This window comes from Rousettus aegyptiacus, unplaced genomic scaffold, assembly GCF_014176215.1.
Source record: "Rousettus aegyptiacus isolate mRouAeg1 unplaced genomic scaffold, mRouAeg1.p scaffold_m13_p_15, whole genome shotgun sequence".
NCBI classification, from domain to species: domain Eukaryota; kingdom Metazoa; phylum Chordata; class Mammalia; order Chiroptera; family Pteropodidae; genus Rousettus; species Rousettus aegyptiacus.
Window position 1 is genome coordinate 45,997,941 of NW_023416290.1, and position 576,716 is coordinate 46,574,656.

Consider the following 576,716-nt stretch of genomic DNA (forward strand, 5'->3'; position numbering starts at 1 on the left):
CACAGGCTCCCCCACTGTCGATATCCTATAGCAGTGGTGCATTTGTTACAAGTGACGAACTTACATCGACACATCATTATACACATACGTACATACATAAATATATACACACACATAGATATACATACATTAACATACTCGTTATTAGCTTCGTGACTTTGAAGAACTGTATGCTGTCTTGTCTTACTAGTTATAATGTGCAAATAATCTTTCTTACTTGGGAATAAAAACAGAATGTACTTCTCTCAGTCCTAGGAACTCTAACCTCGCTATGTGTAAGGTTTGGTGTGAGACTTTCCTAGAATAATTCCAGGAGCCAGGTGGGAGAACTCCTGGAGTGGCTGCATGTGAATTCTACAAGGCTAGTGGGAGAGAACTGGGAATACTGGGTCCCCGAAGTACATTCTCAAAAGCAAATAGAAAAGCTGACTCCCGTCAAAAGAGAAGAACAAAAGAAGGACTGACCTATTCCCCTCCAATAAAAAGTAGAAAAAAAAGAAAAAGAAAAAAAGAAAAAGGAAAACCACTTAAATCACTGAGAAAACACTGGTGGACATGTTATATACTCAGAGGTTGATATCCTGACCAGAAATTGCATTTCTAGAAATTTATCATAAGGAATAAAGTAGAGTTGGGTATAAAGATGTGTGAATAATGCGATCATGTGTAGTATGCCTACAATGTGCCAGGGGTTCTGCTATGTGATTAATGTCTCAATCAATCATCACAACTATGCTGAGGCTGGTGATATGATGATGATCCTCATTTCACGAGAGAAGCCAAGGCTCAGGGCAGGAACTGGTCCCAAGTCATGAATCTACGAAGAGTCTAGATCAACTCCAAATCTGATGATCCTGTGCTGAGTTCTCTACCAAATAGCAGTCTTTTGGGTTCCACTTTCATATATGTGCGTCTTTGTGTCTTTGTGTGTATTTCAAAATAGTTTTGTCCTAAGCAACGATCATGGTTTGATGTTAGTTAATTTCCCCCAAACCAGTCTGAATACATTCCACCTACATTTCTCTCCGAGTCCAGCTGTCACCAGTACCTTGCTTGAAAGGCTTACTCAACAATGGCCTGAAGGCAGGACTGTGAGCGTTTAGCGTAACAGGCACCAGGGTTTGTCTTGGAGGAAGGGACTAGTGACCAAAGGGACTCTTGACCTCAAATACTTTCCTGATGACATGGGATTCCTGGGCTTGTTCTATTCCTATACTTCTACCATCCAACAGCAGTGAGTCTTGTCACTTATTCGTCAGTCACTTACAGGAAATATCACCCGTTATACCAATGAAAATTATTTTTAATACTACTTATGTTAATTAACACACCCTCTGGTGTTGCTATCAATAAGCATATTTCAAGGATACATTAATCAACTCTTAATCACGTGTTGCAAACACCACTCATTATACAAACAAAAAATTATTTTTAATACCACTTATGTTAATTAACACACTCTCTGGTGTATTTGTCAATAAGAATACTTTAGTACCAAATAATCTATTGCACAATGTTGATTACTTTTAGAACATTTCAAGTTGCTAATTAATTGTTCTTAGGATGTGGATTAAAGATAATTGTTTGTAAGCCTGCACACATATGCACACACACGTGCACATGGACATCCCACCAAATGCTCATATTGATGCAATTTAAAGTAAATTATGTAGACTGCAGAATAGCCTCAGCAAATAGGGATGACTAGGATTTTCATTCTAGTGTTACTTGCAAAAATAAAATTTATTTAAACCTTTATGAAGAATGATTTTTAAAAAGATCTCGATACAGCTCAGATTTCTTGATTGCAATATCTCAATTTGATATTTTGGGTTAGAGAATGTTTTGTTGTAGGAGATTGTCTTGGTTCTTACAGGCCACTTAGCAGCACCTTTGGCCTCTACTCACTAGATGCCATCAGTAATTCATTTCTTCCACTTGTATAATCAAAAATGCCCTCAGATATTGCAAAATGCCCACTGGGGGCAAAATCACACTTAGTTGAGAACCACGGGTTTGCAGGATGAAATACTATACTACGAAGCTATTAAAATATGTTATAAAGAATTTTAATGATCTAGGAAAATGACCACAATATTTTAAATGAAAAATTCAGGTTATAAAATGTAAGCATGACTCTGATTTATGCAATATAAAAATGGCTATATGCATTGAAATGTAATAACACCTAAACTTTTTGGGGTGCTTGCTCTGTACCAAACACTAGGCTTTCACGCATTTTACCTATTTAATTCTCAGACTAACTGCATGAGGTTGGTACTACTGTTAAACTCCTCTGGTAAGTGAGGAAACTGAAGGTCAGAGATGTTAAGACATTTTGAAAGATAATACTACAATTTTAACGGCAGTCATGTCTTAGTAGTGAAATTTGGGTGGTATTTATTTATCTCTATATTTTCCAAGCTTTTCTCACTAAACTTTTATTACTTTTACACAGATCACTTAAAAAGACACTATAGAATTACAAACCCTTCTTTTAGAGAACAAAATGTATTTATTGAGTGCTTTCTGATTGTTTTCATTTAATAATCATATTCTTAGCCTTTTTCCTATGCCTTGACTTTAAAAAAAAAATACTCTCTTCTTCCTAAATATTGGATTACTGAAAACCGTAATGAAGATCTTCCTCCTTATTCTAGTTGAGATGTACATTTAATGATTCAACTTAAACCTTGCTGAACTCTTTCTAGGAAAATAAGGTTCCCGGATATCTTCGAACATTTTTTTTTTTTTAACTTGAAATTAACTAGAAAATTCTCCAAAATCCTTGTTGAAGATCTTTCGAAAACACATCAGCCAATTCCCCACTCCTTGGAGAAGCATGTTAACGGACAGAGCAAGTGAACAGCACTGTGGTCCTGAGGATGGGCTCACATTTCTGAACATCATGATCAGGACACAACACTGACATTGAGAAAAGTAAGACACGTTTGACTATTGGGTGCTGTTTTTATGCTGCTTCTTGCCTGTTTGAGGATTATGGAAAGTAGCAAACGTATCTGGTTTCTGGTCATTTGTGAAGGGATTTTCTGTATATTGCTTATTTATGCTCCTCTCTTCTTAGGGCAGAGAGGAGTCTTCATGATTGGCTTCAAGTTCCTCACATGGCCTAGTTTTTTCTTGGCAATTCCTCCATGGTCCCAGCCGTCATTTAATATGCATTAAATGCTCCCTCTCCTTGTATTTTCCTAGAACCCAGTGAACTACCATCAGAGATTTATCACAGTGCCGTCAGTGGAAACTCATCAGACTTCGTAAGCTGCTTCTTTCTGGAAGGAGGTGAGGTTTCAGTGGTGAGAAGGTACTACTGTTGAGTAGTAAACATCACCAAAGCTCACATTGTTTTTGTGTATTATTTGATAAAAGATTTTGATTAAAAAATCCTGATACTTGACTCTGAGCTTCAAAGTCAAGTTTGAAATTATGGAACATTCAGCACTACTTTCCAGTCCCCACAACAGACTCACCAAGAAGATATTTCTCAAAATATACATCAAACAAACACACACAGTTTTCACACGTATATTGAGTCCTTGCCCACTACTCTTCACTCAATACCTTTTCTTCAGAGTAAGTCTATGAGAAACACAAGTTAGGTACACAAATTTTACCAAAGGTATTTTACAATAGACAACTATAGGTGGAGGAGCTAGATTCAATACTAGTTATTTCATTATAATGTGTTTGAGTAACTTTAGAATCAGTGAGGTCATCTTGGGTTGGTTTCTGCCTCTAAAATAAACCTTTATCAGCAGCGAGGACTATGCGGGGTTTCCAACTGAGAGGCCCAGACCATCTTTGCCCACCACCCGTTTCCTTCTTTCCTATCCCTCACTCTCTTTTTCTGGCTAGACATGAGAAATTTGGAGCCACCTTGGTGTATGTGATTGGAGTGAGAAGATAATCTGGGAGTAAGAGAATTAGCTCAGCATATTCAAGTATGTATTGAAATGTATCTTTTACAGTAATAAGGAAAAAGATCAAAACAAAATGGTCCTCAAGTGTGTGTACTATTCATTTGTTTGAAATTTTCTGCTAAAAGATGTTAGGTTAAAAATTAGCAAAGTGAGCAATTGCTCAATCTATATTCAACCAGCATGCATTCATTAATGCATTTTGTTAGTAAAATACTTCGATAATTCAAAAACATAAATTATTATTAATATCATTTGTATTTGCTCTTACAATGTTAGTTTATCTAAGAGTTATTCCGTATGCTCATATCTCGCCCTTCACAAAATACTTAGTGAATGCTATGCTATTGAAAGTTAAGTAGTTGATAAATTATAGATCTTATTATTTCAAAATTTTGGGGAAAGAGGGTATTAAGAATATGATACTATGGACTCCTTAAAGTTCATTGTTCATTATCTGTACAATGACTTGGGTTTAGGAGGATAATAACTTCCAGATATTCAGTTCCATTATCAAATTAGGCTAGATGGTAAGTCTTGTTCAACATTGCACAACTAACAACAGGTGGCTAAGCAGAGACTCCAACCTATCTGTCTCTGAAATCAGCTCTTCTACCTATTATGCCAGTGCTAATGCAGGCTGATGGAAGAAGAACACAAGGGTTGGAATAGCGCTGTCAGTGTTAGAAGATGACAGAGCAGACTCTCTACCATGTAGGGGAAGCGGGATCGGGGAACTCGCCTGGATTTGAAACACGGCCCTAGGGCTTTAAAGATCAAAACTCCAGGAAAAGAAAAAAATAATAAAGGAAATGTGTGTGTGTGTGTGTGTGTGTGTGTGTGTGTGTGTGTGAAAGTCCATGAATTTAGGAGTAGGTAGCTCCCTAATATTAGGGAACCATTTAACCGAATGAATAAAACCCTAATGGTGAAACGTCAGATGTCAGCAGAATGAGAGGGGCAGGAGATGAGAAACACAGCTATGATGGATCACAAGGCTCATGTGTGATGTAATGAGGAGCCGGACATAGCAGCAGTGGGCTTGAAGGGAGGGCTCAGGCTGGATGCAGAAGCAGTGACTTGGAAGGAGGCAACTGTTTAGGATCTCTGCAGCCAGAATGCCTGGTTCAAATCCCAGTTTTGTCCCTTGTCATGTCTTTGACTGAAGGGAAGTTACTTAGCCTCCCTAAGCTTCAGTTTTCCTTTCACTAAAATGAACATAATAGCCTACTTTATTAGTATTACTGAGAGGTTAAATGGCATATAACCCACGTGAAGAACTTAGCACCATACCTGGCACATAAGATAGTGATACTGCTGAAAAAGAGAAGGAGAAGCAGGGGAGGGAAGGTTTGAACCAGGATGATCTGGATCATGGTAGTACCACTCAGAAAAATTGAAAACCCAGAAAAAGGATTTGGGTGATTCAGAAGGGGGATGATAAAGGCAGCTGATAATGATGATCTAGCACATGGAATGGTAGGTTTTTAAGGCTGCATGGTTAAGAGTCTAACGCTGCTCTACTCGCTTGGGGAGAGGCTGCCGTGTTTTTTATGTTTTTGGGCAGCAGGGGGCTCCCAGGTGCTGGAAAGCAGCAAGCTAGTCAACTTTAGTTTTCTGTACTTTGCTTGGTCAACTTTCTTCTTGCTGGTAAAAGTGAGCTAGCCTCATTGGACGGCATGGTTAAAAAGAAATTGTATATTCCCAGGATCATAAATGTACAATTTCCTCTATTAGGTTACTTGAAATCCATTGAACCTTATAGAGCTTGAGTATAACTCAGTCTTTAGTTTAATATCCATCTGTCATTTTTATAGCATTTATGAAACTGTGGGCTAGACTTCATGAATAAGACAAGGTGCCTGCATCAGGATCAAACAGATTAAAGGGGAAAACAAAGAAATAGAGTGTAGCATAAAAAGAGTTAGAGTTATCGATACAGGAGTGAGACTACACAATGGAGGGATGTTCTATATCTGCCTTGACAACTTGGGGAAGACATCAGAAGAGGTGGGCAAGATGAGAAGGATAAGCACACGTACGAAGGCATGGAGGAATGAAAATGTGTGAGAAATGTTCTAGGAGCTGCAAAAGTAGTTTGTAGAAAAATAACAAAGAAACGTGAAGTCAAAATCCAAGTGAGTAGAGACTATGCCTGTAGGTTTCTAGTACCCTTCTCCCTTCACTTTGCTGTACAAAGCTATGATAAAACAGTATGGTATTGGCATAAAAACAGATATATAGATCAGTGGAATGAAACAAACAGCTCAGAAATGGACCACTGCTTATATGGTCTATTTACCTATGACAAAGGAGGCAAGGAAATACAATGGGGTAAAGACAGTCCTGTCAGTAAGTGGTGTCGGGAAGACTAGACAGATACATGCGAAAAATAAAATCGTACCACTTTCTTATAACAAAAATAAACTCAAAATGGATTAAAGACATACGTATGATCTGAAACCATAAAACTCCTAGAAGAAAATGTAGATGGTAAATTCTTTGATATTGGTCTTAGCGCTATATTTTTGGATATGTCTCCTTGGGCAAGGGAAACGAAAGAACCAATAAACAAATGGGAATACATCAAACTAAAGTGTTTTTTTGTTTTGTTTTGTTTTGTTTTCACAGTGAAGGAAACCATTAACAAAATAAGATAATCACTAATGATGCATCTAATAAGGGGTTAATATCTGCACTATATAAGGAACTCATACAACTTAACATAAAAAAAGAATCCGATTAAAAAATGAGCAGAGGACCTGAATAGACTTCTCTTCAAAGGGGACATACGAATGGCCAACAGATGTCTGAAAAGATGCTCAACATCATTAATTACCAGGAAAAAGCAAATATACCCATTTCCGTTTTGAAAAAAATACAGCACACTGCCAGCGTTAATCTAATTTTACATAAACATGCTCTTTGAGGCTGAAGCAGATCTGACTGGTTTTCAATATGAAAATAAAATATAAAAACTTCTTGGAGTTATTCTAAATAGAACTTGTCTCTAATTCTAATGTAACAGAAATATATACATAAATTGGATTCATCAAATGAATCTTCGGCTAACTGAGAACGATGTTAACATCATGTATAGGAATGTGACGTTTTCCAGGATTTGATATTTTCGGCGATCGAGAATTACTATATTTTGTAAATGTAAATACCACTACTAAAAACAGAAAGCTATAAATAGAATGATGTCATTTATTTTCAAAGACTATCGATACTAGAGTGATGTGAAAGTAATAAAAGTGAGATATTTCATTGCAAACTTTGGGGTTAGGTTAGGACTGTAACCCGCGAGTTATCTTGGAGTAAACACTGAAGCAGCAAGTGCTGCCAGCAAGTATTCTCGGGGCAAATGGGAAATGGGTGAAAACCACAGTGAGATATCACACTTGTCAGAATGGCTATCATCAATAAATCAACAAATAAGTGCTGACGAGGAAGTGGAGAAAAGGGAACCCTCATATGCTGTTGGCGAGGTTGTAAATTGGTTCGGCCACTATGGAAAACAATTTGGAGGTTCCTCAAATAATTTAAAATAGAGCAGCCATACAATCCAGCAATTCCACTTCTGGTTATTTATCTGAAGAAAACAAAAATGCTAATTCAAAAAGATATACGTACTCCTATGTTCACTGCAGCATTACTCACAATAGCCAAGATATGGAAGCAACTAAGGTATCCTTTTGATAGATGAATGGAAAGAAGATGTACATATATAAAATGGAATAGTACCCAGTATTGGAAAAAAATGAAATCTTGCCATTTGTGATAAAGTAGAAAGACCCAGAGGGTATTATGCTAAGTGAAATAAGTCACACAAAGACAAATGCCATAGGATTTCACTTATATGTGGAATCTAACAAAGGAAAACAAATGAATAAACAAAACAGACCCATAGAGAACAAGCTGATGGTTGCCAAAGGCGGGGTAGTGGTGAAAAAAAGTATATTCATAAACCAGCATATACAGCTACGTGCAGTACACACAAGTCATCATGCAAGCCTACCTCTCTGCCCCTTCTTTAATTTAATAACATCATTTTCCCTAAAGAGCACATTGAGCTCTACCTCATTCTTTTATCAGCTTCACAATATTTCACTATATGGATAATCTAGAGTTTATTTAACCAGCTCCAATTGCTGAATTATTTGAAAAAGAAAATGTTAATTGTATATCATGTTTATTTCACAAAAAATAATCAGAATAAAAACAAAAACAGAAAAAATCACATAGTCCATATCCATGCTTCTCAACAGCAACAATAATTTTTACCATGATATGTATATTATAAAAAAAACAAACAAAAAAAAAAACAGAATAAACTCAAACAAAAACATGGCCAGGTCTGAGAAGCAGCATGAGGCTCAGTTTACCTACTCCACATAGATTAGAAGAAAAAAGTAAAAAGGTTTTTGAAAAGTGATCATCTTTACGGTCTTATTGTACCCTAAAGTAGCAAACAAGCACAATCCACTCCTGGGGCTTTTCATCATCTTGGTTCACTTAGCACTTGCCTGTCTTACGCAATGTGAATGGACCTGTAGTCAAAAAGTTCACAACTCAACCAAGAAGCCAGGTCTCTGTGAAAAGCTTGATGTCTAATCACTAGATTAATTTAAAGCAAGAAAGATGTTGTTTTATTATTGAAATAGTTTTACGAATGTATACTATTTTCCAGGATTATTATTTTTTCAGAACTGGGAAATTCTTTTGTTCTTCACTGAATGTGGATTTGAAAGGACAGAAAGACATAAATAGTAGGGACAATCAAACTATTGCAAGAAAGGCGAGAGTAACAAGAAAAATGTCCATACCAGTATCTAGCATTGTGCCTGGCAGACAATAAGTACTCCAAAATACTTTACAAATGAATGAATGAATGAATGAATGAATGAATGTCCATACTCTGCCCCTCACTTCCACATAACCTTAAAACAGGTGAATTGGTGCACATGACTTTAGATGCTAGGCTTTTTCAATATTATATAAAAACTAATTCTCCACTCAATAGTCCTGTTTTCTTTTTTTTATAACAAATTGTAAGTTGAAGTACCACTTGTTTCTTCTTATTTTCATGTCCATCAAAAATATCTGGCTCTTTGTCTGTTATGTGCATCATGATTCCTCAAACGTTTGTTCTATTCTGTGTCTGCCAGAAGCTGCCAGTGTTGTTATGGCTCCGTTAATTCCTCCTTTATAAAAGGATCCCATAAAAAGTAACACTGATGTGTAAATGAGGTGTAAGAGGTGGTGCCCTTCATTTCTCCATTCAACAGAAAGGAAGTAAAAAAAATAATTCAATTCTTTTAAAAATTCTTATTCTCTTTCTGACCAGTTTGATAGAGGTCAGAGAGAAGGGATCTCCGGACAGAAGAAATGGCCATTTTCTGCCCAGGGGAGAAAGCCTATGTGTTCCCAGTAATCCTCACGTGGTACTGTCACCTGTAAGCATTGCTTTAAGTTGCAGTTAAATGTCATCCTGCTTTTCCTTGCTAGCAATTTAATGTTATATTTATAACATTTAATGTTACTGTAATTTAACTTTAATTTTTAAATGTTACATTGATGAAAATAAATGTATTTTTGGTTAAAGTCTTATGTTTAAGATATGTATAATTTGATTTTACTTCTCCATCAGGATGGATTCTATAAAGAATACAATAAAAAAGAAAGAAGGCATGTTTCCCTTTCTATTCAGAGCTTTAAGAAGAGAATCTCAGATCTTGGGGTTCCCCAATCCCTTTTGATAAGTGGTAAAGGGGCATTTTGACAATATTATTGTGCAGACAGACATAGGCATTGGGTATTCTCTCTAAAAAACCCACTCATATAAATATTGCGAGTGTCTGTGTCTGGATTAAACACTGGAACCATGTTATACTTGACGTTATTGTAATAAGGTTTCTAACCGCTTCTTATATTCAATAATAATTCACAAGGATAAATTTATGTATGTTTTCTACCAAGTATTTTGGCTGAATTTCCCAAGTCATGTGTATCTCTCCTACTGTTTACACTGCTGTCCATGCCAAAAAAGAGTGATTCAACGGAGAGGCAGTCTGGCTGCACGTGGCCGCCATGCTTCTGATCATACCTGCTTAAAGATGTAAATTTGGGACCTATTTTAATGATTACAGGTTAGTGAATAACTTAAACATTTATATTTTATGTCTATATATAATACTAAGCTAAGCTCCAAAGAGAAATAAAAATCAATGGGCTATCAAAACAAATGAATCTGAACTTCGGACTATATGTCGATGAAGTGCACCGATGAGTTCAGACCACTGCATAAGCATCCATGTCCCCTGAGGTAGGACTCTAACGAAATCTCAGGAAGTTAGGGTATGATGGGTTCTGCCTGACTTCTCCCTTTTTTCTTCAGCCTCATTATTTTTTATTATACAAGTAATGCAGAATATATATATGTTGTTAAAAAATGAAGTAAAGAGATATATAAATTAAAGAATGAAAGCCTTCTCCTTCATTACCCCGGCCTCTAGTCCCCAAAGGTAATCACCAGCAATGACGCAGCTAGTTAATGTTTCTTTCTTGATAACATCGTAGGAATTCCTTCCATGATCATACATATATATACCTTTTTAAAAATTTGGTCTATGGATTCTACATTATGAATGTACCATAATTTAGCACATATTTCTACCCATCATGTTGTTAGTAATTACTCCTGGCTATTAGTATCAAAGACTCAAAAACAAAAACAAAAAAATGGTGGTGTAAAAACAATAGAGAATTTTTAAATCTATTTCATAACAAGAGCTGGGCAGTCCCGGGCAGGTGTGACACCTCCATGATATCTTCCAGAATGGACTTGCTTTTAGCATTCTGATACTGAGTATGGCTCCCATCCTCAAAGTAACATCGTGGCCCCAAAATGGCTCCAACAATCAAATCTTTATTACTCCTTCAGGAAGGAAGAAGTAAAATGCAAGGAATAAAAGTTGTGTGCCAGTAAAGATAGTCCTTTATTTCAAAAGGCTTTTATACAAGTCTACCTAACAATTTCTGCTTATATCTTGTCCATCAGATCTTAACACAAAGCCATCCCTTTTGCAAGGACTTAAAGGAAATGTAACATTTTAGTGGGTCGCATAGATACCTCCAACAGTTAGAGTTACTTCAGAAGAAAGAAGGGGAAGTTGGAGGTTGATTGGGTATCTAGCAATTTCTACCACATTCATTCATAGGCATTTAGATTGTTTACAATTTTCACTATAACAAATAGTGCTGCAAAGAATACCCATGAACAAATTTCATTTTGTGCTATTTGCTTCATGTTTTCCCCATTACCCTGTTTTTGACTTTGACTCTATTAATTATCTTCCATTATGTTACATCATTTCATTGTTTATAACTTCCCCCATTTTTCTTCTGCTCTTGGTTCAAAGTAGGAAGTGTCCTACTCTCTTCTAAGTCTGATCCACTTTTCCCCCCTACTTTAAACTTGGTGGAATACATACCAGGTTAAGATATCGATGTTTATATATGAAATAAAGATAAAGTAGGTGTATCCCCACCTGGTCATCTTTATGATTCACCTGGCAAGGTAGTCTGATAGCTGAGAGCAGAGACTGGGTATAACGTCTTACTCTCTGATTTTCCCTGTGCCTTAGTTTTTCCATCTGTAAAATACTGTTAATTTTGGCACTGTACTCATAGGGTTGGTATAAGGATTGAGTGTAAAGCACTTGGGATAGTAGCTGATATGAAGTGAGTGCTGTGTGTGTTAATAGTTGTTAAATATTTGTGAAGTAAAAAAAAATAGTTTATGTGCAGGATTACAGGAATGGGGGCATAAAGAGAAAGTGGGTGGTATTCGATCCAGATTAGTTTTTGTGAGGGATTTGAGATGGCGAAGATGGAATGAGTTAAAAAACTGGTTAAGTAATGTCAAGAGACAAAACCAAAAAAAAAAAAAAAAAAAACTACAGGCCAACATCCCTGATGAACATGGTTGAAAAAAATCCTCAACAAAAGTTTAGTAAACTGTACACAACAGCACATCAAAAGGATCATATATTGTGACCAAGTAGATTCATCTCTGGGATGCAGGGATGGTTCAGCATATACCAATCAACCAACATGATATACCACATTAACAGAATAAAGGATAAAAATCCATCTTTGATCATTTCAACAGACGCAGAAAAAGCATTTGGCAAAATTCAAAATGCTACCATGCTAAAAGTACTCAACAAATCAGGCATGGAAGGAACTTACCTGAACATAATAAAGGTCATATACAAAAAGCCCATAGGTAACATGATACTCGATGGTGAAAAACTAAAAGCTTTTCCTATAGAATTTGGAACAAGACAAGGATGCCCATCCTCATCATTTCTATTCAACATCAAACTGAAAAAAAAGGAAAGAAAAAGAAGAAAATCATCCAAATTAGAAAGGAAAAAGTAAAACTCTCTTTTTACGTAAGATATGATCTTAAGTATAGAAAATCCTAAAGACTCCACACACCCCAAAAAAACCGTTAGAATAAATGAATTCAGTGTGGTTGCAGTATACAAAATCAACATACAATATGTGCTTCTATACAATAACAAAGACAATAAACTATCTGAAAAGAAGTTTAGAAAACAATGCCATTTACAATAGCATCAAAAAGAATAAAATACTTAGGAATAAACTTAACCAAGGAGGTAAAATATATGTACATTGAAAGTATAAAGCACCGATGAAAGATATTAAAGCAGAGATGAATAAATAGAAAGACATTATTTGTTCAGAGATGGGAAGAATTAGTATTGTTAAAATGTCCATACTTCCTAAAGTGATCTAGAGACTCAATGTAATCCATTTCAAAATCCCAATGGCATTCTTTAGAGACAAAAAAAAAAAAAAAAAAAAAAAAAAAAAAATCCTAAAATTCATATGAGATTACTAAAGACCCAAAATATTAAAAGCAATTTTGAGCAAGAATAACAAAGCTGGAGGCATATTTGCTGATGTCAAAATATATTATAAAGCTACAGTAATTAAAACGGTATGGTAATGGCACAAGAATAGACTTAGAGACCAATGGAACAGAGCAGAGAGCCTTGAAATAAACATGCATATACCATCAACTGATCTTTGACAAGAGTGCCAAGAATATACAATAAGAAATATATGGTTTTGGGAAAACTGGATATCCGCATTCAAGAGATAGAAATTAGACCCTTACTTTATACCAAACACAAAAATTGACTCAAAACAATTAAAAACTTAAGTGTAAGACCTGAAACCATATAACTCATAGAGGAAAACAGAGAAAAAGCTTCTTGACATTGGTCTTGGCAATAATTTCTTGGCTATGACACTAGAAGCATAGGCAACAAAATAAAAAAGAGACAAATGGGATCACAGCAAACTGAAAAGCTGCTGTACATTGAAGGATACATTCAACAATGTGTAGACAACCTACAGAATGGGAGAAAATATTTGCAGACTATACATCTGATAAAGGGTTTGGTTCCTCACTGGCTGTTAACCAAGGGCTTCCCTCTGTAACCACAGAACCAGCTCAAAATGGTCCTATTGTGTTCCTAACAAAATGCTTAGTTGCTTTTCAGAGACACACACCAAAACCTCAAGTCACACAGCTGAAGCATGTACAGAGGAGATAACTTTGACCTCCAGTTGCACTCAGAACCAAAGTCTTGCTGTCCCCTCTCCCAGGGAACCAAAGGACTGGGACATAAATGGAACTTGAACACCAGAACCCTTCAGAAGTGAAGGGTCCACTGTCCAGGAAGATCTGGCGCTGAAGCCCCTTACCATATCTTACCATAAATGGCCAAGCTCCGAGTTCCTCCAATTAAAACTTGCCCTCACAGTGCTTTTGCATAGCTGTTCCTTTAACCCTTTGAAAGCCTGCCCCAAACCCTGGATGAGGGAGAGATTCCGCTTTCTCTCTAGAGATCTCCTCATTTGGCTGCCTCTTGAAACAAATGTGCGTTGTGCATATTTGATTCTTGATTAGTCTTACTCTGCATCGGGCATTCAAACTTGGCTTTGATTACACCTCTATTACTTGCTATGTAGGCTTCTCCATGGGGCAGCTCATGACATAGCAGTTGGCTTCCTTCAGAATAAGCGAGCAAGACAAAATTTACAGTGCTTTTGTAACCTAATCTCAGAAATGACATTTTGTTCCAGGAAGCTGTTTTAGAGGCTGCCTACCTCAAATACTAAAAATGTTCCTGGCAATTACCACCATTTCAATCTAAATCTGTGTCATCAGTCACAAAAGAAATGCATTTGTTAACATATTTCTCTGCGTGGGTGATCTTTGAACAGTGCACTGAACTAAGTCCTGCTCGACAAACATATGCTGATTGAATAATATTTCAATTTTACTGAAAAGAAAGTTCAATTTTAAAAGAAGGTAACAATATTCTTCAGCAGATATTGCTTCCTGAGTACTTATAACTATTCATAGATTTGAAATTGTCAAAGAAAATGTTAACTTGTATATCTCATGTTAAAATATAAATATATTTATCAGGGTAAGTAACAAAGTTGCTGTTTGGACACATTTGACATTTACTCTATTTCTCAAAACTCTTGCACATCACAGTACACAAAAGGCCCTGCAGAAAAGTGCCATAAATTTTCTAGTTTCTATACTTTTCTGGTGTCATGTGCTGTTGAATCTTAGAAAGCTATAATTGAAGTGTCTTCAAGATACAGAGCGTGAAGACAAGATAAACAGTCAAAACTACCCTAAAAGAAACATATCCCATTATACATTTGGTGTGGAAATGAAGCTGTGATGTTCTCCTCAGACTATAAACTGACAGTCTAAAATGATATAGTATCTTGCATATGGGCTTTTATATAGCCTCTGTCAATAAAAAAGTTACTGCTATCTATATTTTATACATGACTTTTATAATTCATTTAAATTCATCTAACAAAAAAGCAAATGTATTTGGACAGTTACTAGAATTTTTTTGTGCCTGCCAATACCTAGCCTTTTGTTTGAGGCAAATTAGCTTTTGTATATCTCTTCACAGACAATTCAGCAGAACTTCAATTTACCAGACCTCTCAGTTGTCTCGATGCTAATACCTGCACTCTACTTTTAGGAAAAAGAAATCAAAAAGAGAATTGAATATCAGGGCTTTCAAAAAAAGCAAACACACTAATCTCCTTGGATTACTACATATATTTCTCTTTCAAACTACACACCCACATCAGGCCAGCTTCCCCACGGCTCCATGATACCTTCACTCCAGGACCCCGGGGTGAAGGAGCAGCCTGCCCTGGGATACTGCTGGAAAACAGAAGAGGGTGGACTCTGAAGGTCCCTAAAGATTTAGTGGGGAAATCGCATATGTCCTTTCTGCTCACAGTTCATTGGCTCAAGCAAGTGCTCTGGCCAAGCCCGAGGTCAGTGGAGAAATATAATCTTCCCAGCAGAAGAGGTAGAAAATATTTTGAACAATAATGACTCACCAAGTACACTTAGAGGTTGTGCTTGAGATGATTATACTGGTTCCATATGGTCACTGACGATTTTAAATGGTCATCCAACCCACTGGAATGGGCCTAGTTTCACTGTTGTAGTTCTACTCTGACTCAGTATCCCTTGCAATCCTAATACCAATTCTCCTGTATCTTTTAGCTATATAACACTGTGATGTTCATTCATGTAATATTCAGAAACATGTCCCTAAGGCAGAACCCCAATCACGTCTCTTATGCGATAAGCAGGAATCACATTTCTGAGGGGCCTGCTTGGTTCAGTGCACTCCCGGGTGCTTTAGTCAATCTACTCAACAACTGAGTGAGATTACTTTCATTTTACTTGTGAACAAATCAACCCAGAGTCACATGGCCAGCAACGGGTGAAGCTGGGATTTGAAACCAGCATTTTGACCCTAGAGTTCTCATAAATGAAGCTAGAAAGACAATGACTACATTTTGAACAGTTCACAACCAGAAAGAAATTTTTGCCAACTCTTCTTTAGCATAAAATGAAATGACCCCGTTTTCCACAGACTCTCAAATGGCTCAAACCACTAATCTGTTCTCTGAAAAAATTACAAATATTTACATTAAGGCTTATATGGAAAATCTCTTTTCTCTGAAGCCTAGAGGAGTATTTGTTCTTTTTCTCACACAGCACGCAGGGACATCCTGTTTGTAGTGGGAACACACAGAGCCTATTGCTTAAAAGAATAATCGTTCAGTGTAGATGGCTGAAGCAAAAAAAAGTGAATTAGATCTAAGGTTCCTGAGGCACACCTAAAGGACACATAAAAGAATTTTGATCCAGGTTTCCGAGGGGCAGGAAAAAAAAGTAGACATAAGTTGCAACAAAGGTAGATATTAACTGATGAATTTATGGAAAGGGATTTAGAGAAATTATGCTTTTTCAAAGGAATTTCAGACTTGTTTTGCTATTGTTCTGCATGAATTAGGAGAATGTGCATTCAACTTCTTCCTGATGTTCCAAAGAACTGGAGAAGGTGGACTTCTTACGTTATCCCCTAGGAGTTTTATAGTTTTGATCATTTAGATCTATAATCATTTAGGTCTGTTACCCATTTGAGCTAATCTTTGTGAAGGGTGCGAGTCTATGTAGATTCACTTTTTTTTTTTTTTTTTTTGCCACACGTTCTATCATTAAAAAATACTATCTTTTCTCCGTGGTGTTGCCTTTGCTCCCTTGTCAAAGATCAGTTAGCTGTGTTTACGTGGCTCTACTTCAGGGCTCTATATTCTGTTCTACTGGCCTTTTTGTTCATTCTTTGTCAGTAGCGCACTGTCTCGATTACTGTAGCTTTGTAGTAAGTCTTACAGTAGTCAGGTAGTGTCGGTTCTCCAATTTTGTTCTTATCCTTTAATATTATATTTGCTATTCTGGCTATTTTGTCTCTCCATATAAACTTTTGAATTGGTTTGTCAATATTCCAAAAACCTGCTGAGGTTTTGATTGGGCTTGCGCTGGGGAGAACTCACATCTTGACAGTATTTAGTCTTTCTATCCATGAACATGAAATATTCCTCCATTTGTAAAGTCCTGTTTTGATTTCTTGCAGAAGAGTTTTCTTCTGATAGATCTGGTGCATATTTTGTTAAAGACACCTAATGGTGCGAGTGATTCACTTTGCAAGATCTTCCAGCTCTAGTCATATTCAGATTCAGATAACTGAAGTTTTGGTTGTTACATGAAATGTAATATCATGAAAGTCCTGGATGACGACCTAAATTCTTGCCAACAGAAACCATGATAAATAATAAATGTTTGTTGTTGTTTTAAACAACTAAATTTTGGGGTAATTTGTTGTGCAGCAATGGGTAACCAATAATTTCATAACTCAAATGTCTCTGCATGTTATATTCACTCTAGTTCCCTAATATTTCAATTCACTTTATATGTGTAAAAGAAAAAAATATATTGTAAAATTCAAGATGAACCACAGCTGAAAAAAATCAATCTCTGAAAGAAAATTATTCATTTGTGGTAAAACCAGTCTGTTTTAAAACATCGCTTTAGCTTTCTAGCTTACTTTTGTAGCCTGAACTTTTGCAGCCTGAACACCTGTATAATACTAGGTGCATAATAAGATATTTACTAAATATTTCTTTATGAATGAATGAATGAATTAATGAATGAATTTCTTCCTCCAGGCTCTAAGTTACTGAATGGCAAGAACTGTGCTTTGTTCCTCTTTTTATCTCCTTCACACGATATAATGGTTAACACTGACCATGCGCCATTCACTGTTTGTTGAATTAAATCAAACTTAACTGACATTCTTGTTGAAGTAAATCATCTGGAGACAAGTGTAAAATCATAGCAGAAAACTCATTTTAAACATTTATACTGCACATTGACTAGTGCTAGTTTTCAAGGCCGATCAACCTGTCTACCATTCAAAAAACCAAAAAACCGTACACTTATACTCTGTTGGTTCCTGGTAGACCATATGGGTGTTCATAGCTCTACTAATAGAACACATCTTCAGATGTTTCTAGAGAATTCAATATACAATAACTTTTGACTGTGCTTAGGCAGATTATATGCAGAGGCCTACTTACCTGTATTTCTCTTTATCTACTTGAGCCTTAAGCCATTTCACTAGAGTTGAATTTTATAAGCATTTGGACTTTGAACACTTACTAAGGCAACAGATAAATTGAGTAATACTTTTTCCTCTTTGAGAGGTATACCTGGGGTCTCCCAGTGGTTCAGAACACAAGCCAGACTTCCCAGGTACAAATCCTCGGGCAACCACTTACTAGTTTTATGATCTTTGGCATATGGCTTAACCTCTGCCTTAGTTTCACCATTTGTAAAATGCAGAAACTAATAGTACCCACCTATATTGTAAAGATACAATAGGTTAATACATAAAAAGTGTCTGGCACATAGTAAGCACTAAAAAAAAAAAAAATTAGCGTTCTATTGCCTTTAATGACCATCACAGACCTAGAACATTGCAGGTGAATTTCAAATCTTTACTGAATGAACAAATAACTCTAAGATAAGGGTACTGTGTGAACATCTCGGCCACATTTTTTGGGCGGGGGGCAGTGATTGTATTCTATGATTACACAAAAGTTTTGTTCCGTTTTAGAAATTCTCCATTAGATCAAAAAGAGGCAATTGATTATGTTCACTGATAGAGGATATAGAAGAAATACTGACATTTGAGAATACTGAATTGGGAGTTATAACATACTTTAAGGTAAGAACTTCTATTTTTTCATTTTAACTCCTTCATAAATGTGGAAGTGGCAGAAAGGAGTCAAGTACAGAATGAAACACCAGGTTCTGAATCCTAAGAGCCTCCTGCATTGTTGAGTTTATGGGAAAACTCTTCTTTCCCACTGCAAATAGGTCCAAGCGATACCTGGGCGAGGTAAGGGGCCTGATGAGACTTTATATGGCCAACTATGCCCGGAAATAGAAGGTGAGAAAAAATTATTTTAAAGGGATGAAGTATTAAATAATCAAGTCAATTGGGGTAGTATTTGTGACAAGATATTCTACCTTTGGTCCCAAACCTTCCATCTGTCCTTCAACTTTTACCACCTGTACTTCAACGTCTTACCCCTTAGAAAGACGCTCATAGGAGCAAGAAAAAGTGATCTAGTTGTAACATCTTTTCGGGGTTACGGGAACCACAGCCTTGGTCTTGTTGCTAGAAAGGCGAAGGACGGAGATGAGGCTGGGAGAAATGGAGCGCCTCCGAGTGGCGGAGCGACAGCGGCGTCCCTCTTGGCAGGGGTTCCGCGTGTTCCGTTAGCTGCCCCCGCCCTCTTTCTCGCACTTGGAAATAAGAAGCCTTTAGCAATACGTGCCCAGGAGGCTGGGACCCGTTGTCTCCGCGATGGGCCTGGGGGACGGCGGCCGCAGCAGAGAGGGAATGCCCCGGGGGCGCCACCGAGGGGAAGTCGGGCTCTGGCCCCCGGCCCCGCGTCCCGCGCTCCGCTTCCAGGGGCTCGACGAGGGCGTGGATGTCGCGGAGACGTCGGGGCCGCCAGCCCGAGGCTGGAAGACCTCGGGCGGCGACTGGCGCGCGCCCTCCAGCGGGCGGTGCGGCGCGGGTGCCCCCGGCGCCCGCGGGAGTCGGTGGCGGCGGAGGAGCGGAGCGGGGCGCGCGGCGACAGCGCCCTGGACCAGCTGCGCGCCGAGCTGGTGAGCGCGCCCTGGCGGCCGCACGGCGGCCCTCCGCGTCGTCCTCTCCTCTCCCGGGGCTTCCGGCCGCGTGGCCCACCCGAGGGCGCGGAGGCTAGGGGGCTATTCAGGGACCAGGAGAGTGAGGGCGTGCAGCGACAGGGAGCTAGGCGCTGGCCATCGATCTTTCCTGGACGGTCGCCTCTTTTGCACTGAATATTCACAGAACATTAACCACTACTTTAGAACTGATTCAACCATTTGCAAATTGACTTAAGAACCTTAACAGAATATTTGTCTCATTTCTGAGTTTAAGAAGGGTAGTAAGGTAGCAAATCTATTTTTACTCGTGTTAACAATTTGAATTTGAAAAGGGTTGTATTATTTCTGACCGAACCATATTGAAGACACACCTGGTTTTCTTCCCGCACCTGAGCAGTTGGATAATAAGAGACATCCCACTGGTGGAAATACCTGCCTGGAGCCACCCGTGTGTTGTGGGCCAGGAGGCAAACTGGAAGGCTGAGACATGTCTCAGCCATCTTTGTGCTGCCGACCTGGGATGTCACCATCTGTCCCTGTGCCTCAGTTGATTCACATTTAAATCAAATGAAGAGATTATATTGAATAAGCTCTGAGACACCTTCCAACCTTAACATTCTAACAAATCACTTCACCAGTAGGCGTTTTAGGCAAGTAACATATGGGGGGGTGGGGAGGAGGTAGAGCATAAAATTCCAAACAAGTGAGTGTTCAAATCCCAGCATTAACATTTACAGGCTCTGTTTACTTCACTTACGGGCCCTTTGGGAATGTTAATTAGCAAATCTAAGTTTCAGTTTACTAGTCTGTAAAATGGAGATAATAATCTCAGGATTGCTTTAAGGATTCAAGATAATGGTATATAAAGCCTAGCACAACGGCACTATTCAGTTGCTCTTATTAGGATGATGATTATTATAGACCTTGGAGACTGATTAAACCGAAAACATGACAAAGATATAGCTTTCAAAGATGAAGAGTATTTCCAGGAAGGAACCAGAGAATTTCACACATACACAGGTGCCGTGTTTGGGGCCACAGACCATGGTCAACGTCTTGGCCCACCATTCCATCGTGTGTAGGGCGAGGCGAAATCATGTGGATGCTTTAGCTTTACATTACCACTAGAAGAGGCAGTTTCTGATAATGGGCCATTAACCAGATTTCTATAGGAGCTGTCATATGTGCATGCATCTTGTGTTGAGTGGTATTTGTATAAGGAACAATGATGCACAGGTTCGATTAATTTAGAATTACGTTGCTATTTACGTGTTTCTTTTTTTTATTGCCATTATTTGTTCTTGAAATGGCCTTCTTAGTGGGATGTATAGATTTCCAGGGTCTGTGAGTGGATTTCAGGCGTTCTAGATACCTAAAATTGCATGCAAAATTTTGTATGTGCATATACTGTATTTTTTTTTTTTAACCTCAGAGAGGGTTCACAGCTTTCATCAGATTCTCAAAAGGATCCATGATGAAAGAAAACTTAAGGAAGCATTGATGTTTTCATTTCCTAAATAGGTATAAATTACACCTACTTTACTTAGATAGTGAACCATTATCAAAAATTTTATTCCTTGATTTTGGACATGAAAGTAGCTCATTTGCTTAGTCAGTCACTGTGTGCCAGGCCGTGGAGCCACACCTGGGGATGCAATTACGAATACGAAACAAACTGTCTCAGTTTGTTTCCACAGGTACAGAATGCTGTGGAAGCACAGATACGAGGCAAAAGGGAAGGGACTTCTAAGGAGAGTTGGCATTTGACCGGGTTCAGCAGGAAGAGGAGAGACAAAGGGCATCCTTAGCAGAGGGGAAGAAGATGTAGCTCAGCCCAGTGTTTTTATCTGGGGACAGGCAAGGTTTATGACCAGCTGCAGTGGGGGCTGGTGTGAAGAGAGAGCCAAGAAATGAACCCAGATTATAGAGCATCTGTGCCGCACTGGAGAACTCAGGCTTCCTGTAGTCAGGTGCAGGGGCTTTTGGCACTGCTCTATCATAACTGTTAATGTTTGTTGACTGGATGATCATTTACTTTATTCTTTGCAAATTCTTGATATTAGAGAAGTGGCTCTGGCAGATGAAGAAAAATTTGTTGGAGGAAAACTAAAATAAAATTTTATCCAATGACTTTATTTTGCAAATTGGGGGGGAACCACCAATATTTGCTTTCTTCAACAGAATGTCCTGGCTCATTTTGGGATGTTTTCTGTTGGTGAGGTGACCAAGAGTTTCAAGCAGACAGAACAGGGGACTCATGAACTGTGGTAAAAAAGACACTAATTGAAGAGATTTGCAAAGAGTTGTTAGTTTTCAACTATAATACAAAGATTAGTTTGGGCTAAGCTTTGTTGGATAGCCTCCTAGGTAAACTGCTCGAGAGATCTATTTTTTAATAGATGAGAGGACCTTCACAAACCCCCATTGGAGAAGGGTGTATATCAGCCTTGCAGATTTTACTCTAGAGTCAAAATTGTTAGATTATACAAGTACATATAACTGTACATGTGCCTCTAAGGTGTCGTTAGATGTTTATGCTCGACAGGGAGACCATTTGAAACCCTAAAAACTTGAAATGACAAGTAATCAAGTCAACAGGCCCAGGTCCTGAATGCAGTGGCCCTGGGCAGTTATCCTGCAGCTCAGAAAGCTGTAAAGATAAATGATTTCATCGCAGATCGCATACCATTGCTTGAAAACAGCCTTCCACACACAGGAATTTTTCATATGGACAGCTTTGTGCATCAGCTATTTTTGTTTTCATTTCAAGGCCATTTCAAAAGTTATTTGTATATCTGGATTTTACCTTGTCGTATAGAAAGTCAGTTTTATAGCCAGGCCAAACAGTCAGAACCGGAGAATAAGATGAGAAATACATCTTTCCTGATATCTTATTTTCCTTTTCTACAAAGTCCTTATTTTTCCTGTGCAGTGAGCAGTTTCATTTGATCCATATCTTGGGCTAATAAAAATCCTTATTCTTTTTCTAACTTTTAGTTGGAAATGCGTTTCCAAAATCATCAGCTGGCCAAAACTTTACTGGATTTAAACCTGAAAATGCAGCAATTGAGAAAGGAGTATGAACTGGAAATTGCATCAGAATCTCAAAGCTCAGAAGACAACGCTGTGAATCTGGAATGAGGAAATGCACACTTGAAGATCTGAACCCTAAAAATAACATGGACGACTTCAAAACAATTCTTAATGTAATGAGTGCTTTGCATGAGATTTTACGGCTAATTTGTAAACTTAGATGTCCAGGGAAAGTGACAGAAAACATATAAGAGAGGGGAGAGAGAAGATGACGTGCTGTCAAGTTTTAAAGTGATTGATTCATCATTTTGGGAAATAGAAGTAAAAATACAAGGTACTGAAGAATGCCTCAACGCTAATGTCCAGAGTTCTATCTTGTGCTACCTGAACTTCCTGGCATTACCTGGACTTTCAGAATCTGTGCTTGTTTTTGTTTTACTTGATTATTCTTGGTTTGTCTCTCCAGTTCGCTGTTCAGTATTCTGTCTTCCCACCGTTTTTCTTTTCTTTTTTTTTTTTTTTGAGAATTACTTTCACCTAGATTCCAATCATACCCCTTAGGTAGAGTCTGTGATTAAGGGTGCTCCACCTCCTTGGATATAGTCATGCAGATAGAGGCAGGTCGATCAGCTTGCCCTTAGGAGTTTTTGAAGTAGAATTAAGGGAGTAGATGAGTGTTTTCTGATGTCAGAAGCTCTAATGAACGAGGCTGAACTAAACCCCTGAGAGCATAAAAAGGGACGGAGGGAGCTGCTCTTCCTTGTCCATAGGGCTGAGCTGTATAAAACCCATCCTTTCTTGTCACTGGGATACACGAAAATCCTCTAGTATCCTCCTAATACAATTTATATTCGCATTAAGTCAACCGAGGGGGAATTTTATGACTTGTATGCAAAAGACTCCTTACTGATAAAATTCTCTTGTTAAGTTTTTAGGAGTTAAAATAGTCTTTCTCGAAGTAGATTATCTACCTCTGCCCTAATAATGATACCTTCTTAATGGAAAATATTAAAATAGTCACAGATCTAAGCAATACTCATAATAGTCATTATCTATAAAAAAATTTATGTAATATATATAATTTTAACATTGAATTGCCAATAAAAATTAGTCTTGGAGATGAAGGACAACAGAATGGATATGGTCTTTATCTGAAAATAAATACAAATTATTTTATGTGTGTGAACACTTGAGAATTATCTGAACCAAGTTTAGTTTGTCCTTAATTTTTTTTGGGGGGAGGGGTCACAATAAGTGAATTATTCTAGCCCTTTAGTACTTAATTTCTCCCTTTTGTAAAACTAAAGTATTACTACGTTCAACTTAGAGGACATTGTCAGTGAGCAGTTGACGGCATCCTGATATTTGACCACTGTATTTCTTGAGACATTCTGCGTATGAGTTCTTGGCTTATAAATATACAGACTGATTTCTTAAATTATATAGGTAAAACAAGTTTCTTATATGTTTCTTCCACAAAGTTACAGAAATTCTAAGGAAAGAGCTGGTGGAATTCCTTGTGATTCCTTGTGAATTCCTGTTCTTTGAAAAAGAGTTTACTTAAATGTTGAAGCAGTCATTCTCAAGTACATTTTAAAATTTAATATTTATAAAGTGTTGTAGTTTTGTGTTTAGGACATACTCATGATTCATTTTAAAAACTCGGTTTCTTACAGAATACAGAGAAACTGACATTGGTTAGTATGCATTTGAATAATTCAATTATACTGATAAAGTTTTCTTTTGGGAATCAAAAGAAGGGAACTTATCTTCTGAAAAGGGATGCATTGTTTTCCACTTTTTCAGACCAAAAAAAATTTAAAAAAGTCTAAACTTTGGATCACTGTATCTTTTAAGAATGATAGAAACAGAATAAGAAACTCTGTTTCAAAAGTTTCTTGCTTTTGGAAGCCTCAGTAGTGGGGTTGGCCTGTGATATTGTCAGTAAGGAGATATAATCAGAGCTTGATGTATAGGACACCATCATTATTAGATGTTTTTGCTTCGTTTGCCTGTTTAAAGTGAATTCTGCTCTCATATAATATCCCTCACCTTTTTTTTTTTTTTTTAGTAGAAAAAGCCAGATTGTTTTCATCTCTATATATTTTCTTCGCAGAGCACTCAGCTGTCTGTTGTTGCTTGCGGGGTTCTGGTCCTGTCTCCTGTGGCACATGGGAAGACAGCAGGGACACCCTTCTAAGGGACGTGGGACGTGCCTGCGATGGCTACATTTCCCCGCTTTCCAGGGTGTTTAAATAAGCTAGAGCAACAGCGTGACATTTTAAAGAAATACGAGGTGAAAGGGACCAAACTACTGCCAGCTGGAGAGGAAATGAGAAAGTAATTATAACTTAAATTATGCAACAGGGAAGCTTTAACTGGTAAAGCCAAAGAAAGTAAGGCGTTCCTACCGACTGTGGATAGAGGGGGCCAAAGGAAGAGAAACTAAAGATTACTGTTGGAGGAAAATGTGATATTAAGGTTTTTCAAATGACACAATTTCTCGCAGCTTTAATTATGGTGGGGGAAAAACCATGTTAGCAGGAAATGGGCTTTCGCTATATGGTACTTGTTTAACACCTAACAGCGAAGAGGTGCCAAATTGATTATGACAATTAGGGGCATTACACAGGTTGTTAGGCATTAATTCCCTTTACAGGTGGCCTGAGTGAATCCATGTTTCATTTGGCTTGGCAACCGACTTCTGCTGTAACAGGTGCTTCTAGCACCCTCGGCCTGGGGACAGATCAGAGTCCACTGTGGGTAAGCCTGAGATGGCCTGCACTAGGTAATTATGGGAATCCCACCTCCCTGGCCCCTCCCCCGGCAGGGCACAGAGCCTCGGCGCAGCCATCGGCCCTGTATCTAACTCTGCAGTCACTGCTGAGGCTCTGGGCACAGGGCCCTCCGGTGCCAGCTGCTTTCTCTCTTGGTTGCTTTCGCTACTGCTGCTGCCACCACGGCTGCCAGCTCTCCTGCCTCCTGGCCATGGTATTAGTGAGGGTTATGGGAGGATTAGAAATATGGGTAAGTTTAGGGTTGAGCCCATGCCACGCTACGCAGCTCTGTTCCCCTTGAATCAAGGGCTGGGCAACATGGCCGAGACGGGCATACACCTCTTCTCGCGGCCCGAGTCAGGTGTCGCTTCTCAGCGCACCTCCCGCTGCTTCCTGATCCTGGCTCTGGTGAATGTTGGGGGTTAGGAGCTGCCGCCGCTCCCTCAGGGGCAAGGGTGCCGCCGTCTCTCTCTGCCGTGCCCAGCGCAGGAGGGAAGGCGGAATGGAACGAGAATGAAACCAGCAACGATATGAGCTACCACTCCTGTGCCAGGTGTGTGCCAAGCACTCCAGGTGTGTTAGCGTATTTAATCCTCGCAATGATTTGCAGGCATGGGGGACACGTTTCTGGAGTCATCTGGCCCGGGCATTTAGTCCTGGCTCTGCCACTTACCAGCTATATGACCTAAAGCAAATTGCTGGTAAAGAAGCTAGTGAAAATGACACTTGCCTTACTTAAATCTTGAGAAGCCCAAACTGAAGAACCTCGGAGCGGGTTTGGGAGACGGAGTGAGTGGCGAAGGCTCTTCCATCCCTGTGTTTCTTTCTTTCTATCTTCCGTTCGACATGACTCTGCTACCATTTTGGACTCAGACTTTTCCTGTTTCTCTGTCTTCATCACATCTTTATGTCTAACACTTTGCTGCCTGCTCTGTTATAATGTTGACTCCAGGTCTCCTGTTGGTTGGTACACTGATTAACCCAAGTTGGGAGTAGGCATCAGGGAGATATGAAATGAACAGTAACCTGCTACTTGCCAACCCCTGATTCTGCCTGGCACACACTGCTATGTACCATTTAAAACTTAACTGCCCCAACAGGACTGTGAAGTCGGAACGATTGCTTTCCCCCAATTGACAAAGGGGGAGGAGGAATATTGGCGAGGCTCTGCGACTTGCCACGGGTCACTCAGCCGGCAGGTGGCAAGCTTCCAGGGCTGGGTGTGGTCTGCTGTTGCGACCCCCCTAAAATAACGGAAGCATGCACGAAGCGCTAGGGGTTCTTTCTGCGAGGGTCCCGCCCGCCGAGAAGGCTTCATTGGGGCATGCCCTCACATTACTTGCATCTGCCTGGAAAAAAAAACCCTCGCGTTGTCTCACATTCTACATAAATTAGCTGGGTGATCTGGGACAAATTACCCTATTTGGACCTCATTTTTCTCATTTGAAAATGGAAAGCAGAGTGGAAATGGCCTCTAAAAACATCCTTCTAACTCGGAAACCCCACTGTATTCACATCCTCTCTGCTTGTAAATGGATTCTTCAATCATGCACTCGGACTAGCTCAGACTTTCTGATACCTGTGGTGGCACAGTGGGCGGCTGACTATTTATTACTGGACCTTGACCATGAAATGGACTTCCCTGGTCTCAGCCCCTGCCCTGATCATGGCCCCAGCTGTTGCAGCCTTGATGATGACAGAAAGCAATTCTTGTCACTCTTGGATGCCTCTCGGCTCTTCTTGCCCACACCTTGACTGCAGCCAGGGGAAAATGTCACATTTGCACTTCAGAGGGAGAGATAAGCATTGCTCAGCCTTTTATGTGTTAGATTTTAGGAACAGCCTGGTGGGTCGCCTGCTGTGACAGACACTGCAGGACGAGAGCCGTGCAATATGTAGTTAGAAGTATAACCTCTGGTGTCAGGCGATGGGGTGGGAATCTTGGTGCCTTCGCCACCTCACCATGCTACTTCACATCTCTGAAGTTCCGTTTGTGTCTCTGCAAAATAATAATAATCACACCTACCCCATGAGCGTGCTGTGAAGGTCTGATGGAGTAAAACATGTGATGTTGTATTATTTATTATTACAATAGCCTGCCTACCCAGCGAACATTTTGCTCATCCTTCTTGTCTATTAGAAGTGCCTAATTCCAAAATAGAGACTGAGAATGACAGTTCCCCTTCCCCCAGCCCCTCTGGGAGCTCTGGATGGCTGTGGAATCCAGTTAAGTCCAATAGTAAAGGGAAGTTTGCCGGGAGGGCTCCCGAGATAGGAGATAAGCTCTCTTTCTCCTCATCTCTTCCTTTGTTGCTTAGGAACCTTGTCACATGAGGTTGTAAAGATCATGCCTGCCGCAGCCACCCTGTGAACAAGGTGTCCACTTTGAGGATGGGAAGACAGAAAGATGAAAAGAGGCGGTGTCTGTCTCTGATGGTGCTGTCCAGCTGCTAAGCCGACCCTGAGACTGCCTGCCTTTCGCGAATTCTGACCTGTGAGAAAAAAGCCCACTGTTTAAGTCACTTTTATTTGGGTGGTCAGGTCCTGGCACCGGAAGCACCCTGCCAGACACAAATGAACCCCAGCAACCTCCTGAGATGAAGGCGCAGGAAGGGGCATTGTCTGACTGCAGCTGTGGGTAGCATCCGAAACGGTGGGTACAAGACTCCAGAGACGCCACTTGGTTGCTTTGATGCGTCACACATCCTTAGTGAGGACCCATCCTATGCAGTAGGAGGCAGATTAGAGCATAGTGGAGGGAGACCTGTCAGATGGGAAACCCAGCCTGCGCCCCGTGGAATTCATGGTACATGTTCCAATTGTTGAAGTTATTTCCCAATGCTCGCCCTCCCTCAGGGATTTCCAAATGCCTGTGGAACCTACCACCTGTCTGATTCTGTCAGAGAGGCCGCTTTATTTTTTAGCGACTGAAAGAAGTGGGGATGAAATCACCTCCGAAGGTGTCCCAGGAGCGGACTGGCAGCAAAGCACAGGACTGTTCCTCAGCTCTTACATTGTTACATAAGGGGAGATTAGCAAACAGTCAAAAAAAAAAAAAAAAAGCCTGAAATCGAGTTTCTACAAAATCGTTTCTAAATTGGTGCTGAGGATGCTGGTCACTCTAAACTTCTACATGACTCAGAAATTCTCATGCAAAGAAATTTCTCCAAAAAAAAAAAAAAACCCAAAAAACCTCTCATCTGCTGTTGATTGGATTGCAAATTGGTGCAGTCACTATGGAAAACACTATGGAAGTACACCTCAAAAAATTAAAAATAAAACTACCATATGACCCAGCAATTCCACTTCTGGGTATTTATACAAAGAAATCAAAAACACTAATAAGACAGACATATGCGTCCCTAACCATTGCTACATTATTTATGAGAGCTAAGATATGGAAGCAACCTAAATGTCCATCAATAGATGAATGGATAAAGAAGGGGCAGTACACACATACCCTGGAATATTACTTGGCCGTTAAAAAGAATGAAATCTTGCCATTTGTGAAAACATGGCTAGACCTAGAGGGTATTATGCTAAGCGAAATAAATCAGACAGAGAAAGACAAATACCATATGATTTCACTTATATGTGGAACCTAAAAAAGGGAATAAATGAACACACAAAACAGACAAAATCATAGGTCAGAGAACATACTGATGCCATATGGGAGGGAGTTAGGGGAATGGGAGAAAAAGGTAAAAGGGTAAGGAGTACAAAGTTCTAATTACAAAATAGTCGTGGGGATGTGAAAGTATAGCACAGGGAGACAGTCAATAATGTAATACCTATGTGCGGTGCCAGATGGGTACGAGACTTATTGGGGCGATCACCTTCTAAGGTATATAATTATCTAATCGCTATGTTGTATACCTGAAACTTACAATATTGTACATCAACTATAACTGAAAAATAAATTTTAAAAACATTTAAAAAAATAAAAAATATTTCTCAAGATATCAAGGTAGAATTGTCAGGTTGTTGAAAGCATTGGACCAATGTCCTCTGGAATCTACTAGCATTTGTACTGAAGTTATGGTTTACAGCAGGGTTCCCTAACTCCAGGGCCTGGGACCTGTACCAGTCTGTGGCCTGTTAGGACCGGGCTGCACAGCAGGAGGTGAGTGATGGGCGGGTGAACAAAGCTTCATTTGTATTTGCAGCTTCTCCCCAGCGCCAGCATCACCACCTCAGCTCCACCTCAGATGATCAGGCATTAGATTCTCATAGGAGCACAGGTCCCTGGTGCCAAAAAGGGTGGGGACCACCGGTTTACAGTTTACCAAATGCTTTACAGTTTACAATTACCAGGTGCTATCACAGGCAATAGCACGTTAAGCCTACAATAGCCCTCTGAGGTAGGTGTTGCTCGAGGCTGTTAAGAGCAGCAACAAAGCTTGCCTGTCTGATGTTGGAAATATCACCCTCATCCTGCTTCCCAGGCTGTCATTCATCCTCCCTAAGTGGGCGTGTTACTTCCAGGAGGAGGCACAGTGCTGGGAGTCAGAAGACCCAGCTATGGGGGTCAGCTCTGAGCTGAACTTGCTGTGTGACACCTGGTGAGTCACTGACGTGTCTGGGCTTCGATTTCCTCATTTATAAAGTGGGGGCTTTAACTCAAAATGATCTTTAAGATTGGGTAAAGCATTATTGTCTCCAACTAATGCTTTCTGAAGCAATGTTTTCACAAATTTCTTTATGTGAATTTGCTTAGGTGGTGACATGAAAACACTAAGCTTTAATGTCTATAGTGAACAATTAAAGAGGGGAAAGGAAAAGGAAAATCGCTAAATTTAAATTCTTTGTACTTTTTATTTTGGCTTTGAGGTAAGTTTAGTTAACAACATGAATCTAACTGTCCAAACAGTCTTTGTTTCTCTGTCCCTACTCTCTCTTTCTCCTTCTCTTCATTTCTTCCTTTCTTTCATTCAACTTTGCTGTTTCTTCTACTGGGTGTCAGGCACTATTAGAGGTATGTGTTGAGCATCATCTTTGAAATAAACATTTTGCTGGATGCTGAATATAGAGCAATGAACATGAAAGATGCGGTTCTAGCATTCATTGTGCTTACACTCTATACAAGGGGCAGAGAATTTAAGAAGATGTTGTAACATAATGTGGTAAACGCTATGGTAGGGGAAAATTCAGAGTTCTAAGGGAATAATTAGGAAGTGCACTTAACCTGGATGTTATGGGAGAGGGAAGGCTTCTGGAAGCGCAGCCGAAAAAAAAAAAAAAAAAGGCTGGGAGCAAAGAGGAGAAGCAGAAACAGTCCCAGAGGTGAGCCAAGTCAACGTCAACTAGGAGGAGGTGACAAAAGCTCGATATAGTTGGAGATGAGAAGGAAGGGGCAAGAAGTCGAGCGGAATGGCTGCGGTCGTAAGTGGAGGTGGCTATATGATGGCAGGCTTGGTAAATTATGTTCTGGATTATCCTTAATAGCAAGAGTGGCCATTAAAGAATATTTTTAAATTTAATTTTTTAACATAGTAGTTCATGCATATAATACATGAAACATGATGAAACCTGAAAGCCTTACACGAAAACGGTCAGTGCTCTGATGGCATCCACCCACCACCCCCACGGCAAAGGAAACCCCTTTCGATTCTTTTACCTTCTAAATAGTGTGAGCATGTGTCTTTCTTTTTGTTGATTTTAGACATTTTTCTTTCCTATTAAGAATTAATATTAAGAATTTTAGCTCTCTTATACCCTCTTTTCCCAATCCCTTCACTTTTCCAAATATTAGAATAAGGGGGAAAAGATTCCTTTATGTAGAAGTCCACAGATAGCTCTCCACACACAGCACAGTGGTAGGGGTCAGCAAATGGTTGAATTTAGTCATGTGTCAGATATTTTTAAAACAACTAAGTTCATTCACTCTTTGCTTAGCATTTTGGGGTAATGTGTGCGCGCTCATAATTTCTGTCCCCTTATTGAGGAAACTCAAATGGATAGAATCTAGAGGAATTCTTTAGAAATTGAAGCAACCACATTTGAGGCACTGAGGAAAATGCAGAATTTAATGTTAGAAAAATCTTTTTGATTTTTGCCTTAAAGAATGTAGAAGTTATTAATACCTGTGTACTGTTGGCACTTGTTTTATGCTTATGCTCTTTATGGCTCCTATCTTAAATGATGAGTGTCCTTATGCTCTCGTCAGTATCATTAACACAAAAGGAAGGAAGGAAGGAAGGAAGGAAGGAAGGAAGGAAGGAAGGAAGGAAGGAAGGAAGGAAGGAAAGCAGGCTGGCTGGCTGGCTGAGAACAGCTATTTATTCACTTACTCTTTAATTCAAGATATAGTTGAGTCTCCTCTCTCTATATATATACCATACCTTGTTTTAAAAAGATTTATGGCAACCGACAGAAATACATGCATTGTACAGGCACACACAAAAAGATACAAGCAGAGTTGGCACCAGGGTAGGGGACATCAGGGAAAAGTAAGATCAGTACTTGAGACAGTAAGTCTTGAATACTTGCAAGTGATTTGGTTGAATAATGAGCCCTAAGCTTCCTAATGGCTAACAACAGTAATGACAAAAAGATAATTTAATCTATTTATTTGGTGTACCATCAAAGACAAATTGTTTGCAATATAGGTGCCTAGAAACTAAATAAGCTAACTCATTTTACTGGCTCATTAACTGCAAGGCAATTAGGTCCACGGTAATCTGCCAAAAATGATGACTTCTGGCTTTAGGGTAGTTGAATAGCAGGTCTTAGAGAGCAGTAACTAAAAATAAGGACAAATATTTTGTGTAGAGCAGTCTTTGTTTACACCAATGAAAGCCATGCTCCTTCCATATTTAAAAAATGGTTGTCTTAATTCTTTTAAGTAATCCCCCTTTTCTCCACGTTCATCCTAACCTCATCATTCTTCACTGATGCCAAGACACTGACATAGATTTTTACCTCGTCACAGCTTTTGTTTTTTCTCCTAATTCATCACAAAACTGTCCTTAACTGATGCTTGCTCTAGTCATGGCATTAAGGTCATGACATGTTATGAGCATCAAAAGGCTGGGAGTAGTTGGAGTTTATTCTATTTAGCCAATAATTGATCCATTTTCACAGCATTAAAAATTTTTAAAAAGACCAATAAAAGTCACAAAAGTCTTATGTTGCTCCTAACACATTTATGCACCAGATAAGAAGTAGTATAACCACGCCATGTATAAAGGCACTGCTTTTTTTGTATGACACTGTCCTGCAAAGATCTGGTTTCAGTTTATTGAAGGGAAACCGACGTACCGTTTTGTGAAGGTTATTTAGTGCATTAACAGGGTGATAATCTTGGAGTGGTGTAAGCTTGTCATCTTAATGCACGAGGTAGAGTAATTTTGGAAGCCCCTCCTGTATGCCAAGACAGAGTGCAAGGACCAAAGAAAAAATTACAAAATTCAAGAAACTGGTGGGGAAGAGTCATAAGCGAACAGATAAGACGTAACATGGTGGTATTAATACAGGTTTTGTGTAATACTACCTATATTTTGGAATTATATAAGCACCTAAATTGGACTGAGAGTGGGAGAGGTAAGAACACTCTTCGTTTAAAAATTTAGATCTTCAAGCTTGGAAGGAAAAAGCTCACTTCACGGAATTGGAGAAATTACTTAAATTGGACTTCACTTATTGCTCTGGAACACCAGACCTGAAGTCAATCATGACGCTGTCTAAAGTTTCCCCCTTAGATTTCAGGCAGGCTTGTAGTTACACCCTTTCAGAAACATGAGACCCAAACTTAATGAAAATAATTCTTTTATGTGTGGTAGCATACACATAAAATTTATGGTGAGTGACGTTTAGTACATTTGCAATGTTATGCAACTATCATGATTATCTAGTTTCAGACCCCATACTCCAGTCACACCCCTTTACCCCGCTCCCCACAGGCCCCGGCGACTGGTCATCTGCCTTCCATATCTATGGATTTGTCACTTCCGGATATTCCACATCGACAGAATCACACGACTGTGGCTTTTTGTGTGTGGCTTCTTTCACTTAACCTAAATGATTTCAAGTTTCGTCACGTTGTAGTACATATCAGCATATATTACATTCACTCTTACGGCTGAATAATATTCCATAGTATGGATATACCACATTTTATTTATCCATTCATCAAACGATGGACGTTTGGGTCTACTTTTTGGCTATTGAAAATGGTGCTGCTACAAAGATCTGTGTACAAGTTTTTGCTTTCAGTTCCTTGGGGTATATAACCAGGAATGGAATTACTGGGTCACATGGTAATTTTATATTTAGGTTATTATAGAACCACAAATTATTTGCCACAGCAACTGAGTCATTTTACTAAACTTACTTTTAATGAGAAAGTATTTCTTTCAAGGCTACCTGTGCCTTGGTAATTTATTTTCCCTCCCAGCTTCAAAAGATTATTCTGAGGACTAATAATCTTTGTGAAACTGTTAAAGGCTTTTTGAAAGTGGCCTTTATATAAATTAAAGGTATTATGCACTCAGGCATTCATTACAGTGTACTTTGCAAGGAGTTTGATAGTTCAAGAAATTTACATGAAAATCTATCTGTATAGGTGTGAGCTTTTACAATCTTAGAAGACCTGAAGCTGAAAGGAGATAAATTGAGTTGAATTAGTTTGCCTCCATCTGACCTGTTTTTTCTAATGCGATATTGGAGGCATAAAAAAAAAAAAAAAAGCAATCCTTTTGAATTGTGGGCACGCTGATCTCGGATGTTAAACGTAGTAATTAATTTATCTATATTCAGGACATTCTAATGAACTGAAACCCAAGATTGCAGTTAATTCAAAGCAAAATTGCAAAAGTGTGGCTGAACAGACATGTTTTCTGTGTTTTAGCAGACTTTAATAATGGTTTCTGAGAGATAACCAAGTGAAAAACAAATTAGAACTATTTTTATAGCTCTAGTGTTTTAAAAACTCTTATTAAGTGGGACAGACAGCACCTCTTATATACTTGGCTCACACAGCGCTTTAGAGAAAGTCATCAACCTAGCAAAGTATTTCTGTAGCACCTCCCCCTCCCTATAACACCTGGGTTCCTGGATCCCAGACTCTCTGAGAATAACCTGTTTCTGAAGACTGAATCAATCCAAGACTTGTATAACGAACCAGAGTGTCAGCAAAAGCTCAAGTAGCAGGCACAGAAGCCAAAATAAGATATCAAGAGCTCTGACTCTGTTTTTCTTGACCATTTCCAAATTTCCTGATGCTATACAAAAATCTGTCAATAAACGACTCAAGCATTTTGTTGAGTGGGATGCTTCACATGCTTTATGTACTTTAATCCAGTAAACACATGTGAACAAGTTGTAAAAGTATCAAGTTGTTTAGTACCTATTATGTGTCATGCATTTTATATTCCCTATTTTAGATCCTCATAACAACAGCACAAAGTAGATAGTGCTTTTATGTTCATTTTAGAAATGAAGAAACTGGGTCTCTGAAGGATGAATTACCAGCAAAACTGAAAGACAAACTAAATGGCAGCTTATTCTAAAGTCTCAGCTCCTGCTAATATGTCAGTTACCTTCTAATGAATAAGAAGCAAATGTAAACATAATAATGCTAAAAAATGAAAAAAATATGCTCCTCTAAGCCAAGATATAATATACATTAGATTACTTTTAAAATATATTGCATTAATCTGCCCACTACCTAGATGTCAGCTGAAATCATTCTTTTATTTGAGATTCAAATAAGCTTGACTATACTTCCAATCTTCTGTGTGATGGGAGCTCCACATCTTCCTAGGATTTGGAGGAACTTACAGTTCACCTATTCACTAAGCTTCAGCTTCCTCTGAATTAGTTGTTTATAGAGTGGAAGTTCTCATTTCTTTCCTCTAGCAGTCTCTGCTAGTGGAATAAAGAAAAAACCTGATAAGCTCAAGTCAATTTTGGCTTAAATAACATTTTAGTCTTCCTTTATGTGAACTTCGAGCAGAAAAACTTCTGAATCATTCTCGTCAATCATCCCCTTTCTGCTACTCTGAAATCTCCTTACCAGAGGTTCTTCCCTAAGAACGTTTTTAATTCTTAATGAGATAAGGGAAATTAAAGGTGCAGTTGAGGGCTTGATATGAAGCACTGGGAGTCTATGAGAAGGCAGGTGCAAGAGATGGAAGAGACATGAGAGGTTCGCGACTTCAACATCTGTGTTTTACAGTTGAGAATACAGTGGATCACAGTGGACTCTGAGTTGATCAAGTTGAATGGCTAGTTAGATATATACGACTTTTCTTTCTGGACTCCACTCACCATCCGTATTTCTCTACTCTCTGATTGTATCTGCCTTCCTCAGGCTTCCTTCTAGGTGAGAGTTGGAGCTTCCAGCACTCCCAAAGTCATCCAGTCCTCGGGGACAGAAGCAGGAATTGAAGCCATAATCCTGGAAAAATCTTTTGCCTTAAAAGCAATCCTAAAAGTCTGTAATATCTGAGTCACTTAACAGGGTGTCTTCCTTCTCCAACTTTCACATTCAGAAATAGTCTCTTAAATTATCACATTTTAGGTTCTCCAGGATCAATAAATTATAAGGAGACATAGAATCCAAAGAATTTGACCATGGATAACCTATTTTAGAAAATAGGAATGAAAATGACAATATTCCCAGGGTGACATCAGATTCTAGTAAAATACTTGTCCAATTGTAGAAGAAAATTACCAGAGAAATAAGAGAGGAGAAGATGTTGCCACTCAGGTATGAAATGATGACAATAGGAACCCTGTCAGTGCCCTGGAGGCCCAGGAGCTGAGTCCCCATATTATTACCAGCTTCCCATGCTCTTGACATGGAACTAAATACAATGACCAAAGATTTGAATGAAATGAATTGCTGACCCATTTGCCAAAGAGATTGAGGGGACTTGCAATAATCTATTCTCATTCCCTGACTATTTCTGATGGTTCAACTGCTTCTTTTAAACCCTGAAGAGTAATAAACAGCTATATCTTGTTACTGCCACAAGAAAAAAGTAAGGGTATATATTATATAAAGGACCAAGATAGTATCATGACTCAAATAAAAATGCCCCAGGGTCAAGAACTGGACATTTTTTAAGATTTCTCAGTCTTAAGTGATAGTCTAAATTTAAAAACATAAATAAAACCCACAAAACCTTTGTGGTTCCAATTTAGCTTATATTGAAAAGGAGATGGAAGAGAGGAGGCAATGAAAAGTTAGCATAAAAACACTGAAGAACCACCAAATATCTTTTCCTTAAGATTTTTAGATTGCTAGGGAATTAATTTAATTTGTACTAGTGTATATCTATCTACTCCTTGAAGCAAGTCATCCAATCACACATTTTTCTCCATGTTGCCATGAACATTGTTCATGTTGATGGTTAACAAGAGTGATGCTGATGCATTCTGATTTCTGTGTTGATAAAGCTACATTTCATCTTGATAACTTCAAAGCGTCAAGTGGAACTGGAGTTTGTAATCTCTAAAGTGCAACATTTTGTTTTTCAGAATTCACAGGAGGTAATGAGTGTATACCTGAATAAACTAAGTCCATAAATGAAAATGATTACTATTGATAACATATATAGCCATTTTCTCAAAGTAGCATGTAGGTTTATAAAGCATTACCAGGTACAGTGAGAGGTGATAGTTCTTTTTCAACAATGTAATATAATTTAAAGTAGCTTTTTAGATTGGTAAAGGGAATAAATGCTGTGACACATTCAGCAATTCAGGGCACTTCCAGCCCTGGCTGGTTGAAGGTTGGAGATTCTGAGTTTCCAAGTTCCAGTATCACAGACTCTCTGTAGGTAACGTGGGTTTTCTGGGATGTTCTCCTGGAAGAAGATGCAATGTACCATATAGTGGGAAAGATCTGTGCTTTGAAGTCACACAGACAGGTTAGGGTTGGGAATGGCTTTGAAACATTAATTCTGTGGTTTTGGCTAAGTCACTTAAACCGAGATCTGTTTTCTCCTGTATAAAGTAAGGAAAATGATATTTTCTTGATAAAATATGCGAAGATTCTTGGTATATTTACATACGCAGTAATTACCCTTTTGAATTCTGAAGAATGACATATACTTGTAAGATCCAGGAAATCATTTAAACTCATACTGGCACTCGGAGATGGTAACTGTATTAATTAGCTATGCCACAGTAATGAATAAACCTCGAGTTTCAGTGGATTAGGACATTTATTCTCATTCGTTACATGTCAATAGCTACAAGTCAGATGAAGTAGCATCTATGTGGGACCTATTTTATTGATAGCAGAGAGAAAGATTGAGAGAATTGTAGGAAATACATGATGACTCTTTAAGCTTCGTGGGAACTTGGCAGACTGATATTCTACTGGTCAAAGTCAGTCACATGACCAAGCCTGCCATTAATGGGAAGGGAAGTCTTCTTGTCCCCCAAAGGCACTGCAAGTCTTATGGCAATGAATGAGTACATTTAAGCCACTTATAGGAACAGGAAATGAATAGTCAGGAACAATGATACAATCTCCCACGATAACTACTGCTAGTATCAGAAAGGCTGCATTGGATGGGAATGAAAGCAAAGACTCTGAGCCTGGGTTTTTATCTTACCTCCAGTATTGCTTTCTTTAAGAACTTAACCTTTCTGTGCTTATTGGCTCAATTGGCAAATTGGGAAAATAATAGCATCTATCCTGTATCATAAGATTATTAAGAAAATGAAATGAGTTTGTAAGTGCATTTATATACATTTATATATAAAGGTCACATATACATCTTTATAGTCACTTAGAACAAAACCCAAACCCAACATGCATATAAGTACCATGTGTTGGGTATTATTACTATCACTAGTTAAACTGAGGAGATAGTAAATTTACAAAGACATTCCCCGTAGAAAAACAGGTCAATTAAATTAACGTAGCTGTGGTGGGGGGATGTCATGTAAATTTCCCCCATCTCTCAATCAAGTGATGTTGTCTGTACAATTCAGTTGGTCTGTGTCACTGATTATCACTTTCTTCTTTTGTTTTATAGACGTCCGTGTTTGAAGAGGGCTGGTGGAAAAGGTAAGGAGATATGTTGGCTAATATTATGGCATAAGCCACTAACTTTGTTTCCTTTTTGGAGAGCTTTTGATGATATTCTTATCTTCAACAGCTTTTGGGCAAAGCAATTTTAAAAATCTTTTTCTGTGTTTTCAAAGAATCAAATTAAAAAAAGATATTGGTATCTGGTAATGAACATTAGTCTTTCTTTCCCCGTGGGCTTATTTTCTTAGTCAGTGAGCACTGTATTTGTCTACTACTTCAGTATTCTATTTCGTAGAATAATCAAATAGGCAATTTCCCAAGTAACTCTGTAACAGTAACACTGTACATGGCCTCCCTGGCAAAATAATGGAGGTTCTATTGTGCAACATGTGTATGGTTTATTTCTTCTACCTATATCACAGATTCTACTTGAAAATTTAGCCTTAATTTCCATTGACTAGCACTGCTGAAATTTACTAGGTAAGGAGAGGTAATGTAAACCAAGATACACATGAAAATAAATATTTCAACTAAAACAATAATTATTTCTCCTATCATAAACGCGAGAAATTGAGAAAAAACTTGCTCAAATCTCATAACTGCTCATTTTAGATACTACAAAAGCACTGCTGAATGAGAAAAGAACCATTTACATAACTTTTCTTTAATATTTTTTACTTCTTTCTTCCCACGAAACATATCTAATTATACATCTACACTTCATCTTCTACTCATTAGAAATATTATGCAATATTCTTCTTACTTTTGGTGGCACAGGATTAAGGTATCTGGGGGAACAATTTACAAATGTGCTGAAAAGGCTGTCTAGGCACCACACCTGAATGGAGGTCTGAGACCTGCTTTCTGCAGGCCTCCCCACCAAATAAAGAAAGTAGCGCCTGTGAACTCTTGTTGAACTGAGGCAGGGAAGTGAGTCAATAGGTGAATGACTTCCACCATGGGGGATAAGTGACTGCCATTTTTGAACTGGGTTAAGATGCTTAAGAGTACACAGAAGAGAAATAGAAAAGAAGCCGAATGTATACTCTTTTCTCAATGTAGGTTTCCCACTTTCAGTAGAGCTGAGATCACAGAAGGAAAAGTTTTAACTTTTAATGGATGTTAAAGTCTTAATTATTATGATGCACTGGACATATGAATTAGTGAACTGAAAATATTTTGAGGAACTAAAGTGACCAGTAGATTTTTTTAATGTTTGAGAGTGACCAGGAAAATCATAGGACTGACTTTATATTTCACCCAAGCGGTCAAAGAAGAACTGCCTCCTGGAGCTGATGTCCAGATGCTGACATGCTAAACAGTATGTTATTTTCTCTATGCCTGTGCATTGACTGGTCACAGGTTTCCATCCCACTTGTTTCCCTTTTAGAAATAAGGTCCCTAATTTTCGGCACAACGTATGGGTGCCCTTTAGCGACTCTACTCCCCAGCCTCTGTAGCAGTGAAGGATGGTCATATGATAAAGTCTGGACCAATGAGGAGTGGGAGGAAGTTCTATCTGCAACTTCTAGGTCACTTCCTTAACATCAATCCACTTTACTTAGACCTTCTATTTCTTATGGATGGGAAATGGCAACTAACGAACCATAACGAACCATATGAATTTCTGAGTTATGCCACCAGCATTAGACTGCTTAGCTCTGGGATAGCACATGAAAGAAAAATAAATCATTTCTTTAAGACAATGTATACTTTGGTATCTTTGCTATAAAGCTGTATCCAACTTACTAGAGAAATTAGTGTCTGAAAATATGTTCCTGCCTTAAAACCTAAAATATGTAGCGAGGTAGAAGGTGACCAAGAAACCTATTAGGGCTGGAAGTCTTATGACCCTTCTGTAATACCTTGGCAATACGTTTGGCAAAACTGTCACCTGCAGTGATTTGGAAGGAAGACCACTTAACTTTAGAGAAGTGGTTAGAAAAGGGTAGACTCTCATGAGTTGACCGTTTCTTGCTGCTTTTAGCAAGACTGTAGAAGAAAGAAATGAATCCAGGCAAGAACTGGCTAATTTGTTGGTGGAGATGAAGGGAACGGATTGTGCTTAATAGAGTCTTTCTCTGTCTTTAGTCAATAGTCTAAAAATCAAGAGATTTGGGGTCTGCAAAGTTGGAAAAGTCAATGTTATCTGCACCTAGAAAACAGTAGGAGATAAGACTCATTTATAGCCTTTCTCAGGGGTGTCCCATTGAGATTGTTCAGCTAGTTGGATGAACTTATGACCTCCCAAGTCAGGCATTATGGTGGTTATTGTTGAAGCAGGAGAGAGGACAATGGGCTGAGCCTGAAGCTAATAAAGAAGGAGAGAGAGGTGGGCTTAGGAAGGTATTTCCAGAAGAAATCTTGGGTATGATGACTTTCACAGAGAATCAGTGGTGTACTGGTAAATGGTTCATAGACGGTTCTATGTTAAAGAAAAAAAAAAAGCCTTGATGTTTAGTGTCTGCTGATTTCCATGGTGTAAATACTCCCACTATGGTCTATTTCCAGCTACCAACATGGTACCACTGGTCATGGGGAGTTGGGAAGAGATGTGCACAGTCTGCTCTTGTGGGCTGGTGCAAGCCAGACCCAGTGCTGTATGACACTGACTGGAAGAAGACAGACAGGTGGTGGCCTTCTGAGTTGGGGGGGCGGGTAGTTGTCTTGCCCAGGAAATGACAAGCTTAGCGTACAGAGGCCTGTGAATTTTCTCATCTCTGAAGAATCCACCAGGCTTTCGAACTCACGGATTTCGAACTCATGAAAGCAGGAAATGCACACTGTCCAGAAGGGCACACTCGCCAAAAACTTTGGATGTGTCCAGAGAGTAACAGACAAGGAAGACTCTCCCAGAGGGCGGAGTCCAGGTCACATACAGTAACAGAGAGGGGCTTTGCTCACAGAGATCATAGCCCAGGTTTCTTTCTTCCCTGCCTGAGCAGAAAGTTCTCACAATTATTACTTAGCAGGAAATCATCAGGGCGATGGGCCAGTATCTTCCAAGTCCTCCCTACCTTTTTCTTTTCTAAGCGTTTATTTGTTTGTTTGTTTGTTTTATTGTGGATATGCTTTTGTTGTTGTTGTTGTTCTACTGGGATCTACTGAATGCGTGGCTGCCAGGAAAGATGGGGACGTGCAAATTGCCTATTGGTTTGTAAGTCACTGGTCTACCAGGAGCCCACCTCAGACCTGATGCAGATCACTGTGTGTCACATAGGATTCATGAAGGTTGGGCTGGATGCAGTAACTGAATGGAATTTGGATTTATTTCCTTAGAGGGGAGAGTAAAGGTGTTCTGTGAATTGGAAGAAAAGTGATCAGGAAGACTTAAGTGGCCAGCAAGGAAGGGTATGGAAGGAATCGATAGTTAGTCTTCAGCATCCTTTCTCCCTCTCTATCTGCTTTTTGGGACTATAACCTCCCTGAGTTAGAGTTGGACACAGGGACTCTTACGCCACAGACATCACCTCCCAGTTTGCCTCACAGCGAGTATGGTCACATGACTTTTGTAGCAGTGATCATGGGTGGAAGAGATGAGCTTCCAGGTCATCTCTTCATCAGATAAAAGACTTGCCAAATCCTGAGAATGTGCAATGCCATCATGGACCTCTCTGAGAACTCTTCCCTTTCTTTTGTGATAAGAAATCTGAAAAATGACCCCTTCTGAAGGAGACTAGGAATCCTCTTCTTAACCAATCAAATGATTCCTTCAGACTCTTGCCCTATGTGAGTAGCACTTCCTCCTTTTATGATACATCTAACCTTCCACTTGTAACTCACTGAACTTGATTTTGAGGGGTGCAGCTCTCTCTTGCCTGGCAGGAGATAAACTCGGCTTAGTTTTTCGGCTCTGCCACCCGGAGAGGTGAGCTGCTTGCCCTGACTCCTCCTTTTCTACCCTTCTGCTTGCTGGGGACTGGCTGCTACTTGGAGAACCCTGGAGGCCACATGTTGAGGATGGCAGACCTTTGGCCAGCTTCCCTCTGGACTATTCTGAAAAAAGAAAAATAACCTTCTCACTTAAGCCACTGTAATTTGATAACATTTTTATACCAACATAGCCTACTCTGTAAGTAGTTCTCAACATCCTGGTCTTCCAACGTGCTGGTCACATGTGTGAAGTCTGAGCACAGTGCCTTGCATATTGTATATTCTCAATGTTTGCTATTGTTGACAACAAACATGCCCATTGACTGAACGAACAAAGAATATGAATGCAAAATCTATAGTACCATTAAAACACAGTGATATCGTTCTGAGGGGTGGGGGGTGGGTGGGAATTTTTGAACAGTATTTGCATCATTAATGAAAGCAGAAGAAATGAATAGAAAAGCATCGGCCATGAAGAACTAATATTTATTTTGATCCTGCACTATGCTTGCTGCTTTATAAAATGCAACAAAAATCATGACCTCTTAGCAGGCTCCTGATCTAAATGAGATGATCAGTAGTACTGCAAACTCAGGATAAAAATGCAGGTGGGTCTGACAGGTGGCAATTGCTTCTTGATCGTTTTCTCCCCTCATCTCTCTTCTCTCTTCTTATGTGTGCAGATTAAATATACCTTGCCAAAAATGTTATGAAAGAAAGCCACATGCTGTGTATTTAGAACAAATTTGTCCAAGTGTTCAGGCACAATCTGTATTGGAGACATTCTGCATACAGAATTATTCTTGATCTTCTGGAAATTTCTGGGACCAGGCCAATGGCCTTATAAATGCTTCAGTATATACATTTCTTTTGTTTTAGAAGCACTGTGTTTCATTATCACCTTACCTGTGAAAGGTTACATCGTCTTTTTTTCTTTTTAAAAATCATCATAAAGGAAGAGAGTTGTGTTTTAAGCGTTAATTCTGGGGGTAAGTCAGTTACAATTTATTCCAACATCACACATCCTCAAAGGAAAAATGAAGATGTGTATCAGAGGAGGGAGAGAGTCTGAATGTCTCAGGGAATTGGGAAATGGAGCAGGATCTCTTTCCCTTCCCTTGTCATCAGCTTCCATTCTGCCGAGATCACACAGGACAGGAGATGAGCTGCCCTGTGACGGGTCCTTCACGCATCTTTGGGAACCAGTGGCCTCAGGACCATTCCTGGGAGACAGCTGTCAAAATCTTGAAAGCTTGTGACTGAGTTTCCTTATGTTGTGTTTAAGTGGCTAGCTGATAAAAAATGGTAGAACCTCTGAAGGAGAGCACCGAGGCAAAGAACAGAAGCACGGGGCAACCCAAGTGAATTCTTCACATATTTGCTTGCCTCAGAAGAGGTGAGCTTCCCACTACAGGACTAGGCAAGTAACTGCTTTTTCAAGATGCTCCTACCTGTGAGCCTCCTTTGTTCTTTCAGCCAATGGGAATGTTATCTTATGACTGGACATTTTTGCCCAGGGATCTGACTACTTGTACTATGCCAACAACAAAGCAGTTCTCTGATAGCAGAGGTAAGATGAGAAAGAAAATTAAAAACTTTCATGAGGCGAAGACAGGATCATTTCTAAGGGGCTAGAATGCTTAAAGGAAGAAAGAGAAGAAAGCGTAACATCAGATTGGATTTTTCTGAAAATCGGAAAAATGATATTATAAAAACAAGGAAAACTACTGTGGGTGTGATTTCTTGAACATTGCTCCTTCTGAGACATGGGGATTGCTAAAATTCCCAATAAGTACTCACTGCCTTCATTTTAAGCCCTTGACATAAATTGATTCAGTACATGTTTTTAATGCTTCTAGATTTGCTGTCATGTTTTGGTTGTAAAAATAACACATTTGTCTTAGAATGGGCTCTGCAGAAGGTGAGCTTGAGATGGGGATTCTTGTTCTTTTTGGGGGAATGCTCTCAGGAGAAAGGGACTGGCGACTGCAGAAAAAAGTGAGGGGCTAAGCAAGGATGTAGTCCCACTGGTGCCCTGGACCGAATGTACGTGTGCACCCAAATTCATATGTTGAAATCCAGCCTCCCAAAGGTGATGGTACGAGTAGTAGAAACTTTGGGAGATATCAGTGTCTTGAGGGTGGAACCCTCATGAATAGGATTAGTGCCTTTTACAAGAAGCTTCAGAAAGATCCTGAGCCCCTTCCGCCATGTGAAGACAGAGAGAGAAGGCACTGACTATGAAACAGGAAGCGAGCCCTCACCCAGCCATGCTGGCCCCCTAATCTTGGACTTCCAGCCTCCAGAACTATGAGAAATCAATTTGTTTTTTATAAGCCACCATCTGTGGTATTTTATTATAGTAGCCAGAACTGACTAAGGCAACTGGAGGCCAGGGGCAGTCTGATCACACAGGAAGCTGTGGAATGTAACTGTAACCACAGAGTTGGTCCTCTGTTGGGGCAAGGAGACTGGCCTTTATAACCTGGTGTCAATCATCACTGGCTGAAGCCTGGGGATGTAAATTGACTCCCTGTCAAAAAGACTTCCGTCTGGGCTAGGGCAATGCTCCAGGGAAGGGGCAACAGCGAGTTATTTATCAGCCAATACTGACAGCTACTGGAAGACGATTCTACAGCTGGTAAAGGGAATGGAAAATTGTATAATACTACAGAACAAAGGACAGAATGAAGTAAAAAGTCACACAACCTCTTCCTTTCAAAGACAACTACCATTGCATTTAGTGACGGCTCTTCCTGACACGTCTGTCCCCTCTCCCCCACAACTGACACCTCCATCCACTGCTGCGATTTTCCCATGGTTAATTACCATAAAAACGCTCCATTATTTCTGATGATGCCATAGGATTCCACTGTTATTTAGTTAACAGATTCTTAATCAATGAATATTCCAATTACTATTGCTGTATAACACCCTAAACTTAATGGTATAAAGCAATAACCATTTTACAAATGCTCACTGACCCTAAGGGTCACAAATTCAGGAAGAGCACAGTGAGACGGCTCTGCTCAATGATGTCTTGGCCATTGACTGAGCCTGGAGGTGACTAAATGGCTGGACTATAGGACCCACTGCCGTGATGACTGCACTTCCATGCGCAGTATCTTGGGGTCGGGGGGTGGCTGACGGGCTGTGCTAAACTGGTGTTGCTTGCTCCATGGTTGTTGAACTTCTTCCTTGACAGCCCAGTGGCCCAGAGAACCAGGTGCAAGCAGTGTGGCCTTTGACCTAGCCTCGGAACTCTCGAAGCACCACCTCTCGGTTTATGTACGCGTGGCAGGCCCTGATCAAAACAGAGGAAAGGAGAGTCTAACTCTTGATGGGAAAAAGATCAAAGAATTTGAGGTTATCGAAAAACATTCTCTGCTATGAACATTTAGGTTGTTTCCAGATTTTGTGTTTTGGAGGTTTTTTTCATGTTTTGTTAACAATGCCACTTTGAATATTCTTAAACAAATCATCTTTCACACTTGAGACATTACCGCCTTAGAGCAAATTCCTTAAGGGACAATCCTAGGCAAAAGGAATTTATATTGCATATAAAATTTAAATTTATATTGCATATGCTCTCTGGAGAAGTTACATCAATTTACACTTCCATCAAAAGTATGAGATTACCTTTGTGTGCTATGCAATTTTTATCACATGTGTAGATTCATGCGACTACTGCCACAATCAAGATACAGAGCTATTTCATAAAAAAGAAAAAAAGACTTGCTAAAGAAAAAAAAAAGGCACTTGTGCTAACCCTTTATAGCCAAGCACACCCTTGGCCCCTTGTCTCTCACTTCTGATAACCACTCATGTTAAGTTATATAAATGGAATCACACATTATGCAATCTTTTGGGACTTTTTTCCCCATCCAAGTTGTTGTGTATATACCTTTTAATTGCCTGTAGTATTCCACGGTATGGATGTACCACGGTTTGTTTAACCTTTCACCTACCGAAGAATGTTAGGGTTGTTTCTAGTTTTGTCTATTATTAATAAAGCTGCTGCTGTGAACACTTATGTAGAGGCTTCTCTGTGAACATATATTTTTATTTCTCTGAGATAAATGCCTGGAAGTACGATTCTTGAGTCATATGGTAGCTGCATGTTTAGTTTTTTGAGAAACAATCAAACTATTTCCAGAGTGGCAGTACCATTTTCTATTCCTACCAGCAATAGAAGGATGATTAAGTTTTTCCATGTCCTCACTGACTCTTGGTATTGTCACTATTTTTAATTTTAGCCACATCGATAGGTATGTAGTGATATCTCACTGCAGTTTTAATTTGCATTTCTCCAATGGCTAGTGCTCTGATGCATCTTTCATGCACTTATTTACCATCTGTGTATCCTCTTCAGTGAAACGTATGTTCTAGTCTTCACCCATTTTCTTAATTGGATATTGTGCTTGCTTGCTTGCTTGCTTTTGTAATTGTTTAGTTTTGAGAACAGTTTATATGTTTTAGACACAAGGCTTTTGTCTGATAAGGAAATGCAAATGTTTTCTTCAAGTCTGTAGCTTATCTTTTTCATCTTCTTCATTGGATCCTTTGAAGAAGTTTTTAATCTTGATGCAATCTAATTTATTATTTTTCTTTTATAAATAGTACTCATGTCAATCCTAAAACCTTTCATCTAGCCCTAGACCATACATTTTAATGTTTTTATCTCCTGGGGACCAAAATTTAAAAGTAAATTCACATGGTCAAATCTGTTGAACTTTTCATTTATAGTTTCTAGGGTGTGTATATTTTGGGGGAAGGTCTTTTCCAGCCCCCAAATTATAAAATTAACCAATGTATAATTTTAGACATGTCTTTCTACTAAATTGCTTTTGCATTATAAAAATAACATGTGCCCATTTAAAAATTTCAATCAATTTTAACTTTAAAGATCAAAGTTGCCTTTAATTCTTTTTTTTAAATTTTCTGTTTGATATTCTGAGGTAGCCACTATTAGTTATTTCTTGTTTATCTTTTTAGAGTTTCTCAAGCACACAGAAGCATGCACGCACACATGCACGCACACGCGAGCGTGCGCACACACACACAATTTTTTTTTTAAACCCAAAGGTGATCACAATGTACATGCTGTTTTGTAACACTTAATGTTTTCCATTTGATGTATCTTTCCACAGCAGTACATAAAGATCATTCTCATTATTTTTAACAGCTATAGGGATAAACCATAATTTATATAACCTTTCTCCTAATAGACAATTAGGTTGTTATATAAGTTTTATTTGTTATGCTAAATAATGCTGCAATGAATTTTCTTGTACAAATTATTGTACAAGTATTTATGAAATATAAATTTCCGGATATGAAATTTTTAAATTATAGGGTATGACTTTTACAATTTCAATAGTATTGGCAAACTGTCCTTTAAAAATACAGCATCAAAATATACTCTTGCTAACAATGTATGGAAGTGCCAATTTCCCAATATCCTCATCTACTTTGGGAATTACCCAATATTTTATTCTCTGCCTGTCTGAGACATAAGAAATGCTTTCTGGTTTTTCTGCATTCTAAATAGATTTAAGAGATGGTGTGTGTGTGTGTATGTGTGTGTGTGTGTGTGTGTGTGTGGTATATGTATGCCATTATAAGGTTAAGAAATATAGTTTCAAATTTTACTATCAGATTCAAGTTTTTTAGAATATATACTGGCTAATGTTTTATAAAATAAAAGCAAAGATATGCTTCTAAAGCCAAATGTAGTGAGTTTTACACTCTGTAGAGTCAGAAACTTTCGACTTTGTTGTGCTAACAAGGGAGAGGTTGGAATTCATTGAGGGTTCATCAGGAAATACCCCACCCACCACGGAGTTTAAAAGTCTGACTATATCATCTCGTAGTTGTCAAGTGAGGGAAGATTATCTGTAAACAAAGTTTATAGTTTACAATTGCTTCTTAGTTTTTTTCCATAGGTTAGTCATCCACCCATTCATCCATTCATTTGTTTATTTAACTACTATTTATTGTCATCTAATTGGCACTGGCCTGGGTACTGGGGAGATAAGAATTGTGTCCAGTGACCCACAGTCTGGTGTGGGGATGGGGAGAGAACAGAGTGAACAGGTCCTCACAGCTGTTCGCTGAGAGCCCTTAGACTCCCAGACAGGGAGTCAGGCCAAGAAAGAGGAGGACCGGCTTAAATCCCAGACTGATGAGCAGATGATTGGATAGAAAAGGCCATTCTATCTACTGGACATTTTGGAAGCTGGATTGAAAACTTAATTAAAATTCAAATTAAAAGCTGATTCAAAATACTTAATTTTCCATTGATGACCTGCAGTGGGAATCAATCATCAAGTCAGAAGATAGACCTAAGAATGAACAAAATCAGAAGCTTATCTTGTATGGTGGTCAAGGAGAATTAATCAGTCACATCCCCGTCAAGGAAGCCACATGGCCAACAGTGACTGTCTTCTCAGCCACCGGGCACACACACTGCAAATGTGGGAAAGGGCGGGGCAGGTGCACGGGGTTTATCAGCAGACAGATGGTAGGAAGTGAATTTTCACTGTAAGGATGGTTCCGACAAATAAGTGTTCTCTATTTTTGAAAAAATGATTACAGTGAAGAAAAAATATAGACATGAGAAAAATCGAACTTTTCTACTTTATGTAATGTTCTTTTTTTTTTTATCTCACTACCTTTCATTTGCTAAGGAGAGATCATAAATAAAGTGATGTGTTACATAGTCTTTTATAGGTCTCTGTTATTACTCTTTGGTCTTTATATATTAAAATGTATCTCTAAGTAAAAGACACTACAATACTCCCACCAACAACAGCACATTAATATAGGAGAAAAATCAGTTCATGGAGTTAGAATAAGTATCGCCCAAGTCAGAGAATTCAGTTTCTATTCATGTCATGGTTTAGAACTTCTATAGAATATCTTTCTGAACCACTTTTTAATGAGAGGAAGGCTGTGTTAAGAACAGATGATTAAAATAAACATCTTCCAGGCTGGACTTGAGGTTGAATTCCACACCTATGAAATCTTTGCATTTGTCTTTCGAGTCTTGAATACTGGCACAAAGTTGCATCAGCTGTTTAATTAGCATCTCATCCAAGCATCTCACCAGCATCTGCCAAGATGAAAAATCCATTGCCTGGGAGCCAGGTGAAGTTTGATCCAATACTTTAATTCATTCATTAATGTAAATCTTCATTTTTGGGTAAGTGCTCTATTTCTGCTCACCCTTAAACTGAGGTAGTCCCACTTGACTAGTTGGGGCTGAAGTCCACGTTTTAGACTTATACCCCAGGCCCACTCTCCTCACCTTTGGGAACTCCCTGTCCCGTGGCTTCCCGACCAGGTCTCTGCTGTGTCCACCTTCACTCTGACGAATTCATCCAGGCAGATGTGATGACGGATGATCTTGATGGGCAACATATTCAAGGGTATTGTGGAGGTAATACTGTAATCCAGAGGAGCTTGTGGTAGGTGACTGAAAGATGTTTTGGAGTGAGCTTCACTTTTAATGCTATTATATTGTCCTGCATAGTCAGCCGACATGGTCAAATACTATGAAACTCAGGTCTTCATTCTTCCTGCCAAATACTGGCCAGTCCTCCAGCCCGGTCTTGCATGGGCAGCACCCTTCCCTCTCATCACGCCAAATCTTTTAGTGTGCACCACAAAGTCTCTTGTTTTGGGGCTTTCCCACGTGGTGTTCTTTCTTTGGGAGTGGTGCTTAGGCCTCTTACACATAGTTACCTCCTATTCATCCTTTAAAACTTCGTTGCAGAGTCATTTCTCTAGGAAGCTTGCTAGAATTTTTGCCTTTCCCTTCCATAAATTCTTTTTTTAGATGATCTTCCTCTGTGCGTCTTTAGCATCTTATGCTTGCTCCTCTCAGAACACTCCTCAAAGACCATGCTTATAATTTTGTTCGTCCAGCACAGAGAAAACTCCAATTAAAAGTAATGATTCATATTATTGTTGTTATTATTGTTGTACTATAATCACTAGACTCTAATGATGCCTCTGGCATATACCTGGAATTTGATAAATATTTGTAGCAGAAAACTGGATAAGCTCAGACTTGTACTGGGAACTATACCTGCAATTTCTCTGCTGCTTCCTCTGGATTACCTCAGTGGGGAGTGATCCCCATCTTCCTAAAGCCTGCAATACTTTATCCCATTTGTATAGACTTTTTACATAAACATCTCCTTCTGTAGAGTATAAATTCCTTGAGGGCAGCAATACTATCTTATGAAATCCCCTACAGAGTCTAAGATAAGTCATTGAATAAAAAATATTTAAAAAAATAATTCTGAATTCATAAAAATAGATAAATAGGCACAATCACATTTCCTGATTTCCTAGAATTACAGCATATTTTTGCTGAATTAAACATAGAAGAGGGGATGAATAAGGATATACAGGTAACTCTGAATATGCTGTGCAACTCTAGCTCTTCAAGAGAGATTACTAAATAAATGCTAAAATGTTTGTGGAAGCGCAGTGGCAAATTTTGTGGCAGTGTTTTTCAGTGCTAGAAGTAAGGAATTATCTTAGGCTTCTATTTATACATAATACTGCCAGAACAAACGTTCTAAGTTAGGTGTTGTGATTAGATACATTTCATAGTAAGGAAAGGGACTTTAAGTTTTCTAGAGTATATTTAGATTCTCAGTTTGGTGACTTTATGGTCAATAGCTTCAGACATAAAAACAGCTTAATAAGTACTAAAGTTGCTCAGTCCTTCTCCCAGCTACCTCACCCTAGGATTATTGTTATCTGATCCTGAAAGCAAAGCTGTATAATCTAAAAGTAGTGATGAGACATGGAAACAACCTAAGTATAACTTTGACATATGATTGGATAAAGAAGATATGGTACATTTATACAATGGAATACTACTCAGCCATTAAAAATGATGATATAGTGACATTTGTGACAACATGGATGGATCTTGAGAGTATCATGTTAAATGAAATAAGTCAGATGGAAAAGGACAAGAAGCACATGATTTCACTCATATGTGAGATATAAAACAGAAAGCAACAAACAAAACTAACGAACATAGATACGGATAATAATATGGCAGTTACTAGAGAGGAGGCGGGGTGGGGGGAGGATGAAGAGGGTAAAGGGGTCGTCAAATATATGGTGACAGAAGGAGACTAGACTCTGAGGACACATGGTGAGGACACAATGCAAAATATAGATGATATATATAGAATTGTACACTTGAATCTTAAAGATGTTATTAACCAATGTTACTCCAATACATTTAATTAAAAAATAGTGATGAATGAAAGTGGCGATGAAGGGGAATGCAGTAGGATATGGAATTGTGTGCAACTCAGGATACAGATAAGTACAATGTAGAAGAGGACATTTAGGTCAATACTATGAGGTTGGATCAGAAATGCAAGCCCTCCTGGGAATCTGTTGTGGTAAACTTCTTCCTGGGCCCTGTGGTCATTCTTCTCTTCACGTTTGCCAGGAATGGCAAACAGTTTTCAACTTGTGGGCCAATGATTCTGATCAACTGATAATGAAAGAACTCCAGGGCTATGGCAGATAAAATTAGAAAAGATTCCATGGTCGGTTAGTGATGCTCACCATTGGGATGAGGATGGCATGCCCGTGTACTTACTATCTCAGGACTATGCCATCCACCCAGTCATTCAACTGAAGAGCAAACGCTGACAACTAATTTGTAATCCCTGAGGTTAAAAATCATGGTATTAAGTTTTATTGTGTTGGGTTCTGTAATAGGACATTACTATATGCTAGTTTAGGGGTTTGTTATAAAACACTGAGTAAAAGAGTTTGCATTTGTTTTTATTTGCCCTTTCATGCTGGTTCCTAAAATCCAAGTTTGGAAACATTTTTTGCATCTCTAAGGAAGTAGGGTTTAGTCCCTTCCATTTGCTTTGAGTATGGCTTCCAAAGAGTATTGTATGGAACGGAAAAAAATATAAGTCTACAGTGGAAGAAACTGGTAAATACTGCCTAACCAAATGATCAAGGTGAACAGCCCCTATGGTGAGTCAGATTGGTAGCACGTCCACTTTGATATGACGTGATAAGGGCACTTTACCTCTGTGGGGTTCCTTCTTAAGACCTATAACTCCAAGTTTAATTGTGAGAAAGCATCAGCTAAACTCAAATTAAGGAGTCTTCTACAAGATATCTGACCACTACTCAAAATTGTCAAAGTGAGGCAATACATGGAAAGACTGAGAAACTGTCAGAGCCCAGAGGATTCTAAGGGTACCAAAAGCAAAATGGTACCCTGGAACAGAACAAGGACATTAGTGGAAAACTGGTGAAATCAAGTAAAATCTGAAGTTTAGCTAATAGCAATGTACCAGTGTTGAATTCTAGGTTCTGATAAACATACCATGATAATGTAAGATGGTAATATTCGGAGAAACTAGGTGAGGTGTACACAGGAACTCTTTATCATCTTTGTTACTTTTCCATAAATTTATAGTTATTCTAAAATAAAAGTTATTTAAAAACCAACCAACTAAACTATTTATTAGAGAGGTATGAGTATTCCTGTATGGGGTGTATGAGTGAGTGTGAGTGTGTGTGTGTGTGTGTGTACTAACACTTGTTCAAATAATACAGACCTGAAGTCCAGGCTTAAGAATAAGATTTTATCTGGGAAGAGTTTTTTGAGATAAGTGCTATTGGTGACTTGTTTACTTGCTGTTTACCATTCTAATTTTGAGTCTCTCTCACCTTATAGTAGTTAGAAGAACTTTTTCCCCTTGTTATCACTCATAAAGAAGTACTATAAGAATAGTTGGCATTTTCCAATTTTTCTTGTACTTCCTCTACTAATTTCACTACCTTCTATTAAGAGTCTCTCCTTTTTTTGATGCCCACTTGCATCTTCATATGATATTCTGAACTACTTTACTATTTTTTTTATATTTACTTGCAAAACTCAGACACATTTTTTATCATTCATGGCATCAATTGTGACTCTTAATCTTTAAAACAAATAAAAGATTTGGTGTGACAATATATATGTAAATTCAGCCTGGTTATCTTCTTTCTTCCTGCTGATAGTAGTTGGTACACATTTATAATACATGAGTTTAAATTACTTTTCCTGACTACGAAAATATATTTCCCCTGACTTGTAGCCTAAGGAGATCCTGAAAGGGGTCCACGGCTAATGCAGAAAAAGGAGAATGGAGGAGCCTCATTTGATGATGCTTATCAAGGTCCATTTAATTCCACAGTAGGTGTCTATGGCTCTGAAGACTGGCAGTGCAGGTTTGACAGCCTAGAATAACACCTCGCTCTTCAACATCCATAAAATTAGCTTACAATTTATGGTTCTGGCAAATACTTCTGGCTTTTTATGCTTTATTCACTACCTAAGAATATTTCGCTGGGGAGATTTATTTGACTAAAATGCATTGAAATTACTTGCATCAATGAACTACATTATAGGTGAAATCTGATATAAATGATGGAAGAAGGGATTCAAAAATAACAAGGTGACAAAGCTCGGAAAAACCTGTCACGCCATCTCTTTCCTTGATTTGATTTCAGCTTATTTTAACTTTCAGACCCAAACTAGAAAATGATTTTGGTAGAAAGTTAAAATGAATGTGCAAATGAGGAATTTTTGCAAGGACGAAAATTAGACTAACCTTTCTGCTGAGAACAACTATAAAAGTTGAAATAAAGCACAAAACAAAACAAAAAGCAAATGTCTGAAAATATCAGAAAGCAATTAAAATGACCAGAAATATGGGACTAAGATTCAATAGAGAAAGAACATATATCATAAGCTCCCAATTTATCATGGTTTTATTCTCTAAAAGCATTTGTCTATACTCAATATGAAGCTTAGAAACCAGGAAAACATGGTGTCCTGGAGCTTGGAGCAGTCTCTTGGGTGGGGAAGACAAAAACTGGAGAACAGGACTACCAGGGCTGTTCTCACAAAAAGTGAGCCTAAGAATTTGTATGCAGTCTCCCCATGAGGCATCGGTTACAAAGGGCTACATGCATTGGCCAAGAAGCTCAGAAACCAAGCAGAGAGTTGAGGCTAAGAGGCTAACACCCAAACAGAGGCGACTTCTCTTATCTGGTACTGGACTTACCTTACTGTTACAGACATATGTAAGAGCTGGAGAAAAATGTGCGAAATAACTATTTGCAGTCATTGGATAGCAACCCGCACAGAGCTTTACTCTTTGAGAGAAAGAAAGAAGAGGTGATCCCCACATTCTTGATGCTTTCTCCCTGACGGTTACATCTAATTTGCTGAGCAAGAACATGGAGCCGAAGCAGAGAATTTTGGTCTTGCTAACTGAAGAAGACAGAGATTAAAAGTTTAGATTGCTCATATGACTGAGAGCTGGGAGTGTGGTCCCAAAGAAAAGGCAGCCGAATCTGAGCATATAATCCTTTTGACTCCTTGGTCTAATCTTAAACCACAGGCATAAGGTACAACTCTGAGAGGCTTTGCAGAGAACAGCTGTTGTAAGATTTGAGAGGTGAGCAAAGATTTAGATGTTCCACAGCATTAGAGAGACAGAGTTCGGGGTCAAAATGTAGACAGTGGAGAGACCTTAGGAACACCTTGGAATTTCGGTTGAGACAGCAGGAAGGCCATGTTTTTAGTTGTAGGGACAATGCCCTAAGAGCAAAATTAAAACCTAAGACCCACTTTAATAAAGCCTAGAACAAAGCTTTTACATTCCTTGGAAGTGCACATGGGGAATTTAGAAAAACATGATACTCTGGGACAAGAACAAGTTTCATTGAATTTCAAATAATTTAAATTAGTAGTATATATTCTGTCTTTCTTGGAATTAAATTAGATTTCTAAACCAGAAATTATAAAATATAGAAACGTTCACTAATGGAGAAACATACTTTTAAACCATTCATCAATCAATGGAATGGAAATTATAAAATAGTTTTAACTGATGATGCAAACTCAATATATCAAAGCCAGCAGAATGTAGCTAAAGTAGTGATAGAACGAAATGAACATAGCATCACCACCTCAGCTCCACCTGAGATGATCAGGCTATTAGACTTTCGTAGGAGCACTGGTCTCTGGTGCCACCAAGGTTGGGGACTGCGAGGTTAGAAAACAAAGTAAATGCAAGTAAATATAGAATAAAAATAAAAGCAATCAATCAAATAGAAAATAGGAAGACAACTGAGAGAATCAATAGTCGAAATTTAATTAAGAAAATCTTGTTAAATTAATAATGGAGGCTGATAAAAAAATTAATTAGAATAGCAAGAACAAGGGAAATTAGTAGAGAGCCTACATATATTATCAAGATAATAAAAGGATATTATCAGAAATATAATGCCAAAAAAGTGAAATTTTTAGATTTAATAAAAAACTCTTGTAAAACAGGTTTTCAAAATTGATAGTAGAAATAGAAAATCTTAACATTCTTATGCAACTATTCTTAAACTAATAATTACAAATCTTCCTCGAACAAAAATAAAACTCCAGGCTCAGATAGTTTCACTGGTGAATTTCCCTAAACTTTTAAAGAATAAAACTGACCACACAGAAATGGTTCAAGAGAATACAGAGCAGCCTGACCTCGTGCACGTTGCCATGGGAGTGTGACCTGGTGCCACCTCTCTGGAAAACGGCTGGCGCCATCTGCTGAATCAGACCATTTTACATTACTTTTAGATACAGAACCAACAGGTATGAGTACGTATGTGCGTGAAAAGGAATGCATAAGAATGTGCGCATCATCCTTATGCATGATAGAGGCAACGCGGACGTTTAGGCAGAGTCGCATGGGTAAATAAACTGTGGTCTAGTCGCACAGTAAAAAACTGTATAGCAATGAAAAAAAGAAATTACAGCCACAGGATGTCGTTCCATAGTGTAGCGGTTAGCATGTCTGCTTTAGACACAGAAGGTCCTGGGTTCGTGCCCCAGTGGAGCCACAGTCCATGGTCTATGGCCATGCTGCCCTGAACAAGCCCGACGTCTGATCTGGGAACGATGTCTGATCTGGGAAACTAAGCAGCTTTGAGCCTGGTTAGTACTTAGATGGGAGACCACCTAGGAAGACCAGGTGCCATAGGCATAAAAAAAAAAAAAAATACAGCTATACATTTCGACATGGATGAATCTCGCAGAAATATTGTCAGCTGAAAGAAGGTAGGCACAAAACAGCCTAAAATTCTATAGGATTTTATCTGCTTATGTTAAAAAAACTAATGCTATTTGGAAGGGTAATTCTGGGCAGCATGAAGAGAGAGGCTTCTGTGACCGGCAGGTCACAGACTACGCCTTGATCCAGGACCTGGTTATACAGGTGCAGCACTTTGTAAAAATTCACTGACTTGTAAACTTATGATTTCTACTCCTTTTTGTATATTATATTTCAATGCAAAGCTCCCTTCTCCTCTCTTTCCCCAAAGCAAAGTAGATCCTCAAAATTTTAACATGCATAATCTCTGCTATTTGAGGCCATGGAAAAGTGACATGTAAGTGTCTTAGCTGGTATGAGAATAAATCTCTTTAAATGAATTATGAACTTGTGAAAGAGATTGCAAAAATGTGGCATGACTAATGTTAAGGGACTGCTTTGTTCCCCTCTTCCTCTCTTTTTCCCTGTTATGTATGTGTTCCCATCTGCAATCATTAAGTGCATGGAAGGTCACATTAATGCCTCTTCAAATGTTAATGACCAAGTGCTCAGGAGGGCACCAGACACAGAGCTGCCCTGAGAGAAAGACTTCAACCTCTAAACTGATTCTGCCCTGCCTGGCAATGGTTGTGATGACATTTTTCTTCCCCAGAGCGAGGTTTAACACATGCTCGTAAAGTACTGGGAGATGTTTGGGTGTGGGGAGCTCCTGACATGCTAAGAATTCATTTGAAAGCACCGTGGGTTTTAGATCTGAAGGACTCGTCAGCTAGACAAGCCATCCACTTTGGGCCAAGTTTCTAACTGTAAGTTGGTCAATCCACAAAGACACCTCAAAGGTGCAAAGTCTTCATTTCCCACGAGATGTGACTCCCCACTGGCAGTACGTAGCAGAATCGCATTTATATTGATATGAAAGATCTGTCCCCTTCCTCACCTATGCAATTTGAATACGCAGGTGCAGGCCATGGCATGCGTCCCTTTAGAACACCCCTGTGGTGACTGTGATGTCCGTGCCAGCTAGGCTCACCATGTAACCAGAGCCCGGGGGGAAGCTGAGGCGGTGGGTGCTGGGTGTACTGGAGGCACGAGGGGCCGGGGGACGGTGTTTCAGCAGCCACTATGTCCAAGTTTTCATACCCCCAAAATAGAAGTTTCTAGTAAGTCAAATAGATCGTAAATATTTTTATTTTTAGACTTATAAAAATGTTAGTTCTAAAAGGGACTGTCCAAAGCTCTCATTTTACATGAGAAAATCGAGGCTGAGACTGAGCCAGGTGAGCCCTCTCCGTCAGGCTCTCAGGCCTGGACGCTTGGAAGACACATTTTAAATTTATTTTTAATTCCTATTTTCCTTCTCCTTACCCCGAATGCTCTTTATTTCTCTGTCTCTCTCTTTTTCCTCCCCACTCAGAGAAGGCAACCTCATCCTTCCTTATCCTGTGCAGGTCTTGGCCACCATACACATACGTGTACACAGGCAAACCCCACGTGCGTTGTCCCGTGAGAGGCAGACTTTGTGAGACATGTATTTGGGAACTCTGAAATGTTGAGAGTTTGATGATTCGCATGTATCTATGGTTCCCACTCAGTGGTATTTAGGCATTTGGAAAGGCATACAGTACATTATCATCAGAAAAAAAGTGCAAAAGCAAACGGAACACATTGCCTAACTCTAAAGAGCCACTGCTTGTGCTGTTTCCTAAATAGAAAATAATTTAAACATAGAAACCTGGAGTGCTTCAAGGTAGAGGTGTCCTTAAGCATAAGCCCACCCTTCAAAGTCCAATTTAGCAAAGAAAATATGTGCAGAGTTTGCGTCTTAGAAGGAGCTGATGACCAGAATGATCCCTGAGACAGTTTCTGAAAGCCTATTTGCATATTTGAATGGCCAGACACAGAAGACTAAAGATGTGAAATAGGTCTCATAATACCCCATCCCACTTTTACCATCCAGCTCCAGAAGCATGACCATCGAGAGGGCAGTGGGTTACAAAATGAGAAACTGAACAGTCCGCCTGTTATTCTGGCAACAGTTTTTAGGAGATGAGAGCCCAGAGCACACTAAAATGTAATCTATAATTCATTGCAGATGAACCATAAAATGTGAAAAAATATTAATTTTTATAACTCTTCTTATTTATGATATTTTCCCTGTCCTCTATTAAAAATATTTCTTCGTGCGACGTGTAGAATGTTCACAGCTGCTAGATTATTTACAGGGAGCTTGATGAACAGTTATAATGATTTAGCCACTGGAAAATTAAAGCAGTTAAAAAAAAGGCAAATTGTTTCTGAGATGCTTTTGTATTGAATTAAAACCAGTACAGAGGGATAAAATTTATTTACCACAACCTAATTGCCAAGTGAAACTGATCTAAAATGGGACTCTGAAATTTTATTTTAGTCAGGGTACATAGCAAAAACACCACAGACGGTGTTTGAAAATGAGGACTATTTATTAGAAGGTTTTATTTGGAATGAGGAAAAAGGTGCAAATATGGTGAAACGAGACCCGAGACTTGTGAATTATTGATGTTGCTCTGTTCTTTCATTCAATCAGTGAGTACAGAAGAGGCTTCTGGGATATCAGGTGAAAAAACTGGGGAGCTTCTCTTCACTGGCTCACAGTCCAAAGGTAAGCACGTGGAAATGATGCTGTCCTTGGCCACTGCTGCACAGGAGCTGACTATAAAGCAGAGTGGACGCCACTCTCTGCCTGTGGTGTGTGAGAAAACTTGCTGAAGTTGGGAACTAAGCAGAGGTTGCAAGCGATGGATGTTTATTTTGTTCAACTTACACCGCATGAATAAAAAAAAAAAAATTGCAGGGAAACCCATTAAGATTACGTAGTAAACCGATGCTTTGATGGACCTGAACACAGCGATGAGAGAGAAAATTAGCAGACATAACTGGACTCGAAAACAAGGCAAATATATTCGAGAAGTAGAAACGGAACAGATACATGAATAGGCTGTAGGGCCAGAATGAAGATGAACTATGTCCTCGATTGGCAGTGGCGGCCAGGAACCTGGCTTCCTACTGGCTTGGTAACTTCTGTATGACTTCAACTTGTAATGGGTTGAATAGTGTTTTCTCAGAATTCATGGCCTTCCAGAGCCTTCCAGAGCCTCAGAATTGGACCTTGTTTGGAAGTATAGTCCTTGCAGATGTAATTAGTTAAGGATCTTGAGAAGAAATCACGCTGGATTTGAGATGGACCCTTAACCCAATGACTGAGCTGTCCTTATGAGAAGAGGACATGCAGGAGGGAAGGGTATGTTAAGATGGGGGCAGGGACTGGAGCTATGCAGTGGCTGAAAACCAGGACAGGCGGGGAGCCACCAGAAGCCAGAAGAGGCAAGGGCGTTTCTTTCCTAAGACCTCTGGAGGGAGCATAACTTGCTGACACCTTGATTTTGGGCCTTTGGCCTCCAGAACTGTGAGGGAATAGATTCCTGTTGTTTGAAGTCACCAAGCTTGTGGTTATTTATTGCAGCAGCCCTAGGAAACTAATATATATCACAAACCTTCTTTAAAAGAGCTGATTCTGGGCTTGGGGCAGGGTATGGGGGCAAGTTGAGGCAGGCGAGTAAGCATACGTTCACATGCAGATGTGAGACAAATGAAGCCCAAACCCATCCTAAACCCAAAGACTTCCTTTCAAAATAAGCCCTGTGAACATGAATTCATAAACATCTGAAGAAAACTAGCTTTAAGAAAAAGAGCCAACAAAATTAATTCTTGGGACATAATATACTACAGGTACAATTGAGTCTATACAGCAGTGCCTGACAGACTTCACTTATTTGTGTCATTAATGAGGTTTGCCACATTTGTTAGTTTATGCCATAAATTCTATGTTTGTTTATACTGCTACAGAATTTTAAATAATCATGTTAAGGATGCTTAAAGAGATAAATTGAGGTTTTACAGCTATACAAAGAAAAAGAAATTATGAAATAAAAATGGTCATGGGGATGGGGAGCACGGCATAGGGAATGCAGTTAGCATTAATATGATGGCTAGGTGGAGGGCCAGGGTAGGGAGGGAACAATTAGGGGGATCGTTTTACAAACTATATAGATGTCTAACCAATGTACTGCATACTTGAAGCTAATTTAAACAATTTTTTTTAAAAATGCTGAAATGAAAGAATAATAGATGGATATGAAAATTATTTTATAGAACTTTGTTATAGTTGCTAAGGGAACAACAATAGAAATATTTTCCTGAAAGTCTTCTGCCCATGAGAAAGGTGCTAGGAAGCATTTTGCCCGATGAGCTCGGCAGGCCCAGGACGTTTTGTCTTCGGGAGCTCCCGGACGGGAAGTCCAAGCACTCGAGGGGCATGCCTGCACTGACTAAAGACAGAGCAGAAGAGGGCCAGACATTTCCTCTTTCATTTCAAGCTGTTTGAGCTTGCTGCTCTATTTTAAGTGGTTTGACTCAGACCCAAGCAGCGTTAGCTCTTGTGTTATGGATGGCAGTTGTCATTTCTTGAAATTAGCACTGGGCTTAGGGTCAGGAATGGGACTGATGAGGTGGTGTGGGCAGCCATGGGGTAAGTGGGCACAAATCACCATGACCTGCAGTCTGGCCCTGGGCCAGGCCACATATTCAAGCCCTGTGTAAAGATTTCAATCCAGTCCACCCTTGCTGTTTGGGTCAGACTTACAGAAATACCGATCGGCTTTGTAATAAGGATCAAATGAGCTAATCCAAGCACCATTCCTTTCTCAACTCTGAAGAACTATAGAAATATATAAATTAGAAACTTAAGATGAAGAGCAACTATTTTATCTCCTCCAATGTGCTTATTAGCTTCGTGCCTGGATCTAGGCATTTGTTGATTTGAAAAATGAAACTAATTATAATGTAGCATATTAATACAAATTCTTTGACTTCTTAGAGAATATTCGACACTCTCATGTGAAGGCAGAAAATGGAAAAAAGGAATAAAAATCACTATGTTTTAGAAGGTGAAATAGCCTAGTGATTACTATGAAGAGCTGACATTGCTCGGGTGTTCGTACCGGCAATTGTTCTGAGTAGTTTAAAGGGCAGAATGGGCTTTGGAGTCCCATGGCCCGGGTTCCAACACCAACCCTCACACAGCAGCTGTGTGAACCTCGATGGGTTGTTCAGCCTCTCTAGGCTTCGTTTATTTCCTAAAAAATGGATGACGATGGGCTTGCTGCAAAGTTTATATGTAATACATAGTTTTTACTCTCTACTTCTGAATTATATGAGCTAATAAAGTTCCTTTATCATTTATGTGATCTGAGTGGAGTTTTTCTCTTAAGTGCAACTGAAACCATCTTGATACAAGTATTTTTTTGCCACATGACAAATAACCGACTCATTCTAAAATGATAGTAATTATTGGAAAAATACTATTTTATATTAATATTATTGGAAAAATACTCAGGTGATTAATTTTTCCTTTTTCATGTATACACTTAAGTTTAAAAATCAGGCTAAGATCCTATTTCTGAGATAATAAAATTGAACTTTAGCCACATCTATCCAGAGATGGAGAAGAAAGAAAATCAAACTATAATGATCAGATTCCTCTTAAAAATTTCCATTGTACAGAAACAATAATATATCAGCTATTATTAGTCACCTACTGTAGTTCAGGTTCTCTGCTAGGTGTTCTGCTTACATGTTCCTTAGTTCTTTGTTAGAATTATTTACTATGAAGAAACAGAAGCTTAGAGAGTGGTTTTAGGGCCTTGTATCTTAAAACAATACCGAGCACAAGCTGAGCTCTCAATAAATATTTGTTGCATGTTAATTAACTGCCTAAGTACATAAAAAAAAAAACAGGTTGTAGACTGTCCTCTTTCCTTCAAAGTCTTTGCTCCTGTCATTACATCACATTGCTTTCACGCATGAAAACTTCCATCCTACTACTAGTGAAAGTTCGTCCACTGGTCAAAGTTATAGGATTGCTATCTAAGGTAACTATGCAAGTTTAGCATCATCACAGTCAATTATTACTTTAATCACATTTCTCCTTTTTTTTCCCCCAGAAGCTAGACTTAGATCATCACCAAGAGCATGACAAAATATATAAACTCCAGGTTGCTAAGCTCAAGGAGTTTGTAGCTCTCAAAAGAATTCTTTCTGTTACCAATTGCATGCCTTAAGTTGACATTCCCACCTTGCCCCAAGGACTTTAAAAAGAGCTGAAAACTTGTATTCCAGATTGAAAGTGGTTATTCCAAATAAAGTTTTGAAATTCTTGCCCAACACTAAAATAACTGTAAAAATACACTTCTTTTGATATTTTTTAAATAAAGAATTATCTAGAATAAAAATATACAATTTGCAATGAGGTTTCAGTAAATTCAATATTGATAGATGCTATTTTTAGTATCCATTTATTGTGAAATTGCAATGTTTTGCAATATTTTATCATATTCAATTCGATCAACTTGAATCTCATACAGGCAAGAGTGTCCTGTGTCAATGAAGAATGACCTTATTTTCATCAAGAAAAAAATAGAGAAATGGCGAGTATTTAACCTCATTGAATTTTATAGCTTTTGATACTTTCCACTGCAGCTCTTTTGCTTCTAAGTGAAAAAACTAAAGGACCAGTTGCCCACGGTCAGTGGAACACCCCGGCCTCTGGGAGCACAGTGGTTAATACGGCCTTTGTGATTTCCCATTAGGGCCTAAGTGAGTATCGGGGAACAAATTGGTATTGTCAGTATGCGTGTAATAAGAACTACTATTTACTGAGTACCTCCTAAGTGGTAGGTGGTGTGAGCGAGGTAGGATAATGAATTGGATTATGCATATTTGTCAGAGCTTGAAGACTAGCTTATTAAATGCGCTGCCCTACATTATTTAATTACTCCGTTTCTTCTGCTTTACAGTGGAGAATAAGCATGACTACCTTGTAGGTGGTCGTGAGGATTAAAAATACTGTATTGCCTACAAGGCTTTATACATGGTAAGAGTTCAACACATGTCATCATTGCTATCATTAAATTTGAAAGGCTGCCATTATTAAAATCACTTGCCTAAGGTCGTTTAGCTAGGAGTGTCAGAGCTAGGATTCAAACTCTGATGTCAAGTCTACTGAGATGTCCTTTGTATTCTGTTGATTTTCTTATGTATGATAGAGAAAATAGGCACGATGGGACTTGGACACGGGGGAAACCCATTCCTGGGCACAGACACTGATGGCTTCGTGAAAGGGATAATATCTGATCTGTGTCTTAAAGGATGAGTAGGGTTTGGATAAGTGAAAATCATCAGCACTTTATCTAACAGGCTCCCCAGAATCTCAGGAGCACACAGTGATGACAAACAGGTTCCCCTATGCATTTGCGATGGTTCATTGGCAGAGTGCTGCAATCAATCAGTGAGCCGGAGGGGGAAATTCTGGCATCTTCGTCTTTGCTTACTATTCTATATAAGTCTTCCCCCTCCCCCCTTAATTTTTGGTCCTTAGAAAAATGCCTCCATTAAAGCCAAACTTTGGATGTTGCATACCAAAAGACCCGCTTTATCCAATATGGCTTTACATAGGCACATTTGATGGAGCAACTATATAGCTCGTTCAAGTCAGAGACATGGTGGACAATACTGAAAACTGAACTTGATTTGCAGGATCTGAGTTGCAGCCAAACTCGGTAGCATCTCATTGTAAAATACCCCCGTTAATGAACCTTCCATCCTGGGTTTACACAGCTCTAGCCAGTTCGAGGCGCCACCAATGGTCACGGCAGCCCCCTAAATTGCCTTTTCAGTTGGCGCATATTCTCGACTTTGTTTTTTAAGAGATCATCATAAAATTCCCTTCACAGCTAAAGGACATATTATGTAATGTCACAAAGGTACTGTAGAATAATCTTAACTAGACAATGGGCTGGGAGATACATTTTGAATGGGTCTTTTTCAGTCCTCTTCAAAATAGTTGTGTCACAATGTCTGGTCTTTGAAGAAAATCCTGGGAAATTATATACTCAGCTGAGCACATATGATGCTTGGTAGAAAGTAATCCCTCCCAGGATGCTTGAGTTCCCTGACATGAGTCATCAAAAGCAAAAGAGCTTTTGACAGTATCCACGAGCATGTCTGCATCTCAGTGGACAGAAATTCCTTCTTATGCAAGGATCACGGGTACCAGAACAGGCAAGCTGAAATCAAATACAGTTCACAAGGTACCAACACTTCATAGTGAATAGTTATTGAAAGGTTTGACTGGAATGCTATCTTTAAATAGAGGTGAAAAATTATGTGAATTAAGGAGCCTTTTCTTTTTCTTACATTTAATACAGTGAAGGTTATGAATCTCTGCACTAATTGGAATAAAAACGTACCAAGTGTTTACTGTTTTTAGTTTTCTATCTGTTGTAATTTTTCTGGGTAAATTATATAATGTCATCTTGCACTGAACATTTGACTTTAGCTACTTGGTTATAAATGACTGTTTTTGAAAAACATTTGAAGATTGATCTATTTTTTCTGCGGCCCTCTCCCAACCTCCGATTGGAGTCGCCTCTCTCTCATTTTCAAAATAAGTTTTGAAAGACAGCTTTCATATTGTACAATGCACCCATTTAAAGTATACCGTTCAGTGTTTTTTAGCATATTCACAGAGTTGTACAAACATTACCACGATTAATTTCAGAACATTTTATGTCTAAAAATAGACCCCATACTCATTAGCTGTCACTCCCTACTCCTGACCCCCACCCTCCCGGCCCCAGGCAACCACTAATCTATATTCTGTCTCTACAGATCTGCCTATTCTGGATATTGCATATTAATAAAAACAGAGAGAGAGAGAGAGAGAGAGAGAGAGAGAGAGAGAGAGTGTGTGTGTGTGTGTGTGTGTGTGTGTGTGTGAGAGAGAGAGAGAGAGAGAGAGAGAGAGAGAGAGAGAGAGAGAGAGAGAGAGAGAGACAGTTCACTTTAGCATAATGTTTAAGGTGCTTCCACATTGTAGCGTATGTCAGTAATTTGACTCTACTGTATAATACTCCATTATAGGGCTATAACACACATTGTTTAACCATTCATCAACTGATGAAAATTTAAGTTATTTCTACCTTTTGGCTGTCATGAATAGTGCTGCTATTAATATTCATGTACGAGACTTTGTTTGAATACCTGTTTTCAATCCTTTTGAGTGTATCCTTAGATGTGGAATTCCTGGGTCATATGGTAACTATATTTCATCTTTTAAGAAATCTCTAGATTGTTCTCCAAAGCAGCTATACTACTTTACATTTTCACAATCATTCTCTTTTGAAACACTTTTTTTTTTTATCATTATCATCTTTTTCTTTAACTGCTAACTTGTTAAATCCTCCTTCACTTATGGATGGTTTTGCAAAGAACCTGAACAGTTTTGCAGCCTAACCTCACCAACTTCATGAAATTCTGGACCTTTATAGGATGCGTCATTAGATTTACTCTCTAGTGATATTTGTATTGATTTTTTTGCATTTCTGGAAACAATTCCATGAAGTGAGCAGTAACTGCATTTAATGGGGAGCCTAGTTAGGCTCAAGCAAGTTAAATCATTAGCTAGTAGGTAGTTGAACCAGCAGTTGAACTGTTGTGAAGAATGGGGTCAGCATCACAGGAAAAGTAACAGGTTAAAGGACAGTCTTACCCAGAGGTGGTATCAAATTTCTGTTTCCTCCCAGAAACTCTATGGGGATAGTATGGAAGTATAAAAGTATGTTTGTGTTGCAAACGACAGAAAATGTCACTAAATGTAGCTTAAGACATTGTGGCTTATATATTTTTTATAGCATATGGGCTTAGAGGCGATATGTCCTATTTGAATGAAAAATGTACCCACGGAGGTAGATAACTATCTTGCTTATCATACTATTAGAACTAAGAGAGAAATAGATGGTTAAAACATTTACTTTCCAGAATATAAATTAAGATTATTTTTGTTAATGTGTCATGAAACCGGTTCTAGAGGTATTTGTTTTTTGATGAATTATATTTTCAGCTTTATAAAAATTAGAATCTCCCTTTCTCTACCTTGTTTTTCTAAAGTAGATTAATTTGGGATGATGCAAACTGAGATTTTAGCGTCGGAAAACTGCCCTTAGGTTACCGACATTCTGGATTCTTGTTTGAAGGCAGTTGGACAAAGCCATTTTAGTGTTTCTTCAGCCAAACTACAGTATTTTCCTTCTGAATAGCCATGTGCTTACCTGGCAGATGAGTAAAAGCTCATGGTAAAGTCACTTTCAATTCCTTTCCTGGAACACGGTCATGATGTGAGAATCGGGGAGAGAGCACTAGGGGCAGCACATCCCTCATCTCATTGGTCCTCCACAGCAGTTTTACTGGATGCCTATTGGTCTCCATTTTATCTTTATGCAAACTGAGGCAGAGAAAGATTAAGTAACTTGTCCAACACCACACAGTAAAAAATAGCAGAACTGGGACTTGGGCTCTTTGATTCTAAAACCATGTTCTTAATCACATGATTTTGGTGACGTGAGAAATGTTCAAACCTGTAGACAATTTCTGTAAGAGTTACTTGAGCCAAAACTGATGACAGATCCTAGGGAGCGAGATCTCAAAAGTTTCAGAAAATAAGTTTTGCAGCTTCTTTTTATGCATTTGAAATTAAGGAGTGAATGTAAGGAAGATTACATGGAGGTGGGAAAAAGCAAGGCAGGGACTGGATCATGGGATAATTGACAAGATTATGTGCTTTCTTCAGGGTGGCTTGTTTCAAAGGTGTGTTAACCTAGATGCACAATGGACAGAGCTTGCTTAAGGCAAAGACAAACCTTTTATTAAAAAGTTATATGCCTGGGGTGTGACTACCCACCGTGACCTGCCCACTTAGGAATTTATGATCAGATCACCCTGGGAGGTTACTTCCCATAGACCCCCTTTTCCCTATCCATACTATCTTCCCAACACATCTTTATACTATTTGAGCTCCATGTCTAACATTCTAATATGAGAAAAAGTTAGTACTAGAATTGTGATTATTAAATAAGTATTTTAGTATAAAATTTGGAGGTGGGGCTTGGACCAACTTCATCTAAACCCAATGATACTAATAAGAACCCTCTTGTACTTAGAGAACTAAAGTTGTACCCAGAAGTACATTTTGTACTTCAAACTCTTAAGTGCTATTGTTGTTGAGAAGGCACTGTGGATAACTTTAGCAGTACATAGTCCCAAAGGAAATACTATTTTATTTGGGAATGAAGCTGTAGCCTCATATTAAGACCTACCAGGGGGAGTCCTTACATTAGAGATGTTCAGGTGACTTCCCTCTGTACCTGCCTCCAAAGTCTTATTCAGAGAAGCCTAATTCTGAGTACGGGCTGTAAAAACTCTGGGTAAGATGGATGTATCAAATGGCCAATGATCTACAGTCCAGAGTGGACCATCTCTGGCACCTAAGGCTTCAATGAGTTTACAGATGTTTCTAGCCTTTCTACTTCGTGGGGATTATTTGCTTATTTGTTGGGAAGGAGCCATTTATCCCAGGGTCCCCTTCAGCTTTACACCATGGTTTGTGTAGTCCCAGATTGCTTTTGGTCCCTGTGCCTAGTACAATGATACTCATGAAGCCAAGTATTTGTTCGTGCCTTTGTTCCTTTTTTTCCCTTCACTTTTCTACCTTGATGTCACGATCTTCTCTCCCTGTGGTTCATAGAGGATGGTGTTCATAGGGGATGGTGCTAGTAAATTAGGCCCACAACTGGACCCCACATCTGATAAATTGTATGTGATATTGGACAATTAACTACTTCTCTAAAACTCAGTTTCTTCACCAATAAAGGTAGACTAATATAGAGTTAGCTGAAGACCAAATGAGATCATGTCCGTAAAGTATCTTGAACCGACAATTGCTCTACCAATGCTGATTTCCCATCCTATCCCCTTATGCAACAACTTAGTCATCAAAATCCCATTTAGAAAGTTGCTGATAATGTCTAACCTGTAATGTACACCTGAAACTAATATAATACTGCATGTCAACTCTAATTGAAAAATGAAAATTAAAAAAAAAAAAGTTGCTGATAAACTCGATCATACTTATACTGACTTGCAATTGAATAAAAAGGCTTGAAGGGTTGCTATTGTCTTGACCACCTTTGACTAACATTAGTGAACAAATATCGAACGGAATTACAAATATTCTCAAGAAGAGGAGATATTTGGGAAAGCATGGGTTCCTTTCTGGGATTCCAGACATCATAGTGTGGGGATCAGTCTTTCCTCCTGAAAAAAATATTGAGAGAGAAGGTGAAAAAAGAATGTTTTCTGAAAATTCTAGAAAGACAAGATCAAGTTGAAGTCTCTTTCAAGGACTGGCTGGACAGAGTGCTCCTTGTTTCTTATCTTTCTTATGTGGTTTCTGTCACAACTCAGATTAAGGTTAGGGACTGGTGGTGTTTTGTGTCTTTATCATACCCCGAGGTTCAGTGGATAGTAACAAATTCCCCATGGTCTAAGTGTTCCAGATTCCATGGTCACTGCCCAAGCAATAATTTGTATCTAAACAGTTTCTGATGCATAGGCAAGCTAGATGTTGTAAAACTCCACAAAGGAGAAGCTGCTAAATTCAGGCTGTTCATCAAACACTTTAATTTGCCAGGAAGACAGGAAAGAGTAAACCAATATGATAAAGGCCTTCTGCTCAGCTTTTAATAGAGAACATAAAATATTCACCTTGAAAAATTATTGACTCGGTCCACAAGTCACATAAAATTATGCTACCTTTCTGAGCACGTCGTGGGAATACTTCATTTCCCTTTTGTTTGGAAGTTGTTCATTTTCAAAACTTCATGATTCATTTCACAATATTCATTTGGAGTTAAGGAGGCAAAGTCAACAGACTAGATTTAAAAAGGTAGTTTATAATAAAGGTCAACAGCACCAGCTTTGAACTTGTTTTGTGTTGGTTCCCTGGAAACAGAATCTGAGATGCAGTTTTGTGCATAGGAGTTTGACCAGGGATATGCGGGGGAGCACGTAAGAAGTGGGGGAGTAAAACTGGGCAGAGGACGAAGTCCGTCTCTGCTACAGCTGCAACAGCGGCCTCAGAAGATCTCCTCGGAAGTTCTCTGATGTCTCCCAAATTGAGGCAAGGTGGGTGGACTTGGTACTTTTTATCAAGGGGGCACAACCTTGGGCAAGGCACCTCCCTTTGTGAAGGAAAATTCTGGGAGAGAACAGTTATGAGCCCAGAGTGTCGAGTACAGGAGTCGTACTGGTATGAGTTAGAACCTGGATGCTCCATGATCCAGTAGTTATGGGAATCTGGGCAAGTCATTTAAGTCTCTAAGACTATCTCACAGAATTGTGAAGGTTTAGTGAAGTTTACTGCTTAGTAAAGTGTTTGGCATATAGGTGATGTGCAGTAAATGTTCTATTATTATAACATGATCCTTTAAGACAATTATTCATTGATCCCTTTGTCCTGATCTCTATACTCATACCTCTAATGGCTGACTTCTTATACCTGGGTGCGCCACAGTATTTTAGACTCCATTCTCCAATACTAAGCTCTTCCTTTACTCCATCCTCAGGCTTCAGTCTGAGAGAATGAGGCTAATGCATAAGGAGAAAGAGCTATGAGAGCAGGAGTGAGAGAAAGAGAGAACAAGAAAATGAGGGAGAGGGAGAATGTCTGATGGTGTGGGGACCCTGAAGCCAGTCCTCCCCTGTACTTCCCAGGAACGCGAACCAATTCTCTTTTTGATCAAACTAGTCTTAATTGGGTTTCTGTCACTCGTGATTAAGAGTCTTGACCAATGTTTCAGGTTTTATTCTCCTTGACTGAATGAAACTAATCTTTGGAGTCTGTCCTCTAATTGGGAAGTTCCTTGAGCCAGGGAGCTCAGTGTTTGTGAGATCCTCGAGGTAAATATCCAAAGGAGTAGAGATAGTTCCAGCCTGTGACAGAGAAAAGCTTGGAGAGTTGGCAGTGGAAGTCACACCTGGCCAGCCTCAGGACTACATACTCACTGATTCAGAGTCTGGGGTGGATCTGTGTAGTTTCAGAATGGGTTGAGCATAATTTGCACTATTCTTAGGCATTGCCAAAAAAATGGTACCTGATTTTATAGGAGGGAAAAAGAAAGAAGCAAGGGATGTTGTTGTTAGACTTCTTTGTAAAAAATACTCAACCCTAGAGGGTGTTTTAAAAAAATTTATAGTATTTTTTCTATTAATGATTATTTGATATTGGTTGATAACTATTTTAAAGCTTCTAGTTGAGGTACATTTATGAAACTGTTAAGATTGAATTGTTTCAAAAGACTGTATAATGTATATTTCATTAAACCAGAAAGCTTCCTTGTTTCACACTCTGGTTCCATAGTGGCTACGTATGGAGTAAAGGGTTCTGTTTTTTTGTAAAATACACAGAAATTGTTCAGCTTACTTTGAAAAAAAATCCCAGAATAATTCCCAGGATGCTTTCTCTTCTGAACTTTTGTACTAGTTGCCTGTACACATGTCACTCATTTTATATTCAGCATTTACTGTCTAGCATTTATTTTAAAAATTTGAAGTGTATATACAAAACAAAAATGTATATAAAATTATAGACAAATATAGAGTTGTTTTCCTATAAGTATTTTTAACTTGTACAGACTGTTTTGTTTTATATTTTCTCTTAATATTATTTATTTTAATGACAAACAATTGCAATTCTTCAGTAATCTTCCCAATTTCATTTTTTAATTCTAAAATTAATTTTTCCCATTATCATCTTATATGTATGGATATATGTAAAATTTTATACAATATATATATACAATATATAAGCTTATGTACATGTAAACACACATACAGAATTCTCAAATAAATCATTGATTTTCTTGGCAGAAATCATGTGTTTCATATAACTTTTGATTCTCCAGTGTCAAAAGTAGTACTTTGCACTTTGTAGGAACTCAACCAATAGTGTTTCAATTATAATTGTCATAATGACAATGCATTATTTTGAAGATCTAAGAAAAATATCTAATAATTCGACACTTGTCTGACTCCTTATTCTATGGAGCTATTTATGATAAAAGAGGAAGCAGACCTTGGGACTTCCTCTGGCTATCTCTTTAACTATCAATGTTTCTTGTAACTTCTTGGAGATTTCATTACCTTTGAGAATTCAACTGTGTAAAGAATATTAGCAAAACAGATTTGTATTCTTTTAGTCTAAGAATAGAAATGTCCCAAAACTTGGTATATAGAAGTAGGGAGCAGAAGAATACATAATGAGGTCTGAGAAAAAACAAAACAAAACAAAACAGAAGAATGCTTCTTTGCCATTGTAGTATCTATTTCTGTTAAAGTTTTTTCTTTCTATGAGTCATGTACGTCTGTCCCTGTTTTCCCTGTGATTCCTTCTCACCTCTACACTTCAGATCATTTGAGAAAAGTGTGGCGTACAGTTCACCCCCCATACCCACAGGTTCTGCATCTGCAGATTCAACTAACCATGGATTGAAAATATTCAGAAAAAGCCACGTTGTTGCTGACGTGTGCTATACAGTTGCATCAGTACCAAACATTAGGGACTTTTTTTTCTTGTCATTATTCCCTAAACAATACAGTAAAACAATTATTTAGCATTTCATTGTATTAGGTATAATAAGTAATCTAGAGATGATTTAAAGTAGACAGGAGGGTGTGTGTAGGTTATACGCAAATGCTACACCATTTTATCTAAGAGACTGCAGCATTTATGGATTTCGGGGTCTGCAGGGGCTCTGGAATCAGGCTCCTGCAGATATCGGAGGATGATGGTACTTAGCAACAAAAGACGCGGAGCACAAGACTGAGAAGCAGAGGTGTTAGGCAGGAAATGTTATCATGTCATTTAGGTATTCCTTTTTGAATAGTCCCTAGTCTCACTCTAGGGTAGCCAGAAGAAGAAAATATGTAAGTAAAGAAGAAGAAGAATAAAATAATAATATCTATCTATTTTTTTTCCACTAAATATATATCTTTTGCCCACTATGTGGTGGGCATATTATATAGCAATTTGCAACTTAAAAATTACAACTATAAATATACCTAGAGCCAGACTGTGGGGTAAGGCTGGAAATCCTCCTTAGGGGAAGAGATTAAAGGTAGCAAAGAATTGTCTTAGGAGGGACAGTGGTGAGGAGATGAGTAGTGTTTTCTTTCAAGTAGACATTAATCCTTTTTTACTTTTCTTTCCTAATCTATTTTCATTTTTTTTCTTGAAAGATTTTAGTTTTATCTAGACATGTTAAGGGGATAAATTCTCACTAGAGGTTATGTGAGAATTAGCTCATCATTATTGGCCATTTTTCAATGACAGCAGATTGAAGTATAAGTTATTAGCAATCAAATTAATGAAACCCTTGGGTCTTAATTGGTGCAGAATCTTTAACTTAGAGTATTTGGGGGGAAAGGGTGGTAATGACTATCAGTGTTTTCATTTGGCTCCTGATGAACTCTGGCACTGCTACTGTACACGGGTTGTAAGAGTTGGGCATGCAAGGGCCAATACTGATTTTGAAGAGGTAGTCAGACCCCTAGAACAAATCGATATGCACACTGATAACTCAGTAGGGTGCTTTTTAAAAGTGAATGTGTACTATCATATTACTCGTTTGTTCCTGGCCAGTCCTTCTTAGCTCCCAGAGTGTAGGTGAGAGTAATGAAGGCATGACAATGACAAAGTCTTTAAATAGAATTGGCCTATCGCCTTTGCAAACATCCTCACTGGGCTGGCAAAGGGAGCACAATGGCTGCTGAGCTCGACGGCTGGGAGTCCCCACATCGTGCTCCTACTCCCTCACCTGCCGTGATTTAGCTATTTAAACACGATCGTCACCTACATACTGAGCCGATAAAATATGGGTACGGAGTAGCGTTTTAGGTTCCTATTTGACTTTAATCGAAACAAGTGTCAAATTGTGAATGGAATGCAAAATAAATGCTTAGTATTACAATCATAAAATTACTTAGGTGGAGCCAGATTTGGGATAAAGCTAGAGATTAAAGGAGGCAGAAATTAGTGGGGGGAGCTGTGAGGAGCAAAAACAGGAGAACTAAGGATCTATCAACCATAAGACTTCTTTAAAACCGCCCTCTGACTGACTTTCTTTATAAGTCGTAGACTGGGTAGGGATTCAGGACCACATTATCGTCAAACGGAAGGCCAATCCCCTTACAACAAAGCTGAATGATCAGACTGTGGGTGGGGTGGGCGGGGCTGTGCAGGAGGAGGACAATCAGGTTACCTTAACTGAGCAGGAGGAGAAAGGGGCAGGGAGCAAGGGAGCTCGCAATGAACATCTAAGCTGAGGTTCTCGAACATAAATCTCTCAAGTCTCTCGTCTCTCCTGAGGAAATGTGCTTCGACAGCTGCTAGTTTAATTTCCACTTTGGGTTGCTTGTTTTGTCACCGAAAACAAATATACTCATCATTTTAATAGGAAATATCTGTAGTTAACACAAATTTCACATACATTTACACAGGAAGTTTATAACCCAATGAAAAAACTGCTCTGATGAGATACAAGGCAAGAGATTAAAATGTACAAATATACCTAAGGCTGAACAGAAAATATTTGCCTCATTTTCTCGCTGTCATGAGGCCGGATGCTTACGATGGTATTTTACAGTTATTCCTCTTCTCCATTTATTCTGAACTTCAACAGTTCGTTATTACAATAATACTCCCATCTGCTTTTTAAATAGATTTTGAAAAGATCTATGTTTCTAATCCATGCTATGTACTAATATTTCTCTCGTACGTTCACGGTAGGATAAAGCTGATAAACTCAGGAAAACCAGTGAGGTTTAATGTACATTCAGGTAGTTAAGTGAATCAGAGTGCCTGGTTTCTACCCTGGCTCTGACACATACAAGCCGCATAAGTCACTTCACTTTCTGTGCTCCGGTTACTTCATCTGTAAAAAGGTAATAACGGTGTTTCTCTTCTAGGGCTGTTTTTAGGGACTGAATTTGTTAATATGTGAAAAGCACTTATAACTGCGCCTGGCACAAAGTAAATACAACAGAGTACTAATACTGTTGTTGTTATTAAAAATAACAATAACAAAAAACAGAAAACCCAGCTGGAGGAACCAGTGGCTTGGGTTAGATTTGCCTGCATTCTAATATCAAACTGCTTGCAAGCTCTTTGCTTCAGTTTCTGACGCTGCTAAATACTAGGATGCAAGGTTTCCTCATCCCTCCTCTTGATTTTATTTCATTCTCCACAAGACAGCATCTCATTTCTGTATTTGCCATGTTTCTAGTTATTTCATTCAATCAAAATATTTACTAACCACTTATTCTGTGCCTGGCATGGTTTTAGAGCCGATGGAAGCAAGGCCAAAGGCAATACCAGGTGGCCGACCTGACCTGGAAGCGCGGTGAAGGTTGAAAACAGAGTCTTGTTTTGTGGAATTGGCATTCTATTTCAGGGAGGTAGAGAACGAATATGGAAACAATATGAAAATTCCAGAAAGATCTGAAGAAAATGAAGCAACATGACACTAACTGAGTGATAAAGACAACTCTAAATCTGATTGGCTTCCAAGGCCAGGGAAGATTTGGCTAAGTAGATTCTTGGTTGGGGGGGGGGGGCGGATGCAGACGAGATGAGGGTTTTTTTTTTTCTTTTTTTAAATGAGTTCATTTTGGACTATGGCTTTCTGCTCAACAGAGAAGTTATCTAGATCAGCACTGTCCAATAGAAAAAAAAAATGTGAGTCGCTTATATGATTTTAAGGTTTCTTGCAGCTGTATTTTAAAAAGCAAAAAAAAAAAAAAATAGGTGAACTTTTAATATATTTTAGAATAATATATCTAAAACATTTTTAATACATAATCGTATACAAATATTGAAATATTTTGCATTTTTGTACTCTTTAAAATTCTGTGTGTGTCGACACAGCACATCTCAAGATTCACCACTTACGCCGTGCTCAGCAGCCGCAGGTGGCTAGAGGCCACCACACTGGACAGCACAGGCCGCAACCACAGGCTGATAAAATGGGACCCTCGGGCCAAATCTGGGAAGCCACTATGGTTAATAGGTTTGATCAAAAGAAAGGGAGAGGAGTTGTAAGCCAGCGAGTTTGAGAAATGCTGGGATAGATAAAGTTAGTATTTGTCTGAATGCAGAATGTAGAATTTGTACGCTTTGTGAGTTTTCTGGAGGAGATCAGAGTAGTCAGCTTTTCCAGATTTAGTTTAAAAGTTACAAACATAGATTTCTCGATGAATTTCTTAAAAGACGAATGTTCTCTGGGATACCTGCTCAGAAGATTATACGCCTCGCACACTTAAGCACGTATGTAATAAAATACATTTTAGGTGAGTGAATGACTCCATAGTGAGTTAGGGACAATGGTACCAGGATTCTCTCTCTAGGCGGCCAATGGCAACAAGCGCCTGAAGCCCAAATACCTGCTCCCAGTTCCGTTCACATCCCCTTGGCCCACACTTTTCTTTGATTCGAGGCTGACTGATCCCGTGTCTCTAGGGCCTTTTCACCAGAACCACGGCTCTTCCAGTCTGACCGGGCTCCCAGCAGCCTTAACGGCACTGGTGACAGCCTGACCTTCTGTACTCGGCAGTCAACTGCATTTCAGGGGAAACTGCTCACTCTGCTGAATACGTGCCTGCTGGATACTCCTCTTGGAAGAAGAAAATGGCAGTGAATGGCCTCAGGCTTAAGGCTACGGATAGCACCCGAGCTGTCTGTAGTCTCCAGGCTTTCAAAATGTCCCCAGGCATGAGCCGGGGACAACGTTTCCTTTCCTTCTCAGGGTTGCAGCGCACTCATTCATAGTATGGAGCTGCACTTTTGCAGTTACGTGGGCAAGGCAGAAGGGAGATGCAGAAGGGATGAAGAGAGAGAATGACATGTCTCCTTCACAGAGAGCAGTGTTCACTCGGTGAATCTTGTTGATTGCCATCTCTTGACTGACTTCTGTGTGCTTTGGTTATAATTAACTTCCATATATTTTGGGGGGATTAGTGATTTGTCAGTGTTTTTGGAACTTAGTACCAAGCATTAGATGTAATAATACTCTTTATCTTCCTTATGGGCACATTTTAGGGTGACGGATAAAGATAAGTTAAAACTACCTACACCCTTTCATCAAACTTCCATTTCTTCCATTTATTTATTTTTTTCCTTTTAAGAACGCATAGGGCAGGGTGTTTTTATTTCCTCTCCTCTTTTGCTCAGCAGAAACTGCAAAGGGAAATGCTTAATGGAAAGCAAGAAAGCCCTTAAGAAATTCTTGTGTGGAGCTTTTAGATCAATGCTCAAACTAACCCCGTGCTCCCAGAAACCGACCTCCTCTCGCTGCAGACGTTACGTTCTCGAAAGGCAGAAACGGGTCACTAACCCCCGTTCACTTTGCAGTGATCCACTAGGTCATTACCCTCCTTTCCCTGTGCAGTGGAGGGAAAACGCACGTAGATGAAGAATCCAGAGTTTTGGTTCCAGCCTCTCCTGAATATGCGATCTTAGACAAGTCACTTTATCCCTTTCTCTGTTCCCCATCTGCAGAATTGGGGGAGCCGGAAACAGTTAAAATACTATGCATGTGTATGGTGTACTCACTACCTGCCAGGCCCTATACTGTACTATATAGTTATTCTATCTTGCTTAATCTCTACAGAGTAAATGCAGTGAGCTATAGGTGTTCCCTTTTTGAAATGATGAACCTGGGATCTAGAAAGATACGTAACTTGTCTGAGGTCCCTCGGGTAGCAAAGTAGCAGATCTTTGCTTTGTGTCGAGGTGTGACTGACTCCACAGCCCAGGCACATAGCTACTAGACTACACTAACCTGCTGGTTGTCGTGAGGAAGAGAAAAGATGCCTAAGAGCATGCCGTAATTTGTAAATCCCATAAAAATGTGAGGCGTTATCACTGGGTAGCACTCATTGTGGTTACTGAGGGCTTGCTCCCGCAGGAGCTACTGAGAATGGACAGTACAGTGTGTTTCCTGATGGGGGCGTTGTCCAAAATAAAAAAGGTTTGTACTTGACCGTTAACAGAAGGAAGAAAGAATACACAGAGAGGAATGACACCTGATCTTGGCCTAAACACGCTGCTTGGTCTGCCCCATCTGCTACTCCAACACTACATCCTACCTCCTACCCTGCTGCTCACAAGGCTTGCTAGTGCCTGCTTTTCAGTTTCTTCCAAGCCAAGCTCTTTCCTGTCTCAGGGCCTTTACATTTGCTGTTCTCACTGCCTAGGAAATGATAACTAACGCTGTTTCCTTCCCCAAGTCTCAAACTTCTTGGAGACACCCAGACCACCCAATTATTTTGCTCACACACATTTTTTGTTTACTTGTGAATTGTTTGGTTCTGCTGAATATAAAGTCTTGTTCACTGTGCTAAATTGGCACAGTGCTAAGCTCGTACCAGGCACCCAATAAATTAGTATTGAGTGAAGAAATTAATGACAGTGCTTTAGAGGCGAACAGAGAAACCTGGGTGGTGTCCTGAGTCTGATGCTGACCTATACTCTTTAGTCTCAATCCAATTCCTACCAATCATTTCTGTCTGAAGGACGAAATTATAAAATCCTCATGTCTTCATTTCTAAATAGGTTTTCTTTTTCATACTAATGTTCACCTGCCACCCTGCTCCCTGCCATTGTCTTTGGAAAAGGTGTAAGTTACTGGGAAGAGTACGGTCTTTGGAGTTCCACAGAACTGGGGTTAAATTCTATCATTTACAGTGTGACCTAGGATATGTCACTCAAGCTCTTTGAGCCCAAATTTCTTTCTGTATAAACTGCTTTGAAGAATTATCCATGCTTAAACGTGATGTTTGTAAAGATTTATAACAACGTCTGGCAAATCATTTTTTCTTCTTTTTCCCCAAGGTAGTTAACTTTCTTGGAAATAAATTTTGGTCTTGAAGGATACTGTCTGTTAGCTGTTGATTTGTTGTGTTAGAGGAACTGAAGGCGGAAGAGAGGAAGAAAAATAATTTTAGATGATATTGTGATTTCCTGGCGAGTAAGGATTTTTTGCCTGATCTAGTATCAAAAATACTGATATTTGCTAGGCTATTAATAGGCACAAAAAATAAAATGAGAAAAATAGTAATACAAAAAAATCCCCTGGAATTTTCAAATCTTTTATGTATGGCATCACTTAAACCACTGCCTTGAAAATAAATACAACAAAAGGTACATAAAATAGTAAAAAAAATAATAAAATAAAAAAACCCAAAACAAAAAAGCCTAAGAGGTACAGACACAGCACTACTGCCCCCATCTCTGAAGACAGTCTCTGGTCAAAGGGCTGCTGGATAGTGCTGGATACCTTGGAATTAGGTATCATGGGTATATGCACATGTCCAAACTCATCAAAATGTATGCATTAAATATGTGCATTTTTTGGTATATCAATTATACTTCAATAAAGCTTAAAAAAAAAAGGAAAAACGAGCTGGTTTTAATGATTTCTTGGGACTTTCTGACATGTATGGATCTCTGCATCTTCTTCACACATTCGGTTTCTTATTTTTGTGACCATTACTAAATTAGGAAGACTATTATAAGGAGGGATGCTCTTTTTGTTGAAGTGGAAAAAATAATTTATCCAAAATTGAACCTATGAAAACCTACAAGGTCTGAGCCTCTAAATCCTTTTCTTTTTGTTTAAATTAGCAGGTGAAAGGATTACATATGATATGCATATAATATATATGTCTATTATGGTCATAGACATATATAAAAATGTATATATGTCTATATAAATAATAAATTACAAATATAATTAATCAGTAAAGTTTATCAAATTATTGATAACTTTGTCTAAGGTAATAGTAAAATATATTGTTAAAAATAAATTGTGAGAGTCTTATCTCATCAGAAAGATAATTAGGACTAATTTTCACCTGCCCTGGTGAGTGAATAATATCAGTATAGTTTTATTTTATCCCGTATAACCTTCTGGGAAAGAGATCAGTGTCGATGGGGGAGAAATGAATTTATTTAAAGAGATACTCCACAGCAAAGCCAAGTAAGGGCAAACTGCTATTTCCAACATTTTCTAAATGGGGTTGGTGTCCTTTGCCCGTTGTGCGGAGCTCCTTCATTTTTCTAAGGTAAGCTGTACTGGCTCTGCCAGGAGTACTCACTGTTTTCCCCATTTTAGTCACATATAGTACTGTTCCAATGATTTAATTACCTTAATGGTAAGATAAGATGTGCACCTTTATAAGACAGATAAGAACTATTAGGTAAGATAAGATGTGGATCTTTCTATTGGTTAAAGGGTGGACATATTACACTCGACACTTGGGCCCTTGCAACTGTCATAAGAAATTCAACACTGTTCTGGTAATCTATTCACCTTCCAGTTGTGAGATTTTAGTGCTTTTAGAGCACAGACTATTTTTCATTTTTTAAAAAGAGAATTATACTATAATCAGAAATTTAGTTTCCGAGATAAATCTTCAAGGTTAGGACATCAGAGCAAATCTTTACATCTTCTCGCCCCCCCCCCCCCAAAAAGACAACCGCAGAAACTCTTCTGTTTAAATAATTTTGACTTGCTTTGAAAACTAAAGCAAAAGCTTTAAATTTATCAATCCATAATCATAACGCCCCCATATCACCCAGGTGCTTTGCTAGGGGATCAATAGTTCTCCATTTCCTTTGCTCAGTGTGATGACTAATGAAGTTCAGTGTCTCTCGCATAAAGACAAACAGCTGATGCAATGGAAAGATTATAAACATGTAAATTATTGAAATTGAACGGAAACCCAATGTCAGGACACAGTTTTTATTCTATACAAAGTTTTGTTGGTTTGGACTCATCTAACACTGTGAACAGATTCAAAAGGAGCCAGTCCAATGTCAGACTATTTGACATTGAAGAAAAAAAATCACTGAGCAGTCACTTGGAAACCAATTATTAAATCAGAAGAAGGGGATGATTTTCCAAATACAATGGCAAGATTTAAAGTATAGAAGGTCCCAAAGGTTGTGACGTTTGTATGATTTTTAAACTGAAAAATTTATGCCTCATTTTTAAGTTTGATGAAAATGCTGCATTTAATAAGAGTAGATCTGAGACATTTTCAGAGCACAGGAAATTCCCTGCAGATTACAGTGCTAAGAATAGCCTCGAAACAGCAGTAGAGCAAAAGAAGGAGTGATCCTGAGCGACTCATTGGTTTTTCAGAGGAAAGGTATATACATCGATAAATTGCTAATGGCTACGTAGGTTATCAGGTTTTTGGCAAATAAGCCATAAATTTGCCTTTACGATGAACATTTCTTGCTTTTGTGAAAACATACCTTTCAAACAAAAAACAAACAGCAAAGGAAAGCACTTTCATTAGGAAAAGATATTCTGCATGTAAATATATATAATTTGTTTCCTGCTCTCCTAAACTTATTGTTAATTATTATCAGGCATGTGTCCTGGTATGGTTCTCATGATCTATTTATGTCACCTCCCATATTTCTCTTTATGCAAATTTAATAATATTTCCAGTGTCCTTACCAATTCTTTTTTGAGTAAAGCCAAGGCATACTCAGTGTTTGAACTTGACCTCTTTGGCCCCTCCTCCTCTTTGTCATACTGGAAGGAGTAAACTTCTGCCTGGACACAGTTGTTAAATGTGACAGATTTGAAGAAAAGTCTTTAAGCTGTGTCAGAATAATCTCCATTTTTCTAAATTTAAATTCATCTGAGGATAGTGCTCTGTCGAGGTAGGTTTAGCTTTTGCTGATTATTTAAATAGTCTGGAATGTAAAACTTTGAAAAGTTGCAAGGACTTGAACAGCAAACACTCATGCAATATACTTGGAATTTTGTTAACCAACAGGAGACTGCTGCTATTAATGCCTTAAGCTCTTTCCTTGAGTCACTCTTGACCTTTTTTCAGGGACATGCCCAAGAGGAATAAGCGATATCATCAGAGCAGTGTGCTTTCTCTGCGAAGAGCACTTCCTAGAAAAGTCTCAAGAGAAACAAAGAACCAGAGAATATAGACTTTTATTTTTCTTAAGGCTACTAACAAAAAGTCCAGTTCTCAGGGTTTTAGTGATAAAGATTTCAAGCTTTAGCTGACTCCTTCATTCAAATGTTTCATAGGAGAAATTTTAAGTAGTCTTTCCCAGGAATCAAATCAACTTGATTCCCTAAAGCTCATTAAAAATAACATTAGGCCACATTAATAATTGCTTACTATGTACATAGTACTATATTAAGAAACGCATGCACATTTTGGGCATTTAAGTCTCTCAGCACTTTACAAGGCAGATATTTTCCATGAGGCCCATTTTACAGGTAAGAAAACTGATGCTTAGAGAGAAAAAGCAGCCAGTCACTCAAGGCTGTTTTTTTCCTAAAACCTATATGCTTATATACTCTACAGTAGAGCTTTCTAGGGTTTTTGACAAATGCATTTAGAAAATTCAGAGAAATGCCAATCTGCTGTCTTGAAATCTAAACGATGCCTCTAGAAGTGAGTGACACGTTTCTGCATGTGTAGTGTAGGCTCCTGATACCCGGGGGACTTCGATTGTCAGCAGTGGGCTGCTCTCTAAGGGGACTGAAGCATGCTGGCATGGCCACTTCTTTTACCTTCTGGTTTCACCCCCGCCCCCCATACCCACCTCACACGCTGTTATTTCTAAAGATATCTGGCTATTTAAAGATTCCCTAAATATGTTCTGCAGTTGAACCCCCTGAGCCTTTGATCATAGCCCCCGAGGCCTCGGCCCCTGTCTGAGGACCACACTCCTACTCATGCTGTGTGATGGAGACGAGAATCTCTTTTCCTGTCGAGCCTTTCTCAGCTTCTTAGGCATGAAAAACCCCTCCGTCTACTGCACCCCATAACACTCTGTCCACACCCTGTTCTCAGCACTTGTCACATTCTAACATGATTATTTGCTTACCATCTGTTTTCCTAGCTAGATCACGAGTTCTCTGATAACACAGATCATGTTTTTTAACCGGTGCATAAAGCTGGGTACAAAACAGGCAGTTAATATGTTTTTGCCAAGTGAGTAAAAGGTTTGATATAAAGAAATACTTTATGAAGACTGTGAAATTATAGTTGTTTTGCTTTTCAACTTCTAAAAGCCAGCTGGCTCACTTGACCTTACACAATTTCTCACATTTACAAAACACCTAACATATTTTGAGCATCTGTCTGTCACAGAGTAGCTCTGCCAGAGTTTTTAAAGGCCTAAAGTTCTTTAGAAAGCCTTACCCATCTCCTGGGATGTCTGGCTGTTTTGTAAATGTAGAACATTCTTTAGGTAGGCTTCCTGCTTATAAATGTCAGAGAAATTGCTGCAGCCCTGGGAGGTATTGGCAGGAGAGGCCACATGAAGGAGAGAGACTAGCTCTCAGGAGATGTATTAAAATTAAAGATAAGTTGGTTCAGCTGCTGTGGAAAACAAGTGATTGCTTAAAAAGTTACGCATAGCATTGCCATGTGACCCAGCAATTCTACTTCTAGGTCTCTATCTAAAAGAATTGAAAATGGGTACTCAAATGCGCACACACTGCATGTTCATAACAGCACTATTCACAACAGCTAAAACATGGAAACAGCTCAAATGTCCATCATTGGATGAATGCGTAAACATGTTGTGGTATATCCATGCAATGGAATATTATTCAACAATAAAAAGGAATTAAGTGCTAGTACATGTTAACATCTGGGTGAACCTCAAAACACCAAGTGAAAGAAGCCAGACACAAAAGGTCACGATACTATTTGATTCTATTTTTATGAAGTATCTGGAAGAGATAAATCCATAGAGACAGAACCAGACTGATGGTGGTGTGGCCAGGGGCAGGGAGAGCGGGAAACGGGGAGCGGCTGCTTACAGGGCATGGGGTTTCCTTTTGGGGTGATGAAACGTTTGGCACTAGATAGAGGTGATGACTGGTGATGACTGTACAACATTGTAAATGCACTGAATGCCACTGAACTGTGTACTTCAAAATGGCTAATTTTGTATTATATGAATGTCACCTCAATTAAAATAAGTAAGGTAGAAGGGTGAAAGAAAATGAAAGTAGAAAAGGAGGTCAGACTGGTAGGATATGACAAGGGCTTGACCAGCTCACAGTGGTTTTGAAGATGTAGGAAGGTCAGAAGCAAGAAATGAGCGCAGCTTCTAGAAGCTGGAAAAGGCAAGAGTGAAATCTCCCTTCGAGCTGCCAGGAAGGAACGCAGCTCTGCAATCACCTTGATTTTAGCCTCTTGATACTCATGTTGCGCTTCTAATCTATAAATTTTAAGATAATACATTTGTATCTTTCTAAGCCAAAAGAGGTAACAAAATATCATGCACTGGGCTCCCTGCTGCAAAGAACTTCAGAGATCTTCCAGTGCAATCCTGATGAAAACAGGGTGAGGAGATCACATGGCTTTCCAAGGTCATGGCTAGTTAGCTGCCTTCTACACCTCGGAAACAGTGTATCTTTCTGAAAATGAACAGGTGGGAAGAGAACAACCAACGAATGAGGTTATTGTTCTAATTTTATGAGAAGGAACAGATTAAGCAGGATGAAATGACTTGACGATATCTCATATCTCACATAGGTTTATTTTTTTAAAGTATTTAAAAGATATCAAAGTAATGCATGTACATGAGCGATAATAAAAAATTACATCATAGAGGATTGAAGGGCTTATGATGAAAACCATCTGTTTCTATTACTCCTCAGACTCAGTTCTGATCCGCTGCACCTACCTCTTCTGTTTCTGGTATAAGTTAAATACTACTATATAATATGATTATGTATTGATATTTAACAAATATAGAGTACATATTAAGTGCTTTACAAAAAATTAACTCATTGACTCTTCACAACTACCTTATGATCAGGTACTAGTATTTGCCCTACTCTACATGTTAATTTTTTGTTACCAAATGAGTAAAAGTTTTGATATAAAGAAATACTTTATGAAGACTGTGAAACAGGAAATTGAGGCATGGAGTGGTTAAGACTTGCCCAACATGAAACACCTGGAAAGTGCTGGCGCTGGCATTTGGGACAGTCTGGCTTCAGACTCTGCGCTGCTGACTAATACGCTACACAGCTTACAAATGACAGCATCTTTTAAGGGAGGAACTGGGGTTCCACGTGGCTAAGGAGCACTCCCAAGTTCTAGGTCAACCTGGGACTTGAGTCTAGCTGGGCTCCAAGGCCATGCTGCTTTCTGCCTTGGAAGGTGGCTGTCCATTAAAGGAATAGAACCCCATGGCTGCCTTAACCCTGCCTGGGATGAGAGAGGAGAGCTGGTTCAGAGGAGTGGCTTTCTAGCACATCATTTTTTTCCTATTTTTTTTTTAATGTCAAGTAAACAAATTTTGTAGGTACATATTTTTTTGATAAGCTATTTTCTTGGAGTTTTAAATAAATGAAAATCCCTTTTATTCTCACTCAAAAAAATAGGTTTGGGGCAGAAATCTAACTGCCCTTTAACTAGTGTACTGCGGTTTTCCCGGAAGCCTGGTGCACATGGCAGTTTTCAGTCTTCTCTGTAGCTCAAACTGGAAGACCTCGGCCCTGAAGCTGCATCTTTTCCTATCTCACTGTAGTGACTTTGCCTCTTTCTGAAAACATCGTCTTGAGTTTAAGTTCCCTTTCCTTTTTTTAGACAGAGGTTTTCAAACTCTGCTGTGGAACCTATCGCATCCTTTGGTGATGCTCCGGAGCTAGGAGTGGGTGGGCGGAGCGTAAGAGGAAAGTGCTCTGTGGGCAGAAGCAGCATGCCGGTGGGTTGGCTTCCCCCCACCGCACCCCGTAACTCAGAAAAAGCAGTGCCGACTCTACGAATGTTCTCACGAAATTTTGTTGAAACTAAATATTCTATCAAGAAACAAATACCATAGTGAGTATCGAAAAATTTTAAAAAGCCACTTCGAACAATGAGATAACAAGGCATATAACATGTAAGGTAGGTGTCTAAATGGTATTCCTTAGCCAGAGGAAGATTCTGGAAACAGACCACCTATCAAGCTGATAAGGAGAAAACTTTCCTTTAGCATGTGCATTGTGTGGTTGGGGAGGCAGGAAGGAGAAAGTTAGAAAAGAAGATCAGGTGAATTGAGTGTAATAAAACCACGGTCTTCCTTCTGGGGAAGCAGCTCCTCAACAATTGAATTCACTGTGGGCTGAGACATTGCGGATGAAGTCAGAGAACACTCGGAGGAAATCCAAATTAAATTTTCATTGGCATGATGGAAAAAATGGAAGAACTAGACTGCCATCCTGAGGCAGAAAGCTAGGGCTCAGTGATCGGAGTGTTGCAGAGTTTCTGTAGCTGGACGCGCCCTCTACTCTGGTGCCCAAATACCCACAAACCGTTCTATTTTCTTAAATAGTGATATCATAAAATTTATCTTAAAAACCAATGTGGGTACATGGTAAAACAATGAAAACAATTCAGAAAGGTCTACATGTGAAGTTGGGGTTGTTCCCAACTTCATATATGTATGTAAATATATACTATATAGAGAAAATATATTTTTATGTTTTTTTATTAAACAATATCTCAAACTTTTTTTTTATTCAGCTTTGATACATCTTTACTTCCACACATTCTAAGGAGTTCAAGTCCCACTTCCCTCGAGAATCTCTTTGACACTTGTAGCCACGTTAAAGTCTGCCCTGTACCTTATATAGACACACAATGCAACTGTCTTGAACTCACGCCTTCCTGACAGGAGAAGACACTGGAGGTCTCTACCCAAAAGGTCGCTTTATGGCAATGGCTGTGTTCTAGTGGTGGCACCAGTAACCATTAGCTGCGTGAAGACACTGGCTTTACAAGGCCTTTGGCTCTTCTACATGTGTATGACTCGTATGTACACAGCAGGTGCTTAGTAAATACTTACACTTTTTAAGTGCTGTCTGGGATGCAGGGGAGACTCTCCAGTGCCATTTTTTTTTTTTTTTTAAAGATGGATTTTGGATGTCCTCTAACCTTTTCTGGACCTTTCTAGGTCTTTTGGTAAACTACTTTTTTGTCCCCACTGGGGGAGATTAGGTAATGATGCTAACATTTCTGCACCAATATCTGAAATTCAAGTTTTACTGTTTTTTTCCCTCTGTATCACACAGCTCGTGCATGCGCGTATGCCCAGGGCCAGTCTACAGACAGACACACACAACTCCTTTTCTGATCACCGCTGCTTGCTGAGCTCGTGCCTTCTGAGGTCCCTGTAACCAATTCAGAACACAGACGAGCTCTTAGATATCACCTCACAGCCAAGAAGGAAGCAATTTGTGACCTAACAAGAGGGTTAACACCAGCTGGTCATAGCTTAGTGACTTTAATTACTGGAATTTCCATATAATGTCACCCCAAATGACATCTGCGTTGGAACTGAACGTGAGATTCCTTTTGGGTGAGCAAAATAAAACAGACCATGCAAAGCTCTGCTCTGTCTAATCCTCATGCCCGATGCACACGGACTATTTCTGGGACTGATTTCTATTTAACTAAGATGAGTTTTTTTTTAATCAAATTGCAAGATAAAATTGGCATTAGCTATTTTTAACTAGGAAGCAATATTTACAGTTGGAAAGTGAGAATGGAAAATACTTAAAAGATCAAAGAATTCTTCCTTGCCCACCCATGTCATTCTCTGGTTTAATTAACTTTACTCCCCAATAAATACTGGCCCCAAATGGATATGAAATGGATTTTATTTTCACAAACATGGTGAATTTGTTTTTATAAAGTCAAGTGCAAGCATTGATATAATTGCTGGAAGCCTGGTTTGATACACAAGGTGAGCTAACCCCTTTCACTCAGTGTGGTCCATGGACCTGCATCACCTGCAGCATCCAGGAGTTCATTAGAAGTGCAGAGTCTTAGGCCCTACACACAGACCTACTGTACTGCATCAGGATATGCATTTAGCAAGACTCTCAAGTTATATCTATGCACACGAAGATTGAGAACCACCCGCTCATAATGTTGCTTTTCTCCTTTAGGGCTTTCTCCCACAGAGTAAAGACCATCTTCCCGAGTAACATAAACGGAGGACCAGATCTGAGAAATCTCCAGCTGCACAGAGAGGAACGCACCATCCCACAATGCCTAACAGAAAGGTTTGCCGTTTGTTCTGACTGTTTTGTCGCCCTCAAACTCTGCACTAAGCTTCTTGTGAGGCTTCCAAAACACAGTGACTCCATGGAAAAATTAATCACGTAAAGATTTTCTAAGGCCTTTGGCAGCATAAGGAATTTCTCGTAGGGTTGAGGTGGGGCTGGAGGAGGAGGGAATCGTGACATATAACATGACAGCAAGGCATGTCTAAACTCTCGTCCAGACCTCATCGTTCTCATGGTTGGAAAAGTAATTGGTATGTAACGGATTCTAGGATCTGTCCTTAAGAACTTCTGACAGCTTAACAGACGAGAGGCTAAATATTTTGAGCAAAGAACTCGTACACATTGATTGCTTTATATCTTCGGTCTCGTGTGCTTTAGTGAGGAGTGAGTTGCTTCTGCCATCTCCAATAAGACATATTTCAGTTAGCATCTTCTCTCACTCCCCCATTAGTGTTTTCATTCAGGCAGTAGACAGCTGACGTGTTGGCTAATGAAGGAAAAGCAGACTTCCCAATGAACAGCTCTATATCATGAAAAAGTGAGTAAAGGGATGGCTAACCTAATTTCAGGTTATTAAAGTTTTCATCTCAAGCCTAATTCTCTGGAGTTTCACTCCTGGTTTATGGACAGAAATTTAAAGCCAGTGCATTTTATCATCTGTATCATTTAGCTCCCTTTTGACCGAAGCTTTACAATGTTCTCCTCAATTTCCATGAGAATGGATTTCACCTTTTATGGCATTCGAAGACAATTATGATGTCTTTATGAAAAATGATGTCACTCTGATGCCAGCAATAAAATAACAATGTCCTAATGCCAAGAAATGTATCATTATCAGTCATCTTTCAGCTTTTCTGGTTTTGCTTTGAAAATAGCAGAAAACCTTAAGAAGTTTAATTTGTGAGCTATCTAGAAGCAGGGTCACAGCACTTTACATCTTCCTTTGGTTGAATGCTCGGGAAATGGAGTAGAATTAAGTGACTCTCCCACTAACAGGCAGAGTTATTTGGCCAATGCCGAAATCATACAGGGTTTTGCAGACTCTCATGCATTTGTATGTATGAGGTGGGCCAGTGATGGGGACATGTACTCTCTGGTGCTGTTTGGTCTGGATCCACAGAATGCTGTGCTGTTTCATTACCTGCTTTTAAAATCCTGCTTTGAGTGTTGCCTTCTGGGAAACACAGAATCCCTGCTAAAGTGCTGGCCCAAAGTCCTCCTGGTTTCAGGAAGAGACAGAGGCCTGGGACCTCTTGGCTTCTTAGGCCCCGCTATGTTCTTTCGATAAGGCAGCTGAGACTTGGAGTAGGCTAAACAATAGTAGCTTTTGGAGGGTATTATTAATCAATTTATAGAGTGGCCTACTCTATATGAATCAACTTATAGAGATTTTACTTTATACCTGGGATTATATCAGGAACCTTACAGGATATTAAAGACATGTAACACAAGCTTTCTTTGAGTAGCTTATTTTTTGATTGGGGGGAATATGCTTACAAACAGGAAATAATTGGAAAATAAGCAGAATGTATAATTTATACTTCCAGTTAGCATAAATCCTGGCATAATTCATTTTAGTCGAGTTGTGATTTTGATGTCAGAAGTCATGGTCACTGAATGCAGACCCTCAGGGTAGGCTTTCACAAATGGGGAATCTGGATGGGCTGCAATGGTGGGGAGAAGCCTCTTGGCAGAGAGAGGACTTGTGTGAATTTGTGAGACAGAATTAGAATTGCATGAATAGAGAGATGCCAGAGAAGCCATCTTAAATCAGGTGCCAAGAATAAGTCACAAAAATAAAAGTAAACTGGCATATATCTGGAAAAGTGAGCTGCCTACTGCATGGGTTTGGGGGAAAGTACCAACTGAATGATAAAGGTGGTGGGTAAAGATAAGGACAGATTTTAGATTCTCGCTACTGCCAAGCAAAGGCATTTAAACTTGATCCTGAAAGCTATGTCATTCAGATATTTTTTCCCCTATAGAAAAACATAATACAGACGATATTGTGACACATTTCTATAAGTTACTCAGACATGTGAATGATTCTCCATAGTCTGTAATTATAATTCTCCTCCACTCCTGGTTGAAAATCATATATTGAAATTCAAGTGAATGAGAGGTTTCAAAATAAATTGGATCCATAGTTACATGAAAAAGAAAGTTCATTACTCATTTATGATAAAAATTTTCAACAACGTGAGTATAGAGAGAACATCCCTCAACATAAAAGCTGTAGCAATCAAAACAGTTTGGTATTGGCATAAAAACAGACACATAAATCAAAAGAACAAATTAAAGCATCCCAGAAATAGACCCACATATGTGTGGTCAATTAATTTACAACAAAGGAATCAAGAATATACAACAGGAAAAGCACAGTCTCTTCAGTAAATGGTGTCGGGAAAACTGGACAACCACATGCAAAAGAATAGCCCTAGACCACTATCTCACGCAATACACAAAAATAACTCAAAATGGATTAAAGACTTGAATGTAAGATCTGAAAAACATAAAATTCCTAGAAGAAAACATAGGCAGTAAGCTCCTTGATATAGGTCTTGGTGATGATTTTTTTTTTTTTTAAAAATCTGACACTAAATGCAAAAGCAACAAAAGCAAAAATAAACAACTGAGACATAATCACACTAAAAAGCTTCTGCACAGCAAAGAAGACCATCAACAAAATGAAAAGGCAACCTGCCAAATGGGAGAAAATATTTGCAAACCATCTCCTTGATAAGGTGTTACTATCCAAAACTACATTTAAAAATTCATAAAACTAAATAGCAAAAAAAAAAAAAAAAAAAAAAATCAACTAATTTAGTTAAAAAAGAAGACCTAAACAGACTTTTTCCAAAGAAGATATACAGATGGCCAACAGATACATAAAAAGATGCTCAAACCACTAATCATCAGGGAAATATAAATCGAAACTACAAGGAGGTATCATGTCATACCTGCAAGGATGGCTATTAGCAAAAAGATAAGAAATAATAAGCGTTGGTGATCATTTTAAGAAAAGGGAAGCCTTTTGTGGGTGTGTAAACCGGTGCAGCTACTATGGAAAAACACTATAGAGGTTCCTCGAAAGATCAAAATGGGTATTTATCCAAAACCACACTGATTTGAAAAGATATTGTGCACCCTATGTTCACTGCAGCATTATTTACAATAGGCAAGATATGGAAACGACCATATCTTGCAGAAATGGGTCAATGAATAAAGATGTAGCATCTATATATATATACACACAATGGATTATTCAGCCATAAAAAGAATCAAATCTTGCCCTTTGCAACAATGTGGATGGACTGAAGGGGGCATTATGCTAAGGGAAGTAAATCACACAGAGGACGACAAACACAGTGTGGTCTCATTTCCATATGGACTCTAAACCGCCCCTGCCCAAACAAAATGAAAACGAGCTCAAACTCATAGGAACAAAAACCAGATCGGTGGGTGCCAGAGGTAGGGGTGGAGTGGGGTAAAATGAGTGAGGGAGACGAAAGGTTCAAACTTCCTGTTATAAAATAAATGAGTCCTGGGAGTGTCATGCACAGCCACAGCGACTATTGCTAATAACCTGGCATTGCATATCTGAAGGCTGCCTAGAGAGATCTTCAAAAGTTCTCATCACTAGAAAAAACATCGTAACTGTGGTGATGGGTGGTAACGAGATTGATTGTGGTGACCGTTTTTGCAATGCATAGAAATATCAAATTTTTATGTTGTACACCTCAAACAAATATGTTGATTATACGCAATACAAAATAAATTTAAAAAATAAAAACAATCGGAGAGGAGGAATTAAGGACGTTTATGAGCACCCATTATGTGCTACATACAGATACTTGACACACATTTTCCCCCTCATGTTGTTAAATAACAGTTTCATTGAGGTAATTCACATACCATAGTGTTCACTTTTTAAAAGTGTCCAGTTTAGTGGTTTTTAGTGTATTCACATAGCTGTGCAACTTTCATCACTATCTACTGTTAGACATGTTCATTACCTCAAAAAGAAACCACCTGTATCAGCAGTCATCGTCACCTCCCCCACCTGCAGCCCCTGGAGGCCACTGATTGACCTTGTCTCCATGATTTACCTATTCTGGATGCACCATATTTAAAAAATCACATGAAATGTGACCTTTTGTTGACTGACTTAACTTAACACGGTGCTTTCAAGGTTCATCCATATTGTCGCGTGGACAGACATTTTTAAAACCTTACTACTATCTTACGAGCGAGGCATATTTTTGTGTTTCACTGATAAGGAAACTGAAAAGTTAAATGCTTTGCCCAAGGTCTCACGAAGTTAGCAGAGAACTATTCAGACCGACAGCCCTCTCCGTGGTTCAGCCATTTCCACCAGGTCGCGTGGATTCTCGAATGTCTCAGAATTCACTACACAATTTTTAAGTTGAAAAATACAATGCCTTGTCGTGCGCCAGAGTTAGCAAAATCTTTTTTTCTTCCGGCCTTTATGCTCGCTGAAGATGTATCTAAGTCCCAGATCAGGGAAACTGGTCTATCCCATGACAACCCGCTACTTTTGAAATTGTGAGCGCAACTCAAAACACACACACACAACTCAGACAACTCGACACAACTCGAACAACTCAAAACGGAAAGCACACGCATTGGCGCTGCCTGTTTGCTGCAGCACAAACGAGCAGCATCACTCAGATTCTTCCCTGCGGGAGAGAATTCTGTATCTCAGACCAGTGTGTATTGAGAAGGAAACTCAAGTGAGAAAACAACAGAATGCGCAGAAACGGCCTTAGTTCATCAGAGTAAATCATCACGCAGCTGAAACACGGTGAAGCCCGCGGGCACCACAAGCGCGAGCCACAAACACAGTCAGGATCTCCTCGTCCCGTCCCCGTCCCCGTCCCGTCCCAGTTTGGGACTCAATCTGATAAACGTGAGTTATCAAATCCAGTAGCCAGTACCTTTATCCTTAATGGCTTGATTCTTAGGGCCCGTGTATCTTCGCCTCCAAAGTATCGTAACGCGCACATCTTCAAGATGCAGGCCAACGTAGTCCACCGGCCCTCGACCAGTAGCCTCAGTGCTGGGAGCGTCCCCCAAACAGAAACCGCCGTGTGTTTCTCCTTAAGAGCAATCACGTCAGGAGGGCGAACGATGGGTCCCTCCAGGCTGGCAAAACAGAGAGCAAACTGTATACATGCTGACGTTTTAACTCTCAAAATAAGGAGTTGGCTGCATTATTATGAATTTTTAAAAATTAAGCGAAAGTTGATTGCTTTTAAATGGTCTGACAACTCTGCCTGTGGTTTTAAACTAGCAAAATCAGATGATGGCACAGTCAGCCAGCTGTCTAGAGGAAAGAAGATCAGATCTTTAAAAACCGGCACCAGAACACAGCTGATCTTAATTCACCAAAGAAGGTCACAGCTGACTCTTCTAAAGCTTGTAATTACAGGCAACATTAGACTTTGCATCACATTGCATAGGTAACTAAATCACATAAAAGAATAAAAAAATATTAGAAAGTAAGAGAAGAAGTATAAGGACTACAAATAGGTAGCCAAAATGAAATATTTCTTAAAATTAAAAAACAGAAAAAAGTTCACACATTTCAGTATGATTTTCGTTCTATCATTAGCTCAATAAGTGTTGATGACGTGCCCTCATGCTATAGGGGAAACTAAGTCAAGTAGAGACCCGGCTCTCTCGGGGAGCTTATATTTTTAGGGGTGGGGAGATAGACTGATTCATCAACTGGTTGTTGTTATATAACCAAAATTTAGGGTGTTATGGGAGCCATGTGAGGGTCATCTCATCAGAACTTGGCCTTGAGAATGGACAATCTACCAAAGAAAATGACGCCTAGACTGAGGACTGGAGAATGTAGTAACATTAGCCAAGTGAAGAGATGGACAGGAGAGTTTCTGAAAAGCGTGCAGCTGCACATGCAAAGGTCAGGAGGCCAGAGAGCATCTGGCGGAGGAAGCACCGTTGTTTGGGAGCTTCTGTCGTAAGCAACAAGGAGTCATTGTGGAAGAAAGACCATGAAAACGGTAATGTTGTCCATTTATTGAACGAGCAACTAAAACACACAAGTGAGGCCGTTTGTCCTCATTAGGTGGTGGTGTTATTACTTGAAAAAAGGGCAATTGAACAATCCAGTCATAGCGCCTTAAATCCAAGAGGCAAATTTATAACTTTAAAATATACCAACCAGTCCTGAGAGGGTGGTAACAGCAGATGATTCGTGTTCAATAAACAAACAATTTGATTTGGAATAGAAAGACCAAAACACATCCCAGGGAGATGGCTGCTTCCCTGCAGCCTGTCGGCAGGTCAGCTTAGCATGCACATTGCTCCCGATGGTACCCAGTGTGGTTTGCAGAGACGAGGTTTGCCTTTGGGGTATAATTATTTGGCCTACTTAATAGAAATCTCAGACAGGTCAAACCTTGAAATAGGGCTCTCTCTTTTTAGCAGAGCTTGAACAAAAGGAAACTTAAAATCAATTAGAGGGAAAGAGGAAACCTATTTCTGTCCTTTTGGAGACAAAAGATGTAACACAATTGGTTAAAATTCAAAGAGAATAAAATTCTCCTGGGGTGGGGGGAATATTTCTGCAGGAAAGGAGAGCATATGCTTCAAATGCAGGCCTGTGCTGCCATCTTGTGTTGGGAAGGCGTCTTGCACCGCAGGACCAGCTGGTAACCGCCTGCTGTTTCAGCTGTGCTCCTTATGGCTCCATCAGTGAGATGCATTAAACAAATACGAGGCAGAGAATCCAACGGGGGATTTAACACGTCGTGGTCTGCCAGGAATTCATTTCTCTACTGACAACATTGCCTTCTTCATCCTTTTCCTTCTTGAAGAGGCAAAATTTCACTCTTTCATCAGTCTGATTGGGAGCCAGCCCAGCCTTGATGGAGCCACAGGTTGACCTTACAAAGCATGTGGGAGGGCGGCAGTTTGGATCATTAACCTCACTCTTCCCTTGTAGGATGATCCTAGTGTGTGCACTGTACCTCCTGAGGGTACTTTTTTTGCAGCCTGGATGCAGGAAAGCTGAAGTGCTCCATCAACAAAGTCATGGAAGAATATTTCCAGCTGTCTCCCCATCAAGCTCACCTTTCACTGTCCTCATCCTATATTTGAAAGATGTGCACCTAGCCAACCAGTTAGCATGATGATCAAACGATTACTGTATTGCCTGTTTGGTATCACTCACAGAGGTCCCTGATTGCCAAGTTAGTTTTTAGTTATTGGGAAATGGCAAACAGAACCAGCCTGGGTTAATATCATTCCAGCCAAAAGGGAAGAGGTCTGATGCTCTGGCAGCTTGTGCAAATGTATTGTGAATAAACAAGCAGTATCTGTTAGGCTTTGAAAATGCTGAAAACAAGCCGCCCACTCCCACTCCCATCTTTGAGGACCCAGGTTGGAACCTGTGACCTAGGCGGGCTGACTCCAGGCACCTTCGGGGCAGAAGCACAACACACACTCTGCTCTCAGCAGCAGCTCTTTTAAAACGCGGCCAGTGCAGGGCTATGAAACGAATAAACATCCACGAGACAAGCCATCTGTTTGTTTGTTTTTTGTTTAACATTTGGACACTAACGTGACCCTGAGCTCACAGGACTTTTCAGACCAGCCGATTCTCCAAGCTCGCTGACACTGTCTCTTTATGCCTCAGGTTTTTTACCCTTCTTCCCTTCTTTTTACTTTTTTTTTTTTAAGCCAACAGAGGAAAATAATCCATAGAATTAACACTAGTTTAGTCTGTGCTGTCAACATCCCTGTGGCTGATGACAGCCACAGAGGGCAGGATCAGAGGGAGATATTGGGAAGGTCCATCCCTGCATCCTTTCCAAGGCTGGGTATGCTGGGAGAGGCATGAAGGAAGGAATAATTTCAGACCTTAGCCTCACAGTATACTCCAGACTCTGGGACTGAGGCTGCAGCTAACTGGGCTGAGCTACTCAGAATTAGAGAGGCAGCCCCTCCATGAGCGATTTGATGAGCCTTCCACTATTTCCGTGAACATTTCCCTCATCATTACACTTACTCCTATGTGCTTTTCATCTCCCTCTCTGATGCTCAGATAAATACAAAAAACATTTTGTATTTGAGAATGCGAGTTAAACTCTCAGTACAAATAAGGCAGATAGAATGTACCTGGCGGTCAAAAATTATTTAACTTAATACATAAATTAATGAATGGATAAGTGATGAGATGAATGAATAGATAATTGAGAAAAAACAACTAGTATTTATTGAGTGCTCAATCAAATCTCTTTTGTTCTACTCAAGATACCCATATAAAAAAGGAGGCTATTCTAAGGATCCTCATAGATTGGAATGGGATCAGAACAGAAAGCTCAGAACTGAGGGAAAGTTGCATCCTTTTCTCAAGACCTTTATCTTTTTTCTGCATGTCTGCTTTATTCTCCTTTTTCTACAGCTGCCTTTTTTAGTCTCTTTATGTATTTTCTGCTTGCTCAAAAATTATGTCTACCCATGATTTTGGCTCTCCTTGCCATCAGAGCCACCATTTTTACTTTCTCCTTCATAGCTCACAATTTCAGCCTCCCCTTTTTCTAAATCTAAACTCCAGAGAGAAGAATTTGATCAGCCTAAATTGCTATTTTGTTTATTTGTTTTTGAGCCAGACCAATCGATGATGGTCGCTGACTAGCCTATGCACTGTCTGCTTTGGGGTCAAGTAACGAACTCAGTCCAGTCATTGTGGATGAGTGGAAGGTTGGATCCCGTACGACCTTCATGCACATTAGGAGGATGGGTACAATAAGCATGTCTGGCAAACTCCTGGATGCCAAGTTCTGATGAAAGTACACTTCCATTTGACATGCACAGTCTTCTCCTGTTTAACCTTCACAATGAGCTATGAGTGTAGCAGAGTATCTCTGCTTTATGAATGAGGGAGCCGAGGCTCAGCCAAAAGCAACTTGCTTGAGACCACAGTGCTATTAAATGATGGGTCCTGGGCTTGACCCAAAGCTCAAGTTCTATCCCTAATTCCTCCCCAAACTAGAAGGGATGTGAATAATATCTGTAAAAATTCTTTTGGGTCCAACATGATCTAGGAGGTTCAGAAGCTGAGAGCTCCTCTGAGAATATGATTTGGCAGTTTCAGGGTGACTGACATCAAGTCCCAAGACCAACGTGTAGAATGACCCTAGAAAGCACTACATATAGTCCCTCGCTACCTTTATGACTAAGAAGTCAGAAGGATCAGGCTCGAGAGTAGATCTGCAGGCCACAGACCTTAATGGCTCATTTGACCTTGGTAGAGAGTTCTCTCCCAAGGATGGTCATACTGCATATGTTCAGTGGGATTGACCAACTTGGAAAGAACTAATCAAATATATTTATCATATTTGAGGTCAAGAGGCCAGAAAATGGATGATTATTAGATGACTGGGTTGGAAGGGGTGCTTGGGAGAGAGGAGAAAGGACTAGAATGGCATTTAGATATCTTCTTTTCTCATATTCTCCTCTTATATCCTTAAGATTTTATTTCAAGTGCTTTAATTGCCATAATTGTTCAAAAATACATCTTTATGTACCTATTGTGGTAACACTTTATGCTTTCCAATCTTCTGTTGAATTGCCTTATTTATCACTAGGTCCTGCTGATTATGATTATTTTCAATGTCTTAAAAACAGCCTGACCTTATTTTTCCCTTCTTTTTCTGTCTAGCTTAGTAGGATGGCTCAATATATTGTATATATTTGAACAAAAATGCTGACCGTTATGTCCCCACTGTGTGACTAAGGGGCTGGCATGGTTGTTCAACACGTATTTATTGAGTGAATGAATGCAATAAATCTTCAGCCTAAAGCATAATGTTCATTGCTAAAAATAAGACTTTGTTATTCCAAGATCATTACCCTTGCAACATTCCCTATTGGATTAAAAAACAATCTGAGTTTCATTTCTTTGGCAGGGTGAGCATGAGCATTGCAAAAAGAGAAATAAATCTTGATCGTAACACGCTGCCTTCATGGCCATAGTTAAATTCCCACCAATGTTGGCCTTAGCAAAAGTTTAGAAAGAGGGCTTTTAGAAATACATGCCTTAATTTAAAAGACTGGAGATTATTACCTATTAGAATCATAATAGATAGCTTCATGGAATTTTAGGGCGAGTTAAATAAGATGACAATGAGGACTTTGAAAAGTCACTAAGTAAATGAAAGGTATCAACGACATAGATGATAATGATAACCCCAAATAGGAAGATTCTGGGGGAAAGGTAGCATTTCTTTGTACTCCTCAAATGAAAATGTATAGAGCCATATTTCCAACCTGTCTCTCTTACCTCAACCTCCAGTGGTGTCTTAGCTGTCCTGGTGGTTACTACACAATGCTGTCTACATGTTGGCCACTTGTAATTTATAGAATTCTCCCAATAATCTTACGATGTAGGTATGTACATAGTTATAGAAACAAATGAAGAGATTCTTTAACTATTCCTAGGTTGCAAATAGCATGTTCTGTAGGCCCTAGGTGCTAGGCTACCATCTCGGTGATAATAATATCTGCATAAATTCTGCAGGCAAAGCCCCTAAAAGACTCCCTTTCTATCCAAGGAGGGTCCAGCTACATTCATTGCAATTTGGAGACTGCAAAGTTCCACTTACCATTTTCAGAGCTCTAAGGAATACATCAGTTATTTGAAAGCTTTGAAAATGCTTTTACAAACTGCCATCTTCTTTACCGATGGCCTGATGTGTGTTCTCAAGTGGGCACTGTGCCCTTTTCCTTCTGAAGACACAGAATAAATCCTTTAAATCACTTAATAAAATGATAGGTCTCTTTATCAGAATAAGCAGGAGCCCACCTTCCCCACTAGGAAATGGCTTTTCCAGAAGCGAGAGCTGATGTATAGCTGCTCATGAGGATGGCCCACAGCGATTAAGAAGAGCAGGTCCACTGTCACTCAGAGAGGCGGCACCATGTGGCGGCCCCCGCAAGCTGCCTCTCTCGCTCTAAAAAGCAATCTTCATGATATATTGGGATGCTTCGTAAGGGATCTATTTTCGAGTGTTTCAAGTGACCCTGGTTTTTGTCTTTTTTTTTTTTCTTTTGTCACCGTATCTTTTTAGTTCAGTATTTCTGTACTAAAAGAGAGTGAAAATGTCAGGACCTTGCGCGAATTGTACTGACTTGACCCTTGGAAGGCAACAGAATGCTCTCTTCCAGATCATTACTTTTTATTACCCTCCCTGCCACATCTCTTAAAGGAGGGGGAGCGGCTGCATGGTGCACGGCGTGTCCCCCGGCTGAAAGGGCCTGTGGCCTGACCCTGCTTTGTCACGTCTTGATGGGTGTGTTTATCCTCCGCTCAGTCGCTTGAGCAAATTTGCTCTCAATGGAGCAGAAGCCTTGGTGGCAGCTAAGCGGTTCCCTAAGAGTCAGGTTGCAATTAACCATGTAAATGAGAGCGGGCGAGAGCTTGGATTAATGGAAACCCATTTGGGAACCTCTCTTCCACCGCCGATTTCTTGCCAGAGGAGTTAGCAAAGAGCAAAACAGAACGCTGGAGGTTTTACCTATCCTCCTGCCTGCTCCTTAGTAAAAAGGCTAATAAAGTCACAGGTCAATGAGGAAAGCAGGAGGAGAAGGTGGTCAGTGGGCAGACTTGAAGGACAGATTCTAGTCGATCTCTGCAGACAGGTTGTGGCATGACCTTGGATGAGTGACCTACATTCATATGCTCAGTGTTCTCTTGTGAAATGGTACTAAAATTACTGATAAACTGGTTTCCGATACCTGTGGATAATTATGGATGGAAGATTCAGAGAAAAGACACAGTATTCTTGCTAAATATGAATTTCGGTGTGGTCAGAGTATAAACCCAAAAGATAATTTGATTAAAAAGTAAAGACAGAAGGAGGGGACATGGTTTAGGATTGCTAGGATAAAGAAGGAGCCAAGAGGAAAGGGAGAGATTATGAAGTCACTCCATTACTACCGTTTTATAATTTTGTCAAGATTGTCCCGACCTATCAGAATGATAGTTCAGTAGGCCAGGTACCACCCCCTTGAGAATGTTTGTGAAGTTTATTGGACTGTTTTGGTTATTACAATGAACAGGAAGCTCTTAATGGATTGGGGCAGAAATACAACAAATCCTGTGATGTATGGGACAGTCCTGCCAAAAAGGAATTGTCTTGTAATCATCTGACCTTTAGATGTCCATCTAGACATTTATTAGATGAAGAAAGCCTATTTATCTATCTAAGCCTTGGCACTAAATATGTTATTAGCACGATACATCTTTTTTTTTTTTTTGCACAGTTTTAATATACTAGATGCTGAAAGAACATCCCATTTCATCTTGTTCAGAACATCATCAGGATTTGTTTATTTCAGAAAATTACATCACCAAAAATCACCAAAGGCAACGCTACTTGTGATGTGGAGCTGCCAATATTACAGGCTCGTGGGTGAGCCGGGCCGACGTGGTGGGTTCTACGGAGAAGTGCAAGCTTCTACCTATTTCATTTAATCTCCCAGTGTCAATGCCTCCTGGCTATTACTTTCTGAAGAGAAATGATTTTATTATAAATTCTTTTCCTTTTTATTTCTCTTCCATGTGATAGTTAAATCATTTTATTGATTTTTAAAAACATTGTGTGTGTAGGTTGGTTCTATTATCTCTGAATTTCATTTCAGGGACATTAAAGGTGTGGTCAGCCTTCTTCTCTGAGTGTGCAGTTGTGCTTGGCCATGGTTTTCCTCACTTGCTAAGATTTTTCTCTCTTTGGGATTCAATACTCATTTCCTATAATCTGGCTTCTGTCCACACTGATCCAGTCACAGAATCATGTCTGTGTATATTTAAACCCCACTGATAGATGGGATTCTAGTTTCCTCTCTGTCTCATGCAAATAAGGATGCAGACAGAACACAGAGGCAGTATTACCATACCCACATTCTAGGATGTCTGAACCTTGGCCCCTAACCCAGACATTACTGGAACTTCTGTTATAAAAGGCTCGATTAGCCCCGCTGAACAAATGTAGAAGTCAAGGCACCAAGAAGTTAATGACTTTCCCAAGGCCTCACAGAAAATCAATGGCAGAACTGGCATTGACCTCCATTCTGTCGGAAGTTGAAATTTGCTCAGTTCTTTCTACCATGACTCACACCCGCCCATATAAAGGTAATGAACTCATTGTTAGCACATAGCAGTGACTTAATGATGAGAATGACAGAAATAATTGCCCACACTTGCATGCGCAGACTTTTAATGTTTTAAAATGAACTTGAAAACTATCATCATATTTGATCCCTCCTATAAATGTGAGAAGACTGAACAAGTGTTGGTACCCATGTTAGAGAGAAGAAGGTCTTTCAGAGTTATACAAATGAGCACTCGGGGATAGGTGAACCTGAACTAGAACCTAAATCTCTGGATTAACTCTGACCTTACGCTCTTCCCACCATATTGCACTAAATATCCATTATAGATATGGACATTTTAAATAAAAAATAATAAGTCATGTTCAACATACGCTTAGTGTAGGCCAGTGGTGCTAAGTCATTTACCTACGCCATCATTTAACCTTCAAAGAACTTTGTGGGGTTGAGACCTCATTTTGCAGGTGAGGTAACTGTGAAGAGCAAATGGTGTGAAGTTTTTAATAGTATTCAGTTCTTCATAGTCAATGTGTGAGCAGAGAGAACACCAAAATCCTCGCCTTACTGCGCTGAGTAGCACTCAACAGGTTTCTAGCTGTGATTTGTAAGAAATTTTTTGTCCATTTTATCATGGTGAGATGAGAATAATGGAAGGGAAGGGTTAACATTATCAACGCTATATACTATTTAGATGTGAAGTATTCCTGGAAAATGGTAAAGGATTGCAGAGAGTAAGAAAAATAGAGTTGTAGGCAGTGTCAGAAAAATCTGTTTTCAACAGTTTGATAAAAAGTGTCAGCTACCAAATCTCATGTGGATTCTGTAGAGCATTTTATTCAGAGCCCTTAGATTTATGCTACTTTTTTTACTTACCTCAGATTCTCTCAAAATATTTTGATGAGGGAGAGAAAATGGCTTCTGGTATAAAAAGGGCAGACCTCGATCTCCAGTTCAAGGACCTTGAAATTCAGTCATTAGGAGACCGTGCTCTTTACCATCACTGGACCTTAATTTGGCCATCTGTGAAATGGGGTGGATAAAACTGAGCTACGGAACCACTTTGGCATAATGAGCTTCAATCAGTGCTTGGAAATGCCTGGTCACCCGTCCCTCTCCCGGGAGCAGAGCTCAGAAGACTAACGCAGGAGAGCAGAGCTGACAATTTTCAGATGGGGTCGGTGTGTGACCATTTCCTTCTACCCAGTCTGCTCTCTAATTGCAACAAGATGATAGAGAACAGAAAAGCTGTGGTGTGAGAGCCCAAAGGTTCTGCATCGTGGATAGAAATCTCCTCGGTTATATGCTTGTGGAGTGCTCAGCTTCAAATCCCTATGCCCTTACTCTTAAATTACAGCTACTGAAGGAAATCCTAAATTGGCTCCTCCAAAGACAGCAGCAGGTGCTGGGCTGCATAGCATGACTTTTAATATCAGCGGCGGCAATCACAGCACCAGCAGGCTCCCCTGTCCAGCTCCTTTTAGGATGTCATTTTGATTTAGACTCCAAATGCCATTTAACATTTGCATTCTTCATGTGCTATTTCTCTGATTAGTGTTTCTTTTCTCTATTCTGTATATTCTCACTCCAAATGTGATCATTATAGATCCAGTTCAAGAGAACTGGCAGTTATTTGAGCATCCCAGATGAAGTGATGAAATAAGGGGGAAAAAATTAAATGACTACTAATATAATGAACGTATGTATAGAGAATGTATCTATATATGCCTTTGAGCAAGGACGTATACTAGGGTCTGGGGTACTAAGGTATTAGAAAGGAGAATAGAGGAATTCTATGTATACTTGTTCATTATTAAAATGTAGATCAGTTACCCAGTAATCAAATATATATACATATGTTCTAATATTTTCCTATGTTGGCTTCCTAGCTGCAGCTTAAATTTTCCTTCAAAAAGGTAGATGTCAGATTTCCTTTTTTCCTGTAAGCATTACTGGCAACTTATCAAACAGACCAGGGAATATAAACACAATGCAATTGAAAGCTTTTTATTTGTTGAATGTTTATAGTACCATCATCTATCTGAAAAGATTGGTTCCTGCCCTTAGGGCCTAATATAGTCTAAGTGAGATGGACAAGAAACTTCAAATATAAGTTACCTAAAAGGAGAAAAAGGAGAAGGCTGCTAAATTTCAGGTGAGGAGGGAAACAATGAATGCAGTGGAGGAAAGTCTGTACAGCTCCTTCTGCAACAGAGGGTGAGAGGTGGGTTCGGAGGAGGAGGCTTTGGATCCAAGTCTGATTGGAGGCAGATGAAGGTCAAGTACAAAACTCTGACCAAGAGAAAAGATTAAAGCTCAACAAAGGAGAAAACCAATTTCTTGTCAAGTTTAAGCCAGAAATAAAAGGCCAGGAGATTCTAGCAACTGTCTGTTTTCTCAATGTGTCCATAGCAGTCAGGTCCAGAGTGACATAGATTAAAGAAAGGTCAAGGTCAATTAGAGGACCTCTTGTACATGATGCAAGGATCACACCAATTCTAATCCTCTCCACTCCCAGATGCATACACACGCGGGCGCACACACACCTACACACCCACACTCCCCACACACACCTCTGCCACCCAAATTTACTTATTCAGTCACTAAATATATGTAAGCATTTGCCTTATTAAAATATTATCAGTCTCTATGGAGTAATAGTGCACTGTCCTGATATAGGTCACTAGATGTTACTAAGATCTTTATTAGTTAGAACTCATTTCCTGACCTTTAGAAATGTATATCCATGCTATTCTGCGCCAACTTGCCATTACTATGTACAAAGAGTCCTTAAAACAGAAAAAGCTGGGAAGATGGTCTAGAGAAGCCTAAGAAAAACTACCTTTCATTTTTACCAAAAGCTCTGGAAATGTGAAGTAGAAATAGCTAAGAGCTAAGAAGAAGGAAAATAACATACTTCTTAGATATCTGCTGGACAGGGATGATCCTAGCCATACACTCCCTGAGGAGCTTCAGCCCCAAGCGGGAGGGGTGGGTAATAAAATGAGTCAGTGCAACAGCTCCATCATTCTTAGCCCGAGTCAAGAAGAAGACTCGAAAATCAAGGCTGAAAAAGGAGAAGGGATTAAGAAGTATAAATCTGTATTTACCAAATAGTCACGTGGATGTAAAGTATAAAGAAGTCAGTAATATTGTAATGACTATGTATGGTGTTAGATGGGTACTAGATTTATTGGGTTGATCGCTTTTTAAGTTATATAAATGTCTAATCACCATGTTGTACACCTGAAACGAACATATTACATGCCAACTGTAATTGAAAAATAAAATATTAAAAAAATAGAATTAAGGCTGAAACAAATGAAGAAGGGTCTGGAGACTTGGATAATCTAGATGCTCTTCTTGATGATCTGGATAGTTCTGACTTTTATAATAATTCCATGACCATAAATGGCAGCAATCTGGGGACCAAGTAACACGTTTCGACAAAGTAATTCTCAGTATCTGAGAAGTCCATACTCTAGTTTCTGTAGTCCATTCAATTGTCAGCCCTATTTCTGTTGACTTTAGCCCTCTAGGGAAGCGTATCAGTACTTTCCCCATATTACAAAAGCATGTTTTCACATGATGGTGTGACCAAGGACCAATAAAATTAATACTGTCTAGAGGAACTCTCAGGGTATTTCTGGAGTCCTTGTTCTTCCAATCTCCTCCCCTGGTTTCCATCACTGTTATCCAACATGGTGCTAAACAGTGAGCACTTTCTTAGCCATACCCGCGGCTTCCACCTCAGTGCTCACTTTCTATCACTACAGTGGTAGTTTTGATGGAAAAGACTTCTGGCCAAAGTCAGGGCTCTGTATCATGGACGCCTTTACCATTCCCAGTCACTTTGCAGGGCATGGATCTGTGTAGTTATCCTCCCTAAGAAGCACCATCCTTATCTCAAGAGGCTGGGTAAGTCCCAGGAGCAGCACGGCATGGTTCCACCCCCTCCCCCATTCCCCTCCCCCCCCCCCGCCCCTACCACACACCCTGGGCATGGCAAGCCAAAGACTGCAGGCAAAGAATGAAGCTTAAGTCGAGACGTGGTGCAACAGAGCCAAACTAAAGTTTGTGGAGGAGAAAGTCCTTGTCAATGCAAACCCACATATAGTTTTTGCATTTAGTCTGGGGAGGAGGTGGTGTCGGAGGCCGTTCATGAGACCTTTGGGGAAGATAAAATTTTGTGGTTCTTTGGTTTTGTTTCAGATACTCTTCTCCCATGTCATGTGCAATGTTCATTGCTAGGAAGAATGGATGTCTATATCTAGATGTTTCTAAATGTAGGGAACCATTGCTATAGAGTGAGGGAACCAGAAATTCTTGTCAGACAACATGGCCTAGAGATTCAGTAATAATTCTGGTATCATACTGTGTGATTTCAAAACCAAGTAATTTCAACTTTTGAGCTACAGACAGGTTCTATTTATAGAATGAGGATAGCGCTGTATCAGAAGTTAGCAACCTATGGCCCATAGGTCAAATTCAGCCTACCTCCTCTTTTTGTATGGATCATAAAGTAGAAACACACACACACACACACACACACACACACACACACAACATATATATATATATATATATATATATTTAAATTCTCACATGGTTGCAAAAAATGACATTTTGCAATATATAAAAATTAAAATTAGATGAAGTTCCAATTTCAGTGTCCATAAATAACATTTCATTGGAATACAGACACATTCATACCTTTTCACATTATCTATGGTTGCTCTTGTGCTACAAAGGTAAGTTATTGAGACAAAGTGGTGGAGACAAAGACCACATGTCCCACTAGCCTAAAATATATACTATTTAGTCCTTTATAGATACAGTTCTGCCAATCCCTCCACTATACTTTCTTTGCCTTACTTAAAAACCAGTTGTGGGAAGAAAGGCCCAGAAAGCCTGTGAAAGAATTTTTCATACTATAGAACACTTACAACCCTGGGAAATAATAATAACAATAATGATGACGATGATAGTAATAATAATAATATTGTTTTTACATTGGAATTATATTTATGGGAGTCTGAATAGCCAACAGTTAGTCATGACTAACTGATCCCTAAGTAATTTGACTCCGCAGACTTTTAATTGACTGGATGGATGCGTTATTAGTTGAGAGATGAGAGAAAAGGACTGCTGTAATTAACTTGGCTGCCATGAAAGTTGCTCCTTCAAAAATACAGCCAAATCGTAGCCTGGGAAATGCATTTATAAGACAGTGCATATTAACAAAAAAAAAAACTGAGAATAATAAGCTGCATTGATTTAGAAGAACATAAGAAAACATCTGCTCTTTGGTTGAGATTTTTCCAAATGGGAAATCCTAGTTTAAAATGCAGTAAAAGCAAGTTGCTTAGCTAGAATTCATGGAGCATCTACTATTTACAAAGTAATGAGCTGTGGAAAGAATCATGCAATTGGCACATCTTGTCTCAGGCAGCCCTTTTTGCCTTGAGGCCACTTCTTGACATTCCCACGTCCCTACCCATGAATGATATCATGACTGAACTTCTGGGCAAAAGCCCAGTTCTTGATCTTTCTTCAAGCCCATCAGTTTAGTTGGATGATAGACAGTTGTGATGGATAAATCCTAACAGAGAGGTTGAAATTCTATTGCAAAAGTTACTTGAGTGGCAAGACAAAGTGTGTGCCTAATTCCAACAACAGTGAGGTGTGTTAAAGTTTTACAACTAGAGATGAGGAAGGAGATTGGGGCTGTTTTTAAGGATGATTAATCTGGTAGCTGTTTGTAGGATGGACTGGAATGGGTGAAGGCAGAGAGATTAATGGGGAAGTTTCCCCAGGAGGTTAGACAAAGCAATGAGGCTCTGAACTAGTATGGATGCAGAAAGAGAGGACAGACATGAGAAGCAGTGCAGAAGCAATTGATTAAAGGTGGGAGCTAAAGAAGAAGAGCTTTGAGCTACAAACCCCTTCAATGGAAGCAGGGAAATTAGGAGGAAGAGCTGGTATTGGAGGAGACTGTGAGTTTGGTTTTGGTTATGTTGAACTGAAAGTATCAGCAGGGCATGCAGACTGAGTGGTCCAAATAGCAGATGGAGATGTTCTAGAGTCCAGAGCCCACTCTCCGGAGATAGTTGTAGAGATGAGAAAGGAGAAGGGAGTTTGCATTGAGCTCAGATGCCAACTGCAAGAGAGGAAGAAAGTGAGAACAATCTAGAAAGCCAGAGAAATATTTCAGTTTCATCTTCAAAAACATGATGAACAAAGGAAAGGACAAGTGAGTAATATTAGTACTAGGCAGAAAGAGAAATAATGTTGGAGAGTATGGCATGGGACATGGAAGGTGTTCATAAATTATCACATATTTTTCAGAGAGATGTGGGAAGTAGCTGATGATGCTTATTTGAGCTTACAGGAGGATGCCACATGGGTGTGAATGACTCTGTAGCTGACACCTACTGAGCAGACTATTCTGCCTACCAACAGGGATTTACAGTGTGATCTCAGGGGTATAGGTAATACCAGCAATTACCAAGGAGGGGTCAGTTCAGCAGGGGTGATCATAGGACACCGATCAAAGAGAAATGACAGGACACAGATTTTATCCTTTGATGCCAGCAGGATGAGTCATCACCAGGCAGTAAAAGGACACTACACCAGTGATCAAGGTAGCGAGAGAAGAACACAAGGATCTATGTGTGGTAAATTGATACCTTCTCACCCTGCCATCTGGAGGCCATGTGAGCCCTCCTTTCCCACGACCCAACGAGTCTGCCAGTATCCTCACATGTACCAATCAATGTCAATGAGATGCACTGTGGCTTGTGGTAAGATCCCTGGAAAAATGCATACTGTTTTCCCTTTTGGTACTTTGGGCAATGAGGAGGAGACTGCCCTGGACTTCGAGAGGGTCACCTTGTGGAGCCTGGAGGTGAAGCCAATGATTCAGAAAGGAAAAGCTGAGAGATAAAGAGAAGCGAAGCCTTCATAACATCTTTTGACCTCCCGCATCTAGTTTTGTTTGAAAACTTCCTCAACTGTACCTTAGTCAACTAAGGCAATCAACGATTTTCATGCTCAGCCAGCTGGAGGGCTGTTTTTGTTTGTTTGTTTGTTTGATGTTTGTTTTATTTCTTTGAGAGTCCTCACTCTCCCTCTGTGACTATGGGAAAACTATGTAATCTCTCAATTATATAGGACGTATTTTTTCTTTCATTCATTCATTTATTCACTCATTCAATACATAAAACTTAGGTGCACATCAACAAGCATCATTCATTCATTATGTTCAGAACATGTGTAATTGAAGAGGGTGGCATGTGTGATTCTCTCTGAGAAATCCCAGCTTCAGTCTCCGCCTGTCGTACTGACTTGGGTCACATGCCCATCCCTGGATCAACCACTATGGCCAGGAGAATGTGATGCTCTAACTGACAAAGTCAGATCATGTGATTTCTAATTCTTTTAAGTTTGCAAACAGATTGGCTTTCAAGTTTAACAAGAACCCACTTTAACAGCACAAAGGAAGTCTATACAATGTAAAGTGGCCGTCCACTCTGGAGGACTCACATTTCTTTGATATCCCGAAAATGCAGATGCCTACAGACAGTGTCATCTGATGAAGCTTTTTGTTGAAACTTTGAAAATGTTAAGCAATCATTCTCTAACTTTTGGGGACTGCATATGGAGTGTAGTAATTTTATTGATGACTATATTGCGTTTCTCATTTCTCCCATAACCCATCATAGAAAGGCAAGAAGATACACACGGTATCTTCTTAATAATGAGTTTGTATAGTAATAAAATTAAAAAGTAAAAAACAAACAGTATACACAAATATGAAAGTATTCTATAGTTAATTCCCTGAGCCAAGACTAAGTGTCTTTTTTTAAAATGATGTTTCACTGAACAGAGAGACAGAAAGTCAGAGGTTTCTTATTTGAAGGTAAGTTTAGGCTGCTAAGTTTCACTAGATAATGGAGTATTCTAAATTGACCACAGTGGTGAAGAACAGGACAACTGCATAAAAATTTACCTACTATTTCCAAGCAGATCAGAAATACCTTGGCCTGTATGAGACTTTGAACAGATTTATTTTTTATATAAGAAGTTAAAAAATGTTGGAAGTCATTCCTAATGAAAATCAATCTTTTTGTTCTATTATGCATTGATGAAAGGAGTTTCATGATCATTAGAATGATTGAAGTCTGAATTCTTTTTAATGAATATTACATTTCTACCCATTAATTGGAGGAACTGCGGCCAGCCAGACTCGAACCCAGTTTTCATTACCGGTAGTGTTTCCATCAGGGGTTCTAGGAGTTAACCCCTCTGAGCCTGTTTGTAGTGCTGTAGGAAGAGGAGAACCTCACTAGCAAAATGAGCTGTTGGGCAAAATGAAAATAAGAAATGGTCTTCAGATCAAACAAAGACAGGCTAAAAGTGAGCAAATAGGATGAGTATTCTAAAACAAGGATGATCATGGACTTAAACACTGGAGGAAAAGTCATACTGTGATGGCATTTTCTGCTACTTCATCCATTCTCCACGTTCAGCAATTGGGCATTTAATAATTGTCTTTATCTTCTCCATTGCTTCCCTACTCACGTTGTTCTTCATCTCAATGGGTGACATTACTTTCTTATCATCTGCTTAAGACAAAAGGCTGGTCATTGTCTTGGTTCCTAAAACAAGGATGATCATGGACTTAAACACTGGAGGAAAAGTCATACTGTGATGGCATTTTCTGCTACTTCATCCATTCTCCACGTTCAGCAATTGGGCATTTAATAATTGTCTTTATCTTCTCCATTGCTTCCCTACTCACGTTGTTCTTCATCTCAATGGGTGACATTACTTTCTTATCATCTGCTTAAGACAAAAGGCTGGTCATTGTCTTGGTTCTTCTTCAACTCTCACCTTTTACTGTATCTCTAAGCTTTGCCTAACTTTCCTTCCACATATCTCTTGAATCCTCTCTCTCTCTTTTTTTTCTGCCATCCATTCTGCTACTTTCTTGGCTCAGAGAATTAACCATAGAATATTTTCATATTGTGTATACTGTCTGTTTTTTACTTTTTTATTTTATTACTATGCAAACCCATTATAAAAAAAAACACAAGAAATATATGCACAGTAAAAGAAAACTATAAAGAGTAGCTATAATCCCATCTACATTTCAGATTCTTATTAAAAAGGAATTAGAAATGAGACTATAAAAAGCAACGAAATTGCTTTTTTTGTTGTTTAAAGTTATATCAGCTTTTGCAAAACCATCTCACGGTGTTCCAAAATTAAAAACATAGGAGATATTTCTTTTCAACCAAAGAGTTATCTCAGTTAATTATCGCATACCACCTTTCTGAGGATTCAGCATACAGCAAATGCTAAATCAATACTTGTTCAGTTGAAACACAAATGACAAAACTGTTACCATAAGTGAATATGTTATGGGAAAGAATAGTTGATGGCCTTCAGGGTCAATGGACCCCAACTTAGAGGGTCGGGGGCTGACATCTGTGGAGTCTCAGAAAAGAGTACAGTGGAGGCCTGGATAACAAAAGTTGAAATATTTTTGTTTTACATAAAGTTAACAAACTTAAAATGTTTTATCTTCATATATTGGTAAATATATCTTCCTCGTAACTTGGAAGACTAGATTTGAATCTAGAATTATTGACTTCTTCAGGCTTCTGCTCTGGAATATGACGGTGCTGGGAAAACCCACAGGTTGTTTGTCCCTGCAGAGGCTGTGTCCTTGTGCCCCGAGGCATCTCAGCTGCACAGTCTGTCCATGGCAAATCGACCCAAAGAAGCCCACCTGCACCCTGGAGATGGGGTTACTTTTTAGTTGTGGTGTGGTTTATACATATAATATAATTTTATTAATCACCTCTTCCTCTTAAAAATACATCTTGATTTTTATCTACTTATATGTGATTCTTTCAGGTTTTGTTTCTTCATTTACTTCCAGGAGGAGACTTTGAAGCTTTTTTTTTTTTTTCATCTGTATTATAGGATAAAAATGAGATCAATCAGTGGTCCAGATACATGTCTTCTTATAAGTATCTGTTAATGATGCTAAAAAACAGTCCGCTCCATTATTTGAGCTCTAGTGGCTCAAATAACTATTTTTTTCCCCTCACGATTCTGTGGGTTGGCTGTGCGGTTCCACTACTGGTTTTGTTGGAGCTTGTTCGTGAGGCTGCAATCAGGTGGAGGGACAACTGGGCTGGAAGGTCCAATATGGCTTATCTCACATGCCGGGCTGTTGGTGCTGCCTGTAGACCGAGGCACCCACTTCTCCGCATGGCCTCTTATCCTCCATAAGCTGGACCAGCTTCCTTCTGTGCCTGGTCAGAGCAGCATTCCAAGAGGGCAAAAAGAGAAGCCACGAAGTCTCCTAAACTCCGGGCTTTGTGGTTCTCATAACATCACCTCTGTCACATTCTATTTATTGGTCAAAGCAAGACACGAGTCAGCCCATAGTTAAGAAAAGGGGAAATACGCTCTATTATTTGATGAAAGTAGCTATAAAATTTTGTGACCATGTTTCTCCAATCTGCCATAGGATCTTAGTTCCTTTTTTTTTTTGTTTGCCTGAAGAGCAGATTATTAAAAAGTATTATGTAGATGGCTTCGGCAAATTACCTTCCCATCTTCATTCTGTATTTCTTCTGTCTTCCTAAGTTTAAAATAATTCATTTCAGATCTCAATGGTGGGTTATATATCAAAATTATGATTTAATTACAAAACAATAAAAATTTGAAGGTTCTAAGATTTTTTTATTGGAATTTTACCTATAAATTTATGCTTTGAAACTTTAAAAAATGATAGTAGAAAATAATGTGTGGTAATAAGACATATATACCTAAATAAACTGGAGAATAAATTGAACACCAGGCACCTTATTACCAATGATTCCTTATAAAAGAAGAACCCAGAAAAGACAGGAACTCAGTATTTACTAATACTAGAGAAGTAAACAGTAAAATTGAAAACATGTTTACTATTACTACTAATGAAAGAAATGCAGATTAGGACAGGATAGATTTTCTTCACCAATTGAAATGGCAAAATTAAAAATATGAAAATGTCTAGATTGGTTGAGTCTGTACTGAAATAGGCACTCTCACGTACTTTCTGGAGAATCTGGCATATGTACCAAGAACTTTATCAGTGTGTTTAGATATTTTAATCCAGTAATTCTAATCCTAGGAATTTATAAGACACTTAGGAGATAAATACAAATAGTGATATATGAGAATATTTGAAAGAGAAAAAAATAATTTATAGGCTTTAAATAAATTATAATATATCTTGTTGATGAAATGCAAAAACTTTTAATAACATAGTCATTGTAATTTTGACTGAAAGTTTAGGATGTAAAACTGTCTACTACATTTCTCACTCTAATACACATCCACATACTAGTTGCTCTCTATTTGCTGGCCTCCCATCAGACTGATTTTCCACTCTTGTCTGCTTTGCTAAGTGCCCTGAGAGGCTGACTCTTACAGACTGTATTTTGGGAGCTTCCTCAGCAGAGGGCTTCCAGCTGGACTCTTCCTATTGGTTTTGGCCAATAGAAGGCACTAGCATAGATTGGCAGGTTAGAGAAAAAAAATGATCTGGTATTTGATCTCTTCCCCCTTTGGTGATGAAAGTAATCTGGTGTTTGATTTCTTACCTCCTTGGTACCAAATCTATGGCTCTTCACCCAAAACTACAGCTCCTGCCAAGTAACTACAGTTTTCTCCCTGTGGCCTCTGGCTAAGGAGTGGTAACAGCTGCCCACACTTGCTATTCTCTGCTTCACCATTCCTTGTTTAATCCCCTATCCTTGCTCACGCTTCTGAAAGCAGTCCCTTCGCTAAGTCTCTTTATTGGAACCATCTTTATTTGAATTTGATTTCCTACCAGCCCGGAATATTCTCTAACCTAAAATGTACCTCTTATGAAAAACTGATCAAAACTTGTAAGTAATAGATTATTTATTTCCCAAAGGAGAAAGTTTTCAGTTTTTGAGGTGAAATGGTCTTGAATGGGATGAATAGGATTTCATAAGAAATTTTTAAGAGACTGTGGTATTGAAAATATTAACAGGAGTTTTTTTCTGGATGGTAATATTTATGTTTATCTTTTATTTTCTCCTATATGCTTTTTTATTTTTATTTTTTGCATTTGTATATTTTTAAAATTTTAAACATGACTACCTTATAAAAAGAAAACAAGATAAAGATTTTTAAAAAGTGACTATTTATAGATGAAATTGAACTAATGTGCATTTTAGCATTGTTTATACCACACTAGCACTATGCAGATGTCACTGTGGTTGAAAATGCATTTTATCATTTGTTTTTCTGTGAAATAAGTGAGTAACCATCACCACACCATCCTGATTTTACCTATTAGAAAATGGGAGCTTAGAGAATGAAAATGATTTGCCCAATTTCCACAGTTAGTAATGAGAATTGGAAGCTAGATCTTCTAACTCATGTTCAATTCTTTTCTATAATGTGAATGTTGTGTAGACCCAAGTTGTGGGGTGTACCATTATTATAAAAGCTGATGATGCTTAAACTTTAAGATTTTACTTAGAAAACAATCATATATATTTAAATTAGATATTTCTCATCATAAAAATAAATATGCTCATTTGAAAAATGTAGATATTGTGAATGCATTTTAAAAGCCTATTCTCAATAACACCAACTATTAGAATATGCTCATACTTCTTTTTGTTATTTTGTAAGAGGTAACATTTCTTTCTTAATACCTAGCATATATCTAATCAAGGATAAAATTTACCATATTACCACAAAAAGGCTATCCAATTCCTCACGTTCCTTACTTTTTTAAACTCCTTTTCTCTACTCTCCTTCACAATGCCCCATGCAGTATTTTATGTTTTCTAATTACCTACCTTTGATTTTATTTTCCTCACTCATTCCTAGATGTTTTATGGACCCATCTATATCTGCTGGGAACCCGACTGAGAATATCCTAATACACCAATAGCAATGAACCCCTGCCAAAGAAAAAATTTGTTCAAATCCCAAATCCTAATTTTCCAAGACTATAGGGGCCCTTCTGACCCATTTTTGTCTTAGCAATTCAAATCTTCATTTCATGTATCCAAACTCCAGAGTTTCTGTGCATGTAAAATTCTCATTAAATTTAATGGCATCTTTGCGTATAAACTATATGGTGTCTGACATTCATGTGTGATGTGAGAATGGTGTGTCTGGAGCTGTCAGTTGCTGAAGACTGCTTTATATCTTTTGATTTCTGGATCGTTTTTCTGCATTTCAATAGCCACCATTGTGGTTCTACTTGGAAAATGTTCATTTTGCTCTTTTTTTTAAAGTAGACGCAATTCTGCATGGTTGAGCGCATGCATGCAACTTCCGAGACTAGCGCTTTTTGTTAGTAGCATTGCTTTTGCGTCCTTCTCTTGTTCCTTTACCACTTCTTTCTATTCTGCAAATGGTTCTTGCTTTTTGCCTTTACATAGGCCACATTCTTTAAAAAATTTCTTCTGAAATACTATTCATCCCGTTCAATACCATTTCACCTCAAATATTCAAAACTCCCTCTGGAAAATAAATAACCTCTTACATATGAGTTTTAACCAGTTTCTCCTAAGAGATCTGTTTTAGGTTAGAGAATACTCTGGTCTGAGTCACTTGGCTCATAAAACTCAATGGCACAGAGGATGATAATGCTCTTCTGTGGTTTTGTGCTCACATAAGTTCTCTGTCATCCCCTCCAGGAACAGTCCAGGAGGACTGTGTGAGATCTGTCAGTCTGCTCGCTCTGTCCTGTGCGCCTATGATTTAAGGTAAAGAGCACCAGAGATTTCCTCTTGCCTCAGGAGAGCAGGCAGAGGGCAATACAGCACCTGGTTCATGCAGAGGCTCTTTTTTCCTTCTGATGGGAGGTGGGAAACTTCTGAAAGTACAACATGAAGGAGGCAAATGCCAACCGTGGGAGAAAGGTGAAACCTACCCACGGTATTTTCAGAATAAAGTATAAGTTTGTGCTTAAGTTGTTATGATTTTAGGGCAAAGGAGAATTTGGAATCTGTTTCTGAGTGATGAGTTTTACCTGAGTTGGAGAGCACATTGTGTAGCCCCACGGCCAGTTCATGGATTTGCACACAATGATTTTACTATGAGGCATGGGGAAAAGAGAATGAACACTGGGGTCAGGGAATCTGAGTTCTGCAGGGGACTTGTGGATTTGGGCAAGTTTCAGCCAGCCTGGCCCTTAGTGTGTTCATCTGTAAAACAAGTTTAACTGCTTTTGACTTACCTACCTCAGATGAGGTATTACATGGTAAGTGTGCTTAGAAAATTGTTGCATGCTATACATACAGTTATCCTTTATGTACAAAGGTAAAGGATTATTAATTCAGTGGGCATCATTCAGTTATAGCTATTGCTATCACTAATAAATTGACAATCTTCTAGTCTTTATTACCAACTCATCTCCCTTCTGAGCTCAGATCTATATTTTCAACTGCCTGCTCGATGTGCAGGTTGAGTGCATTCACATAACTTCCTTTAGTTCGAATGTAACTAAATGCACATTCAATTTGGTTTGTCTCAAACGATGCTTGTGATCTTTTGAAGCTGCTCTGTCTCCTGTATTTTGGTTAATGAAAACACTCTATTCCTCATCACTTAAGACATATATCTGGGAGGCATCCTCTCCTCTCTTTCATCATTCATATCCTTTAAATAAGACCCATTTATCTGCCTCTATAACACTTAACTCCATCTGTTCCTCTCCATTACCATCTGTGTCCTAGGTTAGGGCCCTTGTCATTGTGGAAGAAACACACTTCTTGGTTTAGAATGAATCTCTTGAAATTATGCATTAGTTTCTACCCCCCCTCCCCCAAAGATGTCTATAGAGAGGAAGGCAATGCCAATGATTAACAATTTAAAATTTATAACTCTTATGTAGTGGAGGAGTTCCAGAAAGAAGTCAGAGTATATTACAATGTCAATGAGTAAACTAGATTTTCCGCAACAAACATAATCTAGCAAGTAAAAATTCCTATAACAAATGAACAGTAAAATATATCTAACCCCAAACCTGCAAAACGAACTTGCAGTAACCTCCAAATTAAGGGCTACATTCCATAGGAGAAAATTACAAATCTTAGTCGTTAGAAAACAAAGTACTGCAGGAAATTCTTGTCCCCTTTTTAGCAAACTGGCCAAAATCTAATTCTAAAATAACAATCTATGGAGTTGTGTAGCTTTCATTTCATTCACTATACCTGATTAATTCTCTTTATTTACCATGTTTCTGTGGTAATGGGTTTGCAAATATTTTTCAACTTTCTCCCATATTTTTATAACAAATCATGATGTTTAGCCTAGCTCTTTGGAGTATTAAGGGCTCTTATGCCAACGACTTTCCTTCCTCTTGAGATTTCTCATAAAATGCCATTGTGATATGTGCTCTGTGGTTCCAACTGCAATTTTAATCAAATTTGAATCAAAATTGGGTGTTCTAATGATTTCCTATTTCCATATAATCTTTTACTGAACTATTTAAATTGCCTTCCTATTGGTCCATAGCTTCACCTTCCTCTAATTCATTCCCCAGATTGATTTTTCTAAAATGCAAATGTAATCAAGTCACTTCAGTGGGGTTTGGAAGCCTATAAAATGCAAATGAAAAACCTTAGCATGGTATACGAGTTTCTCTATGATCCTGTCTCTCTTGTGTCATACTAGACTATGTTCTTCCTTCTCCCTCCTGTTTCCGATATCTTACATTTCAGCCTTTTAAACTACTTGTAGTTACCTGGAAAGACCATGTGGGTTCATGTCTCTATTTTCAACTGGAATTTCCTCTCTTACAACCTTCTCTTGCCTTTCCCACCCTGGCAAAATCCTGCTCTTCTCCCCCCCCCCTTTTTTTTGTATTTAAAAAAAATTTCAACTTGAAATAATTTCAGACTTTAAAAAGTCACAAAATAAAATAGTAAAAATATTTGCTCTTCATCTGGAATCCCAGGGCTTCTAAGTGCTATTCAATTACATCATGCCAGGTACAATAATAAAGTTTGTCATAAGCATTTCCTATCAAACTCAGGTTAACGCCAATTTCCAAACATCTCTGGTTAAATGAGTATCTCAGGAGGAGTAAGTCTCCTTTTCTGTATTTACTGAAAGGAAAGAGCTACTGTTTTTTCCCCTTTGGGAGGGCAACAAAAAAATAAGGGCGGTTACATATGAAATTGGTTCCCTCTGCTTTTCCTTGGTGATTCAGAAATTTAAACGACAGTGAATTCTGAGTAATAAAGTGATTCATTAAGAGGAGTGAAGAGAATTGCAAAGCTAGCCGCCATAGTCATAGTTCCACCTCTCTTGCACACTGATCACCGAAGAAAGAGAGAGAAAAAAAGGACTGGGCACTTCCAGGAAGAACCAGGCTGTAATTAAGCAGATAGAGTATTCTTTTCTCCAAGATGGCTTTGAAGTTGGGGTTCAGTTCTTTTTTTTTTTTTTTTTTTGCCTCTTCTATTTCTTTATTAAACTACAGCTCACACTCTTTTAGTCATTATCTCATTTATCTGTCTCCACTAGACTCTGATCTCTTTAGGAAGAAGGTCAAGTCTTAATCATTTTTCTTTTTTGGCAGCACCTATTACAGTGCCTGGCAAAGACTAGAAATTCAAAGATGTTTGTTGACTGATTGACTGATTGACGAACTAAATTAAGGAAGTGTAGCAGAAATGACAAAAGTGACCTTGAGGTTTGTGAAATATCTTTAGAAGGGATATCTTGGCACAAAAAAAAAAAAAAAAAAAAAAAAAAAAAAAAAAAAAAAAAGCAGCTCTATTCTTGTGACAACTCTTGATAGTATATATTCTATTTCCCTAAATCTTCTTGGCTGATGTCGCTAATTATAAGATGTTTAAAGAACTACTGGGATGGTTTTTGAACTCCACAAAATTATTAGCAGATGTAGCATTTGAGAGACCACCTGTCTCCTCATCATGCATCCTGAAATGTTGGTGGTTCTACCTGTCAGATGCTGGCACTGTCCCACCCTGTGAATTTTAAGGCTTGAGCTATAGGTATGTTTTGTCCATAGTTCCTGAAGGAGTTCTGATTAAAAGACTATATTTTTAATCCCTATTTTTCAACCAAAGAAGTAACCCTAAAATTTTTCATTAAAATAACTAATGATAAGTCAGAAAGGAGATACTTTCTTTTTTTTTAATAGAGCAAGTTTTAAAAAGTAACAGGAGAAGCAACATTTCTCCTTCTCCATGAGTCTAAGCACTGAGGCAGATGCTCTTCTCCCTGGAATGACCTTTCTAGTGACTCCTGTTTGATCGCTCCTAAGTTGCTGAGTTATTGGCCACTGGTGGTCTATTCACTCCACACAGGTTAGGCTTTAGAATCTCCTAAGGAATTTTTTAAAAATATAGATGTCGGGGCTCTTACCTATGATAACCAAGATGTGGTCTTAGATAAATATTTCAGGGTTTCTGCACTTCAAGTTTCTGATTCTTTTCACCATTCTAAAAAGAAGAAAAGACTCTAAGAATGGCTTGCAGAGTCAACCTCCGACTCCCAACCACGAATCAAAACAGTACAGGTATTTATTGAAAAAAATCCATGTATAAGTAGACCTGCGCAGTTCAAATCTGTGTCATTCGAGGGTCAACTGTACTTTATTTCATCAACTGCAAGATTCACATCTATATTAAGGTCTCTGAAACCGCAATGCATCTTTCAATTGATAGCATTTTATAATCCCTCTAGGAAGTAGGCAATAGTCGTGAAGTGGTTGGCATCACCTATAGGCACATTCCAAGTGCCAGCATCAGCACTAGCTAAGTGGGTGTCAACGCTTGGAAGGAAATCCTGGAGGCAGGAGCGGAGCACTCTTTTAACCGCAAGACACCAACTGTTGCTCAGAGTGTTGGTAACATTTCTAGTGCTAGAGTCAAAAAGGCTAGCTCTATGCAACTGTAAAACCACATTAAGGAGAGCTCTAGCAAAGGCTTTTCATGATATTATGGGTTATTTTTGGAAGTGCTTCATCATCAGCACTTTTCATGGCATGGAGGAGGATATCGTGTGGAAGAGCTTGGAAATCAATGAGACTAAGTGGAAAAGCAACGAAGATTAGGACTCTAAATTTTGAAGAAGTCATAGGAATAACCTTAACCAATTTATTTCACTTACTTTTTTAATGTATGCGCAAAGATGATTTATGATTAAAAATCTATGTTTAATTAAGCTGAAAGCACTCTTCAAATAGCATAACATAAAATTCTAAGTGATAAGAAAGCCTTAGGTTATAGTTTAATCAGCAGCATTTTTTTTTTCTTTCTGAATGTGTCAAAATAATGGAGCTTCTTACTACTGATGTACTCATATTCTGTGAAATGAAATTGTGACAATCTAGAGTTTACTGCTTCCTTCTACGGGCCACTTTTGAAGCATGTCATATATATTAACTCTCGAAACCCTAGGAAATAGGTGCTATCGCTATTCTCATTGTAGAGAAAAGGAATAAAGTCACAGAAATATGACTGACTCTTGTGACCCAGGACACTCCCTCCCAGGCACTCAGTTCTTCCTGTGCAAAATAAGCATCATAAAGCCCACCTCGCAAGACTGTTGTGAAGATTACATTAGTTAATATTGGATTAGGGCTCTACTGTTATGACTTATTTAGCCTAAATAATCTCTTTAAAGGTCTTGTCTTCAAATACTGTCACACTGGGGTTAAAGCTTTAACATTTGAATTTGGGGGATACAATTCGGTCCATAACAATGGGAAATAGTGGGGCCCTGGTGAGCCGGAAAGTAAGTGCCCTGTCCTTAGAAAGGAGAGCAGCCACTAGCGAGTCCCCATCAGCTACCACCACCACAAGGAAGGAAGGCCCAGCACTGTCAGGTCTGATTTTTTAATTCTCACTCAGAATACAAATTTTAAGGGCAATCTTCCAATTTTGAAGATTGGCACCTAATCAAAAACTAAGTCTGTGGCTGGCTGGCGGATTTTAAAGTCTGGTTTAAGTAGGCAGTAACAACAGGTTTACAGTGATAGCTTATTCCCGTAGCTTTTCCTGCTGCTCACATGTTCTCTCACCATCCCTAGGTACTATTTTGGTAGAAACACTCATGGAGCGTTTAAATTGGACTGAAGTAGTAACACAGCCCCAGTCATCCATGGAGTCAGAGGTCATTTTGTTGTCATTCATTATCTCCCTGAGATAGAGTGTGCAGAGTTTTGAGAAATCATCTGGCCTTCAACAAACTTATAAACGGTAATTGGTTCCACTAAGATAGAAACATATAACTATATTTTAAAAAAATCAATAGCCTCAGTCAATTATTAAAGTAGGTTAATAGTTACTGAGTGTCCAAGGACTAATGCCATATATGAAACAATCCATACCCTGCTTTAATTATAATTGGTCCAGGTCTTTAAAGAACAGGGCACTATCTGGGTGAACTATGTAATGACTCCCTAATGATGAAAAGTAACGTGTATTTACAGGGATAGTAAGAAAGAATCAAGTGATTAAAAGAGAAAAAAACAGCTGATCACAGAAAATGTTCTTCCAAGGAATTTTAAGACTGCTGAGTCCCAGAATTTCAGCATTTCAGGTACCAGAAATTCAACTAGGTGGGTAGCTGAGGACCCGTCTGAAAGATCCCACAAGAGGCAACTGGCAGGTGTCCATATATGGATGTTTATCATGATGATGTAATGCGGGGAATGTGGATATGGACCCAGGAATTCAAGCTGGGCAGTCTAACTCCAAATGTGTGCCCTGAACAAGGAACTTCTGTACAAGGATGTCAAAGACAACTTAATGTTCCTGTGGATACATAAGAAAGAAGATTAAAATATTTATTAGGCAAGCATAAAACAAAACAAAACAAAACAAAACAGGATAATTCCAAGAGTCTACAGATTTTGGATGAGGGATACTGGATAATCTGAGCAGTCTGAAACTGCTCTCTCTTCCTTGCACATGAGCTGAGTCAAATCATGGCTCTTTGGAGAATGTTCCTCAGATATTTGATGTCAAAGTATAGAGGATTAACTACAATCAGACATCTTATTTCCAAAATCAAGTCTTTGTTGGAAGGATGAGTCTGTTACTCTTGGTACTGGACTGCCTGACAACCCCAGGGGCCCCAGAATCACCCTGTGAAGCTCTTTTATATCTTTCTGGGAACTAACAATTGCAAGTGTCAGGAAACTCAATCCTGGTGAGAGACAGTGAGTGCTCCTGCTAGGACTTCCCTGCAGAAAAGAATACCCTAGTTCTTGGGCAGGGGTTAGGAGAAGAAAACTGGATGGCTATACCACTTACAACGCTTTGGCCACTGCACCCAACAATGGGCTCCTGCTTTAAAAGTAAAGCCAAAAATGTAAACATTCTCTACTCGTATATCAACTGACTGCTGATGTGGAACTTCCCTTAGTTACCTCGAGCTTGCTCACTTCCGAAGACGCACCTCTTCCCTCTCCCCTCTCAAGTCCTACAGTCTGGCTATCGATTTTTACCTCTTTGGACTCTTCCCGGAGATGTGTGCTGTCTTTTGCACCTGGAATTTTGTACCTGTTCTTTCTGCATGGAACAATCTTGATAACTCCTAATAAATATCTGAGGACTAACTTTACGTATTAACTCCTCTGGGAAGCGCTGTCCTCACTTATTCTTTCATGCATTCACCCAATATTTATATAAAGGACCCGTTCTGTGCTAGGAGCTACTAAATGCCTGGGCCTGGATTTTATGCCCGCCCCTAAGGTGTCCCATAGCACCTGTAATTAGCTCTATACACTTGCCACATTGTATTGTATTTGCTTTTCATGTAACTGTCTCTCTCCCTAGACTGAGAGTACCATCTGGGCAAAACCAGTGTCTTCTTTATAATTTTGTTGTAACAGCCAGCTCAACACAACATAAAGAAAAGGTATTCAGAAAATATCTCTAGAATGAATGGATGAATGAACCATTTCTTCTCAAATCTTTTCTTCACTCTTAGAACACAAAGCAGTTTGATTAGGTTCACAATTAATCTGAAAACACCTCTTTTCTTTTTTTTTTTTTTTTGCAATTAGGGTGGCAGAGCCTCTTCATCTCGGCAGGCGCCTGACTACCCGCCCACAAGGTAAAACCACGGCAGTCCTTCCAGAATCTCTAACTAGTTCTTCCTGATGTAACTAACCTCTCCAGCTTTAATGAGTCCAGGAGGCACAATGCTAAAGGTCTCTTAACATGTCCCGAGGTCCCTTTTCTTACTGTAATTTATCTTGAAGGAGTACTGACAAGAACAATTTCAGGGTGAGGACGTATGCAATTGTGCACACACTGGAGACAGACAGGGATGTGTTTCCTATAGAGAATCTCTCTATCTTTTCGGAAGACTTTATTCCAAATTGCTAAATACCCATGTAGTTCCAAGGGAGAAAAGCTTGATTTCCAGCCAGCTTTCAGGTTCTGCCCTACCTCCTTAGCTAGTCTTGGCATTGTCACAGCAAGCATACGGTAAAACTCAATAAATATTTGTTGAATTGAATTTTGGTGGTAAGGAAAATGAACCCTGAAGAGTCCCACAAAGACACACTGGTCAGAAGCTATATTAGTATTTAATCAGTTTAGAACCCTCAGGACCAGAAATATGATGGATGAAATTTAGCCACAGAAATTCTTTGTTATATATTTCCCTTCACTGTCTTTCTCCTCTTTACTTCTAGCCACATGGACAAATCTTTTAAGGTAATAAAATGAATATTCCTATGAGCTATATGAATGTAATTTAATTGACATGGACTTTGGCGTTGGTTTTGGGGCTGAGCCAATAGCTAATATATTATGTACATTACAAAGTATTGAGTGAATGCTCCTGGGGCTCTTGCTATGATTCTCGGGGACAGGCAATGGTGTTCAAAGTAACAGAAAAGACCAAGGACCCTATCATATCTTTTCTTACTCTTTTAGTTCCCCGTATTAGCCAATCATTCATGCTGAAAATGATAACATAGAAGGAATGAGAAAGATAGGGCAACCCTTTGTCCCCCCCCCCCCCGCCCCGTTTTCTCATTCAACCTTAATCATGTATAAGCCAAAGGTAGAGAGTACTGGTAAAATTATAACAAGAAGTGGAATAAAAATAGTTGAGTTAGTTTTGCAGTGTTTCCACTGTTCTGGTAAGAACAAAAAAAATAAATGCTTGTATAAGCTATGAAATAGGAATTGAAATAGGAATAATTTAGGTGATTCTGCATATGAGCTAAATGCTTTTCTATTTGCATTTAAAACTGATACTGTACAATATAGACAATAAAATTCATGCTAATAACTTCAATTTTAAATTGTGCTTTACTGAGAACAAATGAAGCAGCAGATTAAAAAAATGATAAGTTGAGGGAGAAGATATGGAAGAAAGCAAAGCTTTGTGTCTTTATATCTTTAATAATATTTTTACCCTGGGTTTTAAATGAGAGCCCCATGTTTTTATTTTTCACTAGGAATTGCAAATTATATTGCTAGCCCAGATTCCGGACTGATGATGTGAATATTCATTCATTCAACAGATACTCATTGAGTGTCACTAGTGCTTAGACCTAAAGAGATAGATTAGATAGAGAAAGAGAGCTGAAACTCTAAGTGGAAAGTAAGAAGATGAATTGGGGAGTCACAGACCAGTGCCCTGAAGTTGAGATTCTCGTACAAGTTGGTTTGGATCCTCCTGTTGCCCTTGGAGAGACACTTTGGGACACCCTCCCCACCCTCCCACCCCCGCCCCAGCCTCCCCAATGGATGCTGCTTAGAGCAAGGCTTCACTTTTTTTGTTGGTAGAATCTCTGCTGTGTCTCCTTGTTTGGGGCTGGAATGAGAGATAATTTAATTGAATAATCTGCGTCTTTCACGGGCTGCCTTACTTATTCTGGGTTCTACTCTGCTTCTATCGCTGCTTGCATTCCACTGGGAGATGTGTTTCAGATGTCCCCCCAGGTTAGCTAAAGGTATCAAAGAGTAGGCTACCAGCCCATCTCAGTCCTCCCTAACTATCCTTACAGGGAACTGATAGAATTAAGCTCTTAATACCAGGCTCTTAAAGAAGGACAGGACCACTTCCTTGGGTTCAGTAGACAACCTCCTCTCTCCCCTATTCTCCCACCCAGGTCAGGAGGTAAGACACTCTCATGGCCCAGGTATCTTCTTTCTCCTAGAACGAAAGCAGCTGGTGGCAAATACATCTTCGGCTTCTCTTAGAACATAGTTTGATAGCTGCTGGACCCACAACTTAGGCAGCTTACTTAAAAAAAAATTCAAGGAGCGGAGACGGGGTTTGAATCTTCAACCAAATTAGCCAAATGTGCCCCCTATCTTATCGAATCCCATCTGGTCATGCTTGGTTCTTCTAGAAGATTTCTCTCCCATCGCCCCTCAATGGCCCACATCCCCCAAAGTTGTTCCAGTAGATGCAGAAACCTATATTATATTGACTTATACCTTTTAGAATTTTGGTCCTTGCTAGTGGGAGACTATTATTTTTTTATTTGCTCAACTGTTTTGTCCTATTAAAATAACATTTACTAAGAATTAAAACTTTCTTGAGGACAGGATTTATTGTTAGAAAAATACTCTTATTTTTTCTTAGAATAGTACTTGCTTGACATAAATTTGGCATTCACTCTGCTTTCCCCATCTCCCAAACCAAGTTAATCACGAAGTGAATTAAACAACAACATTGTACAGATGATGTCCCATGGGATAATGAGATGGTCGAAACCTCTCAGTAAGCCTTTCCAAAATTCTACTGCTTCATGCACTCGACCTCATATTCAGTATTTACTGAGGGCCCTCTGCTTGCTGGGCAGTGAGGCAGACACTGGATGTGAATGATGCAAGACAGGTTCAGCCTTCGTGGAGTTCAGCTCATCATCAGTGGAGGGCACATAAGATTATCGACTAATCATAAATTTAAATAATTACAAAATGTGCTTAGTATCCTGAAGTAAATGTATTAAAACTTTTAGCATCATAGAACAGAAAGTCAGACCTACTTGGCAAAAGAGGGCTCAGAGAAGTTTTTCCTAAGGGTGTGATGAGCTGAAGTGCTAAGCTTTTGTAGAGAAAGTAACAGCTCTTCACAATTTTTACACATTTTGGGACTCATCCTTTCATCGACTCTTTGTCTTACACCAGTAATTGTGGTCATAGTTGTGGCCATGGATTCTGAAAAGGAGAATACAGTCTTGATGGCAGTTTCTCTTCTGCACTGGTGTTTGAATTTTGCCCCTTTCCAAGGACATGGCTAGGGAGGAAAGTCTGACTTCTCTGCAGAAGTGCTAGGTTTGGTGACTACATCAGGAAAGCACTGCCACTCTCCTTCTATGTGAGTGGCAGACATTGCTAATCAATAGAAGCACTTATTCTGGCTGAGCTTAGATGAACAATTCTTAGAAAATGTCCACGTTGTTTATACCAGATCATAAGCATTGTAACGAGGAATGAAAACCACTCGCCATCCCCCATCTCGCATCCCGCTTCCCACGTTTTGCCTTGCTTGGGAAGTGGAGCACAGCTGGTTAAGTAGACGTGGGGTAACTGGAAGTTCCTAGTGCCATAGGTCTGCCCCTGACTTAGGATTCATCTAACCTTCAGCTCAAGGAAATCTCTTCTTCCATCTTTCTGCCAATCACACTCTGACACGGTCCCAGCCTCCAGGAAGCACATGCATAATTATTAAATTAACAGTGTAAACTGCTTAGAATAGTATTTGGCTCCTAGCATTTGCGAAATGGATATAAATAAATACTAATTAATAAGCAATAAATAACTATCAGTTTAAACTCTCATCATCGTTGATAAAGTTTTCTCCAGGTATTTTAGCAGGTTTATCGAACAAAAGTTCTTGAACGTACATTCTGATTGAGCAGAATAAGCTGGTAGGCCCGCCTCTCTCTGTCCTGCCCCAGGTGTAAGAATGGAAATGTCAGGAACACTCTCCTCAAAAGCTCTCATAGAGTATGAACACTTCTGTCCTCCTTTAACCTTTGTCTTCTTTGGGATAGATTCTCAGGAAAGAACATGACTTCCTCCTTGCCCAAAAACTGTGTCAGGGAAAAACTGCTACTGAATATACTACATGGATGCTGAATGTTCAGCAATGCTCTTGTGGGGAAGGGTGGATGATCCACCGTAATCGAGAGAGAAAAGATGCGGATACTCATTCTGTTTTAGGCATAATTTTGGTTTCATACCAGAGATGTTTGGGTTATCTGTTGAAATAGATACATGTTAATAACATTAACTTCTTTTGAGAATCCACATGAATTTTTAATTAGAGAAGGCCTGTGGCTACCACTTCCTGATCTTATCAATGACTGGACATATTAGATCCTCAACTGATGCTAATTTGCCTCATTTCTGCACATTTTTCCCCTCTTGGTACAACCTATTACTCATAGACCCAGAGAGTGGAACCATCTAGTCCAGGGGTTTATTTATCACATTTTGAGGGGCATGGGATTCCATGGAAGACGATCCAGGGGATGAACGGATACATAGACTGAGCTGTCTCAACTCCAAATTCCAATAGTGCCATTTTTGTCTACAGAATTCAACTGGAGTTACATATAAATATGTTTTTTAAAAAATTTTCTAGTGCTAAAAGAATGTTTGGAAACCATTAATAGTTCTAGTTTTTGCTTTGTACATGAAACAGCACCAGAGAGGAAAAATGACTGGCTCCAGAGTGAGACGCAACTCAGATCCAGGCCTTCGGGCTCATAGGCAAGGCGCCTCAAGTTCTGTTCTCAGAATGTCCTGCCGCTGGCCTTCGCCCCCTCTCAGGAAAAGCAGCTTTTCTAGTGGATTTTTGCCTTGGGAACATCACAGTTAAGAATTTCTACACCTATTCGTTTAAGATCAGATACTCACATTTGGCTGAATTTTCTGAGACACTGCTGAATACAGAAGTAATTGAGAAACACCTCCAGACATAAAATGGCAGAAAGTATGGGCAGAACTGAAGTGGAGATTCAATTTGGAAAAAGTGAAATACCACCTGGAGAAGGGGGGAAAAAAATCCTGGGAAGCTAGATGCAAGAATGACATGGCAGTACTAGGCTGAAAAGTACATTTGTGTTCATAATGAATCTAGTAACGGAAAATAAACAGACTATTTGAGATGGGGCACAATAAGACACTAAGTCACAGTGTATTAGGGACACTGTTCTTCTGGTCTTAGGTAATACAGTTCTTAGAAAAAAATGCTACTCCATTTTGTTAGCCCAGCAGCAAAGGATAGAGATGAATTGAAGGAAGTTCTCTGCACAGCAATGACTGGAATAGATAATTGGCTTCTGGGGAAAAAGGTAAAAATGTATAATGCTATTGAGGGACTGTCATAATAGTTTCCCATTACAATGCTAGAAACCAAAGGCACCAAATGGGGAGTGAAATTACTTGGGTGCACTGAGATTTAGTGGCATATGACTGCATATGGTTAAGAATATCAGAAGATAGGTTAAACTTGGGGATAAAGTTCTAGTAGAGAGAATCAATATCTCAGCAAATTGAATCACTGCGCTAGAAGTAGGGGAAGCTTAATATAAAATATAAGATATGTATCTTTCCCCATAAACTTCTAGCTATGGGATGTCTCCAGCTAAATCATTTTTCTTTTTTCCTTAAACAGTCTTTATTCTCTCCTGAGGGTTTCTGCATTTGCTGTTTCTTTTGTCTAGATTAGTCATTGCCTACCTCTTCTTCTGCCTCTTTAAGATCTTTGAATGACTGGTTCCTTCTTATTATTCAGGTCTCATGTCTCAGTTAAAATATCATCTCCCATTTAAAACAATGAGATTTTGAGCAGTAACTTGACAAATATCACAGTGTCTTACTCCAGAATCAAGCTTTTCAGTCTCAATACTGCTTTACTAAATAAGAAACATATTTCAATTACAGGAAAAATAGTGTACTGACGTCATAGGAGACAGAGATGTAAGAGCCTCCATCTTAAGTTTAGAAAAGGTCAACCAATGAGGAAGCACCAGGAACCCACGAGTCCTCATTTGGTGTATCCTGAAGAAAGCTTCATGACAAAAATAGACAGAACCTTGTGAGAGCCACCAGTTTATAGAATGGCAAATAGATGGGCTTTCTAGAAAGTTTACCAAAATAATTTAAATAGGATCCCTGAGAGCTAAATATCATCATCAGTCTCTTGGGAAAATGAGCATGCATTAACCAACTAGGGTCTTATTAATACAATAATAGATTTTGAGTACTGTATTATTAAATAAGACATAGTGCTTATTGAGTATTTGTTTTGGAGCCATACATTGAACTAAATATTGTACATGCTGTATCTCATTTAATCTTTACTACAACCCTGTGAGGTATAGGTGTTATCGTTATGTGTCCATTTTACAGATGAGGGAACTGAGGTTTAGACAGTTTGAATAACTTTCCAAATGCAACACTGCTAGTAAATAATTTATCAATTTCACAAATACTTATTAGGATTCCACCAAACTCTAGGGGGTAGAAAACAATCTTTATAAATCGGTGTTTTTGGCAATGATGAAAATGTTTTATAATTTGCGCCATTTAATACAGTAGCCGCTAGCCCCATGTGGCTACTGAACACTGGAAGTGTAGCTAGAGTGACTGAGGAACTGGATTTTAATTTTCACCTAATTTTAATTAATTTAGATTTTCATTTAAATATTCAAATGAGGCTACTATGTTAAGCAGTGTAAGTCTACATTATATAGTTTCTTTAACTACGATCAAGAGATAATGTGGATCCGATTATCACTTCAGAGAATATTAGGGTAAGAAGGGACTGCAGGAGTCATTTGGCCAACCTTCCTTCATAGATGAGGATTCAGAAGACAAATGAGTTGCTCAAGTTTAAAGCTTGTTAGCAGCAGCGCGGGGCCCAGAACTTGGCCTGGCTAACTCCCAGTCCGGTGTTTATTCCCGTAGCTTGTACTACCTCCCCCTCTAATTAGACCACTCAATTTTCCACTCGGAATCTCCAGACCATTTTGACTATAATTAACAAACACATCTAAAAATGGAACTCAACCATGCACATGGTTTCAGAATGATTATATCTTGCCTGCACCATGGCAGAATAATTTGGCATTTTATCCTTCAGGAGCCAGTTGGCTTGGGATATGCCTATCACCTCCACAGTGCTGCCAATGGGCTGTGCGCTCCAGTCATGCATGACTCCCATATGCTTTACGGAAGAGAAAGGACCCATTTTATCTGTATAACATTTAGTCGTCAGCACTTTCTTTGGAGGAAAACGCCATTTGGTTCATATGATATACTTTTTGACGTAACGCCTTCTTGGATAAATCTCTAGGTGACAGAAACAGCATGAGCAGCGGATCCTAAGACTTTCCCACATGCCACTGCTTGGCTTTCTTATATTCTGAATGTTTCTTTGTTCATTTCCACAGTGCGAAACAAACAGATTTATAATGAGTGTACTTTAGCTGGGATATAGTCCTTGTTAAAATGAGCTGGAAACCATTTTGTACTATGCGAGAGCAGGATGTCATATTGACTCTGTATTTAATTTAATATCAAAGTATAAAATATAGGTCAGGAGGCATTCAGAGGAAAGTCTGCCTTTGCTCTTTTTAGATAAAGTAAATTAAAAAACAGTGGCGATTGGCTGCCGCATGAATGAGCCTGTGTCATGCAAAGTGCATTGAATGTGCGGAGGAGACTGAGAGAGTCTCTGAGATGAGAACAATTGAATAATATAATTTGAAACATGCTTTGCCAACAACAGATTTTCTGTCACACCGAACAATTATTGAAGATGAAATCCTTATACTAGCTAGAAATGAGATCTGTTATTTAAGAGAAGAAGATACTATCTCTTGGTGCAAAGTTTCATTATTTGGGGCCAGGTATTAATCCACTATATGTGATTGACACAATGATTCAAGTTCCATCATTCCGATGAGAGGTGAGTCATCCATTCGGTGCTATCAGAACCAAATTTAGATTGGCTAGTTGAACCATAAGCACAACTCCTCTAAATCTGCTCATCTAACAATCAGCAATCACTAACACTGAAAAATCAATAGGGTAAGATAAGTCATTACAAAATCAACTACAATACAAACACAATGATTTGGGGTTTGGGATAATTATTTTTATTTTGCTTTTAAGAAAAAGTTTCCTGTTATAGTAAGTGCATCAGAACCAAGTTGACCCAAATAATCTCTCATTCATTCTCATCATCTTTACCATTCTGTTATTGACCAGCTTGCTCTGAAATATATAATTAGTGATCTATAGGGTCACTGAATTTTTAGGGAAAAATGTTCTAAGGAAGTTCATTGTTTAATATTTATTGGCATCATTTTATATCTGTATAATGTCTTATTTTGATGAGGAAAACTACATTTCTCCCTAAACCAGTCTTGGGCCATTGGTGGAACAATTAAAACATTTAAAATAATCTCCATAGTATGAATAAAGTATCAGCCACTTCCTAACAGTATTTCATGTTTAAAACTTTTATTAAAGCTAATGGGAGTTTTGCCTGCCCAAGGACGACTTGAAGAGAAATCTAAAGAGGAGGCTGATATTTAAACGAGTAAATTAAAATCAAATGCTCCCAGGTGACAAGAATAAGCAGAACTGTTTTACAGCATTATATAACAATGACCGCGGCAGGTCTGATATGTTATATTAGGACTTTTCCAATATTTGTATGAAAACTCTTTCCAGAAATGGCTCCACAGAGTGAATTTCTGGTGCTACTTGAGCAAAGGAGTGGACAATGCTCAGAGGAGATGCCCTCAGTGCCCACGCTGACCTGATGAATGGAGAATGACCCCTCCCCTCACTGTCTTATTAGGTCCTCACGACTATCAGAAAAAAAGTTTAGAAAACCACCATTACCCCTCCATAGATGCTGAAGCCAGAGGGAAGATCAAGTATGTAACCTGCCTCATTCATACAGCTTCATGACAGACAGAGGATTCCAGAGGTTGCTGAGGATCCTCAAAGATGCGTAAATTAGCACGAGCTCTGGCCTTTAGTCCTGCTGGCTCTACTCGCCACAAAGATCAACCAGTTCTCAGGATGTCAAACAGCATTTCTGAGAGTTGAGCAACACAAGATCTAAAATGTCCTTACCTGTTCCTCTAACAGATCACTATTGAGCATCTATCATGTGTGATGCTGTCTAGGGACTGTTTGCTATTTGAAGATTTAACGAACCTACATCCTGGTTTTAGTGCCACCATTTTATTTGATAATTTTCTTTTCTGTGTCAGCATCGCTCTCTGGCAGGCCCTCTCCATGGAGCGGAATCCCATGGCTCTGGCCTTCACTCTCCTAAACTGGAGAGCCCACAGAAAAAGCTGTGTCTTGACTGATAGTTCCAGTAAAAGTCCTGAGGTTGAGTTTTACTGGATTGATCTGCATCATGTGCCCATACCTGAATAAATCATGGTGGGCAGAGAGACTGAATGGTCATTGGCCAGGCTTGTGTCATCCCATGTACATTTCATTAGAATGAGGAAGGAAAGATTCTCCAGTGAAAATTAGGGTGTCATTATCAGAAAATTGAGAGAATAATGATGGGCAGGCATCAGCCATCCTCTCAAGGTAAGTTAAAATGCTCTCCATTTAATAAATGAGAAAATTGAGGCTCAGAGAAGGTTAAGTAGCTTGACTAAGAAAAAGATAGTGATGAACAGTAAATAAAAAAATTCTTTAAGTTCTAGCTCCTGAGAAAATCTTCCCAGACATCCATTACATCGCTGATCACTGGAGTCAGGAAGAAGTGTTTCATATGTCTTTAAATCCATCCACTGAGAACAGGGAAAAAAACAAGAGGATTGACTAAACAGATTTTATAAATATCCAAGAGCTCTGAGTATATTTTGGCTGGAAAGTTGTTTGTTCACTTGTGTTTAATAAATGGTCCCTTATCTGACAATGCTGAAATACCTATTCAGACTAAAACATCTGTATTTACATTTGCTGAAGACATTCTATTATTAAGTTGAAAAACTGCTATCTCAACAGTCTCCTGTGCTTTCAACTTTGTCTACCAAGGTAAAGAGTCTTTATTCAAAAAGCCTTAGTGCTGTTAAGGACTAATACTGAGAATTCAAAGACATTCTTTTGAGGGGATGATCTAAGAGGAATTACTGCCCCACAAACCAGTCAGGAAACTGCTTCATAGAAGAGCTAGCTCAGCATTATGGTGATTAAGTTGTTTAGAATTACCCTTTCTTTATTGACTTTTCCAAGCCCTCTCTGTTTTGAAAAACTAAACTGATGTGCAAAGCATTTTATTCACTAAAAAATAATTTCTGAATATTTTATCCCAATTATATTTTGTAAAATAGGTATAACTGGCAAGATTATCAGAATAAATATATGTTGAATTAAAAAGCAAATAAACGAACAAAAAACCTTAAGAAGATGACAGAAGATGTGGCTCCTATTGATGTTTGGAGTGGCCTCCAGAGAAAGATGCTGAGACTTGTCCAAATTCTTTCCACTTCTCTGAATTTTATAGGAATTCTGCAACATTACCTTAATAAAAAAAAAGCCATCAAATAGAATGTATATTGTAGTCTAACACTGTGCATTCTTTCATTTGTTTATTCTGAATGACAGAGCTGAGGACTTCTTTCTACTCCTGTGGGTATAAGTGCCAAAAAGATAAAACAAACAGAAGTCATGACATAAAGTTACCATGTGCCATGGTGCACCTGGCGGGGAACGGTGACCTACAGACTGGCAAGCTATCCTCCCAGGGGCAGCCATCAGACTTGCAGAGCAGGATTGTTTAAAGCTGGGAGTGAAAGATCTACAGGAGGTGGATGGACAGCAGGTCATGCATGGAGCATACAATAAGCTTCGCCTCTTAGGGGGACAAAGTGCACCGAGTTCCAGGGTATCTGGCGGCATGAGGGAACTGGTTGTGTGTTCTTGGCAGAGCTAGAAGTGGGTGTCTATGGAAAGTGGTGTGCTTCTAAATCTAAATTTATACATGTATTTCTAATTTTGCTTGATTATGTAAGGAATAATCATAACCATAAACTTCATTTAATACTCACATTGGCACCGAGAGATAAGATAGGCAGATCGGGACCAGTATCATCTTTCTCATTTTACAGATGAGGATACCAAGGTCCAAAAATGTCAAATGATTTGCCATAAAAGAGGTGAACGTTAATTGTAGACCAGTCCATGAGCGTGAAGCCATGCAACAGAGCATAGTAATTAACTGCTTAGCCTCTGAATTCAAAACTTTATATCCTGGTTCTCTCCTGTCATCTTACCTTAGAAAAGCTACTTAACTCTGAGCCGCAGTTGTCTCAAATAAACATGGAGTTATGATAAAACATATCTTTATAGGTGTTTGATGATGACATAATGCATTTAGCACAAATTCTGGCACAAAGCATTTGATAAACACTACTACCTATTATTATTATAGTTTTTAAGCGGGCTACCAAGATAGGACCCAGATATAAAGAAAGATTGGGAGCCAGTTAGTTATCAGAAATAGTGTTTAAATTAGGGACTAGGTTTTGGAACCAAGGAGAAACCTAGTTATCGGAATTCAGACGAAATGTAGTATCAGACTTACGAGACATTCCTTGTTTGCCTACTCACCATCCCTTTCTTCTTATTTTAGTAACCATACCCCAAGTTTCCTTTTGGGAACTACTCCTTCCAAATTCTTGGTTACTGTGCTTCAGTGGGGCTCTACTTTCCAGCCCAAGTTATGGCTAAACAGAACACTATACTCTCTGGCTATGGTGATGCATCTGGCCTTGGGCGGGTGGACTAAGCCAACCAAATTAAAAGGAAATCCTGGAACTTTTGTGTGAACAACCAGTAAAAGAGGCCCTCTCTTTCCACTTGGGCTACTGAGCTAATATAATGCAGGATGGAGGGACTGGAGGCCACCTTGCCACCTGGGGGGACACCTTCCTGATAGTGAAGTCTACCTGGACGAATGCAGAGCCGAAAGATGGAGGGAAACTGAGTCTTGATTACATGGTTGGTCCGAGGTAGCTGCCCAGAAAATCAGCTCTGCTCCTGAGGTGTTTTATTGTTTCTCTTTGTAATTAAAGAGTTTTGGATTCTCAATTCCAAAATGTCTTTCTTGCTCAACATCTAGAAATGTCCTAGATAATGGGGCTAATCTGTGCCTCAGGTGGGAGCCAAGTGTCTCCAGGTGGGTGAGAGGAGGTGACAAGCAGCAGCAGCTGGGCTGAGTCCCTCTGTAAAGGAGGAGTTAGCGTTCCATTCCTCTCTGTTCTGGTTATTGCACCCCCCACCCCAACTCTACCTCCTGAGAAATGTAATTGCTGCTAGGAAGTTCGTCCAGATAGCATCATTCGTGGGTTGATTTACACATGGCAAACACTTGCATGCTTTCCTGAGGTGGATTCAAAGTGCCAGAGTGTCTTGGGCCTCAGATCTTGAGACAGGATTCCTAGAAAATGGTTTAATGGGGGTTGTATTGTTCTCTCATTGACTGTTCAGAGAATTTTAATTAGGCTCTGTTTTATTCATTCCTTACTTTTAATAAAGCTCTTAATTTCATAACTCAGTTGAGAACAGTTAAATATTTCATTTGAAACACAAACCCCCATTCACCACACAGGAGCATTGTGCATATGAAGGAGCTGGTGTGTATGAAAAACCCCTTGAGATTCAGCTGAATGTCAAGATCTGGGCTGAGATCTTCCATTGGCAGAAAAAGAAAAGAAAAGACAGAGAAGAGAAGAGAAAAGAAGAGAAAAAAAGAAAAAAAGAAAAAAGAAAAGAAAAGAAAAGAAAAAAGAAAAGAAAAGAAAAGAAAAGAAAAGAAAAGAAAAGAAAAAATCTGGGCTGAGAGGCAGAAAGCCTGGGCTCTAATTTTGACTCTATTGGAGAGACTAAGAAAACTTAAACTTCTATTCCCAGAGCAAAATGAGAATGCTGAAACGGGTTTACTTCTTTGAGCCTTGGCAGGAAGTCTGGGGGAGACAATACTTGGAAAGAAGTAACATTACTACTGATGGGGTTGAGAATATATTCTGATGGAGGCAAACACATAAGCAAGACGTGTTACTGAGAACTGAACAGCGAGCACAGGGCGCACACTGGCGTGTGTCCCACGGGCGCTCCTGCTCTGGAGGTCCTTTGTTTTATCATCGAGTATGAATGAGCACATGGAATTCTACACAGTCAGTGCTTTCCTTGTTCACTGACTGCTCGATTAATTCACCGATCTGCTGCTTATTTCTTGAGTGTTCTACTATTCCTTTGGCACTAGACATATCAAAAGTGGGTCAAGCATGACTGGTCATTCATGATTTTACTAGGTCAACAAATATTTATTAAGCACCTACTATGTGCCAAGCAGTGGAGAGGTACAGCTAGGTTAGCATGGTCACTGCCCCCTAGCACTTCTCTACTCAAACTGCAGTCTTTAGACCAGTAACATTGGATCCCGTAGGAGTTTTTAGAAATACAGAATTTCAGGTACCTCCTCAAACATACTGAATCAGAATTTGAGTATTAACAAGATTCTCAGGTAATTTATATGCACAGAAAAGTATGAAAGGTCCGGCATAAGAAAGGCACATGTCACAGTGCAGTTTAGTCACAAAAGAATGAATCGGTAGCCTAGAAACCCCGCTTGCCACCTTTCTATTCCGGTGTTGCTATGGAACTGTAGCGAGTCACTTACCTATGCCATGACTAAATGCATTATCTCCCAAATGAAGAGAGTAATATCTGCCCTTTCTCCCTCATGTGCCATTGTGAAGATCAGATGGGAAGCCAGTTGCTAAAGCATTAGCGCCACCTAAAAGCGAGGCGTTTTTAAGGGTTGGAGATGTTTCTGTGCGTGGCGCCGTGCTGCGCTGCTGGCTCAGGAGCTGGAATCTGATTCTGACTGAACAATTTCCTGCATTACGATTCCGTGCGAAGGCATCCTTATCTCTAGGATTCAGAGATGTGAGTGACAGGTTTGTTAAGGCACCAGCATGCAGTGAGCTGCTGGTGCTTTTGAGGTGTATGTGTATAGAAATGGTTGTTGTAGACATTTTATATATTCAACTCATTTCAAAGAAACTTACTAAGAGCTCGACTACTGGGAAAACCCACTGAGTATGGCAGGTTTGGTTCCTGCCCTCATGAGTATGTGTTTTTGTTTTGTTTTGTTTTGTTTTTGTTTGGCAGGATGACGTAACACACAAAATAGTTATAATTCATGGTAGAATAACACAGGTGCTCTGAGAGAGATTCAGATAATGGTGAAGACACAGATTTGTAAAACATAAGAGATTTGTGAAACAAAAACGTGACAGATTACTTAGTACATTTTAATCATCTGCCCATTTAGCAAATCTCAGGGCAATTGGGTGATGAGATACCCACCGATGTTGGAGAAAACTGTCACTAGGTCACTAGAAAGCGATGACTCAGCTTCAGTGGAAATAAACACTCTGTCCTATTAGCCCTCAAAGCTGAGAATTCAGACACATATCACTAAGGAAGAGGAGCTTCTTATTTCTCCATGGTTTACCAAAGTTCTCTAGGAAAGTGTTATCACACTGCCTGTCCACAGCAAGGAATAATTGTTAGATAAAATTAGATTAGGATTAGGATGGGAAAACAATGCTAACATTCAACTGACAAGAACCACAGCTGAATCCCTGCACTCCTGTTTCATATCCCCGCCCATCTTGCCCCTCTGAATTGTTCGAGTCCACAGCACAGTGTGAGCACACCAGTGGGAGCGTACGCCACATCTGGTGATGGGGGAGAGTGAAAAATCAGTCTGGAAGAATTAAGTTTTATTGCTGAAAACTTCCACAGTGGGTTAATCGGAAGAGCGCATTCCCCGGCAAAGGTTAGGCTGACCCGTCAGCTTTCAATCCCTCGCCTTCCTATTGCATGGTGTTTCATTTTAAAAAGTGAACTGATTGGCTGTTTAGTGAGCCAGAGGCTTGAGATTCCTACTTTTTCTCACACAGCGGATTCTCAGCTATGTGAGACGTATAGACTGGAGGCTACTGAGAGGACAAGTAGGGGAGGATGTGGCAGAATTCATCCTTCTGTAGCTTATGCTTCCCCAGCCACAGAAGAGTCCAGAGCTGTGTGAAAATGACCAACGGCCCTCCAGAATGACTGAATGACTGACTGACTGTGGGAGGGGCTTAGGCAGCCTCAGGAATGTGAATGAGGAGACCTGCATTACATTTTAGGTTCTCCAAGAAAACCACCTTCTTTTTTTCTCTCAATGGAAAACCAGCAAGAGAACGGCTACGGCTAACATGTGATGCAGGCTAATTTGTGAACAGCTGGAAGTTATTTTTTCCAAGCACCGTCCCTGTCTGCCATTCTGCCACCTTCTCCCATCGTTCTTCTACTCCGATTCCCTTTGCTCCGCTTTGGGAGGCACTTACTCCCCTGGTGCACACTCCACCCCGGATCCCCTTGGTCACCTCCCTAAGCTCTTCATTAGGTTTGCATTTTCTTTTCGGGAGCAGCAATTATTCACATTACAATCATTCTTTCATAATTGTGATTTTATGGCATTCCACAAATAGGCACTGAGCACCTGCTATGTGTTAGGCAGAAGACAGACAAGGTCCTTTCGCTCCCCGAGATTCCTTTTGGGCGAGGGAGGCAGATGCCAACCAAACAAATAAATGAAATGGGTTCACTTCAGTGAGCAACAGGAGGAAGAAAGACAATTCAACAGTCGCATGACTGAAGACAGGGGTGAGGGTTGAGAGCCGCTTTCCACAGAGTGGTTGATTAAGCACTCGCTGAAGCAGTGGGAGATGAGCTGAGACCTAATAGGTGAGAAGGGGCCTGCCGCTCTGAGGTCCGGAGGGGGTCGCCCCAGGTAGAGGAACTGCAGATGCAAAGCCATTGGTGGTTCCAGATTTTTCAACCAGGAGGAGTCTGTGGCTAAGCTGATAGGAAGGAGGGTTTGGGGACTTATCTGGAAGCTACGTTTGCAGAGCAAACACATTCTTTTCGCTTATGTTGTGTGTTGTGTGCTTTTATTGTGAATGGTATGGGGGAGAGTTGTAGAGATTTTTATGGAGGGGGGAAGAGCTCCCCTGTCAACGGCACGTGTCACTCCTGCTCATTAGGGTTATGACTTAGACATAATACCGGCTAGAATACGGGCCAATTCCGAGTGTTTTAGCTATAAGCCCACTCTTTTTTGCTCTGCTCCAAACCAAACCAAACCAAACCAAACCAAACCAAACCAAACCAAACAAAAACAAAACAATTTTTTATGGTTTTTACATAAAAAATTAGAAGTGCAAATTACACATCATTCCCAGCATACTTCACGACGAACGGGTAGGTAGCCTGGCTGTCCTGTAGATCAGCAGTCTCCAACCCCTGGGCCAAAGACTGGTGCTCGTCAGTGAGTGGCCTCTAAGGAACTGGGCACCATAGTAGGAGGTGAGCATGGGTGAGCGAAGAAGCTTGATCTGTATCTGCAGCCCCTTCCCAGAGCTAGCATCACCGCCTCGGCTCTGCCTCAGATTATCAGGCATTAGATTCTCATAGGAGCACCGGTCCCTGGTGCCAAAAAGGTTGGGCACTGCTGCTCTAGAGCATTCTCTTTCTTCTGGCCACCATCAGCATCTCTTCTCAAGCAGCTATTACAGTGAAATTGGAAAAGTTTTGATAGTTTAGTCTACATTCCAGCATCTGCAAAAAGTAGTGACTTACTTATTAATATGTTTATTCTCCAGGTATGTGCATTCGAATGGGGGAAATGGTTTCAGTAGTGGGAAGTCCTTGGATGTGGGGGAGTTCAAGCATGAGTCAGAGTTGTAGGAGACCAATATTCCTGCAAGAACCCTTCCTAGAACCCCTCAAATGACCTCAAGTAACTCTCCTCTACCCACACGGTGTCGCCTATGATCCTAATGTTTTGAACCCTGCTCCTTCTCCCTACTATTTTGTGGTTTTTAGGCTCTTGAAAATTAACACCATGACACTCTAAAAATGCTTAACACACACAAAGTAATAAAAAATAATTTGTTGCTACCAACATTTTGTCCTCACAGAAGACCCCGCCTCCAAACAATTTCTCATGCATGTGAAATAAAAGGGTTCTTCTGAATAACATTACAAAAAAACAATAATTATAACAATAGCTGATGCATGTAGGGTTTCCTGTGTGCCAGGCTCTGTTCTGAGACTTTACTCATACTGACTCATTTAATCCTTGCAACAACCCTGTGTAGTTAAGTATGATTGCCCAACCCCATTTCATGAACAACAAAAAAAATAAAGGCATTAATGCTAAATTCACATACTTATAAGTGCGTGGATATTTGGACTCTGAAATATGTAACAATATTTCGATAAGAGCTTTGACCATGGAGTCACATCCAGAGAACATGGTTTATTAATCACTAAACTCATTCCTGCAAAATATGCCAATGGCTTCCACTGTTGGGGAGGAAGATACTTTATCAACGAAATTTATCACTGGTAGAGAGTGCTATAAAGATACAGAGAGGTTTTTAACTTTTAATTATTAAACAGTGAAATTGAATTTCAAATGAATCCCTCAGATGTAATTTATATTATAATGTTTTATATTGCTTTATGTACAGATGTCAGGAAAGATGGCTCTGCATGAATTTTATGAGATTAAGGGAGGGCTCAGGGTCTCAGTTCCAGAGTTGTCTTCATCTCGGGCAGGAAGCCACTAGCATCTCAAGGACCAAGATAATGAGATCTTCATTGATGCCTTAAAGGTCAGAGGTAAAAGCCTTTCAGACTAAATATTTGGCTTCTAAGGTAAAACTGCACGCTGATGCTAATTGTAGGGGCTTTCTCATCTTTTCTATTTTTATTCTATTTGCCTTTTGCTTCAGAACATGACCAAGAATTCATTTCCTAGAGGTGATAAAAGTATGTAATTGCTTTTCTTATCCTAACTTCTTAAAGACTTTTAGCCTTTGCAAATCTAACTCAGAAACAATCTGGATTATTTTTCTAGTTCAGATACTATACCTTTTCTCTCTTATGCTAAAAAAAAAAAAAAAAAAAAAAAAATTCACCTTACAAAAACAACAGTTGCTCACAAATAAAATAAAAGCAACTGCCCATCTGTCATCATTGGTCTTTTAAAACTGTAAGTTGTCTTTTCTAATTTTGACTTTTGACATATCACTCAAAATACCTTTTCACAGACAGGTTATATGGTTATTTAAAATATTGTCTAAAACTTGTATGAAGAGATTTTATTAAATGGAAGCACAGATGACTGATATCTTAAAATAATTGCTGCCTTGGTGATTCAACACGTGAGCCCTGCCGTTTATTACACTTTTAAGTGAACTAATCTAAATTAAAATCTTCTAAGATCAATAGCTCATTTTTTTTTTAAACTACAGAGCATTCTTAATGCATTGCCAGAACAGATAAGTCATATTTTCAGAACTTGAAAGTCTATAGCAGCCCAAACTAATGTAGACTTGGGGTAATATTTTATAGCAGGCCCCCTCTTTTTGCACAAATACTTTAAAAAGGATCAGCTATCTCAAGTGTAAATGTCTCTTAGTATATTTCGTTCCTCCTCTCAGCATACCTCCTCACTTGAAAGCGATCATCGTTTTCTTGTGATGTGTGAAATTATTTATCAATCTGGTCTTTTATTACATAATGATTTGAGTCATTCATCTTTGCATTGCTATTGGGTAGTGGTAAAATTTTGGTAAATGCATAGAAAGAAAATACGGTAAACAATTTAGTTAAAGTTGAAACTCACTCACAGATGTGGTATTGGACTTTAGGCAAACACCTCTGAGCCTCTGAGACAGGCCTAAGGTCCACAGGGAATCGAAGTTGGCAGAAGCCAACCATGGTGGTCCCTTTCATTTGGCTTCCATGCCAAGGAATACAGAAGAAGCCCTAATTTCAAAAGGACAGATCTAAGTTTGATTACCTGTCCAGTAAGAGTGTCCTGGAAGAGGTTCCAGGTAGGTTCTACTTACAGGCTAAGAGAAGCTTGATGTGGGGATGACAAACTCTTAGCTCAGTAGTTGAGGGTGTGTTCTAAATAACGAGCTCAGAGTTCTACAATGTTCATAAAGCAACTCCAAATGAGCTGTTATCTCCAATACCCTTAATTTATCCATGTTGTGTTAGGGAAACATTTGAGACCTATTCTGGGCTAGAAATCTGTGGGAGTCAGTCCATGTCACCTCTTCTCCATCTTGAAAATTTAGACCAAGTTTTCAAACAAGAAATGAGACTCCTGGTCAATGTCACGGCACTGGCTGCTGAAGTAGCCCTTGCCATTTGCCACATCCATCTCAGTCCAAGAGGAAGCTCAGGGGAGTGTGAGATGAACACAATCTCTCAAGAATTATTCTACCATTTTACCCTGACCACCCACTCAGCCATTCTTCCTTCCTGCAAACCCCGTATCACATCATCTGGCCCTACGTGTGGTCGCTAAGCCTGCGTTCCTTCTGCAGGGCTAATATCATGTAACACGCCATGCATAGGATGCTCTCAAGAGGCCTAAGGTCCCAGGAGGTGGCAGAAGTTATAGTACTGGGAAGTCACGGTGCTTTGTTAATATAAAATGTAAGGGGTTCTTACAGTATCATCTGTGGCATGTAGACTTTTACTGAAAAGGAAGCCAGAGTATTAGGGTAGCCATTTACATCTGACACTGCGTTATTGGGTGTTCTTACTCAAGCTAATTACTTATTAGTAACTAAGGCTTAGAAGCAGTGACAAAGTGGCTTTTGTATGGCCTATAGACTCACTCTAATTGGTTTATAGTAGGATCTTGTGTGGGAAAATGAGATTAAGAAACCTATTTGCAGCTGCAAAGGTTAGGCCTTGGCATCCTTTAATAATAGTAATATATCTTGAGAGTTTGTGGAGGGTTAGGCAATATTCTAAGCACTGTTCATACATTATCTCATTTAATGATGACATTAATCTAATAAATTAGAGGCTATTATAACCATCAACTTTTCACATGTAAGGAAAGTGGTTAAACCACATGTCCAAAGTTACCTAGCTCATAAAAGGCAGAATGGGGATTCTAAGCCAGGATTTCTTTCTGTTCCCAGGGCTCATGCCCTTAACCACTGCCATCTAGCTTCTCCTTGTCTGCACTCTTTACAGCTTCCGGCAGATGGGCTCACCATCTATAAGAACTAACCACCTGAGGGCTGACGTCTGTGGACCCCAGACGAACCCATGGTTGAGACAGGCAAGTTTACACATTCTCATGCACTCATTTAGTAGGCCTTGCTATTGGGTTCTACACCACACATGAGACCTGGTGTCCCACTGAAGACCTCCGGGCTGCCTGACCCCTCACTGATGCCTCGGTCTCCTTTCTGACAAACCAGGACCACTGACCTTGCAGTGTCCTTGTTGATGACCACGCTTTGCCTTTATCTCATGGAGGACCTCAGTCTCCATTCCCCTCCACGGAAATCCTGCTCCTCTGTATGGAAATCCATGAGTCAATCATTCCCCAAACCATGACTGGGCTTGTTACAGTTTTTGACACTAGTGGGCATTCCTCTCTACCGAAAGAATATATATACACTCCAGAGAAGAGGGGACAATTGGACTTGGTCATCATTGCAGCGTTAGCACTGGGCACATTGCTTGACACAGAGTAGGCATGAGACAACAAACAACTGCTGAGTGGATGGATGGGAAATTTCTGTATCTTGCATCTCATCTTAGAGGGCATACCTCAGACCAGAGTCCATCCCCTCCGCCTTCGCTATCTGCTCCTTGTCACTGGGAAATTAACCATCTTCTCCAGGGACTGTTTTTATACGTGACAACAGACCGAAGGTGCCAACATTTAAACTTTCCCTCTCACTCGGATGACACAGGGACGAAAGGTCTATTCCCCTGGCTTCCATGTTTTAAAATGTGACCTTCCTGATTTCATGCAATGCATAAGCAGACATCAGAATGAGACTAATGGTGACATTTACATAAACAGATTATCAATATTAAAATGGCAGGATGGAAACTTTAAAGGTAACATTAATTAGAAACCTGAACTAATTTCATTATTAGCCATTAACATCTTGGGGATATGATCATCCTTCTTCAAATACTGAAATGAAAGTTCATGGTATCTTTTGTGGCGGAGTAATATGAAAATTTCATAACATAAAGCAATATTTGATTTTTAAAATTATACTTCATTTAAAGCAGTCATATATCTCACTTCCTCATTTTTAACAGATTGTGTTTTAGGTATAATTTACCTACCATAAAACTCACTTGTTTTATGTGTACAGGATTTTTAGCACTTTTACATAGTTGGGCAATATCCTCACATTCTGATTTCCGAACACAATATGTCATTGTTAATGTACCTCGCATACAAGACAGTTGCTTATTTTAATTTCTTAATTCAGCTTAAGATCTGATGGTACAAACCACAGAGGGAACACTGAAGGCGCTGGGGACTCTGCAGGTGAAGGAACCGAACCGAGACCTGCCTTGGGTACTGGCTGGTCCAGCTGTGTACTGAGTCGCTGTGGGAAACCTCCCATTTCTCACCTTTCTGTTTGCGCTTGAGAAGCAAGTACCTGGTTACTTTCAACTTGATAGGCTCTTGATGGATGCTGTTAAAAGCAGAAGCAAAGCTTGGGAAGGGAGTGGATGAGCAGAGGGACCAACTGATCCCCATGAGCAAATTCTCCCAAAATGGTGCTTTTTCAGGCTTTGAGACTCAGAGAGAACATCATCAGAGGCTAGAACCTGTTTAAGGTCCTCATTCTCCTGACGGTGAAACCCGGCTTAAGGGGATGCAATATTTTTGCTATAGGGAGAGCAGCACAAAGGGTTGTGCCATGCTTTTATGATAATATTGGATTTGTCAGAAAAAAAAAAAAAACTAGATTGTGCTGCAAAAACAAAAAAGCCACAAGATCTCAGAAGCTTACAAAGATTTGTTTCCCTCGTCCAGTGTAGGTCAGTGGGGAAGCTTTGCTAATTCATTGTTGCCATTCAGGCACCCAGGTTGACACAGATGCAATTTCTAGATGCTTCTGTGGTTGCCAAAGCAGGGTAAAATCAGTGCCGGAGCCTCTCACATTGAATTTAAATACTTCAACCAGAAAGTAATTCATGTGACTTTCACCCTCAACCCATTGAATATGGCCACATCCAATGTCCAGGGGGTGGCGGGCGCAGAAAAGTCCTCCCCTGTGTCCAGAAAAATAGAAGATTTAAAAATCTGAATCGCAGTAAATATTGCCACATATGGAGCACCATTTAATGAAATGAGCGGGGAAAAGCTCAAACCACTAAAATTCTAGCATCAGAATTCTTTTTAGTGAGAGAACTCTTCCCATTTGGGAAAATATCTTGATAAGCCTGTTAGTGTGAGAGTTAAGAGCTAACTAGGCAGCTGAAGATTATTCCTGAGTTACTCTGTGATAAGTTTAAGAATTTGCTATGGTTCTAAGAAGAAGAGAAAAGAATAGAAAAATAACGAAGAGATAGAAGTCAGCAAGCTGGAGAGACTGAGAGAAGGCAAGTGAGAAGCCTGGAATATCTTTTCAGAACAATGACAACTACGGTTCCCATTCGGATTTTTCACATGGCTACAATTTAACTTCCTCTTTCATCTTTGCCCTCAATCTTCAGAAAGTCAGCTACATTCATCTATGTGCTGTGTGCATAGATTTCTCCTGTGAAACAATGAAAGAGTTTCTTTTTCTGATTTAGAACATTGCTACGTAGAAGCAGAGCCTGGAGGCAGACACCCTGCCACTCCTTGTACCCGTTCTGCTCCCCAAGAAAGTCTCCAAAATACAGGGAAGACTTTAGATTTCCAAAGACCACATAATTTGAGGTAAAAGCGAAATATCTCAAGGAGCCAAAAGATCCTCAGTTGGTTATATCAGCATATACTCAGGATTTTATCAGGATAAGAAATGTGGGTGTTTACAAAAGTTCTTTATTGAAATTCTTGAATCTAGTGTTCAAATTGGGAAATGTAACTTGGTCTTATGGGTTTTGGTTCTTCTCTTTTTATTTTTTCTATTATCTGATACTATTTAATCATTCCTTCTCATTTCACACGAAGCCTCACAGCCCATATTTGCTCAACTTCTGTGTGGTCAGCAGAGGAACTAGGAGTTCTTGCCATCCAATTTGTATTCCTGCTGTGGAGCCTTAGATAACCTGTATATTTTAGGAATTTCTTTTTGGCTCAGGGAAAAAATTTACTAAATGTTATTGTGAATGGACATATTCATGGGGAATTGGTGTCATCGGTGGGTGCCACTGTGGAGAGTAAGGGACTCCTATTAGCAATGGTGCCTGAAGCTCAGAAAACCAGCGTGGCTAGGATATTTGTAAATACAAAGCTTCCTGCTCCAGATTTTGCTAGGTGGTTGTACCTTCTTCTAACTTCAGCTGCTATTATAAGGATGATAAAATGGAAAAATAAATGTATGTGCAATGACTGGGAAAAGCCAATTAATTTTGCACCAGTGAGAAATAGTGTAGAACCCCTTATGTCTGAAAAAAAAATTGGCTCTCTCCACATATATTTTAAAATGCATATATACACCGTCCAAATGTACTTATAAATTTAAACAGCACTAGAAAAAAGTATATTCTGCAAGTTTTAGTAAAAGAAATAAGCAATAAATTTTTGTATTTTGAGAGGAAAACATAATTAAAATAGGACTTCGGTGTGTAATAATTTAACCAGTAAATATCAGAGTTGCCGTTTTTGCTCCCATAATGCATCAGCTTGCATGATCTCTCCTATCTTCCTGTCTTTTTCCCCTTTCAAGGAAGAATAGATATAGACAAAACATGCCGGTTAGCAGTGTAAGTTCAAGCTTAACAAGGCTGCCAACTCCAAAAGTTTTTTTTAAAGAAGAAAAGTCCAGTCTTTGTAGCTCTTCTTCCATCCTAGTTGACTTGACAACTAGATCTCAAAGTCCCTTGTGATTTTTTTTCATATTTGATTAGGCAGAATTGCCTATCTGATTGGAGGCTGGTTTTATGTATGAAGTATTAATATATCTATCCTTTATTTATTGAGTAATTATCTTTATATGTGAAATTCATTTTATATAAATTATTAAATTTAACCTTTATAACAATCTTAATGAGAAACACCAAACCATCCCATTTTACATATAAGAAAACAGGTTACAAAGGTTATGATAACCCATTTAGTGAGTAGATTTATACTCAAGTATACATGAGTTCAAAGGTTTACTCTGAATCACTACGTAATAATGTCTCATCAGTATGCTCCATCCATCTATCTATCTATCCATCCATCCATCTATCCAATCATTCATTCCTTTGTTCATTGATTTCTCAAGAAGTGCAGATTCAACAGTGTGAAACAGCAAGGCCGCTGCCCACCAAGAGCTTACGTCCTTGTAGGAGTGAGACCAGAAACACACACACACACACAAAATAAAGATGGCAATGCAGATAATGATAATGGTTCTGAAAGGAATAAAGAGTGCATTGTGAAGGAGATCTGAGGGCGATCTGAGAAGGGCTCTCTGAGGAGCAGATATCTGAGATGTGACCTTCAGGATGGGAAGTTGACATCCACGTGCACAGCCAGAAGCAGAATTATTGGGGAGGTGCTGGGAGGGCCAATCGCAAGTAATAGGAGCTTATGCTTTTGAGCGCCCATTTTAAAAACCAGGTAACTAGTTCAGTGGAAACTCTTCAGAATCAGTTATACACCATGCTGCTCTCTAGAAGACAGGCCGCTGGGTGTTCTCTTGTTTTTGCTGATTATAGTAAGACCACTATTATATCCTCAGGTGTTCATTTTAGATAATGAACTCTAAAAAAGTCTACTTATTATATGTACCTTATGTATTTTGGAATCCTAGGAGAAAGAAGCCTCAGGTGGGAGTTCGTAGAGGAAAATTATGTGCAAGTCACCGTTCTAATTAGTCTTTTCACATTACTTAGTGTCTTAGTTAAATTACTTTTTTTTGGTAGCCTTCCCATTTCCTCTCATCTACTGAATAATAACTTGCTGAGTGTTTGTAAACACTATACTGAAGAGTAATAACTGAAACTCTCTATGAAAGAGCTGAAGATGTAGAGTGACAAGGATAATTTTGCCCTTAGGGTGTTGGAAGAGATATAATTTCTTGTGCACTGTCAGTGCTTCGACTATTAGACTAAGCCAGAAAAGATTCACCTTCTTGTGACATTTCTCTGAAAGACAGGAAAATATTTAGATTCATATGAAGTAAATGTTTCATTTTAAGTTGCCTAACTGTTCCAAACAATGTTATATGCACCAGTGTAATTTTGGGCTCTAGAGAGTGAGGTTTTCTTTTTCAAGCCATGAGAAACTATAAGATAATGTGTGATCTGTGACACTGTTTTTGACTGACAGAGTCAGATTTAATAACCTAAGGGGCTAAGATAGGAGTTTTTAATTTCTAGTATTGGCATTGAAGGTACCTGGGGCTGATAATATTCACTCTGTTCAGGTTTTGTGAATGTATGTTATATATTTCAAGTATAAATAAGTTTGCAGTACTGTGACATGTTTGCTAGTTTGTAATTACTATGGTATGTCATCCAGTACCAAATGAATTGCTTTTCAAAGCAGTTCTCTTAGATTACAGAAGAAAGGAACTGTGTCTCTCTAAACCACGTAGCATGGCCTTAGAGCTTAGAAGTAGCAGGGGGAATTTCACCAAGGCTGGGAGGAAGAAGAGGATGGGTCGATGTGCCAATTGTCGTGTTGAGCAATGTCTCAAAGGACATCTTGCTTTCTACTTTCACTTTTATCCCAATGAAAAGGAACTTCTGTGAACTTTTTTGCCTGGCCAATTTGCTGGTAATCGAGGCATGAGGTAGGACAAGGAATTGTATGTGCTGACTCGTGGGGGAGTTACGGAATAGTGGCCACAGCCATCAACTGTTCTTGGTTCGGTAGGTAGAGGACTGCGAGTCTACCCGCAAGAGCAAAGGGAAGGAAAACAGCTTAAGCATCGATGCTACCTTAGAATTTACCAGACAGCAGCCTCATAAAGGTTGGGCAGATTTGGTTTGAAAAGGTATGTGTGAAAGAGTTTTTAGGTTAGTGAAACTACTGTGTATGATACTACAAAGGTGGATACCTGCCATTATATTTGTTCGAACCCACAGAACGCACAACAGCCAGAATAACTCCAATGTAAGTTACATTGGGTGTAATGCTGTGTCATTGTAGGGTCATCAGTTATAACAAATTGACCTCATGGGGGACGACGATAATGGGGGAGGATATATGGGAAATCTCTGTACACTCAATTTTTCTGTGAACCTACAACTGTTGTAGAAAATAAATTCTATTAATAATTAAGAAATGGCATGTAAGTAATTAACTGTTGACAGGTTTATAAGTTTTTTCCTAAAATACACATTAAATTGGACTTCAAGAAAAGAAAAAAGTGTGTGCATGTGTATAAGTCCATGTGTGCCCAGAAATGAACAAAGAATTCCATGAAGATATTCGGGATAGTCTTAAAACTGAGTTACGCACTGGGTTTTAACCTAGGTAAGAGAACTTATAATTTTTTTTAAAGGAACATTTTAAAATTTATTTATTTACTTATCTATCAATTTATCTATCTATTTATTTATTTAATTTTGAAGGTGACATTGATTAACGAAATTCAATGTTTCAGCTGTACGTTTTAACAGTAAGGCATATATATATTTACATTGCATGCTTGCCTCACATAGTTAGATTTCTTTCTGTCACCACATATTTGACTCCTTTTATCCTGTCTACCTCCCCCTTACCGCCCACCCTCTGGTAACCACTAGTCTATTGGCCATGCCCATGAGTCTCTGTTTGTTTGTTCTGTTCATTTGTTGCTTTTAGGTTTGTATCCCACATATAAGTGATATCATGTGATTTTCAATTTTTTCTGCCTGGCTTATTTTGCTTAGCATGATTATCTCGAGGTTCACCTATGTTGTCGCAAATGGCAGTATTTCATCTCCTCTTATGGCTGGGTAATATTCCATTGTATATATGTACCACAGCTTCTTTAGCCAATCATCTATTGTAGGACACTTCGGTTGCTTCCATGTCCTGGCCACTGTGAATAATGTTGCTATGAACATCGGTGTGCAAATATCTTTTTGGATATGAGTTTTCAAGTCTTTGGGGTAAATGCCCAGTAGAGGAATTGCTGGATCATATGGTAGAGCAATTTTTAGCTTTTTGAGGAACCTCTATACTGTTTTTCATAGTGGCTGTATCAATTTGCAGTCTCACCAGCAGTGTATGAGGGTTCCTTTTACTCTGCAGAGAACTTATAATTTACCTTCTTGAATTTATAGATATTCTGCTGTGCATACACATTACTCTTTAAATTAAAAAATGTTGCAAATGTTTATGTAGGTGCTGTTTATCTTGTGGTGCATTTAAAAATTTTTTATCCATAAATGACTTCTCAATATTTAATGTATTTAACAATGTTAAATCTTTGGAAGTGTTTGGCTACCTGTGAAGAAGGTAGCGGATTTTTTTTTACTCAAAAGAGTCATCCAAAGTGGCTGGGTACATTCATTCAACTTCTGGTTAGGAAACTGGGGCAGAAAGAAGCAAACTTATTTGTCGATGCACTGAAAATTAGTAAAAGGGCGGAAGCAAAACTTGCAGCCTCCAAATGTACCAATTGGCTGCATCCTGCAGAGAGCACAGTCAGCTTCACAGTGGTATCAATTAAAATGGTCATTGAGCAGGTTCAGGGGTGAATTAAACTAACCTCGAGGAGAAATAGCCTCAGAAAAGAGTTTAATACAACAATGTACACCATGTTGTCTACGACAATGGGTAGAAATTAAATAATCACATCTATCAAGCTCAGAGTTAGAGTTAGTAGCAAATGACCATGTAGACGAGTGAAATGTCCAAAGGCCTACAACCTGGCCAGTCAACAGTGAAAAGAATGTATTTGAGCAGACAACAAATCGAATGTGTTCAAACCCTGGGACTAAGAAGTATACCTCACTTAGGGGTCTGATGTTTATTCAAAAGTTAAGGAGAAATGACTGTGTAGTACAAAGCAGATTAAAAAGAACTATTCCTGAGTTGCTGACAGTAGCATCCATAATAATGATGATTCTAAGGCATGACGGAGATTTAGTATTCAATGGGAAATTACAATAATCACAGAATCGAATTTCTCCTGTTTCCTTCAATAGAAAATGGCTTAGGGGCATCTGAGTGTACAATGTATCAGCTTTCTTGGAAACCAATCTGTGACTAGGAAGTGCAGGTTACGCCAAATCCCATTCTCATTGTTTATCAAAAACCGTTCATACTGTTTTGTCGTATTAATTTTTGTTGCATAAAAATACTTAATATAGGAGGGCATTGTTATTATTTTGTCTAATATATTATTTTTGTAGTAGTTTAATCCAAACATTCATAATGTTTACAATGAGACTTATTCTGAGAATGATGACGTATCAAATTCTGGTGAAGGCTTAGAGGAAAATCTTAGTTTTAGATTCTGGGGGGTCACAGGGAGAATTATCCTAGGTCCATAAAGTTTTTAAAAAATCTGTTGCAAAACATATTAAACATTTTTCTTTTCTTTTGGAGTTAGCTGACTGCGAGGAAAATGGAAGCTCCTATTATCTTACTGACAAATATCTGGGTGACTGAATAGAGCTTAGGGTTGCAAAAGGTAAGATGATACCTCAGTTTTTTGCATTGGAAACGGATTCAAAGAATTCATGCCCTGATGATGATTGCTACAACTGGACTGGGCGGCATTTTAAAAGGCAGACTCACTAAAGTAAATTCATTAATATCAAAAGAAGAGATGAATTAGTTGCGATTCCTTGCGGTTGAGCTTCCAAGCAGAAAGCTCAGCTACTGCCCCTTGATGCGTTTTGGGTTTGACATGGAAAACAATGGCTCAGCCTTGCAGGGGAGAGTTTCCAGGCAGCTTTTGTCTTGTTTCCTGGACTATCTCCCGAGAGGCAGTCTTGTCAGTCGCGAATCAAATAAATCCAGGCTTCAAGATTCAGAGAAGTTGAGTATGCTTTGCTCTCTTGGCATTCGTCTCAGGAGCTGCTGTGAAAATCCTTCTTGTAAGAGGAATTATGGGCCCCTTGAGGCCTTTCATTAAAGAAAAGTGAACTGTACTGATAAAAATTAAATGATGGCATTCCAGATAAAGACAAGAGAACTCTCTTTTTTAAATTCAGGAATTCAGTGCTTTAGTTTGCAGTGACTGTGCATTCCCAGATAAAGGAGATGGAATATTAGAAATAAGGTTTCTGTCTTCTTACTCTAATGCCTTAAAATCATGGCTTAGCTTCTTGGAACCCTCTCTTGCTTGCCAGCGCAAATAAAAATAAAGAAGAGAGCGATGTATAGTTGTGAGAACACGAGGCCAGCAGAATACTGCTTTGGAGTTTATGAGACACTGGCAAGCATATCTAGCTCAGAGGGTGCATTTAAGGGTTAATTAACTTAAGTCTGCAGAGTGCTTGGAAAAGAAAGTGTGGGGCTCACAGACTAATCAATCAAATATGTACTTCATAAACATTTTAGCTACCTAGCCTTAATATTTTCCCCAACCAAAACACTGCTAGTTTATTTTTGTATTATTTATTTGTATATGAGGCTTAATAAAATCTTTCTTTTATTGTTTTAGTATCAATATTTTATCAAGTCTTTCTTTTTTCAACAAATACAAATTGTATTTGCACTGGAACATTTCTACAGCTTAATCTCTTTTAAAATCAAAATGACAAAAAAAAAAAAGTTATATAGTCCCGATCTATCAAGAAGAAAAAATAAAATTCAGATGACTTTCAGTCCATTTTCAAGTAAAGCATGAAATATCAGGGAATAGTTTATGTTTTATACATGCTTAAATTAAAATGAAATTTTCAAAATGCCTTTAAAATACAATCCAATTACATTTCCAATGTCTTTGTTTTCAAGTTCCTGGATGTAACTTTTGAAAACTCATACTGTAGTAATAACCATAAAACTACCTTGCTAAGGAAATGCTACCCAACTTAGAAATGATACCTTTAGAGTCTGTGTGGGAATACATGAACCCAGAATCTTTAGTAGGTGATTGTACTGATTGAGTTTGCATTTCTTCTCCTGTAGTGTCAATAAAAATGACACATTCTAAATGGCACTCTACTGCTAAGCAGGTGGTATAAAGCGGGCACAAATCTATTCTTGTAAAAGTTGAACTCAGAGAGTTTGAGGGATCTAGCAAATTCACATGCCTTATGGAAGGTTCGAATCCCCAGCTCTTCTTTCCAAAAACCTCTACTTCCTTTTCAGATTCTTCCATTCATGGGTAATTCTTGGTCTTTTGCTAAGACTGGGGCCAATTTCTCAGGGACAGCCAATATTTAAAATCCACAATATTTAAAAACAAGCACATTTCATGTTTCTGTTTAAAGGATAGTTACATGCAAACAATGGAAACATGAAGTACTGCTGAAATACAAATTGAAATTTGGGGACTACAAATCCTGAGTACTTTCGTGTCGAGGGATAATCAGGTGACTTTGCACAAATATACGCATCCTTTCTGCAAGTGAAACAGCAATGTGTAAGACACCTGTGTAAATTATTTTTGCACAAGTATTAGCTACTGTTTGTAAAATCCTATTAAGAAATTGTTGCCGACAACAGCTAGCACTGGGGAGTAGAACTAGTTCTTGGTTGTGGCAGAGATGTTCTTGTGGCTGACAGAATATTTATTCCCAGAGGTACCTGTTATAAATTGCATTTTGCCCCTTCGGTTGCGACAAGCTTGTGATGGAGAGTGGGCGGAGAGGACAACCTGTGATTCAGGATGGTTTGGAAGCCGGTTACCTAGGAAACTGGGACGAGCAGCATAATGCCCACCAAAATCAACTGTCAACAAGAGGAGATGTTCTTTTTTGTTCTGCGTTGCTTTCCAAATACAAATTTTGTGACTCTCACAGAGTCTGATTAGGGCTATTGGCCCTTGGTTGGCAGCATATGCCAAAGTGGGCCAAAGGTGAGTCAGGGAGGATGGGGAATTTTTCATAAACATTGTGCTGACAATATACTGGGGGCAGGTGGATAATGGTGTAGTCAAAATGAGTTTGTAAGAAGATAAGGTGACCAACAGATTAATACAAAATATCACATGCAGACAATTCTTGATCATAACTGAGCTACATTTGAATTTACTATAGCAAAACTTACATTTTTTAACAGAAAAGTTTCATTCACTGTCATCCACTATCCCCTACTCTTATGCTGCTTACACCAGAAGATTGCTTATAGTAAAATAGTTATCTTCAAGGGTAGCACTTGGAAATTCACAAACCTTTGATGAAAATAGCATCTACTTTCCAAATGCTTTTAAGTATGCATTTATTTTTTATTTTTAATTTTAAATGCATCATACATGTATACATATGTATTTTATAGGTGTGTGGATATGTGTGCGTATTTAAGTCAAATAACATGAAATTGCTTATTGTAAGCCATAGTGGACCTACAAAAATGGCAATTTTATATATTTCGACATAAACAGGACAGATGATAAAATACATTTTTTTCAGTGCAGTATTTTCTTATCCTTTTTTGCTAAGGTCCAATTTCCTTCTTTTCCCATTGCCATCTTTCCCTGTCCTGTATCAGACCTACGCCTCCCTTCTCACATAGCCTCACTTTATCCTTGACTAAATAGGCAAGTCACTTTAACAACATAGATGTATCTCCATACGTAGAATCATAAACAGATATAAATATTTTGGTGCATACATGTACATGCTAGTGACAAAACTCATTGTGCAGAGTCACAAACTTCTGGATTGATTTTTTTCCTCTTGTAATTTAGAAACAAATATTCTCTTTTCTGCATTAGAATACTGCTTATCTTCTCTTCTTTGCACTTATCCTTAATGGATTTCAGCCTGATTTTAAGTAGTTTTCTCAGTTCTTGACATTCATTCACTTGAATTCTGTTTCTTTTATATGTGCTAGACTGATTCAAGTTGTAAAATGGGGCAGCATGTCAGCATGGATGGATTAGTAATTCTTGTTTCCTACTTTTGCCTCTGTAGAATAAACTATTATTACTTTGCAAAATTAAGTATGTTGGGGAGGAATTACTTTTTTATTCTAACATAAGACCCAGAATTTCCCCTGCAAAGAAAAATGGCCTCCCAGGGCCATTTATCTGGTTTCCATCTGTCAGAGCAAAGTTAATAACGGGTTAGGCAAGGAGGTCATGTGAAAAGACCTTAGAATTAATGTTATAGATGAGAGTGTTTGAAATCTTAAGCGAGAAGTACAGGCTCACCACAGATGTGACAGGAGACCTGACGCTCTCACTCTCAGCCAAAGGTGACTTCTCCCCCCTCTGCCTGCTGCGTTTGCCACTGAATCCCATTCTTCTTCTGGGGATGATATATATTCTATTAGGTCATGCGGGACATCTTTCCTCAGCAAGGTGGGCGAATTGTCAGAATGCTGGGCCATCGGGTTATTCTGCGACCACACTACTTTGTGTTCTCTCACTAGTATTTCAGTGTTGCCAGGGAGAAAGAAAGGACTCAGGAAGGGTTGATGCCTTCTCCTCTCTGCACTTCCCCGCCCCTGCATGCATCCGTACAGGTCTTGGACACTCTTTTGCCCATATGTAAACGCCCACCATTAGACCAGGCTGATGGCATTGGGCTATCATATCTTTTAATTGGAAAGGTGAGTTCTTTGTTATGAAATAAAATGTCAGTTCCTAAAAGTTTGTGTTTGGAGGTTTCTGGGGTCAGCTCAGAAAACTCCATTCCTAAGTGTTATAATTAGTTTGCCTGATGTGGTTCCCTTGGGTGAGTCTTTTATCCTCAGCAGAGGGTGCCCTGGCCAGGGAGAACACAGATCCTCCAGGTTCTTGTATGGGTGAGGGCTGTTACTTATTTAGAAGCTGAGTCTGCCCTCCTCCTGCCTATCAAAAGGGTTTCAAAGTTGCCGCACCAGGAACTGTTTCAGATTACAGACTTTAGCAACTAATGACCCATGTCCTCTGTTCAGTAGTAAAATCTAAAAATGGTCCTAGGAGAAGAGGAGTAAATATTGATAGATGCTTAGAGGTCATCTTAAAACTAAATGTCAGGAGAAATGCTTTTAGGTTGAGAGAGAGAGAGAACACCCTCAACCCCCATCAAAAAAAAAATGGAAAGGAAAAACTGAGATTATCATACAGAAGGGTAGCTGTTTGCAGAGCATCCAGGTGTGCTCTGAAGACCAAACCCCTACATCAGCAATTAGTAGGAAACCCTTGAGCTTTTTGATCTCTCAGAAAGCACCGTAGGATCAGATAGCATGGGAAATACGTGCACACGAATACACGCGCGTGCGCGCGCACACACACACACACACACATGCACACACACACACACACACACCTTCATATGATCCTACCTGCAAGTCTCCTGAGGAAAGGAATTTCTGTGGGTGAGAGAATGAAGCCAGATGATATTTCAAGGAGGCTATAATTTTAGCAGACCTACCAAGAACATTGATGTAGGAGGCTTGTTATTTTAAGTCCCGGAAGCCTTTTTATTTTTTATTTTGGAAAGTGTGTGAATAATTATAATGCTGCTTTGCTTCCAAAACGGGACAGTAAGTTAAACAGCAGCAGCAGCAGCAGCAACAACAATAACAAGAACAACAAGAACAGCAAAAGCTCTTATCCTGGCCACCATGGAGTTTCTTGAAAGAACTTATCTTGTGAATAACAAAGCCACCAAGATGTATGCCTTCACATTAGACAGGTAACAGACATCGGCTTCTACTTCACAATTTTCTGTGTCTTCAATACTCAATAAATCCCTAGGTCCTTCAGCTGCAAAACTGAAAACTTTTGCTGTGCAACTTGGGGGCATTTGTAAAATTTTATAAACTGTTGGTTGACTTGTATAATTCATATCTTGAAACATGTAATACTCTATATAATTGGTTTGATTACTTAAATATCTTAAGAGCTTGAAGGATACACTTTATGAATGTATTTTTCATCTGTAGATTTCCTTCTAGCAAATAGAGATATACAATCTCATGTATTTACCTTTCTTTTCCTTAATTATTCCCACTTGTAAGATAGATAATTTTATTAAATTATATTTAGAAAGAATGAAGGCTTTTCTACTGCATGATTACATCGATCTTAAAATTATTTGCTACTTTCTTAATCATATAGCACCATTAAAATATACACAGCTATAATAAAATAGCCGAGTTTAACGTTTTATATAGTTCTACTTCCTTTCAGTATCTCCCACAGTACCACATGCAATATATTCATTCGTTTCCCCTTATTTAAAAATTATTGAATAAAACACCTGGTTCTTTAATGGAGCTGGAAACATTCCTAGTCCCAGATCTGTCCTTTAGAAACTTTGAGTCTAATGTGAAATATATGTAAGAAAAAGTCATTTACAAAATAGCATATACATGTCATTTGGGACGTTCGATGAGACTATCTCGAGGGAATCTAATTTGGAGGCCAGAAAAAGCTTCTCAGAAGCGATAGACTGAGAACTGAAACATAAAAAGAAGTTAGAGTAAGGTTGAGAAACACTATACAGGAAGTAGAGTTAGGGAAAGTTTTTCGGACTGACAGAATTTTCTGCTAAAGACAGGAACATGCAAGAATGAGAGTGGCGTATCTGAGGAATTCAACCCAAGTAGGGAACAAAGAGAAATGCACTCACACATGCAGACGAACGACTGAAAATCTGAAATGAATTCACATTAGGGGCAGAATTTCAGAGACTGCTTACCTATTAATAATATGTGTAATGTGTTTGTTTGTTTCATGGAGCTAAACTAATATTCCAAAGGGTAGCTACATTGTGTTTGATAGCATCAAATATTTGAGCAGCTGCAAAGAGACTTTCTCTTGGGATATTTATAACTTTGCTTAACAGTTTATGACATAGAATTGAACATGTCACCTTATAAGAATTATTTTTCTTCGAATATAATATTAATGTGATTTACTGAAATCATAAACAACAAAACCTTATGTTAAGTCAGGTAGAAATTTTGGACAACAAATTGTTAACACTATGGACACTGTTAACAGAGCATCTCTACATTATTGAAATAACAGTATTTCCCTTGTCATTAAAATAGACCATTAGCACTCTGTTATGCAAATAAAGCAAACCATTTATAGTTATGTTTGCCTCATAAATGGGTATGATTTTCCAGATAAAGTGATGATAAAAAACGTCAAACTCATTTCTATTTTTATTTTCTTTTCGAATAAAAAACAATTAAACCTGAAAGAGATTGTTGATCCTGATCCCTCATTTTACCAGTAAAGAAGCTAAATGCCATAGAAAATAAATGCCTTTCTGAAGGTCAAATGTCTGATCATGGCAGAGTTGGAATCTGGACCCACACCTCCTGTCAGTGAATGGGTTGTTTCCCTCCTGCCTCGTTTCCTCCTGAATACACACTCTCACCACGTGGCCTCCTGAATCCTTAATCTATTTCCTCCTGAGGTCACATGTACCTTGATTTCCTCATTTATTTGCTTCTTTCATCACCTCCCCCTGTATTTGTTCTGTCTCTATTTCAGAGATACCTCCTGATAGTCCTTCTCTTTTCTCCTTCCTCCTCTTTTTTATGTACCACTAGCTTCTATTTAAATTGCTACCAGCTGTGAAGAAATTTAACCTGAAGGAATCTTTCTTCTCTAATGCCACAAAGGAGTGTTTCATTGACTTATTGCTATGCAAAAAAACCTACCCTCTCCCAAACCTAGTGGCTTAAACTACAATCAGTTTATCACTCAAAATTTCATGGGTCAGGAGTTGGGCAGGGCTCCAGCTGGAGTCAGTTAGGTTCACGCATGAGGCTACATTCTGCTGGTGTCCAGGCTGTGCTAGAGGTCATGGAAGACTTCACTCACACGTCTGGGGTCTTTGTGTTGGCTTTGATTGGTTTTCATACTCCTTCCCATGGTTTCTCTCTCTGTATAGTGTATCATTTTAGGTTGGCCTGGGCATCTTTATATAGCAGTTCAGAGTAGCAAGAGAACAAGAGTAGAATTTGACAGGGCTCAGAGAGCCTAAGCTCAGAGCTGGCACAGCATCATTCTACCACATTTGATGGGTTAAAGTATGTCCTAAGTCCCAGACTTAAGGGGCGGGACAATAGATTCCATCTCTTGATGGCATGTGCATAAAGGAATTGTTGGATGTCACCTTTACAGACATTTTACCACAGGAAGTAGTAATATTGGTCTATTGTGCAGTCTCCCATACCCCCACCCCAATTCCCTTTGCAGTGATGGGATTCTCTAGGCTTTGGTCTCTTGACAGCAGAGATACTTGTATAAAGTTGACCTACACAGTCAATATGGTTTTCTTGGTGTTGAGTTGGAGGGATCGAGTTTCTCTTTTTCCCAAATCATGTGTTAAAGAGGTGCAGGGGTGTGAAGGCAGGGACGGAAGGTAAGGACAAATTACTGGAATCTTTTCATTATGAAGCCTTAAAAAGTATGCATGTGTGAGAAGGATGTTAGGACTTCTTGAATGGTGCTGTGATGAACTCAGTGGGCCTCCTTCCCCAGTGAAACAACCACTTAACTGATAAAAATTATATTTTAAAAAATCCAACGATTTAAAATCTTTGAAAATTGTCTTAAGGCATGCAGTACATTGAGAACTATTTATTCAAGAAAATCTACTAAATCTCAGTAAAAAGAAAAAGCACATGGCATTTGAACCATGACCTGCTCCATTGCCCTCCCTTTCCCCCAAGCTCGGTGTGATGGAAGCTCTACTCTGGATGGGTGTGGCTAAAATATAGGGATCCCTCTTCTTCCAGCTTCTAATTGAGGGCCGCAGTTAACCCCTAGAACAAAAGGCTGTTGGAATCTCTCATTTCCCCAGCTCCAGGTTGCAGAACCTCTATTCAATGCAAACCCCAAGCGGACTGGGGTTCCCTCCTTCTACTAAGTCCCCACACATAGGGCAAAATCTCTAGTTCAGAAGCAGCAAGGTCTTAAACATCCCTGCCCTGGCTCACACACAGGGTGGAGGTTCTTCAGCCCTCATTTATAGAGTGGAAGTGTCACTGTTTCTTCTGCCAGTTCTGGTGCCACTGCAGAGGTTCTACCTATGGGGAGAGGTAGCCCATAAGATCAGAGAGCTATGCATCCTTTCCTTAGAGAACTGATAATGCATCAGCTGAAAGTTTATTTGAAAGAGAACATTGGGAATTTAAAGCACAGGGTACTGTTAAAGCCAATGCAGATTTTGCAGGTGAGCAATCAAGAGTAATAGGCTGGTTGCTTTGTGACAGCAACAAGCTAAAAGATAGACCAGACAGTAATTTAATAGAAACAGCCAAGGAAATATAGAAGTAAAAAGAGCCCTCATGGAATTAACACAAGCTACAAAGTTTGGCTTCAAATACTACCCCTGTTATAGGCTGAATGTTTTTGTCACCCCAAAATTCATATGTTGAAACCCCCAAGCCTACATAAATGTATTGAAGATAGGGTATTTAAGGAGGTGATTAATGTTAAATGGCGTTGTTAGGGTAGAGCCCTGAGATGATAGAACTGATGTCTTTATAAAAGAGGAAGAGATACCAGAGAGTTTTTTGTCTCTACCATGTGAGGACACAGTAAGAAGGAAGCTGTCTACAAGCCTGGAACAGAGTCCTCACCAGAAGCCAAATTTTTCAACACCTTAATCACAGACTTCCAGCCTCCAGAGCTTTGAGAAAACAAATTTCTGTTTTCTAGGCTACCTGCTCTGTGGTATTTTGTTGTAATGGCTTGAGCAGACTAATATGAGGCCGAACTTTAACTGGATCAGATTGTGGAGCAATTTATGCCTTAGACCATTATTGAGAACAGTCGCGCAATCAGCAAACAATTGAGAAGGCCAGCATCTGGGTGTGATATCAGAGCAGCCAGAAACTTAACAGTGAGACCACAGAAAGAGACAGTCAAAGCAAACACGATTGAAATGATCACCATCCCTGAACAAGGGTATGGGGAGAGGTCAGGATGGCTGTCCACCTGCCCAAGCCTGTACTCTGAGGACTGACAAAAAGGCTGCACATGCAGGGAATAGATTCTACTGAACTAGATAAGTCACTAAACAAATTAAAAACAAGTAAATAGCAACAAGGACAAGCCCGTGAGGGATCAAAATCCATAACTGCTGCAATATATTATCTAAAACATTCAGTTTCCAGCAAAATATGCAAAGAAACAGGAAAGAATAACCTACTCATAATAGAAAGAACAGGTAATAGAGACCATCTTGAAGGGGCCCTTCTGTTGGACTTAGCATTCAAATATTTTAAAGCAATTATTATAAATATATTCGAAGAATTAAAGGAAATCATGTTTAAAGAATTAAAGGTAGGTATGATGACAATGTCTCATCAAATAGAGGATATCAACAAAAATAGAGAGAAATTATAAAAAAAAAAGAACCAAATGGAAATTCTGAAGCTGAAAAGTATAATAAGTGAAATAAAGAGACTCATTTATGTATGAACCGGTAGAAGAAAGAATCAGCGAATGTTACTATGGAGCGATAGATAGCATACAAAATAAAGAACAGAGAGGAAAAAAGGATAAAAATTAACAGAGCCTCAGAGAGAAATGTGTAACATGGTAAAATGTTACCATGAGGAGAGAGAAAGGAGCACAAAATTATTCAAAGGAACAATGGCCAAAATTTTCCAAAACTGGGTAAAAAAAATTAATCTACACATTCATAATAGTCAACAAACTCTAAGAATCAAGGCAAACAGATCTATACTCTGACACATCATAGTCAAAATATTAAAAACAAAACACAGAGAAAATCTTCAAAGCAGTAAAAGAGAAAGAATTATCATGTATAAGTGTCTCAACTAGATTAACAGCTGACTTCTAGCAGAAAATGAGGCAGCTCATCAACTGTAATTGAAATGTAAAAATATTTTTTAAAAACAACAAAATGTAGACCAAATGTAAACTAAATTCTTTAAATGTTTCTGTATATTTGAAAATTTTTCATAATAAAATGTTGGGAAAAACAAACAACAAACAAAAACAAAAAAGAAACAAAAGAAGATGAAAGACATGGGATGACATATTCAAAAATACGTGCTGAAATTAAAAAAAAAAAACAAACTGCCAACCAATCGTTTTTATCCAGTAAAACTATTTTTCTAAAATAAAGAGGTGAAATAAAGACATTCTCAGATGATCAAAATTAGAGAGAATTTTTGCTAGCAGATTTACCCTACAAATAATAGTAAAGGGAATTCTTCAGGCTCAAAACATATGATACCAGATATTGAATCAATGTACCCATACACACACACCCAAATAGAATCAGTAAAGATAATTATAAAAGATACCATATTTACTCTCCTTTTCCTCTCAATTGATTTAAAGATAAATTGCATAAAATACAATGCATATAATCTCAGATGAAATATAAAAATTCATAGAAAGATATCAACTACCAAACTAACTCAAGAGGAAATAGAAAATCTGAGTAGACTTACAACAAGTAAAGAGATTAAGTTAGTAATCAAAAAACTTCACATGAAGGAAATTTCAAGCCCAGACATCTTTACTGGTGGTTTCTATCAAATATATAAAGGGGAATTAATATCGAGTTCTTCAAATAACAAAAGCAGAGCGAACATTTTCTGACCCATTCTATGAAGTCAACATTCCATGGACAGCTAAACAACAGAAATGAAAGCATAAAATCGAAATGAAAACACTGCCACAGAACCTTGTATATAAATTTTCATAAGAATATTACTTAGAAGAGCCAAAAAAAAAAAAAAAGAAAGAAAAAGAAAGAACCTAAATGTCCACTGACTTCTTAACAGATAAATAAAATGTTGTATATCTATACAATGGAATATTATTTGGAAATAAAATGCAATAAAGCACTGATGTATTAATACTTGCTACAACATGGATGGAGCTTGAAAACATTATACTAAATAAAAGTCATTCACAAAACCACATATTGAATCATTTCATTTCTATGAAATGTCCAAAATAGGCAAATTTTTAGAGACGGAAAGTAAATTAACAGTTGCCTGGGCATAGGGTCATGTGTAAGGAGAGTGGGGCCTTACTACTATTGGTATATAGTTTCTTTTTGGGGGACAGAAATGTTCTATATTAGATTGTGTTGATGGTGGCCCAACTCTGCGAATATGCTAAAACCCATTAAATTGTACACATTAAGTGGGTCAGTTGTGTGATATGTGAATTATATCTTTACAAAACTGTATTTAAAAGGGAGTAGGGCATAGAATACCTAGTCTGGGATGTTAAATTCTATTTTATTCTATGAACATTTTTATTCCCTTCTCTCTCTAGCTTTCTCCCCTCAAAACGCTTCATTCACATCACTCATTTATTTCACAAACATTTAACCAAATAAATGGTCTCCACGTTTTGCCCTTCTACACTCTAGCTTTCAAAGCAGCATCCAAAGTGATCATTTTAGAAATATGACCACATAATGGTACTTCCCTGATCAAAACTTTCCAACTTCCTCCTTTTAGACTCTGAAGAAAAACAGTTTAGAATGTCCTGTAGAGAGCTGCATGATCTGACTTCTGCCTTCTTTAACTTTGTCCAATTTCTGTTCATGACAAGCTTTTGAACAAAACAAACTCTTTCTTGCCTTTGGACTTTTGCATCAGCAAGGACCTCTACTTGTGACATTCCTCCTTTACTTAGGTCTGTTTCCAGTTATCGTTTAAGTTGCTGCTGAGCTATCGCCTCTACAGGCATGCCTTCTCTTTCCATTCTATTTAAATTAGCCTCACCTTTCCTCTCCCAGTCACTGCCCATGATACTTTATAGCCTCTGTCACTGTCAGATGATGCACTGTTCATCTCCTTCTGCTAGAATATCAGCTGCTTAGGTCAGGAACTTTGTCTTAGAGTCCGTAGTATCATCAGCACCTCTGACTGCAGGCACGCTGTACACATGCAATACATACTTGTTGAATGAATGAATACATGAAATGTTGGAAATGCACTGTGAGGTCTACACCTTCATCTTCTTTTCTAACAAATAGTAGGAGAAGTGAGGTGAGTGTAGAAAGAAAAAAAAAAGATTTTATGTAGTCAATGTATGAATTAGGAGGGTGAAAAATATTTCCAGCTCCATTATATAGATATAGAAACAAAGGGGTTTGACTTCTGCCACCAACGAAAATAAAATACAAAATAAAAATAAAAGCTTTGCCAAGATCACAGAATAAAGCTCCATTTTCTAATTCCTACTTTTAAAAAAAAATGAACTCAAAGTTCTAAGCTATTAACATCAACTTTTCTACTATTTTCGTATTTTTTTTCCTCTTTCTCCCTTTTTTCTCTTTAATGCTACCATAAATTTCTTTGTTCTGGCCTAGTGTTCTGCTCTTCAAAGCCTCAACAATATTTGATGCGTGGGAATCTATGGTGATTTATTCATTGGCAGCAAATTTAAATTTAATTTTTTGATGCATCATAGCACTTGCTTTTTAGAACCTTCTTTTAAAGATTCTTGGAATTCACATCATCTTTCAGCTCAAAAGCCTGTACTGCACCTGGAGACGCTTTGACCACTTTCCTCTAATGTATTTTAACTTTAGTTCTTAACTTCTTTTGGAATCATAGATCATTTTGGGAACCCAGTGAAAACTGTGGGCTCTTGCCTCCCCCCATAAAACACACACACACAGACACACACACACGAATCCACTGCATCCAATTTCAATGGACCGACCCTCTGAAGCCCACTTCTGGATGTCTGGCTTAGTGCTTCAACGAGCAATCTCAGCTCAAAGTATATCCACACTGGTTAATCTTAGGTTCAGGATGTGCAGCAGTATTTGAAAGTCAAAATTGGCGAGGTGTCTTGCATTTTTCCCCTTGCGGCACTGCCCACAGGCTGTGCTCCTGGCGGCGTCCCTGCTTTGGTCTCCCTGCTAAGCTGCTTCAAGATAAGTCCTAGCTCCCGGTCATTTAGCACCTGGTTTTCCCTGGCCACAGGATTCATGAAAAATATAAAATTAAGCAAAGCTTCCTATGACCACAGTAAACCAGGGGTCATATAAACAGTGCCAGGACAATTGGTGACCCTGTCTCATGCCTCCTTCTCATGCACAAGGAAGGGGAGAACCTCCACCATGTTTCTTCTTAGTTCTCAGGCTCCTCTGAGTGGAAGACCACTGGTGACTCGCACTACTACATTATGTGGCGGTTATTGTCAGGATATGTATCACATCACAAAGGCAAAGGTTTATAGGTATAAATTCTCTATGTACCTCTTTCCAAATGGTTCTTATTCCAAAATGAAGGTTATTTGGAACTGCTTAAAATCCTGAATGCTGTTAACATCATCAGTACAAACATTCTGAAGTCGATTTGGCAAAATACATCAAAGTCCTTAAAAATGTAGATATTTTTTGACCAAGTAATTTCTATTCTAGGGTTACATTTTAAGGAGATAATATATGGAGCAAAGATTAACTATAAGGATATGAATCATAGTGGTAATTATATGGGCAAATAGTTGGAAAAAATGAATTATCCAATAATACAAAATAAATTATGCTGTAACATATCTATATTAAATATAATGATCTCTACATGTTAAGAATAATGATGTAGAATATTTAACAAATGGAGAAAATGGCTAAGAATCAGGTCCCAAAGCTGTATCTTTGGTAGGAACCTATTGTGACACTGTCATTTCATCCACAATCCATTCCAGCCCATCCCCCCATCCAGCCACGTGATTTGGTAGCATTTGCCCCTCTCTCAGCTCTAGGAGTCGGCGTGGCTCAGTGAGCAGCACCATGGAACCACAACCACTTAGGCGGTCTTCTTACTGTAACAAGTTCTAAGCCAATTAATCCAGTATTCTTCTGGCTAAAGAGGTTGGTTTTCAATTGGCCAAATCGGCATGCAACTCAGACTCTTGTTTAGTGGCTGGGAACAGGGACACTCCCACTTCCTGTAGAAGATAAAGCAAGTGTGTAGATCTGATTACCTTGGGCAACCATCCCACTACCATGAGGAAAACCAGCCTGAGGTTGAAGCATAGTTAGAATTGCAAAGCAATAGATCCGGAGCCTTGACATACCAGCCTGAAGCCTGATAACTCTAGATGTTTTCACTCGCAGAACCAATAATCCCCACTTATTAATTAACCTAGCAGGAGCTTTTTTTTCTGGACTTGCAGTCAAAACCACCCTAATTAATATGTTCTCTATTATGTATAAAAAGTGTGTTTCTGTATTGCAAAGCTAAACAACAACAAGTCAATAACAGCTGTCTCTTGCAGATGAGGTACCGGTGATTTCCCCCTCTGCTTTGTGCTTTTCTGTAATTCCGGATTTTTAAGAGTGACTATATATTATTTTATTCAGGAAAAAAAAAAAACAAATACATGATGATGATTCTAGTCATAATCATCTCAGCCAAAGCCTTCATATTTTTAATTCCAGATGGTGATCGGGTGAATGAAATGGCTCTTCAAGTGGAGGCCAACTTATTTCTGTTTATACCTTTTAAAGCTATGAACACGAAGTTCTTAATTCTAAGAATATTAATGTCTTCTAATAAGTTTATTTAAAAAAATTAAAATCTGATTAGTTCAAGACATGTGGACCTTGACATGCACCAGTAAAGAGTAATTTCAGGTATACTGATGTTCAGGTAGAGAGGCAGCGAGTGTAGTGAAAAAAAGAACGCACTAGGCTTGGGATCCTAGTTCAGCCATTTCTTGCCCATTTGACCTCAGTCTATCAGTTAACCTCTTTGAAACTTAATTACTGCAGCTAAGAAACTATGAGATTAGACTAAATGTTATGTATAATCTTTCTATCTATGAAATTCTATAATTCTATAAAGGGCACTAAATAATTATTTATATTTGAACAGAATTGATATGTACTGCTTGCTTTAGGAAGTATAAGTGAGTTTCAATTCCTATTATCGTTTGCTTGGTAGATTGTCTGCAAAGCTGTGTTAAGAAAGTTTCTGAGAGTCCATATGGACTCAGCAGGAAAAAGTGCTGTGATCTATTAACAACGTTGCTGTGGAGAGGACAGTGACAGTGGGTGAACAAATCGTCAGGCCGGCTCATACACACATCTCTAACGTCGTTCCCACCCCTTGTGAGACTGTATCCAATATCTTCTCAAAGTGAAGTAATTGGGAAGGAAATGCATCAAAATGTATCTGTTTCCTTTCTCCTGTTCCTTTGACATCTCTTAATCACTGGTGGTAGAGACTGAATAAGAGTTTGACTGAATGAAAGCAACACTTGTAGTTGAGATTTCATAAGAAAATTTCTTGCTGTTCCTTACACTTGATATTTCTTGTAGAAGGAGCTGTGAAGTATAACTTCCTAGCTAGTTTGCAAATGTCCTAATAGTGGTTCTGAGAATGGGTAGGGCTGTCAGTGAGGTGTTTGCAGCCATGTTCACTATTTGCTTCTGTCAAACTTATTCCTAGTGTGGACCTCCAGCAGAAACCCTTGAATAAAGACCAATGTCCTGGAGAGAAGCCAGAGGAGCTGGAGTCAGGAGCCATCCATCACTGTCACAGCAACTCCACGGCCACGGAGAACAGGGCAAATGAGCAAGTCTATGCCAAGTGGAAACTCTGTGCTGCTTCAGGAATATGTTTTGTGTTCATGATTGCAGAGGTCGTGGGTGAGTATTTCTCAAAAAGCCATCTCAAAACCCTGCATCATTGCGTCAGGGTTACCCGGGCTCTTCTTTTAAAGTAAGAGTTAATATTTTCTGTCATTATAGATAAGTTGGGAAATAGAAGGAAACAAAAAAAATTCATTGCTATCCCACATCTGAGTGCTAACTTCCAATAAAATTATGTAGTTTTGTACAATATACTTTCTATTCATAGCTCAGTTGTTTAAACATAACTGAGAGCATACTGAATGCTTTTGACCGTGCCATCAAATACTCTTCAAAAACATTTTTATGCCTGAACAATATTCTATAATACAGTTCACTGTGATTTACATAACCATCTCTCTATTGTTAGAAACTTAGGAAATTTTTCCCTGCTTACGGACAATGCTGCAATGAAAATTATTGAATAAAATTTTGCCTGCCTTTCTGGTTAATCCCTTCAAAGAGATTTCTAAAAGTAGAAATAATTGAAGGACATACAATACTTTTATTACTTCTTGATGCATACTGCCAAACTGTTATCCAGAAAGCTTGAAACAATTTGTATGTCTGCCAGCTCTATATAAAAATAATTTTCTCTCCAAATATTTACTAGAATTTATTTTAACCTTTTAAAAATCTTCGTTATAAGCAAATATGCTTATTTTAATATTAATTTCTTTCATTGTTACTGTTATAATATTTTTGCATGCGTATTAGTGATCTATTATTTCCCTGTGAATCCATTTTCTGCTTGCCTTTTAATGCCTGTTGCTCATTTGTTTTTTAAATAATGTGTAATTCTCTATATTAATCTCAGAGAACTCTTTATATAGTTAGGGTATTAAACATTAGTTATATTTGTTATAAATATTTTTTCAGTTTGATGTTTGCTTCCTAATTTTTGTTTAATTTTTAGCTTGACTTAGAGAAGTTGTAAATATTATATAGGTAATTGTATTTAACATTTCATTTTGAGCTAATTTCTTTTATTACCCTTTCACTATTATTGCTTAATAATCCTCCCCAAGCTACTGAGAAGATAAATACCATTCAATCGTTGTTCAAATTTTTGTATTTAATTTTAAATCAATGTGAAAGTAGATATGCTTTAAAGATTGAAAGTTCTTTTTCTAAATAGCTAACAAAGTTTTCAGCATCATTTATAAAATTATTATTTTCTCCATTGACTTTTTGATATTTCTTTTATCATTTATCAAATTTTTATAAACATAGGGTTTCATTCTAAGGTGTTTCACTGATCTGTGTTACTAGTCTCTATCAGCAACATATTTAATGCAAACATATGCTGTAGTATCACTTGTTTTTTATTATTCCTGTTTAACAAAATAAAGGTAAAGGCTATTCATTTTTGTTTATTACTCTAATTAAACATGAGAATTATTTTGTCAAATTTCCTCCAAAATCTAATTATGATTTTATTGGTACATAATTTGGGAACAAATCTCTTTAAAATACATACTCAGTTTTCTCTTTGGGAATATGGTATATTTCTCCATTTATCTAAATACTCTACTTCTCCCCTCAAAGTTTTGTGGTTTTAGTTTATTTGTGTTTGTTTTAACACAGGGACAGCCTATTTCTTGCTAGAGTGATTTATAGTTATTTTACGTGTTTGGTTTATCCTTTCCAGAGGTTACTGGGGTCTTCCTTTTCTTGTATCCTGTTTTCTAGATGGTTACTTTTTGTAGTCTGGGAAGAGGTTATTTTGTATACTCGTTTTGTACTCAACGGTGTACATATCTGAAGTATTATCATTCTAAATGGGTCTCAGTCCATTTTCCTTGTTCCTCTCTCATCCATCCTCCCCATCCCAGGAAATAGGTCTTTCTTGTGCAAAAAAACCCCCACATTTCTCCTCATTTTCAATGTTTATACTTCTTCTCTATGTTTCATATTTTTATCATGCTAAATAATGTCTTCTGCTAAACCAAATATATGTCCAACTATTTAACTATTAAGCAAAATGTTTCCTGCGAGGTTAAGTATTTTTTATAATGTTAATAAAATGTTCTCCTTGTCCAACTTTTTAAATGGTCAAGGGTGAGCACTGACGTTTATCAAATATCTTTTAAATTATTTTGACTAAAATATTTTTGACCCATTGTTGATGTGTATTATGTTCAGAGTTTTCCCAATATAAAATATGATTTTTTATTTCTGGCATTATGATGATAATAACTAATATTTATTTAATGCTTACTAAGTACCAAGAACTGTAATGAGTGCTTTCTTTCCATTGTATTACCTTCCTTAATCCTGTCAAAAACAGGTAGGTCCTGTTATTGCACTTTGTCAACGAGATACCTGAAGCACAAAGAATAAAGTATTCTACTTGAGTAGCAGACTTGCGAGGGGGCAGGCAGTCTGAATCTCAGCGCTTGGGTTCTTAGGCTCTCACTATGATGCCTCTCAATTTGACCGTGGAGCGCGGTGGACCATTCTTTCAATGCATTGATCAGTCTGGGTCACTCATATTTTCATTATGATTTTTACACCTTTGTTGATAACGGAAATGTAACTATAGTTTTCTGTTTTGAAGCTCTTTTTCTAAGTTTTTGAATCAAGAGTTATACTTATCAAAAATAAAAAGTTTAGTTTTAATAATACCTTTAAAAAAAAAACCTGAAAGAGTATATATAACATTGTAATTATCTCTTCCTTTTCAAGAAGGAACTCCCTGATAAATCTTGGGGCTTTGGAGACACTCTTGGAAATAATCCTTTGATATATTGTTTTTAGCTTCTTCCTCATGCATTGACATATTCAAAATTTCTACTTCTTGAGTAAATTTTGGTCATTTTTGTTTTTCTAAAGTCATTCATCTCATCAAAATTTTCAAATTCATTATCATGCAATGGAATATAAAAGTCCTACGCTGATATTATTTTTTCTTTCCTCATTTTAACATTGTTTATATATTTTCCCTTCTTTTCCTTGATTTAACTTGGTAGATATCTATTTTATTGATATATTATTTGTATACATTTTCTTGAATATATTATTATTTTACTGCTTATTCTGTTTTTTAGTTCAGAATTTTGGCTTTAAAAACCTTTATTTACTTTCTCCATCTTTCTTTTTTTAGGGGTGTATTCTCATTGAGAATTTTATATCTTAGATTACATTCTTATTTTTATTATTCCTTTTTATTAATAATAAAACCATGTGCAGCTATAGGCTTAGTGTAAAGTTTTTAATATGCAATATTATCTCATTTATTCCCAACAAAATTTTAAAAATCACTGTAAGCTATCTGGCTTATAGTATCGTAAGCTACTACCACTCAGTTAAAACTGTTACCTGTTGCACTTTGTTACCAATATTTTGGCTTCGATTTTTCTCTGTTACTGAAAAAGAGGGATAAATTAATTATAATCTGAGACTGGAGGGAAGTAGAATCTGCTAGGCTTTTTTTTTTTTTTTTGGTACTACAAGAATTAATTGGTTGCTTCAAGCTATGGAGTCTTATGCCTATACACTAAGACTTTTATAGCTTTCCAAAACTGGAAAAGAACTTAGATTCATAAAGTATAAGACAAATCCAGGGTTGTTATTAATCATTGTCCAGTGGCTTACAAGAATAACTGATATCATACAATTTCTAGAGCTAGGAATAGCCTTTTGAAGGAACTTATTATACTTTGGTGGAGTTGCAAATAATTTACTTTTGCAGTTCCAATGTGGAAAACTCCCTCTGGAAATCCACTGGCATCTATGCCAGAGGAGTATTTCTTTTTTTATTATCGAAATTCATAGGATTGTAAACAATATTCAATTGCTCATGTAAGAGATTGAGAAAATGGAAAATCTAAAAAATATATATATATCCATTTAAAATGTGATTTGAAAAGATGATGTTGTGGAAATTCATAGCCTTTGAAATAAAGTCTTGGCACTATCCCGTGCAAACACAGCTCAGGGAGATGCAGAAACTGGCTTCTTCCCTCCATTTCGTTCTTTCTTTGCTTTTCCCTGAATCCACGTGGATGCTGAGAATGTTGGAATCTTCTCCCCAGCTGATGTTTAATCAATAGTCTGAAATGAGATGGTCTCCCACTCACAGAACTCACTTTTCTTCTTGTGCCTTTTTTTATGCCCTGACAGTTTGCTTGTAAAATGACTTATATTTTGGGAGTGGTGGGAAATGGGAAGCTACTCACTTGGAGTGAGCAAATCAGTCTCCTCCTTTCCTTCTCATTCTTAATAATTAGTGTATGAGTGCTAATCTGACTTTAGTTTAGAGTCAGAAGAAAGTGATATTGTCAGTAAAGAAATTAGATGGATACTGACAATCGTTTGGAATTTGAGCTGTATTTATTTTAAACTGATTTTCCTAAAACATTGTTCTCATGTTAATTTTGTCTTCAAAATTCTTCCATGGCTCTCCTTCACCTAGATCAGTCCTTCGCTACCTTTTCCCCATCTTGGCAGGCATTGGAAATTTTACTGAGTCCTAGAATAAACTGACAAAGATGCTTGTAGCAAGAAGACGAGGGTTTAGGGGCTACCTCTGTGCTAGGCCCCAACTGGCTGCTCCAAGTGACAGAAATCAATACATTGGAAAGCTCTGAACAAAATGAAAAATTCTTACATAGGCTTTCAAGTCATTCCATCATCTGGCTGCCAAGCTGACTAACAATCCTTTTCTTTTACTACCTTACTTGAGTCTTCTGTTTCAGTTGTTTATTCCATGCAAAATAATCATTGTACCTAAGTCTCTGTAGCTTTTACTTATGCTTTTTTATGAATGTAAAAGCACTCTCCTCACTCTCCACACTCATCAAAACCCTGGCCATGATCCTAGGCCCTAACCCACAGGTCACCTCTTCCCTAAAGCCATTTTTGAGCATGTCAGAGAAAGCGATATTTATCCTCAGATTACTCCTGCAGCATATGGGATATGAGCAAGGCCTTGAGGGATGGGTAGAAATTGAAAAGTGGCTAAAAGGGAAATGAGAGGAAATTCGGATAGAGGGGGCTGAATGAGCAACACCTGATTACTTCTGTGGTCCAGGAGGTAGTAAATATCACCTTACCTGGAAAGACTTTGAGTGGGTAGGTCTGCAACAGGACAGGGAATATGTGTTTTTAGGAAGTAAGTCACGTGAGTCTGATGCGTAGCCATACATGTGTCGTCTGACGGGTACCACTGCTGGTAGCAGACTGTCACTGCCTGTTCAGCACGCTTTCTCACACTCTTTGTGCTGGTAACAGCTCTGGTCTTCCTGGCCCATTGCCTCATGCCCACAGGCAAGGCGGTGTGAGATACCAAGCTGGATTAATCACTCTCTGGGACTTTATATAGTGAGGTTGGGGAGAAAAGTTCTCTCTCTTTCCTCTATAAATCCCATGCTGAAATGACATGAACCTGGAGCTTCCAGAGGCCACTTACTTGCTGAGAGGGAGGAAGTCTGTCTTCAGTAGGATGATAAACAGCAAAGTTGGAGGCAGTGGAGCCCCAACAACATTTTTTGAACCTTCGGTTTGGGTGGCACCCAATCCGATCCTACCTAGATTTGTTCTCAGTTCTTTGAGCCAATCGATTATTATGACTTTGTTGTCATTGTTGTTCAAGCTAGGTTGAGTTAGGCAGTTAGGACTTACAAATGAAAGAACCTATCTAAGGCAGTGGTGTAGGTAAAACATGGTCAGTAGAGAATAAAACTAGAGTGGTAGTTGAGGCTTCAGAAAGGACCGTGAAGCCTGGCTAGGGAATCAGGATTCATTCTGTAGGCCTTGGGGAGGCACTGACATCTAAAACAGAGGAATTCCAGGCCATGGGGCTGTATGTAGAGAGGGAACTGCCCACAAGTGCAGAGCAGATTGGGGGAAGGAACTGAAGTCTGTAAACATCAACGTGTCCACTGTTAACGGGCCTTTGGGCCTGTTGAATCAGGACTCTGACTGCTTGTGAAATTTCCTAATTGTAAAAAGGCCATCAAGGAGAGTCACACTGCAGATGTAGACATGTATCCCAATTTGGAAAGACAGACATACAGACACTGAGAACTGACACACAAAAAAATAAGCTCACCAATGGCTATTACTGGAAGAAATGGGGAGTGGTCAGGAAAAGGCATGCTGAAGCAGGACTGTTAGAGTTAAGCAAGGATGGAGGAAGCACTAGGTTGCTAGAGAAATAGAGCAGGAAGCAGGCTGGGCAAGACGGTGAGAAATTCAGAGTGAAATATTCTCTTAGTAAGAAAAAGATACAGCTGGGTGGTAGGATAACCACAAGCTTTACTGATAAGGGAACGTACTTTCCACTGGCCAGGGTGTTTCACCGGTTTAGCCCACTTATATTTTTTGAGATTCCTGGTCTTAAAATTTTAAGAAATGTCAAAACATGCCTATGCAAACTGTGGTATGTTTTAAATTCTTGTTAAATAATAACTCCATGAGTTTTTGACAAGTTATATAGTATAATAATGCTATTTATAAGACAAAGAATTTAGAAAATATAAATTAATAGCATACGATGGTACAGTCCAGTAATGGGAAACAAGGATAATGTTGTCAGATAAACATTTCCTTCTTTAAATTCTGTCCGCACGTCTGTGTTCTCCACAGAAAAACTTCATGTGTAGTTAACATTGACTTTGTAAATCTGAGGTGACTGTGAGACCCAGGCCTGGTGGCCCCCCTGCTCTCCGACTGTCATCTTCACCCCACGGGCCCCGAGCAGGGGCTGTTTGCAGGGCTAAGTCCTTGGAGCCCCATCTACCTTGTTATAAGTGTATTGCTCTCTGTGTCTTGTCAGGTATTCCAGAAATATGAGTGCCACTTCCTTAGTTATAATTTCCTTTGGCCATTACTGCTGTGTCTTAACCTGGATCTTCCCCTCTCTCTAAATCAGCCTCTGTACTGCTGGCGAAGATCTATTTCTTAACTACAGATCTGAACATGCTGCAAACTTGCCTCAAAATCATAAGTGGATCTTATTCAAATCTTAGATATTAATGAAAAATAATTATTTGTTTAAAAAAATCATAAGTAGATCCTCTTCATTCAAGTTCTTTAGTGTGACATATATATATATGATGACCCACACAAGGATCCCAAGCCCACCTTTCCAGTCTCATTTTCCATTATTCCTCCAACACTCCACACCTCCTGCTTTTCCACAAAAGTGTCATGTTCTTTCATTTCTGTTTTTGTTCTCACTCTTACCTCTCCCCGCCCCCCCAGAATGCCTTGTCTTCTAGCCAGTTCTTAACTTCTCCTGTGAAAAGTTCCTCCATACTCCCAGCGTGAGTGGCCTTCTAATCCCCTAGCCTTCGGTACATGAGTATGAGATAATGAGATCACTGAAGAGAGGGGCCGTGATCTGTTTACCGTTGTTCATCTTCGTATACCTGATCCCTGTACCATGCACAGTAAGGGCTCAATAAATACTGGTCGGACGGTTGAATTAACTGTCAATTAATACCCCATGCGTTCAGAAGCAAATGCAAATTCAGTGGCAAACTTCCTTTTGCAAGCAGTTGGCTCCATAGTCACTCAGCATGATTGACCCCAGTTTTCTGGATAGTTCTTATGAGTAGCTTTGATGGCTGCAAAATGGTTCTTGGTTCCCGGGCCTCCATATTAACATGCTTTTCCCAAAGTGAGCCATTTTTCTTTCTCAGTTGCCCCCTGACTCAGCTGAGCCTGCTGAAGAAGCCCTGAAAGACTTTATTTCCGTGTCTGAGGCCGCAATGTTAGCCCAGCGCACGGAATCATCACCATCACTCAGCGCTGAGACTGTGGCATGCCACTTATCTGCATGTAGTCATTTTCTGAGCAAGAAATAATGCATTATTAACACAGCTTTATTATCGGGCAGACAGAACAACATTAGAGGATAATTGAAAGGACAGCTGATTTGTTAGCAAAATGTTACTTTCTGGCTAATGAATCATTCCGATTTTTGCAGACGGCTCAGTAACAAGCTTGAAGACTACTTTGCTTCGGACCATTAAACTTTGACAAACCAGTTATTAACTACAACTAGAGCCAGTGGTCTGTGGGGATTATTGCAATTATGAACCATATATGTAATTTTTTTTAATCATTAGTCGACAAGGTGAGCCTGATGATGGAGGGGCTGGTGACTGACAGCCTCCATTGCTTTTGGTACAGAAGGCAATAAACAGCTGCCGGGAGGATTAATCAGTCAGCAAAGGCGCTGTGCTGGGAAGTTGTGGTAAGGGCAACAAAAGTTACTGCTCTCAGATAACACGCCCTGTTCGGGAAGGAAGGGACAAGGCTTCCTTTGGTTTCTACGTTAGCGGCTGAAGGTCTTTTCTCACAGGAGAACTAGAGAGAAACAGAAGGGGCCCAGTGAATGGAGAGAAGAGCCGGCGGGGCTCCACGGCTCGGTTCTCTTCCTGTGCTTTATCAGATTGCTGTCGCTCCCAAGAACCCTGTCGTAAGGTGCCTGCCCTCTCTCCTCACTGCTCCCCACTAGTTATAACAGAGACCTCAGCGAGGTAGCATGAATTAGTGGAGCAGAAGGAAGTGGTGAAGATTGTGGTAAAATTGTAAGTAAGAAAGCTGTGCAGAAACTCTCCGGCGGGCCGGGTTGTCATCTGGCTGACAGACAAGAGTCCAGGTCCTCAGGTTGCAGGATGAGACCCTTTGAATCCGGCCTACACCTTTCGGCCTCATCTTTCTGTGTTGCCCTTTTAGAATTCTTATGCCCCAGTCTAACAGGGACGTTCTCCAAGTGTGCCCACGCTTTCCAATCTCTGCACCTACGCTCCCCTGGGAATTCATTTCTACATGTTCTAATCCCGCCCACTCTCTGGGTCTGTTTCTTGTAAAATTGGGAAGAAGGGGTGGATTAGATCGATGTAAATTTCTCTTGTGCGGCTCTGCGACTCTGTGGCATTTTCGCCCACTGTGGTTAGTGTGCGTACGAGCCTAGTTGCCCTCTAGGGCCCTGACCCTGTATCATGTTCTACACCTCCTAGGTGGCCACGTTGCTGGGAGTCTTGCTGTTGTCACAGACGCCGCCCACCTCTTAATTGACCTGACCAGTTTCCTGCTCAGCCTCTTCTCCTTGTGGCTGTCCTCCAAGCCCCCCTCCAAGCGGCTGACATTTGGATGGCACCGAGCAGGTACAGTTCACTGATTAAGCATTCATGGCAGAGTAGTGCCTCAGAGTCGAACCAAGGGTAAAATCAAAAGGGACAAAGCGAAGCCTTGTTCAAAAATCCCTCAAAGGCACATCTCTGGTACGCGGGATAAAAGGGATGTGTCTGTGGGAACGTGTGTTCACAATGTTAATTCATCTGAAAGCCAGATTAATCATGCTACCTCTACGCCAGTGGGGCAGCAGGAACTCACGCGTCACCTTGGCAACCACCCCAGCCCACGGGTCCCAGTGTGCGCAGACGGTATTACTCATTAAGTTACTCTGCACCTGAGAGGGAGTATGGGTAAAGCTCAGACCACTTTGCAAAGTGAGGCGCAGCGAGCACCAGAGAGTCACGGAGAGGGAAGAGCTCACGGGGAACTCGGGAATGGAAAGGGATGGCGAACGGAGGGCAGAGCAGGGGTGGCCAACAGGCTGACCCGGCGTCACGGGAAGGTGACGCTAGATGCTCACCGCAGCTGGCGGACTGACGGCCGCGGGCTGCGGCTTTTCAAGCTCGGAACGATAGGAAGTTCTAACTTCACACCGAACAGTTTATCACTGCAGGTGTGTCGAGCTGCCTTCCCGTTAACATTCGGCGAGAGAGAAATGAGGCAAAAAACATTAATAAAAAGAGCTTGTGACAACTGGTCTGAAGATGACTTTCGGCTGAGCGCCCCCCCTTTGCCTGTGTAAATTATTACTTGTATTTCACTCGTTCTGATACCACTGGTCAAAGCTGTTTTGTAAACATAGAACGTTTTGTAAATATAGGGAGGACTCAGAATTTAGAATACTGCTTGTCCCTTCCCTCCCTGGCCATGGAAGTCTGACACGCTAGGCCAGGGCTGTTCAGGAGGACTCGGCTTCGAGGGAAATGTTCTACAATACAGAGTATAATGTGGCCATGGCGACACATTAAGTGTGGCTGGTAGTGCTGAAGAACCGGATTTTTAATTTAATTTAATTTAGATTTAAACAGCCACGTGTGATTGACAGCTGCCGTATTAGGCAGCACTGCTATAGATGCGGAGGTGGAAATCAACCGGCACATCGAACATGCAGTTTCATGGGTAACGCTGTTTAGTAAGCAGCTAAGCATAAGAAGTTCGTTTATTTAAAGAGAATATTAAGTGTCAGTGAAGAAAGGTAGCATGTGGCCATGGCAAAAATCTTGACTGCTGCATACAAATGACGGACGTCTGGGAAGCAATATGCTACGTGGCTCTGCTTTAAAGGGGTGAGATGCGTCTGACCACTGACTCCTCGGCTGGTTCTAGATCCTTGTGGGCTTTTGGAAGCCATCGCAAGACTGAGTTACCGATCAGGGCGAGGTCTTAAGAAACTCCTAAATGACTGAATGTACTTTACTCAGTGGGCAGACTGAACACTATCTTATCTTTAAATATTAATGTAAATGTCTCCATTCTGATGCTCTTTTCCTTATTGTTGCTCTTAAAATGCAGTGAGAGTATTGATATACCTGTGCGCTTACCTCTGTATTTACAGTATATCAGGTTAGCAAATGAAACTCATTTTTCATCAAGTACCCTCTGAAGCCTTCCCTTTTTACTATTTTCATCCACTGAAGGTACTGGCACTGGAAGTTATAAACGTTTTATGGAGAAATTAAGAGTTTCTAAATACCTTTTATTCTTTGTGCCTCATTATTTCATTTCCTAATAAGTTTCAATCATTTTAGCACCTGCTAAAATTAAAGTCCCCAAGGAAAAAAAACAGCAAGGGTAGGCAGCAATTAATATGCTTTAAAATTTGCTGGAAATTACTGAGTCACAAGGAGTATAATGAACTGAGAAGCTGGTGTTTTATGAATGCAATGTTAAATAGCCTCGTTTGAGCACTGAAATCCATCTAAGTACTCAGTGTATGGATCACGGAGTGAACTCCTTTGAAGCCTCATTTTTTGGACATGGGGCAGGGGTGGGCAGCATTAATGTCTCATGACTCTGGAGGAGGTTAAGGTGATTCATGAATTCCTTGTGGATGGGGTCTGTGTACTTGAACCCTTAGAGATCCTTGGTGCCCTGCTGTCCATCCTGTGCATCTGGGTGATGACCGGTGTGTTGGTGTACCTGGCATGCGAGCGCCTGCTATACCCCGATTACCAGATCAAGGCGACCTTAATGATCATCGTTTCAGGCTGCGCGGTGGCAGCCAACATTATGTAAGTCACTCCACACACTGCCCATGAAGCTTGGCTTTTATCCTGTCTGGACATACACGTGTTCGCTGTTGTTTTTTAGCTTTTGTTTAATTCCTCTACTTGCAAGGATAGTAGAGACCTAACAGTTTTCAAATGGCTCTATGACTGAAAATGAGGCTGGTTCTGCTAGTTTAAGTTAAAACATGCTTTAATATCAGCTTCTAACTGCTACCATTTTGAATACTTCCTATGTGCCAGAGACTGTGCTAAGAACTCTTTGATCTACGTTATGAAGCTCTATGTTCTCTTAAACATATTAAAGCTTAGTGAGGTTAAATAAATAGCCAGTGAGGTAGTGTAGAACCAGGATTCGAATCTAGACCAAGACTCAGAATCGAGCTCCTAGCCATTCTGCTCCCTCGTTTATACTTATGGTTCCATACGGGATGTGACCCTGTTCAGTGTTTTTTACATGAACACCTTATGGGCTCCCAGAGAACTGGGTTAGAAGGAATCTTAAATTTTATTTACTTCAGTTCTCTTCCTACTCTTGAATTCTCTTTTGTAACATCCCCATAAAATGGTCATTGGTTTTATATATTTTAACAGAATTAATAACAGGAAATTTATTTCTCTCAGAAACACTTTATCTTTTCATCATTCCAACGGCATGAAAATCCTTCCTAAAGGTGTGTTAGCTAAACTCTCTTAATTTTCTACCCGTTGGTCCATTCTCTTATTTAGGCAGTCTAAAACCATTGTTTGGGACATGTGATCATTGCCATACTGGTCGGTCATGACAATGCAGTTTTGAGGCCAGGACTTTGATCTTTTTAGGTCAATTTGCTCCTTCCCATTTGATAGTTTAATTCTGGACAACCCTATTTAAAACTATATCATCTATCTATCATCCATGATAGACAGAATAATGGCCCCTCAAAGATTTCCACATTCACATTCTAATCCTTGGAACTTCTGAATGTGTTAATTTACATAGCAAAAGGAACTTTGCAAATGTGATTAAATTAACAATGGTTCTTGAGATTGGACAATTATCCTGGATTATACACATAGGCCCAGTCTGACCACAAGAAAACATTATGTCAGAGAAGAGAGAAGGCTCTGCATTGCTGGCTTTTGCAAACGGAAGAAGGGGCCTGGAGCCGAGGAATGTAAATGACCTCTAGAAGCTGGAAAAAGTAAGAAAATGAATTCTCCAAAAGGAATGCAGTCCTAAACACCCACTTTAGACTTCTGACCTCCAGAACTATAAGATAATACATTTACACTGTTCTAAGCCACAAAGGCTTTGTGGTAATTTGTTACAGCAGCACTAGGAAACTATCTATGTGTCATTTATCTGTCTATCTTGCAATGCAATGCGATACCTGCCATGTGGTAGGTTTATACATGAAAGTGAAGAAGACATGGATAGGGGAATGGCATTTTAAGCAGTTTTTTAAAAGAGAGGGCACAATGGAATCTCTGGAATTAGAGGAGGATCTGAGCATCTACACCCAGAAAAATCTCCTCAGGTCACACTAATACCTTTACCTTGTGCCTGCCTCCAGTCCTTAGCTCTTAGTTTGCAAATTATTGCTCAAACATATCTGAGCGAAACATTAGAAGAGTGGTATTTCATCTGTTGTCACTGACTAGATCTCTATTTCCACCCAGTTGTGCTGAAAATGTATTTCACATTGGCACCATGGAGATCAATGCTACTCTATCACCACTAGGAGACAAATAAGCCAGAGCACAGGTCCCACTGACTGGGGGTCAATGGCATCATCTTTGCATAAGGAAACTGATATGTCCATAAGGCAGCACGAAGAATAAAAATATTAATAATTTCCCAAGAGTCATATGTCATATAGGTTGTTTCAGTGCTACACGAAGATGGATATGCCCAGCTAACTACCACATAAATCTGGATCCTCGATGACTGATTTCTACTTTCTAAACAGATTATCACCCCTGGTTTCTTTTTACTGCAACTGCTTTTGAACTTCGAACTTCATTTGCAGGTGCTTAGAGAAACAAGAGATTTGAAGAGCACTGACTTCCCCGTGCAATTAGGTGGTTATTTATGGATAAGAATACGAGTGACTATAATGTTTTCTCCCAGAACTGAGATTACAGGTTTCAAGTGCTGCTAGATATATATTGTCTGAATACAGAGATATCAGAACCATAATTTGGGAATAAACCTATTCCTTGGAGACTCAAAATCAGGACAGAAAGTTCCAAAAGAAGTTGCAAAGGGATTCTAGGATGAATATTACTGAAAAAGCCTAATGCTAAATTTTCTCTGCTTGAAACATTTCTTCCCTTCTTAGCCTTTTACCTCTAACAGTAACCTTTCAAATCCAACTCAATTGCTTTGTCTTTCCAATTAAATCAGACTCCCCTTGTACATAAATGGTAACTCCTAACTGGTGGATAGCTCAGTCTACCTTGTGGCGATGGCCTGAGATTTAATACTTTACTGAAAACGGACTGGGATACGAGGTCCTAAAAATAATTTTTAAAAGCCTTTGTTGCTCTATGTGCAAGAAAAGTTTCTAGGCAAAATACTCCTTGTTGGTCATTAGTAAAAAGGTCCTCCCTCATTTTACCTTTGGTCTAATACCTCTTAAAGTTATAGATAAGTATAGATAGGTACATAATTTATAGTGCCTACTATTTAGCTCTTTGACTTGGATAGGAGATGTTCAATTTTGCAATGTGTCATATATAAACATACACACACACATATATATATATACATTTATAACATATTAATACATTTTGGCCTCTTGATAAAGAGCTACATAAACATAAGCATAATTATACCCACCACTAGCCATCAGAAATTACTCAAATTTCAAATTCTCATGGAAGTGAATAAAATTAAGTAAAATAAAAGATTAAAATTCAATCCTGCAATCCTGATGAAATTCCCTGCTCCTTTTGTTTTACCCCTTTCTACTGTTTTTTGCACTTGGAACCGACACATTGAATTAAGCTGCCACCAAAGCTCGGGTCTAAGCCTAGCTCGGTGCCTGGCATTTAGCAGACCCTCAATAAATATTTCCCCTCCTCACTGTCAAATACCTGGCTTTCATCTAAGAAGGGATATTTCCAGTTTTAATGTAGAAAAGGGGAGCATTAGAGAGGTGGACGAGAAAATTGAGGTGCATCTTCATTGTCCTTGTGTGAAATATTTTACATTCTATGATACGTATGGGTTCAAAAATAGTCAAAAACAGTACATTTTAGAGCATTAATATCTTACCAATCTGCCATTTTGGATAACAGATGCTACTGTGGACTTCTCCATTATGCTGTCTAGGTTCTTAAGGGTTAACCTCATGTGCTGAGAACATTGTTCTCTCTTTCAGACTAAGTGTGATTTTACACCAGAGACGCCCTAGCCACAGTCACAAGGCAGTCCAAGGCAACGCCAGTGTCAGAGCGGCTTTCGTGCACGCCCTCGGAGATCTGTTTCAGAGCATCAGCGTGTTAATCAGCGCACTGATCATCTACTTTAAGGTGAGTATGTTTGAGTTTACTCACCGTCATAGTAATTTTATAGATTGTAGTACAGAAGCTGACACTCCAAAATTAAGTTAAACAAAGGAGGACTGCCTATGTTTGCCTAATTTGCAAGGTTTAAACAAACAAATGTTCAAAGCCCGAAACCTTAGACTTTCCAAATTTCTAAGAGCTGTGTGTTTAACTATAGGCTGCCAGTCTTTCAAGAAAGTAGTTCATTTTGTCATGTGGTTAACATGGACCACAATGCAAACATCAATACCTCAGGGTTCTTGGGCTCTAAGTAACAGAAAAGATATCTAGCTCACTTAAACAAAAAATAAATTTATTGGCTGAAATTTATTGGCCTACTTCCAAACAGAAATCAAGCTAGAAATAAGGGTGAATTTTGGTATCTAGATTTCAGAAACTACCCAACTTCTGTCCCAGACATCATGCTGAAATGAATGTTACTCAACGAAATTTTTTTTTCCTGTTTTGTCGCTATGCTAAAGATCCGCATTTCTGAGAAAGGGTGTCTAATTGACCTAATTTGGGTCTTGTACCTGCTGCTGGGTTGGGGACTGCCCCACCAATATCACCCAAAATGGGAAAGAGGTAACTTCTTTCTGAAAGGTCAGGGCATTAATAGAAAGTGGCAATGAATCCTGGGTGGGCCTCTGACCCTACACAGATGTTCACTACAGGTCTCTATTGGTAATACCAAGAACCAACAGAGGTGGGGTGGGGTGGAGGCGGGTTTAATGGAGGACAGCACTTAGCTCTGTTTGTTCGCATCATGGTTGCGCAGTGAGCAGGGACTCTACATTATTTTTACTAAAAAATAAAGACATGCAAATATAAATTACGAAGACATAGCTGAATTTGGTTCAGCAAATGCTCACTAAAAGCTTTAAGTTTAAGACAGAATAGTTGAAAATTGTATGGGTTAGAGGAGTTTGAGGGTTCTCTTTATAAAAGTTAGGTTGATGCCGAGTTTCTTAGAGATAACGAAGCACAGACTCCTACGGCATAAAACGTCATCAGAGGCAGAACAGCAGGTGTTTCTCCCTGAGACCAAGGGTTTCGGTGGTGAGAGAATGCAAGAATGAGGCCTCGGCTCATACTCTTAAGACTGTAACAAAGATGCCTGCCTCGAGTATGTGTCATACTTGGGAAGGAGAAGAACAAACTGCAGTCTGCCAAGACCAAGCTCCAGCTGTACCTTGGTGAGATGCCACCTCTGAGCAGACGACATACTTTCTTCTCATCATAATTAAGGCCAAAAAGCCATTGAATAGTGTTCAAATTGGTGCATATTTTCATCACATACTCTGTACTATTCATTTAGGAGAAGTTAAATCAGGCTTCTTAAGAAAACGCTCAAGGACATCTTTCCCTTTACTTCTTAAATTACAAGGAGAGCATGTCCTATTTTCTTCCTTCTTCAGCAGCTGGTAGTTTAAAGCTTAAAAGAAGGACTGAGTCTTCAGGAAGTCTTTCCTCTGAGTGGGATGTCAAGTGTCAGGAGGGTGAAAGGGTGATGGAGAGGGAAAGAAACAGGAAAGTTTACTTTATTTTATTAATCAGACTTTCTGTTAAGGAGGCATAAATTCAATTAACCGAAGCCCCTATATTTTCCAGCCAGACTATAAAATCGCCGACCCAATCTGCACATTTGTCTTTTCCATCCTGGTTTTGGTCAGTACCGTCACTATCTTAAGGGACCTCTCCATCTTACTCATGGAAGGTAGGAGTGATTTTATGATTATTCCTAAGGTCCATGTTTTCTCTTTTCTATAACCACGAAAGGGAATGGCCTGAGGGCATGCTCACTGTGAATTCTCATCATAGATAAAATTTAACCTGATAAGGAATTTTTGCAAAAACAAATATTGTGGTATTTGTTCTTATGGGAACAAATAAAAAAATATTAGCTTCTATTTTTCCACTAACAACTGTTAAATGATATGTCTCAGTGTGGAAACAATACTTACAAACACTAAAGTTAGACATGCAGGGAGATATTGCAAAAATATTATTTTACCCGTAAATACATTAAACAGACCTAAGACAGACTATATAAATCTATCCTTCAGGCAGCGTTGTAACGACTGTGAAGGACTTGCTAAAACCCTTGTTAGACCAGGCCAGCAGTCCCCAGCTTTAGTGGCATCATGATCACTTGGAGGGTTTGTTAAAAAACAGATTGTTGCCCCGCCCCCCGCCCCAATCCTGGCTCCTAAGACAATAGATCCGGAGTGGGTTCCAGGAATGCCAATTTCTAACAGGATGCTGATGCTGCTGGTCTGGGGACCACACCTTGAGAACCACTCAACTAGTCTTTTCATACCGCTTAGATTCCTACATGAGGGTCCTGGGATTGGCACCTAGAAAGTTCAATCAGATCTAGAGGTTTGCATCATATCAAACATCCAGATGATCAAAAATATCTGGATAATGGCTGAACTTTTCTTTTTTGTCTAACACATTTTGAAAAAAAAAGGTAGACACTATCTCAGAGTACAGTTGCCTTCAAAACAACTCACATTCCCTTAGCGTTCCCTGCCAAGTATACATTTAAGGGTTTTGTTCTCAGTGGGTGCTATAATTGTTGGCAGATGATAGTGTTGACAACAGTGAAACAAAAATGGAGTCAAATGTCACTGAGTAACAAGCGAACTTTGCTCGGAAGGTGACAGTATTTGGTTTGTCAAGTCACAGGTGTATCCATTTCCTTTCCTGAGGGCCTGGCACTGAGCCACGGTTGTGGTTACTGTTATGAAACTTAGTGGCTTAAAGGAAGATAAAAGACAAATTGGTGCACATTTTGAGGTGTCTATATTCCGCTTTTTCTGTCTCTCAGTATAGACCTTCTCTGGTGATTATTGTATTTTATTTAAAGAAAGAATAGCTAATTATTAAAACTGTCAGGTAACTCCTAACTGGAAGATGTTTAATTTTAAACTAGGTTTTCAAATTAGGTTAGCACAAAAGAAATACTTGTCTTTGGGAAAATATTAAAATAATATAGAAAGGTAGAAAATGAATTTTAAAAGTCTTCCCATTTTCCCACCTTTGAATTCCTAGTCTCATTCACCAAAAGTAACACCTACTAATAATTTGACATATATCTTTCAAAAATATCTACGCATTTACATATATGATGTACATGTTATATTTATACACATATGTAAATGTGTAAGTATGTATAACACATATTCCATATATGTAACATATGTATATAGAGTATGTGTATATATTTTTTTATACAAATGGGATTCTGAATTGATACATATTGTGCTCTGAACCTTGATTTTTTCACTTAGAGATCTTTCCATATTTGTACATATATAGAAACACCTGATTCTTTTACAAAGTATTCCACTGTGTACATGTACTCGCTTATTGATGTACATTACGAACGATGGTATAATTACGATTCTTATACATACGTAGTTTCAGTGCTTGTATATCCGTGGAATCATTCCTAGAAATAACATTGCTATTTTAAAAGTAATGAGCATTTTAAAATACGGTAGGTGTTGCATTTCTACCAAAGGCACCATAATGATTTCTTTCTGGCCAATAGCCTCTGGCAGTGTGCATTTCTCCACGCCTTCCCCATCGCCGGATATTATCAAACTGCTTATTCTTCTCTAATCTGCTAGGTGAAATATTTCATCCTATTGATTTCACACACAATTCTTTAATTATGAGTGATGGTGAATAATTTTTTTCATGTATTTTTTAATCTGGGGACTTATTTTTTAAACACTAATTTGAGTATTTTCCTCAATGCGTTAATATTTTTGCAGGCTCTCCCTCAGAAAAAAAGGTTTCTAGGATATGATGGAGCATTGAGGGCATATCCATCCAGTGGGAGCGTATCCTCTTGCTTGCCAACATTATATCATAGAGTAAAATAATAGTGGACTTATGTTCTGCCTAAAAGTGAAGAGATAAACAAGGCAAGAGAGACAAAGGGTAATGGGATCGTGACTTTATCTTAGGGGTCCTAGATGAATGCCAGCAGGTTTTCAAAGGTCAAATGAAACTCCTCAGAGATGACATACTATGCATAATAGTCAACTCTGAGTTGTGGAAGCTAGAATCTAGCATTTGCATAACACTTTACACTCAGAGCATGAACTTCAGAATCTGACATGCCACTTATCTATGTGGCCTTAGCTTTTTAACTTCTCTGACTCCCAATTTCCTCTCTTCCAGTTATTTAGGAGTTGTAACATTAATAACTAGCTCTTTGAGTTCTTGTAAATATTAAAATATAGTAATCACTATAAATAAAGTGCTTAGCACTAAACTTGACCTATGGTAGGTTCTCAATAAAGGTATGTTGTCGTTGTTGCTGTTGTTATTATTACAATGTAACAACTTCATCCATGATTTATATACATTCTATGGTTAATCTGAGGCAAAAACTCCTTAATTTGTTTCTACTAACCTGAGCTTTGTGCAACTCAAAGAGTAAAAGAACAAGTTGACCAGCTTTTTGTCACCTCCATGAAACAATATGAATTGAGATTAAACCAAACTTAAACTGGGCAGAATTTGAGCTCCAGGGAGAAAATCCCTATAAACAAGTTTCTTAAACCCTGAAAAAGGAGGGTCATTCCTTTTTAAAAGGATGCCCTACTTCTTTAAGTAAATGCTTCTCAACTGCTAATAACAATCATCTGGGAAGCTTTTTAAAATTACTTATGCTCAGACACCATATCCAGAGATTCTGATTTAATTGACTGGGGTGAGGGTGGCTTTGATGTTTTATAACATGCAGCCAAGCTTGAGAACCACTGTAAAGTAGAACCACTGCCCAGTGGCTTGTAAATGTTAGTGCAATAGTTCCCTGACCTTGGCCGTGTGTTAGCAACACAAAGAAGCTATGAAATACTGATGCTGGGTCTTATCTTCGGAGAGTCTGACTTCATCCATCCTCAGTGTAACCTGGTCATCAGGATTTCTAAAATCTCCAGTGATTCTAGTGTGCACCCAAGGTTGAGAAACAGATTTCAGAGCCTCATTCACAGAAATTTTTTTCAAGAGAACAGGAATAGAGCCAAGGAATATTTATTTTTAACAAACACACCAGGTATCTGTGTTAAATGTATCTGACTGAAGTAAAGGCTAAAAGGTGGTCATCCTATAGCATTCTCTTTGGATCGACTCCAGTTGACAAGGGTTTACCTGTGCTGGTTGAGTTAATTAAAAAAAAAAAATTCTTATATCGAACTGATGTCTTTTACAATCTAACTGATCACTGGCTCCTTCTGTACTTAGCCAAAGCAAGCGACTTCACACTCATACTCTCTTATCTTCTATATGACAATCCTCGCAATGTTTAAAAAATCCTTAGCCTTCTCTTATCCAAGCTAGAGACACCCCAGTTCCCTTGGCCTCACAGAGTAGCTGACTGGCTGCCAGACTCCCTAACTTCCCGTGTGCCCCACACTATTCCTCTATAAACAAGGACGATAGTCAAACTATTACATTTTGCAACCAAGACATTAAACCCTCATTAATGCGCCTAAATTAACAGAAGTTTTACAACCACATAATAAGATGGTATTACAATATTAGAAGCACCTATTAACACAGTTCACTAAGTGACATGTTAGGTAACTAGCAATTTGTATAGTGTAACAGTTTACAAAGGGCAGTTATTTTCTGATTTGGTCCTCAAAGAGCTCTTTGAACTACATATTGTTCTTATCACACCTATTTTATTACAAGTGTGCTACGAATCAAAGGAGTTTCAAAATTTGGGTCAATTAGAAATAGCTGTAGCCAGAATGCTAAACTGGGATTATCTGATACCAAATCCTACGTTATTTCATTTTGTTTCCAAAGTATATACAAAGATAATTGGGAAAGTACAATTGGTTTCATAATATGCCCTGAAAATGAAGAATGACTACTGTTGTTGATTATTTCATAGTGAAGTCTGCAAAAGTTTTTCATGAACTTTTGATTGATGGTAAACCCTTCGAAATAGGTGAATCTGATTTGTTAATATTCGAGACAAGAAACGTAAATGGAGAAAGCAAGGTGATAGTTGGGCGAGGACTCTGCAGCTGCAGTTAGCTATCTCGATGAACTATTTTCAGCTGAATAACAACAGCCTCCCGCTCTTCCCTCTGGGCAGGTGTGCCAAAGAACCTGAACTACAACGGCGTGAAAGAGCTCATCCTAGCGGTGGACGGGGTGGTGTCTGTGCACAGCTTGCACATCTGGTCTCTAACAATGAACCAAGTGGTTCTTTCTGTTCATGTTGCTGCAGGTCAGTGAGTTTTGTAAAAGCCCTGGACAAAATTCAGTCCTTGTTTTATAAAGTGAGTAATTTTCCTCCTTTTTATACAGCTGCCTTTAGTGTCTGTTGCCTGTCAAAACAACTGTAAAGTGTTTCGTATTACCAAGGACCTTTGAAGACTATCCCCCTCGGCAATGTTGTCATGGAAACAATGATACTGATCACATCTCTTGAGGCCGATTAAAGAGGGTAGAGAGTAGAATAAAGGGATAAAATGCCACCCAAACTTCAAGACCTTAGACTCTAAAAATTAGGCTTCACTTATTTGGCTTGGCGCCCAATCGGTGAGTTAAATAATAGCCACAATTTCAATAATAACTCTTCATTGAGTATCTCCTGTATATAAGATGCTTTGCTTATCACTGAAGGTGGGTAGATAAAGAAGACACGGCTTCCAATTTTAAGGTTCTAACAAGATAAAAAAAAATATGCTAGTAAAAATTAATGGTGTTTTTTTTTTTTTTACTCGATGGTTGGAAATTCTGTAACCATCTGAGATAATTCTTAGAATGTTGGGTTTATTACAAAACCTATTCTCAAGTAGAAGGTGATTTTTGTTCATGATGTATCCTAGGGCTGGGAAACTGGGTGGCGGGGAGGTGTTTCACTGCCTCAGGAGACAGCTCAGGCCAAGCATGATACGTTAGGCTACTAAAAAATTACTCGAGAAGTTACTTCAAGGCAGGGAACAGGGACACTGATAACGGTCATTTGAGGACTTTGTTTTCTCAGACATTCTCATTGCTGAGAGGCTCGGACCTGGCTACAGGGAATTCACAGCATGCACTACATACACCAATATATTCGCTGCAAGTGGAAGAATCTAGTAATCAGGTTACTATGGAGGGAATTTTACAGCCTCCTGATATCTTTGGGGACATGAGAAAAGATGGCAGAGAGGGTTGCTGCTCTAAGAAATGTCTGTGGGGAGCTCTAAATGCTTCCTGCTTTTTGTCACTCGTCTTAATACAGATTCTGATTAGAAACAAGGCTGCAACCCAGAGATCCTTGGGGACTGGTGAGCAAGGCTACGGAAGAAATAGTAGTTCTGTCTTGGCTTTTTTCAGGGCTTACCGCTCCTACTATACTCTGCTCCTAGGAGTGCCAGACCCCAGAGAGAACTGTGTGCAAGAAGAGTCCCACAGTGACAGGGCACGTTGCTGCAGTGGGTGGCATTTCCCCTGCCTTGCCTATGTAGCTGTGGCTGATTGTGAGAGCCAGCCTGGCTCCTCCTGAGCACTTTGCCAGTGCCCCCTACACCACAGAGTACTTTGAAGCTGGAGAGAGTAGTCACCCATGTGTGTGCAATCGATGCCAATCTCACTGTGGTTCCTTTTCAACAGCAGCCAGCTGGGACAGCCAGGCTGTTCGAGGAGAGATTGCGAAAGCCCTCAGCAACAGCTTTCCTGTGCACTTACTCACCATTCAGATGGAATCTCCAGCCGACCAGGACCCCAACTGCCTTTTCTGTGAAGATCCCCGGGACTAGTTCAGTCATACCATCAGCTTCCTGAGTTTGACAGGCCACTCACTACATGCTGTTCTACAGTTGCTGGAACATAAGAAATAAGAAACGAAAGGAAGAAGTTTGAGAAATTCACGATACAGTACAATGCATATCTTATCCTTTATTTACCTCCATCCACCATGAATGAAGATGCATTTTGAGTCATCAGTCAATTGGATTATCAACTCATCTGTAGCTGTGTTCAATTACAGGAATGTGTGTATACATCATTCCTGACTGGAGCTGAAATAATGGTTGTTTATAAACACAGGCAATAAAAATTTCATTGCCTGTCAATAACACAGCCCAATGCGGAATGGGTAAAGATGAACTCAGGAAAGTCTAATGAGGAATCAGTGGCAAGGGATAGAGTCACAAAATTTTCCCCAAACCTGAGAAGTGACAAGTAAGAAGAGCCAAGTCAGGAGTAAAAAGAAGAGCCAAGTCAGGAGTAAAAGAGAATCTGGAGTCCTATTACCCCTTTAGGATCTGACTGTCTCACCAAGTCATAACATGATTTGGGGCAGTAACTTTTGACTCCCTGTCTATCAGCATCACTTCTTGCTAAATGGAGAAGTGATTTGCCTCTATTTGGCTTACACAAATTATATAGTAATACATCTGAAACTATTTAATTATATTTTACTTCTCAGCATAAATTCATGGATGAATAAAAAGTTATATTACTGCCTTTCGAGTGTTTTCACATAGTGTGACCTCACGGTAAAAGGAAACAATGAGGCATCAAGAGGCAGAATACTTATCCCAAGTCACATGGAAGATAACTTAGTCAAAGAAGATAAGACCTCCCAGGTCTCAAATAATATTTATGGAGCACCAACTACTGTCCACTTATACTGGATTATTTCAGTACGGCACCGTGCTTCATTCTAAGACTAACTTTGAGAGACTGGAATTAAAACCATCATGGAGTAGATAAGGACATAGCCTCATAGAGGTTAAGTAACTTAACCAATTTCATTTGTTCATTCATTCGAAAATATATTTTGATGTAGGCTATGGGGCTGAGCATTGGTGGACCAAGCTGACATGGCCTCGGCCCTGCTAGAGCTCTTTCCTTTTTGTAGGGGAGACAGGCATTACGCTAACAAACACCACCAATAATGTAATACAGTGACGAGGGGTAATGAAAGAAGAGAAGCTGACTTAGATTGAGGGACGTCAGTGGAGAGCCTCGCTAAAGAAACAGCATCTAAGTTGAGGCCTGAACAAAAAAGTAGGTGATACTCAAGTGAACTGCAGGAGGAAGCTGGTTCTTAAGTAAGATTATGAGTGGATGCCCTGAAGAAAGAACTTGGTGTGTCTGAGGAACTGGGAAAGGCTCTTCTGGCTGGGAGTGAGGAGTGAGTTAAAGTGCAGGAAACAGGAGAGATAAGAAAGTCCAAGCTGGAACGTAGGTGAACCTAGATCTATTTTATCCAAAATCCCATCTATGCTCTAACTTTGAACACTTTTATTCTCCAGCTGTTTCTTTCTGACCACATAATCTGCATTGATCAGCCATTATTCCAGAATTACATGTAAAAGACAAGTCTAGTTCAAAAGAAGGGAATGAATAAATGGTTGAGTTTCAAAGTAAAGGACTGGTAGTGTTTTTTTTTTTTAATGAATCCTATCTTAGGTAGCACTCGAACTGTACCATCTCTGCATAAGCGTCGGGCTGAGGACAGAGGAAACCTGAGCCCACTGAACTGGCTGTGGGCTGACTGGCCACCAGGCCCTGCCCCGAGAGCTTGAGTTATGCCAGTGACCACAGGGATATGAAAGGGAGACATGAGTTCGCAGGAGAAATAGGGAGCTCTGAGGTCGAGGGATGCGTGTGAGAGGGAATCAGAAACCATGGTTTCAATCCCTGTCTGCTTCCTTCCAGATCCGGGACCTTGAGCTGTTACTCGATTTCTCTGAGCTTCAAATTCCTCATCTAAAAATGGGGATTATATTTTCATCAAGGGGCTTCTGTTTGAATAACATGAGATCATAAATGTAAAGAACAGTATTTTCGTGTGTGATAAAAGTGAGGGCTCAAGAAATATGCTTTTCGATCCAGCGTTTCTTGGCTTCAGGATTACTGATGTTTTGGGCGGGGTCATCCTTTGTTGTGGGGGTGAGGGCATGAAGGCTTGGAGTTTGAGGTGGCTGCCTTTAGACAAGAAGCCAGCAGGATAAGAAGTCGCTCAAGGCGGCTCCTCTTATTCCAGGCCCTCTTCTGCTCTCTTTCTACATCCTCCATCAAGGGGACAGGGGTGTTGAGTATGATTTGTCTGAGAGTAGCACATTCTCTGGGCTGTTTTACTCCTAAACAGGGTTGCTCTGTCTCACAGCTGGACACACATGCTCTTATTTATTTGTTTGTTTGTTTATTTGTTTGCCCTCTCTTGGCCCTTCGGTAAATAAACCTAGGCAAAGTGTGGCTCCTTGATCCAGGCCCAGGAACTCCTCTAGGCACAGAGCTGAGTGGTAAGTCAGGCCAAGGCCTTCTCTGCAGACTCGATCATCCATCTCTGCATCTTACTCCCTCTTTGCACAGGGAGAACTAAATGTGCTTCTCTCAAGATTTCAATTTAAATAGTAGAAAAGAAATGAATGGCTCACTTCAGCTTGCAGCCCAAGCAGTGTGTTCTAAACCACAAAATATTTCACTGGGTTATTGCATTGTGGCTCAGATACTAGGGATGTGATATCTTGATTCAGATTCTGCTATTACTGTTTGTGTGGCTACTTCTCTTCCCAAGTGGAAGAGGGACAAGAGGCAAGGCCAGATTTCTTCATTCTGAATCTTTGGTCATATAATACCATCTTCCTACCACCTAAACTTCAGTCATTACCTCTAACAAGGAGAAGGAGCTATTTAGGAAGGATGTAGTAAGTTCTGTTTTGAATATGTTATCTGAATGAATGTCCATTGGGCAGTTAGAAATTTGGTTAAACAGTTTAGAATACATAACTTCTTGGGATTTTTTTCTAGTCTGAATTTGGACATGTGTGTGACTATACAGAGAGGCCTTTTACAACTAATCTTTATTTCTTTGTCACATTTTGGCAACAAATCCCTTTAAATTCTAACCTGTTTATTGCAAAACTTCATGCAATTACTGTTCAAAAGAAAATATTTCCACCTACAAGAATACTAAAGCACTGGGGCCAAAGATCTTCAAGAAAAGCCTACAAAAACATCTGAGTTGACCCCAGCAAGCTGGTGTCACAGATAATTTAGATATTTACCTGCAAAGAGACATAAAGTGAATGCGAGTAATTCATTCAGTCCACGAGCATCGTTTGAGCACCTGCTTTGTTCTTGGCACTGGCGTTATAAAGAGGAATCGGGCACCAGTGAGTGCTTCTAAGCCCTGACTGTAAGTCAACACCACCACCCATGAAAAGCAAAATAAAAATAAAGACGTGCGGTTCACATGCTGGAAATCCAATGGGTCTGGTTTAAACCCAGAGATGATTCTAAAGAACAGCCAGAGTCTAGAAGGACCTCACCTAAAGGAGGTCCCCCACTGAGAGGGGGATTCAGACAGGAACCCAGATACCGACAATAACACCTTGAATGGCAGTGTTGCAGTGTTGTGGGTGGGCTGTAAAGAGGGCACGGAGAACGTGGTGAGGGTTGCGGTGTGGGGGTGGCCATGGAGGCTTCGCGTCATTGAGGTGACAGTCGTTCTGGACTTTGTATAATATATGGAGCTTCTTTGGGTAGATGAAGGGAATTCTAGGTAAAAAGAAGACTACGTACAAAGCATGCTTAGGTTTGGTAGTTTTTAATTTAAAAAGCACAATATATGTGGCAAAAGAAACTTTCAATTCTGTGATGCTTAAAACTATATAATTTGTGTTACTTTATCGTTATTAATATCATAGAGAACAGGAGTTATGTCTTCGATGATTTTTATGACATTGTCAGCATCTAGCCGGATGCTAGAAACCTAGCAGGCATTAGTAATTGTTGAGGCAATGACTCTGGGGCAATATGTGAGCCTTGTCATTATTTTTCATTTGCATTTGTATTTTTCTGAAATTTTGAGGGCCAAGAAAACATTGACTTTGACGAAGGAGGTCACATCTGTGCCATCTCTGCGAATCAATCAGCACTGCTAAAATAGCTACTTAGCATTCTGCTGACAGCTCGCCCTGCTCAGTGGAGACAAATAGACTTGTCTGCCACCTCAGTAAGCACGCTTCAGCAACCAGACCCAGAGCCGCTCAGGTTCCGAATGTCTCCGGCCCCAGATGGCTCCCGAAACGGAAAGGACAGTTCTCACCAAATCATTTCTCCTGTCCCCAGGGCCACAGGATGGTCTGGTTGTCCATGTTTTGTGCAAGACAGAGCTCTTAAGACCAGATGACCTGGCAAACACACAAGTTCTAGTGTAATTGTTTGTTCTGTTTTCCTTCTTTCTTTTTTCTTTCTTTTTGAAATCAGGCTTATCTTTAATTTTATGTCAGAAACACACTGATTGCCAGATAATCATAAGAGAGCAGGATTTGGATGCTAATCAAAGGAATGGCCCCAAGCTCCATTTCTGCTGTTTCCCTGAAATTCTACTTCTTTAGTTGGATAAATTGAAAATTCTGGACGATAAATCCTTTTGTGATAAAATGCAAGAAAATCTGCAATGGGGATTTTACAGATTTAAAATGAAAGAGCAGATGCCACCAAGGGAGTTTAGTTTTGAAGGTTGGCTTCTCCCTTTGCCCTCCTCTGCCAAGGTCAGAACCTCCAGGCCATTGAAGTTGCTGGAAGACCGTAGTAGAATTCTATACTTTGTGGCATTGTAGTTCCTCCGGCATTAATGGTCTTTCATGTCTTTCAAAGTAACACACTTTATTCTTCAGAGTCCTGAAATCAACCAACTTTACCGCTACCCTCCATCCTGAATCTGCTCCTCTGTCAACCAGCATCCAGGCGCCATTTATCTCGGGCTCTATGGTGATGGTAAGGCCCATAAAAAAAAATTTATGTGTTCCGTATGTTTGGTTACAGATGGGAAATGGGAACGTTGTAGGACGTGAAGGAAAGGATGTCTGTACTTTGAACATCAGTTCAGTAGTTAGATTGCCTGAGTCTGAATCTTAGCTCTTCCCTTTATTGGCTCTGCGACCTCAAGCTAGTTACATAAATGCTCTGTCCCTGTTTCCTGATCAGTACAACTTCCCTATTCAGATGTATGAGAATTTAATAAATTAGACACTCAAAGAGGTTGAACTTGTGCATAGCATGTAGTTAGCATTTAGTAAATATTAACTCATTATTATAAACAAAGTGAGTATATATGTATGTATACACGCAGAGATTTATATCATCCACAATTTTAAAAGGTTTTGAGTCATCAACATAATCATAAGAGTGACAAAATCATTCATGAGAATTAAACAGCCCCGTCACAGGGAACAATTGAGGCTTGCTGAGAGTCACCTGACAGCGTTACCTAGTGAGGGAGACATGGACTCATCAAAAGACTGAGTCCCTTTCTGACATGCTCTGAACTCCTACTTTTATCTCTGAAGTAAAAGCGGAATAAGTCACTCAAAGTACATTTATTAACAAAGTATACCTATCCCGTTTAATGAAGGTAGAGCCACAGATCCCCCAGAACTTACCCCGTTTCTGTGAAATATCACTTCCTTGGTTTCCTTCTTTCCCTCTGCCTCCCTCCTTATCTCCCTGCTGACTCTGACCTTCTTTCCCCTTCCTCCCCACACCCCTTTCTTTCATAGGTAGCCACAACTTACTTTCCTTCCTCTGGTCTCTAAACTGTCACTGGCATATTTGGATCTTTTACTGATCTGCTACATTTTGCAAGCCAACAAAGGCCTTTATCGCTGGTGTCAAAAAAAATAGTAAAAGTGTTTCTGGACACGTACATTTTATAGATTCTTGGAGAATGTTGCTTGCCAGCTCCATTCCCGTTCAATATCCACACCGCACCCCTCCCCAATTGAAACATGAGCCAAAAAACCCCCGCAAAGAGGCAAGCCTCATTTTCCACAATTAACTTTAAAGTACCTTCAGGAAATGATTTTCTCAGCTCATCTCCTTGCATTCCTTGTTTTAGATCACAGGGCAATCTGCTTAAATGACTAATTACAAAAATCATTAAAGGCATCAAGCAAATGTTGCCTTTGAATGCCCACCTCCCAAGTTTTACAAGTCCTGCTCGGCCTGACAGTGATGAAGCCACTTAACAGTCCAGAGCAGGAGGATGTTAAGAAAAAAAAAAAAGGTGACCATATGTGGTTCGGTTTCCTAACTTTCAGATTTCACACTTAACGTTTGTCATTCTGTTACTGGGCACCTGTTTAAATTATTTTAAAATGTTAAAGTGTGTTGTTTAAAACAAAGTCAGAAAAAAAAGAGGGAGTTTCGGATAAGTCATCATCCTATTATCATCAAAATCATGACAGAAAATGCTTCTCGTGACACCAGTCAGGACAGTCATGAGAACACACTTCCACTCGCAATCTCTTCTCGGAGGGACAGACCCATTTGGGGAGCAGATTGGTTTAAGAGAGATCAAAGGTGATCTAAGAATCAGGGGCCCTTCTGAAATCACCCTGGTCATTAGTATGAAACCCCATGGGAGAAGAGGAGGGTGGTCAGAGGCAGTGGTAGCCCTTGACGGTTGTAGAAAACAAACTTGTGGTTCAACCATAACGGCCAGGAAGAGATAAGAGATGCCGAGCTGAATGGCATCCCTTTCAGGTGTGGCAGTCAAGCCCTGGGACCTGGGAGACAATGTATCAATATAATTGCCCTATCTTTCCTTCCTAAAGAGGGGGCTCCATTTGTTAAAAACATAATGTCCCACTTGCAGCCATTAAAACCACGTGGCTGTTGTGCACAGTTCAATGCTACCGTCAAAAGTTATTTTCCTAAGTCTGCAGAGTTTAGGAGTGTTTGGGGGATATTACAGAAGCAGAAAGGGCACCAGCTGTCCTGAAGATATTGCAAACCACGATGAGTTAGCCTGCACAACAGAATCAGGATCGGATTTGACTTTGGGGTCTTGTTTGAAGTTGAACCGCATTCTTCAAATGGGAATCAGTAAGGACTTAAGCTAATGCCTTTTTTCTTTTCCATCCCTTCCCTTATTTTTTCAGAGATGAATAGGCCATTTTATTTTGCATATATATATATATAGGCTTTCTTAACACGAATTTCGGTCCCACACTCTACTTCAAATTTTTCTCTGGCATGGCAGGAGTCCACAATCAGAAAAATGTGAGTACCTTGTTGACATTTTATTACAGCAATATTGTCTATGAATAATTAATGGCCCAGAAAGATGAAGCCTTCTTTTTCTGGTTGCCACTCTCTCATACAGTTCAGCACCTTGTATGAATTTGGATGGGGAAGGACAGTTCAGATTCCCCTGGTTCAGAAATCTCTGAATTAATAAACAAGAAGCAGATTCTCATTCCATTCAATTTCCAATTGTTTATAAACATAAAACCACAAAGATTTTTTTTAGGATCTTAGATTAGATCATACTTAATGGTAACTAAAGAAAAGATTCCAAGGGAGGCACTATGATCAGGCTTACCTGATGAGGACATGCAATTTTTTTTCTCCTCCTCCTCCTTCTCCTTCTTCTTATCATCATCATCATCATCATCATCATTATTTTAGTAGCATTTAAATACCCTAAAAGTTACCACTTATACCCTAAATATGGTGGATGTTTTACCTGAGTACCAAAATTTGTACAATAGTAGAGATATTTTGATATATAGATTTTGAAGTATCCCCTATCCCGAGACTTTTCATTAATTCGTTGATTCATGTAATTCATTTTTCAAATTATTTTCCTCACATTTATTGATCAACTACATGTCAGACATAGTCAGAGAGTATAATATTGCTTTAGGTATGTTTATATTACTCTATGAGACTTTTATTTATAAGAAAGATTGATAAATGACTGAATAACTAAATATTTGAGGTCCTGAAAAAGTCTTACTACTCATATGCCAGGCATCAACTCTGAGAAACACATCTGCATTGCTTCTCCCTTTAAAATATGTACTTCATAAAGGTATTGCTTAGGTGCATCAAATAATGAGCTTACAGTCTCATTTCCTCATAAAATTTTACTGATTGTTCCAGAACCTGGTGAAGTATTTCACTTCACTTCTTTCTCCAATTACCCAGATGAAGGTGCTTATTGTACAAGAGCAAGTATTGGCCGATGACTTGAGGGTTAGATGAGCTTGGAATGTTAATGCTGGAAAGGTTAGAATGAAATACTTAGGGATAAATTTAACTAAGGAGGTAAAAATCTATACACTGAAAACTGCAAGGCATTGATTTAAAAAAACTGAAGATGACACAAATAAATAAAATATATCACATGTTCATAGATTGGAAAAAATGATATTGTTAAAATATCTACACTACCCAAAGTTATTTACAGAGTCAATGCAATTCTATTAAAATTTCAATGGCATTTTTTTTTACAGAAATAGGAAAAACAATCCTAAAATTCATATGGAACCGCAAAAGATACTGAAAAGCCAAAGTAAATTTAAGCACAAAGAACAAAAATATCACACATCCTGATTTCAAAATATATCACAAAGTTATGGTAATAAAAATGGTATGGTACTGGCATAAAAACAGACATATAGACCAATGCAACAGAATAGAGCTCTCCCAAATAAATCCATGCATTTATGGTCAACTGACGTTTGACAAGGTACCAAGAACACACAATTGAAAAAAGGATAGTCTCTTCAATAAATGGTGTCAGGAAAACAATCTCCACATGCAGAAAAATTAAACTAGACCCTTACCTCACACTATGAACAAAAACAACTTAAAAGACTTAAAGGTAAGAACTAAAACTGTAAAACTACTCGAAAAAAAAGAGTGTGACAGCTTCTTGAAAATGGTCTGGACAATCATTTCTTTTGATATAACCCCAAAAACACAGGCGGCAAAAGCAAAAATCGACATGTAGGATAGCATCAAACTAAAAACTTCTGAACAGTAAAGGAAATAATAGAATGAAGAAATAACATACTGAATAGGAGAAAATATTTGAAAACCATATATCTGATAAAGGGTTAATATCCACATATATAAGGAACCCTATTCAGTAGCAAAAATCAAATAATACAATTAAAAAATGGACAAAGGGCCTGAATAAACGTTCCTCAAAAGAAGACATGCGAGTATCCCACAGGTATACGAAAAGATGTTAAACTTCATTAATCATCAGGGATATGCGAATCAAAACCATAATGAGAAATCACCTGACACCTTTTAGAATAACCATTATCAAAAGACGAAAGAAAGCAAGTATCAGCAAGAATGTGGAGAAAAAGGAACCTTTATACACTGTTGGTGGGAATGTAAATTCATACTGCCATTATGAAAAACAGTATGGAGGTTCCTCGGAAAACTAAAAATAGAACTACTAGGTGATCCAACAATCCCATTTCTGAGTATATATCCAAAGGAATAGATCAGTGATACCCACACTCCCATACTCATGGCAGCATTATTCACAACAGCCAAGACATGGCAGCAATCTTTATGTCCACCAACAAATAAATGGATAAAGAAAATGTGGAATATACATACAATGGAATATTATTCAGCCATGAGAAAGAAGACAATCTCTTTCCTTCCCTATTTATCTTTTAACAATAACACCTAACATATGGGTTAGCATAGAATCGTATTCAATGAATTACCTTATCTGGGCTAAGATACTCCTGTCTAGCAGACCTTAATAGTTATTAGTAAGATAGTGAAGCCTTTTAATTCTTCCATGTTTCATTGTAAAACTCAATATCTTCATTTAAATTCTAGGCTCAGGTTTTACTCAGCCCCTGGTTCTAACACAGCACACATCCCTAGCTTTGTGGCTCTGGCCACATCATGAAGCGGAGCTAACTTTCTCACATAAAGTGGGGACGATGGCACCGATGTCACAAAGTTGCTGTGCTCACTAGCTAACTCTATGCCCTGCTCAGCCCTGTGGCTTGCACATAGCGTGGACTAAGAGCATAAAACGTTTCACTTTCTCTGAACTAGATCCGTGCTTTTAAAACAAGAACTTACGAACAACACTAATGGTGTCATAGACAGTATGGGTTCTTGACTTAAAAATAAAGATTAAAGGACTCATTTGAAGAGTCGAATGATGAAATATGCCATGACAAATTTTCCAGCCCATATCAGGAGACCTTTAAAAATTTGGTTCATGCTACCGAATATACACTTATTTGAAGAAATTGGTAGAAATAAATAGAAAGTGGAAAAGATAGAAGGGAAAAAGTAGTTTCAAAAAAAAAAAAAAAAGAGTGGGAAGATTATAATGCAGATCGGTAGGGCCCGACAACATCTAGAGTGTTGATGGCAAACTGCACTGAGACGATGCATATAAAATGCAGAGCACAGTGCCTGGTGTGCTAGGGCATTATCCCAGACAATGAGATAGGTATAAGTTCCTTTTCTATTGTGTATAGAAACAGAATAAACTGGGAAAGTGAAGACATCAAATAGAAATGAGATGGGGCAGAGAGAAGGGTAAGAGGTCGGGGATGATAGGGTTAAACTGACTCATAAGTTACACGTTTCCTGGATGGAAGATATTGACCTAATGTGATGCAAGGGTAATAAAAGATGGCCATCTCTCTCCATACTTTGCAAAGTCAAATAGAAATTAGGATACTTTAAATACTAATGCCAGTGTAAGGCAGAATTTAAGTCACCCTGAAACTGCCTAAATAAGACGTTTTCAGATAATGATTAAGTGGTAAGAAGAAGATGAAACCAGATGATATGGTAATAACTGGCACTGGATCAAGGGCGGCAGCTATGAGCAGATGACATTGGGCTGAGCACGAAGGCTAGAGAGGAACCAGCCTTGCGAAGTAGGGGAGGAAAAGGGAGGGCAGCACGAGCGAAGGCCCAAGCCAGGGAGAACCTGGCACGTGTGAGGAGGAGGAGGAGACAAGTCAGCGCGCTTGAGCAGAGTGAGCGAGGCTGGGGAAGAGGGCCGAGCTGGGCTGGAATGCGTAAAAGGCCCGTGGGCCATGGTTAGGAACTGGAATTTTAGTAAACACGAAGCTCTCCACTGAATGGACGCTTGGCATGCTGCAATTCTGTAGGTTTGTATTGTTTTGGCCGAACATATTTTAAATTCATGAAAGACTTAGCAAGAACCCAAAAACACCTTGTAAAGAAATCCTTCATTTTTTTTTTTTTTTAAACACGCACGCACACAGCAAAGGGCTGTACTCAGGGTATTATTCGCTGTGCTAAATGTCAGAAAAATCCTCATTTGGGGGTGGGAGACTGGATGACTAATCGGTCCCGTCTCCACACTCCGGAGATTCATGTCTCCTTCAGAGCCTTTCACCTATCTGCCATTGCCAATGTTTAAACGAGATTATAATAAAATAATAACATAAACCCATACTTGGTTTCCTTCCTTTCTCTTTCTCTCTCTCTCTCTTTCTCTCTTTCTCTCTTTCTCTCTTTCTCTCTTTCTCTCTCTCTCTCTCTCTCTCTCTCTCTCTCTCTCTCTCTCTCTCTCTCTCCCTCCCTCTCTCCCTCTCTCCCTCTCTCCCTCTCTCCCTCTCTCCCTCTTCCTCTCTCTTTCTGTTTGTCTCTTAAGGCATGGCTTCCTCCTCTGGGTCTAGAGGAGCTGCCCTTCCTCTCCAACCTCCTGTATATATCACACACACACATGCACTCATGTATGCACTGACTATTTGCTTGTCTGAATTGTGGAGAATTGAGGTCTTCCTGTAAGACTATTTGACTGTGAGGTTGCAAATACAAATCCATGGAAGCCGAGAAATAATTCTTCCGGTAGTAACTGTTGTACTCAGTTCAGCAAACATTGACCGAGCAGCTTTTATACGCATGGCACTGTATACAGGGAACTCGAGGTAATTCAGTGAAAAGTAAGGCAGAAGGTCTGATCTCAAGTTTCCAGCGGCACTATAGGCCATTTTTGTAATACAGCGTTTTAATAGGAAGGTCTCGCTTAACTTGTTGTGGGGATATGAACAGTTAGACTTCTCTGAATTCCTTTTACCTGGCTGGAGAAAGGAAACGGAGTAAGGAAAGCAATTACAGGATGCATTTTGTGACTCAGACGAGGATCTTATCACTAACATGTTGGAGGAGACAGCTTCTGTACCAATGTTATGTTGGAATTCAGGACACCTTTGGCATTCAGACAATTTTTAGGAGGGTTGGAAAAGTAAAGACTGGGTGGCTCTAGAAGGCATTGTCAGTTCCAAAGAGCTTGCCCACTTTCCTATCAAGAAAGAGAATCTGGAATAGTCCAGAAGAATTATTACTTGAGTGGCAAAGCCATAAACCAAATATGTTCAGGCCTATTAAAGTGAGGGTTTGGCGGTGGTGTTTAATCAAAGGTTTTGCTTTATTGTAAGGGAAAAGTCTTTGCTTTCCAGTGGATCGATCCGGCTGACAAGGAGTGAGATGAGGCAGAAGAAAAATCAGCAGCCTGAGTGATGTGGGCTCCTGTACATCGCGTGCCTCTTCAGGAGGAATTAGCATCAGACAGGAGGGCTCAGAGAATGTTAATGTTAAGTTGATTAAAAGCCAAATAACTTGGTTTAGTTGGAGGCATCACAGGTTTCCTGGGAGCCTGACTGCACTGGTCCAGATGGTCTTTTTTGGCTGTGCTGTTCTCAGCCACATACCCAGCCAGCTCCACGCTCCCAGCTCAACGCGAAGAGAGAAAGACTGCCCCCACTTCCTTCTGTGCGCCCACAAATGCTTTACTGTCTCAGTGCTCGTGAATATTAAATAATTAAAATAGCAATGACAGCCCTAACTTGGCATGTCCCTTCCAAAGTCTTGGACAGGAGGTGGGAGATACTGAACTGACTGCTGGAGGGAGAGAACACGGCCCGGCCTTCTCCTCGTTATAAATGATAATCATAATAGTGCGAGAATATCGATATAATATCAACAATAATAGTACCTGGCGAGGTGTCAGGTACTGAGATGAGAAAGTAAATACATTTTCTCATTTAACCCTCAAGAAAACTTCATGATGTATGTATGATAACGTCCATGTTACAGATGGGGGACAACTCAAAGAGTTTAAGTGACTCGCCCAAAGGTAATGAGTGATAGAACGAGGATTCAAAACGACGTATCTGGTATTCCAAAGGGCGTGCTCTAAAACTTTATCCTTGTCTCCCAGCTCATTTCTCATCATGGCAATTTGAATAATGTGAATGATGACCAGAGGGACCAAAGGGAGCCCTCGATTCCCTCCTTTGGCACCGAAGGAGCGAAACTGTTCCGTGGCTGTAGGAGGAGAGGCGATGAGATGGGGGCTGGAGTGAGCAGACTGGACTTGAGCAAAGTAAACAGATGCTGCTCTGCATCCTGTCTCCTGAGCCCACTACTCTAAGGAGCATTGAATTTCGCCTCATTCGAGAAAGCCTATTATACTGATAGTAATGGTGAGGATGATGACCGCAAAGCATCAGAGGAAAATTTCCCAGCTGTTGAATAATAATCAAAATATTATCAAGGTTCATTAGTTATAGAATTGTAAATGTAACCCACGCGAGCTATGTCCTAGAAACATTGTATGCCCTGAGAAACTTGTTGGTCTTGAATACGCCTCAATTTATTCTACTTAAAGAATGGGGTACTAGAATTTTATTCATGTACATATGTCTATACACATATGTATATGTACATAAATATGTATATAATTTTTTAGTGGGATGGATGGAAAATTGTGTTTGTGTTTATACTGTGAATATGCTGCTTATTTAAAAGGCAATCACTTTCAACAGCTTAAAATGTTTACGTAAAATTCACTTACATCTAGAGTTCTATATCTATAGTCTTTGAATTTTCCATATGCGAACATAAACAAAACAAAATTAAATGATAAGCTTTTTCTATTATATTCCCCTTGTTTCTCATACTCAAAAACTGGTAGGGCAGAGTTTTATCTAGAATTTCAGAAAAGGCGCATTTGCATGTAAAAGTAATTATCATCAGTACTCAATTGTACAGATCATTTAGAGAAAAGAAAAGCTCGGAAGTCTCAATACTCTCCAGCCATCATCAGTAGTTGGCTGTAGTTGTAAAATGATTCACAACCACCCCAGGGCCCAAGATCTGGTTTTGACCTCATGTATCTCACATTAAAATGATTACACTGTGATAAGAGAAACGGAAGACATGATGGTTGGGCAGGGGAGAAGGGAAAACTTTCACTGTGAAGAAGATCTAATTATTAATCCCAGGCTTGCTATAAGGAAGGAGATGCAGGGAAGATAAGATATACGACATTTTAATGGGAGTTGCCGAAATAAGGACTGCCTCCCATTTCTGCAGAGCCTTTTAAGTAAAATGTAATGATGTTCACATTTAACAAAAGGCCTTCTTTAGCTGTACGCATGCAAGGCAGACAGACCAGTGATTTCTTCTTGAAATCTTAGCCTACTCTCCTTCATTCATGGGAACAATATGATATCACAGGAACTGACATGTCTGACCTATGGAACACGCTTACCAACCTACTCTCCTCTGAAACAGAAAGCTTATCATTAGCAGCAGTGTCAGCTCTGGGTTCTGGAGTCAAAGTGCCTCTATGTGACTCCCAGTTCAGCTTTTTGCTGGATTCCTGACATCCGTTACTGAAATTTTCCAAAGCTGAGTTTCCCCGCCTGTAAAAGACTGATGATCAAATTATCCACCTGGTAGGGCTGTAGGGTGAACAAAGCGCTCAGAGTTCCTGGCTTACTATGATTATGTCACACCCCAGCTTAAAATCCGTCATGACATCTCAGTGTCCTTGGAATGAAGTCCTAAACGCAAACTCTGGTTGACAAGGTCTTCTGTGGTCCACCTCTCCAGCTTCCGTCTCGCAACCTCTCTTCTTCCCTTCTTTTCTTATTCCGGCCACACTCCCATTCGGCGGAAGACCCAGCTTTCTGCCTCAGGGACTTTGCATAGCCTCTTCCTCTGCCTGGAAGAGTCCCACTTTCTTCCTTTCATGGCCTTCTCTCCCTTACAGCATGAATCGCATTTATAATTAAACAGATTTATGCACTTGTAAAATGTCTGTTTCTGCCACCCCATACTGACTATAAGTCTATGTTGGTGATGAACATAGTATCTGACACTTCACAGAGGCATTGAGAAATATCAGCTTAATAAATGAACGGATAAATGCAAGCCTACTGTGGACTGTGGTTGGTACCTTGTGTTTCACAATAATGTGTTTCACAACAGTCCCCAGTCTATCAATAGGAGACCAATATCATAAGTCTTTGGGAAAAAAATTGGGAGGTTATGGGTTTATGGCATAGATTGTGGCGATGGTTTTATGTGTGTACTTATCTCCACTCGTCAAGTTGTAGCCATTAAATATGTACGGCTATTTGTATATCAATTATAATTTAATACCATGTTTTTCTTACTTCAACTGTAACACTTCTAACATTCTTCTACTTAGATAAAACATGTTTTAACATGTTTTAGGAAATTGCAGTAGCTGTTTATGTATCTGTTTCCCCACTAGAGTCCGTAGTCTTCAAAGTCAGAAGCCCATGATTGAAATATACTGAATCTAACATAAAGTATGCAGAAATTATTTAATTAAACATAATTTTAAAAATTGGTTATTCTCTCTTCCACATAGCCACCTGCCCTGTGAACAGCAAATAATCACTATTACAGATGTATGTGTAATATATACAAACTCAACTGGAAGTTAGCACTTTCAGGGTGCCGTTACTCACAATTATCTGGGTGCTGACAGTGCCCAAGGCCATGAGCACGGCACCTGACTTCTTTGTGCCACATACTCGATAACCAGCTATGCCTACTGCTGCATGTCACCCTAGTAGCTGTCAAAATGCTTCCTGCCCAGGATCAGCCTACCTCAAGTTACCATATACTCCATCCAATGCATCTGTCTGTCAAGTTGGGACCTAATCTGCATTATGCTGCTTCAAGTTGGGTGTGTGGTTCTCCATTATCAGTGTTTCAGCCTGCCCTTGGTACTGTTGGTTCCCTAAGAGTCAGGGCTTGAACATCTGTAAGTAAAACACCAAAAATCTCGGTCTAGTAGTTTCAGCCTAGCACTTGTGCTATATGCGAATTAGCCATGTTAGTCTCTCTTTGAACAACGTTGAGAAGTAGTGAAGACCGTGAACTTTGGAGTCAGATAGACCTGGGATCAATCCTATCCCTCTGCCATGTGTTAGCTGGGTAGTTTAGAAAAAACTGAGTTGGCTTCTTCATTTTTTAAAAGAGCTACCTTACAGGTTGTCAAAAGGATTCAGTGAGACAATGTATATAAAGTGATCAACATGGTGCTAATATTATTACTGCTAACATTACCAAAATAACTGTCACCACCACTACTACTACTGCTGCTGCTGCTGCTGCTGCTGCTACTACTACTACTACTACTACTACTACTACTACTACTACTACTACTACTATCACCACCGCCACCACTGCTAGGACTAGGTCTATTATTTCAGGTTCATCTTGAGCCGACTGAATTTCACCAATGCATATAACATATGGCAGGTATCCAGAGACCACTGCCCTATAATTAAAAGTACCTTAAAATAACTAACTGGCTGGTTCCGAACTCCTTAGGGAAGCCTTCGAGCAATTCTTCAGAATGTTCGTGCTAATGGAAATGCTGTGGTTCCAATGATGTTGAAGGGAAGAGGGGAGATGAAAAGGAAGGACAGATGAAAGACTTGTAAATTGAAAGTTATGCTTGAGACTCACACAGAAGCCCCTGCTATTTATTCTGCAAATTATTTTTCTTTTTAAATTTTCATAAAGCTCAGCTTTGCCAACTAGCAAGTCAGCAGGTAGTAAGATTTTGGTGGGTTTATTATGGATGCTGCATGTTCATAATAGTTCCTTTCATAAAGTACATAAGCACACATATACTATACCCTTATTTACAAATATATAGCCTGCTGTTTGGGGTTTGACTTTCAAAATGACCATTTCTTTGCACTAGATGACTTTGCCCTAGGGGACTGGTGGAGAACAAAGACGGAGGCCTCACGGGCTTCTTTGGGGGTGGTTGTTATCCCTGCCCCCCTGAAAACTCCCTCACTTGTGGCTTTCAAGCAGAGGACCTCCTTCCTGGTGATGGGGTAGGTCAAAGCAGAACTTTGGGCTGACAATAAGGGTGTTCCATGCAGAATTTCCAGGTAGAGGCACACATATGTGTCTTTCATCTCAATGGCTTGTTTAAACTTTTAATCCACTCAATTGGGCATGGGGGTGATAATAAAGTGATTGGCCCAAGCGCTGAATACCAAGTTATAGTCAAATTTGCCTTATTTTCCTGTAGGGCTTCCCTGCTCACTTTCTCTGGATCTGGGACACAGCGTCATGCTGATTTTTACATCTTGCACCAGGTTTTTATCTTAGCAGAATTTCAGCCTGAAACTTATATCTAGCAGTAAGTGCCACATTGTAGATATTTACAGAGATGAATTTATGATACATGCAAATACATAAATGTGCACAGATATACACATGCTTGCATATGCAAATATAACATATATACAAATATAACATGTAAATATATATATGTGTGTACAAATAAGATGCCTAATATAAATACATTTATAGAGCTTTTATATATTCTTTTTGGGAGGGACTCTTCTACAAATACCCATGTACTGTACCTAAATCCTCAAATATATATATATACATATAAAATATATAAATATATATTAAATTTATATAATGTATATAATTTATTACAAATATTTATTTATAATATAAATATAGTTTATTATACATATAAAGGAAGTTGAAAGAGAAGACTAAGAACACAGAAAGGCCCAAGGTAGGCTGTACAGTTTCTTTCGATCACTATGAGCACTCTCGCTCAAATGAAGGCGTTGAAGGCTAGAAGCTATTGATTTGATTTAGATGTTCTCTCTCTCAAGGCCCTGGCAGTCTGATCCACTGTACATAATCTATATCTTATGCAGCATTATCAGGATGCCCCACTCTGGGGTCTAACAAACTAGGAGCCTTGGGGATTTTTAAATCCCATTCTTGAAAGTCACCATCGAAGTCAAGATAAGCTAAAAATTGAGTATTGAAAAATGATTTCAACATCTAAATAAAAGATAACTGTAAAGGGTTGCAGTACACAAAAGAAAAATTTTACCAACTGTAGCACATATCAATGGTTTATGGTAATCATGCCCTTTACAATGAATACGTTCATACCTTCTATAAAGAGATAAAGACTTTTCCTCAAATCCTTGAAACTGAACTGACTTGTGACTTACCTTAGACAACAGAATGTAACAGAAGCAAAAGAATGCTAGTTCCAAGGTTAGCCCTTAAAAGGTCTTGTGGACTTTTGCCCTCTTTCCTCCTCCTCCCAGGCTAATTATCTAGAGGACGACACGTGGACCAGAATGGTCAACCCCGTTATCTCAGATGAAGTACTGGTCATGGGAGAGAGGCCATTCTAGACGAGGGGTGCCCAGCCAACAACCTACCAGCAGACGTGGGGGTGAGGCCAACCAACACCAGCCAAGCTCACAGAGGAGAACTTCCCAGATGACCAATGAAGTTGTAATAGATAGTGATGGTTATTGTCTTGTAGTACTTAGTTTTGAAATGGTTTTTACATAGCATTATGTGGCAATATTAATTGATACAGCCAAGTGTCTAGAAGCTTGGAGACAGAGCTGTACACAAGATAAAGATAAACTGGTTGTCAGTGGGATAGCTGATTATCAAAACCCTATTATTGCCTACTCTGTTTAATTATAATACAAGAAGAATGTGGGTACCAATAGCTAAAATTATCTTTCATTCCCAAGACTTTTAAAATGGCTACTTGTAAAAGCAATGTCTAATGTGTGCACTGATTCAGTGATTTTTAAGACCTGTCTATGATTTGGTGTATCCTTCTGCCCACTGCAAAAAACTCAGACACTCTCAAAAATGTTACTGCTGGAGTGTTGGTCATGTGAGTCTCATGTGAGTCACCTGCTCAGAATGATACGTGATTCTAATGACTCAGAAGTTAAGTTTTCGGAAGTCAGAGATTTCTTATGCAGTGGGACACTCTGTACTTATAAATTAAACACTGAAAGAGGTTATTTATTTATTATATTAAAAAAAAAAAAAAGGTTAAAACCATTTCAACAACCCAAGACAGGGAAACAGAAGTTGCTACACACTGGACTAAGGTCCCTGGGGCCTGGAACTACAGTTGGACAATAAACCCCAAAGCCCTTTCTAGAGGTCTCACATCATAATTATGAAGACTCGGGTCTCCACTTAGCCCACAGACCTCACAAATTGCATTTGGAAGCTGTCTGTGCTGAAGGGCAGAGGAGAAATGCAGCTGTTCCACTTCTCACCTGCAGGGCAGTGACGTCTTCTGAGACTACAAGCTGTGTTCTCTGTCCATTTCCCCCATTAGGCTTATTAGCCAATTCCAGGACTCTCAGCTACTTTGACAATTAGGATGCTGCTTTTTCAACCTCAGCAGCCTTCTGTGGATTGATACTTAGAAGTTTCCAGCACACTAAATATGACTTCTGCTGTCTCTGCTCTTTTGACATCAGGCGAAGGCAACGTGATTCCATCCAGATGGTGTCAGTTTAATCATTGGCACCTAATGTACCATGATACTCGTGTTGACCCAGTGTACATTATGGGTAATTTTCTGAGATTTTGCTTTGGAAAGGAGAATGGAGAACAGCTTGGAGAAAAAAAAAGTATTTGTAGAAGCATGAAAATGTGAGCAAAGATTGTTTTTCTAAACTGGCATAAAATATATACCTATTATCAATTTAATAATAGTATTAATCTTTTATTAAAAACCTGAAATATACTATTATATGTAATTGGTTATTTTGTTTTTAATTTCTTAATTTTTATTATTCTCTTTTTCAGCTTTATTGTCATATACTTAATGTACAGAAAACTATACTTTGATGAGTTTGGACATATACATACACCTATGATAACATCACAACAATCAAGGGAATAAATATATCCATCGCCTCCAAAAGATTTCTGTGCCCTCTTGGTTTTTTTGTTTTGTTTTGTTTTGTTCTATGACAAGAGTATTTAACGTGAGATATATGCCCTCTTAACAAGTCTTTAAGTGCACAATGCCATAGACGCTAATGTTATACAGCAGATCTATAGAATTTATTCATCTCGTATAACTGTAACTTTATCCCCATTGAACTACAAGCCCCCATTTCCCCCTACCCCAACTCCCATTCTATTCTTTGTTTCTATGAGTTCGACTAGTTTAGAGACCTCATTTAAGTGGGATCATACAGTAGTTGTTTTTCTTTGTCTGGCTTCCTTCCCCAGCATGTCTTCCAGGTCCATCCATTTAGTCAGAAATGGTGGGATTTCTTTCTTTAATATTATATTCCCTTGTATGTATACACCACATTTTCTTTATCCATTCATCTGTTGATGACACTTTGGCTGTTTCCAGATCCTAACTATTGTGAATAACGCTGCAAAGAACATGGGAATGGCGATCTCGCTTCAAGATACTGATTTCAATTCCTTTGATACACATCCAGCAGTGAGACTAATGGATCATATGGCAGTTCTATTTTTAATTTTTGAGGACCTCTATGCTGTTTTCCAAAGTGGCTGCATCAATTTACATTCCTATCAGCAGTGTACAAGTGTTCCCTTTCTCCGCACCATCACCAATACTTATCTTATTTCAGTAACAGCCATTTAACAGGTGAGAAGTAACAGCTCATTGTGGTTTCAATTTGCATTTCTCCGATGATTAGTGATGTCGGGCACCTTTTCATTTACCTGTTGACCATTTGTATGTCTTTTCTAAGAAATGTTTATTCAAGTCCTTTGTCCATTTTTTTCCCATCAGTTTATTTGTTTGAGTTGCAGCTTTTTATATACATTTGGAAATTAACTCTTTATAAGATATATGGTTTGCAAATATTTTCTCTCATTCTGTAGGTTGCCTTTCACCATACTGATTATCTCCTTTCCAATGCAGAGCGTTTTAGCTTGATTAGTCCCACTTGTCTATTTTTGCTTTTGCTGCCTGTGTTTTTGTCACATCTATGAAATCATTGCCAAGATCTATGTCGTGAAGCTTTCCCTCTGTTTTCTTACAGTAGTTGTATAGTTTCGGGTCTTGTGTTTAAGTCTTCGATCCATTTTGAGTTGATTTTTGTGTATGATAAAAGATAGAGGTCCAATTTTCCCAATGAATTTTTTGTCGTTTATCACTGTGTCTCAGCACCAAATATGTCAGGTGCGTAGCAGGCACTATATATGTAAATAGAAGTTGACTAAATGAATATTCTACTTTGTTTAATACTCCCAGATAGATAGTTGTCTCTTGTGGTTAGAGAACTATTGAATGTGTCAGAGTCAGAATTTAAACCCATGGCTGCCTGGCTCTAACACTGCTTCGCTTTCCAGAAACATTGCTTCTTACAGAAGGAGGCTCAATTGGCAGTTCTCAGAAGTCTCTGTTTCGAGGCACCGGGGTCGTGCTCTGCACCAAACTAATTGATTTGTTCACCACTTCCACAGTAATGGTGGGATACTGACATTGGCGCACCCCTAAAAAGCCAGCTTTTTCACTTGATTCTCTCAAGAAGGCCAGAAATCTGAGCGTCATTTCCCTTGACTGGCTTCATCTCCAATGATAGAAAATTAATTAAATTCTTCTGACTATTAAATTATAAATTCCAGTTTTTAACATATTTTATTAACAAAGTGTTTTCATTGCATAAATAAAGGAGTCATTCTTCTCAGAGAGAAGATCTGTCTGGACTCAGATTAGTTTTCCTAAACATTATTTCTAAATTGCAGTCAAAACCTGTTTTGCATATAAATCTTATTTAATGACACACTCTTTTGATACAACTTTTATTAAAGAAACTATTCTTCTCATTTTGAGTGCTCTGAATGTGTTCCCATGCCTACTCAGGAAATGCCATCACATGGCCGGAAGTTTTGTTGCTGCTGTTGTCTATTATTTGGTTTTTTTTTTCTGTCAGCCATGCTTCTCTCTGCTTCTGCCTGAATTACCGCCAGATGCTTCCTCCTTCGGGCCTTTGTGTTAATAGGAGTTGTGGCTGGGTCCTCCCCATGATAAATGCTGTTGGTGTTCTTCCTCAGTTTCTAATCATGGGTGCTCGGAAAGAGCTGTGTTCCACCAGGAGAGTTTACTTTTTGGCCTTGGTTGTCATGTCCCTCAAGGCTGGGTCAGGTTCTTCTCATATGATTTCACTGTCTCTTACCTTATCTCTAGTCTTCACTAAATAAATAAATTCGGACTAAATAACACTCGTACCACACTTGATCTATATTAGACACGGTTCTTTCTCCTGCTCCCTATCTTGATTATGTGAATAAATAGTAGTAAAAATAATAAATAGATGCATACATACATACATACATACATACATACATACATAAATGGATTGCCAAGCTACATAGAAAACTGGAAAAATACTTGACACAGAAATAGTATTCAATAAGTATTTGATGAATTTCTTGCTTTGAATTATCTCGAGAATGAAACCTCCGTTTTGCTGCTTTATCCCCAGTAATTTTGTCTGTGGCCTTCATCCTTTCATCAGTCCTGATGTAACACTCAGTGAGGTCACATGAAGGCCAGTGGGTAAATCAAATTGATGCCTCCAATTCAACTTATGGAACAACTACTTTTTAGACATTGAAGAGAATACACAGATCATAATGACACAGTCCTACCATTAGAATCCGAAAGATTAGACACATACAGTTGTATAGTAGTAGTACAGAGGCAAATATTGTCAGGACTATAACTAAGTGATGTGGAAGTCCAGTGAGGGAGAAGATAACTTATTTTTCCTAGGTGTGGATTGGGAGAAATTTCTTTGGCTCTAAAGATAACTAAAATATGATTTCCCCTTTTGGAAAAGTTAAAATAAAAAATTGTAGAATATGGTGGGCTAGTTTATCAAGTTTCCATGGGTCAACTGGATCTACCACATCCAAGTTCCAGCTTCTAGAGCCTCTGTTCCACTCAGCACTGGTAAGCACCCACACCTGCTTGAGGCTAGGACTGGGAATGGCTCCCCCGCACTTGCTAGCTAGCCCTGGGCACTACACTCTCCCTTACTAGCTCCCTAACCTTTACCCTCACCTTTGTAAAGAGTCCAGTGATCGGACATTCCCCAGCGACTCAGTCAGAATGTGCTATCAGGGCAAAGGTGAAATAGGTGTTTTCAGAGTGTCAGGCACTGCATAGTCCCCAATTTAATCTTCAAAACAAAATTGTGGGGCAGGAATTACAATCGCTGTTTAAACATGAAAAATATTCATTTCTGAAATATTAATTAACTTAGAAAGTGGCAGTCGGGGTAACCAGGTAGCCTGACACCTCATTTTGAGTTCTTTATCTAACTTCCCTTTGCCTCTAACTATAAAAACATGACTTGAGCGTAATTTGTTCTTTTTTCCCTTTATTTCAGTGCTCAAGGTCTATTTATTATTTTTTCTTTCAGGTTCCCCCCCCCCCCCGCTATGTTATACACCCTACATATGTGCATTTGACGAACTTTCCTGCCAACTTTTTTTATGAACAGTCTGTGAAAACAAAAGCACAGAAAAGATCATTTCTCATCCACCACAGGTACTTAAGAGCGGTAAAGAAAATAAGTTCAATTCTTGCAAGTGACAACCACAGATAATAGATACTATCAAACCGGGAATCTGAGAGTGGATTGTAAATCAAAACAGCACAGTATGCAATCCAACAGATAAGGAAGAGGAGTGATCAGAGTTCTTCTCATCTATATATTTATCCGCTCTCAGCAAAAGGCTCTGGCTCTGGAGAATTCAAGCTCCCAGAAATGCCAGTTCTCATTGCCAAGCAAGGTTGGACATTAACACATTATTTCACACACCGGGCATCACGCTGCCAGTGTGGTCTCCACGGCAGAATCTACCAAGCACTGGGAAGGCTGTGATGGACGGGCACACATTTTCAACAATGGTAAGAAAAATAATAAGGCCCCCAAATGGAAGCAAAAGCCAGAGTATAGGCTGACAGATGTTTTTGACAGGAAAAGGGTCAAAGCTGCCTCACCGTAGTACCGTGAGAAGCTGCATGGCACTTTTTATACCACGACAGTGATGATGCCATTTAAAATTTATAAAGTCCTTTTTATTCTGAAGGAGACAGAAAGTGGGAAAACCACAGACAGCACTGTGAGTTTTGCTCACTTGGGGCTAACCTCCTTGGCTATGAGATAATTTATCGTCTGGAGAATGTAAAAGGATTGGGTAGGGTTTTTATCTTACTTTTGAATTAGCATTTTCCTGGTTCAGAAAAGATGGTATCAATCAATGGTATGCAGTGGATATTCGTTTCACAATATTCGGGCACATGAAGCATTATGTTGCTTTATTTTCCTGCATCAAATTAAATCTGTTTTTGGGCAACCCCAGAGCCAGAGCCACGAAGGGATAACCAATATCTGTCATTACCAAGGAGCTCTTCTTTTTCATCTTGGTTGTTCTGAGTCCCAAATGGCTTATGCAATCCAGTGAACTTGAACAAATGTACAGACCACGCAACGGTACCATTCTTAAGACAGTCACCATTTCTCTCGCTCCCACAGTTCCCTGGTACAGACTTGCTGGAAATAAACTCTCTAAACTTCTGACCCCAGGCAGCCATTGATCTGCTTTCTGCTACTGTACATTAGTCTTGCCTGTTCTAGAATTTCATATAAATAAAAAATATATAGTATGTATTTTTTCAGTCTGGATTCTATTGCTCAGCATTATGTTTCTTCTGATTCATCCATGATATTCATCAATGGTTTGTTCATTTTATTGCTGAGTAGTATGCCACTGGACACCTTTATCACACTTTCTTTACCCATTTACCTATTGATAAGCATTTAGGTTGTTTCTACCTTTTGGCTATTCTGAATGAAGTTGTCATGAACACTTGAATATAGATTTTTGTGTGACACATGTTCATTCCTACTCAGAAAAAACCTAGGAGTAGAATTGTAAGATTATATGGTAGGTGTGTTCAACTATATAAGACACTGATAACCACTCTTCCAAAGTGAGAGTACCATTTTACATTTTGATCAGCAATAATTCAGAATTGCAGTTGCTATACATCTTAACAAAATCATGGTATTTTAAGTCCTTTTAAAAATCCACTTAATCAGTATATAGTGGTACCTCAATTTGCTCTTAATTAGTATTTCATTGATGAGTAATGATATTGAGCATGTTTTCATTTGCTTATTGTTCATCCTGTTTTGTGAATATTTTTTTCAAATCTTATCACCATTTTTGTCTTATTCTTGAGATATAGAAATTCTTTATAGATTAGATTCTGAATACAACTCCCTTGTCAGATATATGCATTTTAAATATATTCTAATCAGTAGCTTGAAATTCCACTTTCTTAATGCTGTATTTCAAAGAGAAGACATTTCTAATTTTAATGAAGTTTAATTTATTATATTTCTTATTTTATAATGTGTGCTTTTCGTGCTCTATCCAAGAAAACTGTGCCTATACCAACTTTGCGAAGACTGTTCCTTTTGTTTTCATCTTTATAATATCAGGAATTGGCAGCATTTCATGTCATCACATCTTTGTTCTAAATTTAATTGCTGTTTAATTCCTTATTTTCTTGCTATGAGATTGTCTTCCTCTTCCCTTCTTCTTTCTCTTACTTTTTTCATTTCCCTTCTCTTCCACAATATTTTAAAATGCTAAGTATGGACTTAAATATAGGTACTACAAACATCTGGAAATACTGAATGAAATATGAGATTTTTTCAATACATTCATGAATTCACAGGCACGGATACGCACTGATATGAAATCTCCGGGTGCCAGAAACAAAGAACTAAAAACTAGTGTGATGTAGTTGTGACTGGAGAGTGAAGAGAAGGAGATAATGGGTATCAGTAACCTATTGTCTGCGTTTTCAGTTCCCTGGTAGTTGTAAGCAACGAGGCCTTAAAAAATATATAGGGCTGAGGGTTGGAATTATGACTGCTGCATAATTCTAGGACCCTTGAAGAACTATATTCATTGTGAAAGACGGAACTTAAAAACATATTCTCATTGGAACAGGTTGAAAATGAAGATTATTGTTTGTCTAGGCATAGGCTATAATAGAAAAAGATCATTTAAAATTCCAAATTTACACCTCATTCAGCTTTGTGTATTGAACTTACACTGGCTATCTAGTCTGGGAATACCAACTCAACATTTTAACACAAAAATTGGCTTCAAAACGTGCCTATCAAAAACAAATGCAAACCAACTCTTGAAAGATGCTTCTAGATTCTAGGTCACACTATATAGTCAGTTAAAGCAGCAGTAACAAAAGATATCAGCTAGATGAGCATGTTAGAAGAAAGTATATGAGGAAACAATTCGAATGCATTAGAAACAATTCAAATGCATAATTTAAATGCATCAATACACAAAATAAAAGAATTTATGTCATCCAAACTTGAGGTATTAGAATGACCATCTGGAAAAAATTATAATTAAGATGAATAAGAGTTAAAGGAATAAAAACCATCAAGCACATACAGAATATAAAAGGAATAAGATTTTGAAAAATAAGTAAAACTTTGAGAAGTAAAAGAGTACAATCAATGAACCTAAAAATTAACTAGAGGAGTTTAACAGTAGATAAACACACGAAATTAATGAATAGAAACAATCGTCTGAGAAAAAACTAATAATGCATCATGACATGAGACAGAAAATAGAAAAGCGATGTTTAGAAACAAAGAGGATGGGATGAGAAGGTCCAAAATATATTTAACAGGAATTCCAAATGGAAACAATAGAGAGAATAGGACAATGGTAACATTCATAAGAGATAATAGCTGTTAATTTTCCAAAATTAATTAAAGCATCTACAAATTCAAAAGAGACCAAAGTTAAATAATAATAATGATAAAAACAATCAGAGAAAAGGAAATTTATGCTAATAGACAAAGATAATTACACTGAAATAAAACTTTCTAATAGAAATAATAGAGGTTTAAAAACCTTAGATGCTGAGGGAAAATAACTGACAATCTAGTTAGCTTGAACCATATAAAACTGCGGATGTTCAAGTACACCTACTAAATGGCAATTGCGTATAGTTTAACCCAACAGTAGATTTTATTCGGGTAACTTCTTTTTCAACTGTAAAGGTAAAATTATGACATTTTCAGAAACGAGACTGAGAATTTTTCACCCTACGATTCCAGCAAAAATATTAGCTCAAGAGGGAAAAAAATGCAGTCAAAGGACAGAGGAATACGGAAAATAGTTGAACGAAGAAGCAATTTAAGTTGGATAGGCTGACATCTAAACAGCCATTGACTTCATTAAACAACCCAAAACAGTGACTAATTGTATTATATAAAACCAAGGAATAACTACAATATGAAAAAACAATTACATGAAATTAGAAGAGAGCAAGTTTAGTTACAAATATTCAAAGAATCATGCATTTTTCAGGAGGATAAAAATAGTAGTTCCTTTAATATTTTTTTCAAACGTGAGGGGGTGTTAAAATGTAACAGTAATCTCAGAAGAATAGAAATTGAATGCATAACATCTAAATGAATAAAGAAGAAAAAACTGGATCAGCACATTAGTAGGAAGAAGGGAAAATAAAAGAAGCAAAAAAGAAAAAAAGCCCCACTAAATTGAAAGCAAAAAATTTAAAACTACATTAGCAATAGGAATAAATGTTAGTGGTCAAGTTTTGTAGTAAAAGATATTCACATCTTCACTAGAGAAAAAAAATCTGCTTTCTTCATTATTTTATTTCTAATATCCAGAATAGGCCCTACAATTTAGAAGGAGCTAAATGAATGCTTTAATGCTTGTTGAAATATTTAAAAATTGAATTTAAATTCTATTATATTCTATTTATAAGAGACAGTTAAAATGAAAAAACAAAATTTTAAAAAAGGACAAAAAGCCAATAAAAGATTCACCAATAAAAGGGAAGCCAATGTAATTATAAATAATGCGAAATATAGTTTTAAAATGTATTAGAAATGAAAGCATCATTAGGGATAGAGAATCACTACATATATTAGTCAGATAGGATAAGTTTTACTGCAGGAGAAATTAACTCATACCCCAGTTGTTTTTTTTTAAACACATTTTGCTCACATTTTATATCCATTATAGGTCATTGTGGTATTCCATTCCACATAACCACTCAGGAACCCAGGCTGATGGGAGTCTCTATCATCTTCAAGCAGACCATCAGGCATATATAGCCTTTTTGGCCATGGAAGAGTAAGAGAGCACTGCAGCATCTCCTGCTACGATCTAAACGCTCCAGCCTGGAAGTGACATTCACTTCTCACAGGCTTCTTGGTATAAATTAACCACATGATCTTGCCTTACTGCAAAGGAGCAGAGAAGTATAATATTTCAATACACACAGAAGGCAAGAAAAACTATGTATGGGTGGGCACTAGAAGCTTCTATCATAAAGATAAAAGAACAATTCTGAACTTTCATACATTCATATAAAATAATATTTAACATATTTAAAAGAAAAAAAATCAAATTCACTACAATAGAGGGAGATTTTCACACATTTCTTAGTAATTGATGAGTTAAGTAGACATACATTAGTAAGGATAAAATATTATTAAACAGAATAAAATAGTAGAATGACTCAATTAACAATTCGATCTAATGGACATATATGGAATCTAGTGCCCAACAATTAGAGAACCTCATTCTTTGCAAATGTACAAGTATTGTAAAAACAAAACTTTTAAGCTAGAATTTTATATCTTACATCTTTTAAAAAGGAGTTAAATAAAGGCTTTTCAGACAAAAACTTAAAAATAATTATCACTAGCGGATCTGTTCTATAGAAATGTTAAGGAACATTCTTTCAATAAAGAAAAATAGAAATGTAGCTCTACACAAAGGAATGAAGATCAATGGAAATAGTAAAGACATTAGTAAATATATACTGTTTTCTAATTATTTAGAAACAATAGTTTAAAAAATAGTGATAATATAAAATGAGGTTTATAACATATGTGAAAGTAAAATGCATGACAATAAGAATGCAATAATCCGGAAGGGGGAAATAGAAGTGTACTATCATGCATGTCTTATACTATAATGTGAAGTCATATAATATCATTTGAACGTAGAATGTGATAAGTTAAAGATGTGTACTATAAACCTTAAAGAAACTGCTATGATAGTAAAATGAAGAATTATGAGTAGGAAGTCAAAAAAGGAGATAAAAAGGAAGCATAAAAACACCCACTAACCAAAAAAGGGTCGAAAGAGAGGAAAAAGAGGAGTGAAAACAGACAAGACCAATAGAAAAAAAAAAAAAAAAACAGCAAGATGATAGATAGAGACCTAACCGTATCTTCACATTAAATGGGTGGTGGAAAACAGTTTGGCAGTTTTTTAAAAGATTTCGATATACATAGGCCACATGATCCAACCACTCTACTCTTAACTATTTACCCAAGAGAAATAAAAGCATATACCCATACAAGGAGTTATTTACAAATTTTATAGCAGCTTCATTTGTAATAGCCACAAATGGGAAATACCTAAATGTCCATTAACAGGTGAGTAGACAAATTGTGGCATATTCATACAATGAGTATGTTCCTCAGTAAAAAAACAAAATGGATTTTGGATATACTCACCAAGATGGATAAACTTCAAAGTAAATATGCAAGTGAAAGAATCCAGAAAAATGGGATCTACACCATATGACTTAATTTATATAACAACCTATACAATGCGAACTAATGTGGAATGACAGCAAGCAGATCAGTGGATGCTTGGAGGTGTGGCGTAGATGGGAGAAGGTGGGAGGCATAAGTTTTGAGGGATGATAAGATACTAATTTTTTTGATTATGGTGATGGTAATGGGTTTATATATGTCGAAACTTATGAAAGTGTACATTTTAAATATGTGCAGTTTATACTGTAATAAAGCTGTTCTTTAAAATCTTCCACTCCTTCAAAAAAAAAAATGTTTCTTATATCAAGAAACTCACTTCTAATATAATGACATAAATAAGGGTCAGTGAAATATGGCCCATGAGCCAGCTACCAATTTTGTAAATAAATTATAATTAGAACACAGCTATTTACACATTAATGTACACATTATTTATTACTGGTTTCATCCTACAGTGGCAGAATTGGACAGCTGTAACCGAGACCACATGGACCACAAACCTAAACTATTTGTTATCCAACCTTTGTTATCCAAAAAATGTTTCATGACCCATGATATCTGTGGTTTGAAAGCTAAAATGAAAAAAAAAGATCTAACATGCACACACTGTTTTTTAAAATGCTGAAGAAACTATATAACTACTAGACATGGTAGACTTTGTAGTTAAAACATTACGAGCAATAAAGAGGTTTGTTACATAATGATAAAAGACTCAATTCATCAACAATACTCAACAACACTAAATAATTATGTACCGGACAGTGCTTCAAAATATATAAAGCAAAAACTTACCAAACTAAAAGAAGGAACAGACAAGTTTCAAAATATAGCTGGGTATTTCAACACTCCTCTCATAACTGATAGAACAGGTAGACAGAAAAATAAATAAATAAATAAATAAATAAATAAATAAATAAATAAATAACATGGTTTCTTGAAATATTTAACTATTTCAAAAATGGTTATCGAAAGATTTCTTTTAAAATCATATTCTTATATCAAGTAACATATTTTGAGAATTACTCAATAATGAGAAATAAAATCTTGGGAAGATCCAGGCAACGGACCACGCACATGCAGTGAAGAGGGATCACTGTTTTGACAGGGGGATGTTTGGGGTGCTCTGGGAACACTTAGGAAGGGCCCCACGCGTGTCTTGAAAGTTGAAAGAAGAACTCCTGGGAAAAGTGACATCGGGCTGAAACCTGGCAGAGTAGAAGTTAGTCAGGTGCAATGGAGGCGAAGGGCGCTCCACGTGGAAGAATGGCTCCGGAGAGAGCGCCGGGTGCATTTAGGGAAGGAGAGTGGCTTTTGCTCAGTGTTCACCGGAACACCCTGGGTTTTCTTTTAGAAATGCTTGGCAGCTGCCGTTTCCTGAAGCATTTGCTTCTTAGCTATCTGATATTGGCAAATCAATGTTGACAGGTGGCTTTGGTGCCCGGCACTTTAAGAAATGTTAAAGAAAAAGTTTATTTTTCAAAAGGTCGCAACAATACTACTATCGTGAAATAATTCTAAAGAATGCTTTTTATCAAACTGGTTGAAATTTAAGTTCCGAATTTCATTCTGGTGACTAATCCTCGGTCATGGAGAAAGAACTTTCATTTGTGAGTCATTTTTAGAGTTCATTCAGTCCCTCTTTGAACGAAAATCTAATAAATGTCTCCTCCATGCCAGGCACTATGCCAACATCAGGGCTAAACAGATTGGGTTAGCAAAAGCTTCAGCAAAGATGACCACTCAAGAGTTGCCACTTCGAAAGTCAATTTCATAACAAATGTTCTTATTACAAAAATTCTTTTCAAGTGTTGATTTCTCCATTTTATTTCTGCCAGATAGAACAGTCATTCATTTACTCATTCACTCAACAAATACTTATTATGAAATCGGATAATTCCATCTTCCATTACGCTTATAGCCTATTATGGGAGACTCATGTAGGTCAATAAGTACAGTGAAAATTAAGTAATTATTAAATAATGATAAATATGATAGAGGTTGTCATTAAAGCTCCAGAAATGCCCCTAAGTGCTCAAAGGAAGCCATCTCTTACCTCTAACCAGAGAGGTCAGGAAGGGATGCCTGGAGGAGGTGACGTTTGCTTTATTTTAAACAAATAATACCAATAGGTATTTCTTTAAGAATTGCAGAAGAAGGGAGGAACTAAAGGAAGTGGTTTAAGTATTGGCTAACAAGAAATGGACAGAACAAAGGAACTAGGTGGGCAAGGAGAGGTCATCCTGGCTTGGGAAACTACACGTGCAAAGATATAGAGATGAGAAAGAGCACAAAACAGTTTGACATGTCTGACTCCTGGGTGGGCGGTAAGATATGGGGGCAGACGTGAGTGGAGAAGGAGGCAGGGCTAGGTGATACAGTCCATTTAATCTTCAAAACCATCGAGAGTAACAAGCACTGTCATTATCTAAATGTCGACAATATTTCCACTTGAAAGTCCACTTGGCCTTTCAAGCAAAATGTACAAAACCAGATTCCTGTCCTCCCCCACGAACCTGCTACTTCGGCGGATTTCTCTGACTCTGTTAACAGCATCTTCATGCGCCTTGATGCTCAAGTTAAAGTCATTCTCAACTCTTCTCTTTTCCTCACATCATGTATCTTAACTGTCAAATTCAGCTGATCCTACATTCGAAATACTCACCAAATTCAGCATTTCTCACCCCTTCCTGGCCCAAGCCACCATCACCTCTAGACAACTACTGTCACCTGTTAAGCTATTTCTCTGCTTATGTTCTGGCTGATCCTTGTCTTCTCTGGTTCTCAAACCAAGACAGGTCCTTAGAAACTCAAACCAAGACAGGTCCTTTGAAACATATATATATATATGTATATATATATATATATATATATATATATATATATATATATATGTGTGTGTATATATATCGCTTTGCTCAAAACCTGGTGACGGCCTTCCATTTCACTCGGAGTTAGGGCTGGTATAGTACAAAGAAGACAAATCTGTCCCTGCATCAGCTCTTCGGCATCACCTACTTTTACTCTCAGTTTCCCACTGTCTCCCACCACCTCAGGCTTTTCCTGGAGCTCAGGCACCCTCCCGTATCTGCCTCTTTCACTTCCCTTCCATTGCCCCAGGTAATTCTGTGACTCATCCCCATATCTCCTTCTAGTCTTTGATTGAATGTCACAGTCTCAGAGAGACCTTCCCATGCTTCCTTATTTAAAATTGCAATTCTCACCCACATTTCAGGTCTTTCCTCTTCTCCATAATACTTTATATTCATTTTTTTTAATTGTCTAAATCTTCTTAGCAGAATGTAAGCTAATTTAGAGTAGATATTTTTCTGTTTTTGTCTTTTATTTTTAGTCGACGATGTGTTCTTAAACCCTAAAACAGCTCCCGACACATAGTAAACACTCACAAATATTTGGTAAGTGAATAAATTGTTCCCATTTACAAATGAGGGTCACAGAGAGGTTACAAAACTTGCTTGAAGTCCTACAGTGACTTGTGTGCCACGCTGATTGATCTTGGTTGACTGTTTTACAGGTGACAAAGTTTCTGGGACTGAAACCTTAATGCTGGGCCTTATCTTATAGAAATATTAGAGCCTAAATCAGAGTGAAGAACTGAAGAAGGCCAGTGGGGTCCTTTATGGAGCACTGACTCCCTTTGCCTGTATAGATGGTAGAAAGGTGCCCCATAGCACTCCCTCGCAGGGCTGCAGCCCCTGTCACCTCCAAGAGCCAGTCGGGGACTCTTCCTGCCTTGCCCTGAAGGGACTTTGCTTCTGCCTCTTCTTCCTCTGGGTCAGGAGGTCCCTCGGAAGCCTCAAAAAGGGTGGGTAGGATGTGAGGGGCTTTCAGGATCTTTATTATGAGATGGGGAGCTAAAGGAATGCTTTGAAGACTTGCCTCTGAAAAGGTCTGCTGATGGTCCCATGGGGTTTGCCTTTCAGAGGCTTCAGGAAAAAAACTTATGACAAAAATTACCTATTCTGCTTTGAGTGTTTCTTGATAAATATGTGTGAAATTTAAAATCTCATTTCAAAGGGAAAAAAGTGATCCTAGTTCAATGGAATTCTATGGGGGGAAAAAAACCAACTGGAGAGAAAGGGGATTTATCTATTGTCAATGCATCTTTATGTAGGGAGACAAGCTTTGATGTAACTGATAGCTGGGTTATATAATCACCCAAGAATACAGAAACAGCATGTGATGTATTACACAGCACTTGAGACCAAAAGTTTGCTTCCCTTAGACTAGAATGAAAGTTCAGCCTAAAAGCTTTTGTTGAAAGAGATTTCCTTTGTGATAAATCAGGAAGACCTGTTAAAGTTATCTTCATAGGTACCTCACATACACTTTAGAAAAAAATTGTTAACTCATTAAGCTTAATGGCCCCCGAAGCATCCCAGGATGCTACAAAAGCTAAACCTTTAATAAAGAACTTCACTTCTAAGGAAGTAAGTATTGAACTTACAAAAGAAAAATTCTTTAAAGTGGAGATTAGAAAGCTGAACTATTATGAAAGAACCAGAAGAGAAACGAAGTCATTTTTTACTACGGGTGGTTAACAAAAGTAGACACTACAAATTGTGCACATGAGAAAAATCACTTATTTAAAAAAAAATTGATTTAAAAAAAAAGAAAAAAGAATCTTAAAAGGCCAGGCCCCAAAAAGGGTGAGGAGAAAAATCCACTTAAATTGGGAAGCTTTGTAATAACATCTGTGTGTGTGCGTGCGTGCGCGTGCACATGCATGCAATGTACTGTACAAGCAAAGCATTCATCATGATAGGTGGTAGGTGGTTGGGCCCATAGAGCGACCTCGTCAAAAGGTGATGGAACACAATAAACGCACAGGAAGTGACACCAGGGTCTTCAATTGGGACTTTGCAAATAAAACACAAATGAATATCTAGTTCTATGGTCATAATTTCAGTACAGAAAATGTAAAACTAAATGGAAAAGTGAGTCATTATTGCACATAAGAGGACATAACACTTACTTAACTCTACATTAAATGTGATAATAAGAATGTTGAGCTCAGCGCCAGGCTTACAATAAAAGCTCAAACTCAGTTAGTTAGCTATCATAATTATTATTATTCTACTATAAATCAAGCTTTGTGTAAGCAAATTTTTATGTGCTATTTGATTTAACTGACATAAAAAGAAAGACTGAATAAAAAAATTCTTTCAAAATGAGATTGAACACCAACAAATTAAAATCTCAAGAAATCTAGATACGAATCATAAAGATCCAATTCTATATCTGCCTACCGATAATGCCTTTCACCTGACCATCTGAAACCACCAAATTGAACTAGGCATCAGGCAAATAAATATATGGCATATCTTACAGTGAATCACTTTTCTAATAGTTCAGATATTTGTCTCCCTAATTTATTATGGCCAGACACTTATTTCCAGTTCTTTCTCCATCTTTTCTTCTGGTATTGAAGCTCAAACTCCCATCTGTCATTCAGAGATATACTCCCTGTCTCTTTCTTGTCCAAATTATTTGCAAAGATGCTATAATTTAGCATGGGTGACTTGGGTGAGTGCAACAGTTAAAATTATTGCTCGCCTAAGGTTTCGTTTTGGAATCCTGATAAGTCATTTCGAATGTGAGTTGTGTCGAGTACATTTCAATTTATTACTTTTTCTAAGTGAACTAATCTAAATTAAAATCTCACAGAATCAATACCTCATTTTTATCGTAGAGCACTCTGATTCCACCTCCCACTCATTCATCTCTCCCTCACTGTGGCTTGGAAATGTCTAACAATGAGGAGTTATTTTATATCATATTATGAAAATGACGTCTGTAGTCTGTTGTTTCATATATGTATGGGCCCAAGTTTATAGTAAATGTTGCCTTACATTAACCTCCATTTTATTGGTTCTGCAGAACCTTCCCACACCACCTTATCATGAGGTTTATCTAATGTTTATTATGGGTTCACGATACACATGATTACAATCTGAAAACTGTCACTAAAAACTGCCTCATTTGTTTGGCTTCAGTTTCTTAATCAGTAATAGCCACCAGCCCAGACAAATTGGAAGATATTTTCGAGTTTTCCAAGTGCTATTCAGTGTCCTTCCCACAATGTGCTCATTTTTAGTATTTCCTTTGGGTTTTTAAAGGTCCAATGTTGACTTGGAGATACGGCAATGATTTTTAATGCGCATGCTGTTCTCCTAATATATTTTCAATTCTGGTGACCTACAAAAGGACAGAAGCAAAAAAAGGGTGCAAGGGGAATGTATTCTCATGACAGAGTGTTTAAAAAAAAGAAAAAAAGCTTTCCGGGGATTTATTTAGTCAGGTCTCGTCTTTTCCATTATTCTTTTATGTGCCATTTGTATTGCATAATCTATGGCCAATCCATAAAACCATGTACTAATGTCCCTATGAAATAGGTGATGCATATATTTTATGTCCAGAATTCCAAATGGCCACTCATATTTCTTTTCTTGCTCAGCTTTCCAGGTTGGGGTTCACAGTTTTTGAAGAGCACAAGATCATCAATGCCATTGTTTCATGAGGTAGGGATAGTGTTTGTCTTGTTCCCTGCTTGATTCCTAAACCTAGGATAAACCCCGGCACATACCAGGTTGTCAATAAATATTTGTAATAATCTTTCTTCTCTAATTATTTACCATCAGTTACTTTCATTGCTAAAATTCTGAGCAAAGTCTGCAGTGAGACATTCCAATTTTTTGAATGTATGAACACAGAGGGACAGTAATGCATTTGTTACCTTAGGACAATGAGAAATATAAGACTAACTACTGTGGCTTAGTGGGAGTGTTATTTATTTATTTATTTTTTTAAATCAAATATCGATGAGGAGAGCCACAGAAGATGGTGAGAGTTACTCGGCAGGTTCTGCGTCAACGTGAGCACCCATCATTGTGCCTTTGTCCTATGATCTCTAGAAAATGAGAGAAGATGTATGTTTCGTAAATATGAAAGGATGGAAAGACAGTCACTGACTTCAAGATGCTTATAGTCCAGTTGAAGACAAAGCACACAGAGATTTTTTTTAAGATGAAATAATAATACAAGGTTAAATATGATAAACGCCTAATGAAACGAGGATAAGCAGATGTGATGGGAGTCGGATGGGCAGGAGAGGCTTCTGGAAGGTTCTGGACAGGATCTGAGTCCTGAAGAACAGATAAGACACAAAAATTGGAAAGGAAGCTTATGGGGGTGAGGAAAGGGGAGAAAGAATGGATGTTAAAGAAGGAGCAATGGTGTCAGTGACGTCTGGATGCAAGACTGAGACACTAGCTAGTGAAGTTTGGATACGACAGCACAAAGGGGTTTGTTCTGGAAACTAATCAATACTGTTATGCCAAGGTTTATGCGACTATCACAGTCACAACGAGAAATGGATGGGCTCAGAGTTTTTCCAAAATGCAGGAATGATGATCATGTTTATATACAAGAACGTATCTGATTCTCGAATGCAAATGAATCATTCGGCCAACTATTGACTGAGAAATTGTATTCACCAGCGGAACAGGAGCTGAAAAATAACTAGAGATGAGCATCACTAGTGCCCCGGGAAACAGATGGACTTTGGAGAAGGTAGTCTTTGTGCTCCAGGTACTTCTCTATTTATAACTGGCCAAAATGAATAAAAATGGGACTGAAAGCACGGAGCAGAGGGCAATGCAGAAGAACGGTGCAGACTTGGTGACTTATGCAGTTAACTCAGACATTCAGTCGGCTACTTAAGTGCAATTCAGGAACCCATGCACATTTTCCCAAGAGTCCTTCAGCTCGCCAGCCAGAGGTGTTCAGCTTGCCTCTGGCAGACTTTATACTTGATGAAAATGTATATCCAGATCCAGAACGAAAGTGGAGTGAAGCAGAGAGCTGGCTACTATATAAATGCTGCAGATGGAGCTTTGTTTGTCCCTGAACATCAAGTCCTCTTGTTCTATCTGTCAATAGGGAGACACTATAAAAGAGTCAAGGGAATGTAAATGACAGCATAGCGAATATGGTCTATAATATTGTAAAAATTAGGTATGGTGTCAGATAGGTACTATACTTATGGGGTGATCACTTTGTAAGTTATATTAATATCTAATCACTATGTACATCTGAAACTAATACGATGTATATCAACTGTAATTGAAAAAAAAATTAAAATGGATTTCCTTGTCTACGGCCATGCCACCCTGAACATGCCTGATCTCGTCTGATCTTGGAAGCTAAGCAGGGTCAAGCCTGGTTAGTACTTAGATGGGAGACCACTTAGGAAGACCAGGTGCTGTAGGCAAAAAAAAAAAAAAAAAAAAAAAGTGGATTTCCAATGCAGAAGGGAGGTGATTGTACTCTGATACCTATGGAGCAATTTTGGTGATGTTCACAAAGTTGATTTGTGGCTTATATCTCAAGATCAGGTCAAGACCATGCATTCCATTTTCAGAAGTCTTTCCAAAGAATAATCACAGATGTGCTCCAATTTACAGACAGTGAAGTTGAAAATAGCAAAACTTGTTAATAACTCAAATGCCTGTCAGTAGGAGCCATCTTGAGTAAAACGCTATTATTTGCACACACTGGAACAGTGAACATGTAGCCCGTAAAAGAGGGGGACAGTCTATGAGATGTCATAGAAGTTCTTTGAAAAAACTAACAACAACAAAAGAACGCCCTTGAACACACTTGAGAAACAATGGGCTAAACCAAGCTAAATGGGTTTTGTTACTTGATTTCTGAGAACCTTTAATATTTGAAGTTACCCAGTGGTTCTCCTAGAGGGAGATGGAACAGCTACACCTCCTCAGTCTCGTTAACTTCTTAGGGGGTGGAGAACTCTGAATACTGAAGAACTCAACAACTGTTGAAGGTCTGACATTGGGCTTTGTATTTTAATTTGCTCTGTTTCTTCATCCAGATGGGAAAGAGTGAGTAGCACCTTCTGCAAAGTCAAGGGAAAGCAAATGTTTTGTTTCTCAAATTCCTAATAACTCTGCTCAACTCTGGTATCTATTCTGGCATAAACGTTTAGTCATTTTTAAAGACACCATTTAGAATTTTTAAAATTAATGTGAAAATATATGTATTCTGGGCAAGAGCAACAAATTTTATTTAATCAGCATCCTATCCATCACTGTATAATGTATGCAGTCTGTAAATGCATAGGAAGGTTTGCAGTAGTGGAGCTGATGAATTATGGAAACCTTAGATGTATGCTTGGAGCATTAAACACTTTCTGCTAATCTTTCCCCTCAACTTCCCAATAGATATGGCCCCCAAAATCCTAGGTAAATGAAGCTCCTTAATCACCTTTAGTATTCAAAAAAAGAGAATGCAATTAGTTAATATGCTTAACAATTTTAAAATATCACATTTTCCTGAGTGCTAAACTCAGCTACATTATTGTTTATACCGAGTCTGTTAACTAAGGGAAAAAATGGAAATTTGCTCCCAACTGCAACTCCTATTAATTTTACATATTGTATATCCCATCAAACTGAATAATTAAAAAGTATTCATAAGTTGGATGCTTCCATCAGCAATAATGTGAATCACATTTATCATTGAAAAGTAAATAATGGGCAACTGGAACTGAAAATGCTTTAACTTTCCTGTTGGTATTTGAAGTCAGACTAAAAGAAAGGGTCCTATTTATAATCAAGCAATATGAATAAAACATGTATGAATTATTCGCGAACTCAAAGCAGCAGTCTTTTATTTGCCATGTGAGTATATTATTCAGTGGTTCGTTATAATAAAGAAATTACTGGACTTTAGGTTAAAAGATTTTGCTTTGGTAATTTAATCTTTGTATAGTTTGTGACTTAGCAAAATTATTTAAAAAGTAATTATTTAATGTTTCAGTTGCTATTTCTGATCTCCAAATGTGTCTCCCATTCACTGAGCATTTACTATGTTCCAGGCACCAACTAGTCTTTCACAAACCTTATCTCATTTAAGCCTTATAAAAATTACATTGCATAAGAGTTAATAAATAAGGCAACAGACATTTTGATAAGTAACTTTTCCCAGCATGAATCAGAGACTAAGCTATAAAGGGTAAATTCGAACCCAGGCTTATCAAGCTTCTTCCTGATAAAATACTTTGACGTGTGCTCTGTGGAGGAGGAAGATAAAAATGTTTGCCCTACCCATCTCCCAAGTGCGTGTGAAGTTTGTAGCACGTTGTGTTTTCCAAAGGTTCCATCAGTATGTATCTCAATCTACATATTCTTCTTACCATGTAATGCTGACAGTCCTCTGTTGAAAGATGAGGTCTTTGCTCCCTTCACCCGAATCTGGACTGACGTGTAAATTCCTGGATCCACAAGACGCGAGGAAAGTGATGCTGAGGACTCCCTAGGCTGGCCCATAAACGGCAAGATGACTCTCTCTCATCTCTCTCCCTCTCTCCCCCACCTCGCCGCCCTACTCCTCTGGTTGCTTGCTCAGGGGAAGCCAGCCACCATACTGTGTGGATGCTGACATTGTCTTGGGGAGAAAAACAGGCTCCTGGCCAACAGCCAGTACCAACTTGCCCACTATGTGACCAAGATGGAAATAAATCCTCTAGTCTTCATTAAGCCTACAGATGAGGGCAGCCCCAACGGAGGTCAACTGCAGCCACACGGGAGACCATGAGCCAGAACCACCTATCCAAGCCACTTTCCAATACCTGACCCACAGGGAGCATGAGAAATAACACATGATTATTATGGTTTTAAGGTACTAAGTTTGGGGGCGATATGTTACATAGCAATGAATGATGCGAGGCACAAACAAAAGTGAGCCTTTTAAGTGTTTTATAAATTGTACAAATCGCAAACCTAAAGACTGCTTTAGACATGCAAATGGGTGTATATATTCTGAGACAGAAAATGTAAGTAAATATGCACTTTTAACCGAATAATTTATGTGTGACTGTGATACAAATAATATAAACCCCAATTTGAATCGAGTTTACTGTCATGGTATCAGAATAGTAGCCATTAGGTAAATAAAGAAAATAAAGAAACAACATCTTTCACTTATATTGTACTTTAGAGTTCACGAAGACCTTTAACAATCACTATCTGAGTATTTGATTTACTGCGAAGCTAAGGAAGCTTTGGCTTTTGGATGTCTCGTAGATACAGGTCCCTTCCAAGATGCTGTCGCTGTGTTCACATGCTGTGTTTTTGTAAAATTTGCAAAAGCGGGTATTTTAACGGCAATTTATTAAGACCACTTTGCTCTGACTTCCCTCTCGTGTTTCCCTTCCTGGCCATTTGCTTTGGTTTATCTTTGGCATCTGGTTAAAATAAATTTGAACTGGGATTATCTTAATAAATTTCAATTTAATTCCCTTTTATAAATTTTCACGCTTATACTTAATTTTGCTTTTATAATTTTGTAATCCTTTTTCTTAACCAGGGTGCCCCAAACTCTACAAAGCTTCAGGTTCCACAGGCCCTGGCTCTGCCCTTGATCACCTTGAGTTATAATCACAATAGCCCCGCGGTTGTTAGAGGAGATGCTATTATCCCAACTCTATAGTGAATTGTGACATTCCAAATGACCTATCGAAGGTCACATAGTTACTAAGAAATAAAGAAAAAACTCAAAACCCAGCTCTCTGACTCCTGGCTCCGTGCCGTTTCCATCAGCTCGCTCCTCTGAAAGCACATACCCTCTCCGCTGCTCCTTCCTCTAGCTTCCCGTCAAAGCTGATCTATCCTGTGTCCCATCCTTTTGCATCCCGGCCCCTCCTATGGTTAATATGGTGATGCAATTCAACTTCGATTAGCTAAAAGTAATTGGAAACATCATTTAAGAGCCACCCTTGAAGATATACCCTTAGAAATGATTGAGGGGATCTCAGGCGCAAAGACAGGCTCGGATAGGCTACATTTCAAGACTTTCCCCAGTGCTCTCAAATTTCATAATCCAACTGCAGATAGGACTAGGAAGAGGAATTCTAGGGTACAGCAGGTATAAAGGTACAAAGGCCTGATGATGCTGAGCTGTATTTTCCTGGGGAGGGTCATAGCAAATGGAGGATGAATAATGTCTCCCTCGAGAGTGGCTTGGTTCGCATCACCTAGAGACCACTTCGGGGAAACTGCCCTCGGATTCATGGCCCATTGCCAGGCAACACTCCACTCAAGGAGTGTCTTGCCTCCTTCCCAGCCCAAAGCATCACTCTGAGCTGTTCCTGCTTCTGGAGAGAAGGGAAGTGTACCCCAATTTCCATTCCAGTGAAAAAAATCTGTTTTGAAAACTGAATTACCTCATTGATGCCTCTTGGATCTGAGAGATCAGCTGACAAACCAGAACCCTATTTGTTGACCCAGACTGGGGAGAAATAAAGCCTTCCCAGGGGCAAAACTGTACTAGGTAGAGCTGAGGTGCTGAAACAATTGATTTCAATTAGCCTTAAATAGTGATAATGAATGCTCGAAAGACCGCTTCCCAAAACGTCCTTCAGCTGATCATTTATTGTCACTCCTTCCCTCTTCAGAGGCAAAACTTTAATGCACTGTCTTTTTGCAGCAAATCTTAATATAACCGTTAATATGCAGACAAAGTGACCGAGTCCCCTTGACACATGTGTCTGATCTCCACTGGGCAGGAATGATAGGGAGAGAGGGAGGGAGGAGGAAACACGTAAGCCAAGCGCCCCCTCCCCCACTCCACTGCAAAGTACAGGCTTTCTGTGTCATTAAATTCTTCTATTAGTTTCCTTCAAATCTCTCTCCAAAGGCAGCAAATTGTGGGGCCATCCTTTTCAATTCCACTAATGGCAGTTTGGCTAAAATATAATTACTCCATTGGATATTATAAATAATATTTACAATTGACATATCATGCAAGATTATTTGTTTGTTTATTAGGCAAGGCAACCCTCGGGTAACCTCATAGATTGCAAGGACCTTGTCAGCTTACGATCCCTTTATTTTTTTATTTTTTATGCCTACAGCACCTGGTCTTCCTAGGTGGTCTCCCTTCCAGCTAACCAGGCCCAACCCTGCTTAGCCTCTGAGATCAGATGGGATCGGGCTCGTTCAGGGTGGCATGGCCGTAGGCATATTACGCAAGATTTTAGTCATTTCATTTAATCTGTTTTGAGATAAACGAATAAGAATGACATTAACTCATCCAGCTGTTCCTGCTTCACTTTATGTTGGAAGTATCCTAGTGGTCTGTCTTCCTGTCTCTTCCTTGCCTTATCCCAATTTCCTAATGAACCACTCATGAAAACACCAATTGATCTGCATATCATTTTGGCCCTAAACCTTCTCGTCCCTCTCACTTCATAATTCTCCCAGGATTCCAAGGCTTGTTCTTACCAGTGGCTATTATTACCTCTTGATTTCTTTTTATAATGAGGTTTAAAATAATATTTACCACTATTCCAGGAGGATGTGCCCAGAGAGGAGCGACCACACCTGACCAGACTTCCTGAGTGCTGGAAACAGCCACAGGTCAGCCACATGGCTGCCAATGCCAGGGCTTCAGAAGGGCATGAGAAAGTATAAAGTGTGGCCCAGGGACACTGTGGCACGTGAACCCAGACCACGGCTTTGTGAGTCAGCACCATGAAGGTATCACGAAGATGGGTACCAGAAATTTGAGGATTCTTTGCTATGACTTACTGTGTCCCTTCTTCAAGAAAACCTACAATAAAGAGAAACCGTATCCTTAAAGTTTTCTGTAACTGCGTGTGTGTGTGTGTGTGTGTGAGTGTGTGAGTGTGTGTGTGTGAGTGTGTGAGTGTGTGTGTGTGTGTGTGTGTGTGTTTTGGAGAGGTACAGGGGAAAGCACGGCATACAATAATCAGCTTCAAGGTAGCCTAGAAACATTTGGGGGCCACCCCCTCTCCCTGTCTCCCTTCACAGCCTTTATCTGATTTCTGCCTACTAAATAGACCACCCACACCAAGAAGAAAAGATCCCATAGGAGACAGGAATCACCTTGGGTGGTGACAATTTCATTGACAGTCTTAAATTTTAGAGACATGGTATCAATGGTTCAGTGCCTGCCGTGGGCAACACTGTTGTATTGGCGTTGACTTCTGGCAGCGGGCAGGATTTCTTGGCTATGCTGGAAGTTGTTTATAAGATTTAGGGAAGAATGGGTGTGACCAAAGCTGCCGTGCATGAGCGTGATGCTTCGGTTCCCATCCGCACTGACTTCCTCACTCAGTCTCAGGAATTTTTCTACTCTCTGGCAAAGGTCTATAAACCTTGTTCACGTCACTACCCATAGCTTGTGCATCAATTTGGCCACTTATATTTCCAGAACAAAGCTTTCTCATCAGCTTCCATGAATAAAATAGAAAAATGAGCTATAATTGTGGGTTCTGGTGTTCACTTAAGTGCATGTCACACTCTTTCTCCATGAAATAAAGTTGTTTTAAAGGAGAAAGGCTTTAGAGAAAGACCTTCAGGCCACCTGCAATTTTAGCATCCTTCATTCCTCAAGACTTTATGTGTCACATTGACTTAAAGAGCAGGACAGACTCTTGGCGGCTGTCTGGTTAGTGATCTTAAGATGTCCGTAGCGGCTAAACTCTTCTTGTCAGACAAAAATTAACCAGAGTCTTATAAGCAAAGTAGGCTGAAACTGAATGGTTCTGAGCCCTGTCCCAGCTTTCTCTTCGCTCCCCGTGCCTGTCACCACACTGCTGTGTGGCCTTGGGCCAGATGCTGAATATCTCCCAGTGTCTTCCTGTGCTGAAGAGGGAAGATGGCAGGCCCTGCTGCATGAAGCTGGCATAAAGATTAAATAAGAGGGAACCCTTAGCACCATGCCTGGGAAACAGCGATTCCTAATAACTGTCACCATGACTGTTTTTACTATCAATTGCAGATTAAAGACTACAGGGCTTCTCACTCCTCTTCTGGGCCCTCACATTTTTCTGCACTGAAACACAGAATCTGTCTTAGCTGTTGCTTTTCCTTTATTGCTATTCTCACTGTTCCCTTACTTGCCGATTCTTAATGTCACCACCAGCCCAGGCCCAGGCAGCCGTCCCAGCCTGACTGCCTACTCTATTAGCATGCTAGTGCCTGCATGTGCACGCGTGCGCACGCGCGCGCGCGCACACACACACACACACACACACACACACACACACACACAGACGAGCACCCAGACCCCTCCTTGCAGTACGGGAGGACTGAAGCAGTCCCATCACTCAGAGTGTTGACCTGGTCTCCTCCTCTGCTGGTATCACCGTCTGTCTGTCTGTCTGTCTCAGTCTGCCTTGGCTTTTTCCCTTTGCCTTACACAATGGGTTTTTCTGTCTCCCTCCCTCTCTCCTTTTTATAATCTCTTCCTGCCTTTTCCTCCCTTGCTCACCTCACAAGCCTACTCTCTTGTCTCCTTGTCTCTTCTCTCTCTTTCCCACTCTTGCCTCCTTCCTGACAGACGAGCCTCCTTGATTACTTGCTTGGTTCTGTTCCATCCAACTGTCTCCAGAGCATCCTCTCAGTCTTTGCCTCATTCTGGAGGTTTTATGCAGGGACTGAAGAGCCATACTGATGCTTGCAGCAGTATCATCACCTCACAGCGAGGTCTCACAGTCACACCAGGGGAACTGTGGGCACAGATATGGGAGCCGGGGGCCACTGGTGACACCAGTACGAGGGCCCTAATCCCCAATCAAGGGCTCCATGAGGCCTGCAATGACTGGATGAATGGATGCCATCTGGATGCTCAAGCATGACCAGAAGGGCAGTAAAGTCATAGTGCTCAGTATTTAATTTTAACTTCCCCTGAATAACGTAGAGTGAATTTTCTAATCTGCAATACTGTAAATTCTGTCAACATGTGGGAACTAAACACTGAATAAACACTGCTTATCCAGTACACTCTGGCTAATCATACCCTGGCTGTCTTTCTAAGTGCCGATTCATTAGGTTCATACTTACAAGAGAAGAAATATATTCCAGAGAAAGCCCTTGCCTAGACGAGCTCCAAAAGCAAAGGCTGAACTGCTTAAGGATAACTGGGCTCAGAGCTGACACGTGCTGCTTCCAGGATAAGCAAATCCATGAACCCAAGGAGCTGGCTTCTCAGGTATCACTGAGATCAAGGAATAAGTCTTGGAGTAAAATTTGCCTTCCCACCTCCCTGGCCATTCAAGGAATTGCCTCCCCATCACAGTTCTCATTGGCCAATAATAAAAATATAACCTCTCTTATAAAAAATTGTGCCAACTGGACAATTTTGTTAAACAGAAATCTAATCTCTACTGTTGGTGCTTTGCTAATATAATTTTATATAAAATATATTCTATATAATATATATAACTATATAATTACATGATATAATCTATATAACCATACATGATTATGTCATAAATGATCATATACTGTGAATATATATTATATATAACATATATATTACATATACGATGCATGCTTATCCGTGCTTTGCTAGTAAAATTAAATATGTTATAAGTAATATTTAGTACATATAGTTATAATAAAGAACTATTGGTTCAATTAAATTATGAGGCAATCTCTAATAATTTAAGAAATTCATTTCGTTATTTCCACAAATATTTAAGAAACTTTGTATATGCATGATAGAACCTGGAATACCAAAATGTGTTCAGTTAACTTCCATATTAAGGATATTTTAATTGTTTAAAGACTTGTGTGTACGGACAGGGTGGGATTTGGTTTCTCCTATTCATTGAGTGCTATACGTTGAATGATGGCCTATTTGTTAGGTACAATGTCACTCGGCTAAGGGACTCCACTAAGATGTTGATTTATCTGCGAATAAACGATTTTTGTTTTCAATCTTCCCGATGAGATGCATCATCCCTCATCCCTCTAATTCCCTCCTGCTGCCATTTACATATTTCCTACAGTTTATTTTACAAGATCTTGGATAATGAGAAGGAAAAGGGGTGGCTGCCTTGTTTGAGAGTGTCTTTTGGGGGGGTGGTTAAAGGATAAATACTCCCGCCCATCCCCTAGCCCCTCTCCCGCCAAACTGCACCCTACTGGTTTTCACTGAGAGTGACTTCGGGAAGACTGAACTAATTTTGGAGGTCCTGGAAAAGAGGTGGGTGTTTTTGTATCGTCTGCATCTAGACAAAAAAGATTCTTTGCATTCATTATACTACATCATCACTGAATTCTTGAAATAAATATTGACTTTATCTAATTTTTTAGTAAAGACCTAGTGACTTAAACTCCCTGCTTTTAAATTTGGACCCTGCCACTTGCTAATTTTGTAATCTTGGGCAGCCTCTCTTGCTCTCTGTACCCAGGTCTTCTGTAAAATGGGAACGAATAATAATGGTACCAATTCATAGAGCCATTGTGAGGATTAAATGGGAACAATTTGTGAAAGTGCTTCCCCCATTGTTATACATCATAAGTACTCAGTCAATACTAGGCATTAAATTGCTACAGAGAGTCGCCTGTAATTAGGTCTCTATCCTTGACTCAAACATGTAACAAGCAGCTACTGTTCAGACTTTTCTTGTCTCTGGGCTACAGTGATAAATAAAATACAGTTTCTAGTCTCAGGGAGAAAGCGGTTGGTCCAGGAGAGAGCTACAGAGTCAGTTACACAGCCTACAATATGGTTAGAAATAGTAGTATCCACTAACATTAATTGAGTCCTTAATACTATGCTGGGCATTTTACATAGATTACTAGGTTTAATAGTTTCAGAAATATATTCAGTAGATATTCTTTTATTTATTATTCTGAAGAAGAAATTAAGGCTTAGAAAGATTACGATCTTTCTAAATTCAGATCTGTCACACTCCAGAAATTATATTTTTCACTAGTTTTCTTTACTGGATGCTGAGGTACAGATAAGTACCATGGGCTAAGAGTGCCCATGAATAAAGGAACTAATACTGTGTATTGAGAACCTGTGAAGAGAAGGCGACACATAAGCTGGATCTGATGGAAGAAGGAAAACTGAAAAAGATGAGGAGGCGGGGAGGGTATTCACAACCCTGTGGGTGTGGCTGTAACATGACAGGCTCTCGGGTGCAGAGGGCGGGAAGGGGCGACGGAAATGGGAAGGTCCACTGAGAATGGCCTGGGACACAATGCGAAATTTGGATTCTGGTCATGTGTTGATAAGAGGTTCTTAAGGAGAAATAACACAAGATTAGGAAAATAACTTGGTCAATGCTGGAGCTATGGAAGACCCCTGAACAAAACTCGAGAGTAAAGGATGTGAGTCATTGTCAAAAGGCGTCACGTGGTCAGGAAATCAAAGTAAGGGGATCCTGGAGAATGATCAGACTTTAACAGGTAAATGGTGGGAGAGAAGGAAGCACTGGAGAAAGGTCGCTGGGCAAAGATGTGGAGGCACGAGAGGACACAGCGCACGCGGATGACTCCAACAGTGGGTCTCGGCGAGAACAGGGCTTCTCAGCCTCGGCGCCATTGACATTTCGAGTGGATAATTCTTTGCTATGCGTAGCTGTCCTGGGTGGGCGTTGCAGAGTGTTTGCCAACACCTCTGGCCTCTACCCAGTACATGTTAGGAGCATCTCCATTTGCCCCAGTTGTGACATCCAAACGTGTCTCCAGATATTGCCAAATGTTCTCCCCTACCAATTCAGAACCACTGTTGGGGTTTTTCGAATAAAGAAAAAATACACACACACACACACACACACACACACACACACACTCACACACAATCTAATAAATGTGCTCCTAGAGAGAAGATGATAGATTTCAAAAGACACGACATAAGTGGATGGACTTAGCCTGAGCCTGTAGAAAATTCCGGAGGGATCTGAGCAGAGCAGAGCCACAAACACGGCCTCATGTTTCAGGAAAACCACTTGGCAGCTGTGGTTTGCAGGTGGTCAGGTCAGGCTTGTCCACACGTAGAAGTGGCTGTTTCAGTCCTCCGGGCAAGAAAAGTTGAGAGTCTGAACTAAGACGACTAGCAGGAGAACGGGAGGGGAGTTAAGAGCTAGGAAGTTCTTGAACCAACGGAATGTGGTCCTGGAGGAAGATGGTGTCAGCACAGATGCACAGAGAGAGGAAAGGAGCCCTCTCAAAGATCAAAAAGAAGCTGACCAAGAGACCACTCGCTGGAAGCTAAACAGTTAATCACAAGAGAAGGATGCTAATCAAATGAACAAGTGTGAAGTGAAAATGTCAACCCCAGTGAAGAAACACTGCCAAAACTAGCACACGCAAATGGAGAGAAAAGCAAGTAGCATCAGTGAGATGCTCCTGGAAATGGAGTCTAACTACATTAGGGGATTCAGACAGAGGGAAACAGATGGTCGGCGCGATGTCCTCAGTCACTTGACAAGCTGGATAAATAATTGTTGCCAGGGTAGGAATAATAAAAGCACAATTTTGCCAGCATGAGCCGCTGCCATGGCCTTTAGTTCAGAGCACGCTTCTGGAGGTGAGGAAAAAGAAAATAAATATGGAGTGATGATGGAAAATCAATTAGCCCCTCACAGATGGGCCTTCGACATCCTAGAGACTTGTTATTGTCACTAATATGAAAGGTTAAGTAAGGTGGGAAGAGAAATAACACGGAGAGGGCTGTGTTCAGGGCTTTATGAGATGACCTCACAGCAGCAGCGGCACCTGAAGGGATCACGGGACAGCTGTGGAGGACAGCGCCTGGCCTCGGCGGCCAGACCTCCACCTGGGAGCTCAAGCCAAACTCCCCTGAGAGTGGGGAAAGTCGCATTACAGGGCTGGACTGAGGTAGTTGTGAGGCCTGAAAATTCAGTTGACTGGAGAAACCCACAGGCTAGACGTGAGATTTTAGTGGGGGAAAAGGATGAATGGATGGTCTAAAATAGGCCGCTTTCTTCCCATGAAATATATTATTTCCACAATTCACATTACACAAAACTATGTTTTGAAGTAAATATTCAGCACAATAGGCTCGCTCACAGAACAGAAAGAGTACAGAAAAGAGAATAATGTACAATTAAATGTGAAGAATTAGACATGGTACTTAAGCTAGACTCTGACTTCATGTAATGCTGAACGAACAGAGATGGAAAAGAGGGAGGTGGGGAGTGGAGGGGAAGAGGAGGGGAAGAAGGAGAAATCATTTGTAAGCAAACTTCACCATGAATTTTTTTTTTTTCCACCAGAAAGAATGTTTATCAAGTCAGAGCCTGGGGTGATAATTTGAGGTTGTACTAATGTCTCTCTTTTATCATTCATAATTGAAATGTTATTGACATTTCTTGGGCATCTGAAGATGAGCTTAATTTATTTTCATCTTTTCTGAATTTGATATCAATAATATGCATGAAGTCACAGAGTACCTAAATGAGACTTCAAAAGCAGTTGCTATAAATAAATTACTTGCATCGTTTATAGCTCTTTACATGACTTTATTTGATCCTGACAACAACCCTGTGAGGGGCAGAGGTGATATTGTCTTCATTTTTTTCCAAAAGACAGGGCAGTATAGATTTATGAAGGGTAATGAGGCTTCCGAGCTTCCCCAGCTAGCTGTGTGAGGGCGAGGACTGAAAATCAGGTCTTGCTTGTACCTGTGTCTCGAGCTCCTTCTCCTCAGGCTGTTGCTTGCTAAAGCGAGTCAGGTTTAAATAGAGCCACGAGCCCGGAGTGGCTGTGAGAACCCCATTGTCAGTTGCCTGCACACACCTTTTGATACTAATTAACGTAAAGCCCCTTTTCTTACTCAATTATCTTTTTTTTTTTTTTACCATCATAATCAAGTGTATTATTTCAATAGCACTAACACAGCTGGAGGTGCTCACGGTGACGCTGCACAGGATTTCCTGTGAGATGATGTCTGCCTGCTTGTTCCTCCCCCTTCCTCGGGGGAACCAATCTACCTTTTGAGCAACACATCTCCATCAAAGCCATTCCTGTCCCTGACGTACCCTACCTGAGTTTCTCCATTAGCCCATGTCTCTACTTTAAGATGAAAAGTTCACCTCTTCTAGAAAGTTCTCTTTAATTAAGTCTACCCTAATTAATATCCCACTTTTAGACTAAAAACTTCTTAATTTTCTTAATTATTTTTTAAATAGTGATTTTAGTTATGGCTAAGGCTTTATCACGTATCTTTATGTAGTAAGAAAAGGTTTTTAAAATAGTAAATCATTTGAAATTGCTATGTTGTAAGTAAGAAGGGTTGACCAATTCCACACGAAGATTATTTCCCCCCAGTTTTTCCTTCCTCTCATTCAAGAAATTATCCTTGTTTGAGCTAATTGCTTGCCTCGGCCCTGAAATTTAAATGTGCTAAACAGAAAGCAGAAGAAAAAGAATATTTTCTGCCTTTTAGATCTCAAAAATCTGGGCATTTAAGAGGAGAAAACTAATTAAGAAATAGATGAAAGTGTTGGGAAAAAACATTTGGGTAAGAGCGAGACCTTTCCACCCACTCAGCTAGGAGAAAAGGGGAAAAAAATAAAAATTAAAAAAAATCAATGTTTAAAGGGAGGAACAGAGTTAAAGGCAACAGAACAAACTACATGTGTGTATGCTTAGATGGCCTGAGACCAGAGAGCTGGGTTTGACGGAACACACCTGTAAGGAGATCCAGATGTGCAGATCACCAGGCTCCTCTCGAGAAAGCACTGCCCATCCATCATCAGTGGCTAGAAGCCCCGGGGAAGCTGACGCAACACCTGAGGTCTGCTGGATGGTGACCACCTCACAGTGTCTGCCTCGGAGCTACATTTACTGCCCTTTGGAAGTCACTAGCACGTTGTTCCTTGATCACCCCAAAAGGAATGACTTTACTTTGTACCCTGAGATTTTGTAAGGCTCCCGCCCACTTTCCTCCCTATGGACAGCTCCTCCCCTTTGCATCCTAACCCCAACCCCAGGCATTGTCTACTCAATACTTCTGCAACATGCTTGACCAGTTCACCCAAGGCAGACCTGCCTTTCAGATACGCTTCTCCCATCTTACACTTACATAGGAATTTACAAATCTCGAAGCATTTTTCTATACAATCTTTAGGTTTTCCAACAGATTTTTCAAATAAAGAGAGAAAAGTGCTAAGAATTAAATTCTTTTTTATATTTTTCCCACTGAGTTTTCATCAAGGGATACCACCTATTAAGACATGACATTTCTCCCCCATTTGAACATTGTATTCAGAAAAATGGAAGCAACTTAGTTATTGAGTCAGTTGTCTTTCAGGTGCTTCCAGAAGGTCAATCTGGCATTAGTGTGCAAGATGAATGAAGTGGCAAGAAGCCAGATTTTGAGGTTTTTGCAGTTATCAAGGAATGAGATGACTTATTCAGAGGTGCCTTATTGCACTGGGCTTTAAAAATTATAATTATTTTAGTGATTTGTTATCTAAAACTTGGGCTAGTCATCAGGACAAATAAATTACTTATTCATACACTTCTCATTCTTTGGTATGCTAACATTACTGGGCCGGAAAAGATTTAGGTGACATATTTAAAGGCTCAAGACAGACTGTGGAAAGAAGATTAATTTCATAGGGACTGCTCCCTTTTGTCATTAACAGTCTCGCTTCTCTCAAACTCCTTCCCATGTGGCATCTCAGTAGCATGTCAGAACTCTCGTCTGAATAGGCATTGTAAAGGATTCTGGCTTCCTAGCTATTTGTTGATAAAATAAAAATTGACTTTCAACAGAAGCGAGGATGTGGGAAGTCAAATGTGAGAGGCCATGAAAAAGCTCCAGCATGTTCATGGGCTTTGAGGGATGACTCTGTTGTTCAGAGACTGCTCAAGAATAAACTGGTCCCTGCTCAGCATCGGTGGACTATGAGCATAACTCTGCCTACACAGTATGTGCACGTTGTTCATCCTGAATTTTATTTTCCTCTTTGCTGCCTAGCTGCTCAAGCCAGAAATCGGGCGTTGTGCTCATTTTCCTTCCACTCCTTCACCCCGCATATCCAATCCATCGCTGATTCCTGTATCTCGGTGGCTCTCAAATTTCAGCCCGCATCATCATATCCTGGTGGGCTTAACTAAAGCACAGATTGCTGGCCCCAGCCTCAGAGTTTCTGGGATAAGGCCTGAGAAGCTTCATTTCTAACAAATTCTTGGTGAGGCTCTTAATTTAGCGACCACACGTTGAGAAGTGCTGCTATAGATTAGTTCCTGAGCATCTTTCACACTCATCCATGTCTGTCTATTCCTATGCTGTTTTAATTCAGGTCACCACCACACATCAGCTGTATTCTGGCAGTGATATCCTTTAAAACACAAATCTGATTAATTCACACCCCTGCTGAAAACTTCAGTGGCTCTGTAGAGCCTAAGAGATGATGCCATCTTCCCTACCTCCTTGCCTTCCTCAGAAGCGAGATTTTAATCCTTTATATCTGATTATTTTGTTATTTATCGCCATGTTTCAAAATAATGTTCTCGAATTACTCGTTCTCACATTTTTAGTCTTCTTATTATCTATTGAATTACCACTGTAGGAAGTAAGGACTTTGCAAACTCTGGAGCTTTAACCCTTCATGAGCCCTTCACCTCCTCCCATTCTCTCATTATAAGTAGACATCATTTTGCTTACTGTTAATATTCAGTGTTTCTCTATTATGACTATGCAAATGCTATTCACAGCTTAGCCATTTATGATAAATTTATTTCCTGAACAACTTTTTGTTTTCCCTAGAGTTAATAAACAACCTGACTTTGCTTAATTTTTTATGTATGTGTTGTAATTCAACCTCAAACACTTCAGATTTTAACTCTCATCCTAAGATACTCAAATACATCAGAAACTCCATCATTTTACTTTCCTGAAGAAGTTTATCTAAGAGCCTATTGATCTATTCCCTTCTGTACGAGCTGCCTTCTGTGGATAGCTGTCACCCTTCCTTACCCTTTACTACCATCCCGGGCAATTTCCTTGTCTCTCCTTCCCTATGCTTCTAATTTCCATATCTGGTATATTTATCCCTTAGATTTTTCTCTACGGCTTTGCCGAAGCATATTCTCTCATAGTTTTCAGAGCAATGCTGCATGGAAAATTAATCTACTGGCACTTTATTATATCTGAAAATGTTTTCATTCTATCTTGATGTTTAATTAATAACTTGGCTCAGTATCAGATTTTAAGTTGAAAATAATTTCCCTTTATATTTTTCTCTATTGTCCATTACCTTCTAGTTATCAGCCTTCCTTTTGATCACATCTTCTGACTATGACTTTTTATTTTCTTCTGGAAATTTACAAGTATTCTCTCTGCTCTCAGTGTTCAGAAATGTCTTTATAATATACCTTGATGTGGGTCTGGCTTTGACTATTGTGTCAGACACGTGACGACCCCTTATCCAAAAACTGATATATTTCAGTTGTAGAAATTTTCTTAAGCTATTATTTTAATAATTTCTTCCCTTTCATGTTTCAATATCTTCTTTTTGTGCTTCTCAAAAATTTTCATATCTATTTACACATATATCACATGTGTATGTTGGAAACACTACAAATCAATACTTCCCAAATGTACATATGGAAAAGACGAAAGAATGAAAATCAACAAAGGTTACATGTATGTACATGCATACACTACCTACAAATACATATATATTTAGTGGAATTCAGTGACACAATATTTTCCTTAGGATTTTTGCATTCTATTCATGTGAATTTTTGCGTAAAAATTGTCTAATTGTTGGGTGTCAGTCAATCTAATGCATTTTGCTTTTCAATTTTCTTTTTCTTTTCTGTTCAAATCTATATCTTACATATTTTGTTGTTTGATTTTACATCGCCACTAATTTTTTGATCGTTTGATCTAAATAAGAAGAGAAGGTTAAAATTCTCTCATTATGGTTATGGATTTATGGTTATATTTCCTTCTGGTAATTCGTATAATATTTGATTTATATATTTTAAATCTATGTTGTTAGGTAAATACAATTTCAATACTGATATATATATATTTCTGCTGAACTAGTCAATTCAACATTATATAATTCTCTTTATCCCTAACACTATTTTTACCTTTAAGTGATACTGTGACATTAAGAGAGTCTCATCAGTTTTATCTATGTTAGTATTTTCTGAGTATATATTTAAATAGTTTATTTCAATATTTGGAGTGTCATTATATTTGTCTCTTTAAAAGAATATATAGCTCCTTATATACATTCATAATTATTACTGATCAATATGGGTTTATTTCTCACATCACATTTTGAGCTTTTTCTTTACTTTTTTCTCTTTTTTTGCCTTCTATTGGAATGTCCCATTTTCTTAATTCACTTATTTACCTCCTCTAATGGTTTGGAAGTCTTATAATTTATAATGCATTTCTATTTATATTTTAGTTTTTTCACCTTGAGCTAGTTGCCTAATCTTTCTGTGTCTATGAGTTTCTCTATCTGTAGAAAAAAATGTTGATAGTACAATATTCCTAACAGTTACTGTTAGAGTTTAATCAGATAACATATCTAACATATTCAGATATTTAGCATATTGTCTAGCTCAGAGTAAACACCCAATAAAAAGTAGACAGTGATTATTATAAATATTTTAAATATTTGCTATAAGTGATCTGAAAATCTTTCCGGGCACTACACTAATTAAAAAATGTTGAGAAGCAGATTGTGTATTCCAATGCAATAATACGGTTTACTGGTGTGCAGGAAGTTTTATTATGTGCTTCCTGTTAAAGCCTTTAGTGGAGGTGGAATATCAGCACTGTGGGAAATTAATTGATTAATTCAATCAAGATCATCCTCCAAAATGATTCCAAAAATATATATGACGGTTCGTAGCTCAGGAAATCAGCCAGCGTTTGGAGTAGGAGGAGTCAGGCAGAGGGATCATTTTCTCTGAATTACTAGTCCTGTTCAAGAGGGATAACACATGATAATCCCATGAAGAGCATCCTTCCTGTCACTTCCTGAATTTAAGAAAATATTTCTTCATAATTCACTTAAGGGTGATTTTTGTTTCAAACTCTGGAGTTTCAGAGAATTTATTTGCCCTATCGACCATATTTTTAACGTAGAATATATACCGCAAAATAAATCATAACTTTTATGGAAACGACTGTGAAGAGACCGTTTTGGCACTGCCTTTGTCACAGGGAAGGATCTATATCAAATAACCAGGTAAGAATGGCAAAGACTAGCTGCTCGTTTCCAAGCCCTGAGAGAACAGCACATACACTTAGATCGTGGCTGGAGCACATAGACGGTACATCCTTCCTTCCTCCCCTTGCACTCGATTAACGGCTTACCAGTCAGGCTGATCAAAAACAGAACAGAGGAGGCCAAGTTTGCCCTCAGTAGGTACTCCACTGTCTACCTCTAGCAAGCATGTGCCTGAGACGCACGCGCGCACGCACACACACACACACAAGCACACGCACACGCACACGCACACGCACGCACATTCTTTCAGCCTCTTTCTTTCTCTTTCTACTGCCAGTGTCAAAAACAAAGTTACTATCTCACAAGTCAGTTCACTTCATTCTTGGGTAGCTGTAACACTTAAAAAGATAAAATTCTAACTCCGTCATTCAAAATGTTAGCGAGATCTAGCAACTGCGTCATCAGTCTTAAATCAGGATGCCTTCTGTGTGTTCCCCCCAAGATCCTGAGAAAAAACTTGGACAGATCTGATCCACAGCAGAGCCTGCAATGTATCACTGAGGAAGGACATCTTTGTTAATCTGTACACTTCGGGTGTAGTCATTCTAACACTTCTGTTTAAAACGTTTCAAAGGCTCTCCATCATCTGCAAACACGTTACTTAAGGTGTGGTCTGTGAACTGTTGTTGGACAGCAAACTTTATTTTCACTCTGCAACAAGGTGAGTGCAGAAATTAAGTGTATAGTTACTTGAAAGATGATTTTATGTTAATTAATCACAAAATTAAAATTTTGACTGAATTTCATATCATTATTTCCTTTTTCTAAGTGTTCATTTTAATTAATGTGGTCTACAAATGTATTGGCCTGTGATGGAATAATTTTTTTTTCAACTGCTCTTTTATTAAAAGAGGTTGAGAAGTGCTGAATGGCAGGATAAAGTCCCAGCTCTTTGTGTGATCTACAAGGCCATTAGTGTCCTTGATCTCTGTCCAACTCTTCAGCTTCATCACCTGCCACCACCCCCCCCCCCTTCACAGCGCTGTGGTCTAGCCGCATAAAATCACATGCACTGTCCTTTGATAAATGCTGGCCTTTTTGCCTTGCATGCCTTTTGTACTCTCAGCTCGGCGCCAATGTCTGCTTATCAGTGGAGCCTCACCTTTCCGTATGAGTCAGGACCCTTAGTTGCAAGTGACACAACTCAAATCATTTAAATAGAAAGGAATTTACGGACAGAGGTGGAGCTGGTTAAGACTTCACAGGATCCAGGGACTAGAATGCTCCCTCTCCCTCTCCCTCTCGTCCCTGTCATTCTCTTGGTCCTACTCTCTTTTACTGCAGACAGCCTTGCTCCACATAGCAGAAGACATTATAAAACCCAGCTTTGTCACCCAAACTTAACAAAGCAAGAGAGAGAAAAAAAGATGTCTCTCTTGGCTTTTGAATAAAATCAGCCCAGAAAAGATTCTTATTATTCTCGTTGAGTTGAATACCTGTTTTCTTAATTAAAAAAAACAAACAAACATTTTTTTAGGTGAGGCAACCCTTGGTTGACTTCACAGATTGCAAGGACTTTGTCGGTTTACAATCCCTACCTTCTTTATTTTTTATGCCTACAGTACCTGGCCTTCCTAGGTGGTCTGCCATCCAAGTACTAACCAGGCCCGAACTTAGCTTCCAAGATCAGATGGGGTCGGGCTTGTTCAGGGCAGCATGGCTGCAGACTCGAGCGCCTGTTTTTGACCTTTGGACCAATTACCATAGCCAGGGAGAAGGGATATTTTCTGCAGATCAACTTCCACCCTTCCACTGGAGAGATTATTCTAAAATTTAATTATGGTTATATCTCCCCTCATCTTTAAGAATTCACTTCCCCTTTCTGCAAGAAAAGAAATCAAGATATTTTGTCCAGATGAGCAGGGTTTGGTGTTTCCCACCACTTTTACTGCTGGAGTGAAAGATGAACCATGCCCTGCATCTATATCTTTTACATCCTGAAATACGCAACTTCCCCCACCCCCACCCCATCAACAGTCCAGGAGTGAATCCCTAAGGAGCTCTTAAGCCAAGGTGTTCCCTCCTTCAGTGAGTCTTCTCTGGTCATCTCTAAATAAAGATACTAACTACTCATTTATACTATTTTATATGTTATACACTTTTACTGCTGTTCTTGTAACATGTCTTTCTTTTCTAATATATGTTCTACTAAAGTCTTTGAGTTTATCCACGTTGTCTAACATAATGTCTGCCACCTAGTAGATGACCCATTTGATGTTTGTTGAAATGAATTATAGCACTGATCCTTTTTGTACTGCAGATATATGTTTACATAAGATCATTCATACTAAAGTTTGATCTCCTTGAATGTGAAGAGTCCATCATTGCGGCCTTAAGAGACTAGTATGGTGCTTAAAACACAGTAACAAGTAAATGACTACTGAGAATGAATAATTGAATGAATAAATTAAGAAAAAGTAGATCTATATAGAGCATCCTTGATGACTCTTATCAAGACGTTATTTGCTAAAGAGCATTGGCTGGTACTATGGGTTTGCATGAGCCATGTCCTTGAGATTTGCTTCTTCACAACTAATCACATGACTGGCTAGATGCAAGACAGGTGAGCAGGGACTGTTTAAAGAGACAAAACTGTGTCCTGGGCACTCAGTGTTTGTTAAATAACCCTTCAGGCCAACTCATTTGCTTTTTAATACTTGGGGTCCCAAAGGCAGGGCCCTTCTACTCTGTACTTCTAGATAACTGCAAAGACATATCCATGACTAAAAGAACCTTCCAAACAGATTCTCACGAGGCATACCATCCTGCTAATGATCTGGTTCTACAGAGATGCTTACAGCAGGAACCAGATGTATATCTTATATAGGGAGTTGGGGTACATGTTAAGGAAGGGGAAGGGGATGGCTGTGACTAACCATTGTGAATAACGAAGTCAGATCATGATAACCATTGCCATGGTGACAAGCCATTTCTGTCTCTCTAGCACGCACATAACTTATCGTTAGTCATCATCTCCACAGTGTCAGGCCGACATAACCTATAAGGAGTTATTAACATCTCAAAATTGCAGGCACGGGAGGGTTACACCTTAGTTGTTTATTTCTGCTCAGCAAGAGCTAAGAACAACTTCTCAGGTCCTTGTTTGCGGAGATTTTGTACCACACTGGGAGACTAGAAAGCAGATATATTGGCTAATGGCCTTGATGAGCCTTGTTTGAAAAGATGCCACAGTCTGATTAGAAATAATCACTTTGGAAGGAGCTCTGTTACTTGTAAGAAGATGAGATTTTTCTATTACTGAGCATTCTATCCTTTATAAAAATACTTGATAATTATTTTGTCAGTCTTCTGTGAAACCCTCTGGAGAAGGTCCCTGATAAGTCTACTCTTTGATCAATGCATAGAATAGATGGGCACAGGACTTTTTCAAAATGTTTACTGTGCTAGAATGAATGTGTGCTAAAATATGCTGGAATGATTATGACCTCTAGAATAGAATTGCCTAGGCAGAAACATTATGGAAAACTTTGAAATACTAGTTTTACTATTATTATTCGTTTAGCTGTCATAAGTATAATCATGTGATTTGACTATACCAATAAGAATAAACTTGCTACATTGCCTAACACATAACAGATATTCACAAATATTTGTTGACGAAATGAATCAATTAACAACTGCAGATCTGTAGGTGTATGATTGCAAAGATAGTGGTTGGAGTGAAATCCTGAGGAAATAAAAATAAACATTATATCCAACCTCAAACATCTGCTGTTTGCCAAATATTTCAGGCTGTTCGACCTCCAATATCTTGCTCCATTTTGTTCCTTCTGCCTTGAAGGTCCTTCTCCACTTTGTCCATGAGATGAATTCTTACACGGTCTATCTTGATCTCGCCTCTCCCCAGCTCCCCAGAAAATTAGCTATTCTTCCTCTACATTCCAACTTGTAAACTGTGAACTTCTATTGATGCCAATTCCACAGACCACACTGGATTATAACGACTTCCATATTTAAAACTTTGTCGGGTTATCTCAAAGCCAGATGTGTCTTACTCGGCTTTGTTTTCCCAGTGCCTGTGTAGAGTAAGGACTCAATAAATATTTCAAAAAATGAGTCCTGAGTCCATGAGAACACGATACGGATGCAGCCGGAATTTATACATTTAAAGAATGGTGCATTGACTCAAATCTAAATTATTCAAAGTCGCGTAGCATGTAAATGGTTGCTTCTGAAGACCTTCCAAGGTCTGAACCTTGCTCTATCTAATGGCCATGCCCATGCTCTTTCCACCATGTCCTGAAGCACGTTCAGGGGGTGCAGGGTGTATTGGAGCAAGGAGGGAAGGTTCCTGAAGGTCATTAGATCTGACATCTGTAAGAACCTGGGAAGAAGGTGCTTTGGAGAAGTGATAATAGAAGCAGGGAGAAACAAGAATAAGATTCCTTTCCCTTAGATCAGGGGTCCCCAACCCCCAGGTTGCAGACCGGTACCGGTCCATGGCCTATGATGAACCGGGCCACACAGCAGGCAGTGAGAGGCGGGGGAGAGAGCAAAGCTTCATCTGTATTTGTGGCCACTCCCCAGTGCCAGCATCACCGCCTCAGCTCCACCTCAGATCCTCAGGCATTAGATTCTCATAGGAGCACCGGTCCCCAGAGCCACAAAGATTGGGGACTGCTGCTCTAGATTCTACTGGCCAATTGCATGCCAGAAGAAGATTCCTATGAAATTTCGTCAAGTCATTCTCCACAGCTGGGGAAAGAAGGCAAAGGCACATTTGCTGTTTTGAAAGCAGACTGTAGACCCCATGAGGGAAATCCAGTTTTTACTTCCTACCACATATGAGCACATAGCGGGGACTCAATAAATACTTAATGAACGAAAGAACATGAAACCAAAGCAGTTCTGTTACTGGAGTGAAGCTTCCAGCTCTCCTCACAAAGCTGTGGGATCTCACATTTTAGCTGGGTTTATTTTTACCTCGGCGTTCTCAAGAGATGCAGTGGGGGTAAAGGACAGAACTCCAAAGGAACAAATCTTATCCTGAGCCTGAGCCCCACTGGCCTGTGTGGTGAGAGGAATTTTCCATGAGGTCCCTTAAACACTTCACATCTCCAGGCAGTGGTACTTCAATATCTTTTTAAAATATGCAAGTCTTCCCCCTGCAGGGTCCCAGCCGGCTGTCCCCAGCGTGCTCACTGAACCGCTCAGCATCTCGGCCCGCCTGCATTTGATCTTGCACACGCTGAACCACACGCAGTCCTCGGGTCCTGGACTAAGGATGACTTCCAGCTCTTACATAAAGGCTACTTTGAGCACTGTACCAAGGACTTGGGAGGCACTTTTTTTTCAAAAAGACAAATACGTTTTGTTTCCAGAGTCAGCAGGAGACAAGGCCAAGTTTCACTTTTTTTCCCCTACCTGTTCTTTTTCTGTCTTGGGCTAAGATGTAGCTAATTATATACAGGGGCTTAAGGGAGCAGGCACCAGAATCCCATCTTCTCTCGGACTCTGCACTGGACGGAAATCTAGGTCAGGGCTGTCTTCCAGAAATGCAAATTAAAATAATAGCCTCTGCATGGGTGTCAGGGCTAACAAGCTTTAAAGCATGGTGGCGACAGAGGAAATGTAGTTCACAACTGGTAAAAATGTATTCTTTCATCTTCGGCGACGGAAACTGATTTTCTGAGCCTTTGCACATTGTCCCCCAACGCCTTCGATGTTAAAATCCCTGACGTGTCTACAGAAGACAAGAAATTCTGGGTGCCAAGATCAAACTTGCTTCGGCCTTGAAGAGGATCTGAGCGCCTGGCTCCCTGCCGGCAGTTCTCGAGTCGGTTTCTGCACAAGAGCCATGCTCGGCCACCCACCGCATCCCAGGCACAGATGAGCAGACTCTACTCCTAGGTCTAAGCCACGGTCAATATCCGGGAATATGACGGCGCTTGTCTGGTGGAATTTAGTAGAGCCTGTGTGGAATCAGTTTCCGCAGAATGACCATAAGTGGATAAACCATCGGTGGCCTCTTTTCCATCCGTACGCATTTTAGGACTTTTCCCAGCCTGATACTCAAGGCCGTCCTACCCTGGGAGGAGCTCATTCTACATTTTCCCTGATCTCACATTACATTTCAAATTGCATCATTTTCAAGTAACTATTTCTCTGCGTGTGTATTATAAGTCCAAAACTCTTACTGTGTACTCTACAAATATCTCAGTATATTTTGGAATATTACAACTTTATCAACCTTTACAAAATTACAAATATTTCATTTCTTCATTCTTTCAAAAAATATTTCTTGCGCACCTGCTGCGTGCCAGGCACTGTTCTAGGTCTGGATGTTAAAACTTCACAGGACTTATGTGCTGGTGCAGACACAGACAATAACAATGCGTTAACTCGTTAATTCCAGAAAATAAGTGGCCATGAGGAAACAGACTCATGTAAGGGGGAAAAGGGTGCAGGGCTTGGGGGTGGTACAGGGAGGGGCATTTAGTTAGGCTGTTCAAGGAAAGCTTCTCTGAACAGCCATCTGAATTATTAAGGATGTAAATCATGCAAAAAATGCAGGGAGAGAATCTTCTGAACAGAGAGGCCAAGGAGGCCAATAGCCCTTAGCTTCTACCTGGGTGAATCTGAGAAATGGCCAGAAATACATGAGGGGAAAAAAATGACAGGTGAAGTCAAACAGGAAGTCAAGGACCTGAAGTGCAGGGACCTGCAGAACATGGTAACGCGTTTGTATTTCAGTCCAAAGATAAGGGGGAGCCCGTCTGCGTATGTTAAATACCATCGCACTGGCTGTGGGGTGGAGAGCAGGTGGCGGTAAACATGAGTGGAAAGAGAAGCAGGAGGCGCTCACCGAAGTCCAGGTCAGAGACGGCACTGGTTTGCCTTCCAGGATTAGTGAGGAGGAACCGGGATGCATCTGAAGGCGTAGCTAGGACGACATGCTCCTTCGACCACACAATAATTCTTTGCTATGAAGGATCCAAGATTGTTAGGCAGAGCTGTGATATATTTGAGGGTGGATGTTATAGGAGTGAATCATATAATATTCCAGACTGGGGAAAAACTGAGTTGACAGGGAAGTCGGACACCACTGGAAAATCCAGAAGGGAATTGGGGGCACAAGACAGATGATTTGGGCTGAAACAGCCCACAACCATTCTTCCTTCAATTGCCAGCTGGAAATTTCCAAGGAAAGTTCTCATTTTTCTGACTCTTACAGATAATGGCCTTATTGCCCCTTCACTCGAAGTGTCTCTACGTTGAGAAAAACTCCACAGTCTGTTCCTTACTTACTTAGATTGTTTACGTTATCATTTGATGTTTGCTTCTCTCTCATCTTTGCTGATGAGTCACCAGAAAACAAAACCAAACAAAACCCTCCATTTACAAACTTCCATAGCTGCCTTTGTTGCTCTGTGCTGAGAAGAAAGAGAATGCTGTTGGCAAAATCCGACTGCAGCTGGCTTTTTTTTTTTTTTTTTCTATTTTGGAGAACTCAAAGGTGAATATAAATAATTTAAAACAGCTTTGATGATCTGTCTGTTTCTGGGTGACAAAATTAAATGAATAAAGCGAAGATTGAAGAGGGAGTAATATTTTAAAAATTGAAGGAAAACAAAATTTGATTTAGCTAAACAAAGAGTTATTGAGCAGTCAGCGTGCAAGGAAACAAAGGATTAAAAGCCTGTGTTTCCTGAGTGCTGAGTGTCTATGTACACTTGAAGCCTGAAAAGACACAAGAAATAGGTAAAATTCTTAACATTTTATGTGTAAGGAAATGAAGAGGTTTAGAGAGGGGTGGAAGTTGCTTTCGCTCCATATCTAGAAAATGGCAGAGTGGTCTCCACTTGCACTGCTTAATTCTCAAGGTCATGTTCTCAATGATGTTGGCAGTGGTCCCCAACCATAGGAGCAGGGCCTGATGCTCCTATGTGAATCTAATGCCTGATGATCTGAGGTGGAGCTGAGGCGGGTGACGCTGGCTCTAGGGAGCAGCTGTAAATACAGATGAAGCTTCACTCCCTTACCAGTTGCTCACCTCCTATTGTGAGGCCCAGTTCCTAACAGGCCGCATACCAATACTGGTCCATGGCCTGGGGGGTTAGGGACCCCTGAATGTGGACTGCTTCTCAATTAAGGGGCTCATTAGGCATGCACTATCTCGTGGTTTGAGATGAGGAAAGGCTACTAACAGCCAGAAATGATTTAGGGTCATTGAGAGAGGTTCCTAGGAAGAGCTGTCATTTATGCTGAGATTGGAAGGAAGTATATGACTTAACCAGGAAGATGTGTTTTCAGGCAAAAATAATAAAAAAAAAAAGTGAGGAATTCAGCCTATCGTCTAATGAGTTTTTGCTGGGTTGCCAAGCAACATTTTTTTGCATATTTATTCATTTTATTGATAACATTTATATATAATATGATACATACCTATTGCAAATGAGACTAATATGTAATATAGATCATATAATATATAAGGCACGGCATATTATGTATATTTAATATATGCTATACGTAATTTGATATAAATATACAAACAATTTTACATACACCTCTGTAATACGCCGGTCACAGCATACCAGCTGGCAACGTGCCCTCTGAGTTGGATCTGGGTGCACACACACTCCTATCGCTGACCTACTTGCTTGTCAGCCCTTCTAGACTGTGAGCTCCCTGAAGTCGGGGGTGGCGTCTTACGCACCTTTACCTCCAACATCCAGCCCACAGTAAATGCTCGGCAGCTAAATACCGCCTTCTTGTACAACACTCTGTTTTAGATGATTCCACATCATTTTTTTATTGGAAAAAATATCACTCTGAACACGCTTCTTTCCTCATTATTTCAACGTAGTTCATTTCCAGCTTAATAAAAGTCAACAGTTCCGGCCAATTGGGGTTATGTTGGAATCCCTTGTCAGAATGTTGTTAAAAAGCCTTCATAATTACTACATACTTATTCTTCCAATGAGAACTCTCAAAACAATTTACTAAGAAAGCTATTCCTCCATAATTTAGACTGAGGTACAAAGAGATCAGCAATTTATTAAAGGTTAATAAATTATTCAGTGTGTGGGACTTAGGCTTCTGAGCTCTGGAATCACAACTTTCTATATAAACCCAAAAGAGCAGGCAAAAGAAACTATTCAGAGGTTCCGTGTACCCAGGAGACTTAGCATAATCAGTTTACCTGGGTCAGTTTCATGACCGTTTATAAATAGGGACGCTGCCTCACGGGAAAAGAACGGCTTCCCTACTCTTTTTCCATCTTCAGGCGGGGTAATTCACCATTCAAATCTATTCTGAAAGGGGCACAGAATTTATTTCAGTTGGCTCTGAGAAAGGATGGAGCTCTGTGCAGAAGCAGCCCCTCGGGGGTCTGACTGGGGTTGGAAGTGTCCTAGGTTAGGTGTTGTATGTCCCTCACCCATTCGTTCTGGCTGCCTTCTTCATCAGAACCATGTTAAAAAAATCCCTTTATCTTCCTTTGACCCCGGCAGGCTGCTATCCAAAGGAATACTCTCTAATCCTTCTAGCCTGTCTGGAGAGATTTAGCTCTCAGTCAAAGGAGTTTCAAAGAAAAGATTTCCAGCAGTCCTGGAAGGAAATGTATTGTTGTCTATAAAGAAATGGGTCATGTTTACTTGTTTTTGTGAGTGAGTTAGAGATGCTTCAGGAAATTTAGAAACCTATATATGGGTGTGATCATCACTTCACTATTTCCGGGAGAAAAGAAATCATAAATTTGTATAAATTTAAATAAGGTGGAAGAACTTGAATTGGGGAATATTCGGCACCAAAGAAATGCTCTTTTGTTACTTACTGTTCAGCACAAAATTAATTCAGATTAAGAAAACTGCCTAGTGGAAGTCCCAAGGGAATGTGCTTTCACGAGTCAAAAAAGAATGTTAAAATTAGATTAACTTCATGGTAATATAAAACAAATTTTCTCAGGGATACTTTAAAATTTGGCTCTTTGTTTCATCATTATTTAAAATATTCTTTTTGCAAACATATGTATACTTTTCAACTGCACAAAATTTGTATCTAAGAAAACAGCTTGGTAAGAAGCAAACTGTGCCCTAGAAATAATACACACTTTGGACTCACACCTGGATCCAATTCCAATTTGGCTGCTTACTGGTCGGATAGACTTGGAGATATTTCCTAACTTCTCTGAAACTTCAGATTCCTCTTCTATAAGAATAACAAAATACTTCCCTTGAGAGATTGTTGTGTGAATAAGGTAACATATTCGCAGTGCCTAGCAGCTGGTAGAAATTTTAAGAATGATGCTCTTCATTTTTAAGTCATCCTGTCCCAATTTCCCTAAATGCCAAAATAATAGAGATTGAATTAAGAAGGTATTTACTCTGTGTTAGTTATCTTTTTGCTATGCTGACCTCTTTTCCCATAGTTTAGCCATTTCATTTATTTCCCATTATGTTTCTCTAATGAACACTTTTAAAATGTGACCTGTGGTAAACTGAAAAAGAAAATGTCAAATGACACTTACTAAAAAAGCAGTCGTCTCTCCCTAACTCCAACCTTACTGCTAATTTATAGCTATTCAAACTCACAGTTATTTGTGTCAAATGGTAGAGAAGTGTATCAATTTAGGGATGAATACAATGGAATAAAACAATTTTTTTCTCATCTCAATCAATTCTTTGTGTAGTTAACAATCATCTGTATGACTTGCAACAAAACACCAGAATTCTCTGAGAATCTAGTTCCTCAACAACAAAGAGAAAGTGGTATTACAGGGATTAAAACCTGAAATGGCTGCTGGGACTAGACAAACATTCATGAGGCAAAAGGGCCAGCGGGGAACACTAACTGTTGGCAACTAATTCAAATTAAAAAACAAAAAACAAACAAAAAAAAAAACGTGGCCCAAACAGTGACCTCCACTTTCAATGACCTTGTCAGTTTCCTTCTGCGAGGGTTCATCAGAAACAGGTCTTGTCTGTAACAAATGACTTTTATAGATTCCCTTTCACAGAGCTCAATGTGTCTATTATTACTGAGGTCTTGTAAGTAACAAAAAATTCTTAGAATTTCTGATCAGTAAAGATCATCAAAGTTACAGAAAGAGCGTATATCTATACTAGAGCATAAGAGGAGTGTGATGAAAGAAATATCTCTAAAAGGCCATTTTAAGATCATGAATCATTCCTTTCAAGGAGGAAACTACCATTCCTTGGTATCGATGACTCCCCAGAAGTCTCCCCAGGATTTAGGAAACTCACTATTACATACACAAGTAGCCACCTTGTCTGGATCCTCCCTCCTTTCCCTAACCTGAGGTGTAACTGTATACATCATTACATGAGAAAATGTGCATGTGCTTGAATATACAATTGACTGGCCTATTCCCTGCACTAGTCAAAGGCCAGAACCTGTATTTTTGACCAGTATTATCGCTCCCAGTGATACTGTATTTTTATTAAACTATAGTTAATATACAATATATTAGTTTCAGGCATACACCATAGTTATTCAACATTATTACACCCAACAAGGTGATCACCCCGCTAAGTCTAGCAACCATCTGTCATCATATAAGGTTATAAGAGCATTATTGGCTATTTTCCTTATGCTGTACATTATATCCCTGTGACTCATTTATTTTGTAATTGGAAATTTGTACCGTTTTTTCCCCTTCACCTGTTTCAACAATTCCTAGCTCCCTCGACTCCTCTGGCACCATCAATTTTTTCTCTATGTCTATGAGTCTGTTTCTATCTTGCGTTCTTTGTTCATCGTTTTTTACATGTCACATATAAGTGAAATCATGTGGTATTTGTCCTTCTCTGTCTGAGTGATATTGTATTTTAAGTGCTCTTTAAATGAATACTTGATATTTGGGGATTAATTTAAAATCTGTGATCCTTTGTTGTGCATTTTGTCTATATGCACAGAAACGCATACCCAGTGACATAAGAGCTTACAGGAGACAAAATATTCTATTCTAACTCCATAACTCTAAGCAAACAGCCAACTCCCAACAACTATTTTAATTGAGTGACACTGTAATGTAACAGTCTGTTTAGCAAGACAAGGCAGGAGAATGCACTTTTGAAGGATAATTATGGGTGGTGAGAAAGAAAGTGTCTAAGAAACTGATAAAGCTACAATACAGCAACAATCACTTTATTATTAGATGTTAAAGAACATCAAGGAAGATTTATATCTTCTTTCAAATTCACTCTGAGACAGTTTCAAATTCGATTGCTGAGTTGTCTCAGAGCAAAGCAGAAGTTCAAGAGGAGAATGTCTTTCAACAGACTTGTGATGATTTAGAGTAGGTTTAATCATTTTCTGCTCTCTCCAGGAAGATTACTGACGTGACTTAAGAAGCAGAATGTACACTGATTTTTATCCTCAGAGAGGAGGAGAGATGCTAAAAGCTCATTATGAACAAATGCGTTTGCATGCAGCCTACTTCATATTCAGAGAGAGAGAGAGCAGAGATTCACCACATGGAATCTGAAACAGAGTATTTAGAATGTAAAACATGGTGAGGCTTCTAATGTAATAAACAGAATTCTTAGAGCCTTAAGGCTGTCAGCACAGATGAGCTATTCTCTAGCTGCAGCTTAATGCCCACCTTAAATAAATTTAAAATATGCATGTGAAGTGAAAAACAGTGGATCCTCTGTGCATCTGGGAATTTGAGTGGGATATCTTTATTTTCTAAGCATAGACTATCATCTCATGCTGCTTCACTTTTCACCCCATAATTTGCAGGTAAATGAAACTATTCCCAATTTCCTGTATTCTGAATTTGCTTTACCTCCAATTTGAGCCATTGATAACACTTCCTCTAGAATGCTCACCCCATCCATCTCACACGCATAAGTCCTAATTATCCTCCAGGGCCCAATGCAAATACAACTCCTTTCGGAAAACTTTCCCTCATCTTCCCGAATGACAGTAGCATTTCTCTTTTTGAACTCCCATAACTTTCAACTGTGCAGAATGGTATCACTTCCTATTGTACACTGTGGCTGTATATTTATCGCGTTTCTTATTTCCCCTACTGGCTCCTCTCATTCGACTTTGTATCTCACATAGCACCTGAAAACCAGTCTTTTCTCCTTAATGGATGTTCCTTAAAATTCAACAGAGGAACCTAAAATTTCAAACACTGATATTCTAGGGAATACAGAGAAATGTTACATGATGGTCAGTTTTCATTTATTTATTCTACATATATTTATTAGGTGGCTACTGGGTACCAAACACTGTTCTTGATACACACATAAAAAAAAAGATCACTCATCTTCTTCTCATAAATAAAAAATAAAAAATATAGTTATAACAGTATATCACAAATTAAATTAAGATGATATGTTTGTGAATGGCTGGGTGAGGAGATACTACTTAAGGCAAAAACCAAATGACTCACTTTACTGATGGGAAACTAAGGTTCTAAAGAGATAAGGTAAATTGCCTGAGGTCCAGAGCTAATGAGTAGCAAAGATGGGACTCAAGATGTTGTGCTGTTCCCATGACTCCCTGTCCACCCATGGGAACAGAGGTCAAGAAATAATCCCTCTGAGCCTAGTGTCACTGTCTATTAACTAGTCATGATCAGGGGAAAAAATATAACATTCCAAGAAGAAAGGTGCGATAGAGCAAAGTTCTAAGGCAATGAAGTTTGATGCAAGTGTCAGTCAGGATTTGGAAAGAAAAGTAGAAATCGCTCCAAATATTTCAAGCAGAAAGGGATTTAATATAGGGAATAAAAGGCTTTGGAAATCTTTGAAAGGTTGTGGGATCAAATGTCAAAGATAGCCTTGTGTAGCATTTGGAAAATCTGCACATACAGGAATCAAAGGGAGCCGCCAACAAAATGTGTAATTCTCAGGAGGGCATCAAAAAGAAATTATAAATGACATTACAAAAGGTTTGTGTGTTGATGGAAATGATTCAGGAGACAGAGATGAATCGGAAATACGGAAGGAAAACACTGCAAAGTCAATACGGGATGGGAACCGTCGCACGAGTGGAGGGCTTGACCTTGACGGGAGTGAACACATTTCATCCAGAGTAAGAAAAGGGGAGGCAAAGGTTGTAGGAATAGACGCAGGTGGCATCATACATTTTGGAGTAGGGAGAATTAAGTGTTCCTCTCTGGCAGATTTTCTTTCTTTTCAACGCTGTGTGAAGTGAAGTCACTAGCTGACAGCGTAATGTCGGGAAGAAAAGATGCAAGGATTGAGGTGGGAAAAGCTCTGAAATAGTGATCTGGGAAAGTGGAAAAGCTAGAAAAGCGATGTGAAAACTGAACAAATGTTGAGCACCCACGTGTGATTCGAGCTCATGATTTCAAGATGAAAGTGGTCATCGACGAGCTCGGTGTTTTTTTCCCTCCGCAAATGTTCAGCTGCAGGAATGCAGGCAAAAATAGGTAGATTGTTTGATTGAGACCTGAGACTTTGCCAAGCGAGCGCGATGTAGGGAGAGAGGGGTGAGGTAATGATGGTAATGATGAACGACGGAAGCTGGAAAGGAGAGATGTGGAAACATGAGAGGCTTGAAAGGAACAGGTGGTTGTGTCCACGAGGGACACGTTTCAGAGAGACCTGGAGTGGCTTTCTAGCCCCACGCTCAGGAGGCTTTTCCCACTGTGATGACTGCCTCATGACACCCGTGCTCTCTGAAAGAGTTAACGCGTCTTCCAAAAGGTGACTTTTTTTAAGTCCTGAAGAAAGTCAAACTGGATAAAAACCATGAGTGTATCTGATCCTTTTTGAAGGTGCTCATCCAGAAAATGTTAGAAGATGATAGTTATCCAGAGAGAATCTCAGTAAAATACTTACAGAAAAAAAAAAAAAAATGAATTCTAGCTCCCGGGACTGAAAATTTACATAAGTCTTTAGAGGATTGATGCCAGTGAAGTCAGCAGTTCTCCCAGGAGGATAATGGGATCACGCCTTAATTCTTTTCATTTTTTAATTTTGAAGCTCTACCGCGAGGTACATACATCTGAACGAGTCAGCAGAAAGCGAGTCTCGTGAAGGAGCTGGTCTGTGAAACGCACCGTGTTTATCACACGGTGATTGCTTATCTGTCTGCAGCAGTTTTCAAAGTTTGCTGCAATGCCTAACTTTTTCTATTCTGTTTTTTTTTTTCCTGCTTCCCAGAGAAAATAGTTCTGAGGTGCCTACCTAAAGTACCAAGACATTCTTATCTTCCTCTAAAAATTTTCAAGAGATTTCGTTATTCAGAATAATATGAACAAGTGTCAATCCCACATTTTTCTCACACTTCACCATATTTTCGGGAACTTCTGATGAATTTAGGTTTGCAGGATAGCAAATGTCTGGTGTGTAGAAATAAAACAAAGCAAGAAATAAAAATAAAATAAAAAGCCGCCTGTGGTTACGAATGTTCTCTCCGTGAAGGCATGCCATGCAGAGGAAGCCGTCACCATTGACAGCAAACAGTGGATTCCCAGGACACTCTGGAGCGAAACTTCTAAAGCTGTTCGAAGTTTGATATTTTGTTTCAGCTTTCTTATTTGGTTTATTATGAGTTTTATCAATGAAGAAATACCAATTAAGTTATGAGGAAACAGTAAAATCAATCATTATCCCTGGAATTTCTAAATCACTGTGATCTACTTAAACCCTGAGACTGACTGAGGCCCTCACTGTCTCTGAGTCAAACAAGGATGTGTGTTCAAGCCCTTGTGCAATTCTACTTCCTAGCAAACTTCTGACTGTTTGCTAATTAAATAGTTGGAAGTATCTCAAAGTGTTAATTTGCATTGCTTTAGTAGTGATACTAAGCATCTTTTTACATGGCTTACTGGCCATCATGTTTTGTCTTCTGTGATTTGCCTTTTCCTAATTTATTCCTTACCTCTTTTGTTTATGACGTTTTTTTCTCAGTGATTTATAGGATTCCTATAAACATCATTAACCTCTTGTATGTTAATTATACAGCAAATATTTCCCCCAGGCAGGCATTTACATATTATGTGTATACATGGCTTCTTTGACTATACAAAGGTTTTTATTTGTCATAGAGCACAATGTGCCAGTTTTTTCTTTTATGGCTTCTCGGTTTGGTTCATGCTTAGAAACTCCTTCCACATTCCAAGACCTAAAACTATTCTCCCAAATTTTCTTCTGGTGTTTTCTCAGGTCTTTCTGATGCCAGCCCTATGCACCTAGCCATACACCGCGATGACAGCCTGCAAACCATATTCGTGAAGTGCACAAACACCAAAGCTCATTGTTTTGGTTCACATTCTGGCTTCGCCTATTACCAACTGTGTGACCTTGACCACCTGGGAAAATCAGTAATGACAGTTCGTACATCAGGAAGTTGTCATTAGCAGTAATAAACTCATTCACATGAAGTATTCAGAATGGGGTTCCATACACATTCGCCATGCGAAGGCGCTGAACAGCATCTATCTCTCTGAGTCTAGCCTGAGCACAGTTCTTGGCATACGGTTCACACTCGGCAAACAGAAACCTAGTCAATTCAATCGCAATATGTTTTCCCCGTTCTGCTTTTTCATAAATTATATAATACTGAATCTCTCTGGCCACAGTCCCCATAATCATTTCAGCAGCTCTTAGCATAAATAGTTATTTGGATTCTCGGTCAATCTTGAGGCTCTCAGATGAAACATGTGAAATAGTTTTGCAGTGAGATTTGGACCAGTCTGTGGTCTTTCCTCACACACCCTGTTATGGCCACAGTTCTTTGAAAGGGGTGAACACTTGTTAGCCTGAAGGTGTAAATAAGGACCTTGCATCTTTTTCTCACAAATTTTATTGATGCATTTTTCATCTCGTAGCCTCTACCTAGCAGTTCAGTGATGATTTGTGTGCTTATTGGGAGGAATTCTCCATCCTCTGGCACCAATAAGTCAGAAAGCTTTATAAGAAGGAAAAGGATGAAATTTAAAAGGCATAAAAATACAAAACCCCAGAGTTGCTGAAGTTATTCAGAGACTGAAGCCAGGAGCCAAGGCGGTCTGTCCCTCGACTTACCAAGCACACTCGTCCCGACCCACGTCGGACCTGTGGGGACTCGACTGACTGCTTTAGCTCCATCTGCTGTTATTTCCCATGAGCCGCTAGAGCCAGAAAAAAACAGGCTCTTCCCGCTTTCACCCTTATAAGTTCTTTAAAGCCAGAGCACAACCCTCCTGGTCTAGCCACCACCGGAGAGGCTTGCTTCACACTTCCTCCCAGCTTTGTTCTTCTCAATAGATAGAAACATGGGGAATTCTGACAATTTCGTCTGTCTCAGAAAACCTGTCTCACTACTGGCAGTTTCCATCTCGAATGCCGGAAGCTCAGCCTTACCTTGCTCCTCCTCAGTTCTTTCCTGTGGTGACAACCCGATCTCCTCTTGGTGGGCGGATGTCTGTGCCTCACGAGGGGGAAGCCCCGAAACCTGAAAATGTGAAGGGGAGAAGCACGTTCATATTTTTCCGAGACGTTATCCTGACTAAGCATGTCTCGCGGCTTTGAGATGACCATCAGGCACATTGCGGGACGGGAACAATGGGTGAGTGTGCCTGGCTGGAAACTGAGAGGAACCAGCAGGTCAGAGCAGTGTGGTGGGAAGAATAACCTGGTAAAGGACTTTGAAGCCTATGAACCGGCGTTTGAGTTTAATGTGATGCAGGAACAGAAGCTTTTGTTGCTTCCTTGAAGAAGGGTATTCCGATCCAAATGACACTTTGGAACAGAAATCTTACACTTCATGTAAAAACTGGGTATTGTTAAGGGTGAAAGTGGAACACGGTAAAGGGAATTAGGACACCTGGGAGTCTGGTGAAATCATTCTAGGATAAAACGAGTTTCTCTGGGCTCAACAAGGCTTACAGGTCACATGGAAGAAGGGACGCAGCATACGGTAGCCATGTATGTGCCATCTGAAAAACATAATAAAATCTAACATTGAGCTCAAAGCCCACGTCTGTGTGACAGAGGCTGCACAGACGGCTGAAGCCAGGAGAGCTGTGTGACTCTCAGTCCTTCCGATGCGTTCTCTGCCTTTGTCTCATGCCTTTCTCTGTGGGCCGTGCAAGGCAGTGATCCTAGAGGCAGGCACTACGATCACTCCTATTCCACAGATGCCAGATAAAGCTCAGGGAGATTAAATAACACATACTTAGGAAGTGGCAAAGCCAGGATTTGACCCCAGGCCCTCTGACTGGAGCCTGTACATTTAGGTGGCCTTTCAGGGGCCCTTCCTGTCTCTGAATAGACCCTGTCTGATTAAGGAAGGAATGAAGGTTTGAGTGAATAGACTGTAGTGGCCAGTAAGGAAAAGGATTTAAGATGACTTCGAGGTTGAGCACAAGTACCAATGATGGAGATAAAATGTTGTAAAGGGAATTGACAGTTTCAGAGGAGCAATATTTAACCTTCTCAGTCTCTCAACATCCATTCACTGAGGATAAATCGAGGATAAATTGAGGATCTAGGCACATGTGTCCCTCAGGCACTGTGCAGGTTCCTGGAGATAAAGAGGTGAAAGACAGGAGTCCTTGCCTTCAAGGAAATCAAACTAGTCAGGGAGTGAGACTCTTTACTTGCCACCATAATGAATTTGCTTAAGTTTAATACACTGTGCAATGCACACAGCTCAGGGTAAACACCCCAGGTGTTACAGAAGCTAAGAGGGAAGGATTCTTAGACAAAATGGCACACACGCCGAGTTGTAATGGATAATGAATGGCATTAGATGGCAAGGTAGGTACATGGCGGTGAGCAAAGGGATATGCCAGGAGCAGGGGCAGCATGAACAAAGGCACAGAGTTGCCACTGGTGTGGTTCGAGGGCTTTATCCTGCAGGGAACGAGGCACCATCTCAGAGTGAGTCGGGTTCATGATTCGTTCTGCATTTTGGCCAGGTCTCTGGCAAACTTGTGGTAGACATATTTGAGTGGGATAATCTGAGAAGCAGAAAAGACACTTTGGGAAGCTCTTGAATAGATCCAGATAAGTAGTTTGAACCCAAGAAATCGCCAATGGGTTTGGAGAATGAAGGCCAGACATGAGAATTACTCAGGTGTGCGGTCTGAAAATTGGTTGGGTAAGGCGAGAGATGGTGCAGGCGGAGCTGAAGATAGTAAACTGGGTTGTCTATGGGAATGGTGGTGCCACAAGAGAAATCAGAAAATAGGAGCAGAGAAACACATTCGTAGAGGTAACTGTGGCGTTCACTTGGGGACATTGTATTAGTTTTCTAGAGCTGCCGCAAGAAATTACTAAAAACTTAGTGGCTCAAAGCAAGATAAAATTATTCTTTCAGAGTTTGGGAGTCCAGAAATCCCAAATTCAGGTGTTGGCAGGGGGAGTTCCTTTGGTAGGCTCTGAGAGAAAATTCCTTCCATGTCTCTCTCCTGGCTTCTGGTGGCTGCCAGTAACTCCCGGTGTTCCTTGGCTCATAGACGCATGACGCCAATTTGTGTCTCGCCTTTGCATGGCCTTCTCCTGATGCCTCTAAGTGTCTTCTTCTTTTCTGCCACCTGTCATTGGATTTAGGACCCACCCTCATCTAGGACGATCTCATTTCTAGATCTTCACCTTCATTACATCTGCAAAGACCCTTATTCCAAAGAAGGTCAATTCTGAGTTCCAGGTGAGCATACTTTAAGGGACCACTATTCAGCCCATTACAGCCACTCTGAGAATACGTAGGGGTAGTCACAAGCTGATGGAGGGGCTGGAAACTGAGAGTCATCAGCATCTGAGTGCTAACTGAAACCAAGGTAATGGATGAGAAACACAGAATGTGGGGGCCGGGAGCCAAGAACAAAATGTGAGCACATCAATACCTAGTTGACAGTAAAAAAAAATACGTGTCTACAGAGGCAATAATAAGGCATAGTCATTTCAAAGAAAAAGCATTATCCCATGGCACCTATATATCTATAAATGATTGAGCAGTCACTATGTTTCAGGCTCTACATTTACTCAGCTCCCCGAGCAGGTGCTCACAATAGGTATTTTTATCTCCGTGCTATACACAGAGAAATGAAGCCTTGGGAATTTGAAATAACTTGAGCGAGATCCAAGAACTAATTAGTGATGAACTCAGTAAGTGAAAATCTGTCTGATTCCAAAGCTTCCGTTCCTTTTCCTTGGTGCCCTTTTTGTAGCATTTCAATAAGGGGAAAATGTGAAGACAGAGGAAATGTTTTAAGATACCTTGGCAGGGACTGAGTTACTTATTCGGATCCACTGTCGTCTTTTCCCTTTCTAACAGGATTTGGTTTTTTGGAGATAGTGATGTGCCAAGCTTTAGAAGACGTGTCTCTCATTCTTTTCTTGGAGATAGGACTGGCCATATGACAGAAGGGTGACCAATCAGGTGTAAGCAGAAATTGTTGAGTCTAGAATGTCTCCTTAAAAATATGGCTATCTAAGCTATAAGATGTCCTTTTGGTTTTTCCCCTCTTTCTTCTTTCCTACTTCCAGGCATGTGGACATGACGGCTGGAGCTGCAGTGACCATTTTTGGATCATGAGGCAACTCTTTGAAAGTCAAGTGCTAAACAAGGAGAAACAGAGATCAAAGGAGCCCGGGCCGCTGCCGCCAATGCCAAGCTTCTGCATCGGCCCCAGGATGCCCCTACCATTCTTAATGACATGAGGGAAAGAACACCCTCACTCATTTAGCCTGTTTTTCTGGACACTCCACAGCAGCCAGGGAAGTCCCCAGTGTGGTGGTCCCTTCACACAGCCCCTGCAATGAAAGAAGATAGAAGTGCCTACAGATATGTTTTAGGTAGGGAGCTAAGACAGTTAAGGGAGATTAAACTCCATCGCCTCAGTTTGTAGGATGAAGGAAGAGGTAATGTCACCTGAGATTGAGTGTGGTAGAGCTTGGAGCAGGGAGACTTTTAATCACTTTAATGGTGTGCTAACATGAAATACTGTACTAACTGCTGATCTAATGTACCTTGTCTACTTTGTACTATAACCTGTCTTTGAAATAAAAATGGATAGCATTTTTCCCTTTCTGAACATAAAGAACATTTGGTTTTTGTAGTTGTGCATACTAATTCCACTTGGAAGCTCATTGTGAACCTTTTAAATTTTTCAGTGGTAGTAATAATAACCTTCAAGCTGGTTTAACCTGAAGAACATTCTTTCTTTTTATATATATACTTCAAAAGAGCTACTAGAACCTTACTTGACCACAGAAAAATTTTCAAAGTGGATCTGGAGGCAGTCAGACAACGAGTGAAACTTTTGGGGTAAATATTAGCACTTATCTGAAAGAGCCTCTTCTCCATCAGCTTAAAAGAAAGTGATTGAGATAAGAAGATTTCTGGGAAAGGCTCTAAGGTTTGTTTTGCCTTTCTAAGGTGTTTAATTAATTTTCTTAAGCCAAGTTTTCAGGGTACCTGAAACAATCAATATTCTCAGATTTTTATCACTAGCTTCTTGGCTACCGTCCCTAAGTTCACTGTATCTTGATTTATGCTCAAGCACAGGTAGCTGTGAGATGAATTTTTATTTTTATCAGGACTGCCTTTAAGTATAGGATCCCATGGTGCTTTTGTTTTTCCAGCAGAGATCATATTATTAGGGATATACCCTTTTAGGAGAAAGTATTTTTATTCTCCAAAGTACTTTATTAGTGATAATTCAACCGGAGATATCATCAAATATAACTTATGATGCATTGAAATAATATGTAAGGGGGGAGGGGAGAGAAGAGGAATCACTGCAAAATCTGAGACATCATTAGCAAATAACAAGGTGACACACACACATATACATATGCGAAGACTATGTATATGTTGAGATTACTGGGTGCATCTTGACTTTTAGTGTTTCAATATTACTATTGATGTGTTTTTCTTCCTACTCCTCTGTGAGCCAGCAGAGAACAAAGATGGTTTACTGTTCATTTTTATGTCCTCAGTATCAAGCAAGCACAATTCCAACTTCATAGCAAGTCCTCCATAAATGTGTGTTGGCTAAAAAATTAAATAACTGATTGAATAGATAAGAGATGTCTCACAATTCCTTCAACAAGCATTTCTTGCGTACTGCCCATGTGTCAAGTATGGCGTTAGGCACTGAGAATGGAATCAAATATTAAGAAGCCATAAGCTATACTCAGAGCTTGCTCCCCACCCCCCCACGTGAACACTTACATACAAAATGGAGGAAATACATGGAGGTCAAACTGTCAGAATTGGGAAGGTGATGATTTAGGGAATTATAGGAAGAATAAAGAAGCAAGAATGATTCTGAGGTTGGTGCCTAACTTAGGGGTGACTGGTCCCTGATACCACCGTTCTCCTCTTGGCTGCTATAAACTCAACTTTTTTAGATTCAACATATAAATGAGATTATATATAAATTTTTTAAATCTGTTTCTGGTTTGTTTCACTTAATATAATGCCCTCCAGGTTCATGTTTATTGTTGCAAATGGCAGGCTCTTCTCTTTTAAGGCTCAATAGTATTCTATTTTGCATATTATATATACAATATTTACTACATAAAAATATATAATAGATAAGTGGGTAAATATATATGTATATATGGTGTGTATGTATACATAGATCACAATTTATCTATCTATCTGTGGACACTTAGGTTGTTCCATATCTTGGCTATTGTGAATAATGCTGCTAAGAACATATGAGCACAGATGTCTCTTTGGTAATGATTTCATTTCCTTTGGCTCTATACCCAGAAGAGGGATTGCTGGATCATATGGTGGTTCTATTTCTAATTTTTTAAAGAATCTTTTCACTGTTTTCCGTAATGGCTATACTATTAAGGTTTTTATGACAGAGGTATGCAACAGGAAGCAAGATTTGAATCTGCCTTAGAGAGAGGCCTGGGCAAGATACATAAAATAGGGCATCATGAATACATATGAAGAGTATTAGAAACTGTAGCATTAAAAGAACTAATTCCAGAAAAGCGTGCAGAAACTGATAAAAAGCAAGGGCGACACAGCACCATTCACCTGCCAGTCTTCTATTTTTAGGCTGGAGGTTTATTCATTTCTTTAAGACCCAAATAAAATTACAGCTTCTCCTTCTCATCTACACGACCTCTAACACCCATGCTACTTTCTCCTCTCGATATGGTTATTCAGGCCGTGATCATGTCACCAGATTTCTTAAAGACAGAGAGCATATTTCTTAGCGCTTCTGCATCTAACACAGTGCTTTGTACAGACCAGTACTTATGTTTGTGGATAAAACTGATGACCTGTTTTGACCATTAGATAATGCAAACTCATAATAGACGAGGAACTTCAGCAGACGTCACAACCCAAATCACTGTCATCCCACTTTGTTTATTAAGGAAAAAAAAGTGCTCAGTGTTATCCACGCTCTGACCTTAGCCACAGCAGCAGAGACTGCATGAAAGAAACCAGACACTCATTTCTATGATTAATGCATAAAAGTTTCCAGCCAGGAAGCAGGTTTTCCCCTAAGACAGGTTCTATTATACAAATCCAAGTGCTGTATGGAAATTTTGTGAGTGAAACTCTTTCTGGTTGTACTTATTCAACCATCCAGACTTAATTAAACCCTCAATCATTTTCCCTGGGACTGAGATGATGAGATGAGATTCAATGGTCTGTAATTTCTGGAATCTCCTTTCATTTCCCCTTCCTCCCCTGACGGTGCAGCTTTGCAATTTATCCTCCAACCTTTGAGGAGGACGTAGCGCATCCTCACTGGCAATGCCACTATTTCACAGTTTATTTCCTTCAGAATTCTCAGATGAATACTGGGGAATACTAGTGATTTACAGTATTTGAGTTCCTGAAAGTTACTCAAGAACTGAACCCCTTAGAGACGAAGATGCACTTGAATTTCCTATGAAGAATATTTGTGCTATAGAAATGTAAAGATTTCAGCTCCTACTCACACTGTTAGAACAAATTACCAAATTTTTTTTTTCCTAAATGTGGTTTCTCGTGTGATCTTTGGCCATAGTTTACAAAAGTTAAAAATAAGAAAACGTGTTTTCATCTTATTTAATGGGATATTTTACATTTGCATTCAGAGTTCAGATTCTGGTCCAGTGCTCAGATGCTACCCCTCAAAATGGTGAGGAAAACTCTTCCGGGAGTGACAGTCCCCAGAACACGGCAGGGATCTAGGGCTTTTTCAATAAAGGCGACCACTCTTTGCTCAAGTTGAATAATAGAGTGGACGTGTGTTTTGTTGTTTCTATCTACCCAGCATCTATTTATGATTCTTCTGGAAAAAAAATACCTCAATATGAGAGGGTTGTTCCCATGTCTAGTTTTAGTTCATGAAGTTCATTCAGATAGAGCTGAACTCACCACCTGGCCTCGGCAGTTAAATTAACTTGCGATGGGCCAAGCAAAGCATCGCATTACCCTGGCCACGGTGACTGATTTAGGGATGGGCACGCTGTCCACACCAGAATAGAACTCTCAGTCCTGGTTCATTGCTGGGCGATCCACCACACAGCCACCAGAAAGCTATTTCTTTATATTAGTTTTACTCTGTACCTAGAACAGACCATGCTGATTCCCATTTTACTATTCTTTGTACTTGCAAAATCCTTTCCCTAGATTATCACCTGGTTGCCTTTTTCTCATAATAATTCATGTCTTAAGTCAAATGCTTCTTCGACAGACAGAAATTCCTGAATGATGAAACACTACTAGCCATCATATTTACTCTCTACTGCATTACCCCATATTATCTTTTTTTAATTAATTTCCAAGGCCCCAAATTTTATTTTTTTACTTTGTTCTCTCATGTGATCAAATCGTAAGCTCTTTAAGAGCAAGGACGATATCGCTCATCACTGTGCAGAATCCTCTGTTACGTACATATCAGCCTCACACTGATTATTTGATGACTGACTGAGGAGCTCTCTTTTACTGGGCTTTCCAAGCTGGCAGCATATAGGCCAGGAGCTGCTGGTGTCACCCTGTCAGCGAGGCCAACACAGGGGAAAGGAGAGCTGTGGAATGGAGGGAGACATATTTCCCATGGTACACCAAAGCCGGATACCCTGGGATGTTGCTCATAGAAGCCAATAAATTCACCTTTATGCTTAATTCGCTCTGACTTAGGTTTCTGTAACTTATAACCAACTTATGTAAAATATAAATGAAAAAGAACAAAGCACCATATTCATGTAAATACTATGTTCTTGCACCATATCCATTTCCTATCCCAACAGACATCTTTCTACTTTTTTGTCTTTGGCCAAAATTTTAGTTATCTGAAAGGGTTAAAGACCTTATTCGAGGATATTCAGGTAATTCAGCAGTGGAAAGTTAATTAAAATATGTCTTAAAAACACAACCTATTTAATTAGCTTGTTTGGGGAAATCATTTCATAACACATACGTATATCAAAGCATCATGTTACACATATTAAATATAGACAATGTTTATTTTTCAATCATACTTCAATGAAGTTGGAAAAATTTTTAAAAACACAAGCTATGTACTAAGGTGGTCAGAATGACTGACTTTACCATATACCATAATATTTACCATATTATGGTATTTTTATTGCTGTGTTTAGTTTAAAAGGTGAATTATCTGGGTACTTCCCCTTCTACGCATGACACAGTAATTGTACTAGACTTGCCCTCAAAACAATTATAGCTATAAATTAAGAAACAGATAATAAATAAAAATAGACAAAATCTATAGAAACTGAATGACAGGTAGCACAGCCCTCCAATGCTCAAGAGAAGGACAATACACAAGGCGGGGAGCATGATCATGCAGACTTTGTCCCTGCTGCAGAACAGGGAAAAGAAGCCCACGCAGGGCAGGGATCTCGCTAAGCTAAGGAGGCAGAGCTCGGAACTGCCCGTTTCTCAAGCGGCTGGAATGTGTTGGGCAGGATACTGCAGAAGGCAGAGCTGCAAGGGACCGGGGGTGGGGATGAGTGGGGTAGAGACAAACCAAATACTTCAATTAAAAAGCAGAGATTTTTCCAGTAAAAAGACAAGCCCTAACTATTTCCATGTATAAGAAATCCACCTTAAAAATAAAGACACAAAGAGTTTGAAAACGAAAGGATAGGAAAAGATATACTAGGCAAACGGTAAGCATCAGAAAGCTGTAATAGCTATCTTCATATCAGACCAAACAGGCTTTGAGACAAGCAATACTGCCAATGACAAACCTAAATTTAAAGCCATGAATTTATACTGAAACAGTAAATTTCCATCCAAATTCACAGGGCACCTTCCATCCTTCCTCTTTTCCATATTTCTAACTCCTTTCTCCAAGAGCAAGACACCTGGCTCCCATTTCCCACCATATATTTATCCACTGGCTCAAGCCTGCACATAATACAGTTTCGGAATGACTAACGAGTATGAAAAGCAAGCCTTCTGGGGCAGGAAATACACAAAAGGAACTTGGAGCATCTGGTAATGCCAGAAAATAAGGAAGTCCTCAAAAACAAACAAACAAAAACCACATTAGCAGGTGCATATCAAAGGGACAGAGGAGCCAGCTGAAAGAGCTCCCAGCGGCTACAGCAGGAGCGGTCTGAGCAACAAAACAAAGTTGCATTAGATTATACCCCAAAGTATAAAAGAAACATCCACGAGGCCATACTGATATAAATAAATGAATGATTAAGTAAATGAGGGAGAAGAGACAACTCTCCTGTAAAAGAATTCCGAGTGGCTTATGTGGCTGCTCCACCCTCAAGGAGAAGAAACACTGTGGGCTTTGGGGAGTGACTTCCTTCCAAAGAAAACAGTAGAGAAGGAGGAAGGACGGTAACCTCACCATGGCGAAGCCTGTAAACACTCCTTCTGCGAGGTGATCAGCGGAATGCTAACACACATAGAGACAATGATAGAGTTAAAAAAAACCCATCGCTGAATGCTAAAATTAGTTTGATGAGGAACAGATATTTACATAGATCAAAGTAATTCCTCACCGAGTACTTACAAAGGGGAACACAGAAATTCTGCAGCAGAGAAACGTGGAAGACCCCAGTAGCCGAGCTATCAAAGCTAACATCACCAGCATGAGCACACGGCAATGCCACGTGCCTTCTGACATGCTGCACTGAGGAGGACTCAACACGGCATGTCTGGCATTCCTGCCCAAAATACTTAACTTGCATTTCATCAAGAAAAAAAAAAATCAGAAAAATCCAAACTGATGAATTTTCTCTAAAAGTAAGTGGTCTTTAAAATGTGTTGGTGTCAAGAAAGATAAAGAAAGGCTGAGGAAATATTCCAGAGTAAGGAAACTAAAGGGACATGGAAGATTCTGGGTTGCAGAAGTAAATAGCTGTGATAGACATATTGGAAGAAATGATATAATTTGTGGATGATGTAATAGTTTTTGGTCAATACTAAATTTCCTGATGTGATAGTTACACTATGGTTATATAAGAGAATGTCCTTGTTCTGAATTCTGCCAACAACCTAAATGAATTTGAAAGCGGATTCCTCCCCAGAGCCATCAGCTAAGAACTTGGCCCATTTGAACACTTTGAATGCAGTCTTGTGAGAGCCTACGCAGAGAAGCCGGCTGGGCCTGCCAGGATTTCTGACCTTCACAACCGTGAGCTAATAAATGGGTGTTATTTTAGGCCATTAAGGTTTTTGTAATTTGTTATGAAGCAATAAAAAAATGAATACAACCCTACACACACATACACACACAATGTACACACACACACACATACACACATATAACCTTCTGAAAGGTATGAAATATAAAAAAAATAAATGTTGACAACAAGTAGAAGTTATGGATTAAGATCAAGCTGGCTTAAGTAGATAAAAATCAGGGTGGGTAAAACATTGTTCCCTTCAAGAATTGTATAATCTTCAATTCATGGTGGAATTTCTATGCTGATAAAAGATAGTCCTCAAAAGGAGAAGTGCCAAGAGTACACATCCCTCCTTAATCCTAAACTCACAAAGTAAGACCTCCTGAGCACTTAAGAGCAGGTACTCAATGCAATGCTTGGAACCAGAGCCTGATATGGAGGGCAGGGGAGAGAATGGAGCCGGGCATAAGAAAGCTCGAATGAGATGCTAACTTAATGCTACGGTCAAATTAGATAAGCAAGTTCGATTTAGACAGTAGTCCCCCGTATATGCACAGTTTTGCTTTCCACAGATTTCAGTTACCTCTGAAAATATTAAATGGAAAATTCCAGAAATAGAAAATTCATAAGTTTTACATTGTGTGTCATTCTGAGCAGCGTGATGAAACCTCGCACCATCCTGCTCCATCCCACACAGGACGAGAATCATCCCTTTGCCCAGCACCGCCACACTGTACACAAGACGCACCTGTGAGTCACTTAATGGCCACCTGGGTGTCAGATCAACTGTTGCGGTTTCACAGTCTTGTGTTTGAGTAGCCCTTATTTTACTTAATAATGGCCCCAAATGCAAGAGTCATTTAAACTTTATCATAGGTATGTATATGTAGGGAAAATCATAGTACATAAAGGGGTTGGTACCATACGTGGTTTCAGGCATCCACTGGGGGTCTTGGAACATATTCCCCACAGATATCGGGGAACTACTATACTGCATTCTCGTCCTGGGGGTTCGAGATGCTTTCAGAGTTGTTATCACATTTATCCTCACAATGACCCCCTTGGTCCTTCATTCCCTCTTAAAAACCTAATGTTAATGTTGGCCTGCCCTTGGCCACAGAATGAAATCCAAAGCTCCTTCCAGAGCAGAGAGATTTTACACCAACCTAGCTCCCTAGCCTCATATTCCTGCCCCATTCCTCCCTCCCTCAACCCGTAGACTTGAACGAAGGGGAAAAGTCGTCAAGTGATGATCTTGATGACTAATGCTTTCTGACCAGTCTTTGCAGATTATACAAATACCCTTCTCAATTTTATTATCATGGTAAATCCTCCCTTATCTTTCAAGACATAGGAAACAGGGGTTCTGATTTGCATCCAGCCTCCTGGAGAGCAATGGGGCCAAGTGTGGAACGAACTCCTTTTTGGTCCTAGTGGATTAACGTTATCCAGTCCGGGTTAGATTGTTACTCACAGCGGGAAAGCAACACAAGAGCAGTTAGAAACCTCATCTCAACACGCATTGAAGCTCACCAGCAAAAACGAGTAGATAAGTAAACGAATGAAGTAAGGAGGCAATATTGGGATAAAAACTTGATGGTAAGTTGAGTTTTGATTATTTAATCTTCTATAACACTTAGAGTTGATGCTGAAATGTCAAGGATTCTTTATAGCCTCGTTTTTATTTACTCATTAATATATTCTTCAACCAGGATGACTATTTCTAAATTTCCCCCTTTTTAACAGTTTTAATGGGATGTAATTCACATACCATAATGAACCCAACATGTACAATTCGCTTACTTTTCAGCATATTCAGAGTCATGCAACCGTAACCACAATCTAATTACATAAGATACTTAATTCTCTTTTGTGCTTATCTTTGATCCTACTCTTTACTCTTCATTCATTCATTTATTTGTTTAATCACTTAACATATTTAGCCAGGCAATGTAAATTATGGAGAAACTTTCATATGTAAAGAAGTAATTACAATAGCAGGTGATAAGTCCCAAAATGGGAGAAGTATAGATATAAAATACATCCCTGCAAGAACATAGGTGAGCCACCCACCCACTGATGATAGAGAAGGAATTCTAGAAAGAAGTGGGGTCTATGCAGAGACATGAAGGGTGAAGTGGAGATTGTCAGATGGCTGTGGGGGAGGGGCAGAGATGAGGTATTCAGGGAAGAGGGCTTTAGACTCTAGCCTTTTCTAGCTGTAAAAATCCAAGTCATTTTTTTTTTTTTACATGAATGTTCATGGTAGCTTTTTTAGCAATATTCAAGAGCTGACTACAACTCAAAAGCCCATCAACAGATGAATGGATGAATTGACTGTGGCATACCCATACATTGCAACACTTTCTAGCAGCATAAAGGAATGAACTATTGGTACATGTGACAATTGGCAATGAATAATAAAGTTTGACATAAAAAAGTAAACACTGCATAATTCTATTTACATAAAATTCTAGAAAATGAAAACTAATCCATAGTGACAGAAAGCAGATCAGGGGTTGCCTGGGGACAGAGGTGATTGGTAGGTAAGGATTACAACAAAAATGAGGATACTTTTGTGGGTTATAGAAATATTCACTATTTTGATTGTGGTTATGGCTTCAAGGGTGAATACATATCCCAAAATGTATTCAATTCTATACTTTAAACATGTATAGTTTATTGTGTGTCAACTATATCCCAACAAAGTTGTTTTTTAAAAAATGTCCCTGTTTGGATGGTAAAATATACAATATAGTTATTAATAAAGGAGCTGCTTAATTAGTGTTAGGTATTAGTTTTACTGTTAATGTTAAACTATGAGTACTAGTATAATCCTACTTGCCAATCATAGAGGCCCTGGAATGAAGCTAGTCCTGATCTACAGATAGACCCAGACATTAGATCTAAGAGTGGGGGTGGGGGCGAGGAGACTAGAAAGCCTGTACAGTACAGGGCTGAGAGCTTGAGTTTGGGGTGGGGTGGGGGCAGACAGAACTGGGTTAAAATCCTACATCTGCCATTCAGTAGCCCAGCTCATATGATGCCTCCCCTAAGAAGGCTTACCAGAGATTCTCCCACTCAAAATTAATTATCTCCTCTTCTGCATTCCCTTAGCACTTTGTTCGCATCTCAATGTATTATTTTCCTTGTCACAGAATGCAATATCCTCAAATCAAACAGCTATCACACAACACACTTTGATTAATCCATACATATAGTAAGGTAAAGCCAGGCAATAATATACTAAGGTAAAAGAAAATCTATGAAATATGGAGGGGCATGCAGTCATAAGAATGAATGAAATTATGAAAATCGTTTTTATTTGATACTTCTTTCTCTGAAGAATGTATACTTAAATATTTTTTTTACAAAAAAAAATGCCTACTTGTTATAAGATACAGTTATAAAAATTATAGAGACATCTAACGTAAAAGAATTAAAAATCCTCTTCTTCCTACATCCCAGAGTGTGGGGGTGAATCACTGTGAACACATTCGGTTATCACAGTTACTAGCAAAGCCATGTCCAAAAGAAAACAAAAATCACCTGGGAAACGAAGGGCTCAAATATCTTATGAGTAAGAAAAAGAGTGACTATTTTTTATGACAAATAATTGAAGTAACTATTACACTGCAGTAATTTTGAGTAACACATAACACCTGAGTTAATGACAATAGCATTAGGAAAGCTTTTTCTCCTTACTGTCTGTCATCTTTTAAAAGCTCACTGTTTTCAGTTCAATATAAATCTTAACAATAATGTCATCATTTTCTAAACCTGGAATCAAGCTTTTCAATATTTTTGGACAGGACTTCCTACAAATTTAGTGGTGAACTCTTCCACTTGGAAATTCTCTGCTTCCTCTAGAAGATATTACATATGAATTCATTTTATCGATTCACCTAACTCAGTGTTCTCCAAAGTCATTAGAGTTATAACATTTTAAAGTGCAGAAGAAACCACACATAATTTGGATGTCATCTCAATTTTCTATTCTACAGATGAGGAAACTAAGTCTTAGACAGTGACAGGACCAAATATGCACAGCCATTAGTGGTGATACTCGGTCTTGAACTCTAGACTCCTAAGGCCCAGTTTCAGCCTCTTCTCCACAATCTGCCTCCCTCAGACACAGTTTCCTGAACCTGAACTATGAGTACTGTTTTCTCACAAGGTCACCTTGGATTGGGAAATTGATTTAAATACAGCTGGATACCTGCTCAAGCTTTTTTTTTTTTTTTTTAAAGTCTATTTTAGTTACTGTTGTTACATAACAAATTACCCTGTACCACACTGGCATAAGACAATAATTATTTTATTTTGCTCACGATGCTGCAGTTGACAGTTAGGGAAGGGATGGCACTTAGTCTCTCTTGCAGTAGCAATCAAATGCAGGCTGGAGCTGCAGTCATCTGAAAGCCTACCGGGCAGGATGGCCAAGAGGTCTTGCTCACAGGGATGGCAGCTGGTGCTACTTAGTATCTGCTGGAAGCTCAGCTGGAGTTGCTGGCTAGAGTGTCTACACACAGCCTTTCCAGCATGGTAGTGTCAGAAGCTCATGGTGGCCAGCTTTCCTCAGGGCAAGTATCATAAGTCAACAAAGCAGGAATTACAAGGCCTTTTCAAAATTATGAAACACCACTTCTCAGAAGTCATGCAACATCTCTTCTACTGCATTCTATTCTTTACAAGAGAGTTACTAAGGCTGACTTAGATACGAGAGAGAGAACTCACCTCTCATTGTGAGTGGTTTCAAATCATTTGTAGACGTATTTTAAAACTGCCACATGCTTGCAGAGAGAAAAATCAGAGGTAAGCTAGGAGATATGATATAAAGGTAGGAGAACTGATCAGTAACCTATACCCATGAAAGAAACTTTGGAAAATAGAACATATGCCCCTCTCTGTTTATCAACCTAAATCCCTACAATAGAAACTGCAATTAAGAGTGATCAACCTCAGCTTTGTCTAGTTTCCAAGGCAATGGATTGACATTCAGGATAAAGTTCTAAAAAGGAGATGACCCTCTTATGCCAAATAATATTCTTCCAAGTCAGAAACTTGAGTTGCAAATCAAGTGTTTCACATTTGAGTTAATGAAGAACCAAAGAGATTTTTCATTGTTCTCCCAATGAGCCTGTTGAATTGAATTTTATAGAACTTCTTGGGGAGCTGTGGCTCTTTTTCACTTGATTTGTATGGCACTCCATAGAGCCCACTGTGGAGATTAATGCTCAGCGAATTTCAGATGATAGATGATGATTAGAACAGAGCAGTCCATAAATGTCTTAGGCCATAGAAATACCAAGGAGACTGTAGGATAGACAACTATGATTCTAAGAGTTTAGATGGATAAGAGAACATTTTCAAGTATTTGTAATTTCAGAAAATGAAAAACCGCAACAATTTCCAAAGGCACTAAGGGCCACTAACACCTCTTAGCATTTTAAATTGGATCAAGAAAAGAGATAAAGATTGAAGGAAACAATCAATACTCACGAGGGAATGAATTAGAATGCTGAATTTAAAAATCATCTCCATTTCTGATTTCTTCTTAACCTTTCCAAAAAGGAGATGTTTAGAGGTAGGAAGGGAAACATCATGGGCGTGTTACAATAGGACATGAGTTCTCATAGCGGAAAGAGGACTATTTGTACAGGTCAGAAGACTCCTGCCCTCCTTCAAAACCTCTGCCTTGCCACTAAAGATGTACATTTTCCAGATTCCAAAGGTTGATTTAAATTATTGTGAAAATAAATTATTTAAATTAGGGTTTGAGGACGCGGTTCCACAGTGTAGCAGTTAGCACGTCTGCTTTACACACAGAAGGTCCTGGGTTCACACCCCAGTGGAGCCACAGTCCAGGGTCCACAGCCATGCCACCCTGAACAAGCCCAATGTCTGATCTCAGAAGCTAAGCAGGGTTGGGCCTGGTTAGTACTTGGATGGGAGACCACCTAGGAATACTAGGTTGCTGTAGGCATAAATAAATAATAAATAATAATAAAATAAATAATTTAGGGTTTGAAGGTTGCATGCTGAAGGAGAGCAGAATATGCTAACCCAAAATGTGCACTTCAGCATGTGTATTATTTTGAACTAAAGCAATCAAGACCCAGCAGACTATGGAAAAGTTTTTACCTCTCTAACTGCTTGAAAAAGTTAGGTAAAGGGCCTAGCCCAGGAAGAGAGCTACTGCCAGAGATAACTTTTGTCTGAAAGACTTACCTGGGCACAGCAAGGTAAATATCAGACTTTCGGATCTCTGACCTCCTTAGTCCTCCTTTGACACCTCAGGCCCCTTAACTCAGAATGGACTATAAACCTCAATCACCTGACTGCCTTTGAGTCTACTTGTCTGTGAGGGGCTTCCTTCTGTAATTTGTTTTTCTCCTGTTAATCTGTCTTACTCCAATTTAGACCAGCCAAAGAACCTAGAAGGGAAGAAGAAAAAATGTTTTTACCCCTAGAATGGCTCACCAACCAAAAATTTAAAGAGTTAAAAATCAATGATTTATCATTTCTTGTAGTCCTATAGGATGGAGGGGTGGTTCTTTTGCCAGTCTCAGCTGAGTTTACTGACATGACTGCATTCTAAAATGGGCCAGAAGGGGCAAGAGGGTCTCTCTCATCTTGATGCTAGCTGCGGGATGAGGCTCCTTGGTTTTCCTGCACTTAACCTTCGTGGTAGAATAATGGTGTCACCCAAATATCTTGTCTTACATGAAAAAAAGGGACTTTGCAGTGTGATTACATTACAGATCTTATGGTGAGATGATTACTTTGGATTATGTGAGGGGCCCTAATCTAATCACAAGGGCTCTTATAAGGGGGGGTGACAGGAGGGTTGGAGTCAGAGAAGGAAATGTCCCAACAGAAGCAGTGGTCAGAGTGACTCTCCCCTCCCAACAAACCAACAAAGAAACAAAATATAGGCAAGCCAAGGAATGTGGGTGGCCTCTAGAAGCCGGAAAAGGCAAGAGGATGGATTGATTCTCCCCTAGAGCCTCCAGAAGGAACTCAGCACTGCTGACCCATTTTAAATTTCTGATCTTGAGAATTGTACAAGAAGAGATTTGCGTTGTGCTAACCCATGAGCTTGCTGTAAACTGTTGCAGCAGCCATAGGAAACTAATATAGCTTCCCATCCTTCTTATCCTGCAGGCTGTACCAGGTATCAAGCAAGGAGTGTGCCCAGAGAGCCAGCTTCATTGTGCAAGCACTTTTCAAGCTTCTCCTTGAGCGAAGTCCTGTCCTCCAGAGCACATTGCATGGCCAAGCCCAGAGCCAATGGGATGGGGACTTTGACTCTACCTCTTGATGGGAAAAATGGCAAAAGCTCATTGCTTGCATATTGGAATGTGAGGAAATTGTGTCTGTTAAACAATCTCTCAAAGCGAGTATAATATGTTTTCAGCAAGTAGCTTGGCTTTTGTTTTGAAATTCTTAACCCTTTGATTCAATCTCCCAGCATGATGCTGAAAGTTTGGATCCTCATTTGTCAAACATTCCATAATGCCTAACCCAATCACCACCATCACAGCTGAAGCTCAGATTGATTATGACTTTTTCTTCTCTGCTTCTATCTGCCTTATCCTTTCTCCTCCCAGCTCTTTTCCGTTCTAGCACTACTTCCAAATGAAATTTTCAGTTTGTTGAGCCATTGGAACATCAGTGTTTTATAGAGTCTACAATGTTTTCAAGTCTTCCTTTCTCTTGGAAAAAGTTAGTTTACATGCACTTTTATGTGCCAAATAGTTCCTGTGACTCAATTCTGAGATACTCATTTTCAAGAAATACAATGCCAACTGCCAAGGCCAAGAATCAATGGTTATTAGGCATTTTCCCTCGTATTTCAATAGAAGGAAGGCATTTGTTGGAGGCATTTAAAAAGGTAAAAAGAAATCCCCTTCAATGTTCTTCAAATTTGCATTTTCCTTAATCTTTTAAGTGAGAAATAAAATACATTAGAACTCTTACATCATTAACAGAATGTGTGGATAAACTTAAAATTTGCATCTAAATACATTCAAAAACAAAGATTTCTGCAGAACTTGCAAGTAGATCAAGGGAAGATACCAGTAAGAAGAGAAAGTAAATAGTATTTTCTTGCCAAAAATCATCAAAATTGAATTCTTGTATGTTTTGTCACATTTGTTTATTTTTAAACTGTGAGTTTCTTAAATAATTTGTTATCAGATTTCTGCATGGGTTATGTGGCTTACAAATTAGCTTATCTAGCTAACTGATAAAACTTCATGTGGGTTTCATCAAGTCGAAAGAAAGGCACTTTTCCTATAACACATGCCACCAGGCCAGGATAAACAACAGGAAACTTCAGGAGAGCATAATTTGGGGATGAATTTACCATGACCAGGGACCTAATCCTCAGCCTTATCATTCCAGAAGACAGATTTTAGCTGTTACTAGTTATCCCAAACTTCCTATCGACTATCTTGCTTCCTGGTACTGGTGAGCTTGGCAGCTGAATCGAAAGGCCCTCCTGAGCACAGGACTTGAGCGAAATAGATTCTCAAGGGTCTTGACGCCATGATGAACACTGATCAAATATGGCTGACCCATGACAGGGCTCATCTATCTGCCTAGAGAGCTGAATGTCAGGATCTCGCAGATTAGAAGTGAGCATTTCCTACCCTAAGCTCCTTCTCTGAGTCCCGTGTTTCTAAACAGCACATTTCAACTTCTCCATGCCTTCTTTCTTTAAATATGTCAATATCATTGATTAAGTATAGTGAAGGATGCACAAATGTGTGTCATGTGTCACCACCCTCCATTCCCAGTTGTTCATCTGAAAACAATCCCTCTTTCCCACTGAATCCTGCTCAGTATGGCACCCCAGGCAGCTACTTCTGATCAATGTGAATTGATACATGAGATGGAGTCCAGCGTGTATGCCCCCTCTGGTGCAGAGGCTCTCACTAAGGACCTAGGCTACTCCTTATCTCTCTTCATTAGGTGCTTATTTCATTTGACCATGAATACAACCGAATTCTAGCTCTGTAATCGTGACTGGGGCAACAGATTCAGGTCCTCATGACCCAGTTAGTTTTTCCCTGCCTCATAAGCATAACTATACATTTCCTCCATAAATGTGTTGTCACAAGGGAGACAAAGCTCAGTGGATTAATGCAAGTTCATATTATTATGGGAATACATTATACTCGTGTTCTCTTGTTTAAGGTCTGTTGGCCTCAGTAGAGCTTTAGCATCCCAAGGACTGTGCTAACACATAAGAGCTTAGTAAATATTTAGTAAGGACATTATGTTTGTCTAACTGGCCGAATGAACAAAATATCTCAAAGCCTGAAGCTGCAAACAGTTGGTCTTGTTGTATATGTCTTTACAATAAAGTCTCCTAGATTTTAGGGATATGATCAACTATATATTCAATTCTCCTATTACCGAATCCAGTTATTGAACTATTTTTCTAGCCCATTTGTTTGCTTTGATTGCATGCTGTGTTATGAGAACATCACCAAAAAGTAGTTGAAATGAAACTCAACCTAACTCTTTCTTTCTGTCTTTGTTTTTCAACTCCCATGACAATGCTAACGGTAGAAGAGTTCCAAACTGTGTGTCAAAGGTGGCTTTGGGAACTATCGTTCTATTTCATTTCACTCAACAAGAATTTTCAAAATATATTTTTTTGAAACTATCAATGTTTTGGTTGCAGCTTTCAGTCTAGGTGAAGTGATAACTTACACAAAAGCAATTTTGAAAAATAATACACCATGTAGCCAAAATCCAAAATGTGTAATAGAAGCAATAAACATACTCATACACAAGAGCTGGCGGGTGGCCGTATGTGCACTGCACAAACCACGAGTGTCGTCTGAACGAAGGAACTGAGGAAGGAATATTACATAATTACAGTTTTGTGACGCTTCTAACAGAGTTCTTTGCACATCATCGGAGTTCAGTATTGACTGTCTGCCTAGTACGACACTTGGTTAACAGCGACGGTCTCTGAAGTGATTCCCGAAAAATGCCTAGGGGCTATTCTTGAGCCTACTGGTCCCTCATCCACATATGTAGTAAATCTCCGAAGGCCTTTTCTACCCTCCTTACAATTCGTTAACCAACCCCTCGCTTCCCTCTGTCCCCTTGCCACTACCTTTTTGTGACTATCGGAAATGCTCATCTTAATTTGCTCACACTTCTTGCCTCCCATCGCAATGTACTCCAATGGCCACCAGAATGGCCTCTCTCAGGAGCAGAGATTGGAACACTGCCTCTTACACAACCGTTCAGGGCTCCCTGCAGATAAAGGAAATTCTACTTAAACGCCCTGGCAGGGCATGCGAGATCCTTCTTAATCCAGCACTTGCTTACCTCCCCTGCACCTCCACTGTCATGTCCCACTCTGAATTTCAGCCACGCAACCCCTTACGTCCCCAGGAGACAGCACTCTCCCACCTTGGTCCGTCAGACCCTTATCTCAGTTTCAGACACTAGCCTGGATCTTTCCTCTCCTGACTCTGCCTGGCTCACTCCTAATTGTCCTTGAAACCTCCCTTTAGTCTCCACTCACACCAGAAAGCTCACCTGTGACGAAACGGCGTCCTGTGTTCACCCTTACTGTAGCAACCATGTCTTGTTTCAATTGCCTATTAATTGCCTATGTGTCTTCTTAACTGAACTGTGGGGCTTCTTACGGGGCCTAAATATGTCTTATTTAGAGTTGTATCTTAGTGCCTAGTTCATGGTGGAAATTAAATGCACATTTAAGGGAACAGAAAATGAGAGAACAAGCGTGTGTGGCGGAGATGAGGGTTGTTAATTAGAAGCAGCCTTCTTTACCTATTGCCTTTTTCCCAATAGAAGCTAAGAATCTAATTCCAGGCAATTTTAGGCCCGTCTTCAAACAGTTCCTAGGACCACAGTGCTGGGAAGAGTTAAAAAGACTTTCAGGCCACCTTAAGCTAAACCTGCACTGTCATCTTGCAGACCCGCTGGCTGGAGTCCGGAGTAAGTCAAAAAGCCACCCAGCCTGGCCGAGTGCTTGGGAAGCCGTCTGAGCCAGCATGCGGGATGCCAATTAGAGCCGGAGGAGAGTGGGAGGAGACGGGAGTCGGCACATCAGTCAGTGGCCAGTGCTTCCTCTTCCCACCCCCCCACGGCCCGGATCCGGAGATGCTGGAGAGTGCGGCTTAATCGCCCGCCCGATTTTAGGCAGTGCGCTTCTGCCATCTAGTGGCTCTCTCACACTCTCCAAAATGCCTTCGGCAGGAGAGGATCTCAAGTGCTGAAAACTCAGCAAAGGCAGAACCAGACCAGGGAGCCAGACTTAAAATAGTGCCCAAGTGTCACAAATTTCAAGTAGAGAACCACGGCGTTATTTCTATCCTTTTGTCCACTCGTGATCTTTTGAGAACAGATCTAACCAGTGTTCAACGAAGTATAAACTCGAGGGCTTGTATAACCCTGTAAGTCAGTCAAACTGAAAATCACATTTGAAACTAGCTTCTATTTCACTGGGAAACGTGAAATGACTTCAGTTTATCACGGGTTGAATTTTTTTTTTCACTTCTCCCAAATGATTCTAAACGTGTTGCAAACATTGCCTAGAAATTATTTTTGCCCACTAGTGAACTAGAGAGTTTCAAAACTGAAAGAAAAAGCTAAGAAGTCTCTGCTGCTCTCAGCACACAAGTGCCAAAAGAGTCAAAGATGACACTGTTGAGGTTTAACGAGAAAAACGCTTCAGGGAGCGGGAATGTTTTCGTGGTGTCCCTAAGGTCTATTTGCTCTGGGACAGTACACTGGGGCGGGTCCCGCTGTCCCGAGCACATCGACATGTGGAGGACACAGACCCCGCCTGCACACACTTCATGCCTGAGGAAGTCGGTCATGAAACGATGCTGAAGCCAACAGCAGCGATCAGCGGGAGAGACCGGAGGCTTCGCCACCAGCTTGAGAAAAACAGAATTTCTCAGGCAGAAAATAGATTTCTACGTACACATATAAAACTTAATCTTACCTCAACAAAATAACTGATACCTAGAGCGAGTGACGAGGGCAAGAATCAAAAGTGGGAGATCCCGTATCTAATTTTCAAATTGTTTTCTTTCTAAATGCTCCCTGTTTATGTACATCCAGTGCTGTGATGTGACCTTCAGCTGAAACTTGCTAACAGCAGATTAACATTTACAGACTCCCGCTTGGTCACTTCCCAAGATCCCAGTGTCCCTTACAGCCTGTGTTGAAACGAGTTTGCTATTTGTTTAGCTAAACATGTAAAGGGAGTGGGCCCTAAGAGACACAACAACTAATAAATTGAGCTCGAAAAATAGACGTTTCTGGAAAAAAAAAAAAATCAACCAATCCAGGCGTTTGATATATAAAAACAATCAATTCACTTGCTCATTAAAAAATTTAAATAAGCTATTTTACCACGTCGACACAGCCTTATATCATAGAGAACTATCTTTGGTTGGCAACTGCCTGAGGGATGAGATGTTTAGGGGCAAGCTAACGGCTTCCTATCTCATCATTCAGCTAGGTAAGAATACATGACCATTGGACAAATTACTTTATCCTTCTGGACCAAAAAAAAAAAAAGATAATGGATGATGTTCAGGCTTAAAATGCACTCATACTTACAAAACACCTTCTTGGAGAAAGTTTCATTTTTTAAAAGAAGAATCAAACATTTATCGCAGAGGGAAGAAGTCTTTAAAAAGCCTTACTCCTAAAGAGCTATACAGTGCATGCCACTAAGCAGTGGACGACAGAAGAAAATTCCAGTAAGAATATAAAAATTGGATTAAGGTTTTCAGGGAAGTAAAAAGGAACAAAAAATGCTGCCTAAATAACAAACTCCAAATACGAGAAAGCGCGTTAGGTTCCTTTGTTAATTCCGCAATAGCAGGTAATTAACAAGTGGCTTAAAATGTAATTTCATTAAAATGGCATCCTCAACAACAGGCTGTCAGGCATGATGTCTGAATCACTTCTGCAGTGATGGGGGTGGTCATGGGCCAGTCACTCTGTCCCCTGCCTCACGACGTCCTAAGGCTTCTGTGCCCAGCCCTCATGGCTCGCACAGTTGCCCTGTCAGGCGGATTTCGGCTTGAATTCCAATTCTACCACCTTTTTTGACTTGGGGCAAATTCCTGTGTCTTGAGTCTGTTTTCCTTATTTGTAAAATGACAATAACTATTAGATTAAGAAATGCTGTTGTTGAGAGTGAGAAACTACCAAATATCAGCAGTTTCACTAGTTCTGCCTTGCAAGTGGCAACATTCGTGGACCAGGGAAGCTGTGCAGAAAGCGACTGTGATCCAGAAGTAATGCCTGCTCTTAACTCGCTGACGGACCAGCTGCGGGAAAGGCTTACTCAGGCAAGAAGGTCACAACAGGGCAGGTTCACAGCCAATTTATCTGTCAGGATCTTTGTCAGCTGTGTCAACGGCTGTGTAAGATACAAAAAGATGTATTTTTTTTAGTACCCTGTACAGGAAGGGTAAAAAATAATTTTAGAGTATCTAAAGAAGCAGGAATTACTTTGAGAACATATATATGGCAGTTAGAGTGCTGGACTGGAAATAAAAATATTAAGGTAAGAAGCCCTGCTCTGTGGTGAGCTAGCTATGTGCCCCTGACATGTAGTCTAGTCTCCGATTTTCTGCTTCCTCATCTCTAAGATGGAAATAAAGAGTGGGGCCTTCAGTTCCACACAGTAATGATAATGACTATAACTTATTTGGTACTTACTTTGTGCCAGGCACCATACAGAATGCATCATATTAACTCCCACAACAATCCTATGAAGAAGGTATAATTACTAAAGTTCTCCACTCATACTTATGAATGAGGAAACTGGGGTTCAATAATAATAAGTGCAAGAGCACACAGATATTAAAAGCTAGAACTGAGATTTCAACCCCAGCAGCTTAATTCTAGCGCCTACTCGCCTACCAATACACTACACTGCTTTTAATCACATGGCCCAGATTCTGGTCTAGGTTCTATTATTCATTTGCTTTACTGGACTTTGATTTCCTCTTTAGCCTAATGAAGGGATTGGACTAGATCCAGATTCTAAAGGCTTTACCTCAAATATCCAGCCAGATCATTTTTTGTTTGAAGCTTCCAGGAGCATGGTGCTCAGAAAGACTGCAAAAGCCACATCTTGGAGCAGTGGAAACTAGTGCTACTAACCAGCCATGTGTGCCAAGGGTGGACAGGTGAGGCGTAGAGGCTCTTATCCGCTACTCCTGGGAGAGATAAGAGACCTTCTGACCGATGTATTTCATTATTCTATCTTGCATCTCCTCTCAGTTGCTACTGAGAGAGTAACCAATGGTCATCTGGTTAAGCAGGGGCTACCTGATAGGACAGGGCTGTCTAACGAAATTTTCTGCCATGTTGCAAATGTCTGATACAGTAGCTACAAGGCACACGTGGCTACTGAGTACCAAAATCTGACTGAAAAGCTCTTTTTAAAAATCTTTAAAATTTTTAATAAAAATATAAACTTAAATAGACCCATGTAGCTACTGACCACTATATTGGTCAGTGCTGTGGATGAACGCCATGGGCATGAAAATTGGGGGGAATTCACCCAGGAAGCTGACAGTCAGGGAAAGGTAAGGCTGGACCAAAGGGGATGCCGAGGATGGAGGTGGGTGTCAAAGCCAATACGTGACGCCAGGTTTAGAGGCATGGGCAGCAAGCGATTGGGAAGGGGTAGGAGATTAACGGTCTGAATTCTTGGCTATGTAAATCCCGTCCAAGGGGCTCCCTAACACTTCTGAAATGCCAAGGGTCTGGGCTGTGGTCATTTGACTGCCAACTGTCATGCTATGTTTATAGTGAAATTTGCCCTATCTTTTCCACCCATTCCAGCTACCCCCGGGGACATTCCCAAATCGCCACCATTCCTGAGAGTCTTCCTAATAGTCAGCATTACTAATCCCAGGTAAATTGTTAGCATGCTTGGTGGGTAGTTCAATAGTTCTGTTATGGAAGCTCTAATTGAATAGCGTAATCAAAATGAAAAATTATCTGGAAGGGCACCGGTGCATTTTATGCAAGAATTAAGTGTTTGAGCCATGGGAATGCACCTGCTAGGCTTCTGCAGAGAATGGGATTTGGTCAGTACACCTTGTCTTTTATTTCAAGCTTTCTCATTCCTCTGTGTCTTTCTGTGTGTTAGCTACCCCTGCTTTGCCATGTCACCTGGAGGGCAACATGCCTGGCAAAAACTTCATCCAGTAAGAAAAGACAGCCTGCATCTCTCTGTTTCTAAGTTTTAAAATATCAAGAAAGAACTTCGACCAATTCTAGGTCTGGCGCCACCCTTGGGCTACAGGGAGGAGTGGGGAGCAGAATAATGTCTGAATGTGGGGATTCCTATGGGAAATCACAAAGTTGAAATTGGGGGGAGAAAAAGACAGTTCCCAGAAAGGGTGGTGGTGGCGTGTGTCTGTGTGGGGTGGGGCGGGGAGGCTGTCCCAGGAGGAAAGGAAAGAGAGGTTAGGAAAACAAAGCAGTGCATTTTCATTGAACAAACAGTGGGATGACATAACACAGACAACACATATTCATTCGCAAAGGCATTTTTTTTTCATTCTCATAAAGCAGACCAAGCGTGATATGGAACTTTGCCATCTACAGAACCAGGATGATTTTTTTCCCTTATTAAGAACCAAAGGAAAGCAGGCCAGATGCTTTAATTACTTTGATTGTGGAGGTGAAGGAGAGCCTTGATTTTCAATGAACATTGTATTTATCCATTAATTGTATCAGGAAATTGAAGAGACACTATGGTTTTATATTTGATTATCACAATACCTATTGAATAAAAATATTTTTGCCTCATTAGCAGTAAAGTATATAGGGATAATGACGGATCATTCTAAGTATTATTTCCTTATTTCTGGCTCTAATCACTATATTTAATAAGGAAGAGCCAGGTTCAATATAAGATACCTGGTTTCAAATGATTAATTGATTTTTATAGAACTCACAGGCTGGCAATTTCTTTGGGAAACTGACAAGACATTGTGACTCACAACTCCCTGCTCACAAACCCCGCCAGCTTTGCTTTTACTAAATCTGCTTCCGTTGACTGTCTTGGGGCATTTTTACAAAGGTGCTTCCTTTGTTTCTCACATCTTGAATTAATGCTGGAGGTAATTAGCTGCGGGGGCGGGGGGCGGGCTGAGGTCTCTTTCATCCGTATGCAAGTCAATTAAAGTGTTTTCTTTTGCTGCTTGAAATGTGAATCTTTTGCTTTCATTCCCTCTTAGACTCTCCGCAGTGGTTACTTCAATTAGGACGTCAGGTTGTACCACACCGTAGGGAGCTGAACTTTTTGAGATGGTTCCAGGACAGACTTTTCTTGAGTTGGGGGGCAGGGGGGGTGGCAATTTTTCTTTGATATGTCATTTCCAATTCCTCTGGGCAGGAGATGAACTATTCTTGTGCACTGACCACAAGGAGTGAGGCTGTGACACAGGCTGCAGATGCTGTGCCTCCAGATGAGAAGGCAAGGAATCGGTAGGAGATAAATACAAGTACATGCCAAGATGGGCAGAGCTGGCTTGAGTGACTGAGGACGTCTCTTGGAAAGGGACTAGAAGCCAAAATTTTTTTTTAAAATTAAACTCTCGTGAATTTCTGTTGCCAGGATATTTTAGCTACTAAAAAACATGCACGTGGCTTATTTATTGCTGTCTCTCCAAGACTGGAAAATGGACAGCAAATACCTGGTGTGTCTGCTGCCACGCCCCCTAGTTCCTCCTCCAGAGCTGACGTCGCTAATCACTCACGATGCTTTCCTGCTGAGCCCACATGGACACTCAAGTCTGCTACAGACAAAAACCAATTGATCTGAGTTGTCACACACATGCAGAAATGAAATCTATTTGCAATCTCTGGTCTAGAACATTGTAAACGTTTGGTAAATACTGTTGAATGAACAAATAAACGAAGACATGTTTCTAAAGACTATGTGGCTTCGCCACTACAGCCCTTTCTTGTTTATTTTCTCCCTCGGATGGTTTTCAAAGAGTCATATCCATTATTGCTCTTAAATTAAGTTCGCATTACCTTCTGAGTTTACCTAAATTAGGGACAAAAATGTTGCCCCGAAGCTGTGTTTATCCTAGTATTCGGGTAAGTCTGGGCATGTCTGAAGGACAGGTGAAGTGGATCTGAGAATAGCATCTCAAAGCACGAGATCTGAGTACGTGAGTTGGGATCTAAGGCTACTGGTCAGAATAGAAGGAGGGTAAGATTGTCAGTAGTGAATCAGTCGTTCTGATAATTTCCCACGCCAACGTCTCAGGGCCAGTGGGCCAGGATAAACTACAAAAAGCCAGTCCAATAAAACAATCATGATATGGTGCAGTAGTAGCCCCTGAGGGCACTGGGCAGCACTGGGAAATGCCACCCTTTTGACACGGTCAGCCCTTCCTTGGCAGCACAGGTGGGAAGAGCAAAGATTAGGGGCGGCTCTGTTGACATCTTCCACCATTATCCCAAACCATTAGACTTAGCCGCTGCTGTGGGATCCACTCTACCAGGAGACATCATCACCGGGAGCTGGAGTCAGACTTGAGGCAAATAAATGGCAGATCCCACGCGGCACACAAGGGGGCAAAGTTTGTCATTTACAGGTAAAACACCAGTTGGGGACACTCAGAACTACTTGAAAGTAATACTGGTATAGTGTGCAGTTATTCCTGCAAAGCATTTGGGGAGAAGTGAGAAGAAATGCTATTATATTATTATGATTTCCCTTTTATGAACAAAGAAATTCAGGTTGTAAGTGCTCTGAACACTATTGCCTCAAGGACATTGGGCATAAAGAACTACAAAGGAAACACACACCTCAAAAAAGGTATTTCAAACAATTTCATTTTCTTCACAGCAGCTTGATCATCAAATACACTAATTTACTACCTGATGGCAATGCAGCATTTGACTTGCTACGAAGGGAACACAACACAATTCAGACTCAGTCCTCCAGGAGTATATACAAATTAAGGATACCTGTACACACTCTAACAGCCAAATAAAAACCTCGAAGCAATGCACAGATTCTTGGTGAAACATTTCTATTACATAGAGGTCATTTTGCTAAGAGGATTGCAAGCTGCTTTAAGGATATAAATATATTATCCAATTTTCTTGACAAAAATAAAAGCTCTAAAATTGAAAATGACAGGAGCCAGGTCTCTATGGCTGTAGGGAAATCTAAGACGTCTAGAAAATTTGATTAACGCAATTTGTCCTAGTTCCTTAGGATAATTTCAGAAGTCAAAATTACTATTAAATAGTTTAACTAGTCAGTTTGGATGGCAAAGATCTTTCTGATCTTTCTGCGCTTGTTTTTGACACACAATTTTACCTGAAGGGTCAGAGCCAATGGAAGAAAAAACATAACAGCATCATTGAAACTCCAAAGCACAAAGAAGTTTCTATCACCTCTGAACCTCTGCCCTGGTCAAAATAAGCAAGCAGTAAAAATCAAGGATTTGGGTAAAAACCTGAATGTCCCTGGAATAGCCCCGATCATCCTTAACTTATCTGGAGAATGAAATGTGTGAGCCAGCATGCCATAAAGCAGTTCTCAACTTCGATGCACACAGGGTACCCCAAGAGCTTGTCACACCACAGACTGCTGGGCCCTGCCTGCGGCGTTTCTGATTTAGCAGGTTTAGGCCGGGGACCAAAAAAATTTCATTTCTAACAGATTCTCAGGGGATGCTCATGCTGCTTCACAGTAGAACACAATTTGAACACCACTCATGAAATCATTGATTTCCAATGCCTGAATCAGTTATTTCGCTGGGCTTGTAAAATGATGACTTTCTAGCTTTATCCTTTGGTTCGCATTTATTTGTGCAAATTATTCTGTATAGAACTTTCCTTTGTCCATGAAAGCTATGTGATAATTTCTGAAATACGGATCAAGTCAGAAAGGTAAGGTAGTTGTTTAATTCTCTTCCTTTGATTATTAAATTTCAGAGTAATGATTAGCGCTTAGCTAATCCAGTGGCATAAAATGAGTTCTCTCTCCTTACTCTCCAGCAAGGTATGTCATCCTTCTCCATGGGACATAGTGTCAGGAGTGTTAAACTGATATCCCCTGTCCCTCTACCAGGAAACAAGAGTTCTCTCCCTTTTTATCTCTTTTTCCTTCTCCAATTAGACCAGCAAACACAAGTGCATTGCCTATTTTCTTGATTTTCTAAATATTTATGTTGTGTTTTATTGTTAGGTCTATGGTATTTTTTGTCTTGTTATGAATTTTCTATATCTTTTAAAATTTATTCTGCTTCTTAATTATTCTTTTTCTGATTTTTTAATTGGATGTTTAATGCATTTTTTACTTGATTTTGGTATTTAATGCTACAGATTTTCCTCCTACTGCTGACTGTAGATGTATCCCAGATAATGATAATTCAGTTTCTATTAATTTTATTTTCTAGAAATTCTTCATTCATTTTTCCTTTCCCCTTCAACGCATAGTGAATTACTTTCAATAAAATATAAGAACATTGAAAAAAAATTTCATTTACCCCTACCATTCCTTGTATAGTTTTTAAATATATCAATGTCATAATCTCTACAATACAGTCTTAATTTTCACTTTAACCAGTCATTTATATTTTAATGTGATTATGAGAAAAAATATAGCTATGTCTTATTTTCACACTCATCTTTACCATTTTGGATGTTCTCCTTCCCTTCTTATAGATCTCATTACCATCTGATGTCATTTCCTTTCCCTTGAAAAACTCCTTTTAGCATTTCCATTAGGGCAGATCTCGTGACAACGAATAATCTCACTATTTTGTTTATATGAAAATATTTATTCCTCTTTCATTTTTGAAGAATAGCTTGGTATACAGAATTCTTCAAATATGTTATTCTGATTTCTTCTGGCTGTGTTCGTTTCTGATGAGAAGTCCTTTAATAATGACATTGTTGTTCCTCTGTAGGTAATAATAACTCTCTTTTATTATCATCAGGATATTCTTTTTACCTTTTGCTTTCAACAGTTTGACTATGAAATAATTAAGTATAATTTGTATTGTTACTATTTTGGTGAGCTTATCAGATATGTAAATTTAGAAAAATCGGGGGAAGTTTAGAGTCATTAATGCTTCAAATACTTCTCTGCCCCTTTCCTCTCCACTCTTGCTGGAATCCAATTATATGTATATTGGAACATGATACTGTCCCATAGGTTTCTGAAGCTGTTATTTTCCTTCAACTTGTTTCCTCTCAGTTCTTCAGATCAGATCATTTCTGTGGATTTATCTTCAAAGTCACTGATTCTTCTTTCTGCCGTCTCCAAACCACTGAGACCTCCTAGTTAATTTCTCATTTTTTTAAATTTACGTTTCAGATCTAGAATTTTCATTTGGTTCTTTTTATAGTTTCTATTTCTCTGTTGATACTACCTGTTCAATCATCAAGACTATATTTTCCTTTGATGCTTTGATCATTTCTTCTTTTTATTATTCAAACATATTTAAAACAGGTCCCTTAATTTTCACTAAATCCAAAAATATCCCTCTCAAAGATCTGTTTCTACAAACTGCCTTTTTTCCTAACTATGGGTCACACTTCCCTATTTCTTTATATAATTACTATTTTAGTTGAAAACTGTACCTTTTAAGAAATATTTTAAAGCAACTCTGAATTCTGTAATGAACTTCTGAGTTTAGTCTTTTGTGCTCATAGACAATTAATTTGGCTGGGCTCAAACTACAAAGACTATATCCCCTATAGAATGTTCTTTTAGTAGTAGATTTGTGATTTCAGGAAAGTTTTTTTTGACAAATAGATGTAAATATTTGTTCTGCCCCGTTGATTATTTTGCTCATTTGGGGACTCCAATTACACTTAAGTTGGTTCTATTCTGTTTATCTCGCACATTTTCTTGAACAGTTTTTTTGTCTCTATTTCCACTTTATTGTTTTCAATTGTTTTTCCACATTACACTTTATGTAACGTCTACCTACTTTTGTATTACTTTTAGTTCAGTCTTTTTTCTCCTGAAAGCATTTTTCTAGTTCACGCTTAATTTCTTTCATCTTTCTTTTTATTTCCTTCTGCTACCCAATTATCTCATTTCTGAAATGTTTTAAGTCTTGTTTCTGCTATTCTTTCACTGTTTTGGTAATATTCTTAATTTCTGTTCATTGAATTTGAAATTCTGCTTTCAATTTCAATCTTCTTTGTAGACAAAAATGTGATTTTTAAAAACGCTTTTATTTTATTTGCTGATTTTCATCTTTTTTCTTATAATATCTTCTCAAAATTACTTTTTTGTTGCTATTTAAACAAGACTATTAGGAGAAAGTTCTCTTACAGAGTTTATGGGTAGGCTAGGAAGGCATTCCCAGATTCACACTTCAAGGAAGCCCCCTCCTCTATGGTTATAGAGAAGCATTAAAAAATATGGCATTTTTGTTTACCTAGTTCTCTGCCTCTCTGGATAAGCCTGATTCAGCAAAGCTTCCTGTTTCTATCATTTTCTCCTCTAGAGATCTATGGGCCTTGCTTTCCAAAGTGTTATCTTCACCCATATTTTGCTTTTACAATTTTTTTTTTAATTTTAATCTATCTCCTCTGGATTTCTGCCTGTCTCACAAGTACTTGAATCAACTAGTGTTCTCACCATGATCAATGTGAATTCTGTTCCAAGAGGGTTTTTTTTGGTTTTTGTTTGTTTGTTTGTTTGTTTTAACATAGGTCTCTGGTCTACTAATAGAATATTTCTGAGATTCTTGAGGCATGGGCTATTTGAATTTCCTGTGTTTTCTTAAATGGTTCCTCATAGTTATTTTGTATTTACTCATGCAAAAAGGGACTCTCTGACGATGGCTCTAAGTTTTTTTGCCAGTTGTTCTCAGATACGTTTACTTAGGTTCTTACTCACTGTATAGTTTTCCCTATTGGGAACAGATAGATAAGTTCCGGTTTCAAGGCACACAGGGTCCCTCCATGCTGCTCTTTCTTTGTCATTAATGCTTTAGAGCTGAGAGCTGTTGGTCCCTAAAGGCACTGACCATTTGGATCGAAATGGTAACTTACTTCTTGACAAGTACTCAGGAGAAATTGCAAATAGATCCCATCTAATGGAAATTTCTTCAGCAAGTCACTTGACATGCATAGGTCAAGAAAAAGAACTCCAAACATTCAAATGAGCTTTTCTTTCTTTACATAAAAATCTATCCATCACTCAGGGGCCAGTGCGAATGTTCCTTCAGTAAACCTTCCTTGATTCTTGCGATTCCACCTACCTATCTAAATTTAATCTACTTCTATTCATTCCCATAGTCTCTCTAGTTATTTGTTTTTGCACCTTTATTATGAACATGTTCATCTTTTACGATAATTTTGTTCTATTTATATAACTATTCCTGACTAGATTTCAAGATGCTCTGGGACATGTATTTATTCCAATGTTTTTCATATCCCTAAAGCCTAGTAGGCATTTAAGTAATTAAATTTATTATAAAATATTTATGAATGCTTGCTATGGATCAGGCAGTTAAGAATGTTGAAAAATTTAAAAATGAATAAAAATGTATCTGTATGAGAGACCTGAAGCAGTTACTATATGCTGCTAAGGTTTCCACTCGAAATGCAAGAACAAAAGGGTCTTCAGCTTTCTGTCTGATTGCGGCAGCCAAGTCTGAATGTAACATGGAAAAAGACACAGAGAGAGAATTTTTCAACTCAGAAAAAATCCTGTAAATGGGGAAGAGTCTTTTCACTCCAAAAAAAAAAATATGAAATCTGAGTTAAAAAAAATAAAGAAGAAAAAATAAGCTCTCCCTCCTCATAGAACTTCCACTCTAGTGGGAAAATAATAGTTAATGCTGCCTGTATCTTCCTAAGAGCCAGACTCTGGTCTAAGAGTTTGACATATTTGTTAACATATTTAATCCTCCTAACAACCATACAATGGAGTACAATTATTGTCTTGGTTTAGACTCTCCAGAAGCAGTCCCTAAGACAAGAATTTATGTGCAGGTACTTTATTTGTGTAATAATCCCAGGAAACACAATAGGGAGTTGGGAAGTAAAACACAGGAGAATAGAATACAATAAAATATGGGTTATTAACACAGTATAATATGTAACTGGAACTTAATCTCATTGTGAAACACTGTGATATGAGCAGAATAAATTTCACAGTCATCCCAAATTAGAAGATGAGGAAGCTGAAGTACTTATCACCAGCTCCACATCTGTTATTGGTTGAGGGCTCCTTCCGGAGGCCCACTAGGTGGCCTGGGCATTCCCCTACGACCAGAAAAAGAGAGTTCTCCAGCAGACAGGCAGAGGCATTCTACAGTAAGCTTTAGAGCTGAGAGCTGCTGGTCCCTAAAGCCTTAGGCACATAGAGGCGAATGCTAAGGGGATGTGGTGAGACAATGACTTCCGCTACAATTAATTTCTCCATTTTACAGATGGGCAAACGGAGGCACACAGAGGTTAAATGACTCACGTAGGGATATAGACCTAATAACAGATGGAGCAAGAATTTGGTCCTTGAAATCTGGCTCCAGAGTATGCACTCCGAACCATTATACCATGCTCCCATTGTAGTGCAGAAAGAAAGGAAGAAAAGAAGGAAGAAGGATGCAATAAAGGAAGGGAGGAAGGAAAGAGCCATAGTTTCTCATGAACACGTTTTATTTTTATTACTAGGTTCAAGCCTTCGGAGAGCAGAATTCACATTTTATTCATCTTTATATTCCTCCTCATGCCTCCTTCGACTGGTCCTACAACCTACCCTGAACACTACCAAGAAACGTCTGGCACTAACCTCTACACAGAGTAAATCTCAATAAATATTTGTTTATAAATGGGTGAGCAAACCTCTGTCTAAGGAGATAACTATAAGGCTCTTATCACTAGGACTTTCATTATTGAAACTATATCTTTTAATTCTTTATGCAGTAGGCAGTAGCAGGCTTTGGAAATCTGGATGACTTGCATGAAACATTTATTCTCAACACTTTACATTCCATAGCTAATACTCATAATAAAGGCTCATACTTATAATGGGTGCTTAATACATGGTTCCCTATTTGTAATGCTGCGTGACATTTCACAATTTACAAAAATGTTCACACATTCCTTATTTTATTTATTCCTTCATAAGTTATTTTGAATGCATATACTTTTACTAATGTACTCTCAAGTGTCATAAATTGTATAGAAGAAGAAAACAAAGGCCATAGTCTATAAAAATGAAAATAAAGGCATGTTTTATTGAATTTTTTTTCAGCGATTATTCGCTCTCCTCTTCCCCTAAGGTGGAGTATATTTTCCTGGTCCACTGACATAAGGCCGTGCCGTTTGCTTTGGCCAAAGGAATGTGAGCAAAAGTGATGATGTGCCTATTCCAAGCTGAGGCTTTGAAAAAATATAGCAAGTTTCTTCCATCCCTGTGGTTCTGCCTTTTGCCATGGGAAGAGCACGCCTGCTACTCTTGGTCTTGGATCCCGGAAGGAAAGGTACAAGGAACTGACATGAACCTGACCTTTAACCTGAAGCAGAGCAAGCCCAGCAGACCTGCAGTCCTGTGGGCAAGAAATGAATTTACATATTCACTAGTAAGAAATACTATGTGTACTTGCTACGTTTGTTGTTACAAGCTATTAGGTTTGGGAATTGATTTCTGCAGTGTTATTGCAGTAACTGTTGACTAATATTACAAGTGTGTAGTATTCGAAGTTCTCATGTGTCTCTGGTGGCCAGCCTCTCAGTGCTCTCAGAGCCCCTCAGCCTCACCAAACCCTTCCTACTTGAGCAGTGGAATTGTGTGGCTGGGGATAGAAGCTTTGCTTATTTCAGTCTATAGATTCAGGACCCTCAGAGGATTCAAGACTGGTGGAAAGCCACAGCGTGGTCCAAGATGCAGGTGGTCATGCTTACGTTTAAGCAGATGCATCTTAACTTTAATAGCAATTAATTAAAGTGACTTTTCACTGGATTATCATGTCCTTAATGAAATAAATTACCTTTCTAATAATTAGCCACAAATTTCCAATGTGTTTATCTTTACCATACGCTATGCAGCTCTGCAGGGTTGGAAGCCTCAAATCCATCAACTGCTATATCGTTCCTTGGGTTTCACTTCAGGGACCAATTAAAAGTATCAACATATTTTCTTCTATTTCACTGGGAGTTTTGCCTCCAGCTGTTGGGATCTGGGCTTCTAAAAGTATGAAGCATGATTATCCGGGAGAAGGCACTGGAGACAGTTGGACAGAAACAATTCTGTTGAAAGCTCATTTATGCAAATTTAGCAGTTCCTCCCTCCCCACTCTATTCAGAGGGCACATGTTTTACTGGACATGTGGTAAATAACACAGCGGGCTCTGCGGGCTCTGCAGCGGGAAAGGTGCAGCTCCCAAACCTGGAGGGAGAGCTCCTGGCAGATACCCCAAGGGCCGGTAATGTATCACTGAGGCAGGCTCAGCTCTCCTTGAGGGTCTCCTTTTATGTCTCCTACTCTGCGAAACTTTCCACTCAGGACTCAGATAAATGTTCTCCAGATGGTATCAATCATGGTGATTCCTACTAAAAGGAATCAAGGAAACATAATTGAACTAATTAGCAAGTCAAAAAGGAAAGGAAGGAAGACTGAGCATGAAAGAAGAAAAAGAAGGAACCTGGGAGCTGTCTAATCTTGAGTCAAGGTCACTCCGGGAAAAGGGGGCTTGACTGACATCAAGGAATCAGAGACCTGCCCATAAGCACGGCTCCTCCAAGTCACAGGCTTTGGATTCCAACAGACATAGGTTAGAATCTCAGTTCATCTCAAATTAACTATATAGAGTGAGCAAGTTTCTTGATCTCTCTGAACCTCAGTTTCCTTATACACTAAAAAAAAAAAAAAAATGTAAACTGTACAATACTGTATTACAGACTTAGGTGCATAAATGGAAAGCACCTAGCAGTTGTCTGGCTACCAATAGATGCTCAAAAACTATTCATTCCCATCTGTGGTCAGCTGAATGACCCCAATTCCTCACCCCCATGTGAATCCACACCACTGCCTTGACCCACGCTGGGCAGAGGGCACCTTCTCAGCCCTTGCTTCGGGCTTGATTGCAGGACTTGCTTTGATCCATCAGGGTGGACAGAAGTGACAGTGTGCCCATTCTGAGACCGAGCCTGAAGAGACCTCCGTCTTCGACACAGGAAAACACTGGCCAGCCTGCTGGTCCAAGGAGATGAAACACTCAGAGCCCGGCTGCCCCGCTGGTCTGCAGTGTCACCAAGCCCAGTGCTGCTCAGAACACCCACTCTCCATCCGGCGTGAAGACATCTGAGTAATCATAATGGCTGTTTGAAGTCACTGAGTTTTGAGGTAGATCAGTTTAGGCTGCAATATCTCATAGATTGTCCTCTCACGTTCCTTGTTTAAATTCTAATTGCATTTCTGCCCAGGACTTATTGAAGGAATATCTTTTGCCATGCCAATATTACTGACTAGGCTCAAAAAATAGTAAGCTTAGTGTTTCACAGAAACTTCTGCTGAATTATTGGTTTAAATTTTAATTTCCAAACTCAGGTGTATAAGAAAATTAACTTCATTATGATGAAACTATTTTTTATTACTTTTATTATGAATACCCTATTCCTCTGAGAAGCAGAAAAACCTCTAAATTAATTCAGAGTTTCTTTTCCCTCCAGAGTTTTATTGAGGTTTTGGAGGTTCTTCAGAGGGAATGATGAGGAGGGCCAAGGGGCTGGGAGGGACAATCTGGACACCATTGTTCCTGGTGGTCACTCTCCGCTGGTATGTCTCAGCGCACGTCAGGAAGGATCCAAGGTCTGATTCATTCTTGACTAATCTCCTTTTGGAAGCCAGTGATTATTCTCAACTGAAGGAACCCCAGAGCTGCTCTCAGACATGCAAGAATTGCTCTGAAGCATCTACATCTTGTTGGAAGTAAAGAGGGAAACAAGGCATTTGTATTGGACACATCTGTCTGGAAGCACAGATAGTCTCACTTCAGGCTCTGCCTCTCCAGGTTCTCACAGGGAAGAGGGCAGAGGTCCCTTTTACAACTAGATTCCCTGGCTTTTCTGTGGCCTCTGCCATTCCTTCCTCTCCCTCCTGGACTGAGCATGAAATTATGGCAAGATGTCCAAATGCTTCTCAGGAGCCCAAACGTTTTCCCTTGAATTCTCCTCTTTTCTTGGACTCTGAGGCTGTTTCCTTTCCATCATCTGAGAGACTTTTCAAACTCAGAAGCTGAGAAAAACTTCCCTTTTTTCTATTCATCTGAATAATCACCTCCTTGAAACATGGAGTATGTGCCTGAGTTGGTTAGAGTCAAGGGGCAACAGGCAATTCCAAGAAAAACAACCACGAAGTTAACATTCATCAATGTTTCAAGGTGTTTCAAATCTATTTTCCTCTACAATTGTATGTACTTGTTTCATGGATTGCAAGATATAATACCCTAAGTATTATTTTACGTATGCATCATGATGGATTTCTCATGTCTTCCACTACTTACCTCAAGGTGAGTTAATAAACTGACATTTCTACATCAGCTCTTGGTTCTACTTATGTTTGGGGGTTTTTGTTTAATTTTTTTTTTCTTTTTAGATGTTCATTCTCTGGCCCAGCTGTACTTCTGCCTAGATTAACTAGAGAAGTTACCAGCTGTAATTTGCAGATGTGTTCCAGCTCCAGAATGCCAGAAGAATTCAATTATGCATACTAAGGTCACCTCTATAAAGCATGACCATATTAACATTTTACAGTGAATAGAGGCCATTGGAATACTTAGCCAAGAGCAGACTGTATTGGCCTATATTACAAGGCCAAAATATCCAGGTGTATAACTAGTATTTAGCTAAATTTATAGCCAAATTGAACCAGGCAATGATCCAAGCAATGAGTTGGCACTCAGCCCAATTAAAGCTGAGCAAGAGTGATTTCACGCTGCAAAGTGTGAACAAAAAGGCAAGCCATGATAGCATGTATTGAGAGTTCAAATAGAATAGAACCTTCCAGAGGGAGTAGATATTGAAATGAACAGGCTGGCTTCTAAGTATTACCTCAATGTGTAAGTGGTCATCAAGACAAAATAGGACTGCCGCACGCAGTACCACCCTACGAGACATTCTCTGAAGAGCTCCTTCCATGCTATTGTGTTTCTTGAAACATTAATATCCATGAAGTATTTAAGGAATTTGATTTCCGGCCATGATTAAGTATGAGGGAGAAGATTTACTCTGTTATCTTAATAAACTAAACAGACCAAAAATACAAAATAATGGTTTTCGGACACTGGACAACAAGCAGTGCAGAATAGTGACCAATGAGAGAAGAGAAAAGCAAGGGATGAGCCTCCTGATTTCCCATCTTGGCGCCTAGAGAGTTTTTAGGTTGGTCTGCAAGGAGGGGAAGCCAAACAGTGCCCAGAAATCTTCCTGAGGTGACAAGACAGAATTGCGAATTTCGGCAGCCCATGGTGGCTCAAAATTAGAGGGACCAGAGATGAGCTCGCTTCACAGAGAGGGGTGGCTGGCACAGAAAGGGCACTCTGGTGACCAGAAGAGGGTTTCTTTGGGGTCTTCAGGTGAGTGTTGCTCAGCGCACACATATTAGGATGCTACCTGAGACCAGAGAGGACTGAGGAGGAAGAGACTCTGGGGCTCTCACAGAGCAGAGAATAATCTGTGTTCTCAGCTGTCAAAGTTCAAAAACCTTGTAATACACAGGGTTTCAGGTAGAGTACTCCAAGGGTATTGCCTCAGTACCAGGGCAAAATTAGTGTCTGACAAAGAGAGAAGGCATCTGAGAAATGCAAATGGAAGGGCTTGCAGAAACGACAGACTCAGCCGGTTAACCACACCCTATAGATCTCCGAATGGCCTTCTGGAAACTCTTGTCACACCTACCAGAGAAACTATCTATAAATAAACAAGAATGGTGGTCTGAGAATTCCTTCCCCCTTGCAGCTCCTGCCCCAAACTCCTCCTCCTATCCTGAGTCACGAGGTGCATGTGGAACCTCAGAAAAAGGAATAATATGCCCCTTGCTTGGACACTGCAGAGGTATATAAGCAGTAAGAAATATAACCAGGGCGAGCTCATGCTTTTGTGCTATTTAAAGCCTCACACACTCTGCCTGCAATAAATTCTCCTTCCTCTAACAAAGTTGTCTGAGCGTCCAAATTCCTCCATCAGGTGTCTCTTCCTGCAACAGACTAAAGGCTGCACTGATCCCATGTTAAATTCAACTTTGAAAGGATCACTCTGTTTCCAAATAACTTAATTGCACCCTAGAACAAATACCAAAAATGCTGAAATGTACACAAAACTACCTAAAAACCAACAAGGTAAAATTTACAAAGTCTGGCATCCAATAAAAAATTACCAGGCTGGCAAAGAAGCAGGAAATTATGACCCATCATGAGGGGGAAAAAAATCAATTGATAAAATCAAACTCATGAAATCAGATGCTAAAAATAATAGACAACATTAAAACATCTATTACAACTACATTGTAGAAATTCAGGAAGATAAAATAAAGCATGAGACTGTTAAACAGAGACATGGAAGTTATAAAAAATAGTCCAGATGAAAAGTAAATATCTGTAATGAAAAATAGGATTAACAAGGAGATAAACAAGGCAGGAAAAATATTATGAATATATAGCAATAGAAACAATCCGAAATAAAAGAGAGAAAACTGACTGGATTAAAAAATGAAACAATGTGAGCTGTGAAATAAATTCGAGATGCCAAATATATATGTAATTAGAATCCCTGAAGTGAAGGTGTTAGAAAAATATTTGAAGAAATGTGGCAAAAAGTTTTCCAAATTTGATGAAAACTATGAACCCGTAGATTTAAGAATCCCAATGAGCCCTGAGCTCAATAAAACTACTCCAAGGCACATCATAAGAAAATGAATAAAATCAGTGATTAAGAGAAAATCTTAAAAAGAGGGAAAACGGGCACAAACAGAAAAAATACATTTAAAAAAATGACTGTAGACTTCTTATTGGAAAGAATATAAGCCTGACGATAGTGGGTCGACATCTTCAAAGAACTGAAAAAGAGTTTTAACTTAAAGCTCTATTTCCAGTGACGATATCTTTCAAAAATGAAGATGAAATAAAAATTTTGTGAGACAGTACGGAAGTTGAAAGAATTCGTTATCAGTCGATTTCGAATATGCGAAACGTTAAAGTCCTTCAGGGATAAGAAGAATGATACTAGCAGGAAATCGGGAGCTACCCAAAGATGAGGGAAACCAGAGATATAAACACATGGGTAAAGGTAAAACGTTCTTTCTAGTTTTATAGCTACCTCTAAAAGATAATCGACTTCTAAATAGAAAGATAATTATGATCTGTGGTACATACAACACATGCAGAAGTAAAATGCATATGAACAACAGCACAAAGGTCTTGAGAAAGGAAATGGAAATGAACTGTTTAAGCTTCTCATAGTACACGGGAAGGGGTATAATATTCCATGAACGAAGGCTGCGATCAGATAAAGTCATAGCTCGTACACCCTTAAAACAACTATTATGAAAACAAAGAGTTTACCTAAAAGCCAAAAGAGAAGATAAAATGAGATCATTTTTTAAGAACGCAACTATTTCAAAAGAAAGCAAAAAGAGGGGAAAGGGACCAAAGAACAGATGAGAACATTAGAAAATAGTAAAATATTATATTTAAATTAACCATATCAAGTTTCACCATATTAAGAGGCTAGACAAGGAAAATGATAAAATCATTTCAAGTGACGTAAAAAAAAAAGTTCCTGACAAACTCCACCATCCATTCACGATAAGAAACCTCAGCCAAGCATCACTGAAGGGGATGGCCTCGAGCTTTGGACTTCTACGAAAGGCCGACCTGGGGCCAGAACAGAGACCAAGGACAAGGACAGGTATCTGCTCTCCCCACTTCTCTGTAACTCTGTCCTGAAGGCTCCAGCACACGCAGTAAGACAAGTAAAATATCTGAAAATAAGGAGTAGAACTCTCTTTATTCACAGAAGCCATGATCATCTGTGTGGAAAATCCTGAGGATTTCACCAAAAAATTACGAGTACTAATAAATGAGTTTAGCAAGATTTTCTAATGAAAAGTCAATATACAAAAATCAATGGTATTTCTATATACTACAAACAACTAGGAAGTGAAATTAAAATGAAATATCATTTATAATAGCATCAAAATATGAAATACTTAGAATAAATTAGACAAAAGATGTGTATGACCTAAATACCGAATACTATAAAACACTAGAAAAGAAAATTAATGAAAAGTAAATAAATAATTATATCATATTCATGGATTAGAAAATTCAATATTAAGATGTCAATTCTCCCTAAATCGACTTACAGATTCAATAAAAACTGCAATAGGCTGTGTGTGTGTGTGTGTGTGTGTGTGTGTGTGTGTGTGTGTAAACTAGCAAGCTATTTCTGACATTAATTCAAAGGACCTAGATTCACCAAAATAACAATCCAGAAAAGACCTACTTCTATATGCTTAACTGAATTTTGACAAATCTGATAAAGTAATTAATGAGAATGGATCATCTTTTAACATAATGATGTTGGGACAATTAGGGAACCAGATGCAAATAAATAAACTTCAATCCTTACTTCCTTCCATATATTAAAATAAGCCACTAACCTGAATATAAAGCTAGAATTATGAAACTTCCAGAAGAACTCTTTGAAGGAAATCTTGTAGTTACCTTGAATTTGGCAAAGATGTACTAACAGAACATGAAAAGCACAAACTATAAGAGTAAAACCAATAAACCGGACTTCATCAAAATTAAATGATTTGCTCTTAAGAAGTTCAAAAATAAAAAGGCGAGCATGGGTGAAAACATTTGCCAAACGTACATCTGCCAAAGGACTTGCATCTCTTTTTGTAAAGGTCTTTATATCTCAATAACAAGGAGGGTGGTCAGATGGGAGGGGGTTCAGGGGATGGGTGGAAAGGCGAAGGGATTAAGAAGTACAAACTGGTGGTTACAAAATAGTCATCGGGCTGTAAAGTACGGCATAAAGAATACAGTCGATAACATTGTAAAAACTACATGGGGTCAGGTAGGTACTAGACTTAATGAAATGATCACTTTACGAGTTATATAAATGTCTAACCACTATGTTATACACCTGAAACTAATATAATATTGTATGCCAACTGCAATTGAAAAATAAAAAATATTTTTTTTTTAAAAAAAAAGAAAAAATAGCAAAAGAATTGAACAGGCATTTAAGCAACTTAACTATATGGATGGCAAAACAGCCCATGAAAATATGCCTAGCACCATTGCTCATTAGGTAAATGTTAATTAAAACCACGATGTGTAACTCGCACTTAGAACAGCTCACACTAGGAGGATGATCACGCCAAGAACTGATGAGGATATAAAGCAACTGAATTCTCACCCATTGCTAATGCAAATGTAAAATGGCTGGGAAATACGTGCCCACCTCGTTAGAAGTTAGACAGACACCTTCCATGTGACCCAGCCATGATCTTGGATATTTACTCAAGAGAATAAGAGCATATGTCCACCCAAAAAGTTGTACGCAAATGTTCATAGCACCTTTATGTGTAAGAGCAAAGAATGGAAAATCTCAAATATTCACTGACGAATGAATAGATAATCAATCATGATGTGGCTATGTAATGGAATATTATTCACCAAAGAAAACGAACCACTGACACATACGACTACATGGATGACCCTCATTTACGTAAAATTCTAGAAATGCAAATTAATCTGTACTGACAGAAAGAAGATGAGTGTTTGCCCAGTTATGGGAAATGGGAAAGAACGGGATCACACAGGGACCCGAGGGACATACTGAAGTGATGGATATGCTCATGTTCTTAACTGTGTTCGTGGTGTCACAGTTATATACATATTCAAACTCACAAAATTGTACAATTTAAATAAATGTGGTTTGTTTTATGTCAAGTATATCCCCAAAAAGTTGTAAAAAAAAAAAAAAAAGTGGCATTTCATGAAAAAGAAATAGTTTGCTTGGTAGAGACCACTGTGGTCACCAAAACTCATTTTGTATTCCAACTGAATGCAGGATTATTAGACGCATTCGCTCCCCTGCTGCCCCTGCCCCGCCCCCGCCCTGCCCCCCAGAGCTCCACTCCCACCCCCAGTTCTCTGGAGCCAAGTCACTGAGCTCTGGCCGACGAAATCAATGAAATGTGGCAGAAAAGATGAATATCACTCCCGAGCTGAGCCAAAAGTGCCTTTTCAATAATCACGCGCTCTTTCAAGCCGTGTTTTTACCACGTTGCAATTACTCAGAGAATTCTGGGCCCGATGGAGCCGCAAACGGGAATCGCACAGAACCCTGGTCCGCAGGGTGAAGCGGGAAGGCCCGGGGAGACCCTGCGACACGCCCGCCCTCCGTGCGCTGTGTCAGGAGCGAAAAGCAAGGATCGTCTGTTAAGGAATTAACGGTTGGAGGCTTTTTCTGCGATAGCGGCTACATGATCTTAACCATGAGAGAACTGCACTCCTTTATTTGGGATGAGGCTACGCCCAGAACAACAGTAACAACAACAAGTAGAACGTATGGCATTGGCTTAGCAGTCAGGTGATGCTGGCGTGGGAAAAAACGTAAACGTAATCTGGAGAACGCTGTTGTGTTCACTTGGTAAAAATGTGGTAAAGTTTTCACCTAAGATAACCTAAAAGGTTTTGAGACCACGCTGCTGCTACCTAGCCATCACGTCATTTTCTGCCTTGTTCCTCACGTCACCTTCCCGTCTGTGCAGTGTCTGATCTCCCTCTGCTTCCCTGTGATCAGTTCACTCGTGACTGCATTAGGGCACACCTGGAGAGTCCAGATGGACTCTCCTCCCATCTCCAGGTCCTTAACTTTGACACACCTGCAAACTCCTTTGTTTCCCGAATGCGGGAACATTTCCAGGTCCCATGTGTCAGGACCTGATATCCTTGGGCGCCATTATTCAGCCTACTTCACTGACAAACTTTTAAATCAGCTCTTTGAAATATGTTCAAATAACTGAAGGAAACTATGTCTAAGGAAGTTTTTAAAAGGTATGAGAATGATGCCTCACCAGAGACTATCGGTTACAAGAAAGAAATTGCAAAAGGGAACAAAATAGAAATTTTGAACTGAAAAGTAAAATAAATGCAATGAAAAATTCATTAGAAGACTCTAGCACATTTCAACAGGCAGAAGAAAGAGGAAAGTGTGAGGCCAGAGCTTAGAGCTTTGTTGGTAAATGTCACAAAGAAGCTTCCAACGCAATGTTCAGAAAAACGTGTCACTCCAGTAAAAACCACATTTTACCAGAAGTTATTTCCTGTGTGGAAAAGCAAGATTAGAAAGAAGCAGATGTTGTTTAGTTATGGTCCTATTCTAGATGGCACACATTTCCTATCTTTTTAGAAAAAGCAAATGAAGAAATATCAGGGCCTCAGAGACCCAGGGGAGACCACCAGTATACAAACACACACATAGGAAAGGAGAGAAAGGAGCAGAACGTACCACTTACTGCTGGTAAAAAGTTTGCAAAGCGTTGGCCTAAGAGGAGACCAGAATGCTTTTTGAGGACAGCCATGTCCTTGTAGAAGAGGTAATTAAATTTATTGATTCACATTCCTACCTGTGACGTTGAAGTCAAATTATTGACCATAAAACTCAGCCACACTACAAACACCATTTGTCTTCTGTGATGGCTCGCATGTGACATAAGGAACATCTGGGGCTCCTACAGGGCCAGGCTCCACTGAGTAGCCTTTGGAAGCGAAATGGTCAACGTCTGTAAGTGATGAGGGTTTGTCTGTTTCCATCGTCCAGTAAAGAAGTGTTAAGTGCTTGACTCACGTTACCTTCTGTGATGCTCACAAAACCCCTCTGTGATTGGTAACATTGCTCCATTTTTACAGACGGGTTCAGGACAGTTTCACGCTTGCCCCAGATCCTCCCAGCTGTGCAGGAGCTGAGCTGAGATGTGAATGGGTTTCACCTGATTCCTGGTGATCCAAATGCTGCACCACTAGCCTTTCACCTCTCCAGGATGACACAGGTGCATCTACATCCTACATGTCAACGTATTTTAAATGAAGATAAAGGCTCTCATTTATCTCACTTTATTTGTGATTATTATTCTTTTTAATATACAAGTATGCTTCAGAAACATGGAGGGTTCGGTTCCAGATTACTGCAATAAAGCGAGTCAATCTTTTTGCTGGTGGAGGGTCTCGCTTTGCCATTTGTAAACAACAACAACAACAAAAACCGCAACATCTGTGAAAGCGCGATAAAACAAGGTGTGCCTATAATAGATAGACATAACATTCTATTAGCTTCAGGTGTACATCATAACAGTTCAATATCTATACATACTGCACAAAAGATCACAAGTCTAGTTGACGTCTATCAGTATACATAGTTGTTACAAGCTTCTTTAAAATTTGCAATTACTCAGAAAAATAGTTTACTGATCAAAATGTAGGTCTCATGGCTTCAAGACCACTGCTAATAAAGTAAATCAGGAGATACGTTACCCACTTCTTGTACAAAGAAAGGGTGTATTTGCCAAAGATTTCTAAATATCTCTTGATTGCATGGGAAGGCCGCCTGTCACAGGAAGCTGCTGTAGATGACAAATATTACTAGACTAGATAAACAGCTCTGCAAAATACAACCTTTTAAGAATGATTCTACCCTACTGCTTTACAAACCTTTCAGTTTCAGGACATATAACAAAGAAAAATCGTGTGGTTCTGTTTTCAGATAAAAAAAAAAAAGAAAGAAAGAAAAAACTTCGGAAATAGGCCAAGTAAAGCGGACTGTGATGCAACAGCGCCTCCTACTGCATCCGAGAAGCTTCTCTCTTTTCCCATTCGGCTCTCCGGCTTCTATTCCGATTGCAATATGTTGGTTCCCTTCCCAGTTTCCAGGAAGCGCCTCCTTTTATCAGAAACTGTCAGGACGAGATTTTAAACCCATTCACGCTAAGTAAAAAGAGGCTTTGGAAAGTCTACGACGTCCCCTTCATAGCATAAGTTTAACTTCAGTAAAGTGGAAAAACTTAAACTAAGCCACGTAAAGTGAAGGCGAGTCCCCAAAGTTGCTGAGAGGAGCCCAAGGACGCCAGAGGGCGGGATTCTTAATTCACTTTCTTTCACCTAAGGGCTTTGAAACCCCAGGCACTTTAAAAATTTCTCCTGTCAGCCACCTCTTAATTCCTAGTCAAACCGCTAGATGGCACCACTCCCCAACGGTTAGTTCACTTGCACCAGACTCGGCTATTATTGCCCAATAAGAAAAACTTGGTAAAAACACTGGTGGGTCTTTTTTTTTTTTTTTCCTGGAAAAGATATTAAGTCAACAAACTGCTTTTAAAGGAAGCTTCAGACATAAAGAAAGGAAAATGCTTGAATTATGAGCCACTTCCTCTTAAATTTTAGTAAATAGTTAAGCATAGATGCTTTAACAGAGTATCAGAAGCTTGCACTATTGAAAAACAACTGATACGACAAACCATTTTTAAGAATGCTATTATTCTGTTTCCGAGACACTGTCTCCTGAATCGATGAAAAAGCAAGCAATGATATTTTTTCTCCTGGGGAATTTCTCCATGCTTGTGATAAATTTTATTTTTCTTTTTTGGGCTAGAGAGGTGGGCTGGTTGGCAGAGTTTCTACTGAGAATGTTTAGCTAGCCTCAATTATTGGTTCAGAGAATGCACACGCAGACGCACATCCACAAACACGTGTGTGCGCACGCACCTGCTCCGGCAGCCTGACTCTAACACACTGCCCCGTTGACAATGGCAGGACCCAACGAGGCTACGCCTGACCTCTCCCTCCTGAAACCTGTGGAAGGCAAAGTCTCCACCTTCATGAAAGCCAACTCTGATGCCACTTCCCTTCGAGCCTCCTGTTTATAGAAGCACATTTGGTGTAAGTTACCGGGCCAGCACTTAGAAATTCGTTGGTAAATGTCACAGAGCATCTTCCAACACGCAGTTCAGAAAAGCGTGTAACTCCAATAAAAACCACACTTTGCCGGAAGCTTTTTCCTGTGTGGAAAATAGTAGAAAGAAGCAGATGTTTGTTGGCTAGTTATGGGTTCATTCTAGATGGCGCACGTTTTTTACCTTTCGAAAAACATTTTACCAAAGTGGTAACAATTGAGAGAAGTGGGTACTTTTTAAAATTTCCCTCCCACACCTGATCTGCGTCGCATCTCTCTCCTCTTGATGCACCTGGGCATCGCCGCTCTGCCCTCCACCCCAGATCCAGCCAGCAGGCCGGCCCAGGAGCCGTCCTCGGAGCACGAGCGCCGCCTGCTGGCAGCTGGGGAGAAAGACAGGCTCCCTCAAACCCACCCAAGACTTTACAAACTAGAAGTCTATTTTTCTAGTGAATTTAGTCCAAATTGTAAAAAACTGCTTACACACACACACGCACGCACGCACGTGTACTTCAGACTCCGAGTATTTGGAAGGAGCATTGGGTTTACCCTTCTGGACTACTGTCTAGTTCTGCCAGTTCCAATCTCGTCTGTGTTTATGAGGGTGATGAGATCCAGAGGGGTCCTCTGGGGCTCTGACCAAGTGCAGGAAACGTCCTGACCCCCGACCAGACAGCAAGGGAAGACCTGGGAGCACCTCGCATCTGCTCTGTCTCATGTCCACTGTAATGGACCCCAGGAGGTTAGAACATGAGTCCCCCAAAGACTGTCAGGAGCCCAGAGGCGGTTTGTGAGTGGCAGGCACCTGGGGTTGGGGAGCACATAGTAAAAATGGTCAAAAACCTGACTTTCTCCCCTGCTCTGTACTAAGCTGACCCTGAAACTGTTACTGTCCCTCCTTGTCTTACTACAAATTTATAGTTCTTTTCTAAATTCTTACAATTTATGAGACACCATTCAGAATTATCCCAGCATTCTCTTGTTGCATGGGACATTCGCTTGACAAATGCTGATGTGTCCAACACTGTTCTTCGATGCTCGATAATAAAGACGAAGAAGACATGACTGCCACCCTTGAGCCTCGCAGCCCGGCAGAGGCAACGGACAGGCACATGTTAGCATACAGCGGGGGAAGAGAGGAGGGGTTTGCTGCATAGAGATGTACGGCATCAGGTTATTTAATCATTTAATAATATGAAGTTGCACATACAACGCTTTTGGGTTGGCGGCTGCACTCTCGTCTCTTGGGAGTCTAACCAGCCCACGGCTGCCACCTACCCACTTTGAACTTGTCATAAATATTCTCCCTATTGTCAACTCTGGGGTTCTAGTACATCATGCATAATTAAATAATATCTAAGTAACTTTTCCACCTTTAACCCTTCCCCTGCTTTCTCAAAAGCATATAATGTCATTATGATTAGAGGCCATAATATCTTTAGTAATATTAAATTGATAAATTTTACAACCCCTATAAAATCTGCTGCCCTGCTACCTCACGCTTATTAAAACATGGCATTCGTCCATTCAGGGGGCAGGTAGCACCACTGCCACTGAGAATAAGTGTGGCAGGAAGTGACACCCGACGGAGGAAACTGGACGCTCAGACAACTCCACTACAGGAAGGAGAATTTATTGCTGATGGAGAGTGTGGGGCATTCGACAGACTCAAAGCACAATCTCCCCTTGGTTAGACTTCTTACAGCTTATACACCCTCGCAGAATCCATGCAAGGGGAGCGCGATCTCTTTGTCTGAGGTTTCACGTGTGCCTCATGACTCAGGACGAGACGGGAGCTTCAGATGGGGGGCTGCAAGGGGAGAGGAATCTCCAGACCACTGGTCTAACAGGTCATTTGTTTTGTAGAACCCGCGACCTTGGCATTATCAGCACCATTATAGCATTCTTGAACAGAGAGACAGGACTTCTAGGCTATAAGCAGGGAGCAGCTCTTAAGGATGCTGGCACCTGCTCAGCGGATTCCTGTTCAAAGGTGAGCTCTAATTGTAACATAACAAGCACTTTTACACAGTCTTGTTATTCCTACACAGCTACAGAGATAAGAACATTAGTTGGATAGCAAGCTATGAATCAACAGATGTGAGCTGGAGAGTCCTTGAGGTGGGGGAGGGAACTATGGGAAAACTTATCAGCTGAAGAGCACTGGGTAGCATGGTGGGGAGAGGGCGGTTGTAACCGGCTCAGTCGGTCATCTCTGCGGGCCCTTCCTTTGTGGTTTTTTCCTCTCTCATAAAGAAGTCATTTCCTAGGCTTTGGGTTTCAAAATAAAATTGTTTAAGCCTACAGTCAGCCAGAAGTCTAAAAGCAAGTGCTTTCACATTGCGAAAGGGAAAGTTTTGTTGAGTGATCAAAGGATTTTATAATTGCAACAAGCCAGACATTGGAGAACTGACCCTAGGAAAGATCACGCGGCAGGGAAGAATTTGGAATGTGACACAAGAGAAATGTCTAACTCTTTGGGTGTCAGGATGCGGGAGGAGCTCTGCACGTGGCATCAGGTACAAATGGTGTCACTTTCTTTTCCCGCTGTCTGAGGCTGTAACTCAAAGCCGGTTTCGGCGAGTGGGTGGCTCATGTTCCACTCCTTTCGACTTGGGAGATCGTTAAAGTCTTTCCGAACAACTTGACCTTCAGAAAGGTGTGACGCTGACCTGACTTAGCAATGGCCGAGGGAAGACATGGGAGCACCTCACGTATGACAGCAAATGGCAGTGCTGGGTGCAGGAAGCACCCGAGAGGCCTGATGGCCCGAGAGAGCGGGACGGCGGAGCTGCAGAAAGCGAGGGCCTGATGACCGGAGGCAATGGCAGAACGCCCAGCGTGGCATCTGACAGACGGGTGCAGCAGGGGCACTTCGGGGACACCGACGCGGGACCCCAGGGACCAGGGACCTGGGCCTCTCCGTGGGGGGCGAGGGATGAGTTAGAGGAGGACCCTGCACTGAGGCCATTGTGTCCCGCTGCTCTTTTGAAGGTGCTGAACCCCCGTCTGTGCCCACATGGCGTCTTCGGAAGGAGACCCCCCAGGAAGGGTGCAGAGTTCTGTTAGGGAGTCACAACTTTAGAATAAAAGCCAGGAGAGTTTACATTCCCTATATTAAGTATTTCCTTCGAAATGTCACCCTCCACACACACACAAACACAAGCACACACACACACACACAAACACACACACACGACACACACATGATCATCAGAAATGAGCAAGATGAGACCTGTTATTTAAAAGAAAAAGTTACAGCTCCTGCACACGTGAGGCATGAGGAATACATTTCAACCCCACAAGGCTCCATAAGGAGAAACACATCCTTTGGGCCATTATTGGAAATTTCAGCCACTTCTATCCCTGTCATCATGGTTGATAGAGTCTACCTGCATTTTACTCTCAGCTGTAACACACGTGATCCTGTGTAAGCTAGTTATTCAACCTGAGGTTCCAGTTCCTCATCTGTAAAATGGAGACAAAATACCCCCACCTAGTAAGGTAGTTGAGAAGCTAAAGATGCAAGTGCCTGTCAACATTAAGCTTAAACAACAGTGACTAATAAAGGATAATGTCCTCCGTTAATGAGGACAGACACCCTCGCACGTCCCTCTGCCGATGCGGTGGTGACCCCACTGCAAATGGGCGAGGCGGGCATCGCAGCCTGCCACGAGAGAAAGGCATCGCCCACATTTTTATAAAACAGCTTAGGAGCCTACAGGAGGCTGACTGTGTGCCACAGTCAGTGTCGAGCGGCAGCAGGACCCGTGAGGCCTGGTCGAATGTGTGCTGCCTTCACTCGCCAGCAAGGAAATCTCAGGCTGGGCATCGGAGGAGCTTTCCTTAAACAAAAGCAGAAGGGCCTGGGCGAGGCCTGCGCGCTTAGCTCCTCGAAGGCGAGATGTTTACGTGGCAACGCGACAGAACAGCACCAGCCAGCGCCGAGCGGACGGCAAGGGCTGACGCAGTCCAGGGCTGAATCCGGTCACACGGCTCCCCCAGGACCCAGAAAAGGAGGCGAAGAATCAGAGAGGAGAACACGAGCGCGGAGAGGCTTCTTCATTCCCGATGGAATGGGGCGTGAAGGAATGTGACCTGGGAAAGGGGACAAGGCTGACGACGGCAGAGAGGCGAGCGTGGGGCGGTATGCTCATGTGTGCAGTCTACACCGGGAAGGAAGGTGCTGGATAATTCTGCCCAAAGCGCATGACCCTTAATTACCCACATCCCGGAGGACGAATTAAAGAATGTGCCCAAAATTCCTGAGGCCGAGGTTAGCGGTTCTAGAACTGTCCGACAGCAGTTCCTCGGGGGTTCAGGGATTTTCCTTAATACTTTCGCGCCCTGTGAGTAGGAGAGAGAGGGCGGAGGAAAGGCTCCGAGAAGCCCGCGGGGCCTGCTACCCGCCGTCTGGCCTCCTTCTCAACGCTTCCCTCCTCCCCACCCCCCAGCCCACCACCCGCTCCCACGCCCAGTTCCAAACACATAAACATTGTAGGCTGTGGAGTAACTGGCATGACATTTTTTAAAAAGAGAGAGTTGTGACGGGGAGCTCGAGAGGCAGGTTCTGACAGTCACACTTACGATCTCTGTCGGAGCATCGAGGAGAAGAATAGTTACGACGGCCAGGCCTCCCACCCTTCGCACCCTTCCTTTGTTAGCATTCTTCGAAGGGGTGACACGGCGCTCCTGGGGCATAACACCTTGCACAAAGCGAGAATCCCATCGATGTGGTTGGAGGCACCAGGAGAGTCTGGGCCACAAATGCCCTTTCTCGCCGGTGCAGGAGGCGGCGCTCAGTGGCAGGAAAACAAATGTTTGGCTTGAAACCCTTGGTCCAAGTTCTTCCTACACTATTCTCATTGTGTGTTCCTGGACGAGATGCTTAAACTCCCCATGACTTAGTTTTTTCGTCTGTCAAATAGGGACAAATATAATTTATACCAGGCTCTATTGTGAGGGTAAAATGAGAGAATGCAAGTGAAAAAGCTCTGAAGATTAAAAAGTGGAGGAATAATGAGCTGTAGTGACAGACAATGAGGTTTCCCACCTCTGGGCCGAGCACCGCTCTCTTTAAACTGTAAGTGACCCGGGAAGCGGCAGCACGTGATGCTCCCATCACATCTGTGAGTGACGGCAGCGAATTTCCTCTGGGGCTGAACAGCCATGATCAGCCACATCAGGGGCCTGGGCAACGAAGGCTTCACAGTCTTACGTAGGGCCGTCCCATGCCAGCGTTAGATTTATGGAAGAAATTTTTAAGAAGCAGGTGGAAAGAAAAATTCTTGTAGCACCTGCTGCAGTACTCAGTCTTTGTAGCACATGGCAGAGACACGTCTCTGAGGTGCTTGCTACTTCAAATCTTCCATAGCCAAGGCCAAATGCGAGGCCAGCAACAATCGCCTTGGCAAATTTCTGGCATATTCCATCTCGGCCTCTTTTTAGACTTTCCGTGGCAGGAATGCCCAAGGAGAACTCAAGCTTGGGCAGACTGAGAGGACCTTGCAGAGAGAGAAAAGGAAGCTGTTCCTTCTTCAGTGAATACACAAGCTCGCTGCAAACCTTAGCTACGGGGTGTTAGACTAAGGCCACCCCTTCCCACTCTTCCTCCTGCCTCTTTTATTCTAGGCAGGGCTGGGACTAAGTGACATCCGAGGGAACCACGGTCGAGGCCTAAGGAGAGCAAACCCTCAAAGCCACCCGTTTTCAGGGTAAACTTCCATAGAAAAGGGTCATCGAAGGTTGCCTTACATGAGAAATGAAATCCGAAGGGCCAACAATCAGCCTGATGTTAGGCGTGAGCAAAAGGGGGTGAGGGCCGCCACTCTCTCTCGGAAAGGTGTGCAAGCCTCAGATACTGGCGACTGACAGAGTTGCTACCTCCCTTCCTGCTGCCGCCCCGACTCAGCGGCCACCTGTCCCTGCAGACGCGCGGGGTCCCAGGGGTGCCGGCGTCGGGCCGTTGTTCCACTTTGCTTAGCTCTAGTCTAGAAGCACCACAGGGCGGGGGGGGGGGTCATCCTCTTAGTTGTTACATCCTCTGTGTCCCCAAAATTCTCTTTACCTGTGTCTTAATTCACCTAGAACAGTGAGAATCTACCTCGTTTCTTGGCACACTGATAGTGTTTCGCCAAGCCGTGGTGTGAAAGACTCGACAGATACTCAGATCCACTTTGAAACACATCCGCTGAGGGCGGACTGTGATTCCTGCCTCTCTGGAGCAAAACCGCCTCTCACTGTCTTTCAGATTTCCCATCAGCTTCTGTTCTTGGAGGAAATTTTTCCAATGTAAATAGAATATATTTAAGAACACAAATTAGAATGCCTTTTTATTTTAAAAAAAAAAAAGGAAAAAGAAGAGAAAATGTGCAAGCACAAAAGAGCCAGCAGAGGTGTAAAGAGGACAGTCTGTGATATGGAACGCACCTGAGCCAGGGACCATCTCGACAGCATTTGACTGGCTGCTTATTCCAGGTCAGCTCAAGTTTAACATATTGGCTACGGTTAAAACAGCAAACAAAAAGAGTTTTGCCTCCTTGGGAAGAAGATCTCCTTGATCTTAAGGTGGCAAGGTTGGGAAAAGTGGCCCTTTCCACCACCATCCTCAGAAAATCAACACTGGAGCATCTGACATTCTATTTTTACCCTGAACCCACACCTACATGAGCAGCTGTTAGCGAAGGATCCATGAATGGGTGTCTCACTTTCCAGAACTCCCTGGAAATATGTGCAAAATAGTGTAAGAAAGCACACACGCACTTGTGTGCATGTGTGGGGGTTTTGTGAAGGAGGACCACGGTTTGGTCGGCTTCCAAAGTTTGAGAACTACTGTGCCACGTTTAAGCTTTTAAAAAATATCTGTTAAATGAATATCACGATTTTATAGTGGAAAGAATATGATCTGGGAGTCACAAGAGCCAGCGGCTTTGCCAACACCCACGTAAGAGACCAAGAATAAAGTTAAGTCGATCCTTTGAAGCTGAGCTTTCTTAAGTATTTTAAGAAGTTTTAAGTATTACCATCAGGTGATAAACTAAGATCCCCAAATTTACGGATGTTGATAACAATGAACAATTTCTCCCTTATTCTCCAATGAAGGACTAGTTAATGTACAGTTTAATTCCAGGGTCCAAATGGGAAGTCTCTCTTCGCAGGTGACAGACAGTGAAGGAAATGTGCATTTCTTGGTACAAACCCTTGCAAATGCTCTACCGACTGTTGCCAACAATGACACTTTTCCAAGAAGCCTTCGAAATATGAAAAAATTTGAGAAGACATATCTGGAGACTCACACTTTCTCCTCTTAGAAATAAAATTTAAAGTCCAGATAAACAAAGTTAGAGGACAAGACTTAGAATCCGCAGCCCAAGAATTTTATATCCCATCACCTAAAATATGAAATGTGGCCAAAAAGACAGGGATACTCTCTCTTTGGTTTTTGGATAAATTCAAGGATTAGTCAACTTTAGAAAATTTTTACCGGGAGTTAATGACATCAACTTTTTTTTTAGACTAGGAGTGACTAAACACTGGCAGGATGTGAGGTGCGAAAACCTAAAATGTTTGAATTTTCCAAATGCATCAAACATTAAGGACAGCGGCATTATAAGGATAAGAAGAAAAGCCTGACTTTCGGGTTTTGCTCCATATGAAAATAATTTTTTTTCCATTCCCTTTCTCTCATTTTGAAAACATTGGAAGACGATATCCAAGCTTAAATATCTGATCTGCGAGAAGTAAGATTTTTTTAAATTTTCAAACTTTTTGCTGATTCTTTGTGCTTTTGAGGGTGAAAAGATGAGGTACCTGGTGATTGTTTTGGTGAAAACACCTGAAAAGGGTCTTCATGATTGAGAAAAACAGGCCCCATGGGCAGAATCTCCAGAAGTGGTTTTCAACTGACTGCATTTCAGAATTACCAGAGACTCTTTCCAAACAGAAGGAGAGAGGCCCACTATTCACTAGGTATGAATTAAGGAAACAGAATTTATAAAAGTTCCTCTTGGTGATTCTGATGAGCAGCCAGAACTGGAAACCACTGTTCTAGAAGCAGGTCGAGAAGAAAAAAATCTAATTTGCTCTGCTTAATCAAATTTATAAGAATTCTTAGTTTGAGGTTGATAGCTTGAGAAATAGGGGTTAAGAATTATAGAATGGTATAAAGAAAGAATATAGACCAAGTGATTAGAAAAGAGACCGGACCTCAAAGAATAGCTTAGGAGGGGCCTCTGCAGGCAGACAAACTGTAAGGAATTCCCTGCCATGGATCGCCAAGTAGCTTCAAGACCACTGATGCCAAATATTCTAAGTATCTACTTGGCCTCTGTTGCAGTGCAATGTTGCTATTAACCGATACTCAGTAATACACTCTCACACATAGTATATGGTCTTGGTGATCTTTTGGAAAACAGACAAAATACATGACAGAGGGATCAAGACATTCCTCTGGAGGGAAGGTAAGTGGAAAAGGAATCAAGAAAATAAGCAGACTTCCCAGAAAACTTTGGGAATTTGGAGGAAAGTGTTAAGCTCACTCTAAATCATGAGAGAGGATTTGGGTTTCTCTGTTCTACAATCATGCTAAGTACTTTTGCTTCTGACCATGATGAAAAACCTAGGACGGGGTGGGTTACCCAGTCCACCAGCAGTAACTAGAAAACTGGACAACACTTATGAAAAAACAATAGTAGATACCAGACAAAAACAAAACAAAACAAAACAGCACAGTAATGCAATTCTCAAAGAAAATAATGTGAACCCTGGGTGTAAACCAAACCACTATCTCGATTTGCACAAGGTCAAGAAAATGCTGAGTTTGACCAATAAGAGCTAAGAGACCTCACTGAACACTCAGGGCATTTGGTACCATATTGTAATGGCTGTACTTTAAGAACAGAATTACACTAGCTGAAGAGTTAACACTTCTCCAGACAAGCCCTAATGAAGCTTTAAAAACAAGCCTTGAAAGGATCAAGTTGACCTAGAAGTAACTGAATCCCAGGAAAAATATGATGCTCTTTTTAAGGAGAAAGCAAAATCCAGGTACTCAACCAGGTAACAATCACAATACCCAGTGTCCAATTAAAAATTACTAGGCATGTAAAGAAATCAGGATCCATCATAGAAAATCAGGATCCATCATAGAAAAGCCAACACCATTTTGAAAAAGTGAGACAAAGTAGGAGGATTTATACTTCCTAAGATCCATTATAAAGCTCCAGTAGTTAAAAGGCTGTTCTATGACATTGAGCATAGCCATATATATTAATGATAAGGAAAACTGATTTTGGAGAAAGTTTATGAGGTCCTTCAATGGAAAAAGACGCTCTTTAACAAGTTGTGCTGAAACAACTGAATAGCAATATAGAAAAAAAAAAATGAACCACTATCCTTATGTCAAACCATAGAAAAATAAGTTGAAATAGATGAAACTTTTAAAAAATCAAAACTATATAATTTCTGGAAGAAAACACAGAAGAAAATCTTTGTGACCTTTGGGTAGGCAAAATTTTTTATTACCATAATTAATCACCATAAAAGATAAAGATGGATAAATTAGAACGTCTTCAAAATTAAAAAATTTCTCTTTCAAAGACACATTTAGGAAATGAAAAAGCAAGCTGAAGACTGAGAAGATACTTACAACATATACTGCAATATCTAACAAAAAGCATGAAAATTTACATCTCGGTAATAAGACAAACAAGCCAATAAAAAATTGGTAAAAGCTGGAACAGACAATTTGCAAAAGATACTCAAATGGCCAATAAGCACACACACACAAAGGTTCAACATCAGTACTCATTGAGGAATGCAAACGAAATCACAACAGCATCCTGTTAGAAGGACTCAGCTAAAAAGACTGACAATACCACCTGAGGGCCACTGTCGGTGGAAGTGTTAAGTGGTACAACCACAATGGGAAACAACTTGGCCATTTCTCCTACAGTTAAACATCCACTTACTGTGACCCAGAAATTCCACTCCAAGAGAAATGCAAACACATGTCCACGCAGAGGTTTGTAGGCAAATGTTCACAGCAGTGTTATTCGTAATAGCCACAGACTGGAAACAACACACATCTGCTTCAAGGAGTGGTCTATTCATACCATGAACTATATTATTCAGCAATTAAAAGAAAAAAAACTATATATACATATAACATGGATGAATCTCAAAAATATTGAGCCAGGTACAATACTCTGTGATTCTATTTATATGAAGCTAATCCTTAGATACAGAAAACAGTTCGGTTGGTTGAATTGAAGAGAGTTGACTGCAAAAAGGCATGAGGGAAAAATTCGAGGTAATGAAATATTTTTTATTTTTATTGGGCTGGAATAACTAAACACATTTCTCAAACCTCATTAAACAGTACAAGTAAATTTGGATCATTTTATTGTGTATAAATTTTACCTCAATAAAACTAATAAAAACAATTTTGTGGAGAGAGTTTGTCTATAAATGGAGAGAGTAAAAAGTAATAGACAACCCAGTAGCTACAGATTTTTTGAAATTCAATCAGTGAGATAATTTGCATCAGGCAGAAAACAAATATTTATTAACCTGTCAGTACCTCTGTTTTCTCGGAAAACAGGGGTCATATAAGTACTTCTTACACAGGATTGCTCTGAGAATCAAATTAGTCAATATATGGAAGGCACTCAGAATAAATTCTGAAACACCAAGAATTCGATAAAGGTCAGCGATAGTTGTTGTTACTAGACACGGGGAGGGGTACAATGACAAGCCATGTAGATGTCCCTGCCCTTGGGAACTTAGGTTTAGTGAGAAACAAGACCAGACAATTCTTGATTCACAAGAGGCTGTTTGGGGAATCTGGCGGGCAAATTCCCTTTCACAGAGCAGCTCCCTGACAGTTGTCACATGAATATTTATTTTCTGCCTTTCCCTTGGAAAATAAATGGGTGGGATTGGCATGTTGTGGGTGTTGCCTATTACTGTTATGTAATTTATACATACTTAAACAAAAATAATATGTGTCTTGATAACTTTGCTTAATTTATTCGCTTGCTCCTAGAGAAAAGCAAGGGAACTTCCTTCAAAGGAGGTAAAATTAGGATCAGATGTTACTGTGTCTCTTCACATTCATGTTAAATTATGTTAAGATATGTTAAGAAGGTCAGGACTGTGACTTTGAAGAAGTCACTGGACATACCCATTGGTCTTGGGTTGAAGATAAACATTGTCGTGTTCATCTTCTAAGACCAAAGTGCCATGTTGTAGTTTCTTGCGGCTACTATAAAAAAAATTATCACAAACTGGGTGACATAAAACACTAAAAATTTCTTTTCTCACAGTTTTGGAGCCATAAATCCTACGTCAAGGTGGCAGCAGGGCCACACTGCCCCCGGAGGCCGGGCGGAGGATCCGTTTCACGCTTCTCCTCTAGTTCCTGGCAGCTTCTGGTAATTGCCTCACTCCAACCTCTGCCTCCATCTTCGCATGGCCTTCTTCTCTATCTTCCTGTCTCTTATAAGGACATTTGTTGTTGGATTTAAGGTTTACCTGGGTAATCCAGGATGATCTCAAGATCCTTAACTATATCTGCAATGACCCTTTTTCCAAGAATTTGAACACGGACATATCTTTTTGGGAGTCACCATTCAACCATCTGCCTACATGCCATCTTTGTACAGTGCATGGAGTTTTGAGATAATTCCCACATAGGACGCAATTCAACATAGGACACAAGTGTAATTCTGAGAGTTCTGAATATTATTTAGCATCACCGGAACGAGGAAAAGAAAGAAAACAGGGAATAATTAAAGAGTCATGAGAGCAGACACTGTGTCATTTACTCTTATTCTCCAGCACTTATAACAGTGTCTAATATATGGGAGACTTTTGATAGATATTTATTAATTCTAAGAATGAATAGTAAACTCGTGAACGGGTTGTTGTATCTTGGAGTCTGGAAAGAATCAAATGTGGCCTCATTTAATCACTGAAATTTTGGCAAGGTGACCAAGCAAAGAGAGTATAACCAGAACAACCTGAGGCTGGGTCTGAAGGCTTGAGCTGGCGACATTGCTCCTGGTGACCTGAGCTGGGCTAGGTTTGGTGGGAGAGTGAATCCTCTCACTGTGGGCACAGCTGCAGGGGCCAGGAGACAGGACAGGCTTCATTCTAGGTCCTGGGGAAATATGTCTCCCACTCTCAGGTAGCACAAATATATCTCCTTCCCATGCTTCTCTAGCGGATCCTTTTACAATGAAGCAACAGGTGAGAGATTATGCCCTTTCTGAAGCTTCCAACTACAGGAAACCATAAATTTTAAAAAGCAAAACAATTAGGAAAACTAACTCCTTGTGTATTTTCCTATAAAGAGAGAGTGGAGGAGGGATGTCTAAGAGCTTCCATTCTTCAAATTCTCGTCCCCTGGCTTTGCCCAGAGCCTCTGATTAGCAGCCTTTCACCCAGAGATTATGAGCCTCAGGGAAACCCAATGATGGGGGCAAACAGATAACAGTCAAGAAATTCTCTGAGTGACACTCTTTATGACCTTCCAAGAGACACTTGACCACACTGTATCTCAATTATTGGCAAAGCTGGAACCGTGGCAGCAACACTTGCTTACCCTACAGGGATGCTGTAAGAGCCAATTAACCGTGGGCAATGTCACTGGAGATTGAAGGATGAGTGCCATTATGCAGTTACAAAGCATTATTACTGTAGCGTGAGTAGAGAATGGAAAGTAGAGGCTTAACAAGTAAATTCATGGGTCTGCCTTGCAGCAGCTTCCTGATAAATTGCCAATAAAGCCTTCCTAATTTATCTCAATCTGCCTGCATGGTGACTTGTACCCAACAGTCTGCAGATGACAGAGTGGAGAAATGAGGAAGCCAAGTCAGGTACAAAACACTGACCACGTGAAATCAGGCACCGCAGAAGAGATTTCTTCTCAAGTTGAATTTTAATCATCTTTTTACATTATATTTAGAAAGTGGATTAAGTAAGAGCCATGGGAGGAGTTTGGCGTGAAGTCGGAGAAGGGATAAATTCTGAAGATGCATTTCACCTGGAATCACTAGGCAGTGACCTTGAGGATTTAAACAGGAGTCTATCAGATTGACTTCAGATCCTTTGGTGAGAAATGGGACACAAAATTGAGCTGCAGGATCAGACGAAAGCTCTGTACGAGCATTTTAATAATATATGAAGCCCATTTGGGCCATACCAAAAGGTTGCCTTAAGAACTGAAATAAAAATACAGAAGCAATTATGGAGCTGCAAAGTTGGTAGTTTTAGAAAAGGCCTGGAAAAATTAAAGACTTTTGTCTTCAACGCCAAGCCAATAGGCCAAGCCCCGCCTGGGAACTTTGGCCCAGTGCCAGGTCTGATGGTTTTATCACTAGGTCCTTGTGGTAAGCAAAAGAGAAAAAATAAATTGAGTCGCATAAGAAAATACAGAGAGGTCTTTAAATGCCAAAAGAACCTAGACTATTGAAATGAAAAACACCTGCTCAACAGAAATCTGATTCTGCCAGTCGACCAAGGAGATTTAGGAGCTTAGGAGAAAATCCCAAACCCTGGAATACCTCGGAGTGCTAAAAAATGCTGAAGATTGTTGGAGACTGAGAAGCCACCTGGGTATGGCAGGGCAGGGATACAGGGCGTGGAGCAGGAGGCAGTAATTCTCACCATTGGCTGAATACCATTAATTCCTTCTGCCTTTATAATCACTATTATTATTGAGCTCTTATAATATATCAGACACTGTGCTAAATAGTTGGGATGTATTATCATATTCAATTGTTGCAACGGCTCTATAAGTTAAAGACTAAATTTATTCCCATTTTAGACATGAGACTCAGAGAGTTTATGAAAATTTCTCGCAACCACAGAGCTAATGAGTGGTAAATCTGGGACTCAAACCCTCAGATTTTGACTCTAAAGTTCTCGTTTAAGTTTCAGTATCGTTCTCTCTCCTGAAACACCTTTCTGGGCAAGAAAACAATGTCTGAGGTAAACAGAATTAAATTCCTACTCGGGCTTATAGCTCAGATTAAATGGGATCGGTGCCCTAAAAATGATATTAAGAAGTTGCTATGGGGTTTTGTCGAAAGAAGAGATAAATTCTATCGGGCTGAGGGAAATGGAGGCGGCAAAACGAGAGAGAGGCTGAGGCAGCAAAGACGCAGAGGATGGACCATTCACTGGCCTTTTCAGCACCAGGTCACCGTCACCTCAAAAGATCTTCGAAAGGCCTATGAAGTTTGTGGTATTTTACCTATTTTACAAATGGGGAAATTGAGGCAGAGAAATGAAAACTGAGCAATACACGGCCATATATATAAATGGGAAGCGTAAGAGATTAGAGTGCCATGTCAAAGTCCTCCTTCTTTCCGTGACGTTACATCACTTCACGAAGGAAGTCCCAGTCGAGCTGGGACCAACGTCATGTCAAAGGTTTCCATGGGAAGAACAGGCAAGATATTCCACGTTAAGGAGTTGATGAGCTTGAAGATGCAGAGGCGGGAAAGTGCAGTGAGTTCTGGGAAAACTATAAATCGTCTAATTAACAAAAGTGTGAAGGGTCAGAAGAAGATGGGAAAGAGTGGCTTACAAAGTCATGGATTTTACTTTGTTCGAGGAGCAGGAGCCTTCATTCTGAAGCCGGCATCACTGAAGGTTAACTAACCTTATTGCAGTAATCACTGCACAAAATATGTAAGTCAAATCGTTATGCTGTACACTTACACTTACACAGCACTTATGTCAATTAGATCTCAAAAAAACGGGGGCGGGGAATGTAAAAATAAAAATAATTTAAAAATTTTTAAAGAAAGTCTTTTAGCAGAGAAGAAGACGATCGGAGTGGGGCAGTGACGTTGGGGTGTATGCTGTGTAAAATGACAAGCGGGCCGCTGGGAAGCTGTTGCTGGTTTCTCTGCCTGAATTCAGCCCTGAAGGTGCCAAATAAGCTAAAAGAAGACTAAGGAATTCATCAAAATTTAAAGGATGGCAGGGGCGGGGCAGGGCGGTGGTGGGAGAGAGAGTGAGAGAGAGAGCAAGACAGACAGATAGACAGACACAGAGAAACCCCCAGAGTCAAGAGCAAACCACGGGTTAGATCCTTGCATATGTTTTGGGTAGAGTCAGGTGGAGTAATTAACCCAGAGCATCTGCATCTGGAACAAAGATGCAATTTCCCATGTACCATTTCCTCTCCTCAGTACAGCCTTGAGATTACTAAACCACAAAGCAGAACAAGAGCAAGCAGCCCAGCCCCTGCGGTGAGGGCGAGAAAACCTGGGGGGACGCTGACGCTCTCCTGGAGCGCAGAGCAGCTGACCACAGGCGCAAGAGGCCCGGCTGGTCCTTCCGTGCCCCCTCCCCCATGAAATCCCCTTCTCCATGCCAAGCGCTGAGTGACTACAACTAAGGTTGACAGTTCCGATCAGAAGCAGTGCCAAGGTCAATACATAAATAATAATCCATTTCATCGAATACTTTTCTCCATCTAAGTCCATCAGTGGATAAATGGATAAAGAAGATGTGGTATATATAAACAACTGAATACCACTCAGCCACAGAAAGGTGACATCCTGCCATTTGCAACAACGTGGATGAACCTTGAGGGTATCATGCTATGTGAATAAGTCAGATGGAAAAGACAAATACCGTATGAGTTCACTTATATGGGGAATATCCAAACAAAAACAAATTGATAACAAAACCAAAACAAACTCATAGAGATGCTCAGCAGATCAGCGGTCACCAGAAGGGCAAGGATGCGGCAGGAGAGGGGAACCGGTCAAGGGGTCACCTGCAGGGTGATGGGCGGACACGACACTCGGTGGTGAGCACGATGTCATACACACGGATGTCCCATTATAACATTGCACACCTGAAGCTTACATAATGTCATACACCAGTTACCTCGTTAAAAAGTTAAATTGACAGATGGATTTCCCTCTTTATTCTATGAATATGGTGAACTAAATTGAATTTCAAATGTTAAACCAGCCTTGCATTCCCAGGATAAACCTTGTTTGATGATGATATACAACCTGTTTTACAGATGGCAAATTTTATTTGTTGGTCTTTTGCTGAGGATTTTTACACCCATGTTCACGAGGGGTATTGATCTGTAGTTTTAGTTATGTTTGTTTTTGTTTTGTAATTTCTTTGCCAGGTTTTGGTTTATGTGTCTTGAAGCTCTCAAAAGTAGTTCAGGAGTGTTCTCTCCTTTTTTCTGAAAGAGACTGCCTATATTTGGAGATAATTCCTCCTTAAATGTTTGAAAGCATTTACTGAAGAACCAACTGGGTCAGGAGCTCTCTTCATGTGAAGATTGTTGACAACAAATTCAACTTCTTTAATAAATGTGCACTACTGAGATTTTGTTAATTTTTATAATTATTTTTAAGGAATGTCATTGTTTCAATTAATTGTGGCCTAAGGTTATTTATAATATTCTCTTATTGTTCACTTAACATCTATACATTCGACAGTGGTAATTTTTCTATCATTTCTGAAAGTATATGTTCTTGGTCTTTTTTTCTCTGCCAGTCTAGCAAGGGATTTAATCAATTCAATAATTTTATCGAAAAACCATACTTTAACTTAGTTCACTTTCCTTCTTCTTTGTCTGCTTTCCACTTCATAAACATTTGCTCTAATATTTATTACAAAATCTTCCTTCTTTGTGTTTATTTTTCTTGTTTCTTAAAGTAAAATTTTAGTACTATAAATTTAAGACCATAAATTTATTTTAAGCATCTTACAATTTTTAATTTGATATATTTTTATCATTCAGTTCAAAATAATTTTTAATTTCCTTTGCTTTCTCAATCTGTAGATTATTTAGATGTGTGTTGTTTTATCTTTAAATATTCAGTTTCCTAGATTATTTTCTGCTTCAATTCCATAATCAAAGAAAAAACTGTATAATTTCAATGCTTTAAATTTGGTGAAATTTGTTTTATGGCTTAATACATGGCCTAGCTTGCTGAATGGGCCATATACATTTAAAGAGAATGTGGATTGTACTATAAATATCAATTAGGTCAAGGCGGTTGATAGTGTTTGTCAAGTTACCTATGACTATTGATTTGTTGTTTGTTCATCGATAGCTAAGAGACAGATGTTAACATCCCCCAAATATTGTTTAAAATTTTCTAAGTCTGTTAATTTTTGCTTCATCTATTTTCAAGCTCTGTTATTGAGAAGGCACATTTAGAGTTGCTATGTCTTTACAATATAGTGACTCTCATTAAGAAATGTCCCTCTTTATCCCTTTGTCTTGAAGTCTTTCATCTAAAATTAATATAGCTCTAACCTTTCTTATGTTTCCTGTTTGTATGTTAAATTTTTCTATCCACTTTAAAATATCTCTTTATATATAAATTGTGTCTATTACACAGCATAGAGCCATAGAGCAGCAATGACTTTTTTTCTTATTCTGATAATTTCTGCCTTTTGGTTGTATAGTTCATAATAGCTAATATAATTATTTATGTGATTTGACTTAGGGCTACCATCTTATTATTTGTTTTCCTTTTACTTCTCCATTTTTAGCTCTGTTCTTCATTTCTTGACTTCTTTTAAATCATTGGAATATTTTATGAGAATTCTATGTCAGTTTATCTATTGGCTTTTCATTACACCTCTGCAATTTTTTGTTGTTAGTCCTCTGTGAATTACAATATATATCCTTAACTTTTCACTGTCTATTTTGAGTTACCTTACATGTAAAATGTGAAAATCTTACAATTATATAGAACCACCTATCACCCTACCTTGTTATTTATTTCACAGTTATATGTATTACATATATTTCTAGTATAAAACTGATAGGAAAATGTTATAACTTTTGCTTTCAATAGTTAAATGTACTTTTAAAACAATATATTTATATAATATTTATCATTTCTAATGAATATCCTTCAGGTATCATTTCCTTAGAATGTCTTTTTAGTATTCTTTGTAGTCTATAAATGCACTTACTCTTATTTCATTGTAAAATGTCTTTATTTTGCTTTTTTTTAAAGGCTATTTTCATGGGACATAGATTTCTGGGTTGACAATTTTGTTTTTCTTTCAGCTTTAAAGATTTCTTCTCACTGTCTTGAGAATTCAGGAGTCTTTTGAGTTGCTGCTTCCCTGTATGCTGCCTACTTTTCTTCTCCAGCTACCTTTTTAGATTTCTTTTCATCTTTGATTTTCAGCAGCTCGAATGATTCCTAGGCATGGTTTACTTCTTAATTATTCTGCTAGGAGTTCACTGAACTTCTTGAATTACCATATTTATGTCTTAGACCAAATTTGGAAAAATAGCCACCATCCGTTCTTTAAATTTATATCAGGGTAAAATTCACATAATGTAAAATTAACCGTAAAGTGTACGGTTTGATGGCATTTAGTATATTCTCGATGTTGTGCAACCATCGCCCGCCTCTAACCAGTCCCATCTCGCTCAAAGGCAGCTGGCCCGCTAGGCAGCTCCTCCTCGGCCTCCTCTTCACCCAGCCCCTGACAACCACTAACCCGCTTTCCGTCCCTCCCTAGGGATTCGTCTATTCTGGATATTTCATACAAATGAAATTAAACAATATCTGAGCTTTAGTGTCTGGCTTCTTTCACTTAGCATAATGTTTTCGAGGTTCATTCATGTTGTAGCAATATTAGACTTCGCTTATTTTTAGGACTGAATAGTATTCTATCATATGGCTGCATCACATTTTGTTTATTCATTCATCCACTGGCGGACACTTCAGTTGTTTCCACCTTCTGGCTATTGTGACCAGTGCTTCTGTGAGCGTTCGTGTGCAGGTGTTTGTTGGAATACCTCTTTTTAATTTTTTTTCCTTAGCGGCTGCACCATTTCACATTCCTAGAAGCAGTGTATATTGGTCCCAATTCTTCTACATCCTCATCAGTTATTTTTTATAGCCCTCCGACTGTGTGTGCAATGGTATTTCACTGCAGTTCTGATCTGCCTTTCTCTACTAACTGAAGGTAATGAGCATCTTTTCACGCACTCATTGGTCATCTGCATAACCTTCTTCGGAAACATTCTATTCAAGTCCTTTGCTCATTTTTAAAACGAGTTGTTTGTCTTTTTTATTGTTGAGTTGCAAGAGTTATTTATATATTAGAAACATTAGATTTTTATCAGGTATGTGATTCGGAGGTATTTTCACACATTCTATACATTGTCTTTTCACTTTATTGATTTCCTTTGATGCACAAAATTTTAAAATTTTGATGTAGTCTAATTTATATTTATTTGCTTCTCATGTTTTTGTGTCTTCAGTTTTTTTGGATCCACTGTATCTTCCTTATCCTCTGCAATTCCAGTTATGCATATGTTAGACTTTTGGCATCGTGCCTCAGTTCCCAAGGCTCTCTCTTCTTCAGAGTCTTTCCTTTGTCATCTCCATTCTGTTAAGCTCCCGCCCCTATAATTTTTATCCTCCTTTACACCATTACACATAGCTGATTTAAAACCCATGTGTTCTTAGTAGACTGTCTTAAGAATGAATCATATTTTCCTGGCTCTTCAAATGTCAAGTAATTTTCTATATCTTAAAAGGTGATATTATAGATTGTTATGTTCCTCCAAAGAACGGACATTTTTGTTTTAGTAGACAGTTAACTTGGCTGGATTCGAGCTGCGATCCGCCTTGCGGGGAAAACTCCGATCTCAACTCACTTCCATTGTGTTTTAGCTGGGCTGCTTTAACTCTGCCCCGTGTTATGTGTAATCCCATGGTTAGCCGGAGATTTGGGTAGGATTTATTTACAAAATCTAGGGCTCCCTCTCTCTCTCTTTCTCTCGCTCTTTCTTCTTCTAGGACCTCTACCACCACCCCCTTACTTTCTAGATGCTGTGGGTCCCCGCACTGCGTCCTCTGGTTCTCCAGGCCAGAAAGTCTGTTTTTGTTTTTTGTTTTTTCTTTTTCTTTTTTATTGGAGGATTAGGCTCCCATAAAATAATGGGACTGTCATTCCATTCTGCTCCCTTCTTTCAAGTTCGGGTTCTCCTACAGTCTTCCTGCTTTTGTTCACTCTCTAATCCCTCCAGGTATTTTTGTATTTTGGCCGGAGTTTAGAGTGTCACTTGCAGGAGGGCACATCCCACTGGGGCTTATGCCACCATACCAGAAACAAATTGCTTCGCAGCTTTTAAAAAATATGTCTGTCACAACACTTATCACACTTGATGACAGACACTTATGTCCTCCCTTTCCTTTCTGTTGGGCTGAACTCTTCTTGAGCATACGGACCCTGTTTCCTTTTAAATGTATAATCTTTATACTGTTCAATGAATTCCTTCTGGAAACTCTCAAACTCTCTTCTGAGATGATGTCTCCATCACACAGACCCACCTTTCCCACTGGATATATAGGCACATGCCATAAGTAGGATCCATCGCAGTCCTGTTTTAGAAAATTTGGCCACTTAAAGACAGCTTATCTCCTTATGTTATTAAAATATGAATGGGCCACATAAGCCAGAAATATCCAGGAGTCTCCATGCTGTCAGAGACACTTCCTGAGATGAAAACCTACAAAGAGGAAGAAAAGCTGAGAGAAGGAGAGAGAGAGGATCTTGATGGCATAATGTCATCCTGGAATTCTCTCGTAAAGCAAACTCAATTCCTTTGGCTTCCAAGTTTATGAGAGTCATAAATATTTATGAGAAGAAGTTTGAGTTGGGTTTCTCACACTTACAGCATCTATAATACTGAGTCGTGTCTACCTGGCACAGTAAGTACCTACTTAAGATGGAAAATAAATGTTAGGTGAGGAATGAGCGACAGTAGGTATACATACACTGCTACTGAAGAGGGGCAGCCCCTGACTGAGCCTGACAGAGGCGACCGCGGCTGTCGGCGAGTCACCAGAAGACCAAACCACGTAACTTCATTGTCAATATTATTCAGAGCTGGCCTGCCCTGATCCGGAACCTGAATCACCTTCTTTTCACCTCTGCCAACGTGTAGGCAGGCAATGAAACAGACACTCGGCTTTGTGGATAGCCTTGTTGTTAAATTCGCTCACTTCAATAACAGGAATAAAGTGGTGATTCGATGTTTATTTTTTACTGCTTGCTCCTTAGTGTTCCGTTTTCAAAAGAAAGCAAATTGGCAGTGTTTAATGCCCTCTTTCCTAGTATCTTCACCTTGGCACGTTCTGTGCTCCCTGTCAAACCCGTGAGAAGACAGTTGTTGCTGGGCGGTGATGCGCTGTGCATGGCGGGGGAAGCCGCTCTCGCAGGGTCTGCCTCCAGCGGCACCTGCAGCACGGCGAGCACCAGGACCAGCTGAGTCTGTGAAAGCTCTTTTCTTCTGTCTTGCCAAGAATTCAATCTGTTTCTGGATCCTGCAGACTAACAAAAGCTGTTGCTATGTTATCACTCTAAAAGATGAAGCCACAGAGTCATATGTAAGCTTCCTTTTATATGGTAAAATGTCACCAAGAGCTTAGAAAACTAAATCTGAATGGTTAACGTGTTTGTCAGCAGCATGTTGACAGTCTTCAGTACAAGCTGAAAACCAGGTTGGTGATCCTTAACCTATTTCATATCCTGCCACAGCTCTCAGCAATGGCTTCTTGAGAAATTTCAACTGCACTGATTGACCCGAGACTCAAATCCAATAGCAGAAACTGCAGAATCACAATTTTAAGAGAAATAAAATTTAGGTGTAAAATTGCAACCATCGTATGATGGATATATGTTTCTCATATATAAAGAGCTCGTAAAAATTAGTAAGAACAATCCAACGCGGATCTCAGAAGAAGAGTATCTAACAGATATGAAGATAAAAATTCTATAAGAGAAAAAGAGATAAATGGAATCTACTTTAAACAAGTTTGACTTAATTAATAATCGAAGTAATAGAAATTAGGAAATACAATTTATCCACTCATCCTATTAGCAAAGAAATGGGAAAAAAGAGTTGTCGACAGGATTAGGGTGAGAGAGGCATTTTTATCCCATTTAGGTAGGTAAGCATGCAAACATGGAACGTTTCTGGGAGCAGGGGGTGGGGAATGGCAAACTTCTGAGTTCTGTGTATTTATACGTTCATTTGTTCCAGAAAAAAAAAAAATCAAGTTGATTTTTTAAAATATGCAAATATAAAAAAGGAAGAAGAATAGAAGGAGGGGTCAGGGGAGGGAGAGAGAGAGGGAGAGAGAGGAGAAGACAGTGCTGGAGACAACATGCTGCTGGAAACAAGTGTGAAAACGAGTGGGCTGCAGAGCTTCGCCGCACTTTTAAACTCATCTACCAGCCGATGGGCAAGGAAAATCATTGTAAGGAAAAATGTGCCTTCCCATCACGGTTCACTGGACCCTTTTCCTGATATTTTGTGCAGGTGTCCAATGGATATCACACTGCTTGCTTTTCAGAACTTCAGAGGTGGCCATGATGACCGCCTCCCAGAAACGCAACAGTAACTATTGGAACTTCGCATCTCCTCCTTTTGTTGAGAGGGTAAGATCCATATAAAGGGATAGTAGCATCTTCTTCAGTGGAAACCTCAAACTGTTTTATTGTTGTATTGAAGTTTAACTACGTACAGAAAGCTGTTTATAGATTGTTAATAGCCAAAGGGGTAGCGTGTGCTGTCTCTTAGCTTCTCTCCTCTGTGTTCAGATGCAGGAGTTGGAACTCGGTATGCCATGCTTCTCCGCCAGCTCGATCTCCACCGGACTCTGCCACGGGGATGCTGGGGGAGGACTCCAGGACTGGGGGCAGGAGCACGACTCCCTCCTGCTTTGTTTCCTGGTCTTGCGTCACTGCAGCCGTGGGTCTTCGGTACGTCTGTGCCAGCAACACTGCTTCCAGTTTGCGCTTCGCCCAGCTCCTAGAATCAGCCTCGCTAGACTTGGTCAGGACGCAAATACAAGCCAGGCGGCGTCCCCTCCACAGAGGTCTGAGACCTGATCCACAGGGACCTTCCTGCAAGCTCTTAAGTTTTAAGAATCCCGACTTCCTCTCTTCTCTCTTCTCCAGAGACTAGAGGTGCAGTTACTACCTGTGTGATATTTCACTGTCACCTTTTTGGTTTGATACCTTCCATTACATTTTCTGTGTCAAAATAAATAACTCTTCTGACTGAACCCAGACTGATACAATGGTGACAATAACAACACTTGTTTCATGGAGTTGTTAGTGTGTCTATACATGTGTGTATGCACATATATAATATGCTCTAGATCTCTAAACCATTTAACATATAATTATGTTACATATATCACATATATAAATATAGTGTTATATAATGTACTTAGAATAGTATATGACACATAGTATATGTTCAATAAATACTGGCTCTTTTTCTTAGTAGCAGTACTATCATATTAATAGCACTGCCTTGAGAGCTGGCATCTTGGTGCAGAAAAAGTCTGGCTGACTTCGGCTAATTGAGTACATCCTAACTGCAAACTACGAGGCCACAAAAGTGAGAACTACACATGGAGGAAGCCAGTGAGACTACCCAAATTTTCTGAAGTGAGAAATGGCCAAGTCTTTTTCTTTTTAACTGAACAATCCTCACAATCATCCTCTTCAGACCACATGGAATAGTGAAGTTCAGAATCTTGATATCCCAGGAGAGATATCAAACAAGGAGAAGAGAAAGCGCTGTGCGCTGACCTCTGGCTATGTACCTGCTAATTTCCAGTGTCACGTCGTCCACCTTTACCACCAAGCTAGTGAGTCAGGTATCATCATCCCCATTTTACAGATGGAGCAACAAAGACTCGGGGAGGTATAAGAGCATGTCTTAGGTTACATATGTTAGCAGAGGCAGAGCTAGGACGTGAAACAAGATTCGTATCTACAAAAACATGAACATCATTCGAAGGGAAACCACAGGGTGTATGTACATGTGTGTGGGAAATTGCAACAAATATAAGGAGGTAAGAGTTAGGTATTTTAAAGACCTTTTACAATCTAATGAGAAAAAAATCCAGGCAGCTCAAAAAAGGAAGAAACTTGATCAAAGTCCCCCAGCAAGGCCTGTGACCCGACACCGAGAAGCAGACTGGTGCTTTTCCCGCGAACCCACACTTCCTCATGGAATTACCGTCCAGGCTGCTCCCTGGCCGGAGCGCCCCGATTCCAGTCATGAACCCCATTGGCTTACATTAGCTGTGAACTCCATGGAATTTAAAAAATACCATCTTCAACGACTAGAAGAATGGAACACATGACTTACTAAGGACGTCTGTGGCGAGCAGACACACGGTGGCTTTTTCACATGGAGAAGAAAGAAAGAAAAGATGCGGTGCGGGCGGGCGTGGAGTGATGCCGCCAGGAGAGATTCGATGAGCAGCGCTTCCGCGGCCTTTGTGCGCGAGAAACAACGACCGGGTCTTCTTGTGAAAACGTTTGCCCCGCAGGCTCCTAATCGTCTTACTGAAGTAAAGACGTTCTGTGCAGGTGAATGCGACATGGGAGCACACTGTGTAACGCCGACGCCGCGATTCTGGAAGCGCGAATCACCAGAGGTTTACCCCCTCCTCGTACGAAGCCTTCCCCCGGCTTCTCGGTTTTCCAGGCTCCCTGCCCTTGTGGTACCACCATTCCAACATGTGCTTCTGCCCAGGAAAGAAAAAGCAGGCTGGAAAGACCAGCACCATCGATTAAACATTGTACCTAGAAGCGACACACGTTATTTACGCTCACAGGCCACTGACTGTGTCACGTGATCACTCCTAGTGTTAAGGGCGCTGGCGAATGCAAACATCCCCGGTGCCTAGAAATAGAAAACTAGGTGACAGCAAGAGTATCAATGCCAACTCAGAGCCCTCTGCCTACATTTCTCCTGTAAACTTTCTACAACCTAGCGATATAAGCGCAATATCATTTTCTTTTTAAAAACAAGGACCTTTTAGTCTTAGTCATCATATAAAAATGTTCCAGTGTCACGTATCTGCAAAGGTGGCAGAGCTAAGACTTAAACATAGATCTGCTAACCCTAAGACCTACTTCTCATCACTATGCCATCCTACTTCCCTGGATGTGGACGGGCATCTCAAGGGACTTCTAGCTTCTATCATGGTTATTTCTCTCGGGAAACATCCCCCCAAGAGTAAAGATGGAGAAAAGTCCAAGATAACTTTGAGTCTCTAATCTCAGCAAAAGAAATGACCCGTAAGGGACCACACTAAAAAGGTTGCAACAGATAACTTAAACTTTTTAATTTCTTCACATTTTTTTTTGTATCACTTGTATCCTCCATAATAATAAGTAGACAAATCTTTAAAGGAAAAAGATACTTTGGCGCAGCAAAGATAATAGTGTCTAGGGAGATCACACTATTTCTTGGTGAAATAAAAACCCAGAAGGCTGGAAAGGGTGATGGCGGCATTAAAGAAAAGAAGGAAGTAGACTATGCATGTAACAGAGAAGGGAAATAGCTTTCCCTGGGCTAAGAAATGCATCTGGCCCATCGACATTAGGATTTGACTTTGTTTTCTGGGCATTAAAATGGGAGGGCAACCTGTGACTCATTTGCCAAGACACGAGCTGGGGTCTTCAGCATCGATTCAACAAACAGTCATTAGGTAACTACTATGGCTAAGGGGCAGCTCGGCTTTACAGAATTTATAACCTTGTAAAGTAGTTAAGATAGGAGTACACGTATAAACCATAGATTCAAGAGAGGACCAAGCAAAGTGAAATGAGGGAAATTGATTTCATCTGGAAAGAAAGACCCAGAAAAGTTCATAGAAGCATTTGTGCTTAAATTGGGCTTGGAGATAGGGGTAGAATTATATCGTAAGACAGTTAAAAAAAAAAAAAAGTATATAAAATAGACCCAAAAGCATTAGAAAATGAATGGATGTGAAAAATAGGAGGGTTTTGAGAAAAAGTCAGTAACCTACTTCAGATGAAGCATCCAATTCATAAAAGATTTATGAAAAGATAAGTTTGGAAAGCTATGTTGGAGCTAAGTGACAGAGGTCTCTGCGATTCTTTTCCCGTGAGAATCTGACTGACTCCTGAGTTAGCACATTAAGTCCTAGATCCATGCAGTGAAAAACTGTACAGAATATTTGACATTTCCAAAGAAAAAGAAGTCAGATTACTTGGGTTTAAATTATAACTCTATTATTTAATCACTATATAACTGTGAGAAAATTATTTAAATTCTCTGCTCTTCTGAAATGGGGTAATGTAACCAGGGGTTGTAGAGGATTCAGTTATATAAGACATGTAAAGAGCTCTCAAAACAATACCTGGAACTTTCAGTCAACACTAATATTATCAACTGCTTTTACTCCTTGATGAATACTATCTTTTTCTTTATTAGGGATATGACAAAAACTTACACAATATGAATTTCCAAGTAGGAAGGGCTAGTATTCAGCATAAATTTCACTAAGACTCCCTAAATTGCCAAGTCATCTCAAATCTGCCAAAGTCACAGGAATCATAACACAGGAAACAAAGTGTTGTGCCTCAGCATTTTCACTCTTATTTTCCAACATCCTTACAAACCTAATGATAAACCGAATGTACCTGTTGACAGCCTCTGCAGAACTAGCGACTGCCTGGAGCACCTTTGAGGTAGAATACGGCACTTAAACCATTAGCATCGTCACAAGTGAAAGGACTGGCTGCAGATTTGGTCTCCACACTAGGACACACACACACATGCACATGCACACGCGCGTGCGCGCGCACACACACACACACACACACACACACACACACACACACTCATGCTCTTTTCCATTATGAACCAGAGGCTAGGAATTGCGCATTTTTCTGGGCTTGTCTCCTAACACTTTTGTAGGCCCTCTGTGACCCAAATTTAGGGAGAGGCATAAAAAGTTACCTAAATGACTTGAATTTAGAATTCAGACAATATGTTTTATTGTTGTTATTGTTTAGAAGCAAGATGGTTTGTTCAGTTCTCCCAGATGCTGTAACTTTTGCCAACACTAATTAATTTCCTTCAAATGTGACCACCTGTACACTTTATTCCAATTTTGGCTACAAAAAGCTGAGTGGCCATAAATACTGAAAATTCTGTCTTAATTTTTTTTTTTTGATTATGTAATTTCACAGTGACCAGGAAAAAACGTACTTTAAGATGGAACAGAATAACAAGAGTTGTAGAGAGCTGAAAAAACATTTAAAAGGAATTATTTGGTTAAAGTGGGGGAAGACCTGAGAGTGAAAGAGCAATCGTTCCAAGTACTTTTTCCTTTCTATGAGAGGGAAAAAAAATAACATTTACTGACTTTCTAAAACATTTTATGTACCTTGCCATGCGCTTTGCAGATCTTCTTTCACGTTATCATAAAAGCCATGTTTAATACACAAAGGAACTGAGGTTGGCAGAAGTTATATTATTTCCCTGAGATTAATCACATAGAAGATGGCAGAGACAGAAGTCAGTTGATTAAACAGGTTATTATCAGAGAAAATATATTTGACGAAAAAGTTACATTATTTCAAAAAATCGGTTGCTCCTTGGTATTTGTTGTAATTGCATCCGACATTTACAAAACCAAACAAAACAGAAAACTTCTTTTATCATGACATTTAAATTAGCCGCAAATACATCGTGAGGTAACATGAAGTCTGGGGAACTGCCTGTAAATATTATTTCGTGACATAAAGCTGCATCTGTGGAACACGAATCCTAAGCCCCGAAATAACGTGGGGGAAACTGTTCTTAAGGTTGTTCCCAGCACGATGCTTGAACAGTTGTTCAGACTGAAATTCCAAAATCACTGTGGTTTGGCTCAGTCTCTTGGATCTTTTCAAGTCTGTACTCACCAGCTCAACATATCACATCAAACAAAAATAGGAAAAGCCAGGCTCTGTGTTTACATAAAATTTCATTTCTTCTCCTCTCACGACCACATCCCCAAGTGCCTGAACCACAGAACGGAGAAAGTGCCTTCGCGAACTTTCCTGTCAGCCGAGATGGCATGTAAAAGGAGCTCGGCTGAACCGAGTTCACGATTCACTGACATCGGTGTAGCCATTCTCTCTTATGTGGTTCCTGGGATCGGTTCTGAATTCAGACCCGCGGCCACACCACTGTCCACGTGTCACTCTACCCTTTCTGGAGGCGAGCTGTGTCCAAGAATCACTTCAACGCAGCAAACGCTGCGGGCACTCTGCTAGACGCTGGGGGTAGAGAGATGAACATGAAGCGCACCCTCTTCTCAAAGAGCTCACGGTCCCTGAGGAAGAACAGTCACGATGATACCCTGTGACACGTGTAACAACAGAAAACAATCCAGAAGAAGGAGAAAAGCTGGGACCGTGGAGATGGCCTTGAGAATCTTAAAAGAAGAAAACATATTATGGGATGAACAGCAGAAGAATTTACTGATCTGCAGAAGAAAAGGCATAAATGTCCAACTTTAAGACAGACGTAGCTCCTGTTGTCTGTAGAATCCTACCTGGGGAAATGTCAAAACTTCCAAATGAGATTTAGGATTAATTTAATCATAACTCAAAGCAGCAGCAACAGAGAACATATTTTTTAATTTATAAAATTCTTCCTTAGACATTGATTTGGTAAGAGTGTGAAAAATCAGACAGATTTTCAGCTTATAAAAGGAACAGCCCTTTGGATGTGTTATTTTAATCACGTAATTTGGCATACGTACCTGAGATACCAGATGGACCTTACGGTAGGGAGCAAACCTAGTGGATACGTTTTTTCCTTCTTCCTTCCAAATAAATATTAACAAAGAAGAAGAGCACACGGCCATCGACAAGACCCCCTTTCTCTTGCCCTTGGCCGGAGGACACTTAAGTGAACTCATTAATTCTCTTTAGCTTTCAGAAGCAGCCACATGCTTTGGGGGCTTCGAGTTCAGCTTTCTAATTATGTGTGTGCTTCAAGGTTTGCCCTTCAATGGGACTGCGTGGGACTATTTTCCAGAGGCAAATACCAGGAGGCACAGGAAAAGAGGAAGAAAATGTGACGGGAAAGGCTCCTAACCATGACATCGTTCTGAGTGGCGACCGGCCTCTAAAGTCAGGCCCCCAAGTCTGAACTCACGTTCTTGTGCCACTTCCTTACTGAAGACCTCTTTTTCTTCTCTGAGTGGTTCTAATTAAAAACAAAACAAAACAAGCAAAAAATAAAAACCCTACCCTTTGGAGTTATAGTGAGAAATAAATTGGAAAAAAAACACACACATACACATAATAGAACTTAGTACAGTGACTGGGATAAAGTACATCGTACACTTTAATTTTTATTCTACTATCTCGTAAAAGCTCAATGTTCAAACCGAGTGTCTTTGCATGAATAAATCCTTTCTCCAAAGTGGAGGGCCTGACAATCGATCAAGTCCCTTCATACCCTTAGCCATTCTAGCTTCCTTCTGCCACTTACCAATACCCCTGCTGTCATCTCTTGCAATGATTCATTTATTATGACTTTTTTTTCTGTTTAATTTGGATTCCTTTAGATAGAATAGGTATTAATACAGAGGGCAGGCACCAATTTTCTCAAACTAAAATACTTAAAATGGCCAAAGGAAAAAAACAAAAAACTTTCCTAGAATCTTTGTATGTTAATGGAGGGTACCAGGCTTTTTATTGAAGACAGAGTTTATACACATACATTTGCAAGGATAAAAATATTCCTAGAACAGGATATATGGTTTGAGCAAAATCGTAGATGCATAGTTGTAAAATTTTAGGATCTGAAGAGATCTTAAAGAGTATCAAGTCCAATGTCTTTCACAGTCCAGAAGGTTGAAGTCTAGAAAGAGTGAGTAACTTTCGAGGGTACAAAACCATTTAATGAATTACCGGCCTCTCCCGCAGGCCCTCTGACGTGCAGCTGGGTGCCCTTCTGCTGGCTCTAGGATGAGCTAACAGAGCTCCATAAGGAGTCCATATGCTTGGGAAACAAGATCATAAACTGACAGAGTTGTGTTTCTGAGGTTACGGCCCAGAATACGGACCCCTGAAACAATGGGGAGGTTGGGGCTGCTCGACCGTCCCCTCATTCCAAGCGATTCTGCTAGGACTATAATTCAGAGTGGAGAAACATGATGACCCAGCTCTGTGCACACTGATTAGTCTGAGAGCACAGGACCCATTCGGGACCCATTAAATTTGGGACAGACACCTCTTTCCTCAATAACATGAGCAACGATGATGCCTGCTTGGGGAACTGCCTACAGCCAATTTTTCCATCAGAAAGAGTCTCTCTGTACCAGGAGAGAATGAAGCCAATAGATTTAAAGAAAAAAAAAACAAACAGTAATAAGCAGAGGTAGCAGATGATGACACTATGACACTATATCCAATAATACAGCCGGGGGACCTGGATCTCGCCACGCCGGAAGTCCATCTGACCTTGAACTTCTCAGCCATGTGAGCCAATAAATTATGTTTCAGTTTAAATGGGTCTAAGATAGGTTATTTATATTTCCAATAGATAGGGCCCTAATGCAAATATTTAGGAGTCTGTTTCATCACTGTATATATAAATATCTGAACCTAACACTGAATTACAAATGTCTTAATATCAAAACTGTGAATTGTTCATGGCAAAAGCTCACATCAGATGCAAATGGAATTGGTAGTCAGAGAATTTTTAAAATCATTTAAAAGGAGGTATTTTTAAATGACACATTTTATCAATGTATAAATGTACATTCATTTGCCCATCCTTTGATGCATCTTCTATGATTTCCGGTCTTCATTTCGAAAACAAAGCAAAAACTGGAAAGCAATTACCAACCAATCTAAGTATAAAATGGTTCTGAAACTTTTAAGTTTTGCCCTCATTGTTTTTATTTCTCCCCTTCCCCGATTTTTAACTGTCAACTTGCACCCACTTCATTTGCCAGCATTTTTTCAGCGACATGTTTATTTAGTCTTTTCAGAGTATTCAGCTTAGTTTTATACAACTAATTCTGTTTCTTTGCACGTGTACATTTTGCTGGTTATGTAAGAATTACGGAATTATAATGACAAGTAAAACTGGCATATTTAGGCTTGGTAACAAACAAAACTGACTCTGAAGCATAAAACTCAACCCGTAGGAGCAGAAGGCCACACCAGAGAGGTCACACTTGGACCCAAGGTTTAGGAATACAAAGAGTGCCACAGGCATCTGACATCGGCACGTTACAGGAGGCAGGAGAGCACTGGATAACCCATCAAGATGGTTAAGACAGCTCTTCGTACACATCCTTTAATTTCTCTTAGCATAGTGCCAGGCACATAACGGGACCTCAATAATATTTGTTGAGTGAAATAATCAATTCTACAAATATTTCTAGAGCTCCTACCCTGAGCGAAGCTCCGTACTAATCAGGGTGAGAGAAACAAAGACGTGTAAGTTGTCTTTCCTGTTTTCACTGAGCTTATGTGCTAGTAACAAGGAGTATATTAATTAAGAATTGCATTGGGTTGCCAGTAACAGAGAGCAGAATTAACAGTGTTTAAACAAATTAGTTGTTTATCCTCTCACATAACATGAAGCCCCCGAGTTTAGCAGTCCAGGCTAGCATGGTGATTCTATGAGATTGTCAGAAACCAAGCCTTCTTCTATCTTTCGCTATATTGTCCTAGAGCACGCTTTCCACCTTCAAAATCAACTAAATACGTAGACTGCCAGAGCTCCAACCACCAGAACTTAATACCAGATTGCAAAGAGGAGAAAGGTGAATGAAATTGGCACATTTGTGAATGAGTTAACGCCTTTTCTAAACGTTACTCTACCTTCATACAACTTTTCTGTTTAATGTCATTGGCCCAACTTAATTTCATGGACACACTAAGCTGAAAAAAAAAAAAATCTGGGAGATGTCTTCTTTTAACCAGAATCACTGCTACCAAAATAAAACTTGGATTCTATTTAAAATGAGAAGGAGCAAATGGATATTGAGGAACCATCGACCCTTCTCTTACAGAGAAAGATACTAGCTAAATTATATGAAACTCTAGATTCTTCATGAGGACAGCAGAATAACAGACAGGAAGCCATTTTAAAATAATTAAATGCTAAATGAGAGCAAAGAAAATTTAATAGGGAAGGAAAGAATATTGCCCCTTAACTTGACACAGAGAACCAAATGGGCGCAGAATATGAGAGATTCCTAAAAACTTCATTATTGCCTTCTGTATTTCAAAAATGTCTTTGTTGATATAGAGCTTTCGTATGTGTTTCAACTAAAAGTTTAAAGTTGAGAGGCCACCTTCGTTTGAAAGGCAGGCGCAAATGCTTTGAGAAGAAAAGACTCCCCACCTCGGGACACGTTTCTCGAGCATGACCGCGACAGCCTCCCCCAGAGCGGCAGTTTCTGAGTCTAGCCATGACACATGCGAGGCCTGGAATTCCAAAGCCTCTAAACAAACCGGAGCCTCCAGGAGCCACGCGCCACGTTTGTCTCGCTGCCTGCCTCCCTCCGACAGCCCTTCCCTTGTTAATAAGCAGCTTCTGATTCTCAGCCTCATGACAAGCCATGTTTCTCAGATCACCGTTACCCCTTCTGCAGTGACACGCTCAACGAACAGCTCCTTTCGGGTCCCGAAAAACTTGTGAAAATGAAACAACACCAGATTTTCTCACTGACATCATCCTGCTTCTAGTGACAGATCTGAAATGCCTGTGCATGTTAAATTTGGTGTTAGAAAAAAACCTTAGCTGGTGTTCAAACTGTCAGATACACTGTGGAGGGCCCTGACTTGTAAGGAGATGGGGTTTCTTGTTTTGACAATTCTGGTTTTTCCTCATTCTAAACACCTGCAGGGTTTTAAAAACATGGATGACGTCAGAGTAAAAGATTGTTCACCTACCCTTTGGACCAACAATTCCTGCCCTTCGGGGCACTCTCTTTCTGATTTATTCTGAAGCAAACCTTCTGTTTCACCTTCTGAAGACATTATATGGCAGGAATTTATTGTTTCAATTTCAATTAATTTTGTTTTGACAATCTCTTGACACTGTTTTATGGCTGACGACACTCTGGGGTGTGGCAAAACCAGGGCTGTGAATTACTCTTCTCCATGTTCAAAGAAAGTGGAATTGCTCCTTTATGAGAAAACAGAGAGAAAAGAGTAGATGGTGGTATTCTGAGACAGCAAATTCTCCCAAAAGACGCCAAATCAGTTATCAACCCTGCCTCCCTAAGTGGGAAATTTGGAAGAGACGCTAGAACTGATGGAGAATGATGTAACAATGTAGAAAAACTGAACGTAATCCTTGCTTTTCAATTTTAAAGAATATTTTATCACCTTTTTCATGACAAAAATAAAATAAAAGAATAAAGTTCTCCAAATTTTTGGTGGGATGTGACAGGGGGATATTTATATGTGTGATATTGAGCTTGAATGGTGTAGTATAGTGGTTTCGAAGTTCCCCTTGAGACCACTTAGCCAAGCAGAATACGTTAGGGGCTTTAAGAGAGAGTCCTCCTCTAGCTTTGGGGGGAGGGCAAGGGGGGAGAAAAATAGGGAGATAGAGGAAGAGGTGGGGGGGAGTGGGAGGGAGGGGGAGGGAGAAAGAGAGAGAGTATGTGTGTAAAGAACACAAAGCTATCAGTTTAGAAACTTTGATTTTACTATTAAAATCATTCTGCCATTAACCAGGTCTATAATTGAGAAGGCAAGTATCACGAGGTCCCTTTGAATTCTAAATTCTATGCTTTAGTGACTAGCACAGTCTCGGGTATCTCTAGAGAAGGGGAAAGAAACAGGCTTTTGAATTCCAGGAATTATAATGACCTGGGACAAAAACAGGTAGTCCTTCGTTATCAAATGCTCTTCTGAAATACAGTAAAAGACCAAATGAGGGAAGGAAGAACCTGAAGGATGGACTTCGCTTCATGAAGAGACGTTCATCTGTGGATCCCAAACGGACCTGGCTGGAGACGAGAGCAGAAAGGAGGTCGCCTGAGAGCTCACTCAGCAAGCTGCCCCACGCTTTCAGGCCATTGCCGGGGAGCGGAGAGGACGGAGTGGGTGTGTCTGGTCAGTATTATGCCCAAGCACCTGGAGCCAGGCACACAAGCATAGGAAACTGTTCTGCAGAGACCAGAGACCCTCCGACCATACGGAGCAAACGCATTAGGGAGGTCTGTCCCTGTAGGCTGGGGCCGTGCACAATGCAGCCACTTCTGGAACAAAGTTATACTCATTTCTTTAGCCCTCAGTTCATTTCACCAGTGTTTCTTGAGCATTTACTAAATGTCAGGCTCTGTGAGAGACACTGGAGAAACACAAAGATGAAGAAAGAATTGGGAAGCACCCGTGCCTTGCAGGACGAGGCATGCTCACAAGCAGCGCAACAGGTCAGGCTCAGTGATGGGGACGTGTGTGGTTTGCTCTCGTTGTTCAGAGCAAAGACCCAAAATCCAGCTGTCAGCAAGTCATAGAAGGCTTCCCAGAACAGCTGATACTTAGGAGGGTAAAAGAAAGTACAAGTAAGTAAGTGGAGAGACTTAAAGTGGATAAAAATTCGTTCATTGAAAGAACCTGAGAAAATCGAGGGCACTATTATTATCCCAGGAAGAAGAAATGTGTTCAGGTGGGAAACGCATAGTCAGGCTGAGAACAGCAGAAGGGCTGTTACCCTGGAAAACCCTGCGAGGGTTCACTCCCTGCCTCACCCTCTGTGAGCAGGCGAGGTGAAGATGAGCCTGCTGAGTGAGAGCGTGTGCCCCGGAGGGCTGCTCAGGCATAGGCAAGGAAGACGGCCGCTCGGCTTCCACCTCCCTTTATCTAAGGCCAGCAAACACATTTCTGGGCCCTGCCACGCTTTATCTTTCCAAATCCGATTTCTGACACTCTTTTGCTTAAAATCGAATCTGGTCTTCCTGACGTGACCCGGAATCATGGTGGCTTCCTAAATCTGATTCTCTTCACGTAGTCCCCCAAAACTCATTTGGATATACAGAATGGCAAATTAAATAACCCATAATCTATGCTTTCTGCATAGTTAAGAAACAGAAAATATACTAAAGCACTAGTAAGTAGGAAACATTTTTTTTTAAATCACATTTTGAGGAAAAGTCAGGCACAGAAATTAAAAACATCAAAGGAAAGAGGAGAAGAGGAGCAGGACCACGGGGGACACGGAGTCCAAAGAGAACTGCCGACAAGTAATTCTCACCATGAAATCCCCACCGTGAGCGGGAAAACACTGAAAACAAGCTTAAAACCTGGTAGGTCAGAGTTCTGGCTGCAGAAAAATAAAAATAATAAATAAAAAGGAAGGGATTTGAGTGTAAGCAGGACCCAAGGCCGCAGTCTTGGAAAGCAAGACTTCCACACGGTGGAAGGGACACCCTGAGAAGGGGCCATGCCCCCTGGATGCTTGGTGATGAAGGGAAAAGGGAAGTCAGAGCAGGAAACACACATCCGTCCTCTGGTGCTCGCTCTGTGTGTGTGTGTGTGTGTGTGTGTGTGTGAGAGAGAGAGAGAGAGAGAGAGAGAGAGAGAGAGAGAGAGAGAGAGAGAGAGAAAGGGAAGGGGGGAGAGAGAGGAAGAAAGGGAGGGAGGGAAGAGAAAGAGAGCAAGGGGTGCAAGAAATCTTTTGGGTGTAATGGACATGTTTATTACCGTGTGTGTGGTGATCATACCATATGTCTGAACTCATCAAAATGTACATATTAAATATGCACAATGTTCTTGTATAAGTATACCTCAATGAAAGTTTAAAAAATAAAAATAAAGAATGGAGGGACTGTCTCACTTGTCTGAATCCAGCGAGGCAAGCCCAGTTCCGAGCACACTGTCGCACTGAGAGGGGGACCGTGACACAGCGGGAACAGCACACACTCCTGCGCCGGACGCCCCGAATCCAAATCCTACCACTCGCTGACTGGGCGATCTCAGGAAACCTTCCCGGTGCCTCTTTTAATCATCTGCAAATGGGGATAAAATACTACCAGCCCCAAAGATTGTCCTAAGACTTAAAAAGGTCAATGTTCATAAAGCCATTCAAATCCTCACTTGGTATACAGCAGGGATGCACTGAGTCAAATAGTGTGCATTGTAAATATTTGGTTATACACCCCTTCCCCATTCCTCCTACACTTTGCCTCTTCTCTTTAGACCATGGGTCCCCAATCCCCAGGGCCACAGACAGATACCACCAGTGGCCTCTTAGGAACCGGGCCACACAGCAGGAGGTGAGCAGCAAGCAAGTGAGCCAAGCTCACCTGTGTTTGCAGCCGCTCCCCAGCACTAGCATCACTGCCTCGGCTCCACCTCAGATTATCAGGCATTATTTTCTCATAGGAGGATGGGTCCCTGGTGCCAAAAAGTTAGGGACCACTGCATTAGGATGTGAGCTCCTTGAGGGCACGTGTTTTGCCTAAAATTGTTCCACACAATGTGCTCTGAAAGTAGCACAGACTTGGGGTCACAAAGACTTGGATGTGAATCATAATTCTGTTACTGATTAGAAATTACTTAACTCCTCTTTACCTTAGTCTCTGCATTCACTTATTCATTCACTAAATATTTATTATCTCCTCTACAAGAGTATAAGCTCTATAAAAGCAGGGACCATGTCTACCTTGCGCTTAGCTTCATTGTCAGGGGCCAGAACAGTGCCTGGCGCCTATAATGTTTTCACGAGCACATATATGAATAAATAAGCATCTAGCATTTGGCAGACACTGGGTGCAGCCGTCTAGGATGAGATGTGGTACAAGGCATGATCTTATTCTTGCCAGAGTTTGTAATAAGGAAACAAAGAATAACAATGGCTTCTCATATGCTTACTATGGAAATCAAGGAGATCTTAAAAGAAAGAAAAAAGAAAAAGAAAAAAAGAAAAAAGCTGAGCAGTGTACCTGGCACAGTAAGATGCTCATGGTTATGATCCCAATTATGGCCCAATCTAAAGCATATATATTTCATACTTTAATCAGATACATTAGTGGTGTGGAAAAGATTAAGATGCAGAAATGTATCATTTAAATTGATTGCCCAGTGTTAAGTAATATGATAAATCAAGTAACATCTGATTACTGTAGGGAGTGAAATAGCCTGGCGTTGTTGAATGCTGACCTCTCACTGACAGAGTCTGTGTGAAAGGTGAGTGAAAGAATGAATGAAGGTATAGAACGAATGAATGCCAAGTTGCCACGGCTGAACACTTTAGCAAAGAAAGAGGTGATGCTGCAGTTTGAGCAGTGCTTCCTCAGCTAAAGCTAAATCATTTTCATGATTTGCACAGCCTACACTTCAGCCAGAAACAGCTTTCCCTGGAGGGTTTGCAGCCTCTGAGAGCAGATATTCTCAGAGGAAGTAACATGATTCATGAGATGACTCCTAGGGAGGCTGTCAGAAATAAAATCTCTCAGGGAAAAAAAAAAAAAAAAAAGAGAGACCAACATAGAGAGAGAAAGAGATCAAAGTGATTCATCAGATTTATTTGCTGTTGATCATTCATTTGGTGCTATTTCTAGGCAATATATAGTGTGAAGAGAGGTAAGGTGGTGTGGAAAGGAGAAGTTTACAAAGCTGGGGAACTGAGCAAACTGAAAGGGAGTTTGTCTCGAGGTGATTCAGGAGAAGAAAGCTTGGCTTCAATAACCCCTCAGGTTTTGGGTTTGGGACCTTCTAGAATCCTCCTCTTGGCAAAATTGCTGTTGCTGCACAATTTGAAGAGTTTTGTGCCATCTTTTTTTGAACTACCCAATACATTTTTCAAACGGCATTGCAATTTACTCCTGAATGAGTAAGATGGCCTCTCTTATCCTAGTGTGATCATAAAAACTAATAAAATTTTTATCTAGTTGAAGGAATCTCAAAATCATAGACTTTCAGAGTTGGGAGAGTCCGAACAGTCACACAACTCTCACTCTGCATTGACCATTGAGGGAAGTGAGGAATGTTATGTTTCTGAATCCGTGAGACTCTATGGCAACCCAGGAAAACAGACTTAGGATGAAGAAGATGTTCACCAGCCAGGCTGTCAATTGATTAAATTAAACATTAAGAGTATTATAATGAGTGAACTACAGGCTGACTTTAACAGCAGGTATTTTAGAAAATGCTTGCCTTAGTTATCTCCTACAGTTCTTGGCACTTTCCCTGTAATTGTTTTTTTCAGATTTCAAGCAGAAGCACCTACTAAGAGTGGATCTAAGATCCTGTCTTTATTTCCGGGGCCAGCATTTTTCAAAGTATATTAACAATGTTAAAACTCTGATTTTAGGGTTGAACACTGAGATCTCTTCCCAACCTTACAAAGCCCAGAGAACAAATAGAGTTGGTCCAGGCATCCAGTGTGAATGAAGGCTTTTCTGTGTGCTTCTGGCTGCTGTAAAGCAGTAATTTCTCTAGCAATTGAGAGCTTCAAAAAACCTCGCTTTGCAATAAGCTGCTGCTGGATTCAGGTGAGGTCAAGGGTAATGTGTGCAAAGGGTATGCATTCGTTCAGTCAGAACTCACTGAATAACTATCATGGGTTCGTCCCTGTAGCACGGACATGAATAACAATATCATCAGTAGTATGGAAGTCTGAACAATGGAGTCACAGTGAGGAAGGTGAGGAAGGCCATCTGTGGGGGAAGCGGAGCAAAACAACTCCGAACAGTTCTGAAGGATGAAAGGAAGGTTTTCTGGTGGAGAGCTGGGGAAGGGTATTCCAAGCAGATTTTTATTTTTATCATTAATAGCTAACATTTATTGAGTGCTTTCTATGGCTACACACTGTGCTAAGGGCTTTCCGTGCATTTGTTCAGTTCACCCACTCATGAGGATGATACTATTTTTACTCTGTTCTTTTAATAAACGATGGAATTGAAATTTCAAGAGGTTAAGGCCAAATTCAAGTTGACATAGCTAATGAGTGGCAGCCTGGATTGGCACTCTGGCCCTTTTGACCCTGAATGACAATCTCCCCTTCTCCACTTGATCTTTACCCAACAATCTAATTTCCTGTTCACCGTCAGTGGGGCGAGGCCGTCCCTGCATGAGACCCTCAGCGCTCTAGTCACTGCGTGGGTCTTGCAGACTTAAAATATGCATCTATTTATCAGGACAAACTGCATTTCTGTTCTATGAAATTGGGCAGCAGAGAGAGGACTGGAATTTCAGCTGGATTCTGAGGCTTGGAGTTACTCCTCATTGAAGATTTCTATGGGATTTCAAAGACAGTCACGAAGCACAATCTGGAGCCAGTTTCTAAATCAAGGCAAAGCAAAAACTGAAGAGAAAAAACCAAAAAAGAATGCAAAAGGACCAATAATTTCAAGGAAAAATGTCAAAGGCGGTATAAATGGTTTTAAAAGTAAGGCACAGAAGAACCCTCTGAACCTCTTAGCATGCAACTCAGTTTTGTCAACTGCTAAGGGACAATGCCACCTCAATACTTCCCCAGAGGAAGGAAAAAACGAAGAGTTGGCATCGCATGTCTGAAAGGCTGCTTTGTTAAGCTTCCGAACTTTTGTCTGTACACTTGGTAATATTATCATTGGTCTAACTGCTAAATATGTCCTCATATTTAGATAGAAGTACGTGTAGTAGAGGATAAAGCCTGTTCTGCATTTTGTGCAATGCACTGGTGATACTGTACTGGCCCTGGTCCACTGATGCTATCACGTCCCCAGGGTCTCTAAGAGATTTGGTAATTCCTAGAAAGCCATACATAGACAGTAAGCAAATATATATACATATATATAAATATAAATATACATATACATATATATATGTATATATTTAATAGCTTTCATTCATTTTACCAGCAAATATTTCTAGAGTGTTTCCTATGTGGTTGGCACAATTCAAGAACGAGGGACACAATGGTAAACAGATTGGATTGAGCGTCTATGCTCAAGGGGTTTGCATTCTAGTGAGGGAGTTGGATGAGACGCTTATAAACAAATGGCAAGTAGCTGAAGCCTATGATGTTGCTGTGAAGAGCAGGACCAGGGGAACGGTGTGGAGGGTGACTGAGAGTGGTGTCTGCTCCTCTCTGAGGAGATGGCGCTTGAGCTGATCCTGGAAGGATAAGAAGTCATCCACCAAGCAAAGGGACAAGGAAAGCAAGTCCCTGGCAGAAAGAAGAGCGAAGCCTTTGGAGTGGTAGCAAGCTCGGTGTTAAAGAACACAGGCTTAGGCTTGAATAGGGAGGGCTGTACAGACTGTCCATCTCCCTAGGGAATTCGAAATTCCCTGTGTTAAGTAAGTACTTATCGGGCTCTGAATTCCCAGCAGCACTGAGACTTTGGGTCAGTAGTTTTAAGGCAGCTATACTCTTTTGGAAGCTAAAGGTGAAGCATTCACAGATGGCTGCTGAGCTAAGCTCTGCCCTCCTACTTGAATGTCAAAATGCTCATTTTCTGTTTGATTTGCCCAGAAAAAGCAACGATGGTCCAGAGATGGGTCTGCAGAGAGCCAGGCAGTGATGCTGCAACTCAGACAATTTACCTAACTTAGGCCAGTCTTCCTCCTCTGCTTCTCCCTCTTCCCCTCTTCTTCCCCTTTATTCTAGACCTCGGTGCACCATCTCACATTCTCTTGGCCTCACTTCTAACTCCAAGTGTGGTTACAGCAAATAGTCCTGAGAGTCTTTGACTCACTAGAAACGTCTCACCACACACACGTACCACCCATGTATTATTTGCTGTCCCAGGTCTTCTGTGACATGGTGGCACAGTGAATTGGAGGAAGCGTGTTCTGCACTCATGCAGACCCTACAAGTGAAGGAAAATCGATGCCCCAGGGTGTCCCTCACAATAAGCACAGGGACCCAAGAAGCTAAAACCTCTAGGTTCTCCTAAACGCTCCGCGCTGGCAGAAGGAACATCCCCTCATTGGAGAACGGCAGCTTTCAACTTCCCAAAATGAAGAGCTCCTCCTCCTTGCCTGAGGAGGAACCCCTTGCAAGGTGTTGCTTTTTCTCCTCAAGGTCCGCTACCACTCAGCACTTTCTGCCCAGACCAGTAACCTGTGCCTTGTCCGAGGCACAGCCTGAACAAACACTCAGAACTCACTGCCCTGGCAAAGAGACCCGCAACCAGTTCTAATGCGCTGCTGGGTTCCTTGAAGGTTGTGCACAATATTGGTTCACAGTCAATGAGGTGGAGATGCCAGAATTGCCTACACAGGAAAGTGAAGAAGGGGCCGAAAGCCCAAGGAGGTTAGAATATTAGAGAAACTATGTTATGAGAGACCAGAAAATCCCACTAACTGACCATTCGCTGGAAGGACCCATAGACACTCCTTCACCAAGGCCACAGTGAAGGCTGTGCTGATGGACAGACCTCAGAAGCTCAGTGGAGACTTGCATCTGTTGGTGTGATTGCAGGACGCGCAATCTTGGTACTGGACTCTTTCATACCAGTGGCTCGTGAAAGGATCTCAGGACAGCAAAGGCCAAGCGGCAGCACGTAACCTTCACAAGCAAAGCAGATATGATTGTCATAATGGGAAGAACCAGGATGGCAACCAAGGTGCCTTGACCTACAGAGTTCTATGGTAATGGCTCCTAAATTAGAATGTTCCAGGAAATAAGACAGATGGAAAACCCACGAAGGTATTATTCAACTTAAATTGTTGTAACCCCATCTGCCTCCACACAAAGAAAATCAAAGGATGGCCGATGTCAGACAAAAATATGAAAAACTGCAGTCCTTCGCCCAAATTCCATATCTAAATTAGTTCACAGACCCAGAGGTTATTAATTGGAAGGAGGCTCGTATCTCTTGAGGAAGGACCCTACACTGCCATAATAGGTATACGCAACAAACATTCTCCAAAACCGATTTACTAGAGTAACTGTACAAAAAGAAAAGGGAACACCTAGACCTTCCAAAGACAGTCGAATATAGGGTCTGAGCTGACAATGAAACGCGGGACCCCAAATACCATCCAAGAGCTCTAGATGGCAGCTGATGAAAGCCAGGCCATCGATGAACAGAGTTCTCGCCCACGTCCATTCCACACGGGTTTGCTGAGTCCACAGACCCATTTTCCAATTCTCAAGTGCATAACCGGGGCTGATGTACCTAACAGTGGGCACCCTATTTCCTGACCTAGGAGATGTGAGTAAAAAAAAAACAGAAAACTCCTAGGATCGCCTCCACCCCCTTGCCAAGAAACTTAAGCACACGTAACGCTGCACCGCAGGAGTGAACCTGAACACCGGCTGCGTCGCCAGACTTAAAGACTGCAGGAGGGTGGTCCCTACATATCCTTATTAAATTTACCTACATCGACCCTGAAAATATAAAGCCTATGAGTTGCGGTGGAAGACGAGAGACCCATAAACTTCACCAAGACTCATAAATTTCATCCCGCCTCACCTGCAGCACCGGAGGAGAAATCATGATGAAACAGAGCAACACGGACCTCGTTGCTGGGTGCGAGACCACCGCTCTTCTGAACGTGTTCTCTAATTCTGTCAGGAAGGAGGATCGAAGACAGTTTCTTTTTATGTAGGAAGGACAATATTGTACAGTCGCTTCCTTTTCCTGGGGCTATACTAAGTCTGCTTTCTGTCACAGAGTAGTCAGCAGACACCTTGATCATATTTGACATTCTTCAGAAATCACACTAATCCACAATATTGATGATTTTGTGCAAATCAGACTTGGTGAACAGGAACTTGTAAGTACTCTGGAACTCTAGCAAAATAAATACATGTCAGATGGTTGGTGGTAAACTCTCAAAAATTAGCCGCCTACCACACTGGTGATGTTTTTAGGGGTCCAGTGGTCTAAGACATTCTGGAATATCCCTTCTAGGATGATGGCAATGTTTTATTTTGTACCTTCAACTACTAAGGAGGCCTAGCATTTAGTGTGCCTCTTTGGATTTTACGTTTCTGACTGCATCTGGGAATTGTTTTCCAATGCATTTATTTGGTGGCCTGAAAAGCCAAGTTTCGAATGGGGCCAGTGCAAGAGAAAACTCTGCAACGGTTCTAGGCTGTGGCGCTAGCTGCTCCACTGCTTGAGCCACGTGGCCTGGCAAAACCGATGGTTCCAGAATATTGCTTCGATGTGAAGCCAATTGTTTTAACCAGGAGGAGGTAGCATGGCTTAGCAGAAAGAACCCAGGCTTTGAAATACTCTGGCAGTATTTAATGAGTATTAGAAGAACCATAAGGACAGTAGTTCTGTTTTCTATTTGATCCGCTCACTGCTGAATCCCTAGTGCCTAGAACAGTGGCAGTGAGGAAACGCTTGAAAAAAAAAAAAACTGCAGATGACATATATACATAACATTTAATATAGTCGATGCATAAGAGACATTAGTTACCGTTGCTCATGCATACTGTTTGCCACACGTGAAGACTTCTTTAGTCTGACTGTCACTGTTCTAACCAGTGATGCCACCTCACGACTTCCTCATTCATACTTGTGTTCAAAGTGCTTTAGCCTAGGACGGATGGCTGGCCTTGTCACTGATGCTGCTGGCTGCTCTTCCCAGCCTCCCACACCTGCACTGATCGGTATGGAACTGGGCTTTCGCGTGTCATTACGGGACTTCCTCCACGCCACCCTGCTTGTGGCCTCAGCACTTTGATTCACCATTCAGCCCTTGCCTGGGCACCCTGCTGACATCCGCCTCAACAAAATCCTCAACATGCATCAATACCATCATTACGCAGACTTAGACTTCTTCCTTCTGAGATAATTACAGAAATGAACTATGTTTCTCAAACCAATCAGATTATACAGCTTTGGGAAAGGGTATCCTGGTTAGCATAAGGGCTATCAGGCTTATTCTGGCTACATGCCCCAGATCACTGATACAAGGAGACTTCTGCCTTAGCGGAGGGAAGCTTCTGTCAGAATTCTTATGGGAAATTTGTACAAGCAATTCCTACCCTCATAAACAGGAATCCTATTAGCATTTTTTTTCCCTGTAAGAAAAACAGAAAAAGTGCTGATATAGCTTCATCAGCACCTATATCCTGGGCTTCATCAAGAAAAGAAGTCATTGAAACAATTCCTGATTTGTGGCCTGAAGGGCTTTGCTGTTTTCTCATTCTGTCTTGCACAGAAGTTCTGAGCTCAGAAAAAAATAAGAAAGTAAATCTAATGAATAAAATATTGAAGGAATTGTGGTTCTAGAAAGCCAAAGACAGGACAAATTAATTCCTCAGCTCATTTGGGTGAGAGAGGCCAGGATTCAGCTCATAAACATCTTTGAGTGATGAGCCTATGGCTCTCTCTCTCTTCTGGCCCCGTCCCCTGTACTCGAAAATCAGTCAATTTGTAGCCCGGTCTGAGAAATTAGTGTCGTCACGGACAAAGTGAGGTGAGATGCAAGTTGGGCCACTGACACATCTTTTGTGGGGAGGTGAGAAACCACATTTCAGTAGCATCGATGTCACTAGGATACAGAATGATACGAGTGGGGGCATCTCAGACACAGAAATGCAAAGGGGCACTGAACACTGAACAGGCTTAAAAGTACTATGCCGCAGGAAAGAACAGGAATTTCGTTTATGCAGTGAAATACAGGCCTACCTCATTTTATTGTACTACACTTTATTGCACTTCATGGATTTTTGCATTTTTTACAAATTAAAGGCTAGACCCTCCACCAGCGAAAAGATTATGAGCTACTTTATCGCAGTGGTTTGGAACCAAACCTGCAGTCTCCAAGGTATGCCTGTACAGAGCTTGTTATTCATGAACTGAGCGAAGAACAATGGCATCGAGAGGTATAGCAATGCCCTCATAACGACAGACTTGTCGTGTGTAATTGTGTGTTATTTCATGTGTCCACTCCACCTGAATGGGCAATAAAGCTACCCTGAAGAAGAATAATTACTTCTCTGATCATGGTATTTCTCTGGGACTTCTTACAGCTCTCAGACATGTTGCTTGTGATTTTCAGTTTAACTTGACACATTGGCTTTGCTAGTACTTTAAATCTACTAAATTTTTCATGTCCCTTTTTCTATGTGCCCTTTCTCTCTTTTGCTCTCTATTGCACAACAAAAGACTATTTTCAGGCAGAAAAGGGGGCATGCAATCCTTAGAGAGAGATCTCCACGGTGCTAAAGAGTGAATCACTTTCCATGGTAATAGCCTCAAATATATGATGTGAATCGTCCAGAGATGGTTCAACCAAGTGAGAATGCTGGTATTACCTAGAAAACATCGGTGTGCCCATCTTCCGCTGAATCTGATATTCTGCTGTGGGATTTTGTTGATGTGATTTTGATGTTAGAGTAGAAAACAATGTTTCCTGAGAAAGAGCAGAAACCAGACTCCTTGGTACCATTTCATTACAGTCGTTCAGACTGGGAGAACGAGATGTAATCCGGCAGTGTAAACAGCGATGTGTTCCTCTCCCACGGGCTGCATGTATCTTTTCGATGGGCCCTGGTGAAAGCTCCCTCTCTCACCCCATGAGCCAAATTTGGCTAGGGTTCTCTGACGCCACCATGGCACCTGACAAAGTAATGTATGTTGTGTACATAGACTGCAAACTAGGATTTTACTGCTGAAACTTAAGGTCCAAATATCCTAAAGTATGTCCCAGTGATCTACAGTGCTAAGTGACTAAAAGAGAGGAGGCTTAACTCTGTGGCACCTATACTTATACTCTCTGACGATCAGTGCAATTTTATAAGAGAATATCCCCCAAAATTTTGCCCTGGATGATAAATGCTTGATTCCAGGTCATCTATACATGTTCTTGGATGGGAAGGGCAGAGGCGGAATGCTGCTGATGTGTTGATCTGATCCTTTTTATTACTTTTAGGACCATTTATTATCAAGTGATACATTTATTATTGACCTTGATTCAGTAACATTCTTGACTTCCTCTGCACCTCACTAACTTTTCCTCATGGGAGCAGGATTAAATTATCTGACTCATAAATTTAGGAGCAGAAACTAGGCATATATGTCTGAGTTCCTTCCCTTCTCCTTTTTTTTTTTTTTTAATCTGATTTCAGGAGTATACACTTTGCTCTATTCTTGGTCATTCAATGAGTTTCACAATAGCAGCCCTGACCTTCTGTGTAAAAGGCTTGTGGTTGACCAGCACTACCTAAATTGAGTGACTGAGTCTTTATATTAACAGCATTAAGTATTAGGAAGCCCATTTTTGCCTTATATCTAAGCTTCATTTTTCAGTAATTACATCAGCAATGGACCAGGCTGATCTCTTGTCTCTCTTGGCATAGAACTCAGTCAAGAAACAAAATAACATACGCTATTAGCTGCCTAAAACCCCAACATATGCCATCAATACTTTTCACAATGCATAGATCTACTAGGTTCTTTCTTTTAGTGAACTCCCAAACAGCACCATAAATATTGCTTTAAAGGATGATAATTATATTTCTAATGAAGTTGTCCTGTTATGGCCTCTACCCTCATGATATCCTCTTATTTCTGTTACTCATTAGGCATCTTTTGTTCTGGAAGTTGTTGCAAAACAACTCTAAGTTGTCAGTGATTTTTAAATTTCAGAACCACAAATACAAGATTTATTGTCCTATAGTAATATTGATAAGAAGTGACAGTAATTATGCTAAGCTCTACTCATATACTAATTTGATCCTTTCAACAGCCTTGTTAAAAGACAACTATCATAGTTATTTGAAGATGAGAAAACGGAGACAGGCTAGCTAGTAAAGGAAAATGAAATCAGAATCTGAATCCAGGCATTTTGGCTCCAGGACCACGGTTTGAACTACTATACTTACTGTCTCTCTTCTTAAGGGACAGTGTTGGCCACGACACAGAAGGAACCCAGCCCTGTACACCAGTGGCGTTGCCTCAGGAACGGCCACGGTCAATGGCTGTGATCTTGTCAAATCACTATTCCCCACATTCTCCCCCAAGACCAAATAGTTTGTTTCCAATTATGCCTTCCTCTTCCCCAGTGCCTAGGACTTAGCATCCAGTAAGCCCTTGACCATTTTTACTTGTTGATTGACTGACCAACACATTCGCTGAAGCCTTCAAGCAGAGGTGAGGCCATTGAAGAAGCAGAAATGGGCAGAGTCTGCTTATGCTCAGCGACAGGACTGCCTTCTTCTCTCCCACTTACCTGTGTAGGTCATCCTTCTCTCAGAGATGAGGATGTAGATTTTGAACCTTTACCTACTCGGGCTCTATATCACAAAATGAGGACTAGGTTTATTTACCTATACAAGTGTAGTCTGAATAATAAGCACTTACTTACTCTGATTTAAAAATGAAATACTTTAATGTACAATCCACATGCTGCCTTGAAATTGGCACTACTGAGGGTCGTTTTTTCTTCTGGAGCAAGACACATATATCTATTCAACCTCCTTCAAGAGGGAAGATGATTCATAGTGCAGGGCTGGGGAGGGGCCTCTTTAAGGAGTCCGCCAGCCCATTCTAAAGGTCTGGAATACAAGACTGAGAAGTTTGACTCTTTCTGCCAAGACTCTTTATCACTTACAAAGAGGCCTGCTTCCAATGTCTGCACCCTCTACATCCATCTCACATACCGCCTCCGGATTAGGGTCTCTCCAAAAACATATCTTTGATCATGTCATCTCCTTTTTGGAAAACCATTGTTTCCCACGTTACTAACTGCATGGTCCCCATCCAATAACCAGTGTCTTCCGTAAGGCATTCCAACTCTTCTGGCCTGCTCCCATTAGTTCCCTACCCTATATTCCAGATAAGTAATTTAATGTTCTCTATATTGGACTCAGCTTACATCCCTCCTCGAATCCACCTACTCGCTTTCTGGCTGGAGTGGCCCTAGGAAAGTTTGGTACTGTCCCCAAGGTCATAGAGCCAGGTCACTGTTGCTGCCTCTACTACCACCAATACAGACCAAGGAGCTCTGCCTATGGCACTGACTGGCAAGGACAGACAGATACTCATCTGGCCAGAAGGAACACATGGCAGAGTCTTATTTTCCTAGTAGCTGTCTGGGAGAGCTTGGGAGGCACAATGAGCAGCGAAGGTTGGTTAATGCTCCAAAGAGTGAACTGGCCAATAGAATAGGAGGGAGGAGCCAGGGAGGGAGAGAGGGAGGGAGGGAAGGATATTATGAATAAATTCTTTCCTCATTGCTCACTCTACTCTACCAAGTGGACTGTTCTAAGATGTGGAAATTCATCCGGTCGCTAGAAAGCTGTCCCACAAGTCACAGCAATCAGTTGTCCTTGTTATGCAGCTGTGGCCTGCTTGGAAATGCATTCCTTATGTGGGATGCTCTTCCTCCACTTCTGCCTCATTCCCTTTTATCTCCGCCTTCTGCTTCCTTGGGATCGTGCTGTCCACTGAAGTGTTAGCACAAAGCTTTGATCTCGGATTCCGTTTTCTAGGGAATTCTGCTCTGAGACACATTCCAAATCTCTTAACATTTATTTTTGTCTATATCTCTTTATGCTCTTTTATGGGCCTGTGCTTATCTGCCCTAATGCCACCTCCAACAAAATTATAGCCATCCTTTAAGGTACGTTATTAACATTAACAGAACTTAATTTTCTGATCTCTCCAATCAGATGTGCTTTCTCCTTACTGGAAAAAAAAAAAAAATCCCCCCTATATTGTGCTTGGATTTTTCTATAGCATCTCGGTCTGCCCTGTGCTTTATTCAAAAAGTCTTAGACATTCTATTGGAGGTTGATCTTCACGAGGACAGAGATTGTATGCTATTAACTTAGGGTTAATAGCATATTGAGTGTGTACATATGAAGTTCTCAATATGAAGCCCTTCCATACATGAACTCAATTTCACTAGGCCTTCTAGCCTCGAACTCCCATTCTTAGTCACCCACCCCAACCTGTGCTTCAGCCAGAACAAACGGAGGGCAGATTCCTAAAATTTACAAGTTATTTCGGAGTGCGATTTTTGTCACTGCTGCTCCTGCAGCACACTCTCATTTCTTCATGCACAGAAACTCCTTTATGTCTTTCAACTGAAAGCAAATGTCATACGTTAATTCTTCTTTGAGGCTTTCAATAACAGCTCTGGCTCCTTCTCCTATAATTTATTAAACTCCACTATAACTCCACTGTAACAATTGTATATATTCAGTAGTCAGCAAGCTTCTTCTATAAAGAGCAAGATAATAAACATGTTTTCCTCTTGCAGGCTATAGAGTCCCTCTCCTGATCATTCAACTCTGCCACTGTAACACAAAAAGAGAATAGACAATAGGTAAGTGAATGGGCCGATACACTTTACAAAGGCAGGCAGTGGGTAGGTTTGGTCCTCAGGTTATAGTCTGTCGACCCTTGAATCAACCCACTGTGATTCCTTAAATATCAATGAGTTCTTCATCCTTAGAATCTAGTAGTGCTTGACACTTATTAGGTGTTCAATGAGTATTCATTGCATGAGTAAATTAAATAACAAATTGAAATAAGTGTTTAAATCATGACTCTCCAATTTCTCCTTCTGCTTTCAACAGGAACCCTCCCTCCTGCATAAGCGGTAGTTTCTGTCTCTCTTTATAAGCATGGAATCGGCCTGGCAAAATATGACAGACGGAGGGAGGCACGAAAGTGGCGGAGTTTCATGCCAAGCCCAAAGAGCTGTTATTGCTTTGCCAGACTATTTTCTGCCAAAATCTGGAATCAATCTTTTCATTAAAGGAACCACAGTAGCTATTGGAATCATAGCATTTATCTGGTCAGCAAAAACAATTTCATTTCTGGCTCGCTTCCCCTCTGTCTAATAAAGTTTTCCGGCTGTGAAAGATGCTGTTAAATTACAAAGAGCTACTGAAGGCAGAGGGGAGTTTACAGGCTGAAGAGGTGTATGGCCTCCCTCTTCAATCCTGTATTTTTATTCTTCCGCTAATGGTTTTTCATTCTAGTGTTCACCTTCGTCTTTGCCGACCGTTTCGCCACCGGCCCTTTTTTCCATCCGTTCTTCTGAACCTTCCCATCGCTTCCAAAGCTTCTTTTCCATTTTTGGCTCCTCACGTCCTCAACCCCTCACTTCCTGTGGTGTCTTTACCTCTTTCTTTTCTATTATGTTGAGACTGCCATAAACGCAAAGATATTCTACCTTCGAAATTTCCTTTCCTCCTCTTTTCTCTTTTAAAATCCTCAAGCCCACTTCTGCCATCCTTTGTCCCCCCAAAACTCCAGGTTTTATCATCTCTATATTATATGTAGTTTTTCCATAAGTGCGAACTTCAAAAGGCAAGTTGGCAAGTTCTAGTCAAAGTAAAGGAGAAAAAATATTATAAGATAAAAAGTATCCACAAATTTAATGGCAAATGGAATTTGTGTTTGTGGTTTAAAGACATATGTACTTGATTTATTAGGGCATATTAATATGCCAAAGAATTTTTAACTTTAAAAGCTGTGTTGATACTACATGGAAAAAACATATGGTTGTCTGTGAAATGCAGACTATGCTAAAAACAACATTCACACAAATCGCAATGAAAGCTGGTGGGGGAGCAGAATCCACTGGCCTCACGTGGGGACTGGGATATGCAACCGGAACAAGCTCTCATTGTCTGACAGTAATTTTTCAGCCACAGTAACGTCATGTTGATCAAAGATGCTAGTAATCAAGGGTCTAGTAGATTGCCAGTTAATTTTAATCGTCCCTAAACCACTCTCATGGCAAAAAATTCCGAACTCATCTGTGGGATTCTAGGAGCTTCCAGATGCAACTGTGATGGAACATTTTCAGGAGAAGATAAGGAGAAAATCAATGACTCCTGAACTTTTTTCCAAAATATCGTGCTGACTGAAACCACACAAACCCACCTAGAGAGAAGCCTGGGGTTGGGAGAGCCTCTTGGTCTCATCCCACATGTCTGGGGAATGCTTGGAGATGGTGGCAAGACAAAGAATTCCATGTTAGGAGAATTTACCATGATCGTATTCAGAATTCGAGCACAGGTACTTGAGCTAGACCACCTGGGTTAGAATTCTGACTTTAACATTTACCAGCTCCAGGATCTTGGAGGAGGAACCAAACTCTGTAGTCATTAGTTTGCTCAGCTAAAAGATGGGTATAATAAAAGCACCTTCCACAAAAGGCTGTTATGAATCTTTAACATGTCAGTGAATATAAAAGACTTAGCAGAATACCTGGCCCGTCAGAGTGCTCGATAATGTTTAACTCACAATTTGTAGCACTAAAAATGCCTAAGTGTTCCATAATAGGTGATTAAAGAGATTCTGAAACATCTCATGAAATAGAATATTATGTAGACATAAAAATACTCTTTATTGACTATTGAATGGAGAAAATGATGATGATATAATACTAATAGCAAAAAGCAAGATACAAAACTGTATATAGATAAATAAAATGAGGCCTATTTGGATGATGGATTAGTTACATTAGTTAAAGTGAAAAAAATGGATCTGTGTATCAATACAGATAGATCATAAAAATATATTATTGAGAAAATAAAAGTAAATTGCAAAACTATATGTACAGAATGATCTCATCTACATAAAGAAAAATCTACAAGAAAAACTCTAAGTGTTCTATGGGAAGTATATACAGACATGAATATGCATGTTAAAGGGCATGGATACCCAATCCATAGAGTGGTCATTTCTCAGGACAAGGTAAAAAAAAAAAACTAAAATTAGTAGCACATGGATTTTATCTAAGATGTAATATTTTAAAAGTTAGCAAACATTATTACTTAGATAATTTTAAAAATCAGAAAGAAAGGGGAAGATTTAAATATAGAAGCAAGCATAACGTGTAGAACATAACAGTAGAACAAGAAGCGGAAAACAAAAACTCCAAGCAGGACTGTGAATAACTCATCATTAACTGGGAAAGCTCGCTTTTTCTCTCTAGACACCAGTTTCCCCCTTCGGCTAGAGCATAAGGGCACTGGCCAAGAGGATCATGGACGTTCTAAGTTCTAAGATGTTGGCATGTTTTTGAATAGTTGACATTTCCTACATCAGTGAGCAAATAACCAATGATATTCAGCACAAATGTCAGAACTTCTGTAAGTGAAAAACATGGTGACCTAAACTGCCAGGACACCTCCCCACTGTTCAGTGATTTGAAAACGTTAAGCTCCTCGGATAACACGACTGATCAGAAGTTTACAGGGGAGCTGCCTACTTGGGTTTTCCCTTTTGGGACAACAGGTCTATAATACGTACAGCCTAACTACTCCAAATATCTGTGCACGATAATGCCCGCGGTGGGTGCTTAACTCAGGATTTTTACAAAGATGACAAAAGGAGCTGTTGAGAATGACTAATTCCATACTCTGGAATGAGAACCGTCTACAATTTAATCTGTAAATGACACAATGGAGAAGAAGAAAAAGCCAGGGGAGGGGGAGGAAGGAGCGGGATTAGCGGGAGGAACTGACGTGACCGCAGAGGCTGCAAAAAGAGTCAGTGATCACTGTGATGTGTTTTTAATGAAATATTTTGAATAATCAAAATTAGCGTAAGGAATTCTGTATAGTAAGAGTGCCATAGGAAGCTATGTCAGAACCTGGGGCAAAAGGAAAACACAGTAATTGATCCAGTCTTTATTAAAAATTGATACTCGTCCTTCATAGGTCTTTTGCATTCATTTTGTATAAAATATATAGGTTTTTTTGTGTGCCCCCTTAAATTTTGTGCAAATGTCTGCCTCACCTCCTCTAATCCAGATCCTGAAAGAGACTCAGAGGGCATTAATCTAGAAAATTCTGCCCAGAAAACAACCGGGAATACCAGGTGAGCTAAAGAAGGAATTTATTGCCCATAAAAGAAGTTATCAGCTGAATTATGTCCCCCAAAATTTATATGTTGAAGTCCTAACCCTCAATACATCAGAATGTGACTGTATTTGAAGATATGGCTTTTAAAGCGGTGATTGACAACCTCATTGTAAATGAAGCCCTTAAAGCGGGCCCTAAACCAATCTAACTGGTGTCCTTAGGAGAAGGAATTTGGACACATAAAAGAGACACCAAAGATACATGTGCAGAGAAAAGATCATTTGAGGACACAGGGAGAAGGTGGCCATCTACAAGCCAAGGAAAGAGGCCGCAGGAGAAATCAAACCTGCTGACACCTTGATCTTGGACTTCTAGCCTCCAAACTGAAAAAATGAACCTCTGTTATTTAAGGCACCCAGTCTGGTACTTTGTTATGGTAGCTCCAGCAAACTAATCCAGGAGTCTTTGGTATTCCTTCACACAAATATTTGATAACTGTTATAAAGTCAGTTCTCTATTGTTCTAATTCTTCCTTTTTCTATAAATGGGAAGTTGCGGGTGCAGGTATTTGTTTGTTCTAATTGCAGCTATACAGCACCCAATCTGCTGCTTTACATTAATAAGGGGTCAAATAACTGGTCTTCCACATTATAGCTCATTGGGCCATGAGCAGCCACGCTTAGCCAACACCTGCGGATACTGGGCTTGGGCTGATATAACAACTAGCGTGTGACCTGCAGGGAGGGGGTGAGTGTGTTCTAGGAGCAGGAAGAAGGATGCATGAACTATTAGGGTGATGAGAGGAACAGACTGGGATTGAAATTACTATCTCGCAGTATCTCCTTTCTCCTCCATCCTTTAGTACTAGAACCCCAAAATCTCAGCTATACACATGGCTATCCAGACTAAAAATCTCCCTGTAGATAAATAAATAGGACTTAATTTTGAACAATGGGATATGAGTGGAAGAGGTGTGTGCTACTTCAAGGTCATGTCCTAAGGAGGATGTAGTGCATCCTCTCCATCTCTTTCTTCATCAGGCTACTCCAAAAGTCGACATTGTGATGAGACATTTTCAACTTGCAGCTATAGGCTATACCCATTACTCCACTGAAACCACAGTTGTCTTTGTCACCCAGTTTTCCCCAGCAAGTATAGACAAGAAAATATGATCAGTAAATATTTATGGCTATAGCCCCAAACCTGTGACATAATAAGCTACATTCTATTGCTCTCTGGACTTAATCTTGGCAATCTGAGTAATTCAAATGATGATGAATATAAAGTGATTAAACAATTTGGGAGATTAGTTAGGATACCAGTTCGACTACCATAAGATTCCAAAAAATTAGTCTCTACAGGATAGAGCTATCCTTTCTCCTCATATAACGTTTCAAGCGCAAGCAGTTGGGGCTGATAAGGAGGCAGCATAATATCTTAGACGAAAGTCTTTTCTCTTTTGCAGCTCTGCTATCCCAAATTTATATTTCTAGCCCTGACCTATCTCTTGAGCTTCAGACTGATTTATCTAGCTGCCTAATCAACATCTCCACTTGGATATCTGAGAAGGATCTCAAACTTAAGGCCCTATAACAGAGCTCTCACTGTCTCCCCTAAAACATGTCTTCCCCGTGTCAGTATCTGGCACCACTGCTCGCCCGGTTGTTCAGACTCAATGACTCAGACTAAAATCCCAGGAGTTATTTAAGACAATCTCTGTCAGTTTGGAAATAAATTCCAAATCTGGTCACTTACCACTGCTTCCACTATAGTCACCCAAGTCTAAGCCCCCGCTATCTCCAGACTCTAAAGTCACGAGACCAACCTAACTGGACTTCCTGCTTCCATTCTTAGATTGTACGATTCATCCTCCATACGAAAGCCAGACTGTATTAATCTTTTATTGCTGCCATGACAAATCACCACAAACTTAGTGGTTTAAACAATACATGTATCATATTCTCCTTCTGTAGGTACAACATGACTCACTGGGCCAAACTAAGATTGTGTTCAGCTGTATTCCTTTCTGGAAGCTCTACTGGAGAATCTGTTTTGTTCCCTTTTCCAGCTTCTGCAGGTTGACCACTCTCTGGGGCTGGTGATCCCATCTCTCCATCTTCAAAGCCAGGAATCGTGAAGCGAGTGCTTCTCACATCACATCACTCTGACCTCACTTTCTACCTTCTCCCACTCTTAAGGACCATTTTGATTACACTGGAACCACGTGGACCAATCAAGCTAATCTCCCAGTCCGAAGATTAGCTGTTTATTAGCAACCTTAATTCCATGTGCGACTTTAATTTCTGTTTGTCATGTAAGGTAACACACTTAAGAGTTCCAGGGATCTGAACATGTACATCTTTGGAGGGTCACTATTCTATCCCCCACGCAGTAATCTTTAAACATGTACGTCAGATTTTATTTTTCTCCTTTTATACATCCTCCATTGATATTTACACAACAAAACCCAAAACCTTCATCCAGCAAACACATTTTTTTGTGGGCCACCCATTTCTACCCCCTCATTTACCCTCTATCACCCTCTGCCACTAAATTCTAGTCTTACCCACCTTCTCGCTGTGCCCAGAATGCAAAGCTTATTCCTACCTCACAGCCTTTGACTGTTCTCTTTCTTTTCTTCCAGTAACCTTTCCCCTGTACATCTACATGATCCTCTCCCTCGCTTCATTCACATCTCTGCCCTAAAGGCACTTCCTCAGGAAAGCCATCCCTCACCATTACCTACCACGGGGATCATATCTTGTACTACATATTATGATACCACTGCATCATCCCACGCTGACTGACTGTTATTCACTGTTGACATTATGTGCCACATTCATCCATTTCCACCAGCATGTAAGCTCCATGAGGACAGGGGATTTGTCATAATCTCTGCTTCACTGGTAGCATAGACTGGGTATCCAATAGATACTTGGCAAATGAGCACATGAATGGCTGAATGTAAGAATAAGGTACATGGCACACTGGATATTTCTACCTGGTCTGAAACATCAAAGTAACTCAACCACTGCCCTGCAAGAGATGACCCATTTAAATTCTGAACAACCTAGGCAGAATTCTACACTTAAGCCTCACTTAGTCCTATTTGCAATGCAACTAAAAGTAAGGAATTTGTTCCATTTCCTTCCTTGTGTGTCTTGGTTTTCAAGTAAGGCATTTAATTCCAGTCAGCACGCTAAGCGTATGCAGACTCTGTGCTGAGTCTCCATTCTACCTTGGGGATTCTCAAAGCAGGACGGAGCTATTAACCCACCCTGTACAGGGGCTGCAGTCACACCTTGCAGATTGTCAGAGAGCAGTGACAGATGTGTAGTGCCCAGCAGCCCTACAGAGTTGCTCTATGGGGTCCTGGACTAATGGTTTTCAGAAGTCTTTATCGATCAAGTTTCCAATTGAGGGAAAGTGAAGGCTTAAGGAAAAAAAAACAAACAAAACGCCGTTTCATAACAGAAATGGCTTGATCTGATTTGCTCTTAACAATCTAGACCTATTCATTTCAATTAAAAAAAAAAAATGTGTACTGAGAATCTGCCATGAGCCGGGGCCTATGGGTCTACGCCAGGGACCACAGCATCTAAAGGAGAAGAAAACACCTTCTTTGTTCTCTGGACTCTCTTGCTCATTGTAGAACGTGATGATTTCCACTTAAGTCCATGTGTGTGTCACAGGTGTGTCTCTTTGAAAGAGGAAAATGGCCCTGCCTTTGGATGACCATTTAAAATACTATAGGAGATACCTGACATTTGCTATAGATGACAAACAGAAAAATAGCCATTATCAGGAGCTACTATTATTTTGTACCATGATTATGTAATAGGATTAAATTCCCTAATTATGTGAGCAAGAAAGGAAATAATGGCAAAGACGGTTGTCTGAAGCATGCAGATTAAAGCGGCTTCCGATCCACACCAGTTTCAGACTCTGTACTCTGGTCACCTGGATCTTGAATTAACGTTATCGGAAGCCCAACTCCTACTCTAGTTTTACCTCCTCCTCTTAGGACTATCTGCCCCTCCAACCTGAAGCCCCTTTCTGCTCTTGACCACTTTTAGGTTTCTGGTCACAACCCCGAACCTGGAAGACAAGCAGTTTCCTAAACCACTCCGTTGCCTGGCCAGAGGCACGACCCCTGCCTTTTTACCTAAATCCTGCCGGGAAAGCCCTACCACGCTGCAGCCAGAACCACAGAACGACAGCAGCAGAGACGCTGAAGCGGAACGGGGCGCCCGCAGAGCTCGGCCTGGCTTTGCCTTCCACTGGGCCGCTTTACATTTTCTGACCAACTGAAATTTGAGCTCTGAGGATGGGACCTTTTTGCGGGGGGAGGGGGGGTGGCAGGTGGAGATCTCTTCAGAAGAAATCATTTGCAAGTGCACATGGTAGGAACTCATGTCATGTCATTAAAGTGAATTTACTTAAGATACTCTGGAAGATAACTGAATGAAAGGGCTAAAGTAATTTTTTCACCCTGAAAACATATTTGTGAGCATTCTATACAGGTCCTAAGTCAAAAAATATTTGATATCAGTGTTGAGTATAGTCATGGGTAGTTAGGTAAATAGGTATATAGACAAATAAATAGATGAAAGAAGAGGAAAGAGAGAGAGAGAGGGAGGGAGGGAAGGAGGGAGGAAGGAGAGAGAGAGAGAGAGAGCGATCTATCGAGAGAGAAGTCGCGAAAGAAAAGAAAGCAAGAAGAACATCCCTCCCGACATCCAGAAAGAAATGAAAGATTGAAAAGACAAATGGATGGATAGATAGATGATAGAAGGAAGGAAAGGAAAGGAAAGGGAAAGAGAAAGGGAAGGAAAGGAAAGGAGAGAATGAAGAAGAAAGCAAGAATAGGGACTTAGCTATTAAATATTAAAGGAAGTCTAGAGGAAGCTATGAACCTTAACCAAAAGAACACATATCCAGTCTGCCTAAGGGAATCTTCAGCTTGGCCCGCCTGAAAGAGGTGAGATAGTGCAACACTAAGAAAATCTTTTAAAGGCAGATCTGATCCCCTACATGGTTTTGAGGAATAAAAACACGAAGCTTTTTGATTAGCAAAAGAGCCGAGCAATTGCCTGAAATCCAAGGTCACTAGAAAGATGCTGAGTTAGATGTAACCACTTCGGGGCTTTGTACATGGACTTCCAAGTGGACGCACGCACAGCTATTGACAGTCTCAAGATTCACCCTTTTCAGTAAGCACTACTTAAAAGTAGATTTCTTAGCTCATTTCAATTAATTTTCTTTTAACCATTTGCATCTCTATGTTCTCCTAGTGAAGAGAGTGTGGTGGCCCTACAGCAAAAGAGTTTTACATCTTTTATGTTTGGAGAAGGGGGAGGAGGACAGAGGGAACTGGTGATTACTGAGTTTCTCCGTCATTCCAAATATTTCACACGTGCGGTAGTCCCTTCTAACCTGCACTTTCACTTTCCAGGGCTTCGGCCACCTGCAGTCTATCACAGTCCAAAAACATTAAATGAACAATTCCAGAAATGAGCAATTCGTAAGTTTAAATTATGTGCTGCTCCGAGTAAGTGACGGACTCTCGCGCCGTCCCACTAGGGCTGTGAATCACCCCACCGTCCAGAGTATCCATGCTTGCTGACGGCTGGCCGAAGAACCGTAAACTACTGAGGATCTCCAACCACCACCATCATCTGCTCCTAAGAGCCAACGACTGTCACTGTGGATGGAAAAGGGATTCAACAGGAAGAAATCTCCCAGGGTGATCTGATCATAAGTTCCCAACAGAGCAGGTGGGCAGTCACGCTCCAGGCACATTACTATTTTAGTAAAAGGTTTGTCTTTGCCCTAAGTAAGCTCTGTCCATAGTTTCTGTCATCTAGGTTAACACACCTTGGAAAAAACCACCCTCAAGAAAAATACATAAACGTGTGAACTATTCTGTAATCCAATCCCCACCTTGCTTTCTCCCACCTTTGTATACTCTTCCTTACATCCACTCTTGAATTTCGAATACATGAAAGAAACTACAAAACTGTCATTCTTGAAGCATTTGAGACCTTGCTTTCTGGCAACTGTCATAAGTTTTGGCTCAAAGAAGCTCTCATAAAATTTTTTTGCAGGTTTGGGCATCTCTTACATGACATCTTCATGGCTCAATGATCCACAATCACCCAAAGCAGATAATCTTCCTTCTGACCGCAATCGGAAGGTCAATAATGCCTAACATTATGTTACAATGCCTGTGTCATTTACCTCACTTCACCTCATCATGCAGGCATTTTATTGTCTCACATTATCACAAGAAGAAGAAAGGTGATACAACGCAATAAGATATTTTGAGAGAGGGGAGAGAGAGAAAGACTATATTCATGTAACTTTTATTAGAGTATATTGTTATAATTGTTCTATTTTATTTTTAGTTATTGTGTTAACCTTGTACTATACCTAACTTATAAATTAAATTTATCATAGGCATGTATGTATAGGAAAAAAGATACAATATATAGCGTTTGATACTATCCACAGTTTCAGTAATCAACTAGAGGTCTTAAAACTGTATACCCTATGGATAAGGGAGGCTACTGTATTTACAAATTTAATACTTACTGGTAGCCAGTATTTGTCCAATATTTCAGTTTTAAAATAAGAAACTCAAACTCAGAGAGTTTTCTAGTATCAGAGGGTTGGGATTTGAATCCAGGTATGTCTGACTCTTGAGGTCATGTTCTTACCAAAACACTGGCTACCAGAAAGATTGAGGTTTCAAGTAAGGAGTAAGGAGAATTACAGGGAAAAGGAAGGCAGAGAGCTGCAGTTACATTCCACCTATGTCAGACCCCAGAGGTCAAATTCATGGCAGAGTAGGCCAGCCTGCCTAGCCTGTAGTGGCCTACGGGTGGCAGGCGGACATGTGGAACCTTGACAAGGGAAGGGCTTCGGTGATCAATTACTTTAGAATCTTTATCTTAAAGAAACCAAGACTCAGAATGGGAAATATCCTTGCCTAAGGTCAGACTTGATTTTTTAACATTCATCGGCTTTGGAGCTAAACCTAGAACTCATAAATCTTGATTCTCAGTTCAAACCTCCTTCCATTATTTCATTCAATCTTCTCAAGAGGGAATTCGCAGACATGGGATCATTCATTTCCTATGGAGACCAACATTAATTTCAGAAAAAAAGGAGATGATTCTGGAATCTTAGACTACTTAGAAATCCTAACATCTATACAAAGTGATTGGTCCTGTGAAAAGACTTTCTCAGTATAGTAAACCATGGAGCCAAATTGCTACTCATCCCCAGTTGTATCTGCTCCTTTACATAAGGAGCATAGATTAGGGGAGAGTATTTACTTGTTGTGTTTCTTTAAGTCACTAAACTTCTCTGAGCTGCATTTTAATCATTTATAAAACAAAGATAGTAATGATACAGAAGCTCCTTATTATCTGTTTTATTATCCAGATCCTTACAATAATAAGACTGCACAGGAAAGCAAAAGTCATCACAACATGGAAATATTCTCTAATGTCTAATGAGTTGCTCATTTTTAAAATTAGTCTTCTCTCTACATCCCTTCTCTCTTAGGAGTAGTATCTATCTCTAACCATTAAATCAGCGTCTCTGATCATTCCTCTATAAACATAATGCAAATCCTTTGCTAAGACAAGCTATTAATCTAAGAAAAGTTTCAGAATGTCAAGCAATGAGAGAGAACAACAGAACTGCAGGACAGCGCGAATCCCACACAAAGCCACTGACGTACCAAGCAGCTCAGAGCTGCGGAAGACGGAGAAGGCAAGGTAGATGACAAGGCAGGTGTCTGAAAGAGAAACATTTTAATATCAAAATAGTAATAAAAGTCCTTGGGGAAACTGATAAAAAAAAAAAAACCTTGAATATTTCTCAAAAAATGACCTTCTTTTGTAATCGCGCCTTGAAAGTTAATTAAACATGAAAGGCTGTTACATTGTACTCTAATACGGCTTTGCCAGGCATATTTAAAAAATAATAATAATCCACTACTTTCAATAATTAGCCCTACTTGTCATTATAACCAAAATTATTATATTTATTAGAAAAGCATTATTTTCATTACTTTAACTCTATTTTTTTTTTTCGAGATGAAGTCTCCATAGAAACCCCGCTATGAAATTGTGGACGCAGCTTTAAGTGGATCCCCTCCTAGCAAACGACCATCCTGGCACGGTAAGGCTCCCTCCCATCTGCGCCGCTTCATACCGTTACAGGGAGCAAACGACATAAAACTTGCAAATGCTCTTTGGGAATTTTAAAGTGCTCTATTAATGTTAGAATCTACTTTTCTTTCAAAAAAAAATGTCATTACTTACTGGGTATAAGTGATTTCCAAGTATATTATTTATTTATTTTTCCCTTAACCGTGCTTGGAATTAGGTCAATATCACCTCTCAACTAAAATTAGAAAATTGAAGAAACTTGATCAAGGTCACATAGCTATTAAGTGGCAGAGGCACAAATGACTGTTCCCAAGTCCATGGCAATCATTCTATCTATTTGAACCACAAAGCCACTACTTTGTAGTTCGATAATGGTTAACATCTGCTTATCATATGGTCCTACCCAGCTCATTCATTCAAGTATTTTCTGACTACATTCTCCCCATCTGACTAGTCTAAACTCTGGGGGTATAGTAATAATCAATCTCTCCCCTCTCTCAAAATATCTTATTGTGTTGTATTACCTTTCTTTTTGTCCCTGCTGTCCTAGAGGTTACATTCTAGTGGAGTACATTATATAAACAACAATTAAACAAATAAGCGAACAAGACAAATATCTTACTGTGTTATGTGTTATGCAGAGAATTCATAACAAGTAACATATGGGAAGTGTATGCTATGAACCAGATAACTCAGCACTTTGTGTAGATTCACAAACTTAATTCTCCTAACAACCCTATGAAGCAGGGAGTATTTTTCTAGAGAAGTTACTTTCCCTGAGGTACACAGCTGGTAGTGGAGAAGCCAAGCTTCAAGCCTAGGCAACCTGGCTCTCAGAAATACTTGTAAGCACTATGCTATATAATAGGTTGATGTGATAGAAAGTAACTGGATACTAACAGATAACTAGAGTTGCTTCTCAATATTGCATTCTTTGTTAGTAACAGTATTACATTCAGGATTTCCCTACGTATATCTAAAATAAATAGATTATCTCAAATAACAAGTTCTTTCCTCTAATTCTTTTGCTAAATAGGGAGAATTGTTTAGGTCTTGGAGTGTATCGGCCAAGAACCATTTCACCCCAAATCTACACAGTCGCTTAGGTTCTCATCATCTCCAAATGGCCCCCTGCAAGATTCTATTAACATGCCCACAGACCTCACAATCTTTAGGACACCAGCATAGCACTCAATGATATTGAAACTGCTCCATGTTGCCCTGTAGCTACCGCTTCCGCGGAAGTGTAAAATTGAGAAGTGCTGGACAAACTGATAATAGCTGACGTCGGGATGATTTCATCTTTCTCCAGTTGTCTTTTTTCTTACTGTTAAACTGTGATCCCTGCTCATCCCCAGATCTGAAGATCAGAGGAAATGATGATCGTATTTCCAATTAGAACAAATAGTAGTGATCTTGAGCTCTATCGTTAATCCTTCCAGGGACATTTGTATTATGTTACTTATTCTGTAGCCTAATGAGGCATAAAAAAAGAATCTTTTTCCTTTTCCTGTGGCTAAATGCAGGTCCAAATAATTGCTCCTGCTGCTAGAGACTAAGGTTAATTTGAAGTTAAGACCCAGCTGGGGACATTTTCACTTGTCTAAGCAATAGGATCAAGCGTGTATAGCCACTGTCATAAAACTGTCACCCTGTGACTTTCCTTTTTGCAGTTTAAGCCTCAATTTTGTAACGCCTTCACACTTGGTGTGTGCTTGCTATTTATGAATGTACGTTAAGAACATTCCATCCTTATGCACCAAAGATTTTTTTATAACTGTTTAACGGGGCAATTTTAGTATATATTAAATCATTCGCTTATTCAATAATAAATGTACCGAACCTTGCAATGGGGCTGGAGATGTGAAGATGACTAGGGAACTATCTCTACCCTTAAAGGAGTTGGAAAGTAATGGGGGAAGCAAAGGAGAAATGCTAAATTTAACACTGTACTTCAAAATAAACGTCATGAAAAAATATGGAAGACAATTTTCCTCACTAGTCTCTAGTGTGTTTTAAGCTCTTTCTAATACTAATTTTATTCAGTAAAGGCTGCCTACCTAAATTTATCTCCCAAAATACAGGAAGGATATATTATATCAAATTAGTGATAGTGGTTTGCTTAGGTATGGGGGAATATGTATCAGTATCTTGGTTTGAGGGGTAATCTATTTGAGGGACCCACCTAAGAGATTCTTATATACCCCACAACCATAAAGAGTATTCAAAAATTACCTTGTGATAAGAATCAGCTGGAATGCTTGTTAAACACACAGATTTCTAGGCCCTTTCACCAGAGGGTCAGATTCAGGAGGTCTGGGTACAACCCATAAATCTGCATATTTAATAAGCATTCAGGTGATTTTTAACATTATGCCGTTTGGAGAATGGAGCTTTAGAACAAAAACTTTTAAAACCAGTTTTGAATTTTAAGTATTTGTGCTACTTATTTTTTTAGCTGCTCATTTCAGGCCTTAAAAAAATATATATATCTATATAGATATCGATATCTATATAGATATATATATATTTAATACTCAATCTATACTCAAATATCTGTGTCTTTCATTTCAGACTTTTTAACTACTTCTCAGCATTTAATAGATATCCAATTTATACATAATAAAGTTCTAACAATTAATATTGAAATATCAAAAGAGGTGGAATCTGCTTCCATCTACTTATGGTACAGTTCCTGCCACTGGGGAAATAAATCTCGATGTGGTCCCTCTGCTCCCATATCCTTGCAGAGGCTCGGGAAAATAAGACATAAGGAGGTGGCCCATGGGTTTGACTTTGAAGGCCTGGGGATGAGTTTCATAACGGATGCTGGAGAAAACTGCATGGAACAATAAAAATAATTTTGAGAGGGTCAGAGTTTATTCCTCAGAGGAAGTACTTTGGGAAGAGAGAAAAGGGAAAGGAGAAAGGAAAGGAAAGTAGTGTTAAGAAGAGAGTTTTGTAAAAGAAAAAGAGCAAGTACTCAATTTTAGTTTAATTTTGTGACTGTATAAGTTGTCCCCATCTTCACAAAAGAATCTCCAAAAAAAGAAACACTTCATGAGAATGTTTTCATCTTCATAGTTTTGATGGGAATGGGCAAAAGAGGTTGTGTTCAATGTACAAAGTATGAAATGGGCACAGCACACTTGGTAGAACAGATCAATGCAAACACTGAACTGATTGATCAGAAGCAAGATCTAAGCACCAGAGTAATCAGGTTAATACAGACATCATTCCCCCAACATCCCTGCCCAATCATACATACACACGTGCAGAATCTCTGCCGCTGTTCATCAGATGGGATATGAGCCAACTTCATTTGAAACTCAAAGATAAGCCCATATCTAAGTTACACATTTAATACATAGTACATATAAGAGGGCTCTAGAAATATAACATGTATTATAATCTATCTAAATATAATGTAGGCATTAGTATTTTTGTATTTTGAGATCATTTGGTTATCAATTTATTCTAACCTTTCTTAGTTGTTTTGAATTCTACTAGGCAGTAGAATGGACAGACCTACAGGAAGTAGGGAGGTGGACAAGTAAGTATACTACTCTGTCCTAAAAAAAAATAAAAACTTCATATCTTATCCTAAGTATTATAAAGTATTGTCCTTATACCCCAACTTCCTACTTTGACCCTCAAGTAAAATTTCATGTCATAATATTTGTTTTTTTTTTTTTTAAAAAAAAACATGTACAACTCAAGTGCCACCTCATTCCCTTTATTCATACTCCTGCCTATGAGGAGTGAATCGTACTCTGCTCCTGCATCCTTGAGACAAGGACATGTGGTTCAGGACCAAGAAAGTTCTAGATGCAAGTCCACAGGCTCGTCTCTCTCAGTCACCACGAATAGGACTCAGCAGACGTAGGGCAACATTTCTGGGTAAGTGAGCCTACTTGGCACGTCCAAATTCTCCTTCGACTACATTGTTTCAGTTGGGGTAAAAATAGTAGAAAGGCCAGCAGTGACCAGAGATCCAAGTAACATTTCCCAAGCTACATTTACTAAAAACAAGGCTAGAATTCTGATCCTGGTCCATCTTCCTCCTAGCAAATTTTCTCATGTGATTTCAAACTTGAACTGGAGGCAGGAGAGGCATGATTAATTTTCACCCTAAACCCTCAACAGTATAATCTATTTCCAGTGAGAATTACACTAAAATAGAAGTAATCGGGTAATTGATGGCATTTGCCTTGCAGCTATGCTTGGAAGCCATTTCTAAAAAGGAAGCCAATTTCCTAAAAATGCATGTTAAATGCTACACACAATTGATACTGTATGTCATTAAACCAAGGAAGATATTACTGAGGGGGTTATTCATTTTTATTTTACCTTAATTAATGTTAAGAATCTCTAAATCGCTTATAACAATTAAGACAATTAGCTTTGTGTAGAACTGTGGAGTAGGACCTCACTGCATTCCTTCAGTTTCTGATATTTTTTTCCTTTAACTTGTATTCACTTTGATAAACCACAAGTCAGAACAGCAGTATATTTGGCTCCATTTATTTCACACATTACATATGTGCCTGTTGAAATTTAGTTTCCCTTTCAGATTTTCTGGGGAAAAGAAGAAATAGTAACCCTTCAACATATTTCACAAGGTTGAAATATTTTGATGGATTCGACTACTGAAAGATTTTTCACTTCTATATTTTACATCAAGTTTACTTCTCTTTTACTAAGCAGTCCAAAAGATAGCAAAAAAAAAAAAAAAGCTGGATCATGGAATATTTTAATTAATAATAGCAATAATTTGAATGGATAGAATTTCATTCTCTGAATAGCTTCAAAATATTTCATATATTAGCACATCTATTTAAAAATTTTTCTAAGGTATGTGCAGTGGAATATAGTGAAATGAAAACTACCACTCATTAAGCACTTATATTTTAGGTACTTCACAAAATGTGACTTTTTTAATCTTCAAAATGGCTGTTACAGTGTTCTCACACTTTAATCTACATGAGAACCATCCATGTGGCTTAATAAAAAGGCATGTCCCTAGGGTCTACTCTGCCAAGATTCCGTTTCAGAAGATCTTACAGGATCCCAGGAATCTGTATGTTTAGCAATCTTCCCCAGATAACCAGGATATAGATAGTATGTAGAACAAACTGTGGGAAACATTGCCTGTTATGCCCATCATTTTAGATAAATAAAACAAGAGTCATAGAGTGTAAGTCAAAGGTCACCTATTTGTAGAAAAAGCAGGGAGAACGTGTTTGTTCTTAAGCAAAAGCAATGAAATGAAAACCGTGGAAAGGGTTAAGAATAGCGGGAAAGAAAATACGAGACTCTGGCACAGGTAGGGAGTGACCGTGGGAATAAGGGATTCTGGCGGGGTCTTTCGGTTTCGGTCACGACAGAGTATCTGGCATCAAACTTACCTTCCGCCATAAGCCACTACGAGAGGTGGACAAAGTCTATAATATGACGCTGTGTAACAAGCAACGCGGGGCCCTGGTCGTTGACTCAAGGGGAGCACGGAGGTGAGAGTGCCACGTGTATCCTGGCTTTCTTCCTGATGACATTTTCTGAACTGCGGCACAGAGGAATAAAGCCCAGGAAGAGCGGCACCCCCGCTGGGTTGCATACATGGAGAATGAAGTTTGGGGCTTCCAAGACATTGGAGTTTGGAGGCAGGTTATCACATAAGAAGGAGCCGAAAGTAAGGAGCACCGAAATCTGTCTACATGCTCCCCCTAGGAATCTTGGCTGATTCCTAAATTGCATGTTTACAAGGTAAGAATTAAAAAGACCTCACAAAGCAAAACCACTGGGATGCTGGAGAGCTTTGCTGAGATTTCAGAGGCTTCAGAGTGCTGAGAAAATACTGAGTTTCAGGCCCAGACAGGGTATGAAAGATCTCTGTGAACCCCTCAGGCTTTTAGTTGAGACCGTGGAAGAACCATGCTTCAGGAGCAGTGAGCAGGCACTAGGAGTAAGGACTACTCTGTAAAAAAAATACCCCTGGAATTTTGATAGGGATTGTGCTGACTCTACAGATAGCTTGGGGCAGCACAGACATTTTAACAATATTAATCTTTCCTATCTATGAACACGAGAAATCTTTTCATGTATTTGTGTCTTCTTCAATTTCCTTCATCACAGTTTTGTAGTTTTCAGTGTACATCTTTCACCTCCTTATTTAAACTTACTCCTATTTTGTTGTTTTTTATTCTATTGTAAATGGAATTACTTTCTTATTTCTTTTTAAGATATTCAAATGGCATTTTTCACAAAAATAAAACAATTCCAAAATGTGTATAAAACCACAAAAGACATAAATAGTCAAAGCAATCCTGAGGAAGAAGAACAAAACTGAAGGCATCACACATCCTGATTTCAAACCACACTACAAGTCTATAGTAATCAAAACAATATGGTACTGGCATTAAAATAGACACACGGAACAATGGAACAGAATCAAAAGCCAAAAAAATGAACCCACATGTATATGGTCAACTAACATTTGACAAGAAAGCCAGGAATACTCAATGGGGAAAAGATAGTCTATCAATAAACGGTGCTGGGAAAACTGGTTAACCACATGCAGAAGAATGAAATTGGACCACTATCTTACACTGCTCACAAAATTAACTAAAAATGGTTTAAAGACTTAAAAATAAGACCTGAAAACCATAAAACTCCTAGAAGAAAGGCATTGAAATCATATTTCAGAGAGATATCCACACTCCCATGTTCACCGCAGCATTATTTGCGACAGACGAGATATGGAAACAACCTATACATCCATCAGTGTATTAATGGATAAACAAAAAATGCACACATGATAAAATATTATTGAGCCATGAGAAAAAGGACATCGTGCTGTTTGCAACAACATGGATGGACCCTGAAGACATTAAAGTGAATGAAATAAGTCAGACAGACAAAGAAAAATACTTTGTGATATCACATGTGGTCTCTAAGAAAGCCAGACTCATAGAAACAGAAAGTAGAATGGTGGTCACCAGGGATTGGAGGGTGGGGAACTGGGGAGATGTTGGGCAAAGGGTATAGACTTTCAGTTATAAGATGAAGAAGTCTGGGGATCTAGTGAATGGCACTGTATTAAATAATATAGTTAACAGTACTGTATTATATATAGTACTGTTGGAAGTTGAAAGTTGCGAAGAGAATAAGTCTTAAATGTTCTCACCACAAAAATAAAGCAGCAATTATGTGACATGATGTAGGTGTTAGCTAATGCAAGGGTGGTAACCATTTTGCAATATATATCAAATCAACAGTCTGTACACTTTAAACTTAGACAATGCTATTCGTCAATAATATCTCAATAGAGTTAGGGGTGAGGGGAAGAGTAAGGTCTACTCTCTAATAATAAAAGCAAAGGTACCATAATTCCATCCTAAGGAAGCCTGAAAGCACATTCCAGCAGAATCAAGGTAACCCTCTGATAATTAAATTATTATCAAAACAAAACATAACTCTCTTTAGAGGATGATAACATAACCTGGAGCCTCTATAATTTATCATCCACAATGTTCAGAATGTAAAATAAAAAATTTACCAGGTAAGTGAAGGAGGAAGAAACAGTAAATATTAATCAAGGGAGAAAATAATCAATGGAAGAGACTCAGAGATATTACAGATACTGGAGTTAGTAGACAAGGTCTTTAAAATAGCTATGACTAATATATTAAATAATATAAAAGAAAAAAATATGCAAAAATGGATGAAAAGTTAAAATATTTCAATAGTATGTTATAAAAAAGAAATTTCCATTGGATTTAGAGCTTAAAAAATATAATATCTGACATTTAAAACTCATTGGATAATTAAAGAGAAGACTGAATACAGTGGAACACGGGATTGGTAAATTAGAAAGTGTTCAATAGAAAAAGATGTAAACTGAAGAACTGAAGCAGAAGAATGCATAAGACACACGTAAGACATACTGAAAATGTCTAACACAAGTACAATGGGAGTTCCAGAAGGAAAGGAGAAAATGTTACACATTCAAATAACAGTTATCTGAAAAGTTTCCAAATCTGATAAAAGACCACAACATACAAATTCAAGATATTCAGAAAACTTCATGTAAGGTTTTTTTTTTTTTTAAATAAATAAGCAAAAAACTAGGCACAGTATAGTGAAATTACTTTAGTTCACCAAGAGAACAAATATTAAAATTAGCAGGAAAAAAAAACATATTACCTTCAAAGAAACAACAATAAAAGTGACAGCAGACTTCTGAAGAGAAACTAAGAAAGTTTCTTTGAGGAGCTGAGAGAAAAGAGCTGCCAATCTATAAATCTATGCCACAAAATGACCTTCAAAGAAAGGCAAGTACAAAAAAGAAAAGTAAAAATGAACAAAAGCTGAAAGACAAGCAACGAAACCTGAAATAATTTATTTCCAACAGACTTATATACAAGAAATCATCTCGGGTGGAAGCACAGACCTACAGGAATAAATGGAAGCAACAGATAAGGGTGAGGACGAACCACCCTTCGCGTTTATTAAATACAGAAGCAGGCAATACAGGGCTCCATTTTTTCAAAGATTTTCCATTGTAACAAAACATGGGCAATATTATTGAAAAATATCCAGAAATTTTAATTTGTCTTTCTATAAACGTTAAAATGTGCTGTCTTCATTATGATCATTTGTTAGTAATGAGATGAAATATATCAATAAAACTGACCTAATCCAATACACTGATCGTATGCCAATTATGTCAGAATTTGGTCCGCTAATTTGCAGTATTCATTTTAGTTTCATCAGGGACTAAATCGGCATGTTCTCACAACAAACATGTTGTGACATGTAGTCTGAGATTAACACAGAAAGAAATGTAATGTGCAGCTGAAGTTTTATTCTGTAAACCATAAACCTTAATCGTGTGCCCACTGAGGGCAAAGTATTAGAAGTAGATTTTTCTAAATATAAAGACGGGGCAGAAGACACTGCCCAGTCTTAACCAGTTCTTAACTTTCTGGGAGATAATTAAAAATTAAAGAAGAGAATGGCTGAAGATCATTATAAAATTCTATATTCCCAATTTCCCATTCATGTACCCTTTACTGACGATTTGTATGGTAACTGATGCTGCCCAAAGTGCTACAGAAACAAAAACTAGATAGACGTAGTCCATTCTCAAAAGCTCACAGTCTAACAGGAAAAGAGACACAATTACAAACGAATGCAATGAAGTGTTGTAGGCAACATAATAGAAATCTAGAAGGTTGCAATGTGGCACAAAAAAGAAAATGAGCAATTCATCTGGGATGTGTCAGAAAAGTATTTAAAGGGAAGTTGACAAGGGCTCTAAATTTTGAAAGATGAGAGGCCATTTGCCAATGGCCATGAAGGAGAAAAGCACGTCCGGGAGCAGAGGCAGAGAGGAAGGGCAGGGGTCAGAAAAACAGGATTAGAAACTTGGTTGCGAACGTGGCACTACGTGTGAGGTGAAGCATGGTTAACAGGGATGCTGGGGACGTTGACAGAGGGCAGGTTATGGAGGCTATCCTGCGCCATGTGCAAGATATTAGCTCTTGTTTTGAGAGCAAAAACTGCCATTACAGAGTCCAAGCCGTCTTCAAATGGAAAAGCAAATGTGGCCAAGGTCTCCTCTTTTTCTCTCCACTTGCAGTCTACTTCATTTAGTTCAGGAAATTATGACAGTTTTGAGATTGCTGGAAATCTGACTGCTGGTTAAGCCTGGTATTGCTCTTTATGTTTCTGACTGTTATAAAAGACTTATTTTTAGAGAGCATCTATTGTCTCAACTATTAACTGGTAACACTTGCTCTATTGCACAGGAATATTTATGCAATAAATGCCATCCACGGCCAAGAATGGAAGGACATTGCTCATGAATTAACTTCTGGCCTTTCAGCAATGCTAATTTATTTATGATATCCAGTAGCCTTTGCCAAACTTGTCATCTAAAATTACTGCACATTTTTTTAAATACCCTCTCTAAAAGGAGAGGGTTTAGGATACTAACAACTTCTAATTAATATGTTTAAATATTTATTTTACAATTAACTTAGTCAACAAGCAGTAAGGGTCATCTACTATATGCCATGAACTATTCTAGGCACCACGGAAATAGAAACATACAATCCAGAGGTCCCAGCTCACGAGACTATAAATATCTGACAGAGATCACAAGCCTCGATTCATAGAGGAGTTTACTAAAAAACTAAAACAACAAAAAAATTGCTGTAGAAGTAAGTATTAAAATGGATAGAAGAGTTAAGTGAACTAATAGTTTTACCTCAGCTAGATTTTTACACAAACCTACAGCTATGTTTGGAAGCAGACTTGGAGGAAGAAAAACAAACAATAAGTATGTAAGTATATGATATTGATAAACCAAAATTAAAATCACTGTCTTCATCAGATAAACATCTACACATATCTTCATCTAAGGGCTTGAAATGTTCAAACGCTTAAAGACATTTTGTGGCAAACTCATCCTGTGCTATTCAAAATCACAATCCTAAATAGAAGGCCCAAGTTCCATTGTCGAGGCAAACAATTGGTAACGTTTCCTCTAAAATGTTGGTGAGGAGCCACAAAGTGAGGGCAGTGCTCTAACCCAAAAGTTTGTTCAGTTTCAAACAGTCACTTGAGCGCATCCACACACAGTGTCCGAAATACCTGCCACTCAGTCAAAGGTCATGTCAGGTATCAACACTCCTGTTACACATCCAGTAACTAAAGTGGGTAAGTTGATCTTCCTTTTTGTATCATGAAAAATTTTATACACGCAGAAAAGTTGAAAAAAGTTTACACTGAACACCCTCATCCTCATTACCTAGGTTCCAACACTAGCACTATTATACCTGCTCATCATATATGTATGTTTCTAGCCATTTATCAACCTTATTTCTTGGTGGATGTCAAAGCAAATTGCAGACATCTGAATAATATGCATATCAGTAACAAGAGTTCCATATCTGTTTATGGTTTTCCTTTTTATAAATATAATACATATAATAAAATGCACAAATTTTAAGTATATTGTTAATGAATTTTGACAAACGACTTGGCCTGTATAACTGAAACTCCTATATTAAGATATAAAACATTATTATCACCCAGGGAAATTCTCTTCTGATCCTTGACAAATGACAAACTCAATGACCAGAGGCAAACACTGCCCGGATATTATTCTACCACAGATTAGATTTTCCAGTTTTAACATTTCATATAAATGGCATGCCACATAGGAATATATACACATGTAATATATTTCATACAGTGTAAGGCTCCTTTCATTCAGCATAATTATTCTGACATATAGTCATGTTTTCTCATGTATCAAGAATTCATTCCTTTAAATACACTGAGTGAAATTTTGTATTTATGTTTACCCATTCTCATATAGATGACCACTTGGGCCAGTTTGAGGCTAATGTGAGTAAAGCTACAGTGAACATTCTAATGCAAGTTGTTTGTTAACATATTTTTCTGTTGAGTTAAGATCTAGGAGCAGAATTGCTGAGTTATAAAATGCATTATGATTCATTTGATAAGCAACTGCCAGGCCATTTTCTGAAGTAATGGTAAAATTTTAGAATCCCACAACAATGTATAAGTGTTCCAACTGTTTCGTATCCTCACCAATATTTGTTACTTAGTCCTTTTTTTTATTGTAGCCATCCTGGTGCTGATGCAGCGGTATCTTTTTATAATATTAATTAGCATTACATGATTAGTGATGCTGGACATATTTTCATTTAATTATAACCTCTTTTATAAAATGACTTTTTAAAATATTTTGTCTATTTTACACAAGGTTAGTTATTATTCTAGTTTTGAGTTCTATGGACACACTGAATTCCAGCCTTTTGTTAAACAGGCACTTTGTCATAATTTCCTCTAAGTCTATCATTTGCCTATCCATATCCTTAATGGTGACTTTTCGTGGGCAGAACTTTTTCATTTTGATGGTTTAATTTATTGATTATTCTTTTATGATTACTTCATTCTGTGACTGAATAAGAAGCCATTACCTATACCTAATCATGAAGATATTCTCCTATTTCTTTTTTCTCTAAGAGCTTTATGGTTTTAGCTTTTACATTTAGGGCTATCTCTAATTTTTTGTATATTATCTGAAGTAATGAACATAGTTCATTTTTTCAATAGTTATTCTAGCACTATTTATTAAAATGGTTTTCCTTTCTCTACTGGATAGTATTGGCAACTTACTTAAAAATCAAGTAACATTGTGCCTGTCGATAAAGACACTGTATTGAATACTTGAAAATTCAAGAGGGTAATCTGCTAAGTGTTATTACCACCATAAAGAAAAAACAAATACAAACGCAAAGAAAAAAATCACATAACCATATAAGGGGGGTCTATTCCTGAGCTATCTATTCTGTTCTACTGATTATTTGTAAATCTTTATGTCTATACTACAAACTCTTTTTAATGTAGTTTTATGGTTACTCTGCCCCATCCCTCAGTTCCTTAATTTGGTCACCTTTGCTCTTTTTTCTACCTCTTATTGGTGGATATTTAGATAACTAATTTTAGACATAAAAATTAAACACTATAGATTTTACTCTAAACACTACTTTAGCTGCATCCCACAGATTTGATAATTGATATTTTCATTGTCAATCAGTTCAAAATATTTTCCATGAACTCCTTAAGGGCATGTTATTTAATTTCCAAATATATGTAGTTTTCGTACATATTTTATTAGCACTGATTTCTAGTTTAATTTGTTACGTTCAGCACAATCTATCATTTCAATATTTTTAAGTTTCTGAGATATATTTTATGGTCCCAAATAGATCTCTTTAAAGATGTTTAAAAAGATGTGTAATTTTAAGATTTTAATGAAGTGTACTAAGAATCAGTTACATTAAAGTGGGTAGTAGTGTTGTTCATGTCACATATGTCTTTATTTGTTATTTACTTCCTTTATCAATTGCGGAGAGCAGAATGGAAAATCTAGTCTGATTTGTAGAATTATCTAGCTCTCTCTTTAATTCTATTAGTTTGCTCCATGTATTTTGAAGTTCTATTTTTAAGTTTTGTCTTCCTAATGAATTGACCCTTTTATAATAATAATAATAATAATAATATTTTCCTTTATTATCTCTGGTAATATTACTAGTGTTAAAGTCCAATTTATCTAATATTAGTAAAGTACCAATATCCTTTTACTTAAAATTATTTGTCTTTGTACTTAAAATGTCTCTTTTAGAAAGCATATTACTGATTTTTGCTTTTTTTATCAATTCTAATTATCTCTGCCTTGTTAACTAAGGTGTGAGTGTGTTAATGTTTGATGTAAGTATTAATGTTTTCTGCTTGTCTCTTTTATTTTTTGGCCCCTTTACCTGCCTACTTTTAGCTTATTTGATTATTTTTTAGAATTCCATTTTAATTTATCTCTTGGGGTTTTTGTTTTTTTTTTTTTTTTTTTTTTTTTTAGCTAGACTTCTTTATTCATTGACCCTTTCCTCTGTCATCTTTGTTCTGCTATTAAGCTCATCCAGGGAATTTTTTATGTGAGATACTGTATTTTTGATTTCTGGAGTTCGAATTCGTTTTTTATAGTCTCAGTTTCTTTCCTGAGATTTGCAGTCTTTCTATTCATTGAGGCTATGTTTGTTGTCCTGTTGAGCACAGTTATAACACCTGCTTTAGAGTACTTGTTAGGAGTAACCTTCCGATATCTAGGTCATCCTTTGATTTTTTTTTTCTTTAAGGAACAGATAACATTTTCCTGGCTTATTTTATGTTTAGAAACGTTTAACTGTATCCTTGACATTGTGAATATTATATTGAGGAGTCCCTAGATTCCATCATATTCCTCCAAATAGTGTTGATACTTTTATTTTAGCGGGCGACTAACTTAATGAGACTCAAACTGCCAACTCTGCCTTTTGGGTGGTAATTCAAATCCTAGTTCAGTTCTTTTAATTCTAGCTGGGCTGACTGCATTCCGCCCATGGCAACACACAGGGCTCACAGATGGCCAGAGATTTTGGAATAATTTATGTAGACAGTCTGAGCTGACCCCACACCTACCCCTCTCCAGCTTACTCATTTTTACATCTTAGGTTCCAAAAGTTACCTCAAATTTTCCCCAGTCCTTCAAGATGGGAAAATTATAAATTTTCTATTGCAATTTTAGCCACCCTTCATAAGCCAAAAAAAAAGGGGGGAGGGGTGGGAGGGAGGAACACATTATACTGATCCTTTCTGGCAAGCATCAACTCCCCTTCAGAATCTGCCTGTTCACTCTTTAGAAACCCCAGGAGGTTGTTTTTTGCATTTTATACAGAATCTAGCTATCTGTAGAAGGGTCATTCTGGTAGGAACTTGCTTGGTAACATCAGATGAGGAGCAGCAGGGTGGGCGGGTTGATTTTTAATAATCAGTTTAGCATATCGGCATCTCAGGTATGCACTGTGAACTGACTCCTACTTCTGATTTTTGCCAAAGGCTACCTTGAAACATCTGACAGTTGGGAGGAAGAGCTTGAGGGACATTCCTATCATATCTTCAAGTTCTGTATCTGTATTAAGTCCAATCACAGACAAAAACTCATCTGGATGATGTTAGTTTCATGGACAAATTCTTTGCTAACTTAATGTTTAATTAAGGAAGATCTCAATCTTTGATGTGCCTGAAAATTATCTCTGTAGCTTTCTATAAATGAACATGCCTGGATCTCAACAGCAGAGATCTATATCAGGAGGTCAAGGATGGGTCCAAACAAGCTTTATTTTTTTTTTAATTTCACAATTAATTCTGAGGGAACACAGCTAGTAGAATCACTGACTTAATGGTTTACCTTCGGCTTTTTCAAAGAAGCAGATAGAACTGGATTAAGAGTCAGAAGATCTGAGTATCAGTATACTGTCCATCAATTTTACCGAGTGTTTTATTTGTAAACTTTTAAATTTTGTCTGTAAAATGATCATTGTATGTGCCTTATATAAGTAATAATGCTGTTTGTGAAGGTCAGTGAACTAATTAGGGGATATGTGATAAATTATAACATAAAATACTTTTATAAGATTCTTTCTTCCTTTCTTGAAAACCATAATGCAAACATTTCCCTTTTTCTTATCTGGTATATAAATAATTATTTTACAGTGCTAGAAAAAAGTGTTAAACTTCTGATAAAATTATAGGCTGTTTATTTTGGTCACTGTTGCTCTTGTAATTTTAATCCAGCCACATTAAATCACTTTTCCCTCTGCCTTATAATACAGGAATCCAGAGCTAGGTATAGCTCCATAGTAGGAAGCTCACGCAAATACTTCTCCTCACTTCGCTTTATTTCCTGAATCTTTATTTTTTATTTAGCAACATTTGGTATAGTTTAACATGTCATTTAAACTGTTTTTATTTACTTGTCCTGTACCTCATTCTAGAAAGGATTACATACTTGACATTTAGAAACAGATTACAGACAATATATCATAAATACAGTGTATTTATAGTATAAAACATTCTTAGTTGGTTCCTAACCAAGATTATTCTGGAATCTTCTATGGTCTCAGTTCCTCACATTCTTAGCTGCTTTAAGAAGCATCCTTTTGGTATGTTTCCTCTCTCACTGTTTCTCATTCTTTTGGATTTTCTCTTCCCATCCTCCCCTCATTCATTTCTTTCTTCTTTCCATCTCTGTTTCCAAGTCATTGAATGTCTGAGTGGAGGCGAAATAACTTTCCGAAATTGTAAAATGTTCCCAAGCCTGCTCACTCTCCTCCTGTGGCAGTTCATTACTCATTGCTTAGTGAACATTTCAATGTCAGGAGACTGATGCCAGGAATGTGTGGGTGTGTATAGTGTACAACTACCTGAGCTCTCATGTGATAATTTTTTTTATAATCATCAGACTATCTATGATCGCACTTTAGATTCGAAGTGCTCGGGCCCTACGTAAATTTACATGTTTCCCATTTATTGTCTGGGAGTTTTGAAGATTTGATCATGACAAAAGACTAGGGAACATTCATACTTCAAACACTTTTGTAATAATGCAATTTCTCCCTACCAGCTACCCTATCTCTTGACCCTAAAAATACAGTCCATCAGACAAGTGAAAAATTTACAGCTGGTTCCATCTCCTTCAATTTCTTGTGTCTGGTGTAGGACCTGCCTCTCATCATTTCATTTCAAGCAGTAATTCTGTAGCTAGAACCTTCCAAGTACAGAACCAACAGCTGTTAAGATGGTGCCCTCTCAGAGGAGCTCTGTTTTCTAAGGGAAACATGTCGTTAAAGTAGATTAACAGCAATGGTTTAGGTGGCAAATTGGATGTCATTAGCTGGGAAGTATTCGGTCTTTCCTTCAGATTCTGCACAAGACCTAGCACATTGCTGGGGCTCTTAATACTGCACTTTAATAGTTTGTGCGAAGATAGAGAGGTGGGAGTGTGACCTGCCTAACCAGAAACTTCTCAATAAAGGACTGTGCTGGTGCTGCTCTAAGAAGGATTATGCAGAGTGTAAATGGGATGCTTGAATTATTTATGAAAACCGTTAATAGCCAGCTTGGTTGTCAAGAGAATGTGGCCTCAGGTAGAGAACTTATTTGCCAAAGTTCTAACTTCTTTTTCTCTTATTCTTTTGCTAATTCCAGTATCTTTTCGAACTTCCCTTTTGGGTGATAGATCCCTAAAGATATGTCTGTTTAATGTGGCAGAAAAATCTGCAAACACCTCCACCAGAAGTAGCTTATAAATATGAGCTCAGGCTGCAGTAGAAGCTGTTTTCTGGATTGAAAGTAGGAAAAACGAGAGACTTGGGACCTGTCTTTAAAGAAACGTCAATGTTCATGAGTCTCTGTTTGTTCGTCTTGTTCATTTGTTGCTTTCAGTTTTATATCCCACATACGAGTAAAATCATACGGTTGTCAACTTTTTCTGTTTGAGTTGTTTTGCTTAGCATGATAATCTCAAGATCCATCCATGTTATCACAGCATAATGATTATCAGAGGGAAAGTCGGGGGGTGGGGGGTAGGTAAGGGTAAAGGCGGTCAACTATACGGCGACAGGAGATTTAACTTAGGATGGTGAACACACGATGCAATATACATAGGATGTATTATTGAATTGGACACTTGAAACCTATGTAATTTTTTTAACTAATGTCACCCTGATAAATTTAATTAAAAAATAAAAAGGAAACATCAAACAATTATATCTATATGTTTTGTTTCATAGCTATGATGTCACCCCATGTGACACTGCTATCCCTTAGAAGAAATGTGAGGAACAAAACAGGCTGAATTAGGCTAAGGATGATTCCTCCTTTGTGCCTCAGTCTCTCTATCTGCAAAATGGAAATACAAATATCAAGGTTGCTCTTCCTTTACAGGGATAGTTTAAAGATGCAAAATTGTAACAAGCACGGAAATTACATATTGATCTTTTTATCCAGTCGTGTGCACATAATGACGTTCTGGTCAATGATGGACCGCACGTGTGGTGCTGGTCCCACAAGACTGCGATGGAGCTGAAAACTTCCCGTCGCCTAGTGCCCTCGTGGGCTCCGCTACGTCAGTACAACGCATCAGTCACGTGTGTAGTGATGCTGGTATAAACGAACCTACTGCGCTGCCAGTCGTATCAAAGTATGGCACATACAATTATACAATTATATGCCATACGTAATACTTGATAATAATAAACAACAATGTCACCGGTGAATGTATTTACTATACTATGTCTTTTGTCATTATTTTAATGTATTCTTTCTACTTATTGAAAAAGAATTTGCTGTAAAACAGTGCCGTTTTAGACTGGCAGCAGCCTCTTCCATCTTGTAGTTACTTCCCTCTTGATTGCATCATTTCTCTGTGCTTGATTTAATCTCGTGTTGTCTTACACTGTAACATGCTGTAGAGGCTTGCAGCCTGGGAGCGACAGGCTGTACCACATAGCCTAGGTGTGTGGCAGGCTATGGCAGATAGAGCTGTGTAAGTGCAGTCTGTGACGTTCACACGATGGAGCTGCCTCACCATGCATTTCTCAGAACGTAGCCCCAACATGAAGAGGAGCATGACTATACTGCAAGCAGAGATTTATTTTCAAAATGCAAATCTGATCATATCATGCACCCCCTCGTCTGAAACATTTAATGATTCCTGTTTCTTAGGGATGATCCCGGACCAAGGTGCCAAGCCCTGGCATGATCTGGCTCACCCCAAGTCCCCTCCTAGCTCTGTCATCCAACCATACTGCTCTTCCTTCAATTAATTCCTCATAAGCGCTGGGGTCACAGGGGCTGCAAGGTCAGGGCACAAGCAAGTCCCTCTGCAGGAATGCTCTTCTCGCCCACCTTCCCTAGCTAATCCCACTCATTTATCTGAGGCCCCTTCCTCAGGGAAACCTCGGTGACATCTGAGCAAGGCGTATTTCCCTTCTGATGGGCTTTTATAGTGTCTCCTCTTGGTAACATGTATCACCTCTGAGTTTTCATTTGTTTATGTGATTGTGCGTGTAACCCCGATCTCCCTACAAGACCCCAAACTTGTTTTTATTCACCGTTTCACCTCCAGAACCCAGTGTTCCTGGTATATGTCAGATATTTAATGTGCAGTAAATAAACAGGGAAAAAAGACAAATAAAAAATGAGCGAAAGAATGAAAAACTGAAGGAGTAAAAGCAAGGAAAAAATAAAGAAGGAAGAAACATCTAATTGGAGACGATATATTGAGGTAAATGATAATTTAACCAAAAACAAATGTACTAGCACAATTAATACTACTTGTTAGACTTACAGAGGTGCTTTTGTTTCTTTTTCTCTTTCTCAGGGCTTCACTTCACCCCTCCTTAAGGCCCGCGTCCACTACATATGCCTCCTCTACACTGCTAGTCTGCAAGCAATATCCCGTTTACTGCATTGTTATTCTAAAACTCTGGCATGGGTTAAAATGAAACAAGCCCTGAATATAGTCATTGAGACAGGCTTTTATATAGACTACTCCCACAGTCATTACACGAACCTTACACATCACATGAATTAGCAGAATCTGTTCTTAGATGTAAATTTTTCCCACATATGACTGGTAAATAGGAAACAGTGTTCTCCTATCTCAGAAGTAATGTTAGTTCTTATATGCTATTTCTTAGTAGCTTCATGTTTTAAAGTTATCCAGAGCAAACCCTGTCACAATTAAAGAAAAGGATATATATGAAGTTCTTCGGAAAAAAAGTTTGAAAATCTATGAAAGCACTTTCTTTTAGTGCCTCAAGAATATCTCTCCACGTGCAACTGTTAAACTTGCTGCTGAAGCTGCCGACACAGATTAAGAAGCTGCAGAGACATTAATCCCTGTATTAAAGCAACGGATTAATGAAAAAGGCTACACCTTAGATCATATTTTTAGTTTTGATAAAAATTGTTATTATTGGAAAATCTATATCTCAAAGAAACAAGTAGGAGTTCCAGGACTTAAGGCTGCTAATGACCAAGTTACACAGAAGCCAGGTGCAAATGCCGTTAGCGGGTTAACTCTGTGTGTGTGTGTGTGTGTGTGTGTGTGTGTGTGTGTGTGTGTGTGTGTGTGTTACAGTAATTGTTTTGTTAGTGCTCTGCTCTTCAAATCGCACAGCTTTGAGTGGTCTCCTTTGTTTTATTTTCACCATGGGCCCTGTTACGTTTAGTATTCAATTTTGCAGAATGTAAAGCTTCTCAATAGCATGATCATTGGCATTATAACAGCAACACCCATATCTCTATTTTATGTCACTGTCTTTGACTTAAAAAAGAACTAAAACTTTGTCTGGTTACACGATTATGTTAGGAAAATTTGAAAGGAAGGAACTGATGTGTTGTTTCAATATTTGAACTGACTTCTACAAAGCCTAATCAAGTGGGAATTTAGAGCTTCTTCTGGGTTTAAATGAAGATATAATTCTTCCTTCTCTGGCAGAAAACATTCTCTAACCACCTTCGTTTATCTCACAGGAGTCAGTATTGCCTGTATCCCAAAGTTCATATTTGGGTTGGTTATAATTATGAATCCTTTCCTAAACACTGTATATAATCCCTCTTCTGTTTTAGAATTATAATCCTAAAATCCCCAAGGCCTTGAACATCAGATCTCCTGGTCCCTTTCTCTCTTTCTTTGTAAGTGTCCTATGTCCTAGGGGATTTCATAAACAAATGTTTCCTGTTGGAAAAAAGTATATGTATATGTAATATGCGTACCATAGCCTACAGAGCTATGCAAATTAGGCCCTACCATGAACTTGGCTCACAGAGATATTTATGCATAGACATCTCTTAAAGAAGTGTGTTGTTTTTTTCTCCTCTATTGAACCAAATTATCCAAGTGTGGATTTACACCAGCTTATGTAAATATGGCATAAAAACCATTAGCCTTGGCCTTCCACTTGTCTACGGACACACTATAGATCTGATGCCGAACTCTGAACTGCTATCGCCCTTCTGCCAGTTCTCCTCGATGACTGCTTCCATCGCAAGTGGGCAAGAACTGCCACTGGCTCTCATTAGAGACGAGCGACAACAGGCCATACGATAGCATTCAGGACAGCTCTAGGCATTTAACTGGCCTAAAAAATGCAATTAAAAAATGCAATTTGATCTTTTCTCTCTCGTATCTCAAATTGAATGTGCCCCAATTTGAACTCCTAAACACCACCCCAATTTCAAATACACTCCTTCTCCACTCTTCAACACCATTCGTCCAGTTGCTCATGCCAGAAATGAGGGAACCATGCTTGGCACCTTCCTGTCCCTTAACCCCATATCCAACCCGTTACTGAGGCCTGTCCATTCTACCTCTTACCTCTCACAACTATTCGCTTCTCAAAATCTCTACTCCATCACCCAAGATCAAGTCACCACCACCCCCAAAGAACTTCCTAACAGTTCTGCCTCATACTTTTACCCTTTCCAATCCTACTCAGCAGCCAGAGTATAGAATTAATATCTGATTATTTCACACCCCAACTTAACACTTTAAATATACTGCATATCTCCTATAAAGATTAAATTTCTTAATATGATTCTTAAAGCCCTAAATTTACCAAATTTACTAAACCTACAAAGTATATTTGTCTTTGTATATTAAACAGGTAGATAAAAAAAGTTATTTCCCTTTAATCTTAAGAAATTTAAAATCCATAGGGCATTAACTATCTGCACGCACACTGTCATTCACAGGCACACGTGTGAGCACACCTGGACACACATATCACAGTCTGGATCCAAACCCTTTTAGAATTCATATATATGTACGTGCGTGCGTGTGTGTGTGTGTGTGTAGAGAGAGAGAGAGAGAGGGAGGGAGAGGCAGGGGGAGAGGACGGAGGACAGGCAAGAGGAGGGGGATGGGGTGGGGAGAGAGAGAGAGAGAGAAAGAATATCTGTCCTTAGTTTTTAACGTGTACTTGAGTGAGGGCTCAGAAAATCTCATACAAAAGGAAAAGTCCTAAGCACCTCGGAAGGCCATGATGCTAGAGAATATCAAGAGATTCCTTATCCTCCCCTCTCCTTTCCTCTCCTCACCTCTCTTCCTCTCACACGGACCATGCTCTGTGACATGAAACAAATGAGCCTCTCCAGAAGTTATTACAGAGGTTGTCTGGGCTCTATTTTCCCTTGAAATACAGATCAATCTACAGGAAAAAAAGAAAATACCCTTTGCATCTTCACCAATAGAATCTTGATAGAAGTAGCCACATCTGCTAAAACAAGCATGTGAAAAAGTTGCCCTGCATTTATGTTGTTTTCCTTGACGCTTGTTTATATGTCTAATGAAACACTTGTAAATTCTCCCTTTTGCCCCTTTCCACACCATTAGTCTGTTATCTCGAAATAAATATTGTGATAGCCATAAATCACTGGACGCCAATCTCTGTCCTTTGACACTGACCGTTGGACAGAACAACCACCCTATTGCTTATTTTTTAGTGCCTCTCACCAATCTGCTCATTTGCCCAGATGTCTGAGGTTCAGCTGGGCAGAAGAATATTTGCCTATTTACTCAGATGTTTAGAAACAAAAAAGGATCAGTTTATAAACAAGCTTTTATATCTCCTTACTTGAGGCTATGTTTCTGTTGAATAAAATGCACTTAAATAAGTTGTTAAAGAGTGGTAAACTTCTGACATAATTTATACTACATGTTGGTTCTTCCCAATGTGCCAGAGAGGTTTCAATTATCTTGGATTGGGACCACTTCAGAAATGATATGATCTATATTAAGATAGCCTTTCTTGTCTTACAGCCATCGTAATGGGGCCATGTTGCGGTGTAATAGAAAGAAATGTGGCTGGTATTAAAATGACTTGTTAGTACAAACTGGATCCTAAATGACTTCTGAGACCAACAGGGACAGAATCTGTCAAGAACACCACTAATTAAACCAACAGAGACACACCACTGTACAGTGTGCCTGCACACCACACACACCTGCTCACAAACATGTAAATAGTCACTCATTACCCCACAAATTCATGAGCACTCTCGCTATATCAGATAATGGTAATATGACTAGTAATAAAAAACTGTTTTATTTCATAGCAGGTGTCACCATATTTAGTTATAAATTATTGGGCAATGAGCAGACAGCTGTCTAATGACAGATAAGGAACGTTAAAGAAAGCTCCACATCGAAATGGTTGATGGAAGCATAGGAGAATGGCAAGGTGAATACAGCCTGAAGTTAGACAGACTGATAGATAAGTGAGGGGAATTTAGAATGCAGCCGTAACCACAAGAAAACATAGTTACTTCACAAGCTGTCTGGAAGGAATGCTGAAGGAAGGAAGGAAGGAAGGAAGGAAGGAAGGAAGGAAGGAAGGGAGGGAGGGAGGGAGGGAGGGAGGGAGGGGAGGGGAGGGAGGCAGGCCGGCCTCACTTTGTAAATTCGGTTCAGTGTTGTGTAATGTTGAGGAGTCCTAACAGTAAGCAGTAGTAATCTAACCGGTACCTTCATAGCACCTACATGTTACTGACGTTTTTATAACCTAGTCGTAAGGCCTGTAGTGTGTACAGTGATGCTGCTGTCTTCATGCGTAGGAAGGGAGTGCCCACTGTGCTCTGGGCTTGCTGCTGAGCTTGGGCAAACCTAGTGTTGGCAAGCCCACACAGTCAGTAAACGAGAGTGTGCTGCCAGGTTACACAGGATGCTGGCCCCACATGGGCTAAAATCCCTCTTGAAGACAAATAGAGGCCTCAGGGAGTGTAATAAGAAGAGTTATAGTTTAAGCAGAGGTGAGAGTCTTAAGTCAATAAAGAGCATATGTAGACAAAATTACCATTGAAAAATCTTTCTTATACATATCAAAGTTTGGAAATGACTGATCTACATTAAAGAAAGAAAAGAGAATGCTAACTTCAGATGTTAAGGCCTGAAAGCCATTCTTCTTTTAAGATAACTGTGAAATTTCTAGTGGTAAATGAAGGATCAGTAGAGAATTTTAAAACACTCCACTTTGCTAAATGATTTGTCCCATTCTGTTTTAAAATTAAATATAAAATTTTAATATATAACAGTGTATCTGTGGATTTGTTGTTGCCATGAGGACTTAGCAACAGGTAGGGGGTGGACGTTGAATATTACGACGAGGGGATTCTGCCGGAAGGTGGAAGACGCTGAAGCTGACTAATATCCTTCCCTAGTATCTCCGGTGAACACAGCAATGGTCCCCAAAGCTCTGTAAGGAGGAAAGTTTCAAGTCCCTTGATTCATTCTATGATTTCTTAGTCTGCAAAATTTGAGTCAAAAAGAACCCCCAAAATGACAAAAAAAAAAAAAAAATGAAGTCAGGAGCCTTATCCTTATTCTCAGAGAGAAAGCTCCCAGCTCCAGGAGCTCTATTTACTAATTTCCTCACTTGGAGGACATTCAGGGTCATGTAGAACGTCAGTGCTTCCTTTTCTTCTCATCTGCCTCTGGGATGCTCTGACATGCGTATGCACATGCACACTCACACACACACTCACACACCACAGAAAATGAGAGAGCAGCGGTCCATTTCATTCTTCTCGGGGGTAAGATGACGTCTCTTTTTCTTTGTATGTATCCAAAATTGGTTGCCATGTAAAGATCAGCTCCCAACCTGCAAGTGGTGACTGGAATTGAAAAAAGTTATGCGATGATGGTGGCGATTATGTTCTCACTTGAAAGAGTCCATTCAGAACACCATTTTTCTCCTAAAACTCAAGGAAAAATATTGGTTCCAGATGCTAAGCTGTAATTACAAGCTTCTTTCTCATGACATCTCATGAGAAAGAGATGTGTCATCTCCTTGTCATCATTGAATTTGTCTTTTTAGAGGAGGTAAACATTCCTAAATTAACTAACTCAATAAGGAAAGAAACTTTGATATCAACAATTGTTCCTCCTCATCATTAATTTAATGGGAATAGTGCAATTATAGTAAGAGAGGAAATTACAATCTCCAAATCTCCTCTGCTCCTTGCTCTTCCTGGGTTTAAAAATAAAAATTATCCTCCAACAAGCGTTCTTTTTAAAGATATAAGTCACAGGGTAGAATTATTTCATGACCTCAGATAAGTTTTCTTATTCCAAGAAGACACTTCCCAAAGTTTCCTGAAGTAAGCCGAGCCACAAGATATATAAGCAGTTTAGATATGACCGAGATGGTATCTTCCCCTCCCAGCTAACCTTTTATTAAAAACCACGTACTTTATTTCAACATTCTGAGCAGATCCGAGATGATTCTGTGCAGGCAAGTCCCAGAGCAGACATAAAAACCAGATGGGAAAGAGATTTACAAGAACCAATCTCAAAAGAATATTTGCAAGCAGAATGTCAACTCAACATTGATTTCGGCAATGTATTTTGATTTACAATACAGATGTCTTTTCAGAATTTTCATTTCTCCTTATGTATGAACAAAGTGCAAGGAGGATATAGTCCCAGCTGTTCATTTTAAATATTCCAGCCCTAAACAACAACAAAAAATTATCATTTACTTTTACCTTCTGGGACGTTCAGATTTTTTTAGTAGACTTTATAGGCAAATTGTTAAATCAAGCAAGCAGTTACCCCTATACTTAAGAATATTTTCCCGAGGATAGCACCTTGTCACATCCCATGGCTCTTAACGAGGCAGAGAGAGAATGAAAGCATTTTCTGTTGGTACTCTCTCATTATGTAACAACGGTATATTGAGATTCTTTATGGTGGTGACACAGGGTACTAAAGATATAAAAAAAAACACCTTCAAGGAATTCAGAGTCCTTGAAGTCCTTGAAAGGAGTGAGAAAAAAAAAAAGCAATGTGTTGTGGAATGTACAAAGAATCATTTGAACATAGGGAAGGAAGCACATAACTACCAGGAAAGACAAGGTAAGAAAAAAAAGATTGGGGTAATGAGATGCAGCTGTCATAAGCACGCAACTATAATTAAATCTGAACCTCTAAGGACAGATTGTTTCTCATCTTCTTTGGTCATAGGAAGCAAAATTAATTTGAAGAAATAATTCAATATCAGAGTCATCAGCAAACATTCACTGAGCCAAGTACATAATAATTTCCAGTTGATGAGCAGTATCTGCCCCATGGAAAAATACCTCAAGTACACTTGGGTGGATCACATGTAAGGCACCTCGGATTTTTTTCAGTGTTCGAACATTGTAATATTTAATTTCGACATCCTTGCCTGATATTTCTACCATACATAACAGACACCGCCTTCAGCCAGGAATTACTGAGCTCCTGCTAATGTAGCTGAGTGTGCGACCCGGGATGGAGAGAGATGCGGTCAGGAGCAGACGCCGGTGAGGCGGAGCACAGGAAGTGCGCGCACAGCCGCTTCCTGCGGGGACTGTACACATCAGACGCTTTACGGTGACTCTGATAGTGCAATTTATGCAAAGACACTCAAAGTTCACTGACCTGTCAAATTATGTTAAGTCAGAAATATTCACTCACTCGAAACAGAACTCCACAATAAAAGCTTCAGGATGAAATTTCACTTTTCCCGTTTCTTTTTAAATGAAGAAGGATTGGATTTAGAAAAATAACAACAGGAGGAAAAAACCATTAATGGTTTCTAGTGTGTGAAAAGGTCATGATCTCTGTTGGGCCAAACGTTATTTGGGCAGCCAGTTCTATTGAGCGATACTTGTAGTGATTCTCTATAGCAATGGCATTGATTCCACATATGATATTCATTCACAGACGTTTTTATAAGGCTCAGCCAGTGCTCCAAAAACATCTATCTCATTGCTTCATAGCTAAATCTCCTATAACAGGTTTCATGGTTTGCAAAGCATTTTCACTTTCATTATTTCATTTAGCATTTGTAACAAACCTTTGAGGTAGGTAAAGTGTTAATAGCCGCATTATTATATGAAGAAACTTTTCAAAATGCTTATGTAATTTAATAAAGGTTACACAGCTAGTAATGAATATTCAGAACGGTGAACCTAGGCCACACGAGAATGGCTGAACATGACCTATAGAGTTTGTGTTAATTATCTGGTCTTATTTTATTCCAATTTATTGAAAATATGCAATCCGGGTTTGACAAAAGGGGTCGCTCGGCTTAACCAGAATATTTGATTAACCCGATACTCTAAAACAATATGAAATATCCAAAGTGTTCATTTTAGAAATACAGCCCAAATTTGTAAACTTTCCTAAAGAGAACAGAGTGACCCTGGGGTAGAGCTTTGGAGATGTAAATCTCCAAGTTTTCCTTGAAAGCAATAATTCATCAAAAGGTACATTTGATGAAAAACTGGGCTGAGACCTTGAAGGCATTTGATTACAGTCAGTTTGTGCTCCGAGCGTCCAAGCACATATTCTGCAGAGCTGATGTGGTTCGAGAATGACAGGAGTTGCTGCACGAGTTTTTCTTTTTCTCTCCAGTTCAGCCTCTTTGGATTGATAAATGGGTTTCCTTGCAGCTTTCCTGAACGACATGATTCAGGGTTCTGTTGGTTTAATCTGCCAGCGGTAGGAGGTGGGTGTAGGAAGGGAAGCTTCTGGAAGGTAGTTTTAAAAAGAGTTTTAAAGCTCAGACTCCAGTGGAGGGAGCTCTCACTCAAGCGCTAACATGGCCTTACTCTGAGGAGAAACACTGAAACCTGTAAGGAATCTGCTGACTCTCAATTACCTATGCCTAAGAAGGATGCAAGAAGTAGGTGTGAGGGCAGAAACAAAGGGTTGGGATGATGTAAGGAAGGAGCCGCAGAGTGCAGGACGTCCCCGGAAGCTGAACCAGTGAAGAGCCTCCAGAGGGAACTAGCCTTGCAGTCACCTTGACTATTAAGGCTTATTTTGGACTTCTGACCTGCAGAACTATAAAATAATAAATGTGTGCTGTTTTGATGGAAAAAGAAGCACTAAGCAAGCTATAAGACCACCTCTGGACCTATGTTTATATATTCTTCAATACAAGATTTTCATTAAAAGAGAGTTTAAAGAGCAAATTTAATTTCCTTTTTTTGGCCTCAATTAAGGCATATTTGGCAAACTGTGTTAGTGTTTTCCAATATGAAGCATATAACTAATATATTAATCCCACAAATATTAATTATTGTAAGTGAACTAAAGAATTAACTCAATTACCCTGATCATGGAAGCAAAATTTTGTATTTCAAGACCTTATTTGTTTCGATTATCTTGCTTATTACAAGTGTTTTTGTTTGTTTGTTTGTTTTGGGTTTTTTATGTCTAGAAAGTTTCATTGCATTCCCTGTTAGAAAATATTTTCAGTCTGCTGGAAATCAAATACTTTTAAGAGGTTCTAAAAGAGCTGCAAAAATAGTAATAATAATAATAATAATAAATGACTTTATTCTCCCAAGGAACTGAAGGGTCCTTTAGAGGCAATGTAGCTCTTACACTATACAGGTAAAAGCCCATTGTAATGAATTCCTCAAGACATACAATTTGGTTGTAGTGGATTTGTGTAGTAATGAAGGCATTGATAGAAATGACTTTCCCTGTCTTCTGGAGCAGGGAATGAAACAGCCACTCTGTAGCCGGCTAGCAAGTGAGAAAAAAGTTAGCTTTAAATCAAGCGGGGACAAAATGGAATGTGTCGTGCACACGGCTCACTCTCATTCCTCTTCTCCCAAGCCCTAGTTTAGATAAATGTCTTGAATGAGCATGTTTGAGGTGAGAGGGGGGAGGAACGAGAAAAGGTAAAAGACTAAATTATCTTCTTGGTAAGCACGCAGCACCTCTTGCAGCACCTTTTAGACCACTGTGTACGTTCGATCTTATCAAAGTTTCTACAGAAACTTCTATTGCTAAGCTATTCTTTTACAAAAACAAAACGAACAAACCTGATGGCTCCCTATTGCCTATTAGAGAACAAACAGGTTCCTCAGAAGAGCACCAAAGGCCCTCGACCCCTGACTGGCCCATACGCCTGCCTCTCCTGCCTCGTCTCCCTTCCTCATTGCATGTGCTCTCTGTCCCAAACAAAGGGTCTGATGCCCAAATGGCTGCCCCCTGGGCCTGCTAGAGTCTCTTCCTCCTCTAGACCTCACTCAATGTGGGCAGCCTTTCTTGTCACTCATTCGTAGGGTCAGAACAGTATTACCAGGTACATAATGTGTTGCCTCCTGACCCCGACATTGCCGCCGAGGCACTGGGCTTTATGGTGGAGGATGGATGAATGCAAGTTACAGCAATTTGCGTGGAAGGAGATGACCCAGCATATCCTTAGCTCTTGGGCCCCTAAAATCATCGGTGAATGGCATGTCCCTTGTATTTGTCTCCTACACTCTGGAAAGCACGTGTCCTTCCAAAGGCTCCAGCATGCGCCCCCCTCTCCCTCGCTCTGTGTAATCGACGGGATGCCACCCATGTGAGTATCGACGTGATGGCCTGCAGCATGCCCCTACAGCTCAGAGCTCGTCTGACTATCACATGACGGAGAGTACGAGTTTTGTCTCGGGCAAAACAGTAAATGAAACGGTCGGTGTTTTCTGCTCCAGTGAACAAAGAGTGAAGGGGAACTGTTTCTGTTCCTCTTTCCTGATGTAAATAGAAGAGAAAATACATTTTCCAAATCAATGTCTCTATTTTATGTACCTGAGTCCTTATTAATCTACTATAGCAATAAAACCACATCAGGTACGGCAGCTATGATTGGAGCTAAAACTTGGTTGATTTTGTGGTTGTCAATAGTCATTTTCTAGGATCCATCTGGTTTTTGGATGGGGAAAAGGGCTTCACTATAAATATAATAGAAACTACCGCCACTGAATCCTTTAGATTCTCAAGGGTGGCATTAATCCCCAACAGAACGTGACGCTGTTTGGGGTTGACCATCCTGACTAAGGCAGGTGGGGGAAGTTTCAAAGCTTCCACCTGAACTTCCCCACCGTGACAGCTTTTATCTCATAGGACCGGGATGCAGCATGGGAGTTACCACAAAAACCAAGTGTGTCAATCCCAAATATGCATCCGGGGGATGGAGAAATGACCACTGGGTGTGTCTACAGACCCGCTAGACCAACCACAGCTGGTTTGGCCAGGGCTCTTTGCATTGCCTGCTTCTTATATGCCCCGATCTACATGGCAGGCAGGATGAGGCATCAGGTCACTAAACGATGGTTGACGGAACACATCCTGTGTCCAATTGGCCTATATATATTTGGGTATTACCCTTTCCCCAATATATAATCACTCAAGTAGGCTGTTGGCTCCTTTGAAGGACCAGGGGAACCATTACAGTGTATAACAGAGTCCTTCCTCTGTGGACCCCACATTTCTTGAGGTCAGTAGATGCTATTCTGCAAACTGGCTCAAGTCCAGTAGCTAAGCGAGGAAATGTTGTTTTATTTGGGGAACGGACCTCAGACTCCAGCTCTGCAATTCTTGTTTTCTTTTGATTGGTTTGGCAACCTATGGCGAGACACATTAATAGTCTATTAACCATCTTCACTGTTTTCGGTGGGTTAGGTTCCCTTGGCTGCCACTCTGATCTTATCCGTGCTCAGGAGAAGAACGATCTCCTGGCTTCTGGTATTAAGAGCTATTTCCTGGCCTCTACTGAATTGGAACCCGAATATTCTCATTGCTATTAGTGAGTCAATTTCTACAACAGCTTCTTCTACCTTCAGCTCTGGTCCACAAAAGAGAGCCTCACACTGAACTCCATAGTGATGCTAATGTCCCTCTCACTAGTGAATTCCTGATGGCCTAGTTGAAAGTTTAATCTGGGGACCCTCCTATGGACCATAACCCTCTGGTGATCCTTCTGGTCTTGTGTAATATAACCATTCTGGCATGTCCACTTTACTTAGCCTTTTAATTCCTTTCTTAATGTATTTCACTAGGCAATGTGAAGTATTGTCTAGGCTCTAGGAGCCATTCTAGCCACAAGTTTGCTCCATCCCCCGGGGCCCTGCCAAGGCACTGAATCCTATACCCCCAAACAAGTATCCCCAAGTCAACGAACTCTCAAATAACCAATCTCATGTTTGGACTCCCTTGATCAAGCAACCTCAGCCTCCGGCACGTGGTTCCACTCCAGCCCCTGTTGGTCCATGCTGGCTAGGTCTCGTGGCTCCTTCAGAGTACGATCCCATTTTCCCTGATCAGATACAGTTCACCTCTGGCTGGCTATGCTGCTGCTGCTTCACCCTGGTCACAGGCCTGGAGTCAGGAAAGCGGAGGGAGTAGCTTCTGAGGTAGGATACCTGTCGTCTTATCTCCTGGCTTAACAAGGGGCTGAGGGGAGGACCGTGCCAAGAAGATCAGATAAGTCTGAGAAATCAACTCTTTGGGCCAATAATCTCACCCCGCGCATCAGGGTCCCGGGTTTCCCCAACCAGAGCCTTGACTTTGACATAACGACCTGCCTCTTTAGAACATTCGATCATCCTTGGAGGTCAGCTGCTCTAGTAATTCTTGTGACTAATCTTCAGCTTTTTCCACTCCACCACTGCATAAGATGAGGGTTTCTTTCTCAGTCAACAAAGAGATTCAGTGCAGTTTAGTAATAGCCATCCAGTTCCCTTGTCTTGATCTTTATTACTTCTCAGTACTTTTTAAAACCATGAACAACTGCACTGGTTAGTACACATACCCCTCTATCAGGATGCCATCCCAGCTCAGTATCCCAGCTCACCATGGGTGAATACTTTAACTTTTGGACCATCGCCTGGTGCTAGGGGCGATCTGTGAGGGATAGGACCTTTATCACCAACCAGCCAGTAAGCAGTCCAATGTCAAATTCCCATCTACCACCTACTTTTACAGACTGCTCCTAGTACTGACTGTGGCATTTTGGATTCTCCAGGAGGGAAAGTCTGAGATGGACTTGGAACATAAAGAGTTTCTAAGAGAGTAACTCCTATAAAGGAAAAGGAGAGGAGCAGGATTGGGCAGAGGGAGCCATTAGACTGTGGTACAAATCTCACAAGTCTCTACCCGCCCTAAGATGAGCTCTGGAGCAGAGACTGACTGTTCACTGGAGGAGCCATGCCTTGCGCAGCAGTGGCCTGGCCCTCGGTGGCTGCTCCTAGAATAGCAAGACCTTGGCTCAAGGGCTGAGGTGGATCGGGAGCTGGAGACCGTCAGCTAAGGACAGCGGGGCAGAAAGCCCTGCCTTGAAGGGGAACTAGCAGCACATCTCCGCATCTGCCAAACCTAGCGTCTCGTGCAAATGCCCTGGGAGGTAGACAGGGTGAGCTCTAGATCCCAAGGCAATCGCTGTACTGTGTTTTCAGTAGATGCACAAAAAATCTTGGACTTTTTAGTGGAGAGTCTCATTCAAAAACTGCTTTACAGAGAGAGAAGAAAAGAAGGTTGGACTGTTTAGTTGTAAGACTGTTTCCCAGCAGTGCTTCTGTGGAACCCTAGGGTTAGCATATTTGTGGCTAGGGGTCCCCAAACAGACTGTGATTTAAAAAAGAAACATACTAAAAATTTTTTTTAACTTAATGTTCCACACAAAGTTAGTACTTGCAGAGGCAAACAGTGATTGACCGGCCCTGTTAGGTGTTTTGATAGCAGTCTTTCAGTCTGTATGACAGGGCCCAATAGGACCGTGTTCATTTGCTTGAGTCAGTTTTCAGTTTTGGGTGCAGGATAAAGGAGGTCACTGATAATCGGTGAGCACTTCATTGCACAAAAGAGAAGATGGGAGGTTGATGGTGTCGGCTTAGCTCCCTCAACCTCTCATCATGTGCCACCAACTGATTTTTGACAAGTTTCTATCGTGAGGAAACAATTTTTACACGGCATGGCTTAGCTGCCCCTGCCACGCTGTTGTTTGTTGTAAACGCTGCTGAATATGGATTGTGTAAATTCAAACTCAGACGTGTTGTGAAGTTTTCATGCTTCGGTTGATTTTCTCATTTAGTTGTTTTTTTTTTTTTCTTATGCCGCTATGTTTTATATATTATTAATGTTTGTGTTTTAAAAACACACTGGTGCTCTAATGTGGTTAGTTTTTAAGGCATATATAAGATGAAAGAGAATCTAGTCCTTGGCCTACAAACAAATCTGAAATGGCAACTGTGGGGGTTCAGAATGAGCCACCCTGAGATGTGCTTGAGTAGAATGCAGATACTTTGAATTAAAGGCATTTTAGCTTCAGGCTCAAGAGACTTCTACCCCTCCCTTTAACTGCCTAGAGGAATTTGAGGTAGGGGCTCTGCCCATAAGAAGAGATTATCAGAAATTACTTCTTTTGACCTATCTATAGGGCAGGACGAACTGCGATTTACTAAATGTCTGCTCTTCTTATCATCCTATGTGACACTTCGAAGACCCCCAGGCACCTTACCTCATCCCTAGCTCAGGATGTCTTACATCCCCATGCTCCCGTTCTATCTCTGAACCTCTCAAGTATGCAGGGTCTTTGACTCTGTCATATATGTGGGATTCTCATATATTCATATGTATTAAATTTGGTTTATTTTCTCTTGCTAATCTGTCTCACGTCTATTTGATTATTAAACCAGCCAGAGGAACCTCGAGGGTAGAAGAATATTTGTTCCTCTCCCACACTACCGATGAACAGTTAGAATCTTCTGAGTCATTTCACTGTACTAGTGAAAAAGATACACACACACACACACACACACACACACACACACACACAGAGTCTGGCACTACAATGAAAGCTACTTATCAATGATTTTAAATGGGCTGGTAATCCAAATTGTCTAATTTTTTTTTTGTAAATCTTCTATGGCCAGTAAGTTAGAATTGCAGTAAAATTAAAAGGACAAAACTACAAATCACTTCCATTTGACAAGTAAAATGGATGACTATTTTAAAGGGCTATTGGAATCACAAAACAGAGTAAAGCTTTTATTTAAAAATAAATACATAAGTAGCATTCGGTGAAATGGACTAAGAGCCAAATTTATTTAGTAGTACTGACTATCTAGAAAAGTAGAGATAACACAATTGTTAAGAATATAACAATGCCAGCATGTAACCTTCAAGCGAGTAAAAATGTTAGGACTTATACAGTATCAGAAGTTGAAAAGGCTCCACCATCACTACAATAAGTCAATGTATTTATGATGTCAGTAATTTTTATATCATAAATAACATCTACTAAACTCTATTTGCAATTTCTATTAAATCTACCAAGTCTATATTTAGATAAATGAAACCCATTTTTTGGCTTAAGACAGTTACTGAACAGAAATTTATCTTTCACTTAAGAGTTTTAAAAAATATATTTAATGAAAAGAAGAGAATAATTTCAAAAAAGATGAACTGAGCTTACCTACCTGATTCTTTTTTAAGTATAGTGACATAGACATTTTTAGTCTGAAGTAGGACTAAAACCATGTAATAGCTCCTTAGCAACTGTGTAGTAGAAATTAGTGATAAGACTTTCAAGTCTACTTGAGTAAGGTTTTAAAAAATCAATCAGGAATTTAAAAACCAAAAGAATTGATGTTTCCTCTACTTCACTACGGACTAGTATTAGAGCGTGAGAAGGGAGACCCATATACAAAGCATATGTCAAAGGTTACCTAAGTAAACTGACCTACAGAAAAATATCTTTCCACATTTTAAAGAGCATTGAGCATTATTACTGAATTACTATATCTATGACTTACTAATCATACTAATATAAAAGAGCAGTAGATATAAAAATTTTATATAGGAATTCTCTGAGATCTGAAAATTATTTCAAGGGTTTTCTGGGGTAAAGACAGACAGACAGACAGACAGACAGACAGACAGATGAAGAAAGGCTGCTCTGTGAGATGTTCCTCACCCTTCCTCTGCCTTGCCATGCACAACTTCCAAATCGGGGTGAACATTTCTAGACAACAGCAACCAAAGGTTTTCAATTTTTTATTTTTTGCTAAACTAACAAACATTCCTTCTTAACTATAGGGAGACTTAGTCTGAGACTCAAACTACTAACTCAAATACTGGGAAAATAGGATATATGAATGGTTAAAGGTTAAAATGGACAATTCTCTAGTGAAAGGAACCAAAATGTACTCAGGAGAAGGGTTTCGAAATAAAATTAAAGTCTAACTTTGGAAAAATAAATTTGGAGGGATGCCACGGCTGATTTAGAGGCAAGCAAATTAAACTTAGTGCATTTCAAATTAATTTCACAGATGGTATCCAATTCTGGTATGGCTGGCAGGGTTCCAGGTTATATTAGAAACATAAAGAAAAAGCAAAAATCTTCAATTTTCTTCGGAAATATGACATCCTGATCTTTATAATTGTGTGTTTATATGTATGTTTGTGTGTATTTGAGTATATGAGTGTGTGTGTGTTTGTGCATAACTAATCAATGTGATATAAAAGTTAACAAAGGGAAAAAGTAACCCAGTCTGCTAGGAAATAAATTTTCAGACACTTGTCAAGGGAAATATCAAGTAAATATTTATTGGGTCTGGTTTTAGGAACTGCCAGATACATCTTGTTATAACAGTGAAAATAAACTTGATCCTTACTCAAGGGGCAAGGATTACATATTAGTGACGTAGATTATAGCTGAAGTCTTGATTCCATATTTCTTCTATTGAAATTAAAAAATAACAGCTGCCTAAAATAATATATGTATAATGTCTGATATTTAATATTCAATATTATAAATATGTATATTTTTAGCATTCTGGAGAACTACAGGATATTATTTACTGATAGTTATATACATAAAGATTATTTACCTTTTGATTTATTCTTGTCCACTGGGATACTCTGCTCTTTTTAGATATTAGCAAGCAGACTCACGGCTGTGATGAGTCCTTCCTAGTCCAACAGCATTCTAAAGCTGTGGAGGTTCCCACTCCATATAATTTCAAACACATAAATACATCCAGGTCACATGTTAAACATAACTTCTCCAAAAAGTATGTCAAAAGGTTTTCATAATTTTTATAAATTTGAGTTTTCTTAAAGATAAATTATTTATTGTGTTCTTGTAATTTAAACTTGTGTTCATATTTAAGTAAAGTTGAATTAGGTTGCACTTAACTATTTGACATTAACATTACATTCTGTAGACATTTAACTATACTTTTATTGATCCGGATATTCCAGATGTATTTTCATTTTGAAGCCAATGAACTTATTTTCATATCTTAGAAAAACCACTGACAAGCTTGTGGACTCATGGAGACATGAAGCTGGTAGAGCCTCATGGCTATTACCACTGTTCAGTTACCAGTAAGGATGCCATCCTCTCATTGCATCTGATACAAAACAAAGTTTTTTATCTTGACCTATAATGCTCTACATGAATTTTTCTATGCCTTCTCCTCTGACCCCATTTCATGTACTCTTCCCATTTTTACTGTGTCTAAGTCACACTACAAGCTTCTTAATCTAAGGACACATTATGTTTTGAAAAGAGAGAAGATAATAGTTTGAGGAAGTATGGAGGTTGAAGGAAGGGGTTCTTAGAGTTTTCATGTTTATGTGTATAGGAGAGGGAAGACCTCACCTCAGCACGCTTTTAGACAGACAGGAGGTAGTTGTGGAGAGAAAGACAGGAAAAGAACAAAGGGTCTCTGTCTCTCTTTATTATTAAACTGCTGCCTGGCTCAATGCCTAGATAAGCCATGGGAGGAGACCTCAAATTAGTCTTTCTTAAAGGACAGTTGCTTGTTATTGATAGGGTTCAGTTCCTCACAGGCTACTGGGCTGATGGCCTCACCTCCTCACTGCCTGTTTGCCTGAGGCCATCCTCAGTTCCTTGATATGTGGGCCTCTCCACAGAGCAACTTACTACAAGGCAGATGATTTTTCCTTCAGAGCAAGCGAGAGAAGCAAGAGAAGGTGAGCACCCATGACAGAAACAAAGGTCTTTGTATAACGAAATCTCGTAAGTGACTCGCATTATTTCTGCCACATTCTATTCATTAGAAGTGAGTTGATAAGTACAGCCCACACTCAAGCAGAGCAATTACACAGGGCATGGCTATCTAGAGGTGAGGATCATCGGAAGTCTTCTTAGAGACACATTCACTATCTCGTAGAAGATTCGGACACTGCCTAAACAAGAAACAGTATAGGATGTTGAATAATACTTTAAAAAGCAGAAAACCTAGAATATTTATCTCTATCTGGAGCAGAGAAGAAAATCATCAGAGATGGTAACGTCTGATCTAAGGCTTAAAGCAACAATAGAAATTCACCAGGCAGAGCAAACATGAGCAAAAGGACTGGTGCACAGATGTGTATGCATGTTTCTAGGACTTCGAGAATTTCCTCAATGAGTGAGCTTGAAGGAAGTGCTGGAGAAAGTGGTGATTGATGAGAGTAAAACAGACTATTGCAGACCATGGAGTGTCTCATCCGTTGTGCTGAATAGTTTTAGACTCCATCTCATACTTGAGAGAATGTCCAAAAGGGAAAGAATGAAAATGTTATTTTAGAAAAATAACTCTAGTAACAGGTGTAGAATAACTGAGAATAGGAATAAAAAAAAAAGAAGTCAAGTAGATGATTCAGGAGCATATTGAGCCAACCCAGACAAGATATGGCTCACTGAGCTAAGGCAGCGGCCATGGCTATGCGGAAGTGGGAACAAGTTTGACAGATATGGGCAGAGGTTGCTGAAAGACAGCAGAAAAAGGTTCCTGGCTTGCATGACAAGGCAGATGTTGATGATATTAACCATAGACAGTGGATGAAAGAGAATGTATTTCTTTTTAGACATGTTGAGTTTTGAGTATTCTATAGGATGTCATAGATACAATATGGATCTATCTTATTTCATAGACAAGGAAAGGGGGATGAAATAAAGAATAATCATCACTTGGGTGGCTATAGGCAAGATCAAGTTTAGAGTCATAAATATTTATTGACTAGCTGTTATATTCTCGGCACACAAGTATTAATATATAGATTATGTTATACTAAGCTTCCAAAATAAACACAGAAATCAAGGTGAACATGATCAAAACACACACCAAGCAACCATATTTGACTCATGTACACTGTTTCCCAGAGTCTGCTTTTTATATATATTTATTTTCTCTTGATTCAATTAAGAATGTAGCCTATAATTTTGAAGCAATTCTACATTTAAGTGGCTGAGTTTTACACACACCATTAATAAAATATTGAAAAGAACAATACTCAATGGATCTCTTATGCCTGAACTTGATTACTAGAATTAAGTTGGCTAGCTCCATTCTGAAATTGTGTTTAAAACATAATGCTTATGTAGCTTAGGAGAGTTTGTATTTCGCAGCTTGCTTAATTAAAGTTTGTAGTTACTTGTTAAAATTGTAATTGCACAGTGCCATGACTAGGATCTTTTAAAAATCAAATTAATATGTACCCAAGTGGCACTGAGTTTGTGTGTGCGTATGTGTGCACACGCGCATGGGTGCACACATGTTTTAACAACACAGTACTCAAGACTTTTCCCCCCTATAAATCTGTTCTTGGAAAAAAGATAAGTAAGTGCTGCAGCTGCTCAGAACTGATGGCAGGTCTGTGTGCTCTGTCCCCAAATGCTCCTCTATTTGCTTTTTCGCACTCTTCAGCAACGCAACTATAGGGCTTTTGTTTATCTTCTCAGTATCCTAAACATCACGCATTTTACATAAAACTATGCACATGCCATTGATTTCAATGGAGTCTCTCCACGTGAACCCCACGGTTTGAACCAAGGCCATTCAATTCGTAAAACGCCCCTCACACACTAATGCGCTCTCCGGATTTCTGGGTCCAGACAGAAACCGTCATAAACCTGCAGTGGCTCTAACAAAGACAATAACGAGGGGACGGGGAACTGTGACTTTTTTAGTTTTCCTCAGCAAACACAGCAAAAAATGGAAGTACATCTTCAATGGCATGAAAATTAACATGCCAAAATGAAGAAAACCTCTTAAATTTGGTGAGGCAGGGAAACCCCTGGATGGCAGGTAGAAGCTGAATTCAGGCAGTTCTCTCGGTTTTACACTCTATCCAGAGCAGATATGCCAATATATGTAGACCTGAAAATAATATAATAGGCACAAAAACACATTTATTTAACTATCTTTACCTTTCTTTTTAGTTTGTTTGCTTTTTATGCAAATGTGCCTGTGAGTAAATTTGGTTTCTTAAAATCCTGTATTAATACCTGAAAAGCACCAGTACATATTTCCATTTAAACGCAACCTGACTAAAACTCAATAGAAGTCAAAGGTTTTCATGAAGAAATGCAAGCACGCCAGTAAAGGATTTTCTTAACATTATAAAGAATCTATTTTATTCACCAACATACACCTAGAACACAGCAAAAGTCCTGCAACCTGGAAAGCACTCAATAAAAAATATCTGTTGATTTACGTAATGAGTTAAATTCATGAACAAATGATCAGGCTGCAAAAGTGATCCTGTACTCAAAACAAGAGAGTCAAGGAAAGTAGAGTAGATAAAACACTGGAATTAGACCTACACACCAAGGCGTGCCCCTGGACAGATGGCAGGGCAAAGGGAAGTGATTTAAGTGCTGAGATGTAACAGTGCAGGGAATCCAGCGTGATAATCCAAATAAGACCAGGATCCCTGGAAAAACGCCAAAATGTGTGATAAGGAAATGTAGAGAACGGGGTTGCAGTGTCAAGGGATTAGAAGGCTCGAAGGAGGCCGGGAACAGTAAGTATGAATGGGAACCACGGCCAAGGCTCAGTAGGACCCAGGCCCGATGAGCTGGAACGAGCAGTCAGGGAAACCAGCACAGTGCTTTCCATTTGAAACATAAAAGGGTAAGAACAGGATGTTGCCAACTTGATACTCCCAGGAAACAGGAATGTGAACTATATCAAATATTAGTAGAATCCAAATTACTTGGATTTTGACTTCTGTCTAGTCTCCATTTTTATTAAAGTTCTGACTGCAATACCAAGATGAGTCTGATGTAGTAACTCAATTAAATCAGCGCTTCTCAACTCGTAGATGGGGCCGACACAATAAAACTCAAACCTTACCAGGTACAACCTCAAACTGTTGGTCCTCGTAAAAGTTCTCTTTCTATGGTCTACAGAGGTTTCTAGACAGGAGACTCTCAACTTCTCATTACTTCTCACTTTCCATTTTCTCCCTAAGGCCTCTCTCATAAAATCGGTACAGTTCCAAGCCTTTCCCTAAGACCTTCAAGCATGAAAAAATTCCCAGAGTTCCATACAAAACGTACAATAGCTGCAAGATGCTAGGCAAGTTACTTAACTTCTCTCTAAACCTTAGATTACTTGTCTGTATAATAAGTAGGATGAAAACTACCTACATGGGTTATTGGCAAAAAGTACTTTACACAATGACTACTATCTGGTAAATATTCTATGCATTGTCATTACTGTTATTCTTGAAAAAAACCTCTTCATCACAATAAAACTCTGCAAGAAGCCCAAGACCAGAAGTAGGTAAGAGATATATTCCCACCAATGAGATGGTAACACCTCAATTTCAGTCAGAGAGATAACTGATTGACCCAGAAGACAACAAAAATTCTACTTAGCTATCCGTAGAAATATTCTAACACCCAAATTGAGATAACTTGGCCCCCGGAGATAACAGCATGTGTCCCAAGGTCAACCTGGTGAAAGTAAAGCAATGATATCCAATCAACTTTCTACTTCTGCAGTTCTGAGCAAACGAGCTTCAAGATAGCTTTTGCTCACGCTAACTGGTTCCTGCATATCGGACACAAAAGTAATGCGAAATTTTGATTCTAAAATATTTGGATTATTTGGCTCATTGGATTGCAAGTTACATAAGGATCCCCTCTTAAATCATGCCTCTCAAAAATCAGCTTTTCTTCCCGCCAGTGATCTCAAGGTCTTAGAAATGTAAAAAACGTTTCCATACCTCAAAGGACCAGTGACTCTTAAACCAGCTTGTCTGAGTTCTAAGCTGAACTCACCTCAAAAAGTTTTACTTTCATCAGTGGTTATCTAATCAGCAGTTCTGTTTTGCGTTTGGACATCTCATTTACCATTGTTTATCATAGAGTCCTGGATGAGTGATATCTTCAGGAAACTGGAATTTACACCTTAAACTCTTAAATAATTTACTTACATTTGACTTATATATTCCCCTACCTTAATAGAAGATATTGAAAATAAATTTAACCTTTTGGATAACTCGGGAGCATGATTTGAAAGAAGTATTATTAGAAGTAAAAATATGTACATATTAGAGAAATATTAGATTGAGTCAGAAAAAAATGGATTTCAGATCTGGTTCTGCCACCTATAGCTGGAGCCTTACACAAGTTACTTAATTATTGTGAGATATCAATTTTCTTATCTGCGAAATTGGCGACACTAATGCATAACTCCTGGTCATGATGGTTGGATGAAATAATTTGAAAGACCGTGACTTATTATTGCCTGTTACTGTAAGCTTACTTGGTACATACTATTTATTGATATAAAATTTTTCCACAGGTTGATATTCCATTTAAAATATTGTTTACGAAGCAGATGGTAACGTTTCAAATAACCAAGTAACAGAACACAGTGAGCTAAGCACAGTATTAGGAGAGGGAATCAGCTCCACCAACACTAGCCGTTCACTTCTCGGCCTTGGTTTCCTCACCTTGAAAACTGAAAGACTGAACAAACCGACTTTTTCCAGCTTTGATTTTTCCCAGTAAAATCAATATTTATTATGCCTTCATATGCCCACATAGTTTCAAATTTTTAATCTTCCTTTTACCAACTAAAAGTTTGGGTAATTTAAAGGAAAATTGCCCATGCACCTGAGTCTTGCCAGCGTGCTCAGCCTTCGCTCTTCCTCATGCTGATGAACTGCCTCCACCTGAACCCCAGGCTCCATCCCTTCTCACTGCTCTTATCAGTGGTCCTCCCCGACTCGCTCCTGCATCCTAACATCTCGCCCTCTTCACTGGATCATTGCCAGAAGCATACAAACATGTTGTGATTTTTCCATCTTATTAAAATTCTCATGACCCTAAATCTGCCTCCAGCTACCCTCTATCTCTCTGCCTCTCTTTTAGAGGAAAGTTTCTGAAAAGCATTCTCTATATTTACTGTCTGCAGTTCCTCTCTCCTAATGATCTCTAAAAGATTTTGCAAGCAGTCTTTTGGCTCCTTCACCCTAATAAAACTGTTTTAACAGGATCATGACCTCCAATGATCTCCACATTGAGGTTCCTTGCCTTTTTTGACCTCTTAGCAACATGTGACATGTTTATTTCTCACTTCCTTGAAACATTTTCTTAATTTGGGTTCCAGGACACACTAGTCTCGTTTGCCTCCTACCCCTCTGGCCATACCCTCTCAGTCTGTTGTTCTTATTGCTCTTCATTTCCTGGATCTCTTAATTTCAGTGTTCCAGGGATCGGGTCATCTAACCATACTCATGGCATTGAATATCCTCTATATTCTGGTAACTCCCACAGTTATTTCTCTGGCCCAACCTCTCCCTTAAACTCTAGATTCTTGTGTCCAACTGCCTACTACTTGAGTGTCCGACAGATATTACACACTTCACATGTTAAAACTATATTCTTATTCCTTCAAAATATGCTTCTCTCATGGCCTTCTCTATTTCTGTCTCAACTGCATTGTTCCTGGTGCTTAGGTCACGGTTCTGGATTCATCCTTGACTTCTTTTTCTCTCATTCCACTTGGCAAATCCTTTGGGCTCTCTCTTCAAAACATGTACAGAGTGTGACCACTTCTCGCCTCTTCCCCCGTCACTATGCTGGTTCAATCCTTCAGGATCTTGCCTCTGAATTATTTTAATTGCCTCCACTGTTCTTCCCCCCGCCCCTTTGATCTTGGTCTCCTACAGCCTATTGTATTCATAGAAATCCTGCTAAAATAAAAGATTATTTCTCTCCTCTGCTCAAGCCAACCCCCACCCCCGTTACTTAGAATGAGCGCTTTACATGACATAGCAACCTTACCCCGCCTGCCCCTCTCAAGCCCCTGCTTGCAATTAATAATTTCACACTATCTAAAATTCTTTTTACTCAGGTACCCAGGGCCTAATCACTCACTTTCCTTATGTCCTGGCTCAAAGATTATCTACCATGTGAGGTCTTCTCAATCTTATTTAAAATAGCACTATTTCTTCTCTCTGATTTGTTTTCTCCATAACCGTTGTTACCACCAGCATAGTATATATTTCACTTTTTTGTTTATTATTTTGCTAATGTATTTGCTTATCTGTCTCATGCATTAGGAGGTGAGCTCATGTGGGCAGCAATGTTTATTTTCTTCGCTGCATTAGCCCCAGGGTCCAGAACAGTGTCTGGCACATATTAGATACTAAATAAATGAACTCTGAATGAACTCTGAATGAGTCATAGAAAGAAGAAAAAGGCCTAGGCTTTTCAAGAATAACTGAGTTCACAGACACAGACAAAACTATTATATTATAGATAGAAAATAATTCGTGGACAAAACAAACAAACAAACAAAGACATGTTGTTTTTAACTCTAAAAGGTGGTCTTCTTAAGAATACATAAAACTTTCCTGATTTTGGTATATTTATCCATTCGTCTTCATCTCTTCTTTTGTGAAACAGCAAGAAAAAAAAATCTTGTTAGGTGAAAGCAAACCATTGATCACACAAGACAGCGAGCAAGATGTTAATGAGTTTTAAGTTGTTACAATGTATGTGTCAAGGTACAACTGAAGGCGCTAACAGAGCTCGGAAATTCTATATGATTTTGAACTGACGTGCTTATTTCGATGCTTTGCTTGATCTCACTAAACACTTTCCCAGGGACTAAATTCATTTCAACAAGCATTTATTGAAGGTTGTGTATACCTAGAGTTTCCTTTTTGATAAAAGAGAACTACCTAGGGAAATGAGACTGGGCTTCCCATTGTAATGTAAATAAAAATTACATTACATTCTTCTGTTCCCAACTTTTGTACAAATCTGGAAATATATTGCATAGATGGTAACCCCTTTTGGAGTGACCAACAGCCCCCTACGTCAACAAAAGTAAATGATGCCCAGGGAAAGACAGACGCTAGTGTAAAATTGGAGCCTGAGTTGTAGGGTGATGAAAGCGGAAGGGATAAAGCTTTGGTGACAGAAATAAAAAGATCTGTGTCCCCAGCGCCAATACTTATAAACGATGTGAAATTACACATGTATTTTGACCCTCCTGAGACCCATTCCTGAACACAGAGAAAGAGAGTTGAAAAAAACCTTTAGTCTTTCTGGACATATGGATTAAAGATAATGTATTTCCCACACATAGCTGATGTTCAATGACGGCAGGTATTATAAACAAGTAGAAAAAAAAATGGATATAGTCCACTTATTGGCAACCCACTTAAGACTCAAAATATTTATTTTGTGATGCTTCAGAAAACTTAGACACTTTGGCGCTCTCCCCCAACGCCATCCCCAACCTCCCCACTTTTTTTGTCTCCTGGAAATCCTTCCACGTGTCTTGGCCATGTACTTTCATGAAGAAGCAGAAGGAACCATGGTGACCTGAATGCTAAAGCCCTGCTCTGGCTCTAAAGAAAGTAGACTGAGGAATAAAAGAGATACTAGCACACTTCGGGGAGACCACTTCTGGGTGGTGGTGTAACTGCCTTCCAGACCAATCCTCCCATTCGTAACAACTATAGATCCTAGGGGAGAAAAATCTAAACCTGAGAACTTTGAAGGGCAAATAAAAGCAGGCCGAGTACAGTGGGAAGTAGACAATTGGAGTGGCAACAAGCATGGGGTCATTTTTTCTCCCCATGGATGTGCCCCGAAGTTGGGCTTTGGCTGCAGAGTTTGAATGTGGCATGGGAAGTGAACACTGTGAGAAAAGGCCCCGCCATCTTTCTGGCTGGAGGAACCAAGGAAAGCCTGGGCGACAAGAGCCAGCACTGGAGAGGGAGAAGGGAAGCCCAGAGGGAGAGAGCTGGGCGTGTATTCCCTAATTCTATGTATAAAAATTTTAAAAGGTTCAGGATCCCTTAATATGTGGGACATATTTCAAACAACAGGGCACGTGTTTCCATTTTTTACAAAGGTCTATAAAATGGAAATATACCTATAATGACAGAAATAGATCATTGATTGCAAGGCATAAGGATAAAGTGGAGGGCAAAGGGCGTGCAGAAACTTTCGGAGGTGTTAGAAATGTTCACTATCTTGACAGTGGTTACAGTTTTAGGGTATACACATATATGTCATCAAACTGTACACTTTAAATACATGCAGTTTTATTGCGCATAAATTATACTTCAATAAGAAGTAAAACTAAAATAATAGATGCTACTTGTTTTTTTTTTTTTTTAAAGATACGGTGTCTATTCTCCAAGATTTTTATAATCTAGATATGGAAATGAGGTAAAGATTAAAAAGTAAAAGAAAAAAAATTAAGGTAGAATAAGTCCAAAATTAGAGTTAAAGACAATCATTTTGAATTTTAAGCTAGTAAATCTTAGAGTCTAATTTTTGGATGAATAAGCAGGACCTACTCACCATTGATGATTTTGTTCGCGCAAAGGTAACTAATGAATATGATTATTAGTATTCAAAGCACAAAGCGGATCGTAGCTGTCTGCTTAAGTTTTAATTGAAACGGGTTTGAATATGGACGTAGAGCTGCCCCAGAGCCTCCTCCAGAGCTTCGCACCTCTGGACCTCTAATTCCCAACCAGCATGACGATGAAGACGGAAAGCTTTCTTCCTCATGTGCGAGACTTAAAATAAGCCTCCAGAACTTCATAACACCCTGTGCATCTCAGTATTTTGGTGCAGTCACTGAAAAATGCATTGTTTCAGGTCAAGTGTTTATTAAAGTTTCATAACCGGTCTGTCGCTGTGCCGGGCACTTTGGGAAAGGAGAGGATACATGACATGAGTCACTGTCCTTGCTTTTGTCAGTATAAATTAACCTAGTATATATAAAACAATTAAAGAATGAGAGAGAATATAATAATAAATGCCAAATGTACTTATAGTGGTTAAATTATAAATGCAATTAAAAGATGAGAGAAGAAAACACTGAGACAGAGAAAGGAGGGAGGGGTCTTATGTCTGGAATTGACAAAGGTAGGTGGGAATGAATATAAGTAGGGGAAGATTTGTTATCATTCATTTATTCAGTTGTTAAATCGATATTAAGAATCTACCGTGTCCTAGGCACTGAGCCAAATGCTGAAAATATGGTAAACAGAATGCACATAATCCTTACCCCACACGTTGCTCTCAGACTAACGAAAGGAACAATCATCAAATAAATGAATGTTAAAATAAAAATACATTGATTAGTGCTAGGAAGAAATAGAGCATGAAGCACTAAAACAGGGGTCATATTCCAGTAGGGCGGGTCCAAGGCAGTGGCATCTCGCCTGGGATTTAAATAAAAGGAAGCCGGCCAGGGAGAGTAGGGTTGGGGCTGAGTGGATGGGCAGAGGAACCATGCAAAGAGAAGACCCTGTATGAAAACCCAGAGGAGGGCAAGAGCTTGGTGCCTTTGGAAGCTTCAAGGACAATAGGACAAAGTACAGTGCACGGGTCTAAGAGAGAGAAGAGCTGAAAAAGGTAAGACGTGGGCAGGACATGCAGGATGCTCTGGGGCACACTCAGGGTTCCAGATTTTATGTGCAATGTTGTGACCGACTGGTGCAAAACAAAACAAAACAAAAAAAAAAAAAAAAGCCCTGTGAGGTCAAATAAACTGGAGTAGTTACATTCACGTTCCTAAAGGCAGGCTGCCTCTTCCACCCCCCTCCCGCCAGCAGCCTCTCTCCGTCTCTGCTTTGGATTCTCTTCTCCGGTTCCCAATCACCCTGCTCCCTGTGACTACGCCTGATTCACTCTTTTTCCCTGTTCAAAATGCTGAGAAAGGCTATCTGATAGGCCTGGTTTATTACCTTCATTCCTGCTCGGGCAGAGCTTTGTATACAAGGCCATGTTATACATCGATGGTCAGCTTATAAATTGGTTGCTTTTGGGTCACCTGGCCATTCCTAATCCAATTAGCTGTGACTGGGAGTCATGTGGTACAGAAATGGCTACCTAAGACTGCCCCCTAAGTAGGAAGGGCAGTTTCTTTTAGAAAGGGCCTGAGGATAGCAAGTAACACAATTATCTGCTCAGCGCAGTGAGATATAAGGTTGTTCAAGTAGAGCTTGAGTAAAAACTGGGAGGCCTTGAAAGTCAGAGAAACTGAGACTGTCATGGAGATGATTGGAATCATGTGGAGATAAACAGAGACTAACATGATGAAAATGGAGTTTCAGAAAAACAGGTATGCTTAGTTTATTTTGTCTTTTAAATTAAGACCATGCAGTGAGATTTGAAGGTCATAATATTGCTTTTCTTTTACCCTCTCAGATCGAATGTGATGAGAAATAGTTACAAAAGTCTGAAGGATGAAGGTAAAATATCAACCTTATTATTGATAAAGCTAGATTACAGAACTGGCTTAGCTTTGCCTTCCCCTTGAACTGACTTCCAGTCCCAGGCAGGGTGGGGGCAGAACCTGAGGGTACGGAGGAGAAGACACTGTTCTGTAGAAGGGCTAGCCAGAGAGAGACAGACAGACAGAGAGACAGACAGAGACAGAGAGTGAGAGAGATCTTTGTGTCTACATCTATCTAAGTCCTGGGCCCAGTCTCATTATCTTGGGAAGGAGCGAGAGAAAGGAGCTGTTTGTCACAACCTGTCCTTTCTGAAAATTTGGCAGGTGGCAAGTCAGTACTTTCCCCCAACATTATCTCTATTCCAAACACTCATGTTTCTTCACCCTTAATTTGTCTGTTTGGTCCTCTGCCAATACCTAAGATGCCTTCTTCTTCCTCCTCACCTGTCACTCTTCTTTCAAAACTCTATGCAAAATTCAATCTGTATCTGTATGATGTCCCCCTAGAGAAGTGCCATGACTTATCATACCTTTATTTTTTACCCCTCACCATAAATTTTTTACAATATAGGCATTCTTCACTTTATATCATTATCCTAACTCAACCAAAATGGCTGTAAGAAACTTTTCTCTAAAGCAATCACACATTTTTTTCCTGACAAAGGGCCTTATACTCTGTTTTTCAGATTAGCAGCTCTCAACAGGGTGAGGTGGGAGGTAGGGGAAAGAAATAATATCAGAATACAAATGTACTAGAGAGGCCAAGAGAAGGAAAGGGGGAGTGGGAAGGAGAGAGAAGGGATATAATTTGAAATAGGTTTCCAGGCATCATCATTAAATACTGAAGCAGCAGATTCTGTGTAGGTTGGGGCATGGTGGGTGTAGTCAATAACCTTATTTTTGAACAAGTATTCAATCATCCTAATGTATTATAAAATCTGAAGACTATTCTTTAGGTATTAACAATAATGCAGAAGACATTTCCATTCAGCAGTAGTCTACTAAAAAGTTTCGAAAAAAACTTCAAGAGAAGTTGTAGCAGAGTAGGGTGCTAGTAATTCTGGTGGGTGAACTATTTAGTAATCACTACTCACCTTGAAGTATCCGTAATTGCAAAGTCCTTAAAATAAGTTTCTACTAGTTATTTTGATAACTATAAAACTTAAAAAGGAGTGGAAAATTTAACTCTGGCACAATAAAGGAACATCCATTACTGGGACGTGGTTGTGAGATGATAAACCACAAACAAATATAGTTTGACTCCTTTCATCCCAAACCATGTTTGTTTAATTAAAGCCTTGTGCCCTCATTAATGATGTTTATAAATATCTCCTGACCTCGGCTAAGTGTTTCTGAATACAGGACTTTGGCTGGCAATGACACTTATGGAAAGGAGACATTAGGTGCTTAAATGGTCCAAAACAGTTAATCAGGGCATACAAAGTCTCTAAACGTGAGGGAGGAACCGTTCTTGAGCGTGAAGTTATGGTTTAATTCATGCATTTCTTAAGAATGGAATTCTAAGCGAGCATTTGTGAAGCAAAAGAAACCTTTACTAATGAACCTCCAGGGACCAGTTAGCACATTTGTTAAACTGGAATACTAATTAGGTGTAAGAATAGCCTAAATCAGCCTAAATGCTTGTTAGTTTGACCAATTATAGGTGCCCAATAAGTGTTTGTTTAAATTCAATAATTCTGTGTCCAGAGGGACTATTCTGAACAAGAGTGGCTAAACTGAAAAATATAGGCTATTAGTTATGAATAAATTGTGCATAAACTGGAGCATTTCAGTACAACTACTGGAAGGCCAAGGTCAAGGCAGCGATGGTTTATGCATACCCCTTCCCTTCGCTAGATCCCACGCAGTGGTACTTCCACAGGTACCTGGAGGGGTTCGAAGCTTTTCCACAGCATGTGTGCTACAATGAAAAGCCAAGAGGCTTCGAGTGAAATGCCCGTGTTACGGGCCAGTCCCCGACCACCAATTTAAAGACAAAGCAAGTCTGGTACCCATTGTACTCACTTGAAAGGAGTCTCCATTCCATTACACCCATTATATCTTTCTGTAATCTATATGTTTTCCTTTCCTACCCCCAAAGCCCACTGCTTTCTACTCAGTGTGTCGCCAAATATTGATTTGTAGGTTTAGACTAACAACAGCTGCAGCCTGCAGCCTTTGATTCAACCACCACACTGTCCTGACTCCACAAAAACATCCCAGAGTTGTTCCCCTGTCTCCCAGGTGCTAGAAAATGCAAAGGCCAGCACTTTCGGTGACAACAGAAACAAAGCAGCTCCAATTCTGCAATTACACAGTGGCCTGGGGCGCTGCGGGGGTGGGGGTGGGGGACAAGTTGAGAGGGATCCCAGTTTGCCTTTTGGGTCACTGAAAGCAGAGGTGGTGAGTCATTAGTTAAGAGAAACTACTCTGGTATTGGAAGAAACCACGTGTAGCTCAGGGCAAATTCCAAATTTGCCACTTCAGCAGTATTACCTTCAGCTACATGTGACAGAAAATCCCCAAATAAGAGCTTATTTGAGCTGCAGCCCTGACATCTGCACCCCAGCTAGTTGGAAGAAGGAACCGTCGGGCCCTCTTTGTCTTTTTTCTTTTTACCCCAGCTTTATTGCAATATAATGAGTATAATTAGTATAGCAAAAACTGCATATAATTAAGATACAGAATTAGGAGGTTTTGGACATATGTATATACTCATTTTACCAACACAACAATCAAGGTAATAAACACATTCACCATCTCCAAATTTCCTTGTGTCCCTCTGCGCATGTGTGTGTGTGTGTGTGTGTGTGTGTTAAGAACACTTAGCATAAGATCGACCCTCTTAACAAGTTTTTAAGTATACAGCACCTGACTGTTATATATGGGCACTGTGCTGTACAGCAGAAGTCTGGAACTTTCTCATCTTATATAGTTGCAATTTGCACCTAGTGCACACTCACTCCCATGTCACCCTCCCTTATCCCCCTTGCTAACCACCATTCTGTTGTCTACTGCTACGCATCTGACTATTTTAATGCTTCACATGCAGTATTTGACCTTCCATAATTGACTTATTTCACCTAGCACATCTTCCAGGTCCATCTGTGTTGTTGGAAAAGGTAGGATTCTTGTGTGTGTGTGTGTGTGTGTGTGTGTGTGTGTGTGTGTGCGCGCGCGTGCGCGCAGTAATACTCCTCCCCCATTGGAAGTTTCTTTTTTCATGGTTTCAGTTATCCACAGTCAACCTCAGTCTAAAAATAATGAATGGAAAATTGCAGAAATAAACAATTCATGAGTTTTCAATTGAGCGCTATTCTGAATAACATGATGAAATCCTGTGTTATCCAACTGTGTCCCACTTGGTCATGAATAATCCCTTTGTCCAGTGTATTCATGCTGTACACGCCACCCCCGTTGGTCATTTAGTAGCTGTCTTGGTTACCAGATCAACCGTCACAGTGTCAGGGTATGTGTTCGAGTAGCCCTTATTTTACTTAGTAATGGCCGCAAAGTGCAAGAGTAGTGATGCTGGTAATTTGGATATGACACAGAGAAACCAGAGAGTGCTTCCTTTTAGTAAAAAGGTGGAAATTCTCAACTTAACATGGAAAGAAAAAAGAATCATATGCTGAGGTGGCTAAGATCTATGTAAGAACAAATCTTCTACCCATGAAATTGTCTAATTTATAAATTAAACTTATCATAGGTGTGTATGTGTAAGAAGAAACAGTGTTTACAGGGTTCAGCACTACCCACAGTTTCCGGCATCCACCGAGGGTCTTGGCATGTGCCCCATAGGTACATACGGATGCCAGATTTTCTTTATCTATTCATCTACTGATGGATATTTAAACTGTTTCCATATCTTGACTATTGTAAGTACTGCTGCAATGAACATGGGAGTACAGACACCTCCCTGAAATCCTGATTTGAATTCTTGTGGACGTATGCTCAGAAGTGAAATAGCTGGGTCGTATTTTTAATCTTCTGAGGACTGCTGCGTGTACTCTTTTCCACAGTGGCTGCGTCATTCGGCATTCTCTCCAATGGTGCACACGTCTCCCTGTTCTCCACCTTGTCACCGACACTCGTCATCTCTTGTCTTTCATAATAGCCATTCTAACAGGCGTGTGCTGATATGTTGTTGTAGTGTTACTTTGTATTTCCCTGATGACTAGCGATGTTGAACATTTTTTTCATGTACCTGTTGGCTATCTGAATATCTTCTTTGGAAAAATGTCTATTCTGGTCCTCTGCCCATTTTTAAATTGAATTCTTTGTCTTTTTTTTGCTAATGAATTGTATAGTTGGATAGTAATCCCTCATCTAATCCCTTCTCTAATATTGCAAATATTTTCTCCCATTCTATTCATTTTGTTAATAGTTTCTTTTGCTTTATAAAAAGCCCCTGTCTTTTAAAGATAATCACTAATAGCCTCATATGCCATTCAAACTTATAGCCATCGGCTAGAACCTAGTGAAGTGGGCTTGCCAACATGCAAGGAAGGCCGAGACCTATAGCCTTTACCCTGGGTGCCCTGCTAAACACCAGATGCTGCAGGGCTAAGGCAGAGCCAACACTGGATAGAAACTGTAGTCTCCGTTTCCCTCCCCCACTATATATGAAACTTTAGGCAAGAACTTTCTGATGAATATCCTTATTATTAAAATCAAAATAATACCTCCTTTGTGTAGATTATTCTGTTTAATCTCTGAGACTGTTCACCATGAACTCCTTCCTGAAACAGTCTATGCTTCCTGTGACTTCCACAGCAGGATACTGTCCAGATTTTCCTCCAACCTCTCTAGCTATTATCACTTTTTGTTGTTATTGTTCCCACCTTTTTTTCTTTCTGTCCCTAGTGATCCTATCTGTCCTTGAGCAACAACTCCATTCCTCACTTTACCCATTCTTCTTACTGTTACACGTGAAAGGAGTTATAGAACATATCTACTGAATGTTTACTATATGCTAAGGAATATAAGCAGTTTATACACAGACCATCACTTAATTCTAGCAACAACCACAAAGGTAGATACCACGGTTATTCCCCTGTTTTACATGGAGATTGATATGATTCGTCCACAGTGGGGCAGTGACAGGTTTAGATCTTACTCCAGGACATCTGAATTTACAGTTTTTGAGCTTACCACTATACCACCCCCACACTCCGCTCCCCTCCTCCCGCAAAGAAACACATCGAGCCCTATGCATATACTTGGTTGCTTACTGGACAGCTCTATTTGGTTATCTCATAAGCATTTCACACTCAAGATGCCCCAGAGTAAACTCACTGGTCTTTCAACAATTATTTATTGAGCACTTACAAGAGGCTACAAGTCCAAAAATGAAGCAAACTATAGAATCTAGGAAGGGCCCTCGGTTTACATCTAGCAAGAAAATGGGGACATCAGTCCTAAAATCACAAGAAACTAAATTCTGCTAACAATCTAAATGAGCAGAAAACAGATTCTCCCCCAGAGTCGCTGGAAAAGAATACAGCTTTGCCAACACCTTGTGCTAGCCTGGCAAGATCTTAACCAGACTTCTGACCTACAGAATTATAACCTGAGAGATTTGCATTATTTTAAGCCACTAAATTTGGTAATTTGTTATGGCAGCAATAGAAAACTATTGCAAACTATTTTAGGTAGGGCAGTTGGGAGAAACTACTCTAAGGAGAGACCTAGAAAAATATCTGAGGGAAGAGCTTCCCCAGCCAAAAGGAATGACCCTGAAATGAGAGGAGCTTGGAATGTATGAGGAACAGCAAGGAAGCCAATGTGGCTGAAGCAAGGAGGGCAGCGGAAGCTGAGAAGGCAGGAGAGGCCCAGGGCTGGCACGTGGGAAGCTCTGCAGCTCATGGAGCTTCGTATTTTATTATAAGCATCAAGGGAAGATACTTTGGCAGAGAAGGGACACAATCTGACATACTTTAAAATGCTCCCTGTGGGTGCTATAATGAGATTGGACTGAATGGGGCAAGAGTAGAAGCAAGGAAACCCATTTAGGAGGCATTTTTGCTTGTCATCCAACAATCTAAATAAGAGAAGAAGACAGCTTGAACTCGGGTAGAAAAGATGAAGTAATGAGAAGTGGTCACATACAGGATATATTTGAAAGTTAGCATCCACCATATTTTCTGATGACTTGGAATCAGGATGGGAAATTAAGAAGTCAGGTGAACAACTGAGCACATGGTAGTATCAGTTATTGAGAGAGGAAAATCATTGTAGAAAAAGGTTAGGGAGATCAGGAGTTTGTTTTCAGACATGTTAAGCATTAGATGCCAATTAGCCATTAAAGTAAATATGTCAGATGGGCTGTTAGGTATGTGGTTCTGAAGTTCAGGGACAGTTGAACTAGTAGAATGTGGTAGACAGCATAATGCTCCCCAACACCACCAAAATGCCAATGTCCAGAATATGTGAGAATGATATGTTACATGGCAAGTGAGAATGAAAGTAGGAAACCAACTAATCTTAAAATAAAGAGCTTTCCTATATCACCAGGGAGTGTGTCTGTGTTTGGGGGGTGGGGGGGGGGTGCAGATTGTAATCAAAAGAATTCTTAAATGGGAGTGGGAGGCAATGGATTCAGAACCAGAGAGATGGCATCATGAAGTAGATTTGACCAGCCAGCGCTGGCTTTCAAGATGATAGAAGGAACCACAAAAAAAAGGTATGGGGACAGCCTCTAAGGCTGGAAAAGACAAGAAAACAGATTTTTCCTGATAGGAAAGGAACACAGCCCTGCCAATACCTTGCTATTAGTTCAGTGAGATTCATTTCAGATTTCTTATAGAACTGTAAGATAATAAACTTGTATTGTTTTAAGTCACTAAGTTTGTAGTAATGTTAGAGCAGCAATAGGAAGCTAATAAAAGTCATAATGTCACTGAACTGTTTTTTCTTCAGTGGAACCCATCTTGGTAAATGGCATAAACAGTAGCTATTTGTTCAAGGCAGAAATATGTGCCACCTTGAATTCCTTCTTCTCCTTAATGCTCTCAAGCCAGTCAACATCTCATTCTCTAAATTCTACCTACTAAATATTTATTTAAAGTTACCCATTGTACCATTTCTCTGTTACAAATCATCATCATCACCATCGCCATCTCTCTTCAGGATGAAAGAAGAGTACATATCCATCATTCTCTATTTAGCAGCGAAAATAATCCTTCTAAATTGAGTATTTCTGGTGTTTATTCCTTCCTCCTCAAACTCTCTGATGGCTATTTCACTCAGAACGAAGCCCAAACTGCTTCACATGTCTTAGAAAGTCCCTGTCTTCAGCATTATTTCTTGACACTTATACTAAACTTCAGACCCCGAAAAACACTTAGAAACCTTACTTCATGTCGGCATTGGCCTTCCTCGTCCCATGTTCCCTCACAGAAAATGCTGCAATGTTCAGCACCTTTTCCCAGTCACCATCAGGGCCCAACTGATTCCCTCAGATCGCCCCTGATCTACTAAATTGTTAGCACCTTGACATTAGGGCTTTGAACTTTGTTTCAAGATGCTCACCACAATAATTAGGGTTCTGTCTGTCCCAAGAGAGCAGGGCTTTTGCCTGACTTGTTCACTACTCTATTTCTAGCAGCCAGCACATAGTAGATGCTCGGGAAATATGTGTCACATGGTTAACTAGGGAGCTATAAATCTACAATGACTCATATCATTTTTAACAAACATTTTTTGTAAAGTCTTTACTAATGGAGTGTTTAGGGACTTTTTAAAATGCAACAATTTTGTGCCTATCACTCTTTTACATTTTCCAGACATTTCTGTCCCCTTTGAAAATGAGCAGTAAGAGGTAGATGGAAGAATGGCTTTAATTTTTCTTACATTTATAATACCGCTCAACATGCATTTATTGAACACCTTCTATGTGTCAATCACTGAACGTTGAGAATACAATAAATGAAAAAATAGACACAGTATCTATTTTTACGGAGTTTGCATACTAGTGTGTGTATAAGGTGAGGATAAGTCAGAAAGTAAACAAACCGAAAATTATGTAGAACACAGGGGAGTGTGTGTAGTGTTAATACTTTGAGTGATCAGAAAACGTCTTGAATGAACCGACATTTGAGCAGGGACTAAAAGCAATTCGGTTGTCTGTATCAGGTCACAGGGAAGCATGCAAGATCAGGAATTTCGTTTCCAAAATTCAAATCGCAGGTTACCAGTTGCAAGTTGTATGCGACTAAACAAGTCAAGCCACTCTATCTGAGCCAGCCTCCTAAAACTACAACCCTCTTGTTAAGGCTTGTTAAGAGAAAAAGCTCAGCGAGAAAATGAACATAAAGGAGTTCTAACAGGAATTCTAAGGAAAGGCTGAGAATCTGCGAAACGAACTCTGCGAAAGCCCACTACGCACAACACCGCCTCTGGCTGGAGTGCAGCTGGTGATTGGCTACTCAACCCGTCCATCCCGCCCTCCTGGGCGCCCGGCCCAATCCCAGCCGTCTTTGCGCCGAGACAGTTCCCAGGGTCCGCCGAGTGGGAGGTGTCCTTGACGTCAAAATGACGCGTTACGTCACGGCGGGCGGAAGTCACGGGCGCTGTTTTGAAATCAGGCCGCCCGTGTCTCACCAGCTTCTGCACAAGCCGGGGTCCGCAGCAACGCCCGGCAGACCCCTGAAACCCCTTATCCGGCTCCGCCGGCCTGAGGCCGCAGCTGCACCATGTCCACCCCTCCGCTGGCGGCGTCGGGGATGGCGTCCGGGCCCTTTGCCGGGCCCCAGGCTCAGCAGGCCGCCCGGGAGGTCAACACCGCCTCGCTCTGCCGGATTGGGCAGGAGACAGTCCAGGACATCGTGTACCGCACCATGGAGATCTTCCAGCTCTTGAGGAACATGCAGGTGGGAAGGAGGGCGGACGCCGCTCTTGAGCGTGCGTAGAGAAAGCGGGATGCTTCTAGGGCGGAAAGGGGCGCTTGTTTAGTCGTTACGTGGGACCTCTAGGCGTCAGCGGGGCTGCTCTGGGCAACCCTTAAGTACATTCAGGAGTGTCCTTTAATGTTGTGTATGTCCCCAAGAGTCTGCGATGTAAAGGTGTTTTCCAGACCGGATTTCGGGACCATTGAAGCCACATTTTCTAGACTCGAACGGGTTCTGTAGTTACTAGGCACTCTTGTACCTTTCAAGGTACACGTGGGCCGCACTCCGCTTTTGATTAACTTTAATCTAATTTTACCAGCAAAATACTTTCTGTGCGTCTAAGGATTTGAAGACTTCAGATCCTGTTAACCATTTTTGTTAAACAGCTTTATTTTGGTATAAGTGGCATTCAATAAAATGCATTTAAAAAAATTTTTCACTTATGTATATACTTGTGAAACCATCATCGATCACCCCAAAAAGTTTCTTCATGCTCCTTTGAAATCTTTACTTCCAGCCTTCTATCCACAAACTTTAATTTGCTTTCGAAATGGCACCATAAATTAGTTTGCACTTTCTAGAGATTCATGTAAATGGAATCATTCACTATGTAGTCTGTTTTTGTCTGCTTCTTTTACTCAGCATGTATAAATAGTTAATTCCTTTTATTGCTGTATAGTGTGCCACTGAATGAATATATCACAATTTGTGTTGATGGACATTTGGGTTGTTTCTACTTTCGAGCCATTATAAAAATGCTGCTGTGAATGTTCCCTTGCAAATGATTTTGTGAACATATATTTCAGTTATCTTGCATAGACAGATACCTAGCAGTGGAATTTCTGCGTCATATGGTAGATGTTTAACAATTTAAGAAAGCTTTCCAAAGTGGCTGCACTCTTTTACATTCTCATCAGCAATGTTTGAGGATTCTAGTTTCTCCTCATCCTTCTCAACATTTGTTTTTGTCGGAGTTTTTGTTTTGTTTGGCTTGGCTTGGCTTGGCTCGGCAGATACTTTCTCCAAGTCTGTGGCTTGTCTTATTCGTTCACGTTGCCTTTTGAAGAACAGACTTTTTAAATTTTGATGGAATCCAATTTATTGATTTGTCCTTTTCCAGATTTTGCTTTTGGTGTCGTACCTAAGAAATTGTATCTAACTGAAGGCAACAGAGATTTTTCTAATGTGTTTTCTTCTAGAAGTTTTATAGTTTTAGGTTTCACATTGAGGTCTATAACCTACATTAATTTTTTTAATATAATGATAGGTATGGATCCAAGTACATTTTGTTTTGCATTTGGATACAGTTGTTCCAGGACGATTTCGCTAACCCATTTTTGATGCTTGCTCATGTTACTCCTTCGTGATGTGGATATCATTTTTGTTTTATGGATGAGGAGTTTGCGGTTCAGAGAGGTAAAGTGACTTGCCCAGAGTTAGTCAATGCTAGGGTAAATTTGCAATCATGTCTTCACACTTTTACAATACTTATTTCTGCAGGTGCACTAAAGCATGTGATTTATTGCCTTCTTTTTTAAAGTTCTTGGGATTTTTCTCCCCTGATTTTAAAAGTAATTCAGTTCTATAGAAGTCTTTTTAAGACCATGTTAACAAGTCAGTGTGAAACAATACAAAGAGAATTTAAGAGAAGATATGACATCTTTGGCAATATTTAAAAGATTAATATCTAAAATGATTAAAGTATGGATTAAATGATCTCAGAATTTAGCAAATACAATTGATGCTTGAACAGCATGAGAGTTAAGGGTGCCTACAACCCATGCATTCGAAAATCCAAATATAACTTAACCCTGCCTTCCACGTAAGTAGATTTCCAACAGCAAATTGAAATGTATTCCTTTATTTTTAACATGCTGCATGCAAAGTACTGAATTAGGACCAGAATACTAGCTAGTATTTGACAAGTGCTTTCCTTGGCCATGTGCACTGTCCTAAGAGACGTTCTGAGAAATCTTGTTATCCTTATTTTACAGTTAAGGAAACCGAGACTTAAAGAGAGAATTTACCCAACATCACACCTGACTAGTGATCCTTCCTGTTAACCTTTTTATAATACTAATTTGCTGTTAAACAATTTTTAGTATTAAAAGAGATATAATAAACATCCGTGACCTGCACAGAAAGAACTAAACATTTTCCAAAAAGTATTATCAATAACTAGATTACATGTGGACATATATTCAAAACCAATTTGTAGCAGACTATGGTAGTTATTTCTTTGTGGCTCTTAAGTGAGTTCTGTGGTTTAACTCATCTAAGACCCTTTGGGGCATATAATAATTGGTTAAAAAAGAAACAACAGAGTGTTTCTTCATTTCCAGAAAGCTAGAAGTAGGGGTAGGTACAAACAGGACTACATGTAATTTATTTACTAATACATTTTTTAAAGTGTTCAGATTTTTAAAATTATCTTCTATATTACTAATCAAGAAAGAGGAAATACCAACTGCTGAGATTACTGCTAAGCATTTGTTTTAGAGAAGTGGGTCCTTATTTATTAGGTGTCCTTTAGCCTCTTGGGAATCAAGTGAAAACTACAGACACTCTCCTGAGAAAAATGCATATTTGTGTATTCTGAATAAAATTTTGAGAGGGGGTGGTTTACTGGATGTCTCCCCGAGGCTCTAGATCCCAGAGTAAGACTCCCTGTGTAGGAACAGTACAGTGAATATTCTTCTCCCCTCCCTATCTGCGTAGGAAAGTCTTGCTTTGGTTCTATTTACAATTCTTTGCATCTTTAAACACTTTTTTGAATATATAATACATTCCGAATTCAGAAATTAAAAAAGACATTACGGTGAACATTCTCCTTCCCATCCCTATCTGCTATCTAACCCCTCTCTACAGGCAGTGATTGTTAATGATTTTTATTACTTTTCTAGCGTATCCTTCCAAATATAGATATTCTATGCACATTTAAACAAACGTATATGTATAGTCTTTTATTTTCTTCCCTTTTGCACAGATAGTACTATGTTATACACAGTGTTTTGCACCTTGCTTTTTTTTTATTTGGTATATTTTGGAGTTTATTCATATCCATACAGAGAGTACTTCCCCCTCCTTTTAAAGTGTATAATAATTCACTACATGGAGATGTAATTTATTTAACCAGTTCTCTACTAAAAGACATTTAGGTTGCTTTTAATCTCCAGCTATTGTGCTGCAGCAAATAACTTCCTACATAAATGCACAAGTATACCTGCAGGATAAGTTCTTAGAAATAGCTATGTGCTTCTATAATTAGATATATTTTGATGAATTGCCCTGCATGGGGTTTGTACCAATTTATGCTACCATGTCCTGACCAACAACTGGGCTCTAACACAGTAAGTTATATTTTTGGATCTTTAAGCATTTTATTTACATTTTCCCAGTCTGAATGAGTTTGAGTATGTCTTCATATATTTCTAAATCATGTATATTTGTTTGTTTCCATTTTACAGTTAAAAATTTGATCTATATGGGATTTATCCTAGAATGAATGAGATATGATCCTAGCCTTACTTCTTCCAAAAGGTTGATTGAATAATTCATTTCCTCCCCCATTGATTTCATATGCTACCGAATGAATCTATTTCTGGATGTCCTATTCCACATAGCTGCCTCTTATGTAATAATGCTAAACATATTTATTGAGACTATACACTGTCTTTACACTTATTCTTCATTTTTGCCCTGGCTATTCTTGCTAGTGTATTTTTCCACATGTACTTTTAGAATCAGCTTATTTAGTTCTGAGAAAAACCTATTCATGTTTTTAATGGGTTCATTTAACTCAGATCTGACATCAGTATTATGTGAGTCTTAACTAAGAATATCTGAGTATTTTAAGTTTTCCTTTTTATCTTGGAATTTTTAAAGTTTATTCCTAGATACCTGATTGTTGCAACTAGTGTAAATTGGGTCTTTTTCCTTTCTCATTTTCTTTTGTTTATTTTTATATATGAAAGCAAAGCTATTGTTTTGTCTATATTTTGTGCCCACCTCTTTCTTGGGTTCTTTTGATAGCAGCACTTTGTCATCTCACTTGTAGCGATGGTTATACCACTTCCTCTTTAATGTCTCATCTTTTTTTCCGTGTTCCCCCTGATGCATTGGCCAGTGCCCCAGAACAGTGTGTACTGGTGGCGTTAGTGGTCTCAGCAGACGTCTTGTTTTGTCCCTGAATTCAGTGAGAATGCTTTTAATGTTTCCACATTATTCATGGTGCTGACCTTTTTTAACTGAGATAAATGTATTTTTATCATGTTGGGGACTGTGTCTCAAGAGTTTTATATTTAAGAATGGAGGTTATATTTAGTTGAATGCCTTTTTAGTGTCTAGGGGTATGGTCACAAACTTACAGCTAAACATCTACACCAGTGCACACCTAGGGGTCTTAAGCACTAACACGTCTCCTACTCTGTGGTATAGGAACTCTGTCTCCCATGTTTCTAGAACCGAGCTTCACACGTGGAAAGTGGATAATTTTTTGAATGAATTAGTTGTTCCTGTCTTTGAGAAGCTGATGTTGTATATGAAAACTAATACCCAGACTTACTAAGTAGGTGAATTTGAGGAGGGTAATTCTTTGCATTTCAAAAGGATTTTTGTTTTCCTTTAGGAAAAGATTTACTAAGAGTTCTTTTATAATACACACACTTCTAAAGTGAATTTTAAGTATAGATTTATGGGTAAAATAACTCAAAAGTAAAATAACTCAGACTATACTTTAAAACCTCTGTTTGTGTGTAGTGTACTAAATACAGTGATACAAATGTAAGTTCCAGTCTTCACTAAGTAGAAAATATGGACACAGTATTAAATGTAGTAAATGCCATACATAATAAAGGCACAGAGTGCTCCTTTATGGAAGATACAATCATTATAGCCCTCATTCTCACCCAAACAAGAAAGTAGGGCTCCTTTGAAATGTTCCTCTGATTGTCAGTCTGTGAAAGGTCATCATCAGTTGGAAAGCTTAAGTGGAGAAACTCTACATTGTGTTGGGTGGTGAACTTTTAATGATTCCCCTTTAAACTGTTTCAATTATTACAGCCTGTGCTATTTATCACATTTCTTTGAGGTATGGTCCTCAGATTGTTCTAATGCTTGATAATGTCTGAAAATCCTAACAATATCTCATTTCAAATAAGTTTAGATCCACCTCCTTATCTTATACACCATTACATTATAGGAAATTTGGAAGTGAGAACAACAGAAAATAAATTAAGCCTATCGCCCTAGTATATCTTTAATCAACTATATATATTAATAAGCCCTTTGAGTCTTTTTTCATGTTTATAGTTTTATCTTTTTATAATGGTAGTGTGTCCTGTTTTCTTTTTTTCCATTGTTTTATATACTTTCTTTGTATTCATTTCTACTTCATCTGTTTAAAAAGGAAAAAATAATGAACTGAAGTTTAGAAAGACTGGACTGATCTAGCTATTACACAATAGTTTTGTTACTTTAATCCCTGAGTTAGTGCTTATAATGGAAGTGCCTCGTATACCAGAAAACATGGTGCAAATGTTGTTATTGCTAACAGTAAGATGACTTCACAGATCAGATTGTGGGAGTAAACTAACTATAAGGATGTACAGAGAAAGGAAGATTTTGTTCATGAGCTTCAGCAAGGCATAAAAGGTATTTAGTTAGTTATAAGTTCTAGATAAATAATAGTCACTTCCCATTTATCTGTGATTTTGTCATCATTTCAGTACATAAATTTGGCTTTTATTAAATTCCTGAATTAAAAATGCATAAGCATTGAAAAGACAGAGTTCTGATCACAGCAGTTACTGTAGTAATTTATTAATGATGTTCAAGTTCAGATTGATTTTCCCCTATATCTCCTGCCATATATTCCTTTTAAAGTAAAGCTTTTGGTGACAGCTTTATATTTTAATGTGTGCCTAGAACATCTTACTTATCTTATCAGAGTTTAGGTATTTTGATAAAATTTTACAACAGGAGCAGCATACTACTACTTTTCTTCTGCTGAAATGTCCTGTCATTTCTTTCCTTTTTAAAAATTGTATTTTATTTTTAACTTCTTTGTTGAGTCCAGCAGCTTGCTGTCTTTAGTAATATTAAAATTGTACATTCTCTTTAAAGTTCTACTTCAAAAATTAGAGGGGAAAGGTATTTCACCTCATCAGAGGGGCTTATCACGAATTTTTTCTAGGTCCATTTTATAACACTGAAACAGTATGCTCAGGAGCTAAGAAATGAATGTGTATTACTCTTAAATTCTCAAAATTGCACTTGATCAAACTGTGAGGAACAATTTGCTTTTATGCAATACTTAAAAATTGTTTGCTAGCTTATGGAAAAACTTGATTTTCATTACTTTATATGTTTACTGTTTTGTTTTGCCCGATAAGCTGCCAAATGGTGTCACGTACCATACTGGAACATATCAAGATCGGTTAACAAAGCTCCAGGATCATCTTCGGCAACTTTCCATTCTCTTCCGGAAGCTGAGACTGGTGTATGACAAATGCAATGAGAACTGCGGCGGGATGGACCCCATTCCCGCAGAGGCAAGTTTAAGTGGTAGAGGGAGGATGAATCCAAGATGTAGGACAGTCTCTAAACATTTGTAACTTTTTCCCTTCTCACTTTCTCCTATTTTTGCAATATTTCTAGGTTTTAAATTATATCAGTTTTATTTCTGACTAGAGAATATGAAAAGATATACATGTGTATAATGAGTTCTGTATTTTCATGTTAATAAATTCTTATAGATTTTAACATCCAGGCTTATTAGGGAATTTTTATTGTTGAAAGGAGAGGGTTGTCTGTGTCTCCTTTTAATTAAATGCATGCACAGTTTTTAGTAAGTTTTAACAGTATTATAAAATATTTTTTTAAATGGTTTTCATGTAAGTTCTTTACAGATAAAAGTTATGTTTTCATTATTATTTAGTGGAATCATTCTAGTTTTCAAATGGCTTTTTAAAATTTAACCTTGGATTATAGATATATTTTAGTTAATTAGGTATATATTTTTATAAATGGCCCTTTCCTGTTGGCAAGTTATATCTCTGCCACCAAAGGAAGCTGGGAAGGTGTGGATGTTTTCACACTACATACAAAGAACAGTTTTCGTGTGGTCAGTGCTTCTTTTTTGAGTAATCACCATGTAAGGGATGAACAGAGAAGGAGTAAACTCAAAACTACTTGAAAAGCAGTCAGATATGTGGGAAAAGATAGGGTTGACATTGTCATGTGCTGCAGAGAAGTCAAGGAAAATCAGGAATGAAAACCATCCAGTAGACTTCGCTGGAAGAAAACTGTCGGTACATTTGAGCAGAACTTCAGCGAAATGGTAGCAGCCGGAAGTCAGATCACAGTGGATTGAAGATTTAAACAGGAAATAAGGAACTAGAGCCGACAAGTGGATATCCATCTTTCAAGCAGCTTAGGTAAAAAGCGAGAGAGGAAAGCAGTAGATGGAAGGAGAGATGGAGTCAAGGGTTTTTTTTGTTTTTTTTTGTTTTGTTTTGTTTTTTGTTTTTTGTTTTCCTCCAAATGGGAGAGACTGGAACATATTTAGATAATGAAGAAAACAGTAGGGAAAGGTTGGAGGGGAGGGGATAAATAATGAAGACAGGGAGGGCAAAGGAATCTCAGCACACAGGAATAGATACTAATCACCTTTAGGAAGGACAGCTCTGCATCAGGAGAGAAGAATGGAAAGAGTGGTTATGGATGTGGATAGGTTTATATTTGTCCCAAGAATTTGAAGAAGTTTGATTAGACGATTCCTGGTTATACCAGTTTCTGCATTGGTAACGTTGAGACGGTGATTCCTGAAGTCTGTCATATCCACAAGGGGCTTCATCAAATAGACTTTATCACAAACTCTGCATATTTAATTATAATTCTGCCAGAAGTTTTATTGCTATATAATATATTTTTCTCCTAAACAAACAAACAAACAAAAAAACACTTTCCTCAAACTAAAAGAAGATATCTAGGAATTCGCATAGACACTGCCACTCTGGATAGCAAGTAAATGACATTTATATAATAATGCACATCCATGAAGTTCCTTTCTTTCTCACTGGACTATGGATTTCTTAGGTGTGGGAATCACATCTTATTTGTCATTTTTGCAATGTGCTACCCAGTGTCTGGCAATTAAATATTTACTGATTGAATGAGTAGGCTGTTACTTAATGGAATGTGACAAGTAGTGTTGCCAAAAGAAACCTGAAAATCTAGTGTACAGAATGCACTAAAATGCACTAACACTATTATTTTGGACTATCAACTAAATTAAAATGTATTTTTATACTATTAGAAGTATAAAAATTGACCTTAATCTGACTCATCTGTACCAGTGTAACTGAAAATTTTATATCATGTTTGACCTTTAACTTTTGTTTATCATTCTCAGCAACTTATTCCATATGTGGAAGATGATGGCTCAAAGAATGATGATCGGGCTGGCCCAGCTCGTTTTGCTACTGAAGAGCGGCGAGAAATTGCTGAAGTAAATAAAGTGAGTTACTAGTCTGTACATTTTTATATTTCACAATTATTGATAAAATTGACAAGGAAGTCTAATGTAACTCAAAACATAATTTGAATTATAGAATTACCTGAAGTGGTTTCTGTGGCAAATTTAATTCATGTAGAGTATAACCAAGAACTAAAAGGTAAGCAGAAATGCCATGTGAGTAGTCAGAAGAGATATCACAGGATTCATGTGGTAAAGCTCTTAGAAAAGCTTCACAGGCACTCCGTCACAACCCACTTACATTCTTCTTTTCTAGGAAAAATTCTAGCTTTCTAGCTTACAGCATATTTGGAGCAAGAAATTATAAAAATTTACAAATACAAAATGTGAATGTCTCAACACCTGAATAAGAAATTTGTGAGAGTTATCAAAGCATTACCTTACCCTCTTCTCCCACCCAAAACAGTTCTGAAATCAAATGTATTTCTTGGCTGAATACTTTCAGTACTTCACAGAAGATGTCAAGATAGTTCTCATGAAATCAGTGTAATAGGGAAAGCTGTCAGTTTATCCTGTGATGGAAACATAGCCCTGGCTTACCAAAACCTAACCAACAGCACAATAAATAAAACGACTAAATTCATACTTTGATGTACGAATCCCACCCCCTCACCCCATCCTCTCTTGAAATTTTAATTCCAATTAATAGAATTCAGCAGGGTATTAACAATCCACCACAGAGAGCATTTTCTGAGGTATATGAGGATAATTCAGTACACATATATAATACATAGTATCATTGGATTAGGTTGGAAAAATTGTTTTTCTCATATATAAAAGACATTTAATAAAATTTAAATGTTGCTGATTTTATAAAGAACATTTAAAACTATTAAGATTTTTTTTTTTTTTAGTCTTTTTATTTCTGATAAAGTGCCAACATTTTTCATACTTTTTTCAGGCATAAAATAAGATGCCTTACACCACTATGTTTAATATTATTTTAGAAGTTATAGACAGTACAAAAAGATAAGAAACAAATAAACTTTAGGAAACAGGTATTATAATATTATATAAAAGCTGGTTAAGCTTGTACATAATAGTATAACTCAAGCTTGTTAAACTCAAAGAAACTCAGTTGATGAACAACTAGAATCAATAAGAGTGATAAAAAGGCTTAAGATTGATACTGTCCTTATAATGCTTAAACCAATTAGGTTGTAAGATCCTATTCACAAATGCAACAACAAATATTAAGTAGTTAAGAATTAACTCAGTGACACATGTGACTAAACTTAAGATAAATAAAAGAGGTTTTAAATAATTAAAAGTATATATAAAATTCTTGTGTCACCAGTAAATGCTCTTAAAATTGACAGTCTTATTTTATAATCTAGTAACAATCCAAATCCAAATAGGCATTCTCTTGAAAGTACACAAAAATGAGATGTTAGTGCAATACCAATCAAAAAACAAATCCAAATAAAATGCAGATGGGAATTTTTTTCTTCAGAGTATACTAAAATATGAAAGAAAATACTGTTAAAAGTAATAAAACAGCACTCTTTGTTTTAATAATTAAAACATAATATGAAGCATAGTTTAAAAACAATAATTTTGAAATACTGACACAAGAATAGACCAATTAGTAAAATAGCCAGAAAAGTAGTCTCCCTGTTGTTTATGGGAATTTAATATGACAGAAGAGGGATTGTGTGGAAAATTAGTCTTTAAAAATAGAAACTTTGGGAGAAAATTAAACTTGCTTTTATTTCATATATCAAAATGAATTTCAGAGTTGAAAATAAGACCTACAGAACAAAATACTGAAAAATTAAAAGAAAAATGTATATCAAAACTAAAGAGAAAGAAAAAAGATGGGTAGATTCTATAAAATAAAACTTTATTTTTGTTTTTTTGAAAGGAGAAATGCAAATTAGAAGACTATTTCCAGCAAATTTGACAGTAATGAATGAGCATAAAGAACTCAGTAGGAAATTAGTAGGGGATGAGATGGGGATGGGGAACATTTAATATAGATCATGAAGAATAAATGATGTTGGGTAATCCAGAGATGAGGCATTCATTTATTAAAAAGTATTATTTTTCTATTGACAATCTGTGTGTTAAGTCACAATAGATGTTGTGTTTATTTTTTTTCTCTGTAATAAGAACTTTTTAAAAAATATAATGAAATATATATAAATAAAACCATTGTAATAATTTTAATTTCAGAGTCTACATGTGATATATAGTTTGTTCTCTACCATAGAATATTTTATATTTAAATAAAAACATGTAAATTCAGAAAAAATTTTTCTGAACATGTTATATTTAACTTGATTTCTCTAAGTTCGTCTTTTTATCCAATTCGATGGCTTAGACATAACTTGTTTTTGATTATTTTTAAAAGGTATATCATATAATCAGAATATGGTAATACTTGACAGTGTGAAATAAAAAAAAAAAATCTTACTACCAAAAAATTATTAGAAACAATAAATAGTAAAGTCGCAGGATATAAAATCAATATATGAAAATCTGTTGTATTTCTATATACTAACAACGAAATCTCAGAAAGAGAAATGAAGAAAACAATATCATTTATAATCACAACAATAAGATTAAAATACCTGGGATTAAACTTAGAGAAGGTGAAGGAGCTGAACACTGAAAACTACGAGACGCTTTTGAAATTTCAGAACACACATGGAAATAGAAAGATATTCTATGTTCACAGATTGGAAGAACTGCTAAAATGTCCATACTACCTAAAGCAATCTCCAGGTTACTAACTAAAGCAATCTCCCGGTTTAATGCAACCCCTATCAGTATTCCACTGTCATTTTTCAAAGAAGTAGAACCAAAGAAGCCTCAAATTTTTATGGAAACACAGAAGACCATGACTAGTCAAAGCAATGCTAATTAAAAAGAACAAAGCCAGAGGTATCACACTCCCTGACTCCAAACTATACTACAGAGCTAATCAAAACAGCATGTGATTGGAGAAGAACACACACAGACCATTGGAGCAGAACTGAGAGCCCAGAATTCAACCCACACACATATGGTCAACTAATTTTCAACAGAAGAGCCAAGAACATGCGATAGATAAAGGAAAGTCTCTTCAATAAATGGGTAAAACTGGACAGCCACATGCAAAAGAATGAAACTAGACTATTATCTTTTACCATACACAAAAATTAACTCAAGATGGATTAAAGGTATGCATGTAATACTTGAAACAATAAAATAAGTAGAAGAAAGCACAGGCACTAAACTATAGACCTGGTCTTAGGGATTTTTGTAAACTTGACCCCAAAGGCAAGGCAAGTAAAAGCAAAAATAAATGAATGGGACTACATCAAACTAAAAAGCTTCTGCACAGCAAAAGAAACCATCAACAAAACAAAAAGGCAACCAACCAAATTGGAGAAGATACCTACAATCGATGCTTCCGATAATGGGTTAATATCTCAACTATATAAAGAATTCACACAAGAACAAGAAAACAATACAGTTAGCAGAGGAGCTGAATAGACACTTCCAATGGAGACACACAGATGGCCAACAGATATATGAAAAGATGTTCAATATCACTGGCTATTAGGGAAATACAGATCAAAACCACAATGAGATAGCACCTCACACCTGTTAGAATGGCTACTGTTGAAAGGACAAGAAATAACAAGTGGTAGAGAGGACATGGAGAAAAGGGAACCCTCGTACCTTGTTGGTGGGAATAAAAGTCAGTACAGCCACTACGGAAAAGAGTATGGAGGTTTCTCCAAAAATTAAGACTAGAGGTACCATATGATCCAGCAATTCTTCTGGGTATTTTCCCCCAAAATATTAAAACAATTATTCATGAATATATACATACCCTTACGTTCATTGTAGCGTTATTTACAATCGTCAAGACGTGGAAACAACCTAAGTGTCCACTGATGGATGACTGGATAAAAAAGATGCAGTACTTATTTACAGCGGAATACTACTCAACCATAAAAAAGATGAAATACTGTTATTTGTGACAACATGGATAGATCCTGTTGAGAGTATTATGCTAAGTGAAATAAGCAAGACAGAAAAGGACAAAAACAATATAATTTTACTTGTATGTGGAAAATTGGCTTTTTTTAACCCAAAGAAGTTTACAACTCATTCCTTAATAATATATGTAAATTGAATGCAACATATTCTAGATGCTAACAATTACGTATAATTAGTGCTACTAACATTTATTTTTTTCCTCCAACTTCTTCAAACTTTGTACCTCCCTTCTAGAATATAAGATTAAAACATATAATTGAAAATCTTTAAAACACTGAGTAAGCTCATGATTGATATTTTTTTCCGCTTTAATAACATGCATAAGAATGTATTTGTGAAAAATATGTTTATTTTTAATAGCTGCCTACAGACAGTAAAATGTTGCCCTGACATATAACCACATAGATATTAAAAATAAGTGTAAATTCATTGATTTGATTCAGTTTTAAACTACTTATAAATATCTATAATCTTTCATTTTTATATTTTGTCTCTTATTTTAATCCATTCTTTCTTATCATGCAAAATTTTTTAAATAGTTATTAGGCAGTAGCAGGAGGACTTTATGGTTCATAGCAATCTTAGCTAGTAATGCACATCCATAATTTGCTATAAAATATTAAAATGAATAATTTTTCATAATAGCCATAAGTTTTTTTAATACTAACAGACCATATTTAACTGGAAAACAAAAAAAGAACATGCTTGAAAATAATTGCCAGGAAATTTATTTTTTGGCTGTTTGTTTTTTTTTTTTCTCTTGTAGGCTCTTGGGAAGCTTTTTGATTTGGCTTTTTATATCTTTTTTCCATTACCTATTAAAATATTCAGATATTTCGGTACCTGCTCTGTTCTCAGGGTTGGTCTGTCTCCCGTGACCAGTAGGATGTGTTGTCCACCACTGCACATTTCACGGGCATGGGTAGGTTTCTTACTTGAGGACACAGGTCTCTAATGGGAGTAAAGTAGCACCCTTTTCACGTTGTGGTAGGTATTTACAAAAACAAAAATGTTGGACCATGTTTTTAATATATTGGCCTTTGCTTGTATTTAATGAATAAGTTGTTTTATGGGCCTAAGCAATCAGTAATAAAATTAGATTCTTGGCATTCAGTCAAAAATATTCAGAATGTTATTACAATGCATATTTTGTTTCTTTTTATTCTAAATAAACTACATAACATAAGTAGCTTTATGTACCCCTCAGTTGACCCTCATTCAGTCATTTTCAAAATATTACTATATTACTGTGTGCTTGAAATCATATAGAACATATTGACGAAGTGTTTAATATTTAATCTACATGGTCGGTCTGGTTTATAACAATCTATGTACTACCTATGCCTACCATAGTACCGTGAAACTTTGGGGCACAAAGTTTGTGGTCAGTATTTGATGTAAATTATCAGGTGACAGAACGGCTTAGTTTCAGCCATTGATTTTTGGCTTATTTAAATACTTTTTCTTTTCATATTCTGGAATCCATAAGTCCTAATACCCAAGTAAAGGATGAACACCTGTTTGAGATTATGTTTTAAGAACAGAATGAATTCTATTTTGCTTAAAACTATTCTGTTGATGCTAAAATGAAATCAAAAGAGGAATGCGGATAGTTTTTTATAGAGTTGACATATAACTCAGTTCATGCATTTAGAAATTAAAACATTTTTAACCAATTGTCACAGACCTTGTATGACTATTAAATTACATGGCATGACTTAGCACAACCCTGTTTTTTAAGTATCTACTCACACATTCACCTGTTAATGTAACAAATTAGGCACAGCTGATGGATTTTGATAATAGCAGCTGTCAACCTCTGTTAAAATCAATCAGTGGCAAGGTTGTATATAGTAAGTTCTGTATCACGTCATGAAAATTTATTTACAATTTAACCACTAATAAGCACAACTGTCAGCTTTGCTGTTGATAGTTTCATGTGTTTTGGCTCTAGGTATTTATATGTTGATTTTTTAAAAACTTTCTGACATCTTTGAGAAAAACTACCCGACTGCCTTACGATCTACCTAAAATTTGTTTTACTGTTGCCTAGACTTGAATATTACCTTGAAAATATCCTACATTTTTTAGTTCTCTTACATTTTTTAAGAATTAGGCTATTTTTTTAAAACAAGTATATCAGAATTGATATTTCTAAATGAGTATTCTTGAAAGTAGTCATATTGGTAAGGTGTGCATTTATTCCAGTGATGCAAGCACTATGGCAGCCATCTGTACCCTGTTTTAAAGTCTTATCTTTAACTACCCAAGAATATAATTTTATCATTTCTAATGACTTCTTAATTTATACTGAAAATGTGATCACTGAGCTTATTTCACCCGACTTGGCCTTTGAATGATTTTCAACTGTTCTCAAAATTTAAATCCTCCCTTTGTCTCTTTTCCGTGGACATAGATGTGTCACCACTGAAGTTCTTTCGGAGAATCCATCCCGCGTACCTGACCAGTTAACTTTTTTCGTTACAGGTTAAACCACATTTCTTCAAGAATTTTTATAGGTCTCATTGCCCACTACTAGTCCTAAATTCATCCTCCTTTCACCCTTTGCTCACCCAACTTTCCTAGACACCCCTAAAAATATTTACCTTGTTTGCTGCCCCTACCAGTGGTGGCATCTCTATGTTTTGGGGCTCCACAGCATCTGATATTTTTTCCTCTGCCATCTGCCTTACCACGTTACAGTCTAGTCATCTGGGCATTATCTTCCTTCTCCTTCATGCTGAATTTCTTCAAGGAAGGGATTATTTCGTATTCATTTTTCTCCCTTACAATGTCTAACCCAGTGCCAATATTTATGGAACAAAATGTGTTACCATGTCAGAATTCTGCTCCAATGACAAGTTCTGAAGACTTTAAAAGTGTTAACATGCAAAATACGTCAGAGCGGCTGACCCAAATAAGGTTTTTAAAAAAATCAATTTGCATTCTTTCTCTTCCTTTTGTTCTTACTCAGTAGCTCTTCTCCACTTCCCTTCTGAAAAATTCAGAGAGGAATCTTGGTAGGTGAAGTCTCCCACAGCAGGGGAAGCGATGGCTCTGGTAAAAGGCAGCTGACTTTGAACCACTTTGAAGCCAGTAATTAGTTCACTAAACTTACTGGTTTTCATCACGTCTCTGCAACTGATTGTCATCTTATGTATGGGAGTCCAGGATATAGGATTGGCAAGGGCCTAATAGATTGTATAATCCCATTTCATAGACAAGAAAACTGAGGATAAGGAACTTGTGTATGATCAACAGCAAGTTAGAGGCAAAGTCAGAAGTGGGACCGAGGTGTCTAGCCTCCCAGTATAGTCCCTTTATTCTTATAGTCTTCTGTTTTCATGCTACCCTTCGTTGCTGGCAGAAGTGTCAATTTCTTGGTCTCTGGATGAAAAAGACTATAGGCTTGGTACTGGTCATCCAATCATTTGTCAGCTCACCCAGTTATCTGGGTCCATTTGGTTAGATAATACACACAATTGCTTGAAAAACTATCACATACTTATAACAGCACTTAGATGTTAGGCCACCTGAAAACTAAACAAGGAGACTAACTAAAATGCTGATAGTATCTTTTCCCAACAAATTATGTTAAAGTGAGCTTTATGGTACTATATACTGTACACATGCCCTGTACGCTATATGGCCATATGTTTTATATGTGTTGTGTTCTCTTTTCAAATATGAATTAAATTTCATATTAAACATTAAAGTGTCTGTAAATCTTTTCATTTTCCAATAAGAATTTCTTAGTCTTACCTTTTAGCCACTTACTTCCTATTACTTCTCTAACTAGATAAAAGTAATATGAGCAATTTACTTAATCCTGGTTTTCTCTTTAACGAGATCAAAATTAAGATTGTTTGGCTTCTTTATAATGTGCATGTACTCCTTTATCTGGAAGTATTTTAATATAGTATCTTTAAAATTATCTAATTAAATGTAATTAAATTTCCAAATGTAATACTTCCCAAAGGTTACTGAAGAATAGTGATTATTATTACAATAGCCAGTAACGCTTTGACCACACGTTCTCATTTTTACCTTGTTTTACCTAAGCAGACATTTGCCACATTAATAGACTGTGGTCTAGTAGAAACCCTTTATAGATACAGAGACATGTGCCACGTGCAGTCAGGGCACCCAGCAAATCGCAGCTGTGAAGACGGTTAGATCCTGGACTGTGCTGTTTGTCTTCAGTTTTTAGAATCAGAAGTAGATCGGTTCATGCGTGGGCAGTGACTTCTGCCACATTTTGAAAGACCAATTGCAACAGGCATTGCATCTTTATTATACTGTATTTTCTATATTGATGGCTGATGTCCTGTGCCTACCGATGACATCTGCTGAATGCTTACTTATATGCCAGGCACAGTTCTAACACTTTATAGGAATGAAATCTTTTAATCGTAATAATAACAATTATGAGGTAGGTTGTTATTATCCCCATTATCCTGATGTGGAACCTGAGGCACAGACAGGCAAGTAATTTGGCCAACGTCACACACTGAGTTAGTGAAGGAGCTGAGCATAAACCCAGAGAATCTGGTTTAGAGATTGTGCTCTTGACCATTTGTTACACTGCCTCTTTGAAGACCTACATATTTAGGTTTTATAACGATTACGTATTTAGCTTATTTTCTTTGACGGTGGAAGTGGAACAGTAAAGGCGGGTGGGGGCTGGTGCCATGGGCCTCTGCGAGCTGCTGAATTCAGTAAGCCTTTTAGTGAGCATGTGTGACCAGAAAAGGATTGAGACCCTCTGCCTGAAGGAAATATTTACTTAATTTCTGTCTGGATCATTAGAATCCTAACTACGACATTTTAATCTTCTAACTTCATGGTCTGTATTTCATTTTTGATAAATTCTTTTGTTTCTACAGAAACTCAAACAGAAGAATCAACAGCTGAAGCAAATTATGGATCAATTACGAAATCTCATCTGGGATATAAATGCCATGTTGGCAATGAGGAACTAAACTGATATTTATATTTCCTGCTTTGCACATGTTATACTATTTTTTTCCCTCAAGTATTTTTTTTCCCCTTTGAAGCTTATTTATCTGTTTGTATTCTAGTCACTAGAATTAAAGTTCCTATTTTTACATGGTTTTACATTAAAGTATTCATTGGAAGATTTTTTTTTTAAGCTCTTGATTCTGTGAAAGATTATTGTAATAAACTTTGATAAGGTTTGTGTTTTGCTTAATCTTCATGAATTGAGTAATTGTTTTATAAAAGCAAAATAAGTTTTGCAAATTTTTAAATTTCATCAGTGTTTGTTTTGCTCATTTCATTACATTTTTAGGAGAAAATTAAAGGTTTAAACATTTTTGCATATGAAAATATCCATCTGTGATACAAACGGATTGAAATTAAACATATAAGTTACCATTTCAGCTCAATTTTTTAAATTCAGTCTGAGTCCCAAACAAATTAAAATGAGAAAACAGTTAGTTGCTCTAAGTAGATGAAAGTCACTTTTATGTTCGTTGAGTGTTTGGTCTTAATTGGAAGGATCTGTCTCTAAAAGGAGGGAAACATAATTTGAGGGTGGCACAAACTGAAATCACAATGGTGTGCTTATCTGCTACCTGCTTTAGGCCAAGAAGCAATCACCTGACTGATTTTCTAGTTACACTGTACTCTCATACATTTTGGAAACAATATATTTTTTAAGGGTTTTGAATGAGATAGCTCTGTATAACAAGCGCTTTCATAGACTTGTAGTTGGTAAACAGTCCTCTTTATAGATCTACAGGAGCTGGTCTCTCAGATAATAAATAAAATATCCTCAAGTAAGGGAGTCGGATTCTTCTCAGGAAGGACTTTTCCAGCCTGAACCAGAAGCCCTTACCTGTCTGGCCTGGGTTCTGGCTCTCTTAAGGGAGACTGCTACTTGACTATTGTATATGGATAGTTTCTCTGGCAGGTTACACAGAAAACCAGTGTCACACAAGAAATGGCTTCCTCTGGGGAAGGGATATGGAGAGTTGTATACCATTTGGTACCTTTGGAATTTTATAGCACATGCCTATTCAAAAAAATAGGCAAAACTTCATTCTAAGTTATACAGAGTCCCACCTATAACAAGAAGACAGGCCAAACTACGCGGGCATCTCTGGGCTCTCTACCTGCGCCTCCATCAGAGCAAGCTCTCCTGAGCTAGCCCAGTGCTTGTTGGACGGCGGAGTCAACTGCCACAGTGGTAGCACTGTAGTTACAAGACAGAAGGTAAAGCTATGTGAAGCTATGGCAGCGAGAAGAATCAGGACCAAGAACCCCAGCAGTCTGCAGTATCTGAGGGTATTACAGTTTTTCAGCCTATCACCAACCAGACAGGCAAGATTATAACAGGTGTTCACTACTATGCACGGTAGGTTGCTGGTTACTATCACTGAGTGGGTACTGAACATCTAAAGCAGTTATAAAAAATGTTTTAACCTACTTTTTTTTTTGTTTTTTCCTTTTCCCTTTAAATTTTTATTTAAATTTAATTTTATTATTAGTTTCAAGTATACAGTACATTGATTAGACATGTGTATAGTTTGTAAAATGATCCCTCAGTGGCTCTTTCTCAGGCTCTCCACTTAGCCAGTACATTAACGCTAACTGCATTCCCCTATGCCATGCTCCCCGTCCCCGTGACCGTCTATCAACTACTAATTCATCTTTAATCCTTCACCCCATTCTCCAAGCCCCCAACCCTTCTCTCCTATGGCCATCACCAAACTCTCCTCTGTATTTGTGAGTCTGCTTTTGATTAGTTTGTTCTTTTTGTTCCTTAGATTCCGCATTGACGTGAAATCATGGTATTTATCTTTTTCTGACTTATTTCACTCAGCATAATAACCTCTAGGTCCATTCATGTCATTGCAAATGGTAGCATTTTTTTTTTTAACAGCTGAGTAATATGTTGTTTTAATTGTTACACTCAACTCCTTAGATCATTCAAGATGTCACAAACTAAACTCTTGGAAGGGAATGTTGAAATTACATCTTTTGGGCCTTCAGTCTATAGAGAGTATCTCTACTGTAGAGCAATAATCAATGCAGCTACATTCAGCTATAGAGCCGTAGCCCCAAATTCTGGGGGGTGGGGGGATGTTCTCAGCGCTTAGAACCGACACTGGTTGACTGAGTCACTCAAGTCTACCTGGGACCAATTATGTGTTCAGGGTTATTAAACACATGGACCCCACTAACTCAAAGCTTCAGCTTTTTCTTGACAGAGAGCATGCCAATAGATTGAAGAGCAAAGAAAATTCAATCAGGATGGGTGGCCTTGGGCAAGTTAATCTCAGTTTTCTCGTCTAAAATGGTAGGTGGGATTAGCTGATTTTTACATTCTATGTTAGAATTTTAGTTATGAATGTTAGGAACCCAATTCGAGATGGCTTAAGCCAAAAGGGGGATTCGTTAGTTCCCGGAGCAAGAAAGGCTGTTGGAGAAGAGCTCACAGAATCAAAGAAAGGCTGCAGGAACTGGAACCAAGATTAACGCCCCAGCATTCTCTATGCCCTAATTTCTGCTGCTCTCTCCGCCCCATTCTTACTGCAGATAGGCTTTCTCTAAACTGTGGGAAAGACGGCCTTCCACGGGCCCCAGACGCTGGGCTGCTTCTCCTACTCTACACTGAGAACACAAATGGACCCTGCTTAACACAGCCTGAGTCTCATAACCAACCTTTGGACCAACTGTTGTGTAAATGGGTACTGTGATTAGCCTGACGTAAACCTACAGTACCAGCCCATCTCTGTGGCCAGCAACGGGGTGTGGGAGGCATGGAAACGCTCCAGACCAGCAAACAAACATAATTAGAAGAAAGGGCACCAACCAGAAACATTTGCAAGAAAAACATTAACAGTGGCAACCAGTCCACTGATGTTCTTGGTTATAACACTGTCTCTCAGAAGCCCAAGGAAAGTTTACAGAAAACCAGATGCATCACTATTATGAGAAAACTGTTCATTTTAATTTTTCTGAATTATGTGTACTTTTGTGTTGACATTTTTTCTTTGCGGCTGTTGGCTTTCTCTGTCCTTGTAGCTGTTTCAATTAACTGCAATGTGATCATGTCAGGTCTTGGTCTGCCTGAGTTAAAGCACAGATAGGAAAGAGCAGAGGGAAACAAAGAATGAAAGCACCAACATCCCAGTAATGACATTATCTTTAACATGATTTGGAAACCTAAGGCCCTGATCGTTTAGACATTATATCCCTTGGCGCCATTACAAGCCAAAATGTGTTAACTTGACATTTTGATGTAGCTCCAGTTTGAGTAATTCATTTTCTTAAATTCCCAAGGAAGTTTAAGCTAGACAGAGGAGTCTTTCAACCTTAAAATAAAATGTGTGCTTGTCCTAAAGCTCAAAGAGTTTGTAATCCTGAGTGTTCTTAAGTCTGTCCAACACAACTGGATGCTCTAAGATTTTTTTTCTATTCTTTTAAAACATTAATGGATCAAGGAGTGAGTTTTTAAAGGCCAAATTGAAAGGTATTCTAGAGGTATATACATCTTTTAACATGGTAGCCGTCTTAAATTCTTTCATACTTTTTAAACTTAAAGAATTAGAATTAGTAGATTTAAGTTAATACCGTTTAAGTTCGTATTTTTACATAGGGGTGCACTGTGCATGAATGCATTTACACCAGTAAATGTAGAAATGCACTGAGGCGTACTTTTTTCAAAAAACTCTTATGGTTGTCAATGTGCAATCTGCATACCAAGAACTGCTAGAAAATTTACATAGAAAGCGTAAACCTTATTTTCTCAGTACGTTGAGGTCTTATTCTATGACACTAAATCACAAGATCACCAAATGGTGTGATTCTTGTAAGAGCTACCTAAACCTGTTTTAACTTTTTAAAAAAATCACTTAGGAGCCCTTTTAAAAATGCAGATTTTTGGATTTACCACAAATGTACTGAATCGGAATCTCTGAGGTGGGGTCTAAAGATGTGCATAGTTAACAAGTTTTCCAGGTGATTTGTCACTGAAGTGAAAAAATAATGTTCTATGCAATTTAGTGGTAGTCATCATGAGCATTTTAATATGAAAAACTGTTCAAATATAGCAGTACTGATATAAAATACAACGCAGTATGCCATATTTAGACTTCTAGCCTTTTGAGTATTTAACCCGTTTCCTGTTGAGGAAAAAAAGTGCAGCTTGCTGCCACCGTTAATTTAATTTTACATAAACATGCTCTTTGAGAATGCGGGAAATCTGACTGGTTTTCAATGTGAAAATAATATATAAAAACTGTTCTTAGAGTTACTTCCAAACAGAACTTGTCTCTAATCCTAATGTAACAGAAATGTATACATAAATTGGATTCGTCAAATGAACCTTCAGCTAACGACTGTTTGAGAAGGGTGTTAACATCATGTGTAGGATACATTTCCAGGATTTGACATTTTCAGATTTGAAAATTTTGTGAATGGAAATACCACTACTAAAAACAGAATGCTATAAATAGAATGTCATTTGTTTCTAAAGACTATAGACATATTTAGAGCGATGCAAAAATAATAATAGGCGTGAGATATTTTGTGGCAAACTTTGGGGTTAAGCTTAGGACTGTGACCCTCGAGTTATCTCGGGGTGAACACTGCGGCCACAAGCACTGCTGGCGAGTATTCTCCAGACAAATGGGAAATGGGTTAAAAATAATATTCTTTTATCAGCAGTTCTCAAACTTGGCTACACATTAGAATTGACTAGGGAACTGTTAAAATTCCCTATGCTGAAGTCACACCCCAGATCAACTAAATCAGAATTCTGGGGTGAGATCTAGACATCAATATGTTTTGTTTCGGTTTATTTGGGGGGGGGGGGTGTTTATTTTTTACCTTTAAACATTTTTTTATTTTTGGCGAGAACACTTAAGATCTAATCTTTTGGCGAATTCTAAATATTCAATATAGTATTATAGTCATCATGGTATACATTACATCCTCAGAATTTATTCATGTTATAACAAAGTTTATGATCTTTTACCAACGTCTCTCCTTTTTCCCAACCCCCAGCCCCTGGCAAACACCACTACACACTCTGTTTCTATGAATCTGACTTTATTTTTTAGATTTCACATATACTTGATGTTATACAGTAATTCTCTTTCTCTGTCTGGCTTATTTCACTTAGCCTAATGCCCTTCAGCTTCATCTACGTTGTCTCAAATATCCGGATTTCTTTCTTTTTTATGGCTGAATACATTCAATTTTGGGGGGGGGGAGAGAGAAAGAGAGAGAGAGAGAGAGAGAGAGAGAGTGTGTGTGTGTGTGTGTGTGTGTGTGTGTGTGTGTGTGTGTGTGTGTGTTAGATTTTCTTTATCCATTCATCCATTTGTGGACACTTACATTATGGAAAACAGCATAGAGATTCCTCAAGAAACCAAAAATAGAACTACCTACCGTATGATCCAGCAAACCCACTGCTATGTATACATCCAAAGAAAATGAAATCTCTTTCTCAAAGAGACATCTGCACCCCATTCTCATTGCAATACCATCCATGACAGCCAAAATATGGTTTGATTTTTATATCAAATTTTAATTCTGTTACAGGCTATTCATTCTGAGCTTTTGTAGCCTTGGATGTATGATGCTGTAAATGTGTAGAAACCCTAATATTTCCCCAGTTACATTTTGGTAAAGCCCTGCATCTAACCTGTTTCCTTTAAAATTCCTTTCAAGGGATAATTTTAAACTTTGTTGGGGTAAGAGCTACTACAGAATTTACTCCATGTCATATTTCTTACCCAAAGGTAAGGCCTTTCTTGTGTCTAAGCTGGAGACCTTGAGTATCAAAGAAGTATTAACGTGGGCTCTCATTTCTGCTGGGGTCAGGTCTCCATTCTCCTCCAGAATTGCTCACGCGCCAGTACCCCTGTCCTTCTCTCAATCGGCCATTCTCTGACAAGCGTCGGGGAGGAGCTGCCTGGGCCTCGGCAGCCAGGCTGTCGTTCAGGGACGGAGAAATGACCTCTGGTTCCCCACCCGCATCATTTCTTTTTCCAATGTCAAAGTTCCACAGATGCCAGCTGCTTCCTGGCTCCAGAAAACTTTCCTCTGCTCCCTCCGTTCACTGAGAACACTGTGCCCTGCTTGGACCCCAACTTGCTGTGCCACAGTCAGGGAACTGTCCCTTCGGAGAGGTCAATCTAACATGGGGCTCGCCTTGTGACTATCCCTGCTCTTAGTATCCAGCACCTAAGTACATTTCCTTCTATATTTTGCCCAGTTTTCCAAACATTTATAATATGAATGCTTTGCCAATACTGGGGGGGGGGAGGATTCAGAAATGGGTAGAAAGTATTATAGGTCCCCCCCCCCATCCCCCCAAGAGAACTTGCCTTTATTTCTTGCAAATCACTTTAACCAATTGAGAATATACCATTTTCCCGTTTGGATATCTTTTTAGGAGTCATGAGTTATGAGTTTTGATGAGAAGTGTTCTACTTCAGGCTCAACCTGTCTGCTGATTTTTATGAGCGCCAACAGAAGCATGGGTCGTTTATCATAAACCTCTACCTCGTTCACACATAAACTCTGATTTTTGCCTCCAAATCTTCACAAGAATTGGGAAATTCTTCTTGGGTCTCCTGACTCCCGACTGCCGTTTAAGGGAGCGAGCGGCACCTCAAAATAATCAGTTCAAGCTGAGCTGGTTCCAAACTGAGACTCGTCCTCTGTGAAGGCTGCTGTATTCGTTTCAACTTGCACTGCAGATTTGTCCTCTTGGAGATTCAAAACTGGGTTTTTGACTCGTTTATGGCATTTTTACCATACAATTATTTTTACATAGTCAAGTATGTCTATCTTTTACTTTTAGACTTGTAGGTTCTATGCACTACCGAGATACTAAAATGAAGCATTCGTATTTTATTCTGGAATGTATAGTTTTATTCACTTTAGGTTTAGAGCTTCAATTCATCTGCAGTTTATTTGGAGGTGAGCAGTAAAGTATAAATCCAGCTTCTTTTTAAATCTAAATGGCAAGACAGCTGTTATAATACCATGTAGAGAATAATCAATCCTTTTTTATCTTGACTACTCTGAAATCCTACTAAGTTCCCAAATATTTGAGGGTCTAGTTTTGGGGGGTCTAGTTTTAGGTTCTCTAGTTTATGATTCATATTAATAAACATTTTCAGTAAATGATAATACATGTTTAAAAAAGAAGCCTCAGTGTTTACTGGTTTCCTTCTACCTTATGAGGACCCAAGGCCCACTTTAATTTACTAACATATGTAAGACAGTGAACATGTCACCTCAGCATCTCTGCCTTTTCCTGCCAGTATTCAGATTAGCAAAAGGCTCATGGATAAATGTAATACAGAATGTCAGGCTCAGGTATTATGCTGAGATACAGACCCCTCAAATTCTGGTTGCCTTGGTAACTCCTCAATGTCTTCAAACAGATTTTTAATATATATTTCATTTGATCTTCCCAGTTGTTTTCAGTAGGTTTACTGGTCTGTTTTAAGCTAATTTAGCACATCCCCGAACATATGTTGTGACATCCAACCCTTCTTTTTAAAGTCCTAAGGATTTAAAGTGTGTTCCCTTAGTCGGCCTAAGAAAATTCTAGGTAAACCAAGTCTTTAAAAAAATTTCTCCTTCGATGTTGTACATGCTTTCTAAAATTGAAGTAACATTTCAGAATTAATTGAGTATTTCTGAAATTGCTGATGTGCTAGTATTAAACAAATATAGAGTGGTAAATCAATGGTGGGAGCTGGACACCATTTTTGAATGTTAAGATTCAGTCTTTAAAGACCAATCTTCTTTGGGTTTTAGGGCATCAGTCAAATGGGCGGGTATCAGAAACACAGGTTTTGACAGGTAAGTCTGGCAGCAATGATTTTACAGTGGATTGTATGTGCCTCTTCATTTATGCATTCTTATTTATCTGTGAAAGTTCCGGAGGCTAGATGTCCACACAAAACATCATCAAGTTTGGTTTCTTCTGCGATCTTTCTCCTTGTCTTGCCCAGGTATCAATGTGTTTTGTACTGATCACTTCTCCAGGTGATCACAATGTATAGAGTAGGTAAAAACTACTGCTCTAGATAGATTTATAAGCTTGGAAAGAATCTTAAAGGATTGATTTTTCTACTAATAGTTAAATATTTGGAGCAAAGAACTTTAAGAGGACAAAATTCTAAAACCCAACTACAAACACACGTATTTTTTTAAGGACACATGACACTCTTGGGTGTCAAAGGCAAAGGACCCTCACTCTTGTCATCTACGATCATACTACTAAGGGAAAAATTGAAGAGATAATGCCAGTCAGTAACATTTACGGACAAAGGGAAAGAAGACGACTGTTGCACAGCACTCTATTTTGAGAGGTCATAATACTTCTGAGACACTAGAGAGGTTGAGTGAAGTCAAAAGGAAGAGAACATTTCTCTTTGTTGTCTCTTCCATGATAAACATGGCCACATCTTGTAGACTGATAAACTGATAACTAACTAATCTAAATTTATAATTCACTCATCTAACAGCCACTTATTGATCACCAACGGCCTCTAGGCACCAGGCTAGGCGCAGGGTATACCAATACAGAAAAGACTCTTCACTCAAAGGTTACAGAATATAAGTTAAAGGAGAGCTGTTCACAGACACAGACTCTAGGCTAGTCGAGGCCTTGTCCACACTCACAAACTGAGTGTTCACCAACCAGCCCAAAGAACCAATGGACTGCTTTTATTCCATTGAAACTTAGATTTCATGGTGCCTACAGAGCAGATCACAGAGCTCAAGTTAGAGGTCTCCTTCCCATGAGATAACCGCACACACAAAAAAATTTCTCTGCAGTTAAAAAGTTATTGCTGTGTATGCCCAGAACTGTAACAATCTAACTTGGGGAAAAGATACAATAAGGCAACGCTATAAAAATGTTCAACTCCAGAAGATGAGAATGTAGCACAGCTTTAATTGCAATAAGGTGAGGGAAATAGTTTTCAAAACAGCTTTGGGAGGGGGAAGGAAAGTCATTTGTGAAACCTCAGTGCTTAGAATCTACAGATGGCGTAACTAACAAATAAATCAATTAAAGAATGCAAAGTGTGAACAGAAACATAAATGTGAATTAAAACCATGCAAACTTGAAGTTATGTATGAAGTAAGTATTTAAACCACTGGCACTAAAATTTTAAATTGAATTCTCTGATGAAACAGAAAAACTGGTATAATTGCCTGAGTAAAGGGTGGTTTGAGAATTACAGCTGGTGGAGAAAAAATAAATGTGTTTCTGTGTTTTGAATAGACAGTAAAAGCATGACAGATGAACAGAAAGGGCTTGCCAAGAGAGCAACAATAGTCCAGGTGAGAAATAACTAAAATATAAAACGGAGCTGCAGCAACTGAACTTGAATTAAGTAGTTGCAAGTTTGTTTCCTATGACACTCATCTTGGTGGATTCCATGTTACTGGTTTTTGCCCATCCATGCAAAGCTGTAATAATGCAGTCTGCAGCCTAGTGAGGTCTGAGAGTTTGAGGCATTTCTCGAAGCTGCTAGCCTCTGTTTTGAGCATCTATTTTTTCCTGGACCATTGAAAGGTTTCTGTACAAGTGTTGGGTTATTTACTTTTTTACAACACTCTCTGTGTTTGTGGAGGAGGAGGATGGGAGTGGGTAGAGAAGGGTCTTCTCTTTCAGCTTTTAGAGAATTCTCACTCTCTCCCATAGCTGAGTCCTGAAGAGCAGGCAAGTGTGTGGACCCTGGACACAAACCACCTGCATCCCAGCTCTGCTGCGTACCAGGGGTTCCCTTGGGCAAGTTTTCCTACTTGCTTATGACTTGGTTTTCCCCTCTGTAAAAGGGACAAATAGTATGTTCTCATGTGGATTTTATTTTTTAAACAGCTCTGGAAACAGAAAATTTTATATTTACAAGAGCTAAATACTTAAAATCTACTAATGCCTTACATAACAAACAACTCGATCATGTAGAAGGATGAAATAAGGATTTAGCACTACGCGCCCACAGAGAAGGGAAAGGGATATAAAAATGTCAGATGTCATGATCTCTTCTTGGAGTTCAGTCCAAAATAAAGATTGTAAAATAAATTCATCATCATTTATTTCTCCCCCTCCACAAGCCAGTTCTTTCTCCAACCGCCTTTAGCAAAGCAGCTCTCACGTTTCCTCACACTCACGGTGGAATTTCAAAAACTCAATTAGACTCACTGCCATTTTCTCTGTCAGTAAACTCCTCACCCTCCCCAGGGCCTTTTTAAGATCTTATCTGTTTCATTCTATCACCTTTGTCCTCTCAGTCTCCAATTTCTGGCTCTTTGTTATTCCAAATGTTAACATCCCTGAGACATACCAGGCACCTACAATGGCCGCCCTTCAGAATGCTCTACTTCTAGCTTGTCAATCTCATAAACTGACAAAGCCGGCATCAGCAAAGCCTCCTCCTCAACCTGTAAGCCCTGTCCTCTCTTCCTCTGGTCTGGCTAAACCCTTCAGGGCTCATCTGAAACCCCGCCGCCGCCCCTGGCATCTTTCCACGCTGATTTCCACCATGTCTCACCTTCGGGGACTCACGGCTCCATCCAATCCTGCCTTCTGCCCTCATGTCCTGGTGTCACGTGTGTGCTTTGTCTGCCTAGGGAGATGGAAAGCGCCCTGGGATCAGGATCAATTCCTCGCCCCGCCCCCAACCCCCCCCCCCCCCCCCCCCCCCCCCCGCCAACACGATGCTGCAACCATCACAGGTACGCAGTCAATAGTGGTTGAGCTTGCTTCGATCGAAATCCATTTTGGTTCCTAAGTTCTCACTGATTAGGAAGTGATCTTTTTACTTTATATGCTGCCTTGAGCAGTTATGTCTTTTTAAAATTATTATCATTGATGTACGAAATAATACTTTCAAAGTAAAAACAATTATATATTAATGAATAAATATGTGTGTGTGTGTTTGAATGCATTTTATTTGGCTCCCATAAAATTAAAGATAAATCAAAATCATATAATAAGCTTCTATACTATGCTACCAAGAGAAGTTCAAACTAATTTATTGGGGGTCCACCGTGGACAGAAGACAGTATGTAGGGTAATACATCACATACATCAAGTCATGAAATTATTAAAACAATCATGAAATGAATAGTATTTCCTTTTTTCAGATCAGAAACCTTAAGTACATCCTTATAAAGAGACAAGTACTGAAAGCAAAGAATATATTTTTCTTTGAAGAAGAAATCATAGAGAATCAACAAAAATAATAGATTTTGCATGCTAGGTCCCATTCTACGTGTAAGTCATTTAATCCGCATACCTTCATGAAATAGGAAATATTGCTCCTACTTCACACACCAGAAATGGAAGCCCAGAGAGGTTAAATCACTCGCCCCAGGCTGCTCAGCTAGAAAGTAACTGAACTGTGTTCAAATCTCAGTCTGGCTCCAGAATCTTCACTCGTCACCGGCGTGCTGACTGAAGGAGCCGAAAACACGAACACGACATAGACAGACGTGTGTGGTACTAAAATCTCAACGCCTCTGGAAGATTTACACTCTTCAGCCCTTAAACTTTCCCTAACAATCAGCTGAACGCTTGCCTTAAAAATGAAATGAAATGTGGTAATATGCATCCAGGATAATATGCATTCGCTTGGGCCTGGGTGGTGTGGGCACTCGGTAAATGCCAAATAACCCTGCCAGCGCCACCACCAAGTTCCCTGCCGCGTGGCGGGATGACCAGCCCCCGAAGAGCCGGGGCTCCCTAGAACGGAAGAATGGTATTCTGCTCGCTTTCTTGTGTGTTTGCTTTTTTTTTACTCCCTCTCTCACTCTCACAGATGGGAATGTAGAACCCTTTATCTTATTTTCTCCTTCTGCAGTGTTGCAAAGAACTTTTTGAACAAACAAGGTTGCAAAAGGAGAAAGAACAGGACACGGAGCTGCCGTCGTCTTCCTTTACATTTCCTGCCCCCAGACGGCCTTCGCACTCTCTCTCATCAGTTTTCCTTGTCTCTGGTTGTTACACACTTGCTCAGAAGCCACCAGGCGAATTCAAGGCATTTCGCCATAAGGAGGATCCAAACACATCTAGCAAATCAAAGCGATACCTTGGCCGAGCTCAGCGCTTCTTGATGTGAAGTCTGTTAGGTAAAAATCCGGCAAGACCTGTGCTCCGAGGACACTCAGCAGGGTGTGAAGCGCTCCCACAGACCAGGTTTGGTGACGGAACGCAAAAGCGGAGTGAGACCGGAGGGAGCGGACTGCCCTCCTCTGCCAGGGCAGTGCTGGGCAGTGCTGGCTGCAGGGAGCCGCCGGAGAGGCAGCAGCTGCCAGGCGAGACGGGAAGCGATGGTGATGGGGCCCTCGCCACGGCCCTCTACAGGAGGACGGGCACTCCGAACATCGGCAAGAAGGGACTATGTCCCGGTGCAAGAATAGTTCCTGGCACGTAACAGGCGCTCGATAAATACTTATTTAATGAATAAGTGACTCACAAGGAGAGTGTAAAGTATTTACAAACACGATACACAGCATTTATTGGCTTCTGTGCCATGCGTTTATATCCAATCCCTTACCTGATCCTTATAGATACTAATATGAGGTAAGATTTATTAAAACCCTCTTTTTACAAATGAGAAAACTGAGGTAAAGTAACTCGCTCCAGGGACCTATGACTAGTAAGTGACAGAAGCAAGATTCAAATTCAGGCCATCCGATCATAAAACACTCATGAGAACAATGCTTCACTGCCGGCCTTGAAGGAGCCGCTTTGCTTGGCTAGGTATATTCCAGAATGTTCTGGAAAGTAAGTACTGAGTCTCTGCCTTCAGGAGTTCACGCCACTTGTGAAAACATTATTTTGAGTAACGTTTGGGATCTGAACTTTGTGAGACGTGGCGAGCATAGGCCCTTGGCCCGCCTGGCAAACGTGGGGATGCGTGCCAGGCCCCCCGCCCCCGGCAGCTCACCTGACGTGGCACCGGCCTGGGCCAGACCAGCCGCCGCAGCCTCTCTACCTCAGAAATGGGTCTCTGCATCCTGAAGTGCAATCTACTGCAAAAACGGAGATTAGCGTTGTCAGTTCTACCCCCCTGGACAATCTCCCAGTGAGGAAGAGCCTTTTCGTATTCCTTCCTGAGAAGGAAGGAAGACACATGAATGCTTAGCGCAGACCCTGCAGGAGCGAAGCCTCGCTGCTTTCTGCCCCTTTGGAATGGGAAGAGGCCGGCGCCTTTTCGATCCCGCTTAAAGACAGAGAGGAGGTTGCAGGAGCCATTGTTGGGCTGACAATGGGAAACGGTTTTCAGAGACAAGTTGATTGCATCCTAAGAAGCAGAAAAATAAAGCTGGTTTCAACAACCGCCCAGGAGTCTGCGAGGAAAGCCACATCCGAAGGGACAAAGAGAAGGGAAACAAAGGAGAGGCAGCTTCGCCAGCCAGCGCGACCCCCCCAATCTGGGAGGAGAGTGGCTTTCACAACATTGTCAGATCAGATCAGTGAGCATCCTGTCCAAGGTGCTGTTAAAGCCTGTGGGCCACTGAAGCACATAAAAAGTTGGAAAATGTTACCAGGAAAATCAGATATGATGAGGCTTAAACCAGCCTAGACAGACATAAAGAGTTCTTAACTGCAAGTAAACAGAATGTTTTCTGAGCCTTTAAACAGTACTCTGATAAACCTTCCTTCCCAGAGAAAGGAGGAAATCACTGGCTTCCTAACAAAGCACTAAAAATGTGAGGAGAAAAAAAAATGTGTGTGTGTGTGTGTGTGCAGGTTATATGCAAAAACATAAGTGTATATTTATACACACGATATTTATAAAGTAATAATGTAAAATAATACATTAGAAAGTGCAACAAATAGCTTTGGCAATATTCACATTTAGCCAAAAGCAGTGCTTCACACTCCCAGTTTTTTTCACATTTAGCTAAAACATACAGAGTACCTACTCTGAGGTAATGTTATGTCACGTGACTTACACAGATCAAAGTATTTAATTATCCCCAACTCTCCTTGGTGGTGTTGGCCTTGCTTTTTAGATAAGAAAGTTTAGACTCAGAGAGATTACTTAACTTGTGTATCGGTTAGGATTATTTTAAAGGCAAGTAACAGAATACAACAATGGTTTAAACAAAAACTCTGTAGCAGTGATGACCCAGAACGAGGAATCAGGAAGTCTGGGTCCCAGAGTTGGGTCAGGAGCTTAATGATGACATGAAGACCCTGGTTCGCCCCATCCTTCACACCTCCATCCTTGACATGTTGGCTTCTGGACTTCAGGCTTATTGTCTCATGGTTGCCTGGTGGCTGCTGCACTTCCAGACATCACTTGTTTACACCACCGCAGTCACAAGCAAGATGGAGGGGAGCTAGGACTTCTCCTGCAGTAGCCTCCCTTTTCATCAGGAAAGACAATTTTACTCAGAGCCCTTAACAGTCTTCATAAATCTAACTTGGCAGAAATAGATCCCACGGCCACCTGTCACCATAAGGGACACTGGGCAAGTGGGTACACGGCCTTTTAGCCACTGTCACTGGAGGCCAGCTTTGCCAAGCAAGAAGAGGAGAACAGTAACTGGGCCAACATCAGCAGTGTCCGACGCACTTACAAAGGATAGAGGCTGGCAGAGCGCCTGCCATTTCAGAGAGCGTGTATCTTTCGCCCTTCCTTGGGGAGCTGCTGCCCACAACTTCTAACACCTGTGCTGCGTTCTTACAGGGGCAGGTGAGAGGTGGTCAGGAAGACTGCTGGTGCCTGTGGAGCTGAGACTCTCCCTCGAAAGCCTGGGAAATCTGACTCCCTTTCCTGAGTGACACTTGAGTTTGAGGTCTCTAGAGAGCCAAAAAGACTTCCCCTTGGGCCGCAGGAAGTCCTGCAGGCCTTTTCTGAGCTGACCCCACAGGTCTGGAGTCTAAAGAGAGGTGTGGATCTGAGAAGAGCATCCCATACTTGGCTCAACTCAGATTTATCCACTAGGTCAAGGCACTTGTGAGACATTTAAATGTTCTTCAGTCCTGTGGCCATTACAACATACGAAACTTATCCAACTCATTTTGCTGTTAGGTTTGCTGGTTTCTCCCTGAGTAGTACAGATGTGTTCTCATATCATACCATACATATTTTATTGTATATCATTAGTAAATTCTATCAGTTGCAACAATTATAAAATGACGTTGGAATTATTTGCAAGACACTGATGACTCGTAGGAGCATATCAATATATAGTGTGAATTTTAAAAAATTTTATTTTCACTTGCACAGTTACTGATCTCCAAGGGCCCCCCAAGAAGCAAGCACCACATACAGACTTTTTTGTGAGTATGAATTCATGCATACACATATCCCTACCTGGGTACTCTATGATGACATAAAGAAAAGAGAGAAGGCATAATCCTTATTCTCAAAATTTTACAGATTAGAAGCAAAATAAAACATACACAGCAAATACAGAAACAGACTTTTGAATTCTGACTTTTTAAATTTTGACTCTACCTCTTACTTGTACCTTGACACTGGTATGTTATATCATCTCATTAAGCCTCAGTTTCTCACTTGAGAATGGGACAATGCTACCCATTCTGCACGACTGGTGTGGGATTTAGAGAAAAAGCAGACGAAATATGCAGCACAATGCTTAACACCACCCAAATATTCAAAACCACTGTTGCCGTTCAGACAATGGGAGGAGAGATTTACTGTTTCACAAACAGGTTGGTTTTCTCATCCTCGAGAGTCAGTGCCATGTTTTAGGAAAACAAAGTGGGACATCAGGCAGAACCCCTGATGGACACAAATGTCCCTGGTCCTCCCAAGTCCCATTTGGCCTTTATGGGCAATCAATTTATTGGGTCTGCGATGGGCAATCCATTTACCGTGTCTGAATCATATCTAGTAAAGCAGATTTCTGAGTCAGCTTTTGTTGATGATCCCCATTTTCTGTCGCCCACACAGGCAGGGCATTGCCCTTTGATTTTGGATTCTGGGCTAAAGAAATCTTTCCTCTCATTCCAGTCGCTCCATTCCTGAGGAAGAAAACCGTGGAACTGGCTGGCCAAACGCCAGGGCAATTTTTCTCATGTTTGGAGCTCTCCATCTCCTTTCCTCTAATGCTAGTGAGGGTCCGGCTTTCCAGCCTCTTGGAATAGTAGGCTTTGAGGCCTTCGCTGGTGTTCAAGGGAAAGGGGAAAAGTGACTCAACTTGCTTTGATGCTAGTCTGAGGTTCTCAAAGCCTGGTCCATGGAACGGCATCAATAGCCTCACCTAGGAGACTGTTAGAAACAGAGTCTCTAGCTATCGTGCCCCAGAGCCTACTGGGCCAGAACCTGCATTTTAACAAGATGCACAGGGAATTCACATTTCGAGAAGCCCAGGTCCATAAACTGACTTCATTGAGGTCAAGGAGCCTTCCAACCTGGTCCGACCTAGCTATCTGGAGCACTATACTGGGATTTGGTATAAATTTCTACTGGGTTAAAAATACATCTTATTCATTTATGTAGCATAACTATTGTTCCCTGCACTTACAGGTCCCTCTGGGACCTCTTCGTGAGGGGCTGTCTGTGGTGAGCTGGAGCCAGCCGGCACAAGCTCCACAGAGCCAATTCTTCACGTCCCTTCCCAATTGTGCATTCAGTGATAACATATTGGTGGCAAGAAACTGGCCGTGGTTGAAGTGTCTGCACTACAGAAATAGGAAAACACTACAGATCAGACCATTTTCCCCGCCCGGACTGTCCTGCAGCGCACCCCATGTAGCTGGCCTAATTCGGAGGTGCTCCCTTCCCAGCATGATACCGTCATTCAAGCGTCTCGTTCCTCCTGTCACTTTCTACACACTCGAACCCTTTTTGCAGCAAAACAGGAGCATTTCTTTTCACTTGCTCTTTAGTAGAAACAGAGAACCATCGGTTACTACCTAACATCATCTCATGGAAATGCTATAGCGCGACAATGTTAATGGACACAAAAATGATCGAGGGTATCTGTTAAAAGCGCTTTTTTATGGCTTTATTCCCTGTATTTTTATTTAGTAGATTTGTAATCGAACCTGGGATTCTGCATTTTAAAAATGCACCCCAAGTAATTTAAGTGCAGTGATCTTTAGGCGACACCTTGAAGATCATTCAGTTCTGAGTCCTCCCACCCCCCACTGCTCACCACCAAGGTCCCGTGTCTCCCTAGAAAAATGACACTCCACACTCCAACTCTGAACTCAGTTGTACAGCGTCAAAACTACGAAGCTTACAGTAGTCACCTTTTCGGATCCCAAGTAGTAGTTAAGTAGTGTGTCATCCAAACCCTGGATTCACCATCAGAAAACCCCACCGGAAGGCCGCAGGTTGCCAGCTGCCCCGATCCATCTCCCACTGAAATCGGTAATGTATTCTCGGAGCCTTTGGCTCAGGTCTCCCAGGCGCATCATTATTCTAATGGATTTCAGAAATTACATGGTCTCTAATAATAACTCATGAAAAGAATACACAAATAGATTAACAGAGAGAAGAAGTGACTTGCCATGGGCCCTTTTCAGGAGTTGGTGACTGAGTAAGCTTAGCCGCTATTAGCTGATAGAATTAGATTTAGTCTACTGAGCCTCAATGAATAAAAATCAGGGAATTTTCCATTAAAATGTATATCCTGGGCTTCTACAAAAGTCAGAAGGTCTGACGACACCAGGCCTGCACACCTGTGTGGCAACGGTACAGAGCTGAGTGACGGCAGCTGGCTTCGAAATAAGCATACATTCTCCAGTCCACAGGCGGAAGCTCCCATCGCTCCCACTTTATACGTTTCGTTTCTCGCTGGGCTTGTCCGTGCAGCCACAGTACCGGAGTCGCAACCTCAACTAAGCTGCACTTCCTTCCCTGCTTCTCCTGCCTCCCTCCCAAGCTCTCCGCAGAAGGCCACGGCATAACATCCTCGGAAGTTCTCTTGGCTTTCTGTCGCAAACTGGCCTGAGCTCATCTCATGCTTCACGATTACTGCATTATTCTTTTTACCAATAACCATCTAAAGTAGAAGTAGTCGCAAACTGTAACAGAACTTCTCAGGCTTTCACCTGCATATAAACTAAACTGCCTGGGATCATACTAAAATACTGATTTCCATTCGGTAGGTCTGGGGTGGGCCCAACTCTGTATTTCTAAAATCTCAGGCGATATTTGTGCTGTTAGTCGCATACACCACATTTTGAGTAGCAAAGGTACCAGTTTCTGCTTCCAAAACTTTGCTCCCAGGTTCTACTGGAAGCAGGACTCAAACCAAAGCCTGCCACACACAAACATTTAAAAAAGGTCGCAAAAGAACAAAGGAACAAAACGGTCATACAAAACTTGCTTTATAAACTGAATCAAGGACTGGGTCTTTGCCCTCTGAACTGCTGTGCCCATAACTTTGCATAAGCCAATGTTCTGGACCATGTTCTGGAAGCAGAGATTCTGTTACTCTCAGAGGATGAATCAGGCGATCTCAGAATCAAGCTGCTAGACCAAGCGCAGCCTCAGGGAGAGTGGAGCGGCGGGCGCGCCCGGGAGGAGTGCGGACCGCCGGGCTCCCTGGACTGCGACGCTCCACGCGAGCGCGAGGATCTCTGCCATACCCGAAACGTTTCTAGAACGCACATCTTTTGAATACCAGCAATTTCATCAGTGTGAACCCATTCGTAACAATACACTACTATCTGAACCTTTGGTATCAAGCGGAGGTACAGACAGCTGGCCGCTCGCAGTCACCAGCCCCGAGGTGGACCATCTCAGTCAGGGTGGTCAGCAACACCTTTTGGTATCATTCCACCCTGGTGATTTACCTTAAATTGCAGACTATCTAAGACACTCTTAAAAAGAAATGGGTGTGCATCCCGGACTTTACCCCTAATCGGAGGCAAGAGGGGTTAATTTTCCGCTCGAGGTCCACGTGGAGGAGGAAGGAACGGCCCCTTCCAGCGGGGTGCCGAGCTGTCCACCTTCGCCTCCTAAGCAAGACCTGAGGGTCCCCGTGGCCAAAGCCTCTGTCTCCTTGGCACACTCATTTTTCTAACTTATTTCTGCTTAGACCTATTTTCTGTCATGTTTTCACCACAACACACTTGCCTATCACCTCATGAGAAGCAAACAAAGTAAGAGGCAGAAGCAATCCCAGAGGTCGCCAAAGCCGCCGGGTTTCCGACCTCAGCTCTGATGCCCCCCTTTCAGACTGAACGTCGCCTGAGTGCCAACTCCTGCTTCACGGGAGGAGAGCCGTCTGGGTGAGGCGGGTGGACGCGAGGAAGGCTGGGGGCCTCCTCTTCCCGCTGCCCGTCCCGTCTCACCTTTGTCCTCTAACGTGCTGCCGACGGGTTCTGTTTAATAGCACTAACCTGATCCGGAGACATTCTTCCAGCACCTGTTTTGTAGATCGGGAAACTCAGTCCTTGAAGCGATGAGCAATTTGCCCAAGTTCACATAGTTAGCTGAGGCAGCGCTCAAACCTGCTTCCTGTCGTGGGTCAGGCTCGAAGGGAGTGAGGTGGAGGCACTCGCTCTTCTCCGGAGGCTGACGGGGCTCCCGAGGGCTCAGTGGGACAACATGACTCGGATTCCTGACTTCTGTCCATCACCTGTACCTCTCCCAGCCGGCTGGCTCATTCCTTCATCTCCAGGTAATGGCTCAGTTTTTTTTTTTCTTTCTGGGTTTCAGATTCCTCTCCCCAGTTCCAGATGAAAACTTCTTTCTCTGCAGTTGATGGTGTCACCTAAAAACCAAAATAAGGATTTTTCCCTCTTAGTCATGCCATCCAGAACTTTAACACACACTGCCAGCAAGACACTTGGTAGCTTGTCACGGTGAAGATGACATGGCTGCTTCCCCAAAGGTGGAGCGTTTTCTGCGTTTGCTTCTGCGAGTTCACACTCTTTTTCTCTGTTAGCTGATGCTGTATCAACCTGTTCATCCCACCTCCCTAAAGCTTCCATTTTCCTCTTGGTCTCCACTTCCCACTCCATTTTCATATTTTACCAGCCTTTCTGGTGGCCTTTTTAAGGACCTCATTCATAAAAAGGCCTTCCTGGATCATGCATTTACATTTTAGGCTTAACCAGAGTCGTGATTATAATCAAGGATAAGTTCCCCCATCTTAAGATGATAAAACACTCTGGGAAATAATTTCATGTTTATGTCCCTTACACTGTGGTACGTCCCTCTGAGGATTTTCTGTGGCTCTTCTTCACCCTCTTTGCTTCCCATTTCCCCCCTCTTCCCTCCTCTTTCGCAATGTCTCCCCCCTTCCCCTTCTCCGCCTACCTCCCTTCTGGGTGAGGTGTTATAAACAGGTGTGTTCGGTCTTTGTATCATCTCTAAAGTAGTAATACTCACCTTGCCTGCATCTCACTCATCACCATACCATATTACTTACCAAATAAATAGGTCTATAGCCTATTCTTGGGGTACAATAATAACAACGAGATAAAAGTTAATGTTGATAATAAAGAAAAAGAAGAAACAAGAAATCTTAAGAGGAAGAATTAGAAATGAAAAAAGAGAAGGAAGAAATTAAAGAAAAATAAGAAAACTGTAAGCCGATATCACTAATGATATGAATGACTAAGGCTGATTAGGGAACTCTATTTTACAATGAGCTCTTACAAGTGCCCTATCATCTTCCTGATTTTACAAATGAGGAAACCCAGGTGCTTCCAAACCCAACCAGCAAACAGCCAAGATTCAGAGCCAAGATCTAGATGTGGGCAGTCCGATTCCAGAGTCTGGGCTCTGCAGACTCAGTACCTGTGTGTCAGGGCTGAGAACAATGACAGAAGTGCCCACATGTTGGGGCTGTGATGCTGGCAGCTCAGAGCTTCCAAGGTCCAAGGATATAATGCCGCGGGCTCCTCCATGTCAAGGGCACAGTGCGGGAGGACTCTGAAATGTTAGCGGCAAAGCTGTTTCTCATCAATGACGCACATGATAGGTTTTTACAAGGGGAGTACTGTGCTATACTCCCAAGATTGCTGTACCAATAGTTTGCTAGACACCTGCCTATTTCAGGAACCACAGCTCATTGGTTTTCTTTTTAAAATAACTTAGTAAGTTCTAGAGGCTGATTTAACTGCTGTTACTGTTGCATTCTGGCCACCTGCTACTCACATGTGGATTACCCATTTTATGGACCATTTCTGGGTAATTTAATATAGCAACTCCTCACCTAATGTCATCGACAGGTTCTTGGGAACTGTGACTTTAAGTGAAATGACATAACGAAACCCTACACAGGACACACTTCCCTCACAGGGCCACCCACTCCCACACTCACTCAGGCGGGGGCAATCGAGACACACCAGCCAACCGCACGTGCACATCTCTGGGATGTGGGAGGAACCGGAGTCCCAGAGAAAACCCACACGGACGTGGGGAAAGTGCGCAGACTCCACACTGACAGGGGTTTTGACCAGAATTTTTTTTTTTTCTCATCAACATTATAACAAAACAATGAACAAAACAGTGTTATTTGAGGACCTGCTCTACTGACGTGGCTTTCCCAGGCCACCCATCGGGCTCCTGTCTCCTTTTCTCCAGTGCCCAGGCATGGACACAAATGAACTTTTAGAGTCACTGTTTCTAAATGGTTTCCTCGAACGTTAGTCAAATGACCCCTGTTTATTTTGAATTCCCTATGTCACAATTCCTCCACCGTTTCCACCTCTGCAGCAGAGAGGGGCTGATGGACGGCTATCTTTTGAGGCTTTACAAGCAGACCCCTATTGTGTAGGAATTATGTTTATTTAAAATTTGAAGGAATGTAAACACGACCCCTCTGCAAGTTTCCCTTCTCTCTCTTCTTTTCAGCACTGTCCCTCTGAGAACCAAAAATTCTGGCCTTCATATTGGATGAAATGATCCTATTAAAACATAAATGAGAAGTGAGAGTTTTCATCTCAGAATAGGAGTCACGCTTCCCTGACATCTAAATCCTGCGTGCTGTTTCCCGCTATTTGTCTGGCCTTATCTCCTGCACCCTCCTCGCTGCTCTGACCACACTCCTCATGCATCCACCTCAGGGCTTTTGAACGTGCCTTTCCCTCTGCCTGGAATTCTCTTTCCCCAGATATCTGCTTGCTCATTCCCGTGATTTTCTAATCAAACGTCATCCATCGGAAAGCCCTTCCCTGCCAGCCCAGTTTATAATAAGTATCTCCAAACGTTTCCTTTTTCTCACCCTGCTAATTTTGTCTTCACACTGTATCCCAGCATTTTATTATATATTTCTTTACTTGTTTGTTGTCTGCCTTCTCCTCTGGAATGGAAATCCAGGAGCTTTGTCCAAACTAAATTTAAAAGACAAAACAAAACACTACCTGTATCCTCAGCACCTAGAACTTCCCTGGGCAGGTGGCAGTATTTGGTGAATGAATGAGGGAATGAATGCTGCGTGACAGCAGAGGAGGAGCACGTGCCTCTGTGGGAAAGGCACCAATCTCCAGAGCCCTGTGTCAGGAGTTTCTGGATCTAACCCTCTTCCTACGATGTAAAATGATGAACTGCAAATGGGAATTTCTTTCACTTCCTCAGCACCCTTGTTCTGCAGCCACTGTTGTTACTGATGCTCGGTTCCCCATCTATTCTACAGCTGCAATCATCTTCCAGAGGGGCTCCTCCCATCGGTCCTTGACAAAAGAAGACTTTTGCCAAACGGTCCTTGGCTCTCGTGTGCTGAGTGACTGCCTGGAGCATCATAAAGGTCAGGGTCCAGTTCTCACTTTCTAATTCCCAAAAATTCTCAGTCAGTTTCAATTTGGCTTCTCCATTGGGCTACCACATGCACTGAGCAAGAGGAGGCTGGCAGTTCAGGGGACCGGTCCAGAAGTCTGAGAGACTTGGCAATATATTTAGTGTTATATTCAACCCCAGCCCCGAGTTCAGAATTTAATTTACAGGCATACCTCAAAGACACTGCAGGTTGGGTTCTGAACCACCACAATAAAGCGAACACCACAATAAAGCGAGTCACGTGAATTGTTTGGTTTTCCAGTACATATAAAAATTGTTTGCACTATAATGTAGTCTACTAAGTGTGAAAAAGCATTACGTCTAAACAATGTACAAACCTTCATTTAAAAATCCTTTATTGCTGAAAAACAACAATCACAACGACAAATGCTAACCATCACCTGAGCCTTCGTGAACTGAATCATAATCTCAAGGGCCTTGACTCAGTGTTAGTGCTGGTTGACCGGAGTGCTGGCCGCTGAAGGCTGAGGTGGCTGTGGCAACTTCCTAAAATAAAACCACACTGAAGTATGCCACGCTGACCATTCCTGCTACAAACAACTTCTCTGTGGCATAAGACACAATGTGATAGCATTTTACACACAGCATAACTTCTTTCAAAATTGGAGTCAATCCTCTCAAAGCCTGCCACTGCTTTAGTAACTAAGTTTATGTATCATTACAAATCCTTTGTTATTTCAACAATCTTCACGGCATCTTTACCAGTAGGTTCCCTCTCAAGACACCACTTTCTTTGCTCATCCATAAGAAGCAGCATTGGTTAAAGTTTTACCACGAGATAGCAGCTATTCAGTCATATCTTCGGGCTGTTTGTAATTCTAGTTCTCTTGCTATTTCCACCACATCTGCAGTTACTTCCCCCACTGAAGTCTTGAACCTCTCAGAGTCATCCATAAGGGTTGAAATCAATTTCCGAACTCCTGTAAATGCTGATATTTTGACCTCTTCCTATGAATCATGAATGTTCCTAGTGGCATCTAGAATGGAGAATCCTTTCCAGAAGTTTTTCAATTTACTTTGGCCAGATCCATCAGAGGGCTCACTATCTATGGCAGCTATAACCTTATGAAATATATTTCTTCAATAATAAGACTTGTGAGTTGAAACTACTCTTTGATCCATGGACTACAGAATGGACGTTGTGTTAGCGGGCATGAAAACAACATTAACTCATTGTCTATCTCTATTAGAGCTCCTGGGTGACCAGGTGCATTGTCGGTGACAGTAATATTCTGAAAGAAATCTGGTTTTTCTTTTTCTGAGCAGTTGGTCTCAACGGTGGACTTAAAAGATTCAGTAAACCGTGTTGTAAACAGATGTGCTGTCATCTCGGCTTTGTTGTCCATTTATAAGGCACAGATGGAGTAGATTTAACACAATCTTTAAGGGCCCTAGGGTTTTCAAAATGGAAAATGAACACTGGCTTCAAATTAGAGTCAACAGCTGCACTAGCCCCTACCAGAAGAGTCAACCTGTCCTTTGAATCCTTGAAGTCAGGCATTCACTTATCTTCTCTAGCCGTGAAAGTCCAAGATGACATATTCTGCCATGTAAGGCTATCTTGTCTAGATTGAAAATCTGTTGTTTAGTGCAGCCACCTTCATTCATTACCTTACCTAGATCTTCTGGATACCTTGCTGCAGCTTCTACATCAGCACTTGCTGCTTCCCCTTGGATTTCTACAACCTGGAGACGGTTTCTTTCCTTAAACCTCATGAACCAACCTCTGCTGGCTTCAAACTTTTCTTCTGCAGCTTCCTCACCTCTCTCAGCCCTCAAAGAGCTGAAGAGAGTTAGGGCCTTGCTCTGGATTAGACTTTGGTTAAGGGCTTTGGTGGCTGGTTTGATCTTCTACCCAGAAAATTTTCTACTAAAACTTTCTCCATAGCAGCAATAAAGCTAATTTGTTTTCTTATTATTCATATGATCACAAGTGGCACTTTTAATTTCCTTCAAGAATTTCTCTTTTGTATTCACAACGTGGCTAACTATCTGACTTTCGGCCTAGCTCAGCTTTTGAAATGCCTTCCTCACTCAACTTAAACATTTCTAACTTTTGATTTTTAGTGAGGGACATGCGACTCTTTTTTTCACTTGACCACTTAGAGACCACTGTAAAATTATTAATTGGCCTAATTTCAATACTGTTGTATCTCAGGGCACAGAAAGGCCTGAGGAGACTTTGGATTTAGTTCAATAAATCTTTGAGAGAGACGGGGGAACAACCGACTGGCGGAGCATCAGCACACACACGACATGTAAGTTTGCCGTCTTACGTGAGTGAGGTTGGTGGCGTCCCCAAACAATCACAATACAAACTTAAAGATCACTGACCACTGTTTACTAAAACAAGTAACAATGAAAAAGTTTGAAATATTGTGAGAATTACCAAAATGTGACACAGAGACATGAAGCGAGCAAATGTCAGCGGAAAAATGGCACCGACCAACTTGCTTGATGTAGAGTTGCCACAGACGTTCAATTTGTAAGAAAAATGCAGTATTTTCGAGCGCAACGAGGCGACGCGCAACAAAACACGGCCTGCCTGTGCGCGCTCCCGTGGATTCTGCTGTGAGGGCCGAGCGGTCCCTGAAGCACAGCGGGCCACGACCTTCCCCCCGGCTCTCGCTGCTCCTGTTCGGCTTCGCACACCACCCGCCTCCAGCGCAGTGCCGTCTGGGAGCAGACTTGGGAGTCTGAGGCCGTGTCCAACCCCAATTCTGACGATCCTATTTAGCTGCCTTCCTCGAAAGCTGGTGTCAATCTCTCTTCGGAGCTAATATTGAGCAGTGACCTTGGTTCTGGGTGAAGTACCACATAGGCTCTAACTGTCTTAATCCCCACAATTCTACAAGGGAAGCACAGAACTAACCGAGGTTTTACATGATAATATCCAAACACGAACTTGAACCAGTGCCCAGGTCACAGCCGGTTCACTGTACCATCACCATCGTCAGTGCCGAAATGATCACGTGTGATGTGTCACGAAGACCCTGGTCCCCGAGTGACGCTATCCCGCCCTCTTCCTCGAGCGCCCCTCTGGGACTCAGCTGCTCCACCTTTGTTTAAAGGAGCCAGGCTGGGTCCCACTTGTGTAACCGGCAGGGCTCAAAACCAAACCGGCCACCAGCCCGGGAGGAGCGTGCCTTCCATTCCGTGACCTTTTCTCAGAGGAGGCCACGGGGTGGTAGAATAGACAAAGGGGCCCCTACTTTCTCGGGAGCATGTCCTTAGGAAAAGTCGATCTAACCCCCTGGCTCATCCATGTTCTCAACCACTAAAGGCAACTTTAGATCAAAGTCTCAAAGATATTCATAAATGAATAACATCTGTTCTCCTCCATCCAGTGATTCTATAATCAACATCTAACTTCTGATGGGTTTGGTTTATATAACCTCTCTAGGCTGTGTGTGCAGGGCTCTGTGGACCCATTTCCTCCAGCCCAGAAGTCCCTGTTCGGAGCTGTGACCCCTCGCGTCAAAAAATAACAGTCTGGCCACCCAACTGCCTTAGTTAGGTAAAATGCCATTTCGTCTCTACGTTCTTGCTGATTTTGCAAATACTACCACGATGAACACACATTGAGCCACACGTTCTTCTAATCATCTTCCATTTAATAAACAACTCCTTTAATCTTCACAACCCCATGAAGTAGTTACTATTATTAATATTCAACTGTCAAAGGAGAAGGACTTGTCATCTCAGATGACTCGAGCTCTTCCCCTGCTGAGGTTTCTCAGTGACCTGTGACTGCTGGCCTCGGCACCTGCCAGGGCCCGGGACCTGGCAAGGGGAGGCAGGGCTGCCCGGGATTCACGAGGAGGAAAACGCAGGGCGGCCTCTTCCTAGGTTCCCTGCAAGAAGAGGCTGCCCAGCTGCTGCCTGGGGCTCGAGTGCCACCTGAGCGCTGACAGAGGAAGCGGCTGTTTCTCGCTGGGCTGCATAAATCTGGATGCTGCAGAACATGACAGGCCTCTCTCCTGTTGCCCTGGCATCTTCTCTCCCTGGTGAGATGTCTTGTAGACTGAAATGCCCTTCTGTTCTGGAATGTCAGTCAACAACAGAGGCTGTTGCTTCAACTTTCCTGGCCTCCTTTTCCCCAAACACTCTGAAAGAGTCAGATGCTCTGGCCCCACCTCAGAGAGGACGCCTTGAGTAGTCATTAGGATGTGCTGGAGGGACTGATGGCAGAGCTGGTGGCTTTATGGAAGTCAACAAAGCTTAGCAAATGAACCAACAGGGAGCTGTTCTCAGCCTTGCTCTTTACCCAGCTCTGTCCTTTTATAACTTGGGGATGTATTTTCAGGCTCATGGGATAGAGAAGTGGCTGTGTATCACCATCCACTCAAAGAGCCCTGAGGACCGAGTCTCAGGGAGCTTTGCCTAATGAGGCTGCCAGATGACCCTCCCCTTGTGTTTACTCCCTCAGGACTTAGTACACATTGCTGTTTTCCTGTCAGTAAAGGCGACTCTCAGAGTTACATTATTTTTGCAACAAGTAAGGTCAGGAAATTTTCAAAAGTGACAGAAATTCGCCTTTAACTTTGTTCAAGGGGATTGATTTTTCTTTCTTTAAAAATTTTTTCAGCGATTTGGAAGTTTCTTAATCTCAGTAGTTTCCAAGTCAAGCTGAGAGAGTTCATGTGTTTGGTCACCACATTCACCAGTTACAAATGTGCAATCCTGCTTAATAAAGCCGGGGGTCTGCTCTGGTCCTCATGAGCAGCAGAGATGTCAGACTTCAGGAAGGCAGCTGTGTCCTGCTGGCTCACACTGCAGCGTGAGGGCCGCTGTCTCTCACCTCTTTAGAATCAAGGAGCAGAAGCAACTCCTGTCTCTTTAGGTTTAAGGATCTCTTCTTTTGATCTCCCCTAGACTCTGCTAGAGGCTGATATCTGCACACTTCAGTGTGCCGGGGGAAGCTCCTATTTAAAGGACTCCTCACAAACACTTCGATACCCTGAGGAATTCCTTCCTGATCCCAAAAGCATCTTCATAATTTATTTCCTTTGTTAGTTTGGATTTAGTTCAATAAATCTTTGACATTCATACGGATATAATCAAAGATCTTCAAAAATTTCCAAATGGGAAAAGGTCATAAAATAGTCTTTGTCCCCTGGATTCTGATATTTTTCCTAAGAAATCTAATTTCATTCTGATTTTATGATCTCTGTATCCCTAGTATCTGAAATTTTGTCATACTATATCTTATTCCTGTGTTAGGCATTCCAAGAATCATTTCAACATGGAAATTCATGTTATTCAATCCTAGGCAATTTTATATACTACTTTGTAATAATTTGACCGTTTCTACTTTTTCTCTTTTCTTCCAGAATTTCTACATGTTTTATTTTTTAAATATTCTACCGGATTTCTAATTTCCTTATATTTTTTCTTGAATTTTCTTCTCATTGCCTTTTTGTTTTTTCTTCTATAATGTTTCTTCATCTTATTTTCAAACTTTGAAATTTTTTTCAAACTTTGAATTTTTAATTTCAGCAATCTTTTTTTTTTATTTCCAAGAGCTTCCTATTTTTTGATTGCTTCTGTTCCCAAAGCAGGAAAGCAATATATTCTTGCAGCTCCCTGAGGTACGTGTGTGTGTGTGTATACACGTGTTTTCTTTAGCTCCTTGCATTGCTTTCCCCGCCCATAACACTCTCATATTAGTCCTTTTTTTCTGTTTATTACTTTGGTCTCAGTCTTTCATGTTGAAGGTTTTCCTCAAACGTAAGGCAATATTGGAATAAGGTACTGAAATTCGACTTCACGTGAGTAGGTGGGGCTTGCTAACTGACAGGCTCTCCCATGGGGTTCTGGAGCAGTGAGCTGCTTTTGCACTGGAGGGGCTCTAGGTATCCATACCTGTGTGGCTTTTCTCTGCGGCTCTCCGGGTTCTTTACTGACAAATCCTTGCCTCTTTTTACTGTGGTTCATGCTTCTCTGTGGTCTAGGGCTGGGGAGAAAGAGAGGGCTGACACCCCACTATTCTGCAGGCTTTCCTTTGGCTCCCCCTCCGCCTTTTTCAGCCTCACCTTCACCCACTTTTCCTGCTATGCCTGGCTCTGTTTTGTGGTTCAATTCTGTTGTTCTTGGTTCTGTTCCTGTAGTTAAGTTTCTCTAAAGGATAATTTTTCGTGCGTGTGTGTGTGTGTGTGTGTGTGTGTGTGTGTTGAGAGCAAGCGGGGGAGAAAACAGTTGGCTAAAAAGGTTGGGGAACAGGACCTGGGAACCAAGCTACACAGTACAACACTGTCTATCGATCCACCTGCTTTCAGTCTTACGCCCATCTCCCACGTCCTACGATACTGAGTGTCTAAATCATGCAGTACTCACATCTGCGGGCACTCTGCCTTGCCAAGTCGGTCACTGTCCTTAACCCGCTGCCTATTTTCCAAAACTCTGTTACCATCCTTTGTCTCCTATTGCCTCTTCTGTTGTTCTCTTGGTTCTTATTAGTTTCCACCTTATAAACACCCCCTACTCAGCTTTAGTGACATTTCAAGCAAGAGAACGTGCAGTCTTCCATACTTAACATGAAGTCCTATTGACTTTCTCTACATTGCCATTCCCAGTCCAGCAAATGGCATACATTTCAGGTCTTTTTGTTTTTAACAAAGAAATCAGGTCATTATTCTATCTTAAGAGTTGCTATCCTTCTACACCAAAACTCCACTGTGATGTGCTTACTGAGCTGGCAGTTAAGTCCACGCAGCAGATAAATAACTCAAACCTTGCAGGAAAAAAATCCCAGCGTGTGCCTCACTCAGCAAAAGAGCAGGTCATCACATCAGGAATTTTTATGGGTTTTGTGAGTGATTGATACCTCCAAGGTTATTCCCTAAACACCATTCTTTAGGCCCAATTCAGAGGTGGGAAGAAGAACACAAACACATTAATACTTGTTTCTCTATATCAAGTCAGATAGCATTCGATGATGCGTGTGAAATACATGAACTTCTGATACACAAGTGTGTGGGAAGGTCAGACAAACTTCTTAGGGACTTGCAATACATATACACACGCACACACACGCACGCGCATGCACACTCATTTGTCCTAAGCTCTGGTGCCCACAGCTTCTGGAAGGAGGCTTCCATTAAAAGACAGGCATTTACTATCTACCCTGAGGTTGCCAGTTTTGTCTCCATGGCTTGTCATCTTGCCTCTAGGCATCATTCCTGATTGTTCTTCACCTGTAACGTGTCCTTGCCAAACGGGACTACATTTGCTTTCCACACCCTCTTCTGCCAAAAAGGACACAGCTGCAATCAATTACAGACTGCCTCCAACTTCCGAGGTGGTGCAGGGTTCCAGACGATGAGGGGCTTTAAACACCAAGTCTCATAAGGAAAACTTAGAGCCCTTATTTGAAGATAAAACCCTCATGTTTCCTAACCATCGGAGATGCCCACCTCCTCTGATTCTTTTTCTGGCTTCATCCCAGGATAATGGCTACATCTGGAGACAAGGGCAACTGTGGAGCAGTGGCAGAGAAATGCATACAGGAGCCCAGGCTGTCACTAGCATGTTTTTGAAAATAACTTTGACCACTGCTTAAAAGTATCATGTTCCTAGTGTAATGAATCTTGTCTATTTACTATAATAAATACTCTCATCTTTAAAAAAAATTAGAATAGTTATTTTTTACTTGCAGTTATCAAAGTGAGAAACAAAGGATGCAGTCCAGTGGTGAAGTTGAGAGGAGTTTGCAGCTGGACACCAAGAGCTGAGACAGAATCTCCCGGAAGCCGTGAGGTGGGGAGGAGAGATACAGAGGAAACCTGTCACCCACTTAAATGTCCAAGATCAAGTGTGTTTTATAGAAAAACCATCAAAAAAAAAAAGCTTCACTGATAAGATTTTTTTTTTTCTGATACAACTGGATATTTGGGTCCTGTCCACATCTACGTCTCCAATCTTGGTGAAGGATTTCTTTTTTTTCTTTTTATAATAGTTTTAGTTGCCTGCCATTCAAATGGGGAAGACACACCATTGCATTACCATTCAGATCAGGTCAATGAAGCTTGATGAGGCACCTGATTTTACACACAGGAGGCAGTGCACTGAACTCTCTGCTCCCTGAACGAGCACAGGAATCTGTTCTTTTATTATTAACATCAGGTCATTCTGAGGTACGATACCAAGGGCTCTATTTTAAACCATGTTTAGTAGCTTCTGAGACAGCCTGGAAAATAACTGGTCAATTAGACACATAGCCTGGATGAACATCTAATTGACAATGAATGCATTTTTGATACTATATCTGTTTAGGAGATTATCTACAAATTCCTTTATGCATTGGATGGCTCCAAATTGTTATGTGGACATCTGTTTTTGTTGGCTGCAAAGATGCTATTTCCAATGACAATTTTATCATTAACTGAAATCATGGCTTCACCCACCTTATTATTCTGCAAATTTCTAACATTCTCATAAATATCTGGGGGTGGGGTGATATTTCTGGGTGAAGGAGTTCTTATGAAATGTGTCCTATTCATTCATCCAAAAGAACGTAGCTGTCCTTGCTGTCTATGTGTGTACTTTTCCAACATGGCTCATTTAAAACTGACCCTGGAGTAGGAAAGAATTCCTGTCCTCATCCTGCCTAGGCTCTGACAGTATTGGGGTTATTTAAGAAGTTATGATGAAGCTCTCATGTATTTAACAGCCAAAAGAGATCCCAGAAAAAATCATCAGACGAACCTATATTAAGGGACATTCTACAACACTCTCGATCAGTACTTCTCAAAACTGTTAAGGTCTTGAAAACTAAAGAAAGTCTGAGAAACTGTCAAAGTCCAGGAGACCCCAAAAAGACACAACTAAATGAAATGCGGTCTTCTGGATGTGATCCTGATACAGAACAAAAGATTTTAGGCAAACACTAAAGACATACAAATAAATTATGGCAACTGAGTTCAATAGTTGTGACAAACGTCTCACATGAATTTAAGATGCTAAGAACAGGGCAACCCAAACACAGGGTGCACAGGGGCTCTCTGCACTAGCTTCACAGCTTTTCTTTAACTCTAAAAATATTCTAAATTAAAAAAAAATAAAATATGAAACAAATTAAAAAGAGATCTCATGAAGAAGGATTTTTTAATCCTCTCTGGGAGGGACATTCAACTCTCGATGAAAACTGTGAATCTCCAATTTAATTTCTGTGCTGTGGCTACCAGTACAGACCTGGTCTTAAATCATTGTGGACAAGTTACTTAATTTCTCTGAAGGTCTGCTCCTTATCTGTAAAATGAGAGTAGTGATGTCTACCTCACAGACACCTCCTGAGAATCTTAGGAGACAAGGTTCTAAAATCTTACCACAGGGCTTGCAAATAGAAAGTGTTCCCAGAAACAGCAACTGTTGTTACAAATGATAATGAAAGAAACTTGGATTTTCCTATCCTGCAGCCACAGGCTTCCAGTTGGAGATCTAAAGAATGGTGTTTAGTTTCCTTGCCAACAGAGGGTTATAAGAGGCTGCCAGAGGAATAGGGTTATGAGGCAAGCCCTATGAAAATGAGGATGATAGGAGGGGAGGAAGGGAGGGAAGTTGTTGAATGCAGAAGCCTCTGCTAAACTGAGAGGAAATGGCTTAGAAGCTGAATATAGATTAGTCACAGATTATTACTTGACTTAAACTCACTGACACATTTTAATGGCAGATCAGGGTGGTCAGAGCAGAAGGCTGAGAGAAGTGGGTAAATAAAGCTGCCCTTTTCTGTTCTTCAAGCATGTCCTCTGTGATGGTCTACTCACCATGGCATGGCCATCTACATGCTTGTAACTACAATGGATCATTGATTTTCACATTTGGTTTGATGCTTGCCTGGTGGTTTGTGATTTGAAATTCTGTTCTGCTCAGAAGGAAGCCACAAATGACGGTCAAACATAACAAATCTTGAACTCTACCCAGAAAACGACGGCCTCTGAAATTGATGACCTAATGGCCAAGGGCATGTTGTGCTCTGTTTCTAAGGCTCTGAGAAACACCAGCTCCTTTAAAGGAAGAGTGGACATAGCCTCCACTCTTCTAATCAACTGACAAACAAGTTCTTCCTCGAAACCCTCTGTCTACCTCTTATGTATCTTATGTATCCACTAGAAGATGATTACTCATTTGGGTCAGTACCTTACATTTGGCAATTGGCTTATTCCACATCTAAATAGTCTGCTGTAACAATAACATATGAAAATCAGTTGCCAGAACCAATATTTCAAAGAGCAGGTCAAAGCCTGTGGGTATCTAACCCACATTTATACCTACCCTCAGTTTTCTCTCGTTAAATAGTAAGAAGGCTCAGCAATTGGCCTCTTCAAGACAATGTTGTCACGTGGGTCCACAAAGCCTAGTCTTCAATACCACACATTTATTGATCTTTAGTTCAATTCATCCTTGTAAACGCATCACAATAGTATTGCTTTGCACCACTTTTTGTGGATTTTCCATATTGCTCTCCTCAGCTAAAAAATTTCCCATTCCTTCCTAGTCTATTTGAAATGAAAAGCAGAGCAGAGCTCACGGTCCCAGAGGAGATAAGATAGGGTGGAGGAGAGAGAGGTGAGGATCCACCTTTCTCTGGCCTCAGTAGGAACCACAAGGAGAGGGAATGCTCACTCCCTAGAGCTGTCAACACAGAGTTCTGGTGGCCGGCACACTTTAGAGATAATCCAATCCTTTCTACGGAGAAAGGACTCAGTGTAGCCCTGCCCAATTTTCATTACAATCTCTGCAAAGTTGACATATTTGGAAACACACGGCTCTATTTCAAAATAACACTTTTTTGAAAAATTTTTATTTATTTTCTGCCTTTTTAAACTAAGGTTCTCCTTTTGGACTAGCCTCGGTCACTTCCACTTCAGTGGGAGGACATCTCTCAATGAACATGGCTAAAGCTGAAGGCAACCTTTTGTTTGCATTTTAATTCCTGTTTGGCTGAGTACCAGGAAGCAAGCAAGAGCCTCCTTTAATCGATTCCTGCAGTGGCCAGGCCAGACATATTTCATCTTCTGATTGGGTCCTCAGGGCTGAATTTGCAAAGAATGTATCCAAAGCCATTAAGCCAACAGATGAAGCTATTTTCAAAATGACCATTTAAGTAGTTAGTTCAGTTACTTATAGGGAATTGAATGGAGAAGCTGCAGATCGGAGCTCGTCTACCTCTTACTCCAAGCTGTCACCACTACCCATAGCCAGACCAGTAGCCATGACCACTTGCAACTGAAAACAAAGAAGATGCCCGCCTGGCATTTGTCCCCACAGCAATGCATCGAAGTAGACACAGAAGCTGCATACACTAAAGCTGTCATCACGAGGAATTTCAATGCAAAGTGAGTGGTACTTAACAATTTCTACAAGAAAGATGAGAATTAGAAGGTGTAATTCCATCCTGATAATATAAAACAGTGTAAATATCCTCCCTCATGATCAAAACTTTCTGCCTTGATGCTTGGTATAATTAACTTCATGTTAATTATGTTTGATTAACAAATGGAATCTGATGTCCTGTCTTCTGTCTTGCATTCTAAGGAAAGCTGGGACCTCCGCACTCGGCTTTCCCTTGGCTCACATTCCAAATCGGCCTCCAGGGGAACCTGAGTGCCTTTGGCTTTTCACTCATGGACTCAACCCCACACAAGAGTCGTGTTTCATGCCCATGTCTCTCACACAGAAAGCACTCACATTTCTACTTCTCACCAGTATTCTCTGCAATGTTCTATAGAAAACTAGTCTTGCAGACGTCCTTGAAGAAAAAGGGGAGAGGAGATTCCACAGTTGAATAACTTTGGGAAACAGACACGCTCTGTCCTCCCCGTCAAGACTCATGATGCCTGGCACGGCACGCTAATGGCTCAGAGAAGTCTTGCAGGGAAGCAACAGCAAGCCAATTCCTTCTTCTAACCCAATGTACAAAATTCTGTTGCCACGTGCAATGCAAAGCTATGCATGTGATTTTAAAGCCCATTCTTATTTACTAGCATGTGAGATGTTCTTTGATATGTATCTGTTTTAGACATGCTCCCCCTTTCTTCTGTTTCTCATTCCCCACCTCCGACTGCTAAGCAAGTATGTATTTTTGAAAGAAATAAGAGATTAGTGTCAGTGGAGTACCTTAAACATCTAAGGGCATTTTATATAACAGTGAAACACACCACATAAAGCAGAGGAAATTCAATCTCCTTGTTGCTTTGTCTACAAATGTCAAACAACCAAACACCAAGTTTGATTGATTTTCTAAATTGTGCTGAGTGGACTGGAGGTTTTTATGTAACCAACGTGCCACTTAATCCTTCTCTTTCTTAAATGCAGCCTTGTGTTCAGCAATAAACTCTCTTTTCGCGGATTCTAAGGATGTCCACATTAGGAAATAGTCCCCGCTCTGAAATACGTCACTCCATTACGTAAAGAGGCATCTGTTTGTTAGGGAGATGTTTTGAGTAGAGAGTGTCCACATGGCATGTGGAAAAGACAAAGATCAAATAGATGTGGCCTCTGCCCTGAGGACTGTAGAAGAGAGACGACCCTTAAGTGCAGCTGTAATGAACGGGAGTCGGGATCATCACAGGGCTTCCTGGACATGTGGCATTTGATCTGCGCGTAGAAGCAGAGAAAGGATGTGAACAGGCTGAGAGGAAGGGAGCAGTGTTAAGCAAAATCACAGAAGTGGCAGCATCGCGGTCTGTTTGGCTAAAGGTCAAGGTGTGATGGCCGAGGGCACGTGCTATGCTTGGAAACTTCGGCTGGGGCCAGCTTCAGGAGTCGTGGATGTCTGGCCATGAATGCTGAACATCACTAGGTGCGTATGGAGGATTTGGATTTATTACAGCTCTCTCAGAGAGATAAAGAGCAGTGGCTACGGGCAGAGCCTTAAACCCCAGTGCCACTGCTTTCCGTGCTGATTACTTAAAACCTTGCTAAGTTCAAGTTGACTCACCTGAAAAATAAAGAAAACAATAGCTCCTTCCTCCTAGGGCTGATGTGAAAGTTAGATGAGTTTATTCATTTATGCACTAATATTTATTGAGCACCTACTAGACACTCTAAGTGCTGGGGACACAGCCGTGACAAAGAGAAGATAAACTCCATTCCTCAGGGATCTTACATTCAATAGGGAAACAGAGAGTGCACCAGATAAATTAAGCATATAGATCATGTTACATGCCATGAAGAAAAAATAAATCAGGAAAGGAAGATTTAAAGTCAGGTAGACTATCCAAAGAAGACGTCACTGAGCAAGCGACTTCTGAGTAGAGAATAGAAGAAAATGGGTATATAACTAGAGATATCAGTTGTAAACATTCTAGGGAGACCGAAAGCAGCATGTGCAAAGGTCCTGAGGCAGAAGTGTGCCTGGCATGTTTGCGGGAAAGTGAGGAGGAGCAGCGTGGCTGGAGCAGAGTAAGAGATGAACTGATGTAGGTTACAGTGGGTGGGAGGGCAGGTGGAAGGACCATGTAAGACACTTGAAATTCATAGTAAGGACTTTGGCTCTTATTTTGAGTGACATGGGAAGCTACTGAAGAGCTTCAAAAGGGGTGACATGATCTTATGTTTTAACAGGATCCTTCAGGTTGCTGGGTAATGTGTACAAAGTGGTTAGCAAAGGGCTTGAGAGACAGAATGACCTAAATAAAAGTTAACTATTATTCTTATTTTTCTTAATATTGACAATAGAGGGTCTGGAGGACACTGGGATCTGCAGAACCCCAGAGTCTGTTCACATCCGTTTCCCAGCCCTGCTTTATGAGAAGGGCTTTCGTTATGGTGACAAATGGGCTTCCCACCTCGATAACAGGGCCGGACAGATCTGGCTGCTGGGTATGCCTTCCCTGGTGATAGCACCTTCTGGGTTTGCAGGGTGAGGTGATCACACATATAAATACCAAGTTACTGTCAAGCTGCCATGCGTCTACCCAGTTAAAGTGTGTAGGCAGGAATTGGCCAGGAAAACACTTATACAAGTGCCAGAAACTCTTGGATGCTGTATTGGGTTATTCCCCAGCCAGCTGATAACAGCCTGCCGTCGCCGAGCCCACACACCGACTGGAAGCCCCAGAGCTCCCAAAGGGCTGCAGGTGGCAGCCCTTAGTGTGCTTAGCCTCTAACAGTCTCTATTTGTTCCTCCCTGTTCTCGGAAACTAATGCTCACGTAATGAGTTAAAAGTAATAACTACATAATAGGTGAGTCATTTTCATACACATCCAGTGGAAGTATAAATCACTAAAACTTTCTGCAAGGTAAATCAGGGAATAGATAACAAAAGTCTTCAAAAAATTGTACCCCTTTACCCAGTAATTCTACATGTGGACAAAAATATGACATGATCTATGCATATATAAAGTTAATTTAAAAAGGTTCTTCATCAATTAAAACATAAAGGCTGGATTTTGTGTTTTTCAAAGCGGTTTCAAATGCTTACTCTTTGTGATTGTAGGTATTCATGGTAGTGCAGTCCACTAGCCAATTAGTGGTATGAGCAGGAAATAGAAGTGCCTCTGGAACAGGGTCACCAAGGAAGATGAGACAGGCGAGAAGGACCCACGCTGAACCTCTCAGGGTAAGCGCACGGCCTCTAACTCACCGTCTATTCTCTCGCATGTTCACAAGGCCCCTCGCCTGTGTTTCCCGAGCAAGCCCCAGATCCTCCTGCTCCTCTCTTCTGACAATTAGAGTTGCTGGGTCACATTTGGGAAGCCACATTTCAGGGAATGAGAGCCTTTTTTTCTACGTATTTTCCAAAACACATCCTACGCAATGTTAATAGGTATGAAAGGATACAAGTAGATGATACTGAAAAATATTCCACCATCAACTCCTTGGGATGATGTGGCTCAAGTCACACAAGTGTCTTGACTGCAGAACTTCTCAGAGCTTTTACTATGGGGCAAAAACTCCAGGTGGGAGGCATTATGGGCAGAAGAGCAGTCCAGGTTAATTTGACTTGTTTTTGTTTTGTTCTGTGTTTTTGTACCTATTACGTTCCAAAAACCACACATCCTGTAAAATACAATGTTGAGAACTTCTAGATTGGTCAGAATACTGGACCTTGCCGAAACAGGAAGAAACCTCTCCAGACCAGCCTTGCTAGCATGATTTCAGGAATGTGACTTCCTACTGGTGCCCTTCTCATCGGCTCTGATCGGACAGTATCCATTAGTCGACAACGAGCCAAACTAACAAAGAACTGTGATGGTACAAGGAACCAACAGCTATGAAGAGCCATCACACTCAAGATCTTAAACCCCTTCAATAAACAACACACGTGCCAGTCGCCAGAAGATTTACATGTGTAGATGACAAGGCTTCTGTGCTAAATGTCAGTCAAGAGAAGCTGGGAGAATTCTCAAGAGGATTTTTGAAAAAACGCCCAGGCAGATGTGCATCTGGAACAAAATCCCACATTCTGTTCTCACCCTGAATGTTGTCTTCAGGCGAAGGGCCACGTATCTAAGAGGACTGCAGGGTTCACCTTGTACCACCAACAGTAAATATGTCAATCACAATCAGAGCATGCCTGACAGACAGGAATTCACATTTGCATCGAATCCGAGATAGCTGCCTACAGCTGCCTTTGGATTAGTGTCAGTCTCAGGGCCCAGGATGGGAAGTCCGTCCCAATCACACAGTCACGTCTTCTTTTCAGTTAACGTCTTGGTGATGGAGCATCTGGCGGCCCCAACGCCGGGCCCAGTGGTTCTGCTGCTACATCGCAGCATCGCACTGCAGTGCCCGGCGTCCCACGCAAACGACGAGGCGAGACGAGAACGGCGCACGTGGGCCCAGCCAGCCCCTTCCCCGGCTCCAAACAAGCAGAGCCGCACAGACGGGTTCTGCCTGCTGCTGGCACGCGGTCAGGTTTCCGCGGAGGCAGTGCCCATAAATCTAGCCAAGGCCGACTGAGAGGATGTGAGCTTATAGCTAGAGTGACAACAGTAAAAATTAAACTTCCTTGAGAAGGTGAGCCCAGTGGCACTGTCGAAGTGCTCGACATATCATTAGCCGTTATTACACTTCAGCGGTTCTCCCTTATTAGGCTTAGGGCAGTATAGAGAACGTGCATTTCTTCCTATTTGAAAGGAAGCCCTGGATTGGATACTTTCTGCAAAGCTGAGAACGTCTATTTCTGGGTCAAGAGTCAAGTGAACGAGGCTTACGTTTTTACTTTCAAATATTTTCTCTACTTCTCTGCTTCTCCCTCTTCAAAAAATACATTATTCTCATGGATCTATGAATATGTCCGAACTCATCAAATTATATATATTAAATATGTACAGCTTTTTGTACATCAATAAAAAATAAAGTAAAATTGACTCAACTCATAAAAAATGTGATTCTGTTATAAAAAAAAAAATAGACCCAACTCATACAAAAATAAACAACTATACTTGCCCATCCCTTTCTGTATCCAAAATGTGTTTATAAACCATACAAAATGAACAAGAAGAGATTCCACGTATCGAGGGTCTCATGCTACTGCTGTACCTAACCTGCTTGGATCCTTGGATTCCTGTGAACTTTTTCCAAGCAGTCATTTTAAGGGCTTTCATGGGCATCTCAGATAAAGAGTTTATTTTGGTGGTAAAAATTTTCTTGGGGAGCCTTTTCCAGAAAGCTAGTTCATTCCATCCGGGAGAATAAGCCCATCCCACTAAGGCACAGGGATACAGGAAACAGAAGCCGTCCACGACTGCAGGGGCCTGGTCGCTGGGGTGGGGTCCAGCAGCGAAGTCTTTTCCTTGGGGGACAGACAAATGGACACTGAAGAGACAGCCTTCACGCCACACAGGACCTCAGGGAAGGTTGGAAGGTGCGTGCTGTGACATGGGGTCAAGCCCAGCGTCACAAAGCGGACCACACGAAAATGAGGAGGCTGGTGGCTCCAAAGCAGGGAGGCAAAGTTAAGCCATGGAAGGTAAAGTACCAGGTGTGCACTGGGAAGGAGAGAGCGAGCACGGACAAAAGGTACGCGAACACCTACGGAAAGATTACGATTGCAACTAGGAGAGCAAAACCTGCGCATTGCGTAAATGGAGAGGGAGGTGAGAAGCATCCTGTAACACATACGTTGAGAAAAAAGAAAAGCAACTCAAGATCAAGAGGCCGCAGGAATGGGGCTCACACCTTGACCTAGGAAGGCAGCATGGGCAACCAGGATTACACTGTGGTTCTCTGCTTGTAACCAGTCGTTATGCTTAATGTAAATATTCAGTAATTGGGGAAATATTTAATTTATAGGAAAAAATCAATTATTCACAAAGGAATACTTTTTATTTAAGAGTAGGTTTACAGTCCCTTTTGGAAATTTCCAGTTCAAGGGACTGAAAAAGGACAGATGAGCATGGACCCTCCCCACACGAGGAGGCTGGAGCGTCGCCCACACTGAGGCCAACTGCCCCAACTGGGATCTCCTCACACCTCTGCCCTTCTAGTAGGAAGAAGCAGGGGCTAGACGGGGACCCTGAAGCAGGTGGATACAGTGTTCCACGGTCTCACAAGGAGGTCAGCTGTTTTCTCTCCAGTTATGGAAACCGAGGCCAGTAAAGGTTAGCTAAAGAGTTTCAGAATACAGGAGATGCTGAGAAAAGCAAACCGGAACCCAGAACTCTCACTCCAATCCTTTTGTAAAAAGCCAATATTGAAACCAGTGCAAAATTCAACAGCCCATGTCACAGAGACTTTGGGCTCAGGAAAAAAAAAACGCCAGTGGACGCCAGTGGATGTGGCTCTAATGGTACGTTTGGCACTGGCATCTTTCCTGCTCCACAGAGAGCAAGAGCTGCAAACAATACTAATGGGAAACCTCGTGCAAGTATAATATGATGCTAACAGCAACGGCTATCATTTAAGGGGAACTTATTTCAGGCCAGGCATTGTGCTAAGCACTTGATATAAATTACTTTATTTAATATTCACAATGATTGATATGAAATAGATGTTATTATTATCTCCATTTTGCAGATGAACACACTGAAACTTAACATGTTACATAAGCCATGAAAGGTTACATAACATGCCTGACGTCACACAGCAGTGAAGGTCAGAGCCAGGCCTGGTGCCGAGACTAACTGCAGAGTCTGGAATCGTAACAGTTACGCTCCACTGTGTGGATACCATTGCATGTTTAGGCGAGATCTACAAAGTATACTAAATTTATTCCTTTCACACTCATAATCCAAGCCTTTAGATTAGAATATCGTCATTCATAGAGTCATATGCCACTTGTGCCATATAAACAAGATTCATCTAAGCCACGGGGGGGGGGGGGGAAGACCCTGAGCTTCTGAAAATGAGGCCGTTGTTCTACTTGGCTCTGTGTTCTTATGGCCTAACAGAATGCCTGGCATGCAGCAGGTGCCCATTATGCATTCGGTAACTGGACGAAACAGCTCCTGCTGGAAACCTGGCTCGCGCCGTCAAGGCCCCACAGGGGAGGAGCCCCCGCTCTGCACGCAGCACAGCGAACTGCAGATCCACTGCCTGCACGGCTGTCTCCCCTACTATGCCCTTAGGTGCTACGAGCACAGGGACTGTGTTTTATTTTTCTTATCTCAAGTGAAAGGCAAAGTGCATGGGACACAGCTGTGCTCCATCACTTTTTGGTGACTAGGTGAATTCGGTTGGTAGAGCCTCATGCCTACCAGCAGAGAAAGCTGGGTTTAAGGCCGCCCGTTATCAGACGGGTGTTGCCTGGGCCCTCACTATCCACTTTGATCTCACCCTGACTGTAAAGCGGGATCTGCTGAGTCAAGTCAACCAGCCCCCACTGAAATAACAAACGCCACAGTGTTCTGAGTATTGAGCAGCGCGTGTGGCGGAGAAGCGAGTGACGAAAAGTGCTGAAGTCGGGGATACGCCCTGGGAGGAGGGAGTTTTAGACACTAACAAAACCACCAAGTGCTCTTCACAGGAAAACCTCTGCTCTGGGCAAAGGTGTGGAACTCAGAATGTCCCCTGGATGCGCTGAGAAGTGGCAAGAATTAAAGTTGGAAAGAAATGATGGGATCCGTGTGTAGAAGGCTATTAGAGACAGGTGGATGTGGTGGGTGATCAGGGCAGTGATGAAGGAAGTGGTAGGATTCTGGGAACAGTGTGCAGGGTTTTTATGGACAGAGCAGAGATCAAAACAGGGACCCTCATACACGAAGTTCTGGAAATCAGATGGAATCGTTCTAACTGGTGATACGTCCAGCAGCATGGCTAAGCGAAAAGAATGTAATTTTGAACAAAGAAGGGCCTTCTCAGTGCCACAAATCACCCTTTCCTACTAATGATGTCAGCCCTAATATATAACACGTAATCTCAGAAAGAGATTTGCCAATTCTTCATAAAGACAGAACACAGTCCCTGAGTGATTGGTGATTTTCCGACATTCATTTTCCTGGGGGACATCTAGTTCAGCTTCTTCCCTCAAGTTCTACAGCTATAAACTTAGACATAGATTATCCTAAGTGTCCTCCTAAGGGTGACAATCGACATTCCAAGAAAAATGGTTCCATGATCAAATGAGACTGGGGACCACAGCTGCAGTGGAAAGAGCTCTGGATAAGGAATCAGAAAATCTGAGTTTGAGCCCCTGTTTGCCATTTCTTGGCCTTGAAAAGTCATTTATTTCTCTTAATTCTCAGTATTTTGAAATCTGAAACACACAAACATCAATCATTAATCAAATGAGATAACGCATGTGATTTGGGGGGAAAACATAGACGAAGTAAAACTACAAAAAGAATTTAAGAAGAATTCGAATTCATTGGGAAACTCTGCTTATTCATTGTATGGACTGAACTGTGTCCTCCCCAAACTCATAGCCTGAAGCCCTACCTACCAATTTGAGGAAAGGCCATCTGAGGGTGTAGCAAGAAGTAAGCCAGGGAGAGAATCCTTCCCAGAACCCAATCATGCTGGCGCCCTGATCTTGGACTTCCGACCTCTGAGACTGTGAGAAAATACATGTCCGTTGTTTAAGCCGTCCACTATTTTGTTATATCAGCCTGAGCTAAGATACCCATATATGTTAATATTATCCATGCTTCTATTTATATTTTTACAGTTGATGCAGGGCGCTTGGAAATGAAAGCTAGCAAGAACCTAGGAAGGAAACTGTTCTTGTCATAAAAATCCTCTGTGGGAGCAAAGATGGTTTTTGAGACTTGGGAAGAAGGAAAGAAGGGAAGGAAGGAAGGAAGGAAGGAAGGAAGGAAGGAAGGAAGGAAGGAAGGAAGGAAGGAAGGAAGGAAGGAAGGAAGGAAGGATAGATAAAGGTCTTTGGTGACACAGGTGACCCCTGTACAGAACTCAGTGCAAGATTTCCAAGACGCAAAGTAAGGCTTGAACGAAAGCGAGTGCCGTCAGGAAGAAACTCATACATACAGCTAGAGCTCAGTCAGTAATCTTTTTATACAGGCGTCGATCCAAGAAAAATTAAAATTGATATGCTTTATATTTTCCCAGTCACAAGAAAAATAACTATTGAGACTAACGTTAAAAGATTATATGCCGACTAAGATGAATTAATTTACCGAGTAGAAAATTACAAGTGAGAATATTGCTCAGGCTATTTCACTCAGTCTTTGAGAACTAGGCCAGGAGCTCTGAAAGAAGCAAATGTGCTTATAATGAAAGCCTGCATTTTTCTATTCTGAATTTTCCCTTAAAATTTTAGGTTAACTTAATCTCTGTATATACAATGCCATGAAGCAACAACTGCTTTATGGGCCATTTTTGCTAGGAAAGACTTTGGGAAAGCATTTAGTATTATTTATCGAGGTAAAATTCGCATAACATAAACATAAAATTAACCACTTTAAAGTGTCTGGTTCCGTGGCATTTAGTAGATTCACGGTGTTGTGCCACCAGCACCTTTATTTTTAAAACCTTTTCGACATCCGCAAAGAAGACGCCCCCATACTTTAACAGGGACTCCCCATCTCTCCTGCCCCAGCCCTGGGGGAAACCACCAGACCACCAGTTGGCATTTTTTCTTTTCTTTTTTTTTTTTTTTTTAATTAAGACTATTTTTCAGAGCAGTTCTAGGTTCCCAGTCAATTGGGAGGCGGACACAGAGATTTCACACACAACCGCAGCTCTCGTACGTGCACGGCCTCCACCATTTTCAATGTGCCAGAGAAGTACACTCATTAAGACTAATAAACTTACGTCAACACATCATGATAAAACTCCGTAATTTACAGCTCACTCTTGGTGTTATACAAGCTAAGCTTTTAGACAAACACATAATGACATGTATCCATTACTGTAGTATCATAAGGAGCATTTCCCTGCACTAAAAATCCCCTGTGACCTGCATATTCAGCTCGTCCCCTCCTCCAGGCCCTGGCAACACTGATCGTTTTACTGTTTCAATCATTTTTGCCTTTCCCAGAATGTCATGTAGTTGGAATCATTTACTACGTAGCCTTTTCAGGTGGACTTCTTTCACTTGGTAATACACATTTAAGTTTCCCTCATGTCATTGCATGGCTTGACAGCTCATTTCTTTTTAGCACTGAATAATATTCCACTGTCTGGATGTACCACGCTTGTTCACACATTCACTGGGGAAGCATTTTAACTTCTCTGTAGGTAGCTGACTTCGTAGCTAAACAGGACACGTGAAATGCTATTCTGGACATCACTACCCACCTCCTCCCAACTTATCTAATCCATATTATTAATTCATTGCTTCATTCATTGATTCATTTTCTCAATAAATACTTATTGTTCATAGTAGTGCCACAGAATTTCACAGAGCTTATAGAATAGAGAAGGCAGATGATGATAAACAGCTAATTATATAATTAATTTTGTTTAAATACAATTATGATAATGGCTATAAAAGAAACATCGAGTACTCCGAGTAAAAAACAAGATGTGCTAACCCAGCCCAGGATGGGTAAGAAAAGACTTGCCGAACACTTACTGTTATAGCTGCGAATGTGAACTCTACCGGGGTAAGAAGGGAAGGAAAAGCAGGCAGGGCATCTCGGGGAAAAGGCTCAGATTCGGGAAGGGGCAAGATGAATGTGGGAAGCCAGCAAAGACCAATGTGATCAGGGCATGAAAAGCAACTGCGAGCCCAACACAGGACAAACCTAGTGCTGAAAGCAAAGATCAGGTGACTTACAGCCTGTGAGTTTTGGCGAGAAACTTACACTTTAAGAGCAAAGGGAAGCCACTACTGGTTGTAAGCTGGAGCAGCATGGTCATGGGTCATCTGCTTCCTATAATATCTGCTGTTCTATCAGGGCTTTGCTCTCCAAAGCAACATAATCCTGGTTAGAGGAAAATGGAAAATGCTATCTGGCATCTGATGATGCCATGTGCTTGCCTAGCCAATTTGGGGATTCTGTTGTTCTTTTCTAGATATTTCTTCAACGGCAACACACTGGACAGCTATTGACTACGACCGGAGAAGAGAAATTACTTAATGACCATAAAGTGTCTTGTGGATTGAAGGCAGAATGGAAAACATTATTAAAATGATTCTGCATGAGTAGTAGCAGGCGATGGAGTCTCAGGACAAGCTTTTCGTCTTTGGTGTTCTCCCCATATTAGGTCATCTCATCCTGCTGCTATAGACCATCTGAGGGAAGAGAAAAGCTCCAGCATGAGAAGGCTTTATTTGCTTCACTTTAATCTCAGATAAATGAGATCCTATGAAGCCCAATCAGGATGGGCACTCATTCCCACTTAACACAGCACGCAATCCACCACTAGCTGTGTGAACTTAGGCAAGTGGCCTTAACTAATTTTAGCTAATTGGCCTAAATAATTAGGCCGAGCCTTAGATTCCTCATGAAGGGAAAGTCATTCATTCATTCAAGTGCTCACTCAATAGCGTGAGAACTGTTTGCTGAATACCAGGCTAGACCTGGAGACACAGCAGCAAGCAAGACGAGGTTCCTGGCCTCCAGGGGGAAGGATGTGCGAACGGTCGATTTAGTTGTGTTGAAGAGGTAACACATTTCTATAAGAGCACACGAATAATACTGAAACATCTTGCAGAAAGAAATTACTTTTCATCATGAATGAATTACAGACTCACAGGAAGTTTCAAAAACAGTACAGATAAATCTAATGCGCCCTTCACCTCACTCCCCCAATGGTGGCGCCTTACATGACTACGGTACAATATTAAAGCCAGGATACTGACACTGGTACAACCTACGGAATTTATTCAGCTTACACCAATGTTTGCATGCGTTTGGTTGTGTGCGTGTATTTGCATATGTACGCATGTGCAGTTCTGTGCAATCTTACCATAGGTAACAATCACCACAATCAGGATACAGAATTGTTCTATCTCTACAAAAGGATTTCTTCATGCTATACGTTAGAACTCATCTTTTTAATATGTATATGTATACATATATATATGTGAAGCAGACTTGAAGAAAAATGAAAGTTTTTTCCCTCAAAGAACTCACAATTTAATAATTTGAATGACAGGGTGCTTTTAAATGTTTACTTAGTTAAATTGGGACTAAAGTCGATGCCCCTGAGTCTCAGCAGAGACCCCACAGGGAAGAGGCAGAGAGCCGCGTTCTGAGGCCCTGTGCGCTAGGCTTCTCGTTGCTTTAACCTCTCGCATGTGTTTCTCCAACAAATTTCGTCTTCCATCTCTGTGGCCCTGCCCCTCGCCGAACCCACTAACTGGCTAGGCTAGTGCTCAGCATGGGGCATTCTGTTCTCTAGACAACCAGGTTCTTAGTGGATGCCACGAAAAAGTCAGTGAGTAGAGATGGGACACGAACCTCCTTACCCAGAGGCTCAAATTCTCATTCTCACTCCTAAGCACCATGAAATGATATGCTTCTCACTGACAGGGACCATTCCATAGATTCACATCCTCAATGACCAGTAATGACGGTATGCGCCAATGGGAAGTACTCAATACGGGTTTGCTGCTCTGCCCTTGGCAGTGATTTGCAGCAGAAGCTGTAGAATCGGCCTTTCTCAGAGCTGCAGACAGAGGCACATGGGATGGGGGAGGGGGGAATGAACTTTGCTGTGAATCTACTTTTCGTCAGGCACAGCAAAGAGTCCATTGCATCACCTCCCTGAATTCTACATTAAGTTTTGAAGTACATATCATTTTCCCTATTTTATTGATGAAGGTACAGTGGCACAGAGAGGTCAACTAAACTGCCAAAACCACGTGTCTACTGAGCAGGTTAGCTCCATCAGAACCTACATCTATGACAGCGGAGTCCTGCTCCTGCATGGGGAGGCAATTCCAAGCGACGGACACTTCCTGTCCAGCAACAGCTTATAGCCCAATGTCTAAAACTCTATACCTGGCACTCCATTCCTTTTGGTTCATGCCATGAAAAGGCACAGTGGTACTTAATGCCTTGTGCCTTTATCAGTCATTTTTACTCCAGTAGAAAATAATTTATAAACTTCATTCCTAAACACTGCTAAAAGTGTTAGCAGATCTGAAAAATGGAGAAGTAACGAAAGGATGGATCAAAGACAGGTGAGTAGGACACTGTAGCAGAGAGTAGGCCAGCAGGCCAGTCCACAAATTCAGGTCAGGAAGGACCGACACAGAAGTACTGATCCCTCTCACAGAGTTCTAATCTGATTTTAACTGGTTTATCATAAACCACGTAGCAATAAATTAGCATTTCACCTGGATATGCACAATGGATATGGTAATTGGCTGCAAAAATGGCTCCAATTCTCTATCCCCTCCTGAATCTATGCTCTTTCCAGGGGATTCTGACACTCTTCCCATCCCCTTAAATCCAGTCGTCCTTGTGATCTGCTTCAGCCAACAAAATGCAGACAGTGAAAGCCTGCCAGGTCCAACCTATGCCTTCAGGCCCTGAGTGCTTCCCTTTGCTCTCAGACCTTAATTCGCCTGGAGAACAATCCCAGGTTAGTTGGCTGCAGAATGAGAGTCCAGTGGAACAAACCAAGGCCATCCCAGACCTCCAGTCCCCAGACATTCTGCTAGCTGACCACAAACATATACGTGAGCCCAGCCGAGGCCGGCCAAGCTTAGCCCCAATTAGTAATACCACCTCACTGACCCATAGCTGCATGAGCAAAACTAAATGTCTACTAATACATGCCATTCACATTTGTGGTTGTTTCTATGCAGCACTACTGTGGCACTAGATGACTGATAAAGCAAGAACTGTAATCCCTTTCCTATACTGGGAATCTAATTTTCTCTGCCTAGATGCAGCGGGTCTGGGCTTCATCTGAGTTATGCTAGATTTCTGCCTTGTGAGAGCAAGCAGCACCCCTTTGGTAGAAAGACAGTGATGTGTTTTGCTCCTGAGTACAATACAGCCCACAAATCTCTTGTACGCTGCTCTCTGGTGGGGCTGCAAGCAGGCTGCTGGCATCATCCCTCAACCTGAAAGAAGTTAAATCGAACACTAGCTTCTGAGCCCCACCGTTTCCCAGCCAATCTCCACAAGAGGAAGAGCTGACTAGGGAACTTCGGCCCCAGGTTCCTAGTCTCACTGGCCAGAGCCACAATATTGCCTCATGCAGATATCTGTGAGGAATATTTATAGCTGGGGGAGGTAACGCCTCAGCACAGTCTGAATTGTGATACTCCCCACTGTCAGTAGATGTCATGTGACTCCATAGTTTCTCTGACCCTGATAGATTTTTTTTTTTGTAAAAAATATGGCTTCAAATAGAATATTGATCTTTCTAAATTCCTTTTCAAAGGCTGAAATTTTCTCCAATAGACAAGGAAAGAATGCATTATGATGATCTATTAACAAGCATTTCACCAATTAATTCTCATTGATACATTATGGCTAAATCTAGCAAATCAGCTAGCCTGTGTACCGTAGTTACTGATTCTGAACACAAAGCCATCAATAACTTCGATGACTACTTGCTTTCATTACCCATCCTCACAATAATCTAATAAAAAGCTTTCATTTCTAGGCAAGCCGCAAACACAACTCAACAACTCAATACCGCATTGCTGCACATCAGCCGACTCAAACTCGCCTTTAGCCAATCGATATAAAGACTAAGCTCTCTCCCTCCAGTGGAAAGCTGAGTCCAGAGACCCAGAATCAGCAAATCAGTCTGGACTTGAAGAAACCTAAGAAAGTCTATTTGTATGCTGTCTCTTAAAATAAAAAAAAAAAAATTAAAAAAAAAACTGGCATTTTCCTTACCCAAAGTCTGCCCACTCCAGGGCTCAAACTATTCCATGTAGGCTGCACTTCAAGAAAAATGGACATCAAAGCAACACTGTTCTGGGGCTGGCAGGCACCTCTGAAAACCGGGCAGACGTGAGTACAGACAGCCAGACCCAGCTTAAATTTTATATCCAGCTACATGCATGAGACCTACTCAGAAGCTTCCAGAAATAGACATCCTTCCACTCACGATCTGTGTTCTCGTTTTTTAGGAAGAGTAGTTGGAATAAGCCAACCTTAAAAGTTATACTGACAAAAAAATTAAAAATGAATTTCAATAGAATAATATTCAACATAGCAGTTAGGTTCTGTTTCGACTCAGTTCTGATTAAGAAAACAGCTTTTTCATAACTGCCATCTCTTGCTAAGTTTAGGGAATGGAGTCGGCATTGGCCAAAAGAGCCTACCACGTTTAAACAGTTCGATCTTTTTCTTTCTGAGTGCACATGGTTTAACTGGTGACAGTTAAGGCACGCACGGTGCAACTCCACTGTAACAGTGACGCCATCATTTCCCTCATGAGGCTGGAAGCCTCATAGGCCTGGGACCCCATCTCCCTATTTCAGTGCTGTATATTCAGTGCCAAGGGAGTGGTGTCTGACACACAACAGGGCTGCAACACATAATTGCTGAAAGAATGCAGAAGCGAATGCATGAATGATTGAATGAATGCATTACCAAACTAACCTGCACGTCGCGGATCTTGGTCATAATAATCACTCCTCTGGGACACAGAGTTTAATGTTCTCCATAATTATGGCAGCTTCCCTGACCACTCAGCCTGCAGGGGACCTCTTCCACTATGACGGGTGTAACTGGCACTTCACCCAGATCCCTTTACAAGACTGGCGGCTCCTATCCTCCAGTTTTTGAGAGTGTCAAGATCTAAAGGCTCATGGATGAACCATTCTCTATAAACTGTCCTCAGCTGACAAAAGCTGCCTCATCCATAGATGCCCGTGAGGTTACATAACTTCTCCCTGGGAGTGGCCGACAGTCAATGACAGAATGACTCAAGTATACGAGGAGGTGAAAAGTCTGGTTCCCTCTCCTCAAGGTGGAACAATTCTGTGTTGTCATTCAGTCACCACAGCTCCCTGTGGAAACAAGGTTAGACTAGATTTTAGCTAAACCCTCATCTTTTCTTGGCTTTGTCCTGTCATATCCTGCATACTCACTCACTTCTTTTATAGGTTTCTCCTGAAAACACACCCTTAATAAATTAATTGTACAAGAATCCCATTCTCAGCACTGGCTGGTAATGAAAGCCCAGTCCCCAGAGGGAGATGAATTATCAAGAGTCCCTGGCATGTACCGCTGCATTTTACTTGGCACGTGCACTTGCATTTTCACCTAGAATGAACTGGGTTGTGACACAGACAGAAGGGCATGCTCTGACATCCGTATAATATCTCTGACATTGTAGAAGTGTTGAGAAAGTAATAATTATAAGAACTGTAGAAATGGGCAGCTACTTCTTGAGGAGAGAAAAGGTAGATTTAGGTAGATTAATCATCAGTTTAAAGAAAGATGTGATCGGTGAGCCTTCTTCATGGTGTTTTAAAAGACCACCATCTCCTGTAGCTGGAGGGCCAATTTTGCTAAAAATTGAGCCCAGAACCTAATTGTAAGAGTTGGAAAACTTCAGAGTGGATAGAATCTCATCCTTGATAAGTCTCCTCAACCAAAGTCAGGACACCGATGGGGGAAAAGTTAGACCTTGATACTGAGAGTAAGCCTGGGAGAGGACCCTGAGGATGCTGTATAGGGAGGTGAACTATAAAGCTGGACATGAATAATGTATCAACAGGGACACTTCACATGACACAGGAATTAACATCTCAGTAAGAGCCTGAACACTATTCCCGGTACAGTGCAGGGATCACTCTTAGAAGCTTACATAAAGTATTGGCCTTATTAAATGCAGAAAAGATTCCAGAATTTCAGTACCAAAGTATAAAGGAAATGATCAAAATCTCAAATAAGTGAGCATGCAAGAATGGATCTACCCTATATGACCAGGAACCCATCAGCTGACTATAATCCTCTGGGAAGCTCAGAGAATAATTTCTTTTTCCAAGGTTCTGGTGATAGCGACAACAGTGTGTTGAGAAGCTCATTAGTGTCTGTCCTCTGTAGATGAGAACTGACAGAAGGCATGCTGTTATAGAACTGGGAACCCTGGTAGCAATGGGGTTCAGGGTCTAGAATGACAGAAGCCAGCAGCAGCACTTAACCATCAGAAATAAAGTGAGATAATTACCTTAATTGGCATGCAGTTTGGAATTGTTGCCAGGAGGCCCTGAACACAGGATCTACAGATATGGCTAAGAGAACACGGTGTTACTAAGGGCAAAAGAGATGGACAAGCAGCAAAGATGTTGCTTAATATATGTAATAAAAATAAGGATAGATAAGCAGAAGGCTGGGGTCAACTGCCCAAAGAAAAATCACGATCCTTTTCAAAGTTTCTAGGGCTAAGCCAGTTCTCAAACCTAGACTCCATCAACTGAAGGAGAAGTACTCTATAAAACCACAGCAACATCCAGGTATGTCCTCAGTGAGCTTGGTGCTCCTTGCTGAGCCAACTCCTAGACTCACACTGGTGGCAGCTGGCTGCGGTTTCTGGCATGGACTCTTGAGGCAACTATAAGCACAGCATCTGTGGATTGCTTGCTGAATCTTAACAGGTGACCTCAGAGGGGCACAGGCTGGGGCAATACTTGGCCTGCAGCTGAACCCCTTTCAGGACTATGCCTCTGGACACCTACTACACAAAGCCATGCTAATAAGACTGGGAGACTTAGGAGCTTTGCTTAGTACATAGAAACAGACACGGAAAGGCAGCCAAAATGGGAAGGCAAAGAAGCAGAAACCATGAGAGAACAGAACAGACATCCAGGAATAATGAAGTCAATCAATCTAATAGATGCAGAGTATAAAACACTGCATTATAAAGATGGTTATAAAGATGCTCAGTGAACTTAGGGGAAGAGTAGATGAACTCAGTGAGAACTTTAACAGAGAGATAAAAATATAAAAATGGAAATGAAAATTATAAAATGGGATCAGTCAGAAATGAAGACTACACTGCCGAATGAAGAGTATATTAGAGGGAATCAACAGAGTAGATAAAGAAGAGGATTGAACCACAGATACAGAGGATGGGGAAGCCAAGGACACTTAATCAGAACGGCAAGAAAAAAGAAGCCAAAATTATAATAACAGTTTAAGGAGCCTATGGGACACAATTAAATGTAAAAATATCCATGTCATAGGGGTACCTGAAGGTAGAGAAGAAGTTGAAGAGCTATTTGAAGAAATAATGATGGTAAACTTCCCTAACCTGGTGAAGGAAATAGACATACAACCCAAGGAAGCTCAGTGAGTCCCAAGAAAGAGGAACCCAAAGAGGCCCACACCAAGACACATCATAATTAAAATGCCAAAGGTTAAATGTGAAGAGAGAATCTTAAAAGCAGTAAGAGAAAAGCAGTTAGTTATCTACAAAAGAGCTCCCATAAGACTGGCAGCTGATTTCTCAAAAGAAACTATGCAGGACAGAAGGGCTTGACACAATATATCCAGCGTGATAAAAATCCAGGATCTACAACCAAGAATACTTTATCCAGCAACGCTATCATTTAGAGTGGAAGGACAGATAAAGAGCTTCCCAGACCAAAATAAGATAAAGGGATTTATCAACACCAAACCAATATTACAGGAAATGTTGGAGGGATTTCTTTAAGAACAAAAAACTTTGTATCAAAAACGTGAATGAAGAATGGTAGTAACTACATACCTATAAACAAGTACTTCCAATGGAAAAGAATTAAGTGCTCCAACCAAAAGATACAGTGGCTGAATGGATTAGAAAACAAGACCCCTACATATGCTGCCTACAAGAGACTCACTTCAGATTAAAAGACACATTCAGATTAAAAAGATATTGCATTGACAGACCTAGAGGGTACTGAATGAAGTAAGTCAGATAAAGATAAATATCACATGATCTCACATACATGTGGAAGCTAAAAAAACAAAATCAACAACAACAAAAACAGAAACAATCTCATAGATAACAGAGAACACCTTGAAGGTTACTAGATGGGAGAGGAGTTGGGGGGGGGAGGGTGAAAGAGGAAAAGGGATTAAGTACAAATGGATAGTTACAAAATAGACTTGGAGATATAAAGTGTAGATAAGGAAAATAGTTAACAATGTTGTAATAAATATGTAAGGGGGAAGCGGAGTACTAGAGTTAGTGGGGTGATCCCTTTGCAAGTTATTTAGATCTCTACTCACTATGCTGTACAACTGAAACTAATATATTATTGTATGCCAACTGTAATTGAAAAAATATTCATTGAATTGTACAATGTAAATATGAACACTAATTGTCTATTATATTTTAATAAAGCCAGGGAAAAAAATTTGAAACCACCTAAATTTACGGCAGGATACTAGATATCCATACAATAAACTTATACAGAAAAAAAAAACCACAGCAAATATATACATTTCTCCCCAAAGTGACCTATACTTACATCCTTGAGTAACAACATACTGGGAAAACATTCAGATCTTTTGAGAGCTGTTAGATTCTAGATTCAAGTTGATACTGATACCGGGCCCCGGAGTGCTCCCACAGTCCACATGGCAGTGTAGGGTTTCATGGGGAACCAAGAATAAGTAAATTACTGATACAGAGCTATTTCACAGTGTGTCCACTAGAAACACGAAACCACCCAGAGTTATTTGCCTGCTTATCAAATGTATTATCAAAATAAACATATTTAACTGTTGGCAGAAACCTCTCAGCCAAGATAGTAATTTAAAAACAATATGAAATCCCAGGGGAAGGGCAGAGAGAGGTATGATGCTCTTGCCCCACCAGTAGAATACACATGGGTCCAGGAACCAAGGGATAAAGCATGACGGTCCTGTTCCCCATCAGCCTCGGCGACCGAGTTAGGGATTTGTTCTTCTCACCCCTGTAACTTTAGTCGGTATGGTTACAGAGGCCTGGTTCACAGAGAGATGTTTCCATCATGGATACATTAAAAGTCTCACTCAACTTAAAACGACTGATCCTGCCCAATCACTTTGGGATCCCTGTTATTGGTAGACCAACAGGAATAGGAAGGATCTGCCATGTGGACAGAAGTAACTGACCCTAATTGTCATGAAGAGATAAAAGTGCTGCTACATGATAAGGGTAGGTAAGAATACGTTTAGAACTCAGAGGATTAAACTGGGCGCTTCCTGTTATCACCATGTTCAGTTTTCGTTGTCAATAAGCAAGGACAGCAACCATAGCTAGATAAGGGCCTGGGAACCAAGAACTTAGATACCCTCAAAGATGAAGATTGAGTCACTCTCCCATCCAAGGCATCTCGACCAGCCAAGACGCCAGGTGAGAGGGAAGGGAACTAGAAAAGGCAGTGGAGGAGGGATGATGTATACCGTTTGTGACCTTGGGATATTATTTTCACTAAGTTCCAGTCTTGACAGTTTCCCTTGCAACTATGATCGACAGGATCTTAGAGGAGCTTTGTGTGAATGGAGTGAACATAATGTGAGAATCAAGTGGATCTGAGCAATGCAAGTAAGGAACAGGAATAGGTGACTGAGGCCCCATCCATATCCCCTTCATAAAGGCACAGCACCCAACCACCTGAAACCGTGAGCAACGGCTACTGATAATTCCTAGATGTAGCTTCCTCTGGGGAATTGCCATTTGTCAATGGGCCTCATCTTGAATGGAGTATCTTGGACCTCACCTTGGGCAATGGTCCACACAAATGACTGACTGGTGCCTCAAGATAAAATAACTGTGATACCAGTCACACTTCACAGCTCTCCCTGAGGTCCAGATGAGGCTAGACTTCCCCTAAAACCACATCTTTGCTTAAGATTCTTCCTCCACTTTATCCTGCTTCTCTAACTCCCTTACAGGTTTAAGAGAACATCCTCAATAACTCACCTGCACAAGAATCCCCAGCTCAGCTTCCAGGGGGCCTGACCTTGACTTACCTCTGAATTCCTGTGGTTATCACCATTCATCAAGACCGTCCATTGCAGAGTTCTGCACAGCTGCCCTCCCCTCCCGTGTAAGATGAGCTACGTCTGCTTCCTCCAGTGAGCGCTCTCTTCATGCCTCTTTTTCCCTCTACCTTAACCTGGATCTTTTTACACTAAAATGAGAGGCTTGTCTATGACTAGCATTCCTCCCACCCCTGAATCTTTGATTCAGTGCAACTTTCTGTTTTTCGTATAAGCAAGGGTTTGAAAAGATGAAAGGACATTTTAAGGAGAAATAATACCTCCCACACTAAATATCATGACTGACTAACCTATAACCAAATACTGTGAAAGGCGTACCTTTTAATCAAACATATTTTGGCATCACATGAAACACACACACACACACACACACACACAACTGAAGTCATGGATTACTTGATAGTGTGCAAGTGTGAATTGTCTCTTTTCATTCACTTTGATTACACTGTTTCCTGTTTGTAAATACAAGCTGGGGGCATCCTGCAATGTGTTCCTGTGTTCAGGCAATGAAGTATGTCCTTGGAACTATCAGATATTTTGGAAATATACTTGATTTCAGACCTTGTCTTGTGGAACAATGGCTGTATTAGTCAGGGAAGGCTAACCACTGTCACAAATAGCCCCAAATCTCTGTGGCTTAGCACGACAACAGTTTGTTTCTCATTCACATCACAAGTGGAGGATCATTCATGGAAGATTTTATGGGCCAGTGCAGGAAACAGCATCTCTCCCTTCTCCCCACACTGTGGCACGTGCCCCCACCTAAATGAGAAGGGTCTGAGAAATGTCACTTGGTACTGTGACCAGGAAGAAAGGCAGAGACAAAGATATTGGTGAGTATCAGCTTTCTCTGCCGTGGGAGATTTTCAGTTACATGCTGTGCTCCTTAGTGTCTTCAGGGACACTCAAAAGAACCCTTGTTAGAAGGGTCTCTAAGGAAGCTGATTCTCTTTTCTTCTCCAAAATACACAACTATCTCTACCAGTTGCAATGCTAAGCAGCTAGTTTACCACCTCTTCCTGAGACAAACAGATCTCAGCAGTACGTGTTTCTAACAAACACCATTCTGGAAACAAAATACTACAGGTTAACTCTTTAGGCTCTCAAGCTCTTGCAGTACATTACATATTTTTTGTACCACTGATCATAATAGTTGTTAATGGATTGATAAACAATTTACGACTTCAACACTGGTAAGAACCTCTGCTCTTCTCACACCTCTCTGTTACAACAGTTTCATACAAAATAAGTTTCTGCTGCTTGAGAACAGTGTGATTTAAGGAAACTTATTTTTCTCCAGCCATGTCTCAACATGTGCCCTTCATAATCATGTCTGCCTTCATGGGAGGTTAAGGCTGGCACCCTGCATTTGGTTCACCCTGACAATGTATGCCCAGCCTCCTCTTTCCCCTCTGTTTGTTTCTCATTTGGTTTGATACCACCCAACCCCACTGTCTATGCACGCTAGGATAAACACCCCAATTGTAGATTATCTTCCTGGCCCTGGCTCCTTAGACCTTACATGTTAAAAGAATGAACATGATATGAAACTCTCAAGAATGTATTCAATTTATTTACTGAATATCTAAGATATGCCAAAATGCACGATGAAAAAGAGGGCCACAGGTCTACCATTGCAGAGTTCACAGCCTATCAGAAACCTGCCCCCCGCCCACCCCGCCAAAAGTAAGCACTGAGGTAGAAACGTTGTGAGTTGTGGTAAAGGCCACGAGGGAAACACACAGTGGAATGCAACATGGAAATGTTCAGCGACAAGAACAGCTTGGCGTATCTGAGGAACTGAGCCCAGAGCAGTGTGGCTGGAGCGCAATGTGCAAGGGTGAACAGGGTTCAGTTCTGGCTGCAGCGAATCATGTTTCATGACCCACTGGGACCTGGAGTAGAAGACCTTGCCTGTGAGGCTCTAAGGCTTCGGAAGGTCTCACCTGACTAACATGGACAACTGGCACGCCCTCCGTTGGGGACACCAGTCCCCATGAGGACGATCCCAGCAAATGACGCATGGGGATACACTGCCTGTTGGTTATCCTCCCCCTTGCTCTGGCCTCCCTGGCCTGCAAAGGCAAATCGAGCACATCGTGAAATAAATATCCATAATATTTACCCTTCGGGTCAGGGCCTTTACTGCTATTTGCAAGGAATCTCTGCTATTTGCTTATGAGTTTACTGGTGTCCCTCTCACTACAGGGTCTGACATTGTTATTGCTAAGGAGGCCTGCTTCATTTAATAGACTGAAAACACCAGGGGACAGCTTCAGTTATTAACATCAGAATAGCTACTCGGTGCTGGAGCCTTTGCGGTCTTCCCTTCGGATGATCACTGTGTGTATCCCACCTATCGCTTCCTCATATTGTATCAGAAAGGATCATCTTACATGCTCCTGTGGTAGACACCCCAAAGAGGGCCCCCAAGGATCCCCACCTCCTGATGTCCATGCTCGCACATGAGCCCCTCCCCTTGAGTGCCGTTGGCTGGGCTTTTTGATTCGCTCCTAATGAGGAAAGTACGACAGAAATAATGAGATGTCACCTCCAAGTTTAGAACCTAAGACTGGCTGCCATCTGGGTGCTTGCCCACCCACTCTCTCACACTTGCTTTAAGAAAAACCAGCTGCCATGCTGTCAGCTGACTCATGGAGAAGCCCAAGTGGCAAGCGACTGAGGGAGAACTCCGGCCAAAAACCAGCGAGGAACTGAGGTCCTTGGTCCGATCACCCATGAGGCTCTGCATCCTGCCCTGAGCCACAGGAATATCCTTAGAAGCAGATTCTCCTCTATCGAGCCTTTAGCTGATTCCTCAGCTCCAGCCCGCAGCATCCCTGAAACTTCATGGGAGACTTTGAGCCATATGCACCCACCGTTACAAGCAATGGGGGCTATGTAATAATAACTGTTCATGAGCTTTGTGTGTTTTTTTTTTTTTAACTTTTCATTTGGAAATAACTGTAGACTCAGGAAATTGTAGGAATAATAGAGGGGGCTCATGTCTACTACACCCAGTTTACCCCAGCCGTTACGTCTTACATAACTACAGCGCAGTGTCAAAACCAAAAACGAAACCGGGTACCACATGTGTGTAGAATTCTATGCCATCTAACCCACTATTTAGATACGTGTAACACCACAGCTGCCGATAGACGGGATTGCTCAGTCAGCATGAGGATCTCCTTCCTGCTCGCTTCTCATCGCCGTATCCATCCCACACACCACCCCGAAGCCCTGGCAACCACTAATCTGTTCTCCATCTCCGTAATTTTGTTATTTCAAGAATGTTATACAATTCAAATCATACAACATACCACCTTTTGAGGTTGGCTTTTTCATTCAGCATAGTGTCCTTGATACCTATCTGTTTTTTGTTTTAAGCCATTAAGTTTTGTACCGATTTGTTACACAGCAATAGATAACTAATACATCACTCTTGGAAAAATTGCTTCCCGATTGGAGTGTGGGCTGAAAACAGATTTCGCGTTGGGTACAGAAACATGAACTCTTATTGAATATCTCTTATAAATGTCTATCATACCACAGAAATTTACAGTAACCTCAAACTCATGTTCCTAGTATCAATGAGTCAGAGAGGGGTATAATTACATAAATATAAACAGCATTTCTCAAAATGTGTTTCAGCAAACAATGGTGCCAGGAGAGGTATCTCTTAGAAGAATACTCCCATCAAGTTAAGCACAGAGAACAAATTTAAGACATGTAGAATGATTATGGTTGGTTCTTAAGTGTGCGTGAGAATCACCTTAGATTCTTGGGGGAAAATAAACATCCTAATATCCTTGAGCCTCACACCTACGGACTCTGACGCCATAGTCTAAAATGACAAGACTTGGGATTTTTCACAGCTTTTGAGGTGATTCTGAGGCAGGTGATTCTGAGGCAGGTGACCCAGGACCACACTTGGAGAAACACCCTTTCAGCTTTTCCCCTTCCCGCGGATTTTGCCAGTCTCAGAACGTGCCCCATTTCATTCTAGCCTTGACAGCGCAACTCGTAGTCTCAATATTGTTCACTGGATAGTAGGATCGAGAGCCACACAGACATGAGGCATAACCTTAGCTCTGCCACCTCCTCCCTGTGCAACCTCGAGATAGTTACTTAAGTTATCTGAGCCTCAGCTGCACATTCATCTCACACAGTTGGTATGAGGCTTTCAAAATACTGTATAAAGTACGCCGGTGCAGGGCAGGAATTCTATAAATCCTGCCTCTTTCTCTGATACCATTTCCTTCCTTCCTTCAGTTTAGTTATTTGGAGCCCTGGCTGCTCCGTCTCCTGGTTCTCCAGCAAACCTGTCTCTCTCTCCCCTCAGCGGCTGGTAGCCTCATGCTCTGCCTCAGTGTCTGGGACACGTTCTGTTGCTGCTTCTGCCACTGTGTTCACGCAGCAGCTCCGTGGCGTGCCGCGCCTCCATATGCATCATTCTCTGTGGGTCAACTGCCAATGAAAATAACCACAGGAAGCATCTCGAGCCTGATTTTGTTTTCTGATACATTTTCTCCCTTTGTAAAGGATACCATTATTAAAACATTTTTAATAATTTCTGGGACCAGTTACCTCTTGGTAAGTGTCTCTTGTTGGTAATGAAAGAATGAACATTAAATGCTTTTACATTAGTGCTGGGGGAAAACAGGAATAGCTGTGGTAGGAAAAGCAGTTATTTAATTATGAGCATTTCACGGCGCCGTTAAGGTATCAGAACCCCACAGCTTGCTTTACTAACACTGCGTTTCTAAATCGAGCCTGTGCTGGTTTCCTTACATTTTCAGCATTTCGTTTCCTGGGCAATTTGAAAACAGCAGGCCAGTTTGGGGATAAACATTAAAATACAAATACCTCAGCTCTAGTGATTTCGCCACACAAAGCGCGTGCAGTTTTTAAGCATGTTTTTAAAAACACACATAGCTGGGGGCTGCAGCGCCAGAATATCTTACCCAGGATACGTTGTTGACGTGTGGCAGCACATTTAGCACTTTTATTATTTACCATGAAATTTCGCGATGGACCTGGCCCAGATTCAGAGGGAGGGAAAGCTGGCAATGGGCTGCTTCCCCTCAATGGAGAGCGTGGTTGGTGAAACGCATGGACGTGCCACGGGTGGGGGCTTCGACGCGACCCCTTTCCATGAGAGGTGGTTGTTAAGAGCTATTCGTTTCACCGTGGTTCTTACTTTTGCACATGCGGTTATGGCCAAGCGTACTAAAACACAGGACTCGTATATGTCTGCAGTTGACAAAAGGTTTCCCACTCACGAACTGGCTCGACCCTCACAACGGGTTAGTGGGGGTGGATGTCGCTACTTCCATTACACAGACGTAGAAACTGAGGCCCAGATGAACCGAGTCGCACGCCTAGAACTTCGAGTTGGCAGAAACGGAACTTGAACTCAGATGCCTGACCTAGTTAAAGCAGTCAGCTTATCTTGCTTGGTAAATGCTTCTCCAAAAGGTCGAAACGATGACACCTTTTGCGTAAATAACGGGTTCGCATGCTGGGAGCAAGTCCGGCAGCCTCCCTACTCAGGAACGTGCAGCTGGTTTTAGATGTTCGGACCTGCGCGTCCTCCACTGAACTCCTCTGTGCCCTTCAAGGCCCGGTTTCTTCTCTGTGTGCCTTTCGCCAGCTCTAGCGGGCAGACCCTCTACTTTCATTCACTCAACAAATAATTATGAAGTACTTCTGTGCTTGGCATTGTGTTCTGCATTGGAGAGTTAGCAGTGAGAAGGGCAGACGTGGTCCTGGGTTTCAGACAGTTACTGCCAGGTGGGCTGGGACAGGCAGTAAACTTAAAATTGCAAAAATAATGTTTTTTTAAAAAAATTATAATGATGATAAAGGTTACCAAAGATTTTTAAAAATGGAGTTTTAAGGCTGTGCACTAGGATTTCTAAGCTAGGTGGAGAGTGAGGAAGAAGGACGGAGGTGTGTGTGTGGGGGGGGGGGGTTGTACTTAAAGGGCCGAAGGTGGGTGTCTCTGAGAAAACAGTATGGATTAAACCGAGTGGCGTATGTGTTCCTTCCCCCCTTATTCTATATAGGCCTTGACGACAGGAACCACATTTTATCTATATTTCTTTCATCTCAGGGCTTGTACAGAGGCTCCGTTATATTTGGAGCTGTTTTGTTGTGCCTACTGAACCAGGGAGCTAATTACCTTCTCCCTCGACCCCAAGGGGAACGCTAGATGCTGCCAGGTTCCCAGCTAATTGTTACTTGGTGTTCTAGAGAGATTTAATAACCAAGAGATTTCTTGCCAGTACTTCCTCAATCACTGCCTCCAGTGATACTTCTATCACCATTAATTCTATTACATCATATTTATATATTACTGCATATGTGTTTAAAGTGCATATCATTTCCTATGTCAACAGGGCTTTCTGTATTAAAATAGTAATTATTATTAATAAAATAGATTAATATTAATAATTATGGAGTATTTATTTTGTGCTGCATCCTCTTCTAAGCTATAAATATTTCCTAATTTAATATTCACAGTATTCAGAAGAGAGAATTATTATTTCTATACTTTACAGATAAGGAAACAGACACAGCAAAAGGCTAAGTAACCTGTTCAAAGACCCACCCAAAACACAGCGGTGGCATGATCTAACCTAGGCAGTGCACACGGGAAGCCTGCAATCTTAGGCAGTATTCCAAAGCACATATTCCATGATTTGTCTAACCTGGAGCCTCCCTAGTCCAGTGGCCTTCCTTTTCAATACTGGCTTGCTGCCGAATTTTACCACTTCACCTAAAAAAGTCACTTTAGAGATGTGCATGAGTCAACCCACCCCAACATCATGACCTTAGAGGACTATTTATTCAATAGGAGAAGCTGGCATTTCCTGGAATCTATAGATGGGGAGACACAATGGTTACAGTCATCATATCCTACCAGTTAACCATATGGACTGAATTCACCCATTAAGACAATGGTTGACCAGTTGGTTGTTTGACTAAGTAGGTTTAACAGACGACCAGAGGGCTTGAGATGTTTTAATTGTTCAGCCTGTCCCAGGGAATTCAGAGCCAGTCTTAAATAACTCAAACCTTTAGCAATTTTTGATAAGTATAAAGTTCCATTGATTTTCAGTTCCATTCACTTTCCCCTTCACATTACACGAGCCCTATGGAAACCAGAACCTTTGGATCCAGCTCAGCTGCTCCCCATCATGGTACATGTGTCTGTTCTTTAATGGATTCGAGCCCATGCAGATGGGAGGATCACACAGACTTTCATGGCCCACCTTCTCTTTTACACACCTGACTAGTTCAGTACTAGGTTTTCCAGGACAAGAAATACAAAGGCAAAAATATCTTTGGTCCATTCATTCATTCATTCATTCACTCATCTCCTTGGAGGGCACTAAGTGTTTACTCCTTTAACATCATTTTTTATTTAATTTTTTTTATAGTGCCATTGGTTAATGAAATCTGGTAAGTTTCAGCTGTTCATTTTAACAGTAAGGCACATATGTATTTACATTGTCTGTTTACCTCCCATAGTTAGATTTCTTTCTGTCACCGCATATTTGAACCCTTTTACCCCATTGAGCTCCCCGCTCTCCCCTCCCCCTTTTACTATCATTTAAAATTAATGGACTCATTTAATTTTCACTTTATTCACATGCATATCAAATTCGTTTGCTTTCTTAGAATTGCACTAATTCTGTAAATACCTCTTGCTCAGACTTTCTCTTTATAGGCTTTTCCTAATGTCCTTCTTTTCTGCTATTCAACTCATTGTCTTCAGCATCCTGCTGCTCAAGTTGGGAATACTAGAAAAGACTTTGTGCTGGTCGTCAAGAGTTTGGGGCTAGTTTGGACTCTGATCATAAGCCAGTTATATAATCACCATCCCCTCCCAGTCTTTTTCATCGGTAAAATGAGGTGTGGAAGGGTGACTGGACTGCTGTAAAGGAGGCTGGAAGCTGCAGTATTTCTCTGTTCATATTTTTCTGATTTTAGTTAAGTGCTGGAGTTACGTGAGGTCAGAGTAGGTGGAGGGGGACTTGGGGATAAGGCGGCTAGATATTTCCTTGTGTGACTTAGCCAGATTGCAGTAAAAGGGAGAGAGAAACAATCATTCCAGCCTCACAAGGACAGCGTCTGAGAAAACAAATTTCCCTTCCCTCTGGGATCTCTTAACTGAAAGAGCACTGGTGGCAAGGATAAACTGGAACTCAGCTTTTGCCATGACCACACTTGACCCGGTTGGCATGTCTTTTCCAAGTGACTGTGTCTTATCCAAGTGACTGTCAACTAAGAACAGGTGGAGGGAGAATTATGTATGTCTCTAGATTTGGGTTGTTCTCCCTGATATTAATCACTTGTCAGTGGATTTGTCCCTGAGCCCACAGCTGGCATTGGGGATAGCATAAGAAACCAAAAGGACTGGTTTCATTTATTTAATATTTTAAAATTTTTACATGTTTCCTGGCACAGCTATAATTCCTGCTGAATTGAAGGCTGTCCCTCACACATACTCTAGAGCCTCCTGGCCTGTTAGCTCTGACCGGCTTCCCATTTCCTTCCATTTCTGACTCTTCAAAAGACCTTATCTGGAGCTCAGACAAGGACAGCACATCAAAACAGACACTGATATCTACACTTCTGCTGCAACCACAGGCATCTGTTATTGTAGTGAAATTCATTCTTTCAAAACCTTCTCGGTAATCCGAACCAGAGGAGAAAATCTGGCTTTGGAGTTGACAGCCAAAGTCTTCCAATAACTCATCTACATCCCCAATTAATGTTCTTGACATGTCCTGTATTTTAAGTTAGAGTTTTAAATTAATTATTGAAGAATTTTTGTGGCACGATATGACAGCCAGTTGCCAAAAAATTTTGCACTCTCATAGTATATTATTTTTAAGCACTTTCTCTAGCATGCGAAATCCTCTATGCCACCGACCTAAAGCAGATTTTCCCATAAATTAAATTTTAAGAAAAGGTACTTGTAATTTTAGATAGTGTTTCTTCTCTAAAAAGATTTTAGGGAAAAATCTTTTCTTATTAACATTTAACAGTTTCGTCTATTTGAGGAATATCTTTCTTTCTTTAAGTATTTACTGAGCTATTAAACATATTTTAACACACTATCTCATTTCATCTTTATAAAAAGTCTATAGCACAGTAATTTTTTATTTCCCTTAAAGGGATAAGAAAACTGAGGCTGAGTTAGTATAGCAGTTTGAACAAGATCGCAGATGGGAAAATGAGCAAAGCCAGGATCCTCAAACTCTAGCCCTCTGCTTCCTTTTATGAGACTGGTGAACACTTCTAAATGTTACCTCTTTGAGGCTTTTTGTTTGGTTGGTGGACTGCTCTGTTTTGCTCTATACTAAATCTTTTTTCTGGAGGCTTAAAGGAAGAAACAGTGACTTCACAAGTTTCCTTCTGGTCCTATGATCCTAAAATATTAACTCCCTCCCTTCCTCTTTCCTTCCCTTCCTTTCTCTCTTCTTTCCTTCTGGCCACATTTATTGAGTAACTATTATGCACAACTTGCAAAACATAAAAAAATGAAAGTGCACCACATACCTCCTTGGAGTACATTACAATATGCTCTCCCAGTCCTATCACGGTCTCTGGCATTTGTCCAGGTAACCAATCATTCATAAACTGAGCAAATATTTACTGAGCATCTAGTAATGGATTACACCAAGCCCTGGAGATTCAGCAAATAACTCGAGCTTTGTCCCTGAACTCATGGAGCTTATGCTCTGGTGTCTCCATCTGGTAAGTTAAAAGTCTCTCTCTACCTTCTCTTTCCTCTCCACATGTTCATCCAATAAGGGTTCTGCTGAGTTTTGCTAGGTCACGAGTTTAGGGAGCATATTTTTTAGGTGGAAACTGAGGTTATGAGGTGTTCTTCCAGCCACTTATTTCCACTTATTTGATAGCGCCTATAGCAACATGGTACCTAAAGGTATTTTTATTTATCGTTTCTTTTCATGTTCATTTTATTTTTATTTAACCTTTTACAAGGGCTTTTTACACCACCCCCAACTCGTCTATAAGCTCTCTGAGTCACTCCATGATGACTCTACACACAGTACAGGCTATAAAAATATTCCCAGAATAAATTCCAAATCCATTTCTTTGTCCTTTGTTGTTGTTATGTGTCTATAAAAATGAGGTAGCAACTCTAAAATCCTGTTATAACAGGCTAGCTAGTAAATATGAATAATACATACATCCCAAGCAAGTTCCCCACCCCAAGCAGCAAATAACACCAGAGAAGGATACTACCAGTGACTCTATCTTCTTGATAAGTATAGAAAGTGCTCCGTTAGAAGCCATGCAACTCTCCAAAGTGAATGTTAGACATTTCTTCCCTTCTCTATAAAAACAATGCAGAGCTAAATATGGAGGGTAGGGCGGGGAGGGGCAGTAGAACAAAAGTTGCCACATTTTTCTTCATCTGTGCCTTGCTTTCCTTATTTCAGAGGTATTCTTAATGGTAAAAGATGGTATAGCTACACTTCTAGGGGTAACTGTAACCATCGAATAAGATAACATGTCACTTTATAAACAATATTTATGTTATGAATAAGGTACAAGTCACATATTATGCTACAGACAAATTTTAATTTTTATTTTATTTTGCACTTTTAACTTACCAGGTTCAAGACCCATTCCCTCTAGACTGTGCTCCCACCATTTGTAACTTTATGACATCCAGATGTAAACACTTAATAATAGTTTACCTGTCAACTCTCTTCGGATACTAGTAATGTTTAATCATTGAGTACCAGGAAGGAGAATAATGGTGGAACAGAGACTAGCTGACACCATGCTTCCTGCAACACAGAGAGGTATCTGAGCCGCCCGAGGCCAATCTTGTTAGAAGATCAAACTTTAGAATGTTGCAGAACATTCAATGCATTGACGTTTGAAAGGGAATGCCCAGAACAGTTAATGATTACTTACGTGGGTTAAATTTTCACTGCAGCCCTGTGAAGGAGACATCCTCATTTTATGGAAGAGAAAACTGATGCGCAGAGAAGACAGATAAACTGTTCGATGGCATTCTGCTTGCAAAAAGAAGAGAACCCGGGCAGTCTGACCCGCTGGCCACCGTCCCACACTGAGTGCCACCGCAGTGGTGGCTATAGAAGAGTAATTCAAATTTTCTGTAAGGGAAGCAATGATAGCTTACTGTGTAGACTAAAGGTACCTGACCAGTCACATTTATTTTCAGGTTTTTTCCTTCCAGCTCCATATTTTCATGCGTTATGTCCGTCCTCTCGTGCCTTCATCTTTTCTGCATTGTATGCCCTCTGCAATTAAACTCTCGCCTTTGCCTGATGCTTATTCATTGTCTAGGAGTTTGCTAAGACTATCCTCCTGTGGACAAATGAAGATGCTCCCCACTGCGGGTTCCCATTGCCCAGCATACACACCCCTGTTCGTGCTTTTATCTTCAGACACTGAAATCACCCCTTTGTCTGTCTGTCCACCAGACAGCCGATCCTTGAAAGCTGGGATGAGCCTTTTCATCTCCATTTCACTGGCGTCTAGCATGCTATCTGGCACAGGTGGAGAGATTCGTATGAGCTCAAGTCTTAGTGGGACAGAGGTAAACTGATTCTATATTAATAAAAACTACGTCTAGAATCAGATTTACTGACAAATTGATTTCCACAATTCGAAGCGGAATTCTAAAAAAAGAATTCTGGAAAGCATTAAACATTCGATTTTCTTTTGTGGTTTTCCAAATCAGGAAACTACCAGGGAGGCAAAGGATAGGATTTAAAAACTAAGTAATGAAATGTATCACTCAGCTCTTCCGATCAGCACCCCGCCCTGTGCAGTCGGTGCACAGAGTGCATGTTTCCCCTCTCTCTCCCTTTCCCGCCTCTCATGCTCACAAAGGGAGTCATTTCCAGCCCAAGCACTAAAATGTTTATGATGCAGAATCTATGGGTAGAGAGCGGCTGCGAGCCCAGAAAGAGAAGACGGGAGGAGGAAAGACTAAGCCAAAGCAACTACGTGAACACACCTATTAAAGAGCAAGGCTGCAGGGAGAAGGCCAGAGGGAGGAAAGCAGGCGGCCTGGACGTGGACGGAGGGCTGGAGGCTCGCCCTGCGCGGGGCTCTGGGACAGCTGCGGGTAAGGGAACTGGAATGTGTGGTGGAAGCTACGAGAAATAAGATATGACATGGATATGCCTTCATTTTTATGAGGGATTTTTATGAGTGAGTAAGAAGAATTTTTCTTATTATTTGAGGTTACTCAACTGTAGTTCTTTAAATATGACTCCCTGAAGAAACAGCCACTCAGGTCTCCAGGATACTTAACATTGCATCTACCATTTAATTCCAAAGTGTTGGCCATGCCCGTATGGGCGCTTTACAAAAACGCTCAAAAGGCAAGTCAAAAAGTTTCCTTTCACTCAAGGGCAATATTCAGGAATGAGATTAATTTACATTTTTTTTCAAGTTAATCCAGTAATGTTTGAGTATTCCTTACAGAGGGCATTCAAGGAAGCTGACCCTGTTCTACCCTTCACCTAGCTTTGCCTAACCCTAGAGGTATCCTGGACGTAGAGAGATTGAACCATTCACTACAGAACAGTATTTCCAAAACTCTGCTGCTCCTGGATCCCTTTGAGAATCCAATGGAAAGTAAGAACACTCTTCAGAAAAATAAATGCACATAAGAAAATATACCCCAAATTTTGTTTATATGTTGAACAGACTCATGACTATCCTGAAGGCTGTCAATGGACCTCCCATGGACCTATCCATGGGTAACCACGTGGACCCAAGCAGGGGCAGTTAACCTACTGTCCTTAGATGGATTCGTTTACCTACCAAGTCTATGTTAGGATATTTTCATCTTACTTCCTGCCTCAAATAAGCATCTATAGCTAAAGTAACTCTGGGCAAATCTGGGATTTTGCTTAATCCTAATGTGATTCTGGTATCTAGAAATCCCACATTTGATCCTTTCAGTTGTGAGTGGAGACCACAAGATCACTCAGGGGGTTCACGAGGACAAATGCTGTCTTTATCATTTCTGTACTGCCTCGGGCATTGTTTAATAATTCATCTCCAGTTTGGAGTGGCAGATCTGTGATAAACACTTGAGGTCATTAGGTAAGAAAGGTCACCTGTGAAGGAAGAGGTGGTTAGAAGAGGTCGGAGATAACAGGTTTCTTCAAATTTCCTGGTCGAAAGCCCTCGAGGGTACTCATGCTGCTCTACCAGGTTCTCTCTGCAATTGATGAGTGGTTTTCAAAGCCATCCCCGGCTAGCGCGTTCTGCAGTAATCTACCCGGGCAGTACTTACTCGCTGCCAGTAACACCCATAATTCAGACTGTCCACCTGAATCATCCCACAAGGATGTAAGTGAAGACTGCTTCTTCCCCGCCACGTCCTCTGCTTGCTCGTCTCTCTTTTTCAGGAACAGGCCAGTACTACAGAGGGCCAGCTAAATTCATCTCCAGACCTGACTGCCAAATGAAACACTAAAATTCCCTCAACCTCTCTGAAGAAATTTTCAACAATCAAATAACATAATTCCAACCAGATGTCAAATACTTTTAGAATACAATTTCTCACATCTTTCTACTATCCTCTAATCATTTTTTATGGGGAACATTTATAAAAAAAAATACTGTGGACTTAAAAATCATATGACACAGCTGTTTTTGCTATAACTGAAGCATAAGTCTTTCTTTTCCAATGAGATATGAAGAGTAAAAAAATTATTCTTAATGCTTAATGCACAAACAGGACAACACACTATTAAGTCACAGTAAGAATTCGATATTATGTTAGATAATTCCATTTGTGTTACATAATAAAACAAGGTTTGAGTGAGTAACAAAAGTATGTTGAATCTCTGTTAGGCACTAGATACTGGACCACCACTGAGAGCTGAGTTTTCTTCTTAAGAGACAGGAATCAGAAGCAAAAATGTCAACCACAAGTAAAATAACCCAATCATTTTTACAAAAACAAACAGAAGAAGAAAAAAACTTTAAAAAGCATGAGAGAACAAAAAAAAATATTACTGTGTAGAATAAGGATATTTAGAATATAATCACTCCAACCGAAAACAAAGGTTGCCATTTTCCATGTAATGTCAGGAGGCGGTTAAATCTCATCAAGGCTAATTTCTTCCCTTTTAACCGCACCATGAGGTAGGTGAGAGTTAGGACCTGGCATCTGCAAATACTTTAGGCTTTTCAAGTTGAGAGAAATACTTTTTCTTTTTGCTCCTACCTTCAAGGGAGCAGCACCCAGAGTGTTTTTTGACATCCTAAGGGAGAGAACTGAAAACACCATTTGTAGAGGGCATTGTCTTTCAGTGGGTTTTGCAGTGTCTGACACCCACTGCCCCTCGGAGACTCCCTCCCTCTGCGGCAAAGCAGAACCCGTGTCTAAACTCCCGATACGCATTTTACAAGCCCGACTTGCATCTAGGTCTAAGCCCACGACTCGGACTCTATCAATCGGATTCCTGCACCCTGGACTCAGAATTTAATGTGGCAAAGCTAAAAAGCAACGGTCCTAGAGACAAGCCCCCTGGCAGCGAGGCTGTGGTAAGAAGCTGATCTGGGAGCAGCGACAGCAACCGTGCTGATGGCGGCACGGAGCACGGAGCACCAGCCACGGCCGTGTACACCGTGGAGGGGGCGGTACCGACCACGGGGCTCCGGCTCCCCGGATGATCCCGACGCAGCACTGTTTCTGGTCCCAACGCCTTCCGGCCCTGACCTCTTGCAGTCTAGGCTCCTCTTGAGCAAAGCGCTAAGTGTCCTCCTCACCGTCTCTGGAGATTTATTAAAGCAAGTCGTTGGAACTGATACAGTGCTGCGACTTTACCTTGCATCTCTTTGCATCATTATAAAATAATTTTTTAAATTGGGTATAATTTCAAACTTACGCAAAATTACAAGAGTAGTTCAAAGAATTTCTGAATACCTGTCAGCCACTTTCCCGGTGGTAATGCTATTGCAGATTGCTTTATCCAGCTCTCTCTGCTTTTAACTTCACTAAGCTGTTTAATAGTATATTATAAGCATGATATCTTTTCCTTAAAATATTATTATGTATTTGCTAAAAAGAAATTCCCTTACAAAATAACAGCACAATTTTCAAAATTTCATACAGATACAATATTATCTAATCTTCAGACTTTTCAGAGTTTGCCAATTGTCCTAATAATGTCCTTTATAGCATAAGAAAATTCAAGATCATTCTGGAACTATTTGGGACATTTTAAATAAATTTATCCCCAGCCTAAATCAGCTAAAGTTGTTTTTTGTTACTTGTGAGATAAGCCAAATTGATTTAAACACAAACACACACACACACACACACACACACGGAGCAGAAGGACCCCGGTATGCTGGGCTGGCAAGCTGTTGAACTAGTTTACACAGAACTGAGACCACCTACAGGAATCATAGGGATTATTCATAAGATTGCAAATGCCAGCAATTTCTTGTTGTCGCCCATAAAATCCTATAAGAGACATACGGAAAAGGGCCCTTCTCCTTCTTCTAGATATGGCCATGTCCGGAGGTGATGCCTGGGATCTAGCAGCCGCTCTGTGACCAGAAAGGCCTGAAGACAAGGACAAGCCTTTGAGGACGGCATAGCATAGACACGGAAATGACGGATCTTCCAGAATGTGGCTACGCTATCCTACCTCTGGACGACTTCTAGCTTCGTGATATGTTTTCTTTTTATTTAAGCCAGTTTCTGTCACAGTTTTCCATTACACGCAGCTGAAAACACCCTAAAGATAAACATACCCAGTTAAATGACTCCAGCTCTGGGCTGACATTTTGTGTGATGGGCTAGATGTTCTTACAAATGTAAAGCTAAAGGAGGTGTCATTATCCTCTACTGTGTCATAAAGCTAGTTTCCTAGATCCCCCTAACAAGGCATTTCCTTTTCTAAAGCACCAAAGAAGACGAAATACTCAAACCACCAACGATATATAAAATACCACTAGTAATAGCATGAAGAAGGCTCTTACAACGAGCTTCTCGGTGTCCTTGCATAGATAAAATATCCCATCAACATTTACTTAAGAGTTAATAGAACTAAAATAAAGCTAAGTCCAGTCTTTTGTATGGATTAATTCATTAGTAGCCTTATGCGATATTACAAAATAGTCCTATTTTTATAGATGAGGAAACAGGAGTAGAGAGATTTACCAATTTCATCAAGGATGCAGAGACCTGAAATGATGGAATCAGGACTCAAATCGAGGTAGTCCAGCTCCACAGCTGGTGTACTACCTTTTTAATAATTAGGCCAAAGTGATGACTCCACATAAAAGGAAAGTAATCTAACTGGTCAAGTTGAACTGAAAAATAAGCCTTTGTGTGGTGGGGGGCGTGCAGACTCGAGGCGCCGCGGCGTGGGCAGCGGGCGCTGTTAGGAGGAAGGGGGCTGCTGTATCTCCATGAGCGCTGACCCCGCCCCCCCCCACCCCCCACTCCAGCGCTACCACTGCCACCATCTCCTCCTCGGATGGAAGTGGCTGGCACGCAGGCGCCGTAAGGAGGACTGCAACGTTTTTCAGAGGAATCGTTGTTAAACACAAACCTCTTCACAGAGCAGCTGGGGCTCATTTTGTAGAAAATGAACCCAAGACACTTGCTCTATTATATCCCTGCCCCGCTCTCTGGTGCTGCAGAGGATGAGACGGGCTTGCGAGCTTCCCAGCGGCAGAGTAATGCCCGCTCACCGAAACGGAGTCCAGGACCCTCCCTCAGCTCTGCGGAGGCCCTGCCCCCATCCTGCCTGCTCACGGCCAGCCTGACACACCAGCCGCCAGGCAGGGCCTGGAGAACTCCTCACAGAGAAGCACACAGTGTGTTTCTATCACTAATGCTCCATCCCTTAAAACATCACTTATCTTGAGTTTTACACATCCTGACTCTGAAAAGGATGAGTATTTGGTAGCGAGGGTTAGGTTGCAGGGTATTTGTTTATAAGTCAAACATTTGGCTTCTGTCTTACCAGCCACAGTATGCAGACATTATCCTCCAACATAGTAGTCCACAGTAAACCAACTCACCTTCCCAGAGCTACCTGGTGCTGACCATTTCCACAGTGAGCCAAGCAGTGGCTGGGAAGAAATAACAAAAGCTACCTGTGTGTGGTACTTACCTTTGGCCAGGCACGGAGCTTAGTGCTTTGTATACTTTCTATTAATCCCCTTAAAGAAACTCTGACGTGAGTACTGTCATCCTCAGATAACAGAGGAGGAAACCAAGGCTCTGAGAGGTTAAGTAACCTTCCCACACTCCCACAGCTAGTGAGTATTTATCACCAGTAACATCATCGTGGGCCCAAGGTCCTCCTGATCTGTCGAGATGCTGCTTCTTAATATAACTGACCAAAAGAGAATAATAATGCAAATACTGCTCCATCTCTAACCTCCTTTCTAGCAGGATCAAACGCCAGGGAGAAAAACATGGTACTGTACGTGTTTGGGGGGAAATGGAAAGCAGGAGATGGGATTAGGACGCTAATCAACTTTCGGCACTTGACTTTCTTGCAGAAACATCTCCACTTGGTTTTGGAAACACCCTCGCTCCTGCTTTCCCTCCAACGCCAGCTCGCTCCTTCTCAATTTCCATATCTGGGTCCACCTCTTCTGCTAACCCCGAACTCTGTCGCCCACCCTCTTTTCTCTCCAAATTCCTTCTCTAGGTGATCTCATCCTCTTCTACAGACTAAAATAACATTTTTGTACTGATGACTCATGAATCTCTATCTCCAGCTCTTAATACTCCGCTGGGCTCTAGATTTATACATTCAACTGCCTACTTGACATTCCCTCTTAGCTGTCTAATAGACATCTCAAATTTAGTATGTCCAAAATAAAATTCTTGATTTACCCCCAGCTGTCTTCCTTATCACAGTAAATGGAATCACTACCACTGAGTTTCTTTGGCCAAAAAAAAAAAACATTTCCCTACTTTTCCTCACTTCTTCCAATCTATCTGCAAATCCTGCCAACTCTTAATTCCAAATATTTTCCAGATCCCACCACTTATTGCCATCCATCTCTATGGCTACAGCCCTAATCCAAGTGACCAATGTCTCGCATCTGGGCGGCAATGGCCTGTGTCTGCTCTTCCCCTGCGAGAGCTCACTCTCCACACAGCAACCAGCCAGAGTGATCTTTTCAAAGCATAAAGCGGATCAAACTGATCCACTGTTTAAAAGCCTCCATGATTCCACTGGGCCCAGCGTAAAACACAACCTCCGCGACATGACCAACAGATACGTGCTGTGCCCGTCTCTCAGACATGACCGCGTACCTCCCTCCTCAGCATTCCCCTGCTTCCTTGGCCTTCTTTCTGTCCTTCTAACACGCTGCACTCATTCATGTCACCGTCCTTCGAACTGCTGTTCCTTCTGCATAGAATTTTCTTTCTGCTTATCTTCTATGATTACGTCTTTCCCCTCATTTGAGTCTCAGCTCTAACGTGGTGACCTTAGAATGTCTTTCGCTGGCCATTCTAGCTAAACTATCTCCCTCCATTCCCTCCTCTAAGTTTCACTACACCCCGTCACCCAGTTTTATCATTTTAGAGCACCTACAATATGTGATGAGTATTATTTTGTGTTTACCATTTGTTGTCTGTCTCTGCCTCCCAGAATATAAGCTAAAGGAAGGGAGCCCTGTCCAAAAGAAAATGTGCCAGGCAATGAGCAGCTGAGGTGTATGGAGCCAGAAGAGAGGCCTGGCCACTCCAGAGACTGGAAAAATTACCTGATATCCCCTCATGACTGAGCAACCCATTAACGCTTGGTAACCAAGAAACACGCAGATTAAAATACTGGTTTCTGGAATCCTTTGACTCTGGTAATAGTATATTCTGGTTAGAGAACAGAGATATTCTAGCCACTTAAGTAGACTTCCAATTTTAAATGAACAAATCAGCACCTTTACCCATAATTGCTTATAAGTCTGAATGTGTATTCTAGTTACCTGGGACAAAATTATCTGATGACAATCAAATTTCAGGGACCTACAAATTTCATGGACCTAAGATGTGAGATGACTAGATCTCCCACATCTTAGCCAATACAAATATAAGGAACTAGAGCTGGAATATCACTGTACAGAAAACCTAAAGCATGTGGCATGGGCTCAGGGTTCAGGCGGTAAGGGGCAAGCTGGAAAGATCGCAACCTACTCATAGATGGCCTACCTTGGAAAACTGTCACCTGTGATAACTTAAAACAAAGGTAGCGTATTTTGTGGACTTGTAGCTTTACACAACATGATTAGGAAACAACTATTCTAGCAGGTGATGACCGCTGTTGGCTGCATTTGATACTACAATAAAAAGAATGAGTTAAGAACAGAATTAACTAATTTGTAAGCAAGTATAGAAAGTAATAGAGATGGTTCAGAAAATCTGGAGACTTGCAAAATTGGAAGAGACAATTATTTCTTATACCAATTGGTGAAAGACTGAAAGATTAGAACTCAGGCTGTGTCAAGGAATAAATCAAGGCTATGGTTTTCATATCCACTGTAAAACTTCTGAATGAATTAAGATGGCATTTAGTTAACCTTTCATTTGGGCAAAACAACCCAAATAAAAAAGGCTGAAGTTGTAGCTCTTCCAATGAAGCTTGGATGACTTAAGATACCTACAGTCAAGAGGAAACAGAGAGGGGCGTCTCAATGAAGAACTGTGTGTGGCTACTGTTGCAAGGAGCTGACCAAAATCAACTATAAAAAGCTGATTAAAGCTGTACAGCCAAAGAAATAAACCTCTAAAAATGTTCATGACACTTCTGTGTAGTCTAAAGACACGACTTTAAGAGTTGGCTTATGACCTTAGATGAGCAAGTCATCAGCTAAGAAAGCTTTTCATCCTTGAAAGAAGGCCACTGTGCAGTGCGATTTCAGATGTAGCCGAGGCAAACAATAGACAGAGCCCTAAAGGGCAGAGCCAAGGGCCATGGCGAACAACGGACTGGAGAAGCCCTTTCCAGGACCCCATCAGCACCTAATCAGGAAATGTTCCTGACCCCCAGGGGACTGGGACCTACAGTCGATGTTAGAATTGAGGTGAACCAGTGACTTCTCTCCAATGGGAATATTGTAGATACCCTCCCGCATTCTGCATTCTGTGCTAGAGGGGTGGGTGGGTGGGTGTGTGTGTGTGTGTGTGTGTGGCGAGGAGGGCGGCGGGGAGGGATGGCTAAGCCTATGTTTTCATTCGGTTTGAAGTCAAGAAGAGCTTTGTCCGGGTTATCACACACTACGCAGAATCAAGGGCTTAGAGTTTGAGGTGCTGACCAGGTAGGATTTTTGAGGTGTCTCCCCAGGTATGGACTGAGTGAGCTGAAAACTGATGACCATGAATGGGTTTCCTTAGTGCCGCTCACCAAATATCTCTAATTCTCTCATCCCCAATTACACGGGAGGATTATAATTCCTTGCTCCTTTTTGGGTGGGTGGGGCATAGGACTAGATCTGGCTAATGAGTTGTGAGCAGAAGTCTCCTCTTTTACCTCCATGTTAGAGCGTTTAATGTCCAGTGTGAAACATTCCAGAGCTCTTTTCCGAACATGGCATAGTGAGAGGTATTGGTGCTGATGCTCACTTCATCTTGGAGCCTGGGCTATACAGCCTGAGCTTACCTGCTGACTCACAACCGCCTCATGGCTACTTATTGTTTTAAGCCACTGAAATTTTGGACTTCTTTTGTTATTAGAGACAATGCCTGAGCCTTTGGTAAACTCTCTTCTTTATCATCTTTTTAAAACTTATTTAATCATCTTATTACAATGAATTAATATTCTGTGCACTGTTTTCAACCAACTTATAAAAGTCTCATCCATCTTTCTGTATCATTTATATATTTCTCTAAAACAGCATCACGTGTGACTGCCTAATAGTCCATAGTAGAGATGTAATGTAAATTTTACTCAATCCCATATTGATAAGCCAAAACAAGCTGGTTTGAGCTTTTAGTATTATAAATAATAATATAACATATATTCATATAGCTAAATCTTAATAGTAGGTTCATATGATTTCTGATTCTTATTAAAATTTGTGGATCAAAGCATATGCAAAACTTTAAAGACTTCAGCATTTATTCATTTATTCTATTCATTTATTCAAGTTGAATTTCAGGCTTTAGGGATTCAACAGTAATCAAGATGCACAGAGCCTTCACGAAGCATATAAACGGCTCTGAGAGTCTACCAGAGTCCTCCAATACTCCTTGCTACCAACACTGCAGGAGTGCTCACTTTCCCATACCCTTAGGCACACTGCGTATGAGCATGGAAAGATCTTGCCATCCATAACATCCTCTATTCAAGAAGCTCCTGCCTGCCCATACTTAAAGATGGTGAGAATGGTAGTAACCCAACACCACAGTCTAAGAAGAATATGCTTATTTCCAGAAGTGTGCATCAAAAACTGAAATGAGTCGTCAACCTTCTCTATCACCTTGGGAAAAGGTGCAAGTTCTACATGTTCATGGTGCTTTATCTGGTCCACTTTATAGTTCTTCTCCCACTGTACAAGTTATTTTTTTCATGTCTATTTCTCTTGGTAGATTATCAGGTCCTTGGAAAAGAACAAGAACATTTAAGACATTATAAAGGTAGTCAATTCCTCAAACCAAGCCTTCAGGAGATAAAGGGCCGATCACATCCCTGCTTATACAGTGTGGGTTCGCTGCCTTAGTAACAGCAGACAATGAATGTCCGTGTTTTCCCTTTGTTCATATCGTCCCACTTCACTGAAAGACAAGCTCATTATGCAAATAAAGGGAGCGGCTATTATACAGTTAAAAGATTACAGTAACTGGTCAACTTTTACAAACTCATAAAAAAATGGAATTGGAGAAATACCTGGAGTTTGGCATTATTTATGTAGACATAAATTTTCTCCTTAACTTGTAAGAAACTAGCAAAAAAAAAAAAAAGTAAAAAGTTAAAGATTCTTTTTCCATACTAATTCCACCGGTACATGCAAGGGCAATACACAGTGAGGGTATAAAACAGAATTTAGTGCACGAAACTGATAGACGTTAAAATCCAAACCAAAAACTCCTGCTCTGAAAATTCACTGGCAAATTTGTATGAAGAAGCTTTAGGCAAAGTTATTTTTTAAGGCTTTCGAGAGACTTTTGGGAAGACCCTAAAAGGAATATGTTTCTAATACTTTATAAGGAAAATATTACTTTTCAATAAGATATAAAATATTTATTATCTGCCAGTGACAGTGTTGTGAGTGATTTGTAGATATTACTGTGACAGCATACTGTTTAAGAATGCATTGCATCCTACATATGCAATAATTTGAGCAGTATATCAAAATCTTAAAAAAAAAAAATCCAACCCCAGAGGAGTAGATATTGACTATTTATGAAATGTGTGTGACTATCCTTAATATTATTAGTTTTCTGGGTTTTTTTTTTCAAATATTCTCATTTAGATTTCCCTACCAAAATAGTAAATTTTGATCAAACATCAGGAAGTGGTGTGAAATATAAAGATATAAAACAGGAAACATGACACCCTTACTGCCACACTTATTTAATTGGCCAGAAGGATTTTCTGTCCTTTTAGGCTCCTTGCTGGGGTTAAAGGAATAATTTGTCTTTCTTTAGAGTGGGAGTTCAGTGCGAGTAGCTTCCAAAAACCTAACTTACACTTTAGCTCTTACTAACGTAAAACGGTCCCCCAGCAGCATTCGCCCTCCTCCCAGCGACGGCCTCCCCCTCCCTGACCAACGCCATCCCGCCAGCTCTGCCCGGAGGCCCTCCGCTCCCCTCCCGGCCACCTCCGCCACTTCTGTTGATTCTTGTCTAACCTAATTGCCTCGCTTTGTCTCCCCTTCTGCCTAGGTTCCTGCCCTCACATTTACTTTGTTTGTCACATGTAGAATATCTTCCCTCCACCACTGATGTCCCAAACCCTGTATTTCGTTTAAGTCCCGCTCACTTCCACCCTTCGACTTTCCTTTTACCCTGCTCAGTGATGGATAGTCTTCAAAGTCCCATAGACCAGGTGTAGCTGATGATTCCATGCTTGCTTCCATGACGACCAAGGATTATTTATTCTCTAACTTTTTAGGTACATAAATACACCTGACTTACCCAACTATTATCAGGAGAAAAATTACTGGACTAGGAAGTAGGATCCTGTGGCCCATCATATAATTCTTTGAGTATTATATTACTCATATCACCTAACGACTGTTTCTTTAGCCCCCAAAGAGTGTTGGATTGCAATATCACCTTTGAAACATCTTTATACCTGACATTGTATAAATCTTCAACGTTAAGAACTGTCATTTGTTTCCCTTGTACTCTCTATAACATCTACTATAGAGCTGGACAAACAGTAATTTAATAAATATACTTAATAAATTTAGTCAGCGACTCTTGGTCTATGGATATAGATGAGTGGCAGTGGGTGGGTGATGAACAGATATAGCTCTGTGACCTTATCGACTTTCTAGTCCTTCGTTTCTCTGAACTAAAGTAAAAATCATCTAATATTTAATTTTCTTTCTCTACTGATCACATATGTTACTGATAAATATTACTCTTCTGCTGTTGCTTCCCAAACCTGCTCTAATAAAAGAAAACTCTCTGTCTTCCTTCAGAAAGTAATCTACCTGCTTTAATGACTATATCTAGCTGTTTTTACAACTTTAATTACTAAAAAAGAAAAGATCTGATTCAACACTGAGAAATGTTATGATTTTTAAAAAATGACTGGTTCTTATGAGAGATGATGTTGCATAACCAAGACCTGAAATTTGATTCTCATCTATGGTAACTCTGGCTGTTTCAATTTTGTGAAATCATTTTCATCAACAATTTGACAGAGAAGAGCCAAAGAAAATGATTTCGTGTCTTCTAACAGCTGCAGATCTGTGAGCAGAGAGAAAATGACAGGAGTTTTATTTGGATCAAAGTGTGAAGATGTACTTAATTCTCTTCCAACACTCACTCCCAGCCCCATTTTGAAAATATAAGGATTAATTCCCGTGTACACAAAGCAAGATTCAGATTTCCATGTGATTTACCGCTTTACATTCCCAGGTAAAACATGCTTGTTGATGAACCTACATAAAAGTTACATCTAGGAATCCCTTTTTGGAAGATCGGGATCCTTGTGAAAGGACTGACATACTGATTTCTCAGGAATCTCTTCTGTTGGTCTTTAGTTCCCATCACTACTTCCCCCTCTAGTTTTCAGATTCTATCCTGCAACACCAACAGAGCGCACAGCCCCTTATTAAGGTGACTAGCCACAGAGAACAGTAAAGGTTATTATGAACTAAACGCTTAATCCACACAGCCAACCTATGAGATAATTCTCCATCTCACTTACAATACTCCGTCCTATATCAGGCACAATTAAGATATCTCTGCCTACTCCAAAATCAAGGTATTCCTAGATGATGAAAGTAGAGATCATGTATTCTGGGGTTTTTTAAAGAGCATTCTGATTTTACATGTTGTGTATGACTATTAACTATGTGCATCAGGTCATATTTCAGTCTTCAGTTTCAGTCACATGATCACTACAGCTGTGGGCCATAAACTAACATTAGTGATGATCCTGCCAATGTAATTCTCCAACTTGTACTCACTCAACAAACATCTATTGGCTAAGACTTTTATTCACTCAGCAAACGTTTATTTAATCAGCAAACATTAACTGTGTGCCAGGTACTGTGCAATGACTTGGAGATACAACGATAAATAAAATATAGTATCAGCCCAGGACAGAGGTCAGCAAACTTATTCTGTAAAGGGCCGAGGGGTAAATATTTTAGGCTTGTGGGCATTATGGTGTCTATCATAACTACTCAGTTTTGCTGCTGTAATAGGGAAGAGCCACAGAGTGAGCCTGGCTGTGTTCCAATAAGCCTTTATTTATAAAGACAGGGGGCAGTCTAGATCTGACCCGCTGGCCATAGTTCGCTCACCCCTGCTCTAGTTGTTTAGAGCCTAGACCAGTCCTGTCCAACAGGGCTTTGATACGAGGCACAAACATGAGCCATATATATACTTTGAAATTTTCTAGTTGGCGCACTTTAAAAAGTAAAAAGTAACAGGTGAATTTCATTTTCATAACATATTTTATTTGACTTGATACGTCCAAAATATTATCAACATGTAGCCAACATTTAAAAGGTACTAATTAAATATTTTGCCCTCTTTTGTACTATGTCTTTGAAATACGCTATTTTACACTTGTAGCAAGTCTCATGTCCTGGCTACATTTCAGGTGCTTAATAGCTACCACAGGCAGTTAGTGGCCACCGTGCTGGCTGACCAGGGTCTGGACACATGAAGAACCATGCAGGAGGCATGTGGAGTGAATGCGAGGAGGAAAAGCCAACCTCATCTCCTGCTGGAGATGTGGCTGCTGGTCAGGGAGGGCTTCTCAGGGGAGAGCCATCCTATGGGATGGACAGGAGGAGGAAGATTCCAGACAAAAGGAGAGAGAGGCATGAAAACCTGGAGATGGGGAAAGGTACAGCTCCTCAGTAGAGATTAAAGCGGCTCAGCATGCACAGAGCCAGGGTACCGTGAGTTCACCCTGAGCTAAGGCAGTGGCGGTGGGAATGGAGCGAAGTGGATTAGATGTAAGAGATATTAATGAGACGGAATTGACAAAACCTGGAGATCAATTGGACGCAGGGGATGAGGAAGAAGGATGAGGAAAGGATGATGTTGAGGGTTTGGGCTTAAATGAAATGCAAGCACAGAGCTGTCACTGGTCAAGATGGGGTGCTCAGGAGCAGGGGCAGAGGTGGAGAAAGATGAAGGGTTAGGCTTGAAAACCCTGCTTCTGAGGCCTCGAGAAGACACCCACAAAAATAACGGGAGAGACGCACAAACAGCACCTACACGCAGAGCATGTCTTCCCGCTCAGGAAAACATTTTACGTCAGTAGCTGCCCTTGTCCTATGGCCAAAAGCCTCTTTCTCCCCTTACTCCAAACAAAATAAATAGATTTCTAGCGGCTCTGCCACCACATGAAGGGCCCCAAATCCTGATTCTGTCTGCCAGGAATGCAGCTCTCTCCGCTCCTGTTTACCTAATCAGCTCCCTTTCATTTTCAGGTCTCAGTTCAAACATCGCTTCTCAGAGAGACTTCTCAGATGCCTCCGAAGGGGTCAGATCTCCTTGCTATGGATTCCCGGTATTTTTCATCAGTGGCAATTTTCACACGGATAATTTCACATCTATTTGTGTAACTATTTGATTAGTGACTTTCTGCCTTGAAGATAAAAATTATTCAGCAAGAACTGTGTCTATTCTTGCTCCACACTGTAGTACTAGCCTCTACCACCTACCGGGCACATAGTAGATGCTCAGTAAATATTTGCTGAATGAGCACACAGAATGTTATAAGTCCCTGTTGAAATCCAAAATGATCTGAAAACGACTGTAAACCTTAGCATGAGTCAGTCCGATGGATTCCAGTATCATCTACCAATGTGATAAGCCAGAAATACTAACTCTATTTTTCTACAATTTAACTGAACTGTTTTTCAATTCCTCATTCACAGCTCAGGTGGCAGAAATGTGATCCCAATCATTTTCTCTACATTGCTAGAAGCAGTACCTGCCCAGGAAGCCTTTTTCCACTGAGGCGGGTTATGCCAGGAGGCCTAAGCCTTCCTTTCAAGGCATAAGATTTTACAAACCACAACCAAAAAAAGATACTCCCCCCTCCCAGATTTTCTGGCCTGTATTATCCACTTCCTTAGGCGATGTGTGTACAAAACTTTAATTGCATGAATGGAAGTGGAGGGTGGAAGAGAGGGATAAACAATAAATGTTGGGGGTGGAGGGGGAAATGGATCAATAATTTTAAAATGTTATCTTATAACATTACTTTATTTAAAAATTAAGAGATCACAAATGACTGAATAGATTGGAGATCACAGACAGTTCGACTTTCGGCCAGGAACACAAACAGCCAGAAGAAACCCGAAGAAGGGAGCGTAAAGTGCTCCCTGGGACGGTCTAACCACTGAACAGAACAGAGCTGTGCCATACTCATCGCTCTGCCCCTCGCGGGATGAAGCGCAGCCTCGGGGGCAGTGAGGCCTCAGCACGTCATCCCTGAATTAAAGAGCACCCTAAATGTCTCCCTGGTAAAGGCGAGGTGCCTGCCGGGTCGCTGTCTCCACCTCCGGATCGCACGGTCCATGAAGGTGCGGACACTGCGCCAGGGACGCTGCGCCCTTCTTATTCACCGCTGCATCCCCAGCACCGACCGCACCATTTTTTCAATAAATAAATATGTCGAACAGGAAAATAAACATGAGAACATGGAGCCAAAGTCGCCCTACCTTTCAAGTCCCAGTTCAACTTTTAAGCCTTTATCATATTAGCAGTTCCTCTTGGAGACAAGTTTTCACTCCTACCTTGGGCCTCCCCAAATGCCGTGTTTATCCCTCTGAAAGCTGTTAAGAACTACACAGTGGTTAAGGGTGCAGGCCCTGGGACCAGAGTGCTGCTGTTTAAGTACCAGCTAAGGCATTCATAAGCCGTAGTACCCAGGGCAAATTACGTGAGGTCCCTGAGCCCTGCTTCTCACCTACAAAATGAAGAAAATTATACCATCAATTTTGTAAAGGTTGTTGTGAGGACTAAAAAGGCTAATAACGTGAAAACCTTAGTTCAATAGCCGCCACAGAGTAAGCACTCAAAGACTGTCTACTATATTCATCACCCTCTACTTTTACGATAGTTTTTAAAACAGCTGTGTTTATTGAGCACATACTCTGAGCACAGGAGAAAGCATTTTACATGGGTTTGAACAATGAAGCCATAGTTGACCCCGTGGGTTGTTTTTACCTATCTGCCATGATGAAACTGATGCTCGGGGGCTAAATACGCTGTCCGAGGTCACCTAACCTATAATCGGATTTACTGTTACTTAAGCCCTGCCAATAATGCAACAGCCCTGCTCACTGTCTCCATGTCTTATAGTACGTTATAAATTCCATTGTGGGCAAGGATTTGATCTGATCTATCTTTGTATCATCCAAAGCGTTTCACTTAATGCTTTATATGCATGCCAATGATGGATAAATATTTATTTAGTGATTAAACATAGAGTGAAGAGACCCCAAAGTCAACTTTCATCAATGTCATCATTTTGTCCTAGCATTGGCTCTATGGAAGCTGGCTCACGTGCACTCTGAATAGAGGGGATCCTTGTCATGTTTAAGCAGAACCCCTATTAACACACTGAAAAGAGTAGTGTCTCCCTAATGGAAACATCTTGTAAATATGTTCTCTGTACAGCCAAGTCCACATGCATGTTGGATGGGTTCATCAAATAGGTAATACCGTAAAGCATTTGAATGTATACCATGTTAACAGCCTGGCAACACAATTCATTAGTGCCCTCTCCATATCTGAAATTTTACAAAGCATTTATGATGGGCTCAGTAGTCTTCCTCAGAAAACACCAACAGCAACCATTACACAGAACAGCACTGAGGACGTGTGTAGCTTCGGACACAAAGCAGGCGCGGCCAGGCAGTGAGTCACCAGCTGGGAAAGAGTAGCTCTCAGGGTTACAGAAATGCTAGCGCAGCAGCTCTCAGGGTCTGCTCCGTGGACTGCCACGTGGGGATAAGCTGGGAAACTCCACAGTAATGCAAATCTCAGGCCTGACAGCCCTGGAGAGTCGGGAACTGTGATGAAGGACTCAGCAATCCGCGCTTTAACTTCTCTAATAAACAGTCGAGTTTGAGAACCACTGATCCAGAGCACAGATCTTCACAGCGCACACCCTTATTTTACAAATAAGAATTCTGAGGTGCATAATTTTTCCAAGATCACACAACTATTTGGTGAAGACCAGAACATCTATCTCCTGGTTCACAGTAAGGAGATCTGGGAGAGGTGAAGGCAGATGCAAAGGACTTTATGTCCCTGAAGCCTAGGCCCCATTTATATCCCAAAATTACATAACCATTTAGCTTTCATTCCTGGGTGAAGACTGCAGGGAGAGGCTCCGACAGGCATTAGATCGCTGGCCGGAAGTGCTAAAGGAAAAAGTTAAGTCAGTGTTCTTTACTGTAGATCATTTAATGTGACGATATGTAATATTCATCTCCCGGAAGATAACAGAGTACACAGCAAATTCTAAAACTGCTTGACTATGAACTCTATACTAGATTATTTTAAAAAGTCGGAAATGCTGATCTATATTGCCAAAACGATGAACAATTCTTGTTATATAACTGATTTACTTATTTATTTATTTTTATCAACAGATTTTATTCAGATTCAGATTTCACCAGTTTCACATGCACTGTGTGTGTGGTCCTATACAGCTTTATCACAGGTACAGACTCCTGTACTGTTTCATCACCACAAAGGTCTCTCGTGCCACCCGCTTACGGTCACGCCTAAGATCCTCTTCTTCCCCAACCCCGATCCCCGCAAGCACTAATCGGTCTTCCATTTCCAGGATTTTATCATTTTGAAAATGTTACGTAAATGAAATCCTGCAGTATTCTACCTTCCGAGATTGGCTTTTTTCACTTAGTATGCTGGAATTCTTTTGAGATCCAACCAAGTTGTTGCATGTATCAACAGTTGGTTTCTTTTGATTGCTGAGTAGTGTTCCATGCAATGACACACCATAGCTTTATTATTCACCCACTGAAGGATATTTGAGTTGTTTCCAATTTTAGGTGATTACAAATAAAGCTACAGTAAACATTCTTATACATGTTTTCGTGTGGATATAATTTCCATTTACCTGGATAAATGCCCAGGAATATGATTGCTGGGTCATGTGGTTAGTGTATGTTTCATTTTTTAAAAACCATCAAACTAGATCTCGTCTGATCTCGGAAACTAAGCAGGGTCAGGCCTGGTTAGTACTTGGATGGGAGACCACCTAGGAAGCCCAGGTGCTGTAGGCATTAAAAAAAAAAAAAAAGTCAAACTACTTTGCAGAATAGCTCTACCATTTTACATTATCACTATATGATAATGTAAATTTCTGATTCAATATATGATAAAGCTAATTTCTGATTGATTCATTTTTTAAATGACAATCATATCAGACTTGTAGATACTTAAACTGTAGTCCATAGGTTCCTAAATGGTCTATGGTTCTCAAGGATCTATAAGCCCCATGAAGTTATAAACAACATTTCATGAGTATGTGCAAATCTGATACTTTTCTGGAGGGTTCCAAAAATTTGTATTAAATTTTCTAAGAGCTCAATTGCATATTGTCACTAGATATGCTGTCTTCATGAAGCTACAGCCAATGAAATTTGGGCTTTTCCTTTAGCTTAGATTCTTGTGATTTCTCACTGAAGCTACTACAAAATTCTCCTGGTTGCTAATTTTACTTCCCTTCCAGTCTTGCCTTTCCACACTCTAAACCCATCAACGCCAAACCCATCAACATTCATGCTTAGAAACCACTGCCTACCAATTCGAGCACAAATGTTCCACAACGAGACTGCTCTTTCCTTGTCTCACCCATCACTCTTTCACGGATCCCAGTCAGACACCCTGTTCTCCCCAAAGACACACACGCCTTCCCCACCTGAATATCGGGAGCTACCAAAGACGTTCTTCACACCCATCTCTAAAGCCTTCTCTTCCGTAAAGCTTTCTTCATTCTCCAAATAGTCACTATTTTCTCTGCCAATCATGTCTCTGAATCAAATATGGGCCAATCTCTCATGACACTAATCACACTTGGAATACAAATATTCACTATGGGTGTGTTTATCACGTCTGCGGTGCTTGAGCATAGTAACCATTATTACTCTTGTTTTCAATTTGTCACTAGATCCTTTTGCTGGGTCACTCCATTCGGGGCTGTCATCAGAAAAGCAGTATTGACGTATCATATGTTTTATCCGGAAATGATAGGATTTTGTTAGAAAAAAAAAATGTTCCTCTTAGTTCGGAAACAAATTCTTATCCATTTAGAAACTAAAAGACCTTTACATGTTTTACGTGATTTTTGTTTGTAGTAGAACAGGCGGCATTTGACAAGGGCTAGAATGGCAAAAGCAACAGGAATGATACGGGTACAGAAGCATCTATCCATCCAGCATGTACAGGCAGCAGCTTTTCTGCAAGTTTATTTCTGAGATGAAAAAATACAATCAGGCGGATCACTAAAACAACGAATATTTTCTCTTTCACTTTGTTCATCTTTTCACCTTGTGTTAAAGAACTATCATATATATTTTTTCAGAAACCATGAATCAAAATCAACTATTTTTTAAAAATATATTAATCAACCTCCCATATTCATCATTCCTCATACCCTGTCTTTTCTCCTTCAGTAGAAATGTCTTTATTTGAAATAAAGGAAAAGGATAAAAACAGGACGTTGGGGGTAGGGTACAGGAGGCCAAAAAGACTTATTACCTTGGTAAAAATTTCTAAAATACAAAATTCCAGCCAAAGTTAGAATTTCACAGGAAGAAGCACAGAGGATTACAGTCCTATTTACCGACTTTCAAGGATGATGCTCTGCATAGACACCTGCCCCCTCCACACGCATAAACCTCAACATAGGGCCCTAAGCAACCTGCTTCAGCCAGACACATATGGTAAAAATCACAGTAGAGTTTGGGTAGGAACAGAGGAGTGGGCAGCCATAACCATAGAACTAGCGTGGAAAGAGCTCAGAGTCAAGTGTATATGCTAGGGACATAGGGGTTCCAAACTGGGAGGCTAAAAACTCTCTGGGTCCCCTTTTATTCATTCCAATCAGAAAAGAGGATTTTAAATGAATTCACTGGCTCTGGGTCTATTGACACCACCAAAAGATTTTTTTGAAATAAAACTAGGAATAGAACTTTGAGTTTCCACAGTGAAAAAATCTACCATGTCTATCAATTTATACGCTAATAAAAAATAATCTGGGTTTACTATTTTCCTTTCCTGTCCTTCCCTTTTCTCCTTAGCTAGTGACCGACCAACTAGCAGAGACCAGCTGACAAATGCAAACGGAATGACAGCTAAGTAAATGCACGATTTTAACCACCACCCCTCCGAGCATCCTGAATGCCATTCCAGAGCCCAAGAATTACCTCTTTTTCTCAATACATTTTATTCCTTCCTGAGATCTATTTCCCCAGCAAACTCGGCTTACGTACAAGTAAAAAGAGCACTCTACCAAGGACAACCTAACTGGTTCTCAACTCCTCTCCAAATTTTCTGTCCTACTTGGGGAGAGCCTCTCCCACACCCCCATGCCTTGGCTACTCTTTCTATAAAATGGGAATAATGTCTTGCATTTCTCATTAAGTCTAGTGTTTGCTCTAGGTCATGCGATGCTATAATTCGATAAATGGTAAATAATGCTAACAATTTACATCATATCTTTCAAATGTACCTTGTGTGCTTAGGATGAATCCAGTAAGTAAACTAGCATGAGTTTGGGTCCCCCTGAGAACTGTTTCATGGAAGAGTAACTAAGGCACTCCCACGTTAATTACCACCAGTCTGGGTGGGTGCGAGAGATGATTCGCTTTTTTCATTTCAGTTTGAGAAATTGATTTTATGGCTTCTCAGTGATCTTTCACTGTTGAAACCCCACAAAATAAATGGATAATCAATAAAAGAAAAATAAATCTGTTGTTGGCTTAAGTCTAGGTTACCATTCCCTCCATCTTTTATTTCCCTCCCAAATCGGTGTTGCCATCATGGCAAACACATCTCAGATTCTGTTCTGATTAGAAATCTAGATGCATCGTTTTCCTTTTGTAATACAAATATGTGTAGGTAATAATACTCACTATCAATGGCCTTTTACGTGTGGGGGGCACTATCCCAGAACACTGGAAAACTTCGCTTTCAAATATCAAAACAGAAGAGCTATATGAAGGTATACTTATTTTCATTTGAGTTTACCTATTTAATAAGCCATTTGATCTAGAATCTTCTTCTGTTATTGTGCCAGAAATGTGACGAATTTGTTTCCTTAAGAACCACTATAAAAGTTGTGATATTGCAAAAATCATATTTTATTATCATTTCATTTGATAATAAAATAGAAATACGTTCTGCAGTACACAATGGCAGACTCAGCAATACAGAGTAATGCCTCATTTATCCAGGATGGTGGGGTAATGAGGTGGTCCACTGCGATTTGTCCTGGTAACTGAGGCCTATTGCCTTTGCATGCCGAAAAGTTGTCTTTGAACTAATTTTGCTGAAAAGATTTCTCGAACAACAATTTCTGGCTTAAACATATATGAGTTATTAACATATTTTTAATGATAAAGTCATCACATGACTCTCAGCCATTGCATTTGCTTACTCTTTTGCTAACCGTTCTCAGCTGCTTCTTTTAGAGTCATGTATATTTCCTTTCTCACTATTAATTAGCCTTTTACCAGTTTTCAATGCTCTTGCTCCAAGCAATTTTTATGCCTTTAAATTCCTGTTTTTATGTGAAGGATCTATATAGTGAAAGCTACAAGACCCTATTAAAAGAAACTGAAGACACTACAAAGAAATAGAAAGATATTCCATGTTCTTAGATTGGAAGAATCAACATAGTTAAAATAACCATATTACCTAAAGCATTATACAGATTTAAAGCAATCCCCATCAAAATCCCATCAGCATTTTTTAAAGAACTAGAACAAAAAAAAATCATCAGATTTGTATGGAAGCACAAAAGACCCCAAATTGCCAGAGCCATTGTGAGAAAAAAGAATGAGGCTGGAGCCATCATTCTGCCCAACTTCAAATCATATTACAAAGCGACAGTAACCAAAACAGCATGGTATTCTCAGAAAAACAGACACAGAGACCAGTGGAAGAGAAACAGGAGCCCAGAAGTAAACCCATATTTATATGGGCAAATAATATTCGACAAAAAAAGCCAAAAACATACAGTGGAGAAAGGAAAGCCTCTTCAATAAATGATGCTGGGAAAATTGGAAGGCCACCTGCAAAAGAATGAAACTAGACTGTTCTCTATCACTACATACCCAAATTAACTCAAAATGGATTAAGGACCTGAATATAAGACCAGAATCAATAAAATGCATAGAAGAAAACATAGGAACTAAGTTCAAGGACCTTGGACTTAAAGAGGATTTTATGAATTTGACATCAAAGGCAAGGGAAGTAAAAGCTGAAATAACTGAATAGGACTTCATCAAACTAAAAAGCTTCTGCTCAGCAAAAGAAACCATCAACAAAGTAAAGAGACAACCATCAGAATGGGAAAATATATTTGCAAGCAGTGCCTCCGATAAGGGCCTAATATCCAAAATATACAAAAAAACTCATATGACTCAACGACAACAACAACAAAAACAATCCAGTCAAAAAATGGGCAGAGGATCTGAACAGACACTTCTCCCTGGAGAACATAAAATAGCCAACAAATATGTGAAAAGATGTTCAACATCGCTAGCTATTAGGGAAATCCAAATCAAAACCACAATGAGATACCATCTCACACCTGTTAGAATCAACAGAACAACTAATAACAAACATTGGAGAGGATGTGCAGAAAAAAGAACCCTCATACACTGCTGGTGAGACTGCAAATTTGTACAGCCACTGGAAAACAGTGTGGAGATTTCTCAAAAAAAAACTAAAAATTAATCTACCATATGATCCAGCAATCCCTCTACTGGGTATTTAACCCAAAACTTGAAAAAGACATTTGCACACCAATATGCATAGCAGCACTATTCACAGTGGCCAGGACATGGAAGCAACTGAAGTGTCCTACAATAAATGATTGGCTAAAGAAGCTGTGGTACACATATACAATGGAATATCACTCAGCCATAAGAAGAGATGAAATACTACTACTTGCGACAACATGGATGGAACGCAAGATAATCATGCTAAGGGAAATAGGCCAGACTGAAAAAGTTGAAAATCACATGATATCACTTACATGCAGGACATAAACCTAAAAGCAACAAATGAACAGGACAAACAAAGATTCAGGGACATGGACAATGGACTAGTGGTTACCAGAGGGTAGGAGGTGGGGGAGGAGGGAAGAGGTAGACAGGATAAAGGGGATCAATAGAAGGGTGGCAGGGGGAGGGTGAAGTGGGCAAAGAGGATCAAATACATGGTAGCTGAAGGAAACCGGACTTTGGGTGGTAAACACACAATAGACTATATAGATGTCAAATTATAATGTACACCTGAAAATTATGTAATTGTATTAACCAATGTTACCCCAATAAACTTAATAAAAATAAATAAAAATAAAAAGGCAAAAAAAAATTCCTGTTTTTAATTTGTAGAAAGCTCGATAACAAAACCCTTCTGGGAGTCATTTCAGTTTTTGCAGATAAGCTTAAAGAGGGGCACAATTAGGCTTTGGTCCGAGTGCATGAGGGAGCCCATGCAGGTGAGCAGCAGATGCTCCAGGTGCCTGGTTCTTTTCGAGGACCCAGGGAGTGAGTTTGCTGGGAGCCTTCCATGAGAGCAAGTGCCCTTATTCTGCCTCGTATTTTTTTTTCTCATTATTTCACCCTAATGGGTATACTTAACTAGATTATAAAGTCTATGAGGGCAGGAAACATATTTTATTATCTGATATGGCACACTACCTAATATAGTGCTAAGTACATAAAAAGTTCTCCTGTGATTTGGCGATGCTGTGCCTTCTCCCAGAAACTTGAAGAAACCAGGGTTTCTTCTTTAAGGGTAATGCAATATGATACTTAAAATTTCTGTCTGTTATTTAGCATTATTTGTGCCAAACTTCCCCCTAACAAAGTTGACTGGCATTACTTACATTGCTGTAAATAAATGTAAACCCTCCTCATTTAATTTGTGACACTGTAATTGGAAACCAGCTTCTACCTTAATTAATCTTTTCTTGATTCGCAATTCTTTTCTTTTTTCTGGTCTGTGTAATTTGTGAGCAAAATTTCCAGCTCTGTGCTGAAGCACAACTGTAGCCTTTATTTTTCACACCTTCATGCCCAGTAACTCATTAATATTTCTTAAGCTGTGCCTAAGTCAAATTTTTCTGGCTTGTCAAAGGATCTCTTTGATCATAGCAATCAAAAGAATTTGAGTGGAGACTGACCCTCAGAAATGAAATGCAAAGGCTCTTTATATTAATTTAAATGTCTCTGGCCCATTTAGATATTTATTCTGAAATTTTCATTTAATGTTCCATGTCATCTCAATTCTTTTTGCCCTGCAAAAGCCATTCAGGAAATCATTTTTTCTTATAACATCAATTTTCCCAGCATCAAGTTCTTGATTGGCCCAGGAAGAGAAAGGGCATGCTCTCTTGGCCACACTGCAAACATTCTTACCTCTGTCTGTGATGTTTTCATTGCTTCTGATAACATTCTCTAAACCTGTAATGTGTACATGCCACTTGTCTGTAGATACTTGGAAAGTGGGGTCACTGATCTAAATACGACATGCTAACACGAAGCACAAGTTATCATATTGCACCTGCAGAGGGGCTTACAGAGTGACACAGCCTTATTATATACACTACCTGAGACCATATCCTCCTTGGGATAGTAATGTCTGCTCAGCTTTTAATTCTACTGCAATAACTCACTGGCAATAATTCTTTAATATGCCCTTTTCTCAAAGCTGTTTAAAACATCTCATTTGGCTGGGAAAGCAGCTGCAAAAGTCACTTTGTGTTCATTGCAAACACTTTTCTGTATTACATTCTTGAAAATCCAGAATGACTACAGCCTATCCTGATCCTTAAGCTGTATTCTCTGTAAGCGGAACATGGTAATAATTCAAAACTGGGAGAAAAAAGTAAATAATAATAATGACAACAATAATAATAATAAGAGTGGAAACAGATGAAATAGAGAATAAAAAGTAAAGAAAAATCGATGAAACCAAAAGTTAGATCTTTAAAAGATTCATAAAACTGTCCATCTAAAGAAAAAAGAAAGACTAAAATGACTAAAATCAGGAATGAAAGAACGTTACTACCAACCTTTCAAAATTAAAAAGAATTATAAGGAAATTCTGTGAATAACTGTGTGAATAAATTAGATAAAATAGAAAAAGTACTAGAAAGACATGAACTAATATAACTGACTCAAAAGAAATAGAAAATTTAATAGACTTAAAAAAAGTAAAAAGACTGAATTAATAATAAAAAAAAAAATCTCCTATAACTAAAAGCCCAGGATCAGATGATTTTGCTGGTGAATACTACCAAATGTTTAGAGAAGAAGTAATTAAAAAAGAAAACTACAAACCAATATACCTTATGACTACAGATATAAAAGTTCTCAACGAAAGAGTAGCAAATTGAATCCAGCAACATATAAAAAAGATTATACACCACAAACACGTGGTATTTATCCCACAAATGTAAGGTTGGTTCAACGCATAAAAATCAATATACCAAATTAATACACCAATTTAATAGAAAAACAAAAACAAAAAATATCATATCCATACACCAGAAAAAGTATTTAACATGATCCAGGATAAAGACAATAGCAATAGAAGGGAACTTTGACATAATAAAGGGCATACGAAAAACCCGTAGCTAACATCATCTTTAACAGTGAAAGATTTAATGCTTTCCCCAAAGATCAGGAAAAAGACAAGGATGCCTTCAACAGAACACTAGAGGTTCTAGCCAGGAAAAGTTAAGCAAGAAAAAATTTTAAAAGCCTCCACACTGAAAAAAAAAAACAAAAAACAAAAAAAAACTAAAACTATTTCTGCTTACATAATTCGCTAAAAATAAACTATTAGTAAAAGCAGTTTAGCAAGGTTGCAGGAGTATATGAGAATACAAAAATCAACTGTATTTCTACTTGCAATAAAGCAAAATATGAAATTAAGAATGAAATTTTCTTTACAACAGCATCAAAATAATAAAATTCTTAGAAGTAAATTTAACGAAATAACTACAAGACTCGTACACTAAAAACCATAAAACATCATTGAAAGAATTTGAAGACGCAAATAAATGGAAAGATCTATGTTCATGAAAAACTTAATATTTTAAGACAGCAATTCTCTCCCAAATTATCTACAGATTCAATGGGAAACCTATCAAAATACCAGCTACCTTTTTTTTTTTTTTGCAGAAATTAATAAACTTACTCTGCAATTCACATGAGATAAAAAAAAGACTCGGAAAAGCAAGATAATCTTGAAAAAAGAAGAAAGTTAAAGGACTCTCACTTCCCAATCTCAAAACTTACTACAAAGCTATAGGAATCAAAACGGTGTGGGGCAAACGGATCAATGGTCTAGAACTGACCGTCCAGAAACGGTCCCATACATTTACAATCAATTTCTTTTCAACAAAGGTGACGAGACAATCCAACGGGAGAAAATAATCTTTTCAACAAACGGTGCTAAGACAAATGGAGTTCCAGATATAAAGTAATTTAGTTGGACCACTACATCCTAACATTTACAAAAATTAACTAAACTGAATGAAATATCTAAGTACAAAGACTGAAACCATAAAACTCTTAGAAAAAAAGTAGTAGATATAAACCTTGGAGATTCTGGATTGGGCATGGCTCTTAGATATGGCGGCGAAAGCGCAAGCACGACAAAATTTAAAAAATAAATTGGGCTTTGGAGAGAGTGAAGGTTCGCTGTTTTTTTTTTAAGCTGAGGTGGTTCCTCCAAGAGTGGATGGTCCCGGCCAACCCTGTCGCTGCTATGACAACACCCCTGCGTTTCTGTCCTGGGGCGGCAGTGGCCGAGGCCTAGAGAGGGCAAGGTGACCACTGCTACACGAACGCCGAGCTCCTGGCCGTCCCACAGCACTTCCAAAAGAACCCAAACTGAGCTCACGATCACCTGGATCCCGAGGGTGAATGGCCCAGTGGGGCCGGCCCTGTCCCTGAATTCCAGGTTGCACCGCTTCTGGGCAACCTGAACAGAGACGCCATCAACCTGAACAGCGACGCCACCTCCCACTACCGCGGCAACACCCTGCGCAGAGGCTGCTGGACACTCTCACCTGGCTGCTGCTGGCTTGGCACCGGCGCTGGGGGTCCTTCCGCCACTTAGAGGCCACCGAGCTGCCCTTCGGCCCCCAGAACACCAGGGAAGAGGACATCCAGCTGGTGCACAGACAAGGCACGCCGGACTGGATCGACCGCGAGCCGCCCTCGCCCCACCTGCCCCACGTGCGTTCGCAGGTGCCGGTGGCGTACGCACGAGGACGTGCCCGAGGACGCGCCCTTCACGCTACGCAGCGGCGCCTGCTGTGGCCACGCCCCCTGAGCTGCTGCTCGCGCTGGTCATGCTAGCGGAGGGCATGACAGTGTTGGAGGCGGCGACGGGCATCCAGGCCGTAGTTACGGTGGGCCTGCCATGGTCCCAGAGCCGGACGGCAGCGTGCAAGCTCACTTTGGGGTCCATCCAGACACACAAGGACCTCATGGGCTGCCTCCTGAGCCATAGCGTCTCCAAGGAGAGGGTGGACAAGGAGCCCACCGAGGTCCAACTGGAGCTCCAAATGGATGAGGCTAAGCTGCCACCTGCACCGGCCGTCCTAAGGGCTGGGGAGGAGCAGCCCTCCCCGCTACTTTCCCACAACCTCCCCCTGCCTGCGGGGAGGAGCCCCGGGTGCCCGAAGTCTAGGCATCCTGGGCTGGGCCTTCCCATTGACACTGGAGTAAGGGAGAAGCTAAATTCCAGGAGAGACCACAAGGCAAAGAACTGGAGACATTTTAAAGGATAGGCAAAGCCTCCTGCAGTGACACCCGAGCACCCCCATGATGGACTGAGGGATGGCCTGCCTGCTCTCCAGACTCCATTGGCTCATGTTTGTGGATCCCAGCAGAGAGGACTCTGACTGGCATGGTGGGTAGGGCCAACAGTGCGCCCACTGTCTGCCACACAGGCCCCCAAGCACTATAGGCCAAGCAGGGAGACTTCCTGGTCCAGGACATGGAAGCATCTAAACACTTTTGACTTAAGGTTTTAAATGCAATATTTTTACTTAATACTTTATTTAAGCGTATATGCACTTTGATTTTAGGGACATTCATCCCTTATTTGTACTAGATTTTCTCTTAAGACTTTTTTTCCCCTCTTTTTTTAACATCATCTTTCTATTTTAAAACGTATTTTTGCTGTTTGATCACCTGGGCAAGGGGAGGCCAGTCTCTTCCCGTTTCTCTAGCTGCATGTGTGGCTTCCAGCCAGTGTCTGTGTCACATCTGGGTTAAGGGTGATGGGGCCAAGAATCACAGCTTTGTGAGGAGGGAGAGAGCCCTGGCAATCAGCGCTGGACGTACAGACAGCCCTTAAACAGTGTATGCACTGAAAAAAGATAAAATTGGATTTCATCAAAATGAATCATCAAAATTTCACCAAAATTTGTGCAGCAAATGATACCATCAATAAAGTAAAAACGTAACCCACAGAATGGGAGAAATTATTTTTAAATCGTGTATCTTTTATAGCTCTAGTTTCCAGAATATACAGAATTCTTACAACTTAATAATAAAAAAGAAATACTCCAATTAAAAATGAGCAGAGAATTTGAAAAAACATTTTTCCAAAAAAGATATACAAATGGGCCAAGGAGCACATGAAAGGATGCTCAAAATAATTATTCATTAGAGAAATTCAAAACCACAATGAGATACCACTTAAAATACACACTGGCTGTCATAAAAAAAAAGACAGGAAGTAACAGGTGTTGGTGAGGCTTTGGAGAAATTGGAACCCTCAGACATTTCTGGTGAAAAGGTAAAATGGTACAGCTGTTATGAAAAATATTTTGGCAGTTCCATAAAAAGTTAAACATAGAATTACCAAAAGATCCAGCGATTCTCTTCCTAGGTATATCCCCCAAATAATTGGGTATATACTTTTTACACCCATATATACCCTTAGATATACATAGGTAGAAACATTTGTCCACACAAAAACTTGTACGTGGATTTTCATAAAAGCATTATTTATAGTAGCCAAAAGGTGGAAAAAACTCAAATACCTATCAGCTAATGAAGGGATAAATAAAATGTGGTATAGCAATACAATGGAATATTATTCAACCATTAAAAAGATGGACTGATACATGTTACGACATAGATGAAGCTCGAAAACATTATGCAAAGTGAAAGAAACCAGTCTCAAAAAGTCACATTATATGCTTCTATTTACATGAAATATCCAATAGGCAAACCCTTAGTGACAGAAAGTGGATTAGTGCTTGATAGGGGCTGATGGGAGGGGGAAATGGGAGAGGCTGCCAATAACTACTGGGTTTCCTAGAATTGAATAGTGATGCTGGTTGTATATATGTGTGAATATACTGTGAATATAATAAAGAAAACTTTAATGAATTGTCTACTTTAAAAGCATTAACTTTAAAAGCATTAAGTTTAAAAGCGTAAACTTTATGATGTGTGAATTGTATTTCAATTTTAAAAATCAAACTTTGGCTTTCTGATCCTCTCTATTATATGTTTGTTTTCTGTTTCATTAACTTCTGCTCTGATCTTCATTCTGCCATCATTTTTCTAATTCCTTGAGTTAGAAATCTAGCTCATTATTTTTGAGGCCTCATTATTTTTAATGGTAATATTTAAAGCTCTATTTTCCTATTAATATTGTTTAAACTATTACCTACACATCTTGGTAATTAGTATTTTAAATTATTATAGTTTTGAATACATTCTAATTTCGATCAATTATTCTTTCATCTGATTTGTTTAAAAATCAGTTTTTAAATTCCACAGCATATAGCTTTTTTCTCATTATTATTTATGCTGGATTCTCGACTTTAATTACAGTTCATCAGAGAACGCAGTCTGGCAATATTATTTTTGTAGCTATCTGAAATGAGGAGCAGTTCTAAAATTTCAGTAGCTTCTCTCTCACACACACACACACACACATGCACGCACGCACGCACACACACGCGCGTTTATTTCTCGCATAAAGCAATGGCTCAGCGGACTTTCCTGGCTGGCTCTCCTCTAAGCAACAACTCAGGGACGGAGGCAACACCTACCCAGTAGCTTTGCCACCTAGGGCCTCACTGGACACCCAGCTACTCGGGGCTGGCTGGTGAGTGAAGAGAGGGAATGTATAGAGATCATGTAGGATGAATTCGGGGACCAGGCCTGGATGGGGCATAATCACTTTTACCTACTTTTCTTGGACTAAAACTTAATCTCATGTTTTAGTCATCTAGATGCAAGGTGACTGTATAATGTAGTTTGGCTGTGGACCCAGGAAGAGGAAGCATAGTTACTGAACATGTAGCTAGTCTTACCACAGATGCCCACTCTTTAAAATCTGTAGAGATTGATTTTATGGCTTCATCATGGTGAAGTTTCATCAGTCTTTTATGTTTGCTTGGAAATAGTACATATTCTTCAGTTATTGGATACTGTGTTCTATAAATGCCTATCGGGTTTTATTCAAGTCTACAATACTCTTACTGATTTTTATGTGCTTGATCTGTTAACTGAGAAAAATATTAAAAATTTCCACTTTGATAGGAAAATTATCACATTCTACTTGTCCTATTAATTCTCATATATACTTGAGGCTATTAGGTGCATACAAGTTTATAATTATTACATATTTTTGGTTCATCGAATACTTTATCATTTTTTAATGGTCACTTTATCTCTAGGATTACTTTTTTACTTAAAATACTTTTGTCAGATAGTAATATAATTACATCATTTAGCCAAAATCAGATATATTTTCAACCACAACTCTAAGTTTATTAAAGTTTTTTTTACATTCACTATGCCATTCATTTGTTATATTAATAATAATAATTTGGGAAATTTTAAATTTTATAAGGTACATTTATATGACCTTTTTTCATTAAAATATTTCATTCAAGAGTATCTAATATTTCTATAAGTTTCTTAAAATGTCTAATAGCTATCAATTATGTCCATTGTAAATTATCTCAAATGATGTCTAAGTATGCTGACTTAATTATATATAAAGAACCTTCATAATTAATCAGCTGATATGTTAATAATTATACTATTTTAGATATTAGAATTACATAGTTATAAAACTGGGTTTAAATGTATTCTCTGTTCTGTAATACTTAAAATATGCTCTGACATAGACAATAAAGTGAGTCATTGATTTTTCACCAATACTTGCTTTGGACCTACATTTACTCTGAAAAATGTAAATCTTCTTGATCAATACTTTAATCCATCAGTTTATTATTTTATCATCTTTCTTTTTGTTGCCTGCTCTTGTTGACCTGTGTTGTCAAGTATGGGGTCATAACAACAATAATACTTTTCATCTAATATAGTTCACTGAAGTATGCAAAGCACTTTTAGAAGGTACTCAATAATAACTTGTTGAATTATCCTACTTCTTCATGATTAACAAAAAGGAGTTTAATCATGACACAATCAAGAATTTTCTGTATGGCACTGAACGCCCTGAAAGCTGAATTCGTTCCCAGTCTCTGTCTTACTTATCCCCAGCCCCATGCACTTGAAATGTCTGCTGCAATCTCATTCTTTATTATGTGCTAAGAATGCAGCCAAGAAAGACTGCTCACTTCTATGAAGTACATCTAAGCCAAGGACATGAAATTCCAACTTTACCACTGAATACAGATTTCTATTTTTAAAAGCTGAATGGATAACCTGAAAGTAATTTACAGCTGATTAATATTTAGGCACCAAAAAAAAAAAAAACCCAACGCAAGAATATATCCCAGAGTTATTGAACCTTGCTTTGATTAGGACTTGATTGAATTTTCATTCACTCACGTTCTTACCTTTTTTTTGGTTCTAGTCAATGGAACGTCACTGGCCATGTTGAGCTCTGCAATTCTGCCACCCTTATTGAAATGATCTATTTCTATGGCAAGACTGCCAGCTTGAGATAGTCTTTTCCCGCTGAGCCATTTGCAGTGATGGATGATACAAAAAACAGTAACACTTTCCAATTTGGCGTCTTTTAAGTATTAACTGGGTCTTTTATTCCACATCCTTTCAGCCCTACCCTTATTTTTCTTTGAGCTCATTGACTTTTAGACAAGAAAATGACACATTTCCTTAAGGAATCCCCCTTAGCTAGGAGTCTATGTCATTTTTCAAAAGAACTTTTTAGAAAAGACATTAAGTGACTCTTAAACCCGATGTTCTTCCATCGGAAACAAGGTGGAAATTTTGTTAAAAGCTGTGAACAAGAATTTTTTTACCTAATAATGGAACGTATTGAGTAGAGGCAACCACCTAAAGCTTGAAATAGGCATTTTATGAAAATTAAGAGAGAATAATAAATACAGGATTTGTTGTAACTTTATGTGTAACAGTGATTATTGCTATTTGCCCAATATTTTTATTTCTCTCCTTCCCCTGCACATGGCAGATCGTACTTCCTGGCCCCCTGGTGCTTGGGTGGAAACCATGCAGCTAGTTTTGACCAGTGCATTGTCTGGAGATATGAGTGTGCCACTACTGAGCTCGACTGTGTAATGTAAGATCCTCCAGAGCTCTTGTCCCTCTGTCCAGCAACTGACAGTGACTATCTTTGTCAGTCTGATTCCTTGAGTTACTACTCTGACGAGTCAACTTCTGCTGATTTGCAATAGACAGAAAGCATGATCAAGAAATAATCTTTTGTTACCTTTGACTACTGAGATTTGGGGATTATTTGTTACTGCAGCATAGGCTAGTTTCATGCTTTGCGGCTAAGAGCTTATGAAATTTGCTATTGCCAATAAGGAAAAATTACAAATAGGCTGAGAATGCTGTTTAGATAAATTTAGAGATGAAGCACCTATGATAGTCTTTTAAGGATTTCTACCTTTTTGAGGTTGTTAATAAGAAGGGATGGCTCTATCTTTTCATAAAATCATACCTAATATTGCCGAACAGAATCATAAGTTAACGCTCCAGATGTGGGTAAACTATGGACATTTTTAACTTCTGAAAAGCAATGTTGTCAGAGATGAAGAGCATGGAATTGGGTGCATGGGTTTTATGTCCGACTGCATTCCTTGTGAGCACTTGTTCTCTAAGCTCTCGAAACCTCAGTTTCCTCACCTATAAAATGAAGATGATGATAATGCTGCCCCATGTAGTAGTTACAGGAGAAGCACCTATGAGAATAATAGTATAGTCTCATTATAAAAGGAAGTAAATATTTGTTCCAGGTCTGGACTGAGAGAAAGTGCTTAATAAATGGGGCTGTCCTCCTGTGCTGAAGGGATAATGACACAAACGTACGCCGTCTCGCCAACACTGCAGGGCTGTCGCTCCACATCGCTGCCTGCTTACTCGTCTTCTTTCTGTTTGCTCTGATTCTTTCTGATCCTGCTTCATTTTTTCCCGGGGGGAAAAAAAAAAATCAGCCTGAGTAGCAATCATCCCACAGCATTGGTGCCCAATAAGCCATTGGTAAGAAGAGCATGGTGATAATCCTAACGGCTTTGTCTCAGGTAAGGAGCGGTTTTTCTGTGTACCTGGTCTTTGCTCTAGGCACTTTCCGCACACTTTTCTCCCTATAACAGCCCAGCGAGGCAGACATCTTTACCCTCATTTTGCAAATGAGAAGGTCGAGGGTAGATATTTACCTATGGTCACACAGCTCTTAACTGATATAGCCAGAATTTGGTCCAGGATGGTCTGAAGACTGGGCTTTTAATTGCCAAGTAGGGGAAGCACATATCCAGGTTTGCCCTGAACAGTCTGTATTTATGTCTAGTATCCTGGCATTCCATCTGGTTTAGCATGTGTCTCAGATTTTTCATTCTAATAAAAGTGTTATTATTAATAGTTGTATGAAAACACATTGGATTTGCTAGGCTTCCGCTTTTACTTCTAGCTTCTGTCATGGCTTGATGTAATCTACAGTGTAAACGGTACACACCGTAAAGAGGATTCTCAATTTAATACTTGGTTATACTTGAAAAACCACCAGAGATGACCTTTCTTTCTTCTCCTGACCCTTTCTGGATGCAATGTAATGGTACCTTCCTCAGAAAGAAACAAAGTGACTTGCACACCAGCTCTGAGAAGAAGTGAACTTCTGCCTTTGGCACTTTCAGTGGCAGAAGTGTCCAACACTGCTGCCTCTTCCAAGGAAACAGAGCAGGTGTGCAGATGATGTGATGCTTGGTGCTACAGTCCACAAGATGCGTGAAGCCACAAAAGCACCAGGCCACAGAGGCAGGGGACCTCGGGGACCTGCAGGTTGGGTGTGCATTAAGTGTGCGGAAAATAGAGACAGACAGTCCTTCCATAGAATGTGAGAGAGTAGTTTCCACTGCAGTGCTTTTATTATTTACTATATGCTCTAAATCTACAGCATTTTGTTTATGTCATGGTTTGGTAACTTTTAAAAATCTTTAAAATAACTCATAGGCAACAGTGAATTCTAAGGGGAGAAACACATGCTTAATAAAAAAGTAAGTACCGAATTTCTATTTCTTAAGAAAGTTGATGAACACATAACTTGCACATGACGTTTGCTGGCATTTCGGATCTAATTTGGGGCTATGATTTTCATGACCATATCGAAACCTAAGGTGCAAAACCACCGAAGGACATCGGCATGGATTTCAAAAGCTAGTAGTTTGGGCACATTTTCCTGAAAGTAATGACTTAATGAAACTTAACCCTAAATCTATCATTAAAATAGCAAAGAAAGAAGTAAGCAATTAAAAGGATAAACCTTCTTGCTGCATATAATATTTAAATGTGGAATTCTGTAAGGCAGTTTGGAATATCTCAGCTTGTGAGACTCTCGATGGAACTCTTTTTAATTGGCTAAATTTATATTCTATACTGAAATGGAGTGAAAACAAGAATGCCTAGATTTTGCAGCATCTGAGTTTGGAGAAACATTAAAAAGAATCATGAAGACAATTTAATAGTAGAATTTTGATGAAAATATTTTTTAAAGAAAGATATTCTAAATAGAGGCAAAAGCATGTGCAAATATATTTGGGCTGATAACTTTACACATTATGATTTTAAAAATGGAATTGAAAATATATTTCTTTAGCAGTATTTTCTCTTAGCTTATCAGGCACTTCTGTATCTGAAATAAAAGAGTATTTTCTCAACTGAAAAATATTGTGATCCACAGATGAGTCGATTAAATAAGCCAATAAATTCAAAATTTATTAGCCATAAATTATACTTAAAAGAAGACTACAGGCAATTTTATTTTAAAATTTTTAAATGAGATCATTTGAAAAATACGTATATTTCTGAGAACACCAGAAAAAAAAGGTATTAGAAACAGACAATACCAATAAATTGATGAAAGTAAGTGAAGTGTGTCAAACTTAATTATTCCATTTATATTATTTTCATGTTTCATATAATCAACATAATCAATATAAAACCTTTTTTTTTTTGCTTGTATGTAATGGATACATGCTATTTTTACTTTTAGAATTTTATTTTTGAAAATGGGTTTTCAATAGAACTATTTTATAAAAACAAATTCATTTTACAAAAACAAACGTATTGCTCAATAAGTAAATACTCCAAAAAGCATAATTTTAAAATTTGAGCAGGCCCTTTTAGTCTGACAACTATGTGGGCGCACATCCCAAACAGGGAGCCTCTCTGCCACCCGGAAGAAGTGCCGCCTGAGGGGCGTGGTGACCCTCTCTGTGTCCTTCCCAGCTCTCAGAATGCAGTAGTTCGGCTTCAGCTAAGGGATCGTGGTGAGTTGGTTTAAGTGAAAAATTGAACATAATCATCTTGTCGCCTCTCCTACTATTAAAAGAGAGTGTCTTTCTTCTAGGTTCTTTTTTGATTTGGTGGTATCAGGGATTCCAGGACACGTGGTCACCTGAGACTTATGGCTGATAAATGTCTTCATTGCTTCAAAGAAATGTTCCAGGACTGTGATGCTCTCCAGTGTTGCCTGAATTCCAAAAAGAACTACATGCCTCTGTGGCTTTGAAGATTAATCTCTGTCACTCACAGCTTGTTGGCTCCCCCTGCTCATTTGTGCAATGTCTGCAGATGGTGTGAAGCTCTGTGCCAGAGTTATTTATCCGCAAGTTCACTTTGCACATAGCTCCCTCTTTGAGCCATTCCGGGGAGAGTTAAATACTGAACAATTACACAACTCTATGTCAATCCATGGGTCTTTGCAGCTCCCATCCAAAAGCACATCTCCCTAGTAATACTTGGCATTCCTGGAGAAGGCTGCCTCTGTTTCTCAACTGAATGCGAAGAGACAATGCCTTCAAGAAGCCTCTCGAATCACAAAAACAAACATTTCCAAAATACATATAAACGACAACCTTTTGATATGTAAGCACTCCTTACCACACTTCCAGAGCTGCCTGCTGCTCCATTGCATCTTTCTTCCATAACCCAAGTAGGGGAATTCACCAGTCCTCTGTTTCATTAATTTATAAATCAGGAAACATTTGACGCTGAGAACCATAGCTTTGGAAGAAAGGAGGAAGGGGGAAGGGAAAGCTGGAAAAAGGAAGAGGAAGAAACAATAATTGTGGTAGTGTGTCCTTTATATATTCATCATTAATTTTTCTATCAACACTAGGAGTATTTTATTACCCTATTTTACATATGAGGAATCTTAGACTCAGAGATTAAATTACTTACTCTAAGTCACATTTTAAATGACAGAAATAGGACTTGAAAGAAGGCAGTTTTCATTTAGAGACAGCAGTCATAAGCCCTAAGCTCTAGCTCATCAACACTTTTGAGGAGGTAGGGACAGAAGAAAAATAAAGAAAGAAACAAACCAAAAATATGGCGAAAGGAGGTGTGGAAGAGAGAGAGAGAGAGGGGCGGTCCAGAACCTTCTGTGGTTTATGGCTTAGGTAATCCGTGCCTCGATAAATCTGGGATAAATTCAGCAATTATTAAAATAGCTCCCATCTCTTTTTCAACAGTCGTCTTTCCCCTCTGCTCCTCATATTGTATGTAAGAGTCTGTTACTTTTGATTTGCTAGAGGAAATTTCAAGTGTTAGAAGAATAGTGGCTTTCAAATTCATGAAGTTCGATTTCCTCTTCTGGAAATTATAAATAAGATAGTGTAAGTAAAGCATTAGAAATTTCAAATCAACTTCCTTTGCACTGAGTACCATCACTTTGGTCAAGGAACCAAAGTGAAGTGGACAAAGAAAGAAAGAAAGAAGGAAGAGGAATAATAACAAATGCTGGGCATTGTTACGTGCTCAGGACAGTGTTTTCTTCTGCACTTAGGAAATTTAAGCTCCCTTCCTCTCTCCTTTGGACACGAGCACTGACCTTCTAAACCCCAGGCAAGGGCCGGAATACAAAGCAGCAGTTATGAGAACTGGCTCAGAGCAATTCTGGGTTGAACTGCCGCTCACCGTGAAGCTCGTTGTTCTCCTTGCCCATCACATGCTTTCTCTGCCTTGTGCTCCTCTGGGCTCCTTCACCTTCTGGCTTGCAGTTAGCTGGCCATTGGGAGGCAAGGCTCTCCCCTTGCCCCCATCCCTCTCAGCCAGCCAAGACATAACAGTTGGTTTGCACATGAAAGGACTCCTCTTCAGAAATGTCTCACATAAGTTTTCGCCATTTCAGTAACACTGCATCTAGAGTGCTAACGGATTCCAATCACTGCTCAGCTCTGGAGGCTTTGTAATAATCTCTTATTGGACCCCTCAATCCTACGCTCACCTCTGTAAACCATTCTCTCATCAAACTGCCTCTTCAATCATCTTTTTGAAATTTGCCATCTGTTTCAAGACTCCATGTAACACAGACATGTGCTGTCTGTGTGATCTTAGCATCGTAAGCATCAGTTTCATAATGTATAAGATGGGGATATTGTATTTCGAAGGGATGTTACGAAGGTTAAATGTAAGTGAATGTCCTTTGGTACTTAACACCTTGTCAGATATATAAACAGTGGCTGGTTTTTTGTTTTTTGTTTTTTATAGCCTGTTTAAGAAATAAGAATGCATATGAGATCAGACCTAATTTGTAAGTCCCCTCCAACACGCGTGCGTGTGCATGCATGTGTGCACGTACTCTCTCTCTCTCTCTCTCTCTCTCTCTCTCCCCCCGCCCCCTACTCCCTCTCCCTCTTCCTCTCTCTCTTAATCCAGAAAGTTCTCTGCACTGTTAAGAATTTAAGTGGTTATCTTAGTTTTAAGGGCTCCAGACCTCATCCTATTTCAAATGGGTCTAGAATCCTCACTGTTTTCACTGAGCTTGTAAGTTTCACATACTCTGTGAAACTCATCAGAGTATGAAGGGCAAAGATATAGGTACACATGGAACCAGTCGGCCTGGAAGACAGAAGACTGGCTGTTTATACAACTAGATAGAGGTTAATCCAAGTGCTGGTGGAGTCTTCCAGAACCCAAGAACCCCAAAGCCATTCTTTTAACTTAAGGAATAAATCCCAACAGTATCTAAATGGTCTAGTACCCACAATTGCCACATCTGTTAGATACACCAGATATAGAAACACTCCGACGCTCTAGCATTGTTCAGCCTGGAGATTACATACAGTTGTCTTTGTTAAGTGCCAACTTGGATCAATTGACAGTGGCTGCCTGGAGTGCTGGGTACAGAAAAATTCCCAGGCCAAGCACAGGCTCAGAAGGAAAATTAAGTGTTGTGACTGATTAACAAAGCCTGCTACAGGCGTAGGGTGAGGGGGAGTACTCCCGCACTTGCCTATTTGCTGACCACGCATCAAAGTATTAAGGGACTTTCTGGAAGACGTTGTGGGGTGTTGGCATTCCAGTGACTTTCACTGCTTTGTGCTGTGATACTCTAATGATCTACTTCTTTGCACCTTCTCCTGTAGAACCTATTTCAAATAAAAGATAATGACTGAGATTACAGATACATTTTTCCCATTTGGATCTTTCATCTTTATGTGCATTTGCATTCAGCAGTGAAATTATAACACGTATTTGGTATCTGTTGTAAGCATCTGGGGATGGTTTATATTAAATAGATTCAAGAAATAGAACTCTCTACTGGACAGTGATTCAGCCAAAGACGTTCAGCAGAGCTCACTGAGCTCATCTCATCAATGATATGTTCGCGGAGCTAAAGGCAAATGTTTAAACATTTAGTTAATGCACCATATGTCTTAAATGTTTTAGTTCCATCTGACATTTTTTTTTAAATCCATGTTAGTGGAAACCCGCCAAGTAAATTTACTTCTCTGGAAGATGATTATTCCATTCATCTTAAACTCAATCCTCCCGGACCTTTCAAACACAATGAAATCTTAATTTGGAGCCCTCCAAAACCAAAACGGTGCTGTCTGCACGTTCTGCTTTCCGAGGTGTCGGACTACGCCGGGCGAGCTGGCTCCGTATTATGTAGTTTATATCCTGAGGGCCACACATCTCGGGGTAGGCGAAGGCAGGTAGAAGAGGAGCCAACTGTCAACCATGGAGGCTCAGTGGCGTGGTAAAGGAAGGTCAAAATAGAGGACTAATGAAATAAAAGGGAGAAAGTCAGAGAGATTTAAGAAGTTGAGGAGAAAAAAAAAACAAGAATGAAGGACAAAGGCAAGAAAAGTACATTTCCAACAGGAAATAGTTATAATTCTTATTTTTAAGGCCACACCCTCCTATGGATTAAAAAAAGTACAGAAGATAAAAAGAATAACCATATACTCTGAGGTTTAGGCATATGGTTAGTGAGAAAGAATTTGATACCAGATATTTTAAAGTCTTCACTCTACCAATTGCTAACCATGACCTTGAGGAAATCGTTTCACCTCTCTGAGCCTTACAGAGTTAGTTAAAATATTAAAATATAATGGGTAGGTCTAAAAACTGACATTTTTAAAAAAAGTAACTTACTTTTTATAAGTGAACTCAATGTATAAACTCCCAGTCTGGCTATAGCAAAGATATGTTCTATCACATTTCAGTGTACTTGACTCTTATTAAATATTTTTTATAAAGCCACGTTAAAGTATCATTTTCTTGGTCTTTACCTCCTTCAAATCTTAGACATTGTTGGGTCAGAATTCATTCTTCCTAAGGTCTGCTCTGCTGTACCGCACCCTCTTCCTGAGGGTGGATGAGACTGCGAAGAGGAGCGCTAATCTAATGTCCTTGCTTGCAGTCCTTGCGACTTGCAGCGAGATGTCTTATTCTGCTTGGGCTTTGGGGCCTGGCCTCTTTCCTTTCTCATCTGTTCTGGCAAAGTCGGGCTCGCCAAGTCCTGAGCATCCTAAGTCAGCATCCATTCAAACAGAGCTGGTTCGCCTCATCTTTGTGATGTCTTGCTGGCAAGCTCAGCCAATGCCCCTGGTCAAAAGATCCTTGTCTTCCTCAGCTTCCCTCTTCCTACCTCAGACCTAGTCTTCTCTTCAATTCTGTAGCTCCCTGGGAGTCTAAGGAATTCCCCAGTACTTCATTTGCACCACACTAGAGTGCAAAAGACTCTGAGAGGCTACCTGCAGCTCACCACCATGCCCATCCTTGGTCATTACTATGCCACACTTACTCTACCATTTGGGGCATTAAATATAACCAATAATGAGATTTCTTTGAAAGGATGTCAATCTCCCCAACCTCTTCCCAGTCAGCGAAGTAGGGACTCTGATGTAGTCATTAATTCTAAACTTGGAGCTCTGCTCTCTTTACCTATCGAGAAATAATGTGCAGAGATAATTGAAAGAAGAAAAGTATGAGCAGGGAAAGCAACTTTAAAGCCCATTTCTTGAAATTTAAATCTTTGAAAGAGCCAGAACCTTTCTTAGAAAGGGAAGAGTGATTCTAGCAGCTGCAAGCCACATCAATTCAGTGATTTGGACGGGCAGTGTTTTTAAGAAACTAGATTCCAAGTTAGGCTTGGAAAGACAAGTGTAACTTGGCTTACAAAGAAGCGAGCTTGGGGTCATGGCATGGAGCCTGCTTTCATTCTCTGGTGGCCTCTGTTCAGCTGGTGCTGCTCTGGCTTTCTGAGACCAGAGACAAAATGGTCACTCAGGCTGGGAAGTGATGGGGATTGGGGTCAGAATGGCAGTCTTTGCTTCCTCCTGATTTTAACCACAAAATAAAAGCTGCTTAACACCCTCTAGTAACTCAATGTCATTTCAAGGCTTATCTCAGCTCCCCAAAAAGCTCTGCTTGTCACTGATTGAACTCTGTGAAGAAGAGGGACGGGGGATCAAAACAGAATCTAGACAACCTTAGCTCCCACTTCCTTTGAAGGGAGGAGGATATCGAGATAAAGGTGAAAGCACTTTGGAGAGGGGGTTGAATGTGGAAAGATTTACTAAGAGAATAGTACAGCAAGGAGAGTACTTTTGAAAGTATTTGATGAATTGCCTTTCCTTTTAAGCCCTTAATTATTGCTCAAGTCCCTATCACCCCTGAGGCATTCAATGCTTCTGGGGGGGGGGGCAGGTAGAATATTGTAGATCAAATAAATCATTGCTTGGCTTTGAAATTTAAAATATAGATTTGTTGTTGTTCTTCATGGTAAGACAATAAGCTAAAGACAGGTGCCTTTAATTTTCAGAATCCGGGATTTGATGAGATGTTTTCTTTGAACATCTTTGAACTCCAAACGCTGAGCTTTATAAATTAAGAGCCAAAGCTGGAGAGACTGGAGCACAGGGTTTTAGCATGAGCCTTGAGGTGGGGGAGGAAGAGGGTTGGACTGAAGGAGTTTTTCTGTCACTGGAGTTGAAGTGGAAAAAGAGCAGATAGAGCCTGGGAATGGGAGAAGAAAAGTTGGAGGGTAGACATAAATGTACTCATTTCTTTGTCACCTTGAGGTCAATGTTAGAGGGAATCTAAAAACCTCCAGTTAGAGTCTGAGATTACAAAGCAGGGTGCTTATTCCTTGTCTCCGCAGAGCTCATGCTTCTCACAGATGACCTGAGTCTACATGGCAGCAAGGCCAACACGGTGTCTAGTTAGGGCAGAAATGATCTAGGAAAGCGACAGGTAGAAGAGCTTAAGAGAGCCTGTCCCCACCCCAATCCCAAGGTCTGTGGACGATTTGAAGTTCCCAGGAGTCCTAAGGATGGAATAGGAGTCATAGACGGCTCCCAAGGACCAGCAGTTCCAGGAATAGCTAAGGTGAGGCCCAAGACCACCACGGGGGAAATCGCCAGGGCCTAAATGTGACATGCAAACAAGCTATTCCACTGCAGACACTTCAGCAATGGATACAGCACACACTCCTTCCCCAGAAGGGATCAGAAGGACCCCGTGCACTAGCACCTTGAGAAGCAAGTGTTCCTCTGATTGGGAAAGAAGAGGGAAAGGAATAAATATCCAAATAATTCATTTTAAACCAGAAAGCCTAGAAACTTTTAATTGGCAAGATCAAGTGTTCTTCTAATCAGTAGAAGAGCAAGAACGAAAGAATGACTTAAGGTGCAGGGGGGGTCAGAAAGGGTAGGCGGGGCGGGGAAGACGGTTTTTATGTTTGTTTTTAATATATGGAATTATCTGCTCAGACTGCCATGACAGAACACCACAGACTGGGGGTATTTTTGCTTCCATGTAGTCTGTCAAGCAACGGGAATTTTTTTATTTCCTCACAGTTCTGGAGGCTGATGCCAAAATCAAATGCCAGGAGGGATCTTTGGTGAGATCTCTCTCTTTGGCTTACAGATGCCACCTTCTCACTGTGCTTGCACATGACCGTTTCTCTGTGCACGCAGAGGAAGACAGAACGCTTGTGTCTCTTCCTCTTCTCATAAGGACACCAGTCCTACTGGATCAGGTCCTCACCCTTATGACCCCATTTACCCTAATTACCTCCTTAAAGGTCCCATCTCCAAATACAACCCCACTGGGAGTTAGGGCTTAGACATATGATTTTGGAGGAGATACACTCCAGTTTGTAACTATTACTAAAGTTATGGCATAAAAACGTTGTCTATGTTACACAAGCAAAGACTTTAGTCCTGTTGCTGTACTTAATAAGCATTTAACAAAAGGAAACTATAATAACATTTTACTATATTATAGTTATAAAATTAGCTAATATGTAATATGTGCCAGGCATTGTGTTATGTGCATCACACCTACCAATGCATTTAATACCCCAATCTTACGAGATGTATACTATTACTTTTTGACTTTACTCCTTTCAGCTCTACTGGAAAAATAGCTTCCCCACCCCATACCCGAAGCACAGCCACAGAAAATCCGCAGTGAGTATCTTCCTTGGAGCCCTAGTTTAATCGGAGACTATGGCATGCCAGCTCTTTTCCTCTGTACTTTCTCTAACTGCTGTGATGATCTCTTTAGTCACTCCTGACACCAAAAATGTCAGTCATGCCAACGGTACCCACTGAAGACGCCATGACAAATGCTTTTGCCTGATGAAGGCTCTGCTGCTGATGCTGCCACCACTGAGGATTTAGACGGAGCACAAGGTCACTGAAGCAGCCACCATCAATGACCACGGCCAGCCATGTTCTTTTCACCACCGATGGAACTGCAATGCTGCCAAACCTGCTGCTTGTCTAAGTAATGCCACATGGCCATCACCCAAGCCAGTGACGCTTCAGATCAGACCACTGCTGGGGGTTCATTTATTGAGTCCTACCGTGTGATGCCCAGAATCACCTGTCCCTTCCGAACTCCTATAACTTTCCTTCTTTCAAACCTACCCATCCTCAATCCAAATATCTACTTATGAACTTTATGAACTATCTGAACTTTATGCTGAATACAGCTTGGGTTCAACATAGTTAAGAAAAAAAAATGGAGACAGAGAAAATAGGATCATAAGAGTAGCAATAGGCAAAATGGATTAGCAGCTAGGAATAAGGTTGGAGGTGCAAAAGATAAGACAAAAAATAATTTTGGATTCAATGATATGTTGTAGGTAATATTACCTAGCACCATGAATGTTTTTCTTGGAATTTAATCCCAATGTCCATCATTTCTTTCCTGTTCAGTATTTGGTTGGTAACTAGTCAATATCTCTGAAGATTTTCCCTGCCATTCAAGAAAAATATATTTTAAATATTAAGTAAAAATAATCTTATGTACAGATTCTACTATTTTCCTCTCTCTCTTTTTTTTTTTTTTTGGCCTTATTTGATAGAAGCTGATATTTTCTCTGAACACACCACACCCCTGAGCTTATAGAGAGAAATAAATCTGAAGTTCATTTTCCCACAGATATTATATTGGAGCTGCTCTATTTGATGACTCTTAGATAGAGCAATCAACCTGGAAAGGAATGAGGAGTCCATATACTAAAAAGTGACATATAATTATTACCACACCTGTTAAGTGAACAAACCAGCCAGAGCCCAATTACATCTTTGCAACATACAATGAAATGCCTCCTAAACAGTTCTTCAACAAAGAAATAAACCTGTCATGGAAGAAAAATTTGCTGTACATCAAGGCTATGTATTGAGGAAGTAATGTCGGTGTCAAGGTCATGCTGGCTGTAATTCAACGGGCAATTAAGGAAAATTAGAGGCAGTCTTCATTACATACATTTACACTTTGTTTATTGTGCTACAAATTCTGTAGTGGAACCACTGACTTGTAGCAACAATAGCTCATTTAATGGAAAATGAGAATGTTAACAAAGGATGTTTGATGGCTGAGGACCAGAGTTGAGCAATTTGTATTTCTTGCCATGTGTCCCTACTCCAAAACCAGATCTTTAGATCGAGTTGAGCATGAAATAGCCACAGGCAGAGCAAATGTGACATATCTGAAATTCTACTTGAGACAAAATAGAAAAAAATTAAAACCGAAAACAAAGTCTTTCGATGGTATTTAGCCCAAAAACACATTTACAATCAATCATTTCACAAAGAATTAGGATGGCAGGAGACAAATATGGCCATGAGGCAGCCATATTGGACTGAAACTCATCAAAGAGAAAATTCTGATCTATTAAGATCACTTTTGAAGACTAACAGTCCCCTCAGGGAAAACTATTGAAAATTTGATAAATCTTAAATTCTGACATAATCAGTCCCAAAACCTCATAGTTGCTTCCAAGCATTATTTTTACAAACTTCCACCATTCAATCAGAGGTAAATAATAGAAAGTAAGACTATAAAAAGATGAATCGTAAGGCAATAGTTTGGTGTTCAGATGACTGCTCTGCTGGGAACCTCGCTTGGGCTTAAGAAAAAGGAGAGGGGATTGGCCACATGGAGTATTGGTTCGTAAACTGGCCCCATACCTAGAGGGCAAGGAGAGACCAGAGAAGCGGGCCACTCCAGATTCGTAGTTGGCAGGTCGATTAAGCAAGGGAACTTGCATACTTGGCTTGAACTGGGCTGCAAAACACATAAATCTCAATACCCAACAGATTCTATATAATCTTAAGAAAGTTTATAGCAGTATTATTCACAGTGGCCAGGACATGGAAGCAACCAAAGTGCCCCATGATAGACGATTAGGTAAAGAAGCTGTGGTATATATATACAATGGAATATTACTCAGCCATAAGAAGAGATGAAATACTGCATTTGTGCAACATAGATGGACCTTTAGGTAATCATGCTAAGCGAAATAAGCCAGACAGAAAAAGTTGAAAATCACATGGTATCACTTATATGTCGGATATAAACCTAAAAGCAACAAATGAATAGAACAAACAGAGAATCATGGACATGGACTATACACTAATGGTTACCACAGGGTAAGGGGGTGGGGGGAAGGGGAAGATAGATGGGATAAAGGGGATCAAATATATGGTGACAGAAAGCAATCTAACTGAGAGAGGTGAACACACAGTGTAAATATATATATGACATTGTTAAAGTGGAAAAAAATACATCCGACTAACTTTGCAATTAAAAGGAAATAAAAGCGGGGTTGGGGGAGAGGGCGGGAAGAAAGTTTGTATAAAAGCCTTAACAGGGTTTAGCCCAGGTACCTCTTCAGTCCAGATGGCCTCAACAACACTTTCCCTTCTGAAGTAGTCCTTGAAATGGCTCCCACTGTGAGAACAGTGGGCAGAACATAAAGGACAGGGAAGGGCGTGAAGAGCCTCTGATTGCCTGGGTCCAGCTCTCAGGTCAACCTGTGATCACATCCTCTTGATGACCTCATTCAGCATGGAGTCAGGGAAGCATTTTAACCTGCCTCTTGGGGACTGGGTAATTTTGGAGACCTCGGACAGAGAGTGAGTGCTGGAGTTCCAAAGTTGGAAACAATTCATGGCTTCCTATAGCCTCACTTAGACTTTGGAGTAGGAGTTCAAGTCTGTGGCAGTAGCAGCAGTATTAGCAGCAGAAACATGGAAAGCCTCTTACGAGAAAGAAGAATCCAGAATGATGTCTCTGCATCTGAGAGGTTTGAGTTTTCCCTTTCCTGGAGTATCTGCAATGCCTGGCATCTTGAGTACTAACTCTTTCCAAACTAACCATCTATTTGCATAGTTGATGCTAAACACCCATGTAATGAGATGACAGTGAACATTATTTTAAGAATAGCTCAATGACATTGGAACATCCCTTGCTCATTCACTTTAGAAACTTTTCAAAAGAAGATGCCTGGAGTCTGAGGTTAGCAACTGCACAGATGTATGTTGGGTGGGAGGATGGTAGGGAGGGCAGAGAAAGATGCAAAGAAAAAGTAAAATGCCTAAATCATTTGCCAGGATTCTCTAGGAGAGAAGGTTGTGTGTCTGAGCAATTAGAAGCATCCTCCGAAGTCAGAACACTTCCGAGCTGGGGTTGAGGAGCTATTTAAAATTCTGCTTCTCTTCCTTGGGGAGAAAAGAGATGATCACATCCTTAACTCTTCCCAGACCTCACAGAAATATTTATGAAATAACGATTCTAAAATTGTGCATTCTCACACTTCCCTTATGCTCTGCTTCTAAAAGTAGGTTTGCATTGCTGGAAATTTTTTTCTGTGAGCACTTCGATGTCTAATCTTAATTGATTTTTGATTCATTGGACACTGTGGGGGGAAGTTGGTGCCTTCCCGGTGCCCAAGGAATGGCTGAAAGTGTGTGAAGGTCGCTGAAAGGACTGAACTGACCAAAGTTTTGAGCATTTGGTTCCACCCTCTACTTATTCGGTAATATTTTCTATAAACCTCGTTCTGAAGTCTTTCTGCCATAGACCCTCACATAGTCCCTGACTCTGCCTTAAATACCAACTCTGCCACTTTTAAGCCATATGTCCTTAGACAAGTTATTTAATTCTTCTGTGCCTCAGTTTTTTTCATCTGCAAAACAAAAATAATAATGTTCTTCACCTTATAGGCTTGCCGGGAAGAATAAGTTATTTAAAATATATAAATTATCTGGAACTATGCCTGGAACATAGAAAAATGCTCATTATACATTAGCTACTATTTGGAGCACAGAGGAATGTGTGATTAATTCTATCTTGGGTCATCAGAGACGATTTTACCAATGAGGTACCAATAGAATTATGTCTGAAACATCAAATCAAAGTATAGCTGGCAAAGAACACAGGAAAGTGGATTTGTGGTAGAATCCACTGCAAGGCAGAGGGACGGAATCAGCAGTGTGCATTCGGAAAGCCAGAAGACTTTCTGGAGGAAAAAATCATGGCTTCTAGTGCCCCTAATCTTGCCTAAATTCTAATTTCTTTTTTCAAACTTTTAACTTAGGAAGATGTGGCAGATAGCATTTTTCATATACAATCGCAACGAGACCTACCACCTTTCCACCATCACAATACCTACCATCCTACATGTTCATCTTTACAACGTTACTTTAACAGTTCCCCATTGGCTGACGAGGACTATGTCTTCTCCCCCTCGAACCTGAGTAGAACTTCGTTATTGCCTCAACCAGCAGGGTAGGACAGAACTGACCTCTAAGGATATATAAAAATGCCATGCACTCCTACTGTCTTGGCATGCTCACTCTTAGAAACCGGCCACCGTGTTGTAAGGAGCCCCAAACTGTACCATGCAGACAGACCACGTGTAAGCAAAGAGGCCTCCAGATGACGCCAGGCTCCATCTAGCTCATCACTCACAGTCTTTAGGTATCACAACGGAGGTACCAGTCAGAATGGAGCAGAAACGAACCATCCATGTCCTAATTCCTGACATATAGATCTGTGAGCAAAAAAAAGTGGTTGTCTTATGCCACTAAGTTTTACGGTGGCTTCTTACTCAGCAATAGTCTCACCAGGATAGGAATATTCCTTCCTCTCTTTCTGTAGGGAGAAACATTGTTTACTATTGATACAGGGAAGAACTACACAAATTGACAAAACATTAAAACAAGTGGAATTCAGAGCTTGCTGTGTTAGATACAGAATTTAGCTAATCAGCCATAGGACCAGACCACAAGGAATCTACAAAACAAAGGAAAATTCTTGTGATGGTTGCTAACAGCTATTTGCCCATACCATTAACATCTATCCATACCATAAAGGGAAGACAAAAACCTCCAGCTGTGCCTTATGTAAGTTAAAGAACAACCTGACATTTCCTTCCATTCTTTACTTCCCATAATCCTTAGTTTTCCAGCATCACTGGAACAAGGGCCTTATCCAGGTCATAACATCAGGAGAGCAAGCCTAAGGCGCGGGCAGGGAACGGAGGAAGGGATGGGCTACGCATTCCATCCTTCACACCCTTCCCTTTGCCTTCTTCTCTCCATGTTCCACTGTCCTACATTTATACTGCTTCTTCTAACTTCTTATTACTACAGTTTTGATAATTATCTTTCCAACATGTTGTCTTTAAAAGAATGTTTCAAATGCATCCCTTTTGCGGAATGTGCTTCTACCTAGAAACATAGCATCTCTTGCACTTCCCAAAGATCCTCTAAGAGCCTCGCGTGAGCAAGGAAAGTCATAGATAAAACTAATTATTATGTGCCCAGGGCCACGGAGAACGCACAACTGAGAGTAGGTGCTCAATAAATATTTGCAGACTGAATAAATGGTCAAGGCACTGCTCTTTTTAATTAATGTTTTCTTTTTGCCCCTTCTCATCCAGGCCTCCAACTGGCCCGGAATGCAAATTCTAGAAGAAAGCACGGAAAAGAGAGGAAAACTCTGGAGGAGCCGAAGCTTCTCTGAGCCTCAGTCGGGCGCACATTCGTTCTTGGTGTTAAGTGATGCTTCCATAGAAAACGTCGGGGTTCCGAGAAGCCTGGGGAGTTGGGAGCAGGGATCTGGTTCAGTGTCAGCTGTCTTGTGGGAGAGCCCTGTATGCTCTGTCACAGCTGGAGGACAGCTGCCGGCCAGTGATTTCCGGACAGAGTCTGAATTTGGGAATACACCTGTATTTCACAGCTGTGCCCACCAGCTGGCCTTAGACAACCTTTCCCCCTTGGGGGAAGGCGGTTGGACTTCTTCCTGCTAGAAACCTGAAGACCTGACAAAGACAAAGACTGGGCCGTTTAGCTCTAGCATATAACATTCCTCATGGGACTATTTGAGGTATGCTTGCATAAGGGTCCTTGACTCTTAGCCGGACCAAATAACCTGGCGTAACTCAGGGTATGCCTAACAATCTTGAAATCATTCTCCGTCTCATCACTGCTACTGGCCTAAAAAGGCTCTGGTAAGAAAGTGGCATTGGTTCAGCACTATTTCTGTTACTATAAAATCAGCCATAGTCCCTTCCCTCTAAGTACTTAATCGCTTATGAATTCAGTGTGTTGACTGACGAACTTCTGTGGACACAGCAGGAAGAGATGGAAGATTTTAATCAGTATCTTTTACATGTCCGTTGAGAAGCCACATGAGCTATGAATGAAAATTCAATGATCTCCAGAGGGGCAGGAGGAAAAGAAATATCAGCAATAATGCATTAATTGTGGTATCTTCTCTGAACTCCGTGAGAAGAGGATGGTATGGTTCACCTTGATCTGTACGTAAGAAGCACTGCTGGTTCTCATGTGATTGATCTAAACGTAGAGTGACTAGCCGTCCCAATTTGCCTAGGACTACCCCCATACTGGCTCTGAAAGTCCCACATCCCTGGAAATCGCTCAGTCCTAGTCAATCGGGATATTTGGTGCCCCTGTGAATCAGAAGGCTCCTATGGAAAAAAACAAACAAACAAACAAAAAAAAAACATAGGTCCCCTACCAGCCTGTTAATGAAAGAAGCTAAAAATTTTGCCCTTTTCTAGTAAAAGGCAAAAATCCCTAAAAGGCAAGACATCAATTTCGGAGTACAGATTACTTTATCAAATCAGCACATTTTCCCCCTCAATTCAACAAATATTCATTGAGCACCTGTTACACTCCAGGGGGAGCTACTAGGGATCCGATGATAACTAAGCCACAGTGCCTGATCTTAAGTAACTTAATGGGGGAGAGGAACAAATAAATGGGCATTGGCAGCAGAATGCACAGTTCCCCATTCCTGTTATATACATAACACTGGAACACCCAGGAGGGCAACTACCTGGCCTTGGGGGACAAAGCAGGTGTCTGGACGAGGTGACATCTGAGCCCTGAAGGTGACCGGGAATTAATGAGGTGAGAGGCAGAAGTGAAGGAGGGATATCCCATGGAGAGGAAACAGCAGGAAAAATGGCTCAAGGGAAAAGAGATCTTTGGGGTTTTTTTCCAGCAAATCAATCACAAAGCACGAGGACAAGAGAAAGATTGGTTTTCTTGGCTTGGGATAGAACTGGGAAAGGAGTCCTTCTCAGTTTTGCCTGGGGTCAGCCTTTCTTTATAATTTTTAAATTAGAAAATAATTTTAATATGCTATGAATATGATTCCTTGCTTTTCACAGGGAAAAAGTCAATTTTGGTCCTAAGAGAGAGAGACAGAGACAGAGACAGAGACAGAGACAGAGACAGAGACAGACAGACAGAGAGAGCGGGAAGGAGAGATAAAGAGAGAGAGAGCGAGAGAGAGAGAGAGAGAGCACGAAAGCAAGCAAGCCGCACATGAGAGCAAGAGAAAGTGTTTGCCACTCAGCTTTCAAGCTTCTCAGTATTTGCCTTTGTCTTGGTGACTCAGGAATACAAACCCAGGCGGCAACTCACCACTGCCACCCCCCTCCCCACCCTTCTCCTCCTACCTTATCAGCTTTTGGGACTAGTCTCTGAGGTTAGGTTTCAAGTCTCTATGGAAAGGATGTAGAATTCATTTTTGTTTTGTTTATCAAAGCCTTGGCATTTCTTGTGGATTTTTTCTCCTGCCAGAACTCATAATACTTTAAAGGTATAATGACAATGAAATAAATAATCAAAATTAGAACAAATAGCTGAAATAGTAAATACCCAACATGAAAATTTTTCATATATGTATTATTAAAATAACCCATTTTGGTGAAAAATTCAAATAGTAAAGAATACGAATTAAATTACAAATCCCTTTTCCCTCTATCCCTCCTGCCCCCAACCATTCTAGGGGTGCCTACTGTTGATATTTCCCTGTATATCTTTTCAGAAATTTTCCATACATATACAAGCAAAGATGGATAGATGGATGGATGGATGATAGACAGACATATAGATACATACAAACATACACACACACACACACACACACGCACACATAAATAGATAGAATGAAGAATGATATAAATGGAGCCACTTTAAAATAGAGTCAAAGCAGCCATCCCAGAAGAATTGACTTGTGTTTCTTACAAAACAGGCTAAAATAACCTTTGGACCTAAAGCAGCATTGTATACCAAACAACTTTGTAAAGATAACAAGAAAGCAGATGTTATGACTACTGGAATGAAAAAAAATAATTCTTTAGAATTAGCATCACTGTGTTAGCTTATCTGCACCCATAGAAATTTCTTCCTTTTACTGATATAATTGTTCCCCTTCCCTTTCTCATAAATATCATTTGCCTCCACCTCCTAATCAGAACACAATTTGGGTTTCTGCCAGAGTCAGTGCTTCCAGAATAGCTATTCTTTTGGATCTCAACTAAATGCTTGTTGCTTCTCACTTTGGCTTTAATTTTTAGGCTAAGAATGGATAGATAGAAAGATAGATAGATAGATAGAAAGATAGATAGATAGATAGATAGATAGATAGATAGATAGACTGATTTTTTAAAATGCCAATCCTAATGATTATGTTATGTAATTCATCTTTTCACTAAGTATATTCCTGACATCTTTTTTTTCTAAATTAGATATATCAGTCAGGTTTTGTTATAGTAATGCTATATAACAATCTCAAAATCTCAGTGGATTATAAGATATATTTATTTATTGCTTATGCTACATAAGTGCTATTGATCAGCTATAGTTCTGTGGCCTTGGCTTGATTAAGCTGGGTTCATCTGGCTCTGTTCCAATAAGCTGTGCTCAAGTCATTTTCTCATTTTGGAATCTACGCTGATAGCTACTATGTGACATTATCCTCATGAGATAGAGAATTAGAGCTAAAGGGCCCTGGCCAAGCTAAGCAATCACATTTTAAAACATGGCAAATATAACACCCGTTCGCATCCCATGGGCAAGGCATACTACATGGCCAAGCGTGACGTCAATGGAGCAACGACATGTAGCTCGGATAAGAAGGACTTGAATTGTACAGAAACAATGTCATTTACCGAATTTGTAACTATCCCATTCTTCTGAATGTTTGCATAGTATTCTACTGAGAGAAGGACACATTGCATATTTTACTTTTGCAATTAATGGTACAATACATATCCTTAAAGTATAGATCTTTAAATACTTGTAGAAACATATCTGTAGATGTGGAATTACTGGGACAAATGATATGTGCATTTAATTTTTTTTTGGATACTCCTAAATTGACCTCCAAAATTATGCTACCAATTTATACTTCCCAAAGGTGAATAAGGCTACAATGTTCTACAATTCTTCCTCTAATTCTTTGTATTGTCAAACTTCTAATTCAGAAGATAAAACCATTGATGTTTTAAATAGCATTTCTTTCATAAACAATGCAATATTTTTGTGCCCTAAATTTAAAGAAATTTAAGACTTTGGATTAACCCAGATCCCTTGAAAAATACCTTAACCCTTCCTTTTAATACCAACCCATCCTGCCTACCGCCCACACCCAGTTTGTCTATATATTTGTTTTTATTCAAAAGGAAGGCAGGGCAAGTCAGCTTGCTCTAAAACAGAATGGGAAACCATTTTTAGCTGGAGAAACAAGTCCTATCATTCAATTGTGACTATGTTTACTGCCATGATGAGAAAGACTACATTGAGAACAGGCTCAGCAGGGAAGAATGGTGTGATCCATTAGTGGTATTTGCCATGAACTTGGCAATGGCAGGGGGCAATGTTATTTGCCATCCCTGCCCCCTAAGGTTGCTAGATCTGTCAAGAGTTTTAATCTCTTCTAACATTTCATTTGTCTCAAGTCACAGGAGACTGGTATTGAGTAAATATTTTGTAAAAAGATTATTTGGGCTGTTTCCTATGTATTACTCATCTGGATCACTTGAAGTTTTTAAGAAAATGTCACAGGTAATGATTTTGAAAAGAAGGCTGGCAAACATTTTGGTAAAGTTTTGGTGTGATTTTTGTTTGGCCTTTTTCTCTTTGCTGAGCTAAGTGGCTTAGGCTTTTAAAGATACTTTTACCCTCAGAGTAATATCATTTGGATAACCCACTTCCTGGTGATATTTGAAAGATAGTTGATTATTGTGCGGGTTTAAATACAGTGTCAAAAGTAAATTATTATAACAGGATTCTTTGGTCAGGCTCAAGGTTAAAGGCAACCACATTTCCCAACAACAGAGCAACATAATCATTCCTTTTCCCACAGATGAGTATGGTCTTCCTGTCAGCCTACAGGAATCCCATTCCCTTTCCCCCAGTGTAACCGGATTCCCTGCCACAGAGAAAAAACTCTTTCCTAGCTTCACCACAGGGCAATCAGTCTTGCTACACAGGCTCGTCCTGCAGTAACCACAGGAACCACACAGAGCTTGGACCAAGCACGCGGTTAGGGGCACAATCATTGTTTTAAACATAGAGCGATGAAGTCACTCGATCTTCTCTGTGATGAAGGTAAAACACTGAAATATAACATTGGAAACTAATGCTCATCCCCCTCAACGGAGAAATGGAGAAATGTGTGCCTTAACGAGAAGACTCCGTTCTTGGCTCCTGCGTAAGAAAAGGGAAGAGCAACAGGAACAACTCCTGAGAAACCGTTAAAAACTGGAGCGCTCCAGCCTCAGAGACAGGCAAGGGAGAGGTGACACTGCAGGGGTAAAGGAGATTGTCATCGGCAGGACAATTAGGCTTGTTCTCCCACAGGAGAGACAGACTGAGTCGCTTCAGTTGCTAAAGAGTTGGCACCTCAAAGCAGAGAAGCAGCGAATTCAAAAGCACTGATAGATAACTAAGCAAAGGAAAGCTTGGCTTTAAAGTGGCAACTTTTTTTTTTCCTGGTGCCTGAACAGTAATCTAAGGAAAACAGCGCAAGCCCCTTCCCCCAAAAGACTTTTAAGCTTCAGCTGTCAAAAGGCTATTCTTGGCTCACCTCCTCTGCTGATTTACTCACCTTGAGGCAGCTCCGTGACCTTGCTCTCTACCTCAGCTTCCCAGTCAGCCAAGTGGGACATCCTCCTTGCAATCTGCTTCATTTGCTAGGATGTCATGAAGATTAATTAACAACATTAATACACTAAATGTTCTTTGGGATGGTCAGGGGAAAAGTGTTATTATGATCATTATTGCTATGGATTACTAGGTATAATATTACCAGAATTATTCAGAATGAGATAGTTGAATGGATTATATTTGAAAGTAACAACAACAACAACAACGAAACAGGCCAAATGGTGAGTTTTGAATGGTTTCACATGCCCTGGCACCAAAATAATTCTGTAATCTTGCCCAGGGACTTACAATTTCCACAAATATGCTAATAAAATGGAGATGGCAATGGACTTGGAGTAAGAAAGCCTGCATTCCACTCTATCTTTGCCACTTATTAGCTATGTGACCTTGTGCAATCTTACCTAATTGACCCAAGTCTCAGTTTCCTCATTCATAAAATAGACATACTGACCCCTCCAATGTTTACATGCCTCACAGTGTTCCTGAGAAGTCTAATTTAAATAGAATATTTCTGAAAATAGGGCTGAGTGTATGAAGATAAAATATTATCATCTCCGAGGAGGAAAAAATGCTTTAAACGTTATAGGCTGTTTATCCCTTACTACAAATAAGTTTAGGAGACACAATCCACCAACATAAGAACATCTAAAGACAGATGAGCTCTGACTCTAGAGAGGGACCAGAAAGGTTGATGTGCTCAGGGCCTAGGTTAGCTAGGGATCGATCTGGGGTGCAAGGGTGCCAATGAGAAGTCAGGCAGATACCAAATAACAACTGGAACTTTTACTTTTTCCTGATGTTAAGCCTTTCTTCAGGGAACGAAGGGAAAACTTGTAATCCCTTAAGGTCTTCCTGTCTTAAAATGCTAGACCTGAAAAAGAAATTGGAGATCATTCTAGTTCAATTCCTGCATCTTATAAAAGAGAAAACTAAGCCTGAATCTTGTTCCAAAAACCCCTTTCCTCCTGACACTTAGACCAGGGTTATTTCCATTACGCACTATCTCCAATATGCAACTAGTTATTAAGTGATGTGGTTGCAGTTGCATTGAATTATTACTCATACCCACATCTTCCGTTCCAACTCCACCATCCCTACCCAGGTCCAAAGCCCCAACATTATAGGTTTGGACTCGGATGACAGTCTCATATTCCATCTTTCTCTAATTTCTTTTCTGACCCCCAATCTTCTTTAACCACTGCTCTCACGTTAACCTTCTAAAACTGTCCACTGAATACTGCCTCCTCTGCTCCAAACCCATTAATGGCTATTGTATACAGGAGAAGAGCAACAGCAGTATCTGCCCACCCGATCTGAGTTGCAGACTACTCTCTGTTCCTAAGGGTGACACAGTATGCCATTGCCCTTAGTGCTCGAGTTCTAGAAAGGGATAGACAAAATTGATAAATGTACCACTTCCCTGGGTTCACTGTTCATCTTAAAAAGAAATCCAATTATAGTTTGCAATTGCATTTTGGTGAAACATAATGAGTTCTCTTTGAAGTTGCCTTATTCAGATCAAATTACTTCTTGGTAATTTAAAGTACATTACGTTTACCAGATACCTCTCAATACACCCACAGTGTTCGGGGTCCTGTGTAACCATTACACAAAAATTGGCCAGTCAACTCTGGATGAGTTCATGACCAAAGGACCACTTTGTGGTTACCCACAGACAAGTCACTCTTCATTTCCCTCATGTAGAGAGGTCAAAGGTCATATAACTCTTAAGGAGTAAGTTACTTCTCAGGCGCCAAAAATGAGGAATCAGGGAGAAATTTCTTCTAAAACACATTATGGCAGAGAGGTCTAGATACTTGTGTATGAATGATCAATATTATAAGACAATGAAGTTTCTTGGTCCATTACTCTGATACATATTGATATAAATGACACAAAGCTATCTAATGACTTACAAAAAATTATAAACCCTGAAAACACAGACCAAAAGCCTCTCAAGAATGATATTTTCTAACAACAACAAAAAAAGCCACCCTCCCCCCCCAAAAAAACAGTCTAATTAAAAGTTATGATAGTAAGAAAAGAAGTAGAATGGAAACTTTATAATGGCGTATTGTCCCCTGATTTCTCCAAGAAAGTTTAACACATAAAACGTCATAGATCCAAGTATCATTAAAAATTTCCCCACTAATTTTGACAGGCCAGAAAGGTTATCTTAGAGTTTCAAAAGTGCAGCATGACCCAATTTTTCTGTAGCATTACTGAGCCAGGAGTTTCAACAAAGATATGTCTGCCACTTTCCATGCAATGAGAACAATAGCCTTTAAGATCTTTCGTTCTTGACATTTTTATCGTCATTTCAGAGATTGTGTGTCATTTGGACTATATCGACTCATAGTAATCTTCTGATGACTTCTCTGCTTAGTTTTAAACAAGAACCTAAGGTTTGAAGGATCTTTAGAAAATGTCAACTTCCCCTCAACTGTTGGAATCACATTTGTACTATTTCTTATAATTGCAAAACAATGTTTGACTAGTATAAGGGGTAGGCAGCATCCATTATTGGACAGTGGTCCTTTGTATAGAAAATCCATTTGATTCCACATTAAATTTGTGCTCTTCTCTGTCTACTGGAAAGCAAACCATAAGTTAGAAGTACAACAATGTGGAAAGCTGCAATAAGGTGACTGCCAGCAACAGAAAAATAGTTTGCCTGAGAGTCAGAGTGCAAAATAAGAACTACTGGTCAGAACATGCATATTAGAAGAGGCCCTTGATGGAGGTGGGATGGCTTCCAGGCAAAAAATCTCTGAGGTAACCTAATTAAATGTATTATAGCTCAGAGATTATGTCAATCTTGGGATCAGGGATGGAGAAAGGGGGAAAGTTGGTTAATTATAAAAACAAACGAAAAAGGTCATCAAGGCTAACATTAGCAGTGTCTAGCCAAGCACTGTCCAGGGGGAACAGAGCCTCAGCTATTGATCTTAGAGTATTCTAGTTCGTAAGGTAAAATAATTCCAATATGTAGCTGAATAGAGACAGTATAATTTAAAGTGGATCTGGGTTTCAATTTATTTATGAAATAGAGATCCAAATTTCATATAGCTTGATGGTATATGACCTTTACATTCCCTTGTTCCCTAAGCCAGGACCACTTCTCAGACCCATCCCCACCTCACTTTTGACTAGTTAATGATGACTTTTCAACTTCAGATTTTAGGTTAGAAGTCATTTTCTCCTGGAAGGCCTTCTCCAACACACCTAATCTAAATCTGATGACTCCCCTGTATGTTTGTGTAGCATTCTGCACTTCCTTTATCATAGTTCTTATCTGTATATTTTTATCTGCTCCTTAGTATTTAAATATATAATTAAGTTTCCTTAATATCAGGGGACAGGTGTTTCTTTTGTCTCCTGTAGCCTCAAACCCAGTACAGTGTCTGGTACAAAGTAGATGCTAAGTAAAAAGTGTTGACTTGATGAGTAGTAAAAGCAAAGGTGCTGGTCAGGCCAGTGTGTTAACCTTTCTGGTTGTGGATTTGCCTCAGATTCCAGGGTGATTTCACTGGTATGAGTTTTCTTAGACTTGGTCATCCAGGGCACTGACCAGAGTAAAGTTCTCCTAGGCCTTCTAAGCAGATCAGATTCAACTGGGGTTTCCCTAAGGCAGTGCCATTTTTATATAGATTAAATCTCCTTATAATCTTCTTTATCTACTCCTACATATAGCAGAAGCCCAGTCCATGTTTGTATCTCTCCACTCTGTAATCTCCACGATAAACAACTTGATTCTTCTACATTCTTCTTGCACGTTTTATAGAAAGACCTCCTGGGTTGGGGAAGGGGAATTAGTTAGCATCAAAATTATGAATAACAAAGAAATTGTTTTAAGGGTCTTGAAAGTTCATGTTGAAGACTTAACTGCATTTGCTGTTTGTGTAACCCATTAGAAAAGAACATGAATGAAAGGGTTGAGGAACACCTTCCCACACTACCATTTTAAGAGAAGATGACAGATTGGTAAAATGGACTGGTAAAAAGAATGCAAACAGAAGGCAGTAAAGCATCACCCACATGCTGATGAGGAACAGAGAAACGAATGGTAAGAATTGGGAAAGTATACGAGACTACACAACTGAAGGAAATGCACGTGGTGAAAGCACGACAGAATTTTCTCCTTTAGAGATTAATTTCACACCTCCCGATGAAGTAAGACCATCCTGTACTAACTGCTAAGAAGAACATAAAGATTCATGCTTTTGGGAAGAACACAGCTAGTTCCTCAAAGAGCAGAGACTCATCGAGGTGGGCGCTCAGACCTGACTAAGCAATTGCATGGGTTTGTGGTCTTAAAACATGTACCCAGATGTGGCAGAGAGTCTGACAGGGCTCATCAAGCCCACAAATTGTTACCCACTTTTGATGATTAACTGTGGAATAAATGACGAAATTGGGAAAAATAACTGAAATGTGTCTAAATATTCTACTGTTCTGGTTAAAAATATGAAGACTTAAAAACTTCAGTAGTTTTCTCTCTTTTCTCTCTTTTTTCTCTTTTTGAAGTTATTTTTGGGACTGAAGTAAAAGAAAAAGTCAAAGTTTAAGCTACACAATAGCAAGGACAATGTCTATTGTGGTCATCGCTATAACTCCAGACCCTTTCATGAAACCTGAGAAAGAAGTCCTTTTTTGATTGAATCAAGGCAGAAAGTGAATGAATGGCTCTATAGGTTATATGAAAGAGGAATGAGTTCATTTTCTGATTTAACTATGGTTAAAGTTTTGAAAGTAGAAGACTGAAATGCATACAGAGTGGAAACTACAATTTAAGGTATCAGTGAAGGCAGTTTAAAACACATTTCATTCATTTAATACATTTGGATCAAACAAACAAAGAGAATTACATTCCAGGATGCTAGAAAATCACAGGTACAATTTCAGGGCTACTCCTTTTAACATTCAAGCAGTCATGAACAACGGACAAAGCTTTGAAAGGTCAGAGATGGTGAAATATTCAGAGTTTTAAAAGTGGGGAAAAGTAGATGCTGAAAAAGACAAACAGATAAGTTTGATCTATAACCAAATTAACATTAGGCATTTAGACATGAGCATGGTAATTATGAGGAGCCATCAGTAATAACCTCTCAAATGATTCTAAAATTAACTTGAAAGAATATGAGTATCATTATTAAATAATACTCTTAAAAGAAAAACTATGAGGGGAAATTAAACTTATGAGATCTATTGTAAAACTTATTTTAAGCAATAATAATGGAACTCATATGGGAATATTTCAAAACTAGGAAAGTTAATCCATGAAACAATTTAATATATGAGTTAAAAATGCTTACCACACAAAAATATGGAAGAAGAAAACATTACATAATATATTGAGTTTAAAACAATAGTATTAAGGGTAAAAAAAAAACATAGATATATTCTAGGAGAATTTTAAAAACTTAAATGTTTTCATTTAATCAACTAATCTGGGGGAAAAAAAACATTTACACCGTTAAGAAGAGATGGTTACCTTGGAAGGTTTGAAGCAATCAAATATATTTTTATATGATAAATACTTATTAAACTATTACTCTAAGCCAAGTACCTTTCTAGATACTGGGAAGTCAATGGTAAACAGGCTGGCCAGGGCCCATGAACTCAAGCAGCCTAAAATCTAGGGAGTAGAGACAGGCACTAAACAGGCAAACAGATTAGAAAAGACCATGATAACATGATAAAAAAGGGGAAAAAGCCATTAAAAATGAAAAGGAAATGTAACTTAAAATATTTGCATCAAAAATGACAGAAAGGAATAATTTCTTCATGATCTCAAAATACATACACATATTTTTAGAAACTACCCATAGGACTCCAATTATGCAATGATCAAGTCTCAAACAAACAAAATTTACACAAGAGAAAATACAAATAGGAAACAAATGTCTGGGAAAATGTTCAAACTAACTTGTAATCAAGAAATGCAAATTTAAGCAACTTTTTAACATCTGCTAAGTTTAAAAAAAATCTTTGAAAAAATAAAAAACAGACTTACAGGAAGGATGACAATATAAACACAGTTTCCATTCCCCTCCAGGAAAATCACTGAAATTACCAAAGAGCAGGGAAATGGGGCAGGGGTAGAAACACACAGTCGCCAGCAGACAACCAGGGAACGGTGCCAAACACGTATGAGCCACAAAGTGGGGGAATTTCTGCCAGTTTCAGTACCAACTATGAAAAGAAATAACTATCTTTCTTCAATGGCAGCCGAAGAAAAGACGGGAAGAAAGTTATGGCAAAGCCCTTGAGGAGGTCAAGAACAGATGGAAGATGACCACACTCGGAGTCAATTTCTCTATAGCTAGGAACTCGTCCACAGCCATTTCGGGAAAAAAAAAAAAGAGTCATGTTATTCCCAGCCATTTTTCTCATAGTGGCTTTCATGAGGTAAATATGGGCTTGAGGGGGGAAATCTCCTTGATTTGAGGGTGTGAGGTCAGGAAGCAAAGGCATACCGTGGAAGAGATGAGGGTCAATCAAATATGAACAACAAGGAAGGCAGCTGTGTGGGCCAGGAGTAGGGGGAATATATTTGTAGCCACATCAAGCAGAAAACGCACAGGCCAGAGGGGTTTTCCTCTAACTGAATTATTTCTGACAGTGCTCTTTTCCCCTAAGCGTAAGGCTCAATACAGAACTGGAAAGACCTCTCTCCAAGGGGCTGGATACTCCCCTGGCTCACCAAAGCCACTGCTTCTGCAACAGTTTCAACACAGAAAAATTCTGCAAGTGCCTAGGTTTCCAAGGTTCACGGCTCATGGAGACTTTCCACCTTTTGGGGGTTGATAAAGATAAAGTCATATGCTCATGTGAGGTAGCCTCATCCAGGCTTCCACTTATTTCTGTGGGGAGAAGCCAAGTAGCACCTGAATGCTATAGAAGGAAGCTGACCTGGGTGTGATGTAGGGACAGCAGGTCTGAACGGAGCTTCCCCCACTCAACGACGAGTAAGGAGAAAACCACCAGTGTGAGTCTAAAAGGCGACACGAAGTAGCATAGGAAGCATTGAAGCATACGGTTTCTAGAATCAGAATCCCAGCTCTGCCATTTACTAGCTATGCAACCTTGGGCAAGATGCTTACCCTTTCTATGCCTCATTTGTAAAATAAGGGTAATCATCAGCATAAAAATGAAGATTTCAAAGATGAAATGAGGTAAGTACGTAAAATACTTACCAAAGTGTTTAGCCCATGGTAAATGTTGGGTATTATCATCATCATCACTATTTTGTTAGGCTTTTGTAAAAATTTTGCAACTAATGAAAGAGAAATAAATATCAGATGCACCATTTCTGCTTTTTTCAAGTATTTCTGGTTCTTCTCCCTGGCACATGCATGTCCCATTTCTTTCAGAGTTAGGCAGGATGGTATGACTTGTTTTGAACATTAAAATGTGAGTGGAAGTTACGTGTATCGCTTCTGGGAGGCAACTTTAAGAGTTATTGTGTGAATTTGCCAAGCTCTTTCTCCCTCGATCTCAGGAAACTTCCTGGTGGTGGCTACTCCATCAGCTAGTATCCTGCAGTGAGGATACCTTAAAGAAGAGCCCCAGCCACAGGCTATAGCAAAAGTGAAACATAAAGCCTACGTTGTACTAAGCCAGTATGATACTGAAGTTTTTGTTACTGTAGCACAATCTAGCCTATACCAATTATACAGAAGTAAAAGGCAAATGAAGAGAATGTTTTTGAAAACTTACCTCCAGACAGAGTAAAAATAAGGTAGATAAAAACTGTTTCATACACCTACAGCCATTAAAGGTAAAAAGTAGGTCTATGAAACAACAGTTAAAACACGAGATGACAAGGCATCTGCTAGAGACTGAGTATGTCTCCCCAAAATTCATGTTAAAATCCTACTCCCCAATGTGATGGTCCTAGGAGGGGGAGCTGTTGGCAGGTGGCTGGGTCATGAGGATGCAGCCCTCATGAATGGGACCAGCGCCCTTATACGCGAGACCCCAGAGAGCTCCCTCACCCCTTCGCGCCACGCGAGGACGCAGCGAGAAGACAGCTGCCTACGAGCCAGGAGGTGAACCCTCACCAGACATCAAATCTTCTCGCACCATGATATCGGATTTCCCTGTGTGCAGAACTGTGAGAAATAAATATTTATCATTTAAGCTATTGTTTAAGCCTATGGTATTTTTTTTTTTTATAGCAGTCTGAAAGGACTAAGACAGAATTCAGATGGATTTATAGTAAGGTAGCAAAATTGAGAAAGAAAACCAGGAAATAAGTGTGACAAGAGCTGATTCACATTAGAGATGAAACTGGCATGTACCACTGTTGTTGGAATCAGGACCCAGCCCAGTTTAGAAAGTAATCACGGATCTGCCCAAAGATTGCTACGAAAAATGTTCCTTGCAGCATCATTTAGAATAGAGAAAATGATACCCTAGGGATAACCTAATATCAACCACAGAGAATTTGTTCAATAAACCTATGCAAACCTTTATAAATTTATAACGGTGCTGTCAGCACTAATGGAAATCGGAAATGTCATGTCTCTGCATAGTATAACAGCGGTCCCCAATCTTTCTGGCACCAGGGACCAGTGCTCCTATGAGAATCTAATGCCTGGTGGTCTGAGGTGGAGCTGAGGTGGTGATCTAGCACTGGGGACCAGCTGCAAACACAGATGAAGCTTTGCTACCTCACCTGCCACTCACCTCCTGCTGTGCAGCCCTGCGGAGACTCCTGCTGTGGAATACAGTACAGTAGTCACAAGTCACATGTGGCTATTGAGCATTGGCATGGGGCTGGTGTGACAGGAAATTGAATTTTTAATGTTATTTACTTCGATTTAATTTTAAATAGCCCCAATGTCTAGTGGCTGCCAAAGAAGACGGCTCATATTTAAAATAACATAGATCTGTATTAGTTGGTATAAAAAATGTTCATAATATGTTGCTAAGGTAGGTTATATAGAGAACGTTTTAACTAACCTTCCTGTGTGTGTGAATGAGTACATGTGTTCACACACTTTCAACTGAGGACTCCACACCAAAATGTCATCATGTGTACTGGGATAGAGGCAATATGAATGATTTTTACTTTTTTCTTCAAATTTTTCTTGTTGTCTGAGATTTCCAAAGGAGAATGTAATGTTTTCATAAGGTACAACTATTTTCATTTGTAATAGTTTTGAAAGGTACGACTATTTTCATTTTTTAAAAGTAAAATTGTTAAAAGCTACTGCTTGTAATACTGCAGGAAAACTGCTGATGATATTGCAATTTGATATAATGATTTAGGGAAAAATGTAAATATGTCTGTACCTCAAAAATGTATCCTAAAATAACTCTCGAAAGAAGGAAAAAGATTTCTTCAAAAAATCTTGTCCCTGGGGAATAATTATTCCAAATTATTTTGCAACACTTGCAATTCTCCTGAAATGTGTCTATAGATTACAATGAAAGTGAAAAGGGAAAAATGTTAAAGGCTGATTTAGGATAGTAGACCATTACCTGTTTTATTTTCCTTTAACGTTTTAATATTACTCTCACGATGAATAAATCTTTGTAGAAGAGCCAGTGAGTCAACAGGATGAGCAGCACTAACTGCTCAAAAACAATCTCTTGGTTCTCAGTGGCTTAACACAACTAAGGCTGTATCAGTAATTTACATCATAGTCTGATACAGGTGGGGTGGCTGCCCTGGATGGCTGTGTTCTGACTGGTAATTCATTTCATCCTCCATCTCCACTGTCACCATGGAAAGGAAGAGAGTATGGAGGATCCTGCAAGGAGCTGGATGGCCAGGTCTCCATTCCACAGATCAGAATCCAGTCACAGGGCCCAGATCCAACTGCAAGGGTAAACATAATCTTTCTTTATGTCTAGGAAGCAAAATAGGATCAGGGAGTATCTAGCCAGTCTCTGCTGAACTGGTCATGTCAAACTAAATTCATGTTTATTAAGTAGGTCAATTACCTTGATGTTTATTAAGTAGGTCAATTACCTTGATGTATGCTGCTATTAGAATGCCAAAGACTATATTTTAGAATTCTTTTTTATTCAGAAAATCACAAATATAATTGTTTTAGTCCAGTGGTCCCCAACTTTCTGGCACCAGGGACCTGTGCTCCTGTAAGAATCTAATGCCCAATGATCTGAGGTGGAGCTGAGGTGGTGATGCTGGCGCTGGGGAACAGTTGCAGATACAGATGAAGCTTCGCTTGCACACCCACCACTAACCTCCTGTTGTGTGACTTGGTTCCTAAGAGGCCCCGGACCTGACCGGTACTAGTCCATAGCCCAGGGGTGAGGGGCTCCTATTTTAGTCCATCCAGGCTACTAGAAATATTATAGACTGGGTGGCTTAAACAACAGACATTCATTTCTCACAATGCGAAGACTGGCAAGTCCTATATCAAGGTTCTAGCAGATTGGGTGTCTGACAAAGCCCACTTCCTGGTTCACAGATGGCTGTCTTCTTGCTATAATCTCACATAATCAAAAGGGGACAGGGAACTCTCTGGGGTCTCGTTTATAATGGCATTAATCCTCATGACCTAACATTTCACAAAAGCTCTACTTCCTTACACCATCGCATTGGGTTTAGAATTTAACATAGGAACTTTGAGGAGACACAAACACTTATTATACAATTGTTACATAATAATATATTATATAACTAAACAATTAATAGCAATAGTAACTATCCATGTTTCTACCACTCATAATTGACCATTTTTAACATTCTGTTATAATATCATATTGCATTACACATGTTACTCTGCACATTGCCTTTGCCATCAATACGTTTTAAGAACAATCACTGTTCATTCTTGGCATTCTAGTTTACTTACAGTAATGTAGTTCATTATATGAATACACCGCATGTTATGTATCTATCAGTTACTGCATATTATGGTTATTCCCATTTTTCTCTATAATTTTGCAAGGGACATCTTTCAGCGTATCTCCTTATGCACATATGCCTAGGAGGAAAATTGTAGTCAAAAATACTTACTTTTTCCAACATTCTAAACATGTATAACTTGTATATATGTATAAAGACGTAAAACACGCATATATCGAATTTGCAGATAACACAAATTCAGAAAGAAGAGATGATATGATAAAGGACAAACATCAGTGTTTAAACTTTACTTAAGTTAGAATACTGACCGTAACCACCGACATGGAAATTAAGGAAGATGAAGATAAAGTCTTGCATGTAGTCAAAAGGATTAAGTGCCCATTGCAGAAAGGCAGAGATATAACTAGACAGCAAATTATTTGAAAAATGTCTAGGGATGTTAGTTAACCCCCATTTTTCTCTGAGCCAATAGACTTCAAAACTGTATATTGCTACAGCTTTATTAATAAAAGAACACGTTTTACAGAGTCTCAACTCCAACCTCAATTCCACTCCACCAAGTGAGAACTCCATGTCATTCGAATGAAACCAATTCATATGAACATAAGCAAAAAAAGAGGAAGCAGTCATGTCGCATACTACACAGTTGGAGTAAGGCTGAAAGAACGAAAATCAGGGCCTCAGACGCTGTTACAACTCCATTTTTCCTTTTCATCCTCTCTCATCAGTGCATCTCCTGCCTGCTGAGTTTATTCTCCAAGCCACCAACTGCATGAGGCCAGTCATGGCCATAGCATATCTAGATGATTCTCATCTGCAATTTAAATTCAGGAACTCCCAGGGGAGGTCTCTACTTGACC

At 39.9% G+C, this 576,716-nt stretch overlaps 3 protein-coding genes, 1 long non-coding RNA gene and 3 pseudogenes across 9 annotated transcripts; 5 read left to right on the forward strand and 2 right to left on the reverse strand.

The window, feature by feature from the left end:
- Positions 1 to 19,312: 19,312 nt before the first annotated feature.
- Positions 19,313 to 23,466, forward strand: AARD (alanine and arginine rich domain containing protein). The gene is given in 3 exon segments (XM_036232732.1): positions 19,313 to 19,454; positions 19,457 to 19,620; positions 22,639 to 23,466. Coding segments are annotated over 3 exon segments (450 nt in total). The 3' UTR covers positions 22,783 to 23,466.
- Positions 23,467 to 69,442: 45,976 nt separating this feature from the next.
- On the forward strand, positions 69,443 to 190,758 carry SLC30A8 (solute carrier family 30 member 8). 6 transcript variants are annotated; one of them, XM_016138179.2, is made up of 10 exons: positions 69,443 to 69,587; positions 87,461 to 87,577; positions 121,848 to 121,897; positions 166,340 to 166,539; positions 175,497 to 175,643; positions 177,692 to 177,845; positions 181,208 to 181,358; positions 182,985 to 183,090; positions 187,504 to 187,638; positions 189,012 to 190,758. In XM_016138179.2, the coding sequence occupies exons 2-10, from the start codon at positions 87,563 to 87,565 to the stop codon at positions 189,155 to 189,157; spliced, it is 1,104 nt and encodes a 367-aa protein (XP_015993665.2). In that variant the 5' UTR covers positions 69,443 to 69,587; positions 87,461 to 87,562; the 3' UTR covers positions 189,158 to 190,758. The 6 variants fall into 6 exon arrangements, 5 of the variants coding, with proteins under 5 accessions (XP_015993665.2, XP_015993662.2, XP_015993663.2 ...); XR_001596102.2 differs by lacking the exons at positions 69,443 to 69,587; positions 121,848 to 121,897 and adding an exon at positions 187,719 to 187,952 and having other exon boundaries at positions 87,402 to 87,577; positions 189,012 to 189,048; XM_016138176.2 differs by lacking the exons at positions 69,443 to 69,587; positions 121,848 to 121,897 and having other exon boundaries at positions 87,402 to 87,577.
- On the reverse strand, positions 189,122 to 464,566 carry LOC107507154. Its single transcript, XR_001596104.2, has 4 exons — positions 464,302 to 464,566; positions 462,897 to 463,270; positions 262,394 to 262,484; positions 189,122 to 189,220 (listed from the first exon to the last, which is right to left on the reverse strand). It is a non-coding gene; the product is annotated as an uncharacterized LOC107507154 (long non-coding RNA).
- On the forward strand, positions 227,158 to 227,276 carry LOC118612082 (annotated as a pseudogene).
- Positions 231,930 to 232,045, reverse strand: LOC118612100 (annotated as a pseudogene).
- LOC118612319 lies at positions 278,481 to 278,597 on the forward strand (annotated as a pseudogene).
- Positions 425,670 to 443,759, forward strand: MED30 (mediator complex subunit 30). The gene is made up of 4 exons (XM_016138181.2): positions 425,670 to 426,000; positions 432,411 to 432,569; positions 434,432 to 434,536; positions 443,434 to 443,759. The coding sequence occupies exons 1-4, from the start codon at positions 425,824 to 425,826 to the stop codon at positions 443,527 to 443,529; spliced, it is 537 nt and encodes a 178-aa protein (XP_015993667.1). The 5' UTR covers positions 425,670 to 425,823; the 3' UTR covers positions 443,530 to 443,759.
- Positions 464,567 to 576,716: the final 112,150 nt, after the last annotated feature.

Coding starts and splice junctions, on each gene's coding strand:
- SLC30A8 (XM_016138176.2), top strand. CDS start 87,408: ATGCACACGAAGATTGAGAACCACCCGCTCATAATGTTGCTTTTCTCC. Junction 166,540..175,496: donor CATGATTGCAGAGGTCGTGG/GTGAGTATTTCT, acceptor TACACCTCCTAG/GTGGCCACGTTGCTGGGAGT. Junction 175,644..177,691: donor ATTTGGATGGCACCGAGCAG/GTACAGTTCACT, acceptor TTGAACCCTTAG/AGATCCTTGGTGCCCTGCTG.
- MED30 (XM_016138181.2), top strand. CDS start 425,824: ATGTCCACCCCTCCGCTGGCGGCGTCGGGGATGGCGTCCGGGCCCTTT. Junction 432,570..434,431: donor TGGACCCCATTCCCGCAGAG/GCAAGTTTAAGT, acceptor TATCATTCTCAG/CAACTTATTCCATATGTGGA. Junction 434,537..443,433: donor AAATTGCTGAAGTAAATAAA/GTGAGTTACTAG, acceptor TTGTTTCTACAG/AAACTCAAACAGAAGAATCA.